The sequence below is a fragment of the Dendropsophus ebraccatus genome, chromosome 7, assembly GCF_027789765.1.
Source record: "Dendropsophus ebraccatus isolate aDenEbr1 chromosome 7, aDenEbr1.pat, whole genome shotgun sequence".
NCBI lineage: Eukaryota > Metazoa > Chordata > Amphibia > Anura > Hylidae > Dendropsophus > Dendropsophus ebraccatus.
Window position 1 is genome coordinate 137,983,359 of NC_091460.1, and position 576,716 is coordinate 138,560,074.

The 576,716-nt window shown below is 43.1% G+C and overlaps 3 protein-coding genes and 1 pseudogene across 15 annotated transcripts; 2 read left to right on the plus strand and 2 right to left on the minus strand.

Moving 5' to 3' along the window:
• Window positions 1-2,813: 2,813 nt before the first annotated feature.
• LOC138797861 (uncharacterized) lies at window positions 2,814-17,410 on the minus strand (annotated as a pseudogene).
• JADE1 (jade family PHD finger 1) lies at window positions 16,336-95,369 on the plus strand. 7 transcript variants are annotated; one of them, XM_069978595.1, is made up of 12 exons: window positions 16,336-16,588; window positions 21,386-21,492; window positions 46,875-46,953; window positions 57,019-57,098; window positions 60,886-61,043; window positions 67,766-67,956; window positions 68,127-68,338; window positions 78,525-78,692; window positions 79,810-79,926; window positions 86,188-86,709; window positions 89,060-89,180; window positions 90,819-95,369. In XM_069978595.1, exons 3-12 carry the CDS (start codon window positions 46,902-46,904, stop codon window positions 91,700-91,702), a joined length of 2,505 nt encoding a protein of 834 aa, XP_069834696.1. In that variant the 5' UTR covers window positions 16,336-16,588; window positions 21,386-21,492; window positions 46,875-46,901; the 3' UTR covers window positions 91,703-95,369. The 7 variants fall into 7 exon arrangements, with proteins under 7 accessions (XP_069834696.1, XP_069834695.1, XP_069834700.1 ...); XM_069978596.1 differs by lacking the exon at window positions 16,336-16,588 and adding an exon at window positions 17,200-17,259; XM_069978594.1 differs by lacking the exon at window positions 21,386-21,492.
• An 18,615-nt stretch (window positions 95,370-113,984) lies between these two features.
• SCLT1 (sodium channel and clathrin linker 1) lies at window positions 113,985-217,969 on the minus strand. The gene is made up of 22 exons (XM_069978600.1): window positions 217,731-217,969; window positions 212,031-212,077; window positions 203,008-203,075; window positions 200,917-200,972; window positions 200,460-200,532; window positions 200,228-200,283; window positions 183,175-183,310; window positions 182,261-182,383; window positions 178,712-178,777; window positions 172,437-172,507; window positions 172,021-172,111; window positions 170,192-170,283; window positions 167,607-167,784; window positions 163,407-163,505; window positions 157,154-157,225; window positions 153,007-153,081; window positions 151,039-151,184; window positions 141,654-141,846; window positions 137,821-138,017; window positions 120,150-120,228; window positions 117,032-117,127; window positions 113,985-114,225 (listed from the first exon to the last, which is right to left on the minus strand). Exons 2-22 carry the CDS (start codon window positions 212,065-212,067, stop codon window positions 114,172-114,174), a joined length of 2,058 nt encoding a protein of 685 aa, XP_069834701.1. The 5' UTR covers window positions 212,068-212,077; window positions 217,731-217,969; the 3' UTR covers window positions 113,985-114,171.
• On the plus strand, window positions 217,776-369,637 carry C7H4orf33 (chromosome 7 C4orf33 homolog). 7 transcript variants are annotated; one of them, XM_069978603.1, is made up of 14 exons: window positions 217,776-217,810; window positions 225,039-225,239; window positions 230,600-230,780; window positions 251,918-251,978; window positions 259,287-259,338; window positions 264,634-264,833; window positions 267,845-267,931; window positions 278,838-278,987; window positions 319,112-319,172; window positions 322,388-322,568; window positions 327,894-327,954; window positions 336,755-336,806; window positions 358,252-358,457; window positions 368,865-369,637. In XM_069978603.1, exons 2-14 carry the CDS (start codon window positions 225,204-225,206, stop codon window positions 368,962-368,964), a joined length of 1,428 nt encoding a protein of 475 aa, XP_069834704.1. In that variant the 5' UTR covers window positions 217,776-217,810; window positions 225,039-225,203; the 3' UTR covers window positions 368,965-369,637. The 7 variants fall into 7 exon arrangements, with proteins under 7 accessions (XP_069834704.1, XP_069834706.1, XP_069834702.1 ...); XM_069978605.1 differs by lacking the exons at window positions 217,776-217,810; window positions 225,039-225,239 and adding an exon at window positions 217,888-218,102; XM_069978601.1 differs by lacking the exons at window positions 217,776-217,810; window positions 225,039-225,239 and adding an exon at window positions 221,887-222,044.
• Window positions 369,638-576,716: the final 207,079 nt, after the last annotated feature.

Consider the following 576,716-nt stretch of genomic DNA (forward strand, 5'->3'; position numbering starts at 1 on the left):
CATAGCGGTCGTTTGAGTTTGTTTATCGTTAAAAAAATCGCTTTGTGTAATAGTACCCTAACTCTCATCAAACAGACGATACCATAGGTTTGGGGCGGTGGGTTGGTAAATACAGTATCACTTTAAGACTTTTGCCACTTTTGAAAAGTGTCAAGAAAAACTAGGTGGGGTAAAGGGAAAGGGCATTCCCAACTGCTTTATAATAGAATTTTTATAATAGAAATCTATGCCTGCTCATAGAAGATGTAGATTCCCCAAAATTATTTTCAGGTGTGTGGTCCTTTGGAAGACAAAGATACAAGACACCGGTTTTAATAAATGTTTGTGTCTGTAAAGAAAGAAAGAAAATAGAGGATTCCTGTTTTGCACCATAAAGGTCTACAACATTGCAGTGTGCCCTTTAAACTTTGCTATAGTTGGCACGATATAGAACCTACTAGGGATGATGTCCCACTTGGTTTCAGCCAGTTGCAGTGTGGAGCAATCCTGCGAATGAGGGTCCAAGGAGGATGAGCTGAGAGATCTGTGCGAGGGACTAACAGACATGTTGACATAAGAGTATTTGCTCCAGAATAAAAGAAATTTGCTTTGCTATCTTTTTGTATCTTTTTCCTTGTTTGTGCAACGGCACTAATGATATGAGATACTGTTGGAAGCATAGTTTGCAAGTTCAAAGTTTAAGGAACAGTGACTACACTACCTGAATATGGACGAAAGATATCACCAGCTGTTGATTCCTAAGGAGGCAGGTGGTCAAAAACTATTGGCTGAAAAAGTCCTACAGCAAGATATGGTAGCAGTGTGCACTGAGGTTTCTGTTAGCACAAAAAGGTGCATGCTGAATGTTTGACGTCTTCATGAGTATTCTTCAAGATGTAAACATTTGCTGATGCAAAGGCACAAGAAAAGATGGTTCCAACCATATAAATAGGCCACAGAAGTCTTGGGATTCTGTTCTGTGAAGCAATAAAACAAAAATGGAACTTTTTAGGCCTATAGATTAACAGTATCTCTGGAGAAGAATGACACAGTCTGAAAAGAACACCATGCCAACAGTGAATCATGGCAACAACTCTGTGATGCTCTAGGGCTGCTATAGCACTGGAAACCGACAATTTGCAAAGGACAATAATAAATTTAATCAAGTATTAGAAAATCCTATAAAAAAGGAAGCTGAAGCTGGGCATCACTGGACCTTCCAACAGGAGAACAGGTTTTAGAAGTCCAGGAAGATTTTTTGCTTTCTGTGTTACATGTGTGGTGTCTCTACCTCCTTTTGGCTTGAACTCCACCCATTTCCTTTGGGTGTTTTAAACAGAGGCTAGTTGGATCCTTTATGTCCAGTTTTGTAGACCAAGAAAGTCCAGTATGTGCAACCATCTCTTTCTGAGGTCACCTTAACGTGGTAAGATGGTACACTCTCTTTTATCTAATGATTTTCTAAGAACCTCATTTAAAAAAAAAAATCTTTAAAGTGTAACTTCCACACCCCTTTAGACTTCTGCACCATCCTTCAGCTGTAAGGTATGGCAGAGGAGGCATGTTCGGCTATGATCTTGTGCTTTTTTTGGTTCTTTGTTGTGCCTTAATATGGAAATGATACTGTGTGAATAAAAATATCCAATGTCTCTGATGAAGTATTGTAAAGAGTGTGCTCTACAGTCACTTCGGCTTCCACTAGCCTATTTACTCATCGGCACTTACATCAATCTTGCTGGATCACTTTACCAATAGATTGCTGTGACTTATGGTTCATATGCTTATGCAAAAGAGTATTAACTCACGTTTTGTTGTCTTCAAATTTCATTTATTCTTACTTTCGTTTCACATGCTTTTTTCACATTAGACCACTTTGGGCTTATACCAGGTGTGCAAGCTACGGAGTGGGCCTTCCTTTCTGCCGTCACGCTGCGTACTAGTTGTTAGGACGTACTCCTTTTTAACCACCTTTGTTGTGCCTTGTCTGAACACAGCTCTATTACTCTGCTGTGGTAATTGAGTCTTCATCACACCTATCTCTTCCTCTGCTGAGATTCCTCTTGCTGTCAAACAGTTACATTTGGTTTTGCTTATGTGACAGCCTTCATTACCACTCTTGGTTCCACTGGTCCTTTTGTGTGTGGCTGGTATATCAGAGTCCTGTCCAATCACACCTAGGGCAGATTCCTGGCATCCCATATACAGTTCACTAACCCAGCGACAAGTGCATGCTATTAGCCGTGGCCTGTCACTGCAAAACCAGAGCAGAGGTAGAGCAGCACACAGTGCAGAATGCCTGCAAGGACACCTGGGAACGCAGATAGGTGAGTAAATATAAATTAATTTAACACAAGAATCATCAGTCGTTGTCTGTGCATCACTATTACACGTAGCGCGGCACGGTCAGCGCCAAAAAAAATAATGTTTTTTTCTAGCAAGAAAAGGGCTGCACGGCTGCCTGGAGTGTGCCCCTTATAATGAGTTTTATGCACCCATGAAATAGTGGCCTCATGAGGGGAATGCCTATCATAAAGAAGAACATAAAGCATAAGGGCAAATAGTTGAAAGGAAAGGTTTCTTTATTAAACATAATAGGAATACAATAATTTATTTTTTTTATAAAACAAACAAATATTGAAAAACACAAGACAATAAAACAATCTTTTATTGAAAAGGAGACAAAAAGAAGAAGACAAAAAGCATTTTGCCATGAGAAAGCGCCTTCATTATTAAAATAACGCAGGTAACAATCATGGCATTGAATTGCACAATCACTTGAAAGGCCCAACATGGCAGGTTCCAGAGAAGCCAATGCAGGACTTTCTTGCCTCCAATCAGCATTTAATACAATTGTCAGTGTCAAGCATGCATGGTGGACTGTAGTGAGCACTGTCATTTCTCCGTAAGTAGTTGTGGAGAAAACAACATGCAAACACAACCTTGTCTATCTTTTCTGGCTTCAGATTGATGGCCGTGTGTAAAATACAAAAACAGTTGGTCATTATTCCAAAAGCGTTTTACACCACACTGTGTGCGCGAGAAAGACAATAATTGAAGATTCTCCTTTGGGGTGTAAGATTCTTTTGAGAAAATGGTTTCACCAAATGAGGATGAAGTGGAAAAGCCTCATTGCCAATAAAAACAAAATTTAAAGTGTCACTGTCGTGAATTTTTTTTTTGCAGAAATCAATAGTCCAGGCGATTTTAAGAAACTTTGTAATTGGGTTTATTATCCGAAAAATGCATTTTTATCATGAAAAAGCAGTTTGAAGCTCTCCCCCCTGTCTTCATTGTTCTCCTATGGAGAGAGCTAAAGAAAAGACCAAAACAGGACAACAAAGAGTTAATCTACAAATCCCTCACCCGTTATCTGTTCTGACCATCACCAGTGACCTGTCTGAGCTCGGATTACAGCTGTCACCCAGCTCCGTGCCTGTAATCCTTTGTTATCTGCTTTCTGCTGCCGGCTAACTCCCTCCTTCCTCCTCCCCCCTCCCCTCTCCCTAGAACAGACAGGGGACGTCTCCTGCAACAAGTCACAGTTTTCAGATTTTTCAGAGTGGATGAAAAAGAGGAAGGAGGGGGGGACCTGGGAAAAGGCTTTTTACATGCAGATAATGGCAGATTTGGCTAATAAACCCAATTACAAAGTTTCTTAAAATCGCCTGGACTATTGATTTCTGCAAAAAAAAAAAATACGACAGTGACTCTTTAAATTTTCTTCAGTTTCCTCATTGGTTGGCAAGTCTAGTTTATTGTCCCGAAGCATGTTGAAAAAACTTTATGAGCTCTAGAACACCTCCATCTGAAACTCTACCATTTCGTCCGACATCGACCATCATGAATTCAAAGTTTGCATTAACTAATGCCATTAAAATGATTGAGAAATATCTGTAATTGTAAAAAAATTACCTGGAATTATGCGGCTGACAGATCCTGATGTGTTTCCTGTTGAGCGATCCACCACAGTTTGGGTATTGCGAGTGTTCCTTAAAGCCATGAGCGACAGTCATTCTTCGGCAGTCTTGGGAAACTGAGCAGAGAAGTAATAGAGTGTTAAGGGATGCTACAAATTGTAATCAAATGTTAAAGTGTCCCTGTCATTCTAACTTTCAAAATCTAAATCAACAGTAGATGTGATATAAAGCAAGTTTGCAGTTTTTTTTTAAGTTATCTTGGAAAACACAACACTTCCTCTTTTCTGACACTTTTTGTCTCAAAAAAACAGGAAACAGTCAGAAAACAGGAAGTCCTGTTTATCCCAGGCCATCTGAGCGCTCACAGAGAGAAGGCAGTCATGTGGCAGTCATGAGCCGTGACTCTCTGTACTGGCCAGAATTCCCGTGTTTCTGGATTTCTGGTAAGTTCAGCTTTGTTTTACAGCATAACAACAAAAAACAAAAATGTATGTATATTGCAAACTTGCTTTATATCACATCTACTGTTGATTTAGAAAGTTATAACGACAATGACACTTTGAAGTGACTCTGTACCCACAATCTGACCACTCTTAAACCACTTGTACCTTCGGATAGCTGCTTTTATTTCAAGATCTGTCCTGGGGTCCATTCGGCAGGTGATGCAGTTATTGTCCTAAAAAACAACTTTTAAACTTGCAGCCCCGTGCCCAATGGGAGTATCGGTGCCCTAACTTTGCACCACCCCTCCGTCCCTCCTCCCCACCCTCTTCATCATTAGGAATGCCATTGGAACATTTTCTCCTATCTGAACATTGCACAGGTGCCTTAACCATCCAGCCCATGTTCAGTATTCACACAGCTGAGGAATAGGAGATAATCTGCCTGGAGCATTCCCAATGATGAGGAAGGTGGGAAGGAGGGACAGAGAGGTTGTGCCAGCCTAATGCATACACAATCTAAGCCCCGGCTGTTGGGCACGGGGCTGCCAGATTAAAAGTTGTTTTTTAGGACAATAACTGCATCACCTGCCGAATGGCCCCCAGGACAGATCTTGGATTAAAAGCAGCTATCTGAAGGTACAAGCAGTTTATGGGGGGGTCAGATTGTGGGTACAGAGTCACTTTAAGTACTATATTGCAACCCATACCATAATATTTCTCAGAGTGCTACATGGGGATATTATGAGGGGTGATGATATGTTAAATACATTGAAACTTTTCAAAGTTTACAAATTTCAGAGTACCATAGAAGTATTTACAGGAAGTTAAGATTTTTACCTTGAAATATTCATTCCTTCAATGCCAAGACAATGGCTTCACTCGTCTCCAGGATCACCACTGACAGTGTTGGCTGCGACATGGTCGTTGTTAATGTCCTGCAATGATCTCCCTGTAGCCAAAAAACGTAAGGTTGCAGTAAGCAGCTGTTCTGGTGGGACTGACTGCCGCATTACTGTGTCTTTTTTTTCTGTATAAATGGCTTTACCAAAGAAAGTAGCTGTAAGAAAGACTCCTCTGACATTCGTAAGTAATTACGGTTATCCTCCGGATGTGTGTACTTAAGCTCGGCCAAGAGTGGCATATATGAAAGGCTATCACGCTGTTGTAGCCACAGCTTGGAACAAAGTCATCTCCTACATTTTGCCGGTCTTTGCCGCTTCATCTCAACCGCCAACTTTATCATGTCGGCAGCAAGTTGTCTTTTTGCAAAGCTAGCCATACTTAAACAACTGCAATGTCCGACGGGACATCTTACTTGCACATGTGCGATAAATAGAGGACACTATGCATATATGAATATGCATGGTGGGTGAGATGGACGGGGGCAGGCAGTGTGGAACGAGTGGGTCCTCCGGACCAACGGGTGACGCCCCAAATGCTTTTAAGTCCCTAGTTAGCATAGGGGCAATTAGGGAATATCTACACAATGCGGAGAAGAAAATAATTATTAACAGCAATAAAGGTAGAAGGTGAAGAGCTTGTGGGGCATATCAGCAGGTTCAATGGGCAGAACCAGCTGATTGTAACTTTTTGATCTCTTATTTCTTTTCAACTTCTAGATCTCTAATTATTGGGAATTCTTGCATTATGAATTTGCGCTGGGTCGCTAGACAATTTGTATGACTGTCAGAATGACCTGCAGTACCATCTGGCAGCATCTTAGATCCGTGGTGATGCCCAAGGCAAACAATTGGATCCGCATTTCTGACAGCTTTTACACTGCAGTGCAGTTTCAAAACTGAGGCACTGAATGGGAACACATTTGTGTTCACTCTGGGTCCTATACTTCAAATACAAGCAGTATTTCTCAGTGGTCCTGTTGGCCTTGGCTGACAGTAACTATTGGTTTGTAATTGCTATAGGGGCATGCAGGCATTTTCAGTGCTTTAAGGATGAGTGAGCTGCTTCATTCCAACCAGCTCCCCCTCAAGTGCTCAAGTTTTTGCGCAAAGCACATAAAAAGTTGCAATTTTTGAGTAAATACACAATTACTCAAACATTTATAACAATATTACAGCAAAACCTACAGAAATTCCCTAATGGTGTAAAGGTATTAGTCATGTACTGTATGGCTGTAATATTTTTTTCATGATATTTTTGAAAGAATTCTTCAGTCACAGGAGGCTGGTAATGTTTGCTCATGGTACAGTATGAATATTTGATCATGATATAAATGTATTATTCATCAATGTTGGGTAATTACATTTGGTTGTATGGTGGTATGGATTTGATTGTATGGTGGTTGTATTTTGTCATGGTATAGGGTAGTATTTTTTTTTTTTTTCAAATTAAAGCATGACAGGTTATATTGTGTAATGCAGACAAACAAGAAAAGGATAAATTGTATAGTCAAGACTAGAGATGAGAGAATTTTTGACTCACAACTTCTTTATTGGTCCACATCAGAGGATAAAAATGACATTTGGTTAAAACGGCACTATCAGCTGGTTCTGCCCAATGAACCTGCTGATATGCCTCACAAGCTCAATACCTTATAACTGCAGGACTGTGAATCATTATTTTCTTCTCCCCCGCATTCTGGGGATATTCCCTAATTGCCCCTAAGCTAATCAGAGGCTTAAAGGACAACTCCCACAAAAATTTTTTTTAGCTTATTTAACACACATTACAAAGTTATATAACTTTGTAATGTGGTTAAATACCCGGTCTGGCCCCCTTCCCCCACTTTCGGACCCCCGACCCCCCCGCCCGGAAGTTAAAGAATATATACATTACCTATTACGATCGTCACGGTCTTCTTCTCCCGGGCGGCATCTGGTGACGACGACGTCAGAGCCGAGGGGCGGTCCGGGTCTTCTTCCTCCTCGGCGTCTTCATAGAGAGTGAATGGGACGGAAAAGGCTGCTGGTGCACATGCGCACCAGCAGCCTTTTCATTGGCTGGAGCGCATCACATGGCTTCCAGCTTGCTCAGCCCTGATTGGCTGAGGTTGCTGGAAGCCATGTGATGCGCTCCAGCCAATGAAAAGGCTGCCGGTGCGCAAGCGCACTGGCAGCCTTTTCCATCCCCAGGACCCGGAAGACAGAGACATCGCTGGACGGCGGACGGCGGTGACGGTGAGGCGGACGGCGGGCGAATGGAGTGGCGATCGTCACCGGAGGGATGGTGAGTATGGTGTCTGTGTGTGTCTGTGTTTTTTTTTTTTGGGGGGGTCCCGCGGGAGTTGTCCTTTAAGAGAATTTGGGGCGTCGCCGACGGCTCAGAGCACCAGCTTGCCCCCCCCAACCCACTGCCTCATTGTGCCACTCACTATGCATATATAAATATGCATAGTGGGCGGCCCGGAGCAACCCCCTTGGCCCGCTCCCTCCCGTGCCGCCCACTATGCATATTCATATATGTATAGTTAGCGGCACGGGAGGGGGCGGGCTGGGCAGGCCGAGGGGGTTGCTCCGGGCCGCCCACTATGCACATTCATATACGCATAGTGAGTGGCACGGGGAGGAGCGGGGGCCGAGCTGGTGCTCCAGGCAGTTGGGCGACGTCCTAAATGCTCCTTAGTCCCTGATTAACATAGGGGCAATTAGCGAATATCTCCAGAATGCGGGGGAGAAGAGTAAAGAATGATTTAAAGCCCCGCAGGTATAGGGTAATGAGCTTGTAGGGCATATCAGCAAGTTTGTTGGGCAGAACCTGCTGATAGTGCCGCTTTAAGGGTCCAAGTGTCGTTCTTTCCTCTCTACTGCCATGATTTTACACTACTAGAGGTGCTGGTCCACATGCAGGGGCGGTCTTGGCATTTCTGGGGCCCCAAGCGAAGTTATGTCCGCCCCCCCCCCCTCGACATGCACTTCTCCCCGCCAGTAGTCCTCTTATAACCCTCCTACCACCATACAGAGATTACATATTGCCTCAAAACTGCTCTGAACAAAACAGAAAGATATTACCAATGATACCATTAGATAATACTGCTACACCATGACCCCTATGACTACAAGCCTATAACAGAGTGCAGATACATCCAGTGACTCACAGGGGGGCCTCTTCTCTGATCAGTGTCTTTTACTTCTTTTTTTCTCTCTCCATCCAGCGTGGGTCACCTTGAAGTCTTCTCCCGGCTATAAATCCTCTCTAGAATCTGTCAGAGAAATATTTTAGGCTCCAACACATACAGCAGTTAGGTCCTCTGTGCCCCCCGCAGTTTTAAGGTGTCCCTGTGCCCCCACTTAATAATTAGGTATGCTCTGTACCCCAGTATAGTAGTAAGGTATATAGGCACCTCTGTGCAGTTCCAATGTAATATAAACCGCTGTGTGCTGCCCTCAGTAGTATATACCACTTGTGCGCTGCCGCCAGTATATACCGCTTGTGTTCTGCCCCCAGTATTATATACTCCTTGTGTGCTGCCCCCAGTAGTATATAGACCCCTGTGTGCTCCCACAGTTATATATAGACCCCTGTGTGCTGCCCCCAGTTATATATAGACCCCCTGTGTGCTGCCCCCAGTTATATATAGACCCCCTTTGTGCTCCCCGTTATATATAGACCCGTGTGCTGCCCCCAGTAGTATATACCCCTTGTGTGCTGCCCCCAGTAGTAGATAGACCCCCCTGTGTGCTCCCCCAGTTATATATAGATCCCCGTGTGCCCCCCCAGCTATATATAGACCCCCTGTGTGTTGCTCGTTATACATAGCCCCCCCAGTATACTTTATAGACCCCCCTGTGTGCTGCCCCAATTGTATATACCCCGTGTGCTCCCCCCAGTATACTTTATAGACCCCTGTGTGCTCCCCCACTTGTATATAGCCCCCCCCTGTGTGTTCCCCTCAGTAGTCTATAGCCCCCCTATGTGCTCCCCCCGTTTATATAGACCCCCTGTGCGCTCCCCCCTCCATATACATAGCCCTCCTGTGTGCTCCCCCCGTTTATATAGACCCCCTGTGCGCTTCCCCCCCATTTATATAGACCCCCTCTATGCTCCCTCCGTTATACAGCCCCCGAGTGCTCCCCCCATTCATATAGCCCCCCTGTGCGCTCCCCCCTCTGTTTATATAGACCCCCCACTGTGTGCTCCCCCTTGTTTATATAGACCCCCGCTATGTGCTCCCACTCCCATATAGCATATCACACAAAAAAAGAAAAATACTCACCTGGGTCCAGGCGTCTCTCCCGTTGTCATTGCACCAGCGCTCCAGTGACTCCTCTAAAACGCCGGCACCAGGGACACAGAGCGGCCTCTTGTGACCGCAGGGAAAACCTTTCCTGCGGTCACAAGAGTGGCTGACAGGGAGGGAGCCAATGGCTCTCACCCTGTCAGTGCCACTGCTGCCTGTAACTATGTGCGCTCGTTACGAGTGCACATAGTTACAGTTAAGATCGCAGCAGCAGGGCAGCGGTCTTGGGCACCAGAGCAGGGCCCCCCTGGATGTCGGGCGCCCCACGCAATTGCGTGGGACGCTTGGTGCCCAAGACTGCTACTGTCTACATGTTGTGTATCTGTAAAGCTCTGTTCCAAGTTGTAGTGTTCGAGTTGAACATCTCGATTTTCTCGAACAGAACATTTTATCAGTGCAGAGCACATAGAAGTGTCAGAAACATCATTGCTGAGGTGTAGGGTCTCATTGGCTGCTAAAATCACATGATCATCTCATATAAAAGTCACTGTGCTGCGTTCTGGACGCCATTTTCTCCTCACTCACTGTGCTGTACAGACTGCTATCTCTGTTTATTATTGTCTCCCTGCATGCTGCCATTTCGATTAGTCACTGTGCTGCGTTCTGGATGCCGTTTTCTCCTCACTTACTGTGCTGTACAGACTGCTATCTCAGTGTATTATTGTATCCCTGCATGCTGCCATTTAGACTAGACAGATAGGTAGTAAGATTAGTGATATTACTGAGATAGGTATTGACATTAGTGGGTTGTTTATCAAGGTTAGGCAAGCATATTTGCAACAAGCATTTTCCTGTCCATAGAGAGCATTGTAGTCACAGCAATACTTAGCTTTGGGATTGCAGGTTGCATATTGGATTTGCCAATTTATACATAGTGCCCAAAAGTGTATTTTGGACTGCTCATATCTGTTACACAGTAATTAAACGTACATCTCATTTGTGTACGTGCATTTGTTTAGTGATTACAGCTCTATTCCTATAAGCTGAAAAACGTCCTCTGTCAGTAAAAATATGAAATACTAGACATCTCTTATACAGTAATTAAACGTACATCTTATTTGGGTAGGTGCATTTGTTCAGTGATTACAGGTGTATTCCTATCAGCTGAAAAACTTCCTCTGTCCGTTGTCAAGTATTCCGTTTTTTTAATTATCTGTTATACCCAGCAATTAATCGTACATCTGATTTGTGCACGTGGATTTATCGAGAGTGGGTAGATCTGTTGATTTTGTTGTTGTTGCTGTATCTTCTATCTAAGATTTCATGTCTATCTTGTGAACATGAGAACCAGAGGTGGTAGGCGGGCAATATCAGGTGTAGGAAGGGGGGATAGAGGTAGTGCATAAGGTAGTGCTTCCGCCACGTTCTGGCAATGGCATGTCCCCAGTATCAGATGCCTAGCAGGCATTTCTTTGCAAGAAAAGCTGTCCCTGCCCTGGCCCAGCCCGTTGCAGAAAATATCTGAAGCGCGTTGGCTGCATTTGTGCCCACCAAGGTCCATCTGACTACAGACACATGGACCAGTAAGCACAGTCAAGGTCGTTACATATACCTGACTGTTCACTGGGTGACTGGTGGCTGACACTGCCTCTGGGTCTCCGTTGACAGTCTCCAAAACTACTGGGATGGTGCATAGCCAGGATCCCCATCCTCGACAGGTAGCATTGCGTGCTAACAGAAACCAGGTTCTTAAATTTGTCTTGGAGACCGTCAACACACGTCAGCTGTGGAGGGCTCTGCGCACTCAGACCGACCACTGGCTGGGTTCTAAGAACTTTGCACCAGGTAAGGTGGTGTGCAACAATGGTGCTGCGTCTCAACATTGACTTTTTGGACTTGGTCTTGACCCATTCAACTTCTGGGTGTCCAAACTGGATGAATGGCCTGAGCTTGCTAGACCTGCCATAGAAGTGTTATCTTGCCCAGCAGCCAGTGTTATCTCAGAACGCACATTCAGCACAGCTGGCGGGGTGATAACTGACAAACGTATCCATCTATCCACTGACAATGTGGATGACATTTATAAAAATGAATCAAGTGTGGATCTCTGACCATTTTGTTGCCCTGCTTGCCGATGTCAGCGACTAGTAAACAGTAGCATGTCTTCTTGAAAATGTGAAATACACTTTCCACTGCACTACATCTCACGTCTGTAGTTCCTATGCCAGCTGCTTCTAAAAATTGGATTCTACTGATGCCCACAGCTAACGTTCCAATTGTTTTAACGGATTGTATTTTTAAAAAATACCTGTATGAACTTGATGCGCACTACATACATCCTCCTTCTCCTCATCCTCTTTGTAGGTCTCAAAATGATTATTTTTTAAATGCCTCTTTCTCTCCTGCTATGTTCTGCTACCTAATTTAGTTGAACCGCAACCTCCGCGTTCCCCGTTGGGCTCTTCTCGGCTCTTTTAGACAGTCTGTGTTGCAGAATATTTTTTTTTGTAAACTAATCTCTTCATCTGTTAGATAAATCAGTGTTTCGAACAGAGGAGTTGGTGGTTAAATTTATCCTGAGTGGGTTCAGAGCTAATTTTTGACAGTCTGCATTGCAGAACAACTTTTTTTTTAAAATAATATCTTCATCTGTTACATGTATCGATGTTTAATACAGAGGAGTTAGTGGTTAAATTTCTTGAGTGGGTACAGAGCCCATTTTTGACAGTCTGCATTGCATTAAATAATTTCTTTATCTGTTAGATGTATGTTCGTAAAGCCAGGCTATGAGTTCTTCCATGTTTACAGTTTACTGTTCTAGAGGATAATTGCAATTTCTCCTACATATAGGTGCCAAAATTAACCCACACATCTTCCATTGAGGGGTGTCCTCTGCCTTCCTTTCATTTTGTAGCTGTTTCAAAGGCAGAAGCCAGCAGCTCGGTAAAGGCCACTTTATCGGCTGTTTTTTTCATCTTTTTTCAGTTTTCGTCTGTATTTCAGGTACACATAGTAACAGCTATCCATTTCATTAATTTCCTGTAGAAACTCAGAGAGTTGAGTATAATGATTCTCTAGTCTGGTTAATGTCTCATCAAATTCAACTCAATCTTTCATTTATTCTTTTAATCGAACTTAAATTGAATACTTGAGACACCCCGTGGCAACAGGCTAGGGATATCTGGCTATTCCTGTTTTGAGACTCACAACTGAGTCTCCACGGACTCCTTTTTTGCAGATTTAAAATTTGGGGGCATCAGTGGAGACTCTTGATTGAGTACTTTATTAGAATTTTTTAACTGATCTCCTTGAGCTCAGTGATTGCTGTGTTTTGCAAATTGAATACTCCCAAAGGCCACAAAATCAATATTTGTTATTAGGTCGAAAAAGTCACTGTTTAGCAGGCAGGATCAATGAGGTTGGCAGAGGTGGTAGTAGTGGGTGGTTTTTCCAACTAATTCAATTTAAATTTGCCTTCTCTTATATACTCTTTAAAGGATTTAAAGTGTGAACATTCAAATTACAGGGTCTGACCAAATAACACACACAATGACAGTTAGCGGTGGGTGCTGTTTGCAGGGGAAGCATGCCAGGATGCATCTAACACTAGTGATGAACGTAAAGTAGAAGCATACATTTTGGTCTAACACGAATAGCATACCATTCGATCAAATATTATTCACTCATCACTAAATGAAGTATTTTACCCTCTTCTGGATGGTAATTCCAGCTTCCCCTCGCCTGTATAGGTATAATAATTAACCCGAACATCTCCCATTGACTTTAATGGGGTTCGGGTCGAACTTCGAACCGAACTTCACTACTGTTCAAGGTTCGACTAGTGGTGAAGAGGCAGGTGAGCCGACCAAGATTGTTTTACGGGCAACTGTACTATTTTCTATTGCATATGGGGGTTCTATTTTATTCATGATGTAGAGGTATTACTCCATCACTGTATGGTGGTAAGATATGGTTAATGTATAATGTGAATTCAAAACACGGAAAAAGGTGAAAATCTTTCCATTATAGTTTTTCTCTGTGTGGGTTCCAATACTGATCAACATACTATGTGTGAACCCAGCCTTAGGCAAGGTTGACACTACGTTTTTGCTAAACGGATGCAATTGTGTGCACTCACTTTTCCATCGTCTTCCATTATTAAAAAAAAGGATCAAAATGCATCAGGGTTTTTTTAAGTACACAAAAACATACTTGATCTTATTTTTGTGTATGTTAAAAAAGGGTGTGTTTTGATCTTTTTAAATGGAATCAATGGAAAAACGGATCAAAACGGATGCACACAATTGTGTCCGTTTTTTGCAAAAATGGCCAAAAAAAAACAGCTTGCAAAAACTTAGTGTGAACCCAGCCTTAGGCTGAGTTCACATGGTGTAAAACTTGCAAAATGAATCCCACCAGCCTCCATGTCATACCGGCAGTCTATGGGAGGCTCGCGTGCCTCTTCTCTCTGCACCTCTCCGCTCAGAAGAATTGACAGGCGCGAGAGCCTTCCATAGACTGCCAGTATCACACGGAGGCTGACGGAATTCATTCCGCTAGTTTTACTTCTTGTGAACTGGCCCTTAGGCTTATTCACACTGCGTTTTTTTTTTAAGCGTACACAAAAAACATGGTTTACCACGATTTTCTATAAGTTACAATAAACAATTAAGAATGGATCAGTTAAGACAGCAAAAACAGAGTGTGAACCCAGCCAGCCTTAGGCCTTATTCCCACGTCCCGTAATTGACGGATCCGTATTTCCGTATCCGAGTTAGTGCACATTAATATCTATTGGGCTATTCACACTATCAGTAGATGAAACAGATGAAAATCAATGCCGAAAAACCCAGATTTTATTACGGATCCTCTCATTGAAATCCATTGTTTACGGATTGCAAATGTTTGGCATCAGTATTGCCGTAAAAAAATACGGATGACTCATAAATCACAAGGTTCTGTTTCTAAGCAACCACAGGCTGACAAGCGATCATGTGACTTATTTTAGGGGTTGGGCAAACTGGTGCCATTTTTTTTTAACCTACTCAACTTTATTAGCTTGTATAAAGTAGTCAGTAGTAAAAAACGGATTTACGGAAATACAGATGCAATATGGATGTACTACGGATGTCCAATCCGTAATTTTTAGCGGGTTGTTTCAGGACTACAAAATATTGCTGAACGTGTGAATAAGGCCTTATAGTTCCCTCAGGTGCCAAGATCTATAGCCCTTATTACAGGGATTGTTGTTTAAAGATTCGTTCGCTAGCACTGGTAACTAGCGCTTTTATAGTAAACGATTTACACGTTATTACACGGAACAATTGCTGTACTGAAAGATCATTTTTGCGGTCGTTACATGGTCCTTTAATCGTTCGTGAGAGAGAAAAATGGTTGATCATATAGGTTTTTTTCACAAACGACCAAAAGATTTCTTACACGAACAGATTATTGACTTATTGAAACTTTTTTCGACATTGAAAGATCATAATGAACGAGAATATAACTATTTTGTGTTTGTCGTTTACACCTATTAACCTAATGATCGCTAACGATCGATCGTTTTAGCAGGTTTTTTAATAATAATCGCATTATGTAAAAGGGCCTTATGCTGCATTTGCACAGAGTAATAATTCGTCCAATCGAACGATTTCGAAGTAACAGTGTGTTTTTTATAATGATCAGCGTTTAGATGGAACGATAGATCGTTTGGAAAATTCATTATTGCGATCGTTTTAAGATCGCTTAAGCCTATCTCACACATAGGGTAAATCAGTGACTGTTTACACGAAGTGATCTGCGAATTTTTAGTGCCCGACCAACGATGATTTGAGAACATGTTGAAAAATCAACATGAACAATTTCTTGCTCGTCGCTTGATCGTTCGCTGTGTTTACACAAGCTGATTATCACACAAATGCGAGCGTTATTGCTAAAATTTGAACGATAATCATTACATGTAAATGCAGCATTATCAATGCCCCTTATTAGGGGTACTAAAAGGTTGCATAAGGCACCACTTAAAGTTACCATAAGAATTGTGTCATTTATTAGGCTATGTTCACGCAACCTTTTATCAGCTCAGTTTAAAATGACGTCCGTCATTTTGAGTCTAAAATGGCAGACGTCATTTAGCTGTCTGGCCGCCCGTCAGTGCAATGACTGCTGTTGGTACATTATTCTAGTCCAGTGGACTAATTGTCCTTTGGTTGTGTCTTTAACTAAAAAGTTCATTGAATTTAATACTAAAAACGGTGAAAGGATGGCGAAAAAAAAAACCACTGTGTGAACAACTAAAAAGTGACGTCTGCTTTTTGCAACAGACGTCCAAAAATAATAGTCACGTTAATTATTTTGACGTTATTATTTTGCGCAAAGGACGTCAGTCATTCTACCGACTTCAATGCATTGCCGTTAAATCGCGGCAATAACGGACGTCTTTTTCTCTCGTTGTGACGTTGTGTCAACATAGTCTTTACAGTATATTACATAATAAATAGGATTTCTAGAATCACTACAGCTGCCAAAAGACAAAGGTGAGGTGTGAGGTGAGTCACCCTCCTGTTGTGTGAGGCGTGTCACCCTCCCGTCCCTCAGGTGACCCTATTTACAGTTGTACCTCTATGTGCTGGGAACATGACAGGAACCTCACATGGTCAGTGTAGGAGAGTTATTTGCAGTGAGCCATTGATGGATAGGAAGCCATTTTGGCTGCCACACACAGGGAGCCGGGCAGGATTGTAAGTGTCACCGTCCATATGTTTATGTAACGTGTGCTAGTTCTCCGGCTCCTCTCCTCAGCCACACTACGGTGCTCCTCTCCCCTCCCTTCTGGAGCGCTGGGTTTTGGCAGGAGATCAAAGTGCTCCCCCCTGTGGCAGCAGTGACCCAGAAATGAGTTGGATTCAGTGAGTCCTTCCTCCATAACAAGTAAATAACGTCAGTGGCGGAGTGCATGTGTGACTGAGGGAGAAGAGCCGCTGGTCTGCTCCCCCTGGCACAGGAGCCGCTGGGCTGGACCTTCCCCGCTCATCACCCACTGGAGAGCAGCGTGGGGTGGGGGGGACACGGAGCCGCACTCCAGACAAGGTGGCGCAGGACTCCCCGGGCAGGTACAGTCACCGTGCGCCTTATTTATGCGGCCGGGGGAGGGGGAGTGTTCTCACTGTGCGGCACCGGAGCCGTTGGGGAGGGAAGAGAGCCCGAGCGCTGCCAAGGTCGCTGCTTAGTGGAAAAAAAAAATAATCGAGTACGTCATTAACATGGCGCCAAAACGTTCATGTAACAGAGGCTGGCTGCCGGCGCTATCCCGCCACCGAGTGCGGGCTCGGATAGGGGGGTGTGGGGAGCCGCCGCCGCGACCAACTTTCGGGGGGTTGGGCAGAGTTGTAGTAGGACATGCCCGCAGAGCCGTGAGGGGACGCCGAGTGACCTGCTGAGGTAAACAGGAGGGCGGGAGGAGCGCCCCCCTCACGGCGGGATGATGACGGCTGCTCTTTGGCGGGCACGTGTCGTGGCAAACCGTTCGGGATACGGTTTACTTCATGTGCGGGGCATTCTGGGAGTTGTAGTTTTTTTTTACCGAGTGCTGTGAAGTAACAGCCGTTCTCTCCCCCTGTGGGAGGGGCGTGGTGGGGCAGGTGCATGGGGCTGCTGCAGCAGCGGCCGTGGCGCTGGGCCGTGAGGGGTTAACGACTCGTTACTGTCCGGTGCGCACGTCGTGTAACGGACTGCACCCTCACACACACCGCTCCGCCAATGAGCGGGCCGTGTCAGCTGGCAGGTTTGAATTGCGTGGTGCGCTGTCATTGGGGAGAGCGGCCGGGGGCTAGTGTAGCTGGAGGGGGGAGGCAAATACGGGCGCAACACGTGGCTGCAGAAAGTTACTACCAGTGTGTGTGTGAGGGGCACGGCGGCCGCCATAGCGCCAGCGAGAGAGGTGGCAGGGAAGCAGCCAATCACAGCGCAGCTTTCTCTTTTGGAAAGTTTACAAGCAGAATCCTGATTGGCTGCTATGAGCCCATGTGACCGCCATATGTAAGGAGTATCGCAGCCCCTAGAAACCAGCAAAACGCCTTGTGTGAACGGAGGCACAGCTGAACTGTAAAAAAAAAAAAAGTGAAATGATAAAATCCTATATTTTTTTCATTGCTGTTACAGTGAACTAAAGAGTGTAGGTCAGTACTTCTGGCCTGTGTGGCATGTATGGTAGGTTTGTATAACTGTTGTTTTCCCTTTTACAATATATGGGGGGGGGATTTACGAAGCTTTTTGCACTTGTCTTGTTGCATTTTTTTTTGTTTTGTTTTATAGACATGTTTATTAGTAATTTTATTAGTTTTTATTTATTTATTAGGTTTTAGGTATATTTGGGGATGTATACTTCGGACGTGTCCCGTCATGAATAACTCTACACACGGTGTGCTTTTGTCGTGAAGGTTTTTCTGTATTGGTTGATGTAGTCAGCTATTCTGTACTATACAGTTAAAGGGGTTGTTTGCCCCCCAAAAATATTTTTTCCATTCAAACCAACTGGTCCCAGCAAGTGCCAGAGATTTGTAATTTACTTCTATAAAAAAAACTCCAGTCTTCCAGTACTTATCAGCTGCAGTATGTCCTGCAGGAAGTGGTATATTCTTTAGTCTAAGGCTATCTTCACACAATGTATATTTTCGTAAAACTACGGCGGTTGTTGGACATTGCAACAACGGCCGTGATTATTATGAAAATATATGTTACCGTGCCGTCTTTGGGATCCTGGTCGGAGATCCCTAGCGGTGCCGCAAACAACTCTGTCAGTGCACACTGTGGAGCGAGTGGCTCCGGACGCTCGATCCATAGTGTGCAGTGGAGAGTTCTGATGCACGCACGGATGCACCCGCATCAGAACTCTGCGGTCGTAAAGATCATCCGTCCGGTACTGCAGTACCGGCCGGGATGATCTTTTCAGAGACCAGCCGGATCATGGAACGGCCTCATAAGTAATGTGAACATAGCCTAACGGTCGGTTCACACTGAGGAAAGGAATCCGCGCAGAGAAGTTCCTGCTGATTCTGTCACTCGTCCCTGCGCACATCTCCACCTGTGCCATAGGCTCCATTCTATGCACACGCGGATTTCACCGTACACTGAAAGAATTGACATGCCGGAATTCACCTGACCATAGAATGGAGTCTATGGCACAGGCAGAGATGCGAGCGGGGACGAGAGACAGAATCCACGGGAACTTCTCCGTGCGGATTCCTCAGTGTGAACCTGACACAGTGCTTTCTGCTGCCACCTCTGTCCAGAACAGTAGCAAATACCCATAGAAAACCTCACCTGTTCTCCAGACTGGAAAGAATATACCACTTCCCGCTGGACATTCAGCAGCTGATAAGTACTGGAAGACTTGAGATTTTTTTTTTAACAGAAGTAAATTACAAATCTCTGGTACCAGTTGATTTAAAAGAAAAAAAAAATAGTGAACTACCCCTTTAAAGGGAACCTGTCACCCCCCGTTCCGGGGTGACAGGCTCACGACCCCCCGTCAGAGCCCCATATACTTACCTAATCCCGCCGGGTCCCGCTTCTGGAGGTGGTCGGGTGACGGAGATCTCAGCCGCTGCAGCCCGGCGCGCGCGCTGAGAGATGAGTCCAACGCTCATAGAGAATGACGGGAGAGTCCAGCGCTCCGTCATTCTCTATGAGCGTTGGACTCATCTCTCAGCGCGCGCGCCGGGCTGCAGCGGCTGAGATCTCCGTCACCCGACCACCTCCAGAAGCGGGACCCGGCGGGATTAGGTAAGTATATGGGGCTCTAACAGGGGGTCGGGAGCCTGTCACCCCGGCACGGGGGGTGACAGGTTCCCTTTAAGGACGGGGCCCATTTTCGTTTTTGTGTTTTCGGTTTTTCCTCCTTGTGTTTAAAAGGCCATAGCACTTGCATTTTTCCACCTAGAAACCCATATGAGCCCTTATTTTTTGCGTCACTAATTGTACTTTGCAATGACAGGCTGAATTTTTGCATTTGGTACACTACGAAACCAGAAAAAATATATACTTTGATCTCTCATTGAGACCTTTGCTGTATAGATATATAGCAAAGATCAATGAGATAGGCACTCGTTTGCTTCCGGCTGCTGCAGCCGGAAACAAACGAGTGCCGAGCCGGGGACGGCGCCATCTTGGACGAGTCCCCGGCCGGCATCAGACAGGGAGATCGCTCCTCCGGGACAACGTCCCGGAGGAGCGATCTCCCCCACTAGACCCCAGGGAAAGGTTACCTCCGGTAATCGGAGGCAGCTGTCAACTTTGACAGCTGCCTCCGATTAGCTAATTAGCGGGCACGGCGATCAGACCGTGCCCGCTAATAGCCGCGCGGCCCCGCTTTGAAGTGCTAATGAGGACATATGCCGTACGGGTACGTCATATGTCCTTAAGAGGTTAAAAGGCAAAGAGGAACACCCTGCTGTATGATTACCCTTGACATAGGTCATGTTATGGTCCGTTTACACTAAACGTTTATCGTTCGAATTTTCGCGATAACGATCACATTTGAGTGATAATCGGCTTCTGTAAACACAGCAAATGATCAAGCAACGAGCGAGAAATCGTTCATTTTGATCTTAACATGTTCTCAAATCGTGGTTGGCCGTTCGCTGAAAATACGCAGATCACTTTGTGTAAACAGTCACTGATTTACCCTATGTGTGAGATAGACTTAAAGGGAACCTGTCACCCCCCGTGCCGGGGTGACAGGCTCCCGACCCCCCGTTAGAACCCCCTATACTCACCTAATCCTGCCGGGTCCCACTTCTAGAGGTGGTCGGGTGACGGAGATCTCAGCCGGAGCGCTGGACTCTCCTGTCATTCTCTATGGGTGTTGGACTCATCTCTCAGCGCGCGTACCGGGCTGCAGCGGCTGAGATCTCCGCACCCGACCACCTCCAGAAGCGGGACCTGGCGGGATCAGGTGAGTATAGGGGGCTCTAACGGGGGGTCAGGAGCCTGTCACCCCGGCACGGGGGGTGACAGGTTCCCTTTAAGCGATCTTAAAAACGATCGCAATAACAATTTTTTTTTTTTTTTAACGATTTATCTCTACGTCTAATGCTGCGTTTACACGAAGCGCTAATTCGCCCAATCGATCGTTTACCGATTTTGAAGCAACAATTTGGTTTTTTAAAATGATCACCATTTGGACGAATAAATCGCTTGAAAATTCGTAAGAAAAATTGTTATGATTTATTTGTCTAAACGCTGATCGTTATAAAAACAAGATAGTTGCTTAAAAATCGTTAAACGAACTATTGGGTGAATTATCGTTCCGTGTAAACGCAGCATTGGTCAGACCAATTCGCTGTTCGCAATTCTGATGGAATCAATAGAAAAAAACTATGTAGTAATGGTATTAGCAGCAAAGGTGTCAAACTCAGGCTCTCCAGCTGTTGCAAAACTTCAATTCCCATCAGGCATGGACAGGCAAAGCTAAAGCTTTATCTGTCCAGGCAAGGTGAGAATTGTAGTTTTGCAACAGCTGGAGGGCCTGAGTTTGACACCTGTTTGACCTAGACGCTTCCGCTCTTTGAATAGTCTAGTCCCTGATCTATCATGTTATGGCTGCACTGAGTACGCCCTGTCTATGCAATACTGACGTCTCCGGCCGGCTAATGTCATGTGTACAGTCTTGGAGCAAGCGTGTATTGTGCAGAGTCAGATGAGCGGCTTTCCAGAACTGTCTAGAGGAGTGGGCGGGGAGGAAGATTATAGTGCTTCCTAGTATTCCCTGCTGCACGCATGAGGCCAAAGAGATGTCAGCACACCTCCCCTCAGCTTTAAGGAGGGAGCACCTGGTGCGATCAGCTGTGGAGAACACTCCCATTGATGGTTCCTTTTATTTTTTTTCCTCTCTCTCTTCCTGGCTTTAGAGGAGGGATCAGCTGATTCCATGTAAACATAGTAACAATGCTGAGTGCACAAGCTTTGGCAGCAGACCAGCGCGTTTCACTTTACAGTACCCGATAGTAACTAATAGGTATGTTACATAAATAGTTTGCTTCATGTTTGTCCCGTTTAACATCTTGTACGCCCACTCTTGCAGTTTACGTCACATTATTGTGACTGGTATCGGTAACTTGCAGCCAACTCTGGTACGGAACCTTGGCCCTCCAGCTACAACTCCCATCATGCCTGCTAAAGCTTTGGCTGTCCAGGCATGATAGGAGTTGTAGTTTTGCAACTACTGGTGAGCCAAAGTTCCTTACCCTGCCCCAATCTGTTGCAAAATTACATCTCCCATCAGAGCTGTCAGAGCATGATGGGAATTGTAGTCTGGAAAGCTACAGGGTTTGGAACACTGTTTGGAAAGTACTGGTTCTTTGGGAGATCGCAGCTTTCTTGGGCCTACATGGTTCATTGTTTTGTGTGCTATGATGGATGCCGATAGCTGCAAACAACAGTAGTGTTACGAGATTGAGCCCACACACTTGATCAATTAAACCACCCAAGGCTGTCCAGTGGGCGCCTGACCATAGAATGGAGTCTATGGCACAGGCGTAGATGCTAGTGGTGGAATCCGCGGGATGTTCTGTGCACAGATTCCTCAGTATGAACGCACCCATATAGTCTGAAGATCCCAGGAGGCTTACCTAAATGCTGCTGCTTCATGGTATTCAGAGCAATTTTTGTTAGTGTATCCCTTTTGAAAGGGGTACACCAAGAGGATCGCCAGGGAGGGGCTGGAAATTGAAGCCGGAGGTCACTTACCTCCCTCATTCCAGCACCGGTGCCCGCATCGCGCCGCCCTGTGCTCCCGTCCTGCGGCTGCTTCCTGGTGTGAGCTGCCGCATGAGATGTGACGTCTCAAGGCAGCTCTGCCATTCAGTGGCCGAGGTGGGACTTTGCTACGGCCACTGATTGGCAGAGCTGTCTTGAGACATGACGTCTCATGCAGCAGCTCTGACCAGGAAGCAGCCGCGGGATGGGAGTTCCGGGCGGCACGATCCAGGCACCGGCGCTGGAACGGGGTAGGTAAGTGACCTCTGCCTTCAATTCCCCCCGCCCCCCCCCCCCCCCCCCCCCCTTCCCCGGCGATCCTCAAAAATAATACCCCCTGGCCCGGAGTACACCTTTAAGGAAATTGACAGGCTTGGGCTAAATGTAAACTATACAACTGCTGTGTTCCTAGAAAGGTCCCCATGACATACGTTGTTATGCTGCGTTTACACAGAACGATTATCGTTCGAATTAACAATCGCATTTGAGCGATGCTGTTCCGTGTAAACGCAGCGAACGATCAAGCGGCGAGCGAGAAATTGTTCATTTTGATCTTTCAACATGTTCTCAAATCGTCGTTCGTTCGCTAAAAATTCGCAGATCGCTTTGTGTTAAGTCTTTCAAAGATTCCCCCTATGTGTGAGATGGGCTTAAGCGATCTTAAAAACGACCGCAATAATTTTTCTTACAAATTTTCTAACTTTTTTTTAACGATTTAATCGTCTAAACGCTGATTGTTATAAAAAACAAATTGTTGCTTCAAAATCGTTAAACGATCGATTGGGCGAATTATGGCTCCTTGTAAACGCAGCATTAGGCTAGGTTTACTCAGAAGTAATGCAGCATGTCCCTGGTATCCATCAGCATCCTGTAAAAAAATATTACGCCAATGTATACAACACCCAGTCCAGTGGGCCTATTCGTTTTAATGTTCATAGTGCAGCAGACCATACATATGGCTGCCACAGGCCTTTACTAGACCTCTGTAGCAGCCTCAGTGCGTCTGCTGATTTAGGGGCCATTCACACTGATGCCGATGTCCGGTCCACAGTATAGAGACCATGCATGAAGTATGCCTAAGCCCAGGCATACTTTAACAGCAGAGCACCAATCTGACTGAACAATGTTAGGCCCTATTCCACGGAACGATTATCGTCCGTATTTGGCCACTACGGACGATAATCATCCCGTGGAATAGAGTGCAACGATCAGCTGACATCGTTCATGTCGGCTGATCGTTGCAGTCGCTTGTTTTTCAACATGTTGAAAAACAAGCGACTGATATAGCGGCGATCTGCTGCCGCCACTCCGTTGAATAGGAGCATCGTCTGCAGACGCCGCTATATCCTATGGACTGCCCGGACAATCAGCGATCACCCGGGCAGCCCCCCCGCAGCTCCCCGCCGCCCCCTCCCGCACTCACCCGCTCGCTGACGCCGCGTTGAATAGCGGCGGCAGCGAACGGGCAACGAGGAGCAAACGAGCGCTGAGAGCGCTCGTTTGCTCCTCTTAACGACCCGTGTAATAGGCCCTTTAGCAGTAGCATAGCGTGATCAGTATAAGCAATCTAAAAACACTTGAAAAGAGTTTGGAAAAAAAAAATTAAAAAAATTTTTAAGAATAGCCTCACACGTACCGTATCCGCAGCGGATTTCACGCTGCGAGTTTTCAGCAAAATCCGCTGGTAGTGTAAAGTTCAATGGGTCACGTACCCGCAGCCTGCAGCCGCATATTGACAGTTTTGGGGCATTTTTGTGGCTTTTTTTTTTTCCAGCTCCCAAAAAACAAAGTGCAAAAGTATTGTCTGTCGGAAGCCTGAAGTAGCAGAACTGCAGTTTTGGACGGAGTTACAAATTTTGCCAAAAATGGGGGTACTCCAGTTTTTTTTCCATTCCAATCAACCAGTTTCAGAAAGTTACATAGATTTTGTAAATTACTTCCATTTCAAAATCTCCAGTGTTCCTGTGCTTATCAGCTGCTGTATGTTTTGTAGGAAGTGTTGTATTCTGACCAGTCTGACACAGAGCTCTCTGCTGCCACCTCTGTCCATGTCAGGAACTGTCCAGAGCAGCAGCAAATCCCCCTAGAAAACCTTCTCTTCTGTGACAGTTCCTGACATGGACAGAGGTGGCAGCAGAGAGCACTGTGTCAGACTGGAAAGAATACATTACTTCATGCAGTACATACAGCAGCTGATTAGTACTAGAAACTTGAAATTTTTAAATAGAAATAAATTACAATTCTGTATATTTTTATGAAACCAGTTGATTTGAGAGGGGGGGGTTCACTGGAGTATCCCTTTAATTTAAACATATAAAGGAAGGACTTACTACTATTACTACTACGGGTCCACTTCTGGCTTTGGCTTAAAAACTGCTTCAAATTCTAAATGTGCGTTTGCAGCCTAATTCTTGTTTTTGGAGGAATAAACTAGCGACCAGAAGATAATATACCTTAGATTTGTACCCCGGCCAAATCATCTGCTAGAAAGGCTTAATAAAGCAGCGAGCTGTTTGTGAGCATTTTTTTTATTTCGCATTCATTTGGTGTAATCTGAGAATTGGCAGCAGTGACGGTGATTTAAGAGAGTGACAGCTCCTCTTTGATCAGCATCTTTAGCCGATCTGTGGGACCTGGGGGATTGTATGGAGATAGGATGGCAGATGGTTTATGCTTCTCACAGGCAGATTCACTCTCTGTCAATTACTCACTTAATTGAGGTTGGGTGGGCACTGACATCGATGCATCATATCCACAGCTCGTGCCATGGCGAGAACAAGAGATCACAAAATACCCATGAAAACAGACTACCCTATAGTAATTAATTAATTAATTGATTTTTTTTTTGTTGCAGAAATCAATAGTACAGTCGATTTTTAAGAAACTTTGTAATTGGGTTTATTAGCCGAAAAATGCATTTTCATCATGAAAAAGCAGTTTGAAGCTCTCACCCCTGTCTTCATGGTTCTCTTATGGAGAGGGGAGGGGTGGAGGGAGACAACAGGACAACAAAGAGTTAATTTACAGCTTCATCACCGGGCTATCTCCTCTAAAGTCAGCACTGACCTCTGATTACCGGCTTTCACACAGGTCCCGCTGTGTAATACTTTGGGCCCTATTCCACCGGACGAATATCGTTTGCATTATCGTTAATGATCTCAAACGACCGCTATTGCGAAAGACCTGAAAACGTTCACTCATTTCCATGGAACGATATTCGTTACTTATGATCGTAATTGCGATCGTTTTTTCTTCGCTATTTATTCGCTATTGCGTTCGTATCTATTGTGAATGACCGAAAGATGTCATTGATTATTCAATGCGAACATTTTGCGAACGAGCAACGATAAAAATAGGTCCAGGTGTTATAAAGCGATCAACGATTTCTCGTTTGGTCGTTAATCGTTAACTGCATTTCAACCGAACGATTATCATTTAGATTTGAACGATTTAACGATAATCTGAACGATAATCGTCCGGTGGAATAGGGCCCTTACACAAGGCCCGACTGATGTAAAAGAGTCGAGATTTCCTTATAATGAGCAGTGAATGAGAGAGGGGGGGGGGGGGACCTGGGGAAAGTCTATTTGAATGCAGATAATGGCATATTTGCCTAATAAACCCAATTACAAAGTTTCTTAAAATTGTCTGTACTATGGATTTCTACAAAAAAAATAACATAAAAATGACAGTGACACCCAGGAATGGATCCTACACGGAAAAAGTTTTGTTTTTTTTTCTGTCTTGAAACCTTGTTGATTTGGGGTGGAAAAGAAATTGCATCAAACTTGCCCCGTGTAAATATTGCCCTTATTATATAAGACTATTCTGAGATGTGCCAGACACAAAAATCATTCAGTTTTTATTTCGGTTGCTTCTCTTGCTGGTTAGGCTAAGAAACCACAGAATGCTGCGGTGTGGACCTGTGCCTGGATCCTCCGCTGTGTAAATGGCTTCATGTTAACTCTTCAGTAAATGCTCCCTGAACGCAGAATTTTTTTTTTCAGTTTTGTGTTTGGAGAAGGCTGTGTTCAAATTACATTTAAGTGCTGTATTCATCCTGTGGACCCAACATATGTTAACCCTTTAAGGACATGGCCCATTTTCGTTTTTACGTTTTTGGTTTTTCCTCCTTGTGTTTAAAAGGTCATAGCACTTGCATTTTTCCACCTAGAAACCCACATGACCGCTTATTTTTTGCGTCACTAATTGTACTTTGCAATTACAGGCTGAATTTTTGCATAAAGTACACTGCGAAACCAGAAAAAAATTCGAAGTGTGGTGAAATTGAAAAAAAAAACGCATTTCTTTTATTTGGGGGAAATGTGTTTTTACGCCATTCACCCTGGGGTAAAACTGACTTGTTATGCATGTTCCTCAAGTCGTTACGATTAAAACGATATATAACATGTATAACTTATATTGTATCTGATGGCCTGTAAAAAATTCAAACCGTTGTTAACCAATATACGTTCCTTAAAATCGCTCCATTCCCAGGCTTATAGCGCTTTTATCCTTTGGTCTATGGGGCTGTGTAAGGTGTCATTTTTTGCGCCATGATGTGATCTTTCTATCGGTACCTTGATTGCCCATATACGTCTTTTTGATCGCTTTTTATTACATTTTTTCTGGATTTGATGCGACCAAAAATGCGCAATTTTGCACTTTGGGATTTTTTTTGCGCTGACGCCGTTTACCGTACGAGATCAGGAATGTGATTAATTAATAGTTCGGGCGATTACGCACGCGGCGATAGCAAACATGTTTATTTATTTATTTATTTGTTTACTTTTATTTAAAACCTGGGAAAAGGGGGGTGATTCAGACTTTTATTAGGGGAGGGGGCTTTTTACTATTAACAACACTTTTTTTTTTTTTTTTTACACATATACTAGAAGCCCCCCTGGGGGACTTCTAGTATATACACTTGGATCTCTCATTGAGATCTCTGCAGCATAGATATGCTGCAGAGATCCATGAGATCGGCACTCGTTTGCTTTCGGCTGCTGCAGCCGAATACAAACGAGTGCCGAGCCGAGGACGGCGCCATCTTGGACGCGTCCCCGGCCGGCATCAGTAACGGAGATCGCTCCTCCGGGACCTTGTCCCGGAGGAGCGATCTCCCCCACTAGACACCAGGGAAAGGTTGCCTCCGGTAATCGGAGGCAGCTGTCAACTTTGACAGCTGCCTCCGATTAGCTAATTAGCGGGCACGGCGATCAGACCGTGCCCGCTAATAGCGGCGGTCCCGGGCTACACGCGGCACCCGGGATCGCGGCACTTCAAAGCGGGGCCGCCGCGCGGCCCCGCTTTGAAGTGCAAGTGAGGACATAGGACGTACCGGTACGTCCTATGTCCTTAAGAGGTTATTAAAGGGGTACTCCGGCCATAATCTCTTTATTCTTTCAAATCAGCTGGTTTCAGAAAGTTATATAGATTTGTAATTTACTTCTATTTAAAAATCTCAAGTCTTCCTTTACTTAGCAGCTGTTGTATGTCCTGCAGGAAGTGGTGTATTCTTTCCAGTCTGACACAGTGCTCTCTGCTGCCACCTCTGTCCATGTCAGGAACTGTCCAGAGCAGGAGAGGTTTTCTATGGGGATTTACTGCTGCTCTGGACAGTTCCTGACATGAACAGAGGTGGCAGCAGAGAGCACTGTGTCAGACAGAAAAGAATACACCACTTCCTGTAGAACATACAGCAGCAGATAAGTACTGGAAGACATGAGATTTTTAAATAGAAGTAAATAACAAATCTATATAACTTCCTGAAAAGGTTTCTTTCAAATCGACTGGGGCCAGAAAGTGCCAAAGATTTGTATTTTACTTCTGTTAAAAAAAATCCCAAGTCTTCCAGTACTTATCTGCTGTATGCCCTGCAGGAAGTGGTGTATTCTTTCCAGTCTGACACAGTGCTCTCTGCTGCCACCTCTGTCCATGTCATAGACTGTCCAGAGCAGTAGCAAATCCTCATAGAAAACCTCTCCTGCTCTCAAGACTGGAAGGAATACACCACTTTCTGCAGAACATACAGCAGCTGATAAGTAGTGTAAGAATTGAGATTTTTTAATAGACACCAATTGATTAGAAAAAAATAAATAATTTTGGGTGAACAATCCCTTTAAGAGTGCCCTTTAACTCACTTCAGTCACACATGCCCAGTAAGCTTATACCTACTGTCAGTTTTCTAACAACTTTATGGAGGTGCACTACTATTTTGCTATGTTAGGTTATGTGCATATAGTGTATTTTTTTTTTTTCCACTCTGGAAAAACATGCCACAGGGATACACAGCAGACATTCCAAGGATAGCTTTGTGTCATGCATTTCCACTATTGTGACTGCATATTTTGTTGTGGTTTTATACATGGATTAGCTCCAGTCAATAGGGCTAATCCTTGTTCTGGATTTCCAAAACATTTTCTGCACTGAATGAGGTTGTGTTCTCACACAGTTTTTTTTTTTTTAGCCTTTTCTTTTTTTTTTTTTTTTTTTTTTTTTTAATGAACCTCAAAAAAGGTTCAAAAACATCCGACTCTTTTTTTTTTTTTTTTTTTTTTTCAGCTCTTTTTAAAAGTAAAAAAAAAAAAAAGCTCATAATACTGTGTGTGACCACAGGCTTAGCGACGTCACTCTGAATTTTAAATGCGTAAAGAAAAATTTAGTGTATACGGTAACACAGGGGTAGGGAACCTCGGCTCTCCAGCTATTGCAAAACTACAACTCCCATCATGTCTGGATAGCTAAAGCTTTGGCCGTCCAGTCATGATGGAAGTTGTAGTTTTTCAACAGCTGGAGAGCCGAGATTCCTTGGTACTGCTGTAAAAGTAAGTCACTACCCTAGGTGCTTGGTGAGGAGATTGGTACTCCAGCTCTGGTAGCAGGTTATGGGGAAGTCAGCGTCTCTAATTATTAGGAAGCAAGTTTCTTTCCCAACTCTGCACATGATAACACAGAGCAGATGCAGAGTGCTGATGCAGCATAGCAGCATGTGATCCGGCTCCTAGAAAACATTGCTTTTCAAGTGATAAAGTTAGTGTCACTGTCCTTTAATTTTTTTATTTTTTTTTAAGAAACTTTGTAATTGGGTTTATTAGCCGAAAAATGCATTTTTATCATGAAAATAACTGTTTGAAACTCTTACCCCTGTCTTAAGGGTTCTCTTATGGAGTGGGGAAGGGTGGAGGGAGATGAGGCACCAAAGCAGGACAACAAAGAGTTAATTTACAGCTACATCACCGGGTTATCTCCTCTGAAGTCAGCACTGACCTCACTGACGTTTTAAATATGTCTTTCATACAGCTTCCACTGTGTAATCCTTTGTTCTCTGCTGGCGACTAATCTCCCTCCTCCCCCCTCCCCTCTCCATAGGTTACACTGGGCCCGACTGATGTAAAAGAGTCGAAATTTCCTGATAATGAGCAGTGAATGAGAGGGGGGGGGGACCTGGAGAAAGTCTTTTCAAATTCAGATTATGGCATATTTGCCTAATAAACCCAATTACAAAGTTTCTTAAAATCACCTGTACTATTGATTTCTGCTAAAAAAAAAACACAAGAAAACAAATACGACAGTGACACTTTCAGCCACATGATCATGGCCTGTGTGCATGGAGCTGTGCTGCAGTTCCCCTGCACGGTGGGTAGCATGCTGTGGTCTCCTCATTCTCAGGATTAGTGGGTGTCACAGACACTCCCATAATGCCTGGACAGTCCACGGATGATGGGAGTTGTAGTTTTTAAAAAGCTAGAGAGCCAAGGTTCCCATCCCCTGGGTTAGACCCTAACAAATCATAAGAATATGGCAATAGGCTATCACTTGGTGAGATTCGCGTACCCTAGTAGTGCAAATGTGTGCTATGTCGCTCTTTAACTGTTTACATATGATCAGTATACAGTAAAGATATTCCCAGAAGTTCTAATGGAAATGCTAGTAGATTCCCAAACCAGTAATTATTCATTAAGGACTCTTTCAAGCTCCCATTAATAATTTCCTAGCAGGGCTGTTTAATAATAGTCAGTAGACACTGGGGGTGGATGACCTTGGTCTTGTAAAGATCTGGATATTCAACAAAACTCTGCCCACCAGCTGCTGATTGGCAGCTATCTATCAATGCTTTGTATAGGCAGTCAACTGTCAATCAGCAGCTGGAGGGCGGAGGAATGGGTGCGTCAAGAATCCTATTCTCCTGCATATTAGGAGAACGGCTGAACAGAATAATGCAAGTAATACACCGATCTGTTCAGCGTTTCTGTCACTAGTTTAAGGCAGCATATGCCTGGTGACAGATTCCCTTCAACTCCTTAATGGCACAGCCAGTTTTAGTCTTTGCATTTTCTTTTTTTTTCCTTTTCATGTCTTAAGGGAATCTGTTGGCTGAAATTCACGTTCCAAACTGCTGACACTATTATATGAAATCAGCGGCACTCACATCTTCATGCAATGTGGTCATTTATTTGTGGCAAATTACCGACATACAATAGTGGGGGACATCACAATGGTAGCAGGGGTGTTCCACAGGCGACGTCCCTTTCCCGCGTTACGTGCTTCTACTGGCCTGATGTAGTGTGTTTGATGAAAACACTATTGTGCAAAAAAATCTTTATATTGTTTAGGTTTAAGCAATAACCTTTCCGTGTGTATGCAGGCAACGGTCAAACGACTAATAAAAATCCGTTCGTACGTCATTGATAGCTTCTTTTGAGCTGACCCCTGTTACATATTAGAGTTAGATACTAAATATCGTTCTTTTATTGTAACTTTTTTTTACTTCACTTTTTGTACATTTGTTATGGGGGCTGCCATCTTGCCTGAGCTGTTCTTAACAGCAGTTAGTGACATGCTTTACAGCAAGCCTCATGGACATAGACGACAATAGACATAATCCGTCCCCTTGAGATGAATGTAAAACATTACTGAACGCGCTCTGTGAACATTCCATGTATTATGATGATTGATTTCCGGCTTGTTTGCAGTCGTTTTAAGATCAGAGAAAAGAATCGCTTTGTCTCGTAGGATCCTTAGCATCCATGCAGTTTCTTCATATAAGATAACATGACACACACAGTTTTCTTCTGATTGGCGTGTTGCTTTCCACAGTGATGGCTGCTGTGAATGTGGGTGACCGCTTGGTGTTTCTAGATCTCATAGCACTGTCATATATAATGGTATCTCGCAGAGAGTCTATTTATGAGAACATGGCGTGTACAAGAGGTAAACCAGGAGTCTCTTTTCCTGCGATTGCCGATTTTTCCCTCTCTCTCTTGATAACTACTTTGCATGCCGCATTAGAAATGCAAATGCTACTACAGGCAAAACATGTCAGTCTAGTCAACCTGGGGCTCAACATGGTTTTCTTGTCAATGTGAAAATGCAGATAAAGAATTTATTTCCAAAGTGAACATAAGCAATTTACATTTTGAGGCTTCCATCAATGTCCTCTCCCCCTTTACCGTTCATCTGCCTCTCGCAGGCTGCCTTCACACGGACAGATGAGATGAATGGAGGGAAATGACGGCTGCATCTCCTAATGAATAAATTCCTATATGTGGCAAGTGGCCTGTCACACTAAACCGTTCACAGGTCTTCAGTAGATAGATAGGATTGGTTTTGTGTTTGTATAGATTTTATGTGTTCTAGTTAATGAAATTGCCCATGTATGTTTATCCCGAGTTTGTTTGGAAAATTTTCCGTATACGCTTTCTTTGCCAGATGTTCTTTTCTGATTTCCAGAATAGATTTTTTATTTTTTTTTTGCCTTAGTAATTTTTAGTGAAAGGGTATTAGGCTGGGTCCACACTATGTTTTTGCGATCCATTTTTTTCATTGTTTTTTTTTTTTTTTTTGCAAGAAACAAATGGAAAACTGATGCAATTGTGTGCATCTGTTTTGATCTGTTTTTTCATTGCCTCTCTTAAAAAAAGGATCACAACACATCGGTTTTTTTTAATGTACACAGAAATAAGGTCAAGAACGTTTTTGTGTATGTTAAAAAAAAAAAAAAACTGAATTTCAACCTTTTAATAATGGAAGTCAATGAAAAAACGGATCAAAACGAATGCGCACAATTGCATCTGTTTTTTTTGCAAAAATATGCTTGTGGGATCTGGTATACACTGCTCCTATATAATACATGATAGGTAGTAGGCTTGTTTTGGCTTAGGGTCGATGGGGGAGACTTCTAGTCGTATCACGCTTTCCATTAATTTCAGTAAATCATGACTGTGTTTTTGATCAGTGCAGTTGGACTTCTAACACCTGCTGTAAAAGTGTCTGCACTTTGTGGTTACCTCGCTGTGCTCCTCCAGTATCACTACTTTGCTGAACTCTCAGAAGTGTAAGATGTGTGATGTGCTAGTACTTGTACTATAGTATTGGTAATTGCCGCCTATTTAGAATTTTTATAATTCATCCTAGATGTGCAGGTCTTATGTTGAAAATTTATGTGAGTGTTCACACCCGTGCAGATTGGGAGAACGAGAGAAGACCGCACTGCAGCACATCTGGGTTTTTGTTAGAAAAAAAAAAGTTGAGCTTTTTAAGAGCGGGGAGAGGATCTGCTGTAGCTACGCTCCTCTCCCCGCTTGTTCTCCTGATCAGTGATGTGAGCACTCAGACCCGGGCCGATCAAAACTTTCAACATGTCTCTATGACGTGTCAAAAGTTTTTTGAAAGTACATCAACACTTTAAACCCCTTTAACCCCTTAAGGACAGAGCCAATTTCGATTTTTGCGTTTTCGTTTTTTCCTCCTTGTGCTTAGAAGGCCATAGCACTTGCATTTTTCCACCTAGAAACCCACATGAGCCCTTATTTTTTGCGTCACTAATTGTACTTTGCAATGACAGGCTGAATCTTTGCATAAAGTACACTGCGAAACCAGAAAAAAATTCAAAGTGTGGTGAAATTAAAAAAAACAAAACATTTTGTTTATTTGGGGGAAATGTGTTTTTAAGCCATTCGCCCTGGGGTAAAACTGACTTGTTATATATGTTCCTCAAGTCGTTACGATTACAATGATATGTAACATGTATAACTTATATTGTATCTGATGGCCTGTAAAAAATTTAAACCATTGTCAACAAATATACGTCACTTAAAATCGCTCCATTCCCAGGCTTATAGCGCTTTTATCCTTTGGTCTATGGGGCTGTGTGAGGTGTCATTTTTTGCGCCATGATGTGTTCTTTCTATCGGTACCTTAATTGCACATATACGACTTTTTGATCGCATTTTATTACAATTTTTCTGGATTTGATGCGACCAAAAATGCGCAATTTTGCACTTTGTGATTTTTTTGCGCTGCCGCCATTTACCGTGCGAGATCAGGAATGTGATTAATAGTTTGGGCGATTACAAACATGTTTGTTTATTTATTTATTTACTTTTATTTATAACCTGGGAAAAGGGGGGCGATTCAGACTTTTATTAGGGGAGGGGGCTTTTTACTATTAACAACACTTTTTTTTTTACTTTAACACTTATACTAGAAGCCCCCCTGGGGTTAGGGTTATTCCCCCCTAGGGGACTTCTAGTATAAGTGCTTTGATCTCTCATAGAGATCTCTGCAGCATAGATATGCTGCAGAGATCCATGAGATAGGCACTCCTTTACTTCCGGCTGCTGCAGCCGGAAGTAAACGAGTGCCGAACCAGGGACGGCGCCATCTTGGAGCGGTCCCCGGCCGGCTTCAGAAACGGAGATCGCTCCTCCGGGATAACATCCCGGGGGAGCGATCTCCGCCACTAGACACCAGGGAACGGCTGAATCCGGTAATCGGATGCAGCTGTCATGTTTGACAGCTGCATCTGATTACTGTATTAGCGGGCACGGCGATCGGACTGTGCCCGCTAATACCTACGGTCCCGGGCTACAAGCGGCACCCGGGACCGCCGCGGTTCAGAGCGGGGTCGCCGCGCGGCCCCGCTCTGAACGTCCTTACCGGCATCAGGGCGTAAAAATACGCCCGATGTCGTTAAGGGGTTAAACTTAACTTAAAACCCCAGAAATTTTTGTCTCATTTTATCCTAGAAAAAGAATTGATTTCTGGTTATCCATGATGTAAAAGAATTTTTTCATTAGGTTTTATATTGATCTATTTAAAGTGACACTGTCACCCCCTTTCTGTGTGAGGTGATTTACCTGGGTGGAGTCTCTCACAGCCATAGCGCCACTTAGCCACGCCCAAATTAGTGTAAACACTGCCCCACGACGACATCATAACCATATAGGCCCCTCTCCCTTGGCGGCCATTGGAATGGGCTGACCTAGAGGAGGTGGGGCCGAGGTGTTAATAATGAGGGACAGGGCCTACAATAATATGGACAAGGCTAAGTAGCGCCACGGTCGTGAAGCCCCTCCCAGGTTGCACTAACCACCAAGGATAAGAAGCATTTTTTACTGAACCTAGCACCAAGAAATCTAAGGTAAGGTATGAAAACCACCCAATTTAGGCTTTACAGCTTTGTAGAGAAGCTCTCATAAAGAAATGGTGTCACTTTAAGATGTAGTACTAGTGACAGTGTATTATTTACTTAGGGTGTGTTCACACTGAGGAATAGGCAAGGAATTTGAAGCGGAATCTGTGCTGAATTTCCATGTATTCCACTTGAAATTCTGCCCGTATAATATGTACGGAGCAATGTTCGATTGTGCTCAATGGGATTCCCGCTCTGATGTTCACACGGCAGAATTTACGCGCAAGAATGTTCTGCCGCGGATGTCCGTTCTTTGGGCAGTCTTTTAGCTAGTTTTGCAAAGCGCAGTGGAAGAGTAAATAACGTGAGATTCTCTATGCGTCATTACATTAATAAACATTCAGGAATGTCACATGTCATTTCATTGTTTACCAGAAGGGAGGGAAACTTGCTGTCATTGCTATTTCGTGGTGAATTATTATAGCGTGAATCAGTGTGTAGAAGTGCTATTTACTAATGGTATCCACATATTATATTCTTTATTGTGGCTTCAGCCACTTCTGGGGGACAGGCCGATCATGAGACGTGTATGGTGGGCTGTATTCAGCGTGTAGTGAGGAGGTAGATGAAAGGATATGCCTTGCACCCAAAGAATATAGAAACTGAAGAGCGGATACTTTTTTTTTCTAATCTGTTTCTATTTTCTGATTTTTATTTTAATTTTTTTTTACTTTATTTTTAGTACATTACTATGAGGCCTTCTCTAGTCTGAGCTGTTGTTAAAGGGGTTATTCAGGATTAGATTAACATAGCTGCTTTCTAACCCCTTCATGACTAAGGTCAATGATGCACGGATGCCCAGATTACATTGACGCAATGTTCCTTCTCGCCTTTTAACCCCTTAAGGACAGAGCCTGAAATGGCCTTAATGACAGAGACAAATTTTATGAATATGACCAGTGTCACTTTAGTCATTAATACCTTCGGGATGCTTTTACCTATCCGTCTGATTCTGAGATTGTTTTCTCGTGACATATTGTACTTTACATTTCTGGTAAATTGGAGTCGATACTCATAACAAATCTTTATGAAAAAAAACCAAATAATGTGAAAAAATGTGAAAAAATGCATTTTTCCAACTTTGAAACTTTTTTGCGTATACAGAAAGTGGTTATACCACATAAATTATATATTAAATAGCATTAGCAACATGTCTACTTTATGTTGGCGGCATTTATTAAACTATCTTTCATTTTTTTTAGACGATAGGAAGCTTAAAACATTAGCAGCAAATTTCCAAATTTTCTGTAAAATTTCAAAATCAGATATTTTTAGGGACCTGTTCAGGTTTAAAGTGTATTTGAGGGGCCTGTATGTTAGAAAGCCCCACAAAGCACCCCATTTCAGAAACTGCACCCCCCAAACTCTGCAAAAGCACATCCTTTAGGGGAGTCACAGAAATAAAAGCGAAGTGTGTAAGGAATTTGAAAATTTTAATTTTCTGTGCAGAGATTTTATTGTAATCCAATATTTTTCATAATTATAAACCTATTACCAGAGAAATGCACCCCAATAATTATTGCCCCGTTTCTGCAGTTTATAGAAATACCCCATATGTGACCCTATTGCGCTATTTGACGCAACCACAAGCCTCAGATATAAGGGAGCGCCTAGTGAATTTCAACGCCTCCGTTATATTTGGTCATTTTTGACTGTACCACTTCAGGTTGGCAGAGGCTCTGGGGTGTCAAAACCTAAAAAACACCCCTAAAGGGACACCATTTAGAAAACTACACCCCTCAAGGAATGTAACAAGGGGTGCGGTGAGCATCTGGACCCCACAGGTGCTTCACAGATTTTCCGAACAATATGGCGTGAAAAAAGAAAAATTTATTTTTTACACTAAAACGTTGTTCTAGCCTTCAATTTTTCATTTTCTTAAAGGGATAAGAGGCAAAAAAAGACAAAAAATGTGTAGCGCAGTTTCTCCCGAGTACAGAAATACCCCACATGTGGCGATAAAGTGCCAAGGGGGCGCAGGACGAGCCTCCAAAGGGAAGGAGCGCCAATTGGCTTTTGGAAGCTGAATTTCACTGAAAAGGATTTCAAGGGCCATGTCGCATTTACAGAGCCCTCGTGCTGCCAAGACACTGGAAACCCCCCACAAGTGATTCCATTCTGGAAACTACACCCCTCAAGGAATCTAACAAGGGGTGCAGTGAGCATATGGACCCCACTGGTGACGGGCACAAATGTGGAACAATGTGACGTGAAAGGGAAAAATTTCATTTTTTCACTTTCATGGCACAAATGTGCCCGTCATCAAGGGGTTCATATCCTCACTGCACCCCTTGTTAGATTCCTTGAGGGGTGCAGTTTCCAGAATGGGGTCACTTGTGGGGGGTTTACACTGTCCTGGCAGCACGAGGGCTCTGTAAATGCGACATGGCGTTCATCATCCATTCTAGCCAAATCCAACTTCCAAAATCCAAATGGCGCTCCTTCCCTTCGGAGGCTTGCCCTGCGCCCACATGACGCTTTATGTCTACATGTGGGGTATTTACGGACTCGGGGGAAATTGCTCTACATATATTGTGTGTTTTTTTCTCTTTTAACCCCTTGTGAAAATGATAAATTCAAGGCTAAACCAACATTATAGTGTAAAAAATGTAATATTTCATTTTCACGCCACATTGTTCCACATTTGTGCCCGTCACCAGTGGGGTCCATATGCTCACTACACCCCTTGTTACATTCCTTGAGGGGTGTAGTTTCCATAATGGGGTCACTTGTGGGGGGTTTCAACTGTCTTGGCAACACAGAGGCCTTTTGAATGCAACATGGCCCCTCAAAATCCATTCCATCCAAATCCAGCCTTCAAAAACGAAATGGCGCTCCTTCCCTTCGGAGGCTTGCCCTGCGCCCACATGGCGCTTTATGTCCACATGTGGGGTATTTACGGACTCGGGGGAAATTGCGCTACACATTTTGTTTTTTTTCTCCTCTTTTAACCCCTTGTGAAAATGATATATTCAAGGCTAAACCAACATTATAGTGTAAAAAATGTAATATTTCATTTTCACGCCACATTGTTCCGCATTTGTGTCCGTCACCAGTGGGGTCCATATGCTCACTACACCCCTTGTTACATTCCTTGAGGGGTGCAGTTTCCATAATGGGGTCACTTGTGGGGGGTTTCAACTGTCTTGGCAACACAGGGGCCTTTTGAATGCAACATGGCCCCTCGAAATCCATTCCATCCAAATCCAGCCTTCAAAAACCAAATGGCGCTTCTTCCCTTCGGAGGCTTACCCTGCACCCGCATGGCGCTTTATGTCCACATGTGGTGTATTTCCGTACTCAGGGGAAATTGCTCTACACATTAAATGTTTTTTTTTTATCTTTTAACCCCTTGTGAAAATGAAAAAACATGACAAAATTAATAATTTAGAGTAAAAATTTTACAAAAATTACACTAAATGTTGGTCTAGCCTTGATTTTTTTCCATTTCCACAAGGGGTTAAAAAAGAAAATGAACACAAAACGTGTAGGGTAGTGTCCCCTGAGTACGAAAATACCCCACATGTGGGCATAATGTGCCATATGGGCACAGGCCAAGTCACCAAAGGGACAGAGCGCCATTTAGAGGCTGGAATGGAGGATGGAGGCCATGTCGCAATTACAAAGCTCCTGTGCTGCCAGGACAGTAGAAACCCCCGACAAGTGACCCTATTCTGGAAACTACACCCCATAAGGAATCTAACAAGGGGTGCAGTGAGCATATGGACCCCACTGGTGACGGGCACTTACGTAGAACATGTGCCGAGAAAATAAAAAATACAATTTCTTTCATTTTCACGTCCCAAATGTGGCCGTCACCAGGGGGCCATATCCCCGCTGCCCCCCTTCTTAGATTCCTTATGGGGTGTAGTTTCCAGAATGGGGTCACTTGTGGGGGGTTTCTACTGTCCTGGCCGCACAGAGGCTTTGTAATTGCATCATGGCATCCTCTAATGGGAATGGCGGCCATACCTATTTAGCTGGGGAAAAGGGACAATTCTAATTTATTTGGGGGTATTAGGCCAATTATTAGTTTATAAGGTTGGAAATGACAGGTGTCCATCAAATTCAACCTGTGTTGATCCAGAGGAAGGCAAAAAAAAACCCTCGTAAGGCAGACGACAGTAGCCTCATCACAGGGGAAAAATTCCTTCCCGACTCCATAATGGCGATCAGAATAATCCCCGGACCAACGTGACCCCTGAAATAGGAATAAGGGACAGAATTTAGATAATGTAGAACCCCAGTGACGTGTGATGCGCCTTGGAGCGATCCAGTATGCAGAGGCCAGGGGGATCAGGACAGGTGTCACACTGGAAAATGGCGTCCTTCCTGATCCCCCTGTTACGCCACACTCTGCACTTCTTCTGGGGTCTCCTGTTTTCCAGTGTGGGGGACGTCACCTGGAAAATGTTGTCCTGGTGCGATACGGGGTCCCTCATATCCAGAAGCGCTGGGTCCGCTCCATGGCTGCTAATTATTAGGGCTCTATTACTACTTCTGATATGTTCGGATCGTGCCGCAAGCTACAGTAGCTCGGGCAGCGAGGGACCAGAAGAGGGGGTGCTGGTATAAAAGTTATCCCCGTACAGGTGGTGGTAACCTTTATCCAGCAGTGGGAAGATCAGTTCCCGGACGATCTCCCCACTAACTCCAAGGATGGGGGGGAAGGGGGCATCTGGGGGCTGGATTCGGGTGTCCCTTCCTACATACACTCAAAGGGTACGTGCACACTGCGGAATCGCGACAGATAACCCTTCGTGCATTCCACAGCTGGCACCCACCGGCGGACTGATGCAGGCGCACGTCTCCACACGTGTCATAGACTCCATTCTATGCACGGGCGGATTCCGCTCTCCGTCCAACGTGTTCATTCTTTGGATGGACGACGGATTCCGCCCGTGCATAGAATGGAGTCTATGACACGGGTGGAGACATGCGCCCGCATCAGTCCGCCGGCGGGTGCCAGCTGCGGAATGCACAAAGGGTTATCCTTCGCCATTCCGCAGTTTGCACGTACCCGAAATCTGTAAGTGTACCCAGAGGTACTCTCACAGAGTTTGTAGAATTTCACACCATGCAGTCATCTCTTATTGGGATGGTACTGGCGGAAAAGACGTGTCTGGGGGGCAGCGTACGCTACGCTACTCCCAGACACGTCACTGGATGATGAGGATGAATGGAGGAAAGAAGGATCCCCCCCCATTCATCCTCACTGGCTGTTTTGGTGTCGGAGGCAATAATAACGTATCCCTCTGACGCCGAAAACACCCTGGGGGCCATCTTTATACGGGGATTGGTATATGGGGTATGTAGTGGTGTAGTGTCAAACTTTATTCAATGTAGTGTGGTGTAATGTAGTGTTTTTTACGTGTTTTTTTACAGTAAGTATAAAAAAAAAACCTACGCCAACAAAGGAGTTGCTGATAAATGTCGCACTTATGTGCGGCACTTATAAGCAGACCGTGGCAGTAGAATATAGAAAAAAAACACCCTACGCCAAAAAGGAGGAGTTGCTGATTAGCAGCGCACTTTCGTGCGATGCTGATCAACACTCAGCGGCGATAGGGTGCGGAAAATAGAAAAAAAAAAATTTGGGAAAAAAAAATAATTTTTTTTTATATTCTGAATATCCCTGTAGCTGCTGATAAGTGTATTACACATATCAGCCGCTAGGGGGCAGCAGAGCGCAAAATCCGGAAAATGACGAGGCTGGAGCCGAAAATAGCCGAAAGAAGACGACGAGGACCGCCGGAAAGACCCGAAGACCGAACGGAATGACGGAGGACGCCGCGAACCCGGAAGACGCCGATCAGGAGCCCGGGACAGGTGAGTAATGTACAAATACCTGCTCTGGACCCCTCGGCTACCTAGCTGAGGAGTCCAGGGCAGGTATTTACTATTTTGTGGGACTCTGATCGCCGTGAACGGCCGGCCGGCCGTTCACGGCGATCGGGCCGGTGGCACGGCGATCAACATTACTTTCCCCCTCGACATGACAGCACCAACCAGAGAGAGGGACCCCGCCTCCCCAGGGACAGGAACCTGAAGAGATAAAAGAGCAGGCCCTCCTCTTCCTCCTCAGTGGTTTCCTGTCCCTGCGGGAAGCCTGAAGGAGTAGGAGACCGGAGCTCCCTCTATTCCCTGGGGCTGTAAGCTGAGGGGGATGCTCTAGAGGCCGTAGTTCGGCCTAAGTCCTACTCACCCCGGAGACTGAGGAGACATCGGGATCGGTTCCCAGTCAGGCCGGACGCAGTATCGGAGCTCCGGGGAAGCGCTGTGGCGCGCCGGAGGGTCCGGAGGATTGAGGCCTAGTGTCGGAACTTCCGGAAGTGACGCGCGGTGACGCGTCTGGAAGTTCCGGAAGCCGCGTCACACGCCGGAAGAGCGCCGGATGCCGGAGGCTCTTCAGTGAGGAGCGCTCGTGGTGTCATAAAGGCGAGAGTGTGGCGCAGGCAGTTGGGGGTGAGAAGGCCGGTCACGAGACGCAGCGATGAGTGAAAGAAAGGAATCGGAGCGGACGGCAGAAAAACCCAGGGTACCAGGGGGCTGAGGGTCACTCGGAGGTAAGACAAAAAATCTCTCAGGGAGCTGACAATATGGTGTTTTCTTAGGAAGAGGAGGTTAAGAGGTCCTCAAAATCTACTAAGAAAGAATGTAGGATTTGTAAAGTCAGGTTACCGGCTGATTTGGATCGTCCTACATGTGACTCCTGTGTGAGCAAGATGGTGTCAGCAGAAGTCCCTAATATGTCTACCCTGCTAGCATCCATGAAGTGAGTGATTCCTCTGTTGTTGCCCAGTATATTGCTGGTGAAAAGTCAGCACATAGCTAAGGCGTTTTTTGTGTTTTTCCTATTTTTAGGGAGTTGATTAAAACGGAAATCCAGAACTCTCTAAAAGTAGTCCCACCTGTGGCAGCCCCTCTGGTTGTGGAGGCTGCGGGCCCCTCGCATGCAGGTGCGGGTTATTCCGATCAGGAGACGGATGGGGCAGAAAATAATACCTCTGAAATAGAGGAAGCTAATGTGCCAGAGGAAGATGCTGGAGGGAAGCCATTGTGCCCCTTAGAGGATGTGGACTTTTTAGTTAAAGAGGTCCGAGCTACTATGCAGCTGGAGGAACAAGTAGCGCCTAAGTCAATCCAAGATATCATGTTTGGGGGGCTAGAGGAGAAAAAGAAAGTAGTCTTTCCAGTCCACAGAAGCATATCAGCCCTTATTAAGAGGGAATGGTCCAAGCCTGATAGGAAGGGGTTTGTGCCCAGAGCGGTAAAAAGGAAATACCCTTTTAACGACTCAGAAAATCCAGGGTGGGTCCATCCCCCAAAAATAGATGTGGCCATTGCCAAAGTCTCAAAAAAGGGAACTCTCCCGTTTGAAGATCTGGGCACCTTGAAGGACCCAATGGACAAAAAAGCGGAGGGGTTCTTAAAGAGAGCTTGGGAAGCCACAACAGAGTCCTTTAAGCCGAGTGTAGCAAGCACTTGTGTAGCTAGGGCTATGTTATTATGGTTGGCACAGATGGAGGAAGGATGCCTACTTGCATGTCCCTATACACTCACAATTTCAGAAGTACCTACGTATTGCTATATGTATAAATGGTTCTTTGTTTCACCTTCAGTTCCAGGCTCTTCCCTTCGGCATAGCGATAGCACCCAGGGTGTTCACCAAAATCGTGGCAGAGATGGCAGCGCATGTCAGGGAAGGGCCAGGTCTGTTCATCCCTTATTTAGACGATTTTTTGTTGGTGGCTGAATCAGCAGAGTTATTACAGTCACTAGTAGATAGAACTTTAGCCATCCTAGGTAGGCTGGGATGGATTGTAAATTATGAAAAATCTTTTTTGTCTCCAGCGCAAAGGAAAAAGTTTCTGGGGATCGTTTTAGATTCTTCTGTTCAAAGGTCTTTTCTGCCAGAAGAAAAGATCCAGAAAATACAATCCACAGTGTCGCTGGCAGTAAGAAATCCCAGGCTCACAATCAGAAGGGGTATGTCCTTGCTGGGGTTATTTACGGCAGCTATTCCGGCAGTCCCATGGGCACAGACACACTCCAGGCCCCTTCAGACATACCTCCTAGATCTTTGGGACGGATCCCCGGGAGGGCTAGATAGATCCATAGTGTTGACAAAGGAGGTTGTGAAGAGTTTATCCTGGTGGTTGAAGACAGAGCATCTTTCAGTGGGGTTATCCTGGGTCAGGAAATGTCCTTTAGTCATCACTACAGATGCCAGCCCCTCAGGTTGGGGAGCCCACTTAGGTAGTTTGGATTTTCAAGGATCATGGGATAGTTCCTTTGAGGAAAGATCATCAAATTTTAGAGAGTTGGCAGCAATCAGTGAGGCTCTTAAGAGGTCAGAGGAGTATATTAAGAACTCAAATATTAATGTGCTTACAGACAACTCCACAGCGGTTGCCATAATAAACAGGCAGGGTACCACAAGAAGTAAGAGTTTATTGAATCTGTCTTATAAAATTTTTGCCTTTGCAGAAATAAATCTCCTAAGCCTCTCGGCTGTCCATCTAAAGGGATCGCAAAACATAAGGGCGGACTACTTAAGCAGAAATCGTTTAAAACAGGGAGAATGGAAGTTGAGCCGACAAATCTTCCAAAAGATTGTGCGTCTGTGGGGAAGTCCGGAGGTGGATTTATTTGCAACCAGGGAGAATCGGCAGATAGATCGGTTCTACTCACTGTCCCCCATGGACAAGCCGATGGCGGTGGACGCCCTGTCACAGACATGGGGATGGGATCTAGCGTATGCCTTCCCGCCAATAGCCATTCTCCCAAGGGTGTTAAGGAAAATCAGACAGGATCAAGCGAGAGTCATTCTGATCGCCCCGTTTTGGCCGCGCAGGGCCTGGTTCTCAGCCCTCAGAGATTTGTCAATTGCGGATCCGTGGGTGCTGCCAGAACTACCAGACCTACTATCTCAGGGCCCGATTCTGCATCCACAAGCACAACATCTACACTTGACGGCTTGGCTCTTGAGAGGATGATTCTTAAGAGCAAGGGGTTATCAGATTCGGTAATTTCTACCTTGCAGCTGAGCAGAAAGCCGATTACCTGCAAGATTTATTTCAGAATCTGGAAAACTTTCTTTAATTTTGTGGGAACAAGACAGTTAGATTTTAGTAGTCCAAATATAGCGAAGATTCTTGATTTCTTACAGAAAGGGTTGGAGAAGGGGTTAAAACCAGCAACCCTGAAAGTACAGGTGTCTGCGCTAGGGGCATTGTATGATCAACAGCTAGCCAGACATCCTTGGATTATGCGTTTTTTTTAGAGCTTTAGTAAAAATATGTCCCAGGGTAGTGAATAAAACTCCTCCATGGGACCTAAATGTGGTCCTAAATGCCTTAATTAAAGGGCCCTTCGAGCCATTGACGAAAGCTTCCCTTAAGATTTTAACGTGGAAAACAGCCTTGCTTGTGGCAATTACTTCAGCCAGAAGGGTTTGTGAGTTAGTCCACCTGTCTAGTTCAGAACCTTACACAAGAATACTTTCAGATAGAATTATCTTTAAACCAGACCCCTCTTTTTTACCGAAGGTAGTCTCTAATTTCCACCAAACACAAGAAATAGTCCTCCCATCCTTCTGTGATAATCCCAGGAATGATAGGGAAAAAGAATTTCACTTGCTGGATGTAAGGAGGACAGTGATTAAGTACTTAGAAATAACAAAGCAGTTTAGAAAGACAAATTCCCTGTTTATACAGTTTGCGGGTCCTAATAAGGGTGATAAGGTGTCTAGGGGGACCCTAGCTAGGTGGATTAGGCAGGCTATATGTATGTGTTACTCGTCTTCTGGTCTGTCTCCTCCTCTCTCTGTAAAGGCCCACTCTACTCGGGCAGTGGCCACCTCCTGGGCCGAAAGGGGAGACGCCTCGCTAGATCAAATTTGCAAGGCGGCAGTATGGTCGTCACCACACACTTTTTTTCGTCACTATCGGTTAGATCTTTCTTCTGCCTCGGAGCTTGCTTTTGGGAGAAAGGTGTTACAAGCGGTGGTCCCTCCCTAAAATTCCATCTCTGGTATTCTCTCTGGTTGGTGCTGTCATGTCGAGGGGGAAAACGGAAATTACTTACGGTAATGATGTTTCCCGGAGTACATGACAGCACCATGGTATAACCCACCCTTTTCTTTTCTTTTCTTTTCTGTTCGGCTTCTGTTGGCACTAGGGTGTTCACAGGGTGTTAATGTCGGAATTGGTGATAGGGGTACGGTTATAAGAGGTTGTTGTAACTAATAATTCAGGCTCTCTTTGGTCTCGGAAATTCACTGAGGAGGAAGAGGAGGGCCTGCTCTTTTATCTCTTCAGGTTCCTGTCCCTGGGGAGGCGGGGTCCCTCTCTCTGGTTGGTGCTGTCATGTACTCCGGGAAACATCATTACCGTAAGTAATTTCCGTTTTTTACAGTAATGGCGGTCGGTGCCGTCCTCGGACAGCACCGACCGCCATTTTTTTCCGGGTCATCGGGTCACCGATGACCCGGAAAGGTTCCGATCGCCGCTATTGGCTGATCTGAATTGATCAGCCTATAGCAGCGATCGTAAGCACGGGGGGTGTTAACCACCCCCCGTGCCGAGAAGCTATGATGGCCTGCTATGATTTATAGCAGGCCATCTTCCCCGACCGCTGTGTGTGAACACGCAGCGATCGGGGAAACATCGGGCGTAAATTTACGCCCTGATGCGCTAAGTACCATGGCGCCAGGGCGTAAGTTTACGCCCGATGTCGTTAAGGGGTTAAAGGCCCAATTACACAAGATTGTCGGCTAATTGTTTCTGTTGTTTGTCTTTCAACATCTGCTACCTGCTATAGGCTGCCTGGACAATCAAGCGATCACCCGGGCAGCTCCCAGTTACAACTCCCCCCCCCGCATCTCTCACCTGTTCGCTTGCTTCTCGTTCCCCTCTCGCTGCCGACGCGAACGCTGACAGCGCACGTTTGCTCCTCTTCGACGCCCCATGTAATAGTCATAACGCTTTTATTTTTCCACCTACAAGGCAGTTTGGGGCCTCATTTTTTTTCCCCGCCATAAACTCAAGTTTTTATTATCATGTTGGTGTAAAAGAAAGTTTTAAATCCTTTTTTATATAATTTTTTTTCCTGATATATAATTTTATTAAAATCAGCAATCCTTGTATTCTCTTTTTCTTTTTTTCCCCCTCTTCTCATTTACGCTGTTCACCGTGCGGGAACAATATAGTTATATTTTATTAGATCAATTCTGCACAGTATGATACCAAATATGTTTTATTTATTTACATATTTTTAATTGTATGATGAAATGCTGATGATTTCAGCTTTTATTGGGGAAGGTTTAAAAAATATATATATCGTGAACTTTTTCTTTCACACCAGACCCCCTAGACTTATATATGCAATTATTAAGCCCCTATTACACGAGCGTTGTCGGGTGAGTCTGGGGGGGGGGAAGCTGCGGGGGGGCTGCCCAGGTGATCTCTAGATCGTCCGGGCAGCCCATAGCAGATAGCAGCGTTCTGCTGCTGCCGATCCTGTTTTTTTTTTTTTTTTTAAATACTTGTTTATGGTGCGTTCACACCTACAGGATCTGCAGCTGATTTTCTGCAGCAGATTTCATTTAAATAACTGAACACAGCATCAAATCTGCTGCAGATCTGCTGCAGATCCTGTAGGTGTGAACGCACCCTTAACAAGTATTTACAGCAAGCCACATGGACATAGACATAATAAACATCTCCAGACCATATTCTTTGTACGGGACACGTTTGTAAGCATGCTTGGTGACCTGTGCAGAGGATTTGCATTCTACAGGGGAGGAGTTGGCTTAGTTGTGAGCTTCCTCTATTGTCTATCTACTGTTGTCACCTTTTACTGTAATTCTGTACCGATCACTTTCCAGGAGCCTTCTCTTTATCATTACAGACCAAACAGGAAGTTGCAACTTAGTTTTAATCCTAGTGGCCAAAAGAATACTGCAAGATTTCAGGATTATTTATTAGTTAAAATGGAAAAATATATAAAAAACATCACCAAAAATTCAAAAATATTTTTTTAATACAAAAACTTGATTAAAACAAAAGGTCGTTTTCTGATTGCACATTCTCTTTAAGATCTAACGTGCATGTCTCAGTTTAGGTGTATATGACTATTGAAATGTTTGTCTTTTTAACTTACAGGTTTCCTGTTGTATCCCTGTACAAACCATGAAACGTACACGACTGCCGAGCAGCAGTGACGATTCCGATGACAATGCCAGTAAGTTGTCTGGAGAAAAATATTTAACCAGAAGGAGATTACAGTTTTTGATCAGCAGAATGTTTTATGGATATGGTAGAAAAAATATCCTTAAAGAAGAAGTCCGGCGAAAATATTTATTAAATTTATTGTATTGCCCCCCAAAAGTTAATTTAAATTACCAATATACACTTATTATGGGAAATGCACATAAAGGTTTTTTTTTCTGCACTTACTACTGCATCAAGGCTTCACTTCCTGGATAACATGGTGATGTCACTTCCTGGATAACATGGTGATGTCACTTCCTGGATAACATGGTGATGTCACTTCCTGGATAACATGGTGATGTCACGACCCGATTCCCAGAGCTGTGCGGGCTGTGGCTGCTGGAGAGGATGATGGCAGAGGGATGCTCAGTGCCCCTCCAGTGCCCTGTGTCCCTCAGTGTCCCCCTGCCATCATCCTCTCCAGCAGCCACAGCTGCACAGCTCTGGGAGTCGGGTCATGACATCACCATGTTATCCAGGAAGTGACATCACCATGTTATCCTGGAAGTGACATCACCATGTTATCCAGGAAGTGAAGCCTTGATGCAGTAGTAAGTGCAGGGAAAAAAGCACTTAATAAGCATTTCACGTGATAAGTGTATATTGGTGTATATTTGTATAACTTTTGAGGGGCAATACAATACTTTAATAAAATTTTTCACCGGACTTCTCCTTTAAAGGAGAACTGTCGGACCCAAAAAAAATCAATAAATGTGGTGCAAGCTATGTACACCAGTTTTGGTGTGCATATTATCTTTTTTTTTATTATATAACTAGAAAATGTACCCGGCGCTGCCCGGGTATAAAGTGTCAGTGTGTTAATTAGATTTGTTCTAAGGTGCCCAGGAGGCCAAGCTAAAGGCATTGTTTCATCTGAGTTAATCAGTGGAATTAGTGTATACCTGTAGTGCATAGTTGGAGGGGTTCTGTATACCCACAATGTATAGTTTTTAGGGGTCTCGCATATCTGTAGTGCATAGTTGGGGGGGCTGTAGACCTATAGTGTATAGTTGAGGGAGGTCCTGTATACCTGCAGTGTACAGTTGTTGAAGGTCCCGTATACCTGTACTGTATAGTTTGGGGGTCCTGTATACCTGTAGTATATAGTTGGTGCTGTATACCTGTAATGTATAGTTGGTGGAGGTCTTGTATACCTGTAGTTTATAGTTTAAGGGTCCTGGATACCTGTAGTGTATAATTGGTGGAGGTCTTGTATACCTGTAGTATATAGTTCGGGGGTCCTGTATAACTATAGTATAGAGTTGGTGGAGGTCCTGTATACCTGTAGTGTATAGTTTGGGGTCCTATATAACTGTAGTATATAGCTGGTGGAGTTCCTGTATACCTGTAGTATATTTGGGATCCTGTATACTTGTAGTATAGAGTTGGTAAAGGTGCTGTATACCTGTATTATAGAGTTGGTGTAGGTCCTGTATATCTGTAGTGTATGGTTTTGAGGTCCTGTATACCTGTAGTGTATAGTTTGGGGTCCTATATACCTGTAGTATATAGTTGGTGGATTTCCTGTATACCTGTAGTGTATAGTTTTGGGGTCCTGTATACCTGTAGTGTATAGTTTGGGGTCCTGTATATCTGTAGTATATAGTTGGTGGAGGTCCTGTATACCTGAAGTATATAGTTGGTGGTATATAGTTGGAGGTCCTGGTATATAGTTGGAGGTCCTGTATACCTGTAGTATATAGTTTTGGGGTCCTGTATACCTGTAGTGTAAAGTTTGGGGTCCTGTATACCTGTGGTATATAGTTTTGTGGAGGTCCCGTGCACTTGTAGTATATAGTTTTGGGGTCCTGTATACCTGTAGTGTCCTGTATACCTGCAGGGTTATATTTACCCGTATGGCAGTGTTATTCAGTCACAGTGTGTCGGTATTGGTCATGTCTGGTATGGGGGTGTTATCCAGTCACAGTATGGCGGTATTGGTCAGGTCTGGTGTGGCAGTGTTATCCAGTCACGGTATGGTGGTATTGGTCAGGTCTGGTATAGCGGTGTTATCCAGTCACAGTATGGCAGTATTGGTCAGGTCTGATATGATGGTGTTATCCAGTCACAGTATGGTGGTATTGGTCAGGACTGGTGTGGCGGTGTTACCCAGTCACAGTTTGCCGGTATTGGTCAGGTCTGGTATGGCAGTGTTATCCAGTCACAGTATGGCGGTATTGGTCAGGTCTGGTATGACAGTGTTATCCAGCACAGTATAGCGGTATTGGTCAGGTCTGGTGTGGCAGTGTTATCCATTCACAGTATGGCGGTATTGGTCAGGTCTTATATGACAGTGTTATCCAGTCACAGTATGGCGGTATTGGTCAGGTCTGGTATGACAGTGTTATCCAGTCACAGTATGGCGGTATTGGTCAGGTCTGGTGTGGCAGTGTTATCCAGTCACAGTATGGCGGTATTGGTCAGGTCTGGTGTAGCAGTGTTACCCAGTCACAGTTTGGTATACCTGTAGTGCCCTGTATATACATGTACTGTATGGATGGAGTAGGGGCTCCTGTATATACATGTACTGTATAGTTGGAGTAGGGGGTCCTGTATACATGTACTGTATAGTTGGAGTAGGGGGTCCTGTATACATGTACTGTATAGATGGAGTAGGGGGTCCTGTATGTACATGTACTGTATAGATGGAGTAGGGGCCCTGTATATACATGTACTGTATAGATGGAGTAGGGGGCCCTGTATATACATGTACTGTATAGATGGAGTAGGGGGTCCTGTATATACATGTACTGTATAGATGGAGTAGGGGGTCCTGTATATACATGTACTGTATAGATGGAGTAGGGGGCCCTGTATATATATGTACTGTATAGATGGAGTAGGGGGTCCTGTATATACATGTACTGTATAGATGGAGTAGGGGGTCCTGTATATACATGTACTGTATAGATGGAGTAGGGGGTCCTGTATATACATGTACTGTATAGATGGAGTAGGGGGCCCTGTATACATGTACTGTATAGATGGAGTAGGGGGTCCTGTATATACATGTACTGTATAGATGGAGTAGGGGGTCTACCAGTTATTACTGTGGATGTTGTGAGGCAGCTTCCCTAGCAACCATTGCTCCCTGTGAAAATGAAAGCAGTAATCCTATTGGTTGCTAAGGCTCCAACTGCCGTGTCTGCTGCAGCTAATTATATCACCTGTGTTTGCAGTGTGGAGATTTTCCCATTCATCTCTATGGGGCGCCTCTCTTTCCCCTCCCCCTCCCCTCCTGTACATCTGGCGGGGACGGGACCTTCGCAATAACCTTCCCGGGCACCCAATGTATCTGTGTGCCAAATTTGGGGTCAAACGGTTCAGGCGTTTGGAAGTCTATAGAGGACAGACGGACAGACAGACAGAAGGACAGACAGACAGACAGACAGACTTTGATTTTTATGATATAGATTTATAAAAATATCTATTATTTTATTTTCCTATAGTACAATTATTTACAGTCAGTTGTGTGGAGTGAGCAGTTTACTATGTCCTCGCCTCTTGCTATGTAATTGCATCTGATGGAGCGTCGTAGCACTGGATAAAGCGATGCTTTTCTAGGCTCCTGCTGCAGTTTGTGGAGGATTAGTGTTGCTTCATGTGAAGAAGAACAGAAAATTGCTTATTTTGGCAGTATGGGCCGTGTTCTTTGTTTGCTCACCTGTCATGGTTTGGCTGACATCCTGACAGTAGCATGTGGATAAGCACAGGTGTCCATCCGGCAGCTTCCAGCAATGTGTTGTGACGGCTCAGAAGTGGACAGTAGCTAATGGTGTCAAAGTTTGAGAAGTATTTTTACTCTAAAATAGATTTTATTTGTATTCCGTTTGAGACCTGCTGGCTTTCCTGTCGTCCATAATTTATTCCACCTAGAGATGTATAGCTGTAGTCTATAACTGGTTGTTAGCATTTCCATTCTCATGTTCAGCAGGATCTTCCCCTGTACACGCTGTACTCGGCAATATTTGGTGGTTCCCTAGACTTTGAATTAGAGCGGCAGTATGCATACAGCACTTAATTCGAACTGGAGACTTAGGACCTCCATGACTTAGGACTCCTGTAGTCAGACCTGCCACCTGTTCAGCATCTGTCACCTTTTCTGTGGGTAGGTTAATACTACTTAGAGGTATTCCAGGAAAAATTTACTTTTGGACAGGGGAAAAGTAAGAGATTACTGGGTGGGGGGTCTGACCTCTGTACCCTGCAATGATCAGCCGACATGGACAATGTCTGCTGATCGTTTTAATGCATGAACTGAAATCACGATCCACGTGTCTGTGTAATCTCCGTGTAATAGGAGCGGTGACAGCAGACCACCACTCTTGAGGTCCTATTAGACCGGCTGATGGGGTGCTTGTGCTCTGGGCCTATTACACAGCCCGATAATCGTTTTACAAGGGCTGCATGTACATCGTTACCAATGTCCTTGCAGCCCTTGCTTAAACTGCATACATTACCTATCCCTGGTCCTGGGCTCCTCTTGCAGTCCGCTACTCCCCGGTTCCCGCACGCCGCAGCTTCAGAGCGGCCTGACTTAGCTAACAGGCCACGGCGATCCCGGCCTGTGATTTGCTGAACGGCCTATCAGCTAACACAGGCCGCTCTGAAGCTGCAGCACGCGGGACCCGGGGATAAGCGGACCGCAAGAGGAGCCCAGGACCATGGATAGGTAATGTATTTACTTTGCAAATCATTAGCCGCCTGCCACGCACCGCTATTACACGTAGCTATGCGCGGTCGGTACCCGACAATTATAGGTCTAAACCTATATCATCGATCAGCTGATGATTGTTTTCATCGGCTGATCGTTGTGTTTATTACACGGAATGTTAATCGGCCGGATAGGTTTGATTCGGCTAATTATCATTCCGTGTAATAGGGCCCTTATCTATGGGACATTGGGCACCACCCCATGCATCACTACGTGTAATAGCGATACGCGGCTGGCAACTGACTATTCTGCAAAGTATACATTACCTATCCATGGTACAGGGCTCCTCCTGCGCTTCTTTCCGGGTCCCGTGCGCTGAAACTTTAGAGCGGCCTCTCAGAGCTGACAGGCTGCACAGCCAGTCACTGACTGGAACCGCTGCTGCCAGTGTTTGACTGAGCAGCTTGTCAGCTCTGAGAGGCCGCTCTGAAGCCGCAGCGCACGGGACCCGGAAAGAAGCGCAGGAGGAGCCCTGTACCATGGATAGGTAATGTATACTGTTTAGGCAAGGGCTGCAAGGACATCAGTAACGATGTCCGTGCAGCCCTTGCTAAATGATTATCTGGCTGTGTAATAGGCCCAGTAAACAGTATACAGTACAGTATTGCTTTATTTATATCCAGGTCACCACCGGTGTGGAGATCCTGAGGGCGCAGTCCATTTTTCAAATTGCCGCCCGGTTCCCACTAAAATTTTAAAAAATGGACCACGTCACTGGGATTTCCCCGCCAGCGCTGACCGGGTCATCTAAAAATGAGCCTTCATCGTATATTCGCTTTAAGATGCTCAGGAGCTGGCTGGTGACACTATTTATTATGGCTATCTCGTATTGCAGTAGTATCCTACTTATTGCTATGTATGTTGATTGGTCCATATGTGTAATATAATAGAGGTGGTTTGTTCATTGTAGGGGCAGGCCAGTTATAGCTATGTGCTTAGTACATACTTGTATATATAGTATACTTGAATATAGTATATTCACTAAGTTCTCACTAAACAGACTTGTTTACAGCTGTATTTCCCTACGCTGGAAACGCTGTCTGATCTGTGTAACAGGCTGTCACGTAGTGTCATTGAAACCATATGACTCAGATCATTTTCCACAAGGGGCCTTTAAAGCGTGCGGCATGTCATGAGCTCAGTTAGTGGTATTCCCTGTGTTTGATGCTGTGCGGATGGCAGAGATCTTTCATAGCGCGCTCGGAGGGTTTCACATGTAATGTCTTCAGTTATCTCAGAGCTTTGTTTCCCAATAATATGTGTGGGTGTGTGTCTAGTTAAGGAGAAACCATTAGGGTACGTTTAGATTGGCAATGTCACTGATTTATTTTATTATTTTTTTGCAGAAATGCTTAAAGGAAAAGTCCCACGGAGACTAAAAACGGCAGGCAGACGGGGGGGGGGGGAATAATAAACATGTAAGCGCACCCCTACTCTACCGCTGTTGTGCCGTTCCAGCGTCCCGATGCCGGATGATGTCTGCAGCTGGAGACCGGGTATGTCACATACCTGGCTCTTTCAGCAGCACCGGCGGGCTGAGTGACTGGCCACTCAGCCAGTCAGTGACTGGGAAGGTGTCCTGCCTCTCACCCCAGTCACTGATTGGCTGAGCGGGCAGTCACTCAGCCAGGGTTGTGACGTTGCAGCAAGCAGAGTTGTAGAACGCCGGCTGTGGTGAACGGTACCCAGGAGCAGCACTGCGAGGTTCAAGGAGGGGCGAGTTTACATGTTTATTATTCTCACCCCCCAGCCCCGACTTCTCCTTTAAAAAAAAAAAAAAAAAAAAGTCATCATGTGGATACGGCAGATCTCATTCATGTGCTGCTGACATTTTTCACTCAAATGATTTTTTTTTTTTGCATAATCTGCAGGGAGATTGTTAGTAGTAAATTCCCACATTTTGGTGATGGATTTGATATTTTTGGATTTGCTGCAGTAAAGTTTTGCAGCGATTCTCATCTATGTGATATTAGAGAAGGTGCCCATGAATGCAAATCCACAGCATGACACGGATCCCCTCCCCCATTTTATGGATACGGAAATGGATGCAAATACGGGTGATTTTCCAGGGATCACAGAGAAAAAAAATTGATTTTGTGGACCAGAAAAATCGCTGAAAGTGTTAATGAAGCCTAAGTCTGACAGACGGGTGGCTTTCTTCTATTTCTATTCATTTCTTTGTTTCTTGTTCTTTTGAGGAGCCTTACAGTCACTTCAGACATATGTCAATTTATATCCAATACTTTCAATTCTATTTTAATAGTTCTGTTTTGGTTACTGCCATAGGACTTGGATGGGGGAAAAAAATAGCTGCAGACTGCTTACATAATTTTCAATTATAATTAAAGGGCAGAAGCCAATATGGCCACTGTGGATTTACGTAACCTCTTTCTTTGTAAATGTCACCCACAGCGGTTATATGTAAGTGTGTAGGGAGGACATTAGATGTCACAGGCCCTGGTGCTGTTCTTACTATAAATCTAATGTGTCTTTCCTCATATGTTTTAAAGGGGTTGTCCAGCGAATTGTTTTTTCTTTCAAATCAACTGGTTTCAGAAAATTATATAGATTTGTAATTTACTACTATTTAAAAATCTTTAGTCTTCCAGTACTTGTCAGCTGCTGTATGTCCTGCAGGAAGTGGTGGATTTTCTCTAGTCTGACACATTGCTCTCTGCTGCCACCTCTGTCCAAGACAGGACCTGTCCAAAGCAGAAGAGGTTTTCTGTGGGGATTTGCTCCTGCTCTGGAAAGTTCCTGACATGGACAGAAGTGGCAGTAGAGAGTTCTGTGTCAGACTGAAAAGAATACACCACTTCCTGCAGAACATACAGCAGCTGATTAGTAGTGGGAAGACTTAAGATTTTTAAATAGAAGTAATTTACACATCTATATAACGTTCTGAAACCAGTTGATTTGAAAGAAATATTTTTACTGGAGTATCCCTTTAAGGCTGGGTTCACACTGCGTTTTTGCAATCAGTTTTTTACAAAAAAAAAAACAAAAAAAAACGGATGAAAAAAACGGATGCATTTGTGTGCATCCGTTTTGATCCGTTTTTCTTCCATTGTAAAAAAAACAAAAAAAAAAACAGATCAAAACGGATCCGTTTTTTTAGACCGACACAAAAACGTAGCTGACATGTTTTGATCTGGTTTTTTTTTTTTTTTGTTTGTTTTTTTTACAATGGAAGTCAACGGAATGCACACAAATGCATCCGTTTTTTTTTTCATCAGTTTTTCATCCGTTTTTTTGAAGAGAAAAAAAACTGATTGCAAAAACGCAGTGTGAACCCAGCCTAAGCAGCTTGACTTATGTGTACCCAGCATGACTCCATCTTTGCAGAGCACTGCGCTGGTCGCCTTTACCGGTGTTAGGAATGGAGCGAAGCTCATATTTCCGTTCTGCTGGAGATGCCGGCCTTGCAGCCACTATAATCCCGTATTCTGTGGGACATGTTTACTGGGATAAGCAGCCGCACAAAGAATGTCTTAAAGAATGTCTAGAAAAGTGCCCACAGATGTCTAGAAAGCCGGCCGTGCTGACAGGAGACGCGGCTTCCCACAAGCCATCATCTGGATGTGTAACCAGTTGCCGGTGGTTCACAGTAGCTGTGGAATGACAGTGCATTACATTGAACCCTAAGGCACCAGTCTCTCATGTTTGCAGAGTTTTGGGCACCTGTGACAGCTCTGACGGATCTCTATTGAGATAGATCCTAACAAATGTCATCAGATCCCAGAGCCGTACACTCTGCTCACACTCAAACCGTTTTGTCGGATTACGGGCTCCAGACTTCGCCACTCTCCTTATAAATTAAGAACTGGAAGGCGTGCACGCTTACAGCCTGACGCTTCTAGGTCAGTGGGATCCAGCAGGTTTTAAAATAGATCTGTCAGAGCTGTTATTGTCCTCTCTCCGATGTGACAGCTGTCAGCGCTTTGTTTGCTTAAAGGGGTATTCCCATCCCGGCTAACAAAGTCAAACACGTTGGGCTTGTTGAGAACCTAAATACTTTTACAAACGCATTTATTCTTTTGATATAGCTGATCTTTCTCTCCTGTTGTTGACGGCTTGTCGTTCAGGTTACCGACCACCTCTCGGCTATAGTATACGTATTCATATATTATACAGTGTATATATAGTAGTGATCTTTAATCTAGACTACGAGCTGTCAAAAATTGTAGGAAAAGAGCGACGGATCAGGAGAAGGAAAATGTTGAAAAAATGTTTAGATTGACCCTGGACTACAATTTTAGATGCTGTGAGAATACCCCTCTAAGGGCCCTATGACATGGAGTAATAGGCCGAATGAGGCCGATTCGGCCAATTATTGCTCTTTTATTATGGAGCGATCAGCCAATGAAATGATCATTGGCTGATCGTTTCTTTAGGTCCAGACCTAAAATTGTCAGGCGTGCATCATTACGTGCAATAGCTTGGTGTAATAGCGATGCATGGCCGACAGCTGTTGATTATAGTATAAAATAATAAAGTATAAACTCGTTTCCTGGTGTCATCTGAGGCCTTCCCCGGTCTCTGCAGCTCTGCCTTCTGTTTCGGTGTCTAAACTGACTAGTGATTGGCTGAACGGCCGCAACCTGTCAGTTTAGGGACCAGAACAGAAGGCAGAGATGCATACCCCGAAGGCATGCTTTATGGGCTATAAGGCCGGTTTATAAGTGAAGCCTCACCAGTTGTTAGTCCCTGGCGGATCCTCATCTGACCATGAGTTCTCAGTGTTGCGGCACCCCATGGGAAATGTAGCATACACATAGCGGTCATTATTATATATAGCTTGCTAGATACTATATGGACTGGCTTGGCCAGAAGTTGTTAATGGGCAAGCATGTTGATTTTGCAGGTATTTCTGCAGCCTAATCTGCAGCATGCGATTATACCCTAAGGCCTTATTCACACTTAATTGCAGAATTGATTTTTTATTTATTTATTTTTTGTGCAGATCCGCAATTAAATTGGTTTGCGGATGCACTATAGACAAATTTTATACGGTCTTGAAAAATTACTGAAGGTGTGAATGAGTCCTTAGAGTAGTATTTTAATACTGTGTTTCTGCTTTTACTTGGAATGTGACATTCAGTGAATGTAAAGGTTATGTTTTTACGTGAAATGCAACCTACTGTATTTAGTTCTAATAGCAATAAGATGTGAGGTAGTGATATATTCTGCACTGCTTGACGATAATGGAAGAAACAAACACTGCAGCTACATTATCAGAACTATTATTTTATGTGTCGCTGTATGAATTGACATGTTGGTGTGTGATTTGTATTACTTTATAATTTGCTTGTTGTCTTATAGGCCTGTCTACATCTTGGTCTCAGCAGACAAGGTCACGGCATGGCAGACTCTCAAGACATGAAGATCGGAAACCCTCTGAGGTATCTTATGGGTGGATTTAGCCAGTGTATTACAGCTGCTGTTACTTATGTTATTTGTATTGAGATATACAAACACATTCCCACATATGTAATCCTTAAAGTGATACTGTAACTGCCCCTTTACTCTCACTTCATTTAATGGGTGGACAGTGTCACCTAGGCGGGGCTTAGCAGCAGTTGGGTCCCATCTCCCTGCTTGGGGAGGGCCCAGCTGCCGTGAAGCTCCGCCTAGTTGACACTATCCACTGATGAAAGGAAGCAATTTTAGAGCAGAAAGAAGACACAGACAAGTGTTATACGGGTATATACTGTGCTGTATAATGTGCAACATCTAAGCTTGTGGAGTATCACAGTATCACTTTATTGGGGCTGAAACTCTGCTCCCAGTTCTTGACTTACAGCAACACGATGTAGCTGGGGTTATCCGCTATGTTGCGCACCTATTGGTAACCACATGGGGGTACCGCAATTTGGGAACTCAGTCTTAGGCCACAATTAAAAAATTTGTCAGATAAATCTGTGTAAATGCACCCTTAGGCCGCATTCACACCTTCCGGAACACGGACGTGGAATGCCTGGGCAGCGTCTGTGATAAGATGCTGGGAGCGGGGAAACTGCAAGCATACGCGCCTTGCTGTAAGGAATCAGCTGCGAGCATATCTGTACAGTTCCTCCGCTCCCAGTATCTTATCACAGATGCTGCGCGTAGGGGGGTAGTCCGATACAGGTGTATGAATGTGGCCCAAGGGTGCATTTACACAGAGATTTGTCTGACAGATTATTAAAGCCAAAGCCAGGAACAGACTATAAACACTGAACAGGTCATAAAGGAACGACTGAGATTTCTCCACTTTTTAAAATCCATTCCTGGCTTTGGCTTCAAAAATCTGTCAGATCTCTCCGTGTAAAGGCATTACTTGCACAATGTGGTACTATACTAAAAATACCCACCACCTGCGGTTCCCATACACCTTTACTTAGTTCTGCCCTACAGTTTTTTAAAAATATTTGATATATTCTGTATTATTCCAGCAAAATGGGTCAGTATGAGATGATATAAAAGACATTTAGGAATTATAGAATGTATTAAGATTCTATGATTGATCTCTGGATATGAGGAAAACCTGACCTCCATGTTGTTTATCAGACACCCCCTTAAAGGAGAAGTCCGGTGAACATTTTTATTACCCTTTAACGACCGCGGGCGTATATTTATTCCCTGCGGCCGCCTCAGGGAGTTCAGAGCGGGGCCGCGTGGCGACCCCGCTCTGAACCACCGTGGTCCTGGGTGCGGCATGTAGCCTGGGACCGTGGCAATTAGCGGGCACGATCCGATCGCCGTGCCCGCTAATTAAGGATTCAGATGCAGCTGTCAAAGTTGACAGCTGCATCTGAATCCTTTATGCAGCCGATTCCCTGGTGTCTAGTTCGGTGGATCGCTTCTCCGGGACGTTGTCCCGAAGGAGCGATCCACACATCCTTTACTGGCCGGGGTCAGCGCCGTAATGGTGCTGATCCCGGCTTGGCACTGGATTGCTTCTGGCTGCAGCAGCCGGAAGCAATTCAGTGCCTATCACTCTACATCTACAGCATAGATCTCAATGAGAGATTAGTGTGCATATACTAGAAGTCCCCCAGGGGGAATAACCCTAACCCCAGGGGGGCTTCTAGTATATGTGTGAAAAAAAAAAGTGTCATTATTGATAAATAGCCCCCTCCCGTAATAAAAGTTTGAATTACCCCCCTTTTCCTATGTTATAAATAAAAATAAATGAACATGTTTGATATCGCCGTGTGCGTAATCGCCCTAACTATTAATTTATCACATTCCCGATCTCGCACGGTAAACTGCGTAAGCGTAAAAAAATCCCAAAGTGGAAAATTGCGCATTTTTGGCCACATGAAATCCAGAAAAATTGTAATAAAAAGCAATCAAAAAGTCGCATATGCGCAATCAAGGTACCGATAGAAAGTACACATCATGGTACAAAAAAATGACACCTCACACAGCCCCATAGACCAAAGGATAAAAGCGCTATAAGCCTGGGAATAGAGCAATTTGAACAATGATTAGAATTTTTAACAAGCCATCAGATACAATGAAAGTTATACATGTTACATATCGTTGTAATCGTAACAACTTGAGGAACATATGTAACAAGCCAGTTTTACCCCAGGGCGAACGGCGTAAAAACAGATACCCCCAAATAACAAAATGCATTTTTGTTCAATTTCACCACACATTTATTTTTTTTCTTGGTTTCGCAGTGTACTTTATGAAAAAATTCAGCCTGTCATTGCAAAGTACAATTAGTGGTGTAAAAAATAAGGGCTCATGTGGGTTTCTAGGTGAAAAATGCAAGTGCAATGGGCTTTTAAGCACAAGGAGGAAAAAAACAGAAGAGCAAAAATCGAAATTGGCCCGATCTTTAAGGGGTTAAAGTATTGTATTGCCCCCCAAAAGTTATACAAATCACCAATATACACTTATTACGGGAAATGCTTTTTTTCCATGCACTTACTAGTGCATCAACGCTTTACTTCCTGGATAACGTGGTGATGTCACTTCCTTGATAAAATGGTGATGTCACGACTTGACTCCCAGAGCTGTGCGGGCTGTGGCTGCTGGAGAAGATGATAGCAGGGGGATGCTCAGTGTCCCTCCAGTGCCCTGTGTCCCTCATTGTCCCTCTGCCATCATCCTCTCCAACAGCCACAGCCCGCACAGCTCTGGGAGTCAAGTCGTGACATCACCATGTAATCCAGGAAGTGACATCCCCATGTTAATCCAGGAAGTGACATCACCATGTTAATCCAGGAAGTGACATCACCATGTTAATCCAGGAAGTGACATCACCATGTTAATCCAGGAAGTGACATCACCATGTTAATCCAGGAAGTGACATCACCATGTTAATCCAGGAAGTGACATCACCATGTTAATCCAGGAAGTGACATCACCATGTTAATCCAGGAAGTGACATCACCATGTTAATCCAGGAAGTGACATCACCATGTTAATCCAGGAAGTGAAGTCTTGATGCAGTAGTAAGTGCTGGGAAAAAAGCACTTTATAAGCATTTCCCGTAATAAGTGTATATTGGTAATTTGTGTAACTTTTGGGGGGCAATACAATACTTTAATAAGAATTTTTGTCGGACTTCTCCTTCAAAGAGAAACTAAGAGCTATCTGTTCCTGCACTGTTAGGGTAAACTCCACTCAGGAGCACCCTTGAGAGCATTGCCGTGTCATCCGGTTCGCGCCCTCCATTGATTATTATTAGAACGGGCGGGCTGTATGATGCAGTAGTGCTCCTAAGGGTGCTCCAGAGTGGAGCTATAGGGAGCTGTCAGCAGGTTGGATTAGTCTAACCTGCTGATAGTTCTTCTTAAAATTTCATCTTGGGGAGTGAGTAACCATGTAATGATATATCTATATGGACCGTATCCTTCTTGCTGTATTTGTGATTGATTAATGGTATATAGGATTTTTTTTATTTAATTTTTTTTTTTTCAGTTGTACTGTTTTTGTCTATGAAGATAATGTTATTAATTGTCCTATTTCCGTGACTCCATTATCTTTACTTTCTCATTTAATTTCACAATGTTCTCTCTGGTGTCTAGCGATACAGCTGACTGGCTGTGTCATATTTAATCCCATGCTGCTATTATTTGGCCCAGTGGGATAGTCCTTTTACAGTTAATGTCCACCCTGGTGATCATCTTGGTCCTGCCAGCATTGTAATGGAATGCATTAAAATGTTAATCGCTCCATGCTGTCATGCAGGTGTTCCGAACAGACCTGATCACGGCCATGAAACTGCACGACTCCTACCAGCTGAACCCAGAGGACTATTATGTGCTGGCTGATCCGTGGCGGCAGGATTGGGAAAAGGGGGTGCAAGTGCCTGTGAACTCAGAATTTATCCCAGAGCCTGTTGCCAGGTAAGAAAAATGGCCCTTGTTTTGTAACCAGGCACAGCGGCAGATTATAAACACGGGAAATCGCCATATGCTGCAGACATTTATTTTGCATGGTGAAGCAGAAAGACATAAATCCTGTTGCTCATTGATCCTCTATAAATGCTGGCTGTAGTCTGCTGTAATAGTGAGGCCCAGTATTATCCGGCCCTGTCTATAACACAACTGTAATGTCAGCGCTAACTGTTGGGTAACATGTTTCAGCTTTAGTGCATCGGGCCTAGAATTATTTGACTTAAAGGAGAACTCCGGTGAAAATTTTTATTAAAGAATTGTATTGCCCCCCAAAAGTTATACAAATCACCAATATACACTTATTACAGGAAATGCTTATAAAGTGCTTTTTTCCCTGCACTTACTACTGCATCAAGGCTTCACTTCCTGGATAACATGGTGATGTCACGACCCAACTCCCAGAGCTGTGCAGGCTGTGGCTGCTGAAGAGGATGATGGCAGGGGGACACTGATTGACACAGGGCTCTGAAGGGACACTGAGCATCCCTCTACCATCATCCTCTCCAGCAGCCACAGCCCGCACAGCTCTGGGAATCGGGTCATGACATCAGCTTGTTATCCAGGAAGTGACATCACCAGGATGTTATCCAGGCAGTGACATCACCAGGATGTTATCCAGGCAGTGACATCACCAGGATGTTATCCAGGCAGTGACATCACCAGGATGTTATCCAGGCAGTGACATCACCAGGATGTTATCCAGGAAATGAAGCCTTGATGCAGTAGTAAGTGCAGGGAAAAAGCACTTATAAGCATTTCCCGTAATAAGTGTATATTGGTCATTTGTATTACTCTCAGGGGGGGCAATACAATACTTGAATGAAATTTTTTTTACTGGACTTTTCCTTTAATGTATTCATGTAGGGGGAAGGGTGTAGGTAAATATTTTATTAGGAATCCAGGTGTTTCACAACTATAATCCCCATCAAGCCTGGACAGCCAAAGTTTTGGCTGTCCAGGCATCGTGGAAATTGTACTTTTGCAACAGCTTGCAGAGACACTAGTTTGACACCTCTAATGTAGAGTATGGGCACTTGCTTACAGAGCCTATTACACGGCTCAACTATTGTGCGACACCTGGGCTGCATGGACATCGTCCAGTATAGCCAATCGCTGACCAAGATGGGACAGCACAGCAGCCAGTGATTGGCTGAGCGGCCTGTCACTTCAGAGACTGAGACTTCCGGTTAGCTGGTAAGAAGCAAGAGGACACCTGGGAGTGTGGACAGGTATGTACATATGTTTATTATTTACTATGTACTTTCATCGGCCGCCGACCGCACACCTCCCGTCACAAGGAGCGATGCGCAGTAATCAGATTATTTTTCATCGTGTTGAAAGGCTACGATCAGCTGTTGATTGGCTCCTCAGCTGATCACTATCTTTATTACACAGGGCAATATCTGCCTGATTGGACAGGTAATAACCCTGAGTAACAGGGCTAGGGCCACACTCTGTTTTTGCTGTCAGTTTAATGTATCCGTTTTAAAGAAAAAAAAATTAATGCACAAAACATATGGTATGCTACTGTAAATGCTTGAGATTTTCTCCTTGGATTCTTTGCATCCTGACTCCATCACTTAAACCATCTGGCAGTATATGACTAGATTTTATTATATCTTTTGCAGAGACTACCTTCTCTGGTTGGTTGTTAAAGGAGGTACCCAAGCTTAGAAAAACATGGCCACTTCCCCACCTTAAGGCAACTCTGTACTCACAATCTGCCCCCCCCCCCCCAATTGCTTGTACCGTGGGATAGCTGCTTTTAATACAAGATCTGTCCTGGGGCCCTTTCGGCAGATGATGAAGTTATTTACAAAAAAAAAAAAAACTTTTAAACTTGCAGCCCTGTGCCAAATTGGTGTGGCCTAGAATGTCTGTGCCCTAGGCCTGCACTGCCTTTCTTTCCCTAGAAGGATTTCTCCTATTCATCACTTGTCTGAACACTGCACATGTGCTGGATCGTTAAGGCCCCTGTGCAGATAGGAGAAATCCTGCCCAGGGGCATTCCCAATGGTTAAGAGGGCGGGGAGAAGTGACGGAGAGGCGGTGCAAGCCTAATGCACAGACACTCTAGGCCACGCCAATTTGACACAGGGCTGCAAGTATAAAAGTCGTTTTTTAGGACAATAACTGCATCACCTGCCGAACGGACCCCAGGACAGAGCTTGGATTAAACGCAGCTATCCGAAGGTACAAGTGGTTTGTGGGGGGGGGGGGGGCAGATTGTGAGTACAGAGTCGCTGTACTTAGTAACAAAAATTCCTTGGATTATTGACACTACAACCAACAAAAGAATTTGTGAATTACCAAGAGCCTAGCCAGCTGTGTGTGGCAGACCAAGATGGAAAGTTGCAGAGTGGGATAGGTTGGGATAGGTTGGGACTACAGAAATTGCACAGAATTTCAAGCGGACTCTGTTTGAAATTCCGCACCAATTCCGTAGTGTGAACAGAGCCTTAGAGCTATGCGTTTCCTCCCCTTTCTTATCGCTGTGTAACTGTAGTTTTTCCATCCTGTAATACAGGAAGGCCATTTGGAAGCCATAATAATGTGTATATTATAAAGTGTCCACACGTTTGGTCCCCCCCTCAACTACTTTATACCACCTTGTAGCGGATGTGAAGTACTTTTTCTGGTATCTTTATTCACACTGGTGATGCTTTTTTGAGGGCAAAAATCATACTTTAGTGCAGCTGCAGCCATGTCAAAGAGGCGTTGCCTAGAGCAGTGATTTTTCAACCTTTTTTGAGCCGCGGCACACTTTTTATACTTAAAAAATCCCGGGGCACACCACCAACCAAAATGGCACAAAATGACACTAAAACAGTACATATTATACATATAGTTAATGATATAGATTCTAAATGTATTTATACTCACTCAGTGTGAAACCTGGGCCAGTTTTCTTCTCCCCCCCTGTGCTTCTCTCCACCATACTTCTCCCCCCTACTTCTCTCCTGTGCTTCTCTCCACCATACTTCTCCCTCCTGCTTCTCTCCTGTGCTTCTCTCTCCCATGCTTCTCTCCTGTGCTTCTCTTCACCATGCTTCTCTCCCCCCTACTTCTCTCCACCATACTTCTCCCCCCTACTTCTCTACTGTGCTTCTCTCCACCATACTTCTCCCCCATGCTTCTCTCCCCCATACTTCTCTCCCCCTGCTTCTCTCCACCATACTTCTCCCCCCTACTTCTCTCCTGTGCTTCTCTCCACCATACTTCTCCCCCCTGCCTCTCCCCCCTGCTTCTCTCCTGTGCTTCTCTCCCCCCTGCTTCTCTCCTGTGCTTCTCTCCTGTGCTTTTCTCCCCCCTGCTTCTCTCCCCCCTGCTTCTCTCCTGTGCTTCTCTCCCCCCTGCTTCTCTCCTGTGCTTCTCTCCCCCCTGCTTCTCTCCTGTGCTTCTCTCCCCCCTGCTTCTCTCCTGTGCTTATCTCCCCCATGCTTCTCTCCTGTGCTTCTCTCCACCATACTTCTCTCCCCCCTGCTTCTCTCCACCAAACTTCTCTCCCCCATCCCCATGTTTCTCTCTCCCCTGTTTCTCCCTCATGCTTATGTTTCTCTCCCCCATCCCCAGGTTTCTCTCCGCCATGCTTCTCTCCCTGTCTCTCCCCCCCTGTTTCTCCCCCATGCTTCTCTCCCCCATCCCCATGTTTCTCTCCCCCATTGTTTTCTCCTGTTTCTCTCCCCCCCCCCCCTTCCTCCTCACCTCCTCCGAGATGGTCGCCGCTGCTGTCCGCCTCACCTACTGGCGCCAGTAGGTGAGTCGGACAGCAGCAGCGGGGCGATCTGCAGGGGCACCATAGTTTGGGGAACTTTCCCTGCGGCACACCCGACCATGTGTCGCGGCACACTGGTTGAAAATCACTGGCCTAGAGCAATCGTGCCCTAGGCAAGCACCTCCTGTGTAGTGTGGGTCTGCGTCTTCCCCCTGCCTCCCGTTCCGCCCTCTGTTCAGCCGTACAGTGTTATCTGGAAGTGTACATGAGCCGCCTCATGACCCTCCAAACCCATGCTCATTGCTCTTCCCCACCTCTCCTGCCTGTCGCCCCCCCCCCCCCCCCAACGCGCTTCCAGATAACTGTGCGGCCGGACAGAGGGCGGAACAGGAGGCAGGGGGAGACGCAGACCAACACCACATAGGCGGCGCTGGCCTAGGGCGTGAACGCTCTAGGCAATGCCTCTTTGACATGGCTACAACTTTACTAAAGTATGATTTTCGCCCTCATAAAAGCATCAGCAGTGTGGATAAAGATACCAGAAGAAAGTACTTCACATCCGCTACAAGAAGGTAAAAGTAGTTGGGGGGGGGGGACCATAAGTGGGTACAGAGTCTCTTTAAATAATAGAACTAAGACGCCCTTCGATCTCACTATACACGGCGCTTCTATTTACTGGCGTTTTTATCTCATCTTTGTGCCCTGCTGTAAGATACTCGCATCCCCGTCATCTCGCTGTATATAAAAGAAGCCTCAGATGCCGAGATGTTCTGGGGATTACTAATAAACTAGTGCGGCCTGTCATGAGCTGTTGTGATTGGGCGAGCTCATCGTGCCATTATTTTTAGATGGTTTTCTTATTGAATGAAGCGTGCCTTTCGCTCGAGCTTGCACTGGCATAGTGTAGTCATCTTGGACAAATTAGCCCCCGGTTGATCCTCCCCAGCTGCGACTGAAAGGTGGAAATTGACGTCTAATTTCTAGTCTAGGTTTAGCGTTGGATGCACTTTAAGGGACTGCAAACTGTGAAGTGATGACTTGTAACAGCGGTTTGCAGGCATGCGTGGGAAGGCAAATCAGTGTGCTTGCCTGTGTATTATTTCACATTCGGATTTGTTTAGAGGGCTCCTGCGGAGATACGGCAGCTGTTTACCTGCATATAATTACCCAGTATTTCCTTCCTTTCCACTATCTGACAGAAGACAGGATTCACTTTAACGTACAGATCAGGATACTTGGTTTGATATCTGCGGATTACTAGAAAAGTAGGAATTTGAGTAAGCTGGTAAATACAAAGTGATCCCAGTTTCTGCCAGTACTGGCTTGTTGTGTTTATTACCATGGATTTATGCCGTCTAATGCTGATAGCAGCATTTATATACAGTGGTGCCTTGGATAACGAGCATAATTCGTTCCGGGACCGCGCTTGTAATCCAAATCCACTCTTAAACCAAAGCAAATTTTCCCATAAGAAATCACTGAAATGCCGACAATTGGTTCCACACAACAAAAATAAGGATTTTTTTTATTCTGAATAACATGTAGAATAAATGAAACAAACCATGAGAAGAAGCTGAACATCATATTATAAGTCATAAACCTGAAAAAACAGCAGCAGTTTGTAGATACCGGATGGAGCTGCAGATCCTCATAGTGCAGTAGCGTAGTACAACAGGCTAGAATAGAGAAGCAGGGCCGCTGTCAGAGGCCTGTGTGGTCACATGACGGCAATGGGGGAAGGGGGAGTGTTCAGCATGGAACAATCAGGAAGTGAGAATCTGCACAGAGCTGTGCAGGAGGACAGTGACAGAAACTTTTCTATACAGCAGTGTGAATGGCTGAGTGTAAGTACAGGCACAGTATAGCAGCAGTGTGTATAGCTGAGTATAAGTGTAGGCACATTATAGGAGGAATGAAGAGGATGGAAAACACAAGGGCTAACAGAGACTGCAGGGAGCATGAAGGAATGAGCGGGGTATATGTGGGCACATAATGTAGCACTTTCTGTCCGGGGAGAGAGGGGTTACAGCTATGGAGAGATTACCTCCATAGTCCTGTCCCCTGATGTGAGCCCCAGCGTTAAGTGGATCTGCTATAATTTGGAAGGTGAGGGAGACTCCCTGGGTCAGAGTACAGTGCTGTAGACCCCGCTATGCAGACCATGCACCTCCCCCACTGCCCCTCCCACCCAGTACAGGGAGCTCCTAAACCAAAGCAATTCTTTTAAACCAAGTTACAATTTTGAAAAACCGTGAGCTCTTCTTTCAAAACGCTCTTAATCCAAGTTACTCTTCCATCAAGGTTCCACTGTACTACTTTTACCTTGACATTTAGATTTCCTATCTAATAGGTTAGTTGTTATAAATCATATTCCCTCAGTTCTATTTGATTCCAAGTAATCCTGGCAGAAGACCGTGTTACCGCTGTTACATCTCTCAGCCTACTAGTGGCCTGATCAGGAAATCTAGCTGGTAATGCAGAGCTACATTAACAACCAATCACAGTTTATCTTCCATCGAAAATCTTTTTCTTTCAAATCAATTGGTTTACTTTTTAAACATCTCAAGTCTTCCCATACTTATCAGCTGCTGTATGTCCTGCAGGAAGTGGTGTTTTCTTTTTGGTCTGACACAGTGCTCTCTGCTGCCACCTCTGTCCATGTCAGGAACTGTCCAGAGCAGGAGAGGTTTTCTATGGGGATTTGCTGCTGCTCTGGACAGTTCCTGACTTAGACAGAGGTGGCAGCAGAGAGCACTGTGTCAGGCTAAAAAGAAAACACCACTTCCTGCAGGACATACAGCAGCTGATAAGTGCAGAAAGACTTGAGATTTTTAAATAGAAGTAAATTACAAATGTATTCAACTTTCTGAAACCAGTTTATTTTTTAATAAAAATATTTTTGCCGGAGTACCCCTTTAAAGCACTAAATCTTTATTTTTCTATTTGTTTCTTATAGGGCTATTGCTGAGAAAGACAAGGTGGTCACATACACTAGACCTCGAAAGTATATTCATTCATCAGGGTCAGATCCTCCCGAGCTGGGATATGTCGATATCCACACTCTGGCAGATGGTGTGTGTCGCTATGACCTCAATGAAATGGATGTTGCTTGGCTGGAGATGATTAATGAAGAATTCAAAGAGATGGGTAAGTATGTCTGACCTCTCTGCTGACCTGCTACCCTGGTGCGTAGGCAGGATACAGGCCTCCGTGTACTGTGCTAAGGTCAGAGGTTGAATCTCTCGGTAAACAGAACCTTGTCTTACTCTCTTTTATATGGAGCTTTGAGACTTGATCCTTGTTTCCTTGGATTGTAGGTATGCCACAGCTAGATGAATACATCATGGAGCGGATAATGGAGGAGTTTGAGCAGAGGTGCTATGACAATATGAACCACGCCATCGAGACAGAGGAAGGCCTTGGAATAGAGTATGACGAGGACGTTGTATGCGACGTTTGCCAGTCCCCGGATGGAGAGGATGGCAATGAAATGGTCTTCTGTGATAAATGTAACATCTGTGTCCATCAGGTAGGCACATCACTTACGTATCCTGGTCTGAAAGTGGACAATGTGTTCTATTGCCTTTTATTTAGAGATGACTTTGATAGCCAACTGAGAAGGGGCTGTGACACTCTGTGGGCTGCACTTTATGGATGAGGCATGTAGATAAGGCTTGGACTACAGTGTGAATTTTTTCCTCATTGAAATTTACTGGTGCCAGAGATTTGTAATTTACTTCTATTAAATAAAAAAATCTCCAGTCTTCCAGTACTTATCAGCAGCTGTATGTCCTGCAGGAAGTGTTGTATTCTTTCCAGTCTGGAAAGCAGGAGAGGTTTTCTATGGGGATTTCAAATGCTCTGGACAGTTTCTGACATGGACAGAGGTGGCAGCAAAGAACCCGAAAGAATACACCACTTCCTGCAGGACATACAGCAGCTGATAAGTACTAGAAGTACTTGAGAATTTTTAAGTAAATTACAAATCTCTGACACTTTGATACAAGTGGATTTCAAAGAAACAAAAATAAAAAGCAATACATTGAGTTGGATGCAATCTTGTGGGCTGCAGCTGTCACAAGTTAGTTAAAATCAGGAGCTATAACTGATTTAAAACCATCGCTCCAGTGAGGAGGTAGACGTTTTATGGCCCCATTACATGAGACGAATACCGTGTGAAAAATCGTTATAAAGTTCAAATTTAAACAATAATCGTTCTGTGTAATTGCGGGCAACGTTAAAAAAATCTTCGTATGACATTGATTATTGATTTAGATCTGAATCTAAAATTATCGTTAATCGTTCGCTGTAATTCAACATTCATTCGCAGTAGTTCCGCATTTGTTCACTAATTATTTAGTGTAATTGCACATTGTTCATTACGGTTCAGGGAAGAAAAAGAGCGCTGCACCTCACACCTATGGCTGATACTAGTGCCCCTAGGCTAAATATAAAACACATCAGAATTTTGTGTATGAATTGATCAAGCCATACTGCCCCATGTACCTCGTGCAGGTATCTGATACACATAGGTCCCTACACTAAGTCCACACCGTGCCGGTCAGTGGCTACCAACCCCACAGGTGTGCACAGTCAGGGAACGGGGGCCATGGGACGGCCCTGCGACCCCCATGCCACAGGACCAGACCCAAAAACACCACACCAGAACCCGGCCAGCACCGCCGGCGGAGAAGGCCGCCCCCAAACAGCACAAGTCTGGATGAGGTACAAGTTTGGCGCCTGCGGGATCCGGGGGGCCCTTTAGGGTCTGGTCCTGTGACAATGGGGTTGCATGGCCATTCCGTGGCCCCCCTTCTCTGCTTGCGCATGTTTTGCGGGGATTGTGGTCACTGACCGGCACAGTGATGTTTTTTGGTTAGGGACTCGTGTATCAGAAGACCTGCACGTGGTACATGAGGCAATATGGTTTGGCCAAATTATATACTAACTTCTGATGTTGGTTTTAAATGTAGCTGAATAAGCTTTCGTGTCAGCCATGGGTGCGATGTGCAGCCATTTCTGTCTTTTTGGCTTGCACATTGTTCATTGTATTGCTGGGATCAGATGGAGTAAATGATCATAGTAACAATCGTAACTAACGACTATTGTTCTGTGTAATATAGTGAATGATTTTGGGTTAACGATAAGCAATCTCGTTTGCGATCGCTAACCGTTAAACATCGCTCCGTGTAATAGGAGTTTTATGCAAATTACGAGATAAACCCCAAAGGGCGTTCTCTGAAGCGGTGGAAGCCCAGCAATGTCCAGACCCTTCTCACATAAGTAATGCCCCATTGCCTGCATATATACATGCATACTAAGGGAATGCCCTGTGGACTTTATCTCCTAATTTGCATCATTGTTTCTAATAATAATTTCAATAACAAATAAAAAATAGGTATGAAGCCCTATTGCACATTGCTTTAAGATAGACAGTGTATTCCTGGCATCTATCAGATCCCAAATTATTCTGTCAATCAGAATCCATTAGAGATGTACTTTTCACCACTTCAGCCAATGTTGGGTATAGTGCAAGGAGGTCTTAGCCACTGGGCTATGGAGAACAGTCCTTGTTAATTCTGCTTTCAGAGTCCGTTTGTAATTCATTAGGCAGTGAGTACTGCAACAGCTGCACTACAGGTTCTACAGTTGGCGGTCACATTTCATAATCTTGTATTATTGCTCACAGCTTTGTTGCTCAAATGTTTTCTAAATTAGATGTTTCCACTTCAGCTCTTAGATAACCAAGACAGCTCTACAAGTATATGGTATGTGGATGGCTGAGCGGTTAGCCACAGTGATTTTATTTAACCCTTTAAGGACGGGGCCAATTTTCGTTTTTACATTTTGCGTTTTTTCCTCCTTGTGTTTAAAAGGCCATAGCACTTGCATTTTTCCACCTAGAAACCCACATGAGCCCTTATTTTTTGCGCCACTAATTGTACTTTGCAATAACAGGTTGAATTTTTGCATAAAGTACACTGCGAAACCAGAAACAAATTCAATGTGTGGTGAAATTGAACAAAAAAAACCTGCATTTCTTTTATTTGGGGGGTATTTGTTATTACGCCATTCACCCTGGGGTAAAACTGACTTTTATATTATCTGATGGCTTGTAAAAAATTCAAACCATTGTTAACAAATTTATGTTCCTTAAAATCGCTCTATTCCCAGGCTTATAGCGCTTTTATCCTTTGGTCTATGGGGTTTTTTGGGATGTCATTTTTTGCGCCATGATGTGATCTTTCTATCGGTACCTTGATTGCGCATATACGACTTTTTGATCGATTTTTATTACATTTTTTTCTGGATTTGATGTGACCAAAAATGAGCAATTTTGCACTTTGGGATTTTTTTGCGCTTACGCCTTTTACCGTGCGAGATCAGGAATGTGTTTAATTAATAGTTCGGGCGAGTACGCACACGGCGATAGCAAACATGTTTATTTATTTACTTTTATTAAAAACCTGGGAAAAGGGGGGTGATTCTTACTTTTATTAGGACAGGGGGCTTTTTACTTATAACACTTTTTTTTTTTTTTTTTTTTTTACTTTTACTAGAAGCCCCCCTGGGTTTAGGGTTTTCCCCCCTGGGGTTAGGGTTATTCCTCCTGGGGGACTTCTAGTATAAGTGCATTGATCTCTCATTGAGATCTTTTGCTGTATAGTAATACAGCAAAGATCAATGAGATCGGCACTCGGATGCTTTCGGCTGCTGCAGCCGAGAGCCGAGCCGGGATCAGCACCACTTTGGCGAAGACCCCGGCCGGCACAAGTAACGGAGATCGCTCGGAGCTCTGTCCCTAAGAGGTTAAAGTGTCACTGTTTACATTTTTTTTTTTTTTTAGTCCAGGCAATTAGAAACTTTGTAATTAGGTTTATTAGCCGAAAAATGCATTTTTATCATAAAAAAAGCAGTTTGAAGCTCTCCCCCCTGTCTTCATGGCTTTCTATGGAGAGCGGAGGGGTGGAGGGAGATGAGGCACCAAAACAGGACAACTAGTTCATTTTTACAGCTACATCATTTTCCTCTGAAGTGAGCACCGACCTCTCTGACCGCTGAGCACTGGCTTTTACACAGCTCCCACTGTGTAATCCTTTTGTTCTCTGCTGGTGACTAATCTTCCTCCTCCCTCCTCTCTTCCCCCCCCTTCCAAAGGTTGCACAGGGGCATGTCTGATGTAAAAGAGTCCAGATTTCCTGATAATGAGCAGTGAATGAGAGGGGAGGGGGGGGGGACCTGGGGAAGTATTATTGAATGTAGATAATGGAATATTTGCCTAATAAACCCAATTAAAAAGTTTCTTAAAATTGATTTCTGCAAAAAAAAAAAAAAAAAAAAGACAGTGACACTTTAAAGGAGTCCTAGATTAAAGTCAAGGTTGGAAAAAACTGCTTGGTGTCTGTATGTTCACCCTATAAGGGCTCATTCACACAGTGTTATTTTTTTTTGCAGTTTTAGGCCATGTTCACACATGGTAAGAACATCTGCCGTTGTTTGATGTGTTAAACAACGTCCGAAGTCTCAGATGTTCACCTGGCTGGTACTGCAGTGAACATCACTTCATTTAATCGGAATGCTGGCACATTCGGGTGTGCTCGCACTCCAGTTGGCCTTAGAGCACAATGTAAAGTTCGGGGGCCGTACTTTACATTGTCTGAACAGGCTGTTCTGTACGGTCTCTGTTCAATGAATAGCGACCACACACAATAGACCTTTCAGTTATCTTGTGCGGCCTCATAAAACACCGGCTGTAGTTTATATAGTAAATGTTAGGGTATGTGCACACTACATAGGTTTTTTTTTTTTTTTTATAATAGAACTCAATGGGGAAAAAAAAAAACAGATCCAAAAGGATGCACACAGTTGCATTTGGTTACGCATCCGTTTTTTCTCTCCCGCCCCCCCTCCCTCCATAAGGGTGCGTTCACACGTACAGGATCCGCAGCAGGTATCAATGTGACTAAATGACTGAACACAGCATTAAATCTGCTGCGGATCCTGTACGTGTGAACGCACCCTGAAGCTATGTTAAACTGACTGGAATAATGCAGTGTGGCCCCCACCCTTACACCCTTTTACTTCATGTGTAGAAGGTGAGTTTACAGATCAGTAAAGGTATGATAAAATACAGCAAGATGTGCCACAGCGTATTGTACATTACTGTATGGATGAGAGGTGATATAATATGTGGGCTGCTCTATACTTCCAGCCTGTCCCAAGGTTAGGCTGGGTCCACACTACGTTTTTGCAATAAAATGGATGAAAAACAGATGGAAAAAACGGATGCAAAACGGATCAATTTTTAAAAAAAATAGAAGTCAATGGAAAAACGGATTAAAACGGATGCACACAGTTGTGTCCGTTTTGTTTTTTTTTCATCCTTTTTTTAAAAAAAAACGGATTGCAAAAACGTAGTATGAACCCAGCCTTAGCTATGTTAGCTCAGCAGCGTAGCATCACAATTATATGCTTGGGTACACCAGCTAAGCTGCACTGTGTCATACAGGATAGACTTATGGTGGTATTACATGGAATGATTATCGTTTGAAAAATAATTAAATCGTTCGGATTTAAATGATAATCGTTTAGTGTAATAGCAGACAACGCTTAAACGATTAAACAAGAAATCGGTCGCTTAATAGAACTTGGACCTATTTTTATTGCTTGTTCGTTCGCAGTAGCTGCGACCGCAGTGGCGTCGACAGGATGGACACAATAACGATCATAAATAACAATCATCCGTCCGTGTAATTGGGTGAACGATTTCAGGTCTTTCGCCATAGCGGTCGTTTGAGTTTGTTTATTGTAAATCGTCCATAAATCGCTTCATGCAATAGTACCCTTAGCTCTACCAGTATCACACTTTATAGGCTTATACATACAAAACAATGGGCTTGGCTACACGGTCACCGGCACAGTGTATCAAACATGATAGGTTTAGATAGAACGGATAATTCACCCAGTAATGATTGATACCGTGTTAGTGAGTGATTGATTCTACGCCCGTAATATGTCTGTAATCCTGTTGTGTCATACGGTCTGCTTAGGGGGGTATCTAAGCCTATCTCATTTAGTACTGTCTTTCGAGCTGTTGTATCTAAGCCTTTCATGTTTGATACATCACCACTGTGGCCTTACATTTAATCTCCTGATAATTGATAGCGTGCTGCTCTGCCACTGTATCTAATCACATTATAATTCCGATAGGCTTATATAGAACAGATAAACAGCGCTCTCAAAATCGTCATGGGATTAGAGCGGCAAACTATAAATTATCATGAGACTAGAGGCACATAGGCCATAGCGACACTGGATAGACTGGCTCATTATGTGCCTAGATACATCTGCTCCATAGACAGTATCAGACATGACCGGCTTGGATACATAGTCCAGATATCATGAGCTTAGATACACTGACTTAATGACACTAAATGTGACACACTTTGATATAATACAGTATATACATAGTATTAATATAATTGTGATGGGATTAGATACATTATATAATGTGGGATAAGATGCACAAGCATAGAGGAACTGTATGATGTATGATATACCTAATAACTGTATAATATATGATATAGTTAATCACACCAGACCAGTAGACCGCATCAGATATTATAGGCATAAATACATTTGCTCCGTAGGCAGTATCACAAATGACAGGCTTAGATACACCTGAAGAACTGTAATGTCCTATATAGAGCATACTACTTTTGAATAAAACACCAACACTCACTTTGTACATAATTTTTTCGTATAATTTACTATAACTTAGTCTCATCATTTTTTAATTGTTTTTCTGCTGAATGCTGTGTATGAAACTTAAAGGGATTATCCAGCGCCACAAAAACATGGCGACTTTTGCACTGCTCTTGTCTCCAGTTTGGGTGGGGTTTTAAAACTCTGTTCCATTGAAGTAAATGGTGCTTAATTCCAAACCACACCTGAGATGGAGACAAGAGTGGGTTAAAAGGGGATAACCCCTCTAATGCATTGAATTTCTCTGGTCATTAAAGTGTCACTGTCGTTTTTTTGTTGTTGTTTTTTGCAGAAATCAATAGTCCAGGTGATTTTAAGAAACTTTGTAATAGGGTTTATTAGGCAAATATGCCATTATCTGCATTCAAAAAGACTTTTCTCAGTCCCCCCCCCCCCCCTCTCTCTCATCCACAGCTCATTATAAGGAAATCTCGACTCTTTTACATCAGTCGGACCCTGTGTAATCTATGGATAGGGGAGGGGGGAGGAGGGAGATTAGTCGCCAGCAGAGAACAAAGGATTACACAGCGGGAGCTGTATGAAAGCCAGTATTCAGAGTTCAGAAAGGTCAGTGCTGACTTCAGAGGAGATAGCCCGGTGATGTAGCTGTAAATTAACTCTGTTGTCCTAATTTTGGTGCCTCATCTCCCTCCACCCCTCCCCTCTCCATAGAGAACAATGAAGACTGGGGAGAGTTTCAAACTGCTTTTTCATTATAAAAATGCATTTTTCGGCTAATAAACCCAATTACAAAGTTTCTTAAAATTGCCTGTACTATTGATTTCTGCAAAATAAATAAATAAATAAAGACAGTGACACTTTAACCCTTTGAGGACCAGGCCCAAAATGACCCAGTGGACCGCGCAAATTTTGATCTTAGTGTTTCCGTTTTTCCCTCCTCCCCTTCTAAGAGCTCTAGCACTTTCAGTTTTTTATCTACAGGCCATGTAAGGGCTTATTTGTTACAGGAATAGTTGTACTTTGTAATGGCGTCATTCATTTTACCATAACATGTATGACGGAATCCCAAATATATTATTTATGAAGATATAAATTGGTGAAATCGCAAAAAAGAATGCAATATGGTAACGTTTGGGGGGTTCCTGTGTCTACGTAATGCACTATATGGTAACAGCGACATGACACTATTATTCTATAGGTCAGTCCGAACACAACCATATGCAGGTTACACAGATTCTCTAATGTTATATATGTATTTTTTAATGAAATCCTTTTTTTTGGCAATTAATTATAAATAAAATGGGACTATTGTGACGCTTATAACGGTTTTATTTTTTCACCTATGAGGCTGTATGGGGTGTCATTTTTTCCGCCATGATCTCTAGTATTTATTAATACCATATTTGTGAAGATCGGACGTTTTGATCACTTTTTATTAATTTTTTTATATATATAATGTAACATAAAATCGGTAATCCGCGCACATTTTTCCCTCTTTTCGTGTACACCGTTCGCAATGACGCTTGTTATATTTTAATAGATCGGACAATTACGCACGCTACGGTATATTATATGTTTATCTATTTATTTATTTTTATATGTTTTATTTATATAATAGGATAGGGGGGTGATTTCAACTTTTATTGGGGGAGGGGTTTTGGGGTAGTGTGTTAGTGTTTTTAACTTTTTTTTTTTACACTTTTGAAGCCCCTTTGGGGGACTTTTACATACATTACTTGGATTTCTACACTGATGAATGCTATGCCATAGGCATAGCATTGATCAGTGTTATCGGCGCTCTGCTCATTGAGCCTGCCTGTGCAGGCTTAGAGTAGCAGAGCGCCGATCGGACCGCATGGAGGCAGGTAAGAGACCTCCAGCAGTCCGTTTTACCGATCGGGACCCCTGCAGTCACACTGCGGGGGTCCCGATCGGTAAGTGACAGGGGACTCCCCCTGTCACTTACACTTAAACGCCGCGGTCGCGCCGCGATCGCGGCGTTTAAGGGGTTAATGACACGCGGCAGCGCGATCGCTGCAGCGTGTCATTGCCGGTGAGGTCCCGGCTGCTCACTGCAGCCGGCCCCCACCTCCTATGAAGCGCGCTCCGCTCCGGAGCACGCTTCATAGCGGGAGAAACACCCAGGGCGTACAGTTACGCCCTAGGTCGTCTGGGGACAGACTTCCATGGCGTAACTATACGCCCTGGGTCGTCTAAGGGTTAAAGGGAACCTGTCACCCCCCGCGCTGGGGTGAAGGCCGTCCGACAACCAGCTAGATCCCCGGATATTTACCCCTTCTCTCCAAGTACCGCTCCTGGAGCCTGTCCCGGGACAGAGATATCCTTGTCGGAAGCCCTGCGTGCGCGCTGCAGAGATGAGTCTGATGCCCATAGAGAATGACGGCTCCATTCATTCTCTATGGGCGTCGGACTCCTCTACGCAGCGCGCACACAGGGCTTCCGACAAGCATATCTCCGCCCCGGGACAGGCTCCAGGAGCGGGACTTGGCGAGATAGGGTATGTAGCTGGGGGTCGGGTGGCCTTCACCCCGGCATGGGGGGTGACAGGTTCCTTTAAGTTTTTTCCTGAGTGTGTAGCCGCCTGCACCTTTAAGTAGCCCACAATTACAATTTACGCTTAGAAATGGAATTAAATATAGTCCCTAGTATGATACATTTAATCCATTAAACTCACTGGGCCTGGCACGGGAACACTGTGATATATGTCCGTATACTGTTCTGCCTGTACGCTGATCCTTTTAGATTTCTGGAGGGTTGTTAGGATTGAGCAGGGGTAGGGAACCTTGGCTCTCCAGCTGTTGCAAAACTACAACTCCCATCATGCCTGGACAGCCAAAGCTAAAGCTTTGGCTGTCCAGGCATGATGGGAGTTGTAGTTTTGCAACAGCTGGAGAGCCAAGGTTCCCTACCCCTGGGTTAGAGAGGGCAATAAATCACAACGAGAGGGCAATAAACTATAGTGAACTTGATCTATCACTTGCTGTATGTTACCCATAATGAGTATGGTCTATTGATGAATAGCGAGATGATCATGTAACTCATTTTCATTAATAGAAATCTTGTTTACAGGGTCGCTGCAGTTAGTAACAGTAATGGATGTAACATTGACAAATAGACGACTTTGGTTAAAATTCAGACGGAGTGTGCTTGCCTTAGCATTAAGCGATGCTTTACACTGAGATGTACTTTCTAAATATTCACTTCATGTGAGCGATGACAGCCCTGTCCTGTAGATGCTTCCTGCTTGACATGTTGCACTTGATAAAGAAACCGGATACATTACACTAGGCTTTACGTCATCCTCTGGTTACTGCTGTGTTGGTTAAAGAGGGTACTCCAGTAAAAATCTTTTTCTTTCAAATGAACTGGTTTCAGAAAGTTATATAGATTTGTATTTTACTTCTATTTAAAAATCTCAAGTATTCCTATACCTATACCTATCAGCTGATGTATGTCCTGCAGGAAGTGGTGTATTCTTTCCAGTCTGACACAGTGCTCTCTGCTGCCACTTCTGTCCATGCCAGGAACTGTCCAAAGCAGTAGCAAATTTCCATAGAAAACCTCTCCTGCTCTGGACAGTTCCTGACATGGACTGAGGTGGCAGCAGAGAGCACTGTGTCAGACTGGAAAGAAAACAACACTTTCTGCAGGACATACAGCAGCTGAGAAGTAAATTACAAATCTTTATAACTTTCTGTAACTAGTTGATTTGAAAGAAAGAGGAGTACCCCTTTAAAGCCAAATAGATCATCAATGAAATGGAATGACACAAATAAGCTTGGGGTTTAGCAGGAACCCAATAATAGTTTGGAATACCGGCGTGTGCTTTGCTTTGGCATACACACGTAGTTTCAGTATGGCCGTAGAAGCATGTATAGTTTGATTTATATTTTATTTAACGTTTTTTGCTGTTCTGATGTGATTGTATATTTAGCATGTCAATGCTCTCTCTTTCCACTTGGATTCAGGCATGTTATGGCATTTTGAAAGTGCCGGAAGGAAGCTGGCTGTGCCGGACCTGTGCCTTAGGGGTACAGCCAAAATGCTTATTGTGCCCGAAGAAAGGAGGTGCCATGAAGCCCACGCGGAGTGGCACTAAGTGGGTCCATGTCAGCTGTGCTCTGTGGATTCCTGAGGTAAAGCCCTGAATGTTGTAACTTGTGTCCCTCCCCACTCTTTATAAATCACTAGTACCACAATATGTCTTATTAGAGAGAAATGCTTTTTCAACTTAATTTTTTTAAACCCTTTATCCTTGTACATTCATTTAGAATCGATAAAATCCTCACAGCAAAGAGGAGACCGATTTTCAACTTCACAGAGCAATCGGGTCACAGCTGCCTATAGAGGTCTATGGAAGTGGGAGAGGGAGGAGAAAGCAGGAGGAGTTAGCTGGAGATTAATCGCTATGATGTGCACCATACAGAGCATGCAGGATGTAGACAGCAAGACCCTTACTAGAGCCAACAGGGTCATGTTTCCACCCAACCCCACACACACACTTTCTCCACCTTCTTCATAGACTTCTGTAGGCAGAAGTTGAAAATTAATCTTATGAGTAAACAGGAATCTATCACTAGGTTTATTACACCTTAAATGAGGGCAGCATAAACTAGTGATATAAATGCTGAACAGATCTGTGTAATATTTACATAATTTTGTTCTGCTGTTCTCCAAATATGCAGGAGAATAGGATTCTTGCCACACCCCTCCCCCCGCCCTCCAGCTACTGATTGCCAGTTGCCTGCCTATACACAGCATGGATAGATAACTGCCAATCAGCAGCTAGTGGGCGGAGTTTTCCACTTCTCATGAATATCCAGGACTACTGGGCTCATGCACATAATGGAGAGGACTACTTATTGTCCATGTTATTTAGCTGCACAGAACAATGTAAGTGATCCATCATTCTGTTCAGCTTCTCGGTCACTAGTTTATGCTACCCTTAAATAGGACACCATAACCCTCTGTGGGGGAGCAAGTCTGACCTATGGAGGAGAAAAGCATTGTCTGTGAACCTCTCGTAATGTATCTTATCTACATTTGTTCTATTGATTCATGTAAAGAATTGATGGTACATTTGCAGCTGTTTGAATTAAACAAAGCCTGATTTCCTCCTAAAAATTTTTTTTATGTATCCAACAGATTAACTTCCTTTAAATGTCTCTTTAAAGCAAATGACAAGTTTTCTTGAAAAAACAAACAAAAAAAAGTATAAACTATATCAATACTGATTGTGTCTTATTATCCTAGGTGAGCATAGGGAGTCCAGAAAAGATGGAGCCCATTACCAAGGTGTCGCACATACCCAGCAGTCGCTGGGCGCTCCTCTGTAACTTGTGCAGTGAGAAGTTTGGGGCCTGCATACAGGTAAGATTAGCTGGGACTATACTGTACTGTCAATTAAAGAGGCACGCCGAACATCAAAAATCAGCCCCCATCTGCAGGATAGGGAATACCAAGCTGGCTAGTAGGGGTCTGACCGCTGGGACCCCCAGAGATCTGGATATTGGAGAAAAATTGTCTCCCTAAAAAAGCGCAGTGTGTGCACAGACAGCACCTCATTCATTCTGCATGGTGTCAAAGTTTCGGGACTTACACTGTATTGCGAGTTTCCTCTTTTCCTATTTTACCTTCCTCTAGCAGAGTGTCGTAGGACTACTAACTTGGTGGTCTTAGAGGTCTTTTCTAGGCCCCCAGCTGCCATGACAGCTACCCTGTGACTGCATGAGGTGATCTGGGGGTGGTGGGGAAACCCCCCCTTACTTCTCTCTGATGCCTCACTCCCTATTTACTGCTGCATCTAAGTGGTTAAACATCTAGGATTGGATATACATCTGTCGTAAATATGTGTAGATGTTGACAAATGATTAAAGACCTGTCAGCTCTCACACTTCTTTTTTTTTCCCCAGTTAATACTTTAAAGGGGTTCTCCAGGATTAGAAAAACATAGATGATTTCTTCCAGAACCGGCACCCCCCTAGTGCGTGGTATTGCAGCTCTGAAGTATATAGAACAGAGCTGTATTTCCACACAAAACCAGAGGACACATGTGGTGCTGTTTCTAGAAGAAAGCAGCTGTATTTTTCTATTCACGCATTACCCCTTTTATTACTAAGTAAAGCGACTCTGTACCCACAATCTGACCCCCCCCCCCCCAAACCACTTGTAACTTCGGATAGCTGCTTTTAATCCATGAACTGTCCTGGGGTCTGTTCAGCAGGTGATGCAGTTATTGTCCTGAAAAACAACTTTTAAACTGGCAGCCCTGTATCAAACTGGCGTGGCCTAGAGTGTCTGTGCATTAGGCTTGCACCGCCTCTCCCTCCCTCTGCCCCCCCCCCCTTCAATCATTAGGAATGCTCTAGCCAGGTATTCTCCTATTCCTCACTTGTCTGAACATTGCACAGGTGCCTTAACGATCCAGCCCATGTGCCGTGCTTACACAGGTGAGGAATAGGAGACAATCTGACTGGAGCATTCCTAATGATGGGGAGGGACTGAGAGGTTGTGCCAGCCTAATGCACAGACACTCTAGGCCATGCCAGTTTGACACAGGGCTGCCAGTTTAAAAGTTTTTTTTTTAGGACAACAACTGCATCACCTGCCGAACGGACCCCAGGACAGATTTTGGATTAAAAGCAGCTATCTGAAGGTACAAACGGTTGGGGGGGGGGGGCAGATTTTGGGTACAGAGTCGCTTTAAATTATATAGTTTCTTAAAACTCTGTGCTGTTTTCGCATTTGGTATTTCTCCTGTAAACCTAGGAATATATTGACAAATAGATATTAGCAGAGCTAGTGATGACTGCATCCTATAGCAGGGATACATCTTACTGAGAAACTCTACACATTAACTCTACAGTTTATTCCTACATTTCCAGTTGTAGTTACAGCGGATACATACAGTGCCAGGTAATAAGGAAAGCAATGTTATTTCATGTGCCCACATTTCCCTAAGACATTTAAATATATATACAGGTCCTCCCTTTCACTGCCAAGGATGTATGTAATGCGCTCCGACTTTAAATGGTTGCAATAACTACAAAATAAAGTGGAGACAAGTATCGTCAAATTCTTGCATTGAAGTAGAAGTATCCAGCTCCTGCAGGAACACTTATTTAACCCTGTTGAACCTGTCTCAGGATAAAGATACAAGATTTTAGGGGACTTCTTAGTGCCGGATATTTTGCCTTTGATGCAAGCGGACAATCTTGATCTCTTCACTTTTATCAATATTTTTAAAAGGGAATGAGATGGAGGCATAAGGGGTCATTCAAACGTCTGTATAATTCCTTCCGTACACTGACAGTCTTCTGTGGACTGAACCTGGGAGCTCCTAGTATCTTGATTAATTAGTTTATAAGTTTGCGCTAGTGTACTGACACAGTCATACGGCTGTGTCAATACTCTAGCGCAAACTTTTAAGCTGTATAGGAGCTCCCGACAACATAATCATGATGCTGGGAGCTCTCAGGTTTAGTCCGCAGAACACTGTCCGTGTACTGAATTCTATGGACGTGTGAATGAACCCTAACTTTTTTTTTTTTTTTAATTTAGAAGCTGTTCTGCTTTCAAGGCTCTGCTTAAAGGGGTACTCCAGGCTAGGGGTATTTTTCGTGTATGGCCGGGGTGGGGAGGTAGATATAGGCACTGCTTTCCACTTACCTGCCCGGTTCCCCCCAGGACCCGGCGTTGGAACCGGAGCGGACGACAGCGTCTACCTCCAACCCTCTCCCCAGCCATACACAAAAAATACCCCTAGTTCAGAGTACCCTTTTATAGTACATTCATACCATCAGGTACACCGCTTTAAGATTTTTGTAGCAATAGCCTGGCGCACATTGCTGGTCTATTCCTGAGCACCGACCCAAAATAAAGCGTTTGAGGCGGGCCCGCTGGCCCCGGTGTGATGAGACTCCCCTTTGTGACGTGGCTCCATTGATTCTAATGGAGCCGCATCACATAGAGGATGGCAGAACGTCACACTTGGGGGCCAGTAGGCCCGCCTCCAGTGCTGTAGGCCAGGTCGGAATACACCAGTGCCGTATGTATGAACCAGGCTCCGGTTAAAAATAAAGGACCCCCGCACTGGCGCCATTTTATTGCTGTAAGGATCTTAAAGTGATGTACCTGATGATACATTCGCTTTAAGCCTGATGTATACACTGAACACTCCCCTGGTGCATAGGCTATATGTATGAATTTTGTACGTAGTAAGCGTGAAGATTGTCCTCAATCTCCCAGCAATGGAAAGAGTTAAATGTGGCTACCTTTAAAAATAAAATCCTGGTTAATGTGTTCCAGTCATTATGATTGTATTCCCTGTGGACATCATAAAAACAGGATGGATTTCATCTCTCAGGGGACGCTGCATAATCACACATGTAATTATAGGGCTTTTTTTTGTTGAATATTTGTTTTTCCCCCTAATCCCTATGGATAGAAAATGAATGTAGATGTCTGGTTAAACTGCTCTGCATGGGATTTATCAGGTAAAAGGGATATTTCGGCCTGAAGCATTTTTTTTCACCTGTCCACTGTTTGGGTCAGGGATAGGGAACCTTCAGCCTGATGGGAATTGTAGTTTTGCAACAGCTGGAGGGACAAAGGTTCCCCAGCCTTGGTTTAGGGGTTTAGTGTTAGATCAGTACGGGTCTGACCACGCTGACCCACAGGGGTCTCCAGCCTCCGCTCCTTCCGTCCTCCAGACTGGGGCTAGGACAAGTTGAACGGAGCAGTGGCTTATCATGCTATCTGCCACAATGGCAAAACCCTTTAAAGTCAGATAATAGAATGGAGAGTGCTGCTTGTCTGTGAATAATATTGGAAATGAACAGCTAAGGTCCCTGTGAACGCTGCCAGTCCTTTTAAAAGGGGTTGTCCAGTGAAAATTTTTTTCTCTCAAATCAACTGGTTTCAGAAAGTTATAAAGATTTTTAATTTACTTCATTTAAAAATCTCAAGTCATCCCTTACTTATCAGCTGCTGTATGTCCTGCAGGAAGTGGGGTATTGTTTCCAGTCTGACACAGTGCCCTTTGCTGCCACCTCTGTCCGTTTCAGGAACTGACATGGACAGAGGTGGCAGCAGAGAGCACTGTGTCAGACTGGAAACAATACACTAATTCCTGCAGGACATACAGCAGCTGACAACTACTGGAATACTTAGAATTGTAATTTACTTCTACTTAAAAATCTTATTACACTTTCTGAAAACAGTTGATTTGAAAGAAAAAGATTTTCACTCGAATTCCCCCTTTAAATGCCGTGGAATAATGAGCGTGAGCTTTCCATGGTCTGATTGCTGGCTATTGCCCAGGTGATGACAGTCGTGTGATATGAGTATTGATCACCTCTCATTTTCCAATAACCTCGTTTGTAGTTTATGGTGTTGTATGTTCTTGTTTCCTTTGCTCTTTTATGTTTTGTGTGTGTTATTTTTTTTCCCCTCTCTTCTCGGCATTGATTTCTAACTCTAGACCAGTGTAGTTGTGGATGATGTGAAGCCGGTTAATAACCGTCTGATGTCTTCTCTCTTTTATCTGCGTGCTGAATCAACCTGAGCAGGAAAACCCAGAGGAGGCCGATTGGCTTCTTTTCAAGGGAACGTAGAAATATTCCGTTGTCATTGTGTGTTAGTCTGAGGTCATACGACCATCACATAGCACAGCCTAGGACATTCACTTAAGCTTGAGGGGACGTTATTATGGTTTGTTTTTGCCAACTGGGTCACGGAACAGCCGGTCTCTAAAAAGATCATCCCGGCCGCTACTGCAGTACCGACCGGATGATCTTTGCAGCCGCAGAGTTCTGATGCGGGCGCCTCCATGAGCGCCTGCATCAGAACTCCCCACTGCAGCCGCTTGCTCCACAGTGTGCACTGACAGGGTTTTCTGCGGCCGCTATTAACTGAATAGCAGCCGCAGAAAACTGACATGTTAGATGTATGCGGCGCCGCTAGGGATCCTGGCCGAAGCGTATACTATGTGTATACGCTCCTACTGGGATCCCATAGAAGGCAAAGTAACGTATATTCTCATAATAATCGTGGTTTTACGAAAATATACGTTGAGTGAACATAGCCTTAGGCCGGATGAGCCGGATGATCTTTAGGGCCGCAGAGCTCTGATGCGGGCGCATCCGTGCGCACCCGCATCAGAACTCTCCACTACACACTATGGAGTGAGCGGTTTTCTGCAGCCGCTATTCAGACGCAGAAAACTGACATGTCAGTTGTTTACAATGCCGCTAAGGATCCTGGCCGGAGCATACACTATGTGTACACGCTCCAGACGGGATTCCCTCAGCCTGCAGCATTACGTAAGTACCGCAGAAATCACAGCCGTTGTAACAATGGCTGTGATTTCTGCGGAACTTGCGCAGTGTGAACAAAGCCCAAGGGTGCGTTCACACATACAGGATCCGCAGCAGATTTGATGCTGTGTTTAGTTATTTAGTTACATTGATATCTGCCCCATCAAACCTGCTGCGGATCTGCACCAGATTTGACTGCTGCGGATCCTGTACATGTGTACGCACCCTTAGGCCATGTTCGCACGGTGTAGTTTTTGAAGACTAGAATGTCCGTTCTTGCCTCAAAATGATGCACTGCATTATTCTCCGGGCCATTGTTCGCTATGGTTGCACAAATAATTGACCCGTCAATAGTTTGCGGCCTCTAATGCCGGAACAACGGCCGTCGTTCTCGCTCTGTTCACACAATGTATGGCCGTTTTGACGGCCGTACGTTGCATAGACTTCAATGATTAATTGGATTACAGGCGCACCCAAATGTGCCTGCAATCCAAGTAAAATAAAGCGACGTTCCTGCAGCCAGTATGGTAATATCGGCTGCGGAAACATGTCAAACAGCGCCAGTTGTTTATACCTTGTGTGAACATAGTCGCAATATAAACTAGATAAAATAAAAGACTGTATATTACTGTATCATTCTCACTACATATATCCAACTAATGTTCAGCCTGTAACATAGACCAGGACCATGTACTGTAGGAGAATTACTGGAGTACTGGTGCCTAATGTAAGGGATCACACCAAATGGGATTAGATTTTTCTTATATTCAAAGTGTTATATCTGGATTCCGGTCATCATTGATCAGTACATCTAAGTTTTTTGCAAACATGTAGCGAGTGTGCCTAAAAGGCTCCAAGTATACACACTAAACCTGTCCATAGGCTGCCAGCATGTAGCAGAAGTACGTCCTTCTGGCATACTGTACAACGGGCCTGGTAGGCTTCAGGATTCATTCATGTTGAGCTCTGTTCACATTTGCATATTGGTTTCTATTGCAAACTACATTGCATTGCACAGCAGATGCTCCAGCATTGTAGAGCAGGGGTAGGGAACCTTGGCTCTCCAACTATTGCAAAACTACAACTCCTATCATGCTAAAGCTTTGGCTGTCCATGCATGATGGGAGTTATAGTTTTGCAACAGCTGTAGAGCCAAGGTTCCCTACCCCTGTTGTATGGGAAAATAGCCTAGAGGGGTGACCTCCTTTGCAGGTAGTGTGTTACAGTAACATGGGTTGCCTGCGGACCACCTAACATAAGAACATGTCACTGTATAAATTGCAGTTCTCTAACGCCATGTCGTTTTTGCTTTCAGTGCTCTGTTAAGAATTGCCGCATCGCTTTTCACGTCACTTGCGCCTTCGATCGCGGCCTAGAGATGAAGACCATCCTGACAGAAGAAGACGAAGTAAAATTTAAGTCTTATTGCCCAAAGCATAGCGGAAACAAGAAAACCCAGGAAGGCCAAATCCTTGAGAGCATTAGTGATTTGACTGGCACAGCGGAGGCTTCCCCAGTTTGTTTGGATGATTTTCAGGGTCTTGCTGCCTGCCAGCAAGAGACCAAACATGGCAGCCAGCGGAAACTGAAACTCCAGCAGCTCGAGGATGACTTCTATACATTCGTCAATGTACAGGATGTGAGTCAGGCCATGCAGATCCCATACGATGTCACAGACTTTGTATTCCAGTACTGGAAACTGAAGAGGAAAGCCAACTTCAACAAACCTCTTATAACTCCGAAGAAGGACGAGGAAGACAATCTGGCCAAGCGAGAACAAGACTTTCTGATCCGTCGTTTGCAGCTGTTTACTCACCTGCGGCAGGATCTGGAAAGGGTGAGCATTTATGTCCCTCTACTTGGTTTAAAATGTGCATGATGCAAAGTAGACGTCAGGCAAGTGGCTTTACCTGCAAAGGGTTTATCCACTTTTTATTTTTTCTTTATTATGTATGATTTACTCTTGTATATACTTTATATTATATACATGTATTTCCGAGATCAGACGAGCTCGGGCGTGTTCAGGGTGGTGTGGCTGTAGGCATTATATACATGTGTTAAAAAAAACTGCTTAGGTAACTCCCCTTTAGGCCGTGGATTTATTTTTCTCTAGAAAGGAGCTCACCGTACCAGAAAAACTGATTATCAGCAGGTTAGACGAATCTAACCTGCTGACATGTCCGTATAGCACAGGAGATGCAGAGGAGGAAGGTATGGCTCTTGCCCTCCTCCTCAATGCCATTCCGGTGCAGTTAGTAGTTTGCTCCACAGTCTGGTGAGACAGGGTCCTATTCCACGGAGTGATGATCAGCCCGATTATAACTCTGTGGCAATGATCAGCCGATGATCGTGTCATTGGCTGATCGTTTATTTGGGTTCAAACCTAAAATCATCGGGCACTGACCGCGCAACGCTGCGTGGAATAGCGATGTGCGGCAGGCGACTGACAATTTCACAAGCACCATACATTATCTAAACATGTTGCAGGTCTTCTCCTGCGCTGCTTCTTCCTCTCGGTCCTGCATGTAGCAGCAGCTTCAGTAAGGCCTGTCTGAGCTGACAGACCGCTCAGCCAATCACTGGCCAGAACCGCCGCTCTGTCAGCTCAGACAGGCCGCAATGAAGCTGCTGCTGTGCGCGGGACCGGGAGGAAGAATGTATGGTGCTTAAACAAGGGCTGCAAGGACATCGGTAACGATGACTCTTCAGTCCTCGTTAAACGATTATCGGGCTGTGCAATAGGCCCAGTAAACGAGCGCCAATCTAGCAGATCAGCGCTCGTTTACATTATTAATCGGGCCCCCATCGGCCTGTGGAATAGGACCCTTAGGTGCACATGCCCTACACTACCTATCCGCCCCCGGCCAGGCTGGCCCGACCCTTTCTATTGATAATGAACGGAGTGTCCAGGGCCGTATCGGGGCTATGGGGCAGACAGTGCTCCTAACAAACCATGGAGCACACGACTAACTGCAATGGTACGGTGCAGAAGAGGAAGGGAAGATACATACCATCCTCCTCAGCGTCTCCTGTCCTTTAGGACACTGCAGGTTAGAGTTGTCCTAACCTCCTGATGGTTCCCCTTTAAAGAGGCATGTGATACAGCACAGACCATGTGGATTTGTATTCAAGTAACAGGCAGAGACAGACAGGCAGTGTTAAATAGTAAATACACAGACAGTGAAAAAGTTGTTGGACTAACCAAAATACTAATTAATAATCCTCCGTTGTTGTCACGTAACCCATGCTAGCTGGAAGCTGGGGTCGTGTGATGTCTGTGTAATCACATAGGGGATGCCATGTTATAGTGATACTGTCATCCCAGTTTTCCTGTGTGCTACTATTGGCACCACCAGTTACAGACAGTGTCACTAAGAGCGCCCTCTCCCTCCTTCCAGTTCTGTTATCCATGCTCCTCCTGTGATGAGGCAGGGAGAAGGGCGTTTAATGGATACCAAGCCCCCGCCTCAGTGACATTATCCGCGACTGATGGTGCCAATGATAGTACACAGAAAAACTGAGGTGACAGTATCACTTTAAGTTCTATTCAGTCAGTCCATGGATGCATTACACTAGAAATTACACTACACGATATATATATTTTCATGGGGAAATTGAAAAGAATAATCTTATACCAGACTGAAGTCTAAGGTGTTAGATGCCAGCCCTTAGATGCCAGTGGGGGGGCATTGCACGTCGGCCTCGCTGACGTCTTTACTAAGCTGTGCATGCGCAAAGCAGCCTGAGAAGACGCTGCTGTACTGCGCTTGCGCGGCATAGTACAGCAGCGGCTTCACCCACTGTACTGCGCATGCACAGCTTAGTAAAGACGCCGGCGTGGCCGACGTGCAATGCGAATGGGAGTGCTGTGAATACATTTTGTAAAATAAAATGGCAAATTATTGATGACTTTTCTCCTAATATCCGGTATCCAGCAGCCGGCTGACCAGTAGCTCTTCCTTTCTTATATTAGACCATGCATTACACTGGTGCTCGGAAACTAGCTGTATTGCCTCCCCATAGTGCTTGTTACACGAATCCTGTGGCTTTACATTGTCGTCTGTACATCTGTTGTGGTGCAGTAATCCTGTTTGAGGGAGGATTCTGGCGTCAAACCAACATTCATCCCGTATGTAAAACAAATGCTCTGTGCGCAAACTGAGATTTCTTTTTCTTCTTGGTTTTAGGTACGAAACCTCACCTACATGGTGACCAGAAGGGAGAAGATGAAGCGCTCGGTCTGTAAAGTTCAGGAGCAGATCTTTAATTTTTACACAAAGCTCTTGGATCAGGACAGAAGCAATGCTGGTAGGATACGCCTTCTCCTGGGTCACCTTCAATGCAGAGCTGCTCAGTGTGAACGCTGGAAACTGAAACGTGCTGTAATATTTATTTATGTATTTTTATTAGTATATTTTTATGTCTACGTCAGTATATTTCTTGATTGTCACCCTAATGCCCCCCACTACAGTGGTGATGATCTGGTGGACATTTGTGCATTTACTCAGGTTTTGTTACAAGTGTGTAAATGGTTCCTTAAGACGACCTGTCCGCTCCCCTGATATGAATGTTGTAGTAAATACTGTTACTTGTCCAAAAATTACAGTGCTTAGAACAGGGAAGGTGAACCTTGGCTGTCCAGGCATGGTGGGAATTGTAGTTTTGCAACAGCTGGAGGGCAGAAGGTTCACCATCCCCTGGTTTAGGGGATCAGTGTTATAGATCAGTAAGGGGTCTCCAGTCTCCCGCCTATGGCAGTGACTGAAAGAGCTGAAAGTTCTTAAATGCCAATTTTTAAAGGGGTTTTGCCACCATGAATTGTAGTTCTGCAACAGCTGGAGGGCCGAAGGTTCCCCATCCCTGGCTTAGAGGGCCTTTTTTTTCCCCTCTCAGAACTCCATTTCTCTGTTATTTCTCCTAAAGATGCACAAACAGATTTTACGTCAGAATTTGCCACCTTCATTACTTCTGTCAGTGGGGTGCGTTCCTTCATAAGGGACTTAGTAACACCTAGTTATTTTATTCATAAATTACCATGGGGAATAAGAGAGGAAAAACGAAATGCTGAGCTATAAGAATAGGCTATCACTTTGCTATGTTATTAAAGGGGTACTCCAGGGGGGGTTGACGACACTTTTTCCTGGGACCGGGGACGTCCACTCACCTCCCCGGTTCCAGTAGCGGGTCCCACATCGCAGTGCTCCGGTTCCCGGCCGCTTCCTGGTGTCTGACGCGGACCTGAGACGATACGTCTCAGGTCCGCGCAGCCAGTCCGTGACAGAGGCGGGATCTGAGCGGACTTGAAACGGATCCCACCTCTGTCACTGACTGGCTGAGCATACCTGAGACGTCAGGAAGCGGCCGGGGACCAGAGCACCGCGATGCTCCCCGGTCCCAGGGAAAAAATGACTCCTCCCCCCGCTGGAGTACCCCTTTAAGAATGTTCTTAGGGAAATGGATATGTCAGAAAAGCACAATAACTTTTTTTTTTTTTTTTTTAAATTCTAGATCAAGATGCTGCATTTTTAGCATACACACGTTTTTGTTTTTTTTTTGTTAAATATATAACGGAAGTCAATGAAAAAAGGGATGCACACAAATGCATCTTTTTTTTTTTTTTTTTTTTGCATAAAATGGATTGCAAAAATGCAGTGTAATCCCAGCCTAAGCAGTTTTCTTTATCCTTGCCTTTCAAGAGCCATAGCTTCAATGTAACTGAGCTGCAAAACCCACACCCGAACTGAGCCCAGGAAATGTGCTGTTTCTGGGAGAAATCCCTACTATTTTTAGTAGTATAACAGAGAGAGAGAGCGCGTTGTGAGACGACAGGATGCGGCAGCTTTGCTGAGTTTGAGATCATGTGACCACAGACTTTACTGTTTGTCCTAGTACTGACCTAATCCATTGTTACTGCACTTTGTGACTTGTTGTTTTATTTTTCATCAGGTGCATTTTCAGAAAGCGACATTCTCTTTAACACACAGCCGTCTGGCCCAGATGCTCCAAAAATTGAGGATTTGAAGTGGCACTCTGCTTTCTTCAGGAAACAACTTGGTTCGTCTTTGGGGAGATCCATGAAAGTGTCCCACAAAAGAAGCAGAGATAGAGAACGATCATTAGGCAGCATGAAATCACAGTACTCTCGTACTTCTTACAGCGACAAAAAGAGAGCTGGAATACCTGCGGAGTCTACGTTATCGATGGAAAAGGCTATTGCCAAGGTATCGCCTGTGCAGCAGAAAAATGGGGCCAGTATGCCGGAACACAGAAAAAGACGGGACAGTCGCTCCCGGTGCGATATAATAAAAGCAGAACTAAAGGAGAAACCCCATAAGCAGCACCATAAGACATTGAGGACAGGAGAGCTGGCGGATAAGCAGGTCGAAAACAAGAGAACTCTAAGCCAGTGTAGTAGTAAGACAACTGCCATAGCCACAAAGAAGAGCTCCGCTGGAAACAGCTTGCCTCGATACAGTGGTTCAATAATCAAAATACATTGCAACCAGACTTCAATAAAAGTGCCTACAAGTCCTGTAAAAAACTGGGGGGGATTCCGGATTCCAAAGAAAGGAGAGAGGCAGCCGCAAAAAGCGGACACTTGTCAGTCCAATGCAAACTGTCAGTACGTAGGACTCGTCTCGCCAAACGACAGGACAAAAGGTAAGCTAAAGCTAGTCAGCGACAATGACGGCTACACCCCCGACGCGGAGCTGAGCGACTCCGAAACGGAATCAACGCAGAAGTGTCCGCTCCAAAGACTGTCATCCAGCAGCAACATGAGCAGAGGGTACGAGACAGACATTATTAGGAGAAGCATCCTAGCCTCTTAAGCAGACAACTTTTGCCACATACTCCAAACTGTAACCGCAGGACAGACTGGTTCTATACAGAAGACTAGAAAGACGTGTAATGTCTGCGACCGGGACAGGTCAATAGTCCGCTCTTCCTATACTTGGCCCAGTGTGTTTACTTGCACTTGAAATCCAGGACTTTCTTCCTACCCACAATATTTTCTTCCCTATTTTTCTGAAAGAAAAAAAAAAAACACGAAACGAAAACAACTTAAGTATCATTCATCTGCTTATGTTGGACATAGAGTTTGTCTAACGGGCGGGTTTACAAGCTTGAGGGTAGGGTGCACTGGAAGTGCTTTCATTGGTCCATTTGAAAGCACAATGAAGACATTTCAGAGTAATACACATTTTGGTTTTTGGGTACACCAACTTGCACTTCTGGCCCGTCGTTACATTTTCTTGCACTTCTTTTGATATCCAGGCATGGTCTTAAGTCTCTTCATTTGCCTGTTTAAGCTGTTATGTTAGCACAATGGCCATTTGTGTTGGGTACTTGGTGGAGTGGAATCAATAATATAATGTATAGAAGCTCTGGTTCACCACCTTTTTGCGGGTGTGTGTGATGCAATATGCACTTGAAATTATTTTGGAAGTTTGGGGAACTGGAATAAAAGGGAGCACCTCCTTCCTCAAAATAAAACTGCACTGTACACGTTGGTGAGCTGTCCATACTTCTTCGCCCTAGTACGTTGTCTGGGTCTCGTACTCTTCATGCAGGAAGAGACTTCCCAGGCTTTTAGGGCCTTTGTATGCCGTCTTTTATTTGCAAGATAATCTCTTGGTTTGATATATTTCTAGGAAATGCACAACCAAACCATAAGACGTAACTTTCCATCTACATGGTGGGCAGAAGATGCAGGGAAATAAACCTTACTCGGTGTGAGCTCCTGCCTATTGCCTGATAGATCACTTCAGACCCTGATATTATGTGTCACGTTGCTCTGAAGACGTAATGCTAAGATACAGAATACTGACAGTGATGCTTCTGTATATTGGTATACAGGGATCATCACAGCTGTGGACTTCCGAATATGCATTCCGCTCCCGCTCTTTGGGTGTTCACTACTACATAACCTGTTCAGTTTGGCGTTCGGAATGCAGACAAATTGACCACCTTCCATTCCTAGAGAATGAAGGATTTATACACCAGGTGGACGCTGGTTGGCATACCCATGCCTATGAATCTATCGGTGGTGTGCCGGCTCCCGGGGCACTCACAGAAGCAGCGAATATGTAACAAAAGAAGTGTCCAAATGAGCTACTTAACCTAACCAGATTAGCTACAATTACAAACACTGCCGCGTTCCGGCCTGCACCATTCAGCTCCGATAAATAATGTGTGCGGTGGATTTTTATCCTTACACAGGCTAAGCCATCTGTTCTCTGCCAATCCTTTTGGTACACGTGACATGATCAATAAACGCAGTCAAGGCTGTTTAGCCATTTCAGCACGTATACTGACCTTGCCTGTACAGGTCAGGTTACGCTGAACGTTTTTTAGGACGTTGAGGTCTAAGATGTTTTCCAGATAGTAGATATGATTCCTTGTCAGGGTTGCCAACTATAAAGTAATGTATCTACCACCCATAAGAGCTGTGTAAGTTGTGTCGTTTCTCTCGTTTCATTCCAGGATAGAATACCCTAATAAAGTCCCGGTTAAAGGGAGTTCCAGTATTGTCCATGGGTGATGTTATTGCACCCTAGTCCCAGTCACTTGAGTTGACATGAAGACACAGCCAGGGGACAAGAGTGGTGGTGCTACTTGGGAGGTAGAAAAACAAAAAAAAAAAACTTACCCTTTTTCTAATAATGGGCAACCCCTTTAAACGCAGTAGACTTTATTGGGTATCTGCCAAAAAAAAAAAAAAGAATGAAACCAAACCAAAGCGGTTTTCCTGGCACTTCTTACTGATGGTGCCATTAATGTTTGATCGGTGGGGTGCCGACTCTTTGGCACCACTGACTGTTTGGGAGAGCGCATACACGGTGAACAGCTGGAAGCCGTTGTCCCCATTAATCGTATGGTGGTGCTGGGTTACTGCAGCGCAGCTCCCATTCACTTAAATAGATGTTGAGCTGCAGTAACCTGGCACCCCCAGGTCTTCTTTTCTTTTTCTGGCCCCCATTCATTGTGTTTATTACCGGAGCCGGCGCTTTTTCCTAACAGCTGATCAGCGGAAGTGCTGGATGTCTGCATCCTGCTGTGTAGACGTTAATAACTTATCAATGTTAAATGCCAGAATAACCCTTTAAAGTGAATGTACCATCAGGTACATTCACTTTAATATTACCCCTGAATAGAACGACGCTGGTGCCGCGGTCCATTTTTTGAACCGCGGTCTGGTTCCCGTGTACACTGCTGTTCTATCCACAGGTAACGGGCTGGGGCTGAAGCACTGGAAGCCGGCCGACCTGTCCCCAGTGGGTGGAAATGCCCTCCCCTCTCTGGCGCTACTCCATTACAATGGAGCCCTGTCATAGAGGGGTGGGGGTTTCCGCCCACTGTGGACGGGTGGGCCCGCCTCCAGTGCTTTAGCCTCAGCCCGTTACCCGTGGATAGAACAACGTAGTACACGAGAACATGGTTCAAAAAACGCACCGCGGCACCGGCTTCCCTGCATCTGCGCCGTTTTATTCAGGGGTAATGTTAAAGCGAATGTACCTGATGGTACATTTGCTTTAGCTATGTGCATGACTTTGGGGATGCAATGAATGGAGTAAACCATAAAAAACTAAGGGAACCATTCATATCAAACGGAATATAGAGCTCTAGATCAATTCTGTCCCTACCAGGTTTATTATATCTGGAGATTCCATTAATGGGGTTATCCAGCCCTCCAAAAACATGGCCACATTCTTCCAGAAACAGCACTGCACTTGTCTCCAAGTCAGATGTGGTTTGCAGTTAAGCTCCATTCATTTTAATTGAACCTGCACCCAAACTGGAGACGAGAGTGGTGCTGTCTCTGGAAGTAAGTGGCCATGTTTTTGTAGCGCTGGATAACCCCTTTAAGCTTTGTGAAGCTTCGTCACTAAAACACTTAGTCGAAGACTACATAGGTCGGGGGTCTGGGTGCTTGGACCCTCACCAGTGTCCTATAAGCTGCTGGTTGATATTGTTAATCCCAATTTTAATGTTTCCCTAAGTATCTTTTTTTTTTTTTTTTTTTTCTTTATTTGTCGTTGGGGGAGATGACAATAATAAACTGTGCGTTAATACCATCGAAATGTCACAAGCAAAGCGAAAACTCCCATTTCTTGTCTCCGAAGCCATTTCATAGTCAGATGCAGCCTGTTTTGACACTTTATGACTTGCATCATTAATTTGCACTATTGTTGTTGCGTTTTTTTTAGAACCTATGCCTTATCTATCTGCTTTTCTTCCAATGTTTTTTCCAAGTGACTTGGTCATGAACGGCTCATGGTGGTTCATAATCCTATAAATTGTATAGAATACAAGAGGCTATGTATGAACACTATGCAGTGATGTTGCTGCATCTGGATAATAACCCCTAACACCCTGCTCGCCCACCGGAGTGCTTCCAATAGGATAGTTTAGGGCACGTTTATACCATATCATTGAGATGGTCATAGAACTGCAATACTACTCAGTAATGACAATTTATACCAGGAATGGGGAACTTTCGGCCCTCTAGCTGTTGCAAAACTACAATTCCCATCATGCCTGGACAGCCAAAGCCTTCGGCTTTGGCTGTCCAGACATGATGGAAATTGTAGTTTTGCAACAGCCTGAGGGCCGAAGGTTCCCCATCCCTGACTTATTCTATAGGTGCTGAGACCTCAAAATGTTATCCAAGGCCACAGATTGTTGTCACTATAATGCAGCTCGATAAAAAGAGCAGCCACCGTCTTTAGATTCTCCAATGGGGAACTCCATTATTTACTTGGTTGGTGCCTTCGAACAGTGACGGGACATCTCTGCAGTCTCTTACAGCCATGTAGGTGTTGACCACTATAAACTGTAGCCTAAAGTTTGTCTACAGGGTCCAGCACCTTCTATAGGAAATGTATTTTCCACACAACTGTAGCGATTCTTAACCATGGACTATATATAAAAAAAATTGCATAAAAAGCACTAGCTTAATGTGTTAGCAAGTGTACTTTTACGCTGGAGTTCTACTTTAAGACTAGAAATTTCTGCTGTACATTTCTCATGGCAGGATCAAGCTTCCCGGTTATTGTCTCGTTGATGAGCGAGATGTTTTATAAATGTGTCCAACTAATACTAGTAACTCCACCGAGGATTTCTAGGGTGTAGATGAGGTACAGACTGCACTGTCTTCTGTTAAGTTGACAGGCGTACATAGAAGCACTGTGATACTTGTATCCATGAACTACCTGTACTGGCAAAGTTCTGCTCACTGACGACTTTATTTGGATTTATAAGCTGTAACCGTAGTTTTTTTTTGTTTTTTTTTAGATGTAAAAAGAGGTGATAGGCAACACTGGTTTATTCCACCTTAAGGTATTCTAGGTTGAGGTTGGTTCTGCCAGCACTAAAAGCCTACAGTATATGGATATCAACTTCTTCCACTTAAATTTTTTTAATTTCCCTTTTAAATAAGAAAATGTAAGCAAAAAAAAAAAATAAAAAAATTGGAGCGAGATCTTTTTCACTCTAATATTTATTTGAAAAAAAAAAAAGTTGACATTTACATTTCATATATTTTTTATTTTATTTTTTTTTAGAATTTAGAGCCATTAATAATCTGTTGTGCCAGTACTGGTGATGAGCCATACCGATGACCGCACAACCCTTAGTCTGTAGTATAGACAAGTATAGGGTATTAAAGTGGCACTCCATGGCTTCAAGCCCCACGATTTTTAGATGGTCCACCAGCTCCGCTTCTTCAATCCTGACATTGGAAATGGGATAGATGAATCCATAGTTTTCCTTATCTTAAAGGGGATATCCAGGATTAGAAAAAAGAAAAAAAAAACAGCTACTTTCTTGCAGGTTGTGTGTGGTACTACAATTGAGCTCCATTCACTTCAGGACAAAACTTAAGCAAAACTCCCACCCAAACTGAGGACAAGAGTGGTGCTGTTTTTGGAAGAAAGCAGATCTGTTTTTCTAAGCCTGGGTAACCCCTTAACCTTTTTTTTTTTTAATGACTTTACCATAAGTACCACTGATTACCAACAGAGCATCAGTTTGCAGATTGTTGCTGAAGAGCAACCGGCAAGTTAAGTGCTATATCTGGGACTGTAAAAGTGGAGCTTAGCTTCGTATCAGTAAGGTATGTTCACATGGTTAGTAAAAAAAACATGCATATAAATTGCCTGGAAAAACAACTTAAAAATCGGCGTGTTTTGAAAGGACAGGTGTGTCTTGTTTTTCTCCAGGCTTCTATTGATTTAAAGCGGAACTACTCTGAAAAGTAACATGCCACTTTTTCAGCACTGTTCATGCTGTTAGTGGAGACCATTGACCACACTTTTATAGGGGAATGTTTTTGACACTTGTTTGGGCCTTTTTTTTTTTTTGTCCGTGTGGATATCCCAAAAAGTTAAAAAAAAGTTAAAAAAAAAAAAAAAAAACTACAGTATTGCAAGGCTACAGTTTGTGCCAGTTCCTAAACCAGCAGTCATCTAGATGACGACAATCGCCCATCGCATAGGTCGGTAGGTGAGACGTATGAAGGAGGGGTTTTATCGTGTTAAATATATAGAGATACTGCGATCTATAGATCAAGGAGATTACATTTAGAGTGTCTCTTACCAGACTTGGTAAATGAATCTATAAGTGAAGGTTTCCCCACCAGATGGTACTAGGATGCTAGATTAAAAGAGATGACCCCCAACCAGTTTAATGGAGAAAGGTACCGTCCTCCCTCCAATTCCCCTATCACACTGATGTAATATATTGGTCATTTGTTCATGGGTAAAATCTTGATAAGTGACACAATATGGAGTGACCTCGATAATGTAATATCTAATGTAATGTTCAGCCTCTGTTTTACTGATTTTTGTCAACTTGCAGAATGTGTACAATTGTAAAGGTAACCCGAGGATTATGGCCATTTTCTTTCATTATGTAATCTGCTGAACTTGCTTTCACCGCTTTTTGTCCCTTTCTACTTTTATTTAAATATTTATAAGCTAGTAAAATACAGCTTTATTTTTTCAGCTCTGATACTACGTAGAATTGTGCCTTTTTGTCCGTATGTGAATAAATGCTGTACATTTTGCTACAACCGAGTCTTGTCTTTTTCAGTTCTTTGTGTATTGTACAGGTGGAAAGGTTAACGTCAACACATTTCACGTTCCCTGTCCATGTCCGTTGTGGCTGGACATTTATCCAGATTCAAGTGGTCACTACGATCATTAAATAAATATTAACCCTTTCACGACCTGGGTGATTGATGCCTTAATGCCCAGGCCGTTTTAGGATATCAGCTTATGGGATCCTAATGATCCCATAAGCTGATGTCCCTGTGTCTGCCCCCTCTCCTCTGTCCCCTGCCACTGTTCCAATCTTGTGACAGCGGCAGGGGAGAGAGGGGAAGGGGGATTCCTCATTTTCCATTGTATGTAACAGGTTTATTTATCAGGGATTAATGAAAAGGTAAAATTATGTATTCACTTAAGGGAAACTCCATGAAACGTGCGCTAACGACATTGAGTTCTCATATACAAAGCCACATCCCTTTTTGTGAATAAATCGAGTTTGTCTGGAAAATTATATTTTTTACTGGAAAAACTTTGTTCTGGAAAAGAAACTTGTTTTGTAGGGGTTTTTATCAGTGATTTTTTTGTTTCTTGTTATACAAATTAATAGGCAAACCAATACAATCTTCATGCACAGTTGAATAAATTGATAATGTACATTTACAATTTTTCTATTATGTTTAATGGGTGTAAACAAAGGTCTCTGTGCTCTACACGGATGACCATTCTTGTTAATTTATTGCAACACAGTTGCTGAAGAGAAAGTTTTCCCTAGTGACAACATCTGATGAAGGCTGAAGATATCGATCCCAGAATTCGTTTTTGTGGTCAGACAATCACCGAAAAATACAGATGTGAACCTTTTAAGGGCTGGACCCTCTCAAAGGAAACCTGTTTAATCCACATGATACAAAGTCATTATTAATACAATTTAAGGGTCCATTCACACATGCAACATTTCCAGTTGCATGTTTTGTCTTTTTTGCTGCAGGTTTGAAGCGGGAATGCAGCCAAAAACATTCTGAATGTGTGCAGCATCAAACACCCCAGCTAAAAGCACTGTACATGTGATTGTACCCTAGCGAGGATAACAGCCCCTCACCCAGGTGTGTGACACATTCCTTGTGCCCACAGGATTGCAGCCAATATGACCAGGATTGACTGCCAATGTGCAGTTGAAACTTGTTGGTTTTGTGCACAGATGATGTATATAGATAGAAATGGGTTTTATGTAACATATACATACCCTGATGATCACTGGATCCAGGATTTTGTTTTTCCTATAATTTTAGTTTCCATCAGTGAAATATTCTATTTTTAGGGAACATTCACACAGGAGTATTCTCCACAGCAGATTAAAGGTTTATTCTCACATTCATATATTACGGAGGCTATGGACATGGAAACCCTGTAGTTGAGTGTTTCCCCACCCAGCGTGATGTATTAATATTCTTGATGTGGGTTGCGGATACCCTGGTTATCCTCCCCTTTGCTCAACTGAAGATCCTCTCCACTTCTGTGAGAAGAGATTGGGATCTGGTATCTCCTTGTTTGTTGATAAAACAGGAGGTCTGTTATGGCTGCAATAATGAGCCAATCATCCAGATATGGAACAACTCATTCCCTGGAGCCTGAGTTCCGCCACTACTGAGGATACCACCTTGGTGAAGAGAAAAGGAGCTGTGCCTTTGCCAAAGAATAACACTGAACTGGAGATGTTAGTTGTCCATCGATGTAAACTGCTATCCTCCGGAACCTCCTTTGGGGCGGCCATATGGGGACGTGAAAGTGTGCATCCTGAGGGTCCAAGGATGCTAGTAAATCCCCCCTGTCAAGAACAAAAGGAATTGATCCCAATGTATCCATCCTAAATTTTTTCTTGATTAGGAATTGATTAAGGTTTCTTAGATCTATAATAAGCCTCCACTTTCCGGACGGCTTTGGCACGAGAAAAAGTAGAGAATACCCTTCTTTTCCCCATTCTTGAGGAGGGACTTCCTCCAAAGTTGCTTTTGAAATTAAACTATAAATCTCTTCTAAGATTTCCCTCTTGGGGGATGAGAAACTAAAAATCTAGCTGGAGGAAAAGAATCGAGAGAAAGGGATTAACCCTCCTGTTCCAGACTGAGGACCCAAGGATCCTTGATTGTGGATTCCTAGGCCTCCACAAAAAAAACCTAACTGGCCACCCACCGGAAGAGGAAGATAGTCAGAAATCTGGCTTCTTTGCTCCACCCTTAGCTGGCTGTCTAGTGGAACCCTTTTTTAGTAGTATAGGCACCTCTCTCTTTGGAGGAGTAGCAAAACTACCTGGTTCTTTGCAGGGTTCTTTCTCTACGAAATCGCCAGTGAAACCCTCTCTGATTTGGGGGGAGTAACTTACCCTTTTTGTCATTGAGTTCCACCATAAGTTTGTCCAACTCCACATCAAACAGCCATCCAGGGCTGTGTTCAAGGTTACACAGGTAATATTTGGAGGGACAATTGCTCATCCACGGTCTAAACCTGGGGCTTGGAACAGCGTCCAGGACAGAATCTTCCACTTTTAAAGCTCTTTGCCCCTTTGAAGTAGAGGTTCTTTTTTCATTGTCTTCAGGTTTATTCTGCACCTTGATAGTCTTTACAAGTTTCTGGATTCTTTCTACCTAAACGTAACACCTTCCTGAATTCATCTGTTCCTTTTCAGACTCTGAACTCTTGTTCAGATGGAGAGATGAATGGATTCTTTAAGGTCAGAGATTGATTCTTGGAGACCACCCATGAACTGTTGATCTATGACCTATATAACCTGAATAGAGGAAAAAGGGATCCCATTACATTGGATCAAGGAAGTTTAAGCATTATGCCCTACCACATCATGGATCATAGGCTCCTCCTTATTAGCTGCAGAGCAGCATTCTTGACACTTGAGATATTCCCAACCCTCGGTTAATGGTCTGGTCTTTAACCAGCAAGCGTATGCCTTTTCAGACAAAGTAGTGGCTAGCACCCTCTTTCTTACCGCATTGGGCATAGGAGAAATTCTCTCTCTCAGATGGTAGAGCTTCTGCAGGCCACAAGGGGACATCCGACATCTGAAAGGTTAAAGTATACATTAAAATATGAAAGCTTTTGTAGAGGAGAGGTTCCTGGCAGAGCTTTTGCCATCATCTGCTATCAATCAGTATTGTATGTAATGATTGCAAGTGCAGCCAGCCCAGCAGGACATAGATCAGGTGACCAGTGCGGTGCTCAGCCTCAAGAGAGCGTCAATCAAAGAAGTTAGATGAACAGGTGGCACTCACCAATGCGCTTAAATGGTCATTGATTATAAATACAATCACCAATCAACATTTATCAGAGGCAATAGGATTGCAGGGACATCCCACAGGCGACGACCGTTTTGTAGTATCGTTCGTAACTGACTTTTTCTACAAAACGTCAACTTCACACAACGTAAGCTATTTAGCATTGTTGTAACTGTGATCCTTTATAGTTTGTCCGTACTTGTGTAAAGAGACCTTTCTAATGGTGTTTGTTCACAGCTCTTAATGCTTCAGAAAGAACATTCAGAAGAAAGTCAGCCATCTCAGAGGGAGGCCTCCTGGTAAGGACCACTTTATTCACTATAGAGACATTTCACATATTAGCAGATAATTGAGTCTCCCCATGTCATTAATACATTTCACACTTCACGGTGCGTAGCGAGAGCCTGAAGAGAGGAGAAGCCTCTTAAATCATCCAAAATAAACCGATCTGACTGCAACTACAAACACCAGATTTGTTTGACAGTTTTATGTTACTTTTCTTATACCTATGCAGCTAACCTTGTCATCCTTGTTACATTAAAGACGGCTAAGGCAGTAGATTGTAGATCCGTGAATATTTTATTATGCATGGAGCAACCTGACAGTTTTACATTACTTGTCTAATCTTGTAAATAAATATTGTATGTATTCTATTTTTATAGGGAACGGGTGACTAGTTTAATGCTGCATAAACCACGGGCAGCATGACACCGACAGGCTTTCTCAATGGTTTATAATTCACTCTGAATGGCTTTGCAATTGCCGAGAAGTAACTTATGGGCCTCGGTTACCAAGGGCTGAACGGACATAGTTACCGACGTCCTTGCAGCCCTTGCTTAAACAGTATACATTACCTATCCACGCTCCAGGGCTCCTCCTGCAGTCTGCTTCTTCCCGAGTCCCGCGCGTTGCAACTTCAGGCTATGTTCACACTACATAAGTTTTGTAATAATCACGGTCATTGTTGCCAATATGCAGCTACGGCCGTGATTACTACGGAACTTGCGTAGGGCTGCTGCATAAACGTGATATGTCAGTTTTCTGTGGCCATTATTCATTGAATAGCGGCCATCAGAAATAAAGATCATCCTGCTGGCATGATCGCTGACAGTGACCTTCCATGACCTGGAGAACATGGCCTCAGAGCGGCCTGTCTGAGCTGACAGGCCGCTCAGCCAATTACTATCCAGGCCTGCCGTGGCCAGTGATTGGCTGAGTGGCCTGTCAGCTCAGACAGGCTGCTCTAAAGCTAGAGCCTGCAGGACCCAGGAAGAAGCTGACCGCAGGAGGAGTCCTTGGGCGTGGATAGGTAATGTATACTGTTTGCAGAATAGTCAGCTGTGCATTGCTAATACATGCAGCGATACACGGTCGGCGGCTGATGATTTTAGGTTTGGGCCAAAAGCATCGATCAGTTTCATCTGCTGATCGTTGTCTATTACATTGAGCGATAATCGGCTGAATTGGACCGATTAGCGCTTTGTGTAATAGGGCCCTCAAATTGGGAATGGGGCTCTGAATAGAGAGGAGCAAATTTACAGTAGGAACAAAGCAAAGTGCTTTGTTCCTATCTGGGTTTTGTTCATCAGGCTGCGGGCTTTGAAGTCTGCTCCGCACCATGCCGCTCCTCACCGGGTGCTGGGAAAAGCTTCCCAGGGGTAGATACATCTTTTCCCAGCACCAGGGTAGGAGCGGCAGAGAGTTTTGCTACCTTCAAAGAATTGAGAGATCGGTATTTTGTATTGTTTGATGTTTCAACAATTAATTTGCATTTTATGGCATGAAATCAGTATTTCACCTACCAACCAACATCATTTTCTGTATCTTACACACCTTCTTACGATTCTCCTGCTCTGCATCTGATACATTTATTGATTGCACCTGTTTAAAATTGTCACCTGTATTAAAAAAAAAAAAAAAAAAAAAAAAATTGTAGACCTGCACAAGACTGGGATGGGCTACAGGACAAGGCAACAACTGTTGGTGCAATTATTAGAAAATGGAAGAAACACAATCTTCCTCAGTCTGGGGCTCTATGCAAGATTTCGCCTTGTGGGGGCAAGGATAATTCTGAAAAAGGTTAGGAATCCGCCCAGAACTACACAGGAAGACACTAGCAAATAAACTAAACTTTTTACATGGATTTAAATTTTGACACTTTGAACATGGAATAAGGATATAAATTTGGATGACAGGATTTTAATGTGTAAATCCAGAGGGGTGCAAGAGTAACTCAGCAGAGGTTTGGTGCTTACTGCCACTATGCAATGCAGTGTCTGTCGTATGAGAACAGATGTACTCTTGTTGCTCAGTATCTAGTATGTAACTACTGTAAGGTGACATCGCTTAGTATGTCACACTGGAAGATAACAGCCTGGTCACAACGGAATTGTACGTGTGACAGACTGGACTTGTCTAAGCTCAGGTTGAGGCTCTTCTGGTACGTAGTGAAGTAAATCTAATGGGACAAACGTGACACATTCAACTATTTAATCCAACCAATCAATGCTGGAGCCGTCTGATCTGCCCACAACTCCTCATCTCTACCTAAGTCCTATTCCACGGGACGCTTATCGTTCAGATTATCGTTAAATCGTTCGAATCTAAATGATAATCGTTCATTTGAATAGCAATTAATGACCGAACGAGAAATCGTTGATCGCTTAATAAGAACTGGACCTATTTTTATCGTTGCTCGTTAACAAATCGTTCGCATTGAATAAGATGTTGTAGTGACTAACGCAATAGTGATGACAAGACGACCGCAAGAACGATCATAAGTAACGATTATCGTTCCATGAAAATGGGTGAACGATTTCAGGTCTTTCGCAATAGCGGTCGTTTTGATCGTTTATCGTTAACCATTATTATGAACGATAATCGTCCCGTGGAATAGGGCCCTAAGCTAGCCTCCAGCTTATTAGCCGTTCTTCGCTTTTATCGAATTTATTTTCTTATTCTGTGTCATCTTGTAGGTTAGTTTTTCCTGTTTGCCTATGTAGTGTAAAGGGTACTGTATATTCTTTGTGCTCTTTACCCCTGAAATCCATTTTCTGTGTTGGTATTCTTATGAGACAGACGTTTCACACAGAATTGTTGAATTCCAATAAATACTGTTATAGCATTTTTTTTTTTTCTAGATTGCATTTCTCCAGTGTCACCCAGCAATGTAAAATCAGGGTTATTAGGCCCATTTCTGCTCAGGCAGGTGGAAAATAAAGAAACGCATCCTTACTGCTCCCCAACCGCTGTCCAGAAGCCTTGGTCCCCGATGTGCTGCACTTCCGGGATTGTCCCCCCATCCCCGGACACAAAATATTATCGCTGGTTCCCCCTTCTAGTATGCATAATCCAAGAAAGAAGGAAAAGTGGTAGTATCCAGAAGTGTATGCATTTGTGCCATTCATCTATCATATGTGACATACATGCATGGTGTGATGAATCACGTGCATGCGGGAACCCTGTTCTACCCGCTAGCATTTGCTCCTGCCGTTCTGGTTCTGGTGTTGCCGAATATGATGGATGAATAAATAACACAAAGGCATGAATTTCAGCTGGGAGCCATTGTTTCTTCACTTCTGCCGGATTGTGGATTTAGATCTTCCTTGTGCTGCACGTTGAGCATAATGCACATAACTGGGACCCTAATACCGCTACTGGTTATTCATATTTAGCGAGATACGTAGTTGCCAGTGGTTTCTGTCTATCCATTACCGTAATGAGTGATATGTTAAAACCCCACATTTGCAATCAGAATGTGTCAGATATGACACCTCCATCGTAAATGTGCGAACATAGGCAATGCTGGCTGCAGGGCTCCATTTGTGCATAAAACTGTAAAAAAAATAAAAATAAATTATATATTTATATATATATTACACACACACGTCAACCCCCGCAGTCGCGGACATCGCTACTGTGCCCACCGGTGCTACGTGACTAGGGGGAGGGCAAGAGTTCAGGGATCGGGGAGCTCAGCGACGGGTTTTACCTGAGTTGCACTAGCCCTACAGGTCGATTTACCGTATGCACTCTTTTATGCCCTGGTCCTAGGACATAAATCGCCACCTAACGCCTATTGTAGACCCAGACACCAGACCCCCACTATGCCATGGGGACTTCCTGTTCCCTGGCCAACACAAACCTTTGCTGTATCTGGCATCACCAACCGCTGTCAGGCACGTGACCCACCGGGCGCTGCCAGACACATCTACTGAAGCACGAACACAAAATTTTGCTGTGACTGGACCCACCAACCACTTTCATACACATAACCCACCGGGCACTGCCAGACACACCCACTGAAGCACAAAACTTTGCTTTGTCAGGACCCACTAGCCATTGTCCTACACATGACCTACTGTACCATGCCTGCCTTGGAGGCGATCTCCACAATCTAGTCTCTTTAGCAGCTCCATACTTATTGCCCCTTGAAGAAACCATATGACCTTTTCCACAAGCTAAACAGAGGCCTGACTCCAAGCTAATCAATAATTGCATATCATTACAATAATCACAAATACCATTACACTTTATATACTAAGTATCTGTAAAACACATATAAAAGCACAAGGCTGTCCATATTCTTTACACAGGATAAAATGGAAGACGTCTTCCCACAGAGGTCCTTTATCAATCAGAATTATTACTTTTTTTTTTTTTTTTTTACTTTTAGGAATTTTTGTCTCAGCAGCCGCATTGGAGCTTATAGATGTCAATCCAATTCCTGAGAGCAAAGGTTCAATAGTCTCATCTTTCCAGCCAGCAAACATATATGATGCAAAACTTCAATCAGATCCATCAGGGCAATTTTAATATATTAGACCTGATATACTGTATCCAGTATCCACAAGCTTCTCTTTAGTAGCAGATGAAGAACATTGAGCCGGATCTGTCACACTCTATACTAATTAAACCTCCATACTGCAGGTTTGCCTTTCTGTAATATGTTCTTTTTTGAAGATGAAAGTCTGACCGGTAATCTAGACTCAAGTGCTGATTTCCTGTAGTGTCAACGCTATCACAACAAGCGGCACACAATGATTTTCTGAGTTATTAAGACTAAAAATATCTTCTGCAAAAGGAAGCAAGCAGTTTTCCTGCCACGAATGTCAAATCTCATCATTTACTTATTGAGCCTTAAAGATCTAGTGTCACAACTGAGCTTCACACATCATCTGTCAACTGGGAATACATAGTTGCTAGGAGAAAGCGGATGCCAATACCCCCCCCCCCCCAATAAAACCTGATGTTTATCTAGGTGTCAACCTATATCTATTATGACATGATGTGTTAGTAAGCAGTTGCAGAAGGAATACAATATTAGCATATGGCTTGAATATTCATGGACTGATTGGCTCTCCATTGACCCATGTTGTTTTAGATGTGCGCAGATGTTGAGCGAGTTCTTCAAACAATTAAGGGGTGAGACATTTCTAAATGAAACTAGAAGAATTAAGGAGCTGGCATTGCGGAATTTGTGGAAAATGCTACAAAATTGCAACAAGTTAAAAGGAAACAAAAAAAAAAAAAAACATGATCTCGCTGGAGAAACTTAACCCCTTCTCATTGTATTGTCACTATGTTGAACATGCTTTAAATAATCCAGGTTGTCCCTCGTAATGAACAGTTTCCTGACTCTGGAACATTCAATTGGCCAATTAACCTTTATGCTCTTACATTTCCATGTTCCCAAGTAATGGAAACTTTACACCAGTCTGCTCCTCCTGTATCTACAGTGTGTGCGCAAAAAAATGGTAAACTAGGATTTACACTTCTCATTTCCAAATCTTTGCAATTAAGCCTATCGAATGGCAAAGAGCTTTGTGGCGTTACGAACGGGATCCTAAAACCATTAATTTAATTACAAAATAACTTTCAATATTTTAAACAATTTTCACATATTGTGAGATTTTTGTGTGCTCTGTGTGAGGCTTATAACTTATCGAGTTAGGAGTTAGTTAAATCCATGATTGATAGCTACAGATGTTCTCTTGTATTACCTTTTGCTTTACTGTATTTTTTTTCTTGCAGTCACACATTGGAGCTGTATTTACCACATATATTTGACGGGTTATCTGCTGTCAGCCTGTCATGTTTTCTCCATTACAGAATTGGAGATGAGTTGCTTTAATAAGTTCTACAGCAGCAGCATAATACCATTTCACATACTTTCCAGAAGTTTGGCAGTAAAATTCCAAACTACTGCTGACTTTTTGGTTTTTTTTGCAAGCACTACTGAATGCCATCTTATGGAGCTATTATCCTGCTCCTAGGGGAGAATAGCTGAACAATACAATGCCATACAGAGGCATCTGACACCACCATACAATGTTGTGCTTCCATTTGGTCCCCACATTTACAATAATTTCTCTTCATAATTATTAGGTACTTTCGTAAACAATGGATTTTTGATTTGTTTAGGTTATTTATGTATCATTATTAATAATAATAATAATAATAATTATACTTTTGGCCACAGTCTATCATTTATACCATTGACTTTTCAATATCTATTTGGTTTAAGCATTGAATACCAAAATGTAACCCACTGTATGCACACTCAATATTAATATAAAAAAAAAAAAAAAGGAAGAAAGGTAAAAAAAACAGACAAATAAACAGATAAATGCGGTAAGTGTAGAAGAAGCAGCAGGAAAAAGACTTAGAGCGTTTTAACACCAACAGATTTTTTCAGCCAAAGTCAGGAACTGACTATAAACAGAGAACAGGTCATAAAGATAAGACTGAGATTTCTCCTCTTTTCAAATCCATTCCTGGCTTTGATTGAAAAAATGTATCATTTGATCTGCCAGAAATCTGTTGGTGTAGTAGGGCCTTTATTACCCTGAATTGTACTCTTTTGTAAATTGGTAAAATGTGATTAAATAGTTTAATACTATGATGTGGAATTCACACGTTCAGTGATTTTTAAGGGCCATGATTTTAGTCCGTTAGCTAAATCCTTGAAAAACAATCAATGATTGCATCTACTTTAACTCCACGGAATAGGAAGGCATCGGGAATCAAATGCAGAAAGTTCGAGTTTGATCGATCCTAACATTTCCCGATATTTAATCTTCTCTAATAAGTAGATGTGGAAGCACATCCCCACAGTGAGACCCCTCCCCCCAATGTGCCGCTCTGTCACAGATCCCCCCAGAAAGCTGAATGTGCCGTTGTGTCCAAGAACCCCATCCTAACCAGGCCGCTAGCAGTGCATCCTTAAAGGGGTTATCCAGCGCTACAAAAACACTGTCACTTTTCCCCCTACTGTTGTCTCCAGTTCAGGTGCGGTTTGCAATTAAACTCCATTTACTTCAATGGAACTGAGTTTCAAAACCCCACCCAATCTGCAGACAACAGTAGGGGGAAAGTGGGCAGCAAGGGCCATAGTCCCCCCCCCCCCTGTTTCCTTCCCATGGGAACGCGCTTCACGTGTCCTTATACCCCCCTCTTTTTCACTGATTCCACAGATGTGGCCTCCGTGGAATCTGTTAAAAAAAACAACACAGATCTCATAGACTTTCCTTCTATTTGGGGATTGTCTAAACAGACTAAGGATTCAATGTCCTAAGATACAAGGAAGAACTTTTATATGAGCCTATAGCTGTATCCATGTTTCACGGATTCCCTAGGGCTGCATCCAACTACTTCAGCCACTGGTAATAAAATGCCGACCGATCGGACTTGAGCATGCTCCAGCTGCTCTCATCTATAGTAAGGAGAAGTCTCATCATTACAGGCAGGATTACAATGTAAGGAGATACCTACACATAGAGCATGCATGATTGTCACGCCTCCCCTTCACCACCTCCTCTCTGCACAAATGACCTTTACACAGTTTGCCTATAACATCCAACATCCATAATCAACTTCAAGCTACAATTTCCTATAGTCCAGGGGTACTCAACAACTTTTTAGTGAGGGGCCACTTACCGGGGTGTTTTGTCAGGTAAAGGTCCGAGCTGATCATCAGTAGTAAACGTGTTTTTGATCCCACAGTAGTATATAGCCCCCGTGCTCTCCCCCAGTAGTATATAGCCACCTGTGCACTCCCTCAGTAGTATATCGCCCCCCCGTAGTATATAGCCCCTGTGCACTCCCCAGTAGTATATAGCCCCCCCGTGCGCTACCTCAGTAGTATATAGCCCCCCTGTGCACTACCCAGTAGTATATAGCCCCCCTGTGCGCTCCCCCAGTAGTATATAGCCCCCCTGTGCGCTCCCCCAGTAGTATATAGCCCCCTTGTGTGCTCCCCCAGTAGTATATAGCCCCTGTGCACTCCCCAGTAGTATATAGCCCCCTTGCCCTCCCCCAGTAGTATATAGCCCCCTTGCCCTCCCCCAGTAGTATATAGCCCCCCTGTGCACTCCCCAGTAGTATATAGCCCCCCTGTGCGCTCCCCCAGTAGTATATAGCCCCCTTGTGTGCTCCCCCAGTAGTATATAGGCCCCCTGTTCACTCCCCCAGTAGTATATAGGCCCCCTGTGCGCTCCCCCAGTAGTATATAGAGGCCGGCACCAGAGGCAGAGTGCGGCCTCTTGTGACCGCAGCGGCCAGTGAGTGGTGACTGACAGGGAGGGAGCCAATGGCTCCCTCTCTGTCAGTGCTGCTGCATGGTAACTATGAGCGCTCGTTACAGGTATACTGAGCTGCAGCAGGGGTCCGGACAGCTGGCCTCCGTGGTCCACCAGTTGAGGACCCCTGCTATAGTCCATGCAGCTGCTGGAAAGCTTATCCCTAAATCAGGGAAGGGGAACCTTCAGCCCTCCAGCTGTTGCAAAACTACGATTCCCACCATGCTTGAACAGCTGGAGGGCCGAAGGTTTCACATCCCTGCTCTAAATGATGTATAACAGCTTATTCAAGATGGCTGCACCCATAGTCAACTACATAAAGCAGAATAAAAAAAAAAAAAAAAAAATCTACAGTCAGAAAGTATCTGGCTTTAATTAGTTAAGTGACAGGTTCTACATTCCCTTTAATTCTGTACACTTAGAGTGGAAGACGTTCGGCTATAGCGCTGCATAAATCTTCATCTACATTTCATGCACATTGACTTTTATCTTACGAAAAACTATATTAAAAATATGAAATAAATGTTTTCTAGTGAAATATGCAAATGTGGAGAAAACATCCCCCTAATTAAATGAAGGATTCTCGCCATTTAAATTCCCTTTGAAGTGTAAATTTACTATATAAATTATTCTTGGCGACTAATGCAAAATTATATATTTTCCTGTTCTAAACTAATGCAAGAGACTTAGCGGCTGGAAGAAAACATCAGGGCTATAAGCGGTGACAGGCCGGTCATTTAGCGGAGAATCTACAGCACAAAGGTGGTTATCTTTACAGATTTATCTTGGAGTCTGGGTCTCTCTTGTCACCAGAATCACAATATTTGTCAGTCCTTATGTGGGCAAACCTGTCCTATCTTATATTTACACCATCAAGTTTTGCATAAATTCTGATCATGTAAAAATATTTGAAGCTTTTATCATGAGAAATGGGCTTATTTTCCCACTGATGTCATATATCTAGTTTACAGGCTTTGGATTGCTGGCGCTGGTATTACATATTACACTGATATACAGGAAGGAAGAGATGAAAATAAAAGGGCGTAAAAGAGGATTATATGGAGAGATTGTGATTGCCCTTTATTAAAGTATAATTGTCATTTACATTTTTTAGCAGAAATTATTAGTACAAGTGGTTTTAACAAACATTGTATAAAAGAAAATTATCAGCACTCACCACCTTGTAGCAGTTCCATTGTTTCTTTATGAAAAAAAAACAGACATAATATCGCCGGTGAAACGCCAGTGTTAGCCAAACTGTGTTGCCGGTTACAGCTGTTTCACGCCCCTTCCGGCGCTTCTACAGGTCTGTAGAAGCGCTAGAAGGTGTGTAAAACAGCTGTAACGGGCACCACACAGTTTGGCTAACACTGGCGTCTCACCTGCGATATTATGTCTGTTTTTTTTTTAATAAAGGAACAATGGAACTGCTACAAGGTGGTGAGTGCCGCTAATTTTCTTTTATACGATATTACGAATTGAGAGACTGTACACTAGTAGCTGAGCACATAAGCTAAACACCTATTTCATCTGCCTGCAAACATTCACTCCCTGTAAGTTGGAAGAGAGAATGTGTTTCATGGGAAGGTATTCCTGCTGTGTCGGTGCTGTTCCTAATTACTATGATTTTAAGAAACTGTGTAACAGGTTTTATTAGGGGGAAAAAAAGCCTCTTTCTGTAGTCAAAAAAACTGTTTTGCAGCCCCCCCTCTGTGCATTATCAGGCAAAGCTGTCCTCATTACAGAGGAGCAAAGTGACAACGGGTTTGCTGAGTCCCATTATAGCCTATGGAAGGGGGAGGGGCTGAGGGGGAGAGTGAACAGGAAGAGGAGACAAGCAGGCCTGCTGTTTGATGACTGTAAATCCAGCAGATTATCTGTCCAGACAGTCAGGTCAGTTCTACTCTGAGAGCTTGGTGAGAGAAGATTGTAGAATGTAAAGTTTTGTACAGTGCTGCCTTTTCCCCTCTCTGTGCTCACTCATCCCCCCTTTGACCTCTCCCTTCTTCATAGAGCATAATGGAAACAGAACTGCTTCTTAAGTGAGGGGGGAGGTAGGAAAACAGCTTTTTGAGTACAGAAGGAAACTCTTTTGCTTAATAAAACCTATTACAGAGTTTCTTAAAATCACTTGTACTACTGAAACTTATTGATTTCTGAAAAGAGACATTTAAATGACAGTTATGCTTTAATAACATTTTATAACGGACTACGGAAATTAGGGACAGACGAGACGCATATAAATGAGACCTGTAAGAACACTAGGGGGACTGGCAGCGAAATAACCCAACAGCCTCAAGAACAAGCTGGTCCAAACCAAATTCCCTCTTTCAATGACAAGGTGGTGGTATATTTTCATTGAGAATAAGAGACTTTATGTAAAAACACTAGTACCATAAACTACCATTAATTTGACTGGGGAGAGATGACACAAACACGGCCATCTTGCCACTAAAATTAAGTGTAGAAAGTTTGTTCCCATGTTTGATATGGGTTCTAGTTTCCAAATGCACTTGTGCACACTAATACAGACGCTATCTGGCTCCTTCAGGATAGATTCAATGCTTGTAGGGGACAATACCTCAGCACGGACCATGACACAGGTTTTCCTTTTTTTTTCAGATTCATGCAGAAAACACTGTATATGGGCCAGTTCACACAGAGTAAAATTGGTGGATTTCCACGGTGGAACCCACCTGCCTCAGTGTGACACTGTTTCTCTATTGGAGGGCTTGTGCACCCCCGTTCTCCACGACTGTCCACTCAAAGAATTGACATGTCAATTCTTTAAGCGGACAGCACCGGAAGCGGAGGTGCCAAAGTTCTCCCATACAGAAATAGTGTCACATTGAGGCAGACTGGTTCCACCGTGGAAATTCACCAATTTTACTCAGTGTGAACTGGCCCTATAGGTAGAGACATATAGAGATACAACAAATGGCTTGAGCACCTCTATGGCAATCCTTTGAGGGTGCTATTACACAAACGATTACCGGCCGTACTTGGCTGATTAACGTTTATTGTAATAGGTCATGCTAAAAGGCAACGATCAACCGACATGCACAATGTCAGCTGATTGTTGTCTTAAAGCAGGTTAAAAAAAAACACATCACCATAACAACGGTCAGCTGGCCGTCGTTCTGTGTAATAGAAGTGGTGGCAGCAGACCGCCGCTCTCTTCTATGGACCACCTAGACGATCTAAAAATTGTCCAGTCGGCTCCCTGTGGTCTTCAAACCGCTCACTTGCTCCTCATTTCCCGCTTGCTGTCTGTGCTATTACACGCACAGGCAGCAAGCGGGGAATGAGGAGCAAGAGAGCAATCATCTGGGTAATTGATGATTGGTATGATCGTATCATTAGAGCAATATACAGTATACTCTACCAATGAGGAAGATGGGGGATCAAAAGAAGGTACTTTAGAGTCCTAACCAATGAATTTATAATAACTTAACCGTGGAAGTGTCTGCAAATGGGTGAAGTAAATAAGGATCTGTGCTCCTTATGTAACAGTACTATTACACGGGCTGATGGGGCCCCGATAATAACTGTAAACGAGCACCAATCTGCTAGATCGGAGCTTGTTTACTGGGCCTATTAAACAGCCTGATAATCGGCTGAATAGACATAGTTATCGATGTCCTTGCAGCCCTTGCTTAAACTCTATACATTACCTATCCATGCTGCAGGGCTCCTCTTGCGGTCTTCTCACCGGGTCCCGCAGCTCCAGAGTGGCCTGTCTGAGCTGACAGCCTGCTCAGCCAATCCCTAGCCATGGTAGTCCTGGCCTGTGATTGGCTGACCGCCTGTGATTGGCTGAACTGAAGCTGCAACGTGCGGGACCTATGGAGAAGAAGACCGCAACTGGAGCCCTGCAGCATGGATAGGTAATGTATAGAGTTTGGAAATCGTCAGCCACCAACCAGGCACAGATATTACACGTAGCGAAGCGCGGTCGGCGACCGACAATTATAGGTCCAAACCTATTTTAACGATCAGCCGATGATCGTTGTCATCGGCTGTTCGTTGTGTTTATTACATGGAGCGATAATCGGCTGGATAGGGCCAATTCGGCAGATTATCGTTCCGTGTAATAGGGCCCTAAGTGAAGCAATTGATCTGTAATGGAAGCAATTGATAACAGTAAAAAAATAGAAGTATAAATAATTTAATCTTACAAAACAATATTAAACATATACAACTATCAGAATAAAAGTGGCATAAAAAATAACATTTGCTCATTTTACTCATTATACATCCATCCAAGATTGTCCACACTCCCAAGGTTTGTGTCGCTGTCCACTACAGCAGCGACAAGTCATTCGTTCTTTGTGATCTCCCATATTCTACTACTGCAGGTTAGAGAATTCCAAACATTTAGATTCTCTCAAAGGTCCAGTTCATTCGTTGTTTTTCTTCTCTGGGAAACAATACGACTGAGCTGCAAAAATAAGCAAATGGTTAAAAGAAAGAAATTCTAAATATTTGGCTTTTACAGTTCTTAAAGTATTTACAGCAACTTTAAAAGGGGAACAATCAGCAGGTTAGACAAATCTAACCTGCTGATATGTCCCTATTGCACAGGAGACACTGAGGAGGAAGGTATGTCTCTTACCTTCTTCCTCTGCACTGTTCCAGTGCAGTTAGTAGTGTGCTCCATGGTACGGTGAGACAGTTAGGAGCACTGCCCACCCCCATAGCACTGATCTGGATCGGCGCTATGGGGGTGGGCAGTGCTCCCACCGGTCTCACCAAACTGTAGGAAGTAAGAGACATACCTTCTTCCTCTGAGTCTCTTGTGCAGTAGGGTCATAGTTATACAAATTACCAATATACACCTATTACGGGAAATGCTTATAAAGTGTTTTTTCCCTGCACTTACTACTGCATCAAGGCTTCACTTCATGGATAACATAGTGATGTCACTTCCTGGATAACATGGTGATGTCACTTCCTGGATAACATGGTGATGTCACTTCCTGGATAACATGGTGATGTCACGACCCGACTCCCAGAGCTGTGCGGGCTGTGGCTGCTGGAGAGGATGATGGCAGGGGGATGCTCAGTGTCCCTCCAGTGCCTTGTGTCCCTCAGTGTCCCCCTGCCATCAATCTCTCCAGCAGCCACAGCCCGCACAGCTCTGGGAGTCAGGTTGTGACATCACCATGTTATCCAGGAAGTGACATCACCATGTTATCCAGGAAGTGACATCACCATGTTATCCAGGAAGTGACATCACCATGTTATCCAGGAAGTGACATCACCATGTTATCCAGGAAGTGACATCACCATGTTATCCAGGAAGTGAAGCCTTGATGCAGTAGTAAGTGCAGGGAAAAAGACACTTTCTGTGCATTTCCCGTAATAAGTGTATATTGGGGATTTGTATAACTTTTGGGGGATAATACAATACTTTAATATAAATTCGCTTGAGTTCTCCTTTAAATGTAGTCACAAATTAACTATGTGACTAAACAACCATATGGCTACACTGCGAGCATGCTGCGGTATAAGCTGAAATATCTTTTTGATACTATCCTGTGATGGAACCCTGAAACATGGTACATAACCACACAGACCCATTATCAGGTATGTGTGTCATAATTAGAATAAAAAACAAGTTACAGTATAATATCTGTCAGCTAGTCAGCACGATGTTGGCTCTCGGGTAGCATCAGATGCAAACACACTTTACAGATATGCTGGACTTTTGCTGACTACTGAGAAATATTCAACATTACTTGAGAATAACCCATAAGAAACAGTTGCCCTTTAAAAAGTATATGTCTGGTTTCCATGGGCACAGCATATTTCGTGCACTTATATTGTGACCGCCAATGTGTCAAACTAAGAAGCGGTAATGAACAGCTCTCTATTATGTGCTTCCTTCTTACAGTAACACTTCAGTTCTAATTTGAGTGAGACTTTAGGCAACGTAATACAGTTACAGGGAACCATGCTGACTATGACAAATTCTCTTTACTTGATCATACCTGAAAAATTCTGGTTCTACGGTTTAACACATTCACATGACACCTCAGTTACTAGTGGATGCAGATATGTCCTGCAGCGGGCTTTACCACCACCAATTCTAAAGTCTCTTTATACGGCTGAGAGGTTTGTCAGAATCTTTAGAAAAAAAAAAGTGCCTGGATACATCGGATTCTGTATTAAAAAAGGTATAAATTGTATTCTTCATAATGTCAAATAATATCAAATATTAAAATTAGTGAATGACTTTTACTCAGTGTCAAGTAATACCACACATAACCTGAGGACAGGGGTGGCGCTGTTTTTGCAAGAAAGTAGCTGTGTTTTATCTAATTCTGGATAACTTTTTTAAGCTTCGATTAGCACTCTGGAGAGCAGATAGAGGGACTGCAAAATGTGCTGTCAGGAAACTCTTTTCAAAGAGAAGTTATTAGGCAAAAAAAAGTCTCTTTCTGTACCCAAAAAATCTGTTTCCCAGCCCCCCCTCACTTCTTATCTGTATATTATCAGGAAAAGTTGCCTAAATTACAGAGGAGCAAAGTGAAGATGGGATTGCTGAGTCCATTATAACCTACAGAGGGACCGAGGGGGGATAAGTGAGCAGGAAGAGGAGGCAAACAGCCTTGCAGTTTGGAGACTGTCTGGGCACATATAACACTAGATTCACAGGTCAGGTCAGAAAGGTCAGTGCTTATCTGGGAGCTTGGTGAGAGAAGATTGCAGGATGTTGTGCTCTGCAGGGCTGACTTTTCTTCTCCCTGTGCCCACTAACTCCTCTCAGCCCCTCCCCTCTCCATAGACCATAATAGGCACAGAAATCCTGCTTCTTTTGAAGTGAGGGGGGAGGCTGCAAAACGTTTTTTTTTTGAGTACAGAAGGAAACATTTGCTTAATAAAACCTATTAGGGTTTCTTAAAATCGCTTGTACTATTGATGATAGTTACGGAATTGTGTTTTATAGCACCTTTTAAAATGTCAAGGATAAGACAAATGGTAGTCTACCATGTGAATGGGCTATCAATTGTTTCGTCCTTGTAAACGTCTTTCAATTTTTTTCATCAATGTAGCTGTATGAGCCGACTCCCATCACCGATCCTGTGGGCTCTGCCTCAGAGTCTATGAAATGCCAGAGCTGTCCATGAGTGATAACTTCCTTCCCACTGCACTGTACATGTATGGCGCAGAGGGAGAAGAGATTAAAAAAAAGTACTTATTTGGGGAAGTACATGGCATTAATTCTCGTCACACACCGATACCTGTTTGGAAGACTCTAGTGCACGCTCTTCTGCTTGGTCCAGGCGCTTCTGAAGCCTCATGCTTTTTTCCTGTAAATCTGCTATCAGGTTTTCCAGCTAGTAAATAAAAAGATGGATTAATATAAGGTGTAGCTATATTTTCTTTATTTCTTGTTTATTTTCTACCTTATTATAAGGGCAGCAAGGTTCTGCTTCTGAGCCCACAGAACGTGAGTTAGCACTGCTGGGGCCCTGGGTTCAAATCCCACTAAGGACAATATCTGCAAGATGTTTGTATATTCTCTCTCTGTTTGCTCTGGGTACCCTGGTTTCCTTCCACACTAAAACATACAGATCGGTGAACTTGGAATCCAGATTGTGATCCCCAATGGGGAAGGGAACTGATTTCAGTGCTGTAGTGCTGTGAAATATGTTGGCACTACATGAATAAGAAGAATTATTAAGGGACCTAACGATCTGTGAACATACTATTACTGAAGAGAATAATAATTGGTAGGTATCAGGTTCTGGTCCCACCATAGAGAAATATATCTACAGAGAATGACCCACAATTACCAAAACTAATTCTTAGACAAACAGAAAGATTTCAAATGTGCTAGATTGATTAATGTGTATGGGGCCGTCATAAATCTGCCGACTCATAAACAAGAATTGTGCACAGAAATTTTGGCGACACTATTTTCCCCTTAAACTCATGGCCCCTTAACAATGAGGCAACTTTCCTTTAACTGTGGCTTCAGTCATGTAAGAATTCAGAATTCTGGCATGTTTGCAATACTAAATTTGGACCAATATGTTGTATGAATAACATCCAGCCTTGGCAGATCTACTCAGGTAACCAGACATGTGGCATTCTCTCTCCGTGGGTGTAATTGCTCTGTAAATCCTTATTAACATGCATTTACAAATCTAACACATTTGCAAGGAAATTATCAGTTTTATTACCAAATATCGCTTGAAAAATGAAAACATCAAATTCTATTAGACAGAGTGCTAAAAAAAAAAAAAAAAAAAACTTGAAGGGATTTTCATTTCCATCCACAACTTGTCACAGTTGGCTGACAACACAGATGCGGCATGTGCTCCTTACTGCACTCATTAGGAGAAGATTTCTTAAAGGGTTTGTCTGGTCCACAGGAATATGCTCACAAACAGCACACACTTTGTTCCTTCTCTCCCACACCGATGGTACTACTGGAGGGCCGCCCATAAAATGGGGTTTATGGAGCCAGCGGAAAGGCGTGTGGCCATAAACAGGTACGAGCTATGGAATCCTTTGGAAATTCTCCGCTCGGGTTCTGTAGTGTGAACCTACCCTTACTGTTGAAAATGTCCCAAAAAATTTGAAGGATCAGCACTCCAACCATTAATGGGCAACGCCAGCAAAACCAAAAAATCTTTCAAATCAACTAGTGCCTGAAAGTTCCAGAGATTTGTAATTTACTTCTATTAAAAAAATCTTAAGTCTTCAAGGAATTATCAGACATAGATGTGTAGGACATCTAGCAGCAGATAAGTTCTGGAAGACTTGAGATTTAATAGAAGTAAATTACAAATTTCTGGCACTTCTCAACACCAGTTGATCTAAAAGAAAGAAAGAAAAAAAAAAAAAAAAAAAAAAAAGATCACTGGAGTTGCCCTTTAAGTGATTAAAATTTCAGTATACTCATTGATCCAAGTAATAATATATACACCTATGTGTGGTAAGGCAACGTTTTAGGTCATGAGCCCTCTGATCAGACAAGCTACTCATGTGGTTGACACTTCTGGTTGATATGATACACTGGACCACAAGGCTCAAGTGTCGCATCCTTGAAGCATCATAATACACCATTGTGTAGTAAGGTAATAAGGGTCATGCAGAGGTAAACAGGCAACAAACCCAACTATGTCAGTGGTAACTCGTGCTTACTGCCAAACATATGTATGAGTTGATGTTTTGAGGATCCAGGAGGTGGATCCGAGCTGCTGAAGTTGTGCAGATCTCCCGTTGACTGACATACAAGGCCTGTCTATCTATACTGAGCCATGCCTGCAATTCCCACACCTGTGCAGTGGTTACCAATACCGTGTGTCCCCCGAAAATAAGACAGTGCCTTATATTAATTTTTGCTCAAAAACAGGCACTAGGTCTTATTTTCGGACCTCCCCAGAATCCTTGCATCCTTGCTGCGGGACCAAGAGGACACCGGGTGGTGCGGAGGATGTGAGGGGCCATGGACCAGTATGTCTGCGCAGACGGCTGTGAAGGTCCACAAGGGGATTAGGCGAGTCTTGGGAGGCAGCGGGTAGAGATGATCGAACATCAGAAAATCTTAGGTTCTATCGAACTCAAACCTTCTCGAACCTTCCGCATTTAATTTCCGATGCCTTCCCGGTCCGTGAGGAAGGAGGAGACAGCCTGGGTATAGCCTACTACCTAGGCTGAATCCCAGAATTCCAGGCGGTACCCGGGCTGTCTCTTCCTTCCTCACGGAACGGGAACGCATCGGGAACCAAATGCGAAAGGTTCGAGTGCAATAGAACCTAAGATTATCCGATGTTCGATCATATCTAGCAGTGGGCGGCCTTAGGGCCCTATTCCACGGGACGATTATCGTTAAAAATAAAATAAATCGCTAGATCGTTCGGATTTCAACGATAATCGTTTTGTGCAATAGCAGGCAACGATTAAACGACCAACGAGAAATCTTGATCGTTTAATTGGATCTGGACCTATTTTTATCGTTTGATCGTTCGGTGGAATAAGAAGTCATAGCTGAAACGTATGCAATAGCGAAGGCTAAACGACAGCAGGAACAATCATAAATAACGATCATCATTCCGTGTAATTGCGATTTCTAGTCGTTTGCCCTGGCGGTCGTTTAAGATTGTTTATCGTTAATCGTAAAAAAAAAAAATTGCTTGGTTTAATAGGACCCTTACTTTCGGTGGGCATCTTACTTTCGGGGGGTGCCCTAGTTTAGAGAAGGGGTGCCTTATTTTCGAGGAAGGGGATGCCTTACTTGGTAGGGTAGTTAGGGTGTCTTATTTTAGGAGGGCATCTTATTTTTGGGGAAACACAGTAGTAGCACAAACATAACATATAAATGCAATTCAGCTCATGGTGTCTTCTTACCTCAACCTTTTTCTCGTGAGACGTTTCCAGTTGAGAGACTAATTCTTGATTGTGTCTCTTCTGTTCATTCAGCTGACTTCTGCAAACGTATAAAAGGCATCAATAAAGTGAGAACCATTCCTACAATGGGCATTATTTAACCCCCTATTTCCTCTGAAGAGCTTCTCAAGTAAAAAAAAACACTCATCAACCGCTAATCACACTTGGATACAATAATTTTAAGTGCTAATAATATCATTAGGATAGGAGAACCATAGACCATATCTGTGCGTGCAGCTGGAGTGTAAATCTTCGGTAATGCCTCTTGATCCCCCAGTATTTTACCCTTGGCGTGCAATGACTCATGAGGATAAAGTTTGCAGACTCATTTAGAGGTCACTTGATGATCATAATCCCACTTAGCGGAGCGGCAATAAAAGCAATTCATTCTATAACAAACTATTTAAATGGTTCTGTGGCAGAAAGCAGGCACGGGTTTAATCAAATGCCAAGTCCATTTTGCCTAAATGAGTCACAAAATAATGAAAAACTCTGAATTACTTTATAACGCTGAAACAAGGATAACCTTCATTTATAAATCTATGAAAAAGAGCCGCGGTGTATATTATTAGTGACAGCATTTTTATGGTGTACTTTGGTAAATGCCCCGAAGTGCAGAGAAGTCAAAATAGATCAGCCCCAATAGAAGTGGAAATGAATCTCATTTGAAGTTTAATTACATACGTCCGTGTGGTTAGAATATCTTTAAACCCTCCTTACAGAAATAAATTGGGTCGAAATACAGAGATCACATAGACAGAACCCTTACGGGGAAGGAGGAGAAGGAATATATTACGTCAATCTGTTCCCAATAAAGAGTCCCGGAATCGCTGGGAGGAGTAGGGTGCAAAGGTAGACCGCCACACTGTGCCACTTACCACTAGATGTTGTCTAAAAAAAATTCTTCCCTTCTGCTACTTTAAAGGGGAAGTCCCACAAATTTTAAAAATGGCATACAGGCAGGGGGTGGGTGAGAAAATAACATGCAAGTGAACTCACCCATCCCTGTGCTTCTGTAGCACCAGCCCAGGTCCGGTTCACATCAGTCGGTGACTACCAATGTTGCTGCTGCAGGAGCAGGGCTGTGGAGTTGGAGTCGGAGTCATGGAGTCGGAGTTAGTTTTGGCTGGAGTCGGAGTTGAAATCGGAAAAAAAAATGTACCGATTCCGACTTTTAAAAAAATATTAAAAAAATGTAGAATTGAATTTTGATATGAATTTTACAAGTTTCGCTCATGAATATATATTATGAGCAACATTCTGATAGGACACTGGCCCTATTACATAAGGGGGGTCATGAAAAGTTGTCGGTCAATATTTGGCAGTTTCTGAGCTGGAAGAGCCCATTGTGTGGGGGGAGATCTGTGCTGGTCTCTTCCTGGATGCTGGATGACTGTATATGAGCAGCAGTGTAATATGAAGATATCCTGTGTAATATAGAGGAGAAGACATAAGTAGTGTAGCAGTAACCTCTGTCCTCAGTGTGGTGTTCTCTCTGGGAGAAGATTGTGTGTTTTTCTTCAGTGTTCTATGGCTGCAGCTGTGTCTGTGTGTGTGTGTGTGTGTGTGTGTGTATGTGTGCTATGGCTGCAGCAGGCTGTGTGTGTGTGTGTGTGCTATGACTACAGCAGGCTGTATGTGTGTGCTATGGCTGCAGCAAGCTGTGTGTGTGTGTGCGCACACTATGGCTGCAGCAGGCTGTGTGTATGTGTGCTATGGCCACAGCAGGCTGTGTGTGAGTGTGGTGTGCTATGGCTTCAGCACACTGTGTGGGTGTGTGTATGCTATGGCTGCAGCAGGCTGTGTGTGTGTGTGTGTGTGTGTGTGTGTGCGCTATTGCGTGCCCCCACAGTGACCTTCTATATCACTATGTGTGACCTCTATATCACTATGTATGACCCCTCTCTATATCACTATGTGTGACCCCCTGTATATCACTATGGCTGACCTCTATATTACAGGTATCTGGCATTGTTGGCAGTGTTTCTTTAAGTATGGTGAATATTAAGTTAGAAACATAGAAGACTGTCAGCAGGAAAAGATCACCTGCTCCATCTAGTCCAGTTCTGAGTTGTTCTGGACATGGAGGCTGGAGACTGGCTGCATCCACTGCACACACAGGAGAAGCTACTTTATATACAGTATTCCTTTATTCCCTCAGAAGTCGCCCCAGGATCATGTAGAACATTAGGGAGAAGCTGCTGAGCCAGTGTGATAAATAACTCCCCTGGTATATGACCGGCCATTTATGAAGGAGCAGGAGTTGGAGTCGGGCGGTCCTGATAAAATTCAGGAGTTGGAGTCGGAGCTGCGACTTACCGACTCCACAGCCCTGTGCAGGAGCCAGGTACGCGGCGTACCCGGTTTCCTGCAGATAATGACAGCCGATAGCAATGAACGGGACACTGGAGCGGCACAATGGAGGCAAAGGGATGGGCGAGTTTACTTGTTAGGGTTTTTTTTCTCACTTACCCCGCCTGCCTGCTGTTTTTTTTTACCATTTGTGGGACTTCCTCTTTTACACATATGACCCTACACAAATCACTTGGTTTCTCTGGACACAGATATGCCTCCACAGGCAGGAGGACAATTAAGTGGCATTTTGCTACAATGAAGTCAAGTGCTTTTGTCAATGTAAAATTATGTAATGGCCAACATTTTTCAATCCAAAGCCAAGATCGCTGGCAAACAGGGATATGTAGTATTATATTGTGGTCATTTGGATGAATGTCCCTCCAGGTAAGGCTTCATTTACATCACATCCACGGCCAAGTCCAACACGTACAGTATGAAGGGATAGCAGCAAAAAGCGCGTAACCCTTGTGGGCCCAGTAATTTTATTAGACTAAACATAGTTTACTAGTGACCACTGTGGGTCTACTTACCTTAATACACCCAGAGTATTCACTACTAGACTATGTTCAGTCTAGAAAAAAAAAAAAAAAAAAAGAAAAGAAAAAAAGACATTTAACCCTTTGAGGACCAGGCCCAAAATGACCCAGTGGACCGCGCAAATTTTGATCTTAGTGTTTACGTTTTTCCCTCCTCCCCTTCTAAGAGCTCTAGCACTCTCAGTTTTCTATCTACAGGCCATGTAAGTGCTTGTTTTTTACAGGAATAGTTGTACTGTGTAATGGCATCTTTCATTTTACCATAACATGTATGACGGATTCCCCAAATTATTATTTATGAAGAAATAAATAGGTGAAATCGTAAAAAAGAATGCAACATGGTAACGTTTGGGGGGTTCCTGTGTCTACGTAATGCACTATATGGTAAAAGCCACATGATACCGTTATTCTATAGGTCAGTCCGAACACAACCATGTGCAGGTTACACAGATTCTCTAATGTTATATTTTTTTTATGAAATCTTTTTTTTTGGCAATTAATTATTAATAAGTTGGGCCTATTGTGACGCTTATAACTTTTATTTTTTCACCTACGGGGCTGTATGGGGTGTCATTTTTTCCGCCATGATCTCTAGTTTTTATTAATACCATATTTGTGTAGATCGGACGTTTTGATCACTTTTTATTGATTTTTTTAAATATATGCAACATAAAATCGGTAATCCGCGCACTTTCCCTCTTTTCGTGTACGCCGTTCGCAATGACACTTGTTATATTTTAATAGATCGGACAATTACGCACGCTACGGTATATTATATGTTTATTTATTTATATTTTATTTATATAATGGATAGGGGGGCGATTTCAGCTTTTATTGGGGGAGGGGCTTTGGGGTAGTGTAATAGTGTTTTGAACTTTTTTTTTATTTTTTTTTTTACATTGATCAGTGTGATCGGCGATCTGTTCATTGAGCCTGCCTGTGCAGGCTCAGTGTAGCAGATCGCCGATCGGACCGCACGGAGGCAGGTGAGAGACCTCCGGCGGTCCGTTTCAACGATCGGGACTCCCCCTGTCACTTACACTTAAACGCAGCGGCGTTTAAGGAGTTAATGACACGCGGCAGCGAGATCGCTGCAGCGTGTCATTACCGGTGAGGTCCCGCCTGCTCACTGCAGCCGGCCCCCACCTGCTATGAAGCGCGCTCCGTTCCGGAGCACGCTTCATAGCGAGAGAACCACCCAGGACGTACAGTTACACCCAGGGTCGTCTGGTGACAGACTTCCATGACGTAACAGTACGTCCAGGGTCGTCTAGGGGTTAAAAAAAAAAAAGTGCTGCAGAATACATCAGAATACCGATATTGGCCCAAAACCTGCTGAGTTCTAGTATCACCTTCTATGAAGTTTACATTTTAACTATAAAACAGGCCCCAATTATACAAACCTCTAAACTATTTCAGTGCATGATCTAATGCACAAAGAGCTCTAGTACAGCGCTTCTCAAACTTTTTCTACTGGACCAAGGCAATGCCTGGGCCTCACCAGACTGACCAAGAGGATTCTGGGCCTCACTATCTGTGGTGAAAGTCCATTTAAAAGCTGAAAATAATGCTAGGTCTAGCTTTTAACCATCTCCCAAATTCTAGATACTAATAAAGCAAATACAAAATAAAGTAATAATGTTGCTAGAATTGAGAATTTTTCAAACAGCAAAAGGACTGTGCAGATCATAGTTAATTTTGTGAACACTGGCTCCCCAGCTGGGCCTCACCAACAACTAGGGGGCGCCTCACTGGTCAGACCCGCCTCACAGTTTGAGAAGCACTGCACTAGTAGATATTATAAAAATAAATTATATTTAAAGGGGGTTTCCCGGACTTTGTCATTAATCAGGACCCTCAGGATACTCCATCAATATCTACTTGTGGTTGTCTGATACCTGGCACCCGGACAGATTAGCTGTTTTTTGCCATGCACACACACTTGGTGAACGGACACTAAAGTCAATAGGAAATTTGCTGGCAGTGCACACAGTGTATAGAACATCATCTGTTAGAGGAGACCACATATCGCAAATTGGATTTCAATCCAACAACAAAATTTGAAGCAGAGCTACACAATCGAGTGTCTCATGGCAGAAATTTGGGGGTTCTAACTGACAACCAATTTAATTTGATGATCCCCACATGCACTCTCACACTGGTTTTTCAATCCTTTTCAAAGCTTCATAAAGGTATTTTCCCACCACCCATGCGTCCTATTGTAGCCGGCACTGGCTCCTTGAGCGAGAATCTAGGAGCATGGGTGAATTTGTTACTCCAACCTCTGATTGTATCTTGTATGTAGCCTGGGATCTGTACAAAGTTACCTGGCAGCCCACTACACCACTTACTTTTGGGGGATACCTTATTTTCAGGGGGAGGCCTTATTTTAAGCTATCCAATAGATCCTCCACTATGCCTTATTTTTGGGGAAATAGGGTAGTAGTTGTCACCATCTTATGCCAACATCTATATGACTTGGTGGGAACCTAAACAACAGTGTTCATCTGATCATCCCTTTTTCAATACCATCCTGTTGTACGGTGTCTACATTGACAACCTTATAAAAACCTAAAATTCATTCTTGTATCAGAAAAAAAAGAAACATAAAATTTTGCATTTATTTTTAACAACCACTGTGGATGATCAGCGAATTAAAACCAAAACCTACCATAAGCCTCTATCAGGCAACACACTGTTACATGCCTCATGTTATAAAGGCCATACCTATAGGGGAACTGATTAGGGCAAAACTTCACTGCTCAGAAGTAGCATTATGGCAGAAAGAAAAAAAAATAAAAGTAAATAACAGATTACAAGAACGAGGATATAAAAAGTGAACTATAAAAATAGCAGAAACCGAAATAGAAAATAGTTTTTTATGGCTAACTACAAACAATATTAGTGATGTTGGTCAGATCAACAAAAACATCAAAAGAACAAAAAACAAAAGCAAAAAAAAAAAAAAAAAATCTGATAAAAAAAATAACCTTAGTCACACTCTACATGGAATTCAATGAAATCAGAATTTTTTTTATAAAAATGTAGCAATTCTACACCAAGATCCAGATATGCACAAGATATTGTAGGAAGGGGTCCGTCATATCTAAACAAGGAATAACTTTAGGACAACAACCATCACCTGGTTTACTCCTAGATAACTAGATAGTCTTTGGATTGTTATTGTTTTTAAATGAAGACTTGTTCTTGCTTCGCCTGGGCCGGACCATCCTCCCTTTTTGGTATGAGGCCACACTGGGGTGGACTCAGGTTTGCAATAGATACTACTAGAAAATGTACCCGCCCCTGTCTGGGTATAAGGCGTCAGCGTGTTAATTAGATTTGTTCCACGGTCGCCCGGGAGGTAAATCTATGCCCTTGTTTTGTTTTTTTTTTTGTTTAAGGGGAAATTGCCAGGAGCCCTATATACCACTTTTCCATTACAACCATCCATTACAACCCATTATTTTCAATGGTGCTATTCATACATCCAGTTTTTTTGCGGATCCGCAATCAATGACAAACAAAGAAAAAAACGGTTCAGGCGTTTGGAAGTATATAGAGGACAGACAGACAGACCTTCATTTTTATGATATAGTTATAAATGTGGATCATTTGGTTTTGTGTCATGCTATGACCAAGATCAGTCTACGATGGAAACGTGGCGACATGGTACACTCTGTTTGATCAAATAGTTTGCTAAGATCCTCATTTTTTAATATCTACAGGGCAGATGTTTACCGTGTGTACGCTGGGAGGAGTATATACGGTAAGCCCTTGCACCTGTGGGTTGCTGCTGCAATGTGCAGCCAATTTTTCCTTTTTTTCTGTTAAGTGTGTGTGTGTGTGTGTGTGTGGGGGGGGGGGCTACCTCCTGTTGGCCTGTACTCCACCCATGACCCAAGGGTGCTATATAAAGAGATCATTTGGCTCCTATCTGCCCAGTTGTAGGCTTATTCAGCCCAGGAGAGGCCATTGCTAGTGTGAAAATGCTAGAGTAGGGACCATGTCTCTGAGGACGCCTTAATGTGGCGACATGGTACACTCTGATCAAATAGTTTGCCAAGATCCTCACTTTTTAATATCTACAGGGCAGGTGTTTGCAGTGTGTACGCTGGGCGGAGTATATACGGTGAGCCCCTGCACCTGTGGGTTGCTGCTGCACCTTCTATTTTTTGTATGATGGAAACGCGTCAGTACGACTGGCCTGTTTTAATGCACTGTGAAGCTGAATAAAGAGATTTGGAATGTACTGGAGCTGCTGGAATTACCTCTAACATCCATTATTGATTATGACCGTCCAAATAATGAACATGCTCATCATTTACAACCTGTTTTCACAAAATATGGCTGTACTAATTAGTTGTACTTTGTTTTAATTTTACTGTGTGAACATACCCATAAGGAGGGAAGGAAGGAGGCCCCTACTAGCCAAAATGGAGATCCACCAGAAGAAGTCACATTCCTTCTGGTGGACCTGTCGCATCTGTGGATTAAATGAACACTGATTGGTAAATATATCTGATCAGCCACTCAGCAGTGACCTAACAGGATTCAGGCACAACGTACTTTTTATGAAAAAAACGGCCATTCTTTTGAATTAAAACAACAGACGTTCTTTTCTTAATTCACTGATCTGCATTGAAGTCAATGCAAACAACGGGCGTTGTTGCACAAAATGTATCGAACAACGGCCATTGTTTGCTACGGCCATCTTAACGATCATGTCAATTATTTCCAGTTGTTGTCAATAGACTTTAATGCAATTTTCATTTAAAACAATGGCCGTTGTTTGATGCTCAAAACAACAGCTGCTGTTTTGAGTGCCAAATAACAGCCGTTGTTCATACGTCGTGTGAACATAGCTTTAATGTGAACAGTGCATTTACTTTGCACCTGTACCAAGTATAGAAGGATTTGACATTTGCCTTTTCACATCTGGGATCCCAGTATTGGCGACAGAAGAAATAGTGGGCAGAAAAACTGCAGCATGCAAACCTCGCACCCTGCAAAGAAATGGTTGACATATGTGATGTTTCCTCTGCGGGCTTTACTTCAGCCCTTATATTACTGGGTATCAGTTTAAGTTTGCCGTATGCGTTTTTTACCAGATGCTATTCAGTTTTCATTTAACTTTATTTCTGTTCTAAGAACGTACAAACAAGCGCGGACTTCACCCAGTAAATGTGACCAACATAACGTCGATGTCAATCCTTATCTTGCTTATTTTTCATGTAATCCAGCCTGGGAAACAATACGAGCCTGCTGCAATGCTTTGCGTTTTTATACGTTGTTTTTATGTAGCTGTGAAATCTAGATTGAACACGCATTACAGTAATCAACTGGAGAAGCTGTAAAAAAAATTTTTTACAAAATTTGTGAAATGATTTGGCAGCAAATATTGCAGCCTCCTGAAAGTCGGATAAACAAATCGCTTTCAGGCTGCTTAAAAAAGTACTAATATAAAAAGCTACTTGAAGATAAAAAAAAAAAAAAAATCAACCTGAAGCGCGAGGCCGTCAATAGAGCGGCGGATGATACTGATTGAGGAGTTATGAAAAGCTAGACGTTTAACACAGACAAAAGGTATGGAGAAATAAAGTGTGCTCTATTTCATAGCTTGGCAAATAGGTTTGGGATGTGCCAGCTGTAGCTGGTGCATTATTCATGATGCGCAGATAACAAATTAACAGAGCTGGTGCCAGATGTGTTTTGTTCTACTGAAAAAACGGCAATATGCTTTAGTTACTCTCCGTGATTATGGATTTCTGTATTGTGCCAGTACCTGCAGCTGTCTTACTCAACCGGCAGAAAAAGTCTTTAATGATATTCTTTTGTTAAGATAGGACAGCTGCCAAGCAAAACACTCACATGCAGAACGGGAATATAAAAAAAAAATAATAATAATAAAAAAGTAATACTTTCAAAAGCAAATACAGAAGTGCAGGCGGCATTAGCATGCACCTTATATCGTGACATTGGAAATCTGCTCACTTCTCCTGGAATACAAGGCAATAAACCTGAGCAATCTTATCTCATTTTGTTTTATGGTGGCGGCGGCACTGGAATAGGTGACCCTTCCTGGCCCTACTGATAATACAGGGGGATAGTGTAAAGATGCAGATTACTGAGGTGACATGGATTATACCTTCTGTGCCGTAATAGAATTTTATAACATTTATTAGCACAATCTACATAAAACGCTGAGTGACTGCATTAATCTTACGCTAATCCCGGGTTACGCGATGTTTACTTCTCCATTCCCCATCTAAAGCTGGTTACAACATTCTGCTGGCTTCTTGTGAGCATTGAGCAACGTCTGTGGGAGCTCAGATGACAGTCACAGAGATGGAGGGAAGCTGTTAGCTCTGTGGACTGATAGATTCCAAGCAGCATGAATAATGTAAATAGGCTAAAGGGCCGATGTGACCCAGGTTCACCCTTTGCATTGTATATTAGGAAAGACAAAAGTAAATATTACATTAGTTGGGGGAAAGGCAAGAAGCAACATGAGAAAATATTACTTTACTGAAAGAGTAGTAGATGCTTGGAACAAACTTCAAGCAGATGTGGTTGGTAAATCTACAATAATAGAATGTAACCTGCCTGGTATATATATATATATATATATATATATATATAGAGCCTAAGATAATAAGAAGGGAAATACTACAAGGCCCAACTAGATGGACCAAGTGGTCTTTTTCTGCCGACAATTTTCTATGTTTCTACAAGCAAGAAAATGCAATTAAAAATTATATATATATATATATATATATATATATATATATATATATATATATATATATATATGAAAAAAACAAAAACAAAGCATGTCCTTGTGCATTAAACTGCAGTGTTGCATCAAGAAAGTTCTAGACAATTTTCCTAGAACTGCTACTTGCAAGTGGTACCATAACTACATGCATTTGCTTTATCTTTTTGGAGTCTAGTCGCAGTATGTTCTTTACCTGAAGTGAACATAACTTGTTACAGGAAAATCACTGCAATTATTTGCAAAGTTTTTTCCTATGTTGATATAAAGAAGTGTAAAATCTAAGCTACCTGAAAAAAAATGCTGTTTTTGTAGCTGAAAAACGTGATATACTATAAAATTCTGCAGTGACAGGAGGAGAAAGGGATTTAATAAAATGTGCTTACTAAAGCTGTAAGGGTACATGCACACTACAGAAAGCACATAGATAACTTGCCACGGATTTAAAATCTCCAACATACTGACATCTTCACGCATGCAGCTTTTTTCAAGAAAAAGAAATAAATAGTCCAGGCGATTTTAAGAAACTTTGTAGTTGGGTTTCTTAAGCAAATATGCCATTATCTGCATTCAAAAAGCCTTTCCCCAGCCCCCCCTCTCCCTCGTCCACTGTTCATTATCAGGAAATCTCAACTTGTTTAGATCAGTTGAGCCCTGTCTAATCTATGGAGAGGGGAGGGGGGAGGAGGGAGATTAGTCACCAGCAGAGAACAAAGGATTACACAGTGGGAGCTGTGTGAAAGCCTCTATTCTGAGGTCAGTGCTGACTTCAGAGGTGATAGCCCGGAGATGTAGCTGTAAATTAAATCTTTGTTGTCTTGTTTTGGTGCCTCATCTCTCTCCACCCCTCCCCTCTCCATAGAGAACCATGAAGACAGGGGGGAGAGCTTCAAGCTGCTTTTTCATGATAAAATTGCATTTTCAGCTAATAAACCCAATTAGAAAGTTTCTTAAAATCACCTGTACTATTGATTTCTGCAAATAAATAAATAAATAAAAAACAAACAAACAGTGACACAGTGACTTGCACCCAGTGTTAGGGCCCGTGTACACAAAGCACGTGGAAATTCTGAGTGGAGTCGGCGGTGCAGATTCCGCTTGAAATTCTGGCTGTTCCATTGCTTCAATGGGATTTCTTGTGTGTCTCTGCTCTCCGCTCAAAGAATTGACATGTGTGCACGGGGCCTTAGTGTGCATCGCTTAGCACCAATCCACTAAATATTTGTGCCGATGTGCAGATGCTAGAACCCGCCCCTTTCCCGAGTGTATTTGCACTCATTTTAGTGCGTCATCACATGCAGCTCCTGATTCCATGGCAAATAGTAAAAGCTACAAACTTTTACAGGATCTTAAAGGGGTTATCCAGGATTTGCTTTCTCACACAAACAGCATCACTCTTGTCCTCATTTTGTGTGTGGTATTGAATCTTGGTTCCATTTTAGTAAATGGAACTGTAGTTGTAGTTCTATACGTAATGTTAGGACAAGACTTTTAAGTAGACAGCCATGTTCTTCTAATCCTGGATAACCCCTTCACAAGTCTATGCTGTAGCTTCAAATCAACAGGTTTAAAACCAGAAACTAAACTACTGAGACCACACTTCCTGTTCTAATTTCTGGAACAGAGGTATTTACATATGTACAAGGATGTTTTAAGTGATAGGAATTAATAACCGCACTGTTTTACATTCTTTTTAAAGGCAAACCATTATTAGTCATAATATTTTTGCTGGCAAAGAACCCATAAAACATTATGACTGCAGTAAATTTCATTTCTGCAAAACTGTGAATGCAGCTGTGGACCAGAATGCAATTTATTTCTAAAGTTAAGGCCCTAACATGTAGACCCCCGCAGTTCTACTGGACTAAACGTAGGGCTGGGCAACCAAATTAATTTGACTAATTTTCCTAGATTTTGAGAATTGATTTAAAAATTTCTTTGAAACTGAATTAAATTGTCAAAAAAATAAAAATAAAAATGGTGCACTCTGACCTGCAGGGGGTAGCAGTGACGCTCCAGGCAAGCTGCTCCTCCTGCAAATTAGCCCACCCACACCCAGGAGATGGGAACCGCCGCGTGCCCCCACCCACGAGACTGCCGCCCGGCTGCCTACACCCATGAGATTGCTGCCAGCACCCACCCACAAGACCATCACCTAGCCACTCGCACCCACGTGATTGCTGCCACCTGCCTGCCACAGCACTGGGATCAGCAGCAGCAGCTGGACACTGAGCAGCCACACAGGGCAGGAGAGACCCAGAGTGCAATTACCGAAGAGCGGGTGAGCACGGTGTCCCGCCCCTCCCCCACCACGCCAACCAGGTAATTAATACTACTATTGCTACTACTACCCCCATTTCTGATACTACTACTCCAAATACTGCTCCCACTACTATTACTACCCCAACTCCTGATATTACTACTCCCAATAATGCTACTACTATTGCCGCTGCTACTACCCCCACTTCTGATACTACTACTCCCAATAATGCTCCTACTACTATTACTACTACTACCCCCACTCCTGATACTACTACTCCCAATAATGCTCCCACTACTATTGCTGCTACTACTACCCCTACTCCTGATACTACTACTCCCAATAATGCTCCCACTACTATTGCTGCTACTACTACTACTCCCAATAATGCTCCCACTACTATTGCTGCTACTACTACCCCCACTCCTGATACTACTACTCCCAATAATGCTCACACTACTATTGCTGCTACTACTACTACTCCCAATAATGCTCCCACTACTATTGCTGCTACTACTACCCCCACTCCTGATACTACTACTCCCAATAATGCTCCCACTACTATTGCTGCTACTACTACCCCCACTACTATTGCTACCCCCACTCCTGATACTACTACTAATCCTGATACTAGTAGTCTGAAAACTACTGTTACTACTACGCCCCTGTTACTACACCCCTCATTGATTATGGCTTTATTACTACACCCATCATAATTAGCAAAAAAAAAAACAAAACACAAGATTCAAAATCGAGAATTTTTTTTTTCTTCAATCGAGATTTTATTTCTTGGTCATATTGCCCAGCCCTAACTGAACGAAGATCATGAGGTTCTAGAGAGTTGCTTGTATTACGACCAGGTGAAACCAGCACACATCAGCACACATGCAGTAGTAAGTCACTAATCCATCTTCATACACATTATGGGAGATGTATATTTGCTAAACGCACACAAAAATCCATTTGGAAAAACTACAGCGATGACAGTAACATTTATCATAACTGCGACATTGGCAATTCTGTCAGTCAGAACACAATCTACCTGCACATGCAACAATTTTATCCAAGTGTCTCAATGAATGAGCATTGTTCCCCGGTCGCACTTCATATAACAGTAATCAATCTTCTTCCATGTACAGTACATAAGTGGTGCCGGGTGTAAATTAATAGAGATTGCTGCGAAAATGACCTACAGTACTGGATGGACTCCACACAAGCTAGCCCGAAGACATGAAATATCATGTACATTAACACCCACGTAATCATCTCTCTGATGTACGAAGAGGAGCCTCAATTTGCAAAACGCCAAGAAGCTGATGGCACAGAAGCACCCGATGACAATAGATTGCTCTGTCTGCCTCAATGTACTGCAGATACAGGTTCTATTAGGCTGCTAACTCTTCAGAGTGACTGCTTCTCCCATACCAATTTAAAAATCTGGGCAACATTCCAGCTTTAGTCTCTGAAAGATTTACAGATCTTCTGTCAGCACACAAACAAGGAAAGGAAGGGGGGGGGGAAGAAAAAAAAAAAAAAAGACACAGACATGCACTATACTATATACAAAAAAACAGACATGCACTATACTATATACAAAAAAACAGACATGCACTATACTATATACAAAAAAACAGACATGCACTATACTATATACCAAAAACCCCCCAGAAATGTACTATACTATATAAAAAAACAGACATGCACTATACCAGGGGTACTCAACAACTTTTAGTGAAGGTCCACTTACCGGGGTCTATTGTCAGGTGAAGGTCCGAGCTGAACATCAGTAGGAAACGTGTTTTGTTACTTTGTCACAAACGTTCAACTATTTATATACAGAATTGCTGCTTATTAGCGGGAAAATTGGCATTTTTTTCTCTCTCACCAGGCCTTTGATATTAGGTACAAAGGGGGTGACTGCCCTGGTAGTATATAGCCCCCCTGTTGCTCCCCCAGTAGTGTATAGCCCCCCCTGTGCGCTCTCCTTCAGTAGTATATAGCCCCCTGTTGCTCCCCCAGTAGTATATAGCCCCCCTGTGCGCTCTCCCCCTGTAGTATATAGCCCCCTGTGAGCTCCCCCCAGTAGTATATAGCCTCCCCGTGCGCTCTCCCCCTGTAGAATATAGCCTCCTGTGAGCTCCCCCCAGTAGTATATAGCCCCCCTGTGTGCTCTCCCCCTGTAGTATATAGCCCCCTGTGCGCTGTCCCCCAGTAGTATATAGCCCCCTGTGAGCTCCCCCCAGTAGTATATAGCCCCCCTGTGCTCTCCCCCTGTAGTATATAGCCCCCTGTGAGCTCCCCCCAAGTAGTATATAGCCCCCCTGTGAGCTCCCCCCTGTAGTATATAGCCCCCTGTGAGCTCCCCCTGTAGTATATAGCCCCCCCATGCGCTGTCCCCCTGTAGTATATAGCCCCCTGTGAGCTCCCCCCAGTAGTATATAGCGCCCCTGTGCTCTCCCCCCAGTAGTATATAGCCCCCCTTGTGCTTTCCCCCTGTAGTATATAGCCCCTGTGAGGTCCCCCCTGTAGTATATAACCCCCTGTGCGCTCCCCCCAGTAGTATATAGCCCCCTCAGTAGTATATAGCCCCCTGTGAGGTCCCCCCTGTAGTATATAGCCCCCTGTGCGCTCCCCCCAGTAGTATATAGCCCCCTCAGTAGTATATAGCCCCCTGTGAGGTCCCCCCTGTAGTATATAGCCCCCTGTGCGCTCCCCCCAGTAGTATATAGCCCCCTCAGTAGTATATAGCCACCTGTGAGGTCCCCCCTGTAGTATATAGCCCCCTGTGCGCTCCCCCCAGTAGTATATAGCCCCCTCAGTAGTATATAGCCCCCTGTGAGGTCCCCCCTGTAGTATATAGCCCCCTGTGCGCTCCCCCCAGTAGTATATAGCCCCCTCAGTAGTATATAGCCACCTGTGAGGTCCCCCCTGTAGTATATAGTCCACCTGTGCGCTCTCCCCTTGTAGATGCCCCCCAGACATAAAAAAAAAAAAAAAAATAACAAAAACAACTCACCTAGCACCTCGTTCCCCGCTGCGGCTGTCTTCTTCTCTTCCCGTCGGTCTGGCCCCCGGCTGATACGCGCTCTGTAGGGATGTCCCGGGGATTCCCCAGCAGAGCGCGCATCAGTGACCTCAGCGTACGCCGCCGGCCTGCACTTCCGGGAAGGACAGGCCGGCAGCGTACAATGAGGTCTGTGGTGCGCGCTCTGCTGGGGAATCCCCGGGACATCCCTACAGAGCGCGTATCAGCCGGGGGCCGGACCGACACTGCCCCCAGCCCCACAGGCGTACTGACATCTAAGGACAGTACGCCTATGGGGCGGGAGGCAGTGCGGTGGGGAGCGGGACGGACCGGATCTGGGGCGGTTAGGAGGTCTGACCAGGGGTCCGGACAGCTGGCCTCCGCGGTCCGGGTTCGGACCGCGGTCCGCCAGTTGAGAACCCCTGCACTATACTATATAGAAAAAATAAAAACCAGACATGCACTATACTATATACAAAAAAAAAAAAAAAAAAAAAAGACACAGACATGCACTTTATTATATAAAAACCCCCCACAGACATGCACTATACTATAATACAAAAAAAACAGAAATGCACTATACTATAAAAAAAACAGACATGCACTATATATATATATATATATATATATATATATATAAAAAGACACAGACATGCACTATACTATATACAAAAAAACAGGCATGAACTATACTATATAAAAAAATAGACACAGACATGCACTATACTATATTAAAAAACCCACAGACATGCACTATACTATATACAAAAAACAGACATGTACTATACTATATAAAAAAAAACACAGACATGCACTATACTATATACAAAAAAAAACAAAAAAAAAAAACTACAAATGCCAAGTGTGGTTGGGCTTCCATTCTGAATAATGATGAGTTTAAACACATAACAGCTGTTTAAAGAATATTTCCTTTAAGCTGGCAGCGCTACGGAGGGGTCACTATTTGCTGAAGCTATTCTCCGGCAGTATAAATAACACTGCAACATTACATTCTGCTGAGCAAGTTTTTAATTAGCATACCTTGGAAAAGCAAAGCACTTGGATGAGCTTCAAGTCTCAGCAAAAATGTCAGCTAAAGGGCACCGGGAATGAAAGAAATGTGTGTGCAATGCATATTTGTAAATACAGATGAAGTGTGTGCGCACGCTTGGGCCACGCCGCTCCTTATTTTCTTCCATTTGGTTTCTTGGCAAAATAGAAAATATATTTTCCGAGCAGGACGGAAATAGAAATCCGCTATATCATGGTGACATATTCCGGAGTAGAACGGTTTTAACTTTGGCTAAAATTAAGCTTTACCCTAAAAATCGCTGACTTGGTAAAACACAATGTATTAATAGGGGGAAATATGATGCTTCCTTTACACGTCACCTCTAGGAGACCTGAAAGTGCAGCCGTCCCTCCTGCTGGTTTTTAGCTTTTCCACTAACTCCAAAAATACCTCAAGTTACTTTTTTAATAACGTTTCTATATTTTTTCCCCCCAACTTCAGGCTGCGTTTCCACATTTGCATTCTGATTGTAGACGAAACCAAGTCTATATTTCCTCCCCGATAACCATGTGATGTGGAATCACGGCCTCATCAAAATGGTTCAGCTACAGCTGGCTCTAACTATACAGTTATTACAGCAACTCTATAGGCCGGGCTACAGCTTCCCATACAATGGCAGGTGTGCAATAGTTAAAGGGCAACTCCACTGATTTTTTTTTTTTTTTTTTATGATTCAAATAAGCAGAAGAGATCACTGTCTGTCTTTTGCAGACACCTTGGCATATTTGGAGATTTAAAGGGGTTGTTTACACAAGAATTTTCTCTTTCAGGTTAACTGGTCCCAGCAAGTGCCAAAGATTTGTAATTTACCTCCATTAAAAAAAAAAATATCCAGTCTTCCAGTACTTCTCAGCTGCTGTATGTCCTGCATGTAGTGATGGATTCTTTCCAGTCTGACACAGTGCTTTTTGCTGCCACCTCTGTTCATGTCAGAAACTGTCCAGAGCAGCATAAGCGTAAGTCCCCATACAAAACCTCTCCTGCTCTTCAGACTGGAAAGAATACACCACTTCCTGCAGGACATATAGCAGCTGATAAGTACTGGAAGACTGGAGTAAATTAACAAAAGTAAATTACATGTCTCTAGCACTTTCTGGCACCGGCACCAGTTGATTTAAAAGATTTTTTTTTTTTTTAACAACCCCCTTTAAGGAACATCACATGAACGTTCATCTTAACCACACAAGCAACTAATCCAATATATGATAATCTGTAGGGAATAAGGGGGCTTCAAACTGCAGACTATTCTGAATGAAGCGATTTAGGGTTTTAGAAAGCAGCTGTCAAAGCCCAGGGACTAGCACCACAAACTGGCATTAAAGGGGTTATCCAGCGCTACAAAAACATGGCCACTTTCCCCCTCTCTTGTCTCCAGATTGGGTGGGGTGGGGTTTTAAACTCAGTTCCATTGAAGTAAATGGAGCTTAATTGCAAATCGCACCTGAACTGGAGACAAGAGTAGGGGGAAAAGTGGCCATGTGGGACAAAAGAAGATTGTGACACCGCCTCAACGTTTCCATTGTCTTCCTTGATGATAAAAGGAACCTCTATACTTGATCAAAGAACTTGAATTTTAATATAATGCAGTTGGTGTGTGACATGTACGTACCGCAGTTTTCGTAGCCTGCTCTCTGTGTTTTTAGTAAGGTTAGTCGTCTCCTCTTTCCACTTGTAGCTTGCTTTTTGCTGAGCCTTCAAAAGCTTCATTAATTCTTCTATAGACTTTCGACATCCGTCCTCCATTTCCTGTAATTGCACCTTGAAGCCTTGTTCCTTTACTGAATATTCATTAGCCAAGGTGCTTAACTATGAGATTAAAAAAAGACATTCATTGATATGCTGACAACCCACAAAAAGGAGACAGTTATGTAAAGATCTTTGCTGTCAGTTCCCAGATCACAAGCAGCAGTGTATACTTAAATCCGTGCTGCCTGTGATCCGGCATCCAGGTCTTCCGGCTGTATCTTTAAGCCCCGCCTCCTCCTTAATGATTGACAGAGAGGAAGTGGGGCCTGAAGATACAGCCGGAAGACGAGAGAGCTGGATGCCAGATCACAAGCAGCGCGAATGTAAGTATACACTGCTGCTTGTGATCTGGAAACTGACACAAATATATACATAACAGTCTTCTTTTTTTTGTGGTTTATGTATATATCTGATGTATATATCTGTGCTGTCAGTTTCCAGATCACAAGCACCAGTATATACTTAAATATGCGCTGCTTGTGATCTTGCGTCCAGCTCTGTCGTCTTCCGGCTGTATCTTTAGGACCCACCTCCTCTGTCAATCGTTCGGGAGGAGGCGGGGCTTGAACATACAGCCGGAAGACCTGGATGCCCGATCACTAGAAGTGCGGATGTAAGTATAGACTGCTGCTTGTCATCTTTAAACTGACGGCACAGTTTTCCTTTATCGCCATCGGCCTCACAACCCCTGTCACTTTTACAAGGGCTGATCGGTTGCAGGAGCCTTTCTAGCAACACTCCTGGATGATAATCGAGTCAAACACAGCAAGATTTTAGGATTATTTTAGAATATTGATAGTGAAATGAAGAAAACATTTAAAAAAAACTCTTAAAAAATATGTTTAACTTAAAAACATGGTCACGCAGCCTTTACGAAGTGCACGAAACGAGTCCTGTGAATGCCTGCAACATTTTAACCAGCTTTAAAAAAAAGAAGTGGTGAGTGCCAATACTTTTTTCCTTTTGTTGTTTGCATCATCAAGAATATAAAGTACATGAAGTAAACAGGACCCTGCTCTGTGTGGCAGCACCCATTAACACATAAGCAGATGACCCTTTAGACCTACCCACTTCAAAGTGAAAACACTCATCACTAAACAAGTACAAGAGATCATATAACTGATCCTCCACCAGGGAATATAATACAAACTTAGACCATGAACTAAAACAAATACACCATAAAGGTTTCCTATTCTTACCAACATGACCAGACAGTTGTATTGTCCTCAATATCCTGATTTTTATGTCTCCTTGTAATAACGGATACAGGTGCTGGATTGGGTCTGTTTTCATAGAATTATGCAAAAAGCTGATAATAAGAAATACTATTCGATTTAATAGGATTACAATGTATAATAATTGCTCTCAAAAAGCTCCAAGTGTTCGTATTGTTCAATTTTGCTGCATTTACCATCTGTCTGTTGTGGTAATTTGCAGGGATACATTTGGCGTTTTAAATTGTAATTTATGGAAAGTGCTCAGATTGTAATTACTGTGCTGAAATCCACATAAATAAAACTTTGAATGGCCTTTTTCGGACCAGAGATGTAACCAGTGTTTTCTTTCTACTTTTCTTTTTAACATAAAATCTGGCTTAGGACGGGTAATTTCTGGATTCACAGCTGTGACAAAGCGAATCTGCAATTTGTATTGTTTCATAGAGACACATTTACCTGCTAATCATACAATCTTTGGCTTATTATATTGTATAGTATAATCTTTCTACAACTCTTATTTATTTTTGGTAGCTTACACAGTATAGTACCAACATAATCCACAGTACTTCTAGTGCCTACTTTCTATTTTTCTATTTGACACACTGGGTGATTACATTTCTTAGGAGGCCACATTACCTTTTGGATGTTTTTCAAATTAATTAAACCCTGATCCAAGCAGCAACAATGCTAAGGGCCCTTTTACACAGAAAGATTATCTGACAGATTATCTACCAAAGATTTGAAGCCAAAACCAGGAACAGACTATAAACAGAGATCAGGTCATAAAGGAAAGCCTGAGATTTCTCCTCTTTTCAAATCCAAGATTGGCTTCAAATCTTTGGCAGATAATCTGTCAGATAATCGTAAAAAGGCACTAAGGGATTTACATGATACATCCTGTCACGATAGGCTGGGATCAGGACAGGCCTGCTCTCATCCACTCCACTGTCCCAACCTACCTGGATGATCCTCCCTAAACCACAACACCTATCTGGGAAAACTCCACAGGATGGAAAGGGAGGTCAGAACACAGGAAGTCCGGTGTATCCCAGGCCATCTGAGCGCTCACAGAGAGAAGGAAGCCATGTGACTGATGGACACATTAAGCCGTGACTCTCTGTACTGGCCGGAATTCCTGCCTTCAGGAGACTGGACCTGAATACAGTAAGTATAGCTGTTATATAGCTGCCTTCAGGAGACTGGACCTGAATACAGTAAGTATAGCTGTTATATAGCTGCCTTCAGGAGACTGGACCTGGATACAGTAAGTATAGCTGTTATATAGCAGCCTTCAGGAGACTGGACCTGAATACAGTAAGTATAGCTGTTATATAGCTGCCTTCAGGAGACTGGACCTGAATACAGTAAGTATAGCTGTTATATAGCTGCCTTCAGGACACTGGGACCTGGATACAGTAAGTATAGCTGTTATATAGCTGCCTTCAGGACACTGGGACTTGGATGCAGTAAGTATAGCTGTTGTATAGCTGCCTTCAGGATACTGGACCTGGATACAGTACGTATAGCTGTTATATAACTGCCTTTAGGAGACTGGACCTGGATTTCTGGTAAGTGCAGCTTTGTTTTACAACATGATGATAACAAAAAAAAGTAATGTATATTGCAAACTTGCTTTATTTCCCATCTACTGTTGATTTAGATTTTGAAAGTTATAACAACAGGTACACTTTAAGAGAACCTCCAAATGGACTCCACGACAAGGTCTAACACTAATAATATTAATGAATATTTTTGCTTTTATAGAGGAACTCCAGATGTGCACATTTTTTTACTTTGTAATAAGACTTCAATAAAATAAATTAATAATTTTTCATTTATACGCTATTACGTGTTGAGTGGCAGCAGTAATGGGTGACAGCCACTCTCTGCTGCCGCCAATGTTAGTGTTGGGAACTATAGGGCTGCCTAAGGCGTGGTCTCCGCTTTGATCAACCGCTGCCACTGACACAGCACTGCCGAAGCAGAAAATTGGGGAGAACAAGCTGATCATAGGGCATCCTATGGCTGGGACCCGCACCAAAGCCATGACCGTGGACGCATCTATGGCGACGCAGGCTTGGTGACCGTTTAATTGCGAAGTAGTTGCATCCCCTTTCTCAGGATTGATGAGGGCCTGGTGGTCTGACCTCCCAGCGATCAGCTTTTTATCCCTTTTTTTATGGATCCTAATACGTACAGGTAGCTGAACTGATTGCTTATTCTAGCAATAGGCAATAAGTTACTAAGGTGGAAAAAAATATAATATATTATATCATATTAAAAAAAAAAAGAGAAAATTAGAAAAGACAACGATAATGGAAAAGGTTTTGCATTAAGATATCAAACTCTGGTCTATTGTTTTTTCATAAAAAATTAAAAAGAGGCCCAGTGGTTGAATATTTTATAATTCTCAGCTAACTCATGCCAGAGACAGAGATAAGTACCAGCAGTATGCACACAACCTTACGCTGGACATTACCTGAAACGTGACTTTCTGTTGGGCCTCTGTAGCCGACTTTTTCCACTCTTCCACGTCTTTCCGCAGCTGTTGATTTTCCTGCACAAGTTTTAACCTCTCCTCACTTACAGACCTACTCTCTCTTCTTTCAGACTCCAAAACTTCATTCAGCTTTAGAATAGTTTCACGGCACCTTGACAGCTCCTCTTCAGAGCTGAAAATACAAACATAAATCCCAAATACATATTAAGGTCAACTTTTTAGACTAGGTTGGTACAGGATACCTTTAATCTCAGCTGCCCTGAAATTTCGACTCAAAAAAAAAAAAAAAAAAAAGTAGAAAATGGTTGCACTGGTCTGAACTTTTCCTGTATTACCTGTTCAACTTTGACCAATAGCTTTCTTTATGTTTTTCAAAAGGTCCCAACATACGTCACATGTTTTAGCGGAACTTGCAACTTTTCATAGGGAATGGCAAGAATAATTAGACAGTTGGCTGGTCCCATCAGATGGTGCCAGGGGAGGAAAGGTTCCCCTATATTCTCAGCACAGCTGAGATGAACATTCATGTGTGCTGGTGCTATTTGAAGAGTTTGTTGTTGGTCATACGGGTGTATGCGTTAATAGTTATCTTATGTGCGTGTTAGGGCAGGGCGATTAATCCAATTCATTTGCCCTTGGGGTCCTACTACATGGAGCGACGATTAACGATAAACGATCGCATACGAGATTGTTTATCGTTAACCTGAGTTCGTTCAGCACATTACAGAGAACGATGGTCGTTAGTTACTAATATACGGCTTCTTTTTGGGGTGGGGGTGGGGGGTCGTTAGGGGGTAAAATGTTTAAATCACGTACATACTTTATGGAAGATTTATTAAGCTGCCTTTTAGATTTTCTTTGTTGCTCGGAGCTCAGCTTTTATATCTCACATTGCTATGGACAAACAAAATATAATCTTACTATAAAACAATGTGATGTCCTGATCTCCTTCCTTTGTGTTTTCATTCCTACTTTCTGTCAGTAAACTGAAACTTCTGGGATTAAATTCAAAAACCTGCCCCACACGCAATAAACAATATGATAAAGGGGCACCCTGGCGAAAATTATTCTTTTAAAGCAGCTTGTTTCAGAAAGTTATATAGATTTGTAAATTACTTAATTTTTAAAAATGTCCATTCTTCCAATACTTATCAGCTGCTGTATGTCCTGTAGGTAGTGGTGTATTTTTCCAGTCTGACACATTACTCTCTGCTGCCACCTCTGTCCATGTCAGGAACTGTCCAGAGCAGGAGAGGTTTTCTATGGGGATTTTCAGCTGCTCTTGACAGTTCCTGTCTGGGACAGAGGTGGCAGCAGAGAGCACTTCAGAATAAACAAATACACCACTTCCTGCAGGACAGACAGCAGCTGTTAAGTACTGGAAGACTTACCATTTTTAAATAGAGGTAAATTAAAAATCTATATAACTTTCTAAAACTGGTTAATTTGAAAGAAAAAGATTTTCGCCGGGGTACCCCTTTAATACAGGTAAAACCTGCATTTTTTTATTCTAGAAACTGACAACAATTGGGTAGACATAACATAGTAAATAAGGTTGAAAGACTACAAGAGTCCATCAAGTTCAACCAAGAAGAACCCTACTGTGTAGATCCAGAATAAGACAAAAACCATGACCATCCAAAATTCATTCCCGACTCCAATGGCGATCAGAACAATCTCTGGATAAACGTCCTATCACCATAAATCTAATGCCCATAAAACTTGTAATATTATATTTCTCAAGAAAAGCATCCAGACCTCCCTTGAACTTGTTTAATGAATCAGCCATGACAACATCATGTGGCAGAGAGTTCCATAGTCTCACTGCTCTTACAGTAAAGAATATAGAGTTCCATCGTCTCACTGCTCTTTCAGTAAAGAATAGAGTTCCATCGTCTCACTGCTCTTTCAGTAAAGAATATAGAGTTCCATAGTCTCACTGCTCTTACAGTAAAGAATATAGAGTTCCATCGTCTCACTGCTCTTTCAGTAAAGAATATAGAGTTCCATTGTCTCACTGCTCTTACAGTAAAGAATATAGTTCCATAGTCTCACTGCTCTTACAGTAAAGAATATAGAGTTCCATAGTCTCACTGCTCTTATAGTAAAGTGCTCTTATAGTAAAGAATAGAGAGAGTTCCATAGTCTCACTGCTCTTACAGTAAAGAATCTGCATCTGTGCTGATGGTGAAATCTTCTTTCCTCCCCTTGTCATGGTTACAGACCTAGGAGTAAAAAGCCCTCTACAAACATCTCTGTACTGCCCATTCATATATTTGTACATTGTGATCAGATTGCCCCTAATACATGCTATCAAATTCCACTTTACACTAGAAGAGAGTCTGAAGAGAAATTAGAATCTCTGTGTATGAATAAATACATGAAGGGTGAAGAGCGGCCACGACAATCAGCATCTTATACAGCCAGAAAACTAGAGGATAATGTTTATTTTACAGAAGTTTATATCTTCCTAAGAAAAATCCCCGGCATCATTCCATTATGTCTCTTCTCTCAGCCTGCGCACTTTCAGAAGACAAAATGCAGGGTGAAGCTATTCTCCCAAATGCCACAGATCAGCAGGCTGTGATCCATGCATTCTGCCTAGGAATAATGCGCTAATCAAAAGTGACTGCGGGTAACATCGGAATATAATATTGTCATCTCGCAGTTACTAATTCAGGACATGGAACAATAGCTTAAAGTGTGTGAGCTTTGATTTGCATCAGATCCGAACATTGGAGCTCTTTAGGTAGTCTGAATCCAGACAGAGAAAATATGCCCTTTTGGAGAATTACAATTGTAACTGTAATCACAACTTTTCAGAAAGAAGGTATTACATATAGATTTATGCAGCTGGAAAGCTAAAAGTGCTCATAAAAAAAAACTAGGAGTATAAAAAAAGTGGAAGAAAGAATCACATAAAAAAAGGGATAGCAGCCATAAAAAAGAAAGCTGGAAGTTATGGGCTAATAATATTTTTCTTCTATGACTAAACACATTATTTTCAGTAAATAAAATAATAGCAGGTGCCGAGATTGTGGAATAAGACGATTTACCAACATCTCAGAAGTGTATGGAAGATCCCATGCTGATAAATGGAGACTATAGAAATCAAAGTACATGGGAACATCATATCAGTCAGCTTCCCCAGGGAGCTCAGTGGAGCCAGTCCTTCAAGTGCTTTCCGAAAATATAACAACGCTCTGGACTCTTTTTCAACACCATGATTCACTCAAATAAGCCGTGGCTACATGAGATACCATTATACAGGCAGTCATGCCAAGTTGCTGAACACAGTGTTAAAAATTATATTTCATAGATGGCATAAGGTACCAATGGCCTATGTACAGAGTTGGGCTCTATAATGTTTAGAACAGGGATTGGAAACCTTTGGCCCTCCAGCTGTGGCAAAACCACAATTCCCATCGTGCCAGGACAGCAAAAGCTTCCTTGGTTTACGATTGAGAAGCTCCACAAATTGTAAATATAGAACTAGCCTACGTAAATGTTACAGGGAATCTGTCACTAGGTTTAAATGAGGGCAGCATAAACTAGTGACAGAAATGCTGAGAAGATTGGTGTATTTCTTATGTCATTCTGTTCAGCCGTTCTCCTAATATGCGGGAGAGTATTGACAGCTGACTGCCTATTGACAGCATGGGTAGATAACTGCTAATCAGCAGCTGGTGGGCAGAGTTTTTTGCTTCTCATGAATATCCAGGACTACTGGGCTCATGCACATAATGGAGAGGACTACTTATTGTCCATGTTATTCAGGAGGAGATCTCCGGATCAGCTGCACAGAACAATGTAAGTGATACATCATTCTGTTCAGCTTCTCTGTCACTAGTTTATGCCACCCTGACATAGAACACCATAAACCTACTGACAGAGTCTCTTTAAACAGTTTTGGAAATGCGCTGCATTACTTGAGCTAATCCCGCTGTTTCAACCTGATTCAAGTAGCTGCTAGGGGAGACAGTGGCCAAGCTTGTCAGCAGACACGACCTAATGGCTTAAAGGGAAACTAACAGCAGGATAAAAGTCTCTAACCTGATGTTATGTTCACGTTCTCATAGTGCACAAGGCACTGAGAATGAGGGCAATTTTATTACAGTCATCCTCAGCGTCATTTTCAAGAAATCTTGCCTTTATTCTCTATGAATCTGTTTGGAGGCGGGATTATGCAGACTTCTTCTCATTTCAGTTATAAAGGGAACCTAACACTATTATCATGCATATAACGCTGTTAGCAGCTCCTAATAGGCGCTGTCTTACCATACTTTTCCACAGAGTCAAAACTTTTATTGCTTCTTCTTTACAAAACAGACATAGTGCGGACATAGACTGGTGCAGACGCTAGATGAACGGGGTGGTGACAGGCTGTTTCACACTCTAAGGCGCTTCTACGGACCTCTATGGTCCGTAGAAGCACCTTAGAGCGTGAAACAGGCTGTCACCACTCCGTTCATCTAGCGTGTGCTCCCGTTTATGTCCACACTATGGGGGAGATTTACTAAACATGGTGTGAAGTGAAACTGGCTCAGTTGCCCCTAGCAACCAATCAGATTCCACTTTTCATTCCACACAGACTCTTTAGAAAATTAGAGGTGTAATCTGATTGGTTGTTAGGGACAACTGAGCCAGTTTCACTTTACACCATGTTTGATAAATCTCCCCTCATGTCCGATTTGTAAAGAAGAAGCAATAAAAATTTAAGACGACTCTGTGGGCGAGTGCACCTTCTTTTCTCTATATTTTTGAATTTATCATGGACTTGATAAGTTAGCACCGCCCAGGTGGCCAAATCCGGCAACTACCCGCCAGTGGTAATACATATACAGCAGCAATATCCACTTGTGGTGCCACTTATTTTCTCTATTTTTGTGGTCTTACCATACTTGATTTTCTGTCCTTTTAGGGGGTATACCCAAAAATATGCTGTTTTATTACAGAGAGCGCTGCAAGAGGTGAGGTCGGAACTAGTCATCTGGGTGTGTCCGGGCCGTGACTAGTCACGGCTCTCGCCTGTCAGCGTGCTCTACAGGGAATGACTGACAGGCAAAGAAGCACGCCAGAATAAAACAACGTTTTCAATTATATACCCCCTAGGAGGACGGCATACCAAGTATGGTAAGACAACGTTTTAGAAGCCCAATGAGGAGCTGCTAAAAACGTTATAACATCAGAACTCTGCAGCGCTAAAGATCATCCGGATGGTACTGCAGTACCGGCCGGGATGATCTTTTCTGAGACCGGCTGTTCTTTGACCCGGCCGGGTCACGGAATGGCTGGTCTTTTACAAGGTCTGAACATGGCCTAATAGTGATCAGTTCCCTTTAAGAACCACAAATACTAAAGTGATTCAATTACTGTAACATATATTACCCTACAATTCTCCCTTTACTGCTGCCCAGAGAATATGACAGTGCTGGTCCCCTGCTCCCCTGTGCATTCCCTATACAACACTTAACAGAAGGGAAACTTTTTTACAATTCTTTATAGATCCCATAAATCCATCAGTGCATTGCAAACAAATAAAATGCCTGAAGGATTGATGTTTCAGAAAAAGCCTTAAACCTGTTCAGTGAAGAGAGAGGCAACACTGAGCATTATTCATGGTACATGAGACTCAGAGGAGACTCTAGTACTGGTTCTCCAGAACTTTGGTCAGAAATGACCATAGAGTGGTATGTAGCTACTCTATGGCAAGTGTGCGGAGGTGAATCAATACACATTTTATTGGTTTATGCAAAATAATGAAAAAAGAGTATTATCCCAACATATATTCCTAAAATATGAAACATTGATCCTTTATGTAAGTAAAGGGGGCTTGCCTACATAGCTGCTCCATATGCAACTGTTTTATTAAAAATTACTACCACTTTTCTACCAAGTTTGGTTAGATCAGGAATGGGGAAACTTCGGCCGTCCAGCTGTTGCAAAACTACAATTCCCATCATGCTTGGACAGTTAAACTAAAGCTCCTATCTGCCACTGCAGACGAGAGGAGCGCTCACGACTCCACGCATAGGACACACCACCGAATACGAATACTGTACTTACATTATAAGGGACTATTAGGACCTTAGATCAGTGATAGCCACTGCTATACTAAATCTTAGTGGTCCTAGTCCACCCACCGTGGTATTGTGAGTACAAAAACAACTGTCCATTGATTGGGTTATTTTGATACTGCATCCTAACAGCAGGTTCATCTGTTAATACGTCTTGCTATTTACCATATGTCATTTCTTGTGCTTGCCCCTGATGATATCACTGCAACAATTTGACTGAAACATGTTGGGTAAAGGTGACTAGGCAACACATTTTTCTATGAGACTACAAACTAGTTACCCTCAAACCTGGGTATTTCTGTTATGAATGATATAATAGACTGACCGACACTGGTCATAGACTTACCTTATTGTGTTGCACTGTAAGACCGTCACTGGTCATTGTGGATGTATGGACCGACAGGGGTCCTAGATTTCTTGTTTTGCGTTACTAACATACCAACACGGGTCACTTTGTAAACCATGGTGTGTTATTAATAGACTGACACGGGTCATTTTATGGACTATATTGCATTGTAAACCACTGACTGACACTAGTCTGGAATTTTTGATGGTTATAGGTAAGACCCGGACAGGCACGGACGGTGTACAGCCTAGACTGGTCTGACCTACTGACAGCCGACATCTATGACTGCCTTATTGTATACTTGTACATATTTATAGGAGACTGTTGCCATCTTCCAGTGATTGTACAACAGCCAGTGGGTCATTTTGCACAATAAATTATAATTAAATTACGCATAGCCCTATTTTTGTCTTTATTTAGTATGTGTTGCGATGGACTTGAATATCTTTGATGGTGTTATATACAAACTGTGTGTGTGTGTGTGTGTATATAATTGTAGTTTTGTAACAGCTCCGGGGCTGAAGGTTCTCCATTCCTAGCTTAGGTTTATAAGATATAACTTACAAATAAAAAAGGCAGTTAAAGGCATTAAAGAGGGCCTGTCACCCGGGATTCCGGCGCAGAGCCCGCCCGACCCCCCCGGTGTAGCCCCGGATACTTACCCTTTGCTGGAAGTCCCGCTCCTGGATCCGGTCCCCAGACGGAGATATCGGTGCCCGAAGCTGAGAGCACGCTGTATGCCAATTACCAGAGATGAGTCCGATGCCCATAGAGAATAACTGGAGCCGTCATTCTCTATGGGTGTCGGATTCATCTGTGGTGCGCACGCACATGGCTGCAGACGGCGACATCTTCGTCCCGGGACCGAATCTAGGAGCGGGACTTCCAGCAAAGGGTAAGTATCCGGGGCTCCACTGGAGTGTCCAGTGACTGGTTCCCTTTAAAAATTCATCTAAAAACAAACCTACTCTTTCTTTGCATCTGAATAGTCAGATTTAAAGTATTACTGTTGTATTTTCTCTTGCAGAAATCAATAGTCCAGGCAATTTTAAGAAACTTTGTAGTTGGGTTTATTAGGTCATTATCTGCATTCAAAAAGACTTTCCCCAGGTCCCCCCCCCCTCCCTGCTCATTATCAGGATATCATGTCTTGTTGCATCATACTTGCCCCTGTCTGTTCTATGGAGAGGGGAGGGAAATTAGTCGGCAGCAGAGAGCAGAGAACAAAGGATTACACAGCGGGATTTGTGTGAAAGCCGATATTCAGAGGTTAGATAGGTCAGTACTGACTTCAGAGGAGATAGCCCAGTGATGTAGCTGTAAATTAACTCTTTGTTGTCCTGTTTTGGTGCCTCATCTCCCTCCACCCCTCCCCTCTCCATAGAGAACCATGAAGACAGGGGGGAGAGCTTCAAACTGCTTTCTCATGATAAAAATGCGTTTTTCGGCTAATAAACCTGTGAAGATGTTAACAGAGTGATGTGAATTAAAAAAAACTAAAAAAAAAAAACTAAAAAAAAAAAGGTTTATGTTTGTAAACTTTGTGTTGGTACATGAATTTCCCTGGACTGACAAACCACCTGTGTGAATGGTTCTTTTGTTTCTTGCTTTGCTTTCTCATTAGGTTGGCCACCTAGTGTTCTCATTTTTCCTCTCATTTCTGGTATTGCCAACAGGGAACAATGTACCAAAACTAAGTAAAAGTGCTGTGATGTGAAATGTAATATTATAACAATTTAGTATTTTTTTACTTACCTGCCTGGAGCAGCTGCAGCAAGGTGTGTGCTCTGACCATGTAAGAGGCAGACCTGCAGAAACTCAGGGGTTTTATAGGAAAATTTGCAAAGCATTGTGGGGGCTCCCAAGGGTATAAAACCCCATTAGGTGTAAATGATTGTGTGGATTGTGAAGTTTTGTACTATGCTACAGAGTGGAAAGCAGCAAGCTGACTACTATCATGTGAATTTTTTGTGGAGTAAAATAAAAGTCCTTTGGATTATTGATCTCTTTGAATACCCCATGCCTAAAAAAAAAACAATTACAAAGTTTCTTAAAATCCCATGCCTAAAAAAAAAAACAATTACAAAGTTTCTTAAAATCGCATGTACTATTGATTTCTGCAAAAAACAAAAAAAGACAGGTACACTTTAAGTGTAGTAGTTCACACTACGTATATGTCCGGCCGTAGTTCGTACTACTTCGAAACTACTGCTGTGTGAAAAATAGACATGCTGGCGAATTGCGATCATACGGGCGAACCGCGAACATACGCCCGTAGTACAGTTATGCTTCCTAGCTTGTTTCGAAGCGATCTGAGGCAGGTCATTTACTTGGAAATCTTCGCCCAGCCCAGTAAACCACACAAAACCTTTTTAATATAAAAATAATGTTTGATTTGGCTGAAAAAAGTATTCCATACGGGGCCGCATTGAAATCCACGGCCGTGAGTTGGAACAGTTCCGGCCGCAAACAATGGTCTTTTTTCACGGCGCCATATACGATCCGGCCGTAGGCTCATACGTAGTGTGCATTGTGTGGGCGTATATCGTATACTTTCAAGCGTACGCATCAACCCCAAAACTATGGGCGTATATTCGCAGTTCGCACTACGGCCGGCAATATACGTAGTGTGAACATAGCCTAAACATCAATTTAGATGTATAGATTGACATAAATCACAGCAGCTCAGGTGGTGCCTCATAATAACCTGATCATACGAATAAGAGAGGGCACCCTGTAAGTGCAATTTCCCAAATTGCAGTATTTACAGTTGTCATTTTAAAGACATTTCTTTTATTCTGATAGCACAATGCTGTGTGGCCTTATCTCATAATGATGTACTATTCCCCACACAATGAAAATCTACATAGTCATCTCGGAAAGCTTCGGCAGCACTTGACTTTCCCCCAGATGTAATTGATGGTTAAAAGTGTTTGCTTACTTTAGTTCCAGTTGCTTCATTTTCTTTTGCGCTGCGCTCATGCTTATCTTTAGGTCATCTTTTGCGCGTTCGGCAATCAGGCATCGCTGCTGTAGTTCCTCCAGCTTCCTGTAATCTTTCTCATTTCCCCGGCCTTCTCGATACACCTGCAACAAGAGATTGGATCATGTTGGCAATAGATTACTATGAAGGATTGAAATGTAGTCGCGGGATAGGGGCCGAGTTAGAAAGTCAAAAGCGAAATGAGTCACCTTCCTACGTAGTGGATCAAGGAAGAAATTTGTGTTTGCTCATGTAGATTTATGCTTTTGCCAGTATAATTCCATAGGAGTCTGAAAGCTATGCAAAACAGCGTCATCAGCTGCTCAGCCGCGATTGGCTGAGCACAGTTATGCTCAGCCAATCGCGGCTGAGTAGCTGATGACGCGGCAGAGGGCGGCCGGCGCGGTTCGGCCGTCCGTCCGAAGATGACATCATTGGCACAAGATGGCGGACGGAGGTCGGCAAGAAGCAGGTATGTATAGAGCAATACACTTCCGTGTACACGGGTGGGGGTGGTGAAACACGGGGAAGGGGGCGATTCACTAACATAACATACATTACAAAGTTGTATAACTTTGTAATGTGTGTTATTTAGTGAATAATTGTTTAGCGCCGCACTACCCCTTTAAACGCAGCATTAACCTAGTGACAGATTCCCTTTAATGTTTCTAGGAATTGCTTTGCTTCAAAAATGCTCCAAATGCTCTTGTATACTTGTACCCTTTAACCCCTTATCATATGTACAGTGCTCTGGGATCAAGAGCAGTTTAAGATTATTATATTATTAACTGCACACAAATACAGCAGCCAAGTGGTACCTTGGTTTAAGAGTAACTTGGCTTAGAAGCGTTTTGGTTTAAGAGCTCACAGTTTTTCAAAATTGTGACTTGGTTTAAGAGCAGTGCTTTGGTTTAAGAGCTCCCTGTACTGGGTGGGAGGGGGAGTGTGTGGGGGGAGGGGGTCAGGGTCTGCATAGCGGGGTCTACAGCCCTGTACTCTGACCCCGGAAGTCTAGCTCACCTTCCAAATCATAGCAGATCCACTTCAGGCTGGGGCTTACATCAGGGGACAGGACTATAGAGGTAATCTCTTCATAGCTAACCTCTCTCTCCCCAGATGGAGAGTGCTGCATGTATGTGCTTACATATGTCCTGCTCATTCCTTCATCCCTGCAGTCTCTGTCAATCCTGATTGGTCAATGCTGAACACACACCCCATCCCCATTGCTGTCATGTGACCACACACCCCTCTGACAGCAGTCCTGCTTTTCTATTCTAGCCTGTTGTACTACACTACTGCATTATGGGCATCTGCAGTTCTATCCTCTATCTACAAATTGCTGCTGTGTTTTTCAGGTTTATGCAGTTAGTATACATTATACACCACATCCTGGTTGCTATACTGTCCAGTAACTTATAATATCACAGATTCTGCTGTTTCTAAATGTTTGTTTCATTTGTTTTACTTGTTATTCAGAATAGAAGATCATTATTTTTGGGGGGTGGAACCAATTGTCTGCATTTCAATGATTTCCTATGGGAAATTTTGCTTTGGTTTAAGAGTGGATTTGGATTACAAGCGCGGTCCTGGAACGAATTATGCTCGTAATCCAATTCACAACTGTATTTGCCAATCACCACCTGTTCACCCACCACCACCAAGCTCTTAAAGGGGTTATCCATTTAGAAAAACGCTTTTGTCTCCAGTTCAGGTGCGGTTTGCAATTAAACTCCATTCACTTCAATGAAACAGAGTTGCAAAACCTGCACCCAAACTGGAGACAAGAGTGGTGCTGTCTCTGGAAGAAAGTGGCCATGTTTTTCTGACGCTGGATAACCCCTTTACAGATCAGCACCAAAGGAATAAATACAGTTTTAAAAAACCTAATAGAAATAAAGAGGCTTGTATAATATAATATTCTTTTACCTTCTCCAGTTCTTCCTCTGCTGCGCGCTTGTCTCTTAAGGCGCGTTCAATAAGGCTTTGCTTTTCAGCACATTCCTTTACAGAAAAAAATAATCATTTCAATGAATAGCATAACATACTGAGTAACAAATGCATTTTTCTTTTCTCTAGACAGGCGCAACTTGGATTGCAATTTACACGTCTCATTGCTAGTATGAAGTACTGGAGGCGGCCTTTTATTTTTGTGAATGAACATAAATAATAAAGCTAACTCGGTAGATATCCCTATAACTAAAGTGTAACTATCATTTAAATTTAGTACAAATAGTACAAATAGTACAAGCGATTTTAAGAAACTCTGTAAAAGGTTTTATTAGGTTCTTTCTGTACTAAAAAGCTGTTTCCCAGCCCCCCCCCCCTTCTTATCTGTGTATTATCAGGCAAAGTCGTCTTCATTACAGAGGATTAAAGTAAAGACGGGTTCTGCTGAGTCCATTATAACCTATGGAGGGGGGAGGGGCCAAGGGGGTGAGTGAGAATGAAGAGGACAGAGCCAGCTCCTGCTGTTTGCAGACTGTCTGGGCACATAAAACGCTGGATTCATAAGTCATAAAGGTCAGTGCTTATCTGGGAGCTTGGTGAGAGAAGATTACAGGATATTGTTTTGTGCAGGACTTGAAGGCCCCTCCCCTCTCCATAGAGCATAATGGACACAGAAATCCTGCGTCTTCTGAAGTGAGGGGGGTAGGAAAACAGGTTTTTTGGTACAGCAGGAAACTATTTTGCTTAACAAAGCGTATTACAGAGTTTCTTAAAATCGCTTGAACTGTTCATTCTTATTGATCCCTGAAAAGTGACAAATAAATTACAGTTATGCTTTAACTTAGTGCAAATATATCTTGCTACAATAGAGCTATGTAAGGGCATTTACATCAAATACGAGACACTGGAACTGATGTTGAGAAAAATGGGAAGTTGAAGGTAAATCTTGTAAAGCTTAACTGGTATCCACGGAACGTGGGAATGCAGCCTTAGGGCTGCACCCAACTTCTGCAGCCACAGGTAATCAAATGCTGCATGCTCAGGGGTCAGACGAAACAGAGCGTGCTCGAGGTTCATCCATTTCTAGTATTAACCAGCTTTAACTTAGCATGATACTGTAAGGCGAATGTACTTTCACTTTAACTCTTGAATAGAACAGCGCCGGCGCGGGGAAGCCAGTGTCGCAGTCCTTTTTTTTTTTTTTTTTTTAACAGCAGCCTGGTACCCACACATGACGCATGAGCACTGGCCCGGGGTGAAGCACTGGAGGAGGGCCGGCCACCCCCACTGTGATGAAACCCCCGCCCCTCTATGACACGGCTCCATTACAATCAATGGAGTTGCGTCAGAGTGGCGGGGTTTTCTCCCATTGGGGGGGCGGGCTGTCCCGCCTCCAGTGCTTCTGCCAGGGGCCATTGCTCGTAATAGGCTGGTGCCATGTGCGGGGACCCCGTAAACCACGGTTTAAAAAAGAAAAAGAAAAAAAAGGGCTACGGCACTGGTTCCCCCGCGCTGATGCCATTCTATTCATGTGCAACACTGTGCTGATGGTACATTCGCTTTAAGAAGGTCAAAGCCCCTCTGTTTTTAAAGATAGGCCTATAAAGTATGCTTTTATCAGACACTGTACAAATTACATATACAATGGGAAATAAATATATTTCAAGAGATCAATTCGAAATACTAAACATGACCACAGCAGGGAATTCTCTGGATTTCCTAAGCAATAAAACAATGATTTGGTAAGTAAAATCGAGCTGTTGTGTTATTTTAGCTGCAGAAAACATGACTCTGTATTATATCCAACAACAGATGAGATTATCTAAGCTTGTAGTGTGGGCTACATATTAACCACCACTAACATTTCAATATTATAGGTAACAGCTTTTTTTTTTTTTTAAGTTTCTTTTTTTTTTCATTTAAATGCAGACATTTTAAGCTGAAAGAAAATTATTTTGCAGAATTCTTAATGGCCTAAACTGTATTCACACTACAGTCAATGAAAAGAAAAACGGGAAAAAAAAAAAAAAAAAAAAACAAAAAACACACATTCATCCACAGATTTTACTGACATTTCTCAAATTATCCCCTAAGTGTTAAGCGCTACTATTTGCATTTAATGAGCACTAAATGGTACTGAATTATAAGAACTTTTCACTGACTATAGAATCATTCCGCTTGCATTGAAGAGCACTATGCCATGATTTAGAAAAACATAATGTACTGTTAATCACACTTAATTTAAATAGGAAATTTGCCAATTTCAAAAGGCATTTATAGGATTTGCAATGCGACTCTATGGAAGTGCTGCAACTATACAATCTGCTATTACTAGACACAAGTTAGAAAACATTTACATACTCAGGGGGGGGAAAAAGCTTCAGATCAGTTCAGTGCAACCAAACAGCTGTCTGTTCTTGCTTTATGGAGCTGTCTAGGATTAGAAACTGGGATGTGTTTTTTTAATCTGGAGCAGCATCAGTCTAGTCCATGGCGGTGGCATAGCTACCATAAAGGCAGACTACGCCACTGCTATGGGGCCTGTGGATTAAGAGGGCCTGCAAGCATGAACTGCTGGGCCTTTAACTGAGAGTGTTCGTGGTGAATCCTCACAAAAAAAGTACTGCAGAGTTCTGATTGACAGAGCAAAAAGCCATTGGCTTCCTGCCCAGGCAGATTCTCTTGTGGCTGGACACAGCATTGCACCTCCAGCTACTCAAGGCTGCTCTCTGTCCAAGTTCAAATAGCGTAATTCGTGGGCTTCAGAAAGAATGCCAGGACACTGCACCAGGCCAGATGAGGGTGTATATGGGGAGGGAGGAGATATATTTTCTTTAAAAAAAAAAAACAAAAAAAAAACTGGGTAACCATAAAGCTACTCTGTACCCCCAATCTGCCCCCGCAAACCACTTTTACCTTCGGATAGCTGCTTTTAATCCAAGATCTGTCCGTTCGGCAGGTGATGCAGTTATTGTCCTAAAAAACAACTTTTAAACTTGTAGCCCCGTGTCAAACTGGCGTTGACTAAAATGTTTATGCCCTACACCTGCACCGCCCTCTCCATCATTAGGAACACCCCTGGGCAGGATTTCTTCTTAACCCTGCATATTTATTGGCTCGTTAAAGCATATGTGCAGTGTTCAGACAAGTGATTATTAGGAGAAATCCTGCCATTCCTAATGGTGAAGAGGGCGGGGAGGAGGGACGGAGAGGTGGTGCAGGCCTAGTGCACAGAAATTCTGGGCAACCCCAGTTTGACACAGGGCTGCAAGTTTCGAAGTTGTTTTTTAGGACAATAACTGTATCGCCTGCCGAACGGACCCCAGGACAGATCTTGGATTAAAAGCAGCTATCTGACAGTACAAGCAGTTTTGAGGGGGGAGGGGGGCACATTGTGGGTACAGAGTCGCTTTAAAGAGCACCAGTAGTCAACTCCCCAAAAATGAGATGTCTGTACCAATTTCTGACAATTCACCTAATATCATTGAACATATTGAATATTAGGTGATGGGGATGATTAAGGGGTGTGTAGCATATTTCTTAGTCTATAATACACATTTTATAGCAAGAAAATACCTTACTAAAAATGTCTGCTGTGTCAGACCACCCTGAGTGTTTCTCTAATGTTCAGGCAAAGTGCTGAAGAAGTGCTGTGCCTGACTGCTGAGTGAAGTGTGCAAAGACTGATAGCTGCACAGTCCTCACCCTTCTCCTGCCAGACACCGATCTGTGAGATCACTGCCAGGCACTGAATAGTCACATGACTGGGAGGAGTATTCACATTAGGTAGGGGCAATCTGTATTAAATTAGAGTGTGTGTGTATATTATATATATATATATATACACGTATTATGTTTGTGTATGGTGATGTAGGAAAGGGTGCGTGAGACTGTATAGTGCTGTAGTAGCATTGTGTATGTCTGTGGGTTTGTAACAGCTGTGGGTGTATTTTGATGTGGCAGAGCTGAATGTGTATGATGCAGCAAAGTTCATTAAAAAGGAGTACTCCTGCGCCCCCCCCCCCAAAAAAAATAAATAAAAAAAATTAACACACATTACAAAGTTATATAACTATCTATATACATATAGAACATTAATGTCTACATCTGGTAAATAGGTACATACCCTCTGTAGTATGGAGATTTCATTGGTCAATTGTGAAATCTTTACATTAGACAGCTTTTTAGCACTATCGACCTGAAAAAAAAAAGTAACCACATTTTAGACTTACAAGGCATCATACATAAATAATCAGGAAATAAACAGATACATAAATAAGGGATCTGCTAGATCGGTGCTTGTTTACTGTGCCTAGTACACGGCCGATAATCGTTTAACAAGGGCTGCATGGACATCATTACCGATGTCCTTGCAGCCCTTAAACTGCATCCATTACCTATCCATGGTCCAGGGCTCCTCTTGCGGTCCGCTTCTCCCTGGGTCTTGCGCGCTGCAGCTTCAGAGCGGCCTCTCAGCTAAGAGCTAAGAGAAGCAGAGCACAGGAGGAGCCCTGGACCGTGGATAGGTAATGTATTTACTTTCCAAACATGTCAGCCGCACACCGCTATTAAACGTAGCGATGCGCGGTCGGCGCCCGACAATTATAGGTCCAAACCTATATGTCAACAATCAGCCGATGATCGTTGTCATCGGCTGATCATTGTGTTTATTTCACGGAGCAATAATCGTCTGGATAGGGCCGATTGTTCCGTGTAATAGTACCCCAATGTTGGAACAACAGCTAGCTGCACCTTGGGATCTTATGGCCATTGTTCATGGCCCTCTTGCATCTCTGCCCCCAGTCATCAAACACTCTCTTATTCTACGGGACACCATATTAGCTTGGAAAAGCTGCACGTTTGAAATATACTTTGTCAATGCAATGCTCTAAGCGTTTTCCATTATGGAAAAAAAAAAACCCAGATTTCTCTCTTTACTCTTAACGCGATGGGATTGGCTCTCAGACCTATATGGCTTTTTGGGGGAAAATGTACTAAAGTGCTTAATAACCCGCATATTATTAACCATGTGAGTACCAGCATAATGGACTTTAGGAAACATATAAATGAAGTTTGGAGAGAAACCCAACTCAAATTATTGCATCATGCGATTTATGCTTTTAAAACCCCCCCCATATCTCCGAAGCTATCCAATAGGAAAGCGGAGTGTCCTAAATGTGGTACACCTAAAACAGATTTATTATATGGAATTTGGCAATGTCCATGTTAAATACACTATTGGAAGGAAATCTTATTATACAAGTAGTATTTTTCATATAACATTAGATGAAGTCAATCCCGGAGAATCATGCAAAAATCTTCCAGCTATAATGCATGTAATATTAACCCCTTAACGACAAAGGGCGTAAATGTACGCCCTCGCGTCGTTAAGGGCATTCAAAGGGGGGCTGTGCGGCGACCCCGCTTTGAACCGCCGCGATCCCGGGTGCTATCGTGGCCACTAATTTACCTTTTAAATGCAGCTGTCAAAGTTGACAGCTGCATTTAAAAGGCTTCTGTCCCCCATCGTTGGTGGTCTAGTGGGCAGATTAAATATTATTTTCTCACTGTCCAAGCTCCCCTTGATAAAGTTGTCTGCACTATGTAGCGTTGTATCTTTCTATATAACGAATAATTTAAGAATATTTGGGCAGGATGCCCAATGCTTTTTTAAACAGTATTAAAATGATATTCAGTTATGAGGTGGGACAGCATGTAAACCAACCTCGATCATTGTCAATATGATTGTGAGGAAAGGAGAAGTACTCTGGTATGGCAATGACTTAGATCCTCCCATCTTCATTTCTGTACTATACTGCTACAGCATTATATACTGCATAGGCTCAGCATAACAGTGTAGGTATACTATATATAAAATGGCATTAAACTATTATATGGTATATATTGACAGCCACTGTGATTCCATTCACCAAATAGTAACAGGATAGCAGTGTGTAAATTCTGTCATAGGCTTCAATGTACCTAACAGCACTCATCCCTGCAATAAAATCATTATTTGCATATTTCCTCTGAGAGGCGGCTAACATATCTCTAAAGTCCATTTTGTTGTTTAATAGAATTATTTTAAAGCATTTTATTAAATAGCTGTGTACCAGGAAATATTTTTTTTCAGGCTTAAGCCCAGATAAAAGGATTAAAAAGGATTATATTATAAATAAAAAAAAGGGAAAAATAATAAAGCAAAAAGAATATGGCGCATAAACAGAACAGCAAAGAGTTTAAGTTTATTGGTACAAAACAGAAAACTTTCTATACTTTGGAATGTTGGTAGGTATGGTGGGTATACTTGTAGGTGCTATATTCTGATGTATAATTTATACAAAATGTATATATATATATATACACACTATATATATATATATATATATATATACACACACACACAATAATAATAATAATAATATTAGATGAGAGCAATGAATGATTTAAAAATAATAATAATAATTAAATGAGAGCAGTGAATGTTTTATTTTAAAAAAATTACCTTTTTTTGGCATTTTTAAAAAACACTCACTATAGTAAGCACATTACATAGGAATCGCATATATTTGCAGTTAAAAGCAGCAATGCATCTACTAAGTAGTGTGGTGCTGTCTCTGGAAGGAAATCAGCCATGTCCCTTTAATTCTGAACGACCCCCTTTCACGTAAGATCCACAATGCTTAAAGGGATACTTCAGCGAAAATCTTTTTCTTTCAAATTAACTGTGTCAGAAAGTTATTTAGATTTGTAATTGACTTCTATCTAAAAAAATCTAAAATCCAATACTTATCAGTTGCTGTATGTCCTGCAGGAAGTGGTGTATTCTTTCTAGTCTGACACAGAGCTCTCTGCTGCCACCTCTGTCCATATCAGGAACTATCCAGAGTAGTAGCAAAAGTAGAAAACCTCTACTGCTCTGGGCAGTTCCTGACATGGACAGAGGTGGCAGCAGGGCCGTATTTACCACTAGGAACCAATGGTGTTTTTAGTCTCCCACCTCCTGTTCAGACTTGCAAGTATATCTGGTGTCTTTTCCAAGGGGGGTGGGGGGGTATGGTGGTATTGGTCAGGTCTGGTATTGCCAATCGGTGTGTGAAGATGGGGCGTCTTCAAGTTTAGTGCCTAGGGCAAAAGCAGTTGTTAATACGGCCCTGGGTGGCAGCAGAGAGCACCGTGTCACAGTAAAAAGAAAACACCACTTCCTGCAAGACATACAGCAGTTGATAAGTACTGGAAGACTGGAGATTTTTAAATAGAAGTAAATGACAAATCTATATAAACTTTCTGAAACAAGTCGATTTTTGACGGAGTACCTCTTTAAACTTCCAGTTGTCCATTGAAGGTTTGTAACAAGAGTTTCATATAAAGGTGCATTATATTCGACATGTACTTTTTCTACACGTTGCCATTACCTGAAAGGTTGCAGATAACTAAATTATTAATTAAACCCAATATTACAGCATCGGCATTTCCTTTTACTCTAGATAGAAATGTTCTCAGAAAAACAACATTTTTAATATTTGCATTTGTGGACTACAACGATGCATAAATAATGAATAATATAAAATGTGATATGAAACCGGCTTAATATCATTTCACTCTTCAAGTGCTGATTGTGGACAATTTACAGCTGATGGTGTCTCATGGCGGCACTATAGGAAAATAGACTCATCCGAAAAATATTTGTCCTGTGCAAAACACAAAATGAACTTTTCTCCTCCCTGCCAGACTTACTTTCTTTCGCAATACTCTGTAGCTTTAATATTTAATGAGATGGCTGCAGACAGCAGAATCTGCACACTGGCAAAGTTCCCCTCTCCAAGGGATTTGGGTAAATCTTTGTTTCATTATGATAAGGTACATGGGTTACAACAATGCAGATGACCCTCCCAAAGCCGAATCACAGATCACTCAGAGAATGACAACAGTACAAACTATTTCTGCACTGTATACTATTATTGTAAGTGGGTAACTTGTAGCACAACAACAGCTGATTTACAGTTTAACCACATAGAACAAGATGCTTCTATAATCTTATCTTAAAGTGTCACTGTCGTGTTGTTTATTTTTATTTTTATTTTCTTTGCAGAAATCAATAGTCCAGGAGATTTTAAGAAACTTTGTAATTGGGTTTATTCAGCAAATATGCCATTATCTGCATTCAAAAAGACTTTGAAATTCAAAAAGATGTAGCTGTAAATGAACTCTTTGTTGTCCTGCTTTGGTGCCTCATCTCCCTCCACCCCTCCCCTCTCCATAAAAAACCATGAAGACGGGGGAGAGCTTCAAACTGCTTTTTAATAATAAAAAAGCATTATTCAGCTAATAAACCCAATTACAAAGTTTCTTAAAATCGCCTGTACTATTGAATTCTGCAAAAAAAAATTTAAACGACAGGGACACTTTAATCTTTATTGTACAGTGTATTTATAAGCTGCATATACTGTAGGTTAAGAGTAGTGTGAATGATAGACAGATAGGTCATCTCCCCAGCTGTCCTTTAATATAAGCATGCTAGACTGCTAAAACAAAACGTACCATATCCCTTTGACTTAACGTGTCCCTGTCGTTATAACTTTCTAGATCTAAAATCAACAGTAGATGTGATATAAAGAAAGTTTGCAACTTCCATTCATTTTTTTTGTTATCATGGAGAACACGGCACTTCCTGTTTTCCCTGTTTTTTTGCTCAAAGAACGGGAAACAGTCAGAAAACAGGAAGTCCGGTGTATCCCAGGCCATCTGAGCGCTCACAGAGAGAAGGCAACCATGTGATTGATGGAGACATTGGGCCGTAACTCTCTGTACTGGCCGGAATTCCTGTGTTTAGTCTGTTTTTTTCAACCAGCACAAGTCAGAAAATCTACCTTCAGGAGACTGGACGTGGATACAGTAAGTATAGCTGTTATATAGCAGCCTTCAGGAGACTGGACCTGGATACAGTAAGTATAGCTGTTATATAGCAGCCTTCCAGAGACTGGACCTGGATACAGTAAGTATAGCTGATATATAGCTGCCTTTAGGAGACTGGACCTGGATACAGTAAGTATAGCTGTTATACAGCTGCCATCAGGATACTGGACCTAGATACTGGTAAGTATAGCTGTTATATAGCTGCCTTAAGGAGACTGGACCTGGATTTCTGGTAAGTTCCGCTTTGTTTTACAGCAAGATAACAACAAAAAAATAATGAATGTATATGGCAATCTTGCTTTTTTCACATCTACTGTTGATTTAGATTTTGATAACTATAACAACAGGGACAGTTTCAGTTGTCAGTGTACAGCCTGTTGGACCTATTCTAGACTATCGCAAATTATAGTCAAGTACAGTCCCTGAGAGGCTAAAGGACAAGTGCCATGAAAACATTTTTCCCAGTAATTGAAGCACATTACAAAGTTATATAACTGTGTAATATGCTTCAATCACCTATCTGCCTCCCTTCCCTATCTTTTCCCCCCTCCACCCCCAACCAGGAAATGTCCTGACTCACACAGACCTAATGACTGTCTTCACCGTCACCAGGCTCTTCTCTCAGCTCCTTCTCCTGTTACACTAGCCTCCCCCCTCCCCTGCCTTGTCAGGTGACAGGCTTGCTCAGCTCCCATTGGCTGATTAACTGCAAGCCATCACTTGGACTGGGGAGGGGGGGCTGCTGTAACAGGAGCTAGAGCAGCCCTCCTGCTGATGACTCATCCTCACAAGAAGGAGCTGCCTGGTGACGGTAGTAATGAGGTCTGTGTGAGTTAGGACACTTCCTGGTGGGGTGTGGAAGTGGGAAAAGACAGGGAAGGGAGGCAGATAGGTGATTGAAGCACATTACAGAGTTATATAACTTTGAAATGTGCTTCAATTACTGGGAAAAAGTTTTTCACGGCACTTGTCCTTTAATAATAGATTTCCTTATCTGACTGCAAATATGAGAGGATACAGAGCAAGAGTTGTGGATGTGGTGTGAAGAATAATTAAACAGCACAGGGATGCATAAAGCCTATATGATAACATAATGGAGGCAGCTTTAGGAATGGACAGGCTATATAACTCTGCTACTATTCACTGAAAGCCCATATTAAAGAAGCATTGTGGAAATTTCTTTATCTGTCCCCCCGCTGTGCGCTGGCGCACGTTCACGTCACCGCTCTTCTGTCTCCATGTCAATTGAAGGCCGGAAGTCACGCTCTCCCATAGAGAATGCTTTGGAGAAAGTGACTTCTGGCCTTCAATAGACATGTAGTCGGAAGAGCAGTGATGTGGACATACACGGATTAGAACGTGACCGGAATGAAGCCACGCATTAGGACAAAAAAAAAAAAAAAAATCCGGAATGCTTCTTTAAGTCAGCACTACAAGTCAGACATTGGTTAAGACATCTATACCTCTTTCCGTGTTCTTGCCGCAGCTTCTTGAATTATTTTAGCAATGGCCTGTTTCATAGTTTGAATTTCTTCCTCCCTTTGTTTTTCTCTTAAAAATGCCTGAAAATGATGGAAAAAAAAATATTATGTAACATATACTGTAACCTGCAAGCTTCCCTACTGCATCCCATGTACTTACAGAAAATAAACTCTATATTGTAATGAACCTTCAGAGTACACAGGCAATTAATGTTCATTCCCTACTTACCTTGTCTATATGTTGAAGAAAGCCCCTTAAAGTGTAACTGTCATTTTTATGTCCCTTTTCAGAATTCAATAAATATCAATACTACAAGCGATTTTAGGAGACTCTGTAATAGATTTTATTAAGCAAAAGGGTTTCCTTCTGTCCTCACAAAGCTGTTTTCCTACCTCCCCCCCCCCCCTCACTTCAGAAGAGGCAAGTTCTCTGTGTCTATTATGCTTTATGGAGAGAGGGAGGGAGCAAAGAGAGGAGAGAAAAGGCAGCCCTGCAAAACACTACATCCTGCAATCTTCTCTTACCAAGCTCCCAGATAAGCACTGACCTTTGTGACCTGTGAATCCAGTGTTCTATGTGCCCAGTCTCCAAAATATACAGCTGCTTGTCTCCTCTTCCTGCTCACTCATCCCCCTTTGCCTTACCCCCTCCATAGGTTATAATAGTCTCAGCAAACCTTTACTTGTACTATTGCTTGTACTATTGACATTCTTTCTGCTTTAGACAACCGCTCTCTATTTACCCTAACAGGGAATGACAACTGTATAGAGGATGGGCAATGCAATCATCTCTGTGGTAATTACAGAAACTCACTGATTTCAATGTGCGCCTTGTAATATTGCAATGTTTTGCACTGCACGATAATCGTGTAGTTTTTTTAATATTCTTATCCAACTGGTAGTACGGTCAACAAAAAGTTTCTCAGTAAGGTTCTCAGTATCCTACGCAGGAGATCACGTAGGGGAATTTACCATCTTACTCTCAACGCTGGTGAGAATCTAGACATGTGGTCCTAAATAAGCACTTTAATACAACCACCTAAATATAGCAAATGGGAGACTATTGGGAACTAAAGAACAAGGTGGCTATATAAACACATTTAAAGAGACATATAAATATAACTGAGGTCAGCAACAAACTCGCCACAGCTTGTAATTTCTGGCCTCCCTTGAACAAGGAGGTTTCATTTACTATTGGGCAGGAGCCAAAAGTCTGGTGTTCTATAGTAGACTTGGTAGCAATTACGTAAATTGGAGTGACACTAACATAAGATTCCATGCTAGGAAAAACATTCATTATTTCATTAACGCCCGGGTGTCAGCAGGCATCAGCTAATGCCCAAACTAAGTGACATAATGTCTATATGAAATAGATTAACAAACAGGTCCTGCAATTACACATAGCATTTCTAAATATGCTTCATCATGGTCTGATAACCCGCATCTCTTTAGCTATGACAGGCTTTTAGAAGCAGTGATCCATTAGCCTATACTGAAAACTTATTGAGTGGATGGATTAAAGCGGACAGGGATTCAGCTAAACTTTGAAAACTTATCAATGTGTACAAACACCTAATATATAATTATTAATTTATAGGAGCGCCCTTAATTCCAGAGCGCTATACAAGAGCTAGGGGGTAACAACACATTATACGAAAGCAATATATATATATAAATAAATATATAAATTATATATATATATATATATATATATATATATATATATGTATATATATATATATATATATATATATATATATATATATATATATATATATACACACACACACATACATACAGATTTTTTATTTATTTTTATTTATTTAATTTTGTATATATAACGAAAGAGAGAGACACACACATATACATAAAATAGATTATTTATATTTAATATATATTATATATATATATATATATATATATATATATATATATATATATATATATATATATATGCTAACAGTACTGAACCATCACTATGAAATCCCCCTGCACTCCTTGGTGAACTTTGAATTCTGGATATATACATTATAGGTAGTAGTAATAAATTATACAGTATGCAAGAGAGACTGGCTGTCCGACTGCATAATAGGAACTGAGTTCAGCTAGTAAAGTGTGTTGGTCGATGCACTGTTGTCCGTGTTCAGTAACAACCGGTAGAATACCAAATGTATAACAACTCAGGACTGCTGCATGAAAAGACTTCAGAGTATCTTGTACGTTCATGAGATTTTATCCTTTAAATGGTAGGGATATATACAATGTGAAACGATGTTTAGGGCTATGTTCACCCAGCGTTAAAACAGCGGCCGTTGTTTGCAGTTTCAAACAACAGCTGCTGACTTACATGTTCCTGCAGCCAAATATTATTTAAATACATGGAATTGGGTGTGACTAAGAACAAATTAAGCATTGATTTCCATGCACAGTACAGCAGCAAGACAGCCACACCATGTGTGAATTGTCAATTATTTTCAGTTGCTGTTTGGAAATAATTGACAGGTTAATTATTTTCATGGCGGTATATAACCACAACCGTTATTCAAGACACTGTGTGAACCGTCATAAAAAAACATTGTGTAAACATAGCCTCGGGGCATAAACCCACACACACACACACCGTATACGCAGCAGATTTGTTGGTACAGATTTGATGCTGTGTTCAGTTATTTAGATCTAATCTGCTGCGAGTTTGCTGCGTATCGCAGCAGTAAAAATGCTGCATATACGGTGTGTGGGTTTATACTCTCAAGGTGAATATACATTTAAAGCGACTCTGTACCCACAATCTGACCGCCCCAAACCACTTGTACCTTCAGATAGCTGCTTTTAATCCAAGATCTGTCCTGGGGTTCGTTTGGCAGGTGATGCAGTTATTGTCCTAAAAAACAACTTTTAAACTTGCAGCCCCGTGCCCAACGGCCGGGGCTTAAAGTATCTGTGCTCTAACTTTGCACCACCCCTTCGTCCCTCCTCCCCACCCTCTTCATCATTAGGAATGCTACTGGAAAAATTTTCTCCTGTTTGAACATTGCACAGGTGCCTTAACAATCCAGCCCATGTTCAGTATTCACACAGCTGATGAATAGGAGACAATCTGCCTGGAGCATTCCTAATGATGAGGAGGGCGGGGAGGAGGTACGGAGGGTGTGCCAGCCTAATACGTAGACATTAGAGATAAGCGAACTTGGAGCATACTCGAGTCGATCCGAACCCGAACTTTCAGCATTTGATTAGCGGTGGCTGCTGAAGTTGGATAAAGCCCTAAGGCTATGTGGAAATCATGGATATAGTCATTAGCTGTATCCATGTTTTCCAGACAACCTTAGCGCTTTATCCAAGTTCAGCAGCCCCAGCTAATCAAATACCGAACGTTCGGGTTCGGAACCACTCGAACCCGGTTCGCTCATCTCTAGTAGACATTCTAAGCCCAGGCTGTTGGACACGGGCCTGCAAGTTTAAAAGTTGTTTTTTAGGACAATAACTGCATCACCTGCCGAATGGACCCCAGGACAGATCTTGGATTATAAGCAGCTATCAGAAGGTACAAGTGGTTTGGTACAGAGTCACTTTAAAGAGGTATTCCACCCAAGTTTAAATTTTGGTATATTGCTGCCCACGGTAAGATAACTGATGTAAACCAGTCCCTGGCAGGCTTTATCTGCAATATTGTAGCTTCTGTAATGCCAAGAGGATTAATCACGGCGAGTTTCTCAGCAACTTGACCTCAGGCTTATTCCTCCCAGCATTACAAAGAATCTACAAAGTTGCAGATAAAGCCAGTCAGGGACTTGTTTACATCAGCCGTCTCAGAAGGCAGGGGGGAGTAGGTGGAGACAGAGAGAGACAAAAGCTCACACACAGATTTTTGTGTCTTTAATAGAAAGCAGCAGCTCAGAACTGGGGGAAGGAGAAAGAGAAGATAATAACAAGTATGAAAGGAACTGTTACGATCACCATGGGCAGAAACATATCAAAAGTTATGAGTGGAATACACCATTAACTCCTATTTTCCTAATCTATTAAACCAAAGAGAGTCATATTAATGCATTTTTGAGTCTGTGAATCGTTTGCTCAAGCAACGTGCGATGTTACATATGCATTCGTTTATACTGGTTTATCCCACAATTACACCGGTGACTGATTAGCAAAGAATTGAATGCCTAGAAGGACGAGAGTTACCTGGTCTTTCTGTAGGTTGGCTTCTTCTATGATCTGTAAGCTGTCACGCACTCTGGAAACCGCTTCATACTTCTCCACTTCCAATTCCGAATATTTTGTCTGTAGTTCCCCAAGGTGCTTTTCTAATTGTGTTTTTTCTCCTTTTAACTGTTCTACGTCTTGCATTGCTGCTTTCAGCCTTTGCATTGGAAAAACAAGCATTAAAATGAACCTATCAGCTGCAATTCACATTCCAAACTGCTGGCGCTGTTAGGTCAAGGAGGCGCATGGTACCTTTTTATATATCGGTATGTGCTACCATTAATTGACTCCAACCCGTTTGTTTACAGGCATTTTAGTCAGATACCAAGCAGCCTATTAAGAAAGCATGGCAAATTGAAATAGAGCTCACTCCACAAGGTTGTATATTTTATTATATAACTGATCTTACATTGGGAGTCCTCACAATCAAAGCTGTCCACATTATCCTCCTATCTTCCCTAAAAAAACATTTTACACCATTGGATACAACCTACTACGTCCTCCATCCTTATATTACTCAAAGAAGTGCTACACCTGGAAAGCCTGGATACACTTTGCACTAAAGACAAAAGCACAACTTAAAAGGAGAAGTGCAGCAAAAATGTTTATTAAAGTATTGCATTGCCCCTCAAAAGTTATACAAACCACCAATATACACTTATTACGGGAAATGCTTATAAAGTGCTTTTTTCCCTGCACTTACTGCATCAAGGCTTTACTTCCTGGATAACATGGTGATGTCACTTCCTGGATAACATGGTGATGTCACTTCCTGGATAACATGGTGATGTCACTTCCTGGATAACATGGGGATGTCACTTCCTGGATAACATGGTGATGTCACGCCCTGACTCCCAGAGCTGTGCAGGCTGTGGCTGCTGGAGAAGATGATGGCAGAGGAATGCTCAGTGTCCCTCCAGTGCCCTGTGTCCCTCAGTGTCCCCCTGCCATCATCCTCTCCAGCAGCTACAGCCAGCACAGCTCTGGGAGTCGGGTCGTGACATCACCATGTTATCCAGGAAATGAAGCCTTAATGCAGTAAGTGCAGGGAAAAAAGCACTTTATAAGCATTTTCCGTAATAAGTGTATATTGGTGATTTGTATAACTTTTGGGGGTAAATACAATACTTTAATAAAGATTTTCGTTGGACTTCTTTAAAATAATATAGCATGCTCAATGATGTTTTACATTATCTCATGGGGACAGACTCTGTCTATTGTAGTCTACGTACACAAAGTAATAGAAAAAAAAACATAGCCTTAAAATATAAAACATTTAATACTCATCTTACCTCTTTTGCACTACAAAAAGGCCAGCTCAGGCTGTAGGCCTCTCTCATCTTCCAGCTGGCACTGTTTATGTAAGGTACTGCTGGCATTGTGAATGGGGCTCACCCTGCCACTGTTTATGGGGAAACTCTCATGGCATTGCTAATGAAAGAACTGTTCTGGCTTTTATTGGTGAGCATGTCACTTGCCACTGGCGTTGTTTAATGTGTGAGTGTGTGTGTGGGGGGGGGGACTCCATTTATGTTAACTATGGGTCAGCAATCTGGTTGTTGTATTTATGGATGGGCCCTTTGCAGTTGTCATTTTTTTTTGTGGCCATTCTGTTGGTGGTAAACAGTGCATGAGAGAAACTTGGCAGCCATGGTCTAATGGGGTGGTGGTGGTGGGGGATTTAAATAGTGTCTTGGGGAACATGGCTACTGGTATTTATTGTGGCACTTTGACTTGAAGCAAAGCACCTATACACACACTACATATTTATAGGGAGCCTGTCACTGGGGACGTGGGCACAGAGCCCGCCCGACCCCCCGGTGCAGCCCCAGGATACTTACCCTTTCCAGCTAGTCCCGCTCCTGGAGCCGGTCCCGGGACGAAGATATCAGCGCCCAAAGCCGTGCGCTGCCGAGATGGGTCCGATGCCCATAGAGAATGAATGGAGCCATCATTCTCTAAGGGCATCGGACACCCCTCTGCAGCGCGCGTGCTCGGCTTCGGGCGCTGATATCTTCATCCCGGGACCAGCTCCAGGAACGGGACTCTCCGGAAAGGGTAAGTATCCTGGGGCTGTACTGGGGGGGGGGGGGGGGGTCGGGCGGGCTCTGTGCCCGCATCCCCGGTGACAGGTTCCCTCTTTGGGGGCACCTCACTATCACCTCAAAACTCCTGTGGGAAAAAGGAGAAGGTGTTGGATATTATGGACAGACTTTCTGAATCACATATATGTAGCTACTATTGGCTGCACTGTCCAATGCTAAGTGTACAAGGATGTCATTGGTGCACTTTGGGGTAATACTGCTGTATTGCAAAAGATGTAATAAAATTGTACATAATATATATATATATATATATATATATATATATATATATATATATATATCTCTGTATATACACACACCATACATTATACTGGACTCTTATAACCAGAAGATGACATGCTTCCAATAGATCACCAGGAAACCAATTACTCACACACGGTGCCCTTGTAAATTAAAGCATGCTATTGCTGCTATATGCATGAAGGTAAAATGATTCATATTCAGAATAGAAGTCATTACCTGGTTTCTAATTGTGTCAGTGCAGTCTGAAGCTGTTGCACCCGTTTGTCTGACGCGTCTTCCTTGCCTCGGGCTGCCAACACCTCTTCTTCCTACAGAGTACACAGAACAGATTTAACATAACCCATTTTCAGCACTAACAAAAGCACCTGGATCTCTCTCCGCTCTAAATGAGCTGGAGAGATGGCAAAAAACAGCATTACATATACATTTTCATTGCTCGCAATGTTTACTTATTGATTTCTTAGCAGTGTCTCAATTATGTCTTCAGACATTAAGATAGAGATAGGCATAGTTCTTCCATTTTTGCTACCCCTTCGGGGGCTATTGCTGGGAGTGAAATATCCACCATCTTATCGGTAATGAGATAGGGCAGATGCTGGATTAGGATTTCACAGATCTGCTATTACTGAGGTTATTTCCTCTATGAAGTGCAATTCAGCTCAACAAAAAGACTTCACTGTGGAAAATATAGGATATTCATCTGATAAAGACACATTATTAAAAAAAGGAATAATAAATTATAGAGTTATCTAATGTAATGTCACTTTTCTGTGGTTTTACATAGGACTGCATGTGCGCCTTGAATTATAGTTACTTATTATATTACTTACGACATTAAAGTGACACTGTCCCCCCTTTTTGCATTCTGACTTCTCTACACAGGTGTAAAAGGTAAATGCTGCAGTTTTCATATCTTATTTTATATCATACGTCATGGTGCTTCAAAGGAAGGTTATGCCAGCTGGAGGTACAACCGTGCAGGAAGATCCGGGACTTTTGGTGGCGCTGACGGCATCAGAAGGACATCACTCCTTCAATGATGGGAGTAGTAGTACTTGATGTAAAATCAAAGCTTGATGTAAAATTAAAGTTTTATTACAAGAATTACGTGTTTCAAGGCACAGCCTCTTCATCAGATTCGCATCATGCGACCCACCCACAACTGTGCAGTAGACCCTGCGCCTCTGTGACGTCATAGCGGTCTAGGCCCTGCCCCTCAACGGCCATTGGAATAGGCTGGCCTAAAGGTCTAGGCAGGCCCTTACCAATGGCAACCGAGGGGCAGGCCTATGTGGCAATGACATCACTGAGGTGTGGGGCCTACGATGTCAATGTGGGCAGGGCTAAGTGGTGTTGAGGCTGTGAAGCCCCGCCCAGGTAGCACTATCCACAGATGATAAAAGAATACTTTTTACTGGAACAAGCACAATGACTTATGAAAACTGCAAAATTTACCCTTTACACCTGTGTAAAGAAGTCATAATGCAAAAAAGGGGGTGACAAGTTAATAGTGCCCTATCTCAGGGTAGCATAAACTAGTGACAGAGAAGCTGAACAGAATGATGTATCACTTACAATAAGTAGTCCTCTCCATTATGTGCAGAAGCCCAGTAAACCTAGATATTCATAAGAAGCAGAAAACTCTGTCCACCCGCTGCTGATTGGCTGTTATCTATCCATGCTGTGTATAGGCAGACAACTGTCAATCAGCAGCTGTAGGGCGGGGGAAGGGGTGTGGCAAGAATCCTATTCTCCTGCATATTAGGAGAACAGCTGAACAAAGTGATGTAAGTAATACACCAATCTGTTCAGAATTTATAGCACTAGTTTATGCTGCCCTCATTTGAGGCAGCATAAACCTAGTGACAGAATCCCTTAAAATGCTCTCTTCCTGACTAAAACAGTGATCTCCATTGTGTGGACAGCTATACACGGTGTATTCCGTTTGCTACACTTTCACACAGGCTTCACTAAACAAATGCAAATTCACCTCCTTTCCATTTATGAGCAGCCTTAATAAATACCATAAGTAATTCATGACTCACCTTTCTCTTCACCTGGTCTTCCAGTGTTTTTACAACTGCAGCCATTTCTTCAGCTTTCATATTTGCTACTTTTACATCCAATCTTGCTTGCCTGTTAACATACATCGGACCAAATAAAGAGGCTATTACGACACCCACATACTGTGAAAAAGCATTTGCACAGTTTGTACTTATAGACTCACCTCTGTTGACAACAAAATAGTCACAAACGCGCAGGAAAAATTTGGATCGCATTAGAAAATTATTGCACTGTAAAATCTGTACCAGACAATTTATAGTCCTTACTTCAACTTGCTATTTTTTACGGCTATCCATTTTTCAGGCTCCATCATACTGCGTTCTCTGGAGGCAATTTTACAAAATACTACTTTACAAATAAAATTATACACATCCATTTACACATGTACATGTCATACCTTAGCTGCTTTTGAAGCTGGTCGATTTCCATTTGCTGTTCGCTCACGGTATGAAGGAACTGTTGGTTGGTCTATAAAAACAAACAAACAAACTAAGCAATTTTTGTAAATAAACAATATGAATATTCAGATAAATAACACTTGCGATGCAATATCAGAAATAGACAAACTCATGATTAGTGTTGAGCGGACTTGACGAACTGTACGGGTTTAGCAGTGTTCTCTGAACCTGAACGCTCAGCGTCTGACTCCCGGCAGCTGCCAGGAAAACAGGGTTTTCTGGGACTCCCAAGGGCTGCATCAAACTTCTCCAGCTGCTGGAAGTAAAATGCATAGCATTCAGGTTGAAAGAACGTTGTCAGCTTCGAACAGTTCAGCAAGTCCAGTCAACTTTACTCATGATATAATATGAAGAATGTTTGGTTCTTTACAAACTGCATGTTGATTTAGTACTCAGTGTGGTGGTTCCTTCCCATGTCGAGACATTATTGATAAACAGATTCTGAGTAACCTTAAAATGACTGTATACCCATAATCTCCCTTGTATCTTCGGATAGCTGCTTTTAATCCAATATCTGTCCTGGGGTCAGTTCAGCTGGTGATGCAGCTAGGGCCCTATTACACGGGACGATTATTGTGCGAAAAATCGTTATATCGAATTTAAACGATAATCGTTCTGTGTAATTGCAGGAAACAATCGAAAAATCGTTCGTATGTCGTTAATCTAGATCTGAACCTAAAATTATCGTTAATCGTTCAATGTAATTCCAAATTGGTTCGCTTAAGTTCCGCATTTTTTCACTAATCGTTCAGTGTAATTGCACATTGTTCATGGTTTTGCCAAGTACAAATGGAGTAAACAATCGTAGTAACGACCCATCATTCTGTGTAATATGGTGAACGATTTCAGGTTAACGATAAACAATCTCGTTTGCGATCGTTAATTGTTAAAAAAATCGCTCCGTGTAATAGAACCCTTATTGTCCTAAAAAACAACTTTTAAACTTGCAGCCCTGTGTCAAATTGGCTTGGCCTAGAGTTTCTGTGCATTAGACTTGCACCGCCTCTCCACCCCTATTTCCCACCCTCTTCACCATTAGGAATGCTCCAGGCAGGTTTTCTTCTGTTCATCACCTGTGTACCCCCCGTCGATCTCCATATGAGACCCCCAGCTTCTGTATTATGAATAGAGCCACAGGCATGGCACATGGCCAGCGGCTCTATTCATTCCTATGGAGTGAAAGGAAGAGACAAGTATACCAGAAGATGCAAAAGAAGAACCTGTGGAGCCTAATTGAAGAGTTTCAAAACACAGGACTAGCCAGATATCCCTACGGGAAGGACCCAGCCAAGGGGTGGCTCCTGTAAGGAAACCACCATATTAAGTGGCCCTATAAGTCAATGTAATGACAAGGGAAAAACCAAGGCCAGGTATCCATCCACAAACAGCTGTTTCAGGGTGTTGCCCCTCATCAGTGTGCATTAGGTGGGAGCAAAGCCTAGTAAAGCCTTGTCATTATATTGACTTATAGGGCCACTTAATATGGTGATTTCCCTACAGGAGCCACCCCTTGGCTGGGTCCTTCCTGCAGGGATATCTGGCTAGTCCTGTTTCGAGACTCTTAAGTGAGGCACCACAGTGTTATCGTTTGGCTGGTCTCCTTGAGATCAGCGATCTGTTTCCCTTATGTGTATACCAGAAGAGTGCTGTATTTGGCTCTCCCCATACCCCGTTGGCCAGATACGGAGATCTGCAGGGGGTACAGAGGTCTGACCCCCTACGAGCTCCTACTTTTGCCTTATCCTGTGGATAAAGGAAAAGTTGATTTTCCTGGAATACCCCTTTAATCACACGAGATTACGGCTTTTTTTAGAATTTTTGTTGAAAACTCAGGTATACTTTAACCCCCATCACACTTCAGTTAAAGGAGAACACCGGCAAATTTTTTTATTAAATTATTGTATTGCCCCCCAAAAAAGTTATACAAATCCCCAATATACACTTATTATGGGAAATGCTTATAAAGTGTTTTTTTTCCCTGCACTTACTACTGCATCAAGGCTTCACTTCCTGGATAACATGGTGATGTCACTTCCTGGATAATGTGGTGATGTCACTTCCTAAATAACGTGGTGAGGTCACTTCCTAAATAACGTGGTGATGTCATGACCCGACTCCCAGAGCTGTGTGGGCTGTGGCTGCTGGAGAGGATGATGGCAGGGGGACACTGAGGGACACAGGGCACTGGAGGGACACTGAGCATCCCTCTGCCATCATCCTCTCCAGCAACCACAGCCCACACAGCTCTGGGAGTCGGGTCGTGACATCATTTTATCCAGGAAGTGACATCACCATGTTATCCAGGAAGTGACATCACCATGTTATCCAGGAAGTGACATCACCATGTTATCCAGGAAGTGAAGCCTTGATGCAGTAGTAAGTGCAGGGAAAAAAGCACTTTATAAGCATTTCCCGTAATAAGTGTATATTGGGGGGCAATACAATACTTTAATAAAAAAAAATTCTGTACTTCTCCTTTAAATGCTTCTGGGTTATTAAATATTGAGCATTTGGGGGGATTAAAGTTAGATTTTTCAATAAAACTGAGGAACATGATAGACCATTAGGAAGAGGGTTATTTTCTTCCTTGTCAGCCAGCAATGCCTAATCTAGCGTTCATACGTTCCACAGGACACTGTGTGCTCTCCACTAGGCTCTGTGTCTGAAAAGATTTAATAACGCAGGGCCGCAGACAGTTCTATTTTTTTCTTTCCATTTATTCTGCACTAGTAAGAAACCCACAGCTGACTAAACATTTACAAAGATTTCCTTTTTACAATTTTTGCTGTTCAGTAGTTGACAGTCTATTCAAACCTATGCGCTGGGTTATGTCAGGAGATGACTCAATGTCCTGCATGTTCTCACAACGCCCAGTAACCACAAATACACAAGAAGCCGCATAACATATGCGCCAAATGAATCATAACTGAAACTCATACTAAATTACAGATGGCTTCTAAGCAAATTTATAGTTCGGCTCAATGGCGTCCATCATACTTTATTGACTGCCGTGTGATAAACCCCATCTACATTTCAGTTTATCAACAGAGTGACTCATGTTGTATAAGTGATACTTGTACTGTGCTGTTTATTCACGTTTTCCAGTGATGGAAATGAAAATGTGACCCAGCCTCGAGTTACATCAAGACCACTTTCCAGTGTCAATACGTATTTGGAAGACTCACTGATACTAATAAACAATCTTTTTTTTTTTTTTCAAATAAAAAATGTTAAGAATTAAAGTAGTAGTGCGGCACTAAGCAATTATTCACAAAATAACACACATTACAAAGTTATACAACTTTGTAATGTATGTTATGTATGTGAATGGCCCCCTTCCCTGTGTTCCCCCCCACCCACGCTAAACCCGGAAGTGTGGTGCATTATAATCACCTGATTCGTGTCGACCCCCGTCAGCCATCTTGTGACAATGATGTAATCTTTGGGAGGCCACCCGAACCGCTGCAGCCGTCCCTCATGCCAGCCCCCCTCTGCCGCGTCATCAGCTGCTCAGCCGCGATTGGCTGAGCATAACTAAGCTCAGCCAATCGCGTCTGAGCAGCTGATGACGCGGCAGAGGGGGGCCGGCATGAGGGACGCGTCATCTGCTTCTCAGCCGCGATTGGCTGAGCTTAGTTATGCTCAGCCAATCGCGGCTGAGCAGCTGATGATGCAGCAGAGGGGGGCCGGCATGAAGGAGGGCTGGTGCGGTCCGGCTGGCCTCCCGAAGACCAGGTCATTGTCCCCAAGATGGCGACCGGGGTTGACACGAATCAGGTATGTATATAATCAGGTACACTTCCGGTGGTGGTGGGGGACACGGGGAAGGGGCCCATCACTAACATAACATACACTACAAAGTTGTATAACTTTGTAATGTGTGTCATTTAGTGAATAATTTTCTAACGCCGCACTACCCCTATAAAGCACCCTTGATTCCAGAGCGTTATACAAAGCAATGAGAGTTACAAATAAGACTAAATGAGGTTCAGGAGGGAATTGTTTTTAGAAAAAAAAAATGAACTCAAGAACAAGAGAACACAGTGAGAGGTCACTGGGGAAAAAGATCAGAAGCAGCGTGAGAAAATATCTTGCTGAAAGGGTAGTAGATGCTTGGAACAAACTTCCAGCAGACGTCGTTGGTCAATCTACAATAACAGAATGTAAGCTTGGGATAAAACATATCTATGCTAAGTTAGGGTATGTTCACACTGAGCAAATGTGACGGAATCCCGCCTGCCTCAGTGTGACACTGTTTCTCTATGGGAGAGCTTGCGCACCTCAGCTGAAAGAATTGACATGTCAATTCTTTGAGCGGGGAGCAGAGGCGCGTGAGCCCTCCTATAGAGAAATAGTGTCACTGAGGCAGGCGGGATTCCGTCACATTTGCTAAGTGTGAACATACCCTTAGGCAGGAAAAGAGGCAGAAATCCCCGGCGCAGACTCCGCTTGATCACATCGCAGAGCCCCGATGGTTACGAGACCGCATTATGTATAGGGTCAACTGTCAGCACCGAACTGCGGCTCTGGTGCTGGCAGTTGCAGCGGGTCCCCAGCTGTGACTGACAGCTGGGACCCACCGTGAACAACACAGGCGCAGCTTTTTTAAATTAACGCTGCAGCGACATTGATTTACTGTGCAGCAGCGGAAGGGAGTTAACATTGGGATACTGAGGCAGGTGGAATTCCGCGGCAGGGACTTTTCCGCAGTGTGAATAAGTGTAATAAGAAAGGAAATACTTAAAAAAACAAAAAGTGGCAAACTACAATTACATTTTTAATTGCCAAAAAGGGTGTCTGAAAATGGATATTCTGAACTGGACAAACCTTTCAGACCTACTGACACATAACACTTTTATCATCATATGGAAATAAAGTCAATCAAAGCAATATAACTACTGCATTTCTGATGGTAATGGAGCATGTATGTAAAGGTTAGACGGGTGGCATTATGATATAATATTGATATAATATTAATATTATTATTATTATAATAATATAACAATCATTTGCAATGACTGTTTTAATGGATAAATGAACCTTTAGACTCAAGACTGTGTAGTAGGTTGTAATAGAGATAAAGCTGCTCCAAATAAAACCAGCAGGAATTAATTGACAGAAAAAAATATATGATAGAGATATTATATATACTTATACACACACACAAAACTATAGAGTATTTAAAGTGACACTGCCCCCCCCTTTCTGTATGAGGACTTCTCTACACAGCTGTAAAGCCTAAATTCTGCAGTTTTCATACCTCACTTTATTATAAATTTCTTGGTGCTTGGTCCAGTGAAAAATGCTTTTTATCCTCCGTGGTTTGTGCCCCCTGTGATGTCCTAGCCATTTAGGCCCCACCCCCTCGGCACCCACTGGAATGGGCCCAGCTAGAGGGGGTGGGGCCTAGACCTCAAGGCCGTCTCTTTTCAATGCCTGCTGAGGGGTGGGGCCTAAACAACAATCACATCATGGAGGGACGGGCCTACAGCGTCAATGTGGGTGGTTCTAAGTGTAAGCCCCACCCAGGCGGCACTGGATCAAGCACCAAGAGATCTATAATAAAATAAGGTAAGAAAATTACAGCGGTGTAGAGAAAAGTCCTCATACAGAACGGGTATCCCTTTAAAATGCCCTAAATGGTTCATTTGGAGGTGTTGGCTGAGCGGAGAACTAAAATAAGAGAAGGTAGAGGAAAATGAATGTGAAGAGCATTTAACGTAATTCCATAAATGAAGGGTGTGTGTCCTAGCCACAATATAAAGTATTTGCTCTAGTCAGAAAATTTAGATAATATTGAAAATGACCAGACAGCACTTTTACAACACAGCTTACAGTTTCATAGCAAGTAATATAAAGAACACAAGTATTTACTGGATAGGTGTATAATTGCTATCAAATAAATATATTAAATATGTATACACATTTTTTTATGACCAAGAAAAAGTTATTTGCTGTCTTTTAACCTTCATGGTAAAATGTATTGGTCACTTAAACACACCGTTGAAAAGTATATTCAGTGTAAAATGGACTGAAGCTGTGATTTTAACACCTCATTAGAAATACCTTATGAGGAGTTTGTAATGGACCCTTAAATATGCGCCGTTCATACTTCAGTAAACACAGTGAAGGTTTAGCACTGCTTGTTCAGCCACCCTTTCCTTTACATTTCACACATCACAGTCACTACAGTCTTTATGGTTATTACACTTACCTGCTCCACCTTTTCATGTGCCCCATGGAGTTGTTTGGTTAGCTGCTGAAAATTTAATAGCTCTTCCTAAGAAATAAATTACAATGTGGCTAATTATTTTTTATGTTTTTCAAAATTTAAAGTGAAATATACTTTCACAATATATGAATATAAAACAAAAACAAACAGTCACAAACCAACCCCGATATTCAACAAAGTATAAGTGTTCTCAAAATGTATCTGTAATTGCAGATGCGCAATTATGGGCAAATTTAAAACACACTGAAATTAAAAGAAAAGTCCAGCCAAAATTTTTAGTAAAGTATTGTATTGCCCCCCAAAATTTATACAAATAACCAATATACACTTATTACGGGAAATAATCATAAATCTCTTTTTTCCTGCACTTACTACTGCATCAAGGCTTCAACTCCTGGATAAAATGGTGATGTCACATCCAGACTCCCAGGGCTGTGCGGGCTGTGGCTGCTGGAGAGGATGATGGCAAGGGGACACTGAGGGACACTAAGCATCCCCCTGCAATTATCCTCTCCAGCAGCCACAGCCCGCACAGCTCTGGGAGTCGGGTCGTAACCTCACCATGTTATCCAGGAAGTGACATCACCATTTTATCCAGGAAGTGATATCACCATGTTATTCAGGAAGTGAAGCCTTGATGCAGTAGTAAGTGCAGGAAAAAAGAACTTTATTAGCAGTTCCCGTAATAAGTATATTGGTGATTTGTATAACTTTTGGGGGGGCAATACAATACTTTAACAAAAATTTTTGCCGGACTTCTCCTTTAAATGTGCCTATTCATCACGGGTAGGTCGGTCACACCCTCTCCTGGTCTGGCCCTGCTCTCACTGATTCCGGGCTCTCCCTCTGCAGTCAGGAGGGGCCTCTTGCGCCATTTCCTCACCGCAGCCAGAACTGTGATCCCCAGGCACTGGAAATCCAGGGCCCCGCCATCCATCTCGGAATGGGTGACAGAGATGGATCTTCTCTACCGTATGGAATCCCTGACTGCAGAGGAGCATTCCAGAGGGACCAGGGTGGACCGTTTGTGGCTTGCCTGGACGACCTACAAGGAGGGTCCACTATTTGCCCCATGGCTGACCTGTTAGTGGCTATACCAATGTAGCTTAACCACCCTGCCCTGCCCAACCTTCTTTCCCCATCCCCCCCTGGTTATTCCCCCTGGGGTTAGGGTTATTCCCCCCTGGGGTTAGGGTTATTCCCCCCTGGGGTTAGGGTTATTCCCCCCTGGGGTTAGGGTTATTCCCCCCTGGGGTTAGGGTTATTCCCCCCTGGGGTTAGGGTTATTCCCCCCTGGGGTTAGGGTTATTCCCCCTGGGGTTAGGGTTATTCCCCCCTGGGGTTAGGGTTATTCCCCCCTGGGGTTAGGGTTATTCCCCCCTGGGGTTAGGGTTATTCCCCCCTGGGGTTAGGGTTATTCCCCCCTGGGGTTAGGGTTATTCCCCCCTGGGGGACTTCTAGTATAAGTACACTGATCTCTCATTGAGATCTATGCTGCATAGATAGATGAGATAGGCACATTGATTGCTTCTGAAGCAATCGAGTGCCGAGCCAGGATCAGTGCCATTACTGCGCGGACCCCAGACGGAGTAAGATTTGTGGATCCCTCCTCCGGGACGACGTCCCGAAGGAGCGATCCACCCCACTAGACACAGCTGCATTCGATTACTGTTTTAGCAGGCATGGCGATCGGTCAGTGATCGGCTACGAGCGGCACCCGGGATTGGGATGCATGGAGGCGGCCCTGGGTACATCCAGGGTCGCCTAAGGGTTAAAGTGTCACTGTCATATATATTTTTTTTTTATTGCAGAAATCAATAGTCCAGGCGATTTTAAGAAACTTTGTATTTGGGTTTATTAGGCAAATATGACATTATCTGCATTCAAAAAGACTTTCCCCAGGTTCCCCCCCCCCCCCCCCCCTCTCTCATTCACTGCTCATTACCGGGAAAGTATGTCTTGTTGCATCAGACATGCCCCTGTAGAGGGGAGGGGAGGGGGGAGGAGGGAGATTAGTCGCCAGCAAAGAACAATGGATTAAAGGGGTTATCCAGCGCTACAAAAACATGGCCACTTTCCCCCTACTGTTGTCTCCAGTTTGGGTGGGGTTTTGAAACTCAGTTCCATTGAAGTAAATGGAGCTTAATTGCAAACAGCACCTGAACTGGACACAACAGTAGGGGGAAAAGTTGCCATGTTTTTGTAGCGCTGGATAACCCCTTTAAACAGCCAGAGCTGTGTGAAAGCCCCTTCATAGGTCAGAGAGGTGATTTTAGAGGAGATAGCCCAGTGATGTAGCAGTAAATTAACTCTTTGTTGTCCTGTTTTGTGCCTCATCTCCCCCACCCCTCCCCTCTCCATAGAGAACCATGAAGACAGGGGGGAGAGCTTCAAACTGCTTTTCCATGATAAAAATGCTTTTTTTGGCTAATAAACCCAATTGCAGTTTCTTAAGATCACCTGTACTATTGATTTCTGCAAAAAAATAAATAAACGACAGATACACTTTAAGGCTATGTTCACACTACGTATATGTCCGGCCGCATATTTTTCCCAGCCGGACATATACGTGTAAAACTCCGGCCGGAATTTACGCAAGTTGCGGCCGGCTACGTACGGTCCGCGAACTTACGCCCAGAAGCTACGTACGCTTCCCGAGCGGTGTACGTAGCGATCTGACAGCGGTATTTTACTGGGATATCTTCGGCTAGCCCCGGACACCCCACAGAACTTTTTGGATCGGCAAAACAAAGTGGAAAAAAGAACAAATCACCACTCTGTACGGGACCGCATGTTATGCTACGGGCGTAAGTTACAGCATTTCCGTCCCGAAACAATGGTCTGGTTAATTTTTTACGGCGCCGCATACATCCCGGGCGTAAGTTCGTACGTAGTGTGAACTGTGCAGCCGTAGATCGTATACTTTCCATTGTTCGCAAACTACGTAAATCTCCGGCCGCTTATTCACGGAACGCGCTACGGCTGGAAACTTAGGCTATGTTCACACAATACATAAGTGCTGAAAAGTCCAACTGGTGGAGCTGAGCTCCAGTATGCACCCCCCCCCCTCCCTCAGCTAACAAGTCTGTATGTCAATCAGTAGAAGTAGTTTCTAGGTTCTAAATATTAAAGAGCTAGAATGAAAGAGCTGCTCTGATTGTTGTTATAGGCAATAAAGAACACTGTTACTCTTGACAGCTGCTTTATAACTTGCCCCTTGGTTCTGTGTAGTCACAGTAGGGATAGCAAAACCTACATCAATGCTGCTGACTAATGAAGAGGAACCCTGTAATACTGTCTGACTGCAAAAAAGCAATTGAATCATAAGCAGCAGCACATGACTCTCAGACATCCAGTAGCACTAATAGATCATGTGACAAAAGCAGAAATACTTTTTCGCTGCTGTAGCTGCCACTTTGGCTAGCTGTTTAATAGGTCTATGTGTACTGTTGTCTTTATTTTTATTGTCATAGTAAGAGGTCCTCAGTACAGCATGCCGTTTGTTGCAGCCTAGGCAGCAGACTACTGCACCTTTTGCTTCTGTCTCTCTGCCACATGTAGATGTGCGTCGGTCATATGTTTTTGGTACACTGCTTGCAAGCGATCCATTTCCTGTGCAACTGTCTGCCACAGCCGTAATGCATTGTCCCTTTCCTGGAAAAAAAGAAAGTCAATAATACGCTTTTATTTTGGTATAGGCAGTATGATGGTTGTGAAGAGATAAATATACTATATACATTCATACACTATTATATATATATATATATATATATATATATATACACACACATAATTTTTTTTTTATATTATATATACACACACAAAAAAAAAAAAAAAAAAAAAAAAAATATATATATATATATATATATATATATATATATATATATATAATATATATATAAAATTAATGAATAAATAACATAAAAAAAGCTGAGCATTTAGCTCCATTTTATTTGCTATTTATGCACAGAAAAATACAGTAATTTCATAAACTAAACTTCAAGCCTTCTGTTGAAGGTTAAGCACACACACAAAAAAAAAAATACATAGCTTCTATCAAGCAGGGGGCGCTGTTGCTTCACCTATCTCCAGCACAGGCACCATCAGAGGCTGAAGGACTGAGCAGTATATTGCTGTACCTTGTGTACTCCAGATAGAATTTCTATTCTAACACCATATATGAAGAGCTAATTTAATAGGTCACAGATGTTTCGTGAGTTAGTGTACATCTGTGTAGTTTAAGAAAGCTGTGCCAGCAGAGCTAAAATAGCTCTTACCAAAGTCATAAAAGGTTTATTCCTTCGTTGTTATTTTTTTTTTTTTTTTTTTTTTTTAAGTTTATCCTGGCTTGGTATTATAGGGGAAGGAAATGCACATAGGTGCGATACCATCATACAGAGTATTCTTTGCCTAGGACTTGAGGATAGTGCAACGTTTTAGCTTACCTGATTTGCGAGCTGCAATTGTTCTTGTAGGTTTTTAATCAATTCTTGTTCTGTAGAAGCTTCGCTGGCCAAAGCGGCATTAGTAGGGAGCGATTCCAGCTGCTTCTCCAGGGACTCTTTTAATTGTTCGTGAAGCCTAAGAGAATTAAAGGCAATCTCTTTAGGAGTTCTTTACATGGTGACACCTCCCTCTCGCTTTCTGTCACTTTACGTGTAGTATTTTGTAGCTGTCTGCTAAACCGAACCTCTAATTAACTCTCCACAGTTACAAGATCTAAAAGGGGGGGATTATACAATGACATTATTCACATTATCAGCTGTATCCCATGTTAGGTGCAATGTGTATGATGGCTTCATTAGTCGAAGCCTCGTGTTAACGTGGTGGATTGTCAAGCGTTGGCAGGCGGGATGGTGACGGTTATGGTGCCAATTATAGAGCGCTTTGCCAAATGGATGGAAGGCATATCTTTGTACGTTGTTTTTTGAGAACTATGAAACAGAGTCAATATTATGTGTGTGAGCTGTATACATAGAAATGGGATGAAATAAAAACAAATGAGCCGGACAGATGAACTAAGTCAAACAACTGGGTTTTATCTGGTATAAAAACTGTAGAGTATGGAACTGTAAACAAGAAATGAATGTGCAGCTTATTAGAGAGGAGACAGAGCTATTACTATTATTACTATGCCAGTAAAGGCTCCCGAGATCATACTGTACAGACAGCTAAAGCACTTCTAATACTCAATAATAATCTCACTGTAACCTTAAAGTCTAACTGTCTTTTTTGCAGAAATCAGTAGTATAAACGATTTTAAAGGGGTTATCCAGCGCTACAAAAACATGGCCACTTTCTTTCAGAGACAATACGACTCTTCAGGTCCAGTTCAGGTGCAGTTTGCAACTAAGCTCCATTCACTTCAATGGAACTGAGCAGCAAAACCCCGCCCAAGCTGGAAACAAAAGTGGAGCTGTCTCTGGTAGCCATGTTTTTGTAGCGCTGGATAACCCCTTTAAGAAACCCTATAATAGGTTTTATTAGGCAAAAAAGTCTCTTTCTGTATTTAAAAAGCAATATCCAAGCCTTCCCTTCACTTCATCTGTGCATTATCAGGCAAATCAGTCTTCATTACAGAGAAGCCAGTGAAGATGGGTTCCGCTGTGTCCATTATATCCTATTGAGGGGGGAGGGGCTGAGGGAGATGAGTGAGCAGGGAGAAGAGGCATGAAGGTCAGCTGTTTGTAGACTGTCTGGGCACCTAAAACGCTGGATTCAGGGGACAGAAAGGTCAGTGCTTATCTAGAAACTTGCTGAGAGAAGATTGCAGGATGTTGTGCTGTGCAGGACTCCTCCGTGCTCACTCACTCCTCTCAGCCCCTCCCCTCTCCATAGAGCATAATGGAAACAGAAATCTTGCTTCTTCTGAAGTGAAGGGAGCTAGAAAAACTGCTTTTTGAGTACAGAAGGAAACTCTTTTGGTAAATAAAACCTATTAAGAGTTTATTAAAATCACTTGTACTATAGATATTTATTGTTTTCAGGAAAACGATCCTGAAATGACAGTTACACTTTAAAGCAGGGGAGGGGAACCTTCCACCCTCCAGCTGTTGCAAAACTACAGTTACAATCATGCCTGGACAGGGCTGGAGGGCCGAAGGTTCGAAGGTTTCCCATCCCTGCTTTAGGGGATGTGCACATAAATCTAGCCACAGAGCTCTACAACCACAACAAACCGATGCACAATCTCAACTCCTGATGAAGTTATGAGGGCATAATGGAACGCGTGGGATGTAGGCGCTGTATGCCTGGGTGGACTTCCTTTTGTAACCTATTGTTTACATCATAGAGCAATTAATTATGGTTTACAAAATTTTTCCTAGATTTTGTATTACTGCATATTGATTATAAATGCTGCTCATTCACCGATTTTTTTTTTATTGTTACATTTGCAACATCCTGTGTATTGGGACTTACCTAGCCTACCTGGCATACTACTTGTTGCTCTGAACATTGTGTGTTTGTTCATGGCTATTATTGGCATTTTTAAGTGGTTTTAACTAATTTGTTGATGTTTGTGTATAAATAAAAGATTTACATTACTATTTTTGTAATTGAGAGTGTTCATAATCTGCTTATAGCTTAGTCGCCTTCTCTCCTTTTTGTCTAAAACCTATGCACAGAGGCACAGTTTCAAGGATACCATATTTTCCGGTGTATAAGGCGACCCCCTGACTTTCAAAAAGATTGTAAGGGGTTCGCCTTATACGCCGGAAAATGTTAACCCCTGCTTGACCGCAGCAGGGTTAACTAGCTGGAGTCCTGCTGTAGTCAGGCAGGGGTTAACTGCAGTAAAAGAAAAAACAAAAAAAAACAAAAAACTGTTAACTCACCTGTGGCCTGTTCCTGGCAGCCAGGCATCTCCCATCCCGTTCCCAGCGCAGGCACTATGACATACACTGCCTGCACCAGAGGTCCCCAAAGCTCTCCCGAGCAGCCGAGCTTCGGGACGTCCAGTGTTACACTGCCTGTGCCGGAAATGGGACGAAGATGCGAGGCTGCTGGTAACGGGTCACAGGTGAGCTAACTGATTGGGGATGCAGCCATTTTTGAGCTCCCTCACTGTATGCGGCGACCATACCCGACGTATAAGATGAACCCCGAGTTCTGAGAGGATTTTTCAGGGTTAAAAAGTCGTCTTATACGGCGGAAAATACGGTATTAGCAGTCCACTTTTTCCCGCCGTGGCCAGTAATTGGCTGAGCAGCCTGTCAGCTCAGACAGGCCACTCTGAAGCTGCAGCGCCAGGAGTGAAAGCAGAGGGAAGGAGAAGACCGGGAGCATGGAGAGGTAATTGTATAACAGTTTTTTATTCATTCATCAGCCACGCATCGCTAACACATGTAGTGATGCATGGTTGGCAGGTGATAAGGGCCCTATTCCACCGGACGATTATCGTTCAGATTATCGTTAAATCATTCGAATCTAAACGATAATCGTTCAGTTGAAATGCAGTTAACGATTAACGACCGAACGAGAAATCGTTGATCGCTTTATAAGACCTGGACCTATTTTTATTGTTGCTCGTTCGCAAATCGTTCGTATTGAATAAGACATCGTTCGGTCGTTCGCAATAGATACGAACGCAATAGCGAAGAAAAAACGATTGCAATTACGATCATAAGTAATGATTATCGTTCCATGGAAATGACTGAACGTTTTCAGGTCGTTTGAGATCGTTAACGATTACGCAAACGATAATCGTCCGGTGGTATAGGGCCCTAAGTTTAGGTCCGGACCTAAAGACGTGATCAGACGATGATCGTTGTCTCTATCACACAGATCAAAAAAAAAAAATAAAAAATTGGCCAATTATTCCCCCATGTAATAGGGTCCTAAAAGGAGGTGAGAATCGCTTAGCCGAGTGCTTCTCCCAGCTCACTGTGGCCACCCCCGAAATCTCAGTACCCAGACTGCAGCTGGATAAAAACTACTCCTATGTTTATACCAAATGTCAAGTTTTTGTTAAGGGTCCATTCACATGTTTAAATCTGCAGTATCAAATCTTCTGCAGACCCTAATGCCAAGTTCCATCATTTAGTTACTTTGATATCTACAACATCAAATCTCCACCATATCCTGTATGCCTTAAAAGGCCCCTAAAGGGTAATAAGGTTGTGTTCTACATGGTGGTGAACAGATAGATTACAGAAAATTTTGTGATTGGATATATTAGTGTCTGTTTATCTGAATATGAATGAGACCATCATAGAAAATTATGCAACATGTGAACACAACCAAAAATAAAGCACACGAAGACATAACAGAAAGACACTCAAAGAGAGACTACAAGACTCATGATTATCAGAAATACATAAAAAAGTAAAGTGAACCCCACAGCCCTGCTTCCTAGTCTATAATAGACCATCCATTTCACATTTCTTGGTGGAGTTTAGGAAAAGAAAAAGTCCATTCTCCTAATTGTTCGGACTGAGGGGTACAGCCTTTTTTGTATCACCAACTCAAGTAAGCACAGAAGGCAAACAGAGCGGGTGAGGGGCAAGAGAGAAGGGGAGACTGTATATATTACCCGAATAGAGGCAATTCAAGCCTATCAATGCCCATAGTACTCGCTCTGATTTCTAGTACCAGTGTAGTGAGTATATGCTTCCCCCAACACTATAATGCATTCCAAGCACCTCTGTGCTCCTACTCATAGAATTCTATGACTAAAAGCGTAGAAACGATTAAAATGTGTAAACCCATTGGGAAATGTACTCACTCGTCAGAATGTATTTTTAGTAAAGCTTTGCTAAAGAAATGTTAATTTTCACAGAAGTGCTTGATTTCTACCATAAGATTCTATATACCTGTTGATGCAGGGAGATAATTTGTTGAAAATTCCAAAAATGGCTACTTCCTGCCCCCAGTTATAATAATGGCACAAACATGTGAAATAAGGGCCGAAGCAAGGAAATGGTAGGAGTCACAAGTGTAAAGTTTCAATCCTAAAACATCTGTATTGCTGTATTTTCTACAAATAAACCATTTACTAAAAAAAAAATAAAAAAATTATATATATATATATATATATATACACACACACACACACACACAGTGTTGCCTTGGATTACAAGCATAATTTATTCCACGACCGTGCTTGTAATCCAAATCCACTCTTAAACCAAAGCAATATTTCCCATAAGAAATCACTGATATGCAGACAATTGGTTCCACACCCCAAAAATAATATTTTATTCTGAACAACATGTAAAACAAATGAAATAAACATTCAGAAACAGCTGAATATGAGATATTATAAGTTACTGTAGAGTATAACAATCAGTATGTAGAGTATAATATATAGTAACTGCATAACCCTGAAAACATAACAGCAGTTTGTAGATATCAGGAAGTGAGAATCACAAAGCTGTGCAGGAGGACAGTGACAGAAACTTTTCCATACAGCAGTGTGAGTGTAAGTCCAGGTACATTATAACAGGAATGGAGAGTATGAGAAACACAAGGGGTGACAGAGACTGTAGGGAGCATGAAGGAATGAGCAGGACAGATGTGGGCACAGTATAGCAGCACTCTCTGTTCGGGGAGAGAGGGGTTACAGCTATGAAGAGATTACCTCCAAAATCCTGTCCCTTAATGCAAGCCCCAGCCTGAAGTGGATCTGCTATGATTTGGAGGTGAGGGAGACTTCCTGGATCAGAGCACAGGGCTGTAGACCCCGCTATGCAGACTATCCCCCTCCTTCACTCCCCCTTCCATCCAGTACAGGGAGCTCTTAAACCAAAGCAATGCTCTTAAAGCAAGTCACAGTTTTTAAAAAATGTTCTTGTAAAACGGTCCAAGTTACTCTTAAACCAAACGTGTGTGTGTGTATATATATATATATATATATATATATATATATATATATATATATAGCAAAAAAGCCGCAGCACTCGTGGTAAAATAATATGCAGGTGGGTGCACACCGCATACCCCGATCCAGGTGTACTCCAATATAGATTCAAATATGCGGCAGCACTCCAAAAGTCCAAGAAAAAAGTGAAAATTTATTGACACTCCATGGAAAAAATATAGCGACGTTTCTGACTGCACACCGCAGTCTTTTTTCAAGCTTGAAAAAAGACTGCGGTGTGCAGTCAGAAACGTCGCTGTATTTTTTGCATGGAGTGTCAATAAATTTTCACTTTTTTCTTGGACTTTTGGAGTGCTGCCGCATATTTGAATCATATTATATACACATACATACAACACACACACTCACCGGCCACTTTATTAGTTACACCATGCTATTAACGGGTTGGACCCCCTTTTGCCTTCAGAACTGCCTCAATTCTTCGTGGCATAGATACAACAAGGTGCTGGAAGCTTCCTCAGAGATTTTGGTCCATATTGACATGATGACATCACACAGTTGCCGCAGATTTGTCGGCTGCACATCCATGATGCGAATCTCCCGTTACACCACATCCCAAAGATGCTCTATTGGATTGAGATCTGGTGACTGTGGAGGCCATTGGAGTCCAGTGAACTCATTGTCATGTTCAAGAAACCAGTCTGAGATGATTCTAGCTTTATGACATGGCGCATTATCCTGCTGAAAGTAGCCATCAGATGTTGGGTACATTGTGGTCATAAAGGGATGGACATGGTCAGCAACAATACTCAGGTAGGCTGTGGCTTTGTAACAATGCTCAATTGGTACCAAGGGGCCCAAAGAGTGCCAAGAAAATATTCCCCACACCATGACACCACCACCACTAGCCTGAACCGTTGATACAAGGCAGGATGGATCCATGCTTTCATGTTGTTGACGCCAAATTCTGACCCTACCATCCGAATGTCGCAGCAGAAATCGAAACTCATCAGACCAGGCAACGTTTTTCCAATCTTCTACTGTCCAATTTCGATGAGCTTGTGCAAATTGTAGCCTCAGTTTCCTGTTCTTAGCTGAGCGGAGTGGCCCCCGGTGTGGTCTTCTGCTGCTGTAGCCCATCTGCCTCAAAGTTGGCCGTACTGTGCGTTCAGAGATGCTCTTCTGCCTACCTTGGTTGTAACGGTTGGCTATTTGAGTCACTGTTGCCTTTCTATCAGCTCGAACCAGTCTGCCCATTCTCCTCTGACCTCTGGCATCAACAAGGCATTTCCGCCCACAGAACTGCCGCTCACTGGATGTTTTTTCTTTTTCGGACCATTCTCTGTAAACCCTAGAGATGGTTGTGCGTGAAAATCCCAGTAGATCAGCAGTTTCTGAAATACTCAGCCCAGCCCTTCTGGCACCAACAACCATGCCACGTTCAAAGGCCTCAAATCACCTTTCTTCCCCATACTGATGCTCGGTTTGAACTGCAGGAGATTGTGCATTTAGGCATGTAGACATGGTCAAGACAGAGTTGCCGCCATGTGATTGGCTGATTAGAAATTAAGTGGTAACGTGCAGTTGGACAGGTGTACCTAATAAAGTGGCCGGTGAGTGTATAAAATATACACACACACACACCATATTTTCCGGCGTATAAGACGACCCCCAACTTTTCCAGTTAAAATGTTTTTTGGGATACACTCACCATATAAGACTACCCCTCTTCCAACACACACACCAAATAAAAATTAAAAAACTAAACAAAAAAAACCCAAAACACACACACACACACACACGTGAGATCTGAGAGGCAGAGAAGGAGGTACAGTAATACCGGTAGGATACAAGGGCGGGCCAGACAGGTGAAGGAGGTGTGTCTGGGCACAGCGCCATGCTACCATATATCTTTTTTTCTATACCAGAGACACCTGCAGCTTGCTCTGTCCTTCATATGGTCACCGCATACAGCGTGGATGCGAACGTTTTTGAGCCCCCCACTGTACGCGGCAATTGCGGATTCTCCAGTACGGTGCCGAAGTTTTTCAGCATCCGTCCCATAAGATGACACCCGGACTTTTGAAAAGATTTTACTGGGTTAAAAAGTAGTCTTTGGAAAGCCGAAAAGACTATAAATCCGCTAGCATTCTAACAATACAACCGATAGCTGGGATTCAAGCTGTCTCAGGTGTAATTCTGACAATACCCCACCTCATAAATTATCACCACATCTTTCCAGACGCTTTTAGAAATCGAGCTCTGCATCACAGTAGGTATCTCAATATGCAAGTGTGACCTGACACACCATCAAAAATAAATAAATAAATAAAATCACTGAAACCTGGATAGGACCTGTTAATAGTACTGTGGGCCTGCAGGCACCATAACACATCCCATAAATAATATATAGTAAGGGATTGTAAACCAATGCATAGGTTAGTAACCAGTAGCATGGGAAATGAGATGGACTTACGGACCATCAAATGTATGCAACTAGATGTAAATAGAAATAAACTATTTCCTACTGAAATAAAATGTGTGAACATGAAATAATCTCTTTGTTTTCTTTGACATATTTTAACATATTTGTTTTCAGAACATTTTAGGGGGGGGGGGGGAATTATTATATAGTAAATGAAGCAGTATTGTCTTTAATGATTCCCCTATGCTCCTGTTCAGACTGAGCATATAGATATTAACAGCATCTTGTATGTACCTATGTACTTTTGTCATTCTCTGTGGCCTGAGATCACTGGAGTTGCAGTTTGGCTGTTTGCCTATGGAGATGAGAGAGGGAGTGGGTGGAGAAATCCATAAGGAAACCGACTGCAAAGAGACTACAGAGGAATTTACTGTAATAAATCTCAACCCAGGGTCTGAGGCTACTCGGTACTGCTCTATAATGTACGATATGTTACTGCTCATTCTAAGGGCATAGTATGTGTGTGCAGTGGGAGATGTCATACGGGCTAGGCTCCAACCACTAGTTCAGGGACAACTTAAAGTGTCATTAAAATGTCACTTTGCAGAAATCAATAACTATCAATAGTACAAGCAATTTTAAGAAACTCTGTAATAGGTAAAAAGAGTTTCCTTCTGTACTCAAAAAGCTGTTTTCCTACTTCCCCCTCACTTTAGAAGAAGCAGGATTTCTGTGTCCATTATGCTCTATGGAGAGGGGAGGGGCCAAGGGGGGGGGGTAAGTGAGCAGGGTGTACATTTACATCCTCTTGCGTTAAAGTCCAGGTGCCGAGGGCATAAATGTACACCCACGGTCGTTAAGGGGTTAAAACACCCCAAGAAACCTACTGTGGGTGATTAGGTGTGGCGAACTCTATTTTACCCCTATACAAACTTGCATATGAGGCCTTGGGCTGAGCTGCCAAATTTAAAAAATTTGGGACTCCTGGATATCCATTCCTTGCACAGCATGGTACACGTGGTACCTTTCATATATCTGTCTGTGCTTCCAGAACATAAAAATGTTTTATTCTATACTACAAACAAGGTCTGGGGCCGACATAGCGATACGCAAAACTTTAGTCAGGTTGGCTGGGGTTTACCTCCTCTCCCCCTTTTTCCCTTTCTGGATGTGTAGGTCAGGTACATTTACTTATGGTCTTTTTAGCCATGCACATTATCCCTTACTTCACAGTACACAGCTTTAGCTGTGACGATACCTATTTGGTGCAATAGTGCACTAAGCTTACATTGTGATACTACTACACTTCTAAATATTCACTATGGAATATTCTGACCTAGAATTTTTTGGTGTATTGTACTGAGTACACTTACTATTAAGCTAGTCTGTACTTTGGGAGGTGAACCTTACTCACCCAATTTTCTCCTTGGCTGTGTTCACGTACATATGGCTCTAGTACCTGTGTGTTTTTATAATTTTTTGGCTAATATGTTTGTATTATGATTCCCCTAATATAAAAGAAACGGTGCTGAGGATATACGTAAGAAACTTAACTTGATCCTCAGTGCCCCATGCACTATAGGGAGATATCAGCAGTTTAGATGTTTCTAACTTGCTAATAATTACCCTTTAAGGCTATGTTCACACTACGTGTGAGACCAGCCGTTCCGTGACCCTGGCCGGTCTCTGGCCGGGTCATCTCGGCCGGTACTGAAGTACTGCGTCCGCATCAGAGCTTACCATAGCACACTGTGAAGAGAGCGGCCGGAGCCGCTCGTTTCACTGTGTGAACTGACAGGTCTTCCTGCGGCAGAAAACTGTCAGTTATTTGCGGGGCCGCACAGATCCCAGCCGAAGCGTATACGATGCGTGTTCGCTCCGGCCGGGATCCCATTGCTTAATAGGCTGTGTTCCACTGCACAAAAACAGCAACAACGGCGGTAGTTTTACGTAGTGTGAACATAGCCTAAAGATGTATTCCACCCAAAATCTTTTTTACCTTTTATAATAACCCACCCACAACTTCACATATTGGTCAAAGCAAGAAATTATGTGTTCTGTGCCCTTTTGTCGCTTTTTCTGCCAACTCACCCCCTCTGGATGCAAAAAATGAGCTAAGTGGAGTCCCCTCTGACACACTCCTTCCTCCTGGCCCCCACCGTCCATATCAGGGATTACGTATCCTCCCTCTCTTCAATGGGCTGGGTTAGCGATTATAACCCTGCCCACTGAAGTGACAGAGGACACCTGACCACTGCTGTAGCAGATCACTGTGTTTCTCCGTTTCTCTGACAGGTGGCAGAATAACCCTTTAACAAGCCTTTAATTCACTATCTTTTTTGGCAAAGAAATATAAAGATTTTACTAGAACACAACCAGGCATTGCTTACATTTTCAAACATGAAGTTAAAGAATTTTATGAACTTCTCAATTGCTGAACTAACGGAAGAGCTACAATTTGAAAGCTGCTTGATGCAAGGTGTACTAGAACATATAATAGCAGCCTGTCACCTACCTATAACAGGACAATTGGCATTGCAAAGCTGACCTGTTTTTTCCTGCCATATCTGACCAGTAAGAATCTCTGCAGACTACTGCTGAGATTAAGTATAGATGTTATCCATTGTATAGGCAAATGTGCACCTGCAGAAGACTGATGACCGGGTCATGTGACATACGAGTCTTGTCTGCCTCTACTGTATGCAGCCGGTTCTAATGCCCTGAAATGCCCTATCTTGTTACTATACGCTGGGCATGCTCACATATGAAAACAAATTACATTTCATTTTAAACTGAGCTTTTCCGATAAAGCTATTTGCATTATCACTGCAAAAGCAGGAGGTACCGGAATACTATTTGAATAGCAGCTCGCTCTGGGCATTTTTGGTGTATGCCAAATGCACTAAACTAAGAATAAGAGAAAATTAAAGAAAGGGAACATGTTATAAAGAAAATTTCCAATGGCACGTAGTCAGAGAAGGTAGGGAACCTTTCACAGAACAAGTAACTTCAGAAAAAATATGGCTACATTAAGTGTTGGTATAGCACAACAGGTCAAGACTATTCAATGCATGTGGAAATGCAAAGTAGTAAGACTGACTGCCCACCCGCATATAGTGAGAGGAGGTATCAACTAGAATACTTGTAAATAGGCACCACTTCTCAGGCTTTGAAAGGAAAATAAATCATTCATTTCTTAGACAATAGGAAAAAAAAAAAAGAAAAAAAGAAAAAAAGAAGCTATACTTACCTACTCCCAGTCTCCTGCTGGTTCCTGTCTCTGCATCTCCTGATTGGCTCCTTCCGATGGCCCGTCACACATCTCTTCTGACTTCTTCTGAGACGAGAACTTAGAGCAGAACTTGCCCACTCAGCCAATTACTGGTAACAATAATGTCCCATCTCGGTCAGTGATTGGCTGAATAGGCAGGTCCTCCTCTGAGCGGTCATCTCCAAAGCAGGCAGAAGAGATGACTGGCGAGGGACCAGAAGGAACTGCGGGAGCCAGTAAGGGACCAGGGGACAAGTAGGTGTTTTTCCTCTATTTTTATATTGTTCCACCAATATATTTATTAAAGGGGTAGTGCGGCGGTAAACAATTATTCACAGAATAACACACATTACAAAGTTATACAACTTTGTAATGTATGTTATGTCTGTAAATGGCCCCCTTCCCCGTGTCCCACCACCCCCACGTGTACCCGGAAGTGTAATGCGCTATACATACCTATCACGTGCCGACTCGTCTCCGATCTTCAGTCTGCGATGTAGTCTTCGGACTACCTCTGCCGCGTCATCAGCTGCGTGTCGGCATGTGACAGGTATGTATAGCGCACCACACTTCCGGGTACACGTGGGGGTGGTGGGACACGGGAAGGGGGCCATTCACAGACATAACATACATTACAAAGTTGTATAACTTGTAATGTGTGTTATTCTGTTAATAATTGTTTACTGCCGCACTACCCCTTTAATACATCCCTAGAATAGACATTAAACCAAAGTTGCCCTCTAAAGCTCTGAACATGTTGTGTCATGCATTATAATGTGAATTTAAATAGATATTACGTAATGCTTAAACTGTCACTTTGGCTTAATTATTTTTTTTTGGTTGCAGAAATCAATAGTACAGGCGATTTTAAGAAACATTGTATTTCGGTTTATTTGCCAAAAAAAGCATTTTTATCAAGAAAAAGCAGCGTGAAGCTCTCCCCCCTGTCTTCATGGTTTTCTATGGAGAAGGGAGGGGTGGTGGGAGATGAGGCACCAAAACAGGACAACAAAGAGTTAATTTACAGCTACATCACTGGGTTACCTCCTCTGAAGTCAGCACTGACCTCTCTGACCTCTAAATACGGCTTTCACACAGGTCCCGCTGTGTAATCCTTTGCTCTCTGCTGGCGACTAATCTGTCTCCTCCCCCCTCCCCGCCCCATAGGTTACACAGGGCTCGACTTATGTAAAAGAGTTGAGATTTCCTGATAATGAGCAGTGAAAGAGAGAGGGGGGGGGGACCTGGGGAAAGTCTTTTTTGAATGCAGATAATGGCATATTTGTCTAATAAACCCAATTACAAAGTTTCTTAAAACTTGACTGTTCTATTGATTTCTGGAAAAAAAAAAAAAAAACACAACTAAACGACAGCGGCACTTTAAAGCATTACTGTCATCCGTAATCATTTTTCAGACATTTAAAAAGTTATTGATGGTAGCTGGCCTCACTGACGAGAACCACTGCGAGCCTGAGACACAGCCGTGAGGAGTGTATGGCAGTGTGCTCCATTACCCTACTGGCCAAAGATTCGACTTTTTCACTTCAGAGACTATAATTAAGTTAAAGTATGGGCACACTAAAGAATTCTCGCAGACAACTTACAACAGATTCCGCCACTCATCACTTTGCGCTCCCGCTTCACTGTCACTTTAATTTCTCGTGACAATACTGCAGGGGGAAGTACAATTATTACTTCCTAGTTTTCCTACAGATTACTGGCCAATTGCTGGGGTCAAAATAGGGTTGTAAATAGAGATTACAACCAACTATCAGTCAAGAGATTCCACATTTCCCTAACCCTTTCCCTGCCACGGATGTATCAGATATGTTATGGCAGGCCCAGGGTGGCAACTCAGGAGCCAAGGACATATCTCATACATTCTGGCTACTAGCAATGATAGATTATATGATCTTGGCTTTGTTTGAAAACTTAAGATTCTTGGCTTTAAAACAAGACCAGGATCCTGAGATTCAGAGTTTTAGTGACAGCTAGGCATATAATGGAGCGGCAGTCTAAAATGACCACAAGAGGCTGTTCTGAAAGCTTTTATAAGATGTGATCCCAGTCTACTCTATGGAGCACATGGTCACCAGTGTCTAGTCACACACTGAGCACAGGAAAAAAAGAGCACTGCCACATAACAGACACAAAGGGGGACATTTACAAGTACACCAGTCTAAAGTATTGTATTGCCCTCAATAGTTATACAAATCACCAATATACACAGGAAATGCTTATAAAGTGCTTTTTTCCCTGCACCTACTACTGCATCAAGGCTTCACTTCCTGGATAACATGGTGATGTCACTTCCTGGATAACATGGTGATGTCACTTCCTGGATAACATGGTGATGTCACTTCCTGGATAACATGGTGATGTCACTTCCTGGATAACATGGTGATGTCACTTCCTGGATAACATGGTGATGTCACCTCCCGACTCCAAGAACTGTGCAGGCTGTGGCTGCTGGACAGGATGATGGCAGACGGATGCTCAGTGTCCCTCCGGTGCCCTGTGTCCCACTGCCATCATCCTCTCCAGCAGCCACAGCCCGCACAGCTCTGGGAGTCGGGTGGTGACATCCCCATGTTATCCAGGTGAGATTTGCTTTTCATCTCCCTTGTTCCCAAGTGACCATCACTGTGCAAATTAAGCTGAGCGCTAGCAACGAGGACATGACATCAGGCAAGATGGTATAACCTCCTCACTCAGCTGAGTTCAGGAGTGCGCACTCACGCTTTATTTGGTTTTACAAGAAATATATATATATTATATATATATATATAATCTTTTAATACAGGTGGGGGTTCAAGTCACATATATGTCACACTCTAATTGGTCAGTCCATAAATGGTCATTAGCTTCCTGTACTGCGCAGTCAGGCTAGCACAACGTGATGTTTACCATATATGTGGTTTATATAAAATAGTCTGGTTCTTGTGGTTTGTGTTGTGACTATGATGTAAGTTCATGGTGCTTTTCTCATGGGCGTGCTGCCAGCATTCCTCTCCTTCTAGAAGCAGTTACAAGGCTGAAGCAATTTTAAGGTTTACAATGTTTTTACCCAAAGTAATAACCCCGTAATGGCCACCTTCACAACATCATCATGTTATCCAGGAAGTGACATCACCATGTTATCCAGGAAGTGAAGCCTTGATGCAGTAGTAAGTGCAGTGAAAAAACACTTTTTAAGCATTTCCCGTAATAAGTGTATATTGGTGATTTGTATAACTTTTGGGTAACAGTACTAATAAAATTTTTTACCAGACTTCTCCTTTAAATAAAGCCCAGCCCCTTTTCATTAGCCAGATTTAGTAAGAGGCGCATGCCTTTCAGTACGGCCAACCCTGCAGATGACACAGGCATTGCACGATAATCTACATCTGCTCTGAAGGTAAGAATCTGCACCTTCTTTCTGGCGTACGCCAGGGGCACAACCTTAATCTTCCAAGAGGGATTGTGGAAGTTTATTTAAAAATAAATTTTTTTTTTAAAAATTTAAAATAAAATAAAATAAAAGGACTGTGGGAAACTGTGTGCACTGTTGCATGACTATACCAGGGTCACAGTTCAGGGAGGTAACCAAGAAGTGATTAAATCCAAGGAGAGAAAAATCGGTTCAGATATGCAAGTTAGTTTACTAAATACATCACATTTGTACTCCTCTACATATAAGTATGTGATTTACATCTCACTGTAACATATTTGCTTTAAGGCACAAGCCCTCTAAGTATAAATGTATTTCCATTTTTTTGAGCAAATCATGATGTTTGTACTTTATGGTGCGTTCACACCTACAGGATCTGCAGCTGATTTTCTGCAGCAGATTTCATTTAAATAACTGAACACAGCATCAAATCTGCTGCAGATCCTGTAGGTGTGAACGCACCCTTAAGCTGGGTTCACACTACGTATATTTCAGTCAGTATTGTGGTCCTCATATTGCAACCAAAACCAGGAGTGGATTAAAAACACAGAAAGGATCTGTTCACACAATGTTGAAATTGTGTGGAAATTCTGTGTTTTTAATCCACTCCTGGTTTTGGTTGCAATATGAGGACCACAATACTGACTGAAATATACGTAGTGTGAACCCAGCCTAAGGGTGCGTTCACACCTACAGGATCTGCAGCAGATCTGCAGCAGATTTGATGCTGTGTTCAGTTATTTAAATGAAATCTGCTGCAGAAAATCAGCTGCAGATCCTGGATTATCCAGCATCAGAAACACACAGATACATTCTAATCTTTTGGGGCCCCTGTGCAGCCGAACCGGTTGCACATGCGGTATGTCCGCCACTGCTGCTCACAGCTGCTGTTGCTGTAGTGGTACCATTAACAAAAAGCCTGGTTGACATCCATTTCATAAGTGCAATCCAAATCCAAATGGTCACCGTCACTTACTGCTTCTCTTCACCTTTGGTAGGTTGGTAGGTTGCAGGTGGTACCTAGTGCCCCCCCCTCCACTTACTTGCATTCAACTCATGGAAAGCTGGCAAACTGATGCACTGAGAGGACTAACTAAGCTTAGTGATATAATGGAAAGGAACAATGGAAAGACCCCTGTGTTTGCAAGTGTAAGTAACTTTGCAATGTTATAATACTGAAAGAAGTCAGAGTAAAAACTGTAGTAACCTTATTCACAATAAAAAAAATATTACATTTGTCCTTTTTAAACAATGTTCCTGTGTATAGGTTTGGCTGTATACACCTGTCATGGTGCTGGCTGGTGTCCTTTTCATTCTTCCCAAAACAGTCACTTAAAAAGGGAACCAATCAGCACGACTGTGCCTGCTTAGATGACCAGTTGCCGCCCCTCCCACAGCCTTGTGCGGCATAATACAACTTTTTTTCCCCTTTATAAAGCTACAGCTGAAGTGGCGGCTGGTATGCTCGGGGAGCTGCACAGTAGTTCTATAATGTGCTACAGGCAACCATATCAGCACAATCGATGGCGATATGGTTCCCTTTAATGCAGCCAATACTGGTGGTCACACAAGCTTAGCAGCTCAGTCCCACTGTTTGGATCCTCTTGTATATAGACATATGAGTAATCCTTTTAAAGAAGAAGTCTGGTGAAAATTTTTATCAAAGCATTGTATTGTCCCCCAAAAGTTATACAAATCACCAATATACACTTATCACGGGAAAAGCTTATAAAGTGTTTTTTTCCCTTGCACTTACTACTGCATCAAGGCTTCACTTCCTGGATAACATGGTGATGTCACTTCCTGGATAACATGGTGATGTCACTTCCTGGATAACATGGTGATGTCACGACCCGACTCCCAGAGCTGTGCGGGCTGTGGCTGCTGGAGAGGATGATGGCAGGGGGATGCTCAGTGTCCCTCCAGTGCCCTGTGTCCCTCAGTGTCCTCCTGACATCATCCTCTCCAGCAGCCACAGCCCGCACAGCTCCGGGAGTTGGGTTGTGACATCACCATGTTATCCAGGAAGTGACATCACCATGTTATCCAGGAAGTGAAGCCTTGATGCAGTAGTTAGTGCAGGGAAAAAAGCACTTTATAAGCATTTCCCATAATAAGTGTATATTGGGGATTTGTATAACTTTTGGGAGGCAATACAATACGTTAATAAAAATGTTCATCGGACTTCTCCTTTAACATGCATTGTGGTTGTTCTCAGAAATCAAAAGGACACCAGTGGCCATTACAACAAGTATGAAAATGCAAGATCCAGAACAGGGGTATTTTATTTTACCTTGATTTATTTAAAAGTTATTATAATATGCTATAAAAGAACACAGTGGTGGTTGAATGCATCCAATGAAAATTATGCTTTGCATAAGCTAACAGAGAAAAGTGATATTTAATGCTTGGTCGACCTCCTTAAAGCGATTATGCCATACAACACATGAACAGTGCACTGGTGATTCACTCAACCTATATGGAACACTGCATAGGACTAAACCGCGTAACAGAAAGGAATAAATATGTGGAGACAATCATTGTTTACTTACGTCTCATTTTCTTTTACAATGCTTTCTAGCTTTAATCTCATTTCAGCCATTTCAGCCTAAACATAAAATAAAAAGCAAGTGTAAAAAGAGAGAAAAAAAAAAAAGAAAAAAAAAAAAAGAAGAGCACACAGTTAAAACTTTTCATTGCCATCAATAAATGTAATCAGATATTCAGATGACAAATAGACAGATGGCCAGGTAGATAGATACAGATAGAGAAACAGACAGATACCTGAAATAAATGGAGTTGGTTACTCATTTCCTCACTGTATTTGTCAAAATCTCCAATTAGGAATTCAGCGTTTCTAGAGGAAGAAACAGATTTGCATAATATGAGGGTAGAGGTTAGGCGGAACAGATTTGATGTATTTTCGTATGACCTGTGACTAATACAGCTCTGGCTTATTTTGTCAGTTTTCATAAACTCACCTTGATGAGACTGTTATTTATAATTCCAAAAACATAAAAAAAAATAATTTTTTTTATTTTATTTCATTTTTTTTTTTGCAAACTGTTCATCTCAAATTAAAAAAAAATAAATAAATAAAAAAAGCTGATGAGTGTTGTATTCAAGAGTTTTTCCAGTCTTGTAAAACTAGCAATCTAGTAGTGATAAATTCCAGTGTCCTATAAAAAACCAATATAGTGGTGTAAGCGATAAAAGCGGATAATTCAGTTTATGTGCTTACCTTTTCTCAGCTAAAGTGGCTGATGCAGTCTCATAATTCCTTAAATTACCAGAAGCCTAGGAAAAAAAACAAAAAAACAAAAAAAAAAGGATATAAAATGAACAGACATTGCTTGCTGTCATGTTATACAGTACTGCTCAATGGATTGTATAGAAGCCATTATACAGTGAAATAGTGTGAGCAGATGTCTCCTTATATATATTCTCTCTCTCAGGTTTCTGATCTGTAGACAAAATATAATTTCAGAGAACAGCAACATAACACACACACACACACACACAGAAGCCTTCCAGTACTTTCCAGCTGCTGTATGCCCTGCAGGAAGTAGTGTAGTTTTTCCAGTTTCAAACAGTGCTCTCTGCTGCGATTTCTGTTGATGTCAGGAACAGTCTGGTGTAAATACCCATAGAAAGCCTCTCCTGCTTTGGTCAGTTCCTGACATGAACAGAGGTTGTAGCTGGGAGCAACATGTCGGAAAGAATACACCACTTCCTGCAGAGCATACAGCAGCTGATTAATTATTGAAGGTTTGAGTTTTTTTTTTAAATAGAAGCAATTTACAAATTTGTATAACTTGCTAAAACCACTTGATTTCTTCAGAGTATCCCTTTAAAACTCTGCTAATACACAAATAGCTATGCTACATACAGAAACACACACACATACACAACTCTGCTACATAAACACAGAGACACACACACACACACACACAGACACCTCTTCTACATGACCATATACTAACAACTCTGCTACATACATACAAACACAAATCTCTTTACAGATTGTCCACACCTACAGTATGAGGCTATGTTCACATTTGGTAAGAGACTGGCTGGGTCACGGATCGGCCTGTCTCAGAAAAGATCATCCAATGATCTTTAGCACCTTGAAGATCTGATGCAGGCGCATCCGCGTGCACCCACATCAGAACTCTCCACTGCACACTATGGAGCGTGCACTGACAAGGGTTTTCTGCAGCCGCTATTCATTGAATAGTGGCCGCAGAAAACTGACATGTCAGTTTCTCGCTGCGTCGCTAGGGATCCCGGCCAGAGTGTATACACTCCGGCCGGGATTCTCTTAGCCTGCAGCACAACGTAAGTTCTGTACTAATCACAGTCGTTGCAACAGCGGCTGTGATTACCGCGAAGCTTACATTGTGTGAACATGGCCTGAATCTGTATTTTGACCAAACGTTAGGCAAGCACTCAGGGTGGCCTAAAAGCATTGGGCCGCTCTGTCTGCAAAAGTTTTTGCTAGATATTTTGTTGCTTAAAAATTTTTTTTTTTTTTTTTTTTTTTTAAATGCATATTTGGACATTTAGGCCCACAATGGGTTTTTTTTACGCCAAGTCAAGACCATATTATGCAAATTATAACAGTAATTTGCAAAACATGGCCACATCTTGGCGACAAAATCACAGCTGTCCAAAAAAAAGTGTCTATAAAAAGACGTAGTAACATAGCCCTAAATTATGATGTTCTGAAGAGCAGCTGGGACGCATCCGTTAGTAGAGAAATAGTAGACGGGCACAATACGTTTAATACAGTTTTGACTAAAAACTGACCTTTTTAATGCACCTCATGTGTGTCACTCAGTGGTTGGCACTGGAGCCCTAAGGCTGCCTGGAAAATATGGATACAGCCATAGGCCATAGGGCTGCATCCAACTTCAGTTAATCAAATGCTCCGCACTCAGGTGCAGACGGACCAGAACATGCTGGAGTTGCGCTCATCTTTAGTTACCACTGTAGGCTAATTTACTATACACGTACGAAAGACTGCTCCTAGAGGATGGGATGAGCAGAAGCCATGTAGTGCCACACAAGAATTTGATGCGGTGCATTAGAAGTACAGAATTTTAAAATGGTGTTTAAAGTTAAGTGGGCAGGTCCTGTTCCAACGTGTCATCTTTGAAGCAGGGAGAAAAAACAAGAACTGGAGGATGATAAAAAGCTGCAGTTGGATCTATAGGGGACCAGCATAGGCAAGTATGAATTTTTCTTACAGGAGTCCTAGCCTTATTCAAAAAACTAAAATCCTATTATATCCCTTTAAAAACATACCCTTGTTGTACAAATATAAAAATACCTGTAGTATATCATGTTCAGAAGATTCTTTTTCTTCATACTGCTTTAATTGCTCTCTTAATTTCTGGACTAAAAGAAAAAAATATATATTTTTTTTTTACATTACTGGAAAAACAGAAGTTATAAGCATAGTGATCATAATGTGTGGGCCTATAAAATAGTATCTGTACATTTACTTTTTCTACATGTTTCTTGTGTAAAATAAACACACTTTATGTTAAAGGGGTAGTGCGGCAGTAAAGAATTATTGACAGAATAACACACATTACAAAGTTATACAACTTTGTAATGTATGTTATGTCTGTGAATGGCCCCGTTCCCCGTGTCCCACCAACCCCACCCGTGTACCCGGAAGTGTGGTGCGCTATACATACCTGTCCCGTGCTGACTCGTCTCCGATCTTCAGTCAGCGATGTCGTTTTCGGACGGCCGAATCCCTCCGAGCGTCCTGAGTGCCGGCCGCCCTCTTCAGCGTCATCAGATGCTCAGCCGCAATTGGCTGAGCACAGTTCGGCACGTGACAGGTATGTATAGCGCACCACACTTCCGGGTACACGGGTGGGGGTGGTGGGACACGGGGAACGGGGCCATTCACAGACATAACATACATTACAAAGTTGTATAACTTTGTAATGTGTGTTATTCTGTCAATAATTCTTTACCGCCGCACTACCCCTTTAATGTATAACGCCTTAAGATTCGGCTAGTCACGGCTGGTGCCATTGCACCTCTCTGGGCATAATTCACAAAAGTGCAGAAGCCTGCAGCATCACAGAGAACGGAAGGGAAAAAAAAGCAATCCTCGTGCATTTCTTGTAATAAGTTTATATTGATGATTTGTATAACTTTTGGGGGACAGTACAGTACTTTAATATTTTAACCGGACTTCTTTAATGACAATCTGACCAATATCAGTATCTTTACAACCATACATGTATAACATAATATCAGTCCCTGGGTATTGCTCCGTACATGTATGAGCTCCAAAGCCTCCCGTTCTCTGTACAAATGACACAATGCACACATAGATCTCTGGAAATGACTATTCACCTGAGTATTGCTGGGAGTGAAGCTCATAAACATCTCCACTGACAAGAGGCACGCACTTTGGGGAGCACAGCAGATGTGCGAGGTGACAGACAGAAACTCATTAGCTAGGCCTTAAACGGGGGCTTTAAAATGTCAAATACATTTATTGTATGTGCTGTAGTGTAATGAGATTCAGATTATTACCAACAATGAGAACGACAGACCTTTATTATCCCATTTATCAAATAAACTATGAATGACATAGAAAACAAAGAATTCCTCTCATGAAATATGTTTATGTCGTTTAGTCATGCAGGGAAAGTGGTTGCCTGCAAGAGAGAGGATAGGAGACCTCCGGAGAAAGTCCCCCTTTAAAGTAGAGAAAAAAAAGAAGAACAAAACCAAGGGATTGATAATGAATATGGAAATACATGCTAGACAAGGTAGTCTGGTCTATGTCTGGCTACAGAGTACTGCATGGACAGGATAGACTGCCAGTAGTCTGGTACATGTCTGGCTACAGAGCACTGCACGGGGAGGGTAGGCTGCCAGTAGTCTGGTACATGTCTGGTTAAAGGGCACTGCACGGGGAGGGTAGGCTGCCAGTAGTCTGGTATAGGTCTGGTTACAGGGCACTGCACGGGGAGGGTAGGCTGCCAGTAGTCTGGTAAATGTCTTGTTACAGGGCACTGCACGGGGAGGGTAGGCTGCCAGTAGTCTGGTACGTCTAGTTACAGGGCACTGCACGGGGAGGGTAGGCTGCCAGAAGTCTGGTACATGTCTGGTTACAGGGCACTGCACGGGGAGGATAGGCTGCCAGTAGTCTGGTACAGAGCACTGCACGGGGAGGATAGGCTGCCAGTAGTCTGGTACATGTCTGGTTACAGGGCACTGCACGGGGAGGATAGGCTGCCAGTAGTCTGGTACATGTCTGGTTACAGGGCACTGCACGGGGAGGATAGGCTGCCAGTAGTCTGGTACATGTCTGGTTACAGGGCACTGCACGGGGAGGATAGGCTGCCAGTAGTCTGGTACATGTCTGGTTACAGGGCACTGCACAGGGAGGGTAGGCTGCCAGTAGTCTGGTATAGGTCTGGTTACAGGGCACTGCACGGGGAGGGTAGGCTGCCAGTAGTCTGGTAAATGTCTTGTTACAGGGCACTGCACGGGGAGGGTAGGCTGCCAGTAGTCTGGTATAGGTCTGGTTACAGGGCACTGCACGGGGAGGGTAGGCTGCCAGTAGTCTGGTAAATGTCTTGTTACAGGGCACTGCACGGGGAGGGTAGGCTGCCAGTAGTCTGGTACGTCTAGTTACAGGGCACTGCACGGGGAGGGTAGGCTGCCAGAAGTCTGGTACATGTCTGGTTACAGGGCACTGCACGGGGAGGATAGGCTGCCAGTAGTCTGGTACAGAGCACTGCACGGGGAGGATAGGCTGCCAGTAGTCTGGTACATGTCTGGTTACAGGGCACTGCACGGGGAGGATAGGCTGCCAGTAGTCTGGTACATGTCTGGTTACAGGGCACTGCACGGGGAGGATAGGCTGCCAGTAGTCTGGTACATGTCTGGTTACAGGGCACTGCACGGGGAGGATAGGCTGCCAGTAGTCTGGTACATGTCTGGTTACAGGGCACTGCACAGGGAGGATAGGCTGCCAGTAGTCTGGTACAGAGCACTGCACGGGGAGGGTAGGCTGCCAGTAGTCTGGTACATGTCTGGTTACAGGGCACTGCACGGGGAGGGTAGGCTGCCAGTAGTCTGGTACATGTCTGGTTACAGGGCACTGCACGGGGAGGGTAGGCTGCCAGTAGTCTGGTACATGTCTGGTTACAGGGCACTGCACGGGGAGGGTAGGCTGCCAGTAGTCTGGTACAGAGCACTGCACGGGGAGGATAGGCTGCCAGTAGTCTGGTACATGTCTGTTTACAGAGCACTGCACGGGGAGGGTAGGCTGCCAGTAGTCTGGTACATGTCTGGTTACAGAGCATTGGACGGACAGGATAGGCTGCCAGTAGTCTGGTACAGAGCACTGCACGGGGAGGATAGGCTGCCAGTAGTCTGGTACATGTCTGGCTACAGAGCACTGCACGGGGAGGGTAGGCTGCCAGTAGTCTGGTACATGTCTGGTTACAGAGCACTCCACGGGGAGGGTAGGCTGCCAGTAGTCTGGTACATGTCTGGTTACAGAGCACTCCACGGGCAGGATAGGCTGACACGCACTAGCTCAGCATACTTTTACATGTTAAGTTTTGGTGCAATTTTTGGACGTGCTAAAAGCAATAAGAGACAAGTACATGTCATATCCTCACATGTATTTCAGATTTTAGAGCACACTGAACTCTGAGCCCTGCATCCAATTTTCTGTGGAAAATTTTGGCAGGTCATTGATGTCTGAGTCATATTAATGCAATGTTCCTCCCCGCCTTCTAAGAGCCATAACACTTATTTTACCACCTACAGGGCTGGTTGGGGTGTAATTTCTTTGCCCCATGATCTTTAGTTTTTACAAGTATCATATTGGTGTAAAAGAAAATTTTAATAGCTTTTTATAAAAAAAAAAAAAAAAAAAAAAACAAATTAATTCTGCTATACGATTAAATAAAAAAATCACACCATTAACCCCTTGCCTCCGCAGCCTGTTTTGGCCTTAATGACCAGGGCTTATTTTTCAAATTTGACCTGTCTCTCTTTATGTAGTTATAACTCTGCGATGCTTTTAACTATCGCGATTATTCTGAGACAGTTTTTTTGTGACATATTCCTCTTTATGTTTGTGGTATACTTTGGTTGATACACTCAGTAGTTTTTTGTAAAAAACACAACATTTGCGCAAAAAAATTGAAAAATGTATGTTTCTTTATCTTCAAGACTCTTTTTTCCTAAGAAAGATAGTCATGCCACATGAACTAATTATTACTGCAACATCTACAACATGTCTGCTTTATAGTGACGTCATTTGGTGAACGTCGTTTTACTTGTTAGGATGTTAGAGGGCTTCGAAATTTTGCAGCTTTTTTTCAAATTTTCAGGAAGATTACAAATTCTGATTTCATTAGGGACCAGTTCAGTTCTGTAGTGGATTTGTGGGGCCTGTATGTTAGTTACCCCCATAAATCCCTCCACTGTAAAAACTGCACCCCTCAAAGTATTCAAAGTAACATTTCACAAGTGTATTAACCCTTTAGGTGTTTTGCAGAAATTTAAGCAAGTTGGAGGGGAAATTTAACATTTTCATTTTTTTGGCAGATATTCCATTTTAATCCATTTTTTTGCTCTTACACATCAAATGCTAACTGAGAAATGGAACTCACTATTTATTCCCCTCATTCCAGTGTTTCTAGAAATCCACCATATGTGGCCGCAGTGCGTCACCTAACTCAACCACAGGACGCAGACATGACAGAGACCTGGGGAATTTTGGGGTCTTTTCTTATTTCAGGTTTTTTTGGGCCATTATATCATGTCACAGAGGCTTTGGGGTGCCAAAATATTTGTGTAAGACAAGTTGACGTTTCCATCGGTACCATTCCGGGGGACATGTGACACCCTCATCATTTTTTTATTAATTTTGTTCTGAGGTGGTACGAATAAAAAACACAATTTTGCAGCAGTTTGTTATTTTTTTGTATGCCATTTACTATAAGTTGCATATGACATGTTATCTTTATTCGTCAGGTCGGTACGGTTACAGTGATATCTATTTTATATAGCTCTTGTTATAGTTTATGGCATTTATACTATAAATATTATTTGTGTCTTGCATATTGTAAGATCTGTAATATTAAAATTTTTTCACCAATGGAGTTATGAGAGGGCTTTTCTTTTGCGGCATAAGCTGACGCTTTTAGTGGTACATGTGAATTTTTGATAGGTTTATTCTTTATTTTTTAGGGGGCGGGATTAACTAAAAATTGTCATTTTTGTTAGTTTTTTATTTATTTTTTTAATGGCGTTAATCTGGTGGAATAATTAATGTAACAGGTTAATAGACGGGGTCATTACGGATGCGTCGATACCAAATATGTGTGTCTTATTTATAGGGGATCATTTATAAAGGGGGGATGTGGAATGTATATATTTATTTAATTTATATATATTTATTTTAATTATTTATTATGTATTTAATTTATTTATTGTAATTAATTATTTCTTTAATTATGTATGTATGTATGTATGTATGTATGTATGTATGTATGTATGTGTTTAGTGTTTTTTTTTTTACTTTCACTTTTTCACATCTATAATGCATTACAGCACATGATCTGTGCTGTAATGCATTATTGAATGATCTGTCAGTATTACACTGACAGATCATTCAAATGATCAGGTCCCTGCCAAAGTGCAGGGGCCTGATCATTAGAAATTATAGCAACCCAGACGCACTGGGAAGCGTCTAGGTTGCTATGGATACCCTCCCGGAGCCGCGCGAGCAGCCACGGGAGATGGGTGAGCACGGGGAGGGGGCGGCCGCACGGGGGGGGGGGGGGGGCTGCACGGGGAGGGGCGGCTGCATGGGGGGAAACTCAGCAGCAGAGAAGGGAAGCCTGGGGGGAGAGCAGCAGCATGTGCCGCAGCCTCCTCCCAGGCACCCGATCTGAAGGGGGGAGGCTCATGATGGGGGAGCACAGGGATCGGGCGGCCACACGGGTGGGGGTGGGGGCTCGGCAGCAGAGAAGGGAAGCCTGGGGGGAGCACAGCAGCATGTGCCGCAGCCTCCTCCCAGGCACCTGATCGGCAGGCAGGAGCATATCTCCCTATAGACGCTGCGGTCGCATCGACCGCGGCGTCTATGGGGTTAACTGCTCCAGGGGAGCGCGGCTCCTCTCTGGGCAGTGGCAGCAAGAGGAGGCTGTGTGACACAGCCTTCTCCTGCTGCCCGATCGCATCTAAGAACAGAGGGGTGAGGCAGAGAATGCATTCTGCCACTGCTTTTCATGACGTCCCTGGACGTTATATTGGGGGAAGGGGTTAAAGGGGAACTCCAGGTAGAGGTTAAAAAAAAATGAAACTTCTGCAGAAGCATATAGCATTACTTACCTGTCTATCCCAGTTTTGAAACTACCAAAAATCCATTTGTTTGGGGGGGGGGGGGGTTGTTCTGTATTGTTTCTGTCCTTCCAGGTTGAGCAGTTCCCAGAATGCAATGCTTTCCCTCAGCTGATCATTACAGACCCCCGCCCATCACAATCAGTTAAATTAGTGCAGCAGCTGCTTCTGGCCATTCAGATATGGTGGATCACTCAGGGGATTGGGGGATCCAGCCAAGCCTCCTGTGAGATCACGCCCTGCCCCCTGTCTGCATCATCAGCCTGTCCTCAACAAACACACACAATGTGAGATAGAGGCATGGGATATTTGTCTCCTAAGTGGGGATAGCAGAAGGAGCAGGAGACAATATGAATTGGCACAGGGGCCTTTTTTTTTTTTTTTTTGTTCACTTCATGGATGTCAGCTACAAGTGTGGCAGAACCGTACAGATATGGTAATACATTATATTAGACACATCTATATAAATTTTAATAGAGTACAAGTTTCATGCTGAAGGATGTTGCAGGCAGCAGATTGCTCTCCATGGCGTCTCTATATGTCGGGCCCTCATACCATCCTCATGAAGTTGGTTTCTAACAGTCTGTGCAGGCACATTTGTGGCTGCTGGACGTTATTTTGCAAGACTTTGGCATTGCTCCTCCTGTTCCTCCTTGCACAAAGGCGCAAGTAGCGGTCCTGCTGCTTTGTTGTTGCCCTCCTCCATGTCTCCTGGTGTACTGGCCTGCCTCCTGGTAGGCCTCCAGCCTCTGGACACTACGCTGACAGACATAGCAAACCTTCTTGCCACAGCTCGCATTGATGTGTCATCCTGGATGAGCTGCACTATCTTCGCTACTTGTGTGGGTTGTAGAGTCAGTTTCATGCTACCATTAAAAAGTGACCAAAACATCAGCCAGAAAGCATAGGTACTGAGAAGTGATCTGTGGTCCCCACCTGAAGAACCACTCCTTTATTGAATGTGTATGCCATTTGCCAATAATTTATACCTGTTGTCTATTCCATTTGCAAAAAAAAAAAAAAAAAACATGTGAAATTGATTGTCAATCAGTGTTGCTTCTTAATGGTGCGTTTACACAGAGAGATTTATCTGACAGATCTTTGTAGCCAAAGCCAGGAACAGACTATAAACAGAGAACAGATAATAAAGAACAGACAGATTTCTGCTATTCTCAAATTCATTCCTGGCTTTGGCTTCAAAAATCTGATTTTGGGGAGCTTTGCATTTACGCCGTTCACCCTATTATAACACTGACTTCTTATATATGTTCCTCAAGTCGTTACGATTACAACGATATATAACTTTTATATTATGGGATGGCTTTTAAAAAATTCAAACCATTGTTAACAAATATATGTTCCTTAAAATCGCTCCATTCCCAGGCTTATAGCGCTTTTATCCTTTGGTCTATGGGGCTGTGTCAGGTGTCATTTTTTTGCGCCACGATGTGTTCTTTCTATCGGTACCTTGATTGCGCATATATGACTTTTTGATCACTTATTACATTTTTTCTAGATTTGATGCGACCAAAAATGCGCAATTTTGCACTTTGGAATTTTTTTGCGCTGACACCGTTTACCGTGCGATATCAGGAATGTGATAATTTAATAGTTCGGGTGATACCAAATATGTTTATTTATTAATTTATATTTATAAAATGGGAAAAGGGGGGTGATTTGGACTTTTATTAGGGGAGGGGATTTCTTATTAATAAAAACACTTTTTTCCTTTTTTTTTTTTTACATGAACTAGAAGTCCCCCTGGGGGACTTGTATATAGACAGCACTGATCTTTCATAGAGATCAATGCTGTGTATATACACAGCAAAGATCCATTTGATCGGTGATGGATTGCTTTGGCCTGCTGCAGGCCATAGCAATCTATTGCCGAGCCAGGACCAGAGTCATTGCGACACTAAGGCCTGGCACGGGCAGAAGAATGGATCAATCCCCCCCCCCCCGCGATCGGGGGGGGGGGGGGGGGGGGAGATCCGTCCCACTAGACACCAGGGATAGGAAGTGTAAAGCACTTCAGTGCAGCTGTCATTGAAAAGCTTAATTAGCCGGCGCGGCAATGGGACCCACGCCGGCTAATAGAGGTACTCCCCGGCTGCAGATCACAGCCGGGAGAGCCGCCATTCAGAGCGCCATTCTGAACTCCCCTCACGGCACCATGACTTACCAGGTACGTCATGAGTCGCTAAGGGGTTATAGAGGATGTACCGTTCTATCCATGGGTGCCAGGGCTGGAGCACTGGAGGCGGGCCGGGCCGCCCCCAGTGGAGTCAATGGAGCCGCGTCACAGAGAGGCGGGGGTTTCCTCCCAATGGGGGCCGGCCAGTCCCCCTCCAGTGCTTCAGCCCCGGCACACATGGATAGAACGGCAGTGTACACGGGAACCGGGCCACGGTTCAAAAAAGGGACGCGGCACCGGCTTCCCCGTGCCGACACCGTTCTATCCGTGGGTCATATAAAAGAGGATGTACCTGATGGTACATCCTCTTTTAAGACGTCCAATAAAATTAAAAATCAGGCAGGCAGTGGTGTGGTAATATAACAGACAAAGTAAACTCACCCGTCCCTGTGCCTCCGTAGCGCCGGTTCCAGTCCCACTGATGGACGCCGGATTTAATCTGCTGCTGGAACCCAGGTACATCATGTAACATCACAGCCCGGCTGAGCAACTGTCCACTAAGCCAGCCAGTCAGTGAGGTTGCCGCTGGAACAGCTGCAGGTGCCTGGCGGCTGTGAAAGTGACCAAGGAGCGTTGCAACACAGGAACAAGGATAGGCAAGTTTACTTTGTTTATTACCTTCCCGCACATCCCCCCCCCCTCCTTCATCCAGTTTTTCACATTCAATAAACTTCTCTTTTAAAAAGTTTTGTAACAAAGACACAGAAAAAATATTTTGATTAAAAACTAGTTCTTATTACCAATAAGTTACTCACCTTGATCTTGAAGGAACTCAGTCTTGACACTTGCCATTTCACTGTTCCTAAAACACAAAGCAATTCTGACATATAACTAAAATAACTCGGAGGTGCAACGTTTCCTTACCATAGTTATTAAAGGTAGATCACAGATAATGATTCAATGAGGATAATTATGGCTTGTTACATAAATGACGCCCGGATCGAAAACGAGTAGAACATATTTCCATTGTTAGGCCAACTGAAAACGCCATAAAATAAAACCTATTACTATCCTGCCTTCTGGTTAAAGGAATTGCTGCTGCTCAAGGCAATATAATAACATCTCACAACAATGTCTAATTATAGTCTAAACCACATTTGTCACATTCACTACTATTATAAGTTCCACAAGCACCCCTTACGCTCTGCATTAATATTTACATGGCATTTCTATTTATATAGGATACAATTAGGAAAGAAATAACTATGGAGCTTCCGGCCTGAGGACATTACATATGCCCCACCGCCCCCCGGTGCTTTAAAGTTGCATCATGAGTAAGTGGGGCATTATACACTACCGTTCAAAAGTTTGGGGTCACCCAAACAATTTTGTGTTTTCCATGAAAAGTCACACTTATTCACCACCATACGTTGTGAAATGAATAGAAAGTAGAGTCAAGACATTGACAAGGTTAGAAATAATGATTTGTATTTGAAATAACATTGTTTTTACATCACACTTTGCTTTCGTCAGAGAATCCTCCTTTTGCAGCAATTCCAGCATTGCACACCTTTGGCATTCTAGCTATTAATCTGTTGGGGTAAGCTGGAGAAATTGCCCCCCACGCTTCTAGAAGCAGCTCCCACAAGTTGGATTGGTTGGATGGGCACTTCTGGCGTACCATACGCTCAAGCTGCTCCCACAACAGCTCAATGGGGTGGTGATCTGGTGACTGCGCTGGCCACTCCATTACCTATGATAGAATACCAGCTGCTGCTTCTGCTGTAAATAGTTCTTGCACAATTTGGAGGTGTGTTTAGGGTCATTGTCCTGTTGTAGGATGAAAATTGGCTCCAATCAAGCGCTGTCCACTGGGTATGGCATGGCGTTGCAGAGTGATAGCCTTCCTTATTCACAATCCCTTTTACCCTGTACAAATCTCCCCCCTTACCAGCACCAAAGCAACCCCAGACCATCACATTACCTCCACCATGCTTAACAGATGGCGTCAGGCATTCTTCCAGCATCTTTTCATTTGTTCTGCTTCTCACAAACGTTCTCTTTGTGATCCAAACACCTCAAACTTGGATTCATCCGTCCACAACACTTTTTTCCAGTCTTCCTCTGTCCAATGTCTGTGTTCTTTTGCCCATCTTAATCTTTTTCTTTTATTGGCCAGTCTCAGATATGGCTTTTTCTTTGCCACTCTGCCCTAAAGCCCAAAATCCTGCAGCCGCCTCTTCACTGTAGATGGTGACACTGGTGTTTTGCGGGTACTATTTAATGAAGATGCCAGTTGGGGACCTGTGAGGCATCTGTTTCTCAAACTAGAGACTCTAATGTGCTTATCTTCTTGCTTAGTTGTGCAATGCGGCCTCCCACTTCTTTTTCTACTCTGGTTAGAGCCTGTTTGTGCTGTCCTCTGAAGGGAGTAGTACACACAGTTGTAGGAAATCTTCAAATTTCTTAGCAATTTCTCGCATTGGAATAGCCTTCATTTCTAAGAACAAGAATAGACTGTCGAGTTTCAGATGAAAGTTCTCCTTTTCTGGCCATTTTGAGCGTTTAATTGACCCCACAAATGTGACGCTCCAGAAACACAATCTGCTCAAAGGAAGGTCAGTTTTGTAGCTTCTGTAACAAGCTAGACTGTTTTCAGATGTGTGAACATCATTGCACAAGGGTTTTCTAATCATCAATTAGTCTTCTTAGACAATGAGCAAACACATTGTACCATTAGAACACTGGAGTGATAGTTGCTGAAAATGGGCCTCTATACACCTATGTAGATATTGCACCAAAAACCAGACATTTGCAGCTAGAATAGTCATTTACCACATTATCAATGTATAGAGTGTATTTCTTTAAAGTTATCTTCATTGAAAAGTACAGTGCTTTTCCTTCAAAAATAAGGACATTTCAATGTGACCCCAAACTTAATGGTAGTATATATGTACTTCTTATTATGGTCCACATAGTCATCTGTAAACAAACACTACATATAGTTGACCAGGGTGGAAGATCTGGCTGTGGTCCAGAGCTCAGTGCATTCTCATCTACACACGTACAGTACAGCAGCAAATTTCACTCTACAAGTTCCGTAGCGAAATCCACTGCAAAACTAGTAGTGTCATTCCCGCTGCGAGAATTTAGCCCGGCTGCTTCTCTGGCTCCCGGACGTCCGGTTAAGCCAACTTAAGTGCACTGCCACGCCGCAGCCACTGACTGGCTTAGTGGGAAGTCAGGGAGCTGGGATCCAGAGAAGTGGGCAGGTATTGTTTTAGCCCAGCAGCGATAGGTTAAAGGAGAATTCCGGTGAAAAATTTTATTAAAGTATTGTATTGCCCCCCAAAAGTTGTACAAATCCCCAATATACACTTATTACAGGAAATGCATATAAAGTCCTTTTTTCTCTGCACTTACTACTGCGTCAAGGCTTCACTTCCGGGATAACATGGTGATGTCACTTCCTGGATAACATGGTGATGTCACGACCCGACTCCCAGAGCTGTGCGGGCTGTGGCTGCTGGAGGGGATGATGGCAGGAGGACACAGGGCACTAGAGGGACACAGAGCATCCCTCTGCCACCATCCTCTCACGCAGCCACAGCACATACAGCTCTGGAAGTCGGGTCGTGACATCACCATGTTATCCAGGAAGTGAAGCCTTGATGCAGTAGTAAGTGGGGATTTGTAGAACTTATGGGGAACAACACAATACTTTAATAAAAATTTTCGCTAGACTTCTCCTTTAAGCAGGCGGTGGCTAACAGTACAGTGTATTGTAGTAAATTTGCTGTGAAACTTGCAGCATGAAAAGGCACCCTTAAAAGGGAACTCTGGTTAAGAAAGATATAACCCTATTCAATCCCCACCCATAACCTGAGCTTGTAATAGGTGTCCATTACATGACAAACTGGGCCGTTTGTCTGCAGCACATCCTGACTCACACCCTGAAGTGGCTGAAAATCCTCACTTCCGAGTTCACTCTGTCCTTCCCCTTCCTTCTGTGACAGAGGTCACGTGATCTCTGTCTCGTGTGTTGCCAGGCTATAACATCATCTGTAACCTCGCCCACCACACAGTGATCACCTGGCCAAGGGTGAGGAAGCAACAACCTCTCCTGAGTAGTACAGGGAAAAGGAAACACTGTTGTGTCATCTCTCTTTTTTCTCTAATCTATGTAGATAAATAGATAGATACACAGAAAGAAAGATAGAGATATTGTTGTTACTGGGCAAGGCAGAAGCAGATCGAGGAAGTGGTGGGCAGATACTGCAATACAGGGATGAGTGCTTGGCAGTTGGCTCTGAGGTGCAATGCATGCTGGATGATGTAGTTTCAAGGCCAGTGCCATGATGTAAAACTGTGATCACTTGTAAAGGTTTGAATCAGGGGCTGGGAGCAGATTAGGCGAGTGGCAAAGAAGTCAAACAATCGGTGGCAGATCAGTGAGTGCACCTTTATTCTTTTTGTGCATTTTTTTTTATGGGATCACCATTGGAGTTCCCCTTCAACAACCAGTTAATACCTATCATTAGGCAGCTGTACCTGATCAGTGTGTAGTCTCTCCTGTCACTGGAAGATCAGGTGAGTTCCATGCACAAGCCCTATTCTGATTCGATAGGCCTTGTGAATTAAAGAAGCAGTTAACTTTTTTTTTTTCTGCCCCCCGCCCCCCCCCCCTGTAGCCTCTGGCATGTATACTCACGCAAGATGATTGATGTCCCGCGGCGTAGCTCCGATCCCGTCCCGCGGTTCAAATCCGGGGCGTGCTCACTTCCGCCGGCTGCTGAGTCCTCTTCTCTGAGCTGTCATTATAGCCGGAAGTCACTCGCTTCCATGCATTCTCTATGGAAGCGCGTGACTTCCGGCGTTCAAATTACAAGGCAGAGAAGAGGAGTCACAGCGCTGGCGGAATTGAGCACGCAACGGATTTGAACCGTGGGATGGGACCGGAGCTACGCCGCGGGACATCGATCATCTTGCGTGAGCATACATGCCAGAGGCTACCGGGGGGGGGGGCCAGAAAAAAAAAAAAGTGAACTGCTTCTTTAAACTCACCCACCATTGACGTATCCATAAGACAGGGCGCCCCCACACAAAGCACGAGAGACAGGGCGCCCCCATACAAAGCGCGAGAGACAGGGCGCCCCCATACAGAAACTCAATGCCTATAATGTGCAAGGCAGAAAATTTCTATGTGGTGAAAACCAGCACATACCACAGAGCCTCCTCCTGCTTACACACACACCAGAGCCTCCTCCTCCTCCTTACACACACACACCACAGAGCCTGCTCCTCCTTACACACACACACCACAGAGCCTGCTCCTCCTTACACACACACCACAGAGCCTGCTCCTCCTTACACCACAGAGCCTGCTCCTCCTTACACCACAGAGCCTGCTCCTGCTTACACACACACCAGAGCCTCCTCCTCCTCCTTACACACACCACAGAGCCACTCCTGCTCATACACCCCACAGAGCCTCCTCCTGCTTACACACACACCACAAAGCCTTCTTCTGCTTACACACACACACCGCCCACTCCTGCTTACACACACACACACCACAGAGCCCACTCCTGCTTACACACACACACACACACCACAAAGCCTCCTCCTACTTACATACACACACCAGAGCCTCCTCCTCCTTACACACACACCACAGAGCCTGCTCCTCCTGCTTACACACACACCACAGAGCCTGCTCCTCCTGCTTACACACACACCACAGAGCCTGCTCCTCCTTACACACACACCACAGAGCCTGCTCCTCCTTACACACACACCACAGAGCCTGCTCCTCCTTACACACACACCACAGAGCCTGCTCCTCCTTACACACACACACACACACACACCACAGAGCCTGCTCCTCCTTACACACACACACACCACAGAGCCTGCTCCTCCTTACACACACACACACACCACAGAGCCTGCTCCTCCTTACACACACACACACACACCACAGAGCCTGCTCCTCCTTACACACACACACACACCACAGAGCCTGCTCCTCCTTACACACACACCACAGAGCCTGCTCCTCCTTACACACACACCACAGAGCCTGCTCCTCCTTACACACACACCACAGAGCCTGCTCCTCCTTACACACACACCACAGAGCCTGCTCCTCCTTACACACACACCACAGAGCCTGCTCCTCCTTACACACACACACACACACACACACACAGCAGAGCCCACTACTGCTTACACACACACACCACAGAGTCTCCTACTTACACACACACACCAAAGAGCCTCCTCCTACTTACACACACACACACACACAGCGCCAGTGTGCCACACATAGCTCCTGACACTCATATACTGGCAATCAGCGTGCCACAGTGTCAACCAAAGTGCACGTATACGAGTGTGTAAGCCCAGCCTGCCAGAGGAGCCCCCCAGGAGCAGCCATACACATCCCCAGTCACACATGGTATATGCACACTAGCCCTCACACCGCACGAGCCGCCTCCATCAGTCGCACATACCTGCGGGTGTACAGCCGCCCGGCTCTGTCAGAAACCGCTGTAACCGAAAAACCTAAAAACCGGAAGAACTCGGCTCCTTGGTAACCACAAGCTTCCCTGCCGCGACAGCCAATCACAACCGCCGTTTTGAACCCTCCAATCAGGGCCCGCCTCCGCTCGGCACGTCTGTTGTGTGGCAGAGGGAAGCTGCTGGTAGCGGCGCTGACACACTGCCCGCCCTCCCGCCTGTATAGACGGTGTGAGGGGGCGGACCTCGGGGTACCGGGGCGGCGGGTAGCTCTCCTGTTTGCTTCACTATCCTGGGGAAGCAGGAAGTGGGCTGTTCACTGTCATACTGAAACTCATGACAGGAACAGCTCCAGCTTCCATGAGGTAGGGTTGTGTGGGACGTGCTGGTCGTATACAGTGTGTATAGGGCAGTCATATTGCATTCCTGCAGTCCTATGTAAATATACAAGGCTCAGTGTATGTTATGGGGCTGTGGGCCACTTACATCTGTATTCCCATCCCATAGAGCTGTGTTCTCCAACCTGTCCCTCTCCAGCTGTTGCAGAACTACAATTCCCATGGAGTGTCACCTGTAACAATCGCATTTGAGCGATAATCGTACGTGTAAACACAGCGAACGATCGAGCGACGAACGATAAATCGTTCATTTTACTCTTTCAACATGTTCTAAAATCGTTCGCTAAAAATTCGCAGATCGCTTCGTGTAAACAGTCTTTCACCGATTCCCCCTATGTAAAAGATGGGCTTAAGCGATCTTAAAAACGATCACAATAACGATTTTTCTGACTGATTTTCAAACGATTTTTCTAACGATTTATTCGTCTAAACGCTGATTGTTATATAAACCAAATCGTTGCTTCAAAATCGTTAAATGATCGATTGGGCGAATTAGAGCTCCGTGTAAACGTAGCATAAGGGTACTATTACACCAAGAGATTTTTTGACGACTAAGGGGCCTATTCCACGGAGCGATAATCGGCCCGATTAAGCAGATTATCGCCTCGTGAAATAGAGAGAACAATCAGATCGTGTCATCGACTGATCATTCAGTAAGGTTCAAACCTAAAATCATCGGTCGGCACCCGCGCACCGCTACGTGGAATAGCGGGCGCGGTGGGCAACCGACGATTTCAAAACATCATACTTTACCTGTTCAGGTGCAGGTCTACTTCTCCCGGTCCTGCGCCGCAGCAGCCTGTCTGAGCTGGCAGAGTGCTCAGCCAATCACTGGCCGCGGCCGCCAGCACTCTGAGCACTCTGCCAGCTCACTTGTGGGGAAAATGCAAAGAACATTCTTCAGAAAAGATAACATGTGAAAATTGTTTGGAAAACCAATAAAATTAAAAACAAAAAGTTAGACAAGAAATGTAGCTGCAGCTAGTTACTCTACATTTATGTGTTTTCCATATCTTTGTTTGAAATTTGGAAAAAAAAATGTTTTTTTTTGTTGATTTCTACAAAAAAATATAATTAATATGTTGTACATTAGTCATATCTTATTTTGCAATCTTAAAATTAACGGGGTTAAAGGTGTAGATTTGTGATGTCACGCATTCTAGGGTGATGTAACGCATTCTCACAAGCAATTGAGTTGGGCTCTTAGGGTTTTTGGGGCCTACCAAAAGTTCTGCAACAACGAGCTGAAAGCTGTGCTGTGAGCGCTTACTATGGACAGCAAAAATATTTTTTCTTTTAATCATAAATCTCCCCTTTTAATATTATTAGTCTAAAAGTTCACATTTTCAGCTCGACATCCGGAGTTTTTTGTAGTTTCAAGTCTGTGTAGGGATGTACCTCCAAATTAACATGCAAATTAGTTCTTGGACATTAAAACCAGAGATGGAGCGCACTACTTGATTGTATCTCTTGGAAAATCTTGAAATCAGCGGATCCCTAATACCAAATGTAGTTCGTGTATCCAGCAAAGCAGAAGGATTGTATTAGTATCTAAAGGTCATTTTTGAGGCATAAAAAATGCACAGTGGCAACTGTTCATTGGAATGATGTAGCATAAGCTACAATTCTCCAGAGCTTTGTAGTCAAAGCCCTGCTGTTAATGAGATAGGAAGCAGAGGTTATAGTCTTTACAATACCGTTTAATGTGCATGGAGATGCAGAAATGAAAGCCGACTGCTGATATCTGATTTAAATGTTTATAGAGCTTGTTAGACTTTATGCTAGCACAACTGTCTCAGTAACTTGGTGCGCTTTAATGGGTCAATTTTAACCTAGTAGGCCTTAAAGGGAATCTGTCAGCAGTTTTGAGCCTTCAGTTCTGAGGCTCTAGCATTCAATCAGAGCTCCAATGCAGGGAGCTCTGGGAGCTTAAAGGGGAACTCCAAATAGAGGTTAAAAAAATGAAACTTCTGCAGAAACATAACGCATTACTTACCTATCTATCCCAGTTTTGAAACTACCAAAAATCCATTTGTTTGGGGGGGGGGGGGTTGCTCTGTTTTGTGTCTCTGTTCTTCCTGGTTTGGCATTTCCCAGAATGCAATGCTTTCCCTCATGTGATCATCACAGCTCCCACCCATTACAATCAGTAAAATTAGTGCAGCAGCTGCTTCTGGCCGGTTAGGGATGGTGAATCAGTCATGGGATTGGGTTATCCAGCCAAGCCTCCTGTGACATCACGCCCTGCTCCCCGGGGGGGGGGGGGGGGGATAGCAGCAGGAGCAGGAGACAATGTGAATTGGCACAGGGGCCATTTTTTTTTCACTTCCTGGATTTCTATCAGCTACCAGTGTGGCAGAACTGTACAGATACAGTAATACATTGTATAGACACATCTATATAACTTTTAATGTACTTTTAATAGAAAACAAGTTTTTCTTATCTGGAGTTCCCCTTTAAAGTTTCAATGTTGTTTATTTTTTTTTTTTGCAGAAATCAATAGTACAGGGGATCTTAAGAAACTTTGTAATTGGGTTTATTAGCCGAAAAATGCTTTTTTATCATGAAAAAGCAGTTTGAAGCTCTCCCCCCTGTCTTCATGGTTCTCTGATGGAGAGGGGAGGGGTGGAGGGAGATGAGGCACCAAAACAGGACAACAAAGAGTTAATTTACAGCTACATCACCAGCTATCTCCTCTGACAGTCAGCACTGACCTCTCTGACCTCTGAATATGGCTTTCACACTGCTCCCACTGTGTAATCCTTTGTTCTCTGCTGCCGACTAATCTCCCTCCTCCCCCTCCACTTTCCATAGAACAGACAGGGTCTGACTGATGTAAAAGAGTCGAGATTTCCTGATAATGAGCAGTGAATGAGAGAGAGGAGGAAGGGGGGGGACCTGGAGAAATGCGTTTTGAATGCAGATAATGGCATATTTGCCTAATAAACCCAATTACAAAGTTTCCTAAAATCGCCTGTACTATTGATTTCTGCAAAAAAAAAAAAAACAACCTTCAGTGACACTGATCTCCACCTTAAACTACTCCACAAGATAGGGGACAAGTAAGAGATTGTGAGGGGTCCGACCTCTGTACCCCCCCCCCCCAATTGATCTCCAGCTTTCTTTGTCATTAATACAGCCGTGAATACGACACGTGTCCCATAGTTCTTCATTATTATAGAGGCGCATTCACACATAATTGCCGAACATGTCCCCCTGTGATTTGGAAAAAATGCAGTGTGTGAACACCTCAGTTGTATTTATAAGTCCAATAATCTTCTCTGCCAGCACCCATCCAGCCTGCCCCTTTATAATGATAATGAATGGAGTGGGCCGGATCACCACGATATGTGGGCGTGCAGGTCTCCTAATGGTCTCACCGGACAAACGGCCCCAGAACGGCGCAGAGGAGGAAGGTAAGGCACATACCTTCTCCCTTCGCGTCTCCTGTGCCATAGGGACATATAAGAAGTTTAGAATCGTTAAAGGGAAACGCGTAACCTGCTGATATGTCCCTGTATTGCATGGGATGCTGTGGATGACGACAGGTTTCTTCCTTTCATCCAATGGGCCATTTACGTGATATTAGGAGTTTAATTCATATGGAAATAAGTAATAATTGGGGCAGGACTACCACTCCCCCGGGGCAGGCCCGCTCTCATGGTTTTTATTAGGAGGAGCAGATCGGTGGACTAGGGACAGGAGTCCAGCCCTCATTGTACCAGAATTACTTATCATAGGAATAAAACTCTTAATATCACGGAAACAGCTCCGAGGATGAAGGTAATGACTACATGTGCAAAGCTACAGCCAAGGATCCGCTGTGCCCCTAACTGCAGAGAGCCAGAAATAGGCAATATTTACACCCTCAAAGTTCTGCAATTCACCTCTAAGCCACTCGCAGTAAAGGTGAGAAAATCATGAAAATTTGACAGATTGCAAGAATAATAATACCCATGCCTTTTACTATTTAGCTAAAGCATGCTCATGTAAATTAACTGTGACATTTCCCACTGACCTTTCCATCGTAATATAGAGATTTCATTGTTAGCATAAGCACATCGCAGCATGAAATTAAACAAAGGAATTCTTCACTTCCCTCTTTGCTATATCACTTTCTACTAATATTTATCCATCATTCATGAACTACAGTACTCGCTTAAAGCCGGGGTTTTAAATTCCTCTTTAGCAGAGACGACTTTGTAAAATCATCCTGGCTCTAGTGGCAGCACAGCCCTGGCATCACAATGAGCTTTGTCTTATGCATACAGTGCAGTCAGACTATATCAACAGCATTCATACTTCTCATGAGCGTATATACACACAGATGGAAACACAATACAGTGAAAAATACAATACAGCAGAAGCTACACAGATGATTTCGAGGGAAGAAATTACCATATTTTCCGGCGTATAAGGCAACTGGGTGTATAAGACGACCCCTAAATTTCAAGAAGATTGTCAGGGGTTCGCCTTATACACCAGAAAATTTTAACCCCTGCCTGACCGCAGGACCCTAAGTTTGGATTAACCAAACCCGGAATGATCGCTATTTGACTCCCCGTGGCTGTAGAAGATTGATAATGTGAATCCAGCCTAAGGTTACAAACCCACTTGGCGGGTCTGCAGCGAGTCTCCATGCTGCGTTTTTGCAGCGAGACTCGCTGCAGATCCCAGCCCTATGCTTTTAATGGCAGACAACCACGCAGCAGGGATGTACATCCCTGCTGCGAGTTTGTCTGCAGCCCTCCCCTTTAACCCCCCGGCCGCCGGAGCTGATACTTCACCTGATCCCGGCTCCGGCGGTTCCCGATGTCTTCAGCAAGCCGGAGCGGGGACCAGGTGAAGTATATGCTCCAGCCAGCCGCCTGCAGCCCCGGCCGCCCGATCGCCCCCCCGCAGCCCCGGCCGCCCGATCGACCCCCCGCAGCCCCGATCGCCCCCCCCCCCCGCAGCCCCGGCCGCCCGATCGCCCCCCCCCGCAGCCCCGGCCGCCCCCCCCGCAGCCCCGGCCGCCCGATCGCAGCCCCGGCCGCCCCCCCGCAGCCCCGGCCGCCCGATCGACCCCCCGCAGCCCCGATCAGGTGAAGTATCAGCTCTGGCGGCCGGGGGGTTAATGGGGTGGGCTGCAGACAAACTCGCAGCAGGGATGTACATCCCTGCTGCGTGTTTGTCTGCCATTAAAAGCATAGGGCCGGGATCTGCAGCGAGTCTCGCTGCAAAAACGCAGCATGGAGACTCGCTGCAGACCCGCCAAGTGGGTTTGTAACCTAAGGCTATGTTCACACTCAGTATCTTTGCTCAGTATTTTGCAGCCGAACCCAGGTGTGAATTGTAAACACAGAAAGGCTATGTTTGCACACTGTTGAAATTGAGGGGATTTATGCATTTTTTAATAACGTCCGTTATTTGCCATTAAATGGTGGCCATCCGCTCAATTTCAACAGTGTGTAAACAAAGCCTCTCTGTGTTACTGTGTGCGAACATAGCCTAAAAAATAAAAGTGCTATCACTGTTTGAGTGATTTATAACTAGATTGTTAAACTTCTCCCATCAGTAGGTACGTAGGGGGAGATTTATCAAACATGGTGTAAAGTGAAACTGGCTCAGTTGCCCCTAGCAACCAATCAGATTCCACCTTTCATTTTCCTAAGAGACTGTGGGGAAGGAAAGGTGGAATCTGATTGGTTGCTAGGGGCAAGTGAGCAAGTTTCAATTTAGCAATCTCCCCCATCGGGCACGGACGCCGGACACTCGTCAGTGATTGCAGTCACAGCCGTATCGCGCGCATGCGTGATTCATCAGACTCTGAAGAAGCGTACATGCGTGCGAGACGGCAGTAACTGCAATCACTAACCAATGTCTGGCGTCCGTGCTCGATATGAATTTTACCTGCTAATCTTTTTGTATGCCACATATGGAATAAAGCCCTCAATCTGTTTGTTCTACAATTTTGTGTATATGTACTACCAAGTGGTTTTACACGAGGAACACCTCCACATAGCACACATCCACATTACCCCACCCTGCATCCAGATGATACTGTAAGTCGGTCAGTGTGGTAGTGCCGGTGAACTGTCTCTACATAGTCCTCTAAATAAGGTATCACTTTTATATTCACAGATCAGGTAGATTAGGGCATTATACTGGTTGAGCATCATGTGGCTCCTCTTTTCCCATGTGCCTAAGGACCGGTTCACACTGAGCAAACACGGCGCGAATCCTGCCGTGCTCAGCGTGCTGCTTTGAGCAAATGGGAGAGCGCGCGCCTGTCCGCTCCCTCTCCGCTCAAAGAATGAACATTGTCATTCTTTGAGCGGAGAGTGGCGGCAGTGGACGAGCGCCCTCTCCATTCACTTAACAGCAGGACACTGAGCACGGCGGAATTGCGCCGTGTTTGCTCAGTGTGAACCGTCAATGTCCCTAATGGTTATTATTTTAGAGGTGTGATCTCCTGTATTTAGTGCCCGCTACACTGCGCACAACTCTCAGCACTTCCATGAGGCTATCGTAGGGCCAGGATAGATTCTTATGGATCTGGCGGATGTCATTCTTGCTGATCCAAAGATCTTCGTAAAAGTGACATTTTTTATAAACGCACCCAATAGAGTTCTGTATAAAATGTTCAATTAAGCATACATTACTAAGGCCTTGTTGCCACATTATCATAAGAAAGTCAAATCCTTTTCAGTTTTACATTCTCCTCTGAATAAAGCATCTGTTCCGAAGCTTTATATTTTATTCAGCAAGGAGAGGTCTATAAAACATTTTGAATGTATAAGTAATGTTTCAGTCTATCGTCCCTTTAAGAACAATTGCATTTTGGCTTTCACGTTTTATGGAACAGTAAATTTTTCCATCTGTTTCTTTTCTTGCGGTTAACAATTTATTTTATACCTGAAGGATAGAATAGAATGGTGGTGTCCCTCAGTAATAGCACACAGCCAGCAGCCAAATCACATGCAGTGTTACTTGGCGACACATTTTCTGCTATCTGTTACTGTATGTGTGAAGCCGCATCACGAGCGCCAGCAGCTACAGACAGCTTCATAAGCCGCTGTTGTTAGCATGAATTCTGATTCACAACTTTCACAGAAGAGACAGGTACGGTGCAAGGTAATTGTTACAGACTATTTGTCTTTACTAGACTGATTTACGGCCAAACGCTGACAGCACTGCATGATAGGGATGTCAGAGAGTTTAAAAAAATTAAAGGGGTAGTACACCAAAAAAATTCAAATCAACTGGAGACTGAAAGTGCCAGAGATTTGTTATTTACTTCTATTCAAAAATCTCAAGTCTTCCAGTACTTATCAGCTGCTGTATGTCCTGCAGGAAGTGGTGTATTATTTCCAGTCTGACACAGTGCTTTCTCTGCTGCCATCTCTGTCCATGTCAGGAACTGTTTAGAATAAGAGCAAATCCCCATAGAAAACCTCTTCTGCTCTCCAGACTGGAAAGAATACACTGCTTCCTGCAGGACATACAGCAGCTGATAAGCACTGGAAGACTTAAAGGGGTTGTCCAGCAAAAATCTTTTTCTTTCAAATCAACTGGTGTCAGAAAGTAATATAGATTTGTAATTTACTTCTATTAAAAAATCTCAAGTCTTCCCATACTTATTACCTGCTGTATGTCCTGCAGGAAATGTTGTTTACAGCCTGAGGACATATGGCGGAGACCACTACCACTTCATTGCTGGACATTGCTACCACCTAGCCAGAATCCTGCTCCACACTGATGAGGGGCAACATCCTGAAACAACTGTATGTGGATGGATACCTGGCCTTGGTTCTTCCCTTGTCATTACATTGACTTATAGGGCCACATAATATGGTGGTTTTGGTGGTTTCCCTACAGGAGCCACCCCTTGGCTGGGTCCTTCCCGCAGGGATATATGGCTAGTCCTGTGTTTCGAGACTCTTTGATGAGGCTCCATGGGCTCCTTTTTTTGCATATGCTTGTTTCCCAGGGGGCAATGCACCTAGGACTTCACGGCACTGAGCGCTTTCACTAGCGGCCGGCAGTGTTGTCGTTTGGCTGGTCTCCCTGAGATCAGTGATCTGTTTCTCTTATCACTTCATTACTGGGGCAGTGGAGGATTTATAATAACAATTTCTACTATTTGATTTTTATTTTTTTTTTCACTCCAGGACAACCTATCATTTCTGTTTAGCTTTTGTTTCTTTTGAAGTACAAATAAAATAATATGTATGACAATTACGTATGAGAGAGAAATGTATTTGAAAATCTAATGTGTCCTTTATTTAAAGGGGAACTATCAGCAGCTTAGATGAATGTAACCTTCTGATAGCCCTGTATAGTGCACGGGGTGCAGAGAAGGGAGGTAAGTCTGTTACCTTACCTCCTCGGTGCTGTTCCCATGCTGTTAGCAGTGTAAAGCCCCATTACAAGGGGTGATTCGGAGGAGCAAGCACTGACGTGTCAGGTCAGTACTTGCTTGCTCCTCATTCCCCGCTCACCGTCGGAGCTATTACACACGCCGGCAGCAAGCGGGTAAGAGCCAGGGGGGATGCCCAGGGGATCGCTAGATCGTCTGGGCAGCTTATAGAAGATAGTGGCGGTCTGCTTTCGCTGCTAACTAGATTGTAGATGTTTCAACGCAAAAAGATTATCGGCCATAACGGTGGCTATCGGCAGGTTAGATTCGTGTAAGTCTGGAAAGCAGGATAGGTTTTCTATGGGGATTTGCTACTGCTCATGGACAGAGGTGGCAGCAGAGAGCACTGTGTCAGTCTGGAGAGAATACGCCACTTCCTGCAGGACATACAGCAGCTGATAAATACTGGAAGATTTTTTGATAGAAGTAAATTACAAATCTCTGGCACTAGTTGATTTGAAAGAAAGATTTTTGGTGAGCTACCTCTTATGTTATGCTGATTTATGACTAGACCACTTTGATGTAGTGATAAGTTAGATTAGTTTAGAATAAAGTTCAGGAGATTGGAGATAAGGGGCTGATCGGGCTTATTCTGATGGATTTCACTGTCACTGCAGCCATCACTATATGTGATCTGGAAAATAAAAACCCAGTTATGGCTGCAGCATGTGAATACATGCTTAGATACTTTTCCCAATAAATGAGAGCTGAGCGCTGAAAGAAAACAGATGAAGGTGGTTGATTTGTGGCATGGCTGACATCTCCGGTAGGTTTTCTGTGGGATTGCTGCAGGTTGCTGATGGGTTCTTGGAGAGGGCACTTTGTCAGTTTTCATTCTGTAACATTTGCTTTTAGCCTTAGACATCTTCAGCGTCAATGTTTGTCAAAGGGCATTTGAAGCTTACTGGCACCTGTCACTATGGATGTAGTGTAGGATTGAAAATAACTGATCAGTACAACTTTAGAATAGCACAAACAGTTGTCTGTGTACCAATTGTATGAATGGCGCATATGCACGTCTGCGGTCAGTGCAAAAGATGCAGAAGATCTATCTCCTATCTATCTATCTCCTATCTATCTATCTATCTATCTATCTCCTATCTATCTATCTATCTATCTATCTATCTATCTCCTATCTATCTATCTCCTATCTATTATCTATCTATCTTTCTATCTATCTATCTATCTCCTATCTATCTATCTATCTATCTATCTATCTATCTATCTCCTATCTATCTATCTATCTATCTCCTATCTATTAACTATCTATCTATCTATCTATCTATCTATCTATCTATCTATCTGTCTGTCTCCTATCTATCTATCTATTATCTATCTATCTATTATCTATCTATCTTCTCCTATCTATCTCCTATCTATCTATCTATCTATCTATCTATCTATCTATCTATCTATCTATCTGTCTGTCTCCTATATCTATCTATCTATCTATCTATCTATCTATCTATCTATCTATCTATCTATCTATCTATCTGTCTCATATCTATCTATCTATCTATCTGTCTGTCTATCTATCTATCTGTCTCATATCTATCTATCTATCTATCTATCTATCTCCTATCTATCTGTCTGTCTCCTATCTATCTATCTATCTATCTATCTATCTATCTATCTATCTGTCTCATATCTATCTATCTATCTATCTATCTATCTCCTATCTATCTGTCTGTCTCCTATCTATCTATCTATCTATCTATCTATCTATCTATCTATCTATCTATCTATCTCCTATCTATCTGTCTCATATCTATCTATCTCCTATCTATCTGTCTGTCTCCTATCTATCTATCTATCTATCTATCTCCTATCTATCTGTCTCATATCTATCTATCTATCTATCTATCTATCTATCTATCTATCTATCTATCTGTCTCATATCTATCTATCTCCTATCTATCTATCTCTATCTATCTATCTATCTATCTATCTCCTATCTATCTATCTATCTATCTATCTATCTATCTATCTATCTATCTATCTATCTGTCTCCTATCTATCTATCTATCTCCTATCTATCTATCTATCTATCTATCTCCTATCTATCTATATATCTATCTATCTATCTCCTATCTATCTATCTATCTATCTATCTATCTATCTATCTATCTCCTATCTATCTATCTATCTATCTATCTATCTATCTATCTATCTATCTCCTATCTATCTATCTATCTATCTATCTATCTATCTCCTATCTATCTATCTCCTATCTATCTATCTATCTATCTATCTATCTATCTATCTATCTATCTATCTATCTATCTGTCTGTCTCCTATCTATCTATCTCCTATCTATCTATCTCCTATCTATCTCCTATCTATCTATCTATCTATCTATCTATCTATCTATCTGTCTCCTATCTATCTATCTCCTATCTATCTATATATCTCCTATCTCTATCTATTTATCTATCTAGCTATCTATCTATCTTTTTTTTTTTTTTTTAAATCAGATAACTTTTTATTATCCATCTCATTGCATTACAGGTAAGAATACATACAACAAAAGAGGGTATTAAGAAAAGTTGTAAGGTACATTTCCAGTATAGGCAATGTATACAAAGGCACCGAATAAAACCCCATTAAGGAATGATTGTATTTGCAATGAGTCCACTCCTTTTTCTGTGTTTTCCTCCATATATGCTTGTACCACTTTTTCGCACATTGTGGTCAAAAAGGTTGGTGAAAATCGTATAGCAATAGTAATGTGCGGAAAACGATCTCCAAACTCAACAGAGTAGACGAAGAAAGACTAAAACTCTACTTAACTAGCGGCTCAACAGGAGCCGAACTATCTATCCATCTCCTATCTATCTATCTATCTATCTATCTATCTATCTATCTATCTCCTATCTATCTATCTATCTATCTATCTATCTATCTATCTATCTATCTCCTATCTATCTATCTCCTATCTATCTCCTATCTATCTATCTCCTATCTATCTATCTATCTATCTATCTATCTATCTATCTCCTATCTATCTATCATCTATCTATCTATCTCCTATCTATCTATCTCCATCTCCTATATATCTCCTATCTATCTATCTATCTATCTATCTATCTATCTATCTATCTATCTATCTCCTATCTATCTATCTCCTATCTATCTCCTATCTATCTATCTCCTATCTATCTATCTATCTATCTATCTATCTATCTATCTATCTATCTATCTCCTATCTATCTATCTATCTATCATCTATCTATCTATCTCCTATCTATCTATCTCCATCTCCTATATATCTCCTATCTATCTATCTATCTATCTATCTATCTATCTATCTATCTTCTATCTATCTATCTATCTATCTATCTATCTATCTATCTATCTCCTATCTATCTATCTATCTATCTATCTATCTATCTATCTCCTATCTATCTATCTCCTATCTATCTATCTATCTATCTATCTCCTATCTATCTATCTATCTATCTATCTATCTATCTATCTATCTATCTATCCATCTAGATAAAAAGCAAAAAGCTGCAGCACTCAGATGAAATGCGGGTTGCCGCCAGCAGTATACAGCTTTGCAGACCCAAGGTGTAGATATCCATACTCATAGAAAGATAACCACAGCACTCCGATAAACTTGTGATGAAAAAGGGTCCTAATGTTGGACGGAAATGTTGCTATTGCATTGTGGGACATGCAGGACTGTAGAAGCAGTTGGCTCCATGCCCTGTGTGGTAACTGCAGCTTAGCTCCTGTTTAACTGCTTTTGGCCCTGTTTGCTGTGTAGTGCCGGTGCCGATCGGCTGATCCGCCAGGTTGTCGGGTGTCAGCCCTCCACAGATCAGCGACTAATGAGTTATCCTGTGAATAAGTTCTCAGTATGTTATACCCAGCAAACCCCTTTACTTATGAAACTATTCTCAGTACTTTAATTCTTTACTATTTTTTCCTGCATATATCAGCCAGAGGAATCCTCATCTCTATGTTTCTTGTACCTGCATTTGCTGTCATGTCTTTTGAAATGCTTCAGAATGTTACCAACATAGTTTATTATATACCAGTTATGTTTTTCTTGGTTTAGATGGAGTTTTCAATTCAGTATGAATGGAACAGTGCCCCCATATCACATGACCCGGTGACAATCTGTCTAAAACCGACCCCTGAAGGGCTGCAGATGGAAGTTTCTGCTCCATTTTTCAATGACCCCCCAGCACCCTTAGGCCCAGCTGGAGAACCCTTCCAAGCACTTTGGGACCATGAAGGTTTGTATATATAAATAAATCTGTAGATGGAACTGCTATACGTAGATTTTACTCTGGCCACAGTGTTGGTGATACACCTGATCATGCCATTTGCTCATTTGTTTCCTCGTAAATAGAGATGAGCAAATAGTGAAATATTCGATAATTCGAAATTCGATTTGAATAGCTCCCGATATTCGTATATTCAAACGAATATTAAATCCCATTATAGTTTATGGGAGAGAAATACTTGGGACCTGGAAATCAATATTCGACCACTAGGAGGTCACCAAGTGCACAATGACACCTCAGGAAATGATGCCTGTGGAATGTGGAATACATCTGGGACAGCAGGGGAAGCATGCCTGGCTGCATCTAACACTAGTGAGGAGCAAACATCCCAATTTTCCCAAGTGTACGCCAAAGATTCACAAACAAATTATGAACGTAAAGTAGAAGCGTACGTTTCGGTCTAGCAGTAGCATTTGCATATGTATCAGGTCAGGTGCAGTGTAAAATACGTAATAGCGAAAGTTAACGATAACTACAAATCAGTAGTAGCAAGATAACAGGTATTATTCCACGCTCACAGTATACAGCCGTATACCGGATATATTATTGTTTTTACAACAATAAAATGCTGGTCAACCCCTTTAAGGGACACAGACTGCGCAAATCAGTAGTAGCAAGATAACAGGTATTATCCCAAACACTCACAGTACACAGCCTTATACACTATCAGTAGATGTCTGAACACACTGCCTGTCTTACAACAGCTTCTAAATATATGGTTTTTATACTTTTAGCCCTAACAAGGGCTTTTGGGGGTCCCTCCCTACCTAACTTCACCTAAAAGCTTTCTCTCTCTGGTATACAGTCTGTCCCTCTCTTGCTCCAATGAGCAAGTAACACAAATCTGAAATCACTATTCTTATATTCAGGAGGTGACATAGTTTAGCCAGCCAATCACAGTAAGAGTTTTTTTTTTTTTTTTTTTTTTTTTTTTTTTAAGTCCTGCCCATTCCTACTGCCTGTCCCTCCCCCTGCATGTTTATTGGCTTATTGGCTGGAAAAAAGCATCAGGGGGGTGGGAGGGCGAATCAAATTTTTACTGCGTTATCATTCCAATATTCGAACGCAATCGAATAGCACTAATAGCGTAGTATTTGATCGAATACTATTCGCTCATCACTACTGGTAAACTAAGAAGAAAACATACTTGATACAGTTAAAGTAAAAAAAAACTAAAATTTAAATCTGTATCTCTATGTAGAAAGATAAATACTTTTATTTATTAGACATCATGTACATTACCCTTAGAATCTTAAGGAGATCCTTGCTACTGGCTTTCATCTGGGATACCACCACAGTGTACACTAAGTAGCCATAAGTTAAAGTCAGGGACGATTTTAGCTTTTCCTCTTTCCCGCCAATTCTTCTAGTCTGGTCTTCTTTCTTCTAACTGTAATTTTAAAAGAAAAAATTATAAAAACCCTGGCATTTAGTGTACTGTTACTATTAGGAAGCCTCAGCCGAGAACCTGTCTACACTTTCCTCCTCCTCTGTGCTTTTACCGAGGCCTCCTAATAGTGATAGTACACTAAATGCTGCTTGCACTCGACCCATGTCCCAAGGATGCTATAAAAAGAGATCATTTGGATCCTATCTGTCCAGTTGTACACTTGTTCAGCCCAGGAGAGGCCTTTGCAAGTGTGAAAATGCTAGAGTAGGGACCATGTCTCTGAGGACACCTTAACGTGGTGACATGGTTAGATCAAATAGTTTGCTAAGATCCTAATTTCTACAGAGCAGGTTTTTAGCATGTGTACACCAGGGGGGAGTATATACGGTAATCACTTGCACCCGTAGGTTGCTGTTGCACTTTCTGTTTTATTGTGTGAACATAGTCTTATACTCCTCCTGTATTAAATTAGACTAAAAGTATGTAAATATGTTCAGTTTGTGGCCAGCTGCCTAAATGCTTTTGTGCTTGACCATCAACCAAGGCTGTAGACTTCCATTACACTACATCCCTATAGTTGGCTCCCATATCCCAGCAGTTGTCACAGTTTTACTGCACCTTCTCATAGACTGCCAGCAATGTATGTCTGAAAACACCCTGTTAGTGCTCAGTGGGATTAATTAGTGGCTCATTCACTTTTCTGGCAATTGACATCCCTAATAATTATTTCAGCTCTGCTTGAGAGGAAGTCTGTTGTGAAAACCTGACCTTAGTGATGAGCGCTGTTGATTCACACTATGGAGAATAGCTAACCATCACTGCTGATGTTCAGCTAAAAGAGGGCAGGTCCATGGAGACATGTCCGCATTTGAAAGTAAAATGAAGGATAAAGTAAGGATAAGTACTGAAGTTGATTTACATTACTGCATTGTTAGACTACATTCAACCTCTAGGTTTCTAGGGCATAGGTCAGCCTAGTGCAATCACCATGAACTGACACTTGGGGATGAACCAAGAATAACATTACTAATCCTGATGGGAGTCTGCAGGCGGAAGTGTATAAGCGACAAAGAAACATTAATTACACCTTGGGTCCCGTCATGTAACAAGCCTGACAGTGTGCTTGGTAAATATAAAGTAATTTAATTTAAATATGCCTGGGATGAACATACAGTGGTTTGCAATAAATTAGAATATCAACAAATTTTTTTTTCAGTAATTCAATTCAAAAAGTGACTAGAGATGAGCGAACCGGGTTCGGGTTTGAGTCAATCCGAACCCGAACGATCGGCATTTGATTAGCGGTGGCTGCTGAAGTTGGATAAAGCTCTAAGTTTGTCTGGAAAACACGGATACAGCCAATGACTATATCCATGTTTTCCACATAGCCTGAGGGCTTTATCCAAGTTCAGCAGCCACCGCTAATCAAATGCCGAAAGTTCGGGTTCGGATCGACTTGAGCCTGTTCGAGGTTCACTCATCTCTAAAAGTTACCTCATATATTCTATTGAGTCATTACATACAGAGTAAACTTTTTCAAGCATTTATTTCTATTAAAGTTGATGATTATGGATTAAAGGCAAGGAAACCCAAAAGTAATTATTTAATAAAATTAGAAAAATTAACCCAAAACACGTGCAGTGGCTTCCTAAGTGTTATAAAAGGTCCCTTAGTCTGGTTCAGTATGCAACACAATCATGGGGAAGACTGCTGACTTGACAGATGTCCAGAAGGCAGTCATTCACACACTCCACAAGGAGGGTAAGCCACAAAAGTTCATTGCTAAAGAAGCTGGCTGTTCTCAGAGTGCTGTATCAAAGCATATTAAGGCTGGGTTCACACTACGTATATTTCAGTCAGTATTGTGGTCCTCATATTGCAACCAAAACCAGGAGTGGATTAAAAACACAGAAAGGCTCTGTTCACACAATGTTGAAATTAAGTGGATGGCCGCCATTTAATGGCAAATATTTGCTGTTATTTTAAAACAACGGCTGTTGTATTGAAATAATGGCCGTTATTTACTGTTATATGGTGGCCATCCACTCAATTTCACCATTGTGTGAACAGATCCTTTCTGTGTTTTTAATCCACTCCTGGTTTTGGTTGCAAAATGAAGACCACAATACTGACTGAAATATACATAGTGTGAACCCAGCCTAAAGGGGTAGTGCGGCGTTAAACTTTTATCCACTAAATAACACACATTACAAAGTTATACAACTTTGTAATGTGTGTTGTTTAAGTGAATTGCCCCCTTCCCCGTGTTCCCCCCACCCTGGAAGTGTTGGTGCATTATACTTACGTGTTCGCTGTCGACCCCGGCCGCCATCTTGTGTCGACGACATCATCTTCGGAAGGGCGCTCCAGCCGTCTCTCATGCCGGCCCCCCCTCTGACGCGTCATCTGCTGCTCAGCCGCAATTGGCTGAGCACAGGTATGCTGGCGTCAACGCTGCCGAATTTTAGAGCACTTCATGCCTCTCTGTGCTGAAAAGATTTTTAGAGATGGAATTTTTATCTTCCAGCAGGATTTGGCATCTGTCCACACTACCAAAAGTACCAATCCCTGGTTTACTAACCACAGCATCACTGTGCTTGATTGGCCAGCAAACTTGCAAGACCTTAAAGGGAACCTGTCACTCCCCGTGCCGGGGTGACAGGCTCCCGACCCCCGTAAGAGCCCCCTATACTCACCTAATCCCGCCGGGTCTCGCTTCTGGAGGTGGTCGGGTGATGAAGATCGCAGCCGCTGCAGCCCGGCGCGCGCGCTGAGAGATGAGTCCAACGCTCATAGAGAATGACAGGAGAGTCCAGCGCTCCGTCATTCTCTATGGGTGTTGGACTCATCTCTCAGCGCGCGCCTCGGGCTGCAGCGGCTGCGATCTTCATCACCCGACCACCTCCAGAAGCGGGACCCGGCGGGATTAGGTGAGTATAGCGGGCTCCAACGGGGGGTCGGGAGCCTGTCACCCCGGCACGGGGGGCGACAGGTTCCCTTTAACCCCATAGAGAATTTATGGGGTATTGTCAAGAGGAAGATGAAAGACACCAGAGCCGAAAATGCAGACGAGCTGAAGGTCGCTATCAAAGCAACCTGGGTTTCTATAACCCCTCTGCAGTGCCATCAGCTAATCGCCTCCATGCCACATTGATGCCGTCATTCATGCAAAAGGTGCCCCGACCAAGTATTGAGGGCATTTACTGTACAGACTTTTCATTTGGTCGACATTTCTGTGTTAAAGACATTTTTTTTCAGTTAGTTTTATATAATATTCTAATTTTCTGAAATACTGACTTTTGGGTTTTTCTTGGCTGTAATCCATAATCATTAACTTTAACAGAAATAAACGCTTGAAAAAGTTCACTCTGTATGTAGAATATATGAGGTCAATATAGAATATATGAGGTCACTTTTTGAATTGAATTACTGGAAAAAAAATAACTTTTTGTTTATATTCTAATTTATTGCAAACAACTGTATATCTATCCAAGGCTATGTTCACATAACGTTTTTTCTTATCCGTTTGTAATTTTTTAGAATGACGTCCGTCATTTCGCTGTTTGGCCGCCCGCCAGTAAAATGATGGCTGCTGGTACATTATTATAGGTCAGTTGGACTCATTGCCCTTTTGGATGTGTCTTTAACCCTTTGAGGACCAGGCCCAAAATGACCCAGTGGACAGCGCAAATTTTGATCTTTGCGATTTCGTTTTTCCCTCCTCCCCTTCTAAGAGCTCTAGCGCTTTCAGTTTTCTATCTACAAGGCCATGTAAGTGCTTGTTTGTTACAGGAATAGTTGTACTTTGTAATGGCATCTTTCATTTTACCATAACATGTATGACGGAATCCCAAATATATTATTTATGAAGATATAAATTGGTGAAATCATAAAAAAGAATGCAATATGGTAACGTTTGGGGGGTTCCTGTGTCTACGTAATGCACTATATGGTAAAAGCGACATGATATCATTATTCTATAGGTCAGTCCGAACACAACCATATGCAGATTCTCTAATGTTATATATATTTTTTGAATGAAATCCTTTTTTTTTGGCAATTAATTATTAATGAAATGGGCCTATTGAGACGCTTATAGCGGTTTTATTTTTTCACCTACAGGGCTGTATGGGGTGTCATTTTTTCCGCCATGATCTCTAGTTTTTATTAATACCATACTTGTGAAGATCGGACATTGTACATAGGCATAGCATTGATCAGTGTTATCGGCGCTCTGCTGATTGAGCCTGCCTGTGCAGGCTCAGTGAACAGATTGCCGATCAGACCTCACGGAGGCAGGTGAGAGACCTCCCGCGGTCCGATACAGCGATCGGGACCCCCGCAGTCACACAGCGGGGTCCCGATCGGTAAGTGACAGGGGACTCGCCCTGTCACTTACACTTAAACGCCGCGGCAATGCCGCTATTGCGGCATTTAAGGAGTTAATGACAGGCTGCAGCATGTCATTAACGGTGAGGTGCCGGCTGCTGATTGCAGCCTGCCCCCAGCTGCTATGAAGCGCGCTCCGCTCCGGAGTGCGCTTCATAGCTCAGGACGTACCGGTACATCCTAGGTCGTCTGAAGTTAAAGGAGAAGTGCGGCAACATTTTTTTATTTAACTATTGCATTGCCCCCTAAAAGTTATACAAATCACCAATATACACTTATTACGGGAAATGCTCATAAAGTGCTTTTTTCCCTGCACTTACTACTGCATCAAGGCTTCACTTCCTGGATAACATGGTGATGTCACTTCCTGGATAATATGGTGATGTCACTTCCTGGATAACATGGTGATGTCACTTCCTGGATAACATGGTGATGTCACGACCCGACTCCTAGAGCTGTGCGGGCTGTGGCTCCTGGAGAGGATGATGGCAGGGGGACACTGAGGGACACAGGGCACTGGAGGGACACTGAGCATCCCTCTGCCATCATCCTCTCCAGCAGCCACAGCCCGCACAGCTCTGGGAGTCGGGTCGTGACATCACCATGTTATCCAGGAAGTGACATCACTGTGTTATCCAGAAAGTGACATCACCATGTTATCCAGGAAGTGACTTCACCATGTTATCCAGGAAGTGACATCACCATGTTATCCAGGAAGTGACATCATCATGTTATCCAGGAAGTGACATCATCATTTTATCAAGGAAGTGACATCACCATGTTATCCAGGAAGTGACATCACTATGTTATCCAGGAAGTGAAGCCTTGATGTAGTAAGTGCAGGGGAAAAAGCACTTCATAAGCATTTCCCGTAATAATTTTGGGGGGAAATACAATATTTTAATAAAAAATTTCCCCAGACTTCTCCTTTAATTGAAAAGTCCATTTAATTTAATAGTAAAGATGGTGAAAAGACGTTAAAAAAAAAAAGAAAAACTGTGAACTGAAAAATAACGTCCGCTGTTTGCAAAAAACATCAGAAAATAATTGACATGAACTTTATTTGACGTCCACGCAGACAACGTCCATCACTTAAAACACTGTGTGTAAATGACCTTCATTATTCCATGGACTTCAATGCAATTTATTAAACTCAATTAAAATGATGCAGTAACTGACTTTTTTTTCTTTTAAACAAAAAGCGGACGCCTTTTTACTTTTTTTTTTTTTTTTTTTAACTTAGTGTGAACATAGCCCAAAGATGATAATAAAGTAAATGAAATGAAGGGCAGACTAGATGGGCCAGGTGGTCTTCTTCTGTCTACATTCTTCTATGTTTCTAAACCTGAAGTGTAAAGGACTAGAAAAGCAGTACTGTACTGTGAAATCCCATGCTAATATTCTTTATTGACCCATGGTGAATATACTATATTATTTACAGCTGATAATATTTATTTGTATAGCGGCAATAGATTTCACATTGCTACAGTGACCTCTGTAAAAATGACTGTATTTCTGTTTCCATGATAATGCTACCACTTACTAGAGATGGGAAATGGTAAAATACAGGGTTATGTTCACATTACAGTTTTGGAAATTATGAAAGAGTGTGCTTTAGACCACACCATGTCATGCAGTCTGCACCTAGGATGTCGGGAGAACTTCTCAGTTCTTCTGTGGCTCTTGAAGATCTTCAGTCTACTTCTTTGTTTTAGGGTACTATTAGGGCCCGTTCGCACTGTGGAATCGGTGCTTAAATTCCGCTTGGAACCCCCCCTGGGGACTCCGCACCGAATCCCGCCTATCTCTCTCAATGGGAGGCCTCGCGCTCCTCTCCGCTCATAGAATTGACCTGTCCGTAGTGTGAACAGGCCCTTACACAAATCGATTATTGGGCGAACTTGGCGTAGTGTGGAACAAAGTGACTGCTGGTTCTGACGGCACACTGCTCCTGGCTGCGGTTGGTTGTCTCTGCACCCGCACTCATCAGCATGTATCAGCATGAAAGAGAAGAGATCTATAATGGGCTCTAGAAGCATACAATAGTCCTGATATTGGCGGGATAATAGGCAGAATATTTTTTTTTCTGAAAAAGAAGAGCCTGTGGAGCCTCATCAAAGAGTCTTGAAACATAAGACTAGCCAGATATCCCTCTGGGAAGGACCCAGCCAAGGGGTGGTTCCTGTAACCAGAATCCTGCTCCACACTGATGAGGGGCAACACCCCGAAACAGCTGTATGTGGATAGATACCTGGCCTTGTTTTTTCCATTGTCATTACATTGACTTATAGGGCCACTTAATATGGTGGTTTTGGTGGTTTCCTTAGAGGAGCCACCCCTTGGCTGGGTCCTTCCTAGAGGGATATCTGGGTAGTCCTGTGTTTCGAGACTTTTCGATGAGGCTCCACTGGCTCTTCTTTTGCATGTTCATGTTTCCCAGGGGGCAATGCACCTAGAATTTCACTGCATTGAGCACTTTCACTAGCAGCTGGCAGTGTTATCGTTTGGCTGGTCTCCCTGAGATCAGCGATCTGTTTCTCTAATTTTGTTTCTGGTTTTGTAACACTAGTAATAAGCACAATTTTCCCTGCAAAAAAACAAGCTCCTAAATGACTTTTTCAATGGAAAAATAAAAACATTACATAAGCCAAAAATCTAAATTTATACGTGAAGAAACAGAACAGGAAGTCAAAAGAGTTCATATTAAATTCATGCAGAAGAATTCTTTCTAGAGTGACATTCTCACTCCTAAACACTGGCAGATGCTCTATGAGGAGCATATGTCATCACACTGTTGTTTCTACAAATCATTTGCTAGTTATACAATATCGCTTGCATTGTGAAGAGGCTTATTTCCTTTAAATAGGCATACAGTGACTACGTCATTTCATCAGCGTTTCCTAATCAGAACTGTGCCTCATGAATATTCAGGATGTATTCCATGACTGCCCCCCCCGCCCCCCTCCAATGTATAATTACAATATATTATCTAAACCACACAGAGTACAAAAAGAGCAACACTCGACTTAGTAAAAGTACAGTAGTAATCTTACATGCTCAATATAGCATTTCATATGACGTTTGTGTCTATCATACCGTATTTTCCGGCGTATAAGACGACATTTTAACCCTGAAAAATTAGAATTCGGGGTTGCCTTATACCCTGGATATGGTTGCCCCATAAGGTGGTGGAGTTCAAAAATGGCCCCATCCCCACCGTATGGGGCGACCACTACAAAAGAAAAGAAAACAGTTAACTCACCTGGGGCCGTTCTCGGCCTCCACGCGCCTCCTATCCTGTTCCCGGCACAGGCAGTGTGACGTATACTGACTGCATCGGGGATCCCCAAAGCTCCTCCAAGCAGCCGAACATCTCATTGAAGAAGCTCGGAGATGCTCGGCTGCCGGGAGAGCTTCGGAAGTACCCGAAGCCTCTGTCATTCTTCCGAAGCTCTTCCGGAAGCCGAGCGTCTCCAAGCTTCTCCGATAAGAGGCTCGGCTGCTCTGGAGAGCTTCAGGGATCCCCAAGGCAATCAGTGTACATCACACTGCCTGTGCCGGGAACGGGACAGGAGGCCCGCCTGCGACTGACATTCTCTAATAATGCAAGTTTAAAGGGCTAGTTTTTTTTTCTTGCAAATGAACTGGTCCCAGCAAGTGCCAGAGATTTGTAATTTACTTCTATTAAAAAAAAAAATCTCAAGTCTTCCAGTGCTTATTATCTGCTGAATGTCCTGCAGGCAATGGTATTCTTTTCAGTCTGGAGAACAGGAGAGGTTTTCTATGGGGATTTGCTACTACTCTGCACAGTTCCTGACAAGGACAGAGGGTGCAGCAGAGAGCATTGTGTAATACTGGAGAGAATACACCACATCCTTCAGGACATACAGCAGCTGCTAAGTACTGGAGGCCTTCATATTTTTTAATAGAAGTAAATTACACATTTCTGGCACTTGCTGGGACCAGCTGATTTGAAAGATTTTTTATTTTTTTTGTAAGCTACCCCTGCAGGTCTAATTTTTTTTCACTGGGCCCATGAATTATCGCCTGAAAACACTTCCTGGTTTTACCACAGTGCTTTACCGCTAGTCTAGAAAGCTGTGAAGGTACCTGGGAAGGCCTTCATGCAGAGAACAATATAAAACTTGTGTAATGAAGGTCCTGTGTATAATTATTATGAAATATATCATTTTACCTTCTAGTATACAGTGAATGCCAGCCCATTTTTTCCCAGTTCATCAGTAGACTAGTAATGCGTTTCTTATGTGTTGATCACATAACAGTTGTATCCTCTAAGGGTATTTTAAGAGATGACCTGCTTTTTCTTCAAGAAAATATTCTTAGACCCCAAATTTGTCACATTATGACTGAATGTGCTAAAGTGGAAGCTGGAATCTCTAACACCATGTAAATTGATTTCTATGTTTTTTCTGCTAATTATATTGAAAACTAGTTGTGAAAAGGTTACATGCAAAATGTGATCACTTGGAAGGAAAATGTGTTGGTTCAAGGTTAACTTTAAAGGTGTAGTGCGGCGTTAAACTTTTATTCACTAAATAACACACATTACAAAGTTATACAACTTGTATAACTATAAGTGAATGGCCCCCTTCCCCATGTTCCCCCCACCCTGGAAGTGTTGGCGCATTATACTTACGTGTTCGCTGTCGACCCCGGCCGCCATCTTGTGTCGACGGCGTCATCTTTGGGAGGCCGGCAACTGATGACGCGGCAGAGGGGGGCAGGCAAGAGGGATGGCTGGAGCGGTTCGGCCGGCCCCCCGAAGATGACGTCGTCGCCGACACAAGAAGGTGTCCGGGGTCCACAGCGAACTTGTAAGTATAATGCGCCAACACTTCCGGGGTGGGGAGAACGCGGGGAAGGGGGCCATTCACTAAAATAACACACATTACAAAGTTGTATAATTTTTTAAAGTGAATAAAAGTAAAACGCTACACTACCCCTTCAAAGTGACACTTTCGCCCCTTTTTGCATTATGACTTCTCTACACAGGTGTAAAGGGGAAATTTTGCAGTTTATACCTTATTTTATACCTTAATTTATATCATACGTCATGGTGCTTGTTCTAGTAAAAAGTGATCTTTTTTCATCTGCGAATTGTGCTATCTGGGCGGGGCTTCACAGTCGAAGCGCCTCTTAGTTTCGCCCACAACACTACCATTTTCCCCACCCCCATGATGTCATCTGCGCATAGGCCCCGCCACTCGATGACCATTGGAACAGGCAAGCCTAAAGGTCTAGGCCCCATCCCCTCTAGGTCGGCCCATACCAATGGCCACTGAGGGGGCAGGGCCTATGGGGCGATGATGTCACGGAGGTGAGGCAACCGGTTGTGTTCTATTAAAAAGTGATCTTTTATTATCTGCGGTTTGTACTATCTGGGCGGGGCTTCATGGGCGAAGCACCACTTTGCCCCGTCCACAACATTGCCGTTGGTCCCGCCCCGTGATGTCATCTGCACATAGGCCCCGCCCCTTGAGGACCATTGAAACAGGCCAGCCTAAGGGTCTAGACCCCATCCCCTCTAGTTTGGCTTATACCAATGGCTGCTGAGAGGACGGGGCCTATGGGACGATGACGTCACGGGGGCGAGGCAACCAGTAGTGTTGTGGGCCACGTCCACGAAGCCCTGCCCACATAGCACAATCCGGAGATGATAAAAGATAACTTACAAGCACCATGAAGTATGATATAAAATAAAGTATGAAAACTGCTAAATTTACCCTTTACACCTGTGTGGAGAAGTCATAATGCAAAAAGGGGGCGACAGTGTCACTTTAAAAAGGGTTATGAAAACTATTTGGTAAGTATCAGAAAACAATGTAGAAAGTTGCATCATGGATCCTTTTGTTTTCTTATGTTAAAAATACATAAACTAAGTGTGGACAACAATGGCCAGACGCCAGGTAGGTGTCGGTGCCAGCCTGTTTCTATGGAACTCCTTATATATCCAATTGGTAATTGATGTTGTAGTTAACATGTGATATACATAAACAATATTAAGAACAATATAAAAAACTAAATTAAGTAAATAAAAGGATCCATGAAGGCACTGGATGCTGAGTGCGGCTTTCTACTTTTTCTCCAGCAAGCCCCGCCGAGCCTCCTTCAGTCATTTACATGTGGCACCTGATAGCGGTTGGAGTGTAGTGCCGACCCTCTGTGTATATGTTCAATGTGGTAAGTATTACAACAGCATATAGGCATAGACAACAGCATACAGGCGTGGACAATAGCATATAAGCATAGACAATACTATATAGCCATAAACAACAGCATATAAGCATAGGCAATAGTATATAAGCATAGACAACAGTTTATAAGCATAGACAACAGCATATAGGCATAAACAACAGCATACAGGCGTGGACAATAGCATATAAGCATTGACAATAATATATAGGCATAAACAACAGCATATAAGCATAGACAACAGCATATAGGCATAGGCAATAGTATATAAGCATAGACAACAGCCTTTAGGTATAAACAATAGCATATAGGAACAGATGATAGCACATAGGCATAGCCAATAGCATAAAGGTATAAACAACAGCATGAAAGCATAGAAAACAGCATATAAGCATAGACAATAGGATATAGGCATAGACAACGGCATATAGGCATAGATGATAGCATATCGATATAAACAATAGCATATAGGCAAAGAAAACAGCATATAAGCATAGACAATTACATACAGTATAGACATAGACAATAATTTAGAGGAATGGGGAATATTTGTGTCCACAATTCATAAGAATAATCTAAAAAAGCAGACTTCAATAAAGCAGACAAAAAAAAAAATTGGCCGTAAATGTGTAGGTGACAGCTGTATGGGCATATTGGAAATACTCCATAATTCAATCAATTCAAAACTCTGCATTTAGACAGGGGTATTAGTATTTTACTTTATTTCTCTACCATTTACATGCATAAAATCCCTTCTTAAATGATCCCTTTAAATGACCCCCACCGCCGGTATGTTTCAATATGGATAGGATTAGAAACCAGGTAGGTTTTCATATATGCATGGATAGAGAAGAGTTCAATGTATATCTCATTCTGGGTCATGTTCTTGTTGATGTGCGCCTTGTGTGATGACTAAACCTCATTCAATAAACATGACACTTCTGAATAAATAAACACGATACTCTATTTTGGGATTTTTATTTAATTTTTATGACATTATGTTTAGATTTATTGTTCATGGATGGGAATGCTCCGCCAGTTTTGTTGATTAGTGGATTTAAGCGCTTTACATTTACATTTTTTATGAATCTGAAATTATTAATCAATAGGCGGAGAAAACAATAGCCGGATTCCATTCTGGGGAAAAAAAACTTGCAGATATATTGTTTTTACAAAAAATTTTCTTTTTACCATCTGAGAGGGGCAAATTCTAAGAATATGATCCAATGACAAGAGGAGAGGTCTAATGCACTATTAGGCTATGTTCACACTATGTAAAAGTACGGCTGTTGTTGCCGATGGCAACAACGGCCGTACTTTTACCGCGGTGGACAATGCCTGTTGTTTTATGGGATCTCGGCCGGAGCGTACACACATCAAGTGCGCTCCGACCGGGATCCCATACGCCGCCGCAAACAACTGACATGTCAGTTTTCTGCGGCCGGAATTCTGTGAATTCCGGCCGCAGAAAGACCTGTCAGTTCACACAGTGAAGCGAGCGGCTCCGGCTGCTCGCTTCACTGTGATCTATGGTAAGCTCTGATGCGGGCACGCACTGATGTGCCCGCCTCAGAGCTCTGCCGCCGAAAGATCATCCGGCCGGTACTTAAATACTGGCCGAGATGATCCGGCCAGAGACCGGCCGTTCCGTGAACATAGCCTTAGGGTAGAAACACACTGGGCGTATCCACAGCGGATTTCTCACTGCAAATTCGCAGTGAGACCAGCTGCGGATCCCTGCCCTGTACACTCTATGGGCAGACAAACTTGCAGCAGCAGCCCGCCCCGTTACCCCCCTGCCGTCGGAGCGTATACTTCACCTGCTCCCAGCTCCGGCTTGCTTCGGGGCTCCTGACGTCTTCACGTCCAGCTCAGCCAATCAGTGCACTGCAGTGGGACAGCGCACTGATTGGCTGAGCGAGATGTGCCGGGAAGCAAGCCGGCGCGGGGACCAGGCGATGTATGCGCTCCGGGGTAATGGGGGGTAACGGGGCGGGCTGCTGACAAGCTTGTCTGCCCATAGGGTGTACAGGCAGGAATCCGCAGCGGGTCTCGATGTGAATTTGCAGCCAGAAATCCGCTGCGTATACGCGGAGTGTGTTTGTACCCTTAGGCTATGTTCACACTATGTATATTTTCGTAAAACTACGACCGTTGTTGCCGATTGGCCGTGATAAATAAAATATACATTACATTGCCGTTTATGGAATCCCGGCCGGAGTGTATACACATGGTATACAGTCTGGCCAGTCTGGCGGTAAATTGACATGTCAGTGCACACTGTGGAGTAAGTGGCTTCGGCCGCATGCTCCATATTGTGCAGTGGAGAGCATCGCAATTCAGCTGCGCATCACAACTCAGTACCCGCCAGGATGATCTTTTCTGAGACCGGCCGTTGCGTGACCCGGCCGGATCAAGGAATGGCCTGTCTCTTATGAGGTCTGAACAAGGCCTTAGTAATATTCACACTTGCTACAAGGTACATTGGTACAAGTTAATTCACAAATCTGAATCATTATCTAGTGTGCATGGGACAGAATGGCTAAATGGCGGTAGAGGTGAATGTGCTGGGCTGCTTCCCATCTGACATACAGTAGGTCACAGTAAGGAGCGGAGATTAAGGGCCCTATGACACAGGACGATTATCGTGAGAAAAATCGTTATTCTGTTCAAATTTAATTGATAACCGTCCTGTCTATTTGCTCAGGCAACAATCAAAAAATCGTTTGTGTCGTTGATTTAGATCTGACCCTAAAATCATTGTTAATCATTTGCTAATCGTTCAGTGTAATTACACATTGTTCATTTTTTTGCTGGGATCACATGGAGTAACAGCTCTCGTTCTGTGTAAGGGGGCATTTACACAGAAAGATTATCTGACAGATTATCTGTCAAAGATTTGAAGCCAAAGCCAGGAACAGACTATAAACAGAGATCAGGTCATAAAGAAAAGCCTGAGATTTCTCCTCTTTTCAAATCCATTCCTGGCTTTGGCTTCAAATCTTTGTCAGATAATCTGTCAGATAATCTTTCTGTGTAAATGGACCCTAATATGGTGAACAATTTCAGGTTAACGATAAACAATCTAGTTTGCGATCATTAGTTAATTGTTAACCCCTTATGGTCAAAGCCAATTTACGTTTTTGCGCTTTTGCTTTTTCCATTTTATGTTTAAAAGTCCATAGCGCTTGCATTTTTTCACCTAGAGACTTATATGAGCGCTTATTTTTTGCGAAACAAATTGTACTTTGCAATGACCGGCATTATTTTTCCATAACATATGCTGCGAAACCGGAAAAAAATCATTTGCGCTGTCAAATTGAAAAAAAAAACGAATTTGTTTTGATTTCGGGTAGTTTTGCATTTACGCCGTTCGCCCTATAGTAAAACTGACTGGTTATACATGTTCCTCAAGTTGTTACGATTACAACAATATATAACATGTATAACTTTTCTTTTATCTGATGGCTTTTAAAAAATGCAAACCATTGTTAATAAATATATGTTCCTTAAAATCGCTCCATTCCCAGGCTTATAGCGCTTTTATCCTTTGCTCTATGGGGCTGTGTGAGTTGTCAGTTTTTGCGCCATGATGTGTTCTTTCTATCGGTACCTTGATTGCACATATACAACTTTTTGATCACTTTTTATTACATTTTTTCTGGATTTGATGCGACCAAAAATGCGCAATTTTGCACTTTGGGATTTTTTTGCACTGACGCCGTTTACCGTGCGAGATCAGGAATGTGATTAATTAATAGTTCGGGCGATTACATGCGCGGCAATACCAAATATGTTTATTTATTTGTTTATTTAATAATTTATATTTATAACCTGGGAAAAGGGGGGTGATTTGGACTTTTATTAGGGGAGGGGATTTTTTATTAATAAAAACACTTTTTTACTTTTTTTTTTTACATAAACTAGAAGCCCCCCTGGGGGACTTGTATATAGACAGCACTGATCTCTCATAGAGATCAATGCTGTGTATATACACAGCAAAGATCATTGTAATCGGTCATAGATTGCTATGGCCTGCTGCAGGCCATAGCAATCTATTGCCGAGCCGGGATCAGCGGGATGCGATCGCGGGGGGGGAGATCCGTGCCACTAGACACCAGGGATGTTGTTTACAAAGCACTTCAATGCAGCTGTCAGGTTTTACAGCTGCATTGAAGTGCTTAATTAGCCGGCGCGGCAACGGGACCCGTGCCGGCTAATAGAGGCACTGCCCGGCTGGACCCCGCTCTGAACACCCCCCGCGGCACCATGACGTACCAGGTACAATATGGGTCGCTAAGGGGTTAAAAATTGCTTTGTGTAATAGAACCCAGAGGGTTCCTTTGGTATTCACCTTTAAAGGGGTACTCCGGTGAAAATCTTTTTCATTCAAATTAACTGGTTACAGAAAGTTTCTAATTTACTTACTATTTAAAAGGCTCCAGTCTACAAGTACTTATCAGCTGCTGTATGTCCTGCAGGAAGTGGTATTCTCTCCCGTATTACACAGTGCTCTCTGCTGCCACCTCTGTCCATGTCAGGAACTGTCCAGAGCAACAGCAAATCCCAATAGGAAACCTGGTGGAATGTGAGGTGAGGTGGCAGCAGAGAGCACTGTGTCAGACTGGAAAGAGTACACCACTTCCTGCGGGACATACAGCAGCTGATAAGTACTGGAAGGATGGAGATTTTCAAATACTAAATAATAAATCACAAATCTATATGACTTTCTGAAACCAGTTAATTTGAAAGAAAAAGATTTTTGATTTTTAAATACCCCTTTAACTACTGTACAGAAATAAGGACTTTACCGCAGGCAATCCTAGTTCTCCATCCAAACTGTAGTCCCCAATAGCAACAACTGCTGGTTAATGGAATAGACATGGAATTAGAGTATAAATACAGGGGACTATAAGGGTACAAACACACCGGGTGGATCCACAGTGGATTTCTCGCTGCAAATTCGCAGAGAGATCTGCTGCCAGATAACTAGGATAAGGCAGAGAAAAGAAAAGCAACAAGATCAAGGGAGTGAGGCATGGCAAGTAGGGATGGTCCGAACCCGCCGAGGTTCGGTTTCGTATGAACCTGAACTCTCGGCAATGATTCCCGCTGTCTTCCACCTCCGTGCAGCGGGTGGATAAAACTGGAGGACCGCCTGGAAAACTGGGATACAGCCTATGGCTATGGCTGTTTCCCAGTTTTCCAGGCGGTCCTCCCGCTGTATCCACCCGCTGCACGGAGGTGGAAGACAGCGGGAATCATTGCCGAGAGTTCAGGTTCATACGAACCCGAACCTCGGCGGGTTCGGACCATCCCTAATGGCAAGGGATTCACATAGCAAATTTTTCACAAAAATTTCTGTCTGAAAATCCGTCCCATTCCATAGGGTTGTTTTGATCGCACATGGAAGTGCCATTCAGATGAGACAGTCACAGACATGTATGCAGTTTATGTGCCATGTGTGAACAGGCTGCACCTACTGTTCTGCCATTGTATCTCCCTGATGCATGTCTAGTCATTCCATTATTGTGTAATACAAATCTGAATTATTAGCGGCAAGTCTCATTTCCCTGTACGAAGTTGTGTAATACCAGTATAAAATCCATGGTTTGGTTACGTAGTATGGGTTACAAAATGTCCATCAAGTTCAACGAAGGAAGGGATAGATAAAGGATAAATTCTATATTCTAGATTTATGTGTATTTATTTTAGCAAATCTTTTTCTTTCAAATCAACTGGTTTCAGAAATTTATATAGATTTGTTATTTACTTCTATTTAAAAATCTCCAGTCTTCCAGGACTTATCAGCTGCTGAATGTCCTGCAGGAAGTGGTGTTTCCTTTTTAGTCTGGCACAGTGCTCTCTGCTGCCACCTCTGTCTATGTCAGGAACTGTCCAGAGCAGTAGCAAATCCCCATAGAAAACCTCTCCTGCTCTGGACAGTTCCTGACATGGACAGAGGAGGCAGCAGAGAGCACAGTGTCAGACTGAAAAGAATACACCACTTCCTGTAGGACATACAGAAGCTGATAAGTATGGGAAGACTTGGGATTTTTAAATAGAAGTAAATTACAAATCTATATAACTTTCTGAAACCAAGTTGATTTGAAAGAAAAGAATTTTGCCGGAGTACCCCTTTAAGATCCTGTCCAAGCCTATTTTAAAGCTGTGACCAGTTCCTGGGATAGACTAATGTACGGATTCCTAGTCGCCTCCGGAGAGAGGTAGTAACCAGTGCTATTGGCCCTTACTTGAGAGACTAAATTACTATTATCACGGTGGCTATTATCACTACTTGTGGATATTTTTTAACACTTCTAATGAGCTAACACTGAAGGTGGCCGCGTAGTAGAATCTAATGGGGCAATTTAACAAACTAAATCGTAATCTCAACATTTAACAAAAACACCTGTTATAACTAAAAGCATTTTTACCACACCGGCAGTAAAGAAACATAACACGTCTCCATTTTGCTAAATTAATTAGACGTCTTACAACAGCAGCTCGGAATAAACGCTTTATAAGTATCTACCATCAGACAAAGGCGGAACGCTCATCAGCCATGTATCCCGCTATATCATACTGTATTATATCTTCTTACAGCATTGTATCTTTCCTACAAAGTGTGATAGAAGGGAGAAGGATGGGTCCGCTGTAAGTAGCCATAAAATCTAACAGCCCATTCGTTTTGTAATCTATACTAGATCATAAACATAACCAGGATTTCCTGCTCTGTTCAATTGCTCCCTTAATTGTGAAGTAAATTGTAAAATATAAGGTAAGGGTAAGGAAATGTTAAGTATATAGGAGTCACCCTTTAATTCCTCAAACTGCATGCATTGTGTGTTGTAGCTTTTTTTGATACATATTTGCATTTGTTCACATTTATTTACCTAACTTGTAATATTTAAAGGAGAAGTCCGGCAAAATTTTTATTACAGTATTGTACTGCCCCCTAAAAGTTGTACAAATTAACAATATACACTTATTACGGGAAATACTTATAAAGTGCTTTTTTCCCTCCACTTACTACTGCATCAAAGCTTCACTTCCTGGATAACACGGTGATGTCACTTCCTGGATAACACAGTGATGTCACTTTCTGGATAACACGGTGATGTCACTTTCTGGATAACACGGTGATGTCACTTCCTGGATAACATGGTGATGTCACTTCCTGGATAACACAGTGATGTCACTTCCTGGATAAAATGGTTATGTCACTTATTGGATAAAATGGGGATGTCACTTCCTGGATAACATGGTGATGTCACGACTTGACTCTTCTGGAGTGGATTATGGCAGGGGGATGCTCAGTGTCCCTCCAGTGCCCTGTGTCCCTCTGTGTCCCCCTGCCATCATCCTCTCCAGCAGCCACAGCCCGCACAGCTCTGGGAGTTGGGTTGTGACATCACCATTTTATCCAGGAAGTGACATCACCATTTTATCCAGGAAGTGACATCACCATTTTAGCCAGGAAGTGACATCACCATGTTATGCAGGAAGTGACATCACCATGTTATCCAGGAAGTGACATCACCATATTATCCAGGACGTGACATCACCATGTTATGCAGGAAGTGACATCACCATGTTATCCAGGAAGTGACATCACCATATTATCCAGGAAGTGACATCACCATGTTATCCAGGAAGTGACATCACCATGTTATCCAGGAAGTGACATCACCATGTTATCCAGGAAGTGACATCACCATGTTATCCAGGAAGTGACATCACCATATTTGTCCAGGAACTGACATCACCATGCTATCCAGGAAGTGAAGCCTTGATGCAGTAGTAAGTGCTGTGGAAAAAGCACTTTATAAGCATTTCCCCTAATAAGTGTATATTGGTTATTTGTATAACTTTTGGGGGGCAATACAATACTTAAAACTTTTTGCCAGACTTCGCCTTTAATTTGTCTTTTGACAATCTCTTCTACAAGTGGTGAAACTGCAAAAATGACCTGCACATCAAATTAACAATTAAAGGGGTCTTTCTCTCAAAAATAACTTTTGATATGTTGCTGCCCATGGTGCGACTAAGGGCCCTATTACACCAGCAGATTATCTGACAGATGTTTTTAAGCCAAAGCCAGGAATGGACTATAGACAGAGAACAGGTAATAAATGAAAGACTGAGATTTCTCCTCTATTCACTTCCATTCCTGGCTTTGACTTTAAAAAAATCTATCAGATATTCTGTTGGTGTAATAGGGCCCTAACATTTCCTTCAATACTTGTTATCAACTTTCCAGTCTCTCTCCCCCAGTTCTCCGCTGCTGCTTTCTGCTGAAAACACAAAAATCTTTGTGTGAGCTGTTCTCTCTGTCTTCCCCTCCTCCCTTCTGAGATAACTGATGTAAACAAGTCCCTGACTGGCTTTATCTGCAACTTTGTACCTTTTTTGTAATGCTGAGAGGGTTATTCTGAGGTCAAGTTGTTGATGAACTCACCATTATCATCCCTCCCAGCACTACAAAGAATCTACAATGTTGCAGATAAAGCCAGTCAGGGACTTGTTTACATCAGCTGTCTCAGAACAGAAGGGGAGGGGGGACAGAGAGAAAAGCTCACACACAGATTTTTGTGTCTTAAGTAGAAAGCAGCAGCTGAGAACTGGCAGAAGGAGACTAAATAGATAATAATACGTATGGAAGGAATTTTAAGTCTTACCATGGGCAGCAACATATAAAAAGTTCTATGGAAAAGCACCTTGCCTTCAAAAACAGAGAACAGTATGCAACAGTCTGCACAGACAGTATAGTCTGCAATACAGTGAAAACTAATACTATATCTAGTCTGGGTCTATAGGGGGTGGAGCAATAGCAGTTGTACCAAAGCACATGATAAGACCAAATTATTATTTACTGCACATGGTTGGCAGAGGCTCCACTTATAGATTTGCCTTTGGGACCCAGAAGCTTCTGTATTTAGTGGTCAGATATTTCCTTCATGACAAATGATCTTCAATATGACTGCATTGAGACTGCTCATCTTAATTTAGTGTAGTTCTGGGCACATGGGTTGGCCACTTGCTGACATACTGTCTCTTAACAATATTTTTTATGTTTTTATTTTTTTTACAGTTATAGAAGCTTTTTTCCTTAATTCTGAAACGGAGCAATATCTGCAAGTCATACTTGGCCCGTAAGTTACCTTTTATTTAATATATTGCAGCATGTATAAGTAGCTTGTACCTAGTCAAACTGCGTGTGTGAACAAGTGTTAATGTGATGTGCTGGCTTTTGATTGCTTTTTTGTGTTTCACAAGTGCGGTATGTGGCTCCCTCCTTTATAGCCGTGCACTCCACCCAGATCCTGTAGGTGTGTTACATAGAGTTCAGTTGATCCTATATGCCCAGATATGTAGACTTATAGTCTGAGGGAGGCCATTGCTAGTGTAGGTTCCAACTCCCTGAGGTCACCTTAATGTGCTCAGTTGGTAGATTCTATTTGATCAATGGTTTGCTAAGAACCTCTTTAAAAAAAAAAAATGGCACTTACAGTTTGCTGCAGCAAATTTCTGATTTTGTCTTTCCTGAAAAGGTGTTTTCACTTTCTTTCTTTATTTTATTTATTTATTTTTTGTGACATTGACAAAAAATGACAATGAGGAGATTTCAGAACAATGCCTTGAAAATACCCTTTGGCACTCTCTGGCCACTTGCTTAGCAGGTTGAAGTGGCCTAGATAAGCACCACTAATTTTAAGGGAGCCATGGGCACATACACAATTGATGTAAAATGCATGTTTATATAGAACTTTATAAAAAAGCAAAAGATCAAACTGAGATTAAAGAGGATGTACCACCCGTTTTTCTGACCGCCGCCCGGTTCCCGTGCACGGCGCCATTCGACCCAGCGGTACCGGCCGGTGCTGAAGCAGCCGGGCCGCCCCGAGTGGGAGGGAATTCCCTCCCCTGTATGACGCGGCTCGCTTAGAATGAATGGAGCCGCGTCATACAGGGGAGGGAATTCCCTCCCACTGGGGGCGGCCTGGCCGATCTCCAGTGCTTCGGCACCAGCTGGTACCGCTGGATCGAACGGCGCCGTGCACTGGAAGCGGGCGGCGGTCCGAAAAACGGACCGCGGAACACGGCTTCCCCGTGCCGGCGCCGATCGATCCGTGGGTTCAGGTTAAAGAGGATGTACCGGGTGGTACATCCTCTTTAAGGATTGCAAACCTATTAACCTTTTCACGACCATGGGTCATTGATGCATCAATGCCCAGGTCATTTTAGGACATCAGCTTATGGGATCATAATGATGTTATAAGCTGATGTCCCTATTTCTGCCCCCTCTCCGCTGTCCCCTGCCGCTGTTACAATCTTGTGACAGCGGTAGGGTAGAGAGGGGAGGGGGTGCGCCCCAGCCTTCCCTCCCTCCCCCTGCCAGCCTCTGTAGCCAGGAAACTGGAAGTCTGAGCATTCCCGTTTTCATGGCTACCATCGGTGGCTCTGCGATCACTTTGCAGAGCTTTGATGGACAGCGGACAGAGAATTCTCCCTCTGTAGAGGGAGAATTATCTGTCAGAAGCCCTATAGATGCTGCGGCCGTGCTAACCACAATATCTATAGGGTTAACTCTCAGCAACTGAGAGTTGCGGTGGGTTTCCGGCTATCACTGATAGCCGGGACCCGCCGCGGATGACACAGGCGCAGTCCCTGTGCCAGTGTCATCCTGCAGTGTAAATTAACATCGTTGCAGCTTCAGGCATAAGCTGCAGTGGCGTTAATTTACAGTGCAGCGGCGGGAGGAGGTTAATAATGTCAAAGATCCTTCCCTAGGACGTTCTTGAGAAAAACAGCTACTAGACCCCACTAGACCCCATTTTCTGATATCTAATATAACTGAAGATAATATAACTGGATAACTTTCTCACTTATCCCGACAAGATGTTTTTTTTTAATGGCAATGACTGTCAGGGCATAAATCATTCTAAGTACTTTAAACACTGTTTAAACAGCAGCAGTTAAGATGCTACTGAAGTTTCCCAGAGCCGAACATGAGCTGCAATAACATATACTTGTGCGGCACTCCTCTTAGTACCTATGAGCATGCTGCATGCTAAGACAACTGTACAAGGATGGATTGTGAGTGGTGTTAGAGAGTACCTGTCACTGTTCTTTTTCTTCCCCCAGATAAGGAGTTGTCAAAAATACCTATTGTTTAAGTCATGTTTTCATATTAAACACATTTTTAAAGATTTTCTGGTGGCTTTTCTTTTTCTAATTTTCCATTTCATTACCTATATTACAAAATAATCTAAAATCTTGCACTTTTCATTCTCACCACTGGGGCTAAAACTAAGCTGAGACTTCCTGGTCTGTCTGTAGTGAGAAAAGTAGGCTGCTGTAAATTGATCTGTACAGCATTGCAGCGACACATGACACCAGTAAATAAGAGACAATAACAGCTCCCTCTGAAATGACCTCCTTAAAGGTCACAGAGCGCGCTCAATAATATTTCAGAATCATCTCAATGAACCAGACTGTCTATTGTTGTTTATGCCCATGAGAATGTCAGTAAAGCGTGTCACTAAATGCCGTTAAAAACAGCTCAGGCAAGATGGCAGCCCCCATAACAGTGTACAATAAAATAAAATAAAATTACAGTCAGGCTATAGAAACAGAATAGAATAAAAGAACAAGTTTTAGTATTTGGCTCTAACCAGTATTTTTTGCGGGGGGGGGGGGGATACTCTTTGTTGAAGCAAACAATCACAATAGACGCATAACACATTGTTTTTAAAAATAAAAAAAATTGTGTATTATATATATATACAGTTTGATGTTAAGTTTTAAAATTAGCTACAACTGTGGCTAAAACATTAGAATTTGTGACATCTTACAAGTCGTTCCATTAATGTCTTTTATATCACAAGTAATAAACAGGAGGGTAAAGTGACCTTACTCTGGATCCTGCATATCCTGTCTAACAAAAGAAATCTCAATTATTTTTTGAAGTGTGCTGACTTTCTCTAGGTCTCGCTGACAAAAAGCTGCCAATAAGAAATCATAATATGTCAGTATTTTTGTGTGAACCCACAAAAAAAAAAAAAAAAAAAAGAAAAAGCTGAACATTCTGCTACATCTTTTTTTTTTTTTTTTTTTACAGATTTTAATGTAAGATAAAATGGACAACAATCAGCAGGGCCAGTTGGTGAATAGTTCTACTTGAAGTTGATTTGTTGAAAATGGGAAATTTGGGCAAGCTTAAAAAAGGGTTGTCCGGCCTGAGAAAAGTAGCTGTGGTTATGTGGAAAAAAATAAATAAAAAATGTTCTTACCTCTCCCCACTCCCTTAGTGTCCTGCTGCGGTGTCTCCTACATCCCCCCTGCTAACTGCAGCCCCACCACTTCAGAGAAGGGCTCTTCTCGGCAGTGAATGTCTGCTCAGCCAATCAGCAACTGAGACAGGACAGCGTCACGGCCACTGATTGGCTGAGCGGGCTGTCATTGCCAAGATGAGTCTCACAAATGGCATGGCTGCTGGGAACACTGGAGAAGCCAGAGCAGGACAATAGGGAGTACAGAGAGGTAAGCATTGGCCCTTTAGTATTTTTTTTTATATATATCTGCAGTTATGTAGCAAAACTGAGACAGGACACCCCCTTTACGGATCTGAGCAACATTGGCAAGGCAAATTGTGATGGTTACATGACTGGCTCGGAGCATATCCAAACCAATAGATCTTATGGGATGCTCCTAGTAGACAATGGTTAGTTCCTACTAGAGATGAGCGAACTGGGTTCGAGTTTGACTCGATCCGACCCCGAACAATGGGCATTTGATTAGCGGGGGGCTGCTGAACTTGGATAAAGCTCTAAGGTTGTCTGGAAAAAATGGATACAGCCAATGACTATATCCATGTTTTCCACATAGCCTTAGGGCTTTGGCAGCCACCACTAATCAAATGACGAAAGTTCGGGTTCGGATCGACTCGAGCATGCTCCAGGTTCGCTCATCTCTAGTTCCTACCAAAATGAGTCCAAGAATGAACTACCAATAAATTAGTAACCGATTTATGGATACCCAAGACTCAATGATGGGCATGGTAAGACATTCTGTAAGAACTATAGACAAAGTTGTATGCTAGAAATTAACAGAGGATGTTAAAATACACAGCTTGCCAGGTCCGTGTGTCTATTATTACCCCTGTGCATTGCTGAAAGCAACAAATGGGAACACCAACACCAGACCAGGAAACCTTTTTGTATAATTCAGGATTTTTTTGTTATAGATGTTGCAGATAAACTAAAGTCTAGTATTCCCTAATGGAAGTGGCCATGCACCCAACCACAATGTAAGAATTGTTCAGGGATGATTTAAAGAACATAACAACAGGTTTAAAAGGGAACTATCAGCAGGTTAGACTAATCTAACCTGCTGAAAATGCCATAGTGGGCACAGGGTGCTGAGGATGAAGAAATGTCTCTTACCTTCATCCACAGCGCCGTTCCTGTGCTGTTAGTTGGGCCCGGTAAGCAATACAGCAACCAATTAAGCATGCCAAAGTTTTTTCCTGTCGGATTCTGCTTGAAATTTGAGGAATAGAGAAGATGCAGTAGATACAATAGAATCTTTTAGACTATTAGGGTGGGTTCACACTACGGAATCCGTGCGGATAAGGTCCGGCGGATTCCGTCGCTCGTACTTGCTCACGGCAGCATGCATCTCCGCCCGTCCCATAGATTCAATTCTATAGGTGGGTGAATTTCACCGTCCGCCCAAAAGAAATGACATGTGAATTCACACGGCCATAGAACGGTGTATATGGCATGGGTGGATATGCGCCGCCATGAGCGGGTACAAGCTACAGAATCCACCGGAACTTAACCGTGCGGATTCCGTAGTGTGAACCCACCCTTATAGGTAAAAGGTTAAAGTGTATGTCCGGCCATTAAAAAACAAAAAGGCAGCCGGCAGGGGTGGGGGGAACATAATAACCAAGTACTACTCACTACTCCCTGTGCCCGTGAAGCACCCAGAAGGCATTTCCCCCTTAGTTGTGATGACGTTGCGACACTTAGGGAAAAATGCCCGTCTGGCTAAGCGGGTTCTCAGTCATCCAGGTCGTGGCTTCGGCTGAGAAGAACATTTTGGAGGTCAATGGGGGTCCTGTAGCATCGATCCAGCACTGGACAGGCATGGAGAGAGGTGAGTGGTGGTGGTGGTGGTTATTATGTTCCCCGGTGGTTATTATGTTCCTCCTCCAAAAATAATTGCAGCCCTGGAGTTCTCCTTTAAATAGAACCCTAAAACCACCATTCACTTGAAGCCTTACTGTCAGGTTAGAATGACCCCATTCTATTTCCTAGTGGTAAAATCTAGGCAAAAAGGCCTACTGTATGTGACTGTATAAAACTCTTGGCTTTCCTGCTAAGCTTCAGATTGTGCTGCTCACCGACTATGACGCTTGAGAATTTATGGTTCTATCTCATGCTATTAAACTGCAGCTAATATGTAAAAGATTATTGCTCTGATTTATCACTGGACATATATGATGTTTTATCTAATATTATACCGAATGAGGCAGATTTATTAATATTGTCTCAGATAGGCCGTATAAACCTGGATGTTCTGAATTTATCACAGTGGCTCGCGCCGTTGGCAGACATGTAATAGACACGTTTTAACTGTTGTCAGAGCTTGGTCGGCTTACTTTACACCAGTAAATTGGTGAATTTTAGACTTCTTTGCAAATACCTTTTTTCTAGACTCTTGAGAGGTGTTTATTGAGGCAAAACAAGTGTGTAAAACATGAATGAAATCTGGTGCTAGCCCTGGACACCATTTATCTGGCACGGTTTGTTTTAGAATCCTTGTGCGGTCATATCTGTTTTTCTTCAGAGAATTATTTGATTTATTCTGTCCCCTCTTTTTTTGCCTTGGTTTAGCACTTCTTTCCTACATAGTAGGTTTTAATTAGTATACATATAAAGGGTCTATACCTGGCTTCCTTTAGCCTCCTGGCTGAAAGCACAGGGTAAGTTTTTTTTTCCCATTCTGTAATCAGAACTCCCCACAGCACACAATGGAGCGTGCGGCCAGAGCCGCGCGCTTCATTGTGTGCACTGACAGGTTCTCTGCGACCGCTATTCAATGAATTTAATGAATATGCTAGAGATCACGTCCGGAGCGTATACTATGGGGGACATTTATGAAAGGTCCGCCCGAGCCATACGCCAGGGATAAGGTGCAGATTCGCCCCTTCTCCCTGGCGTATGCCTGCCGTACGCCCTGCTCGCCCGATGACCAGGCTGGGGAGGCGTGAAAAGGCGGGTAGGAGGCGTGGCCTCCTCCCGCATCTTATTTACCATGATTTAGTACGCTGGGCACTCGTTCGGGCGCCTGCCTGGCCTTTTATAAATCCCCCCCCCCCCATGTGTATACGCTTCGGATAGGATTCTATAGACGGCAACACAACGTATATTTTCGTATTAATCACGGCCGTTGCAATCGGCAACAACGGCGAAATAATTATGTTTTTATAGAAAGTCATTAAAACCTACATTTTTATCAGTGGAAGGTTCTACTGGATGTGAATTGGGCTAGTGGTCCATTTTTGTTTGGTTTATGATTATTGCCATCCAGATTACCTTCTTTTTTGGGCACAAATATTTTTTTATGTTAGGGCCCCACATGTATCAGGAACCTTGACGTGGTGTGTGGGCTAATGCACTTTGATTAAAATGTAACTAACTCCTGATGTTAGCTGTATATAGTGCGGAGAAGCAGAGTGATCAATGATAAGTTTATGGATGTGCGACCATGTCTCTAGAGAATTATCAGAATCCTTATGCATTTGCCATAGTATAGTAGATCTCCATTGTGTTTTATACCCGACATGCTTAGAAGTTTTATAGTTTTAATAAAGTTTATGCACATATTCAATAAAACAAGGCAATAAAAAATTACTTTTTGTAAGTCATGAGTAAAACCAATTACGAAATATACAGAATTTGTGCACTGAAAAAGTTCAATAGTGCCAAACTCTACTTATGTTTTCCTCCCGAATCTTTCCAGGATGAACCCCAGAGGAGTACAGTACGTGCAACAGGTTCAGCTGTATGGAGAGAAATTCTGCAGCCAGAAATAGTTGTACAGCGATCATTTCCCTCCCTAGGAAGGTTTATTCCCTTTGCAAAATATTGTACCAAAGCTCATTTTATAGAAGTAAAGTACACACATTTTTTTTTAGCTCATTGAAAACCAATGGAGGCTCCAGCAGGAAAGCAGTTTTTTTTTTCCCCCCTTTAACTGAATGTGTTATAATCTTGTGAATAACAGTGTATCGCTGGCTTAGCATTATGTAGTTGTGCAGGTGCCGCTGTGTGCGCAGTGTGAAAACAATCATACCTGCATTACGTGTCTCTCTTCTCAGCCGCAGAATTAAGGTACTTATACTAGAAATGACTCCAATACAGACCGCTGTGCGTTTTTATTTTTTGCAGGCACGGGCATCATTTGGTGCTGCTTCTCTCACAATGCAGAAATATTTGGAAGGTAAGTGAGGGTAATGGTTTTTTTGCTGAGTCTCAAATCCTGCTGTGCAGCCTGAAACGTGGATCATAAACATTTAAAACAGCTGAAAATCCGATCCTCACCATGGCACTGCAGAAGAGCAAATGAGCTACCTGGAGGATCGTCTACGTTCTCTTTCCACGTCCTTTTCGTTCCTAGTCTTTCCTTGCCAACAGCCATTTAATAAAATGAAATTTCTAATTAAAGCTGGCATGTTCTGCACAACACAGTTGTCAGCTATAAAACTGGAGGGCGGCGAAGATTAGGGATAATACAGTTTAGGAACCTTTTACCTTCCTCCTTTCTTCTTAGCTCTATGAATAATTAGTGGTGATTTGCCAAATTTAGCCTGTGTCTGCACTCTACAGCTCTTGGCTTCATCGTAGGATGATTACATCTAATTGATAATTTGAACAGAGTGTTAAGTGCATCCGTATAACCCCACAAGTAATGGGAGCTTGATATGCATTGGTGGGAATTTAATATGAGCGCGTAGCAAGGCCGTATGACAAGCCGCTACCGGCACTAACAAAGGCAATAAAAAGTAGGTGAATGTTTATATCTAGCATAAAGGGAAATCAAACAACCATGAAGGTAACTGTGCTGTTTAAAGGGTTGTCTATTTTTAAAATAACCCCCCCCCCCCCCGATCCTCTCCAAATTTATTTATCTGTCAGTCCCTTAGTGAGCATGGTACCCTTTGGGGATTTGTCCTTGCAGTGGATTATGCACAATCTCCGGTCTCCTGCTGTAATGAAGAGTCAAAGAGGAGTTGGGGCTCAACATTTGTGCCTTACTCTAGCACACCTCACCACTGCTTCCTTCTCCCTCTTCTTCATGAATAATCAATGCTGCCCGGCCTCCTGCTCATTCAGCTGTCAGTCAGTGTCTGCCAACAGAGGACTGATCTGCAATCAGAATCACCTAACCTGTGTTGGAGCTGTGTAGAGGTAACTCACCTGTCTGGAGAACACCAGCAGTTTATTCTTTGGCTCAATTCCCCTGATGGAAATTAAATATAGTTATTTTTTTTTATTTTTTTCTCATTATTGTATCATTTTTGAATTCCCAGACAGGGGAATTAGTTTTTTTAAAACAATGATGAGGGGGGAAAAAAGTAATAAAAAATAAAATAAAATATACATGTATTTATTTATTTTCCCCCATCATTGTATTAAAAATTTTTTCTTTTTAAACTAATTAGGACCTGATTGGGAATTCTTAGCTCTTGTACAATAGTGAGAGAAAAATAAATAACGAACTATATTTTATTTCCATCAGGGAAATCGAACCAAGGAATAACTGCTGGTGTTCTCTAGACAGGTGAGTTACCCCTACACAGCTCCAACACAGGTTAGGTAATTCTACTATATCTGATTGCAGATGAGTCCTCTGTTGGTCGATACTGGCCAACAGCTGAGTGAGCAGGAGGTCGGGCAGCATGCAAATTCAGGATGATTGGCAGGTAGGAAGCTGTTATTTAGAAAACTGCCACTGCATTTTTAAGCCATAGCCAATAGTGGACCCTTCCTTTATATTTCCCATTCATTTTTAATCAATCGCTTTGAATCAATAAAAAATCTGCTGTATGTGACATGAGCCTAAATACATTTTCTGTATTGTTTATTGGATATATGTTACAAAATATACCTTTTTTAAACTCATCAGTGACTTATGCCTCTGTATGCCCATATAATGGCATACGACATAGTCTGTTCTAGAAGGTAAAGATTGGGAAATAATCCTGACTAGAGATCAGGGCTTTGAAGTCTGCTCTGCTCCCTGCCGCGTCTCCCCGAGATGAATCCCGTCCTGGGAAACTTCTTCTAGTTTCATGCTGCCTAAACCAGGCTCCTCCCCGGGTGCTGGGAAAAGATGGATCCAGTCCTGGGAACTGGGAGAAGTTTCCCAGGACTGGATGCATCTTTTCCCATCACTCGGGGAGGAGTGGCACGGAGTGGAGCAGACTTTAAAACCCTGCAGAATGCCAATTCACTTCATTCCTACTGTAAATTCATTGCTCTTTAATCCTGACATATACCTCTGATTGTAAGTGAAAGCAGGATGTGAACAGAGCCCTGAAATACACATCTAAAATGGACCTGGATGAAACATAGCTTTTGGTCCTGAGCAAGGCAAAACAAACATTATAACACCATCATGTTAGATGTTATTGGGAGAGTAGAATAAATTACCAGGATAAAATGAACCTTATACTAATGTAAATGCCTGAAAAATGCCGATTATAGAAAGTTTGCATGTTACCAAGCATGCCTGTAAACTATGGTAAGTCTGCTTAGAAAAATATGTGGAAAACATGGATATAGTCATTGGCTGTATCCATGTTTTCCAGACAACCTTAGAGCTTTATCCAAGTTAAGCAGCCCCAGCTAATCAAATGCCGACTGTTCGGGTTCGGATCGACTCAACTAGTAATTATGTCATCTGTTGTAAGAAATCTTAAAGGGGTACTCCAGCAAAAATATTTTTTCTTTCAAATCAACTGGTTTCAGAAAGTTATATAGATTTGTAATTTACTTCTATTTAAAATTCCTAAAGGGGTTATTCAACGCTACAAAAACATGGCCACTTTCTTCCAGAGACAACACCACTCTTGTCCCCAGTTTGGGTAAAGTTTTATAAATCAGTTCCATTGAAGTGAATGGAGCTTAATTGCAACCTGAACTGGAGAGAAGAGCAATGCTGTCTCTGGAAGAAAGTGGCCATGTTTTTCTAGTGCTGGATAACCCCTTTAAGTCTCCCCATACTTATCAGTTGCTGTATGTCCTCCAGGAAGTGGTGTATTCTCTTCAGTCTGACACAGTGCTCTCTGCTGCCACCTTTGTCCATGTCAGGCACTGTCCAGAGCAGTTTTGAACAGTTCCCTGGACAGAGGTGGCAGCAGAGAGCAATATGTCAGCCTGGAAGGAAAACACCACTTCCTGCAGGACAAACAGCAGCTGATAAGTATGGGAAGACTAGAGATTTTTTTCAAGTAAATTACAAATTTGTATAACTTTCTGAAGCCAGTTGATTTGAAAGAAAAAGATTTTGCTGGAGTACCCATATGCACATGGAGTACACTTTTATATTATATATATATATATATATATATATATATATATATATATATATATATATATACTACCGTTCAAAAGTTTGGGGTCACATTGAAATGTCCTTATTTTTGAAGGGAAAGCACTGTACTTTACAATGAAGATAACTTTAAACTAGTCCTAACTTTAAACAAAAACACTCTATACATTGCTAATGTGGTAAATGACTATTCTAGCTGCAAATGTCCGGTTTTTAGTGCAATATCTACAGTGTGGCTGGGTTCACACTATGTATATTTGAGGCTGTATTTGGTCCTCATGTCAGGTCCTCATAGCAACCAAAACCAGGAGTGGATTGAAAACACAGAAAGGCTCTGTTCACACAATGTTGAAATTGAGTGGATGGCCGCCATATAACAGTAAATAACGGCCATTATTTCAATATAACAGCCGTTGTTTTAAAATAACAGCAAATATTTGCCATTAAATGACGGCCATCCACTCAATTACAACATTATGTGAACAGATCCTTTCTGTGTTTTCAATCCACTCCTTGTTTTGGTTGCTATACAGCCTCAAATATACGTAGTGTGAACCCAGCCTGAAGGTGTATAGAGGCCCATTTCCAGCAACTATCACTCCAGTCTTCTAATGGTGCAATGTGTTTGCTCATTGTCTCAGAAGACTAATTGATGATTAGAAAACCCTTGTGCAATCATGTTCACACATCTGAAAACAGTCTAGCTCGTTACAGAAGCTACAAAACTGACCTTCCTTTGAGCAGATTGTGTTTCTGGAGCATCACATTTGTGGGGTCAATTAAAGGCTCAAAATGGCCAGAAAAAGAGAACTTGCATCTGAAACTCGACAGTCTGTTCTTGTTCTTAGAAATGAAGGCTATTCCATGCGAGAAATTGCTAAGAAATTGAAGATTTCCTACAAGTGTGTACTACTCCCTTCAGAGGACAGCACAAACAGGCTCTAACCAGAGTAGAAAAAGAAGTGGGAGGCCGCGTTGCACAACTAAGCAAGAAGATAAGCACATTAGAGTCTCTAGTTTGAGAAACAGACGCCTCACAGGTTCCCAACTGGCATCTTCATTAAATAGTACCCGCAAAACACCAGTGTCACCATCTACAGTGAAGAGGCGGCTGCAGGATTTTGGGCTTCAGGGCAGAGTGGCAAAGAAAAGGCCATATCTGAGACTGGCCAATAAAAGAAAAAGATTAAGATGGGCAAAAGAACACAGACATTGGACAGAGGAAGACTGGAAAAAAGTGTTGTGGACGGATGAATCCAAGTTTGAGGTGTTTGGATCACAAAGAAGAACGTTTGTGAGACGCAGAAGAAATGAGAAGATGCTGGAAGAATGCCTGACGCCATCTGTTATACATGGTGGAGGTCATGTGATGGTCTGGGGTTGGTGCTGGTAAGGTGGGAGATTTGTACAGGGTAAAAGGGATTCTGAATAAGGAAGGCTATCACTCTGCACCGCCATGCCATACCCAGTGGACAGCGCTTGATTGGAGCCAATTTCATCCTACAACAGGACAATGACCCTAAACACACCTCCAAATTGTGCAAGAACTATTTCCAGCAGAAGCAGCAGCTGGTATTCTATCATAGGTAATGGAGTGGCCAGCGCAGTCACCAGATCACCACCCCATTGAGCTGTTGTGGGAGCAGCTGGACCGTATGGTACACCAGAAGTGCCCATCCAACCAATCCAACTTGTGGGAGCTGCTTCTAGAAACGGGGGGTGCAATTTCTCCAGCTTACCCCAACAGACTAATAGCTAGAATGCCAAAGGTGTGCAATGCTGGAATTGCTGCAAAAGGAGGATTCTCTGATGAAAGCAAAGTGTGATGTAAAAACAATGTTATTTCATATACAAATCATTATTTCTAACCTTGTCAATGTCTTGACTCTGTTTTCTATTCATTTCACAATGTATGGTGGTGAAGAAGTGTGACTTTTCATGGAAAACACAAAATTGTTTGGATGACCCCAAACTTTTGAACGGTAGTGTGTGTATGTATATATATATATATATATATATATATATATATTCACTCAACACCAGTCTGAGCTAACATGTTACATTTATCTTTGTTAGGTTGGGATTTTGAGACATACGTAGTAGTAAGGCATCTCACTGTTTTTTTTTTAACACAGTCATGTGACCCAGCTGTCTAATAATCTACATTGATTCCTTATACAGCAATGTCTACCATTGTCCTATCGAGCAACTATATCACAAGAGGCTTGGAAAGGTGCAGCGCTTATTCCATGGGAATACTTCCCTCCCCAAGTAGACCGATTTAACGCCTTTGCATCTCACGGTTCTGGACTGAAGAAAACATATGAGGCGCTTTATCCAGTGCCTGAAAAGGAAGTCGTAGAAGGGCAGCATCCAGACTTGTAAGTCTTCCAGATATTGACGTGAACATCTGTTTTCTTATGAGAAAAGGAGAAATTGATCTCTGTACAATGGTCCGAAGGCAATACAAGTAACAAGGGAAACAAAAAGGCATGGCAGGAAGTGATATAGCGCCACGGTTAAGACTTTGATCACTAATTGGAGACTTTTGATAAAGCTGTTTGCAGTAGTCACAATGCGAATAGAATAGTTTACTGGGAAGAGCAATTTGTAAAACACCTTTCAAACTGCAGAATTAGGAACCAGTTATTTATTTTGCAGGTAGTGAGAGTTGTGAAGAAGCGATGTGATAATTGTACTGCTACAAATTATGTATGGGGGAGCCTTTTACATGTTGTCTTATGGTGTGCATAGCAAGATAAAAGGTGGTAAATAATGTTCCTGTAACAGATACTACACTGTGTTACCAATGGGAAATCTTAGATCCACGCTGCAGACTGTACTGAGTTTAGTTTTAGTTGCATCTACATAAACACGTTTCTCTACATAAACACGAGATTCTCTACCGATATTTTTGTCTTTTGTAGAAGTTTTATGACAACCAGACATGAAGCAGGTGTGCCTTGAGTAGTGCTAAGGTAGTGCTGAGGTTTTTTGTCCCTTCTCAGAGTCAATTTAGCAATGCAATGAAGTTCCATATTATAGCCCCTGGCAATGGTTACTATGTTTATGCCACCTTAAATAAGGGCAGCAAAAAATAGTGATATAAATGCTGAACAGATCAGTCATTTTATTCAGCTGTTCTCCTAATATGCAGGAGAATGGGATTTTTGCCACGCCTCTCCCCCCACCCTCCAGCTGCTGATTGACAGCTGACTGACTATACACAGCATAGATAGATAACTGACAAACAGCAGCTGGTGGGCAGAGTTTTCTTCTCATGAATATCCAGGACTACTGTGCTCATGCACATAATGGAGAGGACTACTTATTGTCAATGTTATTCAGGAGGAGATCTCAGAATCAACTGCACAGAACAATCATTCTGTTCAGCTTCTCTGTCACTAGGTTATGCTATCCTTAGATAGGACACCATAAACCTACTGGCAGAGTCTCTTTAAGGTGATACTATTCTATGTGCGGTTCTCCACACCATCCACAAGTTAGATGCTGCACATTTGGTATATACCTGTATAAAACTTTTCTGTGTCTTCTTTATGCTCTAAAATAGCATTTCGGTGGACAGTGACACGTAGGTGGGGCCCCCCTCCCGGCTAGATGACACTGTAAACCAATGAAATAAAGCGAGAGTAAGGGGGGTGACAGTATTACTTTACACATACCCATTTATTTCATAGGTTAGGATCACATCAAGGTTGTGCCGCCATGGAAAATAATTGAGAGAATAACAAAATGTGATGCAGATCTATACATGCATGGGTAACATTAAAGGGGTTATCCAGTGCTACAAAAACATGGCCACTTTCTTTTAGAGACAACACGACTCTTATCTCCAGTTCAGGTGCGGTTTGCAACTAAGATTTATTCACTTCAATGGAACTGAGCAGCAAAACCCCGACCAAGCTGGAGACAAGAGCGGTGCTGTCTCTGGAAGAAAGTGGCCAAGTTTTTGTAGCGCTGGATAACCCCTTTAATTTCATTGGCCCAAATGTAGTCTGGGTCATTTTCTGAGCGCATAATTGTTTGTGCTCAGACTGAGAAGCATAGCACGATTAGCTTTCAACTCCAAGTAAAGAAGTGTACATCAGTAGCTCACTACATTCATGCCATTGGAATGAAAGTGGTATTAAAGGGATTATCCAGCGCTACAAAAATATGGCCCCTTTCTTCCAGAGACAGCACCGCTCTTGTCTCTAGTTTGGGTGCAGGTTTTGCAACTTCTTTTCATTGAAGTGAATAAAGCTCAACTGCTAACCGCACCAGAACTGGAGACAAGAGTCATGTTGTCTCTGGAGGAAAGTGGCCATGTTTTTGTAGCGCTGTATAACCCATTTAAAGGGATACATTTTTTGGAAATACATTCATTTAGCAAACTTGTCTCCTTCTCCTAATATGCTGCTCTTTACCGGCCACCTCTCTGCTATAAAAGCAGTGGTCTGGCTGGTATATATATATATATATATATATATATATATATATATATATATATAGTGGTGCCTTGGATTACGAGCACAATTCCACTCTTAAACCAAAGCCAATTTTCCCATAAGAAATTATAGAAATGCAGACAATTGGTTCCACACCCCAAATATAATTATTTATTAATCTGAATAACATGTAAAACTAATGTAAAAAACATTCAGAAACAGCAGAATATGTGATATTATAAGTTACTGTACAGTAATGGAGAGGATGGGAAACACAAGGGCTGACAGAGACTGCAGGGAGCATGAAGGAATGAGCGGGGTATATGTGGGCACATACATGCAGCACTCTCTGTCCGGGCAGAGAGGGGTTACAGCTATGGAGAGATTACCTCCACAGTCCTGTCCCCTGATGTAAGCCCCAGCCTGAAGTGGATCTGCTATGATTTGGAAGGTGAGGGAGACTTCCTGGGTCAGAGTACATGGCTGTAGACCCCGCTATTCAGACCATGTCCCTCCCCCACTTGCGCTCCCACCCAGTACATGGAGCTCTTAAACTAAAGCAATGCTCTTAAACCAAGTCACAATTTTGAAAAACTGTGAGCTCTTAAACCAAAACGCTCTTAAACCAAGTTACTCTTAAACCAAGGTACCACTGTATATATATATATATATATATATATATATATATACACACACACACATATAGTATAAATACGCAACACATATTTTTATCTAGTGTCCCCTGAAACCCCTGAAAATATTTATAGACGTACGTCTTATCATCACCAGCCAAGAATTTATCATTTGGGACGTGAAAAGTATTTTAAGTGCCACATTTTCCAAGCAGTCACATCTACCTTGTAAATGAAATCATAGCTGTGTGGAACAAGAGAAATCACTTATATATGTAACAGAATGTAAGACGTCTTCTCTTTATTTTATAGTCACCGGTTGGAGTATTTCAGGCCTTTTAGCTGCAATGTGTTGATGGGTGAAGAATGGAAAGAGCCTGCATCTAGTCTCTGGAATGTGTAAGCTATCCGCACACCTACGCTTTCACTTCAAATGTCTTCTCATTATTCAAATCAGGTTCCTTTTAAATATCAGCAGGGAAAATCACAGTAGAGCATAGCACTGAAATGTTGTAATACTTTTTATTATAGTCTGGGATGGTTCTATATTAAAAACTCTCCAGCTGTAGAGAAACAATCACATCAACTTATCACCTTGCTTCAGATGGAATTTTTTTTCCCAACCTGATGCTATATGTCAGGAATATTTACTGCTTGGAAATTTTCTCTTGTAGTCTCATAGTACTGTTAATTTAAAGGTGCGGGTCGACGCTATGGGGATGGGCAGTGCTCCCAACGGTCTCAATGGACCACGGAGCAAACCACTAGGTGCACCAAAACAGTGCCGAGGAGGAAGCTAAGAGACATTTCTTCCTCCCCAGCGTCTCCTGTGCAATAGAAACACATCAGCAGGTTAGACGAATCTAACCTGCTGATGTTTCTCTATTGCACAGGAGACGCTGAGGAGGAAGGTATGTCTCTTACCTTCCTCCTCGGCACTGTTTTGGTGCACCTAGTGGTTTGCTCCGTGGTCCATTGAGACCGTTGGGAGCACTGCCCATCCCCATAGCGTTGACCCACTTCTTTCTATTGATATGAATGGAGCGGGCCGACCGAGGCCTGATTAGCGTTATGAGGTGGGCAGAGCTCTAATCAGGTCTCATCGGACCGTCGACAGTATCACTTTAAATAGGTTAAATTGTGTTGTGTTCTAATAGCCGTAATAAAAGTGGCAGTGTAGGTTCAAGTCTGTAGTAGTAAAAAAAGTATATTGCATCTAAGGTAGTTTTTGAAATTTGTTAGAGCGACTCTGTACCCACAATCTGACCCCCCAAACTGTTTGTACCTTCAGATAGCTGCTTTTAATTCAAGATCTGTCCTGGGGTCCGTTCGGCAGGTGATGCAGTTATTGTCCTAAAAAACAACTTTTAAACTTGCCCTGTATCAAACTGGCGTGGCCTAGTGTGTCTGTGTATTAGGCTGGCACAACCTCTCTGTCCCTCCTCCCCACCCTCCTCATCATTAGGAATGCTCCAGGCAGGTATTCTCCTATTAATCAGCTGTGTGAACACTGGCACCTGTGCAGTGTTCACTGGAGAAGAATAGGAAATATCCTGCCAGTGGCATTCCTAATGGGGAAGAGGGTGGGGAGGAGGGATGGAGGGGTGGTGCAAGGTTAGGGCACTGATACTCTAGGCCACGCCAGTTTGACACAGGGCTGCAAGTTTAAAAGTTGTTTTTTTAGGACAATAACTGCATCACCTGCCGAACGGACCCCAGGACAGATCTTGGATTAAAAGCAGCTATCCGAAGGTACAAGCGTACAGATTATGGGTACAGAGTCACTTTAAAGGAGTTGTCCGGGGAGAGCAGATGATGGCTGAAGGCTGCAATCAATGGGAAATGTCTTGGAAATTGCGTTACTCGCTTTCGCAGTATCTATTGCCCGATATGTAAATTGTTCTCTTCATAGAAAGGGAGTTAACCCGGAAGCATACAGAGAAGAGGTATGTGTTGTGTCACATCCCATGCTTCTTGGTAGAGAAAGGTAGACACCATTTTTCCAGAGTACAGGACACAACATAGGGACAACATGGTGACTGGATCCCTGGAAGGTGTTGTGTAAGTGAACCTCAAATTAAAGTCCAGAAGCCAGGAAAGACATTTTATTTGTTCACAAAGCATAAGGCTCCCTTCATATGTCCATGTCTATCAGTAAACACTGATCAGGAAACTTTTTACGAGGCTTCAGGAAGCCACCTGTGTTTCTTAGTTGATGTCACTTGTGCGGCGCAATGCTGGGAGGGAAGTAGTGTTTAATGCTACCTCTGACCACAAGATAGACTGTCAGGGTCAGGAATCATTTACCTGTATGTGCTCCTGGCGGAAATGGTCTCTGTGCTGGTGCTTGCCTGGGCTGCCATGCAGTGCATTCCAGTTGTGCTTCTGGAGCTGTCCGGAATTCTTGATGGGGCATCCGTGCCAGAACTTCGGACAAATATAGGCCTATGTTTTTCAGAGCTATTTTTCGGCATGGACGCCCTTTAAAAAAATTTTTGATGGGTATCCATGCCCAATAGAACTCAATGGGTCCAGAGAAGTACCTGGATTTCCTGATGAAAAAAGGCCAAAAGTTTTTTTTTTCTGAGAGGTACAATTACATACATAATACATAATAATAAATATATGATGGGAGAGCGGAAGGAACAGTTAACTGGATGTGATGAGTTTTTGCAAGGACAAGGGGTGGAATATTTGGGGTCTTAAAGGGGTTGTCCGATTTTCTTATTGGTACAGACCATAATTTGCCTAAGTTTTTTTTTTCCCAACCTTTTCTGCCTCTGTGCCCCTGGGCATCATTTGTTGCTTCTTTTCGAATGTGTACATGTTTGTTTGAATGATGAACTTTTTTTTTCAAATATATTTTTATTAGCACTTTGACAATACACTGAGTACCGTTTTAGCGTCGCAGCTCTCATTTTACAATATTATCGTAGTGACAATATGGAAACGGCATAGTAGACAAGATACACATATCAGGTTGTAAACCATATCAACAATAGTAGAGCACAAACCATCAAACTGACGATGGGAGAATTGGCAGAAAAGATGAACAATTAGATGAGATTCAGTTCACGTAAACTATCTAGGGTTATAAAATCCCCAATGAGAAAAAGCACTCCTAAACACAAACTACCAACTAGAAACTAGAAACCAGGCCTCTAAGAGGCATTATCACAACTATCATATAATGTAACTTTTGGCAAGTAGCGGCAAGAGAAGTTGACTCGCTTAGAGGAAGAGAGGAAAGAAAGGAAAAGAGATAAAAAGGGGAGAGAAGAAAAAGATGAAGAAAAAAATTCTAATAACTAAAATAAATAGCTAATAACAAAAGTAAATGGCGCGTTCCGTAGAAGAGGTTTCATGAAATGGTTCCTAACAGAAATACATCACCGAAAGACAACTCATACCCAGCTCAGGTAGGCGATTTGAGTTTTCCCAGCGTCCCCTTCAGATCCTCCTTTAGATACCAAGTAGAGTATTTGTAAAGGGGAACGAAAGAGTGGACCTGCTGTGCCGTATAATGCGTCAGAGAAATGTCCTCCATTTCAGGATAAACTTTTTAGCATGCTTTTCTGGGTTGCTTTCCGTCTCCAACCTGCTGCCAAAAAGACCTTCAGATCTTCCACCACCATTAGAGTAGTGGGTGCAGGAGAATGAAGCCACTCCCGTAGCAAATCTCTCTTAGCTATCAACAATACCGCATGGATCAAGGGCGGAACCAATTTCAGTCCTGAGGATTCTACTATGGAAGAGTCGATATATTGGAATATCATTGGCAAGGGTTCCTCAGGAAGTCAGCTTCTAGTGTTTAGCCACATATTCTTGAACCCCCTTCCAGAAGGACTTGGACAAAGAACAAGACCATATACAATGCCAAAGTCCATCGCCGGAGTCCAGAATTTAGGACAGTGCAGGATTCTATTCTGATCCCAGCAAAACAATGGACAATGTGCAATTACAACTGAACGATTAGTGAACAAATGCGCAACTTGAGCGAACGAATGTGGAATTACAGCAAACGATAGAAGATAATTTTAGGTTTAGATCTAAATCAACGACATACGAATGATTTTTCGATCGTTTCCTGCAATTGCACAGAACAATTATCGTTTAAATTCGAACGATTTTTCGCACAATAATCTTCCCGTGTTATAGGGCCCTAATGGTGAGGCCGGTAGATTAAAACCAATGCATGATGAACTTCATGTTGATGTCAGCTCCACCAGCCTTGCATCCCAGATATGACATCACACCTTCCTGTCCAGATGTATCTCCACCTACTCATCCCGAGGCCGAGAAACACAGGTCACTCCATTTACAACTTTCCGTCTCAACTTTCCCTCCTAGGAAGCCAAGCATTTTGTTTTCTTTACTGGAGTTAAAAACTAAATGGCATAAAATAGTTCCTTTATAGGTCTCTTACCCTGTCGTCTTCCCTTACAATCTCTCACATATCACCGTATGTAATTTCAGGTGCTTTTTCCCCTGCAAATTTATTCTCGGCAATCACGATCTTTTCAACATCCCCCGATTCCTCATTTTCCATTTCCCTGCAATTATGTTCATTATGCATCAACCTAGAAAAAAAAATGCCGTAGTTGACAAAAATATGTGGCGATGGCAGCTTAATTTTTAATGTTAGTGATGCAATTGTACATTAGAGCAAAATTACATTTATGATATATTGAGATTATTTTACCAGAACAAAAAAAAAAAAAAATCTGCTTGCTGCTATTTTAACCTTGATTAATGACTATTTGGTATGACTGGGATTCATCTGACACACAGGGAATGTGATTCATCAAAAAAAAAAAAAAAAAACACTATGGAGATTTTTTTTATTGCTATTTTAAAGTCAAATGTCTGCATTCTAAAAAGATCCAGCTCTGGTCTCATTTTAATGGACGGTTCATAGGGTGGAATAAGGGGGGGGGGGGGGATCCCGCACAGCACACAAGTGGCAGGTGACCACCATGGAATTGATTAATCAAGTCTACAATATCTACATAATATTTAAAATGCCATACAACAGCTCCTCGTACCTTCCTTCATGCATCTGCTTTGCATACTTAACAGGACATGCCGGTAAGCAAATTTTCATTCGTGGGGAAACGTTCTTTATTTTAATACATCAAAAAATTTAATTCCTAGGCCGCATTTACATATTTTCTTGCAGACCTTTCCTGTTTTTATATAGATTCCATCTTTTTTCCAGATCATGGATTTTATAACATGTACATCTTGACATACTGTAAAATGGCAAGGTATTTTAAGTCATTTTTACAGAAAATCAGCAATGCCTTAAAGGATTTAAATCTTTTTATAAATAGAGCAAAAAACAGGAAGAGAAGCAACTTTTTTATTTTCCTATTTGGGTAATTCCACCTCAACTAACTTGGGTTGTCCAGTGAAAATCTTTTTCTTTCAAATCAACTGGTGCCAGAAAGTTATATATAGATTTGTAATTTACTTCTATTTATCTCAAGTCTTCCCATACTTATGAGCTGCTGTATGTCCTGCAGAAAATGATGTTTTCTTTTCAGTCTGACACAGTGCTCTCTGCTGCCACATCTATCCATGTCAGGAACTGTCCAGAGCAGCTGCAAATTCCCATAGAAAATCTTTCTTGCTTTGGACAGTTCCTATCTCGTCAGCAGAGAGCACCATGTCCTGCAGGACATACAGCAGCTGATAAGTATGGGAAGACTTGAGATTTTTAAATAGAAGTATATCACAAATCTATATAACTTTCTGAAACCAGTTGATTTGACAGAAAAAGATTTTCGCAGGAGTACCCCTTTAAAGTGATATGGTAAGCCGCTGCTGCATGTTGTATCTGTAACTGTATACACTGTCTGTATCTTCTTTCTGGTGTAAAAATGCGTTTAATCAGCGGCACTACTGGGATGACAGTGTCACTGAAGTGAGGCCTCTTGGCTGTTGAGTTCCCTCTCTTGCCTTGGTCTGGCACTTGTTTCATTAGGATGACCCCCCCCCCACCCCTGATGACATCACATGGAGAGGACATGCTGGGGAGAGGGGACTCGGTGATACTGACATCAGAGTGGCAACACCGATTTAAAGCTATCTGGTGTAAAAGTGCTTTTAATTGGCTGTGCCATCAGTATGAAAGTGTCACTGAGGGGCGGCTTCTCAGCCATTGAGTCCCCTTACCCTGACTACAGACCAGCGCTGTAATCCATGCCCTCCTATGTGACGTTGCCAGAGGGGCGGGGGGTAATGTTGGGGAAGTGGGCGCAATCCTAATGAATCAAACACTGGACTGAGGTGGGGAGACGGGACTTAACGGCCGAGAAGCCACCCCTTGGTGACATTCTAATCCCAGTAGCATCGCTTACTAAAGGAGAAGTCCGAGAAATTTTTATTAAATTATTGTGTTGCCCCCCAAAAGTTATACAAATCACCAATATACACTTTTTATAGGACACAAAAAGAACAGTTGCAGAACGGCAATGTGCGGTCCCAGAAGTGATACAAAACTGTAGAAAAAGTGCCACTTATTACAGGAAATGCTCTTAAAGTACTTTTTCACTGCACTTACTAATGCATCAAGGCTTCACTTCCTGGATAACATGGTGATGTCAGTTCCTGGATAACATGGTGATGTCACTTCCTGGATAACATAGTGATGTCACTTCCTGGATAACATGGTGATGTCACTTCCTGGATAACATGGTGATGTCACTTCCTGGATAACATGGTGATGTTGTGACCCGACTCCCAGAGCTGTGCGGGCTGTGGCTGCTGGAAAGGATGATGGCAGAGGGATGCTCAGTGTCCCCCCAGTGCCCAGTGAGCCCAGGGTGTACATTTACGCCCTCCTGTGTTAAGGCCCAGGCAGCCGGGGCGTAAATGTACGCCTTGTGTTGTTAAGGGGTTAAAACAACGTCCTTTCGTGTCATAACAATGTGCTACATTGAAATTAATGCAAACAGCGGCCACTGTTCACACAGTGTATTGAACAACGGCCGTAAATTGTCACAGCCGTGGAAATAATTGACATGTCGATTATTTCTGGTCGTAGTGCATTGAAATCAATACAATTTATATCAATACAACTGTAGCAACGACCGTTGTTCATGCAGTGTGTAAACATAGCCTCAAAGTGTTTCTAAACCAGAAAGAAGATACAAACAGCTTTTACAGAGGTACATCACTCACAACATGCAGCAGCCGCCGCTATTCATGATGCTGCTGAGATCGCCACCTTCACTAATGGAGGTGACAATATCACTTTAAATATTTCTCCAGTGATTTCATTAATTTGTCTCCTTCTCCTGATAGGCCGCTCTGTTCCTCCCCTTTTTGACAGCTCATTGTCTAGGCTAAAGACCTACCAAATCTGTATTTTCTGTATAAGTGTAAGACTCTACATAAAAACACCTATACTGTACATAGGCAAGATGAATAAAATAATAAAGGATAGAAAAAACATTTGTTCAAAAGACAGACTAAATGTATGCACTAGTCGACTGTTCAGTCAATTAAAATCAAGTCAGGATACGCCTGTATACATCAGAATATGGCTACGTTTTTACCGCAGACGGCAAAATAATGAACATGATCATTATATTCAGACGTTTCTTGCAAACAGCGGACGTTGTTCATACACAGGTTTTTTTTGTCACCATTCTGTCTCCGTTTTTACTATTAAATTCAATGGACTTTTCAATTAAGCTGCATCCAAAGGCCAATTAGTAACCAAACTAGAATAATGTACCAACAGCCAGGGGAGGTCATTTTAAGGGTATATTTACACGGGCGGGCTCGCAGCGAGATTCTCGCTGCAAGCCCGGCAGGTCCTGGCAGTTCCCATACACTACATACTTGCTGCGGTCTAAACGACCGCAGCGAGTATGTAATTATACCGCCCTTAACCCCTTCTACTCCCGCCGGCTGTAAGCAGCATACATTACCTGTCCTTGCTGCACGGGTCCGGCGTCCTGCTCTCCTGTTCGGCCAATTAGTGTGTTGCCCAGCCGCAGCCACTGATTGGCCGGGCGGGAGAGCAGGACGCCGGACCCGTGCAGCAAGGACAGGTAAAGTATGCTTACAGCGGGGGAGTCGGGCGGGAGCAGAAGGGGTTAAGGGCGGTATAATTACATACTCGCTGCGGTCGTTTAGACCGCAGCAAGTATGTAGTGTATGGGAACTGCCAGGACCTGCCGAGAATCTCGCTGCGAGCCCGCCCGTGTGAATATACCCTAAACGGAACTGAAAAAATGTTGTGTGAACATAGCCTATATCTTTTCCCAGTATTCTGCTGTATATCAGCGACACAGTACATGGATGTGAATATAGCCTTAGCTTGTGCTTACCCTGTAATAGGTTTTGATCCATCTGCTCTAGTGAAGTGAGCGGGACACAGCTTGTGAAATCACCAGTGCCTGCCACCCTACTCAATTTTAAGCAGCAGCCGAGGTGAGGACTGGAAGTCATTGCTAAAGGGAAAATGTGTCACCTAAATTTTCTTTTAATTATTAGAGTACAATGCTAAAACTTGTTCTTTTATTTTAATCTGTTTCTATTTTCTGACCAATTTATTTTCCACTTTTTGTAAATTTATATGGGGGCGCCCATTTTGCCTGAGCTGTTCTTAACAACATTTAGTGACCTGCTTTGCAGCAAGACTCATGGACACAGACGACAATAGACAAACTCTGTCCCCTTGAGATGAGTGTGAAACGTTACTGAGCATGCTATATGAAGAAATAGTAAAGGAAAAAGGACTATTGTGGTGAGCCCAGCATATTATACAAAAAGCAACTTTATTAGATGATCATAAAGTGCAGAGTACATAGAAAGTTCAATTATTCCATAAGTGTGCAATAGAGGTGTGAATAAGTTATAAAAAAAAAAAAAAGCTAGGGTGCTGTCGGGTAAGGTGACCCTGTTATACCCTACCTATACTAGTTGAGGGACCGCTGGGTAAGGCGTCCCTCCGCCAGACGGTTTCTGGCCCTGCACTGATTTGTCATATAGAGGTATGTAGGCTGTCAAGAAAGTATATATGTCAGATCGATGGCTTTAGTAAAATAGGCACCGATCGGTTGTGCAGTAAGGGGAGTTAGGAGACTAGGATGGTGTCTCAGGTCAGTACACGGCAATGATGACTCATAACATTCGTATATGCCATCGTATGTGCTCTCTACAAATCCTGTGATATTAGGAGTGTGTAGCAAGTTTCCACTTCTTCCAGTTACTCCGACGTGTTTCCCCTCGGTGGTGTACAGAGGTTCATCAGGGAGGTATTATGGAAGTATTATGGTTTCAGTGGTCTGGGGGACCATCTTAGTGTGGAAATGGTCTTGGAAGCAGTTGGTGTTCCATAGAGAATGTTGATCGGTCCTGATGTAGGTTATTAGAGTGTAGTATAGATGATCTGATGATCAGGTGCAGCCTTTAGTCTGTGTTAGCAGAGCTCCCAGGATAGCTCCTAATGATAGGCTCTTTCCTATATATGTGGTTGTGCAGAGAATCATATGGTGATATATGTAGTTGATGAACAATTAGCCTTAGGTCACAAATGTGGCGTTGTCATTCCCGCGATGTGAGGCACGGCAGCAAGGTTAAGACCTGGGAGGCTGGAGGGAGTATACCCCCTTGTTTGGATGATGAATTTGGCAGATTTAGAAATGTCTTAGCATGTCAATGATGTGGGGCATGCCGTCAGGGCTATATTCTCAAGGGAAAGAGATGCTGTGTCCCTTCCTCAGATGCTCAACATGCAGGATCTGTCCTGAGGCGCCTGGTGCGCCTACACACCTCTATATGACCAATCAGTGCAGGGCCAGAGAACCGTCTGGCGGAGGGACGCCTTACCCAGCGGTCCCTCAACTAGTATAGGTAGGGTATAACAGGGTCACCTTACCCGACAGCACCCTAGCTTTTTTAATAACTTATTCACACCTCTATTGCACACTTATGGAATAATTGCACTTTCTATGTACTCTGCACTTTATGATCATCTAATAAAGTTGCTTTTTGTATAATATGCTGGGCTCACCACAATAGTCCTTTTTCCTTTACTTTTTCTTGTTTGTACTACAGACTTGTGGGAGCCACATATAGAATTATTCAGCCAGGTACCATCCTCCTTTCTTACTCCTGAGCATGCTCTATGACCTTTGAAGAGAGCTGCTATTGTCTCCTCTATTTACTGGTGTCACATGTTGCTGCAATGCTTTACAGATCACTTTACAGCAGCCTCCTCTTATCACCGCAGACACAACAGGAAGTCTCAGCTTAAGGGTAGCTTCACACGTACCGGATCTGCAGCGGATTTCACACTGCGAGTTTGGTAGTGTGAAGGTCTATGGGATTACATATCTGCAGTGGAATTTTCATTCCACTGTGGATATGTAAGCCGGCCCCTTTAACCCCCCGCCCCTGGCCCGGAGCATACATAACCTGCTCGGCGCCGCGGCTGAGTATGAGGCTCCCAGCTCCCGTAGGTCCCCATCAGCCAGGTGAAATCCGCTGCCGATCAGTTATGTGTGAAGCTACCCTATGGCCCTATACACGGAACGATTATGGGCCGTATTTGGCTGATATCGGCCGTTACGGCTCATAATCATCCTGTGTAATAGCAAAGATCAGCCAACAGGAACGATGTCGGCTGATCGTTGCTGTCGCTTGTCTTCCAACATGTTGAAATACAAACGACAATGATAGCAGCATTCTGCTGCCGTCCCTCCGTGAATTAGGATCGGTGGCAGCAGACCGCCACTATACTCTATGGGCTAGTGGGATAGCGACCACCCGGGCAGCCCCCTCCGTAGCTTTACTCACCCGCCCGCTGCTAACGCGGGGAATAGCGGCGGCAGCAAGCGGGGAACGAGCTGACAGCGCTCGTTTGCTCCTCTCAGTCGCTTTGTAGAATAGGGGCTTTAGCTTTAGCCCAAGTGGTGAGAATGAAAACTGCAAGATATCTGGATTATTTTATAATATGGATAAAAAAAATTCGAAAATTAGAAAAAAAGTCACCAAAATTTTTTAAAAATTTGATTAACATAAAAACGTTATTTAAACAATAAGCACATTTCTGATGACCCCTTCCCTTTAACGCGGTGAACGAGGATTTTTTTTAGCAGAGTTTATATGGAGCTTGCAGATAAATGGGCACATTGTTCCTGGGTGATAATCAAGGCTGTCATGGGCCGGCTTGTGTACACCCATGAAAGCATTTCTCATGATCAGATATAGCATACTTTAATCACAGAGCTGGAAATGTGGTAAGTGTGGCCAGCGCCCTAAGCCATCTTTTCCATTACATTGACAGAAATGGGAAGAAAGGAGAGAAATGGAGCATGTCATTTCGAGAGCTAATGACGAACAGGGAAATAACTGGCGAGAAACATAACAATTTGGAACGTGAAAAAGATGTTACAGTGTGTCGGAATGAAAATAAAAACGTTTTGAGGAATTCGAGGTGAATTAGAGAAACTCTTAATTCTGTCCAGCCATGCATTCGTGGCCGGCCTCTCACAATTAAAGCTCTGCCTGGAAATTTCATTTAACTTTGCTAGTCTCCTGAATGGCACAGATGTTGACAACTTTCAGTAGTTTATCATTGCTCCTGAGCTGCGCTCTTAATGCTTTTTTTCCTTGTCATGCCCTTGCAGATAAAACAAATGACCATCTAATGTAATTCAGTGGAGGGTTGTGTGTTCTGTTTACTGTGAATGGATTTGAGATTGCTAGAGTCCCTCAGCATGACCGTCTGAACCAGCCATGTGTCCTGGTCACAGTAATGTGGCCTTTTCCTATATAAAAAAAAAATACTGAAAACAAAACATGCTTAAATTGGCTCTTGCATGTCCACCAATATTCATTACTCCCATGTATTACCTGGGAAGGCCCGGGCACTACCTAAGGTGCTGACAGTGTGCTGTAGTTGGCAGTCCCCTTGAGCATAATGCCTTTGGAAATTTGTCCATGGAATGGATTTTGTGCAATCTCTGGACTCCTACTGTGATGAAGAGCCAAAGAGGAGTTGTGGCTCAGTCTTTGTGCCTCACCACTCTTTCCTACCTGAACCTGATTGGGAATTCTTTGCCCTTTTAAAAAGATACAATAATGAGGCGAAAAAAAAAAGGAAAAATAAAGACCTATATTTCATTTCTATCAAGGGATTCGAACCAAAGAAAGAACAGCTGGTGGTCTCTAGGCAGAGGATTTACCCCTAGACCACAGCTCCTACACTTTTGCGTTCACAGTATATCTGAAGCGGGAGGCCAAGCAGCATTGATTAATCATGAAGAAGAGGGAGGAGGAAGGGGTGATGAGGTGTGCCAGAGTGAGGCACAAACGCCGAGCCACAACTCCTCTTTGACTCTTTATGACAGTAGGAGACCTGAGATTGCACATAAACCTCTCCACTGGCAAATTACCAAAAGGTAACATACTCACTAGGGGACTGCCAGCTACAGCTCACTGTCAGGACCTCAGGTAGGACCCGGGAGCTGACAGACTCCCTTTAACATTTGGCATCACATAGAGACAGAATACCCACAAATACCACAAATAGCTTTTTTCCTTTTTATAAATACTGTAGAAGACTGACTACCCCTTTAAAGTGTACCTATCGTTTAATTTTTTTTTTGCAGAAATCAATAGTACAGGCAATTTTAAGAAACTTTGTAATGAGATGAGGCACCAAAACAGGACAACAAAGTGTTATTTTACAGCTACATCATTGGGCTATCTCTTCTGAAGTCAGCACTGACCTCTGAATACAGCTTTCACACAGCTCCCACTGTGTAATCCTTTGTTCTCTGCTCTCTGCTGCTGACTAATCTCCCTCTTCCCTCCTCCCTCCTCCCCTCTCCATAGAACAGACAGGGCCCGACTGATGTAAAAGAGTCGAGATTTCCTGATAATGAGCAGTGAATGAGAGAGGGGGGGAGGGGGGACCTTTGAAAAAGCCTTTTTAAATGCAGATAATGAAATATTTGCCTAATAAACCCAATTACAACGTTTCTTAAAATTGCCTGTACTATTGATTTCTGCAAAAAAAAAAAAAAGAAAAGAAAAAAAAAAAGAAATACGACAGTGACACTTTAAAGATCAAAGAACTATAGGCAGAGAAAGTACTTTATAAATGGAGTTCATTGGGGCTACCCAGTTTTTTGAATGATCAGAAAGAAAATGAAATCTGTTTAAAATTGTAATTACACGTATGAGCAAATTTAGTTGATGACTGGTCAAAATCAATGAATAAGAATGTCTTTTTGGCTTAATGTGTTTTTAACAGGCCTCTCAGTCTTCCCTGCCTAGCAATCACTTCAGCACTTTTATGACTAGTTGTCAGAATCGCTTACTCTTCTCGTCTAATATAGTTTTTTTAATAGTACAAGTTGACTTATCATTCACTTAGCAACTAATTGAGTTTTACCCATGCTAAGTTTAGTAGTGAGTATTGTCTTTATTATTAGGGTTATCTCAACAGATATTGATGGCATATATATCTAACATAACGTCTGGCACAAGGCATAGGTTTTTTTTTTTTGGGGGGGGGGGGGGGGGCTGCATGGAAACCAACAGAGGAAGTAGAACCACACTTTCCTAGCATTAAAGGTGTATTCCTCTCAAACATAACTTTTGAAATGTTGTTGCCCATGGTGCGACTATCAATTCCTTCCATATTTATTATTATCTATTCTGTCTCCTCCCCCCAGGTCTCAGCTGCTGCTTTCTACTAAAGACACAAAAATCTGTGTGTGAGCCTTTCTCTCTGTCTCCCCCTCCTCCCCCTCCCTTCTTCGACACTTGATGTAAACAGGTCCCTGGCAGGCATTATCTGCAACATTGTAGTTTCTTTGTAATGATGGGAGGGTTAATCACAGTGAGTTCCTCAGCAACCTGACCTTAGATTAACCCTCCCAGCATTCCAAAAAGCTACAATGTTAGAGATAAAGCCAGTTGGGAAATTGTTTACATCAGCTGTCTCAGAAGGGAGGGGGAGGAGGGGGAGACAGAGAGAAAAGCTCACATACAGATTTTTGTGTCTTTAGCACAAAGCAGGAGATCAGAACTGGAGGAAGGAGACAGAATAGATAATAACAAGTATGGAAGGAATTGCTAGTCTCACCATGGTCAGCAACATATGAAAGGTTATGTTTGAGTGGAATACCCCTTTAATGGCAATTTGCCTAGTGTTTGGTGATGGACAGATATACTTATATACAGATTAATTACTCTAGGGAAGAGATGGGAGAATCAGAAGCCCTCCAGCTGTTGCAAAATTGCAGTTACCATAATACATTAACAGTCAGAGCCAAAGTGTTGGTTGTCCAGACATGATGGAAGGGCATAAGGTTCTCCATCCCTGCTGTAAAGGTCTGTTCACACATTGCGGATCTGCTGTAAATTTTCTGCAGCAGTTCTGCAACTGATTCTATTACATTGATTTTTTTTTTAGTGCAGAAATACTGCACATTTTCCTGCACCTGCAGTAAATCTGCAGCAGCCTATAAACATACTTACTAGTATCACTTTTGAAATTTATACCATTCAGTGATTTTTTTTTTTTTTTAGATTTTACTACCAATCCACATAAACATTTTTTTTACTTTTTACCTTGAACGCTTACATAATGCGTGCTAACAGTTGATCAGGTTTGTTCAGGTAGTGCACTTCCCTCATGGTAAAATAATTTGGTCGTCCTATTATGTGCACATTTGTTCTACACGACGTTTACCTGACTTATAAACGAGTGCACAGTATAATGGAGCTATCATATAAACCTTTTATATTTGCTTTTAAGGGGGGGGCTTATCACAGATGCTGCTCGGGCGAGGGGAGAAGTCCGTTACAGGCATTCCACATCCGTAAATGCAGCCTAAGGGTATGTGCACACTACGGAATCCTGATGGAACACCCGCTGTAGATTCCGCAGCTCACCCCTGCTCGCCTTCTCTGGCGGACGTGCGTATCATCGCTGCTCCCATAGGCTTCATTCTATGGTTTGCCAGATTCCACCGTCCACCCGAAGAATAAGCGGGTTCAACTTACTCTCTATGGCTGTTGGACTATGGGAATTCTTACACATACCTAATCTGCTGTGGATTTTATGGTGCAGATGATTGAGGTCATTTATGCCCGGATGTCCGGATCAAATAAAGGGGTAGTGCGGTGCTGGACATTTATTCACTAAATAACACACATTACAAAGTTATGCAACTTTGTAATGTGTGTTATTTAAATGAATGGCCCCCTTCCCCGTGTTCACCCCACCCCCAGACATGTGGTGCATTATACTCACATAATTGCTGAGCATAGTTATAGTTGTGCTCAGCCAATCACGGCTGAGCAGCTGATGACGCGGCAGAGGGGGGCCGGCATGAGGGACGGATGGAGCGGTCCGGCCGGCCTCCTGAAGATGACGTCATTGTCCCAAGATGGCAGCCAGGGTCGACATTAATTATGTGAGTATAATACACCACACTTCCGGGTTGGGGTGAACACGGGGAAGGGGGGCACTTACTTAAATAACACACATTACAAAGTTGTATAACTTTGTAATGTGTGTTATTTAGTGAATAAATGTGTAGCACCGCACTACCCCTTTAATGCAATGTTTCTCCCCGCATTCTAAGAGCCATAGTGCTTTTATTTTTCCACCTACAGGGCTGGTTGGGGTGTAATTTTTTGCGCCATGATCTCTAGTTTTTACTAATATCATATTGGTATAAAAGAAAAATTTTAATCTCTTTTTATTATTTTTTTTATATATAATTTTTAAAAAATCAGCAATCCTGTTTTTTTTTTTTTTCCTGTTTATGCTGTTCACCATGCGGGAACAATATTGTTATAGATTAGACAATTCTGCACGCTAAGATATGTCATATGTTTATTTATTTTTACATGTTTTTATCTTTATAATGGGCAAGGAGGTATTTTAATCTTTTATTGGGGGGGGGGGGGGTTATAAGGGTTTTAAAAGAAAAAATGCTTTTAAAAACTTTTTTTAATTACCCTTTTTTTTTTACACTTTTATTTCACTGTAAAACATGCAATCATTAAATTGCATATACTGTTCTATGCTATGCCATAGTGTTATTGACGATCTGTGCATAGAGCCTGCCTGAGAGCAGACTCTATCTACAGAACGCCAATCCGACAGGATAAGTGGCTAACCCCCGCCCGCATTACTTTTGGGGCTCCGATCAGTCAGTGACATGTGCTTAACCTTTCACTGACTTCTTCAAACCTATAGCAATCATGTCGTTTTAGGGGTTAATGTGGGATCGCAGCTGCCTGTCATTGTCTCTGGCCCCAGCCACACTGATGTGTGGGACTGCTCACACTGCAGCGGTCCCACACACATCTAAATCCCCTGAAGTCAGGAACGTTTATACATGTTCCTGGTGCACAAAGCATCGGCAACAGGAAGGTATATAAGCGTATTGCTGACCTGAAGGGGTTAATAAATAGCAGAAGTCAGCACCATTAAATCCACAGCAGATTAAACTTGTTTGTATGTATTGTTAGTGTGTTAGTGTTGTACAGTACATGCCTTGCACAGTGCATATGAACAGTATATATATATATATATATATATATATATATATATATATATATATATAAAATTGTATTTCCCTTTTAACCAGATACATTGTAAAATAATACACACACTCTATTACCATTATCTACTGCCTTGCCAAGATGCATTCAAGTAAACTAGAAGAGAGACACAGCAACAGCTCCAAATACTATATAGGTTTATGAGCTTTACAGATTGGAGTTCGACAAATGGACTGTAAAAGGCGCTATAAATGCCAGCTTGTTGTGTACTGACTTTTTATTGTTCATTTCAGGCTGGAATGGGATATCCAGTTCACATTATTATATATTTTTGTCCTTGTGTGACATTGAAAGTGCGCTCTATGATATACATTTTGCTGTCACAATCTTTCACAATAAAATGTCATTGCCTGAGGTGCAAGGAGTTAAATTGATTTGTTCCCATGGTCACTGGCGTTAGGATTCAGATCAGGTGTACCACTGAACTTCACACCACTATGGCCCGCAAACACAAGCGTTCACTGCATAAAAGAATTATAGAAGGTTTTATTAACTTTAATAAATAGCGAATAGAGAGATATAGTACAAAAGTATAGGGAGAATATCAAATACATAATAATAATATTTATTTGTATAGACCCAACAGATTCCGCAGTGCATATCCATCAACTGATTGTATTCATACCATGCTTATTGGTTATGTAAAAGATCTAGCTAGCAGAAAGCAAAAGCATTCAAAGATATCCTGTGATATACCTCTTCTGTAAGGCAAGTGTGCAAGATATGAAAAAGAACATTTGGTCGCAGATTGGCCTCATTTAAAGGAGAAATTTTTATTAAAGTATTGTTTTGCCCCCCAAAAGTTATACAAATCCCCAATATACACTTATTATGGGAAATGCTTATAAAGTGCTTTTTTCCCTGCACTTACTGCTACATCAAGGCTTCACTTCCTGGATAACACAGTGATGTCACTTCCTGGATAACATGGTGATGTCACTTCCTGGATAACATGGTGATGTCACTTCCGGAATAAAATGGTGATGTCACTTCCTGGATAACATGGTGATGTCACGACCCGACTCCCAGAGCTGTGCGGGCTGTGGCTGCTGGAGAGGATGATGGCAGGGGGATGCTCAGTGTCCCTCCAGTGCCCTGTGTCCCTCAGTGTCCTCCTGCCATCATCCTCTCCAGCAGCCACAGCTCACACAGCTCTGGGAGTCGGGTCGTGACATCACCATGTTATCCAGAAAGTGACATCACCATGTTATCCGGAAAGTAACATCACCATGTTATCCAGGAAGTGACATCACCATATTATCCAGGAAGTGACACCACCATATTATCCAAGAAGTGACATCACCATGTTATCCAGGAAGTGACATCACCATGTTATCCAGGAAGTGACATCACCATATTATCCAGGAAGTGACACTACCATATTATCCAAGAAGTGACATCACCATGTTATCCAGGAAGTGACATCACCATGTTATCCAGGAAGTGAAGCCTTGATGCAGTAGTAAGAGTAGGGAAAAAAACATTTTGTGTGCATTTCCCGTAAATGTATATTGGTGATTTGTATAATTTTTGGGGGGCAATATAATACTTTAATAAAAAGTGACCGGGACATCTGCTGTGGAGGGCAAGGCTAGACTGGGATGCAGCACCTACACTGCAGCCCCCTTCATTCTGACATTCAGTGTGAGGTTCCAGAGCAAATCCTGGAGATAAGATTGGAATAATCCTTTGAAGGTACAAACACACGTATCGCATCAGTAGCAGATTTCTCGCTGCGAATTTGCAGTGAAATCCGCTGAGGATCCCATGCCTGTAATTTTCAATGAGAGGACTCGCAGCAGGATTGTATGTAAGTGACAGCCCTGTTAATCTCCCGCCGGCCGGAGTATACATTACCTGCTCCACGATTTTACTTGCTACAGGGAATCCCGGCTCGATTTCCCGCTCAACCAATGAGTGTGCTGCCCCGCTGCAGTACACAGATTGGCTGAGCGGGTCGTCCAGACGCAGGGAGCGCCCTGAAGCAAGCCAGATTGTGGAGCAGGTAATGTATACTCCGGCCGGCGGGAGATTAACAGGGCTGTCACTTACCTACTCGCAGCAGGATGACAATCCCGCTGCGAGTATGTTTTCTCATAGAAACTGACAGGCAAGGGATCTGCAGAGGATTTCGCTGTGAATTTGCAGCGTAAAATCCGCTGCGGATTCGGTACGTGTGAATCTGGCCTAAGGGGGTATTCCAAGAAAAATCAACTTGTTTACTGGATAGGGGAAAGAGATCACAGGGAGTCCAACTTCCGAACCCCCTGGCGATCTCCGTATGGACCCCCGGCTTCTGTATTACAAATAGAGCCTCAGGCACATGACCCGCAGTTCTATTCCTTTCAATTGAGGTGCCGGAAAAAGCAATGTACTCTGCTCTCTCCGGCAACCTTTTAGAAATCAATAGAGCTGCCGGAAGAGTGCTTGCTCGACTCTCTCTGGCACCTCCATAGGCATGAATAGAACCACGGGTCTTATGCCATACCCACGGCTGTATTAATAACACAGAAGCCGGGGGTCAAAACGGAGATCACCTGGGGGGTTGGAGGTTGGACCCTCTGTGTTCTCTTACTTGTCCCCTATCCTGTGCAAAGGGGACAAGTTTATTTTTCTTGAAATACCCCTTTAAGAGCAGACAGAAAAAAGTATACTGTAACTGTATATCCCAAATTATTATAAGATTTAAATTCCTAATTTTGCATTTAATTATGTGGTAGAGTTACCCTGAGTAGACTGCTTTCATGTCTAATGTAGCTACTCTTGTTTGGACAAGCAATTTCAAGAAACTCAGTAATAAGTTTTATTAGGCAAAAAAGCTTCTTTCTATACTCAAAACGATGAGCTGAGTTTATTCTAACCTATGGTGGGGGGAGGGGCCGAGGGGGGTGCGTGAGAGGGAAGAGAAGAGAGGCATCTGTACAGTTTAGAGACTGAGCATATAAAATGCTGGATTCACAGGTCAGTGAAGGTCTGAGAACTTAATGAGAGACGATTGCAGGATGATGTGTTGCACAGTGCTCCTTTTTCTCCTCTCTGTGCTCTCTCATCCCACTTAGCCCCTCCCCCTTCCATAGAGCATAATGGACACAGAAAAGGGGGAGGGGGGGGCAGGTAGGAAAACAGCTTTTTGAGTACAGAACAATACTCTTCTGCTTAATAAAACCTATTACAGAGTTTCTTGAAATCATTTGTACCATTGATTTCTGCAAAAATATTTTAAATGACCGTAATACTTTAAGACTTTTCAGCATTTATGTTAAACAACGGCCGATGTTCATACATAGTGTGAACATTGCCTAAGGATTATGGAGACCACAGTGTTCTTGGGAACTTTCCGTGCAGCACAATCTTTATTGTACTATTCCTCAGATCTGTGCCTCCAAACCATTCTGTCTCCGAGCTCTACAGGTAGTTGTTTTTTGCTCTGATGTGCAATGTCAGCTGTGAGAAATTCTATAGGCAGGAGGGGATGAGAACAGATAGGACGACTTTGCAGTCTATATGCTCCTTTACACCAGCAGCTTATATAATAGCATCTGCCAACAAATCAGCTGATCACTGGAACAACTTAATTCTTAAGATGGATTGTGTATTCTCACTGTGCTTGTACTGTACATGAGAGGTTTATGTAGGGAGCATTTCTCAATGTTTAGCTTCTATAGATGCCTCTGACATATGTCATCGTATAAACAATCAGCTGTATACTGTATCATGCCCATAAACTTCTATGTTTAAAAAAAAAGTGTAATATTTCTTTGTTTTAATATGGAATCCCTCTTTATCAAGTAGCACCATAGATTCTGGACGGTATACCAGAGGCCAAAAGGACAATTTTTTAAAATCTTCATTTGATATATCTGACAAATATGCCAAGAGCTTCCCTGTAACACAATGTGAATGCACCCTTACATGACTGCCAGTATAAACTCAACCACCCACCGACCATATTGTCCTGTAACTATACCCCCCAAACATATAATAACGACATTAGGCATGACTACTTTGATGGGCGTTTTCGGCCGTTCAAACTGCAAGAATGAGGCTATCCATGTAGGGCGTGCCTGGCGCTGATGCACTTCTGCCATTCACACCTCGTGGACTTAAAGGGGTACTCCAGCAAAAAGCTTTTTCCCAGTAATTGAAACACTTTACAAAGTTATATAACTCTGTAATATGCTTCAATCACCCATTTGCCCCCCTTTCCTATCTTTTACCCCCACAACCCCCCACCAGGAAGTGAAGTAAACTCATTCTTACCTAATGACTGTTGACCCCAGGCTGCTTTGTGGCAGCCATTTTGTGACAATGACATCATCAAGAGTAAGGCGGGTCTAAGCCCTGTTAGGGCAGCCTCCCTTTGTCAGATAACTCAGGTTGCTCAGCTCTGATTGGCTGAGCAAGCTGTAAGCCATCTAACAGTTCTACAGAGTCAGTTACACATCACAGGAGACAAATTGCATCATGGGAAAGCCCAAACCAGGAAGCTGTGCTTATGCAGATGATGTCATTGTCACAAAATGGCTGCCACAGAGCAGCCTGGGGTCAACAGTCATTAGGTAAGAATGAGTTTACTTCACTTCCTGCTGGGGGATTGAGGGGGAAAAGATAGGGAAGAGGGGGAGATAGGTGATTGAAGCATATTACAGTTATATAACTTTGTAATGTGTTTCAAATACTGGGAAAAGCTGTTCGCTGGAGTACCCCTTTAACTTCTCATAACCACCAACAGCTGTGATTTATCATGCAAATCTATTAATAGAAATGAGTGTTAGAACCATAAAACAACATGCGGGGGGAGGGAGGGATGTCCTCGCTGTCCACGGCAGGAAAGAGAACTAAACTGTTAGTTTTTTTTAAGAAGCTCCTTCTATTCTGTCCTTATTACCTGGATAAATTGCACCTGTTTGAGCTGTATAAAAAAAACACCTGTCCACACACTCAATCACACTACAACCTATCCACCATTTCTAAGACCAAAGAGCTGTCTAAGAAGGGCAACGACCAAATTGTACACCTGCACAAGGCTGGGATGAGCTACAGGACAATAGGCAAGCAGCTTAGTGAGAAGGCAACAACTGTTGACACAATTATTAGGAAATGAAACACACACACAAGATGACTGTCAATGTTTTTCGACCTGTGGCTCCATTGTGGGGTAAGTATGATTCTGAAAAAGGTTAGGAATCAGCCCAGAACTATATGGGAGGACTTGGTTAATGACTAGGGATGAGCGAACCGTCGGAGTTTTGGTCCGACGGTATCTTCGCTCAGTATGCCTGCGATGCCTGCGATCCCGGGTGCATAGTTGCGCTCCCGGGAATCTGCGGGCAGGATCTTCCAGGGAATTCAGGATACATTCCCTGGATTTCTAGGGAATGTATCTTGAATTCCCTGGAAGATCCTGGCCGCAGATTCCTGGGAGTGCAACTATGCACCCGGGATCACAGGCATCGCACTGGAGTGAGCGGCTTTCGGACCTAAATTCAGAAAGTTCCGCTCATCTCTATTAATGACCTAACAAGAGCTTGGACCACAGTCTCATAGATTACATTAGTAACACAGTACACCAACATGGATTAATATCCTGCAGGGCACGCACAGGCCCCCTGCTCATGCCGGCTCATGTCCAGACCCCAAGTTTCCTGCTACAGTGTGTGAAAATGTGGTAAAAAACTACAGGAAACGTCTGACCTCTGTAATAGCCAACAAAGGTTTCTATTTCAATTTTTCTATTGTATCAAATACTTATGTCATGGAAAAGAATGGCAAAATAATTATCCGCAGCAGATTTGATGCTGTGTTCAGTTATTTAAATAAAATCAGCTGCGGATCCTGTAGGTGGGAACGCACCCTTAAGAATCAAACTATGTGATTTTCTGGAACTTTATTATAGATTCTGTCCCTCACATGAGAAGTGTACTTGCTTTGAAAATGACACACCTCTCCATTCTTTGTAAGTGGGAAAATTCGCAAAATCATCAGTCTATGAAATTTAAATTGTCACTGTTGTTTATTTATTTATTTATTTATTTATTGCAGAAATCAATAGTACAGGCGATTTTAAGAAACTTTCTAATTGGGTTTATTAGCCGGAAAATGCATTTTTATCACGAAAAAGCAGTTTGAAGCTCTCCCCCCTGTCTTTATTGTTCTCTATGGAGAGGGGAGGGGTGGAGGGAGATGAGGCACCAAAACAGGACAACAAAGAGTTAATTTACAGCTACATCACTGAGCTATCTCTTTTGACAGTCAGCACTGACCTCTAAATACCGACTTCCACACAGGTCCCACTGTTCTCTGCTCTCTGCTGGCGACTAATCTTGCATATTCCTCAGTGTAAACATACCCTAAGGGAAACATAAACTAGTGAAAGAGAAGCTGAACAGAATGATGTATCACTTACATTGCTCTGTGCAGCTGATCCAGAGATCTCCTCCTGAATAACATGGACAATAAGTAGTCCTCTCCATTATGTGCATGAGCCAAATAGTCCTGGATATTCATGAGAAGCAGAAAACTCCACCCACCAGCTGCTGATTGGCAGTTATCTATCCATGCTGTGTATAGGCAGTTAACTGTCAATCAGCAGCTGGAGGGCGGAGGGAGGGGTGTGGCAACAATCCTATTCTCCTGCATATTAGGAGAACGGCTGAACAAAATGATGTAAGTTAGGGTATGTCCACACTACGGAATTCCAGCGGATCAGTCGCCGCAGGTTCCGCAGCTCGCCCCCACTTGTGGATGCTGGCGGACTCATGCATCCCCCCTGGTCCCATAGGCTTCATTCTATGGTTTGCCAGATTCCGCCATCCGCCCGAAGAATGAGCAGGTTCATTCTTCGAGCGAATGACAGAATCTGGCAAACCATAGAATGAAGCCTATGTAAACCCTTCCCCTCTCCATATGTTACACAGGCCTCGACTGATGTTAAAGAGTCGAGATTTCCTGATAATGAGCAGTGAATGATAGAGAGGAGGGAGGGGGGGGGACTTGGGAAAGTATATGGGTATATGCATTTGTCCAATACTTATCAGCTGCTGTATGTCCTGCATGAAATGTTTTCTTTTCAGCCTGATGCAGTGCTCTCTGCTGCCACCTCTGTCCATGTAAGGAGCTGTCTAGAGCAGGAGCCAATCCCCATAGAAAACTCTGGACAGTTCCTGACATGGACAGAGGAGGCAGCAGAGAGCACTGTGTCGCACTGAAAAGAAAACACCACTTCCTTCATGATATACAGCAGCTGATAAGTATGAGTAGACTTGAGATTTTTAAATAGAAGCTAATTACAAATCTATATAACTGTCTGAAACTAGTTGATTTGAAAGAAAAAGATTATCGCCGGAGTACCCCTTTAACACATATTAGTGTTTAGTAACATCATAAATTAAATTTATAATGCTTAGTGGGTATTATACAAAAAACGTCACCAACTATGGAGGTGGAAATAACATAGGATCATGTCCACAACCAGGGACTTACATTTTCATGCTACACGTGCTAAGGGTCTGTTGCCAAAAGGCTTTAATATTTGAACCCTTATGATTGGCCTGGTCATTGCTAAAACTATCAATTCTGAAAGGACTCAAGGGTATATGTGTCATTAATCATTTCTTATATTGGAAGGAGCTGAATATTTGAACAGCTATTTGGCTATAATGTCGCACATTGAGTATAAATATAGGAATCACATTTATTGAGCTTAAAATCCATCAGAAGGTTGGAAAATGAGAGCTCTGCTGATTCTCAGCCTTATCGCTGTGTGCTACACTCATCATCCATTGTCTAACAGGTATTTTTACATTTAGGCCAGGTTCAGACTATGTAAGTGTGTGGCTGTATTTGCGGCTGTAATTGTGCGGCGGTACTTTTGGTGGTTCATGCGTACGCTGGAAAGTATAGGATATATGGCTGCACAGTGCACACTATGTATGAATCTACGGCCCGATCGTAAACGGACCCGTAAAAAATGAGCAAGACCATTGTTTGCGGCTGGACATGCGGCCGAGGATTGACAGGCGGTCCGTACGGAGTACTTCAAAAATAGCCGGCAATTATGCCGAATGCCGATGCCTCTAATAGTTAATATATTAAATTAATAAAACACATTTTCTTTGTAATAAAGTCCCTTTCGATGTTCAATAATTTAATTCTAACGAATCCATCATTTTGCAATTAAATATACTGTTAAAATAAATATATATATAAATAAATGTATATTTATGTATATATATTTATTTTTTGACAGTATATTTAATTGCACAATGATGGATTCGTTAGAATTAAATTATTGAACAACGAAACTGAATTTATTTCATCGAAAATGTGTTTTCTTAATTAAATATTAATTAGTACAGGAAGCTCCATAAGCCGTTAATTCATATTGCCGGCAATAGAGCTTTCTGTACTAATCATCACTTTACTTTAATGAAAACATCAAATGTTTCTTCTAATTATGTTATCACAATAGCATTATTAGAAGAAACATTTAGAATTATATGTGCGCTCAGCTGATTGGCTGATCGGCTCAGCGCACATATAATGAACCGGTCCGCAGTACAGTGACTTCATTGTGCTGCGGACCAGCGAAGAGGCAACATCGGGGTGAGTATAGAGCTCTCCCCATCCCCTCCCCAGCACTGCACCCCTCCCAGCAAGGAAGGGGGGTCACTTACCCCCTTCCTTGCTGGGATGGGTGCAGTCTGACATCAGTCTGGCCCCCAAGGGGTTAAGTGGGATGCAATACATCCTCCCTTAACCCCTTGGGGGCCAGACTGTAAGCAACGATCTGTAAAGATGCTGCATATTGTAAGGAGCACAACACCGCTCACAATGATGGGTGTTGTGCTCCTGTTTGTGTGTTTTTTGTGTGTTTCTCCCTTTTTGTTTTTCAGATATCGGTATCCTGTGGATTACGTCGGATTCCGTGGACTACGTCGATGACCAGCGTTTTTTTTTGTTTGTTTTTTTAATAAAATGGTCAATGAGGGGTGTGGGGGTGTTTTTATTTGAAATTTTTTTTTTTTTAACTTGTGTCTTGTCTTTATTTCTTTACTTTATAGACTTAGTAGTGGAAGCCGTCTAATAGACGGAATCCATTACTAAGTTGGGGCCTAGTGTTAGCCGGTATAAAATGGCTAACACTAACCCCCTATTATTACCCCAGTACCCAATGCCACCAGGGGTACTGGGAAGAGCCGGGTGCCAGTGGTCCCGGAGCGTCAAAATTGGCGCTCCTGGACCGGGCGGCAGCAGGCTGGTAAGATTTAGGCTGGGGAGGGCCTAAACCAATGGCTCTTCCCACCCTGGTGTTACCAGGCTGCTGTCGTTTGGTTTTTAACCCGGCTGGTTATAAAAATAGGGGGGACCCTATGCGGTTTTTTTTTAAATTATTTATTTAAAAAAAAACCGCATAGGGTCCCCCCTATTTTTATAACCAGCCGGGTTAAAAACCAAACGACAGCAGCCTGGTAACACCAGGGTGGGAAGAGCCATTGGTTTAGGCCCTCCCCAGCCTAAATCTTACCAGCCTGCTGCCGCCCGGTCCAGGAGCGCCAATTTTGACGCTCCGGGACCACTGGCACCCGGCTCTTCCCAGTACCCCTGGTGGCATTGGGTACTGGGGTAATAACAGGGGGTTAGTGTTAGCCATTTTATACCGGCTAACACTAGGCCCCAACTTAGTAAATGATTCCGTCTATTAGACGGCTTCCACTACTAAGTCTATAAAGTAAAGAAATAAAGACAAGACACAAGTTAAAAAAAAATTTTATTCAAATAAAAACACCCCCACACCCCTCATTGACCAATTTATTAAAAAACAAAACAAAACGCTGGTCATCGACGTAGTCCACGAAATCCGACGTAATCCCCAGGATACCGATATCTGAAAAACAAAAAGGGAGAAACACACAAAAAACACACAAACAGGAGCACAACACCCATCATTGTGAGCGGTGTTGTGCTCCTTACAGTATGCAGCATCTTTACAGATCGCTGCTTACAGTCTGGCCCCCAAGGGGTTAAGGGAGGATGTATTGCATCCCCCTTAACCCCTTGGGGGCCAGACTGATGTCAGACTGCACCCATCCCAGCAAGGAAGGGGTTAAGTGACCCCCCTTCCTTGCTGGGAGGGGTGCAGTGCTGGGGAGGGGGTGGGGAGAGCTCTATACTCACCCCGATGTGTCCTCTTCGCTGGTCTGCAGCACAATGAAGTCACTGTGCTGCGGACCCGCTAATTATATGTGCGCTCAGCCGATCAGCCAATCAGCTGAGCGCACATATAATTCTAAATGTTTCTTCTAATAATGTTATTGTCATAACATAATTAGAAGAAACATTTGATGTTTTCATTACAGTAAAGTGATGATTAGTACAGAATGCTCTATTGCCGGCATATGAATTAACGGCTTATGGAGCTTCCTGTACTAATTAATATTTAATGAATAAAACACATTTTCGTTAAAATAAAATCAGTTTCGTTGTTCAATAATTTAATTCCAAAGAATCCATCATTGTGCAATTAAATATACTGTCAAAAAATAAATATATATATAAATATACATTTATTTATATATATATTTATTTTAACAGTATATTTAATTGCAAAATGATGGATTAGTTTAAATTTAATTATTGAACAACGAAAGGGACTTTATTACAACGAAAATGTGTTGTATTATTTTAATAGATTAACCATGAGAGACATCTGCATACTGCAGAGGATCGCAAACCCCGGTAATAGCAATTCATGTAAACTGTTTCCCTGCTTTCCCAGATGCATCCAGAGGTGTTTGCATCACTTTCTTAAGATTTTATTTGTTATTTTTAGTTGAACCAGATTTCCAAGTAAATGACCGTATGTTTTGAGCCGCATGTCTATTTTTTCCCACGGCCGTAGTTTCATCCGCACATTTACAGCCGCATAAAAAATACAGCCGCACAGTTACATAGTGTGAACCTAGCCATAAGCTGTATAGGAAATGATCATTTTAGTTTTGCTTTGTTCAGATTTTTAACACTAGCCCGCGACACTAATCGTTTTTTAAGTACGCACTTACAGAATGTTTCTATGTCAAGATTCCTGAAAAGATCTTATTCTCTTCTAATCGTTATGGATCAATTTAGAGAGGATGATGGTAGGGGATGCTCAGTGTCCCTCCAGTGCCCTGTGTCCCTCAGTGTCCCCCTGCCATCATCCTCTCCAGCAGCCACAGCCCGCACAGCTCTGGGAGTCGGGTCGTGACATCACCATGTTATCCAGGAAGTGACATCACCATGTTATCCAGGAAGTGACATCACCATGTTATCCAGAAAGTGAAGCTTTGATGCAGTAGTAAGTACAGGGAAAAAAGCACTTTATAAGCATTTCCCTTATGTGTATATTGGGGATTTTCATTTCCCTTATGTGTATATTGGGGATTTGTATAAATTGTGAGGGGCAATACAATACTTTAATAAAAATTTTCGCCGGACTTCTCCTTTAAGACTGGGCTGATTTTGGCCAATTTTTTTATATTGTACTTTAGGTAGATTTTTTTTAGGTTTGTTGTAAATTTTGGCCATATTCTTAGACTATGTTCACACATGGTTATTGATGCACGGATGTCTGGGTCAAATTGAAGCAATATTCCTCCTCACCTTTCAAGAGCCATAGCGCTTGTTTTTTTTACCTACAGGGCTGGTTGGAGTGACATTTTTTATTGGTATCATACTGGTGTAGGAAATAAATTTTGATTATTGATGTTTTTTTTTTTTTTCTAATATATAATTTAAAAAAGTCAGCAATTCTGGTGTTTTTTTTTCCACTTTTCATTTATGCTGTTCACCGTGCGGGAACAGTATTGTTATATTTTAATAGATTGGATAATTCCGCTTGTTACGATATGTAATATGTTTATTTATTTTTTTTTTTTATATATTCTTATTTGTATAATGGAAAAGGGGGTAAGATAAATCTTTTTATACTGTATGTTTTAAAACTTTTATTTATTTATTTCTTTTTACACATTTTGTAATGCATATATAAGTCCTTTTTGGGACTTATATATGCAATGCTTTGATCTGCAAGGATCACGATCAGTCAGTGACAGGTCCTTGTCCTGTCACTGACTACCTTAAATGGCACGAACACTGTGCATCACGTCGTTTAAGGGGTTAATGACAGGCAACTGCGGGACTGCGGCTGCTTGTCATTATGTCCGGGTCTGGGAACAGTAATGTGTGCAAGGCCAATCGCATTGAAACGGCCATGCACACATTAAAACCCCTTCACTGGAGGCCTCCCTGAGCTACAGAAGCTGATCAGGTTCAGCACTACGGTCTGATTAGTGGTTCATGGTACATTCGCTTTAAGTCATAATTCACAGAACCTAATATGCACAAACTAGGCTGGCACCACACACAATAGTAAAAGGAGTGCTGGTTTTCACAACCTAAACAGCATGCAAAATTACCAACAAAAGTGTCTGGAAAAAGTGAACTGCACTTCCTGATAGTAGAAAAATTATATACAATTTTTATCATTTATTCACATATATGCAAGGGACAAACATTTAAAACCATTTAGAAACATACAAGTTACTATTCACCGGTTCCAATCCAACATGGCAAAAACTGACCTGGCATAGACAAATGCAAAGAGCAACAGCATAAATGAAAAAAGAAATAACCCAAATGTGATGAAACTCAAACCATAAGTACTAATACCCCAATATCCAAAAGAAATATAAGGTGTTAAATACAAATGACCAAATAATACAGAATCATCATGCAAAGTACAAAGTGATTGCTGCCACCCCGAATACGGTCAGACCAGAATACCCCACGCGTTCCATCAGAACCTGACACGATCAATACACCTCCACTATAGTTTTTTTCTGTCATGCATGCGTTAACGCATTCTGCTTGACCAATGGATGCCAGCTCCTGAACTTGGTCAGAGTGTATTGTATACTTTCACAAAAGGGATGGCAGTGTCACTCTGTATAAAGAACCCTGACAAAGTCAGGAAGACTTCTCTAAAAACCGTGACATCACGAATCAGAGCAGGACTGGGTGTAATTCCTATGAAGCGTCCAGCAGGGGGCGCAGTATATGGAGAAATTACATTGTAATTTTGGCACCGGTTGCAGTCATCCATAGCAGCTTGTGCACTCACGGGGTGGCGGGGTGGCACCGACTCCCCTAGCACCTCAAGGACCCCCACACCTGTCCATCCTGCTGGCCACCCTCCCCTGGCCCCCCTGCACCTGTCCATCCTGCCGGCCACCCTCCCCTAGCCCCCCCACCCGTCCATCCCTCCAGCTGCCCTCCCCTAGCCCCCCCCCCCCCCCCCCCCCCCGCACCCGTCCATCCCTCCGGACAGAAAGTGCCAGAATTGCTGTATTTTGTTAGTCTGCCTCAGAAGAAACAACATAAAAGCTCAAAAAGTCATATATAAATATAAAACTTAATCAATAAAAACTATACATCTTCCAGCAACAAGCTCTGTCACAAGATAAGGAAGACTGCTATGGATCCTGGGATGTGGTAACGGTTTTTATAGTTTTTTTTTTCCCTTCCATAAAATATAGTTTGTACCTATTGTGCCAAAGTGGTGATAGTTAAATAGATAATTCATTTATGTTGTTTTTATTGGACGCTGAATAGTGTAAGTTTAATATTAAAAAAAATAATAAATGACATTTTTTCAATTATCCTCCCAAAAAAAGGGGTAACAAAGGTTAATCAAAAGTTACATGAAATTGGTGCCAATTAAAAAAAAAATCTAAATTGTCCCACAAAAAACAAACCCTGATATTACTAAATTGTCCAAAATTAAAAAACAGTATGACTCTATGGTACAAAAAGAAATGAGTCTATCTATGAATACCCCGAAATCCAGGGGCTTTACCTTCGTGCTCAACGTACTTGTGATTGCACAAAAAAGCATGAACATATAGGGAGGGATTTACGAAGGGTACGCCATAAGCGTACGACAGGGAGAAGGTGCAGATTAGCCCCTTCTCCCTTGCGTACGCCTCCCATACGTCCCACTCGCCGATCGGTCTCCTCCCGTTTCTCATTCCTCATGATTTACTGCTCGCAGGTGCAAATCATGACGCAAATCTACACCTGCTGGAAGCAGATTTGGTATGCCGGGCGCAGATTCGGGCACCCGGCCAGCTGAATTCACTAAAAGCGTACGCCTCTTAGTGAATCCTGATGTAAAAAAGGGGCGGGGCATAATATAAGACCAATGTACTTGTACACCGGTCTTCGTAAATCCCCCCGATAGACTGGGCGCTGACAACGCATGTTTTTTTCTTATATTCGACTCATGGTATGTCTGCGGGTTTGATGACCCATAATGACAGCTGCCGGTTTGGGTCATCATACCTGTGGTCAGGCCAGGACTAGCAGCAGTAATTCATATGCAAAAATGTCCCAGAATGTATACAAAGATGACTAAGATGATTCCTTAGTGACTTTGCAGATAGAAGAAATCTAAGTACGTAATTCATCTATTATTCGTTTCTAAATGCAGCTACAATGGGAAAGCATAGTCATTCGGCAGTATTGCACTTTTCTACCTCCTAGCCCAGTTATTTGTGATTGTGTTGATCGAGATTGATGGATAGATAGAGAGATAGAAAAGAGATAATAGAAAGACATAAAGAGATGACACGATAATAGATAGGTAGATTTATGGGAGTCTAGTAAATTACCCCGTCGCTTTATTCCCAAATAAGTCAAATAAAGCCCAGTATTTCCCTTTCTCCCGAATCCTTGTAATGTGAATATAAATGAGTTTACTTAGCATCTCCATAGGGTTTGAGGAGTTTAATCATTCACTTTTACATGTTCTCCATTTTAAACAGGTCAAACATCTGTCATGCATGAGGTGGAAGAAACCTTTCTAGCTAATAAATTTGTGTCAGGAATCTTCGTTAACGCGGCGATTCATACGTTCTCAGCAGCGTACCCGCATAGGTAATGAGATCAACGCTAAATGCAACTAAGAGATTCAGGATGACAAATGGAAGTTATAAAAGGAACATCACTTAGAATGCGGAATGTTTAAGGATTAAATTCACACCTGCACGTTGGGTCCTGTCACTTTCCTTTCACCATCTCAGAATGATTGTAGCGGTAATAGTTTTAATGATCAGCCAGTCTATTATCTGCTAGATTACTAATAAAGAAAATATAATTTTTTTTTCTCTCTCGCCAACGGTCGGACATCGGTCACCTCTGTGAAAGGACGCAATTTATTCGATTTTTTTTTAAAATTTATTTTTAGTAGTGGAAATGACATATTATCTGCATACGAAACGCTTATTCAGCCAGCCAACCTTTTCCAGGACCGTTCTTTCTGAAATATCTAGATTAAAGGGGTAATCTTTTTCTATCAAATCAATTGGTTTCAGAAAATTATATAGATTTGTAACTTACGTCCATTTAAAAATCTCAAGTCTTTCCATACTTATCAGCTGCTGTATGTCCTGCAGGAAGTGGTGTCTTCTTTTCAGTCTGATACACTGTTCTCTGCTTACACCTCTGTCCATGTCAGGAACTGTCCAGAGCAGTAGAGGTTTCCTATGAGTATTTGCTGCTGCTCTGGACAGTTCCTGTCTCGGACAGAGGTGGCAGCAGAGAGCACTATGTCAGACTGAAAAGAATACACCACTTCCTGCAGGGCATACAGTAGCTGATAAGTATGCAAGGACTTGAGATTTTTAAATAGAAGTAAATTACAAATCTATATAACTTTTTGAAACAAAAAGATTTTCGCTGGATAATCCTATTAAATATTAACCAGCAGCCTTAATGCCTCCATATTTATAGTAATAAAGAAGAACTGTCCAGAGCAGGAGAGGTTTTCTATGAGGATGTTACGGCCGCGGCGGCGTCCCGCGTTCCGGGCCGCCGCCGCGACCGCTACCTGCCCTATGCAGCAGCCGGTGTCCATAGTCGGGGACCCGGCGCTGCTGTCACCTCGGCCCCGGGGGGCGCCTCACCTCTCCACGCTCCTGTCTCCCGCTGTGCCGGCCGGCGCGCGCGTCCCCGCCTCCTAGGGCGCGCGCGCGCCGGCTGTCTCAGATTTAAAGGGGCAGTGCGCTCCTAATTGGTAGTTGCACCCAATCACTCCCCTATAAATCCCAGTATGCCCTGTCCTTAGTGTTGGAGCCTCTACATGCTTCCCATAGCGTTTGGCCCAGCCCCCTGTTGTTCCTGAGTCCTATCTGTTACCTGGTCCCAGTCCCTGTTCCTGAGTCCTGTCCGTTACCCGGTCCCTAGTCCCTGTTCCTGGTTCCTGTTTCCCTGTCACTCCATCTGTTCCTGCGTTCAGCCTGTCACGTGCGCTCTCACCTGCAGACCATTGCCAGTGCCATCTCCTGCCTACTGCTCCTGCCACGCCTCGCCTGCCGACACCAGCAACCAAGCCAGGGGTAGCGACCTGGGGGTCGCCTGCCGCAGCAAGTCCATCCCGCCTTGCGGCGGGCTCTGGTGAAAACCAGCGGCCCCTTAGACTCCGCTCCCTGGTGAGGTTTGTGCCATCGCTGGTGCCGGTCCAGTGGATCCACTACTCCGGGCGTTACAGTAGGCTCCAACCATGGATCCCGGCGAGGTGCCAGATCTCCGTGACGTCGCCAGAGTGGTCGCGCAACAGGCTCAACAAATCCAGAAACAGTCACAGCAGATCCAGCAACTCACTGCCGCCTTACAGCAGCAGACTACTGCCCAGCGCACACCATCTCCTGACGCTGCTTCTTCACTCCGACTGGCTCTCCCAAGCAAGTACTCTGGGGACTCTAAGTTGTGCAGAGGATTCCTGACTCAGTGCACCATGCACATTGAACTTTTGAGTAGTCAGTTTTCCACCGAGCGCTCTAAAGTGGCTTTCATCATCAGCCTATTAGAGGGTAGAGCCCTGGCCTGGGCCACGCCACTGTGGGACCGTGATGATCCTGTTGCTGCCAATCTCCGGGCCTTCCTATTCGAGTTTCGCTCCGTCTTTGAGGAACCTGCCCGTGCTTCTTCGGCCGAGACTGCTCTCCTCAACCTCTCTCAAGGCAGCTCCTCTGTCGGTGACTACGCCATCCAGTTCCGCACCCTGGCAGCTGAATTGGACTGGAACGAGGCCGCCCTGTTGGCCACCTTCAAGAAGGGCCTGTCTAGTCGAGTGAGAGACGTGCTCGCTGCCCGAGACCTGCCTACCTCCCTGAACGAACTCATTCTACTGGCCACCCGAGTTGATACTCGTTTTTCGGAGAGGGAGGAGGAGGTTCGGCATGAACATTTACTAACCCATTCCCGTCGCCACCCCCAGCTGGCGCCGGTTTTCCAGAATCCTGACCTTTCGATGTCCCAGCCCTCTCCTGAGATTCCTATGCAGGTGGAACGGGCTCACCTGACGCCTGATGAAAGAATCCGGCGCCTGGAGCAGAATCTCTGTCTCTATTGCGGTGGTTCCGATCACTTCCGGCTGGGATGTTCCCTACGTCCCCAAACATCCGGAGGACGCTCGCACCTAGGTCCGGTGGGACAGGTGTCCCTAGGTGCGAATGCCACCATTCCAAGTCTGTCTATGCCTGTTTCCATCCGGACTCCCTCAGGACAAAATCATCAGACTACTGCCTTCCTCGATTCTGGCTCAGCAGGCAGTTTTATTGCGGCAACATTGGTCCAAAGATGGCGGCTACCCGTGACCCGACTAGCCAGGCCCCTGACTATCTCCTCGGTCACGGGCGAAATTCTTACCGACCGTGTGTACTGCCAGACCGCATCTTTAGTCCTCCAGGTGGGTCCTTCACATCAAGAAGAGATATCCTTCTACGTTCTGCCCCATTCTTCCCCCGCGGTCCTCCTGGGACTCCCGTGGCTACAAGAACATGCCCCTCAGCTGGACTGGAGAACCGGGGAGATTCTCAGTTGGGGTCAGGACTGTTCCCACCAGTGTCTCAAGTCACCTCAGACCAAGTGTATTTTGTCATTTCCTGTCCCGGCCAAGCCTCTATCCGGCCTACCGGCAGAAGACCAAGACTCGGCGGATGCCTTCTCTGCCGAGGTGTACCCTCTCCCCGTACCCAAGACTAAGGTCGTGTCCTCTCACCACCGGAAGAACTTACAGAAGGTCCCTTGCCACGTTATACCGCCTGATCGCCTAGTACCAGTCGTCACCTCCACTCTTCAGAGAGTACCCCCCGGAAAGACTCATGTTCACCCTGCGCTTCGAAGAGGTATTTTGAACTGGGGACATTCCTCGTTGGAGGCCGGGCACCCGGGAGTCCGTAAGACCGGCCAACGGATCTCTCGCCACTACTGGTGGCCCAGCCTATCCCAAGATGTCAAAGACTTTGTGGCTTCCTGTGCCATTTGCAGGCAAGAAAGAGGGGGAGGCCAAAGGGGGGGGGTACTGTTACGGCCGCGGCGGCGTCCCGCGTTCCGGGCCGCCGCCGCGACCGCTACCTGCCCTATGCAGCAGCCGGTGTCCATAGTCGGGGACCCGGCGCTGCTGTCACCTCGGCCCCGGGGGGCGCCTCACCTCTCCACGCTCCTGTCTCCCGCTGTGCCGGCCGGCGCGCGCGTCCCCGCCTCCTAGGGCGCGCGCGCGCCGGCTGTCTCAGATTTAAAGGGGCAGTGCGCTCCTAATTGGTAGTTGCACCCAATCACTCCCCTATAAATCCCAGTATGCCCTGTCCTTAGTGTTGGAGCCTCTACATGCTTCCCATAGCGTTTGGCCCAGCCCCCTGTTGTTCCTGAGTCCTATCTGTTACCTGGTCCCAGTCCCTGTTCCTGAGTCCTGTCCGTTACCCGGTCCCTAGTCCCTGTTCCTGGTTCCTGTTTCCCTGTCACTCCATCTGTTCCTGCGTTCAGCCTGTCACGTGCGCTCTCACCTGCAGACCATTGCCAGTGCCATCTCCTGCCTACTGCTCCTGCCACGCCTCGCCTGCCGACACCAGCAACCAAGCCAGGGGTAGCGACCTGGGGGTCGCCTGCCGCAGCAAGTCCATCCCGCCTTGCGGCGGGCTCTGGTGAAAACCAGCGGCCCCTTAGACTCCGCTCCCTGGTGAGGTTTGTGCCATCGCTGGTGCCGGTCCAGTGGATCCACTACTCCGGGCGTTACAGAGGATTTGCTGCTGCTCTGGACAGTTCCTGACATGGACAGAGATGGCAGCAGAGAGCACTGTGTCAGACTGAAAAGAAAACACCACTTCCTGCAGGACATACAGCAGCTGATAAGTATGGGGAGAGTTGAGATTTTTAATTAGAATGAAAATTACAAACCTATATAACTTTTTGAAACCAGTTGATTTGAAAGAAAAAAGATTTTCGCTGGAGCACCCCTTTAAATATTAACCAGCGGCCTAAATGCCTCCAAATTTAGAGTAATAAAAAAGACTACTCGGAAAGGACCTTCTGTCCTAAATCAAAAACATTTGACTGCAAATTGCTCCTGAACATCTTCTTAGCGCGGTATTTATCAGTCGCTATAAATTTCTTCATTATAATTGTCAAAAGAGCCACCGGCATCTTTAATCAGTCGCCGAGCAATTAGTCGGAATTCACTATCACTATTTGCATCTAATTGAATTTATTGTTATTTTGTCAAGATAAATAGCGTTTTGAAAGTCATCTAGTTCCGTCGCCTAATTCATCATTGTTATACCAAGGAATAGACTCGAGTATAAACAGATTAATTTTTGTAGGCAGTGAAAAATGGACGTGCCAAAAAAAAAGTCTGTGGTACCAATAACATCGAGGTCCCTGTCAGCAGTCTCATGTAGTGCATGAAATGAGATCTGGACGTTAATATGTTGTTCTGCCATGTATAGTTCAGTTGACCAGCCTTCTTATTGTTGTCACTTACGTGGATTTATTAGTTCTTTTTTTCTTCCATTTCATCCAGTGACAGAGAAATGTAATTACAAACTAGTTGGAGTGAATCAGGTTTAGTTTAAGGGAGTAGGAGGATGAGTTGTTTATGATGCAAATGTAAATCGTTGCTTATTCATTTCCCTTATTTATCATCCGCCATCACTTGACACTGCCAGGAGTCTCACTTTGATAGGTGAAATGGAACACCTCCTGGAGAGTGATGATTAGACGTTTAGGCTGTGACTTTTCTCCTTAGAATCACTGATTTCTGCTTAGACGGTGAAGATACTATAAATATGTAACTCCTATATGCTCCTTGCCTTTCCACTTTCCGATTCCAATAATTGAAGTGTCACTGTCGTGAAATCAATAGTCCAGGTGATTTTAAGAAACTTTGTAATTGGGTTTATTAGCCGAAAAATGCATTTTTATCATGCAAAAGCAGTTTGAAGCTCTCCCCCCTGTCTTCATTGTTCTCCTATGGAGAGAGCTCAATAAAACACCAAAACAGGACAACAAAGAGTTAATCTACAAATACCTCACCCTTTATCTCCTCTGACAGTCACCACTGACCTCTTTGAGCTCTGATTACAGCTGTCACCCAGCTCCGTGCCTGTAATCCTCTGTTATCTGCTTTCTGCTGTCGGGTGACTCCCTCCTTCCTCCTCCCCCTCCCCTCTCCCTAGAACAGACTGGGTACATCTGATGCAACAAGTCACAATTTCCTGATTTTTTGCAGTGGATGGAAAAGAGGAGGAAGGGGACTGACCTGGGAAAAGGCTTTTTAAATGCAGATAATGGCATATTTGGCTAATAAACCCCATTACAAAGTTTCTTAAAATCGCCTGCAAAAAAAAATACGACAGTGACTAGTCCTACCTCCTAAAAAAAAAAGTTTTCCAAAACAACAAACCAATCCGAACCAGGGCCAATCTCCTGACATGTCACATGTTTGGTGGTCTATGTAACTAAGGGCCCTATTACACGAGACGATTATCGTGCGAAGAATCGTTATATCATTCGAATTTTAACGATAATCGTTTTGTGTAATTGCGGGCAACAATCGAAAAATCTTTTGTATGTCGTTGATCGTTGATTTAGATCTGAACATAAAATTATCGTTAATCACTCGCTGTAATTCCACATTTGTTCGCTAAAGTTCTGCATTTGTTCACTAATCGTCCAGTGTAATTGCACATTGTTCATTGTTTTGCTGGGATCAGATGGAGTAAATGATCATAGTAACGATCGTATCTAACGATTATCGTTCTGTGTAATATGATGAACGATTTCAGGTTACTGATAAACAATCTCGCTTGTTATCGTTTATCGTTAGTCGTTAATCTTTAACAATCGCTCCGAATCTGGCGAATCAAGATTCACTGCAAATCACGATTCATTCTGTGAAGCGAATTTTCACCGATTTGTTAAGGAAATTGGCAAAAAAAAAAAAAAAAAGGCAGCTGCACATGCTATCTGGAGCATCACTGGGCAGGAAAAAGGGATTAACCATAATCCCTAGCGCCCGTCCAATCAGCTGCAGGTCCCTCTGTGATGTCAGCACCTCCCCCTCTATATAAGGAGGTTCAGTAATGGAGGTGGCCAATCGGCTGTGTGTGGAGGAGAGAGCAGGATGGCAGCAGGCAGTTACAGCAGAGCAGGGAGAGACTAACAGAGATATAGGGACAGAGAGGAGAGGAATGGCAGAAATTGTATGACTGACTGGCTGATTGACTGTAAATTGTGATTTTCAAATTATTGACACTTTTACAACAACATGCTTAAACAAATTCTGTAATAGTTCCAGTATTGTAGCTACTATAGTTTTGGCTGTTTTAATGAAATTTGTTAACCCTTTGAGGACCAGGCCCAAAATGACCCAGTGAAACGAGCCAATTTTCATTTTTGCATTTTCATTTTTTCCTCCTAAGAGCTCTAGCACTCTCAGTTTTCTATCTACAGGCCATGTTGTTGTTGTTTGTTACAGGAATAGTTGTACTTTGTAATGGCGTCTTTCATTTTACCATAACATGTATGATGGAATCCCAAAATATTTTTTATAAAGATATAAATTGGTGAAATCGTAAAAAAGAATGCAATATGGTAACGTTTGGGGGGTTCCTGCATCTATGTAATGCACTATATGGTAACAGCGACATGATACCATTATTCTATAGGTCAGTCCGAACACAACCATATGCAGGTTACACAGATTCTCTAATGTTATATAGATTTTTTTTATAAAATCCTTTTTCTTTTGCAATTAATTATTAATAAAATGGTGACGCCTATTGTGACGCTTATAACGGTTTTAGTTTTTCACCTACGGGGCTGTATGGGGTGTCATTTTTTTGCGTCATGATCTCTAGTTTTTATTAATACCATATTTGTGTAGATCGGAGGTTTTGATGACTTTTTATTATTTTTTTATATATATAATGTAACAAAAAATCGGCAATCCTGACACTTCTTCCCTCTTTTCGTTTACGCCGTTCTTGATAACAATTGTTAGATTTTGTTAAATTTACGCACGCCATGGTATATAATATGTTCATTTATTTATTTATTTTTATATGTTTTATTTATAAAATGGGATAGGGGGTGATTTTAATTTTTAATTGTGGGAGGGGCTTTGGGGTATTTTAAAAAACATTTTCACTAAGATTCGATTTGCAAATCTTAATGACTTTGACCGAAAATTCACTCAGCTCGCAAAACGAATTTCCCGCTGCACTCAGCACTACTACTACTAAGGGGTTCATGCGCCTGCTTTAGAATGGGCCCATTCTCTGTAGCCTATGCTCTTTTTAAACCTGAGGTTTACTAATAAAGAAAAAAAAAGACCAGTGATCTATATACAATTAACACATAACATTTATTAGGTCTTTCGAAAGCATTAATAGTTAGAACTCAACAAACCGCCACATATAGTCAGATCTGTTGTTGTGTGGTTACTGTATAAGCCAAAGCAGAAGAGAGGGACAGGAAAGTGAAGCCACTAGGATTAAAGGGGTTATCCAGTGCTACAAAAACATGGCCACTTTCTTCCAGAGACAGCACCACTCTTGTCTCCAGGTCAGGTGCGGTTTGCAATTAAGCTCCATTCACTTCAATGGAACTAAGTGGCAAACCGAACCCAAACTGGAGACAAGAGCGGTGCTGTCTCTGGAAGAAAGTGGCCATGTTTTTGTAGCCCTGGATAACCCCTTTAAGGTGGTCTGTAGTAGTACGGTGCCCCCTAATCAGACTAATAGTTACTATCCCTGCCTTTTGGAGTACCTAGCCCTGATAAGCGCTTCCTGTGGCAGTGCAGAGAGACATAGACCAATATCCCTGCATCATAGACACAATGGGGGACATTTACTAAGGAGTCTAATGTGTGCGACTATACTAAGGTGGGTTGGTGTTTACTTTGTTCCAATATATTGTGGGGGATTTTTGGAAAACTAGTAGTGTCATAGTAAAGGTGGCAAAAAAAAATCGCAAGCAAATTCACCTTGGCACTGACCAGAAGTGGGCGTGCACCAGTTTTTGTGACTTTTTAAAAAGTCGCAAGTGATGAATTGGGAGCAAATCATGAATTATGCTAATTTTCGGGTGAATACTCTAAACGGGCAGATTAAAAAATATTTGCATGTCAAATACTGGTTCGTAAATAGAACTTAGGCTGCGTTCACACTCCGTTTTTGCAATCCGTTTTTTTTGCAAAAAACGGATGCATGTGTGTGCATCCATTTTGATACGTTTTTCCATTGACTTCCATTATAAAAAAAAACCCCAGATCAAAACAGATGTTTTTTTTATTTTTTATAATGGAAGTCAATGGAAAAATGGATCAAAACACATGCACACTAATGCATGCGTTTTCATCCATTTTTTTGCAAAAAACTGATGAAAGAAAACGGATTGCAAAAACGTAGTGTGAACCCAGCCTTCATAATAATTACAAAAAAAGGTAAATTAATACTGGTAGATATCCGATGTGTTACAAAACACATATCAACAATGCAGGATAGTCTTGGTACATATAAAAATGTTGAATAGAACAGATACAAACCCGTCCAGATTGTAAAAACAGCTTTAGATGCAGCCACATTAGGAATATACTCATATAATGGTAAGTATTCCTCAGCTATGTGGATGAATAGGTATACATAGGTATGATGGTGTTACCATATGCTGCGACAAATATGATCACAGATTATAGACAATGTCTGAACGTGATTCTTTAGGCTGCTGTCAATCATTCTGGAGGAGGCAGGGCGGTGGCCTGTAGTTACAGGAGCTGACAGTGCCAGCAGTACTGATGGGTAAGTATGCACTGCTTGTGTGATCTGGAAACTGACAGCATGGATATATATACATATCTGCGCTGTCAGTTTCTACGGCCGCATGAAGGATACATGGATTTCTTATTGGTGATCGTTTGCGGAAACCGTACTTTAATTTTACTTAAAATTTTGGCATATTTTTTTTGGTCACAGCTTTGGTCGCTGCTTTTTTATTCATTCAAACAGAACGTGGAGAGTGTAGTAACATAGGAATGGGGCATCTTTTCATTGCAGTCTCTATAAGTGGTGGTGGACAGCTGAACATCCACAATAAGTACTGCATGGCCTAAGTTTGCCAGGGGAAAGGTGCTGGTTTTTATTGACTTTCAGGATTGGTTTCCTGTACAGTCACTCCCTGTATACCCTGTAGGATGTTCACATAAATCATATACTGTAAATATCTGTTGCCTTGATACATCATAATTGGACAGTGATACTAGAACCCTAAAATGTGTATAGGGGGTTAAGGAGACTCTGTCAGTAGGCTTATGGTGTCCTATCTTAGGGTAGCATAATCTAGTGACAGAGAAGCTGAACAGAATGATGTATCACTTACATTGTTCTGTGCAGCTGATCTGGAGATATCCTCCTGAACAACATGGACAATAAGTAGTCCTCTCCATTATGTGCATGAGCACAGTAGTCCTGGATATTTATGAGAAGCAGAAACTCCGCCCACCAGCTGCTGATTGGCAGTTATCCAGGCTGTGTATAGGCAGTCAACTGTTAATCAACAGCTGGAGGGTGGGGGGAGGGGTGTGGCAAGAATCCTATTCTCCTGCATATTAGGAGAACGGCTGAACAGAATGATGTAAGTAATACACCGATCTGTTCAGCATTTCTGTCACTGGTTTATGCTGCCCTCATTTAAGGCGGCATAAACCTAGTGACAGATTCCCTTTAAGCTATCTGGCATCTGGAATGTCTGCTGTACAGCCCACTGAACTTGAGTTCTATGCTGCCGCTCACTACTTCTGCCAGGCTGGATTGATTGAAGGTGTTTTTTGAGTTGTCTGCCATGCCAATGTATTGGATGGGCTTGCTGCATTTTTTTTGGAAAGAGTCCTGTCAATGAATAGCTCATCAGTCGCCAGTGCTTATACTTTGTACACTTTATCCTATTCTCCTTTGTTGCCCTTGAAGCATTGGTAACTGATTCCACCACCAAGCAGCAGAATACAAAATGAAACTAGTAAAAAAATATGTTGTAACAAATAAAGTAAGCCCCCCTAATATGTAGACCTAATAAGATCTACATATTAAAGCCATATTATGATGAGTAGCTTACCTTACTTCCCCTCCATAGACTGCCTACATATTCCCTCTCCTTTTCATCTGAAAACTGAGTGAAAACCGACAATCAAGTAAAAAGTCTGGTGACAATAGTTGGCGTGACCCTATTAAATATAAGGGTAAAAGCATGCAAAGGTTAAAGAACAAGCAATTAGACGCTGGAATAAAATAGATTGCATTAACATTTTTGGCTTCTTATAGCTATTATATACATGGTTATACTGTAGCAAGGGAGGACAAAATAACCTTTTATAGGATGTACGGGGATAATTGCTTTTTTTTTTTTATTCAGTTCATGTATCTGATCACTACTGTCCAGAATATACTGTATATGCTAATCGGCGCAAAGTCATACTGTAAGATGCTAGGCAAGGGGCAGGAATTATATCATTTACATTGCCTAAATCTCTACTACCCTGCCCCTCTGAGGCTACAACAGGGCTCTTAAAGGGGAACTATCAGCAGGTTAGACAAATCTAACCTGCTGATACGTCCCTATTGCACAGGAGACGCCGAGGAGGAAGGTATGTGTCTTACCTTCTTCCTCTGTGCTATCCTGGTGCAGTTAGTCCTTTACTGCATAGTCTGGTGAGACTGTTGGGAGCACTGTGGCACCCATTAGGAGCACTGCCCGCCCCTATAGCCCCCCGCCCCTAGCCGGGCTGCTCAATTAATTATAATTAGAAAGGGGCGCGCTGGCCAGGGGCGGATCAGCGATATGTGGGTGGGCAGTGCTCCTAACAGTCTTACCGGACTGTGGAGCAAATGACTAACTGCACCAGAACAGCGCCGAGGATGAAGGTAAGACACATACCTTCCTCCTCTGTGTCTTGTGTGCAATAGGGACATGTCAGCAGGTTAGATTTATCTAACCTTCTAATAGTTTCCCTTTAGGGCTTTGATGGCCCATAATGAAGGTTACAGTGTAAGGGGCACATCAGATGACTGATACAGAAAGACAAAGCGATAGGTCCTGCTTCTATACTAAGATATAACTCAAGTGGAAAGCAAGAACTAAAAGGGAACCATATAATAATAATAATAATAATAATTTTTATTTATATAGCGCCAACCGCAGCACTTTAGAATTCTACAATTGGGCTGATATGGTTCCCTGGAGCACTGTACAAAGCTCCTGTGCAGCCCGCAGCACGTACCGGCCACGACTGCAACAGCAGCTTTATACAGGAGAAAATGAAGCTTTATTCCCTGGGCGTGCGGCAGGCAGAGGCGGGCAGGTAGTCATCTGGGTGGCTTCCCGCCTGTGTCTAGTCACCGCTCTCTGCCTGTCAGTGCGCTTGGAGGGGATGAGTGACGGAGAGAGAGGTTCACTATAATGAGAAATTGTCATCACATTTTTATGTTTCCTGAACCACAAACCATTAAGGCGGCTTCTGCTCACACTGCTGGCCGGTCACGGCTTGTGGGGTGGGGAGAAGCTTATAGGGACCACTCTGATGACTTGTGGTTTAGGCAACATGAATGTGATTACGGATTCCCTTCATAATGTTGTAAAGCAGAGAACTGGTGTATAGAGATGAACAAACAGGGCTGAGTACGAACCCGAACCATCGGCATTTGACTCCCGCTGCCTTCCCGTTGCGTGGGGAAGGTAATAGGCTGTATCCTTGTTTTCCAGGCGGTACTCGGTACTGTCTCCACCTTCCCCACGGAACGGGAAGGCAGCGGGAGTCAAATGCTGATGGTTCGGGTTCATACGAACCTGAACCTCAGCCCTGTTTGTTCATCTCTACTGGTGTAAACTAATACATTTGCCTTAAAGGGAACCAATCAGCCCAATCTGGCTGATAGGGTTCACTGAACTCCTGTATACAGCTCCTGCAGCAGCCGCTCGGAGGGGATGAATGACAGTCAGAGAGGAGACAGGCGTTACTCTCTGCCTGTCAATCATCCCTCCCAGCACGCTGACAGGCAGAGAGCGGTGACTAGATACGGGCGGGAAGCCACCCATATGACTACTTCACCACCGCTGCCTGTCACGCGCCCGGGGAATCAAAGTCCTTTTTTCAGGTATACAGCTTCTGCTGCAGCCGCGGCTGCTGCAGGAGCTGTATACAGCAGTTACGGGAACCATATCAGCACGATTGGACTGATTGGTTCCCTTTAACATGTTATACAGCAGGGGTGTGTAACCCACCTCCCATGTGCCAAGTGCAGCACCAAGATAGTTTTGAATGTGACACAACACAACTGTAAACTTAAAACATGATGAGCTGCCATGTTCTCTGTCATCACTCAGTGCCCATCCCCTCATTACATACCCTGTATAATAATATATAATAATATATTTATTTGTATAGTGCCAACAGATTCCTCAGCGTGGAATATGCTAAGAGCATGGAAACATCATATAATGCAAAATGGCAAAATCCTGTGTCCAAAAGAATCAGAAAGAACAATCCTCTAAACTCTTTTTGTGTTTTCCAAGGAACAATTAATACATAAGATTACATGGACAAGGCTGGAAGTTGCTGCTGGTTGTCCATGTCTTAGACTTTGTCACCGTAGGTTCCTCGGGGGAGTACTCCATTCTGGGTGTTATCTTCAGGCTAGAGATTAACGGCTTAAACAAGACATCAAATCTAGTTCAAAATTTCTACTTATTGATGTTAAAGTGTATCCGTCATTTAAATGTTATTTTTCAGGAATCAGTAAATATCAATAGTACAAGTGATTTTAAGAAACTCTGTACTAGGTTTTATTAAGCAAAAGAGTTTCCTTCTTTACTAAAAAAAAAAAAACTGTTTTCCAGAACACCCCCCCCCTCCACACACACACAATTCAGAAGAAGCAGGATTTCTGTGTCCATTATGCTCTATGGAGAGGGGAGGGGCAGAGGGGGATGAATGATAACGGAGAGGAGCAAAGACAGCCCTGCAAAACACATCATCCTGCAATCTTCTCTCACCAAGCTCCCAGATAAGCACTGATTTTTCTAACCTGTGAATTAAGTGTTTTATGTGTCCAGACAGTCTCCAAACTGTACAGCTGCTTATCTGCTATTCCTGCTCACTCATCTCCCTTAGCCCCTCCCCCCCTCCATAGGTTATAATGGACTCAGCAAACCCGTCTTCACTTTGCTCCCTTGTAATGAAGCCAGCTTTGTTGATAATGCACCGATAAGAAGTGAGGCTGCAAAACAGCTTTTTGAGTACAGAAAGGCAATTAAAACCTATTAGAGTTGCTTAAAATTGCTTGTACTAATAGGGTTTTCTGGCCGTGATGATTATAAAATAGTTCTCAGGCCTATGGAGGAGATTCACAGTGCAATGCATCAACCCAGAGGCATCTGTTGTTCAGTCTGGCTTTAGATCTCAGTATATTGGAAAATACCCTAAAAGAAAATTCTACCGTGGGCTGTAAATAGGGAACAAAAAGAAGGACGGGAGGTGGAACATTCATCAGCTGGATGTATCATTGAATCCAGAGGCGACAGATCTTGATTATGTGTAATGGAAGAATCCCTTAGTTATACAACTTTAATAAACACGTTGTGTATGGCAGATTAGCCACACATTAAACTTGACTTCCATAAACAGAATATTTCCCTTTAATTTTTCGGGATGACTAATTGTTTATGTATCACAGTCGGCCATCTTTCCCAGCGAGAAGTCCAGCGAGTGGTGCGTCTCCATCAGTATGCATGTGCTCCTCTGCGTTATCAGTACATTCGAGCTCTGTGCACGTCTCCGGCTCATATCTGCACTACTTGGAATTCATGAACTTCATATCACTCAGTTAAGAGAGGAATCACAGCATTGTCCTGTACAAACTCTGCCTGGAGCGCAGATACTGCTAATTAATGTAGCGGAGCCTCACAAACAGGACGGCATGTTTATTCTCTAGTCTCTCGTTGGCATCAAAGATGAATCGCTCTTTACATTTGTATACAAGGCCTAGGCAGCGTCTGCTAATGGTTCTCTTATCTCAAACATCAGCCCATCAGTCCGGATAATGCCTATCCTCCCTGGTTACCGCTTTCTGTTCCCCAAGGAGAAATGAAAATTCTCCGTCCCCGGTCGTTTTAAGGTAACGGCCGAACTCTGCTATAAAATGAATTATTATATTGGCATAACATTGTAAATGATTGGATCCAACCTTTTTGTAATTAGTAAAACCAGGGACAGGCCCCATTTACATTCAAGGCCATGTTCACACACGTCAAAACAGTGGCCGTTCTGTGACACGGCCATGCCACACAATGGCCGCTGTCAGAGATATTCTACCTGGCTAATAAGGCAGTATCGGCCTGGTGAACATCACTTCAACTTAATTGGAATGTGGGCACATTCAGGTGTGCCCGCACTCCAATTAGCCATAGCACACAATGTAAAGTGCAGCCGGGAGCCGTACCTTACATTGTCTGCACTGTCTATTCAATGCGGCCGCGGTTCAATGAATAGCGGCGGCACAAAATAGACATGCCAGTTTTCTGTGAGGCTGTATGGAATCCCAGACGCAGTGTATAAGCTATGTTCAGACGCTGTATGAGACCGGCCGGTTTCAGAAAATATCATCATTAGCGCCACTGAGTTCTGATGCCGGCGCATCCGTGCGCGCCTACATCAGAACTTCCCACTGCACACAATGGAGCGTGTGGCTGGAACAGCTCGCTCCACAGTGAGCACTGACAGGGTTTTATGCGGCCGCTATTCACTGAATGTCAGTGTCTTGCGGCGCCGCTAGGGATCCCGGCCGAAGTGTATACTATGTGTATATACTACGGCCGGGATTCCATAACAACATAACACATATTTTTGTATTAATCACGGCCGTTGTTGCAATCGTCAACAAAGGCCGTACTTTTACGAAAATATATGTTGTGTGAACATGACCTATACAGGGATTCCTTAGGGGTTAATGTGATAGGCTGTTGTGATTAAACAATGGCCGTTGTGAAAAACCCTGTCAGATCTGCATCAAAATTAGCAAGTGCAGATTGTAGGGGGTTATCCAGGATTAGAGAAACATATCAGTACATTTTGCCTGGAAATGTTAAAGTGTCACAGTCGTTTACATTTTTTTTTTGCAGAAATCAATAGTACAGGCGATTTTAAGAAATTTTATGATTTGTTTTATTAGCTGAAAAATGCATTTTTATCATGAAAAATCAGTTTGAAGCTCTCCCCCCTGTCTTCATGGGTTTCTATGGAGAGGGGAGGGGTGGAGGGAGATGAGGCACCAAAACAAGACAACAAAGAGTTAATTTACAGCTACATCACCAGGCTAACTCCTCTAAAGTCAGCACTGATCTCTCTGACCTCTGAATACCAGCTTTCACACAGCTCCCACTTTGTAATCCTTTGTTCTCCGCTCTCTGCTGGCGACTAATCTCCCTCCTCCCCCTCCCCTCTCCACAGGTTATACAGGGATCGACTGATGTAAACTAGTCGAGATTTCCTGATAATGAGCGGTGGATGAGAGAGAGGAAGGAAGGGGAGGACCTGGGGAAAGTCTTTTTGAATGCAGATAATGGCATATTTGCCTAATAAACCAAATTACAAAGTTTCTTAAAATCACCTGGACTATTACTACACTGAGTGATTTACCATCTCTGTCGGCCAGAAGCAGGTGCTGCACTAATTTTACTGATTGTGATGGGGGGGCGCTGTGATGATCAGCTGAGGGAAAGCATTGCATTCTGGAGACTCATCAACCAGGAAGGACAGAAACACAATACAGTATTAAACCCCCCCAAACAAATGGATTTTTGGTAGTTTCAAAACTGGGATAGACAGGTAAGTAATGGGTTATGCTTCTGCAGAAGTTAATTTTTTTAAACCTCTACCTGGAGTTCCCCTTTAAGGGGTTTTCCAGTGCTACAAAAACACGGCCGCTTTTTTTCAGAGACTTTTTTTTTTTTGCAATTAAGCTCCATTCACTTCAATAGAACTGAAGTCACAGCAAACCAAAAAATAATCAAAATCAACCACCTATAATTCCAAAAAAATATAGCTACAAAGATATGTGGTATGTATCAATCTAAAACATAACGTTTAATACTACTATTAAAATATACGGACTTATAGACAAAACAGAAATAGAAAAACTCTGCCACATCTCAATCAATGGCCACACTTAATCGATAATGCAGAGTAGGGACAAAGACAGTAACACTTACGGTTCTGATGTTTTCAAGGTCAGCCACCCCAAACTCAGTGATGGTCTGGGAAACAAAAAAATCCCACAGTGAGTCACATTGATTACTGTACCTCAAAAATTAAAAGAACCTTGATAGCTGGGAAAATGCCCTAATCGGCCCTTAATACAGACAGGCTCTCCCTAGTCTGTCCCTGTCCCAAGACACAAGGCCATTGAAAAAATCCTAAGGGGTCTCATACAGACAGGGATCACATCACCATGTAGTAGTCAGATGTGATCCTATCCAGACCCCATCTTTTACCTCTACGCTTTTCCTCCTCAGTAATTAAATCTCAAGGAGTTCATCAGGAGGTTAATCCAAAAGGATACATATGTCCCTGGGGTAAGGATACAGATGGATGAAAACCCACAGCGGGACCTGGCACCATGGATGGAAGGCAGCACCAGACTGAGCGAAGGAGTCCACTACTTATAGCAGTCCATATAGTTTGCTCCACCTCCTTACATTAATTACCGATATGTGAAGTACACATGATTAACATACTACAGTCCATATCTTTTGTTACTTACAGTCATCGTACCGATAATATCCAAAGCTGATCAGCACGTGCATGCCCAGTACACGCCGGACTGATGTCCATTACGAGCGTTTATCCGCATCACTTCCGGTAGGTGACACGCACGATTCGCGTCACATCCGGTATCTGGAACGCACAACGCTCATTTTGCTGCGTATGTTGGAACGCATCACATGTTATAACGTGCGTCATACAACACTGAGCCTATAATACTATAGAAAGCCATCACTCGCTCTTAATAGAACGCATAGCGTCCATATTGATTGGTAACTTAGAACGCATGTCAATTTAAACAATGGTATATATATTGGTATAGATAAAATTAATTTCGGACATGATAAACATTCAGTTACAGTAAATTAATAATCAGACGTGTCACTCAGCCATATGATAGAATGATCAAAACTTCATTTAAATAGAATTCATAACCGGTAATGAAAAATTAAAACTCATAAGGAGGTGTGCTCAAAAAACTCTAAGATAAATACCTATAACAAAAGGCAACATGATTAAATACATGATAGTTAAATATTATATAATATATAATTAGATGAATTGGCGGCGTGTGATAAAAAGACATCCCCTTTAACAATACTTCGCCAATTGGAGTGCTAGTTTCTAACGAAAGGAATTAGATGAAAACATTATAATTTAGTGTCTCATTAAGCCCTCGTGGAAATATGGATTTAAACCTAAAAATCCACTGGCTTTCTTTTTGCAGGATTCTCCGATCTCAATCACCCCTACGTACACCCTGTCTCACTACCTCCAAGATGGAGAACTTTAGGGATTTGGGGTCCCCATTATGGTATTCCCATACATGTCTGGCGATTGGTTTGTCTCTCCGATGTCTGATATCGCCCAAATGATCCCCAATCCTTCGTCTGAGTTGGCGCCTCGTTTTCCCCACATAGTTTAGTGGGCACGTACAGGTACATACATATACTAGTCCAGCTGTAATATAACTGAGCAGCAAAACCTGCACCCGAACTGGAGACAAGAGCGGGGCTATCTCTGTAAGATAGTGGGCATGTTTTTGTAGCGCTGGATAACCCCTTTAAGGTGTGACCAATTTGAAGTAGTGGCTTTTCTGCTATTATTCAATGTGCTGAATTAAAGGTTTTTTTTTTTTCAAATCAACTGGTTTCAGAAACTAATATAGATTTTTAATTTACTTAATTTAAAAATCTCATCTTCCAGTACTTATCAACTGCTGTATGCACTACCTGAATTGGTGTTTTCATTTCAGTCTGACACTTTGCTCTCTGCTGACATCTATGTCCATGTCAGGCACGGTCCAGAACAGTACAAATCTCCTGCTCTGGACAGTTCCTGACATGGACAGAGATGGCAGCAGAGAGCACTGTGTCAGACTGAAAAGAAAAAACAGTTTAGCTGATAAGTACTGAAGACTGGAGATTTTTTTTTTAATAGAAGTAAATTAGAAATCTATATAACTTTCTGAAACCAGTTGATTTGAAAGAAAAAGATTTCCGCCGCAGTATCCCTTTAAGAAAAATGGTCAGCACTCCAATAGTGTAATTGACTTGAGCACTGCTCGGATAGTATATCAGTGTTACTAAGTCTTCCAACACTGGGAGTAAGCAGACTGCAAGGACACGATAACATATTAGACTATGACTCGGGTTGAATCTTGAATCGGTCCCTGCATCCTGCAGTGACAGCTAAACATACCATAAGACTCCTGAATAAATGAGAAAGTCTTGTATGACTATTGGAAAAAGAAGAGGCCAGGAGAGCCGGCTGACTAGGTAATAATAAGAGCTGGAATCCCCTTGGGCTTATGAATGGTACTCATGATCCCTGTTTGTTTACATGGTATTGCACGGCTCCTCGGTTTCCTGCAGAGCCAAGATAATCTGTACTTGTGGGGATACGACGCTTTTACCGACAAAAAATAAACACATATATTTTTTCATATAGTAAAATATGTATTTTAGCATTTTTTACTCATTTTTGTGAAACCACCTACATACATTCACATACATTGTTTTCCTATGGATAAATTGGCATAAGATATAGATTTTTTTCCTATGTAAAGACACTGCACTCCAGCTAATTATCCCGACCTGTAATACCGCTTTCCGCCACTAGATGGGAGAAGCAGCTCAGAAACGGAATCTGCCTCTTATTTGTGCTTTTTTAAAAATTACTCCCCATAACAGCTGCATATTAATGCAATTTCTGAAGTAATACAGAAATCACTTGTATATGTCACACAACTGTCAAGTCAACCAGGCTATTGGCTTATTTTTTATTTTTTTTTTAATAAAGAAGCCTGAATTTTTTCTCTCCCATGTAAAAAAAAAAACAAAAAAAAAATGAACCACCGACCGCCATCCTTGGGGCTCATTTTCAGCTGCGACAATTTAATCTGCAGCGGTTCATAGTTTACCGTTAATATGTGACAAGCCAGATTTTATGATAGTTTATTAAACTTTCATGAAATACATATAAAGCTGAGCACTATCTCATTTGCCATGCTGAGTAATTATGGCCCTTTAAGAGATCTTTTAAACGGATTTTTTTTACAATTCTAAGCCTCCCTAATCCACTCGATGCAATAAAATCTGTGTAATGTGACAGCTCCGAGGAGGCATCCATATGAGGCTGAACCCGGAAGGCTTTGCTGTATGTCATTCTAAGCATATTGTATCTGTATACAAGGCGCCGCGCCATCAGCTAGAAATCATTGGTTGTGGCAGACGAAATAAGCGGCTATATAATGCTTACCTGCTTTCCTCTGCTTTATATTAAAGGGGACATCTCCTCAGGACCGGTGTAAACAGGGAAGATGCAAAGGCGTATGACGATAAACAGGTGAATGTTCATTGATTTCTATTTGCATCCATCATAGACGGTAATGGGAACATTAGTACAGATTTGCTCAGGCTATATTTTAGTAGACGATGACAGCTTTACATGCTTTATATTTCTATTTCTTCTGGATGTCACTTTTTTATCTTGTCTACTCCTATAATCCCATAGCCACATAGGACTGGGTACTGTAAACCAACATGATCAGATTTTTGAGCATGTGAGTTACAGCGGTTACTTTTATAGATGTTTTGTATTGTCACATAAATTAGATTGGGTTAGGCTGCGGCCAGCCCCGGTTTTTTTCGGCCCCTCATCCATCCACCCACTATGCACCCATCATCCACACACTATGCACAATCACTTGAGACACCACTAAGATACACAAACACACAGTACTGACACAGACACTGGCTGACTGACTGACTGACTCTGACTGACACTGACACACAACACTTACAGCTCACTCTTCTCCCTCTTCCTCCCTGTCCGGCTGCTCTCCACACTGTAAGGTTGAGAACCTATGGGTCATGTGATCGGGGTCCTTCACCCTTTCCTCTCTCTCTTTCTATGTCCTCTGATGTTCGGCCTGCTCACCCTGCACTACAGTAAGCAGGCTGAACATTAGAACACTGGGCCCCTCTCCCTATCTGGGCCCCTCGTGGCTTTGTGGGACTTCCCTGCTGATGCCGGCCCTGGGTTAGGCTTTAATCACAACGGTATCCTGATTTCCATTCAACACAATGACATGTCCATTGCCCTCCAGCCAGTTCCACTGGCATGTCCACTGTTTTGCCAGGAAGCATATGCATAACAGTTCTGCTCCCTGGCACGTCCCTTCTATCCTTCCTTACAAGACTAGAGGAGGCTGCTCGGAGGGAGATGTCCAATTATGCATAATGTGACTGTAACATCTGCAAGATTGTGCAGCTACTGAACATTAGTACCTTGGTACATCACCCTTCTTGGTCAATAGCACTTACGTAGCCTGGAGGTGTGTTTGAGATCCTATTTAAGAACAGATGATGGTGCCACTAAGTGCAAACTAGATGGGATGGGATGTTGCAGAATGCTGTGGTAGCCATGCCAGTTGACCGTGGAAGCCATGCCTAGTTAAGGGGAACTATCAGAGGGTTAGATGAATGTAACCTGGTGATGGCTCTATATTAGGCACAAGGGCTAAGGATGATCATCCTCAGTGCCGTTCCTGTGCAGTTTTATGTAGTCCTCTGGTAAGGCCGTTTGGAGCACTGTCCGCCCCCAGAGCCCTGATCCGTCCCTTGCCGGTCTGCTCCACTGATAATCATTAGAAGGAGTGGTTGGCTGGTGGTGGATAAGCACTTTGGGTGGCGGGCAGTGCTCCAAACGGCCTTACTGGACAGAGGACTACATTAAAACTCCACAGGAACGGCGCTGAGGATGAAGGTAAGAGACGTATAGAACCTTCATTTTCAGCACCCTGTGTGCAGTATGAAGCTATCACAGATCGTTCCTTTTGAGAACCACATATGTAGAAATTCTCCGCTCACCTTTCAAACTGACTCTGTACCCACAATCTGACCTCCCCAAAATGTACCTTGTACCTTCATATAGCTGCTTTAAGTCCAAGATCTGTCCTGGGCTCTGTTTGGAAGGTGATGCTGTTATTGTCCTAAAAAACAACTTGTAAACTTGCAGCCCTGTGTCAAATTGGCGTGGTCTAGAGTACCTGTGCATTAGGCCTGCACCACCTCTCCATCTCTCTTCCCTACCCTCTCCATCATTAGGAACACCCCTGGGCAGGATTTCCTATTCATCACCTGAGTGAACACCGCCAATGTCCCGGATCGGTAAGGCACGATGAGGCACACAGTCTTTCTTTTCTCTTCAATTGTATTTTACTTTTTCAAAAGTTCACAAACTTAGCAATAATCAAACCTTAGTGCGAACAAAATCACAACACCCCGAGTGCGGACACTTTTATGGAAATTCCGTCTTCACGCCAGGCATCAGCACTCTTGGTGTTCCCGTGTCTTTTTAGGCAGAGACCTCTGTGGTGGAGGAGAGGCTCGTAGCTGGGATATGCTTGAAAAAGGAGGAGCTATTCCTCCGAAGCTATTCAGCAAAATCAAAAGAAGGCTAGTTTGTTAAAGCAAATGCACCATTGGGTGCATTGCTTTGCGTTTTTTTACATAAACAGACCGGCTACGGCGCGGTGATGTTGGTGTCACAGCCTTTTTTTTTTTTATAACCACTGCCCCTTCCCATGCACGGCGCCGATCTATTCCCGAGCACTGGCTCGTCATGAAGCACAGGAGGTGGGACGGCCGGCCCCCAATGTGACAAAACCCTCTCCCCTATGTGACGTGGCTCCGCTAGAATCAATAGAGCCGCATCACAGAGGGGAGATCGTCACACCCCCAGTGCTAAATGCCGGGACGGTGCTTGGGAATAAACTGGTGCCATGTGTGGGAACCAGGTGGCGGTTCAAAAACAGGGCTGCGGCACCGACATCCCCGTGTCTGTTCATGGAAAAATCTCAAAGCGATGTACCTAGTGGTACATTGGCTTTAAACATTTTTTCTAGTTTCTAGTTCCTTCCTAGTTTTCATGGCTTCACTATGAATGTATATACAGTATATATCTGAATATGTATGTGCACACATACACACACGTTACACCTATACTCTGTGCACCTAGAGGCTGCTTGTAACTTATACAGTATACAATATACATTCTCATTACATTCATCATGGCGTCTATCACTCTTTAACAATACTTATTCCATTTATTCATGATTATTGTCATTATGTATTCAGTAGCGATAGAAGCTTAAAACATTTATGAGCACCGTCCAATTAGATAGATACCAATGGCTACTTGTGTGACCTTATTTGCATCGTGTAGCCTTCATTCAGCCTATATTTGCAAGGTAGGGTAAAGGTGTCCGCCTGCAATAGGTGGATGGGGATATGCGATAACAGGAGGCCTGGTCGCGCATAAAGACACCGAGAAAACAACCGTCCAATGAAGGGAGAAGAGAGATACGATGCAAAGGTGATAGGCTGTGACCTCGAGCAGGCCCCACAACATTGCTTCTTATGCTTCTTTCTTATAGCAAGATTGTTTTTTGAAATCTGATGCTTCTATTATGCGGAGTGAGTCTTCTATTATGTGTATTTTATGTACTGAATTGATATATACCAAAAGCAAAGAATAAAGCCATTGGTTTTATGTAGCTTACCTACAGAATAACTACAACATGGGATAGCAAACCAGTATTACATGAGCCAGTGACGATAACGTTCAAGCCGCATCACCATGGGCTGCTCATGGACGTTTATGCTCCTTTCTTTGATGACCCAGCGGCACCGCCTGGGAAACCTGGGGAACCTTTCAATGGTCTTTGGGATTTTGAAGGTAAGCTGTGGTTTGTATTGTATTACTTTTCTTCCTTATTATTCTTTATGGTACTCCAACATTTGCTCTTTGCATCATTATAAAGTAGGCTTTTAACCCTCATTGACAAATATTCATTTGTCCGAGGATGGCCATGGGAATATTTTATTAGAAACCACATCTCTGGAAAGCTAGTAATTGGCTATGAAGCCCCCCAAAATGTCACCTCAAAATAAGAAGTTCTGCAATTTTTCTACCTTAATCGGTGCACTGGCGCAGGGATGAAGATGGCGCTGTACTTTTTTTAAAATTGCCACACAGTGCTGGTCTTTTCCCAAGCACCAGCCCACTCGGAGCACTGGGGGTAGCCCCACTGGCCCCCAGTGTGATGACACCCCCTCCCCCCCTGTTAAGTGGTTCCATTACAATCAGTGAAGCCATGTCGCAGGGGGAGGGGATATCGCCACACTGGGGGCCGGTGCTCCAGGGTTGGCCGGTGCTCGGAAAATGATGGTTCATTCGCTTTAAGGTCTAGGAAGAAACTGAGGAGGACAGTCTAAGGAGTCCTTGGTTATCAACCTTTAACTCCTGTATGAGGATCCAGACTTTGCTGCAGGAAACCCCCAGGTCGCTACTCTTAGAGTAGTCTTAGAGAGCATTGACTGATGTATCCAAGCATGGTACTATAGGAGTGGACAGAAGACATATTTACAGGTTGAGGTCAGGACGTGTTGGTTGAGCAACATGCAACATGAGTGAGGGTATATGTACACGGTGTAATTCTTGCGGAAAACTCTGTGCAGAAACCGCCGCTCGTCCCCGCCAGTGCCCACCTCCCTCTTTGCCGAATTGAAATGTCATTTCTTTGGGTGGGTGACAGAATCCACCCAAGCATATAATGGAGCCTATGTGACGGGCAGAACTTCAAGGGGGAGCGAGCGGCGGATTCCGCTCAGAGTTTTCGGCAATAATTACTTCTTGAGCATTTACCCAGACAGGCAACAGGTCAGGAACGGCTCAGGTATGGAACAATTCCAGAGAGTGTTTTCAATAGGGTATGATGTCAGGTGGAAAAAAGAGAGCAGCAGCATGCTTTGGTTCAGTGCACACGTGCTGGCAAGAGTGCCCAACTAAGATGGCAGCAGGGAGGATGCCACAGGAGAGACCCAGTGGTCAGCAGCAACTACAGCATGGAAGATTCAAGAGGACGCTGGAGGCCACAACAGTAAGAAAGCGGAAGAAAGACAATAATATAAATCAAGTCTGAGCTACGAAAAGCTGGAGTTGAAAGCAGCGTAATACATGTGATACAAGTAGGGAGCAGTGCGTTACTATAATGTAGCACAAGAGCAGTTTATTATATGCAAAACAAATAGCGAGCAGAACAGTGCATATAGAATGGGGAGAGCACATAGACATAGTAATAATGCATGTAAAACAGGTAGAGAGGAGGACAGTACATACTGTACAGCAAAGGTAGGGATCAGTACAGTACCTTTAGCTAATAGTGCAGGTAGTATATTCTGTACAGGGAGTGGTATAGTGCATGCAGTACAGTTAGAGAGCTACAGATTAGAGATGAGCGAACCGGCCGAGGTTCGGGTTCGTATGAACCTGAACTCTCTGCGTCTGATTCCTGCTGTCTGCCCGCTCCGTGGAGAGGGTGGATACAGCCTGAGGACCGCCTAGAAAACTGGGATACAACCTATGGCTATGGCTGTATTCCAGTTTTCCAGGCGGTCTGAAAGCTGTATCCACCCTCTCCACGGAGCGGGCAGACAGCGGGAATCAGACGCCAAGAGTTCAGGGATCAAGTTAACCCTGGCTATAACTCATGTTAAAGGGGAACTCAAGATAGAGGTTAAAAAAATGAAACTTCTACAGAAGCATATAGCATTACTTAGCTGTCTATTCCAGTTTTGAAACTACCAAAAATCCATTTGTTTTGGGGGTTTTGTTCTGTATTGTGTTTCTGTACTGGTTGAGCAGTTGTACACAGTACTTCAGGTTCCAGAAGGCAATGCTTTCCCTTAGCTGTTCATCACAGTCCCCCACCCTGCACATTCCCCGCCCAAATCTATTGCAGAACATCTAGGCTGTGTTCACACATTGCAGTTTCATTGTGTTACTGAATTATTTGCATTACTTTATCATTTCATTGTTGTCCCACCCACACAGCACGCTGTATTCTCTACCTGTAACACCACACAGCACACTGTATTCTCTACCTGTAACACCACACAGCACTGTATTCTCTACCTGTAACACCACACAGCACGCTGTATTCTCTACCTGTAACACCACACAGCACGCTGTATTCTCTACCTGTAACACCACACAGCACTGTATTCTCTACCTGTAACACCACACAGCACGCTGTATTCTCTACCTGTAACACCACACAGCACACTGTATTCTCTACCTGTAACACCACACAGCACGCTGTATTCTCTACCTGTAACACCCCACAGCACACTGTATTCTCTGCCTGTAACACCACACAGCACACTGTATTCTCTACCTGTAACACCACACAGCACACTGTATTCTCTGCCTGTAACACCACACAGCACACTGTATTCTCTACCTGTAACACCACACAGCACACTGTACTCTCTACCTGTAACACCACACAGCACAGTATATTCTCTACCTGTAACACCACACAGCACTGTATTCTCTACCTGTAACACCACACAGCACACTGTATTCTCTACCTGTAACACCACACAGCACGCTGTATTCTCTACCTGTAACACCACACAGCTCTGTATTCTCTACCTGTAACACCACACAGCACACTGTATTCTCTACCAGTAACACCACACAGCACACTGTATTCTCTACCTGTAACACCACACAGTACGCTGTATCCTCTACCTGTAACACCTCACAGCACGCTGTATTCTCTACCTGTAACACCACACAGCACACTATATTCTCTACCTGTAACACCACACAGCACACTATATTCTCTACCTGTAACACCACACAGCACTGTATTCTCTACCTGTAACACCACACAGCACAGTATATTCTCTACCTGTAACACCACACAGCACTGTATTCTCTACCTGTAACACCACACAGCACAGTATATTCTCTACCTGTAACACCACACAGCACAGTATATTCTCTACCTGTAACACCACACAGCACACTGTATTCTCTACCTGTAACACCACACAGCATGCTGTATTCTCTACCTGTAACGCTGATATTGGAATAAAGTAAAGAACTTTTTGATTTTTTTTTTCTTTTCATTTCCACACACATATTATGATCAAGCATTTTTTATCTTTGAAGTTGAGCCGCACAATAAGGCTCTGATCCTCTCTGCCGTTTAGCATCATTTACTTGTGTTACTACATAATTTTTGTGAATACGCTGCAGTACTGCAATGACACTCCAACATGTGTGAACACAGCCCTAATTTCACTGCACACTTCTGCACAATCAGAGAAATCAGTGCAACACCTGCTTCTGGCTGGTCAGAGATGGTGGATCACTCAGGGGATTGAGAGATCCAGCCAAGCCTCCTGTGACATCACGCCCTGCCCCCTGTCTGCATCATCAGCCTGTGCTCAGCAAAGACACACAATGTGAGACAGAGGGATGGAAGATTTGTCTCCTAAGGGGGGAGAGCAGGAGGAGCAGGAGACAATGTGAATTGGCACAGAGGCCATTTTTCTTCACTTCCTGGATGTCTATCAGCTACCAGTGTAGCAGAACCGTACAGATACAGTAATACAGTGTATAGACACATCTATATAACTTTTAATGTACTTTTATTAGAAAACAAGTTTTTCTTATCCGGAGTTCCCCTTTAAGCCTGGCTACATCAAGGATCCTGAATTTAAAGTAGCTCTGACTAGACAGCCACTGCAGTGCATGCTGACATTAAGGGGGTTATCCAGCGCTACAAAAACATGGCCACTTTTCCCCCTCTCTTGTCTCCAGTTCAGGTGTGGTTTGCAATTAAGCTCAATTTAGTGCTGGATAACCCCTTTAATACAGGACCTGCTGATTAGCTCTACTGCTCTGCCACCTCTGTCCATGTCAGGATTTGTCCACAGCAGTAGCAAATCCCCATAGAAAACCTCTCCTGCTCTGGACAGTTCTTAACATGGACAGAGGTGGCAGCAGAGAGCACTGTGTCAGACTGGAAAGAAAACACAACATCCTGCAGGACATTCAGCAGCTGATTAGTACGGGAAGACTTGAGCTTTTTTTTAAGAAGTAAATTACAAATCTGCGGTCAGGCACGGGTTAACTGCGGCTAAATTAAAAACAAACAAACAGTTAACTCACCTGGGGCCCGTTCCCGCCCTTCTGTCCCGTTCCCGGTGCAGGCAGTGTGACATACACTGACTGCTCTGGGGATCCCCGAAGCTCTCCCGGGCAGCCGAGCATCTCAACAGCGAAGCTCAGAGATGCTCGTCTGCCGTGAGAGCCTCGGAAGAATGACAGAGGCTCCGGAAGTACCCGAAGCCTCTGTCATTCTTCCAAAGTTCTCCCGGAACCCAAGCGTCGCAGGCAGTGTACATCACACTGCCTGCGCCGGGAACGGGACAGAAGACGCGCGGAGGTCAGGAACGGGCCCCAGGTGAGTTAACGGTTTGGTTGTTTCATAGTGGTCACCCTATTTGGTGGTTATGCGCCCATTCTTGAGCCCCCCCCCACCGTACGGGGTGACCATACCCGACGTATAAGACGACCACCGACTTCTAAGAAGATTTTTTCTCAGTTGTCTTATACTCCGGAAATATTATATATATATATATATATATATATATATATATATATTTTTTTTTTTTTTTTTTTTTGTGAACTACCTCTGTAACATTAGAAAGGAGAATATCTGAATATGAATATATCCTCTAGTTTTCCTTGTGTACTATGCAGCGACCTCACCCGTGTCATGGTCTTCTGGTTGACCACACCTTTTAATCATGCTTAAAACTTCACCGTGTCATTTAAAAGGCATCATTTATATTGGCTACATCTTGCTTAGGGACATAGTTATCTTCCAGTTATTATTGATGGATGCCACTGGCAAAGACTGATGAGAAAGTCAATAACTGCAATGGCCTAAGATGTCACCTTTACTGTCTGGATCATTGCTCAGTGGTCGAGCATAATATCCCTTTATCTTCATAAGGAAAAATATCTAAAGGACAGCGGGCTGGGAATGTGTCAGTCCAAGAACTGTGGGCAACTCCGCCAGGCATTACTTCTTCTTCATGCTATAAAAACAAAAGATTTTTACAAAAATGGTTTCTTCCTATGTGTCACTTAAGCTCCGTCAGACTAATAAATCTTCATTTTTCTTCCTCTTACTTGCAGTGGTTGAATCTTTTTTTCTGAACAGCGAGACCACTCGGTATCTGGAAGTAGAGCTGTGCCCGTAAGTACATTTCTGCCTTTGTATAAAATCATTTTTAAGCGATGAAAACAATGACTTAAAGCCGACAGCGCTGAACTGTGAACGCCATGGACGTTTAGCAACGGAGCAGGTACAACATTGACTGGAAATGTACAGAGTTTCTATAAACTGTTAAGCTTTGACAGCCCTGACCCTTTGTCAATGTAAGTCAGAAAAAAATGGCTCTATTTTACACTGTCAGTGAAACTCAGTCGAGAGGGAAGCGTTTTGGATTAAGACATGTTTTAGTTGGCTGATGTACAAGCGAGCGTGAAGTCTTTAAATCTTCGCCACCAAGAAAGACTCTGAATGACATATACACACTTCTTTATCCACACGCGGCAATGTCTTTGGCAGCCGACCGTTGTAAATGTTGTTGTTTTAGGGAACACGATAGTGAATAGGAGTCAGACATACTACCCCTTATGTGTATTTAGTATTCTCCCCCCCCCCCCCCCTCCTTGTAGGTTCCCTTTAGTCTAGATATATATGTAGCTGCGTTAGTTTGGTTACATCACTCACCTCTGCTCATCTTCTAAAAATGCTCCTTTCTCTTTCTCATGTCTCTATCTATCTATCTCCTATCTATTATCTATCTATCTATCTATCTATCTATCTATCTATCTATCTATCTATCTATCTATCTATCTATCTCCTATCTATCTATCTCCTATCTATCTATCTATCTCCTATCTATCTATCTATCTATCTATCTATTATCTATCTATCTATCTATCTATCAGTTATCTATCTCCTATCTATCTATCTATCTATCTATCTATCTATCTATCTATCTATCTATCTATCTCCTATCTATCTATCTATCTATCTATCTATCTATCTATCTATCTCCTATCTATCTATCTCCTATCTATCTATCTATCTATCTATCTCCTATCTATCTATCTATCTATCTATCTATCTATCTATCTATCTATCTCATATCTATCTATCTCCTATATATCATCTATCTATCTATCTATTATCTATCTATCTATCTATCTATCTATCTATCTATCTATCTATCTATCTATCAGTTATCTATCTCCTATCTATCTATCTATCTATCTATCTCCTATCTATCTATCTATCTATCTATCTATCTATCTATCTATCTATCTCCTATCTATCTATCTCCTATCTATCTATCTATCTATCTAACTATTATCTATCTATCTATCTATCTATCTATCTATCTATCTATCTATCTCCTATCTATCTCCTATCTATCTATCTATCTCATATCTATCTATCTCCTATATATCATCTATCTATCTATTATCTATCTACTCAAAAAAAAATCCTTCAGCAGCACTCCTTAGATGACGGTGGTGCCAGCAGATCTTGCCTTGACCAAAGGCTCAGGTAAATATGTACAGGATAATCCACAGCACTCAATGGTAACGATGAAAGAATGTGAATTTATTCCATGTGAAAAAGACTTGTCAATCCATACAAATAACAAAGCTTCAGCATACACAGGATACCGGAGCAACGTTTCAGCATGTCCATGTCCATTCTTCAGCGCGGAGAGAGGAGGTGCGTGAGCGTCCCATAGACTGTCATTATGACACAGAGGGTGGCAGGATTCCGTAGCAGAGAATTCAGCCAGTTTTACTCCGTGTGAACGGAGCCTTATAGTGACACTGTCCCCCCCTTTTTGCATTTTGACTTCTCTACACAGGTGTAAAAGGTAAATTTAGGAGTTTTCATACCTTATTTTATGTCATACGTCATGGTGCTTGTTCAAGTAAAAAGTGATCTTTTATCAACTGCAGATTGTGCTAAGTGGGCAATAGTGTCACTTAGCCCCACCCACAGCCCAACCCCTGTTGGCCACGCCCCTCCATGACATCATCGGCACATAAGCCCCACCCCTCAATGACCATTGGAACAGGCTGGCCTAAAGGTCTAGGCCAAATCCCCTCCAGGTCGGCCCATACCAATGGGCGTTGAAGATATGGGACCTATGTGTCGATGACGTCACGGTAGGGCGGGGCCAACAGCGGTGCTGGGGGCGGGCTAAGTGGTACTGTTGATGTGAAGCCCCGCCCACTTAGCACAATCTGCATTTGATATAAGATATATAAAAAACTGCAAAATTTACCCTTTACACCTGTAAAGAGAAGTCAGAATGCAAAAAAGGCGCGACAGTGTCACTTTAAACCCAATGACGCATGACGTATATGCACTTGATAGACATCTGCAGTGCAATATTCCTCTACTTTAGGCATTATCAGAAGATACACAGCACTGGTAAAAGACAAAGAAGAAACAACGTACTTTGTAGATTACTGTTTTCCATATAGTTTTATTTAGTTTCCTTTTGTGCACCTTGTTAGGGGACACCATGTTAGTTGTAATAGTGCAGCTTCCCACACTATGTTATGACCCTAGAGAACTTTGTTGGTTTCTATACACTTTCTTCTTAACGCTCAGTCCATTTATATCAGTTTTTCAGTGCATGTGCAATGTGAGATACGTGGCATGAAAAGGTTGGCTTCTGTTCATTTATTTAGCAACAGCCTCTGGCAAATCTCCAGGCTAATATGCATAACAAAACCGAAAGCATCAAAAGACATTTGAGGCCTCGTGAGGCTCAGCTAAACATGTTTGGCAATCTGTCACTGGACGCTTATAACTTTTACTGACACCAAACCACATATTTACTTGTCTAAGTAATGTCGAGGCCCGGCCACTCACCGCATGGCCACATTTGCCCTTAGAGACACTTGGACAAGTTTCAGAATCTGCCACATTTATAATTTATTTCCATACTGAGAACTGACGACATTGGTCATTTGGACTACAATGTGAGAATTACATTATTATTATATATATTTTTTTATATTAGTGCAGTGATGCTAACTTGTGGTAGCTTGCAGTGGATTGTACTCAGCGTAGAGGCAGATAATGCCAAGTCTATGGGCATCTAATGGGGGGGAGGGGGGGGGGTATTTCTCCCGCTTCCAATTTCTTACAGCCATTCTGAGGGGGAGCTCAGTGCATAAATATTTCTACAATTTCCATAGGGTTTAGTCAGGGGCGTAACTAGAAAGGGCTGGGCCCCATAGCAAACTTTAATTGGGCCCCCCTCTCACCGCATCCCACTGTAGGTAATCCCCCTGTTTGTTAGCCCTCCGCCTAGTAGATAGCATATGTTTGCCATCTCCCTTGGTATATCCCTTAGTAGATCATGCCCCCATCGTAGGCATCTCCCCTGGTATCCCCCCCCTAGTGATAATGCCCCCATCGTAGGCATCTCCACTGGTACCCATCCCAGTAGATACTGCCCCCATTGTAGGCATCTCCCCTGGTATCCCCCCTAGTGATAATGCCCCCATCGTAGGCTTCTCCACTGGTATCCATCCCAGTAGATACTGCCCCCATTGTAGGCATCTCCCCTGGTATCCCCCCCTAGTGATAATGCCCCCATCGTAGGCATCTCCACTGGTATCCATCCCAGTAGATACTGCCCCCATTGTAGGAATCTCACCTGTTATCCCCCTGTAATTAGTGTCCCCCAAAATAGGCATCTTCCCTAGTACCCTATGTACAGGGTCCCCAATGGTAGGCTTCTTCCTGGTTAGTATGATGACAGCTCAGGAGGCCCAATGTATTGCAGGGTTGGGGCCCCTGATGTGGTCGGCCCTGTAGCAGCGGCTATGGCTGCTATGGTGGTAGTTACGCTAATGGTAGCTGTAGGAAGAAAGGCATTTAGAGCTTTTTTTGGAAGTTTATCAGTGAATTAATGCTAGGTATCTAGTGTACATGTAGGGACATGGGGAGAGGGTGGTGGTTTCAGCACTCTTGGACGAAGGTGACGAGCTATGAAGGCAGATTATGTACCTGCGGGCTGGCTGGAGTGTGAGGTGCTCTGCAGCCAGAAGTGTTTTGGTCACTGCTAAGCAACAAGGGCTTCAGACAGGGCAATGTCTCTCCCGTTGAAGTCCGGTACAGAAGTTGGGGTGGGAGGGTAAGTGTTGTGTTGTGGGCATTGACATTTACCCCTGGGGGCACCCTGAAACTGTATCCCTCTAAAGTAGTAGTATGGAGCAGACCGGTCAAACTGTTGGGGTTCAGCAATGTTCTCATAAGCAAACACTTGACATTTGATTTCCTGCAGCATCAAGTTGGACAATGCCCTAACGAATCCTGGAAAACATAAATACAGCCATAGCCTATACCTATGTTTTTCTGGCAGCCCTAGGGCTGTATTCAACTTCTTCAGCCGTGGGGAGTGTTTTGGTTTGGAGAACGGTGCTGAGCCTGGACAGTTTGACAGATTTCTCAACACTACTATCTACCATTACTCTAGGCTGACAGTACCTCTTGACAAAGCCAGACCTTGTAGAGGTTTCCCTGAATTGCTTAATATAAGCCCCCCCCCCCCCAAAAGTAAGACCTAGCAAAGACCTAGGGCATGCAGATGTGATTCTTCTTAGCCTGCTGCTGTTGTCCCCTACCTTCACTGTCCACTGCAGAGCAGCTGCATGCAGGACATCAGCTGCCAAACCCAAAGTTCCTTTCTGCGGCCGTCACTTATAAATGTGGAGGCAAGGCATTAAGAGGGACATTGCCTGCCGCCATCCCCGTTGTCCCCTACTGCCAGATGTAGAGCTGCACACAGACTGCCGTTACCCCATTGCCTGCCGCCATACTGTATGCTGTCCCTGCTGTGCTGTGATGATCTCCCCCTGCTGGTGGGAAGCTGCCATACCATATGCTGTCCCTACTGTGCTGTACAAGTGTTCTGTGATGATCTCTCGCTGGTGGGGAGAAGCCGTCATACCGTACGCTGTCCCTGCTGTGCTGTACGAGTGTGCTGTGCTGAGCTTCCCTTGGTGGCCGGAAGCCACCATACCGTATGCTCTGTCCTTGCTTGGCATGTGACTTATGAATACTTCTTCATGGAAAAATAAAACATCCCATGAAAATAAGACCAAGCGCAACTTTGGTAGCAAATATTTATTGTATTGTACATACCACTGGTAACGCTCCCACAGGCTCAAACCAGATGACCTGTTCCCAGGCTGAGAGCCAAGGTGTGTCTGCAGTCCCGGCCTATTATAAGGCTCGCACACCTGAGGACTGACTGATTAATCAGACAGCCCAAGACCCCGATGTCTGGATGTAGTGGGGCCCACCCTCACTTCCCACTCCAGCAACACAGGCCCTGATAACTGGATTTTTCAACCCAAATCTGAACTTCAAAGACTACAGATCTCTGGTCACTATTTCCTGGTTGCTGTTATACACTGGACATGATGAATCTTGGGCAAATATACACCCCGTCTACAACTTCTCCAGACACTCTGTCACAGTGTTAATGTGCATCATATTTATCAACACGGTTATACTTGGTGAGGCTTCAATGTGACTCATGTGTGACTCATTTATTAATAACAATTGCTTCAGATTCTACTGGCGTTGTTAGCCTAAGCCAGATACATCAATAGGGTGTGCACTCTGTAAATCTGTTATATGACAGACAAGGAAGAAATACTAGCACATTGCTCATTCCGTGCATTGCATCTGCATTAGCAGAGCTTCTTCTATAAAAATCTGTTATAAAGTTATGGTGAACATTAAAGGAGAAGTCCAGCGAAAAGTATTGTATTGCCCCCCAAAAGTTATACAAATCACCAATATACACTTATTACGGGAAATGCTTATAAAGTGCTTTTTTCCCTGCACTACTGCATCAAGGCTTCACTTGCTGGATAACATGGTGATGTCACTTCCTGGATAACATGGTGGTGTCACTTCCTGGATAACATGGTGATGTCACTTCCTGGATAACATGGTGATGTCACTTGCTGGATAACATGGTGATGTCACTTCCTGGATAACATGGTGGTGTCACTTCCTGGATAACATGGTGATGTCACTTCCTGGATAACATGGTGATGTCACTTCCTGGATAACATGGTGGTGTCACTTCCTGGATGATGTCACTTCCTGGATAACATGGTGATGTCACTTCCTGGATAACATGGTGATGTCAAGACCCGACTCCCAGAGCTGTGCGGGCTCTGGCTGCTGGAGAGGATGATGGCAGGGGGGACACCTCCATCCATCTTTGTTGGAGCTGTTCATATCCCCCTTAGCTATAAACAGAAAAGAGCTTGAGAAGTGGAAATACTCTAATAAGATATATTATAGAGATTCTAATATTGATTTAAATGGATCTCTGGGCTCTTGTTCTCTCGGACCCAGGGTGTCTTTCCAAATCCCTTACTTATTTTGTAATGGTGAATTTTTGCAATAGTGATTGCATTTGAGCGATAATCGGCTCGTGTAAAAACAGCGAACAATCGAGCCACAAGTGAGAAATCGTTCATCGTGATCTTTCAACATGTTCTCAAATCGTTGTTGGTCGTTCGCCAAAAATTTGCAGATCGCTTCGTGTAAACAGTCTTTAAAAGATTCATCCTATGTGTGGGATGGGCTTAAGGGATCCTAAAAACGATTGCAATAACGATTTTTCTAACGATATATTTGTCTAAACCCTGATCGTTATAAAAACCAAATCGTTAAACGATCGATAAGGCGAATTATCGCTTCATGTAAACGGACCATTAGAGCAAGTACTATAGGCCAATCTCATTCACAGCTGCAGTCACTATCGGGCAGACTGCTGAGCCGAATAGGTTTTGCTTTTTATTCCTTGTTGTGGTTTATATACTAGGATATGTGGTTTTTATACATGAACTTTGTAAATTTTGTCAGATTTAGGAAAGCGCTAACCTTCCAGAATGCAGATGATTATGTTATAGGTGTAGTTATACTATATATGTGCATGACCTCACAGGGGACTACAGATCAGGGGCCTGGCCCCATGCTAGACCCAGGGAAATTCTTGAAATAGCACAAAACCAGCTTTTTCTATATGCAATATTGTGTTAGCACCGACAATTTAGTGGTTTCGTCTGGTATACTGTACATTGATGCCAGCTATTTCTTTTATGAAATGGCATAATTATGTATGCATCTCTAGACTACAATAGGCATTGTGCCCGAGGATCGGTACAGTAAAGTAAAGCGTTCTGCTATAGAAAAGCAGATTCAAGGTTACTCAGCTTTTTTATGCACAATATGTATCTATGGTAGGTACACAAAGACATACATTGAAACAATTACTGATATGGTGTTTTATGATAATATATTGTAACCTTCCTAATTTCTAAAGCATGGTACTTTGTGTATACAGTGTGTTGTTTTACATCGCCATATGTTTTATGGACACTTCTAGTTTGGAAGTACTCTGGTTCTACAATATTATGTGACTGTAATAACAATTAGAGATCTAAGTGAGTTCACCTTTCCTTAACCTGAACTTGTGGCTGTGTAGTAAATGTGCTTTAGATTTAACCCTGTACTATGGCACCTGTAGTACGGCACGTGACCCGCAGCTCTATTCATTCCTACGCAGCCAAGTATGGACGTTCTTGCTTATCTAACTCTTTCCGCAGCTCCACAGGAATGAATAGAGCCACAGGTCAAGTGCCATACCTGCGGCTGTATTCATAACAAAGAAGCCGGGGGCCCAATACGGGAATCAGCAGGGGGTACAGAGGTCAGACTCCCCCGTGGTCTCTTACATGTGGATTGGGGACAAGTTAATTTTCCTTGAAAACCTTGAAAAGTCTATGATGCTCTCCTGCCCCACTACGACAGATGATGCTGGTGTAAATAAGCACCAGACATGATGGAAAATTACTGTCCGACCCTGTGGTTCTTAGAGAGATAAGCCGCTGCCACCACTGTCCCCTTTTAATGAGATATAGTACACTGTGCACCCCCCCCCCCTCTCTTCCTGTACTATTTCATATTCTCTTGTCCTGTTGCTTTGCTGTCCTCTGCAGAAACAGCTCTGGTATCCGCTTGTAAGGCCTTGCTCCTAGGAAGGATGCAGGCAGTGTAATCATGTAATTATGCTGCCTCCATCGTACAGGGAGTGGCGGTGCAGGTTACTGCAATCTCTTTACAGTTATAACTTTACTTCATGCTACAACCTCTGTCTCTAGGTTTATGCTGCGTTAAATGAGGGCAGCATAAACTATTCACAGAAATGCTGAACAGATCAGTGTATTACTTACATTATTTTATTCAGCCGTTCTCCTAATATGCAGGAGAATAGGATTCTTGCCACCCCCCCCCCCCCCCCCGCCTTCCAGCTCTTGATTGACAATTAACTGCCTATACACAGCATGGATATATAACTGCCAATCAGCAGCTGGTGGGAGGAGTTTTCTGTTTCTCATGAATATCCAGGACTACTGGGCTCATGCACATAATGGAGAGGACTACTTATTGTCCATGTTATTCAGGAGGAGATCTCCGGATCAGCTGCACAGAACAATGTAAGTGATCCATCATTCTGTTTAGCTTCTCCGTCACTATTTGATGCTACCCTGAGATAGGACACCATAAACCTACTGACAGTCTCTTTAGGTAGAACTGACCATTACTTTGGTTGCAATGCTTACGGCCACTATACTATATCATAATTGGTTGATGTCTTTTGAACATTGAGTGGACGTGACAAGATAGCATAAATGTAGCTAATAAAGACCCTCTCTGACGTTATACCCATAGCAGGTACTACCAATGGCTGTTCCATTCTGGGTCCTCGCTCACTAGTTTAGAGTGTTCTTTTGTAATTTTAAGAAATGCATTAAAGACGGCGACCTTAAAGTCCATTTCCATTCAGTACAATAAACATTTTGGGCTATTTTTAATCCCTTATTCACTATTGTACGTTATTATTTTTTTCCAGGCACGGGCAGCATCTGGTCCTACTACTCTCTGGAGTTAGAAATGCTTTTAAAGTGAGTACCACAATGCAGGTATTTACAACGATTACAGATGGAAAAAGATAAAAAAAATAAAGAAAAAAACATCTCGGAAGGAATCATGTGTAGTAAACAAAGGCGTGCATTGGCACTGACATCTCAACCTGGCATGATCACACTGTGAATGTCATAGGAGAGTCGGATTTATAATCACTTATGAATTACCAGTTCCCTAAAACTTGAATCTGCCATCTTCTGAATAAGCATTGCTTAGAGGGAGGTAATCCGAAGGGACGTTGGCGCCGTGCACTGCTCCTTCACGGGGTGAAACAATGATCAGCCGCGTTCACTTGTAACACCTCCTTCCCACTGGCAAGAAACTCGAGATGTATTCAGGTCACACATATTTATAAAGCAGAAAACTCATATGCAATTCATAGAGCAGTCAGTGTTACGTCTATGGGTGATGAGTATTACACGGACTAATCCCCAGTGCTAGAAAGGGCAGACACACAAAGCAGAGTGCTGACTGTGGATTTCTGTAGCATTTATATTATCGGCTGAGTAATTCATTAACATTCAGGAACCTATTTTACAGAATCCATATTAAAACGAGGAAAACGACGTCTCTTGTAGAAATAACCTGCAGCGCGTAAGAAATAATTGTGCGTTTTAGCGTGACTATGTCATGTGAGCACACAGGTGACATCATTTGTGATGATACAAAGGTGACTCATTCACACAGTTATTGCTCCTCTAAAATTCAGGGTTTTACCTCTTAAGGACGGGGCCAATTTTCGATTTTGCGTTTTCGTTTTTTCCTCCTTGTGTTTAAAAGGCCATAGCACTTGCATTTTTCCACCTAGAAACCCACATGAGCCCTTATTTTTTGCGTCACTAATTGTACTTTGCAATGACAGGCGGGATTTTTGCATTTGGTACACTGCGAAACCAGGAAAAAATTCAATGTGTGGTGAAATTAAACAAAAAAACGCATTTCTTTTAATTGGGGGGTATCGTTTTTACGCCGTCCGTCCTATGGTAAAACTGACTTGTTATGCATGTTCCTCAAGTCGTTACGATTACTATGATATGTAACATGTATAACTTATATTGTATCTGATGGCCTGTAAAAAATTCAAACCATTGTTAACAAATATATGTTCCTTAAAATCGCTCCATTCCCAGGCTTTGGCTGGGTTCACACTATGTATATTTGAGGCTGTATTTGTGAGGCTGTATAGCAACCAAAACAAGGAGTGGATTGAAAACACAGAAAGGCTATGTTCACATAATGTTGTAATTGAGTGGATGGCCGTCATTTAATGGCAAATATTTGCTGTTATTTTAAAACAACGGCTGTTATATTGAAATAATGGAAGTTATTTACAGTTATATGGCGGCCATCCACTCAATTTCAACATTGTGTGAACAGATCCTTTCTGTGTTTTCAATCCACTCCTGGTTTTGGTTGCTATGAGGACCTGACTTGAGGACCAAATACAGCCTGAAATATACTGTGTGTGAACCCAGCCTTATAGCGCTTTTATCCTTTGGTCTATGGGGCTGTGTCAGGTGTCATTTTTTGCGCCATGACGTGATCTTTCTATCGGTACCTTGATTGCACATATACGACTTTTTGATCACTTTTTATTACATTTTTTCTTGATTTGATGCGACCAAAAATGCGCAATTTTGCACTTTGGGATTTTTTTGTGCTGACGCCGTTTACCGTACGAGATCAGGAATGTGATTAATTAATAGTTCGGGCGATTACGCACGCGGCGATAGCAAACATGTTTATTTGTTTATTTTTATTTAAAACATGGGGAAAGGGGGGTGATTCAGACTCTTATTAGGGGAGGGGGCTTTTTACTAATAACAACACTTTACACTTATACTAGAAGCCCCCCTGGGGTTATGGTTATTCCCCCTGGGTTAGGGTTATTCCTGCTGAGGTTAGGGTTATTCCTCCTGGGGTTAGGGTTATTCCACCTGGGGTTAGGGTTATTCTCCCTGGGGTTAGGGTTATTCCCCCTGGGGTTATGGTTATTTCCCCCTGGGGTTATGGTTATTTCCCCCTGGGTTAGGGTTATTCCACCTGGGGTTAGGATTATTCCCCCCTGGGGTTAGGGTTATTCCCCCCTGGGGTTAGGGTTATTGCCCCTGGGGTTAGGGTTATTCCCCCCTGGGGTTAGGGTTATTCCTCCTGGTGTTAGGGTTATTCCCCCCTGGGGTTAGGATTATTCCCCCTGGGGTTAGGATTATTCCCCCTGGGGTTAGGGATATTCTCCCTGGGGTTAGGGTTATTCCCCCTGGGGTTAGGGTTATTCCCCCTGGGGTTAGGATTATTCCCCCTGGGGTTAGGGTTATTCTCCCTGGGGTTAGGGTTATTCCCCCTGGGGTTAGGATTATTCTCCCTGGGGTTAGGGTTATTCCCCCCCCGGCGTTAGGGTTATTCCCCCCCCCCCCGGGGTTAGGGTTATTCCCCCCACTGGGGTTAGGGTTATTTCCCCTGGGGTTAGGGTTATTCCCCCTGGGGTTAGGATTATTCCCCCTGGGGTTAGGGTTATTCCCCCTGGGGTTAGGGTTATTCTCCCTGGGGTTAGGGTTATTCCCCCTGGGGTTAGGGTTATTTCCCCTGGGGTTAGGGTTATTTCCCCTTGGGTTAGGGTTATTCCCCCTGGGGTTAGGGTTATTCCCCCCCCCCCCCGGGGTTAGGGTTATTCCCCCCACTGGGGTTAGGGTTATTCCCCCTGTGGTTAGGGTTATTCCCCCTGGGGTAAGGGTTATTCCCCCCTGGGGTTAGGGTTATTCCCCCCTGGGGTTAGGGTTATTCCCCCTGGGGTTGGGGTTATTCTCCCTGGGGTTAGGGTTATTCCCCCTGGGGTTGGGGTTATTTCCCCTGGGGTTAGGGTTATTCCCCCTGGGGGTCTTCTAGTATATACACACTGATCTCTCATTGAGATCTTTGCTGTATACTTATACAGCAAAGATCCATGAGATAGGCACATCAATTGCTTCCGGCTTCTGCAGCCAAAAGCATCAGAGTGCTGAGCCGGGATCAGCGCCATTTTGGCAGGGAGACCCCGGCCAGAGCAGGATGTGTGGATCGCTCCTCTGGGACAACGTCCTGGAGGAGCGATCCACCCCACTAGACACCAGGGAAGTGCTGCATACACTATTCGGATGCAGCTGTCAACTTTGGCAGCTGCATCCGATTACTGAATTAGCAGGCACGGCGATCAGACCGTGCCCGCTAACAGCCGCGGTCCCGGGCTACATGCGGCACCCAGGATTGCGGCGGTTCAGAGCGGGGTCGCCGCTCGGCCCCGCTCTGAACACCTCTTGCAGACGCATAACATACCGGTACGTCATGCGTCCTTAATAGGTTAAAGGGACGAAAATCATATTCTTTCAAATCAACTGGTTTCAGAAAGTTATATACATTTGTAATTTTACTTCTATTTAAAAATCTCAAGTCTTCCAGTACTTATCAGCTGCTGTATGTCCTGTAGGAAGTGGTGTATTCTCTCCAGTCTGACACAGTGCTCTCTGCTGCCACCTCTGTCCATGGTAGGAACTGTTCAAAGCAACAAAACCTCTCCTGCTCTGGACAGTTCCTGTCTCAGACAGAGGTGGCAGCAGAGAGCTCTGTGCCAGACTGGAAAGAAAACACCACTTCCTGCAGGACATACAGCAGCTGATAAGTATGGAAAGACTTAAGATTTTGTAAATAGAAGTAAATTACAAACCTATATAACTCTCTGGCCCCAGTCGATTTGAAAGAAAAAGATTTTCACTGGACAACCTCTTTAACTTGACGAACCCTACAAGGTCACCTAAGTTAGTTGAGGTGGGATTACCCCTTTAAGAAAACTTAGAAGAAGAAGAAAAGTGCCAAATAAGAAAATAAAAAGTTGCAAAAAAAGATTTTTGTTGGAGTATCCCTTTAAACAGTTACAAGCAAGGGCATAAATATATATATATATATATATATATATATATATATATATATATATATATATATATATATTTCAAAACGATCTTACTTAAAGTGATTTTTTTTCTTGCAAATCCACTGGTATCAGAAAGTGCCAGAGATCTGTAACTTCAAATAAAAAATCTCAAGTCTTCCAGTACTTAGCAGCTGCTGTATGTCCTACATATCTATGTCTATGTACATATATGACATACAGCAGCTGATGAGTACTGGAAGACTTGAGATTTTTTAATAGTAGTAAATTACAAATCTCTAGCACTTTCTGACACCACTTAATTTGAAATATTTTTTTTTTCTGGCTGGAGTTGCCCTTTAAATAAATCATTCGGGAGTGTAATAGTTGTACCGGACATTTTGCTGGTATATTAGAGTGTTCTTTTTCTGCTTGCATTAGAGCATCAGATGTTCTTTCCACCATGGTCAATAGTACGCAGTTGCCATCCCTCTTGGACTTGAAAAATAGATAAGGATGTCTGAGCAGTTAATGTATACAAATGGCTCCCCGAGAGCTAAGCCGAAAATTGCAGTTGTTTCAGATAAAAGAGCCAAAAGTTACACTCACAGTTTCAGCTTGTAGAAGACTCTGGAGCTTTTCCAACCAAATCCAGCCTGATCAAAGTCTTTTGATCACATAAAACAGGACGCGTACTGCGAGATAGTTGGCCAGTTTGGTTCAAAGATATCAAACTGGGAGATCAAAACTAAAGGAACATTGCTGGGAAGACGCACTTGTTTTCACAGCCCAGGATTGTGGCAGAGGCGCACGGGGGGATGAGACATGTTAGAAGAGAACATCTGTGGGAGTCCATGAGTTGGGATCCACACCTGTTCTATAACACAGGGGCTACTGTATGTTCTAGAACCCAGGGAGGCTCAAAGGTATTAGGATGTGCAGTACCGCTCCGTTTAAATCATTTACTTTCAAATCAACTGGTTTCAGAAAGTTATATAGATTTGTGATATACTTCTATTTAAAAATCTCAAGTCTTCCCATACTTATCAGCTGCTGTATGTATTGCAGGAAGTGGTGTATTCTTCCCAGTCTTACACTGTGCTCTCTGCTGCCACCTATGTCTGTTGCTATGTGGCCCAGCCATTTCTAGTTATGCCCTGGTATATACACACAGCAGCAGTATACTAATAGGGTTATGGGACACTGCATATGGTGCTTGTCAGCAGGATTCACCGGGCCCCATAGCAAAAATTTTAAGGGGACCCCCTTGCCTACGTACAACACAAAGCACTGTGCATATATATATATATATATATATATATATATATATATATATATATATATATATATATATGCTTTACTGCTCGTGCACTGATTACCCCTGACCTCGGCACATTTGCCTTTCCTACTTGATTGCCAGCTGGAGAACAGAGGTCAGAGGTTATCAGTGCAGTGAAGCAGAGATCTTTGTCTTCTGCTTGTTAACCCTTTTTTCTGTTGCAGCATGTAAGTAAACATTGGGTCACTTACACACTGCAGTACATAAGGGGTTAAGTAGTAGGGCACATGCTCTTACCTTCTCCCCCGGGCCCCCTTCCTGCACAGGCCCCATAGCAACTGCCTAACCTGCCCCTACTGCTGACTGCTTGTCAGTGTCTTCTGTAACTTATCATAGGATGCTAGAAAGACAGTGCCTTTCCTTACTGTAACCGCACTTTATAAACTTTTGAAACTCATATAAACTGGGGCAACAGAGTGTCCTAAAGTAGACTCCTATGACTTCCGTCAGGTGTATAGAGACCCATGTATATGTTTGAAGGTTTTCCCTGATATATACTCCAAGCTGTAGAGCTCAGATGCAAAACTGGCATTCTAGATGGGCGAGAAGTACAAGCCTGCATCTGTGTGTTATTACTTGCATATCAACTTTTTAAATTAAAAATATCCTTATTATAACTAGTCAAATATCTTTCCTGCTCAGTCATCCTGTAAGAACGGGGAGGTGGGGGGGGGGGGGGGGGGGGGGACTGAGCGGTAATAGATATAACATACAGTACGTTGCTGGGAGTTTTGGCAATGTGTTTAAACACATATGGTTTCCTTTTTTTCTTTAATTAAAGCATATTTTATATACGAGTACAAGATGAAATATCAACACATACTCTCTCCACGGTATTTCTGCTTTCAAAAATATCTGGTTTTAAGGGTGTTTGATGAATCTTTCATTAAATAATACAGATGTTATTCTGTGTGAGAAAGGTTTCTGTTACCAGAAGTGTAATACTGGTTCTCACCTATGGCAGAGAAAGTTGTACTTCTTTAGAGGTTGTCCAGGCTGTTGTCCCCTATCTACAGCCCTTGGGACACTGATACAGGATCGGTTGTCACTTGAGATGAGAACAACTTCAGCACGCTCCAGTCTGATTATTGGCCATTTGAAAACCGGTGGCTGAAGAAGTTTGATGCAGCCCCAGGGAGCCTGGTAAAACATGGACACAGTCTATGGCTATGTTCCCACTCTGTAAGAGACCGGCCGTTCCATGACCCGGTTGGGTCTTTACCGCCACTGAATTTGGATGCAGGCACATCCATGCACGGCCGCATCAGAATTCCCCACTGCACACAATGGAGCTTGTGGCCGGAGCCGCACACTCCATTGTGTAAACTGACAGGGTTTTCTGCAGCTGCTATTCATTGAATAGAAGCAGCAGAAAACTGACATGTCAGTTTCTTACAGCGCCACTACGGATCCCGGCCGGCACTGTGTCAGACTGGAGAGAATACACCACTTCCTGCAGGACATACAACAACTGATAAGTATTGGAATACTTTTTTTTATAGAAGTAAATTACAAATCTTTAGCACTTGCTTGGACCAGTTAACTTGGAAGTAAAAAAAAATTGGTGAAAAACCCCTTTAAGGATTCAGCCTCTTCAGGACTGTTTACTATTGCTGTACTGTTACGTCCTGTACAGCTCTGGAGGGAGGATGAGGGGTTAATAGGATTTGCTGACAATAAGATCTGGCACTTTATTGGTTGTCACTTTTAGATTAGCTATTTCTTGGGCTTTTTTTTATCCCGGCATGTATTGCTATTATCAATGTGACAGTGAATCATCAGTCGCTGAGAAGCTAGAGATGAGAAATTGCGCAGATTGGTTTGCGATTTACCAGCCATTAGATTGCATTGTGCAAATGCAAAAAAAATAACAAATGCACCATTGTATGCTACAGGATGAGTCCGAACAAATCTGATTTCCTACCATATTTTTTTTTTTTTTTTTTTTTAGGGGAACTCCTAATGCAAATATCTAGATCATATCACGTATCATAAGCATGCAGAACTGATCACGGTATATGGTTATTACTCAAATCTACATGAGGACGGGGAAGAAAAGTTATCTGAGTGACTGTGCAGCGATTAATGGGGCCAGATGGGGCGGATGAAGTATATCAGAGTTCAAGGAGAATAATACACATGTAGTGTACATTAGTTTTGTGGGCGAAAATAGCTTTTTCCGATAAAGATCAGAGGAGAAGCACAAGCTGGTTCAAGATGACTATAAGGTGACAGCGACTCAAGTAATCATGGCCCTAGTATACAGAGAAGCATCTCTTAACACAAAGTGGATAGGCTATGGAAGGTGAAGCTCCAATGTTTTACCATTTCTGTCACCTTGGACACTGACCGCATAGATAAAAGTGGGATAGTTGAATATTGCTTAAAGGGGTACTCTGACATCAGGTAAAAAAAATAATAAACATGCGGAAGGAGCATATAGGAGTAAAATCCATTAGTATTGGGGATCTTGTGGTTGTACTTCATGATTAACCAGTAGTACAATTCCTAGAATGAATTGCTATCATAGTCCTCCCACCCAGCCTACTCCCCTCCCACAGCACTCCTGACATCTTCCCACCCAAACCTGTTGCAGAATATAATTTCAGTGCAGACTGTTACACAGTCAGTGAAGTTACTTGCATTCCATGTCTGCTCTTCTGTATTGCCAATGCTCACTACAAGGCCAATAAAGAAACACTCACACTCATATGTACATGACAGGGAGATGGTGATGTACTGTAGGCAGGACGGGCTGGTCAGAGATGGGAGTTAGGGATAGAGCTCAGTGATAAGATCCAGCCAAGCCTCCTGGGACATGAGAAGATGGCGCGTTGTCTGAGAGAGAGGGAGGAGTTGGGGAGGTGTACCCCTTTAATCTCATGCAAATAATATAGTTAGAATTAGGCATGAATAGTTTAAAAATATGGGTCTATCCTGCCAGTAGTTGAGGCATTTAGTGGAAAAATAGTGAATAGTGTGTTTTTGTGAGATATTTTTAGACCTTTAAAAATAGGGCACAAGTAAGATATCACGGGGGTCTGACCTCCCTACCCCTCGGTGATCTCCGTATATAGAGTCGCTGGTACGTCCCATGACCAGCGGCGCCTCCATAGAGAATGAATGGAGCCGCGGGTCATGTGCTGTACCTTGTCTGGCATTTAGAGGGGCTCCCTAGGAGTCATGGGACCCCAGGTTGCCGCCTGTCCTGCCCAATGGGAAAGACGGCTCTGGATATGAGTGTAGAGGGTGGGAATTCAGGCTGAAGAGATGTAACTACCCTAGAATATAGAAGTACCTAGGCCCTGCCTCTTTGATACCTGAAAATACGATATAAAAGCTATTTTCTATGGGAATGAGGACAGCGTTTAGAGTTATGATTGCAAAGCATTCATGGAAATGTACAGTACAGGGCAAGTGGTCCAGTTGGCATTCTGGAGGCGGCAGATTCACTTTGTTGCTTGAGATTTGTTGTTGATTGATGGAATCAGAGAAAACTTCTGAGGAACATTTTCTTCTGCCTCATTTGCCGGATTGTTGTCCCTTCCCTCGGATTAACACTGCACAGTGATACATTGAAGTAGATGAACTGATGTCTTTATTGCAGCGTGCCGCTATATTACCTTTGGGATGTGGTTCAATAGGAAATTCACTGCACAAATGTGCAGCCAACATGTCTTCGGCAGCTGATTGATGCGCTCCCAAGGCCAGAATCAAGTACAAGAACCTCTGGGGTGAAGCTACCTCAGCTAAAGCTCTGTTCACATATGTGTTTTGGCATCTGTTCATAATGAAGGCTGCTATGCATGTTGTTTAATGGATCCCAATGGCACCCAGTGGACTCCATTGACCTATAATGGGGTCCATGGGGGGTTCCATCATTTAAGCAGTGCTAATGTTGCTGTCCAATTTGCCACAATTGCTTACAGTCATAACATGGAGCCTCCAACATCTTTGTGAACAGATGCTAATATTTAGGGAGTATTATTATAATCATCCATATTGATCTTGGACAAGGGAAGCAATGTCTGAGATTTATCAGTTAGTTATCTGTTATTTTGTACCATGTATCTGCATGTTTCATGTAAATATCCCTGCATTTTGTATTCAGTTTCCCCACCCTTCTCCCCTCCAAAAAAGACTCAACCTCTAGGGGCTAACTTTTTTGGGGGGAAGAGGATATGGGCAATGTACAGACAGGAGTCGTGGATCGGCTGTACCACCGCTAACAATGACTAAGCCGCACCTGCGAGCGGAGTCTAAGGAGCCGCTGGTTTTCACCAGTTCCCACTGTAAGGTGGGCTGGAGTTGCTGGGGCTGGCGAGGTGCAGCTGGAGACACGTAGGGTGTCAGGCATAATAGGACTCGCGTCTGGAACCAGAGCAACAGTCATGGACGGCAGGAGTCACAGGAGAGCTGGGACCACATGCTAAGGATAGCAATGCAGAGGCTTCAATGCCGGAGTCAGGACAAGGGTGGAATTTTTAGGCAGCTGTTGGGGGCAATTAAACCAATAAATGTCATGTGTCAATAGGCCGCACTGTCTGATGAGTGTCCGATAACGCTGAGTCGCTAGTCCCAGCACTCTTCCAAAGTAACAATTAATCTAGACGGACAAATACTACGTAATTCTTTGTTGCCAAAAATAGCAGAAAGTGTACAGTTCATTCACAAACAAAAACGCAAACACATCACCATAGTGTTCAGGGCAAGTCGGTTTCCATCTTCACGCTGCCGCAGCACAGTCCATAGGAGACCTCACTCTCTGGAGAACTAGAATGGGACGTCGGACGCCTTTACGTTTTGGGGTTGGGTGCAATTAACCAATTAGAGGCACTTTACCTCTTTAAATCACACAATGCCGGCGCGTGCGCTTATAGGGCTGGGGCGTGCATGCTAAACAGAGGAGCAGGAAGCAGGAGCACGGATGAGTAAGGGTATGTTCACACTGGGTAAATACGGCGACATTTTGCAACGGACTTCTCCGCCGCCGAATCCCGCTGTGCTCAGTGTCCCACTGTGAGTGAATGAGAGGGCGCGCGCTTCTCCACTGCCGCCACTCTCCGCTCAAAGGAGTGACATGTCACTTCTTTGAGCGTAGAGTGGCAGCTGCGGAGGAGTGCGCAATCTCCCATAGGCGGGCTATGGGATACTGAGACGGGCGGAATTCCGCGTGAACATACCCCAAGACACCAGGCGGAAGAGGAGGCACCGCCATGCCCAGGCGCATGAACTCCGGTGCCCACTAACATCGGGGACCGAGAGGAGTGGAACGCGGCGGCGGCGGCCTGGAGCACGGACAGACAAATTGTGAGTCCCAGATCTTTTGATATTATTTTAATATATGTTAATGGACTCTCAAACTAATGTCGTAAATGCAGTCATCGTAAAGAATGAACAATTTTTCAGCCTAAAAACGTAATAACAATCATTTGCAAATCATCTTAAATTCTCCAGTATAATTATTATTTTTTTTCAGAGACGCCGCTTAATGTTTTTTTTTTTTTTTCAAAGCCAATTAAACGCACCAGAGCTATCTCTTCTGCCTTACAGCTAAAGGTAGCAGACTAAAATAGATATTAAGGCAATGTTATTGAGCTTTGGGGCTCGATACAGAACGAGAGATCTACAGTAGAGGATTGTCAAGGAAAAAAAAAAAAAACCTAATGGGGAAGGTGATATCATTGATACGTTATGTAATTTCTCAAGGTCTTCTGGTTTTAATTGCGTTGATAACATTACTCTGAGTAATTTTCATTATCACTTCCTGTCGCTTTCCCACCGCTGCCAGTCGGCGTATTGCATATCAGCTCTTTATTCTCATTTTGTTTGCTGCCGCAGATAGTAAATTTCTCCCATCATTTACGCCGCGGCCTGAAACATATATCTTCTTAATAGCGAACCATTTGTTAGAATAACGCCACAAAGTCTTCAAATCCCTTGTAAATTGGTTTCACAGATTTTCTTCAATCAAATTAATCAACAAGCCACCTGAATGGCGACACGTCATATAGATTTTCTTCCATAGACCTGTTTTAAAGCATCTGAAACCCCCCCCCCATTACTCCCCCCCCCCCCTCGGGCCACATCATGTTTTGAATAATGGAGTAATTTATTCTGCATAAGATATTGTAGAATATGTAATGGAGCTTGTCTCCGACAAAAATATTCCTTTAATATATGGCAATAATGTTTCCCATTGCCCAGAAGAATATTAATACTTCATTTTTTGATTAGACATAAGGGTTAGGGCAAATTTCTGATCAATATGCATTGCGGATGCTGACAAACATCCAAGGCTAGGCATTAGTGTAGATGTGATTGTTTAGTGTTGGCAGTAAGATGAATTTAGCTCCTAGCATGCAGTCAAGCAATCAAAGACAGAAATTGGAATGGCATCTGTTTGCTTAAAAAAAAATGACACCAGTTCAGAGTCTCTGAAAATCACTTAAAATGTCACACTGGTTAACAAAAACCACTATTGGGTTTGACTGGTGTTGAAGTATCTACGGTAAGTCTTTTATATTGGCGAGTAGCGGAGTCTTTCCTTAGAAGCCCGGCAGCAGACATGCTCCAGGAGCCGCGCTTTCAATAGTCTTCGAATTCTTACAGTTCGGGTTTTGATTCCGAGCAGAGGGAATGCCGCAGTTGTGTTAATGTTATTTTTCAGTAAACTAAAGATGAAATGACTTTTCCAAAGAGGAACACTTTCTGGCTTTTTCTCAAGATCTGAAGTGAAAAAATGCGCCGGGGTTGAATATCCTGTCCAAGCACTTCAAATCTTAAGAAAAAAAGAAAGGAAAGAAAAACAGCCTTGGGTATTTGCAGAAGAAACTACTGATTTTAAGCTTAAGGTTAATTTTATTAATGCCTCTTAGCATTTAGGTGTTTCAACACTTTTGTCGCAAAAGTAGGTTCCACATAATGCGAGGTGAACTCATACTTACCGTAGTAGGGAACCTTGGCTCCAGTCGTAGTAGGGAACCTTGGCTCTCCAGCCGTTGTAGAGAACCTTGGCTCTCCAGTCGTAGTAGGGAACCTTGGCTCTCAAGGCGTACAAGGGAACCTTGGCTCTCCAGTCGTAGTAGCGAACCTTGGCTCTCCAGCCGTAGTAGGGACCCTTGGCTCTCCAGGCGTAGTAGGGACCCTTGGCTCTCCAGCCGTAGAAGGGACCCTTGGCTCTCCAGTCGTAGTAGGGAACCTTGGCTCCAGCCATAGTAGAGAACCTTGGCTCTCCAGTCGTAGTAGGGAACCTTGGCTCTCCAGGCATAGAAGGAAACCTTGGCTCTCCAGGCGTAGTTGGGACCCTTGGCTCTCCAGGCGTAGTAGGGACCCTTGGCTCTCCAGGCGTAGTAGGGACCCTTGGCTCTCCCAGCCGTAGTAGGGAACCTTCGCTCTCTAGCTGTTGCAAAACTACAACTTCCATTATGCCTGGACAGCCAAAGCCTTATCTTTGGCTGTCCAGGCATGATGGGAGTTGTAGTTTTGCAACAGCTGGAGAGCCAAGGTTCCCTACCCCTGATCTAACCCAATAAGTCCCTGAAATCTAGATAGCTTACAGGTTCCAATATACATTACAATATTGCAGTTTATATATGTTAAAGGGGTAGTTTACCAAAATATTTTTTCTTTCAAATCAACTGCCAGAGATTTCTAATGTACTACTATTCAAAAATCTCAAGTCATCCAGTACTTATCAGCTTCTTGATGTCCTGCAGGAAGCGGTGTATTCTTTCCAGTCTGGAGAGCAGGAAAGGATTTCTATGGGGATTTGCACCTGCTCTGGACAGTTCCTGACATGGACAGAGGTGGCAGCAGAGAGCACTGTGTCAGACTGGAGAGAATACACCACTTCCTGCAGGACATACAGCAGCTAATAAGTAATGGAAGACTTGAGATTTTTAATAGAAGTAAATTACAAATCTCTGGCACTTTCTTGCACCAGTTGATTTGAAACTTTTTTTTTGTGAACTGACCTGAAAATGATGCATTTCAAATCAAGAAGGTGGAAACTTGTCACAGATCCTTCTAGGCTACGACTTTAAAGGAGAAGTCCGGTGAAAAATTTTATTAAAGTATTTTATTGTCCTCCAAAAGTTATACAAATTACCAATATATTACGGGAAATGCTTATAAAGCGCTTTTTTTCCCTGCACTTACTACTGCATCAAGGCTTCACTTCCTGGATAACATGGTGATGTTACTTCCTGGATAAAATGGTGATGTCACTTCTTTGGATAAAATGGTGATGTCACGACCCGATTCCCAGAGCTGTGCAGGCTGTGGCTGCTGAAGAGGATGATGGCAGGGGGACACTGAGGGACACAGGGGGGACACTGAGCATCCCTCTGCCCTCTCCAGCAGCCACAGCCCGCACAGCTCTGGGAGTCGCTTCGTGACATCACCATGTTATTCAGGAAGTGGCATCACCATGTTATCCAGGAAGTGACATCACCATGTTATACAGGAAATGAAGCCTTGATGCAGTAGTAAGTAGTAAGTAGTAAGTAGTAAGTCCAGGAAAAAAAACACTTTATGTGCATTTCCTGTAATAAGTGTATATTGGTAATTTTTATAACTTTTTGGGGGGCAATACAATACTTTAATAAAAATTTTCACTGGACTTTAAATATGTTTGACTAGTCTAAGTAAAGGCAGTAAAGTCCTAGCTCATAGCGCTACTTGATATTAGCAGGTATTACGGAGCCCCACCACTGGCTTCCATGATCCGCTCCTCACAGGATATAATAGGCTTTCCTTGGAGAGAGGGGGAAGAGCGAATCTCCTTATACGCAGATGATATGCTGCTTTACACTAATGACCTTGCAAGGTCGCTCAACCCAATTATGTCCATAATCACTGAATTTGGTAGAAAATCAGGTCTTACCATTAACTGGACCAAGTCGGTGATAATGCCCTTGTCCCCCCCGTTGCCGAATGGCCTGATGACTGATATACCGTTACAAGTAGTCGATCGGTTTAAATATCTGGGTATAGTTGTCTCTGCGCAGACCAGGGACTTTATTCCTGACAATCTACTGCCCCTGATAGCTAGACTAGTAGCTAAGGCTGATGCCTGGTGCCGCCTCCCACTGTCCGCAGTGGGAAGGAGTAATCTAATTAAAATGATACTTATGCCCCAAATACTATATATAATTCATAATTCCCCGGTCTGGATTCCCGCTAAATACTTTAAAAGAATAAATACTATTTTTAGGAGCCTGATATGGAAAAAGGCCTCAGCCAGGATCAGATTGGAGACACTTCAACGGGCCAAAACTAATGGGGGGCTAGCGGTCCCTGATCCGTACCTGTATTTTCTGTCGGCACAGCTACAGCTTATGAAAGGGTGGGGTGAGACGAGTGACCTGGGAATATCGGGTAGGCTGGTTTCTTGGATTACGGGACACTCTCCCCCTCTGACGGCAGTGGAGACTAGATGCATAGGTAATAAGTCTAAATCACTTCCTACGCTAGTTTTGATTGTTAGAGTGTGGGACAAAGTTAAAGCCATGTTGGGATTGGACGGATTCACTGCGTATACCCCACTATGGAAGAACCCGAAACTTCCAGAGGTGTTTCAGTTGGAGGGTTTTTCCCCATGGTCTAGGCTGGGGATACACTATGTTAGTCAAGTATGGAAAGATGGCCGTGTAGTGGAGTTTGAAAAGCTAAAGGATGATTATATACTACCGAATAGGGTGTTCTACCAATACCTGCAGATTAGACATGCCCTCCAGACCCAACATTCCAAAACACCACTGAATCTGGGATCGCACTCTTTGCTGGTAGAGGTGGGTGGTAGGGGAAATGTACGAGGTACCATCACGACAGCCTATGGTGAACTGCTCAGTGCGAGGGTCAGTCGGCAGCCGCTACAGGTGCGGGCTAAATGGAGTGCTGATGTGGGGGAGGTGGACAATGCACAGTGGGACGAATTCCTTTCCTTGACTCCGACCCTATCGTTGGGTGAGGCCCAGCGGATGCCCCAATTGTTCCTACTCCACAGGGTATATAGAACACCTTATATGCTCCATAAAATAGGTTATAGACCAAACTCTGATTGTCCTAGGTGTGGAGAGCTGGATACGCACATATTGCATATGTTTTGGAGCTGTAGGGAGTTAGAGGGATATTGGAAGGGTATACTTGGTCTAATAAAAGATGTCTTTGGCATTCCGCTGGGCCACACGCCTAAACAATGTGTAATGGGTCTTCTCGATGAACTGCATTTAGAGGATCCCACTGCCCTAGGTATTCAGCGTGTTTTATTCCAAGCCAGGAAAATTATAGCCTCCAAGTGGACCCACTCAGACTCACCTACCTTAAAGGAATTTAAGAACAGAATGAATACAGTGATAAGATTGGAGCGAGGGGTGTATATTAAGAGGAAATGCATGCGCAAATTTGAGGCAATATGGGGGAAATGGATTGACACACCAGGGTTACCCTCGCAACTCTTGCTGCGGATCTGTAGGAACCCACTTCAGATGCTTTTTAACGCTATGTAAAACTGAGATATTCAGGACACTTATGTGGGTATATTCAGATATGTGTAGTGGGACGCTCTATTTTTCTAACTGGCTCAACTGGGCTATTCTTGTGTGCGGTACTGTGGACATGTACAAGTAGTTCTAATAGATGTTTGATTTAGTATGTGTAAAAGTGTTTTGATGTTACTTATCTGTTCAAGCACAATGTTCGCCGGGAGGCAGTATACATAACTTTGTAAGTTGACTCGCCAATCATTACTAATATGTACAGTTCTTACAGACTTCCTGCTCTTCCTGTACTTGCGCTTTGTTGTTTTTGTGTCCTGTTTGATTGTATTTTCAAAACAGAAATGCAAAGTTTTTTTGTGACTTTAATAAAAAAAATGATCTGATTAAAAAAAAAAGGTATTACGGAGCCCCTTTCCATTTTCTGTGGTTTTCGTTCCTGATGTATGCATGAATTAGTCATTTTTGCCCTGAAAAGCAAAGTAAAATAGAAATCGCACAATCTCAGGTTTTCCTTCCGTGCCGGCTTGTCTTCTTAGCATCTATTTTTTATGTCAAAGATTTTATGCAGTGATGAGGTTTATATTGAAAGTGTGGTGACATATTGCAGCCATCACGGGAGTCTTCTTTGATATTAAAAAATGAATAAACTTTCATTTGAAGCTGTCTTCATCCTTCAATACATAAGGGCCACCAAACCTTAGGATTGATTGCAGTGTTAAAGGATTAGATCAGTGGAATTAGATTTCCCTATCAGAGGCATTGAATTCATCCCAAGTGTCTCATTGATATTATGGCTTCAGGAAGGGAAGCAGGCGCCCTGCTCTGAATGACTTCAAGCAATCAATGTCACTTTCCTTTATGTGACTTTTTGCAGGTGTTTTTTCCGTTTTTAACTCGGCTGAAAAACTGAGAAAAAGAAAAAAAACAAACAATGAAAAAGCAATTAATGTTTATATTTAGCTACGAGGGAAGATAATCCTTTACTTTTTATGTAAATCGACCGAAAGGGCTGAAAATGTGCAATAAGGTTATTTGATTTATATAGAATTCCAACGACATCTCAACTAATTGATAAATGGGAAAAGTATTTTTTTGGAAAGGTCAACAATCCTCTTAGAAAACCCTTAAGGGTATAAACCCACACACCGTATATGCAGCAGATATGTAACAAATACGCAGCAGATTTGTTGGTACAGATTTGATGCTGTGTTCAGTTATTTAGATCTAATCTGCTGCGATTTTGCTGCGATTTTGCTGCGAGTTTGCTGCGTATCGCAGCAGTAAATACGCTGCATATACGGTGTGTGGGTTTATACCCTAAGACTATGTAGGAGATTTATCAAACATGGTGTAAAGTGAAACTGGCTCAGTTGCCCCTAGTGACCAATCAGATTCCACCTTTCATTTTCCAAAGAGTCTGTGAGGAATGAAAGGTGGAATCTGATTGGTTGCTAGGGGCAACTGAGCCAGTTTCACTTTACACCATGTTTGATAAATCTCCCCCTATAAGCTTAAACAAGAACTGACTTGAAAGGTATCTCAAAATTTTTATTTTTTTATGTTTTTTTTTTTTACTGTTAGGGCTACAGTATATTACAGCCCTAGTACACTAAGGTAAGCAAGCTGATCTTCAAGATCTGCACTCATTTATTGAGCCTATTTCACAGCTTGATAGTCGTGCAGTCTTTGTTAGCCATGTCCATGCAGCCCTTGCCTTAAAGGGAATCTGTCACTAGGTTTATTCCCCCTTAAGTGAGGGCAGCATAAACTAGTGACAGAAATGCTGAACAGATCGGTGTATTACTGACATCATTTTGTTCAGCCGTTCTCCTAATATGCAGGAGAATAGGATTCTTGCCACACCCCTTCCAGCTGACTGCCTATACACAGTATGGATAGATTAGCAGCTGGTGGGCGGAGTTTTCTGCTTCCCATGAATATCCCGGACTAATGGGCTCATGCACATAATGGAGAGGACTACTTATTGTCCATATTATTCAGGAGGAGATCTCTGGATCAGCTGCATAGAACAATGTAAGTGATACATCGTTCTGTTCAGCTTCTCTGTCACTAGTTTATGTTACCCTGAGATAGAAGACCATAAACCTACTGAGAGAGTTTCACTAAGTGTAAAGTAATAAACTTTTTACACACCTGTCCACTCTCCCTGGTGTTCTTCTCGCTTCTGCCCTCTGCCTACATCCTGCAGCCGTTCCTGGAACTTCTGGGCTGGTCACTTGCCGCGATTGGACAGTGCCACACCCAGTGATTGGCTGAGCGGCCTGTCACTTTAGAAACTGGCTCAAACGTTCCAGCGGCGGCTGGGGGCCAATATGGAGATCGGCAAGGGGGGGGGGGGGGGGGGGGGAGTTGGGGGGTACAGAGTTCAGATCCCTGCAATCTCCTACTTTTCCCCTAGAAAAGTTGATTTTCCTGGAATATCCCTTTAAGAGTACCACTTTTTATGAATGGACGTGAGGCATAGCGCTTGTTTGAGACTGCCACCATAGTCTGTGCTAATGCCAAATGCTGGATGTCAATGGCCGAGGCCGGTGACAACACTTCTCAACGCGTGAGCGCTCAACCCTGCTTCTCTTTAGTGAGTTAGTATCAATTTGTTTTTTATTTTTTAAATTTAGAGCAATGTCCTACATGGTTAATATAATATAAACCATTACTGTAGTCCCGTATACTATCGCCCTGTACTATAGCTATCAATGAATAATAATACCACTACATAGAACGTACCTCAAAGTCAAGGGAAAATGATTAATATATCTTTCAATCTATAGGAAACATTATAAATGGAATCAAACAGTAATGTTAATTTCCTCTGAGGATGTAAGAAAGCTCTGAGTAGCTTTATTTCAGGCCGGCATATTAACCTATGTTATGACGAGAAAGAAAAGCCGCCAATATCAACATAGTCCTGCATGAATGCAAAACCATTTTGGGAGCCGTGAGCCTCTCCGTTCTGATAGCTTAACAAAACCAGCTCCGGGGCTAGTAAAGTTTATTAATAAAATATGAGCTGGATTTAGGTGCAAAAAGAAAAAAAAAGTTATATGGAAAATATTCTCATGCATATGGCAAAAAGGTATTAATAAAAATAACAGGTTCAGAACATAATGCAAGAAAAATGGAAGTGTCAAAATACGATCTGTTACTGTAGACATTTCCGACCAATAACCTGGATGGAGCGATGAAGTCATGCACTTCAATAGCGGCTGATACATTTCCCTACTAATAGAATAGATTTTAAATACAAGCTTTCGAGAGCCGAGCTTTTTCCCTCAGTTTCTTAAAAAAATCCAATCACTTTTATAAGTTCTTATCATCTGGGGCCAAAGTACATTATCATTTTTGTGTTCTTGAGCAGATTTCAACCTTCCTTTGAGAATCCGGCTGCTGATATAATTTTAAAGTGATCTGCATTTGGAGAAGTTATGTCCGACCGCGGTATCTTTTATTATAGGCGTCGTAGTAGTACGACTGCCATCAACTCCCAGAGAAGAACAGGCTGAAAGCCCAATTGAAATCTTTCATTTTTAATGTAAAGCCGGAGCTGTATTCACATTTCGACCTGTGCTGTATTTTTTTTTTTATTATTGATGATTGGACGTCGAATGCAGACCGAAGCTTATTATTATATTTTCAGCAGCAATGATGGAAATTATTTTCTGTGCTTCCAAACTTTTCTATAGAGCTTTATGTACTTACTAGAAGTGACAGGTAGGAGGAAAAGTAGAATGCAATGACTTTCCTTCTGTGTCTGTGACCGGTCAGTACCAGTCTGGAATTCACTACGATAATTGTTTCCCCAATAAAACATGATCTGATATTAGGCGTCATGATGTGTACTTGGTATAGCATTGGTGGAAATCAAATCATTAGTAAAATGCACAAATAAGACCTATTGAATTCAATAAAAGTGTCACTGTTTTATAACATAGAACTTTTCATGTCTAGTGAAAAGTATAGGTGGATAGCTACCATGGAGGCAGACCACGCAACTGCTATTGGGCCTAGGCCTCCCCTGGCAAAGCGTGGCTTTCCTCCATAGTGCTACAACACTCACAGTCCCTCCCTCCATGGCACAGTCGCACCCGCAGGGAAACAGTGTCTCAACACTCGCACCTAACACAGTGATTGAGAGCCACCCGCAGGGCCAATCAGAGCGGTCAGCGTGTCAGAGCGCCCGGTCCACACACACAAGGCATCCCTCACCCATTCCCACTCCCGGGCACAGTTATGGAGAGCTACCTGAAGCTGCAGGGGGAAGCAGAGCCGCCGCTCACAGCGTATAAGAGTGTCCACCCACACGCCCCCACACACACACACATTGGTTGCCTGCACCTCCTGCCCGCAAACTCCCCTCCCCCGGGCAGTAACAGTTACACTGGCAGCATTAGCCTGCACCTCCCGCCTGCAATCACACATGCTTGTGGCATTTCTGGCACTGCCTATCCTAAAGTAATTGTCCCCATGGTAGTTACTCATTATATCCCTCAAGCAGTAGGTAATCCCATAATTGTGCCCCATGTAGTAGCCCCCCTCCCAATAGTGCCCCACATATTAGCCAGGCCTACTATAAGAGCCCCACATAGTAGCCAGCCCTCCCAATAGTGACCCATATAGTAGCCAGCACACCTTATAGTGCCCATATAGTAGCCAGCACACCTTATAGTGCCAATATAGTAGCCAGCCCCAATAGTGTCTTATATAATAGCCCCCCTCCCAATAGTGTCTTATATAGTAGCCAGCTCTCCCAATTGTGCCCAATATAGTAGCCAGCCCTCCAAATAGTCTCATATAAAGTAGCCAGCCCTCCAAATAGTCTCATATAAAGTAGCCAGCCCTCCAAATAGTCTCATATAAAGTAGCCAGCCCTCCCAATAGTCTCTTAAGTAGAAGCCAGTCCTTAAAATAGTCTCTTATATAGTAGCCAGCCCTCCCCAATAGTTTTATATAGTGGCCAGCGCTCTCCGATAGTCTTATAAAGTAGCCAACCCTCCCAAATAGTGTCTTATATAGAAGCCAATATTGTCTTATATAGAAGCCAGTCTCTTATATAGTAGCTTGCGGCCTACGAGATTATAATATGGGCGGTCTGAGAGGCCATCCGGATCACCCATATTATTATCTGCTGCAACGTCAGGTGGGCCAGATTTAACACAGCCAAAAATAATGGCACCACCGGCCAGAGTTTAACATGACTGATCTACTGTATGTCTAGTATGGATTTATCCTATATACTGCAAGTGGAAATGGACCAAAAAGTCAAGGGCCCCTAAAAAGTATCTTACTACTGTCTATGCATTTGCATATATAAAACTGCGCTATTAAATGTCATGGTTCTCAATTGTTAGAAATTTTTTGGAGACTTACAGTATAGGGGAACACTCTGACAGGCATTTATTAAGCAAGGGACCCCTATACTGTTCTTGCACGGAGGACCTTTATTGTCCATCATTATTTTGTGGGTGATAAGGAAAGCCGTATCAGCGACACCCCCTTTGTTAGGGCATCTTTCAGAATACTATAATTAGCATAATAATCCTATATTAGGGAATAGCTGCACAACAAGTGACCTGTAGAATGAAGTCACCAGCACATATGTCGTGTGTATGAAAACGTGTCAGGTGTAATCATTGTACTAATTGTTCTCTTGCAACATCTATTAGACGGAGTTACCGCTGGAATTTGCAGCAGATACTGCATCGGAATGGGGCAAATGGCGCGGCACTGCTCTGATCCCCTGGTCCTATTTCCCTCCTGGTGTGGACAGGATGAATTCATATGCTATCCATGGCTCTGGGACTGGCAGAGTTTACGAGTCCTTATATCCCATTCCTCCACAGGAAATAGCCGAAGGACAAGGCCCGAACTTGTAAGTGTCATTATGTTATGTATCACTTGACTTTGATCTTACACCGGATTGTAGTCAGAGATTCTCCTCTAAATTCTGAGTCAGGGTGCATGCACACTATGGAATCTGCGTGTATGACCTGTGGCGGATTCCGTCGCTAGTACCTGCACGCGGCAGCGCGCATCTCCACCCGTGCCATAGACACCATTTTATGCACGGGCAGATTCAGCATTCCATGCCAATTTCTTCTTCAGAATGCAGAATCCTACCGTGCATAGAACAGTCTATGGCAAGGGCGGAGATGGGCGCCGCCGTGTGCGGGTACGAGCGACAGAATCCGCCGCGGGTCATGCGTGCGGATTCCGTAGTGTGCATGCACCCTTATTTATTATTTATACATAAGTAGATGTCCACTACCGAAGCTCACTTTGTTATTACAAGCCTCAGGAAATCATGCTCCTCTTCTTAAAGGGGAACCATCAGCAGGTTTAACCTGCTATGTCCCTATTGCACAGGTGACGCCGAGGAGAAAGCACTGGGGCACCCATTAGGAGCACTGCCCTCCCCCATAGTGCCGATCTGCCCCCGGCCTGCCTGCCTGCTATGGGGGCGGGAATTGCTCCTAACAGGTGCCCAAGTGCTCCTAATAGTCTTACCGGACCATGGAGCAAACTACAAACTGCACCAGAATGGCACCGAGGAGGAAGGTTAGAGACATACCTTCCTCCTCATCGCCTCCTGTGCAATAGGGACATATTAGCGGGTTACATTTGTCTAACCTGCTGATAGTTCCCCTTTAACTGTGACGATCTCAGACTCAATACAGTAAAACGCTATTTTTAATGAGGAGACTAAAATACATATAGAAGGTTTTAAAAGATTTGACCTAAATCATAGGGAATAGAGGGGAGTCCTTGTAGAGGATGGCGCTTTATGAGTGATGATCCATTTACAGTCAGAAGCTCTTGCTTTGGTCATTGCAGGGAAATAAAAATGCTTACAGAGGACTTTTATATAAAAAAAAAAAAAAAGTGTAGTCAGTAATTAGAAATGGAAAATCTGGGGTACGTCAGAGGTTGTCTTCTGTCTTCTGAAGGTCTGCAGGGGAGATAAGTCACTGTAAACATTGTGATCATTGCTCCTTGCCTTCTTATCCTGATCCTACAGCCACCGTCCACATAATAATAATGTTTATCAGTAGTTTGTTTAGGTAAGCATGCTTTCAGATTTCATAGACTCATGCGGTAGTACATGTGTGCATAATATTGCAGTATAAGGCTATGTTCACACAACGTTTTTTCAGCTCTGTTTAAAATGACGTCCATCGGGGGGGCGTGTCTAGCTATGCAGGGAGCCGGACGCATGTGAGATGAGCTCCGCTGTGGACCGACGCTGTGAGGGGAAAACGCCAGGCTCATATGGGGCTAAAGAAGACTAGGAGGTCCGGCAAAGCTCCTGCACCACCCAGACCCCAAGAGACCCCGATTTTCAATTATTTCGCCCCGCTGTCGGGGCTTCCGGAGGAGAGAGGAGGCCAGTGCCTTCCGCCGGCGCCATCTTCCCTCCAGCTGCCTCAGCGTGCCTCCAGACGGACCCGCCAGACGCCGGCGCAGCTGTTGGAGACCGCCTGTGGAGTGAGTGCGGTGACTCCGGTGCCGCGGGGAGACCGACCCGGCGCTTACCGAATCCCGCTGACGAGTGGAGGTGAGGAGACGTCCGGTGCGGTGGGTGGGGAGCGCAGCCGGTAGCCCGGAGCTTCTCCCCGGATGGCCGCCGAGGTTGAGGCTGAGGTGCGGGACGGACTCGGGGACCCGACATCGCCCTTACCCGGCAGCAGTGGAGACAGCCTGAGCCGCGGCTCGCCGCACAGGGGTGAGGAGTGCAGGGGGGAGCCCGCAGGAGGCGCCATCTTGGCCACGTGTGTGGTGTCTGCCGCACTCCCTCTGATATCTGCTCTGGAGCCGTGCTGTGACTCTGGGCCTGCCCCGAGTATCCCCCCGCACCTGGGACTGGGGGAGAGGCTGGTGCCTGCAACGTGCTTCACTGGGGGTCATTCAGGCTCTTGCTCTCTGTCACCCTCACAACTGCCTGCGACGCGGACACTGCCGTCATCTCCACCACAGCATATGGCCACACGGTCTGATATCCCCTCCCTGGCTCCTACTCCTGCTCTATCCCCCCTGCTCTATTCCCAATCTGACTGTGTCCCTACTATGGCGCATGCCACGGCGCCCTGCACCGCTCTTCCACCAGGAGGGCCCCTGCCTCAGGCTGCTGCTGCTACAATCTTGCAAGGTCACCCAGAGCTGCAGGCTCTCCTCGCCTTTCTCCCAACTAAAGCAGACCTGGAACTGTTATCCTCTGATCTCAAAGCTGCATGGCGGCGGGACTTGGGGGTGGTGCAAACTGATATTGCTTCCCTACAATCTAAAGTGCAGGACTTAGAGACATTTAAAACTTCTATGCAACAGACCATGTCGCATGTACAAGACACCCTCTCCTCCCATACGTTGCAACAGCAGAATCTGGCATCTCACCTAGATGATTTGGAAAATAGGAATAGGAGGAACAATATTAGAATCCGGGGGTTACCGGAGGCAACGCGCACGCCTGACCTCATACCAACTCTGATGGATATCTTTAATTCCCTACTGGGGAGACCTCCACAATCTCACATTGAAATAGATCGAGCCCATCGGGCCCTGCGCCCGCAAAGCCCGGATCCATCTAAACCGAGAGATGTGATATGCAGGGTGCATTATTATGCTATTAAAGAAAGCATCATGATGAAGGCTAGATCCGTCCCGGAGATTGACTTTGATGGTGCTAAATTGAAGTTGTTCCCGGACCTATCCAGACGGACCCTACGGCTCCGTGCTTCCTTAAAGCCACTACTGGGAATGCTGCAATCCAGAAACATCCCCTACCGCTGGGGGTTTCCCTTTGCGCTTATTGTTACTCAGGCGGGTAAGACTGTGACTCTCCGGAACGCTCCTGATTTACCCGGTTTCCTTCGAGCATTGGATTTACCCGAGATTGGTTTGTCCGACTGGGAGGCCATATTGTGCGACCCCTATGCATTGCCGGGGGCGGCTGCTGCGGCTGCTGGTGGCCCCTCGGGAAGCCGATCCCGCATGTCTCCGAGGCAACAACGTCCCCGACGGCGTCCCAGACAGGATTCCAGATCTGACTCCGAACTCTGAGCTGTCACCTACAGGACTGGGTGAAATGATCTCTAGGCAATTGGCCTGGCCTCATAGTGCCTATCTTTAGTTGTATAGCATAAGCTTATCATCGTAACCCATATATACGTGCATTTATGTGTTGATTCCTAGTTTTCCCCTCCATATTACGTATTAGAAAATTGCTAAGATAGAAGGTCCGATTAGCGGATCCCCCTACTGTTGGTCCTATTACTGTTACTATGTTTCTTTACCCCCCAATAGGTAATGGTTGTTTATTCACCATTGGTTTCTCGCAATCATTGATTGCATTACTAGTTTGGTTGCCGCCTCTATCATGGCGATGCTGTTTGTGTATCTCTCTCCTTCTCTCTTACCTTCATCCCTTTTTTCTCCCTTCTACTCTTCTTGCCAGTGTGGTCTCCCCTATATTTCTAGGCGCCCTCCTCTTGTGCATGAGATACCGTGATGGCGTCACTTAAAGTATCATCCCTGAATGTTCAGGGATTTAACAAGCCCGAAAAGAGATCCCAAATTTTGTATACCATGCACAAGCTGAGGACGCAGATACTGTGTCTACAAGAAACCCATTTTTTGCACGACAAACTCCCTAATTTTCGTAACAGGTACTATCCCACGTGGTACCATAGCAGTAATACCATGGCAAAAACTAAAGGGGTTGCGATTCTTTTCCATAAATCCCTTCAATGTGAGGTATTGGCCACATGTGTTGATCCTGCAGCTCGGTATCTGTTTGTTCGTTGTACTATCAGGGGCCAGCTCTTTACTGTGGCCACCATATACCTCCCTAACCAGGGTCAACACACGTGTTTAGCCAAAATCATTGACGAGCTCACAATTTTCGCCCAAGGTCATATCATTCTCTGTGGCGACTTTAATGTCGCAATCAATCCTCTGCTAGATACCTCATCTGGGCGCTCCTCCCTGTCCTATAATAAGATACATAAAATTCGCAGAGCCCTCCATTCCCTGCAGCTGTCAGATGCCTGGCGTCTCCTACACCCGGGGGATCGTGATTATTCATTTTACTCCCATGTGCATAATGTATATAGCCGCTTAGATTATGTCTTCACGAGTCATCACATCCTCCCGCGTGTTGTGTCGGCGTCTATTGGGAACATAGTGTACTCTGACCATGCTCCAGTCCATTGTGTCCTGGCCTTCCCAGTTGATGCGCCCCGGACTTTTACATGGCGGCTCAATGAGTCGTTACTACATGATGTTGCATGCCTGGCTGACCTAAAATCCTCTGTACACCACTTTAATGCTGACCACGCGACTGACTCCTGTACCCCTCAAACACAGTGGGAGGCATTGAAGTGTGTGCTGCGGGGAGTCTTGATCAAGCATGGAGCACGGCTGAAAAGGGATGCAGCATCTAAGCTGAAAAAGCTACTCACTGAGCTACATGATCTGGAACTTAGGCACAAAAATTCCCTAGACGAAGACACACTTAGGGCTCTTGTGAAGACGAGACAGGATATACGTACTCTGCTAGATCGCAAACAGAATAGATTTCGCCAAGTTTGCTCCAGTATGTACTATGAGTGGGGTAATAAGTCAGGGCGGTTGCTGGCGAGAGCTTTGCGCGACAAGAGGGCAGCTATGCATATCGCTTCCGTGAAACGCTCCAATGGGGAAATATCACATGTAACGTCTGATATCCTGGCCGCATTCAGGGATTATTATATGGGCTTATACACCCTCCCTAAGTCTCCTGACGCTACAGTGGATTCTGTTGCCTCGTTCCTTAGGCAGACTGCACTCCCGCGCCTGCCCCCCGAGGTTTTGGAGGACCTAGAACGCCCTTTCACAGTAGAGGAGCTGAATGCTGCAATCCGTGGCCTGCCGACCGGGAAGAGTCCGGGCCCGGATGGGTACACGGCAAAATTTTATAAAACCCTTCAGACCGAATTGTCCCCCAGACTCCTGGAAGTCTTTAATGCTATCTCGGCAGATTCTCCCCTCCCTTCCACGTTCCAGTTAGCTTATATTACTGTAATTCCTAAAGAAGGAAAGGATCCTAATCTGTGCCCTAGCTATCGTCCGATCTCTTTGCTTAATACGGATACCAAGTTATTTGCAAAGCTGATGGCGCTAAGGTTGGCGCCTCACCTGGGGGCCCTAGTCCATCCCGATCAGGTTGGGTTTGTCCCCTTGCGGGAGGCCAGGGATAATACCCTGAAGACATTCTCGATTATTAATCATGTCCAGACCCACAATATCCCGACGGTTTTGTTATCTTTAGATGCCGAAAAGGCTTTTGATCGGGTGGACTGGGACTTCTTACGTGGGGCCCTGACTGGTGTTGGTCTTGGCCCTTCTATGCTCTCGCGTATAATGGCCTTGTATGCTTGCCCTAGGGCACAGATTAGGATCAACGGCTCTCTCTCTGACCCCTTCCGTATTAATAATGGCACCCGACAGGGCTGCCCTTTGTCCCCGATTATATATGTATTGGTTATGGAGCATCTCATGCAAGCTATAAGGGCCAATGGGGACATTAAAGGGGTCCGAATTGGCTCTCATCACCTTAAATGCTCGGCATTCGCTGATGATCTGCTACTGTATATCACGGAGCCGTCTTCCTCTATCCCTGCTCTGATGGCCACTTTGCAGCATTTCAGTGCTCTCAGTAACTATAAGATCAATCTGACTAAAAGTGTGGCCCTCAATCTGAATATAAATAAACACGACCTGAATGTGCTGCAGGCCTCTTACCCCTTCGCCTGGAAGGACAAGGCATTTAAGTACCTGGGAGTCCATATACCCGCGACCTTGTCTCAGACGTTCTTGCTCAATTTTGCACCCTTATTGGAGCGTTTCAAGGGAGACCTCACAAAGTGGGATAGAAAGGAATTCTCATGGATTGGGCGGATAAACATACTTAAAATGAACGTGCTCCCCCGTTTACTTTACTTGTTCCAAACAATCCCTACCGCTATCCCTAGGAGATTCTTTGCTGACCTCACGAAGACCTTCTCTAGATTTGTCTAGAAGCTCGCTCGACCCCGGATCGCTAGATCCACTCTGATCAGGCCCAAGGCTGCCGGTGGGCTGGCTCTCCCAGACCCTTTCTTATATTACCTGGCTGCGGTGTCAACTAGAGTCTTGGATTGGTTTCATAACGGTGCAGCGAAGCTGTGGGTGGCGTTAGAGTCGGAGGTGGCGGACACGCCGCTTTCATCCATTTTGTGGATGTACCAGTCCAGATGGCCGCACTCGCGAGTGGCTTCTCTGCCCTTTGTTTCCTCCACCACGATCTCTGCATTCCACACACAGTTCCGAAAGGTCCCATTATTTGTGGCTGGTGGGCCGTTAACCCCACTCACACATAATCCGGACTTCCTGCCTGGAGGGGCCTCCACTAGCTTCTTGGGCTCCGGGTCTGTGGAGACTCTCCATATCCGTCACTTCCTGACGGCATCGACTCTAAAGAGCTATGTGGATATAGTCCCGGAGGGTGATAGATCTAATGCAATGTTATTACAGTATAATCAACTGTCGCATTATTATGCCACAAATAAGACCCTCTTGAAGTTCCACAGGCCCCTGTCTCCCTTTGAGGATCTATGTGTGGCGGGTGCCTTCCCTGGACACGCAGTATCGTTGATATACGCTCTCTTACTCTCCTCCTCGAGCTCATCACCCCCGGCTTTTCAGGGAGGTTGGGAGCGGGAACTTGCATGTGTGATTAGCCCAGCTGACTGGGGGAAAATTTACCATTTTTGCCACAAGTCATCGATCTCCGTCAGATATCAGGAAACTAACTATAAGATATTATCCAGGTGGTATAGAGTGCCGACGTTCTTGCACGCATTATACCCTACGGTTCCTGATGGCTGTTGGAGATGTGAATCGGCACAGGGATCTATGCTTCATATCTGGTGGGAGTGCGCTAGGCTCCAGCCATTCTGGTCACAGGTGATTGACTTGATTAAGGTGATCACCTCTGCCCAGTTGCCTTCCGATCCCTTGGTCCTACTGCTATTAAGGCTACCTGGGACCCTGAATGCCCAAAAGAAATCGCTGATCAGGTTTCTTTTGACAGCGGCGCATGCGGTCATACCCAGACACTGGAGGGACACTGCAGTGCCTACGGTGCTGGAGTGGCTGAAGGAGGTGATGATGATCCATCGGATGGAGGAACTGAGAGCTGAGCTGCTTACCAGTTCGCGGAATACCACAGTTTTGTGGATGCCTTGGGCGCCTTTGTTGAATCTCCTGAGTACTGTAGATACGGGGGTCCCTCCCGTCCGTGATTTGAGTTTCTTGGGAGCTTTGGGTTCTCTATGGGGCTTGGACGGATCACATTGGCAATCTCCCTCTTTCTTCTCTCTGTTTCTTTGTTCTTCTCCTTTTGCTGTTTGCAAGCTTTTCCTCTGGTTCTTCCTGTTTTCTCAAGTTCGCACTGATGTGATAATATAACACCTAGCAGGTTCTGTATGGCGGCGCTCGTTCGCTCGGCCTCTTTCTGGACTCTACTGTTAGCTTATTTTACTTTAGCACTTTGGTTACTGTCTAGATTACGGATAGTTGGCCCCACCCGCTGTACATTGCGTTTTGGTCTTGATTGTACTTACCTGCGTGTCACGTGCATTATGTCCTATGTTTGGATTTCCATGTGTGTGCACTTCTTTTTCTAAATAAAAACCGTTGAATAAGTAAAAAAATGACGTCCATCATTTTGAGTCTAAAATAGCGGACGTTATTTAGCTGTCTGGCCTTCCCTTAGTGCAATGACGGGTGTTTGCACATTATTTTAGTTTTTGGTTACTAATTGGCCTTTGGGTGCGGCTTAATTAGAAAGTCCATTGAATTTAATAGTAACAACGGAGAAAGAACGGTGAGAAAAGAAAGACTGCGTGTGAACAACTAATAAAAAACGTCCGCTGTTTGCAAAAGACGTCCGAAAATAATTGTCATGATCATTATTTTGGCGTCCCCGGCGATAACGTCCATTATTCAATACATTGTGCGCATTGGACGTCCGTCTTTCTATTGACTTCAAGGCATTGCATTGCAGTCAGTTAAATTGCGGCAATGACGGACGTTATTTTAAGTTGCAAAATTTATTTTTGACGTTGTGTGAACGTAGCCATATAGTGCAGCAGGGCAGAATAGTGAAGTATATTACAGACAGGGATGGCAGCCTGATTTTGTCTGGAGACGAAATGCTTTTATTTAACAAACTTGTCTCCTTCTTCCCTCTCCTTGTTGATAGTTTGTTGTCTTGGTTACCAAACACAGTTCTGCTCTAAAAGCAGAGTGGTAGTAGGCATTCACTAACTTTGTCTAAACCTATTGGTTGGCTTACTTAATGCCAATATTTGTACCAAAATATGCTACTCTTTGACCCTTTTAAAGTTATACTCCTTACAGCTAATGCTGCGTTTACACGGAACGATAATTCGCCCGATCGTACGATTAACGATTTCGAAGTAAGGTTTATTTTTTTATAATGATCGGAACGATATATCATACTGAAAAATTGTTTTGCGATCGCTTAAGCCTATCTCGCACATAGGTTAAATCGGTCAATGACCGTTTACACGGAACGATCTGCGATTTTTTTTCGAATGACTAACGACGATTTAAGAACATGTTGTAAGATCAAAATGAAAGATTAATTGCTCGTCGTTTGATCATTCGCTGCGTTTACACGTACGATTATTGTTCAAATTCAATGTTTATCGTGCAAATTCGAACGATAATCGTTCCGTGTAAACGGAGCATTACAACTGTCTTTCTTTCCTCTAAATCACAGGTGGCAAACTCAGGCCCTCCAGCTGTTGCAAAACTCCAATTCCCATCAGGCATGGGCAGCCAAAGCTAAAGCTTTATCTGTCTAGGCAAGGTGGGAATTGTAGTTTTGCAACAGCTGGAGGGCCTGAGTTTGACAGCCCCTTAACTACTGAAGAACAAAAATAGTCTAAAACACATAATAAATGTTGTATGCCATTTTTTCTGGCATTTTAGCCACAATTTTGGTGCATTTAGCTTAGAACACACAGGGGAAAGAATAAGACTCTATTTGCATGTGGGGGCATGTGAAAGAATAAGAAAAGCTCCATGCACTCCAGCAGTGTATTATGGTCATTTATAGCAGGCCTTGTCTTTTAGACGTGATTTGTGTTCTCGTCTTCTTTGATAGCCCCCCCACTCCCACCCAACACCCTACCATAATGTATACCAGGGACTCTAAGCATAAAGGGAGGGATTCTTTCACCAGCGACATTTCTCACACTACTTCTGTTTTATTTACACCGTACTTTTCTGTCAAGAAGTTGCACCTCCATTATCGTGAAGTCACACGTCAGTCATGCAAGATTCAAGTCTTCATGCTAGGTCTAGGGATCTGCATCGTCTTGGCTGTATTTATGTGTGGTGCGGGCTGGTGTAGCAGGAGATGAGTAAAACACGAGAAACCAAGAAAAACACTGAAACCTATGTTTTTAACTGTCTGTGGTATGTTTTGTAGATGTCAAAAAGTTGCAATTATCTGAGCAGGACAGGTGGAGAACAATGATACCCCCCCCCCCTCTCAAGTCTATTATATGCGGAGACTGTAACTGGTATCACAAGTGGAGTTATTAATTTAAAGCGACTCTGTACCCACAATCTGACCCCCCCCCCCCCCCCCCAAACCGCTTGTACCTTCAGATAGCTGCTTTTAATCCAAGATCTGTCCTGGGGTCCGTTCGGCAGGTGATGCAGTTATTGTCCTAAAAAACTACTTTTAAACTTGCAGCCCCGTGCCTAAAGGGAATATCTGTGCCCTAACTTTGCATCACCCCTCCGTCCCTCCTCCCCACCCTCTTCATCATTAGGAATGCCACTGGAACATTTTCTCCATGCTGAACATTGCACAGGTGGCCTAACGATCCAGCCCATGTTCTGTGCTGACACAGATGGGGAATAGGAGACAATCTTTCTGGAGCATTCCTAATGATGAAGAGGGTGGGGAGGAGGGACAGAGAGGTTGTGCCAGCCTAATGCATACACAATCTAAGCCACACCCGTTGGGTATGGGGCTGCCAGTTTAAAAGTTGTTTTTTAGGACAATAACTGCATCACCTGCCGAACAGACCCCAGGACAGATCTTGGATTTAAAGCAGCTGACGGTACAAGCGGTTTGGGGGGGTCAGATTGTGGGTACAGAGTCGCTTTGATATAATTTCTGATATATATATTTGTCCATAAATGGTTTTTTTTTCTTTTTTAGTCATCGTCTGGAATATTTTAAGGAATTTAACCTAAAATGGATTATGGGAGAAGAATGGCAGCAGCCCAGCTCGGACTTCTGGGAACCGTCTGCAAGATAGTTTCCAGTATTATCTATACAAACACAAATGAGTGCAAGGTTAAGGATTGCTCTCTCTGTGTGCTTAACATTAGAGAAGTTCTTAATGTTTCTCTGTTTCTCATAAGTACGGCTCTTAAAAGAGATTTCTGCCTTTAGGTGAATAGAGCTTAATCAATGTATAAATGAAATATAATGTATAAAATGAAACAAAATGTATAAAATATCTTTTTTTTTTTTTTTTTTAACCCACCTTAAACCCTCCAACAAACACTTTGCCCATCCCTCTTTATACTACACACATCTCACTACACTATGCAGGAGGAGTGTGAAAGGACGTCGGATTGTTTACTGACACCTAACAGAAGCTGAAGATGGTAATGAAATGATACACAAAGTACCTTCAATCTCTTTAAATCCTGTAGATTTTGTGCAGTACCAGCTTCATTTATATAAATCTAGAATTATTATACTTAATTAGAAAATACTTTTCACCCCAGGCTACTAAGATAGGATACCGCACAACACATATTTCACAGTTCTTTCTATTCTTATTCCAATTATCGTAAGGAGAAAATTCTCGACCTTTTTAGACTCGGATAATCACAAATTGTTTAATGTTCTGCTTTTATAATCTGTGACTATGTTACTATATTTAATAGGCACATATTGGAATAAAGCACATTTGTGTTGCTTTCTGTATGTACTGTATGTTTTCTTCTGGGACCACCTATTTTCCATCAGTCATATGTAACCGAAGCTTTGCCGACCCCCCTGCTCTTGGCTACATATTCACTTATCTATCTTATTGTACCTGATTGATCCACAACAGGGACTCCCTTAGAGGACAGGCACATAGCAGCTTCTGTCTGGCCAGGTTGTGTGCAGTTTGTCTAAAGATCACAACAACAGGTATACTACTGCAGATCAGTGTATTTTTGCTTTGTGCATCTGACTCACTTACTAACAATGTGATCAATAAATGTAATAAGTAGGTATAGCTAAATACAGTGATTGAAAGTCCCATAGACAGACATAGAGAGTATGTGAACTCCATTTTATGGCCCTCTTATATCAGGATCAGTGGGGCTCATATGGTTGGATCCCTACCAATCAGCCAGTTATCAAATATCCTTTAGATATATAGGCAATGATTTTAGGATAACCTCTTCAAAAAGAGAGGAGGTTAAAAAAAGGAGTACTCCCCTTACCAATTTCATACCACTTCTATCTTAGCTTGTGCCATGTTCCCTGGTGGTCTCTACTTTATGTCCTTAAACTGGACATGTTAGGGCCCTATTACATGGCTCGATGACTTTCTGAGCCCATACACTGTCTGATAATTTGGCAGCAGGGTCTGCACGGACATCGTTATTGATGTCTGTGCAGCCCTGGTAAAAAAAAATAAACTCTTATATACCTCTGCCCAGGTGAACGCTAGATCGTCAGGCAGCCCATTCAAGATATTACACGGAGCAACGGCTGCATTTTGTTGCTATATTAGTCGTTTGTCTTTCAACATGTAGAATACGAATATGGCTGTTAATCATTTTGTGTTATAGGGCCTATAGTATTCCTTTTCAGATAACCCAGATCAGTGTAAAAGCTGTTTTGGATTTTTTAATAGGTCTGATGTACCTGACCATCACCTGATATCCTTCCCGGTCGAAAGGCAGTACTGTAAGCTAGCGCCAATCTCCTAGGACTATTGCAGGATAATCATATGGCCAGGGCTGCACAAACAATGGCTAGGTTGTTTGTACGGCAGTAGCGCTAATCAGTCGTCAGCTGCACATCCCTTATTATAAAGGGAGATGTGCTGCTGACAGACGATTATTTTATGACCAGTTAAAATTGAGCAATCAGCCGGTGAGCGAGCATGCTTGTCCATTTGCTTTACTCTACAAGTCAGCGCTATATAATAAATTGTCATTCTGTTTTATTACCCTATTAACCCCCTCCCGCCGCTGGGCAATAAATTAACGTCTCTGCAGCCTATGCCTGATGCTGCAGGGACGTTATTTCATGGCGCAGGATGACACAGGCGCAGCAGCTGCGCCTGTGTCATCAGCGGCGGGTCCCGGCTATCAGTGATAGATGGGTACCCACTGCAACTCTCAGCACCGGAGCGGTTAACTTTATTGATACTGCGGTCAGCACGACCCCAGCATCTATAGGGCTTCTGACAGAGAATTCTCCCTCTACAGAGGGAGAATTCTCTGTCTGCTGTCCATCAGGGCTCTGCGAAGTGATCACAGAGCCCCGATGGTAACCATGGAAACCAGACACCAGCAGGGGTTTGGGAGGGAAGGATGTGCACGCGGGGCACGCGCCTGTGAGCTCTGCCCCCTCTCCTCTCTGCCCTGCTGCTGTTACAAGATAGTAACAGTGGCAGGGGACCGAGGAGAGGGGGCAGACACAAGGACATCAGCTTATGGGATCATTATGATCTGATAAGCTGATGCCCTAAAATGACCTGGGCATTGAGGAATCAATGACCCCAGGTCGTGAAAGGGTTAAAATAGCATTATAAACAGAAATAAACACTAGAAATAAATAACAAATGACCAATGCCACGTTTACCATGTACAATCGTGAAATGTATAATATTTCTTTGGCGTCCAGGAAAGAGTGAGACGCTACTGAATGCTGCAAGTCTTTTACTTTTAATTTTTTTTTTATTTTTTTTTTTCAGAAACAGCAGGAAACACAAGTGGAAATAAAGAGCACTTCATTTCTCCCTCATTTCACTCCCAGCATAATCCGCTTGATGCTTCCCACACATATATACAACAAACACAGGCACAATGCGGGATGTAATCAGTAAAATAAGTTCTTATAGCCTTATGAATCAGGCTGTTATTTTCTCCACATCTCAAGGGACTGTCTGACAACTGTTTACCTCAACCGCTTTCACAGCCTGAACTTAAAAAGTTCTCTATCAAAGTGGAAACTATCCTGCTATAGTACAAAGTAACACATTTCACACATAATAGACTGACAAAGTGGGTATGATTACCTATATAAGCCATGTTCTTAATTCCATAATCATAAATCCATGATCCGCTGAAAGCTGAGGCAGCTGAGCATCCATGTGCATGTTTCTGCATCTTTAGTTGTATTATAATTGTATAGAAAATACTGCCTGAGTTACTCTTTCATCCATGGGGAAATTGGGGGACAATACTGAACTTTTTGTCATGTTTCTGAGATCATTTTGGTCTGCAACAATGTTAAAGGAGAAGTCCGGCAAAATTTTTTATTAAAGTATTATATTGCCCCCCCAAAAGTTATACAAATCCCTAATATACACTTATTATGGGAAATGCTTATTAAGTGCTTTTTTTCCCTGCACTTAGTACTGAATCAAGGCTTCACTTCCTGGATAACATGGTGATGTCACTTCCTGGATAAAATGGTGACGGCACGAGCCGACTCCCAGAGCTGTGCGGGCTGTGGTTGCTGGAGAGGATAATGGCAGGAGAGACACAGGACACTGGAGGGACATTGAGCATCCCTCTGCCATCATCCTCTGCAGCAGCCACAGCCCGCACAGCTCTGGGAGTCGAGTCGTGACATCACCATTTTATCCAGGAAGTGAAGCCTTGATGCAGTAGTAAGTGCAGGGAAAAAAGCACTTCATAAACATTTCCCGTAATAAGTGTATATTGGGGATTTGTATAACTTTTGTGGGGCAATACAATACTTTAATAAAAATTTTCCCTTCTTCTCCTTTAAATTAGGTAGTCGGTACACTCAGGGGTGTAACTAGAAATGACTGGGCCCCATAACAAACATTTGATTGCCCCCACCCCCGAGCTACACACACACACACACACACACTACATATATTAGATACACACATGCACATGTACATACACATATATTAGCTCACTGCATACAGTAGATACACGCATGCACATGTACATACACACAGGGTTGTTCAGGTTGGTTACAGTCACTCTTCTACCCCTGCAGCAGCAGCTGTCAGTGTGCAGCTTCAACCCCCTCCTCCTCTGTTCCGACATTGCAACGGAGCAGGAAGAAGCCTTAGCTCATAGTATGGAGGTAGGGGCCCAGGGGTGCAGGGGAGGGGGCCTCTACACCTTCTTGCCTGTCTTAATCACTGTCTCTATATAGTAATCTGGTGGTTTTCCAGCTTACTTTATAGAGCCTGTGACTGGGATGACAGGCAGGAGTATATGAAGTGGCTGGGCTCAGGGAACTTCTAAACTAGAAGGCTGGGCCTGACAAACCCCCTGACGCTGTGGGCCCCATAGCAGCTGCTATGGCTGCTTTGGTGGTAGTTTCGGCCCTAGGTATACTTCAAAGTAACATCCTCATGAATTCCAGGACCCAAGATTCTCCAGCAGAGCATTGCCTAGGGTGTCCCACTGCATCTACTGGCTTGCCTCCTTGCCATTGTGCAGCCTAATACCTTCTCTTTTCCAAGTATGTGATGCACCGGGCTGTCTCCATGATGTAATAGAAAATGTGATTTTTCAGGCTGTTCCTCCTTTGGAAAGTGAAGATTCCCACGTGTCCACGGTAGGTTCTTATGGCAGTAGATTGTGATCAGCTTGATCACTCTGGCCTGTGGCTTTGCAATTCTGTTTGCAACAAGCTGTGACATACTGTATCTTCAGCAATTTCTGTTGTACAGTAGTTCCTCTGTGGGACTAAACAGATGGGCTAGCCTTTGCTCCCCACACACATCAATAATCCTTGGGTGCCCGAGATGTCGCTATAAGCTAAACATATCACTGATCTCAGGGAGACCAGCCAAAGATAATGCTGCCAGCTGCTGGTTAAAGCGCTCAATGCAGTGAAATCCTAGGTGCATTGCTCCCTGGGAAACACGAATATGCAAGAAAAGAGCCTGTGGAGCCTCATTTAAGAGTCTCGAAACACAGAACTAGCCAGATATCCCTCCGCGATGGACCTAGCCAAGGGGTGGATCCTGTAAGGAAACCACCAAAACCACCATATTAAGTGGCCCTATACATCAATGTAATGACAAGGGAAAAACCAAGGCTAGGTATCCACAGACAGCCCCTAATGAGTGTAGAGCAGGATTCTGGCTAGGTGGGAGCAATGCCTAGTAGAGCCATAAGAGAAACAGATCACTGATCTCAGGGAGACCAGACAAACGATAACACTGCCGGCTGCTGGTTAAAGCGCTCAATGCAGTGAAATCCTAGGTGCATTGCCCCCTAGTCACTCGTCACCAGTTGTCCATGTCTGCATCATTTTTGATCCTAACAGCTGTATACTGGAAACACTGCATGAGACATGTCGCTTTTATGATATTCTGAATTAGTTGTAAAGCCATCACAAATTGGCCCTTGTCAAGGTTGATGAAATTTTCTCATTCCAACACAACATCAAGAACTGTTATATTTGTGTTACGATCTTTGGCACATGAAGAAATTCTCACTTTAACACAGTGGGAGTATTGCCTGAGAGGCTGACACCTCATGTACATGAGCTCTCCTAGGAGACTATTAATCTACTATTAAGACCTAATCTTAAAACAGGCCTGTACAACTTGGCAGTAGGTAAGGGCCACATTCTAAAAGGCCTAATCCCACTCTGTAAATAGGTTTTTAGAGGTGCACTTTGTAAGTAAATGTGATAATTTTATTGTGCAAGCTGCTTTTATTATACCTAATGATAGTGCAGTTACATCCAGTGACTCACAGGTGACAACTTGATTGATCAGTGGCATTTACATCTGCTTTTCTTCCCAGCCACAACACACCTCTGCAGAACCTTCTTGACAAACATCTTAGGTTCTGCACTTTTTTTCAGCACCCTCCTCGCCTCTTTCCACACCTATAGTGGCTCAAACAGTAAATTGGGTAGGTAAGAGGGCCAGTAGAAGAAGTAGGTGGCTTGGTGAGTAATAGGTAGGTCCCCCTATTAGGTAGATAGGTTTCTTCAGTAAGTCTTCCCATAGTATGTAGTTTGTTGGTAGTAGTTAGTTTGCCCTCAGCATGTAGTTTGACTCCTCTAGTTAGTTTGACACTTGCAGGTGGGAGCCACTGGTAGGTAGTATGTCACCTGTAGGTAGTTCCACCCTGAAGGTACCTTCCCACCTAATTAAGACCCCCTTAAGGTAGTTTTCTATAAGGCTAGGTTCTGCGTTTTTGCAATCTGTTTTTTATCTGTTTTATGCAAAAAAAAACGGATGAAAAAAACGGATGCATTTGTGTGCATCCGTTTTGATCCGTTTTTCCATTGACTTCCATTGTGAAAAAAAATGGATCAAAACGGATCAGGTTTTTTTTAACAGACACAAAAGTAGTGTCAGCTACGTTTTTGTGTATGTAAAAAAAACTGGTCCGTTTTGATCTGTTTTTTTTTTTACAATAGAAGTCAATGGAAAAACGGATCAAAACAGATGCACGCAAATGCATCAGTTTTTTTCACCCGTTTTTTTTTTTTTTTTTTAACGGATGAAAAAAACGGATTGAAAAAGCAGTGTGAACCTAGCCTAATTGAGACCCCCCTCTAGGCAGTTTTTCACTCTAGGTAGGACTCCTTCAGTGATATTAAAAAAGATACCTGCTCAAGGTACCTTCGCCCTCTTCTAGGCAGCAGTCACTTGACACTGGAGGTGTCCTGAAGTGAGAGATGCTCATTGGAAGAGTGCTGCACAGACCTTTCCCAATATCACCATTTCAGTAGCCTGGCACCTAGTACCAGTCATGACTGCAGTGCCGCTGCTGGACATATGTTGTGCAGGCCTGAGTGAGTGGATTACAAAGGGCAATAGGAGCTGTCCTGTTTTTATCCATCTCCAATAACCATGTTCTATTCCAGGTTTTAGATGCACCCCAATTGTCTTTTTCTCTGCTGCCATGTCCCCATTATGTTTTTCCCTCTCTGTTTTTGAAAATGAAAAATGACGTCCGTCATTTGCTGTTTGGCCGCCCATGAGTGCAATGACTACTGTTTGTACATTATTCTAGGTCAGGCAGACTGATTGGCCTTTGTCTTTGATTGAAAAGTCTATTGAATTTATTAGTAAAAACAGTGAAAGGACCGTAAAAAAATAAAAACTGTGTAAACAACTAAAAAATAACGTCCGGTGTTTGCAAAAGACGTCCAAAAATAATTGTCATGTTCATTATTTTGATGTCCGCGCAGACAACGTCCGTTATTGTGTGCATTGGACGTCCATTGACTTCAATGCATTGAATGATTAGGGGGTGGTGGCGCGATTTATGAAGGTTTATTCCGGGAAACAGATGTAAACTAGGGTAAAATCTACACCTGCTTCAGAGCAGGTAGCTGTAGAGCTGGCTGTACTATGAGGAAAAAAGGGCGAGGGCATCAGTACATCAGTCTTACATCAGTATATTGGCTGGAGCTGCATGCTCCATTGTGTGAACTGACATGTTCTCTGTGGCCGCTATTCAATGAATAGCAGCCGCAGAAAACTGACATGTCAGTTTTTTCTGCGACTGGATGGAAACCCGACCGGAGCGTATATGCTCTGGCCGGGACTCCATTCATTCACCGAGAATGTATGGTTTGTATAAATTACGGCCGTTGTTGCAAATTGCCTATACTAATAGGGTCATGTTTGTGCTTCTTTCTTTTTTTAAATGGTTGTGTCAGGACAGAGGAGGCAGGGACAAGACACAACAGTGAGCCCTAATACTGAACCCACCAACTGTCCCTACCTACTTGCCTCAAACGGCCCTAGGTGGCCTTGGGCAACCACAAAGACGTTCCCTGTACTAGATACGTGCACACAGAACAAGACAGACAAACAAACACAATAGCGGATAGTCAAACAAGCAAGATCAGTACCAAAATGGCAGCGCAGTAGAAAATCTGGTAACAATCGGATCATCAAAAAGTCAAGCAAAAGGCCAGGTAACAAAGTCGAGCAAGCAGAGGGATTAGGTACGGGGATCGCAGGAATAGACAAGGGGAGCTGGGATCAGGGTATGAACCTAAATAGACAGCAGGGAAAAACTGGCTTCAGCTTTCTTTTATGCTGACCAAGAGCCCGGTCCAAATCCTCATTGGGCCGACGCTCTGATCTCCCAGGCCCCAGACCAGCAGAGAAAACCGTCCATCACACAGACTTATCAGCTGCAATAATCAGCAGCTTCTCAGCTTAACCCCTGCATAGCCAGGAAGCTGAAAAGCAAGCGGGTGTGTCACACAAAAGCAACAACAGGCCCAGTTCACACCAGGTTACTGCACATTCCTGACAGGTTGTCATTATTTGTCTTTGTATGGATTGCTATTTATATGATGTTTTGGTATACTAACGGTGCCGGTTTGTGTGCTTGTGTTTACTCCTTCCCTAGAGTTTTCTGTTTGTATTTGACACACACCGTCTTGCACGTCATTTCTATTTCTTGCGGTGTCTACATCATCATTGTACACTATTGGTTTCTTGATCAGAGGACAGTATCCATACATTCATGTGCAATGATATCTGCTTCATCAGCATAGTGTGGACCAAAGGAAAGAAAGGGAGGGGTAGTTGCTGTCAACTTTGAGATGAATGGATCTCTCTTTTTCTTCATTCAATTTCAAAATATAAATTTCCACTTCACTGCATACATATTTTAGAGGTGAGGGATGTAAATGCCATGGATCCTTGTTTGAATTAAGTTTTCCATATATAATCTAATATACATTGGGTGAAAGGACAATGAAAGCTCCAACAGGGAATTGAACTGTCTTCAAAAAAATATAATTCAAACCACATGTTGCCTGGGGCACAATGTCGCTATTATCTCTTATATTGCAGTGCAGATTATATGATGTCATTGGGGAACACAAATGCTTCTTTTCTAAATGATTCCATTGTTTTCTGGGCATTTTATTTTCTACTTGTGTTATAGATATCATAATTGGTAAGAAAAATAGCATTTCCTTTTCCACTACTTCAAGAGTCACTTCAATTTATTTTTGTGATCTACAATTAGAGTTTCTCTCACTCACTTTTTCGACCCAGAAAATAAGACTTATGCATGTCTAGCCATAAACGTTTTTGCCATGTGATGCTTGTCGTGGTTTTCACGCTTCCGTCCAGAACAATGACCTAAGTTGCTAGTCGTGTATTGGGTTTGAGTTGGTTTAGAGGACAAGTTAATGGGGGGGGTCATTGTGGTGTATGCCACAAAAAAGGGGCAGATTCGCGTGGCGTACATCTGCCGTATCCCAATCTTGCCTGATTGGTGGGGGCAACAAGGCGGGGAGGAGGAGTGGAAATAGGCGTAAACCAGGAAAAAATTGACACCTGCTTCAGAGCAGGTATAGATTTTTTGCGCAATGCCAGTACTAAGCGATGTGCGCCTCTTAGTAGGTCCGGACAGGGAAAAGGGGGCTTGGCTCTATTTAAAGAGGATGTGCCATCAGGTACACTCTCTTTAAAATGACACATGAATCGAACGGCGCCAGCACAGGGAAGCTGATGCCGCAATCCTTTTTTTTGCAACACGGCCCGATTCCTGCGTACGGCGCAGTTCTATTCAAGGTTACAGGGCCGGGGGTGAAGCACTGGAGGCAGGCCGGCCCACCCCCAGTGGGAGGAAAACCCCACCCCTCCATGACGCGGCTCCTTTAGAATCAATGGAACCGCGTCATGGAGGGGCAGGGGTTTCCTCCCACTGGGGACGGGCCGGCCTGCCTCCAGTGCTTTACCCCCAGCCCTTTAACCTCGAATAGAACTGCGCCGTACGCAGGGACCGGGCCGTGGTTCAAAAAGAGGACCACGGCACCGGCTTTCCCGTGCCGTAATTTTTAAGATAGTGTACCTGATGGTACATCCTCTTTAAGACTGGCGTAATGGTAGACCAGTCTTGATAAATGTCCCCCTATGAGTTTTATCTTCTACTGTGACATGCACACCCCCTGACCTTTCGAGACTCATAATCTTAAATCTTTGTGGCTATTCTTTCCATTCTAGATAACTTGATGCTTCCAGCCTTCTATTATGATTTATATATAAAATATGGTATCAAATTAATGAGGATATATCGATCTATACTCTTTGACCACATGTATGACATGATGAAAACTTTATTATTCCGTATACAGATAAATAGGATCCCGATACTACCCACCCCCCTATTAAAACACATAAACTGCTAAAAAGACTAATGAGAGCTATGATCTCTTTGTTGTTGCTGTTAAATGCATGTGCCAATTTAAAGGGAATCTATCTCTAGGTTTATGCCGCTTAAATGAGGGCAGCATAACCTAGTGATATAAATGCTGAACAGATCTATGTATTACTTACATCATTTTGTTCAACTGTTCTCCTAATATGCAGGAGAATAAAATTCTTGCCACACCCCTCCCCCCGCCCTCCAGCTGCTGATTGACAGTTGACTGTCTATATACAGCATGGATAGATAACTGCCAATCAGCAGCTGGTGGGTGGAGTTTTCTGCTTCTCATCCAGGTCTACTGAGTTCATGCACATAATGGAGAGGACTACTTATTGTCCATGTTATACAGGAGGAGATCTCCGAATCAGTGATACATCATTCTGTTCAGCTTCTCTGTCACTAGTTTATGCTACCCTTAGATAGGACAGCCTAAACCTACTGACAATCTCTTTAACATGGGTATATCCTAATGGTCATATGCACATGATAATTGTTGTGTGTATTTTTTTTTATAGGGTTTATGTGTTTTAATGGGGGGGGGGGGTAATATGGGGAGGTTTTCATGATTTTATACATGTAGTCAGTGTAGGTTGATATGGTATATAGGTAGGTATGATGTACGACCATTTGTCTTTTTGTATCATTGCATGTTATACTAAGGGGGTTTATATCTGTAGACCCCTAGTTAGAATCTCCAACACTGAGTCCAGACCTCCCACCCCCACCCCCGCTGCAGAGCTTCAGTTCATGCTGCACAATTCATATTGATGAGAAGACTTTTCACACTTCCTCTTTGTATAAATATCATGTTGTGCAGAGGGTTGATGTACTCTACTTTTTGCCTTGATGTCTACTTCATACATACTTGTGAGAAGTCTGACAGTTTAATCTCAAAGGGAGATGCAGACAGGAAAATAAAAGGCGCAGACAAGATGCAGAAGAGAAAAGATAACTGGAAGTTGAAAACTACCGAGCTTGCCGATATGTGGTGGTTCATTTGGGAACCGAAGTCTTTGACATATCGCTTTACAGATTTATTTCAAATAATAATGTATTTTTTTTTCCAATTGTAATCTGATGAACAATACTCCAAATGATCAGATAATAGCTTGTATGCTATTGTATATTAATTTAAAATCAGCCTTCAGGACAAAGTACATAAAGGAAATTATAACCTTCTCATTCATAGAAAAAAGGGCACCAGTAGCGTTATACCGTGTAATACCAATCAGCACTGTCATTGGGCCTATGTCATAGGTCTATGGCCTCTATGCTTCATGACCCAGCCCAAAATGGCCTTAATGACCACACTAGGGATGGTCCGAACCCTCCGAGGCTCGGGTATGTATGAACCCGAACGCATCAGATTCCCGCTGTCTGCCCGCTCCGTGGAGCGGGTGGACACAGCGGGAGGACTGCCTGGAAAACTGGGATACAGCCTATGGCTATGGCTGTATCCCAGTTTTCCAGCCAGTCCTCCCGCTGGATCTGCCCGCTGCACGGAGCAAGCAGACAGCGGGAATCATTACCGAGAGTTCGGGTTCGTACGAACCCGAACCAAACTCAGTTCGGACCATCCCTAGACCACACCAATTTTCATTTTTGCATTTTCATCTACATCTTGCATTTGCATTTGCTCTAGCACTTTCAGTTTTCTATCTACAGGGCCATGTAAGGGCTTGTTTTTTTTAGGAACAAATGTTCTTTGTATTGGCACCTTTCAATCTACCGTAACATGTATGATGGAACCCCCAAAAATAGTATTTATGAAAATAAAAATTGGTGAAATTAGGGAAAGAATGCAATATTGGGCGGTTCCAATGTCTATGTAATGCACATTTTGGTAAAAGTGACGTGACATTGTTATTCTATAGGTCCTTTGGAACGCAATGATATGCAAGATTACACAGATTTTCTAATGTTTTTTTGTTTTTTTTTAACGAAAGATTTTTTATTTTGCTAATATTTATTAAAATTGCCCTATTGTGAATCTTATAAGTTTTATTTTTTCACCTGTATGGGATTTCATTTTTTGCACGATCACTGCAGCGGGGTGAGGGCCTAGCTGCTAATAGCTCCCGAGTGTGCTTCAGACTGGTATATGTAGTCAGGACGTACCGGTACCCCCAGGGTTGTCTGGTGACAGGCGCCCGTGGTCGTCTAGGGGTTAATTGAGAAGCATTGGTGAAACATGGTGGTATTATTGTGGCTTGGACCTGTTTTGCAACATTTTTGGCTAAATTTTCTTCAAAAATTTTCTTCAATTATTATTGGAAATGTTAAGATGCACAAGGGGTTCGCACCTGAAAGCAAAGATTCACATACTGTACTCTTGCTACATGGGAAATGAAATCATCTTCCTAAATAAATAAAAAGTCTTAACAGTGTTTACTTATTTGCCTAATTTCATTCTTTTTATCTAGTTTTAGCTTTTGTGGGAAAATCTAATGTGATTGCAGGTCACAGTTATGCAGAAATATAGAAAATGATATGGGGTTCACATATTTTCCAGCACAGCTGTATGATAAAATGAATACCGACTTTAAAATTAAATATTTAATCATCAGTTATTATGCCCCATCCATGACTGCAGCCTAAGGGGCCTCTGGGAATAGCTATAATAGGTGCAGAGGCTGTAGTCATGACCTGGGTCCTATATATCCCCTTCTTCATAAAATTCTGCAATAATGTGCATTTAATGACAACTGCATATTTCAGAAGGGGGGGGGGGGGGGGGGGGGGGGACGCTTAGAACTAATTTTTCGTTGTAGCCTGGAACTTTCCGGATGTCTTTTTTACTTTAGCATGTTGAATTGACAAGCATTAAAATTTGGGCCAGCTATCTGTTATATTTGTGCCTGTTCAGAATTTGACGTGGTCCTCAGCTGGTATAAGCCTGAGACTGTGCCTTTAGTAATGTTTTATTTTCACTTGTCTACACACACTCTGAACTCTGCTCTATTTCTTCTACCTCAGTAATTGTTTTTCTTACCACACCCATCTCTTCCCTGCTAGTTACCTCTGGCTACTTAACAGTTAACTTTTGTTTCGCTTTTGGTTGACACTCTGCCTTTTCCACTTTTCCTTCACTTTTTCAGCCTGGGTTCTGGGTCTCTGATCAAATCATGAGCTGGACTGGACCCCTGACCTCCAATTTATACTTCCTTGGTCTCTTAACCCTTTGCTAGCTATTAGTCTTCCTTTATAAAGCGTGCTAGTGGTCTCAGTGAGTCTTTGCTCCCCGTTTTTCCCGGTTACCTGACTTTGGCTCATTGTACCTCTGGATTCTGATTTTGTACCACGTTTCTAGTTTGGTTTTGTTTGTCTTCTTCTTGTTTTATGTTCACATTGTCCATGTCTACGAATTCTGTGCTCATTGACAATATCTGCATGTCCACTTCTTGGTTATGGACTTGACATTAGCTCATGTGACCAACCAACTTTTGGTACAGCAGGGGTTATGGCAACTAAGTAATCCCCCCCCCCCTTTCTTATGTGATTCCCATTTGTGCTGCTTCTTAGGACGTAAGTGTAATTTTTAACTCACCATAAATTCTTTCCTGTAGTCCAAAGCAGCAGCACTGACTACCCTCCCTTATTGTTATGTATTGTTATTAGAATTACACAAGGAGCCAAGGATAGGCCAGGTTCTTATATGCGGGTCAATTATGTCTTTAAAGGGGTAGTGCAGCATTTTCGTTTTTCCACTTAATTAACACACATTACAAAATTACATAACTTTGTAATGTGTGTTAATAAGCGGTCTAGCCCCGTTCCCCGCTTCCCCCTCCGTATACATACCAAATCACTGTCGACCTGTCCTCTTCTCCTGGGCGCCATCTTGGGTTGATGTCTTCACAGCAGGGGGCCGTCCTTGTCTCCTTCCTCCTCGCTGTCTTCCACAGCAGTGAATGGCAAAGAAAAGGCTGCTGGTGCACTTGCGCACCAGCAGCCTTTTCATTGGCTGGAGGGCGTCACATGGCTTCCAGCTTGCTCAGCCCTGATTGGCTGAGCTTGCTGGAAGCCATGTGATTCACTCCAGCCAATGAAAAGTTTGCTGGTGCGCATGCCATTCACTGCACCCGGACCTGGAAGTGATGATGGCGGGGACGCGACCGGCGGGAAATTCGAACGGCGATCGTCAGCGGAGGGATGGTAAGTATATTTTATGTGTGTGTGTTTGTTTGTTCTTTGTGTGGCCGCCGCACTACCCCTTTAATTGTTATTACCATCTGTCCTATCATTGCCGGAAGATAGAATCCACTATCTATATCAATATCTATAGTGTCTATTAAAACTGTACAGTAATGAGCTGTAAAAGATACGCGGTTTCCTCGCCTTGATGTGTTTTGAAGAACGTAATAATGACTCTTTTGGCTTTTTTTCAGTGCCAATTGTTTTTCTCCACTACAACAGAATCTGTGTAATATAACATTGGGTAGAGCCGAGCGAGAAGCTAACAATGCTACAATTATACATCAAGATAAAAAAAAAAAATTTGATTAACTGTCACTGGAGAAGGGATTTTAGCAAGTGAAAATTGCATAGGTTTCTGTGCCCGCTGTTAACTAAAGGGATTCTGGATTCATTTAGCAGCTATCCTTGTTCTTTCGACGATGAGCAACACTGTCAGAGAATCTTAATTACACTTTAAGTGGGATGCAAATGAGTTGTGACACTACATCATTTCACATGAAAGGTTCATTACTTACATTACCTCGCACAATGATGTATCCAGCATACTAGTTATAGAACGTGGACAGATTTAACCCCTGCTATGCTTATGGCCCTGACACTTGCAGGGAGGCTGCGCTCCTTCGGCATATACACTCTGTTCGGTTCTCGTACCCCACAATTTTAAAGTCAACCCATTATTCGGAGATGATATTTCCTACTGCAATAGTTATAATTTACCCGATAGCAATTTCTTTTGGGAATGGATGCTTTTTATTCTAATTGTTTTTGCATCTAGCTCATCTATCACCTTTAGCACTGGCATTTTCTATGAACGAGGGGGAAGGACGTGTTTAGTATGCGTGGTGAAGCTTGTCAAGATCCTGAGGTCTGAATCTACCAAATACAGCGGACAAACGGGGAGCGTGTAGTTTTAGGTCAAGCAGCGGTGGACAATATTGTTGGATGCTACAAGAATATATATCTGTTTTTTTATACTTATCAGTTGTAAATATTACGCTGTTGTTTAGAAGAGTTTATTTAATTTTTTTTTTTTTTAGTTTTCTAAAATGATCGTTCTATCGGCTCTCAATGAGTTCTCCTGAATATCCACAGCCAATCCAGTCTCCTACATTTAGTTATCATTCACATAGAAAGGCTAGGTTCACGCAACGTCAAAAATAGAGAAAAGGCGCCCGCTTTTGCAATTTAAAATAACGTCTGCTTTTGCCGCGATTTTATTGACTGCGATGGCAATGTATGTCAATGGAAAGACGGACGTCCAATGGGCACAATGTATTGAATTACGGGCATTATTGCCGAAGACATCAAAATAATGTTCATGTTCATTATTTTCGGACATCTTTTGCAAACAGCGGCCGTTTTTTATTAGTTGTTCACAGTTTTTCTTTTGTCACAGTTTTTTCTCCGTTTTTACTATTAAATTCAATGGACTTTTCAATTAAGACACACCCAAAGACCAATTAGTAACCCCAAACTAGAATAATGTGCAAATACCAGTGATTGCCAGACAGGAGGCCAGACAGCTAAATGACATTCGTTATTTTAGACTCAAAATGATGGACGTAATTTTAAACAGCAGAAAAAAGTTGTGTGAACATAGTCAAACATAGAAAATTGTTGGCAGAAAAATACCACCTGGTCTATTGGGTCTTCTATATTACACCCCTTTATTTATTTTTATCTTAGAATCGCTGCATTATATGTTTATTCCAGGCATGATTAAAATTACACCATATGGTAGCACTGTGGCTTTAGTATATGCACAACTAGTGGCCGGAAACAGCCGGCTCCATTTACTGTGTAGTGGTAACTGCAGCGCAGCCCCCATTAAATTAATTATACTAGGTTTGAAAAGTTGTATAGATTTGTAATTTACTTCTATTTAAAAATCTCAAGTCTTCCTATACTTTGCAGCTGCTGTATGTCCTTTAGGAAGTGGGGTATTCTTTCCAGTGTGACACAGTGCTCTCTGCTGCCACCTCTGTCCATGTCAGGAACCGTCCAGAGCAGGAGAGGTTTTCTATGGGGATTTGCTGCTGCTCTGGACAGTTCCTGACATGGACAGAGGTGGCAGAGGAGAGCACTGTATCAGGCTGGAAAGACTACAAACCTTCTTGCAGGACATACAGCAGCAGATAAATATGGGAAGACTTGAGATTTTTGAAAAGAACAAAATTACAGATCAATATATCTTTCTAAAACCAGTTGATGTGAAAGAAAAAGATTTTTTTCCACTGGAGTACCCCTTTAATGATACTCGGTTACTACAGCGCAGCCCCCATTGAATTATTAATGAAGAGAAAGAAAAAATAGGCAAGAGGCGGCACCTTGTGTGATACCGCAGACAGTACGGAGGAAAGTAGGTGCAGACACTAGGCTCACCTTGACGCTACTTGGGCTTTTTGTCTTTCTTCGTTATTGTGATTGTTACTATGACCGTTTCCTCCTTCTGATCCCAGCAAAACAATGAGCAATGTGCAATTACACTGAGCTATTAGTGAACAAATGCGGAACTTGAGCGAACGAATGTGGAATTACAGCGAACGATTAGCGAATAATTAATGATGATTTCAGGTTCAGATCTAAATTAACGACACACAAACAATTTTTTAATTGTTGCCTGCAATTACACAGAACGATTATCGTTTAACCCTTTCACGACCATGGGTCATTGATTCCTCAATGGCCAGGCAGTTTTTGGACATCAGCTTATGGGATCATAATGATCCCATAAGCTTATGTCCCTATGTCTGCCCCCTCTCTTTCCCCTGCCACTGTCACAATCTTGTGACAGCGGCAGGGGAGAGGGTTGAGGGGGAAGAGCACATGGCTGTGCGCCCTGCCTACCCCCCCCCCCCTCGGCCTCCGTAGCCTAAGGCTTCTGGTTTCCATGGTTACCATCGGGGCTCTGCGATCATTTCGCAGAGCCTTGATGGACACTGGAGAGAGAATTCTTCCTCTGTAGAGGGAGAATTCTCTGTCAGGAGCCTTAAAGATGCTGCGGTCGTGCTGACCGCAGTAACTATAGGGTTAACTCTCAGCACCGGAGCGCAGCTATCACTGATAGCCAGGGCCTGCCGCGAATGACACAGGCGCAGCTTCTGCGCCTGTGTCATCCTACATCCTGCACCCGTGCAATAGGGCCCTAAGCCATGCTGAGGCTTGTGGAAATGAAGTGTATAAGTAAAAAACTAAAAAAGGACTCACTGGGTGCCATCGCTACCCCAATAAAGTGGTCAGGAGCGTTCTTTAAAGTAAAAAAAGAATGTTTAAAATAGATTTGCACCATGCAGACGCAGTTATACCATTGCTAATGTTCTCAAGATCTCTTTGAGTTCTCTCTTGAATAGGACTGCAAACGATAAATGTGTAAAAATTAAAAAAATCTTCAGTTTTTCCAGCTTTTGTGTCCAATTATGCTTCATAGCCGTTCTGTAATGATTGTTCGGATAACAAGCGATCTCTTAATGATGTAAAGATGAAGCAAAATGCAGCAGTTTTACTGGTTAAACAATAATAAGTTTTTGTAGTTTAACTTGCATTAAACCGATTTAAAAGCTTATGTAATTAAAACAAAACATGAAACTCTGCAGCAGATTTGTAGTTAAAATAAATTCTGTGATGTACATAAGTTGCTATGGGAGAGATCAAGAAGTAACAGTAATGTTTAAAAGACATTCATGGAACAAGTTATCACTGGAAATTACTAGAGATGAGAGAACTTTTATTTGGGTTAGTCCGAACCCAGCCATAGCGACTGCTATAGGGCCCATCGCATCAGGGGGCCCAATGACTCATTCTTGCAATACACCAATCAGCTATGGAGGGCGGCGTCCGGGCATTTAAACTTGCTTGTATCTGTCTGCTGTGTCTGTCATACTGTGCCTTACTATCCTTCTCTCTGTATTTGTTATTTCTGTTTTTCTTTGATGTTTGGTTGCACTTCTGAAATATTCTCTTGCTTGATGATTTTCCTTTGTTTTGAGACTCGCAACTGAGGCTCCACGGACCCTGTTTTTGCATATTCAAATTTTTCAAGGGGGCAATGTATCAATGAAGACTCTTGATTGAGTGCTCTATTGGATTTTTTTTCTCCCTGATCTCAGTGATTTTTGTGTTTTTTGCAGGTTTACAATTACTTGCTCTCGATAACCAGAATCCTACTTCACACTGATGAGGGGCAATACCCTGAAACAGCTGTCTGTGGGTGGGTGGGTGGATGCCTTTGGTTTTCCCTTGTCTTGTCGCAATGCTCGCAACTGAGTTAGACTTTGACCCTAAAGCTGCCACCCTGGTATTTCCCTCTTTGTGTCTCAATACTCGAAACCGAGTGGGACTTAAGAGACTACGTATCAGAGTGGTTTGGTGAGGCACTCCCTTAGCAATATGTTTCCTTCCCAGGTGGGATATCTGGCTATTCCCTTATTTTCAGACTCGTAACTGAGGCTTCACGGACCCTGTTTTTGCTGATTTTGTATCTTGCCGCCCTCTTGGCTTGACCCGGCTAGAACTACCTGGTTTCTTTCTTGTTTGTCTCTTGTTTGTTCTCCATCTTTGCCGTGCACTTATCCAGTGTGGGGTTTATTGCCCAGTTGTTGCTTGAAGCCTAATGCAAAATCGGCAAGTAGACAGAGGCTGTAGGTGAGATCAGGATTCACCCCTTCCCCGTCGTGACCGCCCGTTAACAGGTTTTCTGTAATGACGTAGGTAAGGCAATCACTATATAATCTTCCTTATCGAGTATACATCTTTAAGAGGGCTCATCTACCTAAATACACACTAATTCTCAACCGGATAGCGCATAGGCTTTATTTTATAAGCTTTGTTGATTCTCTTGCCGTTTCTGGAAACTATTATCCGTCGGAAAATGTAATCTCGATTTCCTCTAATAAAGAAACAATAAAACAAAGCAGTCAAACATATGATGCCAATAGAATAATCTGTTCTATTTGCCAAAAGTAGTCTATGCATCTTTTTTTTTTATATCTATGAAAATCAATAGGCCCTAAGAATGAAATTGAAGATCCATCTTAGGCTCTTGTTCTATTGTTTTTTTTCCGCTGATATTATAATACACAGGCAGATCAGAGCAAGCTGTGTGTACTGAATCCTGGAAAGGAACATCTCTGAATTAGTCGCTCCACGTGATCACCGCTGGATCCAGATATATTTGAGAGATATCACCTGGATAAAAAGCTTCCTCCGAATGGTATTGATTTACGGCGTCTTCTGTAGGATCGGCGAACTGCAAACGATTAGAATCGGGGAATTGTGTAAAACACTCCACATCACTTAAAGAGTTAAGTTTGCTCTAAAAAGCTGAGTAATTCATATTAGACATTTTCCATCTTCTTGGATAAATTTGCAAACTGCAATTTATGCGCTAAACAATTCTACAGCCGCCATATAATTTTTCTTGAAAAATGTTTACCCAACGTGCTTACTGTAGGTTGGAAAAAGCCTTTATATTTCAGAGGAAATAATGGTTTAAAACAGTTTGCCGGAAAAGGCACTATCCCAATAAATCATCTGTCACTATAGATAATAGAATACTAGATCATCCTCTATCAGCTTGAATAAAGGTTAAACACTATACCTTACTCACACACTCTGCCATCTCTCCAGCATATTCAGCACTTGCTTTACTCTCTTTGTCTCATAGTTAATAAAACACCTTTCCAACTTTTAGAACTTTGTTATAATTTCTCAAAACTCCTAAAATTCGAAGGCTGATAAAACGAGCTGTTTAGAGAAGGTGATATTCTTACTAAAGATGTTTTTATGCCTTCAATTACTGCTAGGCACCATAAAGCTATGTGTGTGTATGAACAGTAGGGGGCGTTATTACAGGAGAAGTCCAGGGATTTCGAAAATCCAGCAGTCAGCGGAGGCAGGGGGAATGTGATAATAAGTTTGAACTTACCTTTCCATGTGCCTGCGGTGAGTGGCGGGACCGGCCTCGGGACCCCCGCTTGAAGTCATTTCCCCCTCAGTTTTGATGACATCATGACTGGCTGGCTAGTGGCGCTAGTCCATCAGCCAGGTTGTGATGTGTAGAGATGATCGAACAGCGGCAAATCTTAGGTTCTATAGAACTCGAACCTTGTCGAAATTCCTGCATTTGATTCCCGATGCCTTCCTGGTCCGTAAGGAAGAAGGAGACAGCCCGGGTTCCACCTGGAATTCCAGGATATAGCCTATTACCTAGGCTGAATCCCGGAATTCCAGGTGGTACCCTGGCTGTCTCCTTCTTCCCCACGGACCGGGAAGGCATCGGGAACCAAATGCAGAAGGTTCAACAAGGTTCGAGTTCTATAGAACCTAAGATTTTCCGCTGTTCAATCATCTCTAGTCATGTGTACTCCCCGGAGATCACAAAGCCTGGCGGGGGGGGGGGGGGGGGGGCAAAGGATGAACCCACTGCTCACCTCGGGCATGGGGAGTGTTAAATTCATACTTGTTATCAAATTCCCCCCTGCCTCTGCCGGCTGCTGGACTTCTCCTTTGAACATTTAATTTGTCTGTACATTCTTTGCAAATATCCATATGAATGAGACTGTTTACTACATGTTTAAGCCCCAGTTGTGTCCCGCCACGTTCCCTGGTTGGCTGAGAGAGCAATTCCTCATGCCGTCCCAGATCCCAGAAGTGCTGCATAGCGGAACTTTGGCTATACGAAAATGGCAGTGATGGCGAAGCGAGGAAGGTAAGTACAGTTTTTTTTTTTTTTTTTTTCATTTTTAACTCATCACTTGGCTGAATAAAATTCTAAAAAAATTAAAAATGCTCCTCGGATAATGCCTTTAATTTCTTTTTCATTTTTGTCAGTTTATTGCCTAATATGCATACACATAGTGGAGTCACATTATTATTGATCATCAGCTAATATCCAGAATAACTATTGTGTGTAGCTCGTTGGTCTGCCCTCAGGTACCTTTCCAGGTGATGTTTACCTTCCACATCTATGGCACAAAGGTTAGACGAATCTAACCTGCTAATATGTCCCTATTGCACAGGAGACGCCAAGAAGGAAGATATTTCTCTTACCTTCCTGCTTGGTGCTGTTCCATTGCAGTCACTTTTGGGCTCCAAGGTCTCGTGAGACCGTTAGGAGCACTGGGGCACTGTTAGGGGCACTGCTTGCCCCCATAGCACCGGTCCGGCCCGCCACTGGCTGGCCTGCTCCATTCATTATTATTAGAAGGGTGCAGGCAGGCCAGGGGCTCCTAACATGTGCCTCAGTGCTTTTAATAATCTCACCGGACGGTGGAGGAAACTACTAACTGCATCGAAACGGCGCAGAGGAGGAAGGTAAGAGACATACCTTCCTCCTTGGCGTCTCCTGTGCAATAGGGACATAACAGCAGATTCGATTTGTCTAACCTGCTGATAGTTCCCCTTCAAGAAAATCCTGTGTAAGCCTTTGCCATGTGTGACGGACATCTGGCAGCGCTTTGTTATTCACCTTAGAAATGTGAACATCGCAGATATGGTGCAACATTGTATATGTAAGCTGCAAGGTGAATACATTTTAAAACCCCTTAAGTGGCCATTTCATTGTTTTTTAAATTCTCGTTTTCTTGTATTAGATGTTAGTGGTAAGACTTTAAACCACTTGTACCACATTTGTATATGTAAAAGAGAACAAAGATGCTGTTTTTAGTAAAAGTAACTTGCAGCACTACAATTTTTCTTCCCTCTAATTATTTCCTGGTTTTCTCTCTGAACTGTGACCCTGCGGTTGCCATGCAACAGTGAAGACCTTTTCCCACAATCCTCCTTGTGAAGTCAAAACTAATGGAACAGATCAGGAGATTCCAATTGAACTGAGCATGAGTGACCCAACCCAGTGGATGCTCGACAGGCCGTAACCAAAGGCAACAGGTTATCAAACAAAGCCGCTCATAGGGGATTAGTGAGTCTATATCGCTCAAATGATAGATTTTAATAAATGCTTATACATAGGAAATATGTTTCAATTAACATAATGCATCAGTATAGACCTGTTTTTTTTTTATTGACGCCGCTCCTTTAAGTTTTATTTAGGAACGATTCTGCAATATAACAATTAAAATATTATGTGACAATAAAATCAAATGGCAGCTCAAATCCATACAAACTGTCCAAATCCCTTATACAAGAAATCGGCATCAAACTGTGATAGTTATCAAATGGAAAAATGATTGACGGAAATCGCAGACAGCCGGTAAGAACGGACGCAAACAGCCAACTGCAGATACAGAACTGTCAATAAAGCTGTGGATGCGGGGGTTGCCTTTGGTTATCAGGGGATTAGTGATGGCAGATATCTATCCCTCAAGACCTTGCTGTAAATATATTCTTATAGTGTTTTTATAGATGCACAAAGGACAAGCATGGGGGGATGAAGCATCAACATATAGATGCAAAACAGGTGTAAAAGAGAACCAAGTAGTCCATCCAAGTATCTCTGAGTTTAGTTGCCGGAGGACAAGTCCCATTGGAGAATTAGCTTCACAGGGGGCGCTAAAGAGTGCAAATCAGTCCAATATGAAGGACACCCTATCAAAGCATTGCATCTGAAACTCCGGCTAAACAATATTGCTACTCCAATACTTCAATTGTCTAGCTAAACAATATTACCCTAAACAGCAGCAATCGAAGTTTACCAAATCCAACCTAAGGCCATGTTCACACAGTGTATGAACATCAGCCGTTGTTTGACCTGGCCGTTGTCTGGTGTATTCACCCGGCCGATACTGCAGTATGCGACAGATGAACATCACTTTACTTTAATTGGAATGCGGGCACATTCAGGTACTGTATGCCCACGCTCCAATTTGCCATTGACCATAGTGTATGGCCAGGAACTGTACTTTACACTGTGAGCACAAACTATTTTGTATGACCGATGTTTACTGAAGAGCGGCCATAGATCCATCAATTATTTTGTTCGGCCACAGACGACGGTAGTGTATACAGGATGTTTACACGGTGGCTGTGGTTCCATAGACTACTATTCAATGAAACAGTGCTGTTAAACAATGGCCGTTGTTTCACTCTGCAATAATGGCCGCCGTTAAACGGCCAGATACACTGTGTGAATGGGGTCTAAGGCTATTTTCCAACACAGTATTTTGGTCAGCATTTTGCAACCAAAACCAGTAGTGGATAGAAAACACAGAAAGGCTATGTTCACACACTGTTTAAATAATGGCAAATAATTGCTGTTATTTAAAAACAACGTCTGATATTTGTCACTAAATGACAGCCATCCACTCAATTTCAACAGTATGTGAACATAGCCTTTCTGTGTTTTCTATCCACTCCTGGTTTTGGTTGCAAAATACTGAGCAAAAATACTGTGTGAACATGGCCTTAACCTAACAGTTTTAGGCTATGTTCACAGTACGTAAGTCTCCGGACGTAGCGCGTTCCGTGAATAAGCGGCCGGAGATTTACGTAGTTTGCGTACAATGGAAAGTATACGATGTACGGCTACACTACGTACGAACTTACGCCCGGATCGTACGCGGCGCCGTAAAAAATTAACCAGACCATTGTTTGAAGACGAAAATGCCGTAACTTACGCCCGTAGCGTAACAGGCGGTCCCGTACGTAGTGGTGATTTCTTCATTTTGCAAGCTTTTTGTGCCGATCCAAAAGGTTCTGTGGGGTGTCCGGGGCTAGCCGAAGATTTCCAAGTACAAGACCGCTGTCAGATCGCTACGTAGGGCGCTCAGGAAGCATAAGTAGACTATGGGCGTAATTTGGCGGTCCGTATGTAGCCGGACGCAACTTGCGTAAATTCCCGGCCGGAGTTTAACACGTATATGTCTGGCCGCGAAATATACGCCGGACATATACGTAGTGTGAACATAGCCTGAGATAAAAAAAAACTAGGATTGAAAGATCAGGAACAAAAACTCTTAAAATACAAAAAAAAGAGGTAAATAAAAAGAAGAAGAGAGAGAAGAAAAAAAGGGGAGGGGAGGATGAGGAGGGAGGGAGGGAAGGGAGCTAAGTGAGGTTACAAAGGAATATGAAGACCTTGCCCTATTATGTCATACATGGGGAAAAAAGCAATCATGCTGAGCCCTGATGGACGGGAGCACTTGGGGCCCACAAGAGGAAATAATTTGTGGGGCCCACAGTTAATTCTGCTCCCCCAATCATATGACAGACTTGCTAGGGCATATGTTATGTGTGTCTCACCCACTGAAGACCTCCAGCAATCCAATGTAGCAACCAATCAGATTCCACCTTTCATTTTCCAAAGAGTCTGTGAGGAATGAAAGGTGGAATCTGATTGGTTGCTAGGGGCGACTGGGCCAGTTTCACTTTATACCATGTTTGATAAATCTCCCCCAAGGTGTAAAGAGAAACTGGCTCAGTTGCCCCTAGCAACCAATCAGATTCTACTTTTCATTCCTCACAGACTCTTTGGAAAATGAAAGGTGGAATCTGATTGGTTGCTAGGGGCAACTGAGCCAGTTTCACTTTACACCATGTTTGATAAATCTCCCCCAGTGTGCTTATAGTAAGAGTGCATTATCACCTGGCTGCTCCTGTAGCTGTAGACCCCATAACACTAGAAAATTAGGACGTGACCTCACCTCCATGCTGAAGCCAATTGGCACTGACCATATTCACTATACTAACACCAATATTACCAATATACATGGTACAAATAATACCACCACATATCACTACCACACAATGACCGGGTAATGTACTGTTTCCAAATAATACCACCGCAGCACCACTACTTTACACTAATACCTAATGACTGGATAATATACTGACACCATATCATACCGCCACACCACAACCACACATTACCACTATACTATTACAAAATACACAAACCAATATTACCCTTACACAGTGACCATATAGTGGTGGTAATACACAGGCACTCAAAGCCAGCGACCTACAGGCGGTGTATTCTTATTTATATCTTTCTTGTCCATCTGGCTCGTAATGAATGTAGACTTCTTCCAGCCATATAACATCTCTACAGAATTTGCTTAAGAAATTCTTTGGGTGCTATTACACTGGCCGACTAGATCGGCTCTCGTTTACTGGACCTATTAGACGGCCTGATAATCGGGCAGTAAGGGATGCATGGACATCGTTAGCGATGTCCATGAAGCCCTTGCCTAAACACCTGACACATTACCTCTCCCCGCTCCTGGTCTTCTCTCCTGTGCTCCGCAGCCTCCCGATCCCAACGGGAGCAGTGTCTCAGCGGCCTGTCAGCTGTAACCTAACTTTGTAGATAGGCCTCCAAATTCTGTGCCTCCCCCATGTAATTAGACCCCAGTCTGTGATTCCCTCTTATTAATTAGGCTTCTATCCTAAAAAATCTTTTATTAAATTTTAAACATCATAAATAACTACAGAAATGAACATACTACAACTTACTAGAACCTAACAAAATAATATAAGTAAAATCAATTCAGAAATGTTCAGTATGAAACATACCACCATAGCATAAGGTTAATACGCCAGTCTATCCTCACACTTATTCCACACAAACAACAACCTACTATATACAATAGCTACAAAGTTTGTTATCTGCATTTTGTATGCTCCCACCATTGGAGCAATGTAGATGGGGAGTTTGTATAGAGATGAGGAGGGATAAGTAGCCTAAGATATTTATCTAAACATTGTGTATATTGGTTATTGTTTAGTATCAGTGTGGCTATATGGTGAGAATATATGGTCATGGTCTCAGTTTACTGGGATGTTGACAAGGAGATATAAAAATATATTTGCAAAACATAATATTATATACACTAACAATAAACATATTTGGTATTTCCACATGTGGAATTGTCCACACTAATGAATTATAACCTTAAAGGAGAAGTCTGGCGAAAAGTTTTATTATAGTATTGTATTGCCCCCCAAAAGTTGTACAAATCACCAATATACACTTATTACGGGAAATGCTTATAAAGTGCTTTATCCCTGCACTTACTACTGCATCAAGGCTTCACTTCCTGGATAACATGATGATGTCACTTCCTGGATAAAATGGTGGTCACTTCCTGGATAAAATGGTGGTCACTTCCTGGATAACATGGTGATGTCACTTCCTGGATAAAATGGTGATGCCACTTCTTGGATAACATGATGATGTCACTTCCTGGATAAAATGGTGATGTCACGACCCGACTCCCAGAACTGTGCAGAGGGATGCTCAGTGTCCCTCCAGTGCCCTGTGTCCCTCTGCCATCATCCTCTCCAGCAGCCACAGCCCGCACAGCTCTGGGAGTCGGGTCATGACATCACCATGTTATCCAGGAAGTGGCCACCATTTTATCCAGGAGGTGACATCACCATGTTATCCAGGAAGTGACATCACCATGTTATCCAGGAAGTGACATCACCGTGTTATCCAGGAAGTGACATCACCATGTTACCCAGGAAGTGACATCACCGTGTTATCCAGGAAGTGAAGCCTTGATGCAGTAGTAAGTGCAGGGTAAAAAGCACTTTATAAGCATTTCCCGTAATAAGTGTATATTGGGGATTTGTATAACTTTTGGGGGGCAATACAATACTTTAATAAACATTTTCGCCAGACTTCTCCTTTAAGTCCAAACTTGCCTATTTTTTTTTTGGTCACAACACATCACAGAGAAATAAAATAAAAAGTACTACAAATAACGACACACAAAAATGTTTTATAGTAAAAAAAAAAAAAAGTACACAAGTTTGCTTCTGTTGGATTTGTAATGACACGAATTTATGTGATTGCCGTTTATTTTTTTTATTTACCATACAAATACATTTTTCTGGCTTATTATTTTATTGCATGGTAAAATAAAGGCTGTCAGTGAAAAGGACAACTTATTCTGTGAAAAAATGTTAATGTTATAGGAAATAAATAAAATGTTATGGGTCTTAGAAAAGGAGGAAAAAGAAAACTACAAAGAAAAGATATCATCATTTGGGGGGTCAGGAAGGGGTTAATCCTGCAATGTGATATACCGGCACCCATTCTGCATACGTTAGCATAAGCTGCTGTTGTTTTTGTCTTCTTGATTGATTATTTTATGGTAATTTGGGGGGGTGCGGACTGTCAAGGATATTTGTGTCAAAATGTAACAAATTCTAAACTTATCAATTGCCAGATCTTTGATGTGGTAATAAATCAACTTAGAGAAAGCGAGAGAGAGAGAGTCCACGGTCTTTAAAAATTTTTACCACGTAAAAATCTCTCATAGGTTCTGTTTTTTCCTCTCCGTTTTTGAAAAAAAAAAATGAAGTCCGTCATTTGCTGTTTGGCCGCCCATCAGTGCAATGACGGCTGTTTGTACATTATTCTCGGTCAGGTGAACTGATAGCCCTTTGGATGTATCTTTAATTGAAAATTCCATTGAATTTAATAGTAAAAACGGAAAAAGGACGATGAAAAAAGAAAAACTGTGTGTGATCAACTAAAAAATAAAGTCGTGTGTTTGTAAGAGGCGTCCGAAAATAATTGTCATGATCATTATTTTGAGTTCCGCTCAGACAATGTCTATTATTTCATACACTGTGTGCATTAAACTCCCGTTGTTCCATTGACATCAGTGTGTTCCATTAAAGTCAATAAAATCGTGGCAAAAACTGACGTCTTTTTAAACAGAAAAAGCAGATGCCGTTTCTGTTTTTTAACGTTGTGTAAGTGTGGCTATAGACAAATTTTCAGTGCATGCTACAAGTTATGAGAAGCTCCATTACTCTCTGTTACATTTGCCCATGTGGTCATGCTACTTTCATATTCACTCCAATAAAGGCCAATAAAAGAGGCAGACCCGGCTCCGGCGTCTGGACATCCCTCTCAGTCAATCAGTGCACTGCCTCGTTGATCATTTGCAATTTTTTTTTAAGTTTGCCTTTTTAAAGGGATTGTGTAGGTAAAGTTTTTTTTTTTTTTTTATATGGTGCTCAAAAAGTTGGATAACAAAAAATCCCGCTTACCTCCCTTGCTCTACCTCTGGTGCTGGTTCACGAATCTCTGGTCTCTGCATAAAAGTTTTCACCGGTCAGGGTGTGAATGCCACATGCTCCTTTCCCTGCTCTGTGTCCATGAGACCTGGATGACCCTATAGACTTGCATTTGGAGTCCCTCTAGGTCTTGTGATACAGAGTTGGGTGGAAACGTGCTAAGCGCGTTCTCCTTCTAGCTTGTTCTTATGACCGTTCACAGTCTGAACACCCAGACCCTGACTTATGAAAACTTTTAAATTGTCCCTGCAAATATTTTATTTCTTAATGACAGGCAGGTATTAACAGTAGAACAGTGGGGCTCACCCAGGGGCGTAACTTGGATTCATGGGGCCCCATAGTAAAAATCTGCTTGGGCCCCACAAATTCTAGTGTTTAGGGGTAGTGTATTTGCACAGACATACAGACATACTGTCTCTGACTGAGGGGAGGTGGTGAAGTAGGAAGATGCCAGCAGGCATGCTGAGATACATTAACTGTCCAGTGTGTGTGTGTGGGGGTGTTAACGATTGGGAGTGCAGTGCAGGCAGGGTGCACAAGCAGATGATAGATAGGGTAGCTAGAGGATCGCACTGTCATCAGTGGCAAAGCTGCATGACTGTGGTTACTGACCCTCTGGATCTCGCTGTCGGGGGGAAGTAGCGGTGTCTTACAGTGCCACAGTGCCAGCCAGCCCATTAGCACCATGGAGGCCGGCCCCATAGCAGCTGCGTGGTCTGCCTCCATGTTAGCTACGCCACTGGGCTCACCCATATTGAGGGTTGGTTACAAAGGAAAGCTGATGGATGGATGCTGTATGAAGCTGGCTACTTCTTTCATCTCTGCAGGTGAAGTACACCTGTACCGCTTGCTGACATTGCCGTCTACATTGCAAAAGAGGTTAGAGTGAAGGCGAAGAATCCTGCTGGGGAGAAGATGTGAGTGGTCCATTGCAGACACTGACCTATCTGACATTTGCCGGCATTGCCAGGTGGGCAGTCTGGTCCTGCTAATACGCATTTATAATGAGCACATACATTATCTATTTCTTTCCCTGTTTACTTGGCGTTTATATACAGAAACATACAGTCCAACAATTTATGGATAATTTACAAATTGGGAAGGAAACCAGGTCAGGCAGGTGAATCTGTCTGCTTAGCAAATGTAATAAAGCAAAAACAATATGATTGTGGCAACCGTATTGAGACTAGAACATTGTCCATTTCCCGTGATTATATACTGGCGGCACGGCTCGCACTGACACTTTAGATATATGAAATTATGCTAATTGTAAAATGGCCTTTCGCTTACGGGGGGGGGGTCTTAAAATGGCTGTCACAGAAGTTAATTCCGAGGCCCGGGCTTATCGCTCCTGTCAAGGCTTTTAAACAAAATATACAGTTCATCTAGTAAACAGATGGACAGAGATGACTTCGAATGAGCGCAGCTCCGACATTAACATAATTCTTGCAGCATTTTGTTTTCAAAGGACACAGCGGAGGTCACTATGTGTCTGATACACCAGCCAATACGGGAACAAAAAAATAAAAATAATAAAAAAAAATGTCGCTTCAAAATGGAAGCCTGCTAGCCGTACGGTTACCGTCTGAAAAATTCTGATATCAGATGTATGTAAATTGGCTGCACAACGTGTTATCGTATTGATCGCTTCCCATGAATAAACACAATCTGCACGCGTTATGTAAAGCCGAACATTCTCCACCTTATAGAAAAGGATTCTGTCTCTACAGTGAAAACTCCGCGTAACCTTTCCGGAGAACAGAAAGCAGAACAGATGAAGCTTTATCCTTTTTTTTTTGGTAAATAAACGTCAGTATGTCAGTTCCTGGATTGAGCTATGTAAAGTGTGTTCAGACAGTGCCTGACGGCTGTAAAAACAACACGTTTTAGAAATCGGAGATAAAGCAGTCTATCCAGGAGAACTGCGGAAAGGTCTGTTTTTTTGTAATCTGTGCCATCTGCTTCCCAAACTTTCTTGGGACTAATTGTAACCCTGGCAGGCCCGGCATGCTGACCTTGCACAGTCTATTCATGTTATGAACCGGAGCCAAAAAAAAAGGATTTTGTTTTATTTCCCAGCCTTGCTGTATTCTGGAAGGACATTGCCGTCTCCTTATAAACAAAACAGAACAGGTGCATCTTGGCCTCTTCTTCTTCTTTTTGTATCTTCCAATATGTTAATCCCTTGTGGTTCATAATAATATAAAGGTTTCATTTCTGTTAAAGAAAAGAAAAGCCATAATAAAAGCCTGCAGGCATATTGTTGTATTGCTGCGCTTAAGGTTTAGCTGTGTCTTTTTCTTCTTATACCAAAAGTGATTTTCAAAGTCGCACTCATCCCGGTACAAGGTGTTTGAAGTGGGGAAGGCGAGAAACTATAAATGAACTGGAAGTTTACTAAATCGGAGCTCGGAGTTCGGATGCAACTTTATTAATATATTGTATGTTTTATCCATGTTTGCATTGGTGTCTGTAAAAAAAGAAAACGCATGTATCAGCTCATTGCCATGTATATATGGCAGGATATCCAGGTGTATCCAGAGCATGAGCATGGTGGAGATAGACAATTGGGCCAACTCCCAGTGAATCATAGATGTAGACATTTGCTATTGAGCCTGAAACGGGCAATTTTTCTAAAGAGTATTTATCTGTTTTTTACCCAAAACCAAAGAATGGCCGAAAAATCTAATTATTCACCTATAAATAGGTGCAAAGCCCTTGATGAATGTCTCCAAAAGTTTTTCTACAGCTCCCAAATCATTAAAAAGTTAACATCAATGTGCTACAAAAATTAAAACAATCAACAAAAGGTTTTTACCCCACCTACTTTTTTGTCTGTCTGCCCCATTAACCTCTGAAACCAGGACCTGGCTTCCTTTAAGAGCCCTATTCCACGGGACGATTATCGCTCGCATAATCGTTAACGATAAACGATCCAAACGACCGCTATTACGAAAGACCTGAAATCGTTCACCTATTTATATGGAAAGATAATCGTTACTTATGATCGTTCTTGCAGTCGTCTTGTGTTCGTCAATAATGCGAACGACCGAACGACTTCTTATTTAATGCGAACGATTCGCGAACAAGCAAAGATAAAAATAGGTCCAGGTCTTATTAAACGATTAACGATTACTCGTTCGATCGTTAGTCGTTCACTGCTATTCAAACGAATGATTATCGTTTAGATTTGAACGATTTAACGATAATCTGAACGATAATCGTCTGGTGGAATAGGGCCCTAAGACTCAGTCCCTCACTCTGCCTGATCCCTGCTATAGCGTATACTTAGTGTGCCTATACTTGCTTCTTACCCTGTGATATCTGTCCTGATTTATTTGTTTTCTGACTTTGACTTGTGTGCCTGACTATGTGTTTGTCTCCTGACTTGGTCTGTATTTTTGCCCTCTGGTTTTTTGACTCTGGTTTGCCTCATTGTTCTCTGTTTATTGTCTAGTGACTTTGTACTAGTATTTGCCGATCCTGGTTCGACCCTAGTTTGCTGACCTCCTGCCATTGTGTATATTTGTCCTTGTTTTGTAATTGTCTCAAGTTTCTCTCATATTTGTCTTGTGTCCTGTTCCACCCATATCGTCTCCCAGTTTTCCAGTGTCACCTAGGACACATTGAGCCAAGTAGGCAGGGACAGTGGGCATGGGACAGCATCAGGGCTGTATTGTCTCTGCGTCACCTCTGTGTTCCCTGACCTGTCCTGACATTATGCCTAAATAATTTATTACTTTTTCAGCAGATTTCTCTGTGTTTCTTGGGGATTTGGGGGATTTCTCAGAATAGTTTGCACACAGTTCAGACATTTTCAGTAAAGAAAAAAGTTCCAATTTTTTTTTTTTTTTTTTAAATTGTAAATTGATGATAGAAAACAAAGTTTACATGTCAGAATGTGTTTCCCAGCATAGTCTGGAGAACGTTCCTCACCCTGCATCACCGCTCAGTCTTCTTTTGCATTGTCTGGTGTAAACCGTTCTCCTGCATTATTTCATCTATTGACTAATCCATTTTCTTTTAGAAAAAGTGTGTGGATGCAGGAGAAAACTCAGCCTTGTAAAATACTTCGTGACATTACATATGGGTAGTATAGAAGTAAGATAGCTTGATGCTTAGAAGGAAATCACAGAAACAGAAGACTGAAAGGTGATAAAGACCACACAATCCATCAGTGCAGATCTGGCCCCGCCCACTCCATTCATTATCATTAGAAAGGGTCCGGCCAGGGGCGGATCGGCGCTATGGGGGTTGGCAGTGCTCCTAACGGTCTCACCGGACTTTGGAATACGACTAACGGCTCTAGAGCGGCGCGAAGGAGGAAGGAAAGAGACATACCCTCCTCCTCTGCGTCTCCTGTGCAATAGGGACATATCAGCAGGTTACATTTCTTTAACCTGCTGATAGTTCCCCTTTAAAGTATATGTTCGAGAAATGGACCAAATACAGACACTAATTGACTCTGTTGGCCCATTAAAGTCTATTGGTTCATCATTAATATGTTGCAGTATACACTGGCAACCTTTTCTGACCGAGTGCTGATGTACACTGCGGGTGTTGCTCCATGATGTGGACATGACTTTAGTTGACTTTAGTGGAAAGACACTTAAACATAAGTCTTTTGGACAGATTTATAGCAAATATATATTTAATGCTTGCATTTTGTATACTGTCCATTTAACTTCCTTGCTCCAATGGCCCATTTAGTGCCTTATTGTTTTGCTTTTACCTCTGCATTTCACTCTGAGCCACTGGATGGGCCTTAAAGAGACTGTGTCAGTAGGTTTCTGCTGTCCTATCTCAGGGTAGCATAAACTAGTAGCAGAGAAGCTGAACAGAATGATGTATCACTTACATTGTTCTGTGCAGCTGATCCAGAGATCTCCTCCTGAATAACATGGACAATAAGTAGTCCTCTCCATTATGTGCATGAGCCCAGTAGTCCTAGATATTCATGAGAAGCAGAAAACTCCGCCCACCAGCTGCTGCTTGGCAGTTATCTATCCATGCTGTGTATAGGCAGTTAACTGTCAATCAGCAGCTGGAGGGCGGGGGGAGGGGTGTGGCAAGAATCCTATTCTCCTGCATATTAGAAGAATGGCTGAATAAAATAATGTAAGTAATACACCACTCTGTTCAGCACCTATATCACTAGTTAACGCTAGTGTACCCCCAGCTATTATGTCCCATGTACAGCCCCTGTATGTAAGTTTATCTTTACACAACACCGATCTATTAAATATAATAAATTCCAGACCAGATTCAAAACATGGATGTACTGTATCTACCACTTTAACAAAATGGGATAAATAAAAACCTAATAGTATTGTTAGAGATGTCTGCTCAATGGCACAAACCAGAAGAATAGAGCATTGCACTTACACGACCTTTCCTAGACTTTGTGTAGCGTGTAACCGTAACTTTGTAAGAGATTTGCATACTATATCATGTAATTTGACAAGCGCCCTTACCTTTCAACTCTCCGTGAGATTTTTTTTTTTTAGGAGACACGAGCAGATGAGAACATCTGAAGGTGAAAAGATAAAAAAAATCTGGCTGCTAATAAGGCCTTTATTTCTGTCAGCGTGGCAGAAAAGTTAGCGTAATCCGAGTAAACAAGACGACGAGACGTACACTATATAATTAAGCTGTTCTTTGTACAGACAAATATAATACAAAAGGTGTAAATTACTAGATCAAAGGAGAAGGTGCTACGCCTGGCGGATTCCCGAGAGTAAAGACAACCAGGCACGCTAGGATTATTATTGCTATTATTATTTTTTATTCTTACCACCATCATTGATGTGGGCCTTGGGCTCTTGCCTGGGCGTTCACCTACATAAAGCTGTATCATTCTGACAGCTGCCGTGTTAAGCGTTCCTCACTTCTTGCCCCCATTATACAGGGACATCACACAGTACGTGTCATGCCGCCAAGGTGCAACAATTGTTACCGCACTGACATACACAGAAACTAGTAAAACCATGATTTGATGTCAATGGGCTCATCGTGTTATATAATTAATTCCCTTACTTACCTGTCCTCCCAAGTCTCACCTATCATATGCAATTCTTCTGTCTTATCCAATCCTATTAAAGGGGTACTCTGGCGAAAATCTTTTTCTTCAAAATCAGCTGGTGCCAGAAAGTTATATAAATTAAAAAAATCCTGTTCTTCTAAACTTATCAGCTGCTGCATGTCCTGCAGGTAATGGTGTATTCTCTCCAGTCTGACACAGCGCTCTCTGCTGCCACCTCTGTCCATGTCAGGGACTGTCCAGAGCAGGAGACGTTTTCTATGGGGATTTGCTGCTGCTCTGGACAGTTCCTGACATGAACAGAGGTGGCAGCAGAGAGCATTGTATCAGACTGGAAAGAATACAATGCTTCTTGCAGGACATACAGCAGCTGATAAGTTTAGGAAAACTTGGAATTTTTAAGAAGAAGTAAATTGCAAATCTATATAACTTTCTGGCACCAGTTGATTTTAATTTTTTTTTTTTTTGGGCCGGAGTACCTCTTTAGAGTTAGTACTATGTAGGGTAGATGGCACCCTGTGAGGATTTTGCTTTCAGTGACCGCCCCCTCCCCATCCCAGAGGCAGCATTATCAGAATCAGCAGGATATAAGACCAGACTGTATATATACAGGGAGTGCACTCATATAATGGGTGAGTTGTGACCGCAAGCAGTTTTGCAATAGACTCGCTTTATTTTGGTTTTTAATGTTTAAATCAACGTTATACATGTGGCCAAACTGTGGTCCATGCAGATATTAGGTCTTTTCTCTGTACATAAGAAATAGACCAAACACAGGAAGTCCCAGTCCCACATCTGTTCATCATGCAGGTTTTATATCAACTCAGTCCAATTATATTATTACCATAAAAATGATATTATCAACTATGCAGCTTACAAGAAGACAATGCTCTTTGTTATCTAACAATAGGTCCCCCCTGCAGCCCCCATATATTATCAGCCCCCCTCTTTGCAGGCCGCATATAGTATCAGTTACTCCCTGCAGTCCCCATATAGTATCAGTTCCCGCACTGTAGCCACTATATAGTATCAGCTCTCCCCTGCAGCCCCCATATAATAACAGTTCCCCCTTTTTTGGCCCATATCAGTTCCTCATCTGCAACCCTTATATCGAATCAGTTCCCCCCATGCAGCCCCATATAGTGTCAGATCTCCCTGCAGTCCCCCATATAGTACTCGCCCTGCCATTCCTCCTGCAGTACCCATATAGCCTCCATTTCCCCCATTCAGTATAAGCCCCTCCTTCAACCCCCTTTAAGCATCAGCCCCCTGCTGCAGCCCCCATTTAATATTGTCTCCCCTGCAGCCCACACATAATATCAGTCCCCCAAGTCCTCCCCACCAGCAAAAAAAACAAAACAAAAAACACTCATATTTACCTTCCTTCCGCCAGCCCCTGGCTGCTCCGACATCTTGTCTTTCCCGTTCTGTGCCCCATTCCTCCAACATGGACTGACATCGGTACATTAGCAGGAAGTACAGAGCGGCCTATTGTGACCGCAGGCATAACGCAAAAGTGATTGACAGCTTGAGGAATGAGGGGTTTCTCACACTGTCCATCAGGACGCCCTATGTAACTGTAATGGTGGTTTTACACGGAGCGATAATTCGCCCGATCGCACGAATAACGATTGTGAATGAACGATGTTTTTTTTATAACGATCAGCGTTTAGACGATACGATACATCGTACGGAAAAATCGTTTTGCGATCGCTTAAGCCTATCTCACACACAGGTGAAATCGTTGAAAGACTGTTTACAGGGAACGATCTACGAATTTTTTGCGAACGATCAACAACGATTTCAGAACATGCTGAAAGATCAAAATGAACGATTTCTCGCTCGTCGCTTGATCGTTGCGCTGCGTTGACACGTACGATTATCGTTCGGATTCGATCGTTATCGTGTGAATTCGAACGATAAATCGTTCCATGTAAAACCACCATAAGCACATCATTAGACATGCTTATAGTTAGATGGGGCAGCGCAGCCCAGGCACTAGCTGGGTTTGCAGGTGCTGGTGCCCCTTCTTTAGGGTGATGCGCGCAGGGCGCACACCCCTAAGGCCGGCCCTGTATACATGTATATTTATATCCTATCCTCTGGTCCTATCATGTCCTCTTTTCTTGCTACATGTTATTATACAATCGCCTCTCATAACGTATTTTAATGTATCTCCTCCTGTTCTATCATTCCGATATTCCATCACCCATTCTATTTTTCCTTCCTCCATTGTCTCTCTCTATTGTAGCTTATTCCATATTCCATTCCTTCCGCTAACCTACCTCCTCCTGCCCAGTGCTCAGATCATCTTCTATTCAGCCCTTTCCTATTAGATCCTATCAGATTCATCTGCAGTAACCTTTCCATTTATCATCTCCTTCCCTCACCTATCCTATCTAGTCTTTCATAAATGCGGATGATAAAAATGGATCATACTTTATGTATCAACATGTTAGAAGTTAAAAAACAGGTAAAGGGTCTCGATACCTGTCGCAGGTGATGTGCACCGTATTTATCAAAGGACATTGAGAGTAATAAGGAGAACATGGATGGATCTTGTTATCCCGGCCGCTACACCATGATTGTCAATGCCTGAGGATTTGGTTTTATTAAAATCCCATACATATCTGGCGAGTGAGGACGGCTATGAATCCCATTGTGTCAGAGTATATATAGAACATTAGAGACATTTGTCGTGATTTTCGAGACATTCTAAAGAATATGTTGTAGACATTGCTCCGGCATAATGCTATCCTGTAAATGGGCTCCGAGCCTGAATGGATCATTGGCATGTAGAAGGAATTCGTATGTCGATTATTCCATAGGTGAATTCATATGGAAATGGGGCTGTTTAGATTTTCAGATGTCATTGTGCATCATCGTTTTCATGTGGTAATGAACCACACAAGTCAGACCTGGAATAAACACAATGCTACAATGAGGTCGGTCAGCGGCAGCCTGCTTGTTTATGGTTTCCAGGTGGCAACAGAATGTTTAGTGAGCTGAAAAATAAGCAAGAAAAAAAAAAAAAAAAAAAAAAAAAAAAAAATATATATATATATATATATATATATATATATATATATATTACACATTTGCTACATTTTATGCTTTGCCCTTTATTTTTAGTATTTTGAAAGTTTTGGTTCTGGCTTGGCTGTTGGACGCTAAGGGGGACATTTATAAAGGCTGCACCACTGGTGTACGCCAGGGAGAAGGCGCAGATTTACCCTTTCTCCCTGGCATACGCAAGCCGTATCCCCCCCCGCTCAGGCAATGGGCAACGGGGGCGGGGGAAGGCGGGGAGGAGGCCGGTCTTTATAAATATCCTCCTAAATGTAGAGAATTTAATCTGGTATTCTCAAAGCCAATGTATCATGTGATTGGTTACTGTGCACAACCAAAAAGTTTTCCTACATCTTCCTAAATTTTTTCATCCATAAGATAATATGGAGCACGTTTTTTAAAGGAACAATAGTACATTGTAATAATCCTTATTGTACTGCTAAACTAAGACAGTTTGTGGGGTAAAAATTTTAAGTGTACCTGTCGTTATAACTTTCAAAACCTAAATCAAGAGTAGATGTGAAATAAAGCAAGTTTGCAATTTACATTCATTATTTTATTTTTTTTTTAGTTATCATGGAGAACACGGCACTTCCTGTGTCCTGACTCTTTTTTTCCCCCCAAAGAGTTTAAACACAGGAAGTCCAGTGTTTCCCAGGCCATCTGAGCGCTCACAGAGAAGGCTGTCATGTGACTGATGGACACATTGAGCCGTGACTCTCTGTACTGGCCATGACTTCTTGTGTTTAGTCTGTTTTTTTTCAACTAGTACAAGTCTAAAAAGATTCACGAGACTGGACTTGGATACAGTAAGTATAGCTGTTATATAGCAGGCTTCACGAGACTGGACTTGGATACAGTAAGTATAGCTGTTATATAGCAGGCTTCAGGAGACTGGACCTGGATACAGTAAGTATAGCTGTTATATAGCTGCCTTCAGGAGACTGGACCAGGATACAGTAAGTATAGCTGGTATATAGCAGCCTTCAGAAGACTGGACCTGGATACAGTAAGTATAGCTGTTATATAGCTGCCTTCAGGAGACTGGACCTGGATACAGTAAGTATAGCTGGTATATAGCAGCCTTCAGAAGACTGGACCTGGATACAGTAAGTATAGGTGTTATATAGAAGCCTTCAGGAGACTGGACCTGGATACAATAAGTATAGCTGTTATATAGCAGCCTTCAGGAGACTGGACCTGGATACAGTAAGTATAGCTGTTATATAGCTACCTTCAGGAGACTGGACCTGGATACAGTAAGTATAGCTGTTATATAGCTGCCTTCAGGTGACTGGACCTGGATACAGTAAGTATAGCTGTTATATAGCTGCCTTCAGGAGACTGAACCTGGATACAGGTAAGAATAGCTTTGTTATATAGCTGCCTTCAGGAGACTGGACCTGGATACAGTAAGTATAGCTGTTATATAGCAGCCTTCAGGAGACTGGACCTGGATACAGTAAGTATAGCTGTTATATAGCTACCTTCAGGAGACTGGACCTGGATACAGTAAATATAGCTGTTATATAGCTGCCTTCAGGTGACTGGACCTGGATACAGTAAGTATAGCTGTTATATAGCTGCCTTCAGGTGACTGGACCTGGATACAGTAAGTATAGCTGTTATATAGCTGCCTTCAGGAGACTGGAACTGGATGTTATAACAACAGGTACACTTTAATCCTGCAGTTTTGTGGATGATGAACACACGAGGATTGCATACATATGTGCATGTCCATGCTATCATTTTCCCTTAAACTTTACTGTAACAGTGACATCTTATATTTATAATAGCTGGCGCCATCCATGTATGAAGCCGGCCTAGCTCCTGAGCTCACATTATATTACCTGAGCACGCAGGTTTGGCATACACAGTGGCTTTCCTAAGCCAGCAGGATAGATTTGTCTAACTTGCTGATGGTTCCCCTTTGAAGGAGAATTCCGGCCAGACCCATTTTTGTTTTAGCAAGTGCTGGGGAGGGTAAGAAAAAAAGAAATAAAGTGATCTTACCTCCCCCGCTCCTGCACTGGTGGCCACATACTGCCGATCTGGTCCCTGGTCTGCTTCCTGGTCTGATCGGGGACTTGGGTCATGACTTGTGAGGTCCTCTTAGCAAGTCAGCGGCTGTAGTGAGGTCTCGCCTTGGCCGCTGACTGACTGGCTGAGCAGTCAGTAGCCGACTCGGGTCCCTGCTCAGACTAGTAAGCAGCCGGGGACCGGAGCAGTAGTATGCGGCCATCAGTGCTGGAGGGCGGGAGGTAAGATCATGTTATATCTTTTATCCTCCCCCTCCACAGCACTTGCTAAAAAAAATGGGTCTGGCTGGACTTCTCCTTTAAGTCTAAAAAAACCCCAAACACTGTTCAAGGGCGACCATGTAGTTTGTCCGTCAGCCATCGATTTGTCTGCAGTGATTAATCTCACACATGACAGGGTTAGGGTCGGCCAAAGCAGAACCTTCCTCCACAACCTACTGCTCCTTTGCCTGCGCTTTCTGTCTGTCCTTTATAAAACAATACTTTTTGTCACCGCTTTACTTTATGGCTTCATTGTGTGTCTGGATTGTAAATATTACGAGCTGAAATAATCAAGTCCAAATTAATGATCCATGAGAGGTGCGCGGCTCTGCGAGCAGGCTACTAATTATACAGCGCTCTGACCCAGACTCCCGTCCATCATGGAAGGCAGATTCATAGGAGAATTCATATAATTAGGCAAATAACTAAAAACATGGAAATGTAATGCATACTCTATAAAACAAGAGCTGTGCCCATCCTAATAGTGGGGGCTTTATATACTGACATATGTCCAAAGAGATGAATCGTGACTTCATTCATCACATAAAGTATAAGACTGGGTTCATCTTACATTTTTGCAGATGAAAAAACGGATGTATTTTTGTGCATCTTTCTTGATCCGTTTTTCCATTGACTTCCATAATAAAAAAAAAAGAATCAAAATGCATCTGTTTTTTTAGGCTATGTTCACACAACATATTTTTTTTGTATTTCTGCGGCCATTGTTGCATCAGAACACTGTGAACGAAAAGATCATCCGGCTGGTACTGCAGTATCGGCCGGGATGATTTTTTCAGAGACCAGCCACTCCGTGACGCGGCCGGGTTACGGAACGGCCGGTCTCTTACGACATGTGAACATGGCCTTAACGTAAACAAAAATAAGGTCAGTAGTTTTTTTTTGGATGTTAAAAAAACTGATGCGTTGTGATGCTTTTTTTTTTTTGGAAGCCAATGGAAAAATGGATCAAAATGGATGCATACAAATGCATCTGTTTTTCCATCCGTTTTTTTTTGCAAAAATGGATGAAAAAACTGATTGCAAAAATGTAGTGTGAACCCAGCCTAAATAATACAAAGCACATTCCATTGTTCTTTCTCAATTACAAGCTTGTGTTCACTATTCTTTTAAAGCAAAGGCAGCTGTACTGTTTTTCAATGTACTGTATGTAATGCTGTCTGCATAGGGGTACACGTTATTGAAAATCAGTAGGGGAAACTACACGGAGGGCACTTCTGCATTCTGAAAAAGTTATGGACAGGGCCCTACTAGCGTTCTGGCAATGACTACACTAAATGACAGGTGCAAGCTTTTATAATGGGGGTCTAGGTGCTTTTTCTTGCAACAGGTATGTTAAAGGCGTTGTTCACCCCCCAAAAAATTCTTTCATATCAAATGGTGCCAGAAAGTGCCAGAGATTTGTAAATTACTACTGTTAAAAAAAAAAATCTGGAGTCTTCCAGTACTTATCAGCTGCTGTATGTCCTGCAGGAAGTGGTGCATTCTCTCCAGTCTGACACAGTGCTCTCTGCTGCCACCTCTGTCCATGTCAGGAACTGTCCAGACCAGTAGTAAAATTCCCATAGAAAACCTCTCCTGTTCTCCAGACTGTAAAGAATACACCACTTCCTGCAGGACATACAACAGCTGATGTGTACTAAGAATTGAGATTTTTTAATAGAAGTGAATTTCAAATCTCTGGCACTGGCAGTTTATTTGAAAGAAAATTTTTTTGGGTGAATAACCCCTTTAACCCTTTCCCGCACGAGGACGTAACTGTACGTCCTCGCACGGGTGGGGACGTTCGGAGCGGGGCCGTGCAGTGACCGCGCTCTGAACTGCAGCGGTCTCGGGTGCCGCATGTAGCCCAGGGCCGCGGCTATTAGCTGGCACGGTCCGATCGCCGTGCCCGCTAATTAAGTCTTCAGATGCAGCTGTCAAATTGGATATTTGGATATGCTGTGAATTCTAACACTTATTTGAAGAGGAGATGTGGATCCAGTCTCCATCGCTGGCACTCTAATCACTGTTCCTGTGAGTGCACTCCATTCTACTTTTTATCTATCTATCTATCTATCTATCTATCTATCTATCTATCTATCTATCTATCTACCTACCTACCTATCTCTATCTACCTACCTATCTATCTATCTACCTATCTATCTATCTATCTATCTATCTATCTATCTCCTATCTATCTATCTATCTATCTATCTATCTATCTATCTATCTCCTATCTATCTATCTATCTATCTATCTATCTATCTATCTCCTATCTATCTATCTATCTATCTATCTATCTATCTATCTATCTCCTATCTATCTATATCCTATCTATCTATCTATCTATCTACCTATCTATCTATCTATCTATCTATCTATCTATCTATCTATCTCCTATCTATCTATCTATCTATCTATCATCTATCTATCTATCTCCTATCTATCTATCTATCTATCTATCTATCTATCTATCTATCTATCTATCTATCTCCTATCTATCTATCTCCTATCTATCTATCTATCTATCTATCTATCTATCTATCATCTATCTCCTATCTATCTATCTATCTATCTATCTATCTATCTCCTATCTATCTATCTATCTATCTATCTATCTATCTATCTATCTATCTCCTATCTATCTATCTATCTATCTATCTATCTATATATCTCCTATCTATCTATCTATCTATCTATCTATCTATCTCCTATCTATCTATCTATCTATCTATCTATCTATCTCCTATCTATCTATCTATCTATCTATCTATCTATCTATCTATCTATCTCCTATCTATCTATCTATCTATCTATCTATCTATCTATCTATCATCTATCTATCTATCTATCTATCTATCTATCTATCTATCTCCTATCTATCTCCTATCTATCTATCTATCTCCTATCTATCTATCTATCTATCTATCTCCTATCTATATATCTATCTATCTATCTATCTATCTATCTCTATCTCCTATATATCTCCTATCTATCTATCTATCTATCTATCTATCTATCTATCTATCTATCTATCTATCTATCGTGTGTACATTTGTTCCCCCTATCATATTGTGACCATAACCCCAATTATTATTTACTTATTTATTGTTCTAATTCTTCTTCTTTTTCCCTCTAATATTTAGTCTAATAGTTTTATTATTGTTTCCAACCCCCCCCCCCCCCCCCCCCGGCATATTAGATAGATCAATCCATCATACTACACCTACAATTTTGCAATGAATAAATGAAGTAGTGCAGCTTAAGAATAAAATGCTGCTACATTCTGAAAGCCCTTTCCTTAATGGCTTCTGTCTGTAGCAGCGTAAGCACCAGACTGGAGAGAGCCATGACAGAATACAAACTAGGGACTTGCCAAGGCAGACTGCTGCTGCTGCTGCCAGGAAGCTTTCTGCCTAAGATAGAAGAAAGACCCAGAAAGCTTAGCAGAACAGGGCCCTTTGTGAGCCGAGAGCAGAGTGCTCGCCTCCAATATAAATGATGGGAGCTGGCAAGGATAAAGACTACATCCCTCCAAGATCCGTCCAGAGGTATATCAGCCATGTTTCCTCCTGTCACTCATTGTATCATCTCCTTTTTGCTTAGTGAGAAAATAAAACAGAAAATAATGTTCTTACCAAAAACTAACGTAATCATCCCTGAAGCAATGTTCCAGTTTTTGCATTGGTGAACAATGAGATAAAAAACACAGAATTTTAAATATTTTTTTTTTTGTCTATACATTTAAAGTAGAGCATTAATCCGCATCATGAGAGATGTCCCGTAGTTCTGTCTTCTCCAATGCGTATAGAAAATTCTCCTCGATGACACTTTGGCGTATCATCATATCCGTAGATAGTGGCAGGCTGACATGTTTTGGCAGCATTAATTTGGAGAGCCATGAAGGGACCTCGCAGGATGGCGTCTCAATAGTTATGAATGAGAGGGAGGAAGAGCTCTTCTAAACACTGACAACCGACTTTGACAGAGTCTTACTAGAGAAGCTTTACCGTGAAGGTGATGGCTTCTCATTGGACGTGAGTGGCTCCAAACCGTCGTAGAGATTGTCAGAAAATATCTATATTCACTAGAGATGAGCGAGTATTTAAATGCTTGGGTGCTCGATGCTCAAGACAGATATTTTCCGATGCCCGGGTGCTCGTTTCGAGGAACGAACCCCATTGAAGTCAATGGGAAACTCGAGCATTTTTGCAGGGGAGCAAAGTTCTGCACAGGGAAGGTTGCCTGAAAACCTGGAAACCTAAGAAAATGATGAAAACAACACATAAATGGACAGGGAGCAGCAGGGGCAGTATGTATGGACGCCTCTGGGGCTGCCTAATCGCAACATTACGCCAAATTATGGGCAACAGCCGGGTGGTGGCCCCCAATACAATGTCAGCAACAGGACAAATTGACCACTGACAGCAGTTTTGGGGGTAGTCTTATAGAGTATGTGTGTAACTGGTGTTTTTTTAAGGCACCACGAGCACAGGACACAGCACAGTGAGGATAGATAAAGCTGAACTACAGATCCCAGCCAGCCAAGAGAGTGTCAGCAACAGAACAAATAGACTACTGAGAGGTGCACTACAGGTCCAAGCCAGCAGCCAAGAGTACAAAAAAAAAAGTTAAAAATTTTTTAAGCCCTTAGAAGGACTGTTGGGTTCTTTGTGTCGGATTCCTGCCTAACCGCACACTTACTAATTCCCTGCCTAACACTCTCCCTGACAGACAGCAGCTCTCTCCCCGATCTCTTCCAGCCTGTGTCTGACACGAGCACCGCGGGACCTTATTCTTATATAGGGACAATGGAACAGTGGGAATTTTTTAGGTTTGTTCGAACTCTTTTGATTCAAAAGCCAATGGTTCGAGTTCAAACGAACCTGAAAATTCCCGCTGTTCGATCATCTCTATTCTTATATGCCCAGGTCATCTGATCTGGCCAGCCAGTTGCTGCTATCAACATGTAGGGTTCCCATATGATGCTACGAGCTCCCAAAGACTCTTCTGCATGATGATTGGCTGAAAAAAAAGGCAACAAACATGCAGGAAGAGGAAGACGCCATTGTCTTGAGTATCGCGAGATGCTCGTCCGAGTAACAAGCACCATCGAGTACCCTAATACTTGAACGAGTACCAAGCTCGGACGAGCATGCTCGCTCATCACTAATATTAACCTATAGCGTAAGCAGCTCTACTTAAAGGAGAAGTCCGAAGCTGCGATTATTTCAGAAAAGGCAGGGGCGGGGGGGGGGGGGGGAACATAATAACCACTATACTCACCTGTCCCTGTGTCTGTCCAGTGATGGATCGCTGCTCCAGGACCCCTGTTAGCCTCTGGGATCTTCAGCTGACGTCACAACCTGCCTGATGATCAGCCCACCACCAGTCACTGACTGGGGCTGGACGGGTATTGGAGGATGGACTCTAACTGATGGACTCTAACTGGGGTATTGGAGGATGGACTCTAACTGAAGAAGAATGGGCCATAAATGATATACCCCAGAGATCCAATTAATGTATTGTTTATTTCTCCATTGTACTTAAAGTAGTATAGTTGCTTTTTATTATTCCTTCCCCTGCTGTAGATGGGGCACGTATACTTAACTTTAAAGATTGGTTTCCCACGGTGCGGCCTCATTCTGGTCCTATGGCGCTGTTTGGGTCCTGCTGTACGACTCTTCTGACTCTCCTCTTTCTACAGCAATTTTAAAGGACGGAAGTCAAGGTCTCTAATGCATCTCTATGAGTGTGCATCCCTATGAGACCAGGACCCTGACGTCTATGAGATCCTGACTTCTGGCCTCCTTAGCTGCGGGCCAGCTAGCAATAGGGTCACGTCGGCACCAGTGGGATTTGAACGGCGCTGTAGGACCGGAATGAGGCTGCGCCGCGTGACACCACTCTGAAGGGTTAAATGAGAAGTGTGGCCATTTTGAAAATCTGGCAGCCAACAGGGGCAAGGAGGAATTTGATAATGAGCATGCACTTACCTCTCCCTCAGGACCCCCGCCAGAAGGCATTTTACCCTGAGTTGTGGTGGAAAATGGAAAATACATGTCCCTGCTAATGGACTGGCCGCTAAGCCAATCAGTAACTGGAGCGGCCAGTCCATCAGCCGGGTCATGATTAGGGATGATGGAAAATCGGAAAATCTTAGGTTCTATAGAACTCGAACCTTGTCAAACCTTCCACATTTGATTCCCGATGCCTTTCCGGTCCGTGGGAAAGGAGGATACAGCCCGGGTACCGCCTGGAACTCTGGGATACAGCCTATTACCTAGGCTGAATCCCGGAATTCTACGCCGTACTTGGGCTGTCTCCTCCTTCCCCAAGGACCGGAATGGCATCGGGAATCAAATGCGGAAGTTTCTACAAGGTTCGAGTTCTATAGAACCTAAGATTTTCCGATGATCGATCATCTCTAGTCATGATGTGTGCAGTACCGGAGATTCGCCGGGGATCCCAAGGCCGGTCCAGACGCTCACTGCACGCAAAAGGTTAGTACTCGTTATCAAATTACCTCCTGCCGGCTGCCAGATTTTCAAAATGGCCGAACTCCAGTGACCTAACCTTGCGTCATCGGTTGTCATACCTGAGTACAGTGCAGATTTTTCAGTCACCGTTGCACCAATACCATTTGGTGCAGGAGATGCCAAAGAAAACCAACATCTATCAGGTACAAAGCAAAGGTCACCATAAAAACCTTTCCCTTATTGACTCCACATTTCTTCTCGCCGTATGTTATGTTAGTTTACTGTAGCCCGGATTAAATATAAAAGTTGCTTGTGACTACTTTTTATGTACGAATTATAATAAAAGCCTCCTCTCTATTAATATGTAGCCCTACGCACAATATTAATTCTAATAGCTATGCAAGGACAAACCAGTCAAGGTTGGTCTAGTTATTTAAGCGGCATTTTATGATTTATTTCCATTAAAATTTCCATTTCTCTGTGTACATCATCATTTGTATTTACTGTAGTTTGCACAGTAAAAACATACAGTGCATTATAAAAATCAGGTAATTATACTAAAACCCGAGATGGTGGGAAGGCTGAGTTAATGTACTAGTTGCTCAAGGTCTATTATACACTTCACTATATTAGGAATCTAGTTACATAGGGGATATATATATATCATACAATTTCATGGTCATTGTTCATTTAAAACCTGCATAATATAGAGCCGACTATCTTCCAGTGTATCTATGGAACCTTAGCAGACATTACTTATCCAACTAGTTTCTTAGGCTAGGTTTATACACAGCATAAGATGTACCATGTGGAACTGAGAAGATTTTATTTTCTGACTTTTTTTTTTAGGATTAGAGCCAGATTCTAGGCTGGGTTCACGCTACGTTTTTTTTTTCATCCGTCTTTGCAAAAAAAAAATGGATAAAAAAAAAGGATCAAAACTAGGGATGGTCCGAAACTGCTGAGGTTCGGGTTCGTATGAACCCGAATGCTCGGCATCAGATTCCCGCTGTCTGCCCGCTCTGTGCAGCGGGTGGATACAGCGGGAGGACCGCCTGGAAAACTGGGATGCAGCCTATGGCTATGGCTGTATCCCATTTTTCCAGGCGGTCCTCCCGCTGGATCCGCCCGCTGCACGGAGCGGGCAGACAGTGGGAATCATTGCCGAGCGTTCGGGTTCGTACGAACCCGAACCGAACTCGGTTCGGACCATCCCTAATCAAAACAATCAAATCCCTTTTTTTAACTTACACAAAAACATGTTTGAGCACATTTTTGTGTACATTAAAAAAAATAACGGATGTGTTTTGATTCTTTTTTTTTTTTTTAATGGAAGTCAATGAAAAAATGCATCCATTTTTCCATCCTTTTTTTTTTTTGTTTGTTTGTAAAAAGGATAAAAAAAATGTTGTGTAAACTCAGCCTTAAAGGAGTACTCCAGCGCTGATATAAAAAAAAAAAAAACAATCAATCAAACAAAGGGAGGCTGGCCTAACAGGGCTTAGACCCGCCTCCCTCTTGATGATGTCATTGTCACAAAATGAGAAAGAACCCGAACCATCGCATTTGACTCCCGCTGCCTTCCCGTTCCGTGGGGAAGGTGGAAACAGCCTGAGCACCGCCTGGAAAACAGGGATACAGCCTATTACCTAGGCTGTATCCCTGTTTTCCAGGTGGTACTCGGGCTGTCTCCCCCTTCCCCATGGAACGGGAAGGCAGCGGGAGTCAAATGCGATGGTTCGGGTTCTTACAAATCTGAACCTTGGTCCTGTTCGATCATCTCTAGTTACTACTACTGTGCGAGACAAAACAATGGCATAATATTACCCTCTTGGGGGCATCTGGGACATAACTGAGGGGGATTTTGCCCTGGGTGTTGGGGCTGAGACACAGTACAGGAAAGGTTCTGCCCCTACTGACAAAATCTCTGTGATACTGTTATTTTATAGAAAGTATATGTGAAACAATAGCACTTTAAGAATTTCCAGGAGCTCTAGGCACTCTCTCCAATAGAGCATGCCTTGCCTTTTCCCTTTCTGTTGGATTCATTGAGCAAGACAAAAAGAAAAAAAAAAAACACCCTCCAGTATACCTCTGTATGGAATGAACAGAATGGGTCCAATGACTTCTATGTGGTCTGTATCCCAACTCCATACAATTCAGAATTTGCACAGAGCCATAATACGGTTGTTAAGGTTAAACTTTTGAACTCTATCTCCAAACTTTTGTCAGCAAAACTTCAAAGAAAACTGCAGAGCGTTCCAACAATGTCCTGTAGGTGGCAGCAGAGCATCACGTACACGGCCAAACGAACACACCCAATGCCGGGACCCAGAAACAAGAGGAAAGATTAATGGTGCTGCACACTGTTGATTATGACTCTCTAACTAAATGCACCTTCCATGTCTATTTTCCAATGACAGTGCAGGTAAGAGGAGGGAGGTTTTATTTGATTCTGCTGCATTTATAATGGAATTAGAAAACTGCATGAATAAAAAAAACACTCTTTTTCGTCATCGTCTGCCTTTCTTGGTGTATAATGTCCTCTTAGTTATAGCGGTGACAGAATTTTTAAAAAGATAGATGAAAAGCAATGGCTGTGACGACTCTCGTGAGAGAGAAGAGATACACTCTGTATTTGTGTGCTGGTTTAACGTGATTCATTTCGCCTTTCTTCCTGTACGCTCGCAATAAACTGCATTTCATTCCCGGCTTGTCATGTGTTCGGAATCAGTAATGACACGATTACCAGACAAGCTTCAGAATAACGAATGGCAGAAGACTCTCTTATAATATCTATTCAGAGGAGGCACTTTATTCCGGGGGTCCATTGGATGGGGATAACGCAGCACCGGCGGTGGCAGCGGCACACATGCATTACCCTCTAAATAACATCCGCCATGTCCCGATCATGAATGCCTCCCTGTGGCGTTATTAGAACAAAAAAGACAAAATGTCCCAGGATCAAATTATTTTTAGTTGTTGTTTTTCAGCAAGTAAAATTCTCTTCGGGAAATCTGAGACCTGCGAGCGTTACCAATTCCGATAATAGCCGGGCATGCAGCTGGAAGGAATTCTGCAACTCGTGGCCTACAGTATTTGTGTGAGTCGCAATAAACTAGGACATTGCACCAAAATAGCACTTAGGGTCAGTAACGGGATATTTACACAGGGAATTCAACTATTAAGGGAATACGATTTCCCTAATGAAGTGCAATAAGCGATGTTTTCATAAATAACATGTTTTTCTGCCATCCGTAATTGTGTTAGGATTCGGCTTTGGGGTATTTAGGATGATTGTCATTTGCTAAAGTCATAAAAATGGAATTCATATTATGGTTTGTATATAATAGAGCTGTGAATATTCCTAAGATAATAATTTAAAGGAGAACACAACATATATTTTACAGTATCGCACAGATTAAAAGGAATTCGTCATCTCTGGAAGAGGAATTGTTAGGGGATAGTTGGGTAAAACTAACTTTACGTTTGCTTACAGGAGGGGTGTCACACAGCGGACCAAAACTGAAAAATTGGATAATAGTGCCCAGAGGTGTAGCTAGGCTCTCCTGCACCCGGGGCAAAGATTCAATTTTGCGCCCAACCCCCCACCCCCCCTTGTGTGTGCAGTAAGCACAGGGGGGCCCATGTTGTCCTTTCACTGCTGGTATATAACATATATATCTATATTTTTTTAATTAAGTTAAGATCAGCAATTTAGATCAGTAATTCCATTTTTCCCATTTAAAATTTGGTCCCTAAGTACCTTAACAGAGGCGCCGTTGTCTCCGCTCCCTGCTGTCTGTACCTTAGGAGGGGCCATTGTCTCTGCTCCCTGCTGTCTGTACCTGAGGAGGGGCCGTTGTCTCTGCTCCCTGCTGTCTGTACCTGAGGAGGGGCCGTTGTCTCTGCTCCCTGTTGTCTGTACCTGAGGAGGGGCCGTTGTCTCTGCTCCCTGCTGTCTGTACCTGAGGAGGCGCCGTTATCTCTGCTCCCTGCTGTCTGTACCTGAGGAGGCGCCGTTATCTCTGCTTCCTACTGTCTGTACCTGTGAATTAGGAGGTGAAGCTTCCTGATCTATCTCCAGTGTGACACCCAGTGTAATGTGATTCTATGGTGCCGTCTCCTAATGCACAGGCACGCTCAGCAGTAGAATCGATCAAACCTCGGGAAATCCTAGGTTCAATTGGACTTGAACATTCACGAACCTGCCGCATTAGATTGCTGATGCTTGCCAGGTCCGTGGGTAAGGAGGAGAGTGCCCGGGTACCGACAGGAATTCCGGGATTCAGCCTAGGTAATAGCCGGGCAGTCTCCTCCTTCCCTACGGACCCGGAAGACATCAGCAATCTAATGTGGCAGGTTCATGAATGTTCGAGTTCTATAGAACCTAGGATTTCCTGAAGTTTGATCAACTCCACTCAGCAGCAGAGACAACAGCAGCAGCAATACCTCCAGTAAGGTATTCCGTCACCTCCAGTAAGGTATTCCGTTACCTCCAGTAAGGTATTCTGTCACCTCCAGTAAGGTATTCCGTTACCTCCAGTAAGGTATTCTGTCACCTCCAGTAAGGTATTCCGTCACCTCCAGTAAGGTATTCCGTCACCTCCAGTAAGGTATTCCGTCACCTCCAGTAAGGTATTCCGTCACCTCCAGTAAGGTATTCCGTCACCTCCAGTAAGGTATTCCGTCACCTCCAGTAAGGTATTCTGTCACCTCCAGTAAGGTATTCTGTCACCTCCAGTAAGGTATTCCGTCACCTCCAGTAAGGTTTTCCGTTACCTCCAGTAAGGTATTCCGTCACCTCCAGTAAGGTATTCTGTTACCTCCAGTAAGGTATTCCGTCACCTCCAGTAAGGTTTTCCGTCACCAAATTCAAAATAGAAATAATTTAGAAAAATGACTCTTGTATCATGGTTGCTGTATATACAGATACAGGTGCTTTATAGATTGGTGTAGGGAACCTTGGCTCTCCAGCTGTTGCAAAACTACAACTCTCATCTTACATGGACAGTCAAAGCTAAAACTTTGGCTGTCCATACATGATGGGAGTTGTAGTTCTGCAACAGTTGGAGAGCCAAGGTTCCCTACCCCTGCAGATAGTAGGTAAGGTATATATAAATGTGATATATATTTGGAGAGGGCAGTCATTAAGGGGTTAACTATAGAATAATGTACAACCAGATCAGACCCCTAAATTAACACTGGACCCCAACTCTCTTATGTGTCTCCCCTCATCCCAGACAAGTGTCACCCTGTATCCCCCTGTCCCCCTCCCCAGACTGTGCACCCCTGATTGTCCTCCCCTTCCCACACACCTGTATCTTCTTTCTCTCTCCTCCTCCATAGTGCAGTGTACATACAGAACCTGCGGTGACATCATAGTCACATGTCAAGGTCCTTCACCATCTCTTTCCTCTACTGTCAAATTATAGCTAAACAGCAGCCAGGAGACAGTACAGTATGGGAAATACCTCTTTTGATAAAGTAAAAATCGTCCCCTGCCTCCTCACAATGACAGAGGGCAGGAGGCTTCCAGGCTGCCTCATCCACTGCCATCCTCTCTCCCTGCTCCCTGTGATGGCGCCCCCTCTGGTCTCGGCGCCCGAGACAGCTGCCCCCTTTGCCCCCCCTAGCTACGGCCCTGATAGTGCCCCATATAGTAGTCAGCCCCCAAATAGTGTCCCATATAGTAGTAAGCCCCCCATACTGCTCCATATAGTAATCATCCCCCCAAAAGTGTCCTTTAAAGTAGTCAGCCCCCCAATAGTGCTCCATATAGTAATTATACCCCCAATAGGGCCCCATATAGTTGTAAGCCCCCAAATAGTGTCCCATATAGTAGTAACCCCCCAATAGTGCTCCATATAGTAATCACCCCCTCCCAATAGTGTCCCATATAGTAGTCAGCCCCCCAGTAGTACTCCTTATAGTAATAAGCCACCCAATAGTGTGCCATATAGTGGTCAGCCCCCAAACAGTACTCCATATAGTATTCAGCCACCCAATAGTGTCCCATAAAGTAGTCAGCCCTCAATAGTCTACCACATAATATCCAGCCCTCCCAATAGTGTCCCACATAGTAGTCAGCCCCAATAGTGTCCCATATTGTAGCCAGCCCAAATAGTCTCCCACATAGTAGTCAGCCCTCCCAATATTATCCCATGTAGTGACCCCAATGGAAGACTGATCCCGACTTACCTATCCTGGCTCCCATGCTGTGGCTCCTCCAGCTGCAGGACGCTGATGACGTCACCACACTGGCTGCAACAGGATGCAACTCACCTCTAGGATGCAGGCTTAAAAAATAAAAAATATATATTTTCTTAGCGGGACAAAAATAATAGCACTGTGGCCAGATTTGTCTCATGGACAACAGTTTGAGATGCGTGGTTTACAGTGATGGCCTTCAAGCTGGCTTCACACTGCCTTAAAACCCTGGAAAACCACTAATAAAAACACCAGCCCCCAGATGTTAGCCAGAAGTCAATGGAAGTTTATGACCTACCTTACACACAGTATGTTTTTTTGGGGGTGGCATTTTTCTCTCCTCTCTGGCGTTTTTGAGGCCCTGTGACAGTTTTGTCAAAACGCAGCATGCTGAGGGTGGGGAGTTTTCTTTTTGCAAACTATGTTTTTTTTTTGTGTTCCCATAATTCTAGTTGTCTCAAAAACACCATTGCTATGGGTATGTTGGCTTTTTTTTCCCTAGCCTTTTTGTCACCTTTTGGGGTCCAGCAACTAGGTCATGTGATGGCAGAGGGAAAAAAGTTCAGCACACAAAAATGCCAAAACCACAAAAAAGATCATTCACACATAAATAGAGATGAGCAAATACTATTTGATTGAACAGGTATTCGATCGAATAGTACGCTATTCGAGGTATTCGACCGCCATCGAATATTCGTGCTAAGATGAGCAGTAAAAATTTAAATCGCCCTCCCACAACTCCTGGCGCTTTTTTCCAGCCAATAAACATGCAGGGGGTAGGGACAGGCACTAGGAGTAGGCAGGACTTTAAAAATAACCTCTAACTGTGATTGGCTGCCTAAACCATGTGACCTTCTGAATAGAAAAAATAGTGATTTCAGATTCGTGTCACTTGCTGGTTGGAACTAGAGAGGGACAGGTTTTAGGGAAAGTTAGGTAGTGAGGGACCTCCAAAAGCTCTTGTTAGGGCTAAAACTATATAAAAACAGACATTTACAAGCTGTTGTGACACAGGCAGTGTGTATACACTGTATAAGCTGTTGTGAGACAGGCAGTGTGTATACACATGTATCATCCGGCGTACGGATGATTTTCGGCGGAAAGTGCCGATTTGCGTATTTTTTTATTCGCAAATGGCCGATTTGCGAATAAAATATTCGCATATCGGCACTTTCCGCCGAGTATGCCGGGGGGCGGGGAGGGGGTGTGAAGGGGGCGTTACGGGGGGCGCGGACTCGGAGTCCACGCGATTTATAATTTTTTCCGCGCAAAGATAGCCGAAAACCTACTCCACCTTTCAGGTGGCGTAGGTTTTCGGCTGTGCGCACCGACGTGCACGGGATTTATGTAGAGGCAGTCCGCCTCTACATAAATCTCCGTAGCACCGGAGATGCGGGGACATTTATAAGTCCGGCGTAAAAATTGCCGGACTTAATAAATGTCCCCCAGTGTGTATACCCACTGATAGTGTATACGGCTGTATATAGTGGGATAATATATCGGTTATCTCTTCTCTAGAGATTTGCGCAGTCTGCGTCTACTAAAGGTGCCGATCAGCCCTTTTTTTCTGTTGTTGTAAAAACAATTCTATATCCGGTATACGGCTGTATACAGTGTGTTGGATAATATAGCTGTGGGATAATATAGGACGACAGCTCCCACGTATTCCAGGCTTTTCCATTGCCTCAAAAAAAAAAAAAGGACTGCTGTTTGGCTAAACAGGGGCAGAAAGACTCTTTTGCCGTGTACAGTAATCCCCACACCAACTTTGCTTTTTGTGTTTTAAATGGCTGCATGATAAATTTTCTTTTGCTCAATATTTGGCTTTCTGTCCACGCTAATGTAGAGGAAATAAGTTGTCCGAGTATTTTTTCCATTATGCAAAGCGGTTATATTGTGTTTGGAGTCTACAGTCTGTGATAGTGGTGTAATACTGAAAGTGGATATATATATATGCAATATATTCATGTGTGCAATTCACATCACTGGCTGGGCAATATATAACTCTGCAAACAATTGTATTTCACAAGTGTACTGAATAAACAAGAATCAAACATACACTAATATTACGCACCACCCAATACATACCGCTAGACCAAAAGGTACACATCTACTTTACGTTCATGTACCCTGGCATGCTTCCCCTGCTGTCCTAGATGCATCCAGAGGTGTTGGCATCATTTCCTGAGGTGTCATTGTGCACTTGGTGACCTCCTAGTGGTCGAATCTTGATTTCCAAGTCCCAAGGATTTTCCCCCATAGACTATAATGGGATTTGATATTCAATCGAATAGTCGAATATCGGGAGCTATTCGAATCGAATCCAATCAAATTGAATATTTCACTATTCGCTCATCTCTACACATAAAATAAAAAACGGCAGAAAAAAAATGCAGATTCATAAAGAAAAAAAAGCCATGCGCCACATTGGCAGTTTTTCTGGTGCTTATTTTTTTGCTATTTTTCATTTCCAGCAGCAACATTGCAATAAAAACATTCTGTAAGTAAATATACACAAAACAAGCTGTGGACACTGGAGACCCATAGGAAGACACCAGCGCAGCACAGACATGTAAGTATAGGCTTTTTTTTTTCAACCTTACAAAATGGTTATGAACCTTGCAAAAAATTGCAAAGTTTGTAACCAATGTTCAGTTTGCTCATCTCTCGTCACTAACGAGTATTCTCTTTCTGCAAAAGCGAGGGCATTGAAGACACTAGGGGTTAATGTATTTTATGTGATATGTTACATTGTAAACTCATGGGTTTGAGTAGTAGCTTCAGTAGTAGCTTCTAGAAGGTTCCAATCTATGGGATGTTGAATTACCTCAAATTCCCCTCCACCAACAGGGAATTAGTCCCAGTCTCTCTTATAAAAAATTCTAGCTAGCTCCTTGGCTAGGGATTAGTCTTAGGCTGCGTTCACACTACGTATATTTCAGTCAGTATACGTATATTTCAGTCAGTATATTTCAGTCAGTATTGCAACCAAAACCAGAAGTGGATTAAAAACACAGAAAGGATCTGTTCACACAATGTTGAAATTGAGTGGATGGCCGTCATTTAATGGCAAATATTTGCTGTTATTTTAGAACAACGGCTGTTATATTGAAATAATGGCCGTTATTTACTGTTATATGGCGGCCATCCACTCAATTTCACCATTGTGTGAACAAATCCTTTCTGTGTTTTTAATCCACTCCTGGTTTTGGTTGCAATATGAGGACCACAATACTGACTGAAATATACGTAGTGTGAACCCAGCCTTAAGGCTGCATTCTCACGTTCCATGATCCTGACGGAGAGAGAGAGAAAGAGAGCTTATAAGGGACTGACCTTTGTGGCCAGGCAACTGATACTGCAAAGGACTACTTTCAGATTTGTCTTTTGCTGCTTCCTGTATCCCATTAGCAAGAGTTTGGCCTACTAATTGTTTACAGGGGAAAATACCATTGGGGTGGGTGGGGGACCAAGTATCTCTAAGTCTAGGGGACTTATTCACTACAAGACTTCATCAGGAAGTCATCACAACTGCAAAAAAGATTATCCCCAGTGGTTGGAGAAGTTGCTGCTAGCCGAAGTACCCCGCTGACCTTGCTCGATCGTCTTGAGATAACTCAAGGGATTAACTCATCCCGGATGATCACACCTCTTTCAGCATTAGTCAGTTCTCTTCAATACTCTGAGTACGGGTATCTTCTGCTTATCTAAAGTACAGTATCACAGTCACCCTGAAAGATCTCTTCACTACTAGTCTGGCCTTTTGGTAGGCCCCTAGTATTAAGTCACAACTAAAAGACTTATCAACTTGAGTGATTGTTATTAAAGTTTCCCTTACTAAAGTCAAAACTGCTATCTTATCCGCCGGCAAAATGCTAACTGTGAACTTGTTACTGAAATTCCTTAAAGAATTTTGCCAGTAACGTTATTCAACGAATTAAGTGATCTGGACTGGTTACTAAATCGCACCATACTACTAAGGACACCAGGGACAACACCTGCTTTGAACTTGATGGATTTGTCTTTTTCAACCTTACTAACTATGTACCTATATAACTTAAATAGAGCAGTAAATAACAAATAGGCAATCACAAGAATACTCCAAAGTTGCAGATTTAATTTAACCTATTGGAGTTTAATGTTTTCAGGCATTGAATAGACTTTTGTCTGTAAAAGTTTTGTACTAATTTCTTTATATTAGACGGGGTAACACTATGTTTTTGCAATCCGTTTTATTTTCATCCTTTTTTTTTTTTTTTGCAAAAAAATCGGATGAAAAACGGATGAAAAAAACTGATGCATTTGTGTGCATCCGTTTTTCCATTGACTTCTATTATTAAAAACTGGATCAAAATGGATCCGTTTTTTTTTTACGTACACAAAAACGTAGTCGATGTCATTTATAATGAAAGTCAATGGAAAAATGGATCAAAACGGATGCACAAAAATGCATAAGTTTTTTTCATCCGTTTTTTTGAAAAAGCGGATTGCAAAAACGTGGTGTGAACCCAGCCTTACCTGTCACCATCCAGCATAATTTGCTGACCATGTGTTGTCTTTCTGCAAAATGTGTGACTCCCATGTCGCTAAATTGTTCTTTTTATCACGCAGATCTTGTGGAAGTTTACTAATGCACAATTTGAAAGGTTAAAGGGGTTGGCAACTTTATAGTAAAATAGGTCAGTACAAAGTATTAGTAAGTGCACTCACTGTATATACTGACAGCAGCTCCCTGTGTACCTCATAGAGCTAATATCAGACTCCCCTTCACCAGGCTGGGCTGCCCTTCTCTGTGGTGTTTCAGTCCACAAAATGGCCGACATGGAGGAGCACGTGACCAGGCCCTGTCCCCTGTGTCCTCCATAGACATATACAGGGGGCGGGCCGCTAACTATTCCGGCCAGAGTGTATACTATGTGAATACAATCTGGCCATGTTTCCATAGACTGCAGCACGATATAAGTTTCCTGTTAATCACAGCCGTGGTTGCAAATTGGCAACAACGGCCGCGATTGATAGGAAACTTACATTGTGTGAACATAGCCTCATACTGTAAAAAAACAAATTTAGAAAGGAATGTCAATGATTACAATACATCAAATATTCTTTCAAATCCCTCTCTCCACCAGTCCAAAGATTAAAAACATTTTCTCACCTTTTGGCCATGTACATGATTCTCCAAAAATAAAACAGTGTGGTGTCCTACCATGGGTGTTACAGTTATATACACCCAGCGCAAAAGTCTGTACTTATTGTACTTGTGTGGTGATGTCACAGAGCAGGACAGCATCCACAAATGCCAAAGAACTAGGAACTGATCCGGATAGAGCAAAGTTGCGGTAAGCCTTTGAACTCTATCTCGCTGTGCGGTTGTCAGCAGGGAACCCTGAACATTCCACTCATCCCAGGTAACAAGGTCTGGGGCCTGTGTCACCCTCTAGGAAGGTTCGGCCGAGTTTAGTGGGCATACGGTGGTGTGAAAACTAATTCAAGGTCAATACACGCGCACAGGTGTTCTTCTTCTTCTTCTGCTAGGTATTCTACCTCATCCTCCATAATCCCGGCAGAGCACAGTACTACATGGGTTGAGACTCTCACGGCTTCCTCCTCTCTGCTACTCTGTTTCTTCGTATCACTCAGCACACTACTCAGTCAACACGACCATATCCTACACTGCACTTTTACTACAGAACAGGTTGCTGTATTGTCAAGTATTTATCTGGAACTATTGTCAAGTGTGTGATCCTCATACTATTGAATCTGTATGACCTGCTGCACATTTAGCAAAAGAAAAGGGGGAAAGGGCGCTTCCTAGTGCAATGTCGTAACTAAAAAGGAAAAACTGTGCACATAATATCTCTCAATGCGCTCACCTTGTAGTGTTGTGCAAAGATTATAGGCACAACACTATATCACACATAATTCCAATACCGCAGCTCAGCTCAGGATCACCCATACAGCGTATGGGGTAGATACACGATAACAACCAGGTCCTTAGAAGACTATAGGAGCCAAACACGATCCGCCACGATGCATAGCGCAGGTATATATAGTAGAAAGGGGTAGTCAATGGTAAGCTCAACAATAATAGCTACCAATAATTATGACTCCCAGCCAAGGTAGTGACAGAAAAAAGTACAACAAGTCCCAGCGTAGCACTTCCGGTTTCGTGGCGCGCTATACAGCGTATGAGACAGGGACTTCACACCTATATGTGCTGGAGCAAGGAAGCTTAAGTATTAGGCTCAAATAAAGTATTAGGCTCCTCTGTGCAGCCCACATACAGTAGATAGTACAATAGTAGGTGGTCCCATCTGTGCAGTCCCTTTATTAACCTCTTCTGTCAAAATGAAGTCCAGGGACATCATGAAAAGCAGTGACTAATCGCCTAATGATGTCCCTGGACGTCATGCTGTCCCTGCCGCCCCCCACTGTCCCTACACATTGCCGCACATTGCCTCCTCCTGCTGCCTCTGCCCGGAGAGGAGCTGCGGTCCCCCCGGGCAGTTAAACCCATAGCCGCGATCAGTGCGATCAGCAGCGTCTATAGGTAATCCCAAGTAATTCTCTCCCTCCGCCTCCCCCCCCCAGAGCCGCTCGAGTGATGGCGCAGATCCAGGGGTAACCCCCCCAGATGCTGCTCAGTGTATCGGGGTTGCTGCGACTTCTTACGATCAGGCCCCTGTACTGAGACAGGGGCCTGATCATATGTAGTAAATGTAGGTTGTTGTGGGGTCTCTTGGGCTATTGTCACGGTGGTCCGGAGGGGAATGATGACCCACCCAGACTATTGGCACTACCACCCACAGAAAGGGGAGATGACCCAAGAAATATATGTGTACAGTGTTGGTGCCTGACGAGGAATCACAGAGTCTCTTTATCATAAATAAAATCTCCTTTACTCCAAGAATACTTATGTGCAGCAGGTCATACATCTATAGTCATAAACTATAAAAAAAACTATATGAAATGGATATAATTGTAATCGTACCGACCTTATGTATAACAATAACATGTCATATCTAACGTATAGTAAACGGCGTAAAAAAATAATAATGAAAAACAGCTGCTAAATTGTGTTTTTTTATTAGCACACCTCATAAAACATTAAATACAAAAATGATCAGGGTGTCACATGTCCTCCAGAATGGTACCGATGGAAATGTTAACTTGTCTTGCTAAAATATGTTGGTACCCCAAGACCTCTGTGACTTGATATTATGGCTATAAAAGCCCTAAAATAAAAAAAGGCCCCAAAATTCCTCAGGTCTCTGTCATGCCTGAGGTCTGTGGTTGAGTCAGGTGACGCAGTGCGGCCACACATGGGGGAAATCTAGAAACATTGGAATAAGCGGAATAAATATTGAGTTTCATTTCTCAGTTAGTATATGCTGGATTAGAGGAAAAAATGGATTAAAATGGAATGTCTGCCAAAAATTTAATTTTTTAACTGTCACTCCCAACTTGCTTAAATTTCAGCTAAATACCTAAAGGGTTAATAAGCTTATGAAATGTTACTTTGAATACTTTGAGGGGTGCAGTTTATACAGTGGGGATATTTATCCACTTCAGAACTGAACTGGTCCCTAATAAAGTCAGAATTTGATATTTTCTTGAAAATTTGCTGCAAAATTTCGAAGCCCTCTAAAATCCTAAAAAGTAAAACGACGTTCACCAAATGACATCAACATAAAGTAGACATGTCAGTGGCGAAATTTGGTAGGGGCAAAGGGGGCAGTCGCTCCCGGGCCCACTCAGACAGGGGCCCACTGAGGTCTCAGACTGTTAATGCTGTCTGCAAAAGCTATAGCTTTTGCAGACAGCCTTAACACATGTCTGTAGTGACCGGGGCCCCCAAGAAGCCAACAGCACCTGACAATAGCGGGCCCCCTGCTCCTGAGGGGCCCGCTCAGCTGTCGGATGCCGTGCCCGGCCAGGGCTGGATCTTCTCCCTGCATCTTCCTGCTTCTTCCTCACACGCTGCTGCTTGCCCCTCCCCCTCACTGTCCTACAGAGCTGGTATGAGGGGGAGGGGAGGGACCAGCAGCTGGAGGGATCCTCACTGTCTATGGCTGCCAGGGAGAGACTGAAGATGTCCAGCAGCAGCTCTGACAGGGAGTGAGGCTGCCGAGTGCTGGAAGATGTCAGGTACTGAGTGAGGACTATGAGAGGAGTGACAACAAACAGACAGACAGAGAGACAGACAGACACACACACACACACACACACAGACACACAGACACACACACACATACACACAGACAGACACACAACCACCCACCCACACCACTAACCAAATGATCAGGAGGAGATGACCGGCAGGATATATATATATGTATATATACCGCTCTGACTTGCAACAGCTGGAGCGACTGAGTGTGACATCCTTGCTGTAGTCAGTGTGTAATGGAGGTCACCCAGCTTTCCCAGTGTCGTGTAGTCAGCATAATGGAGGTCACCCAGCTTTCCCAGTATCCTGTCGTCAGTGGTCATGGAGGCCACCCAGCTTTCCCAGCATCCTGTATGTCAGTGTGTAATGGAGGTCACCCAGCTTTCCAGCATCTTGTACTCGGTATGATGGAGGTCACCCAGCTTTCCTGAATCTTCTATTCAGTATAATGGAGGTCACCCAGCTTTCCCATCATCATACAATGGAAGTCACACAGCTTTCCCAGTATCCTGTTGTCAGTATGATGGAGGTCACCCAGCTTTTCCAGCAATAGTACTCAGTATGATGGAGACTGCACATGGTTCTGTACTAGGGACGGTTCGAACCCGCCAAGGTTCGGGTTCAGCTGAACCCGAACGTTTGGCATCGGATTCCCACTGTCTGCCTGCTCCGAGCAGCGGGCGGATACAGCGGGAGGACTGCCTGGAAAACTGGAATACAGCCTATGGCTTTATCCCAGTTTTCCAGGCGTTCCTCCCGCTGGATCCGCCCACTCCACGGAGCGGGCAGACAGCGGTAGTCATTGTGGATGGTTCGGGTTCGTACGACCATCCCTAGTCTGTACTAAACAGAGGAGGAGAGGAGTGTACTACACACAGGGGGGCAATACTATAGGGAAGCCTACACCCCAGAGAGGGGGGGCAATACAACAGAGAGGCCTATACTACACAGAGGCTGCATAGAGGGGGCTACACTACAGGGGAGTTTTTATAGAGATGAGGATAATGCTGGAGCGAGGAGCCTAAAATGTCTCTCTAGCAGATTCTGTGGAGACAAGTCATGGTCGGAAAAGTCTTCATGATGGCCGGGGCCAGATGGAGACCAAAGGAGAAGTAAACAACCTTGAATATAAAAAAAAAAAAATCGCAATTCATGCAGTGAAGCCGCCTCCTGTGAGGCACTGAATGATGTTTTTGTATTTGGTAGAACACCGCTCTATGCCGTAATTCACACACTGCTTCTTCCAAGTAACCCCAATCTTCATGAAAGCCCCCCTTCCTTCCCCAGTGCTGAACTGAGCAAGGTCCGGGGGCCAAAGGCCCCCCACATCCACTCTGATCCCTAGCCTTCCTCCTCATGCAGCCCCCACACTCTCTCAGAGGCCATGCTAACTTGTGTCCCTTTATAGAGCTCCTACCATGGTGAACGCTCTCCCTCCCTCTACTGCTTAGCCCTTACCACATTTTCACAAGCGCCCCCAAAACATTGGACCCCCTTGCTGTACCTGCTCCATCATGTAGTTGCAAATGCAGGTATCTATACTGTACACCTTATGCTAAAGTAAGTTAAAGGGGTACTCCAGCAATTTTTATTTTTTAAAATTAACTGGTTTCAGAAACTTATATAGATTTGTAAATTACCTCTGTTTAAAAATCTCAAGTCTTCCCCTACTTATCAGATAGATAGATAGATAGGAGATAGATAGATAGATAGATAGATAGGAGATAGATGGATAGATAGATAGATAGATAGATAGGAGATAGATAGATAGATAGATAGATAGATAGATAGATAGATAGGAGATAGATGGATAGATAGATAGATAGATAGATAGATAGATAGGAGATAGATAGATAGATAGATAGATAGATAGATAGATAGATAGGAGATAGATAGATAGATAGATAGGAGATAGATAGATAGATAGGAGATAGATAGATAGATAGATAGATAGATAGATAGATAGGAGATAGATAGATAGATGATAGATAGATAGATAGGAGATAGATAGATAGATAGGAGATAGATAGGAGATAGATAGATAGATAGATAGATAGATAGATAGGAGATAGATAGATAGATGATAGATAGATAGATAGGAGATAGATAGATAGATAGATAGGAGATAGATAGGAGATAGATAGATAGATAGATAGATAGATAGGAGATAGATAGATAGATAGATAGATAGATAGATAGATAGATAGATAGGAGATAGATAGATAGATAGGAGATAGATAGATAGGAGATAGATAGATAGATAGATAGATAGATAGATAGGAGATTGATAGATAGATAGATAGATAGATAGAAGATAGATAGATAGATAGATAGATAGATAGATAGATAGATAGGAGATAGATAGATAGATAGATAGATAGGAGATAGATAGATAGATAGATAGGAGATAGATAGATAGGAGATAGATAGATAGATAGATAGATAGATAGATAGATAGGATATAGATAGATAGATAGATAGATAGATAGATAGATAGATAGATAGGAGATAGATAGATAGATAGATAATAGATAGGAGATAGATAGATAGATAGATAGATAGATAGGAGATAGATAGATAGATGATAGATAGATAGATAGATAGATAGATAGAGATATAGATAGATAGGAGATAGATAGATAGATAGATAGATAGATAGATAGATAGATAGGAGATAGATAGATAGATAGATAGATAGGAGATAGATAGATAGATAGATAGATGATAGATAGATAGATAGATAGATAGATAGATAGATAGATAGATAGAGATATAGATAGATAGGAGATAGATAGATAGATCAGGGCCGTTTCTAGCAGCGTGCAGGCCGGGCCACTGCACGGGGCGCTGACAGCTAGGGGGCGCCCTCCCTCACCACACAGCATCAGTGATGTTCTGCACAGAGCAGGAGGCTTGGACTTCAAAGCCCCCCCACACACAGTTCCTGGCTCCTGGGGGCTCCTTTGTGTGATAGAGGAGGCAGCAGGGACTCCCCAACATTTCCCCCTGCTGCTCTGCTGATCATTCAGAACACAGGCAGCAGCTCCAGTGTGAGAACGTCTCCTCCCCCGCCCGGCCTGCACACAGCTGTAGAGAGCGTCTGTGTAAGTGCTGCTGCTGCTGTCTGTAGGGGGGGGGGGGGGGGTCAGCAGTGTAGTGTTGGGGTGTATGTAATTGTGGGGTGGGGGCAGCTTTCTCTATCTTCCCTCTAACTTTCATTCTTTCCCCATAGCTCACAATATTCTGCAGCTTCAGTCGGGAGGAGGGGGTGGGGGAGGGTTATTAGCATAGGACCTCTGCCTGATGATTTAACCCTAAAGTTACTGCACTATATTTGTGTGTAAAGAGTGCAAAGGTAATGTGTGTTGTACTATGTTATGTATAGTGTGCTGTGTGTGATATCCTATGTTATGTATAGTGTGCTGTGTGTGATATCCTATGTTATGTATAGTGTGCTGTGTGTGATATCCTATGTTATGTATAGTGTGCTGTGTGTGATATCCTATGTTATGTATAGTGTGCTGTGTGTGATATCCTATGTTATGTATAGTGTGCTGTGTGTGATATCCTATGTTATGTATAGTGTGCTGTGTGTGATATCCTATGTAATGTATAGTGTGCTGTGTGTGATATCCTATGTTATGTATAGTGTGCTGTGTGTGTTCTATGTATGTGTGATGTCCATACTGTGTAGTATACAAGTATAGTGTGTGTGTATATGTATATGTGCGTGTATATATGTGTGTGTGTATATATATATATATATATACTGTAAATATAAATGTATGTAAGTATATGTAAGTACATATCTATCTGTCTGTTTGGTAGTGTGATTTGCAATGGGGTTACATACCCACAACTTGCAGCATTAAATCCGCTGCGAATCCGGTAAGTGTGAAGCTACCCTTACAGTAAGTTCCAGAACCAGACCCGCATGGTGGAGCTGTTGATAACGCAGCCTGGAAAAATAAAAAAATACAGCAACACCATCCGATTCTGGTTCAGGTTCAAACTTACCATAGGTTTATAAGGGTACATCCACACATACCATGTCTGCAGTAGATTTCATGCCGGGAGTATCACAGTGAAATCTGCTGCTATACTGATTTCTATTCCAGTTTATGGCGCTCCATTCTTGAGGCGGATTTTCATTCCTCTGGAAGAATGAATAGTGCCATAGACTTGTAAAAGAGAAAGCAAACCATTAACTTAGATTTTCCCGGTAAGGGTACTATTAACACGAAACGATAATCGGCCGAATCGTCCCGATTCGGTCGATTATCGCTCCATGTAAAAAATACAACGATCAGCCGATGACAACAATCATCGGCTGATCATTGATATAGGTTCTGACCTATATTTGTCGGGCGCCGACCACGCAACGTGTAATAGCAGTGCACGGACAGCGACTGACAATATACATTACCTATTCAGGCTCCAGGGCTGCTGCTGCTGTCCACTTCTCCCCGGGTCCCGCGCACTTTAGCTTCAAAGCGGCCTGTCAGCTGATCTAGCAGATTGGCGCTCGTTTACAGGTATTATCGGGCCCCTCTCAGCCCGTGTAATACCACCCTAACGCTACTAGCGGCGCCCAGAGGATGCCAAAATGCTTCCTTACCCTGTGTTCTATGTCTTCTGTAGAAGTCTAGCTGCTGAAACGGTCTATTATTTTGGCGCATGATACAAGCAGAGAGCCGGGAACTAGAAATCTGGGCTGTGACTAGTCATGGCTCTCTGTCAGCGAGCTCTGCAGGATGACTGACAGGAAAAGAGGTCGGTTAGAAGCCTCTATTCATGTCAGTCATCTCAGAACGCATCCTTTTTTTAACGTACACAAAAATTCAGTCTACTGCGTTTTTGTGTATGTTAAAAAAACAGAAGTCAATGGAAAAACGCATCAGAACGAATAGACATGAGCATTCATTTTTCCATACATTTTTTTGGAAAATTTGGAAAACATCGCAAAGTGTAAGTTATTCTGAGAGTTGTAGTTGTTATTCAATGAAGCTATGGTGTCTCTTCTCACTGGTTCCTTCTGTAGGTGTCCCCCAGCAGCATCCCTCCAGGACACATGTTCCATATAGGGGCACTCTGCAGTCTGGGGGGGGGGGCACTTTTTTCAGAGTCGCCCTGTTGCCAAAATGGCCTAGAAACTGCCCTGAAATAGATAGATAGATAGATACATAGATAGATAGGAGATAGATATAGATAGATAGATAGATAGATAGATAGGAGATAGATAGATAGATAGATAGATAGATAGATAGATAGATAGATAGATACATAGATAGATAGGAGATAGATATAGATAGATAGATAGATAGATAGATAGGAGATAGATAGATAGATAGATAGATAGATAGATAGATAGATAGATAGATAGATAGGAGATAGATAGATAGATAGATAGATAGGAGATAGATAGGAGATAGATAGATAGATAGATAAATAGGAGATAGATAGATAGGAGATAGATAGATAGATAGATAGATAGATAGATAGATAGATAGATAGATAGATAGGTGATAGATAGATAGGGGATAGATAGATAGATAGATAGATAGATAGGAGATAGATAGATAGATAGGTGATAGATAGATAGGAGATAGATAGATAGATAGATAGATAGATAGATAGATAGATAGATAGATAGATAGATAGATAGATAGGAGATAGATAGGAGATAGATAGGAGATAGATAGATAGATAGATAGATAGATAGATAGATAGATAGATAGATAGATAGATAGATAGATAGGAGATAGATAGGAGATAGATAGGAGATAGATAGATAGATAGATAGATAGATAGATAGATAGATAGATAGATAGATAGATAGATAGGAGATAGATAGGAGATAGATAGGAGATAGATAGATAGATAGATAGATAGATAGATAGATAGATAGATAGGAGATAGATAGATAGATAGATAGATAGATAGATAGATAGATAGGAGATAGATAGATAGATAGATAGATAGATAGATATATAGATAGATAGGAGATAGATAGATAGATAGATAGATAGATAGGAGATAGATAGATAGATAGATAGATAGATAGATAGATAGATAGATAGATAGGAGATAGATAGATAGATAGATAGATAGATAGATAGATAGGATAGAAGTGGATATCTAGCAGCTCATCACATATCTTGGATTGTACATACATGGATGGTCACAACCAGCTCACCCCTTTTAATGTCTACAAGCGTATTACCTATACCACTATTATTTTTAGGCAAAGATAATCTGGTTAAAAGGGTTCTCCAAAATTAAAAGAAAAACAGCATAATTGTTTTCTTCCAAAAACAGAGCCACCCCTGCTCTTAGGTTGTGTGTGGTATCACAACTTGGCCCCATACACTTTAGTCGAATACCACACACAAACTGAGGGCAAGAGTGGTGCTGTCTGTGGAAGAAGGCAGCTATATTTTTCTAATCTTAAGGGTGCGTTCACACCTACAGGATCTGCAGCTGATTTTCTGCAGCAGATTTCAGTTAAATAACTGAACACAGCATCAGATTTGATGCTGTGTTCAGTTATTTAACTGAAATCTGCTGCAGAAAATCAGCTGCAGATCCTGTAGGTGTGAACGCACCCTAAAGGACAACTCCCACGAAATTTTTTTTTAGCTTATTTAACACACATTACAAAGTTATATAACTTTGTAATGTGGTTAAATACCCGGTCTGGCCCCCTTCCCCCACTTTCGGACCCCCGACCCCCCGCCCGGAAGTTAAAGAATATATACATTACCTATTACGATCGTCACGGTCCTCTTCTCCCGGGCGGCATCTGGTGACGACGACGTCAGAGCCGGGGGGGCGGTCCGGGTCTTCTTCCTCCTCGGCGTCTTCATAGAGAGTGAATGGGATGGAAAAGGCTGCTGGTGCACATGCGCACCAGCAGCCTTTTCATTGGCTGGAGCGCATCACATGGCTTCCAGCTTCGTCAGCCCTGATTGGCTGAGGTTGCTGGAAGCCATGTGATGCGCTCCAGCCAATGAAAAGGCTGCCAGTGCGTTTTTCCATCCCCAGGACCCGGAAATCAGAGACATCGCTGGACGGCGGTGACGGTGAGGCGGACGGCGGGCGAATGGAGTGGCGATCGTCACCGGAGGGATGGTGAGTATGGTGTCTGTGTGTGTCTGTGTTTTTTTTTGGGGGGGGGGTCCCGCGGGAGTTGTCCTTTAAGCCCTTTTACTTTTTTTGTGGTTCTATATTTCAGATGTAGAAGCCTCTTACACTGCTCTTTATCCTTATTCACTTTAAGAAATGTAGAAGAATATTCCCTTTATTATTCAGAAATCCTTGTCACCTGCTGGGGTTCCCTATGGGTAACAATGGTTGGGGGCCCACTCAGACTCACTCGCCCCCCCTAGGCTGAACCCCTAGCTACGCCCCTGAGAAATGTTGTAGATGTTGTATTAATAATAAGTTAATGTGGCATGATGTGGCAAATGTTGTGTTTTTTACAAAAACGACTGAATGTATCAACCAAAGTATACCACAAACATAAAGAGGAATATGTCACGGAAAAAAACTCAGAAAAACATTGATAGTTAAAAGCTTTGCAGAGTTATCACTACATAAAGAGAGACAGGTCAGATTTGAAAAATAGGTCCAGGCATTAAGGCCAAAACACACTGCGGAGGAAAGGGGTAAATGCCCCCTGTAGTAGATGATTCCCCTCTGTGCAGTCCATCCCTATATTAAAGGTTCTCCTCTATGTGCAGTCCCATATAGTAGAAGACCCTCCTCTGTACGGTCCCAATAGTAGAGGCCCCCCTATGTGAAATCCCTTATAGTAGATGCCCCCTCTCTGTGCAATCTCCTTTTCTAACCTATGTTCCACCACAGCTTCTGCTTTCCCTGCGTGGATCTCTTCTCTCTTTCAACCTTCTGGAGGTCTAATAACCGACCCCCTTTTGAAGTCTAGGTGTCCAAGGTTGACTCCATCTGTGGAATGGAGGAATTGGTCAGTTGGGAACAGATACTCTCATGTCCAATATTACAATGTTTGGGCTTCAAACCTTCAGAAGTCTTACACTACCTTCACCACCCTCAAAGGGTCTCCTTTTTATCCTTTTTTTAAATGTCTCTTTACCCTCTCTATACCCCTCTCCCCTTCCTACCAACACTAGTATGTGCCTTCATCATTGGTTGATGTAACCACCCTTCGTCATTGGTTGATGTAACCACCCTTCGTTATTGGTTGATGTAACCACCCTTCGTCATTGGTTGATGTAACCACCCTTCGTCATTGGTTGATGTAACCACCCTTCGTCATTGGTTGATGTAACCACCCTTCGTCATTGGTTGATGTAACCACCCTTCGTCATTGGTTGATGTAACCACCCTTCCTCATTGGTTGATGTAACCACCCTTCGTCATTGGTTGATGTAACCACCCTTCGTCATTGGTTGATGTAACCACCCTTCATCATTGATTGATGTAACCACCCTTCATCATTGATTGATGTAACCACCCTGTAACCACCCTTCATCATTGGTTGATGATACAGTATCTTGTTGAGATCACTTGTCGCTTGGTATACCGTTAGAAGTCATTGTGTGTATAACTACTCAGGTGCACTGCCGTATACTTGCTATTGTCCACTTTTCTAGCCATTTCAATGTTTTAAAATCAATAAAAATTAGAACTGAATAAAAGCACAAAAAACACAAAAACATTAGAGATATTTGGAGCCGCAAGAGATCGCATCAAACTCTCCTGCATTTGCAAGATATAGCTATCACCAAAACTAAAATCATTTTTTGGCAACAGAGACATAAGAAATACAAGTTTGGAATTAGACAATGACTCATAGAAGCACATTCATGTACAGCAGACATCCCTGTATAAAACAATCATGTATGCCCTTATATCAGTAAAATAATAAGAAGTGCCAGAAAGTCTGACCTAGAGAAAGGAACCTGGGACTACATGCACATCATTCTATAAGGTCAGCTAAAGACACAATGGGGGGAGATTAGGGCGACGTAAATCAGGTGTAATGATATTGAAAGTGAAAAAAGCTCAATTGTGTTTTCCGTAAAGGCCAATACAAAGAAAAAATGAGGAGGAAAGTTTTCTGCTTGAAATTCCCTCTTCTTCAGCTCCGGCGGAATAGGAACGGAATTCGAGCAGAAAGCTGGAAATTCAAAGCACCATTGACTCCTATGGGGTTCCTCTAGCGGAATTTGCCCAAAGAACTGACATGTCAATTCTTTGAGTGGGTTAAAGGGGTAATGACTCTCCTTAAGGAGAGCTCGTCATAAAGACGCGTGAAGACTTAGGGCCCTTTACACAGGACGATTATTGTGCGAAAAATTGTTATATGATTCGAATTTAAATAATAATTGTTCTGTGTAATTGCAGGCAACGATCGAAAAATCGTTCATATGTCGTTGATTGTTGATTTAGATCTGAACCTAAAATTATCGTTAATCGTTCCCTAATCGTTCGCTGTAATTCCACATTCGTTCGCTCAAGTTCCGCATTTGTTCACTAATCGTTCAGTGTAATTGCACATTGTCCATTGTTTTGCTGGAATCAGATGGAGGAAACGATCATAGTAACTATCGCAATAACGATCGTACTAACAATTACATCTAACGACCATTGTTCTGCGTAATATGATGGAATTCAGGTTAACGATAAACAATCTCATCTGCGATCGTTTATTGTTAGTCGTTGATCGTTAAAAATCGCTCCATGTAAATAGGACCCTTACAGACGATTGCTGCTCCACTAAGAATTCTGGGAAGAAAAGATATGTAAAATAGCTCTCACACCTCCTGAGCAAAGAGATGTCCCTTCAAGTCAAGTCTCACTTAATCGATAAGTCTTGACTGGGGATTTTATGCCAAGCCAAACAATCACGAAGAAAGATTTCCCACCTTTTGGAGAGATTGGCTTGGCATAAAATCCCCAGTCAATTTTCTAAGACTGCTTGATTAAAGTGTCACTGTCATTTAAATTTTTTGGGCAGAAATCAATCTCTGACATTCAATCTCTGAGATTTTGCAGAAATCTCCTCTGACAGTCAGCATTGACCTCTCTGACCTCTGAATACCGGCTTTCACACAGGTCCCGCTGTGTAATTGAGGAGGAGGAGCAATGGAACATTGCTCTGTATATATTTTATGGGCAGGCCAGCCAGAGGCGTATCGGTGCACTGAGAGTAGTAGTCCTTCATTTTTCTTCTGCCAAACCATAGAATGAAACCTATGGGAGCAGTGGAAATGCACGTGGCTGTCAGTGTCCAGGAGCGGGGGGCAAGCTGCACAATCTGCGGTGGGTGATCCGCCGGGATTCCATAGTGTGCACATATCCTAATGGTTAGCAGTGGAGAATAGAAAGGTTATTTTGCCATTTTGTAAGCCTAAATTTAAAGGGGTTATCCAGGGAAAATATTTTTCTTTCAAATCAACTGGTTTCAGAAACTCATACAGATTTGTAATTTACTTCTATTTAAAATTTCAAGTCTTCTAGTACTTATCAGCTGCTGTATGTCCTGAAGGAAATGTTTTCTTTTCAGTCTGACACAGTGCTCTCTGCTGCCACCTCTGTCCATGTCGGGAACTGTCCAGAGAAGGAGAGGTTTTCTATGGGGATTTGCTACTGCTCTGGACAGTTCCTGTCTCGGTCAGAGGTGTTAGCAGAGAGCACTGGGTCAGGTTGAAAAAAAACAAAACAAATCTTGCAGGACATACAGCAGCTGATAAGTACTGGAAGACTTGAGATTTTTACATAGAAGTAAATTACAAAGAACAAGGTGTATCTTATGTATCTTAACTATGTTAAAGGGGTTGTACAGTGAAAATCTTTTTCTTTCAAATCAACTGATGTCAGAAAGTTATATAGATTTGTAATTTACTTCTTTTAAAAAATCTCAAGTCTTCCCCTACTTATTAGCTGCTGTATGTTCTGCAGGAAGTGGTGTATTATCTCCAGTCTGACACAGTGCTCTCTGCTGACATCTCTGGCCGAGACAGGAACTTGGTCTCGGTTTTCTATGAATCCCCATAGAAAACCTCTCCTGCTCTGGACAGTTCCTGTCTCGGCCAGAGATGTCAGCAGAGAGCACTGTGTCATACCACTTCCTGCAGGACATACAGCAGTTGATAAGTATGGGAAGACTTGAGATTTTTTAATAGAAGTAAATTAAAAATCTGTATAACTTTCCGACACCAGTTGATTTGAAAGAAAAAGATTTTCGCTGGACGACCCCTTAAATCTTTAGCGGCGGCTGTATACAGTGCAATCAACCATACTGCTGCAAGAAATCCCTATCCGGCGCATGCCTGCATTGGGAGTGTGGCAGGAGATTTTTTGACTGCGTATCCTGCATATCCTGATTATAGTTACCCTTTAAAGAATTGCAGATCTGCCCAAAAAAATCCTTAAATAATAGCAACCCTTTAAATCTCACTTTATATACAGTAGAGATGAATAAACTTAATATATCTTAATCAGACTTCATCTCTAAGCGCAGCGTTCCGTATTATTTCATCACTTCAAGAGATTTTCCTTTCCCTTATTTCTCGTAAGGATTTCTTCTCATAAAAGGTACAGACGGTGCGGCCATTAGCACGGACAATATTCTCCCCGTGCTGCTGAAGTGCAAGCGCTGTATGAAATGAATATCAGCATGAAATGGAACTGCGTCTCCCATACCAGATGACTACTCTGTAATGTATGAGGAACAGCTCGCCTCCATTTCCTGTGGTTTCAAAGTGATCCTCAATATCTACAAAGCAGACAGCTGACAACCTGTGCAGTCATTTGTCAAAGCAATCTGTGAGTCTGAAGAGAGGCGGCCATTACTCACTACTATCCATTAGAACCTATTATGTCCAATTCAATATAACAGATAATTAGTTTCAAGATCTCCTCATCTTAAATATCAGCCCGGGCTCCATTTTAAGAACATATTTAAGATATAGTGAACTGTAATGGGCCATATGATGTGTATGGCCGCCTGACTAATAGCCGCATCAATTACCGACAATGTAAGGCAATCCTATAAGCTGCCTATGACTATGTTCACACACAGTATTTTTGCTCAGTCATTTGTATCCAAAACCAGGAGTGGATTGAAAACACAGAAAGGCTATGTTCACACACTGCTGAAACTGAGTGGACGGTAGCCATTTAACGGCCATTATTTCAAAACAATGGGGGAGATTTATCAAACATGGTGTAAAGTGAAACTGGCTCAGTTGCCCCTAGCAACCAATCAGATTCCACCTTTCATTCCTCACAGACTCTTTGGAAAATGAAAGGTGGAATCTGATTGGTTGCTAGGGGCAACTGAGCCAGTTTCACTTTACACCATGTTTGATAAATCTCCCCCAATGCCCGTTGTTTTAAAATTACAGTAATTATTTGCCATCCACTAAATTTCAACAGTGTGTGAACATAGCCTTTCTGTGCCTTCAATCCACTCCGGGTTTCGGTTGCAAATGACTGAGCAAAATACCATGTGGGAACATGGCCTAAATATGTAGCCAAGCTGAAATTGGGTTAGGACCTCCTATACTCTTTTTGTGTGCGTTTTTGTGTACACTAAAAAAACAACCGGATGCGTTTGGATCCGTTTTTTTGATCCATTTTTTTTTATAATGGAAGTCAATGGATCAGAGCAGATGCACACAAATGCACCCGTTTTTTCATTCATTGTGCAACATTTTGCGAAAAGATTATGGCTGGGTTCACACTTTGTTTTTGCAAACTGTTTAATGGCTTTGTATATGCGAAAAACAAACAAAACAAAAACAACAACAACAACAACAACAAAAAACTGACCTTTTTTTTCCAATTGAAAAACTGATCCAACTGATGTACACAATTGCATCCATTTTTGCATCTTTTTTTTTTCTCTTGAATAAAACCAATACTTTAAAAGGACTGCAAAAATGCAGTGTGAACCCAGCCTAAGATTTTATTAAAAATGTGTAAAATGTCACACCTACAGCATGCTGTGTTGTACAAAAATTGTCTCTATCAAAGCAATAGGGCAAATTTCATATTTATATATTTATACATTGCAGCTTTCCAGTCTGAAATGTACCCTGGGCCCTGGGCTGTCCATCCAACCTGCCAACGTCCATCCCTCCCTCCATATGCAGGTGCACTGACACGGGACCCTAGAGCGACAAAATCCCCCGCCTTACTAACTAAGGGGCATTGGCAAGATTTATACGGTGAAAGGAGACATGATCCAGCCTAGAGGTGTGATGCAACGAGGCGGGACTAGGCCCTACCTCTTTGACCCCGCTGCCACCGCAAGAAAAGTAATTGAATAAAAGTGAAGTTTTAGTGAGGACCCTAACTGGGTTCTATTCCCCGGGCCTCACCGCCTGTGGGACAGGTATCATTTATAGTTGTGCCAAATGGCAAACTCAACTCCATGTTGTATAAATGTAGAGATGAGCGAATAGTGAAATATTGGAAAATTCCATAGCCCCTGATATTCGTATATTCGATCGAATATCGAATCCCATTATAGTCTGTGAGAGAAAAATACTCGGGACTTTGAAATCAAGATTCGACGACTAGGAGGTCACCAAGTGCGCAATGACACCTCAGGAAATGATACCAAAACCTCTGGATGCATATGGGACAGCAGGGGATGTTTGCCTAGGCACATTTAACTTTTGGGGGTCCCTGCTAACCCAAGGGCCCTGTTACACGGGACAATTATATTTGATAATTATGGTTCGTTAAACGTTCGCTGTAATTCCACAGTCATTTGCTCAAGTTCTGCATTTGTTCACTAATCGTTCAGTGTAATTGCACATTGTTCATTGTTTTGCTGGGATCAGATGGAGTAAACGATCGTAGTAACAATAACAATTGGAACTAACGACTATTGTTCTGTGTAATATGGTGAACGATTTTAGGCTAACGATAAACAATCTTGTTTGCAATCGTTTATCGGTAAACATTAAAAAGCGCTTTGTCTAAAAGGACCTTGAACACACTGTCTCAAAGCACCTTCTAAATCTCTGCTTTTTATACTTTTAGCTATAACAAGGGCTTTTGGGGGTCCCTCCCTACCTAACTTCACCTAAATACTTTCTCTCCCTGGTATACAGCCTCTCCCTCTCTAGCTCCAACCAGCAGCAAGTGACACGAATCTGAAATCCACTATTTGTATACTCAGGAGGTCACATGGTTTAGCCAGCCAATCACATTTTTTTTTTTTTTTATTAAGTCCTGCCTATTCCTGGTGCCTGTCCCTCCCCCCTGTATGTTTATTGGCTGGAAAAAAAGCACCAGGGGAGGTGGGAAGGTGAATCGAATTTTTAATCGAATATTCGAACGAAAACGAATAGCTTGAATAGCGTAGTATAGCTATTCGATAGAATACTATTCGCCCCTCACTAATCCTAACTGATGCGTCTGTATATGCCATGCATAGCTCATTCACAGCAGCAGGGAAATACACCGCGTCTGTAACAATCCACAACGCTGCTATAGTATATTAAAAAAAACTGTTGCAAATTGGGAGAAAACATCAACATCAGACGGCCCCTGCCCAGCAACGGAGAAACAAATACAAAAATGGCAATGTGAATTGCTTATCATTAAGGAACATTATAAAGAGCATCCATAATGCATGTGCAGCGAGCCGGGGTAATGGGAAGAGAGTGAGGGGAATGAGGAGAGGATGATGGTGATGGTAGTCTCTCCTGGTAGTGTGGCGCTGAGCTCCTCGGTGAGGGGATGCACCGAGGGCTGCAGGGGGAGAGTGTGCTATACCTGCAGGATGGCTGGAACTTGTCACGGTCACAGGTGGGCACGAGGGCTTCTGCAGGTACAGGGGGACTCTCTGGCGCTTCCCTGGTATCTCTCTCTCTTCTGTGGCTGCTGCAGCGGTTTCTGTAGGGGGGCTGCACCCGTGTGTAAGGTGGTCGGTGGTGTGGACCTGTAGTTCCCCCGGGGCCAACCCCAAAATACTGCTGCCTGGTAATATGGCCCTTGATGGTGGTGTGGTGCAGGTGGACCAGACAACAGGGAGACAAGGAGGGAGGCAGTGTAACAACAACTCCTTTACTGTAAGACTTGCAGGTGTTATACAGTCCTTTAGCATACAGTGGTGAATACTGGCGGCTTTGACTGAGCTACTGTGCTTGTGAGAGCCTGGTGGTGTGTAGAGAGACGACCTGCCTTAGGTCCTGGTCTGCCAGTACGTGTGGGACGCTGGTGAGCACTGTGATCCTGTGGACTTCTCCCAATGGTGCTTGAGTCTGCTTCTCCCCTCCCTGTCTGCCAGGGAGCTTCCTGCAAAGTTACTGGGCCGGGCCTTAGGCCACAACTTTCGGTTCCCAGAGGATCCAGGGGTCCTAGTCAATCCTACCCCCCGAATGTCAGGAAGATGGGTGCCGAGGCTAAGTTAACTCGGCTCCCTCCTACAGCCAAGTCTCTCCACTGGGTGTCTGTCTTTAGGATTCCCACTGACTGTATATGTGCTGCCCCTTTCCTGAGGGTGCACCTGACAAACTGTCTCTCAAGGTCTCTCTTTCTCTCACCTCCAGCTGTCTGTTCTCTTGCTGCTCTGTGTAAGATCTTTCTCCTTGTTCCCCTCAGCAGCTTCTCTCTCTGTGGTGATCTCCTGAGGTGATGTTATTCCCTCTACAGCTGGTCACTTGTCTCCTGTCTCTTGTCTCACTTGTCTCAACTTGTCTCTTGTCTCCTGTCTCAGCTTGTCTCACCTAAGCTCTGCAACAGCCAGCCTTATATAGGGGGCCTATCTGCATAACCACACCCCCTTCTAGCAACTTCCTAAGCTTCCCACACTACCTAAGCAGTTCCCACTACGGTCAGTAGATGGCGCTGTTGTGTAGTGTGCAGTATAAGCATGTAACCCATCTCTGCCTGCCAGTTACTGGTACAGAGAAATACACAGAATAGTTGCACATAAAACATGTTAACTCCTAAAAATATATAATAACACTTGTTGACAGGTGCCATCCTCAGCCCAGCCACAGGAACCATGCTCTGGTATACTACATATTCCCCCTCTAAAAATAAGCCGGCCTCGGCGACGGGCTGGGGCGAGGATGAAAGCTGGAAACACAAATAAAAGGCACCATACCTGTGTAAAAGTATAAAAGTTTGGTTAGGCACATAGGCAAATATAGTGCAAACAATTTTGTAAACATAGTGGGCTCCTGCCCAACAGGGAACTCTTAAAGTCTCTCTATTGGCACTTAGCACAGCGTCCATATTAGAGTGGTCCGTTTGAATAAGCAATACACATGGCTGCAATAACAGTGTAGTAGTGCAAACAAACTCTTTGGCACATGACCTGGGTAGCGTCCATTAGAGTGTCTGAGTTAAAGTGGAACACTGGAGTGGGCAGTCCATGGCATATGTGTTTCTTTTTAACACACTAAACCCCAACAAAAACATAACCCCCCCAAACAATAGCACTTTGGTGCAAAACTTTCATGGTCCTAAGACCAGGCACTTTTACTTACATAAGAAAACGTTGCAGCACACATAAAACTTTATAAAACCATATTTTGGATCATGGCAGATGCCAGGCACATAGCACTTAAACGTTGCAATAAACAGTTAACTTGTAGTAGTTCCTGGGGTAACTAGGGCATTCCTGCCAACAGTGGGTAAAAGTACCTCAGACAAACTCAGCGCTGCTGCACCTTGTAGAGAGCCAAGATGGCGGCTCTGCCCTTAGCGCTGGATAAGGGTGGTCGCTCTTCACCTGGTGGGAGTGGCGGAAACGCTGGTAGCTGTGCTGCTGCTACTCCAGATGGTGTGTGGGTGGAGGACTCGGCCGAGACCCCTGCAGGCACTGCTTTCTCCTCTCCGGTGGAAGTGCTGGGACCGCTGAGCACCTTCACTCCTGGCGCTAAGTGCATATGCCAGGTGGCATTCGCCTCCACAATGGTGGTGGTGGCGACGTCCCGGACACCCGGAGGGCTCGTGGACCAGGTTGCGGTGGTCACAGGCTGTGCAACCACCAGGGTGGCCTCTGTAGTTGCGGGTGGTACCTCTATGGTGACGGTGGGTACCGCTGGAGCTGTGACAGTGGGGACCGGATCAGGCGGAGCCGCTTCTGCAGCTAATGCTGGGGCTGAAGGGGGAGAAGGCGCTGGTTCAGCCATTTTGGAGCTGGGAGCACTCCCATCAGAGTCTGGGGGCGGTAGCGGCAACAGACATAGGCCCTCTGGGGTCTCACGGAGGGCTACGGAGGGTCTGTGGGGGTCTTCTGACCAGTCCTCATCCAGGCCGCTATAAGGTGGGGGCGGTACCCTGGTGACACCCGCTGCCCACCACCCTCGGGGTCCCAGCATGGGGGTAAACTCTACCTGTTCTCCTGGGAACAGGGAGTGCAAGTGTTCCGGCAGGTCAGGGCGTTTCACCGAAGCCCGGTTTACAAAATACCACTTGGGCCCGTGGTTGTCCTCAATAAACCCATACCCCCGGTCCCGGCTGAACTCACGGACAGTCCCTTGCAGCCGTAAGGGGCGTGCGTCCTTCTCAGTGGGCTCCTTCAGCCTCTGGCGGATCTCCCGCTCTCGGTCCACTCTCTCTTGGTAGAACTGCCGATACTTTTGGTCGGTGTCGGTGCTTGGCCGCTGTCGGGGCTGGGTTCCCTGGACTGTGTTGGCTTCCCGGATCTCTGTGAGGATCTGCTGCAGGCAGTCTTCGTCCCCAAAGCACCATTTGGGGATCACGGATTCCTCCGGGCTCGGTGGCCGACCGTCCATCAACCGGGGTTGTATCGCGGCCCCTTCTTCCCAGGGGATGACGGGAACTTGGCACTGTGGAGCCTCTAGCGCCCCTGCCTCATTTGAGTCTGTTGTCTCGAGCGCTGCATCCGGAGGCATACTAATGCAGACCTGCTCCGAGGAGTGTGGGGCAGGCTGCGGCTCAGGCATGCCGTCCGGGTTGGCGGACATGGCGGATGCGGGAACTCCGGTCTCGGGTTGCTGCTTGCTCGCCATGCTGCTCGCTACTGAACCCCCTCCTCTTCCGGGCGGTCCAGGCTCCGCCCACTTCCTGTGTGGGACGGAGGCGCTCTTTTTCTTATGAGGCTGGGACTCACCCAAGATGGCGGCACACAGTGGACTCCGGAAGCGCTGTCTGTGCAGACCTCTAGGAGACTTGGCGGGCGACCGTTGCTGTTGTGGTGCTGCGTAGCTGCTCTGAGGTGAGGCGGGACTTACTCTTTCCCGCGCTTCAGCGGAGCTGTAGTTAACCCCTTGAGGGGCGGTGCACTGCGACTGTGACGCAGCAAACAAATCCTTCTTCTTTAGGATAGTGGCAAAGTCTCTGAGAGCACAGTAAAAGTGGCACAGTGAAACAAACATGGTGGCTTGTAAAGTCTCTTTCAATAAAGCAAAGTCCATGCTGAACATCTGCAAATCTACACGCAGGGATATGGGTTCCATCTTCCCCCTCTTTTAAGCAAAGTTTCTCTCAGGCGAAACAGTTCAGTAAAACAGTAGCAGAAACACTTTAGCAGTCTTTTCTCACAAGCAGCATACAGTTAAAGTCTCTGTGGATACAGGGTTCCCCCTCTTTTGCGGTTAGCACACACTTGAGGGCAGTTTGCTCACAGCTGAGGTGTTGGTACTTTGTGACAGGCACACAGCCTATCCTGTTCGTGACGCCAAAAGAGAACTATGCAGCGAGCCGGGGTAATGGGAAGAGAGTGAGGGGAATGAGGAGAGGATGATGGTGATGGTAGTCTCTCCTGGTAGTGTGGCGCTGAGCTCCTCGGTGAGGGGATGCACCGAGGGCTGCAGGGGGAGAGTGTGCTATACCTGCAGGATGGCTGGAACTTGTCACGGTCACAGGTGGGCACGAGGGCTTCTGCAGGTACAGGGGGACTCTCTGGCGCTTCCCTGGTATCTCTCTCTCTTCTGTGGCTGCTGCAGCGGTTTCTGTAGGGGGGCTGCACCCGTGTGTAAGGTGGTCGGTGGTGTGGACCTGTAGTTCCCCCGGGGCCAACCCCAAAATACTGCTGCCTGGTAATATGGCCCTTGATGGTGGTGTGGTGCAGGTGGACCAGACAACAGGGAGACAAGGAGGGAGGCAGTGTAACAACAACTCCTTTACTGTAAGACTTGCAGGTGTTATACAGTCCTTTAGCATACAGTGGTGAATACTGGCGGCTTTGACTGAGCTACTGTGCTTGTGAGAGCCTGGTGGTGTGTAGAGAGACGACCTGCCTTAGGTCCTGGTCTGCCAGTACGTGTGGGACGCTGGTGAGCACTGTGATCCTGTGGACTTCTCCCAATGGTGCTTGAGTCTGCTTCTCCCCTCCCTGTCTGCCAGGGAGCTTCCTGCAAAGTTACTGGGCCGGGCCTTAGGCCACAACTTTCGGTTCCCAGAGGATCCAGGGGTCCTAGTCAATCCTACCCCCCGAATGTCAGGAAGATGGGTGCCGAGGCTAAGTTAACTCGGCTCCCTCCTACAGCCAAGTCTCTCCACTGGGTGTCTGTCTTTAGGATTCCCACTGACTGTATATGTGCTGCCCCTTTCCTGAGGGTGCACCTGACAAACTGTCTCTCAAGGTCTCTCTTTCTCTCACCTCCAGCTGTCTGTTCTCTTGCTGCTCTGTGTAAGATCTTTCTCCTTGTTCCCCTCAGCAGCTTCTCTCTCTGTGGTGATCTCCTGAGGTGATGTTATTCCCTCTACAGCTGGTCACTTGTCTCCTGTCTCTTGTCTCACTTGTCTCAACTTGTCTCTTGTCTCCTGTCTCAGCTTGTCTCACCTAAGCTCTGCAACAGCCAGCCTTATATAGGGGGCCTATCTGCATAACCACACCCCCTTCTAGCAACTTCCTAAGCTTCCCACACTACCTAAGCAGTTCCCACTACGGTCAGTAGATGGCGCTGTTGTGTAGTGTGCAGTATAAGCATGTAACCCATCTCTGCCTGCCAGTTACTGGTACAGAGAAATACACAGAATAGTTGCACATAAAACATGTTAACTCCTAAAAATATATAATAACACTTGTTGACAGGTGCCATCCTCAGCCCAGCCACAGGAACCATGCTCTGGTATACTACACATGTAGCCAATAAAGGTTAATAGAAACCTGTCTGCGTCTTGATAAAAACTGTGATTCATAGCGGCATCCTGAGAATGTTAGTATCTTCTCTAAATATATGGAAATCATAAATGTTGTCGTATGTTTCTCACAATGAAGCGGTATTAAGTGATTTTTCTTGTGAGGACAAGTATAATAAGTATGAGAGTATGAACAATCAGAAACACTGTATGCGTGGGAAAAAATATCAAGAAGAAATCAGAGAAAGCATCTCCTAGAGAAGATACCCCCTGTGAATGGAATCACTTGGGAGAGAAGGGTGGGTGCATGGTTGAGTTATGGGGGGCCCAGGCACATTCTTTTCACTGGGGCCCTCTGCAGTCTGTGTCTGCCCCTGATCTGAATGACTTTGTCTAGGGCCACAATGGCGAACCTATGACATGCATGTCAGGACTGACACGCGTAGCCATATTTGCTGACACGTGGCCGCATACAGAGAAGTACGTAGCCGCAAGCCAAGAAGGACTTTGTCACAATTGCGTCACCCGGCCCTCTTTACTTATTGGATGCGTGTGCCGCAGCGTGCCGCAAGTGTCAAACTCCCGCATGCCTACACAAGCAGAGCATGTATGCTGGTGAAGGGATGGGGCAAGAGCAGTGGGGTTTGGGTGGTGAAGGGATAGGGACAGGGGGGCAGGGGGTATATGCTGGTGAAAGGATGGGACAGGGGCACTAGGGTGTATGCTGATTAAGGGAAGGGGGCAGGGGTGTATGTTGGTGAAGGAATGGGGCTGGGGGTGTATGCTGGTGAAGGGAAGGGGCAGGGGGACTGGGGATGTATGCTGGTGAAGGGAAGGGGCAGGGGGACTGGGGATGTATGCTGGTGAAGGGCTGGAGGTGTATGCTGGTGAAGGAATGGAGGCTGGGGGTGTATGCTGGTGAAGGGATGGTGGCAGGGGGACTGGGGATGTATGCTGGTGAAGGGAAGGGGCAGGGGGACTGGGGATGTATGCTGGTGAAGGGCTGGGGGTGTATGCTGGTGAAGGAATGGAGGCTGGGGGTGTATGCTGGTGAAGGAATGGAGGCTGGGGGTGTATGCTGGTGAAGGAATGGAGGCTGGGGGTGTATGCTGGTGAAGGGATGGAGGCTGGGGGTGTATGCTGGTGAAGGAATGGAGGCTGGGGGTGTATGCTGGTGAAGGAATGGGGCTGGGGGTGTATGCTGGTGAAGGAATGGAGGCTGGGGGTGTATGCTGGTGAAGGGAAGGGGCAGGGGGACTGGGGATGTATGCTGGTGAAGGGCTTGGGGTGTATGCTGGTGAAGGAATGGGGCTGGGGGTGTATGCTGGTGAAGGAATGGAGCTGGGGGTGTATGCTGGTGAAGGAATGGAGGCTGGGGGTGTATGCTGGTGAAGGGAAGGGGCAGGGGGACTGGGGGTATATGCTGGTGAAGGGCTGGGGGTGTATGCTGGTGAAGGGAAGGGGCAGGGGGACTGGGGGTATATGCTGGTGAAGGGCTGGGGGTGTATGCTGGTGAAGGAATGGAGGCTGGGGGTGTATGCTGGTGAAGGGATAGGGGGGGATGGGTGTGTATGCTGGTGAAGGGATGGGGACTGGGGTATATATTACGTTTTATTTTTTGAAGAGACACACCACCCCACTTATGCTCGGTCTCTTGACGAATTTTGACACACCAATCTAAAAAACTTGCCTGGTCTAGGGTAAAATTGTTAGAAAAGAAACATGATCCTACCTCTGACTTGATGGACTTGACGTGATCAGCATTTGAGTGCATTTTGATATGTTGGCTGTATATACAGTAAGTGAGGCTGTTGTGACTTTTCTCCTTTCCCTGCAGCGATATTATCCTGAACCACCACATCCCCATCACTCATGTCTGCACCTTGGTGCCTTATATCCGTGAAACCTTCGAGCCCTATATTTTAGCAGGGATCCTCAGCCTTATCGCCCTGTCTGGAGCGGTTTACCTGGCCTCCCACATTTACACTATTTTCTCCATTCCTGATTAGCATAATCCAATCATTTTCTTCGCCGGGCTTGAAGAATATAATATGAAATGATCAGGTTTATTGCCTTCTTGTCTGCGCCATTCATGAAATAAAAAAATAAAAAATTAAGGAAAAAGCAATCCTACAATGGTATATATATAAAAAGAGAAAACAAATTACTGTAAAAGTAAATGAATAAAAGACAAGTTGCTATCTGTGTTAACATGCCCGACAAAGAGAGAATATACTTGATTACTGCTCATCAAGCCCGGAAAATGGCTTCAAATATTCCATGCAAGGTGCCAGCCTTCTGTATGCGATAATGACTTCTGAAAACCAGGAGGAATGTTTGCAGTCTTCAACTCTGTCTACAGTTACATGCAGATTTTTTAAATTAAAATCTGATATGTGAAGGCTTGATTCCTTCTTGCTTCTGCCTTCTGTCTGAAGTAATTGCATTCTGATCCGTTGCCCGCACAGTTAGAAACCATTCTAGCCCATTCTTTTTTACTGGCTCACTGATAAGAACGGGATTGGATGAGTTTAAATAAAACACTTGATTGGCAAACACTTCACTATTTAGAGTTTTCTAAGAAATGAAACCTGAAAATCAATTGCCAAGTTAACGAAAGCAGCCAAGCTTCTCAGGTTAGCACTTTTAGATCTTAATAAGGCAGACAGATTTACTGTTACATTTATTCCAACGCTATGTTTTCTGGCACCGTGGAAAGGAATACCTCTTACGGATGCAACTTATATTGTCTGGATCTTTGTTTGCCGATTCATGGTTTTTTACTGTAATTTTTTTTTTTCAAGACATGGAGAGAGAGGCGTTGGTTTTTAAAATAGGCCATACTTGTGTTGTTTGGGGGCAGCCTTCCCTGCCGGTGGTGCCGGCTGGGTTATGGGGGGGCATTTTGGGTTTGGTCCTGTGACATTGGGGTTGCAGGGCCATCCCATGGCCTCTCTTCCCTGCATGTGCACGCCTTGCGGGGTTGGCAGTCGCTGACTGACACAGTGTTGTGAACCAGGGGACCTGCACGTGGTACACGGGGCAATATGGTTTGATCAAATTATATACCGACATCCTGGCGTTGGTTTTTAAAATAGGCCTAGCGGCGTTAGTGTCACCCATAGGTGGGATGTGCAGCTGCTCCTCTCTCTCCATGTCGTATATATAAATGTACTGTAGATCAGGCATGTCAAACTCTGGCCCACAGCACCGTTATTTTTGGCCCACTGCGCAAATCACAATTTGTATTACATCTGGCCCGCTGACATTGCATTAGATTATAAAATGGGTGGTCTGTACCACCCATATTATAATCTTGTAGGCCACAAGCAGTTTGTAGTTTGCGGTCACGGAGTATGTGAGTGGTGTCCCGGCGTCGGCGATGCAGTTACGTCATCGCACACATCTTGCACTGGATGCCTCCTGTGGCCTCTGGGGCTGCAGAAAAGGGGGAGTTCAAACTAATGGGACAACCTGTCACCCCTGACTACTATATGAGACTATTGGGGAGGGGGCAAGTTCTATTAACAGCCCAAGGCCCAGGGAACAGGTAATCTGGCACTGCTGTCCACGTCACTGTTGTTTAAACCACCCATGATGCAGAATTCATAGACTCCATTCTAGGCACAGACGGATTCCGCCGTCCATCGAAAGAATTGACATGTGTGTTGCCGCAAGCAGGGGCCAGCGACGGAATCGGCAGCGGCCTTTGCGCCTATTCCGTAGTGTGCACGCACCCTAACAGAGAAATTCCCAGCACAGCCATGATCATCATCTGCCTCCAGCCATTGTAGCTTAGGATAGAAGCCGGAGACAGCCATCTCGGCAGGACATGGATCAGGTGACCAGTGCGTTGCTCAAAACATGAAATAGTTGAAGATACTGTAGATAAGTGATCAGGCGGCACTTACCAAATCAGGTGGATGGTCAATTCTCGTAGATACAACCGCCGATCAAACATATCATGGGTTAATGGAACATATCCGGGGCCTAGAGAAAAGGAGAAATTAAAGTGACTGTACCACCAGGCCCAGGCTGAAGCACTGGAGGCGGCCGACCCACCCTTAGTGGGAAGAAATCCCAGCCCCTCCATGACGTGACTCCATTAGAATCAATGGAACCCTATCATAGAGGGGAGGGGGTTTCCTCCCACTAAGGGTGGGTCGGCCGCCTCCAGTACTTCAGCCTGGGCCTGGTGGTACAATCACTTTAATGCATGGAGATAGAAATAAGGTAGTGAATAAATTACGTGACAAGGCATATGCAGTGGTACCTCCATTCTCGAACCTAATCAGTTCTGCAATCCTGCTCCAGAACCATGCAGTTCGAGAACCGAACTGTAAGTTCCCATAGGAAACAATGTAAATCTCATTAATTTGTTTTCACACTCCACAGGTCAAGTGCAGAGCACCCGGCCCACAGAGCATAAAAACTAGTAGTAAGTAGCAGTGCATCTTGCACCCCTACTTACTGTAAAGAACAGGGATTCCAGTCATTACAGTGGCGGACATATCGCATATGTAGCTGGTGCGGCTGCACAGGGGCTCCGAGGGGGAGAGGGGCCAGCTGGGGCCCGCTGCCCGGCAAGATTTGAAAGCAGGGGGCCGGGGCTGCATATACAGGTAACACATCACTGCAGCCAAACTTGCGTCCCCTAATAAGTTTAATCCGCTAAAGGGAAGTAAGTATGGCATCGGCTGGGACGGGCTGCACATACATACCCACGCTCCGCATGTGGTACTGCTGACACTCCCATCCCAGCCCAGAGGATAGCATATCAGAGCGGGCCGTCCCTGCCCCCTTCTCTCCTCCCATGAACTGTGCTGTGCAGAGAAGAGCACCAGGTACATGTGCACAGCTCCATTACTCTGCTCTGTTCCCCTCCCCCACCCGGGCAGTAGAGAGGTCATCAGAGCAGACCCAGCACCCCCCTGTCGGATGACACAGTACAGCAGCCCCTCCCGCCCTAAACCCTCACCAGGGATGGAGCATCAGAGTGGGGGTGTTGTGCTGTGCTATGTGTGAGGTAAGGAGTGTGCTGTGCTATGTGTGAGGTAAGTAGTGTGCTTTGCTATGTGTGAGGGAAGGGGTGTATTCTATGTGTGATGAGGGAAGGAGTGTGATATGTGTGATGAAGTAATGTATGCTATGTGTGATGAAGTAAGTGTGCTGTGATATGTGTGACGGCGGATCAGAGCGGTCTGCAACAAGACCCACACCACCAGAACAGCAGATCAGAGTAGTCTGCAACGCCAACCCCCAAGGACGGCAGAAGTTTTGCAGGTGAGGTGATACAGTTGCATATATACATGCATATATCTCTCTTGCGGCTGGAGGCAGTATTGTACCTCCAGCCACAAGAGCCTGCTCCATACACATACTCACCTTTCCTGGTGCAGCGTTCGTGCATTCTCCCTGGTGCCCAATGACACGCCAGGGGACTGCGCTAGGCCAGGTGAGTATGTTGAGTTATGTGGTGGTGTGGTTTGCTTTTGGGGGCCCATGCACATTTTTTGCACAGGGGCTCTATGCAGTCTGTAACCGCCCCTGAGTCATTATGACAGGAATCCTCCCTCCCTGTTCCCCGAAACAGAGAGAAAGGCAGGAGCGGGCAGCTGTTTAAACTTGCCGCTTTGCTTCTAATTCTCTCACCTGCGGGGACACTCTGCAAACAAACGGGGAGTCCCTGCTTCTTTACGGGGTGTCCCCTGCAGCGGAGAGAAGCAGGAGCAGAGCAGCAGGTTTAAAGTGACTGTACCACCAGGAGACGGGCCGACCCACCCTTAGTGGGAGGAAACCCCAGCCCCTCTATGGCGTTTCTTCCCAAGGGTGGGTCGGCCCGCCTCCAGTGCTTCAGCCTGGGCCTGGTGGTACAGTCACTTTAAACGGCTGCCCGCTCCTGCCTTTCTGGTGGACACCCTGTAAAGAAGACGGATTCCCATCATATTGATGGGAATTCCCTGCCCTGCTGGCCGCCACTGCTCACCTATCTCCAGTTGGTCTCCACCACCAGTGGCCTCTCTCCCCATTGCAGGGGTCCCCCGCAGGCCCGTAGCACTTCCCTCACCCTCCCCTAGCCCAGTCCCCACCTACTCCTCAGCCGCCTGCTTCCCGCTGCCTCTGCGGGGTGATGGAGAGTCACCAAAGGTGACAGGAGCAGCGGGAGCAGGTGGCTGAGGAGTAGGTGAGTGGGGCCACCGGCACAACAGCGCAGGAACCAGCCGGCGGTTCAAAAAAAGGGCTGCGCCACCAGCATCCCCGAATCGGCTTTGGTCTGTTCACATAAAAAACACAAAGCGATGCAGCTAGTAATACGTTGGCTTTAAATAAAGTCAAGTACAATGGGTTGTATGAGATCAGAAAAACATGGCTGCCACCTTACAGAAACAGTTCCAATTTTGGCCACAGGTTTTGTGTGGTATCACAGGTCGGCATTTACTTGTAAACCAAACACAGGAGTGGAACAAACAGCGAGAAAAAGTAGATGGAAAACTTTCTATATCTTTTGTTTTTTGTACACACTCTTGGTTTTGACTTTCAAATACTGATACAAATGACACTGCTATGTTAAAACACCTTTAACCCCTTCAGGACTGGACCGATTTTGGCCTTCAGGACCAGAGCCCATATTTTTTAAAATCTAACCTGTCTCACTTTATGTGTTGCAGCGACGTGATGCTATAACTTTTCTTTCTGATTCTACTTTGGGTTTCTGATTGTACTTTGGGTTAGTGGTAAATTTTGGCCGATATGCAAAAAACTTTTTGTGAAAAATGCAATTTTTTCTTTAAAAAAATGACAAAATTAGCATTTTTCTCATTACATTTTCTGCGGTCACCGTACAGGTTTAATTATGTAGTAAGTTTATTGCCAGAGTCATTACACACATGGCGATGCTAAATATGTGTATGTATGTATATATATATATATATATATATATATATTTTTTTTTTTATTTATTTATTTTTTTTTCAACATTTATTATTGTATTGGGGGCTATGGAGAATATATGTGATTTTTAATTTATTAATATTTTTGTGTGTGTTTTTTTACACTTTATTTCATTTTCCCACTGTGGGGACTTTACTGTACAATTGCCTGATTACAGACATATTGCAATGCTGATCTGCAATACAATATGCCTGTTATAGGCAAAGCTGATCAGACTCATCCTTAGGCTGAGCCTGATCAGCTTCCGTAGCTGAGACAACAGGCGACTTCAGGGAAGCCTCCTGACATCACAGCAACCATCGGGGCTGTGCGATCTCGCCACGCAGCCCCGATAGGGGATGAAGGGAGGATTCTCCCTTCTTGCAGCACTATAGGTGCTGCGTTCGCACTGATTGCAGCACCTATAGGGTTAACTGCTGAGATCCAGGCTCGGCCCGGATCTCGGAAGTTGTGGCAGGTGCCCGGCTATCACTGACAGCCGGGCCCCCCTGCGGATGACACAAGTGCAGCTCCTGCGCCCGTGTCATTCCTTTCACATGCCGGCAAGTCCATCTGCCGGAACGGTGTGCAGATTTGGACTGAAGGGAAGGGGTTAAAGGGGTAATTCACCAAAACTTTTTTTCTTTCAAATCAACCAGTGCCAGAAAGTGCCAGAGATTTGTAATTTACATCTATTAAAAAATCTTAAAGGGGTTATCCAGCGCTACAAAAACATGGCCACTTTCCCCCTACTGTTGTCTCTAGATTGGGTTGGGTTTTGAAACTCAGTTCCATTGAAGTAAATGGAGCTTAATTGAAAACCGCACCTGAACTGGAGACAACAGTAGGGGGAAAAGTGGCCATGTTTTTGTAGCGCTGGGTCACCCCTTTAAATCTTCCAGTACTTATCAGCTGCTGTATGTCCTGCTGAAAGTTGTATTATTTCCAGTCTGGAGAATGGCAAAGGTTTTCTATGGGGATTTTCTGCTGCTCTGAACAGTTCCTGACATGGACAGAGGTGGCAGCAGAAAGCACTGTGCCACACTGGAAATAATACACCACTTCCTGCAGGACATACAGCAGCTGATAAGTACTGGAAGACTGGATATTTTTTTTATAGAAGTATATTACAAACCTCCAGCCCTTTCTGGCACCAGTTGATTTGAAAGATTTTTTTCTTTTGGTGAACTATCCCTTTAATCTCATACAGTTCCGTTCCTTTGTACAGTTATGGTCAGTTCCATTGTAAAATATCGGTGTCATAAACCAATACGCATAGGACAGAACTGGATGCTGGAATTGCTTCTATCACTAATAGAAATATTTCTTGAAGCGGCTTTGTGACACGTAGTTGAACCTCGGCGTCTATTTGGACGTCGCGGTTCCGTTCTTGTTTTCATTATTTTGTCGTCTTGTCTGATTGGGCAGAATTATCATCCTTGTGCACCTGTTTTATTGTTTCTGTGTGTAAATGACTTGGCTATATTTTCAGAGTAAAACCAACCAGGAGGCTATGGGACTCTCCACTGACGCTTTTACAATTGCTCTGTAAACAGCTGAAATAAACCCTTCGTGTTACAAGCTATTGTTCCATTTGTATGCGTTATGCCTCCTTGTATATTTTGAGTACGTTTATTATAGTTTGATGCCGTTCTGTCTATGTACTGTATGTCTTTTGTGGATAAAACAATTTCGGGAATGATAGATGCAGATACCCTGCTTTGCATACAAGCATTTGGATGGTAGGCAAGTTAAATACCAACATTTGGACAATTGCCCAGAGTACTAAGGAAGTTTTGGAAAATCGCTTTTATTCAGCTGAAACAATTTGTGCAGAACTAACAGACATTTCTGTATGGTTACATAGTGCATTTGCTAAAATGTGACTTGTAATTGCTCATTTTCACACTACTCCTCAATTAAACATCAATAAAGCATGATCGCATATGGCACGCTGTGATGTCATCAGACCGGAGCGCCGTCCAAGGATATCTGGGTCAATAAAATAATAAAGAGCCATTAAACGGATGACTAGCCGATAGTTTAAAACGGTTATCTACTAGAAATTGTCACCTGTCAAAATGTTTGTCAGCTGCGGAACTGCTTTGTGGGCGATTCTGCGGGACAAATACGGTTCTAACAACATTATGGCTAGGATAGATTTTACGCTATAGGACGGGGGTAGGGAAGCTCGGCTCTCCAGCTGTTGCAAAGTTACAACTCCCATCATGCCTGGGCAGCCAAAGCTAAAGCATGATGAGAATTGTGTATACCCCCCCCCCCCCCCCCAAAAAAAAGCTGTACCCTCAGGCTATGTTTACATGGCGTAAGAGACGGGCCGTTCCGTGGTCACGGAGCAGCCGGTCTCTAAAAAGATCATTACTGCAGTACCGGCTGGATGACCTTTCAGCCCGCAGAGTTCTGATGCGGGTGCATCCGTGCGCACCCGCATCAGAACTCTCCACTGCACACTATGGAGCAAGCGGCTGGAGCCACTCGCTTCATAGTGTGCACTGACATGGTGTCCTACAGCCGCTATTCACTGAATAGCGGCAGCAGTAAAATGATATGTCAGTTGTTTGCTGCGCCACTAGGGGCAGATTGCAACAACGGCCGTAGTTAATACGAGAAAATACGTTGGCCGGGTGTCTATGGGATCCCGGACGGAGCATATACACATAGTATACGCTTCCGCCGGGATCCCATAGACACCCGGGCAACGTATTTTCTCGTACTGACTACGGCCGTTGTTGCAATCTGCAATACGAAAAATATGTTGTGTGAACATAGCCTCAAAATGTATCACCATTTGGGGTGTTAAGATCTAAAATCAATATATATATATATATCCTACAAATTGATCAACACCACAATCAAGTAGAGAAACAATCAGTCTTTATTGCACAAATGTAATAAAATTATTTATAAAAAGTCACATACATCACTGGTTACCATATAGGCAAAGAAACAACAACCAAGGGATTACACAGGGTACTGGTAAAAAAAAAGAAAGGCCACAATAGTTACACACGAGTATGTCATGTGATAACATGAAGACTATAAGATTACATAGTACTTTGGCTCCATCTGCTGGCTACACACAATAATGCACATACAGTAATTAAAGTGCTTCATGCATTTCTGTGACTTCCTATAGCAGTGTTTCTCAACTCCAGTCCCCAAGACCCACCAACAGGTCATCTTTTGAGGATTTCAAAGGTGATATAATTATAGTCGGTGCACCAGTAACTGCCACAGCTCTTCGTTGTATGGAATATCCGCAAAACATGACCTGTTGGTGGGTCTTATGCTGCGTTTACACGGAACGATAATTCGCCCGATTGTACGATTAACGATTTCGAAGTAACGATTTTTTTTAATAACGATCAGCGTTTAGACGGTACTATATATCGTACGGAAATTTCATTTTGCGATCGCTTAAGCCTATCTCGCACATAGGAAAAATCGGTGAATGACTGTTTACACGGAACGATCTGCGAATTTTTTGCGAACAACGATTTAAGAACATGTTCAAAGATCAAAATGAACAATTTCTCGTTCGTTGCTTGATCGTTCGCAGTGTTTACATGTACGATTATCGTTCGAACTCCATCGTTATCATGCGAATTCGCACGATAATCGTTCCGTGTAAACGCAGCATTAAAGGACTGCAGTTGAGAAACACTGTCCTATAGCCTTTATACCAACATCACAGAAAGGAGAAAAAAGCAAAAGAAGCACTAAAAAAGCCAGGGAAAAAACCCCAAAAGGTAAAAAGACACGGCCCCAGGGGTCCCAGAAATCCTGGTGAAGTAATGCAACAGTGATAATGTGTTTTCCTCAATATTTTCTCATTTTTTTTTCTAGACATTTTGTTTTTTTTCTTGGATTTCTTTTTTATTGCTTCTTTTGCTTTTTTTTTCTCCTTCTCTGATTTTGGTGTAAAGGCTATAGGTCAGAGATGGGGAACCTTCGGCCCTCCAGCTGTTGCAAAACTACAATTCCCATCATTCCTGGACAGCCAAAGCTTAGCTTTGGCTTTCCAGGCATGATGGGAATTGTAGTTTTGCAACAGCTGGAGGGCCGAAGGTTCCCCATCTCTGCTATAGGTTGTCACAGAAATGCATGAAGCACTTCTATGACTCTATATGCATTATTGTGTGTAGCCAGCAGATGGAGCCAGAGTACTATGCAATCTAATACTCTTTATTGTTATCACACTGTCGTACTGGTGTGTGACTATTGTGGCCTGTTTTCTTTTGTTTTCACCAGTACCCTGTGTAATCTCCTGGTTGTTGTTTCTTTGTCTGTATAGTAACCAGTGATGTGTGTGATTTTATAGAAATAATTTTATTACATTTGTGCAATAAAGACGAATTGTTTTTCTACTCAATTGTAGTATTGATCAATTTGTAGGATATATATGATGGGATTTGTAGTTTTGCAACAGCTGGAGAGCCAAGGTTTCCTACCCCTGCTATAGAACTACGTCCTGACCGTGAAATGCGTCAGCTGTATACGCTCTTTGTGGTGCTTACATGGAACAATTATCTATTGTAACCCTATTAATTGCATTTGGAATGTTTTTTTGATATCAGAGAAGCCTTACAACGTATGTTTCCAGTATGATAAACCTCATGGCTTTCTTCCTTGTAGAAGTTTAGGGGGAATATATTTCTCATATTGTATAATCATTTTACATTTTCTGTACTTATTGTGCCCAAACCGCATGTATTCTTGATGCAGCGAGACCATTGTTAGTTGTGTACTTTTATGTGGGAAGTTGATATTCTGCTTCTTACTGAGCGGGGACTTGTATAGTTTGGTTTTAACTGGGTTTTTAATTGTTTCTATTGTCTCCATTATTTCCTAGTTTCTTGTTCGTTGAACCACTGGATGGCTTACATTACATTATATGCTATCCCTTTCTTTTGGAGGTGTGCCAAAATGCATCGCTAAAAGGAAGGAATATAGAACATAATGAATAGTAGATGGAGGAATATTGAAATTTTTTTTTCCGCAGTTCTCGAATATTAATTTGTAAAAGTTTAATTTGTGCTGATGAAATCTTTGAATATATAGGCCGGTTGTAGGCAGGAGCACATGAATAAACCACTAAGGTATGATTAATGGAAATTTTTTTTTGAACAATCATTTATGGGCACTAAATCACTGTTCACATTAAAGGGGAACGCCGGCATTTTACTTTTTTTTTTTCTTAATTAACACTCATTACAAAGTTTTATAACGTATGTTAATTAGCTATCTGGCCCCCGTCCCCCCCGGAGCTGGAGGAGGCTGTCGGGGGTCCGGGAACAGAGAGGCAGCACTGCAAAGGCACCTGGACAGATAATTATAGCTGCTTTATTATGTTCTCCCATCCCCCTGCCAGCAATGGGTTTTTTATTTTTCCTAGGGTTCTCCTTTAAAAACTCTGACACATATAGAAAATTCCAGAAAACTGTTAACAAACTTAGAAAGCGGGTGGAACTCCAGGATACCCTTGGCACAGTTTTAGTAATTCAATGACACACTATGAATCACACATCCTAAAACCAGGTAAATAAGACCATGAAGGTCAGCAGTGCTGGTATCCTTAGTATCATAGCGCCTGATCGACCATTAAAAGGTTATAGCAAATAATACTTATTTGGCGCACTCACATCCACAGTTCATTGAAATCTCAGTCAAAACCCCACTTGTGACCTCAAAAGGAGAACACAAAAAAGTGGGATGATAAACACACTAGGGGGGATTTATGAAGACCGGCGTACAAGTACGCCAGTCTTATATTAGGTCCCGCCCCCTTTTTCCAAGCAGGGGTAGATTTAGATCATGATTTACGCCTGAGAGCAGGCATAAATCATGATAAATGCGCGCTCGGGAGGAGGCCACGCCTCCTCCACGCCTTCTCCTGCCCCCCCAAGCTCCCCCAGCCCAGGCGTACACCTCGGGCAGGACTTTCATAAGTGTCCCCCACTGTATCTAAAAGCGAGTTCGCAAAAAGAAAAAAAAAAAGAAGAAATTTTATCCCGAAGTGTGAAAAGCAGGTGAAATATAAGCAATGGCCACCTATTTAGCCTATGTGACAGAGGTGTAGGATAGTTACCATGAGGGAATGTTACATTTTCTCAGTTTGTGACAATTTTTCTGAAATTTTCTATGTGTACCATACTTTTTATTCAAAATAGTCCTATTATAAAAGTCCTACATTTACCTTATATATACTTACATTACCTGTTATGTACCTGTAGGTGTTCTGAAGCAGATTCTGAAGATATCCTTTCAATTTCATTGTAATAAATATGGCTGGATTCACACTGCAATTTGCAATCCATTTTTATGCCAAATGCCTAAGAAAAAGAAAATGTCTAAGTTCTTTTGGTGCACTGGGCTTGTCCGGCAGCCTTGTCTTCTATGCATATGCATATACATTAAGTGGTGAAGTCTTCTTCTCTCAGTCCAAGATCCTGTACGCAGTCCAGACTGACAACAGACGTAGTCATAATCGCTAAATAGAATAGAGAACATTGCCCAGAACATTGGGCAGATCGTCCAAGTAGGCAGGGACAAAGGGCTGGGTTTAATAGAGGGATCTATGTTTGCCTAAAGATGTGACAGCTATTGTCATCATAATGTAGTCTTCCAGTACAGGGGTCACTAAGCTTTTCACCTCCCGTCAGAAAGTAACTCTGTCAGGTGCCACACCAAGGAGGTGGGAGCTGTGATTTTTTGCTCCAGCCACTAGGAGTCTCACTCTTCCCTGTGTACAGCTGCAGTGTATAAGGTTCAGCTTAACTGTGTTATGTTCAATCACAGATGCAAGACACTCTACCCTCTGCCTTCTCTCTTCTCCCTTTTTCCTGTCACACCACCCTTTATAGGATAGGGGTTTCCTGGGTCCTGACCTAGTGCAGTTTAGTTTCAGTCAGGAGAGAGAAGACCCATTTCCTTACTAGAGACTGAGACGGCTAGTATGCAGTGCTAAGCCACAGAAGTGGGGTAACCATGAGCTGGGACACTCTTATCCAAGCTGTGGATGTTCTAAACGTCAGGAGAGTAACCCCCTAGAAGAGAGAAAGTGGGACTGATCCCCAGTAAGACAAAGCTGCTAAGTGCCGACGTATCTTACTGACAAATGCTCATCCACTTGGGGGGGGGGATCTTTAGTTGGAGCTCAACCTAAAGACAGAGACCTAGGACTTATACTTTCTCACATGGCAGTCTCCGAACTTGTGTAGGCAGAAGGCGGTCATATATGCCCAGTATATATATATATATATATATATATATATATATATATATATACACATGACCACCTGTGTATTATGATGACTGCTAGTCACAAGCAAAAGGTATGACAAATGAGCAGTAAAACCTGTGCAGGGTGCGCTCATGGAACCCATGCCTCACAAGTTAGTGAAGCCTGCATACTGGGGGCAGGGTACACTGAGGAAAGGAGCTGGAGGGGATTAGAGAAGGCAGTTAAACAAATTGATAGTAGATGAAAAGTAGAAATGAAAGAAAACTGTGTACAGTTATAACTGGAATAACCCATAATCTGCATTAATTAAACCACCGTTACTGATCTGTCATTTTGACTCTTCATTACAAATTTTACCCATTTTTAATTGGAGCCTACAATTCAGTTTTATAACCAATAACTGAATTAATATTGAACAGATGTGATACTATTAAACAGGAATATTATTAACATACTGGGGAATTTTACTATTGCAAATGTGCAAGAACTCTGGCACATTTATTATCTGTTTTACATACTTTTCTGCTGTGTCTGAGTATGGCTTTATTGTAAAGGGAATGGGCCTAAATGTGTGCATCAATATAGTACTTAGGCATCTCTAAGTCCCTATATACTAGTTAGCCCCCCTCTGCGCATCCATATAGTACTTAGACATCGCTATGTCCCCATATAGTAGTTAGCCCTTCTCTGCGCATCCATATAGTACTTAGACATCTCTATGTCCCCATATGCTAGTTAGCCCCCCTCTGCTCATCCATATAGTACTTAGGCATCTCTAAGTCCCCATATAGTAGTTAGACCCCCTCTGTTCATCCCTATAGTACTTAGGCATCTCTAAGTCCCCATATAGTAGTTAGCCCCCCTCTGCACATCCATTTAGTACTTAGGCATCTTTGTGCAGATAGGCCCCCAATAAATAGTATACCCCATGTAGACATCCCCTGTAGGTAATCCCCGCTGGTAGTAACCCCCCAGTAAGTAACATCCACCATGTAGGTATTTGGTAATTACCCTCCAGAAAATGTATTATCCCCTATGTCAGGGGTCTCAAACTTGCGTCCCTCCAGCTGTTGCAAAACTACAATTCCAATCATGCCTGGGACAGCCAAAGCAAAGCTTTGGCTGTCCCAGGCGTGATGGGAATTGTAGTTTTGCAACAGCTGGAGGGACGCAAGTTTGAGACCCATGCCCTATGTAGTGGCATTCCTGTAGGTAAGCCCTTCAGGCTGATGCTGGACACCAGGTTGTTCCACAAATGTGGTCCAAATTTGAGCAGCAGCTGGTTCCCTAAAACCAGTGGGTGCAAGGCTTCAAAGGAACAGACCAAGTATACATGGTCAGTGAGCTAGGTCAGCAGAAGGAGAGTCGGTGCAGTACCAGGGAAGATACGGGTATTGTAGTCAAATAGGTGAAGGGTCAGAGGCAGGTCAGGCAATACATTGTGGCAACAGGAGAGGCATACGGCACAGACAGGGGTAATACAATAGGTGTAATCTGAAGAACATTTCAGTATACATAAGAATTCAGCAGAAACATTAGACAAACATCTATACTATATGTGCTGGAATGCAACAATGCTTGGGCAGGGAGGGGCAGGTGGAGTTAGGTTATATAAGTACAGGGGGCTCTGGATTAACATACTGCAGTAGCAGGTGGAGACCACCTGTCTCTATAAACTCAGAGCAGATGGTCTTATGTACACCCTTGTACCCAGAGGCACCATTGCAGCAGGGAACAAAAAGAGGAAGAAGACTTTGAAAGACACGAGGATGAGCAGCCCCAGGACCAACACAGAACACAGTAGAGGAGTGGACAGAATAATATTGGCGGGGAACGGAACTTGAACGGCGCCGCAGGTGGGAAGTAATAGGACCCAGTGGTGTTACAACCAGATTTATAAGAGTATAAGCCACTATGATAGATCTGGTGCACTGAGACTGTCTAGTCTAAGTTTACACTTCTAAAAAAAATAGTTTTAGTAAATTTGCTCCACTATTTTCAATGAGCACTATTATGTGAGCACTAAAAATCAAATCAAGAAACATAAAAGCATAAAAGAAGAACGTAAAGCGAAAATTATAATATTACCCCTACAGACCTCACTGAAACCATTGGCCGCATACTCTCCATCATAGTCTATAAATTAAAATTTCAGTGTTTCCATATGGTAGCAAGAACAATGACTGAAGTATAAAGAAACACGAAATTGACCAGTTGGTATAAAAGGCTACTTAGGGTGCAAAAAAAAAAAAAATTAAAATACAAGAGGTGATCTCTTAGTATGGAGTTGGCTAACATCAAAGTAGGCTTTAAAGGCACGCCGAACACCAGACAAACATCTCTACAAACCAAAATCATCATCTGGACATCTGAAAGCTCGTGAAATCTTAAAAGAGGAACAGAAGGAAACATTTCAAAACATTACGTCAAGACAAAATTCAGCACATATGGGGAAGACAATTAAAATTTGTTATTCTATTATTTGGCCCAAAATAATCCTCCACGCTCAGCTATTGAATATTTAATTCAGTTACAAATTGAAGATGGTGTCGCTTATCAGACTTACCATTAAAATATCCCTGTCAATTGGAAAAGTCACAGAGACGTCAAAAGTTTTGATTGGTCGATGTGTTGGTGTTCAGACCCTCACTTATCATTAGAACGAGCTGGAAGAAGCGCATGGATAATCACTGCTCTCCCTGGCTCGCTGCGATCTCTGTCTTGCCTTTCTATGGAGCTTTTACTTTAGAAACTTTACTTGAGAAAAAAGATTTCCGTTTTGATAGATGAGTCTACAACACTTTCAAGAATGTCCGTTTTGATTATTTATATCAAATAGGACAAGATAGCCAAGAAAATATTTTTTTTGGATTTGGTTTCTTTGGGAAAGCAGAGGCAGAAACAATTACTGATGTACATACAGTATAAAGTGTTTGTCGATTCTTATGGTCTGGCGAAGAAATATTAAAATATGAAACGTTGTAGTTTTTGCTATCTGACAGAGCCAGTTTCCTGGTTGGGAAAATGCCTGGAGTCACTGAATTAGTGAAAGAAAAGCTCAGATTCTGGCAATGTTTGAATTTCAGATTGAAAGTGGCAATTAATCATCTTTAAAGTGTTGAGTTGACAGAAGTCATGGAAAAGACAGGTTAACTTTTTACGAAGACTGTACTGTACAGGCTGCATGGAAGAGCTACCCTATATTGTAGGCTTTCAAAATTGTCATGAAACTGATGGCAAGATCAAAATATCCGGGCTTCAAAGTGAATCTGTCAGTTACATTTTAAGTGTCACTGTAATTATAACTTTCAAAAATCTAAATCAACAGTTTATGTGAAATAAAACAAATTTGCAATATACATTTATTATTTTTTATCATGCGGTAAAACAAAGCTATACTTACCAGAAATCCAGGTCCAGTCACCTTAAGGCAGCTATATAACAGCTATACTTACCAGAAATCCAGGTTCAGTCTCCTGAAGGCAGCTATATAACAGCTATATTTACTGTATCCAGGTCCAATCTCCTGAAGGCAGCTATATGCCAGCTATACTTACAGTATCCTGGTCCAGTCTCCTGAAGGCTGCTATATAACAACTATACTTACAGTATCCAGGTCCAGTCTCCTGAAGGCAGCTAAATAACAGCTATACTTACAGTATCCTGGTCCAGTCTCCTGAAGGCTGCTATATAACAACTATACTTACTGTATCCAGGTCCAGTCTCCTGAAGGCTGCTATATAACAGCTATACTTACTGTATCCAGGTCCAGTCTCATGAAGGCAGCTATATAACAGCTCTACTTACTGTATCCAGGTCCAGTCTACTAAAGGCTGCTATATAACAGCTATACTTACTGTATCCAGGTCCAGTCTCCTGAAGGCAGCTATATAACAGCTATACTTACTGTATCCAGGTCCAGTCTCCTAAAGGCAGCTATACTTACTGTATCCAGGTCCAGTCTCCTGAAGGCAGCTATATAACAGATATATTTACCATAAATCCAGGTCCAGTCTCCTGAAGCTTTTTAGTCTTGTGCTAGTTGAAAAAATAAAAAGAGACTAAACACATGATGTCCCGGCCAATACAGAGAGTCACGGCTCAATGTGTCCATTAATCACATGACTGCCTTTTGTGTGAGCGCAGATGACTGGGAAGCACAGGACTTCCTGTGTTTAGACTCTTTGAGAAAAAAAAAGAGAACACAGGAAGTACTGTGCTCTTCTTTTGAACCATGGTCAGGTTCCTGCACATAGTAAATCAAAACGTGTACAGCGTGAGCGCACACTGGATGAATGATAAAGAAAAAGGAGTGCGAACTCTTCAGAAAAAACAGCCAAGTCGAACCAAAAAACAAGCCTGAAGAAAAAGAATGCTCAGCACATCCAAAAATTAGACCCAAAATATACTTTATTACATATTGACAGGTAAAAACACACAAAAAAAGAAAGAAAAAGCTGTATACAGCATTAAAAACTAACTCCGAGGAGGGAGACCAAAATAAGTCTACCCCCCAACTGAGATCCTCCACATGAATCTAGCATGTAAAGAAAGTCTGATATCCCTCACTAATAACACTATATAAGTGTACAATACATGCATAAATACTGGTAATCAATGAAATAACATATGAAGATTAAGCATTCACAAGGTAACTGAACAAATGCAGCATCGTACAAACCAAAGGATGTAAAAAGTGGAGGGATGAGAGTGACCCTGGTGTATACCCTCCTCGGAGTTCGTTTTTAATGCTGTATACAGCTTTTTCTTTCTTTGTGTGTTTTTACCTGTCAATATGTAATAAAGTATATTTTGGGTATAATTTTTGGATGTGCTGAGCATTCTTTTTCTTCAGGCTTGTTTTTTGGTTCGTCTAGGTTCCTGCATATGACGTCAGTCTATTACCGGGCACCAGTCGGGGTTGAAGCTCTGGAGGCGGAATGGCCCGCCCCCAGTGGGAGGATACCCCTTGCCCCCCTATGATGCGGCTCCATTGCACTGTGTGCACCCAGCATTGTAATCTAACATTCTGATATTTAAAGTGGGGCCTGTTTCTGCCAGGCAGCTGAATCGGATATTAAATTTGCTTCGTAGAGATTTGCAAATTCACCACATTCGCTTCGCAAATTCGTTAAACATGGCCGCCGCACATGTTAGCTTACTGAACTGTCTTTTAGTGGGAGCAAGGGATTATCAATAATCTCTTGCGTCTGTCCAATCGGTCACAAACCTCACTGTGATGTCAGCACCCCCCCCCCCCCCCCCCTCTCTATATAAGGTGATTGGCTTCCTGGAGGCGGCCAGTCGGCTGTGTATAGTGGAGAGCAGGTTGCAGCAGGGAGAGAGATAGGGACAGAGAGTAGAGGAGGGTGGATTGTGGGTGGTTTTCTGTGGGAGCAGTATAGCCATTGTCCAGTATACCAAGTAACAGGGTGACTGTTCATTATACCAAGTCACTGGGTGCTGGGTTTGCATTATAGGAAGTCACTGGGTGCTGGGTGTGCATTATACCAAGTCACTGGGTGCTGGGTGTGCAATATAGGAAGTCACTGGGTGCTGGGTGTGCATTATAGGAAGTCACTGGGTGCTGGGTGTGCATTATAGGAAGTCACTGGGTGCTGGGTGTGTATTATAGGAAGTCACTGGGTGCTGGGTGTGCATTATAGGAAGTCACTGGGTGCTGGGTGTGCATTATAGAAAGTCACTGGGTGCTGGGTGTGCATTATAGAAAGTCACTGGGTGCTGGGTGTGCATTACAGGAAGTCGCTGGGTGCTGGGTGTGCATTATAGGAAGTCACTGGGTGCTGGGTGTGCATTATAGGAAGTCACTGGGTGCTGGGTGTGCATTATAGGAAGTCACTGGATGCTGGGTGTGCATTATAGGAAGTCACTGGGTGCTGGGTGTGCATTATAGGAAGTCACTGGGTGCTGGGTGTGCATTATACCAAGTCCCTGGGTGCTGGGTGTGCATTATACCAAGTCCCTGGGTGCTGGGTGTGCATTATACCAAGTCCCTGGGTGCTGGGTGTACATTATAGGAAGTCACTGGGTGCTGGGTGTGCATTATACCAAGTCACTGGGTGCTGGGTGTGCATTATAGGAAGTCACTGGGTGCTGGGTGTGCATTATAGGAAGTCACTGGGTGCTGGGTGTACATTATAGGAAGTCGCTGGGTGCTGGGTGTGCATTATAGCAAGTCACTGGGTGCAGGGTGTGCATTATAGAAAGTCACTGGGTGCTGGGTGTGCATTATAGGAAGTCACTGGGTGCTGGGTGTGCATTATAGGAAGTCACTGGGTGCTGGGTGTGCATTATACCAAGTCACTGGGTGCTGGTAGTGTATTATAGGAAGTCACTGGGTGCTGGGTGTGCATTATACCAAGTCACTGGGTGCTGGGTGTACATTATAGGAAGTCACTGGGTGCTGGGTGTGCATTATAGGAAGTCACTGGGTACTGCGTGTGCATTATAGGAAGTCACTGGGTGCTGGGTGTGCATTATACCAAGTCACTGGGTGCTGGGTGTACATTATAGGAAGTCACTGGGTGCTGGGTGTGCATTATACCAAGTCACTGGGTGCTGGGTGTGCATTATAGGAAGTCACTGGGTACTGCGTGTGCATTATAGGAAGTCACTGGGTGCTGGGTATGCATTATACCAAGTTACTGGGTGCTGGGTGTGCATTATACCAAGTCACTGGGTGCTGGGTGTACATTATAGGAAGTCACTGGGTGCTGGGTGTGCATTATAGGAAGTCACTGGGTGCTGGGTGTTCATTATAGGAAGTCACTGGGTGCTGGTTGTGCATTATAGGAAGTCACTGGGTGCTGGGTGTGCATTATACCAAGTCACTGGGTGCAGGGTGTGCATTATAGGAAGTCACTGGGTGCAGGGTGTGCATTATAGGAAGTCACTGGGTGCTGGGTGTGCATTATAGGAAGTCACTGGGTGCTGGGTGTGCATTATAGGATGTCACTGGGTGCTGGGTGTGCATTATAGGAAGTCACTGGGTGCTGGGTGTGCATTATAGGAAGTCACTGGGTGCTGGGTGTGCATTATAGGAAGTCACTGGGTGCTGGGTGTGCATTATAGGAAGTCACTGGGTGCTGGGTGTGCATTATACCAAGTCACTGGGTGCTGGGTGTACATTATACCAAGTCACTGGGTGCTGGGTGTGCATTATACCAAGTCACTGGGTGCTGGGTGTGCATTATAGGAAGTCACAGTGAACACAGTGTCCATCTTTAAACCTCACTGGGTGCTCATTTACCAATGTCCACTGCTGTCCTGGGAGAACATTGATATTACGTCGCTGATCCACCAACGTCCACTACTGTCCATGGCGGAAATTGAATGAGTAACAGCCTGATTGACATTTTTCAATTTTCCAACATCTTTTGAAAAAAATCACTACTCTGTAATAGTCCTACTATTGTAGCTACTGTAGTTTGCCGGTTTTAATGAAAATTTGTTTATATGCGATTCGCAGGTATTCGTGAATTCGCTCAAAAATTTGTGAAATTCGCAAAACGAATTTCCAAGTAATTCACTCATCTCTAGTTTTATGCGTCAGTACCATTCAGTTACTCTAAATAATCCATATGTTACTCTACATCTACTCTATTCCAGACAATTCCTGGCTTATTGCACTCGGCAAATGACACCATGTTACTTGTTGCATTAAAATTTTTGTTTTACCCTCGAGTGTAGGTATCCGGACTCGCTATGTGAGATGGCAACTGTGCCACAGTGTAAGAGGTGTGAAGACATGTCTATTCGGTCCTTTAAATCTTTCTCTCTAAGCACAAGGTCATCTCTATGAGGGTGAAATGGCACTTAAAGTGGATATGTTTATGCTCATACTAGAAAATTAATGTTTAAATATGCGTGTCGTGTCTCCATGTTGTAAAAATACAACCCATCATTTTTCTTTTTTTATGAATCTATTTTATTCCATTGCATCGAGACAAAAAAAAATGAGAAAACAATATAACCAGATGGATAATGGATTTATTCATGAGAGCGGCTTTCATAGATGTTTGTGCAATCACACGACGGCGTTAAACAAAAGCATAGGAGAAAGGCGAGGGTTTCCTCTGGTTTATTTTACTAGCGGCTTCACTATATTTCATGAATGATTTTCTCCTTAAGTGCATTCGCTGCCAATTCACTCTGAGTGGGACCTTGACAATTATTTTGGCAGGAAAGTAGCAAATAATCATTAGTAAATTGACGGAACAAGGGCTGGTGATAACCGCTTGATTTTGACATTTTGTATTGTGTATCACTCAAACTCCGAAACACGACTTTATTAGCCTTTCCGACAATGTTGTTTTTGTCTAATTTTCTAACAGATATCCCTATAATTTTCTTGTTATTTCAAATACTGAATTTCATGTCAGGCCAGGGGCGAAAGGTGCGAAACAGTTTTTTCTATCCTCACATTAGACAATTATTTGTATGGTTGTTTTTGCTTTATTTACGTTGCTGTTTGTATACAACGCAAGGCTCCTTGGTTACATTCCATTCCATTTTCTTTAAATGACTCCTACGTATAGAGATGGAAGCAATATTTTCACAAGATGGAAACATAACAGCATAAAGTAAAATTCCGTACGTGTCTGCATAGTGCTTTGCCTTGGCATTGATGGTGTTATGAGGCTTTCTATTCTCTGATACAAAAATATGACAAGTAGAATTAACGTTATTATTGGGACGGTTGGTGCTTGTAGGTGGAAGACAAATATAAACAACTTCTGCTGGAATGGGAAGAATTCCTAGCCTTTAAAGGAGACGTCCACTTGGGAACTAAAAAACACACTATGCTTACTGTTCCCGGAGACCACACAGCACCGCATCACAGAGTTTACGGACCTCTTCGGCTGTTATTTTCTCCCCAGTTCTGGGTACATCAAGACCAGTGTTCCACGTCACCAAAGGGTGGGATTTAGCCCGCTTAGCACTGACTGGCCGAGTGGGGCATCAGTCAGCCAGGTCATGAAGTAGCCGCCTGGGAACCAGGAGTGGGACGCAGCTCTGCAGGGGTGCTGGGACAGATGACTATGAGGCCTTATTCACACGTCCCGTAATTTACGGATCCGTCTTTCGGTATCCGAATTAGTGCCCATTGATGTCTATTGGGCTATTCACACAATCAGTAGATGAAACGGAAAATCAATGCTGAAAAAAAAAAAAAAAAAGGACATGTCCTAGTGTGGACCCAGATTTTTTTTACCAATGCTCTCATTAAAATCAATTGTTTACGGATTGTTTACAGATTGCAACATGCTTGGCATCCGTATTTCCGTATTCCCGTAAAAAAATACGGATGACTCATAAGTCACAAGGTTCTGTTTCTAAGCAACCACAGGCTGACAAGCGATCATGAGACTTATTTTAGGGGTTGGGCAAACTGGTGCTATTTTTTTTTAACCTACTCAACTTAATTAACTTGTATAAAGCAGTCAGTAGTAAAAACGGATTTACGGAAATACGGATGCAATATGGATGTACTACGGATGTCCAATCCGTAATTTTTAGCGGGTTGTTTCAGGACTAGAAAATATTACTGAATGTGTGAGTAAGGTTATTTTATTTTGGTTTCACATTTTGCTAAAAAGAAACAAACAGCCAACATACTGTAGGTATTTTTTTCCTGTAAAAACGCCAAGTCAACAGAAGTGCATGGAAGTCAATAGAAGTGTATGAAATGCCTTACATACTTGGTGTTTTTTTTTTTTGGTGTGGTGCTTTTCTCTTTTTTTTTTTTGGCGCTGTGGTAGTTTTCCAAAATACAGCATGATGAGAGTGTGGTGTTCTTTTCAGCAAACTGGGACGTTTCTTTCCCAAAAAGTTTAACAAGTTTTTCTTCCCTTGTATAACCCTTGGTGCCACACTGTGCTTCATTAGGGGGGTAAACTTACCCCCCTGGTATGCGGTGTCTTCTTCTGCTGATCAGCCAATCAATTGCAACTCAGCAAATCAGCCGCTTCAGGGGTGTCCTGCCTCAACCGCTGAGTGGCCATCTGGAAAGCCAGTGCCCGCCACACATGAAGCTCATTGTGCTAGGTCTGGTGAAAAAAGAAGACTTCTATGGTGAGTATGACCCCCCCCCCCCCCTTAACCCCTGCCACTGCAGTTTCTGTGCCCAAGCCAAAAGTAGATTCAAATGGGATGGAAAATATAAAGTGAAGGATTGTACTTCTCTTTAATATTGGATCCTCTTCTGGTTTTAACACAAACACTGCTGTATGATTGTCAAAAACTGCCATGTGTGATACCAATTGCAATTGTCTTGATGGGCTACAGACAACCATATCTACCTTTACATAACTATTTAACTAACAGGAATTATTAAAAAAAAAAATTAAATGTTTTATAAGTTTATTCCTAAAACTTCCAAAAACATTAATATTACAGATGAGCAAATCGCCTGTCTAAAAGAAGCGAAGAGCTTTGTTTATTGGCTTATCAGCCGCCTGCCTTTCAACTCTGTTCTGCCCCCTGCCGCTCCTCCCCGGGTGCTGGTAAAAGCTGGATCCAGCCCTGGGAAACTTAATTAGACCTGTTCCAAGGGTGCCCAAGTGGCCAGTCTATACTCTTGTTTTTTGTTTATGGGGAAATCGCCAAGAGCCCTATACACCCCGACAGTAATACCCTGTTTATGTAAATTGTAACTTCATGAAAGTAATAATCCAATTGGTTGCTAAAGCTTTAGTATACCTTCCCAAATACCAATATTGTGTGAGTGTGTATGTGAGGAGGGGGTGTGGACAGACACTGACATCATCTTTGTGAGATAAAATCTGATCTCCAGAACATTCTACCATTTATTTCTATAGGTCTGTTTTCCCTCAGCCCTCTCCTCGTGATCTCCCACCAGGCCTGGCTGTTATATCTGTGACTGACGCTTTGGATCTGCACACTCATGTCTCTATAGCTCTGTCTGAGGCTGATCCCCTCACCTGTGCATTGCTGGGGAGACACGCACCTCTAATTATATCACCTGCATACGTGTGTAGAGATTCTCCCATTCATTTCTATCATGCGGTCTTCCTCATCCCCCTCCTGTACATCTGGCAAGGACAGGACCTTCGCCCTCACTTTCCCAGGCACCCAATGTATCTGCCTGCCAAATTTGTGGTCAAACGATTTGTGCGTTCGTAAGTCTATAGAGAACAGACAGGAGGACGGACGGATGGACAGACAGACAGATGTGTTTATTGTAAGGAGGAAGTAAAGGCAGCTATAGGGCAAGAAGAGGGGAATTAAAGGGGAACTCCTGCGAATATCTTTTTTTTTTCAGCTGCTGTATGTCCTGCAGGAAATGATGTTGACACAGTGCTCTCTGCTGCCACCTCTGTCCATGTCAGGAACTGTCCAGAGCAGCAGCAAATCCCCATAGAAAACCTTTCCTGCTCTGGACAGTTCCTGACATGGACAGAGGTGGCAGCAGAGAGCACTGTGTCAGACTGGAAAGAAAACACCATTTCCTGCAGGACATACAGCAGCTGATAAGTACTGGAAGACTGGAAATAGAAGTAAATTACAAATCCATATAACTTTCTGAAACCAGTTGATTTGAAAGAAATAGTTTTTCGCCGGAGTACCCCTTTAATGCTATCGTTTATTATGTAGGTTTTGTTGTTGATATATAGATGGATAGTGACAATACTCTTATGGAATGGGGGATAGCAAAGATTTCAAGAAGTTGGAGCAACATTAGGGACTTCATGGGCATGAGCATCAGAGTCTGACATGCAATAACTAAGAAATAAGGAAATCAGCAAAGCTTTGTAACAGTATATAGTCAGAGCCGGTGTAATGCGCTGTAAATAACCACATATCGGTAAGTGGTATTTTTTTTTTACATCACTTTTCTCTGTCTGAAACGTCCATTTGCATCCATTTTCCTCTGTATTATGAAAAATAACTGTATTTAAAATACTTTCCCCTTTTAAAAATGTCAACAAATAAGCGTTTCCAGAGCGGAGCCTAGTAGGAGCTAACCCATATAAAACATTGTTCCCAGGCAACAACAGCCATTCTGGTACTGAGTTCACCAAGGAACTTTGTAAAGAACTAAGGTTAAAATTAAACAGTGTTTAACTGCTGACGCCCTTGCTGCAGCGCATAATCTGCCTGAGAAAATAAACCTTATCATTCCGGAAAAAAAATAAAAAAAAACAGCGCACAAGGCTGTCTCTATATACTGACAACAGTCGCTCCGGTATTAAGTCGGCAAAAGAAGTTTACAAAGGACTTAGGTTAAAATCATACAGTGTTTTACTGCCGCCTCCCCTGCTGCAGCGCAGAATCTGCCAGAGAAAATAGACCTTATTATGGTTTAGGAATAAAAAAAAAATTCTAAGAAGCCGATCTGTGTATAGTGCAAATCTCCTCGGGCTCTACTAGCAGCTCATGTTTTAGCAATGCTCCTGCTGAAGCGCAGGTGAGGCGTTTGCCGTCGCTCCCTTTCATTCTCGCTCAGTCAGTAAATGAGGCCTGTTCGTTGGTCCTCGGGATAGGCTTTTAGCACCACAGTTATACATTGTTGAAACAAATGGCGATGGAACGTTAGGTCCGTGGGTAGAGAGAAGAAGGAGTCACACAGAGTTCATAAAATTTTATAATGGGGAGAACTGTGCAGCAGTCGGATTCACAGACCCTGAGCGATAAACCGGGCTGCGTCCTTAACTACAAATAACTTATCTGCTCGTAGTATAAAGCTGAAGTTTTATTTAAAGCAGTGAGACCAGTGAGACTAGAGGAGGTAAGTAAAAAATGTAAAGAATTAAAAAAAAAAAAAAACTTTTAAAAGGAAAAAAAAAGGCTAGGTTTACACATAGGGGAGATTTATCAAACATGGTGTAAAGTGAAACTGGCTCAGTTGCCCCCGGCAACCAATCAGATTCCACCTTTCATTTTCCAAAGAGTCTGTGAGGAATGAAAGGTGGAATCTGATTGGTTGCTAGGGGCAACTGGGCCAGTGTCACTTTACACCATGTTTGATAAATCTCCCTGAGGCTATGTTTACACAACGTGTGAGACCGGCCGTTCCGTGACTGCAGTACCGGCCGGATGATCTTTCTGGCCGTAGTGTTCTGATGTGGGCGCATCCGCATCAGAACATGAAGCAAGCGACTGGAGCCGCTCGCTTCATTGTGTGAACCGACATGGGTTTCTACGGTCGCATGGGATCCCGGCCGGAGCGTATACGATGTGTATACGCTCCGGCCGGGATTCCATTGAAGTAGAGGCAGTGTTCACAGGCGCATAAAGTACGGCCGTTGTTGCCGATGGCCGTAGTGTGAACATAGCCTTAGGGTGCGTTCACACGTACAGGATCTGCAGCAGATTTGATGGTGCAGATTTGAAGCTGCAGATTCACAGCAAATCAATTCTGGGCCATCAAATCTGCTGCGGATCCTGTACGTGTGAATGCACCCTTAGGGTAGCTTCACACACACCGTATCACAGCGGATTTTCTGCGGATTTGATCTCAATAACTGAACACAGCATCAAATCTGCACCATTAAATCTGCTGTGGATCCGGTGTGTGTAAAGGCAGCCATATAGTATCTTGATCAGTATTTGGTCAGCATTTTGGTTTGTCTCTTTAGCCATAAGCAGGAGTGCGTGTAAAATGTAGAAACACGTGCAAATCTTTTCTTTAATCAAGTATTAATTCACCTTACTGCCTTCTCTGGTCCTCAGAGGCCTCTGTACCGATAGGCCATGGCCACTCAGCCTATCACTGCCCGAGATAGGCCGCAACCAGTAATTGGCTGAGCAGCAGAGTTGCAGACACCAGGGAAGATTCAAGGACACGTGGGATGGTAAGTTAATACTTTATTATTTTACACTAAAGGCAAGGACTGCACGGACATTGCTAACGATGTCCGTGCAGTCGACCCGTGTAATTGTTTATTAAACGAGTACACGAGTTTATGATCGGGCTGTGTAATAGGAACCTTTCTTTTACTGTTCTGATTTTGGCAAAAAAGTACTGACCCAATACGAACCAAGATACTACAGGTAAACCCAGTTGTAGAAGTGTCTCTATGCTATGTGCAGTGTCCCACTACCTGGATCTGTTAGGTATTATTGGCTGTCAAATATTTGTATGTGTTGTAGTGACGTTGCTTTGTTTCATGTTATTTATGATATGATGGTTCTCTAGTGTACTGTATGTAGCTGCACTGTGCTTTATACTGTTGTGCATTTTTAATGGTGTATTTACACAGAGAGATTTATCTGACAGGTTTTTGAAGCCAAAGCCAGGAACAGACCCCGTCACGGAACGGCCAGTGTCTGAAAAAAATCATCCAGGCTGGTAATGCAGTACCGGCTGGATGATCTTGGACAGGTAGGAGGTTGTTATTCGAAGACAGCCATGTTTTTTCAACCCTGGATAACCTTTAACTGCGATCTATGTGGACCTTCATGTTGTAAAATAGGTTTGGTTATGTATAGTTATATGTATATTATACCTCAGTAGAGAGTTTTCTTGTCGTCATCCTTGCTTATAATTCTTTTAGCTTTTCAATTGAAAGGTTAATGGGGTTGTTCACCCCCCAAAAATTGACAGATATTTGTAATGTACTTCTATTAAAAAATCTCTACTCCTTCAGTACTTATCAGCTGCTGGATGTCCTGCAGAAAGTGGTGTATTCTCTCCAGTCTGACACAGCGTTCTCTGCTGCCACCTCTGTCTGCAGTAGTAAATCCCTGTAGAAAACCTCTTCTGGGTGGGAGGGGGAGTGGGGGAGGGGCATGATCTGCGTAGCGGGGTCTACTGCACTGTACTCTGACCCAGGAAGTCTCCCTCACCTTTCAAATCATAGCAGATCCTTTTCAGGCTGGGGCTTTTATCAGGGGACAGGACTAATCAGGGGACTGTGGAGCTAATCTCTCCATAGCTGTAACCCCTCTCTCCCAGTCAGAAAGTGCTGCATGTATGTGTCCACATCTGCCCTGCTTATTCATTCATGCTCCCTGCAGTCTCTGTCGGTCCTTGTGTTTCCCATCATCTCCATTCCTGCTATAATGTGCCTGCACTCACACTCAGCTATACACACTGCTGCTATAATGTACCTGCACTCACACTCAGCTATACACACTGCTGCTATAAGTACCTGCACTCACACTCAGCTATACACACTGCTGCTATATTGTACCTGCACTCACACTCAGCTATACACACTGCTGCTGTAATGTACCTGTACTCACACTCAGACATTCACACTGCTGTATAGAAACATTTCTATCACTGTCCTCCTGCACAGCTCTGTTATTCTCACTTCCTGATTGGTCCATGCTGAACACACACCCCTTCCCCTTCATGTGACCACACAGACCTCTGACAGCAGCCCTGCTTCTCTATTCTAGTCTGTTGTACTACGCTACTGCCTTATGGGGCTCTGCATCTTCATCCTGTATCTACAAACTGCGGCTGTTTTTTTTTTCCAGCTATTTCTAAATGTTTGTTTCATTAGTTTTACATGTTCAGAATAAAAAATTATTTTTGGGGTGTGGAACCAATTGTCTACATTTCAATGATTGCTTATGGGAAAACTTGCTTTGGTTTAAGAGTGGGTTCGGATTACAAGTACGATCCCGGAACGAATTATACTCGTAATCCAAGGCAATCCAATCCAATTGAGGCCATACTGTGATATAATTGCTACATAATGATGTCATCCTTCTTGAAGAATATTATAAATAGAAATGACAGCGTTAGATAATACTCATGTACAGCAAAGATGCAAGCCAGCAGATATTGAGCAGGTGAAAGGTTATAATCGTTCCCTTTTCCTACAATAATAATAACACACTTTCCATGCAGCTTTCTGAACCCATTATCCTCTAAACTCATGCGTCTACATTACCAGAAGAGTATGTTCTCAGCTTTACAAGAAGTGTCCTAGACATCGCTCGCAGTCATTGTGCATAAATTCTAACTGCAGCCAGGACTGCCACATCTTTTCATTGGCGTGACAATATAAAGCACTTCCATTTATCCCACACCAGTTAGAGGGCAGCGTTTAAAATATTTTTATGTTTCCTTAAAATTAACCTATTGTCTTCGCCTAAGACCTCATTCAAATATTTACAGTAAAATAAGAAAAAAAGTTAAAAGTTTCGTTTGTAGTAGGAGCTTGAATAAATGGGACCCCCCCCCCAAAAAAAAAAAAAAACCGAAACCCTTCAAAATCATTACATTTTCTCCACCCACCTAATTCTGGTTTACACACAGAGTTTGACAATAAACAAGAGCAGAGGTGTAGCTGGCCTTTCTTGCCCTGCCACAGTTTGGCGTACCCCCCCCCCCATACTATATAATATTATAGTATAGTTTTAGGCCTCTCTATACAGCCCACATATAGTATTAGGCTCCACTGTGTAGCCCCCATGTAGTATTATGCCCCTCTGTGTAGCCCTCATATAATATTATACCCCTTTATGCAGCCCTATACTGTATCAGGCCCTTCTCCGCGCAGACCTTTTACAGTAATAGGCCCCTCTGTGCTGCCCCTATGTGGTATTAGGCTCCTTTGTACTGCCCCCTTGCAGTATTAACCCCATCAGTTCCTCAATTAAAATAAATCATTAAATACAATTCACACACTGATCCATCACTACTTATCTCCCCTCTCCCCTCTCTGTGCCGCTGCTTTCCAGGTACCTGGAAAAACTGGATCCAGTCCTGGGAAACTGGGAAATGTTTACCAGGACTGGATCCAGCTTTTCCAGTGGCTCAAAGTTCAAATGCAGCAGGCTAACAAGCCAACCGCCAAACCTAGCGAAGTGTTTTGCTAGTACTGTAAATCCGCTCATCCCTATACACAACGCTTTAAGCACGCCCTCAAATCCAAGCACTCAGACCTGTACATGCAGTCATTGGTTGGTAACTGGTCACCGTATTTATAAAAGATGGCTGGACCATTGTAGACTTTTGGCACTTTCCCCCCGCTTTTTGTCTTGTAAGTTCTTGCGAGCAGGGGCCTCACCTTCTTGATTGTTACATTTTTATCTGTCTAATCAGTGATTATGTCAATGTATGTACCCCTAGAATTGTAAAGTGCTCCACAATATGTTGGCCCTAAATAAATAAAATTAGTAGAGAAGTGTGTGTGTGTGGGGGGGGGGGGGCGCAAGATTACTGCATATTAAACATGTTGTCTACAACTTTATATGTATTAGGGTCGCAAACGGGATTGTTTATCGTTAACCTGAAATCGTTCATCATATTACACAGAACGATAGTCGTTAGTTACAATTGTTACTACGAGCGTTATTGCAATCGTTACTATGATCGTTTACTCCAGCTGATCCGGAACTTGAGTGAACGACTGTGGAATTACAGTAAACTATTTACGATAATTTTAGGTTCAGAACTAAATCAACGATCAACAACATACGAACGATTTTTCGATCGTGGCCTGCAATTACACAGAACGATTATCGTTTAAATTAAAACGATATAACGATTTTTCACAGGATAATTGTCCCGTGTAATAGGGCCTTTAGTTGCAAAATATATTGCCTGTAATGGATTGTACAGTATGTAGTTACAAAAGTTATGTTGTTTTTAAGATAAAGTGATGTTTTTTGATTATTATCAGAAAAAAAATATGAAAAATAAAGGAATAAAAAATAAATAATTGTATTCTTTTTTTATTATAATGATCAGCTTTGAGTCCTAACAATTTTGTTTGTTGCTTTGAAAACATTGTAATATATAAATGTATATTTGTTCTCTATACCCTTTAATATAAACATGATTTTTTTAATAATTGGAAAAGATTAGAAAGTTGCAGAAGCAGCCCTGGTCCCAATGCATTGCTGTGTGTTCCGAGATTCATAATGCTTTAAATTACACAGCGTAAAATCTGGCAGGTAGTGCAAGAAACTCACTGGTCCTTGTTATCTGTGCAGATGGCAGCACATGGTTTCCTTTGGTCCATTTCCCTGCCAGAGGAATCTTTGTCGGAAATGTAACAAAAAGTTAAGGGGGTCACAAAGAATGGTGATGTATGGTAAGCAGATGAGGTGTATCGGTGAAACGGCCAGATAAGCCTGGATGTCGTTTGCGAAGCTTTTCTTGGCATTGTTGAAAATGCAAATCGACCACTTCCCTCCATATCTGTGAGATGACGGCTGCTGACTCCCTCAGTATTTCATTCCAAAACTAGACTTTCAAAGTAATGTTTTTTATTTTTCTCCAGATTTGTAGCATATTTGTGTTCATAACATTAAGCCCCAAACATCCCATACATCAATTATGACATCTAAAGAATGTAAGAGCGTAAAATCCCATTTCAACATATGGCACGGCACAATAATTAGGTGAGTGTTATTGTTTTGTTTTTTTTGATGGAGTGAACAATACTTGAATTTCCAAGATGGAAGCGTTCTTCTGTCTGGGCTCAACATCTGCAAACTGTCTTGTTTGCTGATCCTGTCGGAGTAGAACATTTACGGCATGAAATTTCGCAAGGAATGGAGTTTTTATATCCAGAATAATGTGTTTAGCAGAACTCCTTTTCTTCAGTTCAAAAACCAGGGATATAGAATAAGATTTGGTGTTCAGGTTATTGCACAGAAAAAAAAAAAGAAGTGCAATGCAATGAAAGCAATCTCCGACAGAGGAATAATGTAAGGACGGAGAAGGAAATGAGTAATACAAGTCAATGTCAAAGAAAAAATACACTCTAGGTTTTAATGTTCTGACTTCTTTGCACTTGGTATTAACAAAAAAACTGGTTGCAGGTAATCTTCAGCGTGTTGTTTCTGCCAAGTTACTGCTTTTTTGTGTCTTCCGTCTATAGAGTCCATGTTCATCTTTTTCACTGTAAATGCAAGCAAGCAGAAGTTCTGGCTCATTGCTGACCGAAGATCTCAGCAATTGTAAAAAGCTGACATGTACTTTGTACTCAAATAAGTTATCAAATGATCGGAATATACAGTATACTTGCTTTGTCCTGGTATTTACTGGGGAAATCTTTTTTTAAGATAGTGGTTATTTTAAAATAACGGTAATTATTTGCCATTAAATGGCGGCCGTTAACTCAATTTTTACAGTGTGTGAATGTCACGGACGTGGCCGCCCCTGCTCTCCTCTCTCTCTGTCTTCTGCGCAGGGATTGCTTGCTCTCTGGGCTCGCCATTAGCTCGCCACACTCCTGCTTGGTCTCCTTAACGCTGACGCGCAAGCCCACACCTCCTAGGGTGTGTGCGCAACCGCTCTCTGCAATTAAGGGAATACTGCCCCTTTAAATTTCAATGTGATAGAGACCTCAAGCCAGCACTGTGGGCTGAACAGATCCTGAAAATGAGGTGTCCACTCGGATAGGAGGTACACAGTCACTGAGGATGCATGTGGCGATGCACAGAGGAATAGGCATGATCCAACATAAAAATTTACGAGCAGGGAGGGGACATGGAGGATAGGTGCAGGTGCGTTTACCTGGGAACAGACATTTTCGGGGACCACCCCTTCTTCCGGTGGTCCTCGAAAACGGCTGTTCCCAGCTGTAAAGTATATCTCTAAATAATGTTAAAAATAGCTCAGACAAGATGGCTGCCCCCAAACAATGTACAAAAGAATTACATAAAGTACAATCAGAAAAAGCGATGAATAGTAGTAAGACCATGTTTCAGTGTCTTAGGGTCCTATTCCACGGGCTGATGGGGGCCCGATCAAGAATGTAAACGAGCGCCTATCTGCTAGATCGTCGGTCGCCCACTGCACATCGCTATTCCACGCAGTGATGCATGGTCGGTGCCTGATGATTTTAGGTTGGAACCTAAATAAATGATCAGCTGATCATTGTCTCGATTCAACAGAACGATAACAAGTAATCAAATAAAAAACCTAGTCTATACATTGGGGGGGGGGGGAGTAGGATTTATCAAGACCGGCATACTTGTACACCTGTCCTAAATTAGGCCCTATCCCTTTTAATTGGCCGAATTCATTAAAGGGCGCTCCCCTTGTACTGAATGCGGCCGGCCATGTGCCTGACCATGCGCACTAGATCTACACCTGCTTCCAGTATTTGACAGGTAAATTTTTTTTTTTAGATTTTACCCAATTTATCTTTTGTTGCTTTTTGTAAAGTCGTTGTACAAACTGGTGCAGGCCTATGTTAGGTCAGTACCAGGTGAATTTGTTTTTGCAATTTTTTCTTTTTGCGACAATTTTTGCATCTTTTTTTACTTAGATACATTAAAATAAATCAGTCACAAGATATTGGAACAAAATATTCACTAATCCTCATGAGAACAGTCACACAAACTAGACTCCTTAGTAAATGTCCCCCAATGTGTTTTGGTGATCTCATTGATGACCTTTATACCTTGTGTTCTATTTAAAGGGGTAGTGATCACTTTTACTGTCTGAACCATATAACAATACCTGCAGAGTGTTACCATTCCTGACTTCTTTGCATTCTGCGTCTGTGTCCAGCTATTATTTGCCGGTCATGGGGATCAATGAAGCCATTGGTGTGTAGCAGACAGTATAATTTATGGTCACTCCATGGAACATGGCACCCATCAGGGATTCTGTAAATCTGATGCCTAAGGAATTAAACTCATTTGGCCTAATGGCAGGAATGGCCCTGTATGCAGCTATAAATCTCTGTGACAGTACCTGACTGAATCATCCTAGTCCGTTTCCCCTCCTGGCAAGCACTGACCACTGGTGGGTAGTTCCATAGAGAACTGTGCCGCTATAAGCAGGTGCACTGTTCTCTTAGCTATTGGGCTCTACCTGATCATTAGGGAAGCTGTCACTACTCTCTGGCTCACAATAGGATGCAGGAAATTTCTAGAAAGAATTTCATTGCAAAAAAGTGCATCTTATAGTCTGATTAATATGATACATAAGGTGGAATTCAAACCAAAGTACTATTTATCTCCTGTAAAACAACAGATCCTGACGGAACCGGTACATACATTTCACAGCTATTCCATATGGCCTGAGTTCTGCGCTTGAGTCCCAGTGAGTGCTTACAATTTATATAGAATATGTGGGACCTGTAAACTTACAATTGCTCAGTATGCTTCCGATTTCATATGATGCATAGAGTTTACAGATTTTTTTTGTCTGCATATTGCGGATCAATACTTTCAGAAGAGAATCATTTCATATAAAGCGCCATAAAGTGGCACACAAAGTGCAGCTCCTTAGTATAAAAGCGTATTGACTCTGCGTGCTTCCTTACAATGGGCTTCAGCCATGTGTATGCGGCTTAAGTCACTACCTGTAGTGCTATGGAAAACAATTGATAAATCCTAAAGAACAAACTAAGCCCTGCGACATCTATTATTGCCTAGCTGTTAACCAAATATAAATTTATAAGAATCTTTTTACAATTGTCATCCCCCATTATATATTATAATAAGAGTTTTTGTAGGAAAAGCACTTAACGACAAACTTTTCCATCATACTATATAAAGATATATAATTTATTTATTTATTTTTATTATTTATTTTTTTATATATATATTTTTATTATTTTTGTGTGTACTTATATTTACCTAGCTCTCAGAATCCATTATTATATAAATTTTTCCTATATGAATGATTTATTTATATATATTTTATTTCAGAGAAGGAAGCCTGCTGCCAAGGGGTGCCTCCCAGTGGGTTACCAAGGCAGTCTGTGGATGGATGCCTAGCCTTGGTAACCCTTGTCTTATGACGTTATACTCGCAACAGAGTTAGACTTTGACTTACAGGGGCCACCCTGGTGTTTCCGTATTTACTGTAGGTCCCATTGATCGCAACAGAGAGAGGACCTGAGGGGTTATGTGTCAAGGTGGTGTGGTGTTTTCCCCACTGGGAGGCACCCCTTGGCATCAAGTTTTCCTAATCTGGAGGGATATCTGGCTATTCCCGTGTTTTGAGACTCGCAACTGAGGCTCCACGGACCCCTTCTTTGCATATTTAAATAGATTATATTTTTTCTTTTTTTCTATTTTTTTTATTTTTATATATATTTTTTCCATCTGGATGATAAAAATAGGTGCAGCTCCGCTACTTCTATTTATCTAGCTCTCAGAAAATCCGTCATACTATAATTTTTTTAATATATATTTATTTATATATATATTTTTTTTATCTGGATGATAAATATAGGTACAGCTCCGCTGCTTCTATTTACCTAGCTCTCAGAAAATCTATGAGACATTTAGTTATAATATTAGTTCAGCTCCAATCTCATTCCCTTCACCTTAAAGAAGCATTGATCAAAAACTCTGATTCTTGTCATAGAATAGGATTCTTTGAATAACTTACACATTTTTACCGCACCAGTGGAGCATCATAGAAAGTGTACTTTCCATTCAATGCCCTCAAGTCATTTATTTAATTGACCATATACCCATTTCATTTTCTATTCAATAACAATATTGTATGTGAGAGAGACGTGAGTTAATTGAGAAGAAGTCTAAGGGATAACCGTCCTGATCCAAGTAATGGAATGAAGAGGATATTAACCAAGAGTATAGGAGAGCGATTGTTCATTTTCAGCAGTGCTCTTCAGGCGGCGTTCTGTGCTGCTGATCTATCGACCATATTATATATATACTTTCATAGTACATGTCTATGTGTGATCCATGCAGTGAACCGTGTAAAAGGAATAGTGCTATAAATAGGTGAAAAGTGTCGTGAATTATTACGGTATTACAGAAATTGTGCATATAAACATATGATAGATATCCGTTTTATACAATAAATTTTAGCAGCATCTGTCCTGATAGTCAGCCTCATGTATCTACACTGCAATAAAATTTAAAGGTATAGGGAATAAATAAATGAGTCCCAGTTTAAAAATCCATAAAAATTTACAGTGAAACAAATGCTTTGAGACCGATCCTCCATATAAATATCGGGAATAATTAACTTTATTTGTTCTTTAATTTAAAGTGACACTGTCGCCCCTTTTTTGCATTCTGACTTCTCTACATAGGTGTAAAGGGTAAATTTTGCAGTTTTTATACCTTATTTTATATCATACGTCATGGTGCTTGTTCCAGTAAAAAGTGATCTTTTAAAATTTGCGGATTGTGCTATCTGGGCGGGGCTTCATGGCTGAAGTGCCACCTAGCTCCGCCCACAACACAGTTGATCCCACCCCCGTGACATCATCATCGCATAGGCCCCACCCCTAGACAACCATTGGAACAGGCCAGCCTGAAGGTCTAGGCCCCACCATACTAATGGCCACTGAGAAGGCAGGGCCTATGCACCGATGACATCACGGGGGCAGGGCCAACAGTGGTGTTGTGGACGAGGCTAAATGGCGCTTTGGTCATGAAGCCCCGCCCAGATAGCACAATCCACAGATGATAAAAGATAACTTTTTACTGGAACAAGCATCATTATGTATGACATAAAATAAGTTGTGAAAAATGCAAAATATACCCTGTACATCTAAGTAGAGAAGTCATAATGCAAAAAGGGGGTATTTATTTGTTAGTAAATAGCAAAGTTTATTTTAATCCAGAAAAGATCTATTATGGTAATAACAACAGCTCTATACTTAACCCCTTGAAGACCAGGCCCAAAATGACCCAGTGGACTGCGCAAATTTTGATCTTTGCGCTTTAATTTTTTCCTCCTCCCCTTCTAAGAGCTCTAGCCCTTTCAGTTTTCTATCTACAAGGCCATGTAAGGGCTTATTTGTTACAGGAATAGTTGTACTTTGTAATGGCGTCTTTCATTCTACCATAATATGTATGACGGAATCCCAAATATATTATTTATGAAGATATAAATAAGTGAAATTGTAAAAAAGAATGCAATATGGTAACGTTTGGGGGGTTCCTGTGTCTACGTAATGCACTATATGGTAACAGCGACATGATACTATTACTCTATAGGTCAGTCCGAACACAACCATATGCAGGTTACACAGATTCTCTAATGTTATATATATATTTTTTTTTATGAAATCCTTTTTTTGGCAATTAATTATTAATAAAATGGGCCTATTGTGACGCTTATAACGGTTTTATTTTTTCACCTACGGGGCTGTATGGGGCGTCATTTTTTCCGCCATGACCTCTAGTTTTTATTAATACCATATTTGTGAAGGTCGGACGTTTTGATCACTTTATTAATTTTTTTATATATAATGTAACATAAAATCGGTAATGCGCGCACTTTTCTCGATGTTCACAATGACGCTTGATATATTTTAATAGATCGGACAATTACGCACGCTATGGTATATTATATGTTTATCTATTTTTACATGTTTTATTTATATAATGGGAAAGGGGGGGTGATTTAAACTTATTGGGGGGGGGTTGGGGTAGTGTAATGATTTTATTTTTATTTATTTATTTATTTTTTTTACACATTTTAAGTCCCTTTGGGGGACATGTACATACATTAGATTGTTTACACACACTGATCATTGCTATGCCATAGGCATAGCATTGATCAGTGTGATAGGCGATCTGCTCATTGAGCCTGCCTGTGCAGGCTCAGTGAACAGATCGACGATAGGACTGCATGGAGGCAGGTAGGAGCCCTTCCGCGGTCCGTTTTAATAATCGGGACACTGGGGTGGTCCCGATCTGTAAGTAACAGGGGACTCCCCCTGTCACTTACACTTAAACGCCACGGCCACGTCGCAGCGTTTAAGGAGTTAATGGCACGCTGCAGCCTGTCATTAATGGTGAGATGCCGGCTGCTCACTGCAGCTGGCCCCCACCTCCTATGAAGCGCTTCATAGCTCAGGACGTACCGGTACGTCCTTTGTCATCTAGGGGTTAATTTACCAGAATTGTGTATGTAGAAAAAAACCAAAAAGGTGGAATTCCGTGTGAAACCCCCGCTGCCGACTCCGCTTGGAATCCCACCTGCTTTAGTGTGTCAATGCGACGCCTCACGTGAGATCTAGAATGTGATAATTTAATAGTTTGAGGGATCCCGCATGTGGCGAAAGCAAATATGTTTATGTATTTATTTTTATTCATAAAATGGAAAAAGGAGGGTGATTTCAACTTTTTTTTTTTTAACACTGATTGCTCAAAGGGATCAATGCAGTACATATGTACTGCACTGAGTTGTGCAATCTGAGCTCAATTACTCTTCTGCATCCTCTAGTAATCGCCAAGCAGGGACCAGGGTCATTACCGGGACTCAGTCTGGTAAGTATGACAGATTGGCTTCTCATGATTGCCTCTTGGGAAGCCGATATGGTCACAAGACCACCATGCAGGGCTTTTACAGGCCATTTAAAGGCCACTGTCTATATATAGACAGACGACCCTTGTCTGTTATAGGATGGGCCCTTTTGAGAGGTAAGTCCACGTTGAACTTCACTGGTAAAAGAAGAGCCTGGCCTAGAGTGGAGTCTGTACATTGACATACCTAAGACAACAGCTGTTCCATGACCCGGCCAGGTCACAGAACAGCCGGTGTCAGAAAAGATCATCCAGACCGGTACTGCAGTACCAGCCGGATGATCTTCACTGCCTCAGAATTCGGATGCAGGCGCATCAGTGTGCGCCCACATCCCAATTTCCCGGCGCTCACAATGGAATGTCATCATGAGTCCAAAATGTAATTATTATTTTTTTAATTAAGTCAATTTTATTAATGAAATGGGATTGGATGCTAGTCTGTACAGGAAGTCCAAGGATGGCTAATGGATTGTCCATCCCGCCCTAGGAAAACTTTTTTATACAAAAAGTGAACCTTCCAGAATTACTCCGAGGGACAGGTGGACAATGAAGCGGGAGTGTGCGGAGATGAGCATCGGTAGTTATCCGCGTGATTTCCTTAGTGTGGACATAGCCGTCCACAGAATGATCCAAGATTTCCATCAACACGTTACAAGTTATACAGAATCTTTTCCTACAAAGATATATATCAATCTTCTCAGTTAATTCTACTCTATAACACGATGTCTATAGGTTAGATATCATTGTCCTGGTGACAGGTTCCCTTTAAGGCACTTAAGTCCTGGTGCCTTTCAGTTGATTATTTCCCTAGAAGTCATTATACCTGTATTGTAAAACATCCAAAACACCACATCACCATCCTAGTCAGAGTCCCTGACACTAACTACTATTAAAAGCCGTCATTTAGCTCCATTAACGCTGAGCTCGGAAACATCGGTGGGTGTTATTGTATCGACGAATTTAAGAGATTCACTTTCCAGCATTGCTTTTATATCGTTCTAATCCGTATTTCCATGAATGCACCTCCCTACGGATATCACAAGCAGGATGGCGACATTTTGAATTTCTAGCCAATGTTTGATCGTTTCAAGATTTTTCACTCATTTCTTTTTATGATTAATTCTGTCTGCTTTTATCTCTGCCTTCATTATTATTATTTCTTTTTTTTTAAAGTACACATGACTGCTCCTGTTTTTCATTAAATCTAATTAGAAAGACGGGACTAACATGCTTTATAGTATATGGGATCCTTGTGCCAGAGCCTGGCGGTGTGAGTCACCGGTTGCTTCTTTCAGTAATTTACAAGGCTTCCTGTATGATAAAGCACAGGTGCTTTGCTTGTCATCAGCAGAAGTGATTTATTAGCTCCAGTGGCACTACAGACCTCATCTACAAAACACTACATCAAAAGGATGTATACTGAAATAATATGTTTTTTGCCGATGACCTCCGGAGACTCTTTAGCTGTTCTTGCCCTTTTAATGCCGCTGTTGGTTTAGCCATTCCTTCTCATTATTTCAAAGCCCACAGGATTCACTTCCTGTCTTAATCTCTCAGCAACCAAGGCTACCGTTGAGTTCGTTTTATTACTATGAATTTCTATTTGATCTGTCACACAGCGCAAAAGACTTCTAACTATATAAAAGATGCTGGATGACCATGGGGAAATATGATCACACAAGAATCCCAACTTCGGCAGTAAATCTTTTTCTCTTTCTTTTTGTACTCCATAAATAAGAAGCATTCCGTTAAATAAAATTGATACGTTGTAAATTAGGCTTTTTACAGTGCTGAAACTCTTTATCTCTGGGATTTTTTTTTTCTTTTTCTTTTTTTTTTTTCCCGGGAAAATGTGTTGCAACGTTTTGTCTTCCAGTTTACTTGACAGTGACTATCAATCAAAGTGACTGTCTTTTGATTATCTGAGTAGCCTTTGAAAAGATTAGAGAAATCTTTAATTACTATTAAATGCCTGCCAAGCATGGACATAGTTGAGAAAATCAGTCAGTCAATCAAAGTTCAGGCCTGTGGGAGCTGAATCATAATGAGCCCGATGATTAGAAAAGTAACTAGAAGAAAGAAATCAGGCTGGCTCGGGAAAATTAGTTAAAACACAATACATGCAAGTGAATTGGGATGGAGGATAAAAGTAGACAGTAATTAACGTGAAAGAGGCGGTGTGGATTTCGGTACGGAAAAATATCGTACAAGCCACTAGGACTTATCAGATGATTGTTTTCGGTTTGTCTAAATAAAAAATACCAAAAACATACCATGGATCGCTTGATCGGACACACGGGCAATATATTTACTTGGAAAATGATTTTAGTACAATAGAAAATAGAAACAATACTGTTTACAAGTGCTAGTGCAAAAATACTTGACAATAATTGGATAAGAACTTTGAGGTACTGTAGACTTGAGCAGAAAAAGAAAGCCAAGACTTGTGTGCGAGGGTAGTATAGGCATTGGGTAGGAGCCCTTGTCTAATTAGCAACAGTAATCTGCCAGAATGTGTGTCGAAATTCAATATCTTGAAGAACTTCTCATTTAGATATGAGTCTGATATCTGACTGCCTTCTGACTACACAATATCTAAGACCACCTTGTGAGGTAGTACGAGTCCAAGGCCTTTGTCTCTAGGTTGAGCTCCCACTGAAGACTAACCGAGTCCTAGGCCTAGGTTGAGCTCCCACTGAAGACTATCCCCAAGTGCATGAGCATGAGTCAGTAAAGTACGTCTGCTTAATGCATCTTTGCTTTACTGGGGATAAGTCCCTCTAGTGACAGATAAACTGAACAGAATGATGTATCACTTACATTGTTCTGTGCAGCTGATCCAGAGCTACCCTCCTGAATCATGGACAATAGGCCATGCTGTGTAAAGGCAGTCAACTGTCAATTAGCAGCTGGAGGGCGTGGCAAAATCATGGACTGGCAACTCAGCCAATCAGTGACTGGAGTGGCGTCCCGTCACTGACTGGCTGAGCGGTCAGTCCATCAGCGGGGACAGGCATTCATCAGCCGGGTTGGAAGTGTGCAGTGCTGGAGCTCTGCACATTTTCCTTTCCTACTTGATTGCCAACTGGAGAACAGAGGTCAGGGGTTATCACAGCATGTAAGTAAACATTGGGTCACTTACACACTGCAGTACATAAGGGGTTAAGCAGAAGGACACACGATCTCACCTTCTCCCCCGGGCCCCACTCCTGCACTGGCCCCATAGCAACTGCCTACCCTGCCTCTATGGTAGCTATGCCACTGCTGGAGATCCCAGATATTTTTACAACAAAAATATCATGTTTCTGTAAACAACTCGTATTCAGCTCCTTTTTCTAAAAAAAAATAAAAAATCCTGCATTTTAAAGTTTCTACTTCTGAGTTCTTTGACCTGCCAATGATTATGATTTTACATGATGGGTCTTAAGAGCGCTCCATAAATTGGCCTATCGTTCCATGGAGTATAATAGTGCTGCTATTATTAAGTGAGAAAAAAGGGCACTTTAAGCAAAAGGCACATAATTAGTTTAAAACTTTCCTTCCATTTGTCATCTGCAATTTGCTAATAGTATCACTGTCATTTTTTTCGCACTCTTTTGTAGCTATGTGCTAGAACCTGATTTAATCTGTTCATTTGTAGACATTACTTGTAGTTTATGCAAATCTGAAATTTTTCCATCCATGCAAGTAATTGGATGAAGTGGTAGGAAGCTCATCTTGGCCTAATTTTGTGGATAAAAATTGTAAAGGGTTTACATTCTCATAGCAGACACACAGAAAGATACCAAGAAACAGGCATCAAAATTAAACATTTACTTCTACTACGCAGGGCAAATATTGCTCTTTGAGGCGACAAAAGTGCAATCTGTAAAAAAATGAATTCCTTTCATCTGACACTAATATCCTGAATTAGAAAGGTTAATATAATCACTCACTTCCAGAAATTAGAACAGGTTTAGCACACATTATCATATATATATATATATATACACTTACACAGACAAATACTCAAACATATGGTACACAATTTAGAGTGGAGGCGATGTGTGAAAATTTGCTTAAAGGGGAACTAGACAAATCTAACCTGCTGATATGTTCCTACTGCTCAGGGGATGCTGAAGAGGAACATATGTGTCTTACCTTCCTCCTCCGCTCCGTGCCAATGCAGTTAGTCATTGGCTCCACAGTTTGGAGAGACCGTAAGAAGCACTGCCCGCCCCCATAGAGTCCCCGGCTGGCCCACTCCATTCAATATCTTTAGAAAGGGGCGGGCCTGCTGGTGCGGATTGGTGCTATGAGGATGAGTAGGGCTCCTGGCGGTCTCATTGAATCTTTCTTCTCGGCGTCCCCCCTTAACAGACCCCAGTTTGTCCAGGGTAAGATGGCTGGGTGATGAATGGTGGTCTAGACATGGATTTATCAGTTGCCTGCCTCTTCGACAATAGTTCGAAGGTCACTACCATGTTCAGCTAGCTTTATCAGACCTGGAATCCCTGTGGATAAACCATGCTGCGCTCAGCCAGTCACTGGCCGTGGGATTGTCCTGTTCAGTCAGTGATTGGCTGAGTGGGCTGTCACTGCCAAGACAAGTTCTTCTCGAAAGTGGAGGCTCTGCAGTCAGTAGGGGACACCGAAAACACTAGAAGAGGACACTGGAGAAGAACGAAGAATTGTGCAGAGGATGTTTATTGCTTTATATGAGCCAGCAGCAATATACATACAGTAGTATCTCGGTTTAAGAGTAAGTTGGATGGAGAGCGCTTTGCAAGAAGAGCTCACAGTTTTTTTTTAAATTGTAACTTTGTTTAAGAGCATTGTGTTGTTTTAAGAGCTCCCTGTACTGGGCAAGAGCGGGAGTGGGGGAGGGGCACGGTCTGCATAGCGGGGTTTACAGCACTGTACTCTGACCTAGGAAGTCTCCCTCACCTTCCATATCATAGCAGATCCACTTCAGACTCCCCCTAATTTCTCTCTCCCTGGACAGAGAGTGCTGCATGTATGTGCCAACATCTGTCCTTCTCATTCCTTCATGCTCCCTGCAGTCTCTGTCAGTCCTTGTGTTTCCCATCCTCCCATTCCTGCTATAATGTGCCTACACCTACACTCAGCCATTCACACTGCTGTGTAGAGAAGTTTCTGTTACTGTCCTCCTGCACAGCTCTGTGATTCTCACTTCCTGATTGGTCCTTGCTGAGCACACCCCTTTCCCATTGTTGTCATGTGACCTCTGACAGCAGCCCTGCTTCTCTATTCTAGCCTCTAGTACTGCGCTACTGCATTGTGGGGATCTGCAGTTCCATCCTGTATCTACAAACTGCTGCTGTGTTTTTTTCCTGCTTTATGCACTTACTATACAGTACATTATACTCCACATGCTGATTGCTATACTGTACAGTAACTTATAATATGACATAGTCAGCTGTTTCTATATGTTGGTTTAATTTGTTTTACATATTATTCAGAATAAAAAAAAATATTTTTGAGGTGTGGAACCAACTGTCTGCATTTCAGTGATTTCTTATGGGAAATATTGCTTTGGTTTAAGAGTGATTTGGATTATAAGCGTGGTCTGGAATGAATTATGCTCATAACCCAAGTCACCACTGTATATATATATATATATATATATATATATATATATATATATATATATATACACACACAATAGAGTTCCAGACAAGCTCTTTGACACAAAAAAATAGGTAAAAAAAATAAAACATGAATTCATTTTGTGATGGCACATTCCCTTTAAGGGGATGCTGCAGTGGACAGAGGTCACATAATGGGGATCACTAAGTTATTCCCTCCTGACCGATACAGTAGCTAGTACAAGAGGTGTATTATATCTTCTATTGGTGAAGAACTATTCCGACCAATGCATATTTATTATCTATGATACAGAGCATAGGATCATGGGTAACATTTGCAGTTTAATGCCCATGTGAATAGAAATGAATCCAGATTGCCTTCATAGCACACAAAGAACCATCTACCGTTTTCCACTTTCATTCCATCCATCTTTTACTGTAAATAAAGAAAATCAATCGTGACTTTTCAGTTGTATTCACAAGAAGAATTATTCAAATAAGAAGCCCCACTGTGTATTTTCCAAGCCAAGATTCTATTCTCATATATTTGGCTGTTAATTCCTTTTGAGAATGCAAACTGCTAAAAACATCTTAGTACACATTATCCAGGCTGCAAAATGCTAAAGTTGACATAAAACATGTAAAATGAATGCTGACAATGAAAAAAAAGCATGTGTTTCCTGCACAAACCTTTCCAAGTGTTCACACACAGCCAGATTTCCAAGTGTTCCCTCAATACACACAGTATACAGCATCCAGTATGCCGGCTAGAATGACACCTTACTTATATCTTAGGAATTTCTGCTATGTTTTTATTTAAAACTTTTGATAAGCATTGAGGAAAGATATGATGTGATGTATGTTATGTTGTCTTGTATCTTAAAAGGGTAACTCAGCAAAAAAATAAATAAAAATCTTTTAAATAAACTGGTGCCAGATTTGTAATTTACTTCTATTAAAAAATCTCAAGTCTTTCAGTACTTATCAGCTGCAGTTTGTCCTGCAGGAAGTGTTTTTCTTACCAGTCTGCAGAGCAAGAGAGGTTTCCTATGGGGATTTGCTACTGCTCTGGACAGTTCCAGACATGGACAGACGTGGCAGCACAGGGAAGAACACACCACTGCCTGCAGGACATACAGCAGCTGATAAGTACCGGAAGACAAGATTTTTTTTTTTTTTTTTTTAAATAGAAGTAGATTACACATTTCTGGCACTTTCTGATACCAGTTGATTTGAAAGATTATTATTTTTTTTGTTAAAGAAGTCAGACGAAAATTTTTAATAAAGTGTTGTATTGCCCCCAAAAGTTATACAAATTACCAATATACACTTATTACGGGAAATGCTTATAAAGTGTTTTTTTTTCCCTGCACTTACTACTGCATCAAGGCTTCACTTCCTGGATAACAAGGTGATGTAACTTCCTGGATAAAATGGTGATGTCACTTCCTGGATAAAATGGTGATGTCACTTCCTGGATAACATGGTGATGTCACTTCCTGGATAACATGGTGATGTCACGATCCAACTCCCAGAGCTGTGTGGGCTGTGGCTGCTGGAGAGGATGATGGTAGAGGGATGCACAGTGTCCCTCCAGTGCCCTGTGTCCCTCAGTGTCCCCCTGCCATCCTCTCCAGCAGCCACAGCTGCACAGCTCTGGGAGTCGGGTCGTGACATCACCATGTTATCCAGGAAGTGACATCACCATGTTATCCAGGAAGTGACATCACCATGTTATCCAGGAAGTGACATCACCATGTTATCCAGGAAGTGAAGCCTTGATGCAGTAGTAAGTGCAGGGAAAAAAGCACTTTATAAGCATTTTCCGTAATAAGTGTATATTGGGGATTTGTATAACTCTTGGGGGGCAATGCAGTACTTTAATAGAAAATTTTGCCGGACTTCTCCTTTAAACAATCCCTTCAAACAGCAAAAATTATACTACATAGATCCGGCCAGTCCTAATAAAAAGCTGATCAGTTGGGTGCCAGGACCCCACAACAATTGGTGTCCTCTCCTGATTATTTATCAATAACTGGAAAACTATATGCCATGGGGCACATTTAAATTTCACAGATTCACCCCTTTTTCATGGCGTACGCCACTCACCTCATGGGCGGCCAGGGGGCATGGCAAGGCAGGGAGATGGCGTGGCTTCCTCCCGCTCCTCATTTATCATGATTTGGGCATAAATCATGATACAAATCTACACCTGCTTGTACAAGTATGCCAGTCTTGGTAAATGGTAAAAGTTTTTTTTCCCTGGAAATTACAGAAATTCTGTAAGTACAAACCCCCTACATTGATCAAACATACCTTATATGCGGTTTGGAGCCGGGGGTATAGAAAAAAAAAAAACGACAATATGGGGGAGATTTATCAAACATGGTGTAAAGTGAAACTGGCTCAGTTGCTCCTAGCAACCAATCAGATTCCACCTTTCATTTTCCAAAGAGTCTGTGAGGAATGAAAGGTGGAATCTGATTGGTTGCTAGGGGCAACTGGGCCAGTGTCACTTTACACCATGTTTGATAAATCTCCCCCTCTGTGTCTTAAGAGCAGAAGCTCTTATTTTGCATGTCAAGAGGGAGACTAGGTGAATAAAATAGTAAAAAGTTAACATGCCCACTAATGCCATGAAGTTTATTAGCACAATAGTCCAGATCATCTTGCTTTTTAGGTTTGCCTTCTTGTAATAGTGCCATCTTTTGCCCAAGTAAATGATGCACACTGATATTGTAAAATGGAGTCCTGATGACATCACAACATGGGGAAAAATGCCAACCGAGCTGATGGATTGCGTGCCCAGCCAGTCACTTACTGGAGCGGTGTCCCATCCCAGTCCATCAACCGGGTCGTGATATTGGCTTATAAGACATCCCGGAACCAGGACTGGAGAGGCATGGGCACAGGTGAATAATGATAGTTTATTATCTTTCCCTGCCCGTGCCGGACTTCTCTAATGGTCCAGTTCTGATGCTCATCTGCCGTTGCATGGGCACTTTAACTAATCTGAAGCTATCTAGCCCCAAATGCAGCAAGCTGAGATGACATGTTTATACTGATACTTTTATATGAAGACCATTTCAGCAATTTGTGCTATATCATTCCTCTGGTAGGATCAGATGGGACAGCTTTATTTACCCATGTTCACGGGGATCTGCCTGGATGATCTTTAGATCTTTTAGATCTTTAGATAGATTTGCTGCCGCAGACAACGATCAGCCAACATTGTGCAGGTTAAAAAATACCTATTAAACCAAGTGATTAGCGGCCGTATTGGTCGATGATCGGCCAAATACAGACAATAATTGTTTGGTGTAATAGGGCTTTAAGCCTATCATCCATATTAATTATTGACAGGGTGGGGAGCCTATGACTTCTTGCTTTGTCACTGGCAGCACCCAGAGGTGTAGAAAGCTTTTTTGCACCCAGGGCAAAAATTCACTTTGGCACAAACATATATATGTTATACAGTATGTCACACAACCATAGGTAGGTATAGCCTGAGAAGGGATGGAGAAGGACACCGACAGTGGGCCCTAATCTGGTCCCACCAGCTGACCTGGCCTACTTGCCTGAACAGTCTTAGGCAACTGTGGACAACCCCGGAGGCAGTCCCTACTTGCAATAAGGTAATTACACACAAAAAAAGGACAAGACAAACTAACATAGAGGAGGCAGTCAAGAGGCTGGGTTCAAACCAAATGGGCAGCAAAGTACAAATACACAATCTCAGAGAGTAGTCAGGTAACAATACAGGAAATGTTAGAAAAACTAGTCTATTAGCCAGTTAAGACTATAGGACTATATCCCAGAACCACATTATTTAACCCTGAGTACTCTATAGGAGCTCTCTATCGAGCCAAGTGAACCCCAGTTCACTAGTTGCTGACACTGGCCTCGCCGCTCCCCCTTCCAACAGCATAGGGCGCCGCCTGAGGCCCCCCACTTCAAGGGGCCTCATGGCAGAAGCACCCCTGGAGACGATCGTTATCAAACATTACATTATGCTTAATGAGTAGTTGCAGAAATGTGCTTTGGTAGTGGTAAATAACACTGATATGTCATATTACACTATAACAGATGCTGGACACATCACACGATGGATGAACTGAATAATTACAGTGTGATTAAAATATGACTGCTGTCAGAGGCTCCAACTGGTAGAGTGATCTCAGCCTAGAGGGGGTTGAGCGGCGGGACAGGCCTTAGGACCCCTGCCAGAAGCCATTTCCCCCCGAGGTCTGTCCCCCGGTTGATTGACTGACCGTTCAGCCAATCAGTGACTGGAGTGGTGTCTTGCTCCAGTCACTGACTGGCTGAGCAGCCAGTCCATCAGCCAGGTTGTTACGTGTCAGCTCTGGAGATTCCGGAGCCTGTCAGGGGTCCCGAGGCCGGTCTCGCTGCTCACTGCAGGCATGGGGAGAGGTAAGTTCATACTCCTGATTAAGTTCCCCCCTGCCACCTGCCAGATTTAAAAAACAGCCAGACTTCTCCTTTAATAGAAGGAATCCTTTTTTTTAATCACAAAGAAGAAATAAAAATCTGGCAAGGTGTGTGCAGAGCAGGGAGCAAACTCAATGGAATCAGGTGTCGACTGACCAATGTGGTGCTCAGCTATGAAGCAGATACATTCGTACAATATTCTGTAGATAAAATCAGCGGCACTCACGTCTTCCTGCAATGTTTATTTGAAGCAAATCACCGATATACAGCAGTCGGGGACATCACAAAGGTAGCAGGGGTTATCCACAGGCGATGGGCCGTTTCGCGCGTCACACGCTTTTACTTGGCTGATGGTTACATCAGGCCAGTAGAAGCTCGTGCCGCGCGAAACAGGCCGTCGCCTGTGGAACACCCCTGCTACCTTTGTGATGTCCCCCACTGCTGTGTGTCGGTGATTTTTTTTTTTTTTTTTTTTTTATTACTCAAAATTATGAAGAGGTAATCTACAAAAAAAATCATAATAATTCTTCTATGATACAAAGCCGTATGATGAAAATATTAAAAAAAAAATATAAATTTTTACATGCACTGTGTTTTCTTTGTCTTATTTGTGGATTTTGAGTAGCATTAAGCCATTTAAATAGACAGCTCAATTAGCATTATTACCCTAGAGAAGAAGAAAAGAACCCCCAAGGTTCTCAGACATGACTTGAAAATTACAAGGAACAAAGATCAGAAAATAAGCCCTGTCAAGAGTTAAAATAACAGAGATACGTAACAATTCTGTAATTTGTTGTATATTTGCTCCTGTGTTTCCCGCAGAAGTGAAGATTGTTCTAGATGACATACTGACACTCTCCATTTACACTCACAAATGTAAAATCCCACAATGCTCTGCACCTAACAACGGATTTAAATACGTTTCCAGTTTATTAAACCATCAGTAAAATAAAAAAAAAAATGTCACTTGAAGTGTTTTCCTAAAATTACGGTATCATCTTGTATTGTACGTGAAGTGATCCCATAATAAACTGCTCGCAGGAACAAGGCTAACGTCGCGTGTTAATAAGAAGATCTCCAGAAAAAAAATGGAGGACTTGAAGTGTACTGCTGGGATAGTTTCCACCAAATTACTATGTAAATACTTTGTCCTGAAAAGGTAGACAGGCTCTTGATAGAAGAGAAGAAAGCACGTCAGGATATTTCAGAAGTTTTATATACTTATTTCTGTTAAATCCTCTTAAATTTAATTTCTTATCCCCTCTAAAGCACCTTTCGGCTATACTGTCATTCACATATTTTCTCTGTTGGAAGCTCTTAGTGACCTTTTCCATCTTGCTTCTTACAATTTATAGTTTGCATTTGTAGGGATTCTCACAATGCATTGGGTAAATGATTGAGCCTTCCATTCTGAAGTGTCCATGTTTCCATGTTCTACTAAGCCTTGCAGAAATCTCATGTACAGTATGTGTATTTACAGAGATTTCTGGTGCATATCTAGTAAAATTATACTTTTCCTTATGGTAAATATTGATCTATAAAGATTAACAATAGATTGTAGAATTGTAGATTTAACACAATGGCATAGGTTCAATTCTAGGCTATGTTCACACACAGTATTTTTGCTCAGTATTTTGCAACCGAAACCAGGAGTGGATTGAAAACACAGAAAGGCTATGTTCACACACTGTTGAAATTGAGTGGATGGTGGCTATTTAATGGCAAATAATTACTGTTATTTTAAAGTCTAGCAGATTAGAAAATCCTGCAGCCGGCAGGGGCTGGGGGAAATTAATCACAAGTACTAACTTACATTGCCCCATCCACGTGGTGCTGGGACGGGATGCTGGATGGGATGCTGCTCCAGTCACTGATTGGCTGAGCGGCCAGTCCATCAGCCGAGACAGGCCTTTCCCCCCAGAGTTGTGACATAATCACAAATTGGGGAAAATGCCTTCTGTGGGGGTCTCGTGGCTGGTCCTGACGCTCACTGCGGGGGCGGGGAGAGGTAAGTGCAGACTCATTGTCAAATTCCCCCCCCTGCCCCTGCCGACTGCCAGATTTTATAATCAGCCATTGTTTAGAAATAATGGCCGTTATTTGCCATTTAATGATGTCCATCCGCTCAATTTCAACAGTGTGTGAACATATCCTTTCTGTGTTTTAGTTGCAAAATGCTGACCAAAAATACTGTGTGTAAACATAGCCCTAAACAGAGACTGATAGTATGGAAAGCAATATACACTATTTGTGCCATATAAGTTGTACAGTCCTTCCTGGAGTAGGTGCCACATTTATTTTGCCATGGGCCGTTGAGTCTAATCGGTAGGTGCTGTCCATTTGCCAGAATACCATTTTTTTCTCTGGTGGCTGGAGAAGAGAAGGAGCATAGACACTAAGCCTAGCACTCACATTAGGTTTGTTGTCTGCACCTAAGAAAGAGATTAATGCTGGCACAAAAACAACAGGAAACATGAACACATTAGATACTAATGGATTTGACTAAAGGCTAGAATTGTAGACAGCAGTGCGACTTCCAAAGTATTTATTCATCCATGCAACACTGCATATCAGCATCCATAATAATCTGTGATAATTGTATATACTGCTTTATTCCTATCCCAATGTGAAAGTCATTTTTTTGCCTCAAGATTCAATGCTGTTGTGTCTTTTATTTGCTGTTTGAATACTCAACCCCCTCACCCCTGCTCTCTTTGATGAATACTTATAGGAGCTTTTGCACATTTCGGATATGCTCGGCTGTATAGAGAGAGAGAGAGAGAGAGAGAGAGAGAGAGAGAGAGAGAGAGAGAGAGAGATGCTACTTATCCATATATTAAATCTCCATATTGCAGTACCAAGGCTGCAGACAATGTCTTGTGGGTGGATAGAATAAGGTAAAGTTCGCTCGTTATCAGTAGTCAAAGACCAGGATGTGCAGTAAGTGGGAAAATGTGGTCAACATGCAAATGGGTGGGTAACAAAAGAATCAGGATTGGAAACCTTCACAGACACCAGGAACCAAATGGACTATACAAGTCCAGATGAACTGGAGCAAACTGGAAATGACTGAGGTCAGGGCATCTAGACTGTTGTTGTCTAGCGGCACTAGGAGGCATTAGTTTGTTGACCAAACTATAACTGTGGAGTCACTAACGGAGCCCCATTACTGAGTGAGGGGCACAATTGCTGTGTGGAATTCTCTCATTTGGATTCAACTGTACTGTATTTAAAGGAGAAGTCCGGACATTTTGAAAATCCGGCAGGTGGCAAGGGGGAACAAGTACGAACTTACCTCTTCCCGTGCCCACAGTGAGTGGCGGGACCAGCCTTGGGACCCCCCGCCAGGCTCTTGGATTTCCAGAGTGTAAACCACACAACCTGGCTGATGGACTGGCTGTTCAGCCAGTCAGTGACTGGGGCAGGACACTGATCCAGTCACTGATTGGCTGAGCGGCAAGTCCTTCAGTGGGGACAGGCATTTTCTTCGAGCCGTGACATCATCACAACTTGGGGTAAAATGCCTTCTGATGCGGGCTCCGAGGCTGGTCCGGCCACTCTTGGCAGGCACTGCCGGCTGCTGGATGTTCAAAATGATGGAACTTCTCCTTTAGGGTACAAACTCACTGGGCGGATCCGCAGACCCACTGCGGATCCCTGCCCTGTACAGTCTATGGGCAGGCAAACTCGCAGCAGGACACATCCCGCTGCAAGTTTGTCTTCAGCCCGCACGTTAACCACCCGCAAGCTGGATCATATACACCACGGGTCCCCGCTCCGGCTTGCTTCGGGTCTCCCAGTGTCTTCACGTTCCGCTCAGCCAATCAGTGCGCTGTGGCGGGGGAGCGCACTGATTGGCTGAGCAGGACGTGCCGAGAACCCCTGAAGCAAGCCGAAGCGGGGACCCGGTGATGTATACACTCCAGCCGGCAGTGGGTTAACAGGGCGGGCTGCGTGATGTCCATCCTGCTGCGAGTTTGTCTGCCCATAGACGGTAGAGGGCAGGGATCCACAGCGGGTCTTTCTGCGGATCCGCCCAATGAGTTTGTACCCTAAAAGATATATGCAGTCTTGGTGTGCAAGTATTTTTATTTGTCATTTTTAGTGCATTACTGCTAGGACTATTATTCAGATGTGCTATTATATATGGATAGGTTTTAGCGACAAGGTCAGCAGCTATTCAGCTAGTGGTTTTGTTACTATATCAATGTACTGTGCTGTATTCTATGATATGGTTGGCTTATACATTATATTTAAATGGTCTCTATCAGAAATGAGCGAACCGGGTTCGGGTTCGAGTCCATCCGAACCCGAACGATCGGCATTTGATTAGCGGGGGCTGCTGAACTTGGATAAAGTTCTAAGGTTGTCTGGAAAACATGGATACAGCCAATGACTATATCCATGTTTTCTACATAGCCTTAGGGCTTTATCCAACTTCAGCAGCCACCGCTAATCAAATGCCGAACGTTCACGTTCGGATGGACTTGAGCATGCTCCAGGTTCGCTCATCTCTAGTCTCTATGTCAGGGCAGGCTTTTTAAATCCCCCTCCCCAAGGGAAAACCATAACCCATTGAATTATTAGGAATCATTAAAGGGGTGCTCCAGCGTGGGGGAACTTTTTTGGGGGGACCGGGGAGGAGGTGGCTGAAATAAAAGACGTCCACTTACCTCCCCGGTTCCAGCGGCGGGTCCCGCATCACATCGCTCCGGTGCCCGGTCCCGTCCGCTTCCGGGTGTCTGATGCCGCCCGAGACGCTACGTCTCAGGGCCGCTCAGCCACTCAGTGAAGGAGGCGGCATCCGTTTGAAGTCCGCTCGGATCCCGCCTCCTTCACTGAGTGGCTGAGCGGCCCTGAGACGTAGCGTCTCGGGCGGCGTCAGACACCCGGAAGCGGCCAGGAACCGGGCACCGGAGCGATGTGATGCGGGACCCGCTGGAACCGGGGAGGTAAGTGGACGTCTTTATTTCAGCCACCTCCTCCCCAGTTCCCCCCCCAAAAAGTGCCCCCATGCTGGAGCACCCCTTTAAAGTCTGTTAAAGTCTCATATAATAAAAATATATCAGAATAAATAGCACAATAAGGATATTATTTTTTACCTTATTATAATATTTCAAAGAAGTTCAATATATCAGTCCGGGCGAAATATCAAAGCTTCTATGCATAAAATTGTTTATTGTGATATAAATGTCAAAAAACTCCAGTTTAAGACCATTAAAATATTTATTTTTTATCTTATTTATTAAATGTTGACCTTTTTAAAGACTGGATAACAGTTCTTATGAGAGTCAACATTTTTCTTTATCTGTCTTGAAATAAATATTTGCACAGTTATACACATCTGAGAGCTTTCAGGCATATCATATATTTGATAACCTGGGTGACAAGATAAATAGTGTTCGTATTACTGTAGTTGTGACATTTCGTGGGGATTTTTAATGTTTTCATATTTTTGAATTAAAAAAAAAAGTAAAAGATTCAAAATGACACAACCCCACCCATGTACACACACACACAAACACACACACACACACACCATGTGCACACACATACCATGTACACACAAACATACGCCTTGTACACACACCATGTATATACACATATCATGTACACACAAACACACAGGCTATGTTCACACATTGTGTCAGGGCCCCGAGAAACAGAGAGACACACAGGACAAGTGGGCCCTATGACTAATACCCCCACACTGTCCCTACCTACTTGCTGTGCAGGTCCTAAATGACCGTCCGCAACTGGGTGGCGTTCCCTACGCTGCATTTAGTGCAAACACAAAACAACACAAGATGAAACTCACAATAAAAGAATAGTCCGGGGGCAAGGTTTGCAACAAACGGGCAGCAGAAGTACAAGGTCAGAATCCAGAGGCAAGGTCGAGGTCACGAAATCCAGGTCAGAATAACTAATACACACAGTAAGGAGATAAAAAGACAAGGCGCTATACCAGACAATAGACAAAGCAAACAGAGAAACAGAAACCAGAGACAGTAACAAGATAAACTGAGGACACGGCAATGAACACTAAGGACTAAGCGAGAAACACTGAACCAAAAGACAAGGAATGACAAGAAACAAGCAAAGGGATAAGGAAACAAGGAATACAGACTGCATACAAAAAAGGAAGGATCTAGCTGAACAGACAAGCTGGACAAAGCTATCAAGAGCACAGAGTGAAGGGAGAGACCAAGCTATAAGGGAACAGAAGTCCCGGACTCCAAGATGATAGGTAGAGCAGGAGAAACACACAAGAGAATCACAGAAAGCCAGAGGTGAAGAGACCTGTCAATCAGAACACAGCAGAGACAATTAGTGAATAGACCACAGCAAAGAAAGTGCAGGGAGAACTGAGAAAACATGGACCGGATCACAGAAGAACAGAAGAAAACCAGGAACGGACTTAAGGCCAAAAGCGCAGTCTTCGGCACAGAGATCGGATCTTCACCGCAGAGGGTGGCACTGATGACTTTTCAGGCACAATCATGACATTACCCCCCCCCCCCCCCTTTTATGAGGGGCCTCCGGACCCTCACTAGACGAACCAGACCTAGGAGAAAAAGCACCTCCTACAATACATGTCTCAACATCGCTAGAAATATCATCGTCCGTCTCCCACTCGTCAGACTCCAAGTGATGGACAACCGGTCTCCAGACAGATCTCTCATAACCGCTCAAATCTGTACCAGTCCCAGAGCCAAATTCAGCATTACATGAAGACACAGATATAGCACAATCAGCGGGAGATACTGAAACAGTTTCTACATTACATGAATTTACAGGTATGGCGTCCTTAGCGGGATACCCAGAGCCAACTTCCACATTACATGAATTCATAGAGATGGCATCATCAACAGGACAATGAACACAAACTCCACCCACACGCACCTGTGCGCCCAGATGACTCTCCTGGTTGTCATCTGGAAGCTGATGATCTGGCCTCAAGAGACGCTTGGCACAAAAGCTGATGAAGTGTCCACTTTGACCGCAATAAAAACATAGTCCATTCCTTCTTCGGAGTTCTTTACGGGCCAGGGATTTTGCCCGGTTCCGGTGGTTCCTTCATGATGACCAGAGAACGAGACATAGTAGGAAAAGGTTTGGAGGGGACAGTGGAAGGAACATCAATGACACAGGGGTGGTCTTGGCTTGGTCTTAGCGTGCGATCAATTGAAATCACCAGAGAAATTGCCTGTTCAACTGAGCTAGGGGTGGGGTGACTAAGCCAAGCCTCTTTAAAGGTCAAAAATGTGTCCGGGTCTCCTGAACACTTGTCAGGTTCTTTGAGAGCAACCACTGGGGTGGCAGGAGTGATAGCTGGTAGCTGCTGGGCCAATAGCTGGACCTTCTTGGCCAGCTCAAAAACAAGGGTAGCAAGACCCTCAAAACGGGCAGATAACTCCTGTGCCGAGTCCATATTGGCTTCAGGTAAGGAGTTAAAAAAAAAGTATGGCTCTTGATAATGTCAGGGCCCCAGGGAACAAAGAGACAAAGGACAAGTGGGCCCTATCGCTGACAACCCCCACGCTGTCCCTACCTACTTGCAGTGCAGGTCCTAACTGACTATCCGCAACTGGACGTCAGTCCCTGCACTCAAATAAGTGCAAAACACAGACAAAGCACAGTACAGGCAAACAAGGTACAATGACAGTAGACAAGGCAAAGTCACAAACACCCACAGAAGGACCGGACCAAGAAGGCAACAAGGAATGGAGAACCAAACTAATGGACGACAAAAGCCAGAGATGCAACAAGGTAAACAGAGTAACAAAAGCCAGAGATAGCAAGATAAACTGACGACAAGGCAATGAACACTAAGGACTAAGCGAGAAACACTGAACCAAAAGACAAAGAAAGGCAAGAAACAAGCAAAGGGATAAGGAAACCAGGAATATAGACTGCAGGCAAAAAAGGATTGATCTAGCTGAACAGACAAGCTGGACAAAGCTATCAAGAGCTCAGACTGAAGGGAGAGACCGGCTATAAGGGAACAGAAGTCCCGGACTCCAAGCTGATAGGAAGAGCAGGAGAAACACACAATAGAATCACAGAAACCCAGAGGTGAAGAGACCTGTCAATCAGAACACAGCAGAGACAATTAGTGAATAGACCAAAGCAAGGAAAGTGCAGGGAGAACTGAGAAAACATGGACCGGAACACAGACGATAGAAGCAAAGAACAGAAGTAAACCAGGCACGGACTTAATGCCAAAAGCGCAGTCTTTGGCGCAGAGGTCGGATCTTCAGCCCAGAGGGTGGCACTGATGCCCTTTCAGGCACGATCATGACACATGGTTTAACAGCCTCTGTTGCAAAGCATTCAGAATGTTTCTGCAGCTGATACCTCTGTATTGGTTGCAGGAATGTTAATTTAATTAATTATTCACTAAAATGTAAAGTACGGCCGCCGTCCTACTTTACATTGTGTAATCAGCTATTATTTCCGGACACTGTACACCGAACCGAAATAGTAGGCATGTACAAAATAATGCTGTGTAAACACAGCAGGCGGCATTGCATTGACTTCACTGCAATGCCGCCCCAGCAGTAAAGAACGGACGCTGATTCCATTGCAATCAGCATCCGTTCTTTACTGAAATATTACGTTGTGTGAACATAGCCATACCCTCTACACACACACACCATGTACACACACACATACCATTTACACACACAAACACACACACCATGTACACACACACCATGTACATACATGCATACTTACACATACCATGTACACACACACACATACAGTTTTTCATGTACATACAGTACACACATACTATGTACACACACACACATTTCATGTACACACACACGCGCGCACACACACACACACATACCATTTACAGGCACACAAACACACACCCCATGTACACACACACACCCCATGTACATACACACACCATGTACATACATGCATACTTACACATACCATGTACACACACATTTTTCATGTACATACACACATACCATGTACACACACACATATCATGTACACACACACGCACACATTTCATGTACACACACACACGCGCGCACACACACACACACACACACATACCATTTACAGGCACACAAACACACACCCCATGTACACACACACACCCCATGTACATACACACACACCATGTACATACATGCATACTTACACATACCATGTACACACACACATATTTCATGTACATACACACATACCATGTACACACACAATGGGGCTCACAATATACAAGTATGTTGCTTGATAACTAAATAACTTTCCATTTCTCCTTGAAATGAGTGAGATGGTCACTTTAAATACAGTTAAGATGACCTTTGAATTTTTTTTTCTCGCCTAATATCAAAGATGGCCATTTTTCACACATGCCTTTTCAGCCTACAGAATCTTGCCCACTGTGAATGACTTACTAAAGAATAAGATCTGCTCTTTAAACACATCATTTACCAAAGGGCATTTCTTTTTTCCAACAATAACCCGTATTATGATTGAGTCTCCGCATTTACCAGCCGGCTTCACATTATTTCAGGGGTTATTTTTGAGTGATTTCTTTTTTTTTTTTATTATTATCACTTGATGTTTTTAAGTCTTTAATATGAGAAAACCCAGGTTTGTGCCTTGCAAAAAATTAGCGGTAAGCATGCACATAAAAAAATCTTTAGTAGCAAAATCAGCTTTTGCTCAGTTTTTAGATGGTACATTGATATAATTTTTTTTTCTTGACATACATAATGTGAACTATTGGTTATATCATTTTTCATCATCAATCACATCCACAGGCACCTTTCTCCACCTGATCTTATAGGCTAGCTTTAACCTACTTTCAAATGGCTATAATACCTGGAATCCCGCAGCTATTGATACCATGTTAGACAGTGGTGGTTTGTGTTCTGGAATGTGTTATAAAAGCCATTGTGAAATCTGATGTGGGACATACTAAGCTTTCATGTATTGCACAGATCTGTGTGTAAGAGACAGTAGAGCAGCATACGGTATGTCTTGCCATGCTTTGTTGAGTTCACTATTTATTGAGCTATTCTTTTTGGGAAGCTAAGATGTAGTTTTTATAAAGATTACATAGCTCAGATAACATGGCATCTGATTGAAGTGGGGGGCTTCAAAATGTACCTCAGGTAATACCTGAATGAGATAGAGAAAGGCCCCATACACCTCTATGGGTCTACCTTATTGTTAAACAGTTGTAATAAGGCCATATGCATAAGCCCTAACAATCGCACTGCAAAAAAAGAGCTCCGCTAAATAGTAAGGGTAACAGGTCGCATATACATTGTGGATTCTCTGCCCAAAATATCCACAGAATTTCGCAGTAGCAGTAATAGTAATGAGATATCAGAAATCTTTTTTTTTTGCTCATTGACTTCAATGGGGTAGTCACCACTTTAAAGTGTCACTGTTGTTATAACTTTTAAAATGTAAATCAACAATAGATGTGATATAAAACAAGTCTGCAATATTCATTCATTATTTGTTGTTGTTGTTGTTGTTGTTATCTTGCTATAAAACAAAGCTGAAGTTACCAGAAATCCAGGTTCAGTCTCCTGAAGGCAGCTTTATAACAGCTATACTTACTGTATCCAGGTCCAGTCTCCTGAAGGCAGCTATATAACAGCTATACTTACTGTATCTGGGTCCAGTCTCCTGAAGGCAGCTATATAACAGCTATACTTACTGTATCCAGGTCCAGTCTCCAGAAGGCAGCTATATAGCAGCTATACTTACTGTATCCAGGTCCAGTCTCCTGAAGGCAGCTATATAACAGCTATACTTAATGTATCTGGGTCCAGTCTCCTGAAGGCAGCTATATAACAGCTATACTTACTGTATCCAGGTCCAGTCTCATGAAGGCAGCTATATAACAGCTATACTTACTGTATCCAGGTTCAGTCTCCTGAAGGCAGCTATATAATAGCTATACTTACTGTATCCAGGTCCAGTCTCCTGAAGGCAGCTATATAATAGCTATACTTACTGTATCTGGGTCCAGTCTCCTGAAGGCAGCTATATAACAGCTATACTTACTGTATCCAGGTCCAGTCTCCTGAAGGCTGCTATATAACAGCTATACTTACTGTATCCAGGTCCAGTCTCCTGAAGGCAGCTATATAACAGCTATACTTACTGTATCCAGGTTCAGTCTCCTGAAGGCAGCTATATAATAGCTATACTTACTGTATCCAGGTCCAGTCTCCTGAAGGCAGCTATATAATAGCTATACTTACTGTATCCAGGTCCAGTCTCCTGAAGGCAGCTATATAACAGCTATACTTACTGTATCCAGGTTCAGTCTCCTAAAGGCAGCAATATAACAGCTATACTTACTGTATCTGGGTCCAGTCTCCTGAAGGCTGCTATGTAATAGCTATACTTACTGTATCTGGGTCAAGTCTCCTAAGGGCAGCTATAAAACAGCTATACTTACTGTATCCAGGTTCATTCTCCTGAAGGTAGCTATATAACAACTATACTTACTGTATCCAGGTTCATTCTCCTGAAGGCAGCTATATAACAGCTATCCTCCCTGTATCCAGATCCAGTCTCCTGAAGGCAGCTATATAACAGCTATACTTACTGTATCCAGTCCAGTCTCCTGAAGGCAGCTTTATAACAGCTATACTTACTGTATTCAGGTCCAGTCTCCTAAAGGCAGCTTTATAACAGCTATACTTACTGTATCTGGGTCCAGTCTCCTGAAGGCTGCTATATAATAGCTATACTTACTGTATCCGGGTCCAGTCTCATGAAGGCAGCTATATAACAGCTATACTTACTGTATCCAGGTTCATTCTCCGGAAGGCAGCTATATAACAGCTATCCTCCGTGTTTTCAGATCCAGTCTCCTGAAGGGAACTATATAACAGCTATACTTACTGTATCCAGGTCCAGTCTCATGAAGGCTGCTATATAACAGCTATACTTACTCTATCCAGGTCCAGTCTCCTGAAGGCAGCTTTATAACAGCTATACTTACTGTATTCAGGTCCAGTCTCCTAAAGGCAGCTTTATAACAGCTATACTTACTGTATCCAGGTCCAGTCTCCTAAAGGCAGCTATATAACAGCTATACTTACTGTATCCAGGTTCATTCTTCTGAAGGCAGCTATATAAAAGCTATACTTACTGTATCCAGGTCCAGTCTGCTGAAGACAGCTATATAACAGCTTTACTTACTGTATCCATGTCCAGTCTCCTAAAGGCAGCTATATAACAGCTATACTTACTGTATCTAGGTCCAGTCTCTTGAAGACTGCTATAATACAGCTATACTTACTGTATCCAGGTCCAGTCTCCTGAAGGCGGCTATATAACAGCTATACTTACTGTATCCAGCTCCAGTCTCCTGAAGGCAGCTATATAACAGCTATACTTACTGTATCCAGGTCCAGTCTCCTGAAGGCAGCTATATAACAGCTATACTTACTGTATCTAGGTCCAGTCTCTTAAAGGCTGCTATAATACAGCTATACTTACTGTATCCAGCTCCAGTCTCCTGAAGGCAGCTATATAACAGCTATACTTACTGTATCCAGCTCCAGTCTCCTGAAGGCAGCTATATAACAGCTATACTTACTGTATCCAGGTCCAGTCTCCTAAAGGCAGCTATATAACAGCTATACTTACTGTATCCAGGTCCAGTCTCCTGAAGGCTGCTATATAACAGCTATACTTACTGTATCCAGGTCCAGTCTCCTAAAGGCAGTTATATAACAGCTATACTTACTGTATCCAGGTCCAGTCTCCTGAAGGCTGCTATATAACAGCTATACTTACTGCATCCAGGTCCAGTCTCCTGAAGGCTGCTATATAACAGCTATACTTACTGCATCCAGGTCCAGTCTCCTGAAGACAGCTATATAACAGCTATACTTACTGCATCCAGGTCCAGTCTCCTGAAGGCTGCTATATAACAGCTATACTTACTGTATCCAGGTCCAGTCTCCTGAAGACAGCTATATAACAGCTTTACTTACTGTATCCAGGTCCAGTCTCCTAAAGGCAGCTATATAACAGCTATACTTACTGTATCCATGTTTCCAGGTCCAGTCTCCTGAAGGCAGCTATATAACAGCTATACTTACTGTATCCAGGTTCAGTCTCCTGAAGGCAGCTATATAACAGCTATACTTACTGTTTCCAGGTCCAGTCTCCTGAAGGCAGCTATATAACAGCTATACTTACTGTATCCAGGTGCAGTCTCCTGAAGGCAGCTATATAACAGCTATACTTACTGTATCCATGTTTCCAGGTCCAGTCTCCTGAAGGCAGATTTTCTGACTTGTGCTGGTTGAAAAAACAAACAAAAAAACAACAGCAGCACACTAAACACAGGTTGATGTGAAAGACAGAAAATGTTCTCTTGCTCTCAGTTTGTTTGGTTCTGCAGCTCAGTTGCATTGAAGTGAAAGGGGTTGAGCTGTAATACAGAAACTTTGGAGAATCTGTACCACACCTGTTCCATGTTACAGTAGCCTTTATTTATTACATGGCATACGTGCAGAATTCTGGCTGACTAGTGACGCTGCCCTCACTGTCTCTACCCAGAGATTACACAGAAATCACCCGGAACTGATAGGTCCATTATATCTTTGATTTATGTTCCCAGGATCCGTGTTCTGTAACCTTTACGGTTTGTGACCCTTTGCCGGTTTCCTTACAGCAATGGTATTTAATTATTATTGTTAACAAGTAGAACTATTGGACCTTTCTTGAGAGAACGTATAGATGTTCCCAGCATCCAAGACATAAATTAGCATATAAAAGTAAAGAATGGTACATGGCGGCGCTTTGTATTTATTTAAATCAAGTACATTTTTAAAACAAGAGGGGATAACAAGGAGAATGCGGTATTATGAAGATAATAGATGGCAACCAGAACACTTCTTTGTTGTCTAAAAAGCAAAGCATTTTCACGCTCAAACTCACATTGAACACGTATTAACTCTTTTGGTGCCGTATTAGAAGGTATCAAAAAAACAAATCCAGATTGCAACTATAACTCGGCTCTGGGGAGGGGGGGGGGGGGGGGTGTTTTTGATAATAGCATTAAAAAAAATCATCCTACAGGCCAGTTTTTATTGTGAACGTTCAAGCTGGTTGCACATATGGCGGTAATATGAAGAAATTATAGTTCTCTACTTTCTTTTCTCAAATATACCATCATCAGCTGTCACATGTCTTTATCTCTTTGGACATATTGCACAGTAAAATAAGTAGATAGAAATGGCTTTTGTACTTTTTTATGAATTGCTATATATTATATAGTAGTGTGCAGTAGTAGAACTATAGCACATTCTACTTTCTTACGGATGGATGAGTGCTAACCCTGCACAGATGATTTACATGATATATACTATAGTTTATATGATTTTATATAAAGTCCTTGGGAATACAGTTCAGGTTCATGCTTATACTAGAAAATGCTGGGTAGAGGAACCCCGGAGCTAAAGCAGTTACCCGAGTCAGATTTACACTACCGTTCAAAAGTTTGGGGTCACCCAAACAATTTTGTGTTTTCCATGAAAAGTCACACTTCTTCATCACCATACGTTGTGAAATGAATAGAAAATAGAGTCAAGACATTGACAAGGTTAGAAATAATGATTTGTATTTGAAATAACATTGTTCTTACATCACACTTTGCTTTCGTAAAAGAATCCACCTTTTGCAGCAATTCCAGCATTGCGCACCTTTGGCATTCTAGCTATTAATCTGTTGGGGTAAGCTGGAGAAATTGCCCCCCACGCTTCTAGAAGCAGCTCCCACAAGTTGGATTGGTTGGATGGGCACTTCTGGCGTACCATACGGTCCAGCTGCTCCCACAACAGCTCAATGGGGTGGTGATCTGGTGACTGCGCTGGCCACTCCATTACCTATGATAGAATACCAGCTGCTGCTTCTGCTGGAAATAGTTCTTGCACAATTTGGAGGTGTGTTTAGGGTCATTGTCCTGTTGTAGGATGAAATTGGCTCCAATCAAGCGCTGCCCACTGGGTATGGCATGGCGGTGCAGAGTGATAGCCTTCCTTATTCAGAATCCCTTTTACCCTGTACAAATCTCCCACCTTACCAGCACCAAAGCAACCCCAGACCATCACATTACCTCCACCATGCTTAACAGATGGCGTCAGGCATTCTTCCAGCATCTTTTCATTTCCGTTCTTCTTTGTGATCCAAACACCTCAAACTTGGATTCATCCGTCCACAACACTTTTTTCAGTCTTCCTCTGTCCAATGTCTGTGTTCTTTTGCCCATCTTAATCTTTTTGGCTTTTTCTTTGCCACTCTGCCCTGAAGCCCAAAATCCTGCAGCCGCCTCTTTACTGTAGATGTTGACACTGTTTTTTTGCGGGTACTATTTAATGAAGATGCCAGTTGGGGACCTGTGAGGCATCTGTTTCTCAAACTAGAGACTCTAATGTGCTTATCTTCTTGCTTAGTTGTGCAACGCGGCCTGCCACTTCTTTTTCTACTCTGGTTAGAGCCTGTTTATGCTGTCCTCTGAAGGGAGTAGTACACATCGTTGTAGGAAATCTTCAATTTCTTAGCAATTTCTCGCATGGAATAGCCTTAATTTCTAAGAACAAGAATAGACTTTTGAGCGTTTAATTGACTCCACAAATGTGATGCTCCAGAAACACAATCTGCTCAAAGGAAGGTCAGTTTTGTAGCTTCTGTAACGAGCTAGACTGTTTTCAGATGTGTGAACATGATTGCACAAGGGTTTTCTAATCATCAATTAGTCTTCTGAGCCAATGAGCAAACACATTGTACCATTAGAACACTGGAGTGATAGTTGCTGGAAATGAGCCTCTATACACCTATGTAGATATTGCACCAAAAACCAGACATTTGCAGCTAGAATAGTCATTTACCACATTATCAATGTATAGAGTGTATTTGTTTAAAGTTAGGACTAGTTTAAAGTTATCTTCATTGAAAAGTACAGTGCTTTTCCTTCAAAAATAAGGACATTTCAATGTGACCCCAAACTTTTGAACGGTAGTGTACATAGCTTTTAACAGAGCTCCAAACCGGAAGATGTTACTAATCTGCTCAATTGCGGACTGGCCTACCGGGGGACCCGAGAATCCTCCGGTGGGCCCCCAACTTTAGAACCTGCACAAACACTGACTGACATGTCGTTTTTCACTGGTTCTTCATTGCTGGGCCCCCAGGATTACTTCCTCTGGTGGGCCCCAGATACCCCAGTCCGACACGGAATCTGCTTTCATTAATAGGGTCAGGTTTTTGTGGATTTACATTTACAGAATTTATACTGTTTGTAGCCTTTGGTGATAATTCTTACCTTGGGCTATCCAAATCACATGGCCAAAATCATATTCCCATGAACTGTGATTCACACTGATGCCATTTAGTAATGCTCCCTCACATTTCTGGTATTCATCAGGGCATATATGTAACACCTTCCACAGCACACAGGGTGGGAATAGGGGGGAGCTTGGGCAAACATGTATCTGCTGTAGCTTGTCGATGGAGTGAGGGGTGGAAACTGTTGAAGGAGATATCCCAACTTAAAGCGAATGTACCATTGGGTACATTGCTGTGCTTTTTATTACCTTAATCGATGAGTGCGGGGATGCCGATGGTGCAGTACTTTTCTTTAATTGCCTCCCAGTTCCCACACTCAGCCCCGATCTTTTCCTGAGCAACGCCTTCCCCCCTGAGTACTGGGGGCAGGCCAGCCACCCCCCAGTGTGGCAATATCAACTCCCCTCCATTGATTTCAGGGGGAGGGGGGGTTCGTGACACCAAAGGGCGATGGGGCTTCCCCAATTCTCCAGGGTAGGCCAGTGCTTGGGAAAAGACCAACTCTGAGCACAGGAACCGGGAGGCAATTAATAAAATAAGAGTGCGCCATCTGTATCCCCGCACTGTAGCCAATCAATGAAGTTAAAAAAAAGCACCTGATGGTACATTTACCTGAAAAAAAAAACATGGCCGCTTTCTTCCAGAAACAGCACCATTCTTTTCTCACTCTTTTCTTTCAGTTTGGGTGGGGTTTTGCAACTCAGTACCATTGAAGTATAATTGGAAAACCCCACCAAAACTGGAGATGAGTGGTGCTGTTTCTGGAAGAAAGCGGCCATGTTTTTCTAATCCTGGATAACCCCTTTAATGTTGCAAATTTCAGGGTTCAACCAGTGTTCAACTGCAATTAAATATATGATTGTTTATTTGATAGCTACTATGGTAAACTGTAGAAACATAAGCTAACTTTGCACCTAATTATACCTACAGGGATCTACAGAATTCCATATAATGGGACTCTCCAAGTTTGAATGTATGAAGTAACCTCTAAGTTTATTTCATCAGTGAAAAAAAAATCTATTTATCTATCTATCTATCTATCTATCTATCCTCTTTAAGGCTATGTTCACACTACGTTTATTTTCGTAAAACTACGGCCGTTATTAATACAAAAATATACATGATTTTGCCGTCTATGGAATCCCGGCCAGAGCGTATACACATAGTATACGCTCCGGCCGGGATCCCTAGTGGCGCCGCGAGAAACTGACATGTCAGTTTTCTGCGGCCACTATTCATTAAATAGCAGCCGCAGAAAACCCTGTCATTGCACACAGTGGAGCGAGCGGCTCCGGCTGTACGCTCCATTGTGTGCAGTGGGGAGTTTTGATGTGGGCGCGCACGGATGCGCCCGCATCAGAACCCAGCGGTGCTAAACATCATCTGGCCGGTGCTGCAGTACCGGCCGGAATGATCTTTTCTGAGACCGGCCGTTCCGTGACCCGGCCAGTCTCATACAGCGTGTGAACATAACCTAATGCTGCAAATTTCAGGTTTCAAGCGGTGTTTAACTATAATTAAATATACGATTGCTTATTTGATAGCTACTATGCCAAACTTTAAAAACATAAGCTAGCTTTGCACCTGCTTACCTTTACAGGGATCTACAGAATTCCATTTAATTTTGAATGTATTATTCTATGTCTAGGTTCACATCACGATTTTGCACTCCGTCTCCCTGTATCTGTTTTGGAAAACGTACAGAAAAATGGCGATCAACCACTTTTTGTGTATGTTATTTCGTATCCGTTTTTGCATCCATCCCCCCCCCCCCATAGAACAGATACATTAAACGGATAGCTAAATTGTGATGTGAACCCAGCCTAAATTTATTTCATCAGTGAAAATAAATAAATAAATAAATAACTGAATATATATCTATATAACTGAATAAATATCTATATAACTGAATAAATATCTATATAACCACCTTCTACCTTGTCGAATTACATTTCCTTATCAGAGGAACTATTGGGAGGCTTTATTTCCTCTACCTCTGAGCTACCTTACAGCAGCATTTTAGTGAGTGAAGGTCATCTGTATTTACCAAATCTTCTTAGAACACAAGTCCAGAGGGTCACACTGCAGATTTGGAGTTATTTATACTACGTCTTGCACAACATGTGCCCTTCAATAAAGGTCCAGACTGTAAGCTGTGTGACCCGACAGGTCAGACGGAAGCAATGTTTGGCAAAAGAACTACAGACAAAACAATACGAAGAAGGACAAGTTCAGGTTTTTAGCTCCGACAAATAGATAAATTACACCAAAGTGGTAGTTTATCAAAACATGGTAAGAGTACAACTATAGACAGAACTATTACTAACTCTATTTTGTCGAGACAGATGTACTATATGTACAACCTGAACGGCCGCACAGGGGTCCAGTAGGTAAGGGGGCCCCCTGGTAACAGCTAATAGATGTCATGACTCCCAATTACTTAGAGATTGTTAGAGAGACAAAAGCGCTTTCTCTGTAATGCAATTACATGTTATAACATAGGGGACCACTGCAATCCGTGCCTTGCCCTAGCAAACTGTAACTAATTTAGATAGGTAGTTATTTGTCGGGTAAAACTTGTACATATATTGTAAAAAATAAAAATAACTAAAATAAAATAAATATAAATCAATAAAAGTCGATAAATAAATAATAAAGTACCACCTCCACCTGCAAGTGGCCCAGGCAGATACAAAGGTATATATTAAGAATGTCCTCTATTCTTGGATAAATTTAAAAATTGCTTGTGTCTGTCAGGGAATAAACAGGGCTGGCCCTGACGCAGCCACCACTAACTATACTGCCCCCCACCCCCACCCCAATGTCTGTTCCATGTCTAATGCATGTTAGAAACATAATGTAGTGTCCGAGAGCGGGACCCCACAGTTTTTTTAAGAATGTATAGGTATGGTACTATGTTTGTGTATATACTCTCGGACTGAAGCTGTACTATGCTTTTCCGACCACCAGGAGTCACTGTGATTTGCACCTTATCTTGCACAGCTGAAGGAGAAACTATACTAAGGTTTAACTGATGTCTGTATCGATTATGTGTATTTTAGGCCACTGTCTGATGATTCATGTCTAATCAATCCCTAAGCTAGCTACCTCTGAAGAGCCATAAATGTATAGAGAAAGAGTGTATACAGAGTACTTGCTGAAGAGATTCTTTCAGGCCCTGGCCTGAGGCCAGGACCCATTTGTGGAACTTTATGTTAAAGATTATTTTTCTTCCTACAAGCCTTATCTTCCTAGCCATGCCCAGCTAGTGCCTAAAGGTGGTGAGGCTGTGGTAAAGAGGATCAAAGGACAACCCTGTCTATGCTATGCTATTCTTCTTTTATCCTGATGATCACTCCAGGTACAAGTCAGTAGTTAAGCTAAGTGCAATAAGCTGAGTCTCTACTGCAAGCTTCTAAGTTTCCTAAGGGGTTGCACAGATGGCTAGCTCCACCCACAAGGTGGGCCTACATAACTGGATCTGTGTCACTCTTTGACCATGACCATAGACTGCATTAGGCAAAAGTTCATAGCCGTGTGTAAAGGTATCTCTTCTCTAAAGTCCTATCAGTTAAGAATCCTAGGATCTAGACAGAGCTCCACTGCCCAGAGCCAGCTGTGGGCCCATTACTGTCTTCAAGTGCACAGCTTGCTTTGCCACAGGTGCTAAGGCTGCAATGCTATTGACACAGACAGTTTCTCCAAGTGTAATGCCTATTCTAATGCTAACATGTATTAGATTGTACATCAGGGGAGGCTCAGTATCACTAGCGCTGCTTCAAACCATGGCTTGAGCAGCCCTTTAGTTCCCAACACAGCCACTAATTGAAAATTGGGAATTCGGGAACGTCTTAGCCATGACGTCGGTGTCCATACAAGATTATAGATATGCAAAAATACTGTGGAGACACCATTACTTTGGGTATTTTCCAAGTCATGTCATACTTAACTGTGGCTTGTTGGAAGGGGGTTTCCTTGACTGGAGACCCTCCTTGGCTTGGTTGTTCCTTCCTGGTAGAAGGTGTGGCTACCTTACTGATGCTGAGAAACACGTGAAGGTGTCTGGTATCTTGTCATATTTTCTTCCCAGGGGGTAATGTTTCTTGATTTACAGAAACACGTGATGTCTCTGAGGTGTTTTGGTTGATCACCCTAAGGTCAACCATCATTCCTTTGCATAGAAGATTGCAGGATGCCCCCCTGTGGTGCTGCAAGCTTTGTAGTTGCAATTACATCCATATAGTTAAAATCTCTGGCCAGCCGCGACTACTTGGCCGAAGAGGACCGCCCCAATGACAAGATAAAAGTAATTAGCATGTGGCATGGGAAATTTTAAAGGGGAACTATCAGAAGGAGAGACGAATCTAATCTGCTGATAGCCCCCTATAGTGCACAGGGCACCAAGGAGGAAGTTATGTATCTTACCTTCCTCCTCCTGTAATTCTTGGTCCAGAGCACTGTTAGGAGCACTGGTCTGCCCCCATCGCACTAACTATCATTAAAAGGAGCAGGCCGCCTCACGCGATGGGCAGTGCTCCTAATGGTGCTCTGAACCAAGAATTACACTGCTAACAGCCTGGTAACGGCCCTGTGTGCAATAGGGAATAGATTAGTCTAACCCACTGATAGTTCTCCTTTAAAAGTTAATTTTTGGGGGTTAGGAGTAGAGCTGGTAGCGATTAGTTATGGTCAGAATAATTGCTGGGGGCTTTAAAACACTGTATGTAACGCTGCAGAGCCGCTTTGGCAGCAGTTGGTACCCTTTAACAAATGTAACCTCCAAACCCATACAAACGCCCCCTTTGTTGGTCAGCAGATATATTATAGTGTAGGTTTCCTCTCATCTACCAGTAAATTTATATGCATAGATGGGTTTTAACATAAATTTGCATTGAATAGTTTTTTTTCCCTCCTGTTTGTGTTCCATGGTCTACCTTTAAAAGCTTTTCCCTCTCTCTCTCCTCAATAATTTAACTCAAGTTACAATAATGGTGGCTGCGTTAAAATAATAATCCACAACTTTTTGTGATAATGGATTTTCGAGCAGTATCTTTTTTTTTTGTACAATTCACTTTGAATGTAATAATCGCAGACGTTATTAGATTTATGTGCCATGCATACGGTGGTGACACCAAGCAGGGGATGTTTCCATCTGTGAACACTGTTGTTCTGCGTCTGATAAAAGATCTCATCATCTAGCTAATGGGTTCCGTGCATCTGTTACAGCCTTGTAAACCATTTTCTCTTACTAAAAGTGTCGGAAATGCAAAACGTAGACATAATGCTTTATACACTGTCTTCCTTAAAGAGTCAGGCCGATGTCCTTGCGCCACATCATGTACTAAATCTGCCGACTTCGGAGGCAGCGATGGGAATAAGTAAGAGTGAAGGGGAAGGCGCCAGTCTTCAGCCGTGAAGTCCATTTCAAACATATCAATGCAAGCCAACATAACATCAGCTGTAGTATTGCCAGAGGCAAAAAAGAGATATCAGTCATATGGCTTACATGTGATCTAGATAACTAGTCATAGGAAATTACATTAAGTCGGATATGGCTGATTTTATTGACACTAATAAGTAGAAAATAAATGAGGGTCCCAGACAATGTAATATGCATGCTTTTACCATCTCACTGAAAGAAGAGCGTGGCACAGATATATCACATCAAATTAGACATTGTGTACTTGGCAGAGTATTCAGCATAGGAAGCAGTCTGCCCTTGTGTATACAGTAGCTTGTAATCACTAACAATGTTTCTTTGCCTTGACACCGCGGCTTTTTGTCTTTAACGTCGCTTTTATGGAGCAGAATGACTTTTTTGTACTGCGTAGCTGCTATTTATTGAAAAACATTCAGCCGCAGCTTTTATCATGATGATATGGAGAAACGTTTTTCTCGGAATACAATTATGTTATTACGTCAGGATTTAAAAGGTTTGTATAGAAAATATTAAAGGATCTAGTACAAGTGGGTCAACGGTGAATGGACTCTTTTGAAATTCTAAGGCTGGCTTCAGACTGATTCAAAATCTCGAAAAGATGCCAATAAAAATGCTGTGGCTTTTTTTTTTTTTCTTGCTAAAACGCTAGCGGCCACATGATAGCTGGAAGTCAATAGAAGTATATGATATGCCTTACATACAAGGGGGGGGGGGCATTTTCTTGGGATTGTTCTGGTTGTTTCAAAAACACCATTGCTGTGCGTATGGCATTTTTGTGACCTTTTGTGGTACAGCAACTAGGTCATGTGATGGCTAAGGGGAAAAAACGCCTAAACCTATATTTGGACCTATTTGTACAGTATAATGCCTCCATGTTTTTGAACACCCCAAAACAGCTGTCTGTGGATGGATACCTGGCTTTAGTTTTTCCCTGGTCATTACATAAGACTCGTAAATGAGTTGGATATTGACTGAAAAGGCCACTTAACATGGTGGTTTTTAGGGGTCTTCATACAGGAGCCATCACTTTTCTAGGCCCTTCCCTGGAGGGATATCTGGCTAGTCCTGTGTTTTGAGACTTATAACTGATGGTCCGCAGACTTTTTTCCATATTTCTGAAAACATTAAAGGGGTATTCCAGGGAAAATCAATAATTTAGCAAAGGAAAGGGTTAACCAAAGTTAACCGTTTCCTAATATACTTACCTGTTGTTTATTGGCCCCCCAAGGAGATCTCCGGTCCGGTCACGTGATCTTGCAGCTTGTGGCTCGGATCCTCTTCTCCTTCTGGTCCGGTGACGTCACCACCCGGCCGGAGTCGCTCTCCGTCTCATTAGCAGCAGAGCACTGAACCCTGACTGGCTTGGTAGCGTGTAGCCAATCAGGGTTCAGTGCTCTGCTCTTCAGAGTGGGGGTCCCCCGAGGCTGCAGTAAATTATCAGGGGTCGTCGGGCTCAGTGCCGGTCACCAGTTACATGGGCCGGCACTGCACTACAGCAGGTAAATGCGGGGTCTAGCATCCATCATCATTCCGCAGAAACCCCCCAACACCCCCCGCCCCCCGTGTCAGTGATGCCGACCGAGTCCGGGGAGGGGATGCGGCGGGCGGCATTACTTCATTCATAGCTACCAGACACCCGGGCGCCCGCCACATCCCTTCCCCCCAGGGACTCAGGGTCGGCATCGGTGGGGAAGTAATGTGTATCGGCTGCTGATCCCCCCGGCCCCCCCTCACTGTGTCCCTGTCAGAGATCGCTCACCCCCACCCCCGGAGCGTGCTGCTGGCCCCGATCTCAGCACTGGTCTCAAGCACCTGTACTCAGCTGACAGGCGCTGTGTACAGAGCAAGAAATCTCTCCTGCCTCACTCACACAGAGCCTGTCAGCTGAGTACAGGTGCTTGAGACTAGTGCTGAGATCGGGGCCAGCAGCACGCTCCGGGGGTGGGGGTGAGCGATCTCTGACAGGGACACAGGGAGGGGGGCCGGGGGGGAAGTCCTACAAAGTAATGTGTATCGGCTGCTGATCCCCCCCGGCCCCCCTCCCTGTGTCCCTGTCAGAGATCGCTCACCCCCACCCCCCGGAGCGGAGCGTGCTGCTGGCCCCGATCTTTGCACTGGTCTCAAGCACCTGTACTCAGCTGACAGGCGCTGTGTGAGTGAGGCAGGAGAGATTTCTTGCTCTGTACACAGCGCCTGTCAGCTGAGTACAGGTGCTTGAGACCAGTGCTGAGATCGGGGCCAGCAGCACGCTCCGGGGGTGAGCGATCTCTGACAGGGACACAGTGAGGGGGGGCCGGGGGGATCAGCAGCCGATACACATTACTTCCCCACCGATGCCGACCCTGAGTCCCTGGGGGGAAGGGATGTGGCGGGCGGCCGGGTGTCTGGTAGCTATGAATGAAGTAATGCCGCCCGCCGCATCCCCTCCCCGGACTCGGTCGGCATCGCTGACACGGGGGGCGGGGGGTGTTGGGGGGTTTCTGCGGAATGATGATGGATGCTAGACCCCGCATTTACCTGCTGTAGTGCAGTGCCGGCCCATGTAACTGGTGACCGGCACTGAGCCCGACGACCCCTGATTATTTACTGCAGCCTCGGGGGACCCCCACTCTGAAGCGTGTGGGGATGCAGAGCACTGAACCCTGATTGGCTGCACGCTACCAAGCCAGTCAGGGTTCAGTGCTCTGCTGCTAATGAGACGGAGAGCGGACGCCGGCCGGGTGGTGACGTCATCGGACCGGAAGGAGAAGAGGATCCGAGCCACAAGCTGCAAGATCACGTGACCGGACCGGAGATCTCCTTGGGGGTCCAATAAACAACAGGTAAATATATTAGGAAAGGGTTAACCTTGGTTAACCTTTTCCTTTGCTAAATTATTGATTTTCCCTGGAATACCCCTTTAATTTAACGTCCAACATACTGTTGCCTAAACTACGAGGTTTATGTGTGTATGATCTCCCTGCCAGGCAAACTGGAAACAAATTCTTGAACATTATGAATACATTCTTCTGCATAAAGTGTAAACAGGGACATCTCGAGCCCAGCCAAAAAATAGTGCTCTGGGACAATTCAATAATACAATTCAGTTTACAATTCAGATCTGTTATATCCAGTGGCATAGCTACAATGGAGGCAGAACATGCAACTGCTATGGGGCCCATGGGGCAGGGGGCGCCAGGTTCCCCAGCGGCAAAACACATGGTCTGTCTCCATGGTAGTAGCGGGTGGCACTGTCAGCTCACGCACTGCCATTAGTGGCCGCAGCCTGCACCTCCCGCCTAGCCCAACATCCCCCTGCCTGCACCTCCTTTCTCCAGACCCCTCCTTCCCCTGACACAGACACTGCCTTTCACCATACTCCTTCAGGTCATGTGAGTATATGCATAGGTGGTGGGGGCTGTACAAGATGGGGCACCATACGGTTTCTTGTTACAGGGCTCAATGAATCCTAGCTACACCCCTTGTTATATCTGTTCATAACTAGGTTCTAAAATTTTTACACAAAATCAAGATGCCACAAAAACTCCACAGCTGACGTAATACTCTAGCGTCCCAACCAGGTAACGGCAAATGTCCGTGAATGGACTATGTTAAGGACAAGCTCCCAAACAAACCTTGCCTCTTGGAAATGCCAAGGTTGACATGTTGTCACTCCAGGACATGCTCCTTTGTTCATTTAAAAGTTTTCTCCATTTTAAAAATTAATTTCTTGCTTTTGTTCAACATTTTGGCATGCATGAAGTTTTCTGGCCGGTCGTCCTCTGACATTTCATTGAGATTAAACATCCTAAAATGGACATAACCTTTACAACAAAACCTCGATGGGTGTATGTGGTTTCTTACTCTTACTTGGGTAGATTAATCTATGTACGTGTTATGATATCACAAGGTCAGAGGTTGTTTAGAGCAAAGATGATGACATTTTCTCCAAACCTTCAGATTATGCTAAGTATTTCTCAACTATACAATGTATTATAATGAAAAAAAATGCCTAAATTCATGTGACTCGCAACTTCAATTATAAACATGAAATGACATTTTATGTAAAAATACATTTTATTTTTCTACTATATCCCCCACACAAGATGTCAAGTATTCAAATACTTCTGACATATCAATTTTTATTTTGTTAGGAAAATCTTACAAACCATTTCTGTACATTTATAACACTACAGATGATTTTCTCACTAATATATTTTTTCATACACGACTCCTACAATTGAACAAGTAAAAAAAAAAAAAAAAGTTCTTAAAAACAGAGAAAATTCGAGCAGTCGCAGTGGTCGCATCCATAGTCAAGCAGCCACCTGTCAACGATTCTAAGCCCATGGCTATAACTTTGCTTTTAATTTGTGCCCTGAGATGTCAGATTAAAGCCTTAAACATGGAAAAACACTGACAGGACCCTCAATTTGCATCAATTTACAGCAACTCTAGGCATTAATGTTGATGTGACAAATTTTGCCCCAAACAATAACTTTTCATTTTTTAAATCTATTTTTTTTTAATTAAATGTTTATTTATTAGTTTTCCGATAAACAACACAACATTAGAATATGCACTTTGCCAGGGTCAGGGTAACATGGGTATCCTGGTACAAAAATGTCACAGCCAACAGAGAAAAATACAAATAATCAAAGTGTTTTAGCAACAGAACAATGTTCAAAATCAGGACCTCAATAGTAGGCAAACCTATGCAGTAAGGTCTCTGGAAGATATAACTACAAGAGAAGTCAATAGAACATCGGGGTAAAAGACAAGACCAGACTAAACAAGACACAGTCTCTGGGATGGGGAAGGGAAACACAAGGGGAGAGGAAAGGAAGTCATGAGGGAGATTTATGTGGCACTAGGCTACTATCATCTGTCCACTATCAGAGTCATCCCAAGCGGACCAACTTTTATGGAACATTTCTGTATGAAGATCCTGTTGAGCTGAAAGGTATTCTAATCTCCTGTATTCGGTTAGTAAATTCCACTACAGTCGGAATCGAACGTTTTTTTCAGTAGTTTGCCAAGAGACATTTTGCCGCAGTTAACATATGTAGAAGTAGCCTGGTCGCCTGCTTGCGCCAACCCTTAGAGGGGACATCTAACAGATATATGAGTGAGACAAAAGGGACAGTCTGTCCCAGTACTGCCGCTACCAATCCCTGGAATCCCTCCCAGTATGGTTTCAGAAGAAGACATTCCCAAAAGATATGGGGAAGTGTACCCACCCACCCCCGAGAGGCATCTCCAGCAAGTTTGAGGTGTGGTAGGGTACAGACTTTGGAGGAGGTGTCGGGGTGTGGTACCAGAAGAAGAGAATTTTATATTGGTTCTCTCGGTAGGTGACACAAGAAGAGGACTTAGCTGTCTGTGACCAAATGATTTCCCATACCTTGGGTGAAATGGAGCGATGTAGCGCTTCTTCCCATTTAACCATATATCTGTTTTTCTGTTCTTTCCCTTCTGGCGGGGAGTTTAGAATAGAATAAATAGAAAAGATAAGCCCACTGGTGGAGGGAAGGTTTTGGAAATGGTTTGTTGCCTGTGATCACAGATGCAATGTAAGAAACATGTTTATGAAAGGCCGCCGCAGACTTTAAAGGGGAACTCCGGATAAGAAAAACTTGTTTTCTATTAAAAGTACATTAAAAGTTAAATATATGTGTCTATACAATGTATTACTGTATCTGTACTGTTCAAAGTGGGTCAATCTCTGAGTCCTCCAGCAGGAAAAGGGCAAGTACAGCTAAACATAAGCGCCACCCCAGCTTTCTTCTGGTCATTTTTAAAATCTTTTTATGGACGAGCTCTTATTACAACTTTTCATGGAAATCTCATGGAAAACCAAAGAAATCTCTATGCCAGGCAGTTCTTGACAGAGAGATCTACATCCGGTCATTGACAGGTCTGGGCTTCCACAAATGTCCCAGAAATTAGTGAATAAGCCGCCCACCCGAGCTTACGACCAGCAATAAGGCCCAGGAGCATATTTAAAATATTAATGTGGTTACACCATTTTAGCAATACTTTAGACAATCCCTCAAGAAATGCCTCAGGGTATGATCGTCTTAAACTAAAACCTGCAAAGCACACTTAAAGTTGTATTGTACAGTGTTCTCGGTATGGCAAAATCTTTATGGTGCTACGTAATGGTCGCCATCCCCCAAAGGGTCTATTCACATGTCAGTATATTTTTCACTCTGCAAATTTGAGTCCACTATTTTTCATCCCCAATGGCAAAATTTCATTCATATTGCTGATCTGCAAAAATGAAAAAGTGCAGCCACTTTTGCCAATTGCGAGTCCATATGTTTTAAGGATCGCATCTGCGAAAATATGGATCCCATAGAGTTCTATTGGTATATCCTTGTAGGAATTTTAGTCCACACTAGGGCTTGTCCTTTTCTTTGTGGCACAGATCACGGCCCTGTACAAAACTTCCGATGTGTGAATGGGGCCATTGAAATACTTTGACTCTACATTGTGAATGATTAAATAATCGGTGTACGAGCAACTTTGCTTAGGACCAGGAGACCTTTATTACGTTCAGAAGGGAGGTAATTTGGACATCGGTGTCGGAGATGTTTCTTTACAAAAGCACTTTATTTTCAAACTGTAACTTAAAGGGGTTATCCAGTGCTACAAAAACATTGCCACTTTTGTTTCAGAGACAACACGACTCTTGTCTCCAGTTCAGGTGCGGTTTGCAATTAAGCTCCATTCACTTCAATGGAACTAAGCAGCAAAACCCGCCCAAGTTTGAGACAAGAGTGGGGCTGTCTCTGGAAGAAAGTGGCCATGTTTTTGTAGCGCTGGATAGCCCCTTTAACCAATAAAGAATGCTTGAAAGGACGGCAAATAATCGAAGTGTGGACTAAAACCACACAACTCCCATTTCACAGCTAACCACTGCTTCAACGAGGCATCCAACTGTAAGGTGGGCCTCATAAGCAAGGTACCCTAAAATGTTGATGGGGTGCAACAGGCACAGTCAGAAAACAACTGGCTTAATTTTCTTGGTTCTCTAAGTTTTTTAATCCTGCTTTCAAAGGGCCTTTTACATGGGCCGAAACACTCCTTTAGCCAGTAATGGGCCGATGTAAAAGTGACAGCGATCAGCCAAGGAGCGGTAAAACTGATCTTTTGGACAGCAGCAAAATTTATCGACCGCACATCTCCCTTTGTAAATAGGACATGTGCAGCCAAAAGCAAAGGGAGAATGACAGCACAGATATGTATATATTCCTGCCGTCAGTTTTCAGATCACACAGCAGTATAGCAAGTCTGTATGCACTGCTTGTGTCTGGCATCCTGCTCTCCGGCTCTTCTTTTCCTGCTCTCCGTCTCTTCTTGTCCTGCTCTTCAACTGCCATTGTTTCTTGAAGTACAGATATGCATATATCCATACTGGCAGTTTCCAGATCACACTACCAGTGCATATATACCTGCTGTGCTGCTGTGTGACAGCATGGAGGTATGCATATCTGTTCTGTCAGTTTCCATGGCCGCACGAACAATACAAGAATTGTTTATGCAGCCCCGTTGCTTGAATGATTGTGCCATGTAAAGGCAATTAAATGTTCATGTAAATGTTCACCAGTCTCTCTTACCGGCACTTGTTTGCATCCGCGGCTGGCCAAGTAAGTGATGCATGTAATAGGACCCTTACTCTCTTAGTCCCACCACTGTGACTTTTGTGCAAATTAAAATTATTCTCTTGGCCTTAAAAATTAAACAATATCTGGGAAATTTATCAAGACTGGCGGTATGAGTATGCCAGTCTTAAATATTGCCTTGCCCCCTTTCCCCCGACAGATTTACTAAGAGGTGCACGCCTCTTAGTACAGCTGGCCATCTTTGTGCTTGGCACAGGCATTGTGCAAAAATCTACACCTGCGTTGAAGCAAGTGTAGACTTTGGCCTGGTGTAAACCTTTATAAATCAGGCGCTGGAGGAGGCCACATACCTTTCCCACCTTGTTGCGCCAAGCGTACGCCACAGAAAAGGGGCTAATCTACACCTTCTTCATGGCATACGCCAGGGCGCACAATGATAAATCCTCCCCTATGCGTAGCTGCCGGTATAATAAAGCCATTACCTGTGCAAATAATGAATGAGACATACTGGCAGAAGTGCACCAGCCCCTTAAGGCTGGTTTCACAAAGCCTTAGATTTTTGGAAATGGCAAAAAAACAAAAAACGCCGTGGTGTTTATTTGAACCAAAGTGCCCATGGCCAGATGTTAGCTATAAGTCAATAGACCTTTATGACATGCCATACTTGATGTCATGTTTTTTTCTGTGGTGTTTTTCCCTTCTCTCTGTGTTTTTTTGTGGCTCTTTGGCAGTTTTTCTAAAACGTAGCATGCTGAGGATGTAGCGTCTTTTTCCCCCCTGCAAACTGTGGCTTTTCTCTCCTGTAGAGTTGTATGGAAATGCTTCTGTTCATCTCAAAAATGGCGAAAGTAATAAAAAACAAAACAAAAAAAAAACAGACAGTAACATCCTAGTATTCCCCCATTCTACCTGCAGAGGAATGGAGTGAGGTAAGAGCTTGTTCACACTTGTGTTGCTTGGCGTCCACTTTTTCCGCCGGTGGCGCCTGTGGGGTCCGGGGGGCCCTTTAGGGTCTGGTCTTGTGACAATGGGGTTGCAGGGCCATTCCGTGGCCCCCTTCTCTCCTTGCGCACCTTTTGTGGGGATTGTGGTTGCTGACCGGCACAGTGATGTTTTTTAGTTAGGGACCAAACCATGTGTATCAGAGACCTGCACGTTGGTACATGAGGCAATATGGTTTGGCCAAATTATATACTAACTTCTGATGTTGGTTTTAAATGTAGCCGAACAATCTTTCGTGTCAGCCATGGGTGCGATGTGCAGCCATTTCTGTCTTTTTGGCTTGTGCACATCTAAAGTAAAAAATGCCCCCCCCCCCCCCCCCCCGAAAAGCTTTGGCAGTTTTATTGGCGCTCTTATGTAGGCCAGAAAAACACCACAATAAATGGATGTATGAGGCCACCCTCATTGTACTATTCATGTGAATTTTGAGAGTCAGACCCCCCCCCCCCCCCTCCCCGGCACAAACCAACACACACTAACTAATCATTTAAACTACTATCAGCAGGCTTACCTAGAAGCCCAAATCCATTTCGGTTGTGTATAATGCAAATTACCATTTTGGATTTTTATTTTCTATTGATGTTGTAAAATTTAGCGAATATCATAGCAAACAAAGAAAACCCAACAATAATTGGATTGTGCTTTAAGCAGCCAATGTTTAGTAATGACTGGAATCAGTGGTAAGAGTTCGTACGGTTCAGTGTGTCAGATACCTCTCGTACTTAGCCCCATGGCAATGTCATGGCCTATATCCACAGCAGGTACTTTATGCCATTGCTGCAAGGAATTGTTTGTACGTAAGATGGCATTCTGTACTATATTGCTTTGTGCGGACGAGTAAAACAGAATGAGAAAGCAGATGGAAGTGAGTTGGATGACATAGAGATGTCAAGAATGGGAGAGGCCAGCCTTTTGGTGCATTTTCAACATAATTACTAAAAATACATTTTGTTCCAAGAAAATTGGTCATAATTACATATAAAGATATCATGGTGACAAGACAAAAGTAGTGAGTTATCGTTCTCACTTCAAATCCCAACCTAATGTAAAGTATAATTAGATTTGAACTTTCTGCTTTGCACAATAGGTCAGCCCTCACGGCACTATCTTACGACTATTAACAAACAACTTTATTCATTCCGTCCCCGAGCCAATCTGACATTAAAAGCAAAAAAAAAAAAAAAAAAAAAAAAGCAAAAAAAATGTATTCGGTTTTTTCAAGTTGGAAAAGATTATAAAGAAAGTCCGACATTCACAGTGCAAATATATCCTCAACTGTCTTCCCAATTATCAGCCAGAAGATCTACTGCTCACAAAAAGGAAGATAAACAGGATTATTATGCCTAAATCCCATACTAATACTTTTCCAGACAGAGTTATTACACGACTCTTCCATTTCAATCAAATGAGAAGCCATTTCATAGTTGTTCTTGTCAGCATTTACTGATGCTAGTGGCCGAACTCACTAAAATTAAACATCATAAAGGCTCCGAGCGCTGCACCATGGGTATAATAATAAGCAGGTACTAAAGTCAGGTCACATAGGGATGCACGAAAAGAGGAAAAAAGGATTATAAAAAATGATCGAACCACCTATAAATATGTGTTGTCTGAGAGAAAGTAAAAGCGTGCCCGGCAGGCGGCATGTTTCAATTTAAGCAATTCCTTACAGGTCTTTCATTTTGTTTCATTTCCCTAAAGCTTTTTCCTTGTAAAAAGCATTTAAGTGGCTGAATGATGTATTTCCAGCTTTTATCATGGAATAACATTAAGCGGCGATGCCGTCTATAAATCAAATGGTGAAATGTATTTATACCAACATACGTGGCGTGCTGAATGTCAGTCACAAAACCGGGCGCCTTTTGATTTGTACGTTTACTGACGGAGAATGGTGTAACGATATCAGAGCACTATACTATGTAATGAAGTTTAACTTTTGTTAAAGGAACCTTAAAGGGGTATTCCACTGAAACATAACTTTTGTTTGAGTTGCTGCCCATGGTGAGACAAACAATTCCTCCCATACTTGTTATTATCTCTTCAGTCTCCTTCCCCCAGTTCTGAGCTGCTGCTTTCTGCTGGAGACACAAAAATCTGTGTGTGAGCCTTTCTCTCTGTCTCCCCCCTCCCTTTTGAGACAGCTGATGTAAACAAGTCCCTGACTGGCTGTATCTGCAACATTGTAGCTTCTTTGTAATGCTTTGTAAATTCTTTGTAAAGAGTTATAAATGTTAGAAAAACATATAAAAAAACAGCCCCATCACGTTCTGTGTGTTATTATAGCTTAACTCTATGTCTGAAATGTCTAGGCCATTAGAGAAACAAAGGGGGTGTGATTGTCTCCAGCCCATTCAATCAAACCATTACCTAGGCCCCTCCATAATGCTCCAGTATAGTAAAAGACTTCAAGCTTGTTCATACTTGTTGTGCATAACTGTTGTACTATTTGTAGTTATGGTATAAGATACTATGGTATTGTCGTATGCTATTGTATTTGTATCTTGCACAATTTTTAAGGGGGAACGCTGCACCAAGACAATGCTATCTAATCTATCACCATCATGTTATAGAGCAGGAAGAACTGAGCAGAGTGATATATATCTTTGTGGGAAAGATTCAGTATAACTTGACACATGTTTATTAAAATCTCTGCTCATTCTGTGTTAAGGAGTCCAGTGGGAGGAGTCACTCAATGGACTGAACTCTTTAGCATGGAAACATTAGAGATTTCAATCTATAAATTACAATTCATACTGAATCTTTTCCCATAAAGATATATATCAATGCACTCAGCTCCTCCTGCTCTATGATACCAGCAACTTAAATAGCATTTTCATGGTGACAGGTTAAAGGGTTAAAGTGGAAGAGACTGAGCTAAAACTCCAAGTGCAGCCTGTGAACTTGACAATATTTTTGGAAAAATGCAGCTATGTACAGTATGTATAGATCTGAGCAACCCCTTAAGTTAAAAAGGTATTACAACCAGCAAAGCCACTCTCTTGTTTCTTTACCTTCAGTGGAGTTGCATGGAGGTAGTGCAGTAGTGTATACAGTCAGCCATTACACTATACAACTTCTCTCTTGCACTGACTTTCTGGTGAGGGAAAAGGGGCAATGGGATCTATTTTTCAAGTAATAATGTCATTCACTAAAATATTAAAGGGGAAGTCCAGTGAGGGTGGGGGTGGGTGGGAAGTTAATTAAAGGCAGGGGGTGGGGGAAATAAAAAATAATTCATACTCACCTGTCCCGGTGCCCGCACAGAGCCGCGTCCACTCCTGGACCCTGCTGGCTGACTTTAAGATCCCCCCCGGCTACATCATGATCTGGCTGACAGATGCCCTGCTCAGCTAGTCAGTGACTGGGGCGGGCACTGCTGCAGTCACTTATTGGCTTAGCTTGCTCAACCCCACCCATTTGTGATGTTGAGCCGGGGTCGTGGCATCCCGGGAGAAGATGACAGCCGGAATCCGGAGGGTCCGGAATCGGTAAGCATATTACCTTTTTTATTTGCCCCCAACCCCCTGCCTGTAATTTTACCCCCCCCCCGCCGAACTTCTTTAATTTATCACTTATACTGTAAATAGATCTAATAAATAGTCAAATATTGACGACATTTCATAACTCGTTTAGAAATTAATGTTACCCTCATATCTCATATCTGTCGTTTTATTGGATCCTGTTGAATTTTCTATCAATCCCATACAAGAAATGTGCTTTACAGCCCCCTGCTTGCTGCTTAATAGAAGGTATTTCAGAGTTAGCAGAATACAGTAAGCTTATTAGGTTCAAAAGATATAAATACTGAGGAAAAAAAAAAGTGCCATCTGGGAATTATCACCGACTTCATAAACTGATATTTTAGAGTTTGCAGAAGTCATTCTTCCCTAAATGTAACAACCTTATTAACCTAGCCGGGCGATGCCAGCAAATTCCGAGCCGTTCTATGAAGAAAGTGAAATTAGGTGTCTCCATAGCAATAGGGTTGAGCCAACTGGGGCACTGAATAAAATAAAACTGTCTGTATCCCATCACTCGCCCTCAAATTGGGAAAGAATTAGACCCGCATCAGTCAGCAACAAAAATGAAGACTCCAAAAGCTGGCAGCCTGCGCCCAAGCACAGATGGCTAATTCTGGCAATGTTAAATAGTTTTCTAAATGTTTCTCTGCAAAAATAGAAACACCTCGACAATATTGGGAGGTCGAGGCCATTGATTCATTTGAAGACGATACTTATGAAGCTAGTTACTTCGGAGCCCGGGGCAGGCTTCTAATTTGTTCCCAGCAGATTTAGAGTTAAATAGTATCCCTATAATAACTCCATTTATGTAGAGAAATTAAACTCCGTCACCTCCTCATTAACAATGCTGCATGGCTCCTTTATGGGCAACAACAAAATAGAAACAGTGGACCGGCACTAATAATCCATGTATAGTGGCCTGCATATACTGGTATTGCAGCAAATGTGTTACTGGGTGCTCTCCCAGGAAAATGCAGTAATGCAAAAATAGAACATTTCACGAGAAAGGATATAAGGAGGCACTCACCGTTAAAAACTCTTCTTTATTTATTTATTTATCTTCATTTAAATCGTGGAGAGTGTGTAGCAGTCGTGGGGATGCCGCTCAGTAGCTGACAGTGTAACAGCCATTTCCCGAGCGCTTCCTCAGACACCCTGAGGAAGCACGCGTGCGCGTGGGAAACGACTGTTACACTGTCAGCTACTGAGCGGCGTCTCCGCCGACTGCCACATGCTCTCCACTATTTTAATGAAGATAAATAAATAAAGAAGTTTTTAACGGTGAGTGCCTCCTTATATCCTTTCTCGTGAAACAACAACTTTATATCACCATGTAGCAAATGCTTACAGGCTGTTTTGGACACTAAGCAGAGAAACTATGATATGTCATTAACCGTTAACCCCTTCATGCACTGTTCCCTACTTCCACGGCACAGAGCATCTTTTGCACCATGACTTAAAGTCAATGTAATATTTCCCCACAGAGGGAAGGGGAAAATGTCACACTGGGGGGCTGGCAGGCTTGCCCGAGTGCTTCATGCCAGGCCAGTGCTTGGGAATAGATTGGCATAGTGGACAGGAACCGGGAGGCCTCCTCACACCGGCGCAGATCTGTTAATATAAAAAAAACAAAGTGGTGTACCTGATTGCACATTCGCTTTAAAGTGTCACTGTCACCATAGAAAACTTGCCAAAAGATTTGATCGGTCAAGGTCTGAGTGTTCCGATAATCAGAAAGAGTGGGGAGAGGACCGCACTGCAGCATAGTGTCAGCATAATAACTCGAGCTCCATAGACTTACATTTTAAGCCCAACTGATCATGTGACACAGAACTGAGAAAGGACCACGCTTATCACGGTCTTCTCCTGGCTCGTTCTCCTGAATGGTACTGGTCTGAATACCAGAGACACTTTAAAGGGAATCTGTCAGCTGTATTTGATGCTAAGAACTGCAAACAGTTTTTAAGGTATAAAAAGAAACAAGTATCTTTTCGTGGGGCTTATGATGGTTGTCAAATTTATATAACCTCATTTTTATTACTCAGCCAAGTGTCAATAAGGTGGAGCTAAACTGCTCAAGTGTCACAGTCTGACACAGTTCCTTGTTTGCGCTCACCTCCCAGTGAGTGAGTGAGGAGGTTTGTCCTGCTATGGCACTTGAACAGCTCCCCAGCATCTATCTAATCCAGGGATGGGTAACCTGTGTCTCTCCATCTGTTGCAAAATTACAATTCCCATGATGCCTGGACTAGAGATGAGCGAACCTGGAGCATGCTCGAGCTGATCCGAACCCGAACTTTCGGCATTTGATTAGCGGTGGCTGCTGAAGTTGGATAAAGCCCTAAGGCTATGTGGAAAACATGGATATAGTCATTGGCTGTATCCATGTTTTCCAGACAACCTTAGAACTTTATCCAAGTTCAGCAGCCACTGCTAATCAAAAACCGAACGTTCGGGTTTGGATCAACTCGATCCCGAACCCGGTTCACTCATCTCTAGCCTGGACCGCTGAAGCTTCCCCATCCCTGACGTAACCTATGGGCTAGAGACATATGTAACATTCAGAGAGGTGACTTCTCATTTAGATGACAGTACAGTTATATACAGGCAGGTGGATGTGCAGAAACTTTTGTTTTTATTTAACCACCAAACAATTAATATAAACCAACGAGGCAAATAAATACTTTATCTCTGTGGATTTTCTAGTCTTGCTCTTTCTCTCCCAATAACTCTGCTAAATGCCAACCTGGAATATAAGATTGGTTATCCTTTTAATGATTTAAATATTGGCATTAAAATTTCAGGACTAACTATTTTTAGATTAAAAAAAAGGAAAAAAAAAATTTCCCTGTATTTTGTGTATTGATAGTAAATGGACGTAAGATAAATATTTCATAAGCTTCACCAAATCTATTTACCGAGACGTTCTTCCGCAGAGAAGCATCCGATAACATTGCACTGATTATAGGAGGGCTATACATGGATGTTCCCTTTGATTTTAGCTATCACTAGCCCATATAGACTATACATAAAAATATACAACACATATATGAAATGAAGTTTGACAGCCGTCCAAGCAACTTAAATTATTTATCTAGAAAAGATGCTTACTCAAAGCAGCCGAGCAGCGGGATCCCAACAAGCTCATTGAAGACAAAGTCAATGTCAAGAAAATGGATGTCATGAGAGCGTGGCAGCATGGCGGAACAGACGCTTTATTAGGTGGCTTACACAGCCTGACATGTTACCCAGCGAAATGCTTAAATCTTTAGTGTAGTCATGTACAGTATATTCAGATCCTGTAACTCTCCGAGTAAATAAAAGCAGAGAAGCTTTGGACATAATGTGTCCGTGTCTGCCGTTTAACTTTAAAGTCACATAGCAAATGGTGCTGAACCAGGTATATAAGAAGCATGAAAAAGAAGAAAATTTGCAGGCGTTACCAGTAGAGATGAGCGAATAGTGAAATATTCAAAAATTTGAAATTCGATCTGAATAGCCCCCAATATTCCATTTGATTGAATATTGAATCCCATTATAGTCTTTGGGAGAAAAATACTCACAACTTGGAAATCAATATTCCAAGTCCAATGACACCTCAGGAAATGATGCATCTGGAATGGCAGGGAAAGCATGCCTGGCTGCATCTAACACACCCAAGTCGCAGTATTACGCCACTATCACAGCCTGTCTACAATACACTCCAAACACAATATAACCGCTTTGTATAATGGAAAAAATACTTGGAAACCTTCTTTCCTCTACATTGGCGTGGACAAAAAGCCAAATATTAACCCCTTAAAGACCGCGGGCGTATATTTAACGTTAACGACGTTCAGAGCGGGGCCGCGCGGCGACCGCACTTTGAACCGCGGTGGTCCCGGGTGCCGCTTGTAGCCCAGGACCGCAGGTATAAGCGGGCACGGTCCGATCGCCGTGCCAGCTAATACAGTAATCGGATGCAGCTGTCAAAGTTGACAGCTGCATCCGATTACCGTTTGCAGCGTCATCCCTGGTGTCTAGTGGGGAGATCGCTCCGTTACTGAAGCCGGCCGGGGACCGCTCCAAGATGGCGCTGTCCCCGACTCGGCACTCGTTTACTTCCGGCTGCAGCATCACTTCCTGCAGGGCATACAGCAGCTGATAAGTACTAGAAGACTGGAGATCTAAAAACCAGTTGATTTGAAAGAAAAAGATTTCAGCCGGACTAGCAGAATGTCCTCAAGCAAGCAAGGGTGTAACAATAAAGGTGAAGTTTTTTCAGGTGCCGTTGGTTGCTAGACGTTCATGGAACGCAAAAGATGATTTTAGGCCATAAGAACAAAATAAAGAAAATTAAAACGTAGGAGGAATTTCTCATTTTATATAAAAGCAGTGATGTGATGTAAAGAGTAGGGTAAGGTAAGGGAGGTCAATGGTTGGGGATGTTATGCTAATAATCATCTTCGTAGTTCCTCGGTGGCATCTGAAAGTGCCCAATCCCCTGCTGTTACAGTTCAACCACTCTTCTGGTCAATGCTTTCTGACCCTCATCTCAAAGCAAAGAAAATGTTTGGTAAGACAGTCACTGGTTCAGCTGACCAGTCAGTTTATGTGTATGTGAGAGATACCTGACAGCTGAAGAAACATTAGATATATAGGCAACTTTAAAGTGTTGCTGTCATTTTAACTTTCAAAACCTAAATCAACAGTAGATGTGATATAAAGCAAGTTTGCTATTTACATTCATTATTTTTTATTTAGTTAGCTTGGAAATCACAGCACTTCCTGTTTTCTGACTTTTTTTTTTTTTCAAAGAGTGTTAACACAGGAAGTCCGGTGTTTCCAAGGTCATCTTTACTCGCAGAGAAGGCAGTCATGGGATTGATGGACACATTGAGCTGTGACTCTCTGTACTGGCTGGAAATTCATGTGTTTAGTCTCTTTTTTTCAACCAGCACAAAACTAAAAAGCTTTAGGAGACTGGACCTTTATACTGCAGCCTTCAGGAGACTGGACCTGGATACAGTAAGTATAGCTGTTATATAGCAGCCTTCAGGAGACTGGACCTGGATACAGTAAGTATAGCTGTTATATAGCAGCCTTCAGGAGACTGGACCTGGATACAGTAAGTATAGCTGTTATATAGCAGCCTTCAGGAGACTGGACCTGGATACAGTAAGTATAGCTGTTATATAGCTGCCTTCAGGAGACTGGACCTGGATACAGTAAGTATAGCTGTTATACAGCAGACTTCTGGAGATTAGACCTGGATACAATAAGTATAGCTGTTATATAGTTGCCTTCAGGAGAATGGGCCTGGATACAGTAAGTATAGCTGTTATATAGCTGTCTTCAGGAGACTGGACCTGGATACAGTAAGTATAGCTGTTATATAGAAGCCTTCAAGAGACTGGACCTCTATACAGTAAGTATAGCTGTTATATAGCTGCCTTCAGGAGACTGGACCTGGATTTCTGGTAAGTATAGCGGTTGTATAGCTTTCTTCAGGAGACTGGACCTGGAAACAGTAAGTATAGCTTTTCTATAGCTGCCTTCAGAAAACTGGAGCTGGATACAGTAAGTATAGCTGTTATATAGCTGCCTTCAGAAGACTGGAGCTGGAAACAGTAAGTATAGCTTTTGTATAGCGGCCTTCAGAAGACTGGACCTGGGTACAGTAAGTATAGCTGTTATATAGCTGCTTTCAGGAGACTGAGCCTGGATACAGTAAGTATAGCTGTTATATAGCTGCCTTCAGGAGACTGGACCTGGATATAGTAAGTCTAGTGGTTATATAGCAGCATTCGAGAAACTGGACCTGGATACAAGTAAGTATTGATATTGTATAGCAGCCTTAAGGAGACCGGACCTGGATACAAGTAAGTATACCTTTGTTTTTCAGGACGATTAATAATAATAATAATAATAATAATAATAATAATAATAATAATTATTATTATTATTGTTAATTGCAAACTTGCTTTATTTCATATCCACTGTTGATTTAGATTTTGAAAGTTATAATGACAGGTATGCTTTAAGTCACACCTACACATTAAAGTTAACAAAACGTTTGGTAGAATCTAACATGTATGGTTGCCTTTTTGTCTTTCATCTCAATCTTTTTAGATGAAAATATTCCAGGCATGACCAAATGTTTGTCTTTAAAAATGTCAGAAAACAATGATGTTTTAAAGCGTCTTTTTTTCATTTCTCCACTAAAGCATTCTAGCATCTCGGTCAATTCATTTGGCCGGAGTAAAGCTGAAGAGCAGTTTACAGTATCTTGATGAACAATTATTCTGTAAATGGACTTTAATTTAATCTTAGGCTGAATAAGTAACACTATACTGCGCTGCGCTATGCAGGTAAGTGATTTAGTGCTGGTAAGTAAGATGACCTCTAACAGTATATAGGCATTCTCTCCTTCCATCTCTCATTATTGCTCTCTTCGCTTATTTCCAGTGCTTATTCATCCTTTAGTAGCATCTCTAGACAATACTAAATATTTTTTTAAAGTTAAAGTCAATACCATAAAATAAGCATGAGTAAGTTTACTTTTTATGTTCATTTGACTCAGTTCACGGCACCTATTGTACATAAGGAAATTTATAGCAAAATGGACCATTTCACCTTTATAACAAAATAGTCTACAAAGCGAAATAAATTCAGTTTATCTCAGATGAAAGTTTTCATTCTGACCCTGTATTTTGTTTTTGGCCCCAGACGGAGATTTAAGCAATCACTGTCTTTTATTTGAGCCAATAGAATTTAGTGGGTGAAGGAAAGGTGAATTCACCCAAAATAATGAATTCTGCAATTTTCATTCTCTGCTAAAATAATAAATTTCTTAAAGAGAATGGGTACATCGCTATTATTTTTTTTTAAATGAATAGACTGGTGCCACCGCAGCCTGGTTCCCCCGCACAGTGCCAGTCCATTCCCAAGCACCAGCCTGGCCTGAAGCACTGAAGGTGGGCCTGCCTGCCCCCCAATGTGACGATCCGCCGTTCCCTCTTGGACATGGTTCCATTAGAATTAATGAACCCATGTCACAAAGGGGAGGGGGTTTCGTCCAGCCCATCTTGTGATTACAACCTGCTTCTGACAAGTTTGATGCACAGACATCTTTGGACAGCAGGGGTTACATACAACCAGGACAGCAGTGGAGGGGTAATATACAACTAGAACTGAAATGAAGGGGTTACATAAACCCAGGACAGCAGTGTAGGGGTTATATTCACCCAGAACTGCAGTGGAGGGGTAACATACAACCAGGACAGCAGTGGAGAGGTTACATATACCCAGGGCTGCAGTGGAGGGGTTAAATAAAACCAGGACAGCAGTGGAGAGGATACAAATACCCAGGACAGCAGTGGAGAGGTTACATATTCTCAGGACAGTAGTGGAGGGGTTACATATTCCCAAGACAGTAGTGGAGGGGTTACATACAACCAGGAGAGCAGTGAAGGGGTTACATACAACAAGGACAGCAGTGGAGGGGTTACATACAACCAGAAATGTAGTGGAGGGGTTACATATAACCAGGACAGCAGTGGAGGGGTTATATTCACCCAGAACTGCAGTGGAGGGGTAACATACAACCAGAACAGTAGTGGAGGGGTTACATACAACATGGACAGCAGTGGAGGGGTTACATACAACCAGGACAGCAGTGGAGGGGTTACATACAACCAGAAATGTAGTGGAGGGGTTACATATAACCAGGACAGCAGTGGAGGGGTTATATTCACCCAGAACTGCAGTGGAGGGGTAACATACAACCAGAACAGTAGTGGAGGGGTTACATACAACAAGGACAGCAGTGGAGGGGTTACATACACCCAGAAATCCAGTGGAGGGGTTACATATTCCCAGGACTGCAGTGGAGGGGTTGCATACAACCAGGACAATAGTGGAGGGGTTACATATACCCAGGACTGCAGTGGATGGGTTACATACAACAAGGACAGCAGTGGAGGGGTTACATATAACCAGGACTGCAGTGGAGGGGTTATATATACCCAGGACTGCAGTGGAGGGGTTATATATACCCAGGACTGCAGTGGAGGGGTTACATATAACCAGGACAGCAGTGGAGTGGATACATACACCCAGAAATCCAGTGGAGGGGTTATATACAACAAGGACAGCAGTGGAGGGGTTACATAAAACCAGGACAGCAGTGGAGGGGTTACATACAACAAGGACAGCAGTGGAGGGGTTACATATACCTAGAAATGGAGTGGAGGGGTTACATATAATGAGGAAAGTAGTGGAGGGGTCAGGAGTTCCTCAGACAGGAATACAGTAGATGGTGTACGGGAGGCACAGCACACACAGCCCTGCACATACAGTACAGCTCCCTACTGATCAAAAGCTGTGTTTCCTACCCCAGTACAAAGTCACTAGGCCATAATCAGAGTAAGTGAGGTAATTCAGAAAAACCAGAGGACTAAAATACAGACCAAGTCAGGAGACAAACAGATAGTCAGGGACACAAGCCAAAGGCAGGAAACCAATAGAGGGATAGCAAATCACATGGTGGGAAGTGAGTATAGGCACACTAAGTCTACGCTATAGCAGGCATCAGGCGTAAAGAATGACTGAGTTTTAAAGAAAACAAAGTCCCGGTCCCAGAAGTGATTTGAGCATACAGACAAGAAACTAGACAGGAAGATAGGGCTGTCAATCACAGGTAAAGCAAGGAGTTAACTGTTTAGATACTGGTGGAAATCACTCAAAAAATGCACGGGCGTTAACCAGAATTCAATCAAAAAGGCCAGGACAGAATCAACCCATGTTCACATTAGGAATATTTAGAATGATTCCGGCTGTTTTGCCCATAACAAAGGACGCTGCCGGGAAACCATGGGGCACAGAAGCTGGAGGGGAGGAGCACAGCGGCTGCTCACAATATCAAAGTTGGTTTTATCTTTTTCTTCAGTTGGATTGTGACATATATTTAATTATTTCTTTTTAATTCATAAGTTTATTATTTATCTTTTTTTTTTTTTTTTTAATGATCAACATTTAGGCTACAAACCCACTTGGGGGGTCTGCAGCGAGTCCCCTCGCTGCGTATTTGCAGCGAGACTCACTGCAGATCCCGGCCCTATACTTTTAATGGCAGACAAACACGCAGCAGGGATGTACATCCCTGCTGCGAGTTTGTCTGCAGCCCACCCCATTAACCCCGCCGGAGCTGATACTTCACCTGATCCCGGCTCCGGCGGTTCCCGATGTCTTCAGCAAGCCAGAGCGGGGACCAGGTGAAGTATATGCTCCAGCCAGCCGCCCGCAGCCCCTTTAACACCTCCCGCAGCCCCAGCCGCCCGATCGCCCCCCCCCCTGCAGCACCGATCGCACGCCCCCCCAATCGCCCCCCCCCCCCCGCAGCACCGATCGCACGCCCCCACCAATCGCCCCCCTGCAGCACCGATCGCTTGCACGCCCCCCAAATCTCCCCCCTGCAGCCCCCATCAGGCGGGGGGGGGCGATCGGGCGGCCGGGGCTGCAGGGGGGCGATCGGTGCTGCCGGGGGGCGATTGAGGGGGCGTGCGAGCGATCGGTGCTGCGGGGGGGGGGGGGCGATTGGAGGGGGGCGTGCAAGCGATTGGTGCTGCGGGGGGGGGGGGGGGGGGGGCGTGCGATCGGTGCTGCGGGGGGGCCATTGGGCGGCCGGGGCTGCGGGCGGCTGGCTGGAGCATATACTTCACCTGGTCCCCGCTTTGGCTTGCTGAAGACATCGGGAACCGCCGTAGCCGGGATCAGGTGAAGTATCAGCTCCGGCAGGGTTAATGGGGTGGGCTGCAGACAAACTCGCAGCAGGGATGTACATCCCTGCTGCGTGTTTGTCTGCCATTAAAAGTATAGGGCTGGGATCTGCAGCGAGTCTCGCTGCAAATACGCAGCAAGGGAACTCGCTGCAGACCCGCCAAGTGGGTTTGTAGTCTTAAACATTGAGCAAATATTGAGTTAGATGTAAAAACAGTGGATCACTTACGAATTAGTACATCCAATATTTTTAGTATGTGGTTTCTTTGATCAATATATATTAGTGTTACTGCCAATCCTCTTACTGCTGATCAGTATTCAATGAGCTAATCATTTACAATAATAAATTAATTTTTATAAAAAAAATTTATTAAACATTTCTACCTTTTTATTTGGAAGGCGTTGAGAAACTATTCATTATGTGTGGGTGGGATAATACATGCTACATACATAATACATTTTATTTTTTTTTGCCTGCAGATAACATGATCTTCTTAGAAGCTTTTTTTTTTTTTTATATTAAAATGGTACTCGGGTATCAAAGCATTATAACCAAATAGAAAAATCTCTCATAGCTCACTAATTACTAGTGTTATCACAAATTGTGTCGACAACAGAATGCCCCTAGTGCCTACATTATCATCTCCATCACATTTCGGGAAGAATGAGGTGTGCTGAACAATGCCTCAGCCAGAGAAGCTGCCAAGAGAATGAATGCAACAACATCTCTGGGAGAAAAACGTGCAGGAGTGTTGTACAAGGGGAATTGGTAGGGTGTAGAGATGAGCGAACCGGGTTCGGGTTCGAGTCGATCCGAACCCGAACAGTCGGCATTTGATTAGCTGGGGCTGCTGAACTTGGATAAAGCTCTAAGGTTGTCTGGAAAACATGGATACAGCCAATGACTATATCCATGATTTCCACATAGCCATAGGGCTTTATCCAAGTTCAGCAGCCACCGCTAGTCAGATGCCGAAAGTTCAGGTTCGGATGGACTCGAGCATGGTCAAGGTTCGCTCATCTCTAGTAGGGTGGGAGTTAAGGAAAGGGAGTGCATTCTGGGAATTGTAGTACATGCTCAGACTGCTATGCTCAGAATATTCTCTCCTGGCTCTGTGTCACATGATGTGGACAGCCGCATAATGTAAGTCTATTTGTGGTAACCTGGGGGTGCCAGGTGGTACTAGCAAGGGCAGGTGTTGCGGCACACCTGCGGCACTTGTGATGGGGCCTCAGTAGTATATGCTCTCCTTGGGTCTCAGATTCACGCTCGTTAAAAGGTTGTTGGTGTCCAGAATAAATTAAAGTGTACCAGTCATTATACCTTTCAAAGTCTAATTTAACAGTAGATTTGAAATAAAGCAAGCTTGCAATTTACATTCATTATTATTTTTCTTGTTATCATGCTGTAAAACAAAGCTATACCTACCAGAACTCCAGGTCCAATCTCCTGAAGGCAGCTATATAACAGCGTTACTTACTATAGCCAGGTCCAGTCTCCTGAAGGCAGCTATATAACAGCTATACTTAATGTATCCAGCTCCAATCTCCTGAAGGCAGCTATATAACAGCTATACTTACTGTATCCAGGTTCATTGTCCTGAAGGCAGCTATATAACAGCTATACTTACTGTATCCAGGCCCAGTCTCCTGAAGACAGCTATATAACAGCTATACTTAATGTATCCAGCTCCAGTCTCCTGAAGGCTGCTATATAACAGCTATACTTACTGTATCCAGCTCCAGTCTCCTGAAGGCAGCTATATAACAGCTATACTTACTGTATCCAGGTCTAGTCTCCTGAAGACAGCTATATAACAGCTATACTTACCAGAAATCCAGGTCCAGTCTCCTGAAGGCTGCTATATATCAGCTATACTTTCTGTATCCAGGTCCAGTCTCCTGAAGGCTGCTATATATCAGCTATACTTTCTGTATTCAGGTCCAGTCTCCTGAAGGTTAGTGATGAGCAAATACTGTTCGATCTAATAGATATTCGATCGAATAGTAAGGTATTAGATCGTATCGAATATTATCAAATAGTTCGCCGAATATTCGATAAATATTCGATGAGTGTTCAAACCTCCCTTCTTCCCTGTTTTTTAAGCCAATCAACATGCAGAGAGGCTGCCACAGCCCCTTGGTGTATGTAGCATGGAAAGAAATGAGAATAACAATGATTGGATGGCATAGTCACTTGATTCAATAACATATATACGTGTGTTCATCCAGTGCTACGTGCTGCTACATCATACATAAATACAAAGGGTAGTGCAAGCACTCTGCTCACCAAGTGCTTTGTGCTGCTGATACGTGCTAGACTGCTAGATTTAAAAAAAAGAGTAGTACGTGTACGTTCATCCAGTGCTACGTGCTGCTACGTCATACATAAATACACAGGGTGGTACAAGCAGGCGGCTGTGCTACTATAAGGCACTCTGTTTACCAAGTGCTACGTGCTACATAATACAGCCGTCCAACTGTACCTATAAAATATTCATACACCCTTTAATAATCGGGTAATTCACCTGTATAACATCGACTTGTGACTTTATTAACAGCAATTTTGGGGTGTCAGATGCCTCCCCTGCAGTCCCAGTTGCATTCCAGGGGTGTTGGCATCATTTCCTGAGGTGTCATTGTGGACTTGGTGACCTCCAAGTGGTCGAATCGATGTTTTTCAATAATCTAATACTTGATCCCATAGACTTTAATGGGATTGAATATTCGATCGAATATTCGAATATCGGGGAGATATTCGAACGAATATTGAATATTCAAATATTTCACTATTCGCTCATCACTACTGAAGGTAGATTTTCAGACTTTTGCTGTTGAAAAAAAACACTGAGAGAATAGAGATGAGGGAACCTCCAGCATGCTCGAGTCGATCCGAACCTGAACTAGGTATTTGATTAGCGGTGGCTGCTGAACTTGGATAAAGCCCTTGGAAAACATGGATATAGTCATTGGCTGTCTCCATGTTTTCCAGACAACCTTAGAGCTTAATCCAAGTTCAGCAGCCCCAGCTAATCAAATATCGAACGTTCGGGTTCGGATCAACTCGAACCCGAACCCAGTTCGCTCATCTCTAAGAGTATATATATATATATATATATATATATATATATATATATATATATATATATCTCTACAGTATATATGTATTGTGTCTATGGTCCCGCAGTGATAACTGCAAAATGTTCCATCGACACACTCATACATGGCAAGGTCTCTTTACAGGGGAGAGCTGCATATACAATGTGGTGCACACTGATGATACATTAGGAGCTGTACAGTATGTATTAACAGAAGTAGAAAATAACATTATAACATATTCATAGTATCACCGCTGGCAAGAAACCGACAACAGATTTAAGACATATTGCCTGAGAAAAATGGAATTACTTTCTTATCCACAAGAATTTGTACTTCAGAGTATTTTTTTTTTTTTTTTAATAAAGTAAACTTTTATTAAAGCGGTGTATGCCTGATACAGTATGTTAACAGGATTTAGGATTTTCTGAACCATAATTGTTACAACAGGAATAGAGCTTAAAGGGGTTGTTTGGGCATGAAAAATTAGATTGGGAGCAGACTGGCATAAAAAACTATTCACCTTCTCGATGTTCTGCAGCTGTAGTACTGACACTTCCAGTCATCCCTGGCACCTGATGATGCATTGTCCTTAACCCTTTGAGGACCAGGCCCAAAATGACCCAGTGGACTGCGCAAATTTTGATCTTTGCGCTTTCGTTTTTCCCTCCTCCCCTTCTAAGAGCTCTAGCACTTTCAGTTTTCTATCTACAGGGCCATGTGGGGGCTTATTTGTTACAGGAATAGTTGTACTGTGTAATGGCGTCTTTCATTTTACCATAACATGTATGACGGAATCCCAAATATATTATTTATGAAGATATAAATAGGTGAAATTGTAAAAAAGAATGCAATATGGTAACGTTTGGGGGGTTCCTGTGTCTACGTAATGCACTATATGGTAACAGCGACATGATACCATTACTCTATAGATCAGTCCGAACACAACCATATGCAGGTTACACAGATTCTTTAATGTTATATATATATTTTTTAAGAAATCCTTTTTTTTGGCAATTAAATATTAATAAAATGGGCCTATTGTGACGCTTATAACAGTTTTATTTTTTCACCTACGGGGCTGTATGGGGTGTCATTTTTCCGCCATGATCTTTAGTTTTTATTAATACCATATTTGTGAAGATCGGACGTTTTGATCACTTTTTATTATTTTTTTTATATATAATGTAACATAAAATCGGTAATCCGCGCACTTTTTCCCCCCTTTACGTGTATGCCGTTCACCGTTCGCAATGGTGCTTGTTATATTTTAATAGATCGGACAATTACGCACGCTACGGTATATTATATGTTTATTTATTTATTTTTATATGTTTTATTTATATAATGGGATGGGGGGGGGTGATTTCAACTTTTATTGGGGGAGGGGTTTTCGGGTTGTGTGTTGGTGTTTTTAACTTTTTTTTTTATACATTTGAAGTCCCTTTGGGGGACTTGTACATACAATACTTTTATTTTATACACTGATCATTGCTATGCCATAGGCATAGCATTGATCAGTGTTATCGGCGCTCTGCTCATTGAGCCTACCTGTGCAGGCTCAGTGACCAGAGCGCCGATCGGATCGCACGGAGGCAGGTGAGAGACCTCCAGCGGTCCGTTTTAAAGGAGTTAATGTCACGCTGCAGCGTGATCACTGCAGTGTGTCATTAACGGTGAGGTTTCGGCTGCTGATTGCAGCCGGCTCCCACCTGCTATGAAGCGCGCTCCGCTCCGGAGCGCGCTTCATAGCTCAGGACGTACCGGTACGTCCTAGGTCGCCTAGGGGTTAAAGGGGTTGTTCATGACAAATTTTCTTCCAAAACAACAGGTGCCAGAAAGTGGTAGAGATTTGTCATTTACTTCTATTTAAAAATCTCAAGTCTTCCGGTACTTATAAGCTGCTGCAAAAAAAGTGGTGGATTCTTTCCAGTCTGACACAGTGCTATATGTAGTGTTATGTGCAGTACTCTGGTGATTTTTCTTTTCCTTTTAAATTTAACTGGTGTCAGAAAATTACATAGATTTGTAAATTACTAGTGATGAGCGAATAGTGAAATATTCGATACGAATATCTCCCGAAATTTCGAATATTCGATCGAATATTCAATCCCATTAAAGTCTATGGGAACAAGCATTTGATTATTGAAAAACATCTATTCGACCACTTGGAGGTAAAAAACGGAAGCTGGGGGATTTGAATGCTTATTGAATATGTTTCAAATATACGGCGAACTATTCCATAATATTCGATAGATCGAATACCTTACTATTTGATCAAATAATATTCGCTATAAATTACATCTATTTAAAAACTCCTGTCTTCCAGTACTTATCAGCTGCTGTATGTCCTGCAGGAAGTGGTGGATTCTTTTCAGTCTGACACAGTGCTCTTTGTTGCCACCTCTGGCCATGTCAGGAACTGTCCAGAGCAGTAGCAAATCTCCATAGAAAACCTCTCCTGAATATACCTTTTTTTTTTTAGTTTTTTTTTTTAATGCCAGGACGACTTCTTTAACATCTCCTCTGGATTTGACCTTTCGCTGACTCAGTGGTCAGTCATCTAGCCCAATTGCTAGCGCGCTAATATATTCTAATGATAAAAATCCTGTTGTCCATCATTCACGTTTATAGGATCTGAAATGTTTAACGCCAAGAATAGCATAGTCTGCAGAACCGTTATTGCCATCAAGATAGAACCTATTAAATTCAATGTTACTTGTCAGAATTTGTTGAGCTCTGTTTGAAAACATATCTGTCATTGATGTCATAGTTCCATTAAGAAAAGGCGCCGGCGTAAATAAAGTGCAAGCTAAACATGAATAAGCATGCATCTACTATGTTTACAAAATGAAATGTCACCTATGATGTACTCAGTAAGGATGATCTTGCCGCACGTCTCAGTCATATGTTATCCCATAAAATATTTACTCCCTTGTTCAGTTAAATCCATTCCAGCATGTGAGATTATGAGATTAGTTAAAAATATTTTGCAACACTTTGTCATGAAATGTATATACTCTGACCACTGACTTCATTGACCCCAGATGATAGCCGGAATGCAAGGAAGTCTGGACTGCAAACACTTTGCAGGTATTGTTATATGCTTCACACATGACTACACTACAAGTGATCACTGCCCCTTTAGGGCATATGCACATGGAGTAATTCTCAAGGAAAACGCTCATCCCCACCTGCTTCTACTTCCCTACGCGCCTGCTCCATAGACTCCATTCAATAATCCGGCAGATTCTGCTGTCCGCCCAAAGAATTGTCATTTCTTTGGGTGGACGACGGAATCCGCCCGAGTATATAATATAGCCTATGTGACGGGTGGAACTTCAAGTGGGAGTGTGGGGGAGTGAGCAGTGGATTCTGCACAGAGTTTTCAGTATTACTCTGTGTGCATATATCCCAATAGGGAGCAGAAAGTGTAATGGTAGTATGACCATGAATAAGATCACCATGAGCAGTCCCAATTATCTTTGTGTGGTTTCACAGTGGTTGTAGCCTGTTGAAAATTTAGTTAGATTGTCATAAATTATAAAATGAAAAGAAGGAATGGATCATTGTAACAGCTGAGCGCTTTTCGCTCTTCCGACACCGGTATAGGAGGGAAAAGGTTGATAGAAGAACATATGGAAAATGGGAAGGGTTCGGAGATAGACGATGGGGGTGCTAGTGGATGAGTGGGTGGGGGTATTCTAAAGGCGGAGGACAGGAGAGGGTCATGTGTTTAATTTTTTATTTTATTTTTTTATTTTTTCCCCCCTTTCGGTCTTTTAAAAAAAAAAACTTTTTAGCAGTTGGTTGGAGGGATGTTGGTATGCAGCCGAAAGCTATCAGCAGGTTTGTTTTGTTGTTTTGTTTGTTTTGTTTTATTTATATTTGAATTAAATAAAGTTTAACGGTCATTAAAAAAGTCGTTACAACTCGTATTTATTCCCTTCACAAATTCCACAACAACAAAATTTGTTTTTAGCAAGTTGCCACAATGTCTACTTTGTACATGATATAATGGCTCAGATTTATTATTAGTGTTGTTTTTTCTCCACACTTACTTTCCCTGCCCGACATTTTTTCCTTAACTGATTTATCCATTGGAGCACAGGTAATGTTGGCACAATAAGAATTTAATTCTGATTTGCTACATAGAATATTTTAATCACGTCAAAAACCATTATACCACCATTTCAAGAGCAACATAAAAATGAGAGGGGAGGGGTGGCTTACTATCTCTATCATATATTTGCATAATTTACTCAATAATCTAGAGGTGTCCTGCCAAGTTCCACAAATATAAAAGACTACAGAGAAAACCGTTTAAAATACTAAAAATTATAATAACAACCGTCCAGAAAGTGACTAGGCGCTGGTCTATCCAGGAATTCCGCTCATGATGTTCAACATATTCATCAGGAATTTCAGTGTTTATCCATAATGAAGGTTGAACTGTATGAGAAATGGATAGATGAAAGGGGCAGGCACATCTTCTTGTTCCATCGGCTGCAGGGTATTCAGGTAGTATTAGCATTTGTGTATGCCCCCTCCTTCAAGTTTGTGGTTGTTACTATACTGGTGAGATTTATCCAAAACAAGAGAGGGGTAGCCGTGATTATTAATGGGGATTTCACCCTTGTTATGGTTCCTGTTATCGATAGGAAGAGCAATGGATGTTCGGCTGTCACCCAGCACTCCCCCCTGGCAAAATTTGCCTGAGAGGTCAGCTGGGGGAACACCTGGAGGTCTCTTTTTTTAGGAGTAATGAGCTTTTCCATGCTCAATGTACAGCTCTGCGTCCCGCGTTGATTTGGCTCGAGGTCTACCGACAGCTGAGATATCAAAGTGGTGCCCACCAGTCTAGCTACATAAATAAGAAGGAATTAGAAAAATGACTAGCGTGGTGGACATGAAAAAGAGCAGACATAGGTTTTTTTTAGTACAAAAATAAAAGTAATGACAAATAGGCGTCTCTTAAGGCCCTATTCCACGGAACGATTATCGTTCATAAACTCGCTCCAACGGCCGCTCGTTAACGATCATTAAACAATTTTTTTTTAGAGAACGATAACACATAACACACGTGGGAAAGTGAACGATATATGTAGTGTAACGATTAAACGTTCGCCGCGGTGACCATGACCATACGACCCACCTACTTTTTGAAAACCTTTTTACGAACGACTGAATTATTTCTAATTTTATGAACCGATTAGCGAATTATCTTTCAAAGACCGGCGATTTTTTTTCGACATGCTGAAAAACTATTTTGAACGACTCACCAACGATTTTGACGTTGTCGTTCGCTCGTTAACACCGATTCCACGGAATGATTATCGTTAACGAGCGGTCGTTGGAGCGAGTTTATGAACGATAATCGTTCCGTGGAATAGGGCCTTTAGCCAGATGGGAGATATCCCCATACACTGGAAAACTGTCACTGGGGGTAGGGTCCAGATGAGGGAGGAGAAAGGAAGGTTAGCTTAAGGTGAGTAGGAAAGAAGGTACAGTAGTCCCATGTGGTTTGGTGACCATTCATTATAAGATAGTCACTCAGGACAATGGTTATTATGGGAACACTCTGTATTTCATCAAAGCGTCTTCAGGCAGTTATTGGTTCCACTTCTGACGTGTTTCCCCCATGTGGTGTGCATGGGTTCATCAGGGAGCTATGTGGAGATAATGCATGAGCTGTCCTCAGTTGGGTTTTGGGTTAGATGGATGTCTCTGTCCTTCTATGATAGGTCCGGTCAGAGGTACTAGCATGTGGACAGCTGTGGGGGAGAGACGGTTGTGTCCGGTCAGAGAAACTGGTGTGTGGACCAAAAGTGGCGGTTGGAGGTAGATGTCTGTCGGCATGTGAGAACGCGTGAAAAGGACAGCTACACCTTACAGAAAGTGAAGCTAATGGAGTGTCAATCACCTAATTTCAATCCCAGAGAAAATCTATGGACAGAGCGGAAGAAGCATGTACAAGCAAAAAGCTTACAGACCGTACTGGCACCAGTTCTGCCAGGAATGGGCCACAATTCAACAAAAAAACTTCTCAAAATGTTTGACCCAAATTAGAATATGTTGGTAATAGCAGCAGATACGACGCATGTGTAAGTAAATGTGATAAAAGTAATAAAAGCTGAAATAACTCATCGCCTCCTATATTGTCCCTGACATTTCACAGTCTTGAAATATAGTAATGATCTTAACTGACCTAATGGAGGGAATGTGTGCTAGGATTGAATGTCAGGAACTGTGAAAAACTGAGTTTTAGTGAATGTGGCCAAGGTGTGTGGAAACTTCAAGATTAAAACAAAATAAAAAAAAAATCTTTAAATTACAGCTTACACCACTGAGGTAAATGGCATTGTCCTGTGTTAAATATGAGACTGTTTAGCGATAGAAATATTATAAATATAATAGTGCTAACTATACGTTTTTAATATTTACTGAATACTGTTAATATTTTCAGGGAAATTATATATATATATGAAGTATTATGTGCATTAACCCCTTGCCTCTAAAGCCTGTTTGGGCCTTAATGACCAAGCTAATTTTTAAAAATCTGACCTGTCTCACCTCATGCGATTATAGCTCAGTGATGCTTTAACGTATGCTAGCGATTCTGAGATTGTTTTTTCGTCACATATGGCACTTTATGTTAGTCGCAAAATTTGGTCACTACTTTCTGTTTTTTTTTTTTTTTGAAAAATATCAAAATATCATGCAAAATTTGAAAAATTTGCATTTCATGAACTTTGAAATTCTCTGCTTCTTAAAAAAGGAAGTCATAGCACATAAATTAGTTACAAAGTCACATTACCAATATGTCCTCTTTATTCTGGCATAATTTGGTAGACATATTTTACTTTTTTAGGGTGTTATGGGGCTTAGAAATTTATCAGCAAATTATCACATTTTCATTACATTTCCAAAACTGATTTTTTTAGGGACCAGTTCTTTTTTTAAGTTGATGGGGAAACCCACATAAGTGACCCCATTTTGGAAACGAGACACCTTAAAGAATTAATCTAGGGGTATAATGAGCATTTTAACCCTACAGGGGCTGGAGGAAAGTGTTCACCATTAGGCCGTAAAAATAAGGAAAATTTAAATTTTCCAATAATATATACGTTTAGATTAAAGTTTCTAATTTTCAAAAGGAACATGAGAAAAAAGGCACCCCAAAATTAGTAACGCAGGTTCTCCTGAGTACAACAGTACCCCATATGTGGGCGTAAACCACTGTATGGGCACACAGGAAGGCTCAGAAGGAAAGGAGCGCCAATTAGCTTTTTTAATGCCGATTTTTCTGAAGAAGTTTCTGAGCGCCAGGTGTGTTTGCAGTGCCCCTGTAGTGTCAGCAGAGAGAAACCCCCCCGTAAGTCAACCCATTTTCGAAAGTGCACCCCTCAAAGAATACATTTTGGTGTGCGGTGACCATTTTGACCCCACAGGTATTAGAGGAAAGTATTCAAAATTATACAGTTAAAATGAAAAACCTGAATTTTTCCAATAATATGTTTGTTTAGTTTGTAATTTCTCAATTTCACGAGGAACAGGAGAAAAAAAGTACCCCAAAATCTGTAACGCAGGTTCTTCTGAATACAACGGTACCCCATATGTGGGCGTAAACCACTGTATGGGCAGACAGCGGGGCTCAGAACGGAAGGAGCGCCAATTAGCATTTTCAATGCAGATTTTGCTGAAGAAGTTTCTGAGCGTCAGGTCCGTTTGCAGAGCCCCTATAGTGCCAGCGGAGTAAACCCCCCCATAAGTCACCCCATTATAGAAAGTGCACCCCTCAAAGAATACATCTTGGGGTGTGGTGAGCATTTTTACCCCACAGGTATTAGAGGAAAGTATTCAAAATTAGACAGTTAAAATGAAAAACCTTAATTTTTCCAATAATATGTTTGTTTAGTTTGTAATTTCTCAATTTCACGAGGAACAGGAGAAAAAAAGTACCCCAAAATCATATGTGGGCATAAACCACTGTATGGGCACACAGCAGGGCTCAGAAGGAAGGGAGCGCCAATTTGCTGGAGCAAAACCGCAGCTAGTAATAGTTATTACAATAGTGCAGTTACTAAAATATAATAAAAAAATGAGATTACAGGTAATATGGGGTGGTTACAGACAGTCTGGGGTGGTTACGGGCAACCTGCGGTGGTTACGGGCAACCTGGGGTGGATACTGACAACCTGGGGTGGTTACGGATAATCTGGGGTGGTCACGGGCAACCTGCTGTGGTTACAGGCAACCTGCTGTGGTTACAGGCAACCTGCTGTGGTTACGGGCAATGTGGGGTGGTAACAGGCAACGTGGGGTGGATACGGGCAACGTGGGGTGGATACGGGCAACGTGGGGTGGATACGGGCAACCTTCTGTGGTTACAGACAATCTGGGGTGGTTACAGGCAACCTGCTGTGGTTACGGGCGACATGGGGTGGATACGGGCAACCTGCTGTGGTTACGGGCAACGTGGGGTGGATACGGGCAACCTGCTGTGGTTACAGACAATCTGGGGTGGTTACAGGTAACCTGCTGTGGTTACGGGCAACGCGGGGTGGTTACGAACAAACTGATGTGCTTATATGTAATTTGGGGTGGTTACGTCAATCTGGCGTGGTTACGGCAATCTAGCGTGGTTACGGGCAATCTGTGGGGGGTCATTGGCAATTTGGGGTAGTTAGAGGCAGTGTGCGGTGGTCAGAGGCGATGTGTGATGGTCAGTGGTGACGTGCGGCGGTCAGATGCTACGTACGGTGGTCAGAGGCGACATTCGGTGGTCAGAGGTAACGTGGTGGTCAGTGGCAATGTGCGGTGGGTCAGTGGCAACGTGCGGTTGGCACTGTGAACAGATATAATCCATCCCTGTGAACAGATATAATGTGTTCACAGGGATGGGGGCGGCCATCTTGGAAATGATGGCCGCCCGGGGAGGGGAGCGGGTTAGTTACTGGCTACTAGGGGGCTGATCTGGGGTCTGATGAATACATTTTCATCTCCCCCCACCGTGGTTTCATGATGAAAGCGATCGGCGGCGCCGGTACCGGAGATCGCCGATATAACGTTGATAGCGGCGATCTCGGGGGCCGAGGGACACAGTTACAATTGCGGCGGGAGGAGGCAACATGCTGCAGCCTCCTCCCGCCACCGGGATCGCCGGCAGACAGCAGATCTCCCCCATAGACGCTGCAGTCGCATTGACCGCGGCGTTTATGGGGTTAAAGGGGTTGTCCGGTGCTAAAAAATTATTCACAGAATAACACACATTACAAAGTTATACAACTTTGTAATGTATGTTATGTCTGTGAATGGCCCCCTTCCCCGTGTTTCCCCCCACCCACGCTAGACCCGGAAGTGTGGTGCATTATACTCACCGCATCTCGTGTCGTCCACGGTCTCCGATCCTCAGCAGTGACGTCTTCTTCGGGAGACCGGCGGATCTTCCCGAGTGCCGGCCGCCCTCTGCAGCGTCATCCGAAGCTCAGCCGCGATTGGCTGAGCATAACTGTGCTCAGCCAATCGCGGCTGAGCAGCTGATGACGCTGCAGAGGGCGGCCGGCACTCGGGAAGATCCGCTGGCCGCCCGAAGAAGACGTCACTGCTGAGGATCGGAGACCGTGGTCGGCACGTGACCGGTATGTATAGCGCACCACACTTCCGGGTACACGGGTGGGGGGGGGGTGGGACACAGGGAAGGGGGCCATTCACAGACATAACATACATTACAAAGTTGTATAACTTTGTAATGTGTGTTATTCTGTGAATAATTTTTTATCACCGGACAACCCCTTTAACTGCCCGGGGGGAGCGCAGCTCCCCTCCGGGCAGAGGCAGCGGGAGGATGCTGTGTGATACAGCCTCCTCCCGCTGCCCGATCTCATTCAGGGACAGAGGGGGGAGGCAGGGAAAGCATGACGTTTGGGGAACGTCATGTTGCGGGAACTACCTGCTTTACATGACGTTTCCCAAACGTCATTTTGCGGCAAGGGGTTAAGGGGGAACTCCAGTGATTTTTTTTCCCCTTTATATTCACCTGGTGTCATAAGGTTACATAGATTTGTAAATTACTTCAATTTAAAAATCACCAGTCTTCCAGTACTGATCAGCTGCTTTATGTCCTGCAGAAAGTGATGGATTCTTTCCAGTATGACACAGTGCTCTCTGCTGCCAACTCTGTCCATGTCAAGAACTGTCCAGAGCAAGAGCAAATGCCCATAGAAAACCTCTCCTGCTCTGGACAGTTCCTGACATGGACAGAGATGGCAGCAGAGAGCACTGTGTCAGACTGGAAAGAATATACCACTTCCTGCAGGACATGCAGCAGCTGATAAGTACTGGAAGACTGGAGTTTTTTTTTTAATAGAAGTAAATTACAAGTCTATATAACTTTCTGGCACCAGTTGATTTGAAAGTAAAAAAGTTTTGCCGGAGTACCCCTTTAACATTCTTTGCTTTTGTTCAGAGCAAGTGATCAGGGTAACTTACAGGTAAGATTACCAGAAGTTTCTTTCCTAGTCAAGATCAAAGCTGTAACTATAACTTAATAGTGTAAAAGACTGTAAATTTGCAATATGACCTGCTCAGAAGATGAAGTTTCGGCTGGATTTGCAAAAAAGACACATAAGCCACAAAGGAAGAAAAGAAAACTCAAATCTCTTCATTGCATTTTTTTTTTTTTTATAAGACGCTAAAAGCGTTACAAACCTGTAAACCAGTTGCGGCTTTTATAGAAGGAATACTACAGATGATAAACAAAGTTTGATCTCTCGGTATATTATAGCTCCTCATTATTTGCCTTCTGAAAAATGATACAGCGGCCGACACTTTTCCATGGAGAAATCAATGCAATTTTATTTTGTTAGGCAATAAGAGCTTTATGGGCAAATTTAACTTTTTCTTTATGTACCACCTGTGTCTTAAGTTAGATATAATAGTTTATACTTGGAGTTGTCTCTAAGCTGAAGAATATGTTAGAAAAGGGGGAAAAAATATAGTCCGCTCATGGAAGAATCGTTTCTACTCGGATAACACTGTCTAAGAACTATCTATAAACCTTCAGAGAAGACTTTCATTAACCCCTTTCCCGTCAGTAACATGTATATATACGTTCCTGACACTGATCAGGGCTTCCTGATGTGAGCGGGAGCGCTGCCAAGAGAGCGATCCCGCTCACATCAATGTCTGGGGCCTGGAGGTAATGAGAGGCAGCTGTGATCTCGCAGCAAACTCTCATTAACCCCTTAAACACCGCAATCTACAGCGATCACGGCTTTAAGGTGCTCAGTGAGTGATCAGGACCTGCGGGGGTCCTGATTGCATGTGCTGACAGGCGGGGATAAGCTCCTTACCTCTGTCCTGTTGGTTTGGCGTTCCATGTATAGAGTCTGCTCTCAGGCAGGCTCTATACATAGATCACCGATAACACAGATCTGTCTATGCTATATGTAATGATTGCATATTTTACAGTGATAAAAGAGTAAAAAAAAAAAAAGTAATAAAAAAAGTTTTTATAAAAAACCCTTATGAACCCCCTCTCAATAAAAAAAAATACCCCTTGCCCATTATAAAAATAAAAATATAAATAAACACATTACATATCGTAGCGTGCGGAATTGTCCGATCTACTAAAATATAACATTTTTGTTCCCGCCTGGTGAACGACGTAAACGTGAAAAAAAAAAAATGCACCGGGATTGCTGATTTTATTTAATTATATATAACCAAAAAAATTATAAAAAGCAATAAAAATTTTTCTGTTACACCAATATGATATTAATAAAAACTAGAGATCATGGCGCAAAAAATGACACCTCCAACCACCCCTGTAGGTGGAATAATAAAAGCGCTATGGCTCTTAGAAGGCGGGGAGGAACATGTCTTGAAGGGGTTAATAATGTGACCATTAATACAAGGAATATGCCATGACATGCATTATATGAGAAGAGTAAAATGGTGGACTAAATGGTAAAAAACCAGACCCAAAATACCGTAGCAGGTTATACTAGATGGCCCGCCGTGCCATTATTTTTGGCCCGCCAAGTGATTTCTTACAGCTGACCTGTAGATGTATACTGGCACCGCCCATAGGTCCTGTCAGGTTGGAGGAGGCGTCAATGTTACTGCCATACATACCCATAAGTTGCTGGTACATGTTAGTTGCAGATGTTGAGGGGCAGAGGCTGTTAACAGCAAATGTGAGCGGATAAAAGATGTAAGGGGATTTTTTTAAGGTGACCCACTGTATATTTGAGTTTGACACCCCTGCACTAGATTAGAACTAAAGCCTTATTAGTATTAAAATGATCAGTACTTCATCGATTACCAAACCAATGTACTGGAAGGGCCTGCCCAACATGAGCCAATTGTATATAAGCCAGTTCACATAGCCACTACTCACCTACTATGGATTTCCTTAGTTGTTGCTGCCTACTTGCTATATATGTCCTGGTGGACAGGGTGCAGGGTGCTACCAGGACGTCCATGCTTTTCCAAATCACCAATTTTACAAATCTCTTTGGGGTTCACTAATAAGACAACCCAGGAAACTTGCCACAGATCCCTAGGACAGCAAGTTCCATTGTCCGTTGTATGTGCATACAGTAAAAAACTTTTAGCCTAAGCTCCAGACAGCATTGTGGCCCACAACGATAGCAGATCTCGACCTTCACCACCGTACAGGCATCAAGGATGTCACTTATCAGCGCCTACAGTACAGAAGGGGAAGGAGGCGGTCTGGCTGCCCTGCACAAGACATTGCTTCATGGAGGTAAGTATTTCAGTAAGGCCTCCGATTCTTATAGGATTGCGTTTCCGACATTTTTTTTTCTCATTTTCCATTTAAAAAATTGTAAGGATATTGGCCAAAATTTTTAATTAAATTAAAGTACAATATGTCATAAAAACTTAATCTCAGGATTGCTTGGATAAATTAAACCATCCCAGAACTATACATAACCACATAAAGTGATACAGGTAAGATATGAAAAACGGGCCCTGGTCACACCATTTTCGGACCGGTCCGGAATGGGTTAGTAATAATGGCCAACTCCGACAATTTTTTTTTCTTTCAAATCAACTAGTGTCAGAATGTGTGTCAGAGATTTGTAATTTACTTCTTCGGATGCTGTATGTCATAGACATAGATATAGATATGCAGGACATACATCAGCTAATAAGTACTAGAAGACGTAACATTTTGTAACAGAAGTAAACTACAAATCTCTGTCACTTTCTGACGCCAGTTGAGTTGAAAGAATTTTTTTTTTGCTGGAGTTGCCCTTTAAGACAATTGTTATCCATGTCATTTGTTTAATTCTTTATACTTTTTGTATGTTCTAATTGCAGCTGAATTTAAACTATAGGTGTAGAAAACAAAAGAGTAGCAAACAGTAGTAAAAATTTCAGAATAATCCCTTCTACATTACACAGTTTTAGGCCATGTTCACACAATGTATGAGACCGGCCTTTGGGTCATGGAACGGCCTGTCTCTGAAAAGATCATCCCGGCCGGTACTGCAGTACCAGCCAGCCGGATGATCTTTAGCCCCGCAAAGTTCTGATGCGGGCGCATCCGTGCGCGCCTGCATCAGAACTCCCCACAGCACACTATGGAGCTTGCGGCCGCAGCCACTCGCTCCACAGTGTGTACAGATATAGGTTTCTGCCAGCGCTATTCACTGAATAGCGGCCACAGAAAACTGACATGTCAGTTCTTTGCAGCGCCGCCAGGGATCCCAGCCGCAGTGTATTCTATGTGTATTTGCTTCGGCCGGGATCCCATAGACGGCAAGGTAACATATATTTTCGTAATAATCACAGCCGTGGTTTTACGGAAATATACGTTGTATAACCTAACATTACACAGAATATGAAGACAGTTCCCAATGTACAGTATCAGACTGTGGCTCCCAATCTGTTTTATTCCCCCTCTAATAAAAGTCAGTCATCCTGAGGGGATGTCATCAAAACTGATTAAGATACTTCCAAAATAACTGGTGTGATGTTCAACTCCAGTTACTTTAAAGGGGTTATTCAGTGCTACAAAAACATGGCCACTTTTGCACCACTCTTGTCTCCAGATTGGGTGGGGTTTGAAAGTTCCATTGAAGTAAATGGAGATTAAAGGTGTACTCCAGCAGGGGCCAAGGGAAAAGACGTCCACTCACCTCCCAGGTTCCAGCGGCGGGTCCCGGCCGCTTCCGGGTGTCTGACGTGGGCCTGAGACGTGACATCTCAGGTCCGCTCAGCTACTCAGTGAAGGAGGCGGGATCTGTCTCAAGATGTCTCAAGATGTCCCTGAGATGTCACGTCTCGGGCCCGCGTCAGACACCCGGAAGTGGCCGGGATCCAGGCACCGGAACGCCGCAATGCGGGACCCGCTGCTGGGAACTGGGAGGTGAGTGGACTTCTTTTCCCTCGGCCACCTCCTCCCCGGTCCAAGCAAAAAAGTGCCCCCCCCCGTTGGAGTACCCCTTTAATCGTCAACCACAGGTGAACTGGAGACAAGAGTAGGGGAAAAAGTGGCCATGTTTTTGTAGCGCTGGATAACCCCTTTATCCTCTCGCAAGGCTTGTGCAGGAGCATGGCAGATCCTTATTCTGACCATGACATTAAAGGGCATGTTGGTCAGAATAAGACTTATTAGTCACCGCTGTAAAAAGGCATATTGGTGGTTACTAAGGAGTTAAAGACAAAGTCTCACCAACATTAAGAATGGCAAGCAGGTGGGGGTGGGTGAGAAAAACAAACAAACAAATGAACTCACCCATCCCCATGCCTCTATTGCGTCGCCCAGGGGTCCCGTTCATCAGTGGCGGCCGTGCAGGAAACCGGGTATGTCATGTAAAAGGCAACTGCAGCAGCAACGTCACAGCCTAGCTGAGTGATTGGCAGGTCAGCCAGTCAATGACTGGGGAGGTGTCCCGCCCAAGTCACCGTACAATGTACAACAGCAGCAGCACCAGCCACAAAAACTAAAAAAATAAAAAAAATAATACTAGTACTGAGGATTTCTTTGGGGTCTGTATGCAACACCTGCTGTCCCCTTTCAGCCAGCAGCCGATCACCACAGTGTGCAGCTAAGATCGTGGTAGCTGCACTGCAAGTCCAAGCCAGAAGTCTGGAGTGCTAACATTTTTTTTTAAGCCCTTACAAGGGCTGTTGGGTTCTTTCTTTAGTATCCCTGCCTACAGGAACGCTAATTCCCTCCCTAACGCTCTCCCTGACAATCAGCATCTCTCTCTCTATGCTCATCCAGCATGCATGTAAGGCTAGCACCGCCAGCACAGACTCTTGTATGCCCAGGTCATCTGATCTGGCCAGCCAATCGCTGCTATCGACATGTAGGGTTCCCACGTGATGCTACAAGCTCCCAAAGACTCTCCTGCATGATGATTGGCTGAAAAAAAGCCGCCATACATGCAGGAAGAGGAAGATACCATTGTCTCGAGTATCGCAAGATGCTCGTCCGAGTAACAAGCACCATTGAGAACCCTAATACTAGAACAAGTTCCAAGCTCGGATGAGCATGCTCGCTCATCTCTATTCAGGACTAGAGATGAGCGAACCAGGTTCGGGTTCGAGACGATCAGAACCCGAACATTCAATATTTCATTAGCAGTGGCTGCTGAACTTGGATAAAGCTCTAAGGTTGTCTGGAAAACATGGATACAGCCAAAGACTATATCCATGATTTCCACATAGCCTTAGGGCTTTATCCAAGTTCTGCAGCCACCGCTAATCAAATGCCGAACGTTCGGGTTCTGATCGACTCGAGCATGCTCCAGGTTCGCTCATCTCTATTCGGGACACATGGGCTCAGGCATGCAGGGGGAAGATGTTCAGTGGTAGCATGCAGCAGGGTCAGAGGCGATGATCATTTCGCGGTCACACAACGCTTTGTCTACACAGGTGCAACATAATAATCCAAGTGCAAGCCATAAGTGAACAGAAACCATAGGTAAACACAGAAATGTTACAGAAATACATTCAGATCGTTCCTCTCGTTTAAACCTGATGGACCAGCGGCTTCTAGTTTCACTATCCAAAAAGTTTTTCGTAATATTTTTTTTGGTTTTGTATCAGTTACGAGAAAGCATCAACTGCGTCGACTTTCAAGACGAGTATTATTCCTATTTTGCTCGACATTTTGTCTACGCTCCTCCGGAGAGTTTTGCTTCTCGTAACTTTGTTGACTTTACTTTGTCACATCTGTGCGCTGAATACCAATACTGTTTTTTATTTTTATTTTTGTGTAAAATCATTCACTTAAGTTTAATATGCATTTAAGGTTTCTATCTGAAGAGGATAAAGAGGTATACGCTTCGAAAATGAAGCAATTAACACCAGAATCTTACAAATGTCAATGAGCTTCATCATCAAAAGTCATATTTTATCAGCTATTTTATGGGAGCGTTATGACTCCAAGAAGCCGTATTTTTTTTTAACTGTACATATACCATCAATATTTTGAATATTTGAATTTTTTTGCTCTATTTCTTCCTATATCGGCCAACTCGATATCACTCAAATATGAAAAGTCTACACGTATTTTTTTAGACAGAAATATATGGAGAGAATGGGAGCAGATGAGAAATAAACATGACTGACAAACAGGACTCCCACTAAAGGGGATCAACTCGTCGAAGATGAAAGAGTTTGCTAAAGGGATCAATATGCAGATGATCTGGTGTATAGTGTTTGAAGTCAGGTCTAACTAGAACAGACAGACCTTAAATACACCAGACAGTAGGTCTGTCTTTTTTGCTGCACTGGATACATTTAAATCTGATGTTTATGGATGAAATGAAACAGAAAAGACAGAATGAAAATAGACAGAAAAGACCGATGCACTTTATTATATCGGTCATGACCTTAGATGAGTTAACTATTCAACATGATTATTCTTAAAGAAAACCCTTAAAGTGTCCCTGACTTCACAAAAAAAAAATCAACTTTTGCCATCACAGAGACAAGAGAGTCAAGGGTTTTGATCAGTTGGGGTCTGAGTGTTCATACCCCATCAATTTGTAGATATAAATTGGAGAAGTGTATGGCTGAGTGCTTCTCCTCCTGGCTACCTGTGATCTCCATGCTCCATTGTAATTCTATATAGCTTGTTTCATACAGTGAAGCAGAGGTCACAAGGAGGTGGGGAGAGGAGCTCAGCCAAACACTTCTCCCGGCCATTTGGGCTGCAGTCTAAACACATTGGGCGAGATTTATTAAACATGGTGTAAAGTGAAACTGTCTCAGTTGCCCCTAGCAACCAATCAGATTCCACCTTTCATTTCCCAACGAGTCTGTGAGGAATGAAAGGTGGAATCTGATTGGTTGCTAGGGGCAACTGCGCCAGTTTCTCTTTACACCATGTTTGATAAATCTTCCCCTTAGGCTCTAATCAATCAAAACTTTTGGCATGTCTCTATAATTCAATTTTAAACAATTTTGGGAGCTTTCTCTTTGCGCAGTTCACCATTGTGCAAAATTGACATGTTATCTTTATTCCACAGGTCAGTAAAGTTTAACATATTAAAGCGTTATCTGTATGAGAAAATAATATTTAAAGGGGAACTATTTAACCTGCGGAAAGCCCTCTAATTCGCACAGGGCTTCCTCCTCTGTGCTATTCCCATGCAGTTAGTAGTTGAATCCATGGCCCGGAGCACTGCCCCAGCCCCCATTGTGCCGAGCCAGCCCACTCCTTCTTATGATAATCAATGGATCAGGTGGGCTGGATTTTCCTAATAGGGGCAGGGCAGTGCTGCTAATGGTGCTCGGGACCATGGATTTAACTACTTACTGCACAGGAATGGTGTTGGGGAGGAAGGTAAGAGACCTACCTTTCTCCTCTGTGCCCGTGCACAATAGGGGGCTATCAGCAGGTTAGCAGGGGAAGCATGATTGGGTACATCTAACTTTTGGGGGTCCCTTCCTACCCAAGGCCCCTATTACACGGGACAATTATCGTTTGCTAACTATTGTTCACTAATTGTTCGCTAATCATTCGCTGTAATTCCACATTCGTTTGCTCAAGTTCCGCATTTCACAAATCGTGTAATTGCACATTGTTCATTGTTTTGCTGGGATCAGATGGAGTAAACGATCCTAGTAACATTCGCAATAACGATCGGAACTAATGACTATAGTGCTGTGTAATATGGTGAACGATTTTAGGTTAACGATAAACAATTTTATTTGCAATCGTTAATGGTTTGTCGGTAAACGTTAAAAATCGCTTTGTCTAATAGGACCCTGAGCACACTGTCTCAAAACACCTTCTAAATATCTGCTTTCTATACTTTTAGCCCTAGCAAGGGCTTTTGGAGGTCCCTCCCTACCTAACTTCAGCTAAAAGTTCTCTCTCCCTGGTATACAGTCTCTCCCTCTCTAGCTCCAACCAGCAAGTGACACGAATCTGCAATCACTATTCTTATACTCAGGAGGTCACATGGTTTAGCCAGCCAATCACAGTTAAAGCTTTTTTTTTTTTTTTTAAAGTTCTGCCTATTCCTAGTGCCTTTCCCTCCCCTCCTGCATGTTTATTGGCTGGAGAAAAAGCGCCAGGGGGGTGGGAGGGCGAATATTTGAATGAAAATGAATAGCTCAAATAGCGTATTATTCGATCGAATAGCTATTCGATCGAATACTATTCACTCATTACTATTAAGGCTATGTTCACACGCTGTGAATACCGGGCCGTTCCGTGACCCCGGCCGGGTCACAGAACGGCCGGTCTCAGGCCGGATCATCCAGCCTTTCCGGCCGCGGAGCCCGCATCAGAGCTTCCCATAGCCCACAGTGAAGAAAGCGTCCGCAGCCGCTCGCTTCACTGTGTGAACTGACAGGGCTTTCTGCGGCCGGAATTCACTGAATTCCGGCCGCAGAAAACTGACATGTGATTTTTTTTCCGGCGCCACATATGATCCCAGCCGGAGCGCATACGATGTGTGTACGCTCCAGCCGGGATCCCATTGAAAATAAGGCTATGTTTCACCCCTCAAAACTACGGCCGTAGTTCTGCGGCGAGCGCCCTGCAGTACACTAATGCATATAAGTAGGTGTTGATAAAACTTCAGAATGGACCTTACTATTATTGCTCTGATCTGTCCCATAGAAATCAGTGAGTTCCCGTATCCTCGACCCCCTATGTTTGCACTTAGATTTTATTACTTAGCACTTGCTGTCAAGTCTGGTGTAAAACATTGCCGAGCTCGACCATAATTAGTAACTGACATTTGTTTAATTAGCTGATATTCCATTAGCTGATTACACAAGTCCTGTGGAGTTTATTAGATCGCAGCATATGCTACTTGCTAACAGTAATATAGACAGTGCCATATAATATCTGCATTTGGCTGCATCACTGGATGCAAGGATGTGCATAGTGAGGGTACGTTTTATGCAACATTGTCTCAGCTAAGACTTTAAAGGTATTTTAACATTGAGTGGTCAGTACAATAAACTTTTAATATGTAGGCTTCAGAAACCCTTTAATTATTGCCAAAACATCATAACATGAGCTGATCTGTGTACTTAAAGAAGCAGTTCACAAAAAATTATTATTGGCCCCCCCAGTAGGCGCTGGCACAGATACTCACCGCAGCTGATCGGTGCCCCGCGGCGTGGCTTTGTTCCGGCCCCGAGGTGCTGTTAAAGTCCTGTGATTGAACGCCGGAACTCACACGCCTCCATAGAGAATGCATTGAAGCATGTGAGTTCCTGCATACAATCACAGGGAGAGATGAACGAACCTGGAGCATGCTGGAGTCCATCCGAACCCGAACTTTCGGCATTTGATTAGCTGGGGCTGCTGAACTTGGATGAAGCTCTAAGGTTGTCTGGAAAACATGGATACAGCCAATGACTATATCCATGATTTCCACATAGCCTTAGGGCTTTATCCAAGTTCAGCAGCCCCCGCTAATCACATGCCGAAAGTTTGGGTTCAGATGGACTCCAGCATGCTTGAGGTTCGCTATCTCTAATCACAGGAGACAGAAGAGGAGTCACAGCAGAGGCGGAAATGAGCGCGCGCCGAATTTTACCGGCTCCGTGGGACTGGAACGAAGCAGCGCCGCAGGGCACCAATCAGCTGTGGTGAGTATATGTGCCAGCGCCTACTGGGGGGGGGGGGCAATAATAATTTTTTGCCAACTGCTCCTTTAAAGGAGAAGTCTGGCAGATAATAAAATCCTGCAGTACTGACTTTCCTCTCCCTGTGCCCGCAGTAAGAGACTGGACAGGACCCCTCCGAGCTAAGGGATCTTTGGCGCTGACATGTCATGACTCGGCTGATGGATTGGCTGCTCAGCCAGTCACTGATTGGCTGAGCAGCCAGTCCATCAGCCAGGACAGGCATTTTCCCACAAGTTGTGATGTCATCACAACTCGGGGGGAAAATGCCTTCTGGCGAAGGGGTCTCGAGGCCTGTCCCGCCACTATCTGTGGGCACAGGGAGAGGTAAGTTAGTATTTGTAATCAGTTTCGCCCTGCTTCTTCCAAATGGCAGATTTTAAATTCTGCTGAACTTCTCCTTTAAGAACTAAGATGGTTAAATGGTTAATTTTTACAAAAACATATAAAAAGTTTTGCTTAGTCAGGGTGTTCAGCTTACAATCAGTTGAACCAACCATAGAGGTCTGCATGCAGTGTATGTACTCCTGGCTCTGTGTCATGTGACCTAGACAGATCTTCAGTGAAAGTCTATGGGGTCTGGGTCACAGACTTGCTGTATACTGTAGCAAATTTGTCTCCCCGCTTGTTCTAATGATCAGTCAGGGTCTGAACATCCTGACAGATAAAAAATTTTTTTATATGTCTTTCTGACATATCAAAAGTTTTTTCTTTTTTTCTTTTAATGACAGGTGCTCATTAAGTTTCAACATTCATGAATGTAATAATGTTAACGTTACTCCTGGAATTTTGTGTTCTTTTACACTTTTTTTTTTTTTATATATATTTTTAAATGCTCCAGTTTTATATATTTATTTATTTTTCAATATTGATATTTAATATTGATAGTGTACAAGGATCAGCATGGGCATGAGTGGTCTGCTGCTACTCAGACACATATATAGCAATCTGCAATGCTCTATGTATACCAACACTTTTCTGTTATAGCTACAATGAACAAATTTAGACCAAATGGGCTAGCTTTTCCCTTGGGTACCCATGACTCTATCAGCAGTTCATAGGTTGAGCTTCCTTGAGCAACTTTTTGATAGTTACTATTCACTGCATACTGGGAACACCCATAGGAATTGCCACATTGGAGATGTTTTTATCCAGCGTAGCCATCACAATTTGACCCTATGGTAACTATTTATTACACAGCCAACTACAGCCCGATCATTTTAGTAAAAAAGCACCGATCTGCTAGATTGGCACTTGTTTACTGGACCTATTAGATGGCCCGATAATTGGACAGGACATTGTTAGCGCTTGCCCAAACACCTGATACCTCTCCTCACTCCCGGTCTTCTCTCCTGTGCTCCAAAGCTTTCTGATCCCGGTGGCAGCAGCGTCTGAGCAGTCAGGTGACAGGCTGCTCAGACGCTGCAACAGCCGGGACCGGGAAGCTGTGGAGCAAAGGACAGAAGACCGGGAGTGGGGAGGGGTAAAGTATTAGGAATTTGGAAAATCATCAGCCATCGTCCGTGCATGGCTATTGTATGTAGCGATGCACTTTCGCCGAAAAACAATTATAGATCCAAACTAGGGATGGTCCGAACCTGCCGAGGTTCGGGTTCGTACGAACCCGGACTGTCTGCAATGATTCCCGCTGTCTTAATCCTCCATGCAGAGGGTGGACACAGCGGGACGACCGCCTGGAAAAGCCACAGTCATAGGCTGTATCCCAGTTTTCCAGGCGGTCTTCCCGCTTAATCCACCCTCTCCACGGAGGTTTAAGACAGCGGGAATCATTGCCGAGAGTCCGGGTTCGTACCATCCCTAATCCAAACCTAAACCAACGATCGTTGTCATTGGCTGATCGTTGTCTCTATTACACCTAGCGATAATCAACCAAAACGGCCCGATTTGGGTGATTATTGCTCCTTGTTATAGTGCCCCAAGGCCTTAGGTGCCATTGTAACGAATTAATCAATGTTATTTAAGGCATGGCTACACTGCGACTTTTTTAGTGCTACAAATTGTTTTTAACGATGGAGCAACAGCAGCAGGAAAAGTCATCAAACTACAAACTAAATGGAATACAATCTTGTGAATTGCATTTGTCACTCACTAGTTAAATCAACCAGCAGAGCTGCGGTGTAGCCCTGGCCTCAGTTTGCTGGTCTTCTTTGTAAGTGTGACTTCTGGGCATGGATTTTTATGGAATGGTAGGTAGAGTAGGATTGGCAGTGGGGCTTGTCATTCCCTCCTGCTAAGAAACCTCTAAGGCAAGACTTCCATTTAGACAAGGTGAAAGCGCTGGGCTTACTATTAGACTGTAAAGAGTTTGCAGCAGGTGAAGACTGTGTCAGAAAGGCAATAAAGCCACATGAGGTGACTGTTGGGAAGTCAGAATTTGCTGAACGCTGTACAGTTCATACAGTGTATGTTTATTTTTTTCCTTGGTTGAAAAAAATCTTCTATTTTGTTTGTTGCGACTATTCTAGGCTGGAAAGTGACTGCGTATACACCGGTACCTGCTGTATCGTCCTGTTTGGGTTAAATACTACAAACAAAACCTAGACTTTCACACTTGTGAATCCAAATAGCCCCCAACATATTCAATGCAAATATTCATTATAAAATATGAAAAAAATATGAAAAATATTCACATAGGAAAAATGGTATGATGAGAGTCCAGTAGAAATATAAGATAAGTCAAGTATAGACCAATAAAGCTATTTATTATTATTATTATTATTATTATTTGTGGGTGTTATTTAAACAACTAGATGTTTGGAGATACTGAATAATTTCACAGATTTCCATTATGAGGCTATGTTCACACATGGTAAAACATTGGCCGTTCTGTGACTTGGCCGGGTCACAGATCGGCTGGTCTTATTGAAGATCATCCCGGTCGATACTGCAGTCTTCATTTCTGATTAATTAAAATGCAGGCGCATCAGTGTGTGCCTGCATCACCGCTCACCGCTCCATTGTGTGAACTGACATAGTCTTTGCGGCTGCTATTCGATTAGTAGCGGCTGCACAAAACTGACATATCAGTTTTTTGTGCAGCCAGTTAGAATCCCAGCCGGAGCGTAGACTGTGTGTACAAGCTCCAGTCGGGATTCCATTCACGCACATACAAGAGATGTTTTGTATAAATTACGCCCGTTGTTGCAAATTGCAACAACGGCCGTGTTTATGCAAAACATATGTTGTGTGAACATGGCCTAAATGCTCAAAATCTTTCATATATATATTTTTTTCTTTCTATAAAACGTAGCACTTGTCCTCGGGTACAATTGCATACAAGTTTTGGCCAGACAAGAACAGGTTTCTCTGCCATTGTAATTTAAATATTATATCTGCAAAACATACCCTCTTATTTTGCAAAACCTTTTGGAAAATTCAATCCTTTGTGCCTTATTATCATGTTTCTTGTGATTCCTATGTCATATTGAATTCTCGGCTAACACCAGAAGCTGGTAATGTCCACAATCTTTATAAGCCTTCTTCAATCTGCAGCTGTATTATTATTCTCATATATCAGATAATATCAAAAGGGATGACTCCTTATTTGTTCCAAATGCGCCTGGAGTTAATGGCACAGTTAAGTAATTTTCTAGCAGCCTATAATTTTACAAATGATAAAAGATGTTCTTTGACAGCTCGGCAATGCCTTCATTATGCTGTCAATGTAACTTGTATATGAGAGCATGCGAGTCTGTCTCGGCAAGACAGAGAAGAAGGAATGTTATTGATAAAAGAAAAAGAGAAGGGCAATGAGAAGATACTTAAGAAAACAATGGTGTTAACATTTGAAATTAATAAGTTACACTTCTTTTCTCTGTCTCTCCCTGGAAATCTATGAGCTGACTTTTTGTCATTCGGGAGGTCTGGCTTTGATGTTAGAATTATTACATCTTATTATGTTAACCTTTAATCTCAAAGTTAAAACCATAGAGAATGGAGCAAAGAATCAACCATTACAACCCTTGCTACACAAATATATTTTGCTCCATGCCTATGAAGTACTACTCCTAATGATTAAAGGAGTTCTCCAACTCATTCCATTTGCTGGCTAATGCACCTGATGTCCTCAGCCTTCACTTTATACTCCTGGAACTTCACTTTGCAGTATATACAGCATGTTTTATGGATTGTTTCAGTGCATCCATAGTTGAATATTGTAAATGGACATGCTCCAAGTTGGCGCCGGTCTATTCTCGGGCACAGGTCCGGCCTGAAGCACTGGAAGTAGGCACGCTGCCCCCCAATGGGGAAAAGCCCGTCCCCTCCGTGTCGCGGCTCTATTGATTCTAATGGAGCCACATCACAGAGGGGAGGGGAGATCATCACACTGGTGGACAGCCAGCCCGTCCCCAGTGATCCAATGCTGGGCTGGTGCCCGTAAATAGACCAAAAGGACGCTGGTTGACCTCAGGGAGATCAACCAAAACACCATCACGTGTCTTGACGTCAGTGAATTCTAGAACATTGCCCCCTGGGAAATCAAATATGCAACAGAACACTACAGAGACGCCATCACATGTCTTGACGTCAGTGAACTAGCCAGACCTTCCTCCGGGAAGGAACAACCAGGCCAATGAATGTCTCCAATCAAGGAAACCACCCAATCAACGTATCCATCCACAGACAGCTGTTTCAGGGTATTTGCCCCTCATCAGTGTGGAGTAGGATTCTGGCTAGTGGGAGCAATGTCTAGTAAGTGCATGCAAAAGGACGCTGGATGACCTCAGGGATATCAACCAAAACCCCGCAGAGACACCATCATGTGTGTCTCGAGGTCAGTGTATTCTAGAACAGTGCCCCTTGGGAAATTAAATATGCAAAAAAAAAAAAATTGACCGCCCGCCTTCACACGTGTTATGGATAGTCTGGCATTGCAGGACAGGCCAATTTAATATAATGTACTGTAATACCAGTTATAACCCATGGGAAGATTTTAAAACTATATTTTATTTACCACTTTAATAGTATTTTAACCTGTTTAATAGTATCACACATCTCCTTAAAGTTGTAGTTCAGGAAAAAATTTTTTTTCAAACCAACTGGTGCGATTTGTAATTTACTTCTATTAAAAAGTCTTCCAGTACTTATTAGCTGCTGTATGTCCTGCAGGAAGTGGTGTATTCTTTCCAGTGTGACACAGTGCTCTTTGCTGCCATCCCTGTCCATGTCAGGAACTTTTCAGAGAAGTAGCAAAGCCAAATCCCAAAAGAAAACCTCTCCTGCTCTCCAGACTGGAAATAATTCACCACTTCCTGCAGCTGATAAGTACTGGAAGACTTGAGATTTTTTTAATACAAGTAAATTACAAATCTCTGTCACTTTCTGGCACCAGTTGATCAAAAGAAAAAAAAAAGGTGAACTAACCTTTTAAATATCTATGCCCTCCATCCCTGCTTTCTATTCTTTTACATGCTTTCAGAAAATTTGCATTATTGGAGGGTCCTGTTTGTCTCTCCTAGGTCATACTCTTCTTAGAATTAAAGTCATCGAAGGTTGGTTCTTTACAATGAAATGAACTTATATTTCAGTTGGAAAAAATGGGAAAATAGGGTCACACGAGGAAAAAAAGGATAAAAATGGACAACAAATTTTATAGCTTATTGTAGCCCATTAATGCAGCGCGCATAACAAATCAACTGGAATTGTCATAGAAAGTCTCATAAAATTTCATTTTGCAATTTAAGTCATAATTGAGAAGAAAAACAATTCCATTACTGTCTCCCGCAAAGCAGAAAGGCCAGGGGCATCCATGGATAAAGGTGAAATGTGAGATTTTCATTGTCTGTTGGATACACAGAGAAATGAGTAGTTAATCCCGAGTAATTTCCTCTCAGTACTGATTTCATTGTCTTTTCATTATTTTCTTTCTTCCGGTGAATAATTCTGTTTTTTGTGTGAAGGACGGCTTAGTTGTTCAGAAACACTTTGATTAGGTCTTATGGTGCTGTAACACTTCATAAACACAATCCAAGTACTGTATTACTGCAGAGAGACTCGGAATACGGAGTAAAGACCGTATTACACTGCCTGACTCTGATAGCGCTCGCTTGCACCTCGTTCCCCGCTCGCTGCTGCCGCTATTCCACAGGAATAAACGGGGAGGGCCGGGGGAAGCTGCAGGGGGGCATGCCCGGGTGATTGCTGATTGTCCCGGCAGCCCAAAGGATATAGCGGCGGTCTGCTGCCGCCGCTCCTATTGCACAGCGGCTGCTAAATAAGTCGTTTGTCTTTCAACATATTGAAAGGCAAACGACTTCAACGACAAGCCGACATGAACAATGACGGCTGATCGTCGCCTCCTATTCCACGGGATGATTATCGGCCGTAACGACCGTGGAATAGGGCCTTAAGAGGGGTCTCCATTTGCTTTTTCAGCAGTCACTGAATAAGAATATTCGTAACCTACGGGCTATGTTCACGCATCGAAAAGATGAAAGAAAGAAAAGGCGTCCGCTTTTTCTGTTTTAAATGACGTCCATTATTTCCACAATTCAATTGATTTCAATGCAATGCATTGAAGTCAATGGAATGTCGGACGTCCAATGCACACAGTGTATAAAATAACGATAAAATAATGATCATGACAATTATTTTCGGACTTTTTTTTAAAGTTGTTCACACACAGTTTTTCCAAAGGGCGATCAGTTTACCTGACCTAGAATAATGTATCAACAGCCGCCATTGCACTGACTAATGGCCAAACACGGACGTAATTTTTTCTTTTAAAAAACGGAGAGGAAGAATCGTAGTGTGAACATAGCCCTTAAGGCTATGTTCACACTACGTATATGTCCGGCTGCATATTTTTTGCGGCCGGACATATACGTGTAAAACTCCGGCCGGGATTTACGCAAGTTGCGGCCGGCTACGTACAGTCCGCGAAATTACACCCATAAGCTACGTACGCTTCCCGAGTGGCGTACGTAGCGATCTGACAGCGGTATTTTACCTATACGATGTAAACGAGCGGCGATCTGCTAGATCGCCGCTCGTTTACTGGGCCTATTCCACGGCCCGATGATCATTGAGCGAGGGCTGCAGGGACATCGTTACCGATGTCCTTGCAGCCCTTGCAGCATCATACATTACCTGTCCAGGCTTCTTCTCCGCGCTGTCTTCATCCCCGGGTCCTGCGCGCTCTATCTTCTGAATGGCCTGTTAGCTGACCGGCCAAACTCAGCCAATCACAGGCCATGGCGGTCCCGGCCTGTGATTGGCTGAGCGCTCCGTCAGCTGACCGGCCATTCTGAAGATAGAGCGCGCAGGACCCGGGGATGAAGACAGCGCGGAGAAGACCTGACATGTAATGTATGATGCTGCAGCCTGTCAAATCGTCGGTCGCCCGCCGCGCACCGCTATTCAACCGTAGCAATGTGGGGTGTTCGAACGATGATTTTAGGTCTGTCCCTAAATGAACGATCAGCCGATGACACGATCATCGGCTGATCGTTCTCTCTATTTCACCAAACAATCCGCCCGATTATCGTTACTGTAGAATAGGGCCCATAGGCTAGGTTCACACAAGATTATTTTTCAGCAAAGAACAGGCGCTGATTACAATGAAACCAGTGTCCATTCTTTTCTTCACTTGCGGCATTGCATTGAATTCAATGCAGTGCTTCCCGCTGTGTGCCGACATTGTTATTTTAACACTTGTTCTTTAGAATGGGTGTTAAATTCCGGACGTTGTTTGCCGAACAGCATCCGGAAACAATAGCTGTTCACACAATTTATCGCCAGAGGCCACACTGTAGTAAATAGTTAATTGATTTGCGGGCACATCCAATGGTGCCCGCAATTCAATTGTAAAAAGATAATGTTCCTGCAGCCGATACAGATTATTGGCTGCAGCAACGTGCCGAACGCCGCCCTGCAGCCGCCAGTATAACACCGTTACTTTGAAATGGCCGGTGTTATACATAGTGTGAACATAGTCATACGGCGGCTGTATTTTTTGGATTTTAAAATAATGTTTATCCAGATAATAATGCAGTATCAGCCAAATAAACATGGAAAACAGCGGCCGTTGTTATACATAGTGTGACCATAGCTTAAAATAGGAATTCACAATAGTAAATACCTACCCTTCTTTCGAGCTGTTTTAAATCTGATATATGATAAGAAACGTTCCTTTAAACTTAGTGGCTTTACCTTTCTGTGAATCCATAGATATTAATGAGCTCTCTAGGACCCCACATAAAACCATGGGGTATCTGTGCTTCAAATGAGCTGTTTAGCCCGAATAAGAGCTGGAATAAATGTATCACTTAGATATCTGGTATTAATAATACAAACATGATGTCGCACCTAGGGATTCTCAAATTATTCACAGCCTGACTGCACATGAACCCTGTCGTAAGTGTTCAGAAAAAAAAGGAAAAGCTAAACCCGTGTGACATTTGGAGTGAAGACTGTCTTGCAGCTATGGAGATTGTGTTAACAGTGTAAATAATTAGGTCAAGAAACATTCAGGTTGCAACCAATACACTGAGAAAGACAGACCGAGTGCTCACTGTACCGATAGAAAAACGGCATGCAGCCTTCTAAGAGGGCGTCTAGAAAGTTCCAAATTATGGTTGATTTTGTTTAATAAAAAATAAAAGCAGATCCAATTCCAATAAAGGCAACATGTATGCATGTGTGTGAATTTAGGCATCAAATTACTATACATCGGCATATTTTTGATTCTCTACTAGAGATGAGCGAGTACTAAAATGCTTAATACTCGAGACAAATATTTCCCGATGCTCGGGTGCTCGTTTCAAGTAACAAAACCCATTGAAGTCAATGGGAAACTCGAGCATTTTTGCAGGGGACCAAAGCTCTGCACAGGGAAGGTTTTGTGAAAACCTGGAAACCTCAGAAAATGATGGAAACAACACGGAAATGGACAGGAAACCGCAGGGGCAGCATGCATGGATCCCACCCAGCCAAGAGAATGTCAGCAACAGGACAAATTGACTACTGACAGCTGCACTACAAGTCCAAGCCAGCAGCCAAGAGTAGCAAAAAAAAAAGTAAGCCCTTAGAAGGACTGTTGGGTTCTTCGTATCAGATTCCTGCCAAACCGCACACTAATACCCTGCCTAACGCTCTCCCTGACAGACAGCAGCTCTCTCCCTAATCTCTTCCAGCCTGCGTCTGACGCGAGCACCGCAGGACCTGATTCTTATATGCCCAGGTCATCTGATCTGGCCAGCCAATCGCTGCTATCGACAGGTAGGGTTCCCACATGATGCTACGAGTTCCCAAAGCCTCTCCTGCATGATGATTGGCTGAAAAAAAGCCGCCAAACATGCAGGAAGAGGAAGATGCCATTGTCTCGAGTTACGTGAGATGCTCGTCCAAGTAACGAGCATCATCAAGTACTCTAATATTTGAAGGAGTACCAAGCTTGGAGGAGCATGCTCGCTCATCTCTATTCTCTACCAAGTTATTCCGACGTTTGGATGGCAACAGAGATTGTCTGAATCCAATTTTCTTATGATTTGCCTCTAGTGAATCGGTACATGAGAAGGGACTTCTGTTCCTGTATTTACTGAGCAGCGAACCAGAGTGCCTAGCCTAGCTCTGTGCCCAGGACAACAAGTATTCAGTGAGCAGTAAGGCATACAGTGTCTTCCTTGTCGTTTAGTATGTAGTTTGCATGACTCCCTAGGGTGGCGGTGCTGTATGCCGGGGTAGCTATGCGGTGTTGTGGCAGCTAGGTGGGTGTTGGGTCACTTGGGCACTTGCCATATTGGCCAGGAGTCGTGATGGAACCCACCCTCAGACAAACGACACTGCGCTTCAGGTAGAACGGTTTGCAAATGTAAAAGTGTAGGTGCAGGTGCAACAAAAATAGGTCCAGTAGCTTAACCAGGATAACTTTGTTTACTGAAATAACTTTAGCGCACTACAATACAGTTGCAGCTTGGAGTGCAGGTGCAGGCAAGAGGTAGTTAGAGTAAGGTGTGCAGAGGAAGGAGTAGGGATGTGTCTTGGGAGCCTTGTCCAAAAATGAGTGTACTCTGCCTGGATGGTGCTTAGTAGAAAAAGGAGTTGAAGAAGATAGAATACTCATACTCACGTTTAGATATGTTATCTGAGTGCCTTCTGCCCTAACCAGTTCAACGAGTGCCAGGTGGGGTAGTATAAGCCCCAGGACTTTACAACTAGGCGTAGCAGACTTTCCAAGACTTCCCAGAAGAGATGTGCCAACAGTAGGATACGTCTGCTTTTCCGACTATTTGTCCTACTTGGGCCAGTACCTGACTGTGGCAGTTACTGCCCTTGTGTTTTAGAAGTATCCCAGGCATGGATAAGGTTTCCTTGGAGGAAGGCTATTCCTTCTCAAGCGGTTCTAGCACTGCATGAAAGCAAGTAGGCCGCAGCTGAAAACAAGTAGCTTGTTTGAGTGTCTCAGTCTCTCTCTACCTCTACTGACAAAAGACTAGAAGGACCCCCTACCAGGAAATAACCTCCCTTTTATAGGGGTGACTAAGTTGTGTGGTGATTGGTGGACTGTGGAAAGAGGAGAGTGAAGTATCATAGGTGGAAAAACTGAAGGAAAGAGCCTGCACCTGTGACAGGATAAAACAGAACACGTGACATGAACAGTTAACCCATTCTGCCTTCAGCTGTGCTAAATGCATAACATATAATAATACAGACAGTGACACCTAGTGGGGAAAATATATACTGATACTTTGTGCGATACCTGACAGAGATACTTTACTCAGGTGTAATAG

What these genes read in the sequence shown, in the direction of transcription:
- JADE1 (XM_069978592.1), top strand. An exon ending in AGTTTGGGGCCTGCATACAG is followed by an intron (nt 79,927 to 86,187) that starts GTAAGATTAGCT and finishes TTTTGCTTTCAG; the next exon opens with TGCTCTGTTAAGAATTGCCG. An exon ending in TGCGGCAGGATCTGGAAAGG is followed by an intron (nt 86,710 to 89,059) that starts GTGAGCATTTAT and finishes TCTTGGTTTTAG; the next exon opens with GTACGAAACCTCACCTACAT.
- SCLT1 (XM_069978600.1), bottom strand. Translation starts at nt 212,067, where the DNA reads ATGGCAAGTGTCAAGACTGAGTTCCTTCAAGATCAAG. An exon ending in CTGAACATGATATACTACAG is followed by an intron (nt 200,973 to 203,007) that starts GTATTTTTATAT and finishes TTTTTTTCCTAG; the next exon opens with GCTTCTGGTAATTTAAGGAA. An exon ending in CAGAGGAAGAACTGGAGAAG is followed by an intron (nt 151,185 to 153,006) that starts GTAAAAGAATAT and finishes CTCTTGTTGCAG; the next exon opens with GTGTATCGAGAAGGCCGGGG.
- C7H4orf33 (XM_069978601.1), top strand. Translation starts at nt 221,913, where the DNA reads ATGAAGGTAATGACTACATGTGCAAAGCTACAGCCAAGGATCCGCTGT. An exon ending in CTAAGCCACTCGCAGTAAAG is followed by an intron (nt 222,045 to 230,599) that starts GTGAGAAAATCA and finishes TTCTTGGTTTAG; the next exon opens with ATGGAGTTTTCAATTCAGTA. An exon ending in GAGTTAGAAATGCTTTTAAA is followed by an intron (nt 336,807 to 358,251) that starts GTGAGTACCACA and finishes AACATCTATTAG; the next exon opens with ACGGAGTTACCGCTGGAATT.